Source organism: Dipodomys spectabilis, unplaced genomic scaffold (assembly GCF_019054845.1).
Source record: "Dipodomys spectabilis isolate Male_0828 unplaced genomic scaffold, ASM1905484v1 ptg000427l, whole genome shotgun sequence".
In the NCBI taxonomy this organism is placed as follows: Eukaryota; Metazoa; Chordata; class Mammalia; order Rodentia; family Heteromyidae; genus Dipodomys; species Dipodomys spectabilis.
Genome location: NW_024871104.1, coordinates 393421 through 970136, shown reverse-complemented (window position 1 = coordinate 970136; position 576716 = coordinate 393421). Strand labels below are relative to the sequence as shown.

At 36.6% G+C, this 576716-nt stretch overlaps 1 protein-coding gene across 1 annotated transcript; it reads right to left on the bottom strand.

Moving 5' to 3' along the window:
- Positions 1-106806: 106806 nt before the first annotated feature.
- On the bottom strand, positions 106807-463649 carry Tmtc2 (transmembrane O-mannosyltransferase targeting cadherins 2). Its single transcript, XM_042668306.1, has 12 exons — positions 463466-463649; positions 313748-314318; positions 280651-281479; positions 259446-259560; positions 235307-235392; positions 234178-234362; positions 232963-233041; positions 213006-213127; positions 192034-192115; positions 178773-178887; positions 165194-165257; positions 106807-109503 (listed from the first exon to the last, which is right to left on the bottom strand). The coding sequence occupies exons 1-12, from the start codon at positions 463546-463548 to the stop codon at positions 109324-109326; spliced, it is 2511 nt and encodes an 836-aa protein (XP_042524240.1). The 5' UTR covers positions 463549-463649; the 3' UTR covers positions 106807-109323.
- Positions 463650-576716: the final 113067 nt, after the last annotated feature.

Here is a 576716-nt window from a genome sequence, read left to right as displayed (position 1 = left end):
TGGGCAAAGACAGTCTGTTGAACAAAGAATAGGGAAAATTAATAAATGTATGTGACAGAAACAGATCCCTATCTTTTGACATGTACTAAAATTCATCCAAAATGAATCAAACACCTTAATGCAAGATCTGAAAAAAACACCACATGAAATCATAGCAAAAACACTAGAAGATAAAGGTATAGATAACAACTTCCCAACAGGACTCAAACAGATGAGTTAATAAGAGCAAGAATTTACAAATGGAATTACACCATATTGAAAGGCTTCTGCATATCAAAGGTAATAATTTTAAATTTAAAAAATAGCTCATAGAATGGGAGAAAAACCTTCATTAGGTGTTCAACGGACAAAGGATTTATATCCAGAATATATAGAGCTCAAAAAATAAGCACCAACAGAATAAAATGGGTAACCAAATTAAACAGACTGTTCTAAAAATAAAAAGCATAAATAAATGGCTTATGAGCACATAAAGAAATGTCCAGCATCCCTAACCATATAGAGAGAATGTCCATTAAAATGTCTCCAAGATTTCATCTCACTCTAGTCAGAATGGCTGTCAGAATGGGAGCAAATAACAACAAATGTTGCCAATGACCTGGGCAAAAAGGAACTTTTATAAATTGTTGGTGAAAACATAAAATTATTTGAGCAACTTAGAAGATAATATTGAGTTTCTTCAAGAAACTCAAAATAGATCTACCATATAATCTTGCTATTTTACTTGCTATTCCACTTTTGGGCATCTATTCACAGAAATATAATTCAACATGTAAGGTCTTATATTAACAAAATAGTACTGATGACTCTAAGAATTACAGAATACATAAACTTTTTCCTTGTACTTCAGAAAAACCTTATAAATTACATATTCTCCAAGTATTTACCAGATTCCCATTGTTTGAAAAGAACATGTTGGAAATTGGGTTCTGCTCTTTGATCAGCTAGCTGTTGTCTGGGAGTGAATTATTTCCCCTCTCTGAACCTACATGATCATATGTAATATACAGAAGCTTGCTAAAAAGAAATGAGAGAGGTTATCTTGAAAAAAACAGTGAGCATAAATACCTAGCATATATGAATGCCTAGTGTGTTGGTTTGCTTTGTATTTAATGATTATTGATCAAATAAATTTTGATTTTCTAAATTTTTATATTTATTATAAACTACTCTGGTCATGTTCTTATCAATTTCTTTATGAAACCAAATATTAACTCTGAAATATCTATGTTTTCTTTGGCATGTGAAGTTCATTAGTTTTACAGGAAACAGATTTTGGATGACAGTCTTTTAACCTCCAATTTTTTAAACTAAGAATACATTCTGCTAAGCAAAAATAATAATGTCTAAAACTTGTGTATTCAGCAGTATCAGTTCAAGGAGCATTAACAGCCTGCTGGGTAAAGTAAAAACCTGTTAGTTTTTCTCAGGGAATTTGCTATCAGGCCTTCTCTAGTTATTACCCTTTTAAGAGTTTGTGCAAAACATTGTGCTATGTGATCATAATTCATCTTCATCAGGGTGAAACATCAGTGACAAGATAAAAAATACAAACTTGGTAAAGGAGTTTTCTTTTCACTGAAAAGTTGATCCTTGTTAAGCATGCAGTTGGCATAGTTTCAGATAAAGAACAGAACAATTCCTTTCTTTGCATAAATAATTTAAGATTTGGCCTTTCTGGTAGCACGCAAGCCATGGTGAATGTAAATTGCACTATCTGCAAATTTAAAGTTCTCTGACATCAATAATGGAGTCTTAAACAATACAAATCTCACATCCATGCAAAGCTTAGTAGATGAAGTTTCCAAAACAGTGCCTTTGAAATGCTTGATCTAAATGTTAATGCCACAGTCATTAATATATATGAAAATGGCATGACAAGCAAACACAGAGGGCTACTAAAGAGATAAAATTAGATCTACCTCATTTCAATCAGTCAGTAGATTTCCTTCCTCAATTTTTTCATCTTCCTCAGGAGTGCTTGAAAATTAGCTGTCTAGGAATGTCAAACTTACAATGATGAAACAAGAAGTTAAGGTGAATAAAGGCAATGTTAAACTAGTCTACAACATTTACAAGTACACATTGTTAGTGTAGAAGACAAATGGAGTAATTTCCCAGAGTCTATTGACTATTGCTTTAGATATTTGTCATTCTAACAGGTAACAGTTCTAATGTGATAAACATTATTCAGATTCTCTCTTGTGTTCATGTCCCCTCTCTCTAACAATATCCCCACTCTTATCAATGACTCCATCACCACCCACCTCCCTATGAGGAAGCTCTTGGCCTTCTGTGCAGAACTAAAATGTACTATGTAAGGCCTCCATGGTCCACATCAACTAAATGACATGCAGTTCCAGTCTTCAGTATGGCAACCAAGCAGTAACCACGGAAATTTACAAACACTTACCACCACCAAGTATAAAATGGAGACACTATGTGTGCCAACCAGGCCAACTATCAAGTATACCTTGAGGGAACCCCATGCTAATGATTGCAGTAATTTTTTGTTAAGTACTTTTTTTTGTTAAGTATTTTATTTTCTTAAGTACTTTTAAAATAAGCAGAAACAAGTATCTCAATCGTAAAGACAAAAAGTGAGAGAGCCTGATTACTATTTTCTCCTCAGCTTTATCTCTTAACTAAAGTTCTGCTTTCTTCTAAACAAGTAGAAGATAAGAAGATAATCTTGCCACTGGAAAGATGGGTCATTCTTTTCCTCTTCTTCCATATCTCATGTCTTTTCCTTCTCTCCTATATCTAGTATCTTATACAATTAGTTGTTAGTTCACTTTGTACAAATCATCTGCTGAAACAATGGTATGGTTTCAGTGTGTGCTCCTAAAGATTCACGTGCTAAATGAAAGCATAATACCTGGTGATGAACATTGTAGAAGTTGTCAAACTTTCAATGAATGATGCCCATAAAATGTGATTAAGCAATGGAACATAATCCTCCTAAGGGATTTATACTAGTGGAGTGCTGTGATTTAGCTACAACGAGTATGCTGGTATAAAGCAAAGACATCCATACCCTGGGCTCTTCTACATATGATCAGATCCTTTACATGTCTCTACCATATGTGATGAAGTCAGAAGGCCTATGCCAGGACATTGATGGAATGCTGTTTGGATTTTCTAGCCACCAGAAGTGCAAGTCTACCCATTGTTAGGTGTTGAATTATAGCCTGAGAAAATAGACTAATACATTACCTAGCATTCAGAACCTCAATTACCTTGTCCAAAAGTTTGGATAAAAACAATAATTTTATAGTAGTCACAATGAGAATTAAATGGGTTAACTATAAAATCATTTCACAATGGGTACTATATAAAGTACTTAATAACTTCTGGCTGTCATTAATTTTGGGATCAAATTTTATTCTTCTGCAGGCAAATAATTGGAAAGCATTTTCTCCAATCAACATGGATTTTTGAACCCTGTTTCTTTTCTGAGATATCCCCATCCCATGGTTATATTTTTTTACAAAAGATAAAAACATAAGTATACTTATGGAAAGATACAAAAGGATAATACTCAACTTGATTACTATAATAATAAAATCATAAAACAGTATTCTGCTGGATGCTAGTGGCTCACACCTGTAATCTTGGCTACTAAGAAGGTTGAGATCTGGGGATCAAGGGATCATGATTTCCTGCCTGGGCAGGACAGTCCATGAGACTCATCTCTGATTAACCACCAGAAAACCATAAGTGGAGCTGTGGCTCAGAGTGCTAGCCTTGGGCAGAATGAACTTAGGGACAATGCCCAAGCTGTGAGTTCAAGTCTTGTAACCAATAAATATATATAAATAAATATAAATATAAATTAATTAATTAAAACAATAGTCTATCTTGAGAAAGAATTTGCAGGCCCTATATGAATTAATCTCTGCAATATACCATTTATACAATTCCAACAAAAGCTCTGTCACTTTCCCAAGGTCACATAAAATGAAAATAGAACAGCAAGAACTAAAATTTAGAGTTTCTTGACACCAAAATCTTTGCTTTTAGCCAATGTACCTTAGTTTGAGATGACAGAATAGAAGCTTGGGAACAATTTTTGCTCCCTTTATGATCAGAGAACACAGTTAAAATCTTTCTATCCCCAGAAAGCAATACAAGTCATTGGCTTGGATTCAATTCTACTCATCAGTTCAGTTAGAACTGTACTAATTTACATCATTAGGTCTTGCCAATTACTTTATTTAATTTCTAGTTGTGACAGACAAAATTTAAATGAAATAAACACACAGGATGACAGACAACATTTTTCTGTTTGGAGTCTTCACTACTCTTAAAATGAAGAAAGCTTTTTCAATCACACATGCAGATATACATATACCAACTAAAAGAAAATTCAAATGTGAGTTAGTAGCAAAAGTCAGCCAGACACTGGCAGCTCAAGCCTGTAATCCCAGCTACTCAGGAGGCTGAGATCTGAGGATTGCAGTTCAAAACCAGTCTGGGCAGGAAAGTCCATGAGACTCATCTCCAATAAACCATCAGAAAACTGGAAGTGGCACTGTGGCTCAAGTGGTATAGCGCTTTCCTTGAGCTGAAGAGCTGAGGGACAGCACCCAGGCCCAAACTTCAAGCCCCACAACCGACAAAAGAAAAAAAAAAGAACAAGAAATCATTTCAGTTTCATGAATCATGGCTTCTCCATAAGGGAAAAGATCATTTTCAAGTCATCTTGAAAGCACTTATGCTAGAGAAGATGGTGAGAGGTTCATGTTAACATGTAGAATGCTAGGCATGCTCTTTGTGCGTGAAAGGAAACATGTTGGTAATGATGATTACATAGATCACTTACAAAAGTAAAAGTATGGGTTATTGCATCTTGCCCCCATTAAGTATTCTCTAAATGAAGCAATTGCCTTTCTTCAGTTCCCATGGATCCTGAAGTAATATATGCAGATAGAGCAGAGAAATAAATATTCTAGTAATTTGAACTGACAAATATCCCTATTTTGTTTCAAGTCAACACAGAAACATGTTGACATTGTAACTTTAGAAATGAACAATATAGTATCAATTTATTTTCTCATTCACGAGATTTTTTTTCTTCTAGCTCTATATAACACAGAGATGGCATAGAACAAAGGAAGGAGAATATTATATTTTGTGATTATTGAACATTGAGACCCTACCTGTGACTTCAAAGATTGCTTTGTGTGGTGGTATCCTCTCCAAGGCCGCTATATCATAGATGGCAGGTCACCTTCTTCCTTTCATTTCTATGTCCCTAGATGACACTAAGGAGTTAATAGTGCTTATCACAGATCCCCTTCCTGCATGGTTAAGAGGCTAACTGAAAAAGACTGTAAATTAATGAGTTACCAAAAATGGACTCTGGAGACATGGAGCTGTGTGCAACTCTCAAGTAAAATTGCATACAGCCTAGTTCAGCCCCTGCCTACCCTTAGTAACTCATATACCTCTTCCTGATGATGCAGTACCATGTCAAGTGTCCATTTCCATCAGAATTTGCACATAAAAAAATCTCTGTACTAGAGATCAAAAGAACAGTTTAAACATCTATTTACCCTAATGTTGTAATGTTATGAAATTCTGACCAAAAAATCAAAATCGGATGAAATCTAGGTTGGATATATTAACGGTCTGAACAGAGTTCAACTAATCTGACATTTTAACTCTGACTCTGGCCTTACATATTATATATGGGAGAAGCCAATATAAAGGGGAATAAATGTGAATAAAGAAACAAGGCACACTGGGCTATTAAAGTTTACCTATACATTATTCAGAGATCTCAAAAGAAATAGGATCAACAAAGTATGCAGAACCAATGGAAAAAACATGGACAAAGACAGATAAGACCTTTTCCTTTACTCTTGGCAGCATACTACTACTGACATTGATTGTGTGTGTGTGTGTGTGTGTGTGTGTGTGTGTGTGTGTGTCTGATTTTCTAATGAAATCTCATCTAAAAAATGACCAACAGCTAAAAGTGTGGCTGAGTGGTAGAGCATCTTAGCGCATAAAAAGCAGGTTCAAATCCAATACCATTACAAAAAAAAATAAAGGAAGAATAAAAACAAACAAAAAATAAATAAAACCCTTACAGAAGTATCCAGAATGGAATCATGGTTGACTACATATCGGAACAACAAAGCTACTACATATCTGAACACTTCAGTTTTGTCCCCTAGATTGAGAAAGCAAGGGGGCATGAGAGTGTCTAACTTCTTTAAATATTGAAGGTCTTAAATATTTAAGGAGTTGTAGAAAGGAGCTGCAATAAAGCAGTTTATGAATCCAATGCAACTTTTTGCATTGTATTTTATTAAAAACAGATGCTGTATGGAGGGGTTATAATTACATGAGTAAGGCAATGAGACAATGAGTACATTACTTGTCAATCATTGTTACCCCTTCCCTTGTTGTGGTCCTACTATCCCTTCCCTCCCCCACCTCCCCTACTCCTCCTCATCCCACCCCTGCCAAGGATTACACCGCCCCATTTGTTAGGAAAGGGAAAGACTTGGAAAAAAAAATCATATTAAGTGAAGTTAGCTAGTCCCAAAGAAATTTAGGTCACATGATTTCCCTTATTTACAATAATTAGTATACATATAGGATAATCTTATCAGATGAGTGGAAAAAGCGCAAAAGCTATGTCCAAAGATTAACATCGTAAAAATGGCAATACTTCCCAAGGCTATCTACAAATTCAATGCGATACGTATCAAAATTCCAACCTCATTCTTCAAGGAAATAGAAGAGGCAATCCAAAAATTCATATGGAACAATAAAAGACCCTGAATAACAAAAATGCTCCTCAACGGAAAGAACACTGCTGGAGGAATATCAATACCAAATTTCAAACTCTACTATAAAGCCATAGTAATCAAAACAGCTTGGTACTGGCACAAGAACAGACCTCAGGACCAATGGAATAGAATTGAAAACCCAGAAATGAACCTACAGAACTATAGCCATCTAATCTTTGATAAGGGAGCTAAAAAAATAGAATGGAAGAAAGACAGCCTCCTCAGTAAATGGTGCTGGCAAAATTGGTTAACTACTTGTAGAAAACTAAAGCTAGATTCCTATATATCACCCTGCACCAGAATCAACTCCAAATGGATCAAAGACCTCAGAGTCAAAGCAGACACTTTGAAAACATTACAGGATGGAATAGGAGAAACCCTCGGTCTCCTTGGCGCAGGCCAAAATTTTCTGAATAGAGACCCGGAAACACAACAAATCAAAGAAAGGTTGGACAAATGGGACTGCATGAAGTTGCAGAGCTTCTGCATGGCAAAGGACATAGCTAGCAAGATCAATAGAAGGCCCACGGATTGGGAGAAGATCTTCACTAGCCATACAACGGACAAGGGTCTCATATCTAAAATATACTTGGAACTCAAAAAATTAAATCCCCCAACAACAAATCCTCAAAGAAACAACTGCCCAATAAATAAGTGGGCTAAAGACTTAAAGAGAAACTTCTCTGAAGAAGAAAGAAGGATGGCCAATAGACACATGAAGAAATGCTCAACCTCCCTAGCCATAAAAGAAATGCAAATCAAAACAACATTGAGATACCACCTTACCCCAGTTATAATAGCAAAAATCAAGAACTCTAACAATAACAGATGCTGGAGGGGATGTGGACAGAAGGGAACCTTACTTCATTGTTGGTGGGAATGTAAACTTGTTCAACCACTTTGGAAAGTAGTATGGAGATTCCTCAAAAGACTCCACATAGAGCTCTCCTATGACCCAGCAATCCCATTTTTGGGCATTTACCCAAATGTTTACAAACAAGACCACACTAAAGCTTCCAGCACAACTATGTTTATTGCAGCATTATTTACCATAGTTAAGATATGGAACTAACCTAGATGCCCCTCAGTAGATGAATGGATCAAGAAAATGTGGTATATATACATAATGGAATTCTATGCCTCCATCAGAAAGAATGACATTGCCCCATTTGTTAGGAAATGGAAAGACTTGGAAAAAATTATATTAAGTGAAGTAAGCCAGGCCCAAAGAAACATAGGTCCCATGGTTTCCCTTATTTGCAATATCTAGTATATATATGAGCCAAGCAGAAAAGGTCAGATAAGGTGATGTTAGGAATATGAACCCTAAGATATGTATTTAAATGTTTTTTTTTCTTTCATGCATTTGTTTCTAAAGCATTTATAAGATTATTTCTTTGTTGCTTTGTATGTCCTTCCCCCACAGTATAACCCCTGCTTTCACTGTATTTGATGTCAGTATAATTTGTGGAGGGGAAGGGGAAAAACAAGTCATTTAAATAAGGATACAGGTGGACCTGTTGCAACAATGAGAAGTACAAGTTGTCATGTCAAAAACGAATTTTACAACTTTAGTGGGGGGGGGGAGGATGAGGTGGGGGGGCAGGGGGAGGCTGGGAAGGGATGGGAAGGGTAAACAAAGGAGGAGGCTACAATGCTTGATAAGAAATGTACTCACTATCTTGCCCATGTAATTGTAACCCCTCTGTACAGTATTTTCACAATAAAAAAAGCTATGTTCACATAAGATAATGTTGAGTGAAATGAACCCCAAGATATGGACACAAGAAGATTGTCTTTGTTGTTATTGTTTTAAATGTACTATGTAATTTTTTTTGTTTCCTTTGTATGTTCTTCCCCCTATGGCATATCCCCTGTTGTCACTGTGTTTGATTTTTGTACCCTGTATCTTGTATATACATTTGTCTTATCTGGGGAAGGGGAAGAAGGGGAATAACAAACGGTGATACAATGCAACTCGTCTTGATCAATGTCATTCTTTTCAACTTTCTCTCCCATTACACTCAACCTACCCCTTCCCTCATTTTTCTTAATGTTGTAGGATGTACATTAAATTTTTTTAATACATCTCCCCCTTCTTTGTCTCCTTGATCCCACCCCACCCCTTCTGTCTATTATATTGATACAACTCAATATCAGAAAGAAGTGGTGCTTATATCTGCTCCTCATGAACCTGAGAAATTTTAGATCAACTTGCATTTTCCCAAAATGATAACTGCTATTAACCCCTGACTAGATCGCTTTAAATTTTAAGGAGCCTTTCGAGGAAGTGTGTCATTTACACCTTGATTTCAGTTTGTTTTGCCTGTTTTCACAAATAACTAAAATTGGCCAATTTTGAAATGAAGAAAAGAAGAAAAAAAGCTACTATTGAAGCACATGAGTTTTGTGGTGATGAAGAGGAATAGGATTCAGTCAGTATTTAGGTACCACTTCCAAAAATCACCAGGTCTGGTCTTATTATCTCATACATTTAAGACAAAACCAACTAAAAGGCTTCAAAGAAATTCTTATAACCTTTATGTTTCTTCACTTCAAAATAAGGCCAATATAAATATTCTGCCTCTCAGTCAAACCTTTCTTTTCTCATTTTTCCCTAACATGTATTAAGCTCATCTATGCCAGCCCCTTTGCTGTTCACAGTTCTTTCTTCAAAAGGTACTCATTTTCCCTGACCTGTATCTGCATCTTCTAAATTCCATCCTTGATAGTAGATGGAGTATGAGAATCTTTATAAGGCTTTCCCTGATGAGTTCCACTGAAAATTCCTGCTTCCCTTTAACCTCTCTGTCCTTGTCATTCATTTGACTCTTCATAACTAGTTAAGACAACTAGTCCTTGTCAAGTGATAGTCTTAATCCACCACATGGAACTTTTAAATACTTAATTATAATAAGTTTCAAAGCATAAAAACATTACTATACTAACTGATTCCCAGGTAACTGAGTGATTAAATAATGGTCTAGCTTCCTCCAAAGCATATATTTGTTCTTTAAGTTCAGTTTATTTATATTATGTTGCACAGGGTATTTAGTATGTAAAAACAGAAAGATCTCAGAAGTGCAATTGACTTTTTATCTTCTGGCTTTTATTCTATACACATTTCCAACCTTGAAAATGATGTATATACAAGGTCAGTATTATCTGCAGACAAGCCAATAACTTATTCATAAAGTATTTATTATATTCCTATTAGTGCTGCTCATTTTGAGATATCCTGGAGCTATAATAGTGCAGTGTGTGTATGTTTGTGACTGAGTGATCTATGTGTTGAGTACGTTAGTGAAGACAGTTTATTAGTAGGTCAGGGCATCAGCCTGTGAAGCTGGTTCACTGTACACTGGTTACCAACTTATCTGAGTCCAGCACTACTTAACATAAATCACATTGATTATATACACATAAGCAGAAAATCACTGTGGAGTCCGAGAATTCATTACAAGACTGTTCTAGGGAACAGAAAAGCTCTGGGGACAAGAGAAGTATGGAGTACATGAGTCCCACTTGTACCATAACATAGTCTCCTACCCTAGGGATTTTTGTTTGTGTTTTGTTTTGGGATTTTTTTCTGTTGTTTATAATGAAATATACTAAAGCATTGGAGGAAATTGTGTTGTACTGTTTTGGTCAGTTCCCACATATATCCAAATGTCACATCCTCGGCACATTCTGTAGCTATTCTTAAGAAGTAAGAAAGCGAAAAAAAAAAAAGAAACAACTGCCCAATAAATAAGTGGGCTAAAGACTTAAAGAGGAGTCTGGGGCTAAAGTGGGCTAAAAACTCTGAAGAGGAAAGAACGATGGCCAATAGACACATGAAGAAATGTTCAACCTCCCTAGCCATAAAAGAAATGCAAATCAAAACAACCTCACTCCAGTTAGAATGGCTAAAATCAAGAACTCTAATAACAACAGATGCAGGAGGGGATGTGGACAGAAGGGAACCTTACTGCATTGTTGGTGGGAGTGTAAACTTGTTCAACCACTTTGGAAAGTAGTATGGAGGTTCCTCAAAAGTCTTCACATAGAGCTCGCCTATGGCCCAGCAATCCCACTTTTGGGCATTTACCCAAATGTTTACAAACAAGACCACACTAAAGCTACCAGCACAACTATGTTTATTGCAGCATTATTTACCATAGTTAAGATATGGAACCAACCCAGATGCCCCTCAGTAGATGAATGGATCAAGAAAATGTGGTATATATACACAATGGAAATTCTATGCCTCCATCAGAAAGAATGACATTGCCCCATTTGTGAGGAAAAAGAAAGGCTTGGAAAAAATTATATTAAGTGAAGTAAGCCAGGCCCAAAGAAACATAGGTCCCATGGTTTCCCTTATTTGCAATATCTAGTATATGTCTGAGTCAAGCAGAAAAGGTCAGATAAGTTGATGTTAGGGAAATGAACCCTAAGATATGTATTCAAATGTTTTTTTTTTCTTTCATGCGATTGTTTCTAACACATTTATAAGATTATTTCTTTGTTGCTTTGTATGTCCCTCCCCCATGGTATAACCCCTGCTTTCACTGTATTTGATGTCGATATAATTTGTGGAAGGGAAGGGGAAAAACAAATCGCTTAAATAGGGATACAGGTGGACCCATTGCAACAATGAGATGTACAAGTCGTTATGTCGAAAACGAACTTTACAACTTTGGTGGGGGGGGAGGGGTGGAAGAGGGACTGGGAGGAATAGGTGGGGGGCGGGGGGAGGATGGGATGGTAAGGGGAAACAAAGGAGGAGGCAACAATGCTTGATAAGAAATGTACTCATTATCTTGCCCATGTAATTGTAACCCCTCTGTACAGTATTTTCACAATAAAAAACAAAAACAAAAAAAAACAAAAAAAAAAAAAAAGAAGAAGTAAGAAAGCGAGTAAGGAGTGCCTAAATCTATCCCAAAGGTAAGGTGAGTACTTCCATCCACTGTTGCCAAGGGGTTCACATCAAAGGAGGAAATGGCTATTAATGAAGAGTCATACAAATTAGAACAGTAGGAAGGTGATTACTACCCATTACCAGACCTTCAAACTGACTTTCCATTATCATAATACTGCAGCCATAGAAGTCCTGGAGGAGGGAGTTTTTAACTCAGTGTGGTAGGCAACATCTCAAATAGGGACCAGTCATTCCTATTTCTAGGGTAATCCTTGGTTCAGGGCTGGATCTATCAATTTGTTTCCAACAGATCTAATACTATAAATTATGTTATAGATTTACATTATTTAAAAACCTGTGTGTTTGTCTCTGTGGTGTGATTTTCTATCTCTGACTCTCTCACTGTCTGCTGTCCTTCCCCTCCTTCCTCCCCTACCCTCACTTTCTTTCGTACATTCCTCTGATGAAGCAAGCTGCTGCCACATTATGTCAAGGCAAGGAGATGAATCATATCAAGGAAGAGAGGAGAGCTTCTGAGCCCTAGGCTGAGATGTATGAACTGAGTCCTGCCAGCAACCACAAGTGAGATTGAAAGCAGTCTTCCCCAGTGGAGCCCTGGATGACTACAGGCCTGGCTGCCACATTGATTACAGCCTTTGGGTATACTCTGAGCCACTGAGCCAAGTTGTGCCTGAATTCCTAATCCACAGAAATATGTATCTATTACCTGGTTGTTAAGCTAACTAAATCTTAGGATATAGTTTAATAATCAATAATGATGAGAAATTATTTTATGAGGAATTCCTTTATGTATTTATCATAGACATTAAAAGTACAGATTTTGGCAAAAGATAAGTATTAGAAGAAAGTGCCTTGTCGTGAATATGTGGGGTAAAAATATCCAAAATTGATTTCCATCTCAGGCTCTAAAGCTTTGGTTCTTCAAAAGATTATACATAGAGCTCCCTATGACCCAGCAATTCCACTTCTGGGAATTTACCCAACTGACCACAAACAAGGCCATATTAAAGCCACCAGGACAACAATGTTCATTGCAGCATGATTTACCATAGCCAAGATATGGACCCAACCCAAATGCCCTTCAGTAGATGAAAAGATCAAGAAAATGTGGTACACATATATGGTATATATGTGCACATCAGAGGGAAACGAGGAGGAGGACACAGAAACAGAGGGAAATGGAAAAAACGTACAATAGCGGGACACATCAGCTGCACTGGTTATTGATCAAAACGAACTAAGCAACTTAATGGCAGCAAATGGGAGAGAGGGAATGAAAGGGAAAGATGTAACAGCTGACACTAAGCAAAAGGAAAGAAATGTACCTATCACCCAAAGTGGAAGAAACAACTGTATTGCCAAAGCTCATAGAACTCAGAAAGACAATTTGCCCCATGAAGGTTAGAATGTGTTTGTGACTTTAACTAAGTATCACTATTTCACAATACTGTGAAATTTGTGAAGTTTATGTAATCACTTAATCACAATAAAAAATTGCTATAAAAAAAGAAAATGTGGTACATATACACAATGAAATTCTATGCTTCCATCAGAAAGAATAGCATTGCTCCATTCAAAAGGAAATGGAAAGACTTGGAAAAATTATATCACGTGAAGTAAGCCAGACCCAAAGAAAAACAGGTTGTATAATTTCCCTCATTTGTAATAACTAAAATATGAATATGATATTCTTAACAAGTGCTTAATGCAAAGGACTATATATAATGAATCATATTAAAATGGACCACAACTTATGGGAACAAGAGGTTCTCATTAGACCTTGTATATAGTTTGTTCTTTTTCCTATATTTTTTTTCTTTCTTCATTTCTCTTAGTTTTTTGTACCTTGGGTACAAATGCAATGCAATATGTGAAAGAGAAAGGGAATCACAGAACTAGCAGAACAACTGATGAACCGCAGCAACATTGATATTTGACACTATGTTGAATTTGAACATTATAACTTTGGGGTGAGAGGGAGAGGTAAATGGGAGTTAAAGAGGGATGGGCAATAATGATTAAAAACAAATGTACTTATTGCCTTATCTATGCAACTGTAACTCCCCCACCTCAGATTATCACCTTTTCCACAAAAAGATTAATAAATAAAAATTAAAAATTATAAAGGAAAGTTTAAAATATATATACACATATATATATCTTTGGTTTTTCATTTCTAATAAATAGCTACAGCTTTAAAAAAGAAGAGAGAGAGAGATTCACCACTTTGGATGGACTCGGTATATTGTCAGTATTATTTCCTGATCTAAATTCTCCTGGAATTAAAGGTAAACAATTAAATAATACTATCACTCTTTGAGCCAATAGCCATCCCACCCCTAGCTTGAGAAAGATTTTTAAACATGAGCTGAGTGAAACTCATACTGCTGCATTCAGGTCAATAGTATTGGTTTTCCAACTGTATTCCTTTGTCATGGGTATTAGACCAACTTCTTACTCTATCCATTGCAGCAGGGCAGTTTTTGTGTCCCTGTATCTTCCTTTTCTTTGTGAATAGATTTTTTTTTTCACATTTCAAATGAACAAATTGTGACAAAGAACCAGCATTCCTCAACACAATTGTTTGCAAAAACAACCCATTTATGTCTACTAAAATCTTAGTAAGGTAGTTTCCATACTTGAAGCATTCATTGTTTCTCAAAAGAACTAAGTTTCTGTTTTTTACTGCCTCTTAAGAGATAATAGAAGCAAAATGGGGGAAATAGCATAAGCTACTTAAGACAGATGTTTTAATACTTTAGCAGCTTTACTTGATATTTTTATTGCATTTTTCTAAGTAGAGACACATCCAAATTATTATACTAAAATGCCTGATATCAATGATTTTAAAGGTAAAAGGGGGGAAAATCATGTTTTATGGTAGTAAATGACAATTTAGGCTGATGCAAAATGATAAGAGAAAATATCTAATTCTTCAGTTGTTTCTTCCTTTCCTCCTTTGCATGTGAATGTTGCAGCAGATCATTTATTGTAGAGACGTGCATTTATTTATGAATCTTAATTTTTACATAGGCTAAGAAATTCTGTATGTCTAATTACCCACTGGTATTCTGTAAATGAGCATTTGGAGCTATAGGAAATTAGTGTCTGCACACTACCAGAAATATCTATGGGAACGGGGTTGTCTATTTGGCTACCAAGCCAAAGGACTGGTAAAACTACTTTATCATAAGAGAAATTCATATTCCATAAAAATACTTTAGAGTCTGGATATGAGCCTGATTCTTTTTTTGGAAAGTACAATTATTTTCTTTTTTTTAAATTAATTAATACATAGTTTATACTTCAGTTTATAATAAAACATAAATATAAATAGTTTATAACCTAAATGGACAAAAGTATTTCAATTTTTTCAATAATGCTCCAGTAATTTTAAGAAAATAAAGAGATTCTAACTCCAAAGCTTAGAACCACTTACTTAGTAACACAAAAAACAACAACAAAAGATAAATTCTATGTCCTCCTTTAGTACTGTGTTATATTCCTCCATTCCTCATTTTTAAGACAAAATTCTAGAACTTTGTCTTTATTTGATGCATCCACTTTTTACCACCTAAGTTTTTGTTGTTGTTGTTGTTTTGTTTGTTTTTTGGTCGTGGGGCTTGAACTCTGGGCCTGAGTGCTGTCCCTCAGCTCTTCAGCTCAAGGCTAGTGTTCTACCACTTGAGCTACACTGCCACTTCCAGTTTTCTGGTGGTTTATTGGAGATAAGAGTTTCAAGGAGTTTCCTGCCTCCTGAGTAGCTAGGATTACAGATGAGCCTGATTCTAATCAGAATTAGTCTCTATGAACTATTTCCCCTGAAAACACATAACCTTCTCTTTTCAGACACATACGTTTTTGTTAATCACTTCAATCATGACCAAATGTTGCTTTTCAAATATATATTGAATTGCAATATAAATTCAAACAAGGACTTTCTTTCCCAATTAAACCTCTCATCAAGAACTCCTTAGCATCATGAGCTATCAGATAAAGAATCTTGTAAACATTATTCTATAACCATTATTATACATGTTTTCATTATCTGTTTATGAATCTGTAAAAAAAAAAAAGAGAAAAAATTGGGATAGTGAGCCACATATAAAAACATTAACTGAAGTGACAATGGATAACATTAGCAAATGATGAATTTTAGGGTAAAATATTTTTAAATGTCAGAAGGAAGATACATTTGGAGAACCTTAAATTCATCAAAACGCAAGCATTTAAATGGTCTTTTATAATATTCATAGTTGAGTTATACAACTGATAGGAGCATAATACACACAAATGAATTCTAATCTTAAGTACTTACAGCAAACAGTTTTCCTCTACCATGCCAAGGGAAAAGTTGAATGGAACAGCTAAACTATCATAACAAGAGACTAGATGCTAACAGTAGATGATGGTGCTCATTGTTTATTTCACTAATGAGACATTCATTTATCCTTCATTCATCAACATTGAAAGCTCTTTCAATATTAAGTACTATGTTTGGTACCAGAGCTTTAAAAGCAAGTCCACTGTTTGACAGTGATTAAGAGTCTAATGAGGAATATTAAGTAAACCACTTTTTGACAGAATAACAAGAAGCAGTAATTTCTAAGAGTATCAGGATTTGAATCTACTCTGGGATCAAAACAGAAATTAACCAGGTGAATACAACTGGAAGAAGAGCTCGTCTACAGAAAAGCTATCCTATATTGAGAATAGGAGAGGATGCTACAAAAGAAAATTCAGGATGGTTTCTTAAAAGAAAATCACAAGTTCTAATGTGGAACCCAGTAAGCACTGTAAGTCAGTCTTTGAAGCAGAGACTCATTGTGGGTATTTTTGAAGGCAGTTGGAAACGACTGGGCAGTTACCCAGCCGTATTACACAATAGAAATCACTTAGATAGCAGGAACCTCAGAAAGGTAGAAAGGATCATGCTTTAGACAGGCAAACCTCACACTACCTATTTTACTACATCTGCCTTCAACAATGAAACTACTAAGCTAATAGGGTTGAAATTATGATGCTTACCTGAATTCACTCGGTCTGCCAAATTATCTCTCCTTTCACAAATAGAATATTCTAAAAGCTACTATATAGTGATGCTTTTCCATATGTTACATATAAATGGCACAGTCCATTGTTTAGTCTCTCAGTTCTTTCAGTACTAAGTACCGTGCCAAGCATCAGGGTTTCTTCAGAATTGAGCAAGGCCTATGTGATAATGATTAGAATCTAGTGAGAAGTTCAGAGAACTGAAACACATCCAGTGCTATTACAACTATATAGATATTGTAGACTTGGAGAATCCAATAATACTAAAAGACTCTTGCAAAAGTGTGTGTTCTAAATACACTATAATTTATTACATAATTCTAGAGTTTTCCAGGGCCCTCAGACATTCATCCACAGACCAATTACATGTCACCATGAGTAAGAACATGTGGTTTGCAGAAACTTACTGATTTGTATTTATGGTGCCCAACTACAGGGTAACAGCACAGAAGAGTTTTCTATGCCATGTCTATTTTGCTTAAGTATAGTTTTGTGTAGTTTCAAAGAATTCTTGACATGGGCCAGCTGCTTTTGGTGCAATGTTCTAAAGCCTAAAACTTAAGCAATATATTCTGGCTTAGTGTTTACATAATTCTCCTCAAAATTAATTTTTATTTACCTTGTTCCAAACCAGCTCATTGACTAGAAAGTTTAACTATAGTTCTTAACTACAGTTAGGAACAAAAGATAAATAGTAAATATCTACCTGTGATATAAATATTTCATTGATTATTTCTAAGATCACTCAAATCTAAACCCAGACCATTTTGCAAGTTAAATTTCTGCTCTGCAGAGTTCAGTAGGCAGAGATGTAAGAAGACTGTAAGTGACTATAAGTTCAAGGCCAGCCTTCCACAGAGACCTGGAACTGTGAGCCTCCACATACACAAATTTTAACTTTTATGCATATTAGATACAGAGCCTGCTAATTAAAAAGAAAACAAAAAGCACAGAAATATTTTTTTCATTTTCCAATTCAAGACTCATACACACAAAGAGATGCTTTATGCCTTTTTACTCTAATTGATAAGACTATAATCAATATGATACAAAATCCTTCACCTAGTGCAGACTTTGTCACTTTCCAAAATTCTGACAAGCTTTCAATCTAGGTGTAATTAATGCAAGAAAATATTTATTTCAGAAGGGAGGTAACTGAAGTTGATTCAGTTCATAGAGTAAGAAATTGAACCTCAGGTACATATAAAACAAAACTGGATGTAAAGGAAAATCATATAGTCTAATAGGCAAAGCTATAGGCAACTGCAATCATTCTATTTATACCTGCAAATGTTTTAATTTTATTCAAATTAAATTTGTTAGGCATAGCTTAGTTTAAGGAAAATCAAATAATAAACACATGTTTCTTTTACCTCACTATTCAATCATCCACTTATCATTGGCTATTTATACACCCAATTAATGGACTTAGTGAGTATTTTCATAGTAATGGTCTGTTGAGGAATTAGGATACTAGACCTGGCTGAAGAAGGGAGCTGGAGTGCTGGTGTTAAGACATCCAAACAGAAAGGGAGGTAGAAGTCAATTAAAAAAAAAAAAAACCACCTTGTTTGTACAGAACAGAGTATCTTACAAGTGCAGTATTAATCTATTTAAAAGTTCTAAATAGAAAAATTAAAACTTGATTATATGTTAAACAATTCATTCTTTTAAATTTGGAATTTTTCTTTTAGGTAAATTGCTTTCCAAGGTCTACCAAAACACTAAGCTTGTGTTTTCTTTTTCCTATTCTCAGCTTCTTTCCATTTGGAAATCTTGAATTATATAGCTGTTAAACTGAAGCAAGTTTGACATAAACCTAGTCTGTACTTGAGTGACAAAGTTTTACTTCAAAACATCACCCATCCATGGTAAACTATACTTACAGCAACTAAAGAATATTTCCTTGTAACCAAACAACTGATCTCAACCAATCACAAGTTGCCAAATGATTAGTCCATGTTTATATGAGGCAAATGCCAAGCACAGCATAACTGATTGTTTCTTCATTTCATTTCCTTCTCTCTAATTATAAATAAAATCTGTACATGAGGAAAGGATGGGCATGCACAATCATCTGGAGTACAGTATGGTTTTAAATTTAATTCATGTTAGTCTTTACCTTAACATGTAGCCATTTAACAATATAAGAATTTGACATCTTAAACATCTGAGCTTTGAAAATAATTTGGAAAAACTAGAAAAATACAGATTGAAGTCAGAAAAGTTTTAAAGTCGTCCACAGTTACTATGTCCAGTTGGCTGTGAAAATATTGAGTATATACCATAGGGCTGATACTGTGAGTTTGGTGAATTGTGGCTATCTCTTCCAGCTGATTATAAATCATATACAACTAAGTTTCTAAAATAATGTTTCTATTTAAAACACTATGGAGGGATATCTCAAGGAAAAGAAAAAGAGGAAGGAAAAAAGAAGCCACAAATACAACTTGGGCAAAGGAGAAATAAGAAAGAAAATAAAGCCAATGAAAGTAATATTTACTGTGTAGCTACCATTGCCAACAACTGGGTAAGGCAAATATGGTATGTGCTGAACATCAAGCATGTAGCAACTTTGGGCTCCAAAATTACCATATGATTACCAGGCACCGAAGAGTATGCTAAGCACTGTGTAGATGACTCCTGATAACCCTTGTAGCAGCCCTACAAACAAATGGATGGGACTTCCATAATCCCATAGTTATAAGAAAGAAACATACCTGTACTTTCCAGGAGATACGTTACTTAAGACTTATCTCAAACTTCTGAGTTTAGTAATCAATAGAAAACCTGGTGAAAATATACAAGCACAGATGCTACCCTGTGTGAGTCAGTTCTTACATGTAACCCAGCAAGAGTAACTTTTATAAACCTTTCAAACCACTCCACTATCCTCCATTACCCTCATTTAGGTAGAAGGATTCTGATTCAGAGTTCTTTAAATACATGTGTAAAAGCTTGTACTGTATACAATATGCTAAACTCCCCAGCACAATGCTAATTAAATCTCTTGCATGTGCACTCAGCCAGAGATTTCCGATAAAAATGTGAGTTTTGATTCAGTAGGTATGAGTCCTGAGTTCCGACATTTCTAATACACTCAGATGGGATGCTGATGTTACCAGCCTAGGACCTGGGACACTGACAGAAATTTTAGGATTAACAAATAAGAGGCACAATTATTTTCAATTTTAAAAAAACATACCCACTAAGAAAGAAGGTGTCAATACATGGAGAATTGTTAGGAAACATGAGTTATATGAAGAGGGATACCAGAGGAGGCTTCTGAGAAAGATAGTGTTAAACAGAATTTTAAAGGAAATAAACTCATTCAGTCACATGCCACTACATAATAAATAAGCAAAATAGAAAACAACTAAAATGCATATTTCTATAGCAAATGAAAATACCACAAACCTGTAAGGCAAATAATTTATTTTTCTTCTACAAATATTGTATTACTTAATGTTTTATCTATCTCCCTCGCATCTTTTTGAGTAGACAGAATTACTGAGGAACATAAATTACAATATTCCTAATGTTATCAATATAAACATACATTTCATATTTTATATGATGTATACATAAAAGTTCATAGGCTTTATTCGTTTATTTATATATTTATTTTTGTAGTCATGGTCAGCATTGTTTGGATTGGCCAATACTTAAGATTTCCAGATCCATGAAGATAACAAGCCTTTCAGGAACAATACTAAGTTTCCCAGAATATTAAGAAGTCTCAATTCTATTACACTAGACTTGTAAATCAAGACATAAATAAGCTAAAGTCAGTCTGAAAACAATGTTTGAACATGGGTATATTAGTCACTCATTGTGAGACTGTGCTAAATTGCAGATGCTAATTTAAGGGCTTCATCTAATATACTTCTCAGTCTATATATGATTTATTTTCCTGGTAGGATATAGTGATTCTTCCTAGATTTAAATCTGACTTCTATCACTTACTGAGGATCCAAGAGAGTTACTTGATCTCTCAGTTGGAAGCTTGATCTCTGGCAAATGGAGATACAACTTTTGCTATCTTACAGGGATACTTTGAAGATTAACAGCTATTATAGAGCTGGGCACCAGTGGTTCATGCCTGTAATCCTAGCTTACTCAAGTGGCTGAGATCTGGGGTTCTCAGTTCAAAGCCAGCCTGGGCAGAAAAGTCCCCACAAGACTTATCTCCAATTAACCACTGGAAAAAAAAATGGAAATGGAACTGTGGCTCAAATGGTAGAGTGCTAGCTTGAGCATAAAAAGGCTCAGGGATAGCACCCAAGCCCTGAGTTCAAGCCCCATACCCAACAACAACAACAAAAAAGCTATTATAGAAATGCTTCTAAGGTGATACCAAATAGTCTCGACTTCATTGTCTATATCTGTAAGCAGTCTTACTCCATTTAAATGTGAATGAGGGTATCAGTGGCTCACACCTGTAATCCTATCTACTCTGGTGGCGGAGTTCTGAGAATGGAGGCTTGAAGCCAATCCAGGCAGTAAGTCCATGAGACTGTTATCTCCAATTAATCACAGAAAAGGCTGGAAGTGAAGTTGTGGCTCAATTGGTAGAGTGCTAGCCTCGAGCTAAAAGAGATAGCATCCAGTCCCAGAGTGCAAGCCCCCGGACTGGTGAGAGAGGCTAAGAGAGGGCGAGAAAGAGTGAGAGAGAGCAAGAGAGAGGAAGAGAGAGTGAAAAAAGTAAATGTGGACTGAAATTTGTGCTATGCTCCTAACCAATATTTCCATGATCAAGTTAGAAAGTTGAACTTCTCTCTGGCTCTCAGAGTATCTCTTTTTTCATGCTTGGACAAAGCAAATGGCCACATTAAAGAATAAGGAACTGAGGGTTCACTAGCCAACAGGTAGCAAGGAACTAAAGCCTTCCATCCAAAAGGATTCATATGAAAGTTTTGAGTTTGTGAACGAATCCTTTTCTAGTAATCCTAAAACTGCAAATCCAAGACATCAATGTCAGCCTTTTATGAGACCATCAAGGAGAATACAGCTAGTCTATATGTAGATTCTGAGCTATATGGGGTTTGGTGAAGTATATATGTGTTTTTTAAGCCACAAAGTTTGAGGATAATTTGTTACTCAGCAACAGACAACAATAACACTGGTATTGTTAAATTTCTTCAGACCTAAAAGAAGCCACCACTGAGAAATGGAGAGAGGGAGGATGATTTCTGCCTGAGCACAAAAGATAAGGGGAGTTTTTCTTAGGATGATCCTTGTACTAGGATTTACTTAGTGAGCAGAATTTTAGCAGGCTGAGAAAGGCTGCTAGTAAAGGTAACACAATTATCAAAAGCTTAAAAGTAATGAGATTTTCACATTTTCTCCCTTGAATTATTATTTGATATTACCAACAGTGGTAGAAACGTGGGTAAAACAGCAAGAGAAAACACTGAAAAGGTCAGTTAGAAGAAGAATTTCACAGCTTTGAAATAGGATACATAGTTTGAAATTTATATGACAGTGGAAAAACTAGACTGAGTAATAAGAGGTAAAAGTAGGAGATTGAGGAAAGTTGTTTCTAAGGTACTATTAAGAGGGTTTGATTTTTATTTGCTACAATGAGTTTGTAATGGAATAGGAAACATTGAATTAAGTTAGCAGGGTCTAGCTCCTGGTTGCTAGTTCAAACACAGTTCTGAAGACAGTGTGGGCCATGAATTGGAAGAACCCATCTAAGTGTTGATATTAGGATAGCAACCATATTTGTGTGTGTGTGTGTGTGTTGTGTGTATAATTTTTTGAGATACTGGGGCTTGAACTCAGGGCCTTGAACTCTCACTTGGCTTTTTAGTTCACAGTTGCCACTCTATTACTTGAGCCATGGTACTACCACCTGCTTTTTTGATAGATAATTGAAAGTAAGAGTCTCACTGATCTTTTTCTACCCTGCCTGGCTTCAAACTGCAACCCTCAGATCTCAGCCTCGAAGTAGCAAGGCCCTAAGGATGCTGAAGAATAAAAGTAATACAAAAGTACAAAGAAGTTGCTTAATGGAGACCAGCCTATAAGACCAGTACATGATAAAAGAATACATACACATATCACAACAATCATCAGAAGTGGAACACTCAGAACAATCTCAACAAAGGGAAACTTTGGACTAGGACTGTAGTGGGCTGTAGTGGTGGAGAATTTAATCTTTGTAAAATGCCAATGATGAATCAAAGAAAAGACACTTTGTGAACAAAATGCAGGGAAATGGTATTTATTCTTTTCAGAAAATTAATTGCATGTAATTTTTGTGTGTAAGACAGTTATAGCTTCAATCTGAACAGAAGGAATCAATACAGAGAAAATGGAAAAGGCTATAGAAAGAAGGAGTCAATACTGGGACAAAGCCACAGTAGAGATGGGTATGTGTGAAAAGATCATTTCTTAGACAGAAATAATTGAAGTGAAAATTGGTAGAGGTATACTTTGCTATGGTGCAGAAAAATTTAACAGGCCCATTTTATTTCAATCAAGACAAAAAGGTCATCCTTTGACAAGGAAGGATCAAGAATGAATTGAAAATCTTAAATCAAATAGTAGTGGTTCCTAGCAAGACCAAGGGGGAAAAATGAATAAGTATAAAGTTTACAAGCAAAATTATGTTTAAGTGAACAAACAAAAAATGAATAGAAGAATGTATATACAAGATTCAGGACATTGAAATCAAATACAGTAGCAACAGGGGTTGTACCATGGGGGAAGAACATACAAAGAAACAAAAATAAAATCACATAGTACATTATAAGTACATTAAAAAGAACAGCAACAAAGATAAAACCCCTTGTGTCCCTATCTTGGGGTTAGCATCAGGTTATATGGTCATGTGTACATTTTTCTAATCTGGGGAAGGGAAGGGAAATAACAAAATGCTGAAATAAGGATGCAGGATGACCAATTGTAACAATGAGACATACAAGACAGTATGTTGAAAACAAATTTTACAACTTTGGGGGTGGAGGGAGGGAGGAGTTGGGGAGGTGGAGAGGAAAGGGATGGTAGGGAAAAACAAAGGAGGGTGTAAAAATGCTTCATAGGAAATGGACTCTTTACCTTGCTCATGTAACTGTAACCCCCTGTACAGTATCTTTACAATAAAAAATATGTATTAAAAATGAATAGGAGGGGGCTGGGAAGGTGGCTCAGTGGTAGAGCGCTTGCCTTGCATGCATGAGGCCCTGGGTTCGATTCCCCAGCACCACATAAGCAAAAAGAAAAAAGCCGGAAGTGGCGCTGTAGCTCAAGTGGTAGAGTGCTAGCCTTGAGCTGAAGAGCTAAGGGACAGTGCCCATGCCCAGAGTTCATGCCCAACAACCAGACACCCCCCCCCCCCAAAAATGAATAGGACTAGTTTTGCCTGAAAAAGCAATTTTTTCAGACATATTGGTTCAAATGTGATAGATCCCAAAAGTCTGGTAACTGAAATATGAAAATGTCAAAGTATCTTAAAAGCAATGTTTTTTTTTTTTTTAAGTTTTCTGTAGTTAAGAATGTTCTTTGATAGTCTCTTCTCCTGGGTTGATTCTACATTAAATGAAGCTGACCTCAGGCTGTGAAGCTTAGGACTTGAAACCAATCTCTCCTAAATCATCTCTCAATTCCCTCTACCCCATCTTAGAATCCAATGACTCTCTTATGGGTTTAGTAACTGGTAGATAGTCCTGTGGCTTCATGTTTAGATTCTGCCTTTCAACCTCATCTATTTGGAATGGTAACTCCATTGGCCTTTTCTGCTCTAAGTTTCATTTTCCAGTTTGCTCACTCAAAACTCTAATTTTTATAATCTTGATGTCTTAGCCCAGAACTCTCTGAATAATCTTGTGGATTTGGCCACCTCCAGTCCAAGGTAGAATATGAATAGAATATCTGAAGTTCAGTCTGAATCACATCTCCATGATATCAAGCACACCTAATAGTATGTATGAAGAAATCAACTAATAATTCATTCATTAACTTTTGAATCTAGTGTAGGCCCAGCAACTATGAAATCTATACATCCAGGAGAGAAATTCAGACAAGTCTCCCCTTTTCTGGACTACCTTGTCATGGTACAGAATCAGTGCTGTCTTCTGTATTTATACATCCACATTGCATTTAAAGTATCACTAATTCTAGCCTGTTCAGCTACCAATATTTCCAAAATATCTCCAAAGTTGTTGATGTTTCATGCCTACTGACAAAAAAATGAGCTATTGCTATTTCTAAGGCACAAGTGTTGGGGGAAGAGAGCAAGATTAGAGCAGCTGTTTCTAAGACCCTAAAGGTAACATTGTGGTACATAAACCTTGTCTGTTTTTAGATATTTATGTCCTAATTTATCTGCAGAAGCCACAATGAAAGACCCGGAATCTTCAACAAAAGTTTTATAGAAGTTTTCAAATAATGCACCTTAAGGCAGAATGTGTTCATCTTCAATGAACTTAAAAAGTTTTTTTTAAAGAAAAGAGATCATACAATTCACATTTCAGAAACTGATAAATGGTGTACTTCAAAGAAAATCTATCTCTTCTGATACGTTTGATAAGAAACTCAGTGATGGAAATCTCTACCTGAAAATGTAGTTAGTGGATTGGCAAAACTGAGTGTCTTTCTGGAAGAGCATTGTCTGGAGATGCAAGCTCTTTGTGGGGGAGGATCTTTCTAAAGAGCACAACATTCATGGTAAATGTCACTCTCATTAATCACCCTCTCATATAATGGAGTCAAATGTGAAAATCCTATTAGGTGTAATTTCCTGAGAAGGTGAGGCAAACTGAAGATTAAGCAACTATCAGAACTAAATGTTAACTAAAGCAGGGCTACTTCCTCATATGTCTAGGTGTGATAAGAGCTTTGCTTCTCTGTTTTCTCCTATCCTCCCTTTCTCATGTGTATAATATGGAAGAATGGACACAAGGAGAAAATTGGTACTGGCCCTTAAATATAAAAGCTATTTGAAGAAAAGAAAAAAAAAAAGCAGTTCAATTTTCTTCTTCGTGTAACATAGGAATCAGCTTTCAATCTACCAAAAGTACTATAGATGTCAACTAAAAGTTATTCATGGGAAATTATAATAAGCATAATCCTCCCTGACTTTCATGTAAAATAAATAAATACATCACCCCTGTTTTCACTGTATTTTATGTCGGTATAATTTGTGGAGGGGAAGGGGAAAAACAAGTCGTTTAAATAAGGATACAGGTGGACCTGTTGCAACAATGAGAACTACGAGTTGTCATGTCAAAAACAAACTTTACAACTTTGGGGGGGGAGGAAGATTGGGGGGGGAGGCTGGGAAGGGATGGGAAGGGGAAACAAAGAAGGAGGCTACAATGCTTGATAAGAAATGTACTCATTATCTTGCCCATGTAATTGTAACCCCTCTGTACAGTATTTTCATAATAAAATAAAAAAAGAAATGATTTAGCCTAGTCAACATGATTGATACTGCTTAAATTAATTGGACAAGCTTTCCTGTTTGATGAGATTGCATGTTTTAAATATATTATGTGTCAAAAAAGACAAACTGAAGATTGGAAAAATTTAAGTAACCATAATACATTTTGTGAAGATTATTGGAAAACCAGAATGTGCCTTAAAAAATAAATAAATAAATACATCACTGACATATACTGTAATTACATACAACTTGGAAAGAAATCTTCAATCTAATGCAGTATTTTCATTTCGGCAAATACGATGATCATCTTTAGACAACGTAGAACCATGACACAAATACACTAACTTGATAATTTTTATGTTTTTGCTGTAAACATACTGTACAGAGGGGTTACAGTTACAAGAGCAAGGTAATAAGTCCTTTTCCTATCAAGCATTATTACCTCTTCCTTTGTTTTTCTCCTACCATCCCTTCCCACCCACCTCTACAACCACACTCCCTCCACCTTGCCTAAATTGTAAAGTTCGTTTTTCAACATAGTGTCTTATGTATCTCATTGTTACAATGAGTCAACCTGTATCCCTATTTAATAATTTTGTTTTTTCCCTTCCCTCTTCCCTTCCCCAAATTAGAAAATTGTAATGCAAGATACAGGGCCCCGACATCAAATACATGAAAACAGGGGTTATACCATGGGACAGAAGCATACAAAGAAACAAAAAAATCACATGGTACATTATAAATATGTTATAAACAATAGCAAGAAAGAAAAAAAAAACACTTGTGTCCCTATCTTGGGGTTCATTACACTTAACATCCTTGTATCTGGTCATATGTACGTAGCTTTTGACCTTTTCTGCTTGTCCCAGACATATACGAGTTATTGCAAATAAGGGAAACAATGGGACCTGTGTTTCTTTGGGCCTGGCTTATTTTACTTGATATAATTTTTTCCAAGTCTCCATTTCCTAACAAATGGGGCAATATCATTCTTTCTGATAGAGGCATAGAATTCCATTGTGTGAGTGTGTGTGTGTGTGTGTGTGTGTGTGGGTGTGGGTGTGTGTGTGCGCCAAATTTTCTTGATCCATTCATCTACTGAGGGGCATCTGGGTTGGTTCCATATCTTAGCTATGGTCAATAATGCTGCAATAAACATACTAACAACAAAACATGCTGAAGGGGATGTGGACAGAAGGGAACCTTACTGCATTGTTGGTGGGAGTGTAAACTTGTTCAACCACTTTGGAAAGTAGTATGGAGGCTCCTCAAAAGACTCCACATAGAGCTCCCCTATGACCCAGCAATCCCTTTTTGGGCAACTTACCCAAATGGTCACAAACAAGACCATATTAAAGCTACTAGCTTGAAATTTTTAACTGAAAATGTGTAATCATTCATTTTATGTGTCACATTGACTGGGTGAAGGGATTCCAGTTGAATGACAATACATTATTTCAAGATGTATCTGTTTAATCCTGAAAAGATTATTATTTAAAACAACAGAGGGACAGCTACAATCACAGCACTAATGTCCATAAGCAGTATGAAGGTTCCTCAAAAGACTAAACATGAGCTTTCCTGTAACCCAGCAATTCTACTCTTGGGCATTTATTCAATAGACCACAAACAAGGCCACACTAAAGCAACCAGCATAACAATGTTCATTGCAACATTGTTTACCATAGCCAAGATGCAGAAACAACCCATATGCCCTTCAGTGGATAAATAGATCAAGAAAATGTGGTATTCAGACACGAATAGAGTTCTACTCATCTATCAGAAAGAATAATTATTCATCAGTAGATGAATGGATCAAGAAAATTTGGCGCACACACACACCCACACACACACACACACACACACACACACACACACACACACACACACTCACACAATGGAATTCTATGCCTCTATCAGAAAGAATGATATTGCCCCATTTGTTAGGAAATGGAGACTTGGAAAAAATTATATCAAGTAAAGTAAGCCAGGCCCAAAGAAACACAGGTCTCATTGTTTCCCTTATTTGCAATAACTCGTATATGTCTGGGACAAGCAGAAAAGGTCAAAAGCTACGTACATATGACCAGATACAAGGATGTTAAGTGTAATGAACCCCAAGATAGGGACACAAGTGTTTTTTTTTTCTTTCTTGCTATTGTTTATAACATATTTATAATGTACCATGTGATTTTTTTGTTTCTTTGTATGCTTCTGTCCCATGGTATAACCCCTGTTTTCATGTATTTGATGTCGGGGCCCTGTATCTTGCATTACAATTTTCTAATTTGGGGAAGGGAAGAGGGAAGGGAAAAAACAAAATTATTAAATAGGGATACAGGTTGACTCATTGTAACAATGAGATACATAAGACACTATGTTGAAAAACGAACTTTACAATTTAGGCAAGGTGGAGGGAGTGTGGTTGTAGAGGTGGGTGGGAAGGGATGGTAGGAGAAAAACAAAGGAAGAGGTAATAATGCTTGATAGGAAAAGGACTTATTACCTTGCTCTTGTAACTGTAACCCCTCTGTACAGTATGTTTACAGCAAAAACATAAAAATTATCAAGTTAGTGTATTTGTGTCATGGTTCTACGTTGTCTAAAGATGATCATCGTATTTGCCGAAATGAAAATACTGCATTAGATTGAAGATTTCTTTCCAAGTTGTATGTAATTACAGTATATGTCAGTGATGTATTTATTTATTTATTTTTTAAGGCACATTCTGGTTTTCCAATAATCTTCACAAAATGTATTATGGTTACTTAAATTTTTCAAATTCATATGTTGAAAACCCACCCCTAAAGGAATGGTATTAAGAAGTAGAGTCTTTTAATTTTTATTGTTATTGTAGAGGTGATGTACAGACAGGTTACAATTACACGAGTCAAGTAATGAGTGCAATTCTTTTTGAACTATGTCTCCCTCTCCCTAATTCTCTCCCAGGTTTTCCCTCCTATCCAAACCCACAAGACGGACACCTCACAAAGTGTCTATTGAGTGTCACTTGTTGTATCTGTTCATCCCCGCTTATCCTCCCCAAGACTAGTAAACAAGACAAAAGGAAAAGAAAAAAAAACAATAACAACCTTAAAATGTCTCTCCTTTTTCTTGGAGTTCATTCATATTATTTATATGATCATATGCACCTAGCTATTGAGCCTCTATCATCCAGCACTGTGTATATCCTCCTTTGGTCTCAATGTGTGAATGTCTACAGAGATGTATATAAATTTATCATGTCACAATGTGTGTATGTGTGTGCGCATATATACAGATGTGTGTGTATAATTCAGTGTGTTTCCTTATAGATTTATAGGCATATCCTGGCTACCACAAATGAGGGAAACCATGAAACCTATATTTCTTTAGCTCTAACTTACTTAACTTAATATAATTTTTTCCAAGTTTTTTACATTTCATTTTGAATGGCACATAATTATTCTTTCTGATAGATGAGTAGAACTCTATTCGTGTCTGAATACCACATTTTCTTGCTCTATTTATCCACTGAAGGGCATATGGGTTGTTTCTGCATCTTGGCTATGGTAAACAATGTTGCAATGAACATTGTTATGCTGGTTGCTTTAGTGTGGCCTTGTTTGTGGTCTATTGAATAAATGCCCAAGAGTAGAATTGCTGGGTTACAGGAAAGCTCATGTTTAGTCTTTTGAGGAACCTTCATACTGCTTTTTCCAGAGTGTCTGAACAACCCAGCATTTGTCACTGTTTTGTTGTTGTTTTTTGTTTGTTTGTTTTTGTCCTATTTCATGGATATGAGGAACTGATTTTGTTATTTTTCGTTTTTATTGTAAAGGTGATATACAGAGGTGTCACAGTTACATAGGGCACATATTGAGGTCATTTCTTTTAATGGCCATTCTAACTGGGGTGAGCTGGAATATCAATGTTGTTTTGATTTGCATTTCTTTTATGTCCAGAGATGGTGAACATTTCTTCATGTGTCTGTTGGCTCTTCTTAGTTCTCCCTCTGAGAAGTCTTTAAGTCTTTAACTCATTTATTGATTGGGTTGTTGAGTTTTTGAGGACTTATTTAAGGGGGGTTTACATATTTGTAAACATTTATGACAACAAATTGGAGAACTGGGAGAAATGGAAATATTCATTTTTATGCAATCATCTTTATATAAGCAGTAATTTATTTTTTGGGAAATATTCTTAGAGAACATGTATATACCAAACGGAACCAAGAAGATTTAACTCAACTAAATAGGTCCATAACAAGTAGTAAAATTGAAATGCCAAAAAAATGATTCTGAGTTCAGAAGATCCACCATCCCCACTGTAGATGAGCATCATCCAATCAGTTGAGGGATTGAAGAGAACAAAAGAAAGATGAATTCTCAGTTATCCACTGTCTCTCAGCCATCCTCCCTCCCTCCTCTCTCTCTAGGACATCTATTTTCTCCTGCTTTTGTACATTTCAGTATTCCTAAGGCCTTATCCCTTTGACTCCAGAGCATAACACCAGTACCCTTTCCTAATTCTCAGTCCTTTGGACTGAATACCATTGGCTTTTGTGTCTCCTCAGTTTGCAAACAAGCTGACTCAAATCATATAATTAACCTTTCATAGATTTCTACATATTCATTTGATTCTATTTCTCTGATACCCCCTACTATGATAAATTTAACTGTCATTTATTTAATATAAAGTTAATTGAAACACTAGCAAAAAAGTACTGAAAATATGAATAACATTGAAAAACCAAACAAAATAAAGATGCAACTTAAAGAATAGCTTATTCTGATCTATAATCAATCAAGTGATGGTAATCAAATGTTAGCTTTTTCAAATACCCATCTCTACTTTACAAGGTTTGTTGTTTTTTTTTTTTGGTCCAGTCGTGAGGCCTGAACTTTGGGCCTGGGCGCTGTCCCTCAGCTCTTCAGTTCAAGGTAGCGCTCTACCACTTGAGCCACAGCGCCACTTCCGGCTTTTCTCTTTTTGCTTATGTGGTGCTGCATCATCAGGAAGAGGTATATGAGTTACTAAGGGTAGGCAGGGGCTGAACTAGACTGTATGCAATTTTACTTGAGAGTTGCACACAGCTTCATGTCTCCAGAGTCCATTTTTGGTAACTCATTAATTTACAGTCTTTTTCAGGCATGCAAGGCAAGTGCCCTACCACTGAGCCACCCTCCCAGCCCCACAAGTTTTTATTCTTTAAAGTAATTGTTGGAATATTCATAGATCTAGGGAAAAGTAGCTTAAATATATATATATATATATATGCTTAATGAAAAGAATAAAAATATGAGTTAACAAGATTACAATTATATGTGAACTTGTATGAGTTGGTTTATTTGATAAATAAATAACTCATGAAGAATGAATAACATGATTTGGTAGCAATAATTGTAGTTTACCAGTGAAGATAAATAACTTTGAGCCCAACAGATACTAGAAAATATACTCAGGGTCCCAAGCTTGCTCGAAAGCTCACTACTACTGATGCTAGTCCTTCAATTCTTGGATTTTCAAAATTTTTAAGTTCTTGTTTTTTTTGTTTTTTGTTTTTTAATTTAATTTTATTTTATTTGAGAACATACTGTACAGAGGGGTTACAATTACATGGGCAGGATAATGCATACATTTCTTACAAAGCATTGCAGCCTCCTCCTTTGTTTACCCTTCACCGCCCTTCCCAGCCTCCCCCCTCCCCCCCACCCAATCCTTCCTCCCCTCCCCCCCCACACCGACATTGTAAAGCTCGTTTATGACATGACATTTTGTACTTCTCATTGTTGCAACAGGTCCACCTGAATCCTTAAACGACTTGTTTGTCCCCATCTCCTCCACAAGTTATACTGACATCAAATATAGTGAAAGCGGGGGTTACACTCTGGGGGAGGGACATACAAAGCAACAAAGAAATAATCTTATAAATGCGTTAGAAACACATGCATGAAAGAAAAAAAACATTAAAATACATATTTAAGGGTTAGTTTTCCTAACATCACATTATCTGACCTTTTCCGTTTGACTCATACATATACTAGATATTGCAAATAAGGGAAACCATGGGACCTATGTTTCTTTGGGCCTGGCTTACTTCACTTAATATAATTTTTTCCAAGTTTTTCCATTTCCTAACAAATGGGGCAATGTCATTCTTTCTGATGGAGGCATAGAATTCCATTGTGTATATATACCACATTTTCTTGATCCATTCATATACTGAGGGGCATCTGGGTTGGTTCCATATCTTAGCTATGGTAAATGATGCTGCAATAAACATTGTTGTGCTGGTAGCTTTAGTGTGGTCTTGTTTGTAAACATTTGGGTAAATGCCCAAAAGTGGGATTGCTGGGTCATAGGGGAGTTCTATGTGAAGTCTTTTGAGGAACCTCCATACTGCTTTCCAAAGTGGTTGAACAAGTTTACATTCCCACCAACAATGAAGTAAGGTTCCTTTCTGTCCACATCCCCTCCAGCATCTGTTGTTGTTAGAGTTCTTGATTTTTGCCATTCTAACTGGGGTAAGGTGGTATCTCAATGTTGTTTTGATTTGCGTTTCTTTTATGGCTAGGGATGTTGAACATTTCTTCATGTGTCTATTGGATATTCTTGTTTCTTCTTCAGAGAAGTTTCTCTTTAAGTCTTTCGCCCACTTATTTATTGGGCAGTTGTTTCTTTGAGGATTTGTTGTTGGGGGGTTTAATTTTTTGAGTTCCAAGTATATTTTAGATATGAGACCCTTGTCCATTGTATGGCTAGTAAAGATCTTCTCTCAATCCATGGGCTTTCTATTGATCTTGCTAGCTATGTCATTTGCCCTGCAGAAGCTCTGCAACTTTATGCAACCCCATTTGTCCAACCTTTCTTTGATTTGTTGTGTTTCCGGGTCTCTATTCAGAAAATTTCGGCCTGAGCCAAGGAGACCTAGGGTTTCTCGTATTCCATCCTGTAATGTTTTCAGAGTGTCTGCTTTGAGTTCAAGGTCTTTGATCCATTTGGAGTTGATTCTGGTGCAGGGTGATATATAAGGATCTAGCTTTAGTTTTCTACATGTAGTTAACCAGTTTTGCCAGCACCATTTACTGAAGAGGCTGTCTTTCTTCCATTTTAGCTCCCTTATCGAAGATTAGATGGCTATAGGTCTGTAGGTTCATTTCTGGGTTTTCAATTCTATTCCATTGGTCCTGAGGTCTGTTCTTATGCCAATACCAAGCTGTTTTGATTACTATGGCTTTATAGTAGAGTTTGAAATTTGGTATTGATATTCCTCCAGCAGTGTTCTTTCCGTTGAGGAACGTTTTTGCTATTCGGGGTCTTTTGTTGTTCCATATGAATTTTTGGATTGCCTCTTCTATTTCCTTGAAGAATGAGGTTGGAATTTTGACAGGTATTGCGTTGAATTTGTAGATAGCCTTGGGAAGTATTGCCATTTTCACGATGTTAATCTTTCCAATCCAGGAGCATGGGAGGCTTTGCCATTTTTTTAGTTCTGTGTTGATTTCCTTTTTCAAGATTTTAAAGTTTTCATCATAGAGGTCCTTCACTTCTTTAGTTAAGTTAATTCCTAGGCATACAGAAAAGCCATTGATTTTGGGGGGTTAATTTTATAACCTGCTACTTTGCCAAAGTTTTGAATCAGCTTGAGTAATTTGGGAGTGGAGTGTATGGGATTCTTTAAATACAAGATCATGTCATCTGCAAAGAGGGAGAGTTTTAGTTCTTCTTTCCCTATTTGGATCCCCTTTATGTCTGCATCTTGTCTTATTGCTGTAGCTAGGCATTCTAATACTAGATTGAAGAGAAGTGGAGAGAGTGGGCATCCTTGTCTTGTTCCTGAGTTAAGAGGAAATGGCTTTAGTTTTTCACCATTGAGTATAATGCTGGCTGTAGGTTTGTCATATACAGCCTTTATTGTATTGAGGAATGTTCCATGGATTCCTAATTTTTCCAAAACCTTCATCATAAAGGGGTGTTGGATCTTGTCGAATGCTTTTTCTGCGTCTATTGAGATAACCATGTGGTTCTTATTCTTGCTCCTGTTGATGTGATGAATAATATTAATTGATTTGCGTATATTGAACCAGCTTTGCATCCCTGAAATGAATCATGTTTGTTCGTGGTGTATGATTTTTTGGATGAATTGTTGAAGTCGATTGGCCAAAATTTTGTTGAGAAGTTTTGCATCAATGTTCATCAAAGAAATGGGTCTATAGTTCTCTTTCTTTGAGAGTCCCTGCCTGGTTTTGGAATGAGGGTTATGATGGCTTCATACAATGTGTTCGGTAGTGAGCTTTCTCTTTCAATTTCATTGAAGAGTTGGAGGAGAATTGGTGTGAGCTCTGCTTTGAAGGCCTTGTAAAATTCCGCTGTAAAACCATCTGGTCCTGGACTTTTCGTAGCTGGGAGGTCTCTTATTGCTGTTTCTATTTCAATGCTTTATATGGGTCTGTTAAGAAAGTTTAACTCATCTTGGTTTAGTTTTGGCATGTCAATATTTGCTAGGAAGAGGTCCATTTCTGTGAAGTTCTCAAACTTATTAGCATAAAGTTTTGAGAAGTATTCCCTTATAATGTTCTGAATCTTGGTAGTTTCCATGGTGATGTTTCCATTCTCATCTCTGAGTTTATTAATTTGGGTGTGTTCTCTTCTTTTTCTGGTAAGATTTGCTAAGGGTCTGTCAATTTTGTTAAGTTTTTCGAAGAACCAACTCTTTGTTTTGTTGATTCTTTCTATAGTTTTTTTGGATTCTTATTCATTTAATTCTGATTTAATTTTGATTATTTCTTTCCGTCTACTAGATTGGGGTTTATCTTGCTGCTCTTTTTCAAGGAGGTTTAGATGTGTCATTAAATTGTTAGTTTCAGATCTCTCCAATTTGTTGATGTAGGAGCTCAGAGCTATAAACTTGCCTCTGAGTACTGCCTTTGCTGTGTCCCAGAGGAGCTGGTAATTTGTGTGTTCATTTTCGTTGAATAGCATGAACATTTGAATTTCCTTTCTAATCTCTTCCATGACTCACTCATGATTCAGCAGTGTGTTGTTCAGCCTCCATGTGATGCCAGACTTTCTTTCGTGGCTTTTGGTGTTGAGTTCTAATTTTATTCCCTGTGGTCAGAGAGAATGCAAGGTATAACTTCAATGTTTCTGAATTTAGACAAGTTTGTTTTGTGGCCTAAAATGTGGTCTATTTTAGAAAACGTTCCATGTGCTGCTGAGAAAAACGTGTATTCTGATGCTGCTGGGTGAAATGTTCGGTAGATGTCTGTTAAGTCTAGTTGATCTATGCAGCTGTTTAGATCTGCGGTTTCTCTGTTTTTTTGCCGAGTTGATCTATCTAGTGGGGAGACTGGTGTGTTAAAATCCCCAACAATTAATGTCTTTGGATCTATATAGGATTTGAGGGAAAGTAGTGTTTCTTTGATAAATTTGGGTGCTCCATTTTTTGGCCAGTAGATATTTAGAATTGTAATATCCTCCTGAAGGAGAGATCCTTTAATTAGTATGTAGTGACCTTCTTTATCTCTTCTCACGAATTTTAATTTGAAGTCTATTTTATCTGATATTAGGATTGCAACTCCCGCCTGTTTATGGGGGCCATTTGCCTGGTAGATTTTGTTCCAGCCTTTAACATTGAAAATGTGTTTGTTTTTACGGGCAAGATGTGACTCCTGCAGGCAACAGATAGAAGGGTCTTGTGTTTTAATCCAACTAGACAGTCTATGTCGCTTAATTGGAGAGTTCAGTCCGTTAACGTTAAGAGATAGGACTGATAGGTATTTGGGAGTTCCTGCCATGTTATCCACCTTCTTGGGGGCTGTGAAAACTGGGTTCTTCCTATGGTTCTTGGATCCTCAGTTTGGGTGCAGTTTCTTGGCCTTTATTGCAGTCTTGTTGGTTTTCTATGTGTAGGACATCTTTAAGAATCTTTTGTAGGGCTGGTTTGGTGGAGATGTATTGTTCCAATTTTTCTTTGCTATGGAAGGTTTTTATTTGACCTTCAGTTATGAAGGAGAGTTTAGCTGGGTACAGTATTCTTGGTTGATAGTTGTTTGTTTTTAGGGCATGGCATACATCACTCCAGGCTCTTCTTGCTTTGATTGTCTCTGCTGAGAAATCTGAGGTGATTCTAATTGGTTTCCCTTTATAGGTGATTAACCTTTTCTCCTTGACAGCTTTAAGGATCTCTTCCTTGGTCTGAGTTGATCCTGTGTGGATTATAATGTGGCGGTGGGATGTCCTATTTTGGTCTGGTCTATTTGGGGTTCTAAAGGCTTCTTGTATCTGAATAGGCCTATCTTTTTGCATGTTTGGGAAGTTCTCTGCTAGGATCCTGTCAAACAAATTTCCTAGACCATTAACTTCTGTTTCTAGGTGCTCCTCTACACCCATTATCCTTAGATTAGGCCTTCTGATGGTGTCTTCCAGGTGTTGGATAGATCTATCATAGTTCTTGGACTTGTCTTGGATGGTTGTGTGTTCTTTCTCTATAATATCTAGGCTGTCTTCAATCCCTGAGATTCGATCTTCTGCATGGTCTAACCTGCTGTCAAGACTCTCTACTTTGTTTTTTTATCTCTTTTCCTTCTAGTTGGTCAGCTTTGATGGCTTCAAGTTCTTTGTTGAAGCTCTGTTTTAGGTCTTGTATGAATTTCTTTACTTCCTTAATTTGGTGTTCAGTGTTTGTTCTCAAATCACTTAGTTGATTGGTTATGGTTTCTTTGGACTCCCATTCCTTCTGTTGGGTTCCATTCAGCATTCCCTTTGTGGTCTCCCTGACTTCCTTCAGCTCTTTGTTAATGGATTCCATGAATGCCTTTAGTGATCTTTGTGTGTTTTCTACCTGGTCTCTCAATTCCTGTATTACTCTTTGATTAGCTTCCTCCTGTTCGTGGGATTCCTGCAGTTCTCTTTCCTCCCATTCGTGGGATTCCTGCAGTTCTCTTTGAGTGTTCTCAGCCTGCTCACGCCATTCCTCCCTTTGTCTTTGAGTAATCTCAAGTTGTTCACGCAAATCCTGTATCAGTTTTTGAGTAGCTTCCTCACGCTTATGATATTCCTGTATAAACTTCTGGGATGCCTCCTCTCTCTCCCTATCACGCTCATACAGAGTCCTTTGTAAGTTGTCAAACTTCTCATTTATCATGTTTGCCAGTAGTGTTTGTAGAGCTATTTGGGAACTCTCCTCTGGATTCTTCATTATCTGTTCTGACCCCTGATTATCAAGATTGGGATTTGAGATACCGGAATTTGCCATTTTTCTTGTGTTTTTCCGGCTTACTCTGCCCATTTGAGATGAAGATAGCACCAGTTTTGTGCTAGAACACTATCTTAAGGCAACCATCAACCAAAGTTTGCATTTGTACAGTCAATAGTCTACAGATACAATCTAGTTCAACAGATACATCTGTTCAACATCAAACAACTATATGTTAATGGACTTCGAACCGCAGAGAAGAATTTGGAAAACCAGAAATTATTAGGGTTAGGGAGAGATGTGGGTAAAAAATAGGGATAGATTGGTGTGGGGAGGCACAGGGAGAGTTAACTATGTCCTAATCACAGTGCAGGAAATAGGTTGGGTAGGATGCAAGTAGAGAGAGAGAGGAAAAGAAGAAAGGGAAAGGGGAATGAAAAGAGACCAGAAAAAAAAATAGAAACGTAAAAATTAATGTTATTATATAGATTAAAAGACCATTTATTTAGAGAGAAATGTGAATATATTGAGAGAAGAGGAGGGACATAGAGGAGATGTGAAAAACTTTTAAAAAATGCTTAAAATATTATATAAAGAGGTAGTACTGCTATTAAGGAATTTAAGTCTCAGAGGTTTTGAATTGAGTAATAAATTTGTGGATTAAGTGTGTACACAATGGGGGATAGGGTCTACTAGTTAACTACGGGTTTATCTGAGGATGTGCAGGACAAGAGTTAAGTCACAAAAAGAAGAACAAAAGAGAGGAAAAGGTGAAACGGATAGGAAAGGGAGAAGAAAAGATCAGAATTTCAGTAGAGCTAGACAAAAAACAAAAAGATAATTAAGAAAGAAAGAAAAAGAGAATGAAGACAAGAAAAGAAAGGAAAATGCACATTCACGTATTCCTAAAACAAAAATTATAAGAGGAAAAAAAAAAGTTACTGGAAAACAATTATTTTTTCAAAAGAGGCAAAAATTAAAGATTAATAAAAGTTTTAGAAAAGGAAAAAAAATTATATATATATAAGGTACCAAAAAAAAAAAAAAGAAAAAAAAGAAGAAGAAGAAAAAAAAAAGTTCTTTGATTTTTTTTATTTTTTTATTTTTGGGAGGAGTGGGAAGAATCCTGTATCTCCCTTTTGTCTGTAACCAGCCTCTTGTTGGAGTCTCTGGTCAGCCTGAGGTCCTGTGGCTTGACTGGTTTCTTAAGTCAGTTTGTTCGAACAGGCAGAAAAATACTCTGCTTTACCCAAGATTTTGAGATCCCCCTCCCAGGTTAGTTTAATGAGAGGGTGATCTGTTTTGAGAATCACAAAATAGGGGGATGCAGTGATGAGGCTAGGTTCTGGGTAGAGTTGAGGCCTTTCAACAAACATTAGCTTTTCCCTGGGGCTATTTTGTGAAAAAACTCACAGAGCCCAGCCTGGAGCCATTCTCAGGGTTTCTGTTTTTCAATTGATTGTGGAGGCTGCTAGAGGGAGAGGCAGCCTCTGGCTCTGGTTACCCAGTGAGGAGAGCCCCTCCAATGGCTGGCGCCTGAGCTGGGTGACTTTTCCCTGGATGGAACTGAGTCTGTGAGGTCACTTCACCGTTAAGTTCTTGTGACCTGCTAAATGACTCGTTTTATTCCAAGGCCTGAGCTGGAGCTAGCAGCTCCTCCAAGCTTTGTAGGTATCCAAAATGGAGATCACCGGTGCTGGGGGGGAGGGGTGGCCTTCCCTCCTCTGCTCCCTGAGAAGGAGTGAGGACGTCGGGCTTCTACTCACGCAGAGTCTTGGATCCTGGGTTGTCTCTGGTCTGCAAACTGCAGGATGAAGATGTCCGCTCCTTGTCGGTTCTTGCTAGTGTTGAGTAGATCTGCTCGTCTGCTGCGTCTGGCTCCTTCGTCCCGGACTCTCTGTGTCTCAGGTATGACCGCAGCAGCAGTTGCCGCCGTGACCCTGCCGCCGCCGCGGCGGTTGCTGGCAGGTGCTCAGATGTGTCTCCTTGCCTTGGCTTCCCCTCTCTTGACTAACTCTCTGTCCTGTGATGGCACACTTGGTGTGATTCTTTGGCTTAGGACTGTTCACTGGAACTCTAAAACTGCTTTCTATGCGAGAGCTTGTTCAGATTCCAGCTTCTCCTCCGCCATCTTCCTGGAACCCCTTCCTGATCTTTTAAGTTCTTGTTTTTTATTGTAAAGGTACAGAGGAATTACAGTAACATAATATAAAATTCTTTCATTATTGCTTTACATTATCTTAAAGTCATTATAAAAAGGGTTTTCTCTGTTTTTCTGGTCTGGTACCTGATATGCAGGTTGGGACTAGATATTTGGAAGATTCCATAGAGGTATACTATTTTAATCATGTTTGCTTAAACACTTTGTATTTTCTAAATCATTATCCAGCTAAATCAAACATTATCTGGATTTCCAGGTATGATAGGCTGAAAGGAATGGACATGACTCTATTGATCCCTTCCCACTTATCTTCCATGAGAAAATAACTTTGAACATTAATAAAACTCAGCTTGAACCTTTGTATCAGAAACTGCATAACAACTTGACATAACATTTTAAAAGCTTTGAGTGAATTAGTCATGTTTGGAGAGACTTCTTTGAACAATGCTTCTTTTCATAAGGCACACTTTTAATGATGAATGTTGTTTGGCATAATAATAGGATGCAATTCTGGGAGTTCAGCTACAATTCTCATTGTAGCTACAATGCTATATTCAGGATGGTATATCTGAAAAAAAATTAATTGATTAAAGTAGCTAAGGTCTTTCTCCCTAGAAAACTTGCTGTCTATGTCACTGTATTCTTGGGCTGCCAGATCTGAAAAATGAATACGTATCTTTAAAAGGTTCAACTCAAGCCGAACGAGTATACATTTTAATACATCGTTAATACAGTGCCAAAAGTATTCAAAACTGCTAGCTGATTTGCTTACTTCTTCTAAGTTGTTATTTCTTGAAAGCTTTTTGCAATTTTACTTAATCAAGAGCAGAGGTTTTTATTCATTTGTGGGGTTTTTTCCCATTCATTTGTTAAATCAGTATATAAAGTAAGCTAAATCCACTGTGTACCAGTTAGATCTAGTTTTCTGCCTTCTACCAGAAAACCACTTAGGGGAAGGGGATGAGGAGGAAGCTTTGGATTAGAAAACCAAAGATAACTTTTTAGCCATGATCTTTTTTCTATCTTTTCCTATGATTAATGCTTTGTCTTCTTTTTATTAGCTGTGCTTTTGCTTAAGGCTAACTTCACATTATTAATATCTTTAAAACAGGTTATAAATATGCTTTCACCAAGTGATGAATTTCAGCATCCCATAGTTTGAGGGAACCTCAATCCCAAGATCAACAGGTCTCTGGACTGAGCCAAGATTATTTTCTTTTTTTCATTGTGAAAATACTGTACAGAGGGGTTACAATTACATGGGCAAGATTATGAGTACATTTCTTATCAAGCATTGTAGCCTCCTCCTTTGTTTCCCCTTCCCATCCTCCCCCCCCCCCGCCCCCCCCACCCAATCCTCCCCCTCCACCCACCCCCCCACCCCCACTCCCACCCCCGCACCAAAATTGTAAAGTTCATTTTTGAAGACTATTTTCTAAAGCAAAATTTTTCAATCTCTTTACAAGAACCTCTAGTTCTAGAATCCATAACTTATACAGAAATTCTAATGGGCAAGAGTTCAACAGAGGTTAGAATGCAATAGCAGGAAGACAGACTTTTTGCAAGGCAAGAGCTCTACCACTGAGCCACCTTCCCAGCCCAAGACAGACCTTTTGAAGCAATAGAGGTAACCATTTCATATACATTGCTTGCAGGTATATTTTTCTTAGCAACTCTATATGGTGCTTTGTAAAATATCAATATGTGTGATGAACATAAACATACATATGCAGGATTGTACCTATATCAAAATAAGAAGTGTTGAAAGTAATAAAGGAGGGATAAGGCTGGGCATGGTGGCACATACTTGTAATCCCTGCCTACATCTTTAGGTAGAGGCATGATGATCACAAGTTTGAGGCCATCCTGAGCAAAATGGTAATGAGACTGAGACTCAGACTCAAACTGAAAACAAAAGAACTGGGAGCAGTGGGCACCATGGTCACCTATAACCCTAGCTGCTTGGGAGGCAGAGATGGGATGATTGTGATTCCACACTGATCTAGGTACAACAGCTTCTGAGACTTGATCTCAGTTAATACCTGTGTAGAGTGGCACCTGTTATCTTTAGAGATTCAGAGAAGAACAATCGGAAGATCACCACCCAGGGCAATCTGGATATAAATTGTGAGCATATCTCAACACAACCAACACAAAATGGGTGTGAAAGCACAGTTCAAATGGCAGAGTACTTACCTTGCATGCACAACAACCTGTATTCAGTTCCCAGTATTCCCCTCCCCCCCCAAAAAAAGCAAGGTTCAAATGGTAATACATGTCAGAGACCTAGGTTCTCTAGTGAATAATACAGATATATTTTTTAAGGTGAAGAAAATATGAGCTTAACTATTTTAAATTGATGGTAAAGGTCTTTGGTTTCCCTAATGCCAGAGAGAAATCACACACACTCAAGCAGCAAATAAGAGTCACTGCTAATTATCTCAAAAGGCTTTTTTTTTTCCTTAGCTAATTTTATCAAAATCATGTGTTAACATGATCCTGTTGCTATAGAGAACATTGTAATTAGAAAGATGGTAGTTATTGCCTCATTCTATTAAAAATGAATACACTTTGATTGTTTATAGAAAAATAAAAATATATTTTAAAATAGAAGTCTTCACCAAACTGGCAGATAATGACCATTGCCTGATGGGACTCCCAATTCTATGTTCAGTACTAAGTAGAATGTGTTTACAGTCTCAGTATTTCTAATCAATGTACACAGCAATCTCTTAGTAAAACTAGAACTTGAAAACATACAGATATTTCATCTGTCAAACCTAACTGAAACAGTGCAAAGTTTAATTGGATGTAAGATCCCATTGCCTAGAAGGTAATAGGACTGACAGAAAGAACATATAACAAGTAGAAATAAGAACAAACAAAACTCCACCTATATACAAGTACCTCACTACAAAGGAAGGTTGCAGTTATTAGAAGATTCCTGAACACAGACAACAGAAAGAAATATGGGGATAAGAACTCAGACAGAATGCAGGCTAGACAGTATTCTTAAGTCTCTCCTCTGGTCTTCACTACAGCAACTTTGCTATGAATTCTGAAGTATGGTAAAAACAAATAAAATTCTAGTTTGGATATAATCAAACCTGGTCTATGCTGTACTACGTAACACTTAATACAATTTGACCTGAGGTAAGAAACTTTTCAAAAATGCAACTTTTAGATAAGATGAAGTTAAGCAAAATGAACCCCAAGATAGTGACAGAAGTGGGTTTTTTTCTTTCTTGCTCTTGTTTCTAACATATTTATAAGGTACCATGTGATTTTTTTTGTTGCTTTGTATGTCCCTCCCCATGGTATAACCCGTTTTCACTGTATTTGATGTCAGTATAATTTGGGGAGGGGAAGGGAAAAACAAAATGTTTAAATAGGGATACAGGTTGACCCATTGTAACAATGCGATGTACAATACACTATGTTGAAAAACGAACTTTACATTTACTTTACATTTAGGTGTGTGTGTGGGGGGGAGGTATTGTGGAGGTGGGAGAGAAGGGATGTTAGGGGAAAACAAAGGAGGAGCCAACAATGCTTGATAAGAAATGTACTCATTATCTTGCCCATGTAATTGTAACCCCTCTGTACAGTATTTTCACAATAAAAATTTAAAAAAAAAAAGAAACGTACTCATTACCTTGCTCTTCTAACCCCTCTATACAGTATTTTCACAATAAAAACCTTATTTTAAAAAATGCAACTTCTTCATTTCCAGATTTAGAATTGTTCTATTTTATAGAAGTTTGGAAGAGAGTGAAAGAAAAATTTTACATGTTAAGCATCAGCAAATAATATGTAGTAAATTGCTCATAGCTATTGCTGTTCTGATTCTTAGTAGTAACCACGTAGCTGTTACAGTATCAATAGTAATAGTAATAGTAGTAAACTACTTAGATAATAAGTGAAGATTCTACTTTCCCTTGCAGGAGAGGAAAACTCTGGTCTTGGGCCACATAACTTTCAAAATCACATGGTGCATTATAAATACTTTGGAAACAATATCAAGAAAGAAAAAAAAAACACTTGTGAGTTTTTGTTTCTTTGTATGTTCCTCCCCCACGTTATAACCCCTGTTTTCACTGTATTTGATGTCAGTGCCCTGCATCTTGTATACACAGTTCTCTAATTTGGGGAGAGGAAGGGAAAAACAAAATGCTTAAATAGGGATACAGGTTGACCCATTGTAACAGTGAGATGTACAAGACATTATGTTGAAAAATGAACTGTACAACTTAGGCGGGTGTGGGAGGGAGTGTAGTTTGGAGGTAGGAGGGAAGGGATGGTAGGGGAAAAACAAAGGAGGAGGTAACAATGCTCGATAGGACATGTACTCATTACCTTGCTCATGTAACTGTAACCCTCTGTACAGTGTTTTTTAGAATAAAAAAAATGTATTAAAAAAAACTTTCAAAATCATTTGGTCAAGTTTTGCCAAGACAACCACAGGCACAACTTGAAACTCAATAAATCTAAGAGCAAAATTCAAAAATTCTAGGCCCTCAAATGATAATATCCAAGTGGCTCTAAGCAGGAAAAAGCTTCTCATCTCTGACAGAAATTGTAATGGAGCTAACCTAACCATTTTCTTGTTTTCTTCTTCAAATGTGTCTAAAAATGCTGAAGTCAAAACCTTGAGCTCAATATTCCTAAAGATCAATCTAGGTAACTCTGTCCAAACAATATGATATGAAACCAGCTCTTCATTAGTAATAAAATGGAATTAGTCAGATTTAGGTGAGGGCCACATATTTTCCAGTGATTTAAATTCAACTGATAGAACAATAGAAACACTTGCAAGCAAGGTTTAAAGTCCAGTTTTAATTCAAAGCTCTTCTTATACTATATCTTCATATTGAAGACAACCTCTTCATATTGTCACCTGTAGAAAATATTGGCAACAATCAATAGAATTATGCCTTGATGACCACTATTAAATTTGCTTGGTCACTCTAATAAAGGTAGCCTTGAAATAGAGATGGTAACTAGGTAAAGTCTTGGAATAGAGATTACAAAATAATATCTATATTGTATAAAAGAAACCTGTGAGATTCTGATTTAGGTTAGAATTTCACCTCTAAATTAACAAAGAGAATTAAAATGCACATTACTGAAGGGCATTTTGTTAATGAGCAGCATATTGGGAATTCTGTCTCCATGCAGTCTGAAAGGCCTGTGAACTCTTATTAATCTTCTGTCTTTGTAAAACTGTGATAAGAAACACTTTCAACTGAATTTTTTTAAGTCTCAACTGATAAATCCACAGCCTGCTATTTTTCTCTTCATGATCATTTCTTTTCTGTGAATTAAATGATCTGCTTGGTGAATATAAAGAGGTCTCCTCTACTTTTCTGTACGTGTGCTCTTGCTTTGGGTTTATACAATTTGATGTTCTGTGGAATGCCCTCATGTTCAGAGACAAGAAAGATGAGAGCTCTGCTATGTAATTCTTTTTACAGCCAGTGCTGGCTTCCTGGAAAGAAAATGGATAGCCCCTTCTTGCAATCTCCTCTCTTACTGCTTTTGGATCCATTGTTTGCGTCTATGTGTTATTTCTTTTGATGATTCATCCTCTCAGGTGAATAGCATTCAAACCAGTGTCTACGATCTCTCTGCATCAAATCTCATCTGGGGCCAGTTGTCTTCCCTAGAGAATGTGTGATAGTGTCTGCAGTTATTTTCAATTGTCACAACCAAGGGAAAGCTACTGATCTCTAGTGTGCAGAGGCCAAGGATGCTACTTAAAATTCTACAGTGCACTGGATAGGACAGCCCCCTACATAAAAGAATAATCTGATCACTAATGTCAATAATGCCACTGCATAACAAAAAAATAGAGAAACAGTGTCTATTTTGAACTATTTTATTATTAAAAACTTAATAAATTATACACTTTAGTTCTGAATGTGTAAACTAACCACAATTCAAATTTTCTTTTTTTCTGGTTGCGTTCATAATAGTTGTTCTGTTGATTATTATTTCATGTTCAGAAAAGCTCTGATGTGCAATTGTCATGTATTTAATAAGAACTGATTTATTATTAATAAATATAATGGAGCTTCAAGTTTTTCAATGTGTGAGTGGAAGAACAGAGAAAATAGCAATAATTAGTTTTGATGAATCTGAGAACCACTGACAGAGGTCTTATTTGCCACAAAAAAGTACTTAATCTTACATGAATAACAGTCTTTCTTCTTTGGGAAAACAAAAATCTTTTAAGTAAGCTTTTCTTTTTTTCACAATTGATGATTATGTAGTTTTAGTGGGATTTTTTTGTTTTTGCTTTTAGTTTTTATTTTAATTGGCTATTTACCTCCCTCTTCATTTTTACTGTGTCTATGGAAATACTACAGAAGACTTTCATACTTGAAAGTATTTTTCTCCCTTTTCAATAAAGTTTTCAAGTAGAATGCCTTTTCAGCATCTTTTGATTAGGTCTCTCTTCCATTCTCCTATGGTGTGATTTTTTTTTTTATTTCTGATCTACAAGAACCACTCTGACCTGGGTCAAGATCACTTTCTCTAACGGAGTAAGATTTTTCCATTTCCACTTGCCTGATACCCAAGGCAGGCAAGGACCAGTAGAGCGGGGGAAGGGACAGCTGGTGACCCAGTTTTTGCTTTATCCACATATGAATCAGTACTTTTTCTCCCACATCCCACTCCTGCTGAGACTTTGCTAGTCTCTCCACTTTTTATGCATAAACTAAGGGTACATGTGTGTTACCCTCTTATTCTCTGCGTTATTATAAGCGTCTGCTGTCTCTTAGTAAAGCACAGTAGTTACTTCAGCTCTCCAGAAGGATGATATTCTAGGACTTTCATGTCCAGAAGGCTTGTGATTTTTCTTGGTGGTTGCAGAATTGATGTAGAAGTATACTTTTGAGCAAACATAAGTCATGTCATCAGAATTCTAAGACTTAAAATGTCAAGATCTTGGAGATTCATTTTTATTAAAATGATAGACTAATCATGGAGATTAATTTTTATTAAAACATTTGATAGACTGTCTAAATTCAATGTGTCAGGACCCAAAATAGAGGGTAGTAACATAAACATGTTCCTGTCTCAAAGGGTTCATATTTGTTAGAGAAAACCTACGGAGAAGCAAATGGCTGCTAATAAACTATATCATATGACACACAAACAGTGTGCAGAAGGGAGAAATCAATCCTACCAAAGAAAGGGCAAAGAGAATGGGGAAGTAAAACTGGTTGGGTCTTCAGAAGTGACATTGTTTGGATGATGAATGTTCCCCCAAAGGTCCATATACTAAACATTTCCTCCCCAATAGGATGGTAGAACCATTAAGAGGTAAGGCTACTGTGTGCTAGTGGTGGCTCACAACTGTAATTCTAGCTACTCAGAAGGCTGAGATCTGAGGATTGTGGTTTGAAGCCAGCCCAGGGAGGAAAGTCCATGAGACTCTTATCTCTAATTAATCACAGAAAAAGCCAGAAGTGGTACTGTGTCTCAAAATGGTAAAGCACTAGTCTTAAAGAATAGGAGCACTGTGAAATTCTAGTCTTTTTTTGCTCCATTTGGAAACCTAACCACCAGTTCTTACACATGCTTCCATCAGCCTTCCCAGGAGCTCGAGGTAAAACAATCCATTTCCTGTACCAGGACCTAGACTTTCTGATACGGACATCCAGTCTGCCCAATCTCTAACTTTCAACCTTCAAAATTGTAAGCTGAGGACAGACATCAGTGGCTCACACCTGTAATCCTAGCTACTTAGGAGGCTCAGATCTAAGGATCACGGTTCAAAACCAGCCTGGGCAGGAAAGTCCACAAGACTCTTATCTCCAATAAACCACCAGAAAACTAGAAGTGACACTGTGGCTCAAGTGGTAGAGTGCTAGCCTTCAGCTGAAGAGCTGAGGGACATTATCCAGGCCCAGAATTCAAGCCCCATGACTGGGGGAAAAAATTATAAGCTGAATACATTTCCTCCTGTAACTGAGTTGCTGTCTAGAGTATTTCACTATACTATCACAAAGCTAACACACCGGCTATGTATTTTATCAAACCACAAGAACAAAGTATTCTCTTTATGCTTTTTTTTAACATTTCAAAACACTCTTCCTTTTCTAACAAAAGAAAAAAAAAGATGATTTTTCATACTCCAGTAGAAATGTTTAATCTACTATTCCATCTATCTCTATATAAGACACAATTTCTATTTCCTAAATATCTGCTCTATCTTGCTCTTTTCCCTTCCATTCTCTGTATTTCCCATTTTCTCAATTACTTATTTCCTTAAGACCCCTTCTTGACTGCTATTTCTCAATTTTTCACAGTTTTCTCCATGTTTGACTAGTAGCCAGTACTCTATAACAAAATATCAGACTGGGCATAATTTGATTTCCTGAGCACCTTTGACCAGTTGTCAGGAGAAATCAATTTACTTTAAGGACATTTTCATTCTTCAGATATTAATTCTACTTTTTCTTCTTCATTACAAGGGTCATTATTTGTCTCTGCCTTAATAATATGTGTCTTAGAAAACTCTGATAGAAGCAAGTCGTGAAAAACCTAGCTAAAGCAAATTTCTACTCAGAAAACAAGACTTTATAGGAATAGACACATATGTTTTGCTTTTATTCTATAAATATATTCAAAAGTCACTTGTTTTCCACTGAAACTTTCTAGTTAATCCTTCTGAGAGTCCCTCTGGTGCATAAGCAAATAGGTAGAACTAATTGCTCCCTACCTTGGGGAAAACATTTGCTGCGGACCAACTAACTAGAACAAAGCAGCTCATCCCTTCTTACCTTAGATTCCTACCATCTTCATTCCCCACAGTGTCCTGAACTTGGAGGCCAAACATATTTTAATAACCCTCTTAAAGTTTTCCTCTAAAACTTGTTGACTTGATTGGGAAATAATGTATTTAACTGTGTCTTATCACCATCTTCACATCTTGCTTTAAATATCACATGTATGGATACATATATACCTCTATTCATGATATATAATTATGTGTGTATGTATTCATTTATGTATACACACACATATACAAATTTAAGTTGGTTTAAAAGATTTGTAAGGAAATTAAAATACTAGTAGTCTTCCTTAAGGAATGTGACCTCCCTCATATTTAGTTACTGATACCCCAAATCTGAGAAAGCTAGTCAAAGTCACACAAGCTAGTTGAGAGCAGAAAGTATTTGATTTGCAACAAGACAACATTCTCATTTCTTTTCAGTGAATTGTCCATGTTAAAAATCTCATAATTAACCTCTGGGGCAGGCAGGGTGATGTGCATGATCATTTTTGTAGAAGGGAATCAGAAGTATGCACTCTGTAAAGCACAGATTTTTTTTAATGGTAGACTTCTTAAAAATATCACTAAGCATTGTACAAGGGGGGAGGTGTTCAATTCAAAGTATCAGTTTGTGAATACAATGGTCAGTGTCACTCACCCCTTTCACCATTCTCCCTTCAATTTACACAGTTCCATCTTCACATATATACAGTGAATACTATGGTCCTTCCTTTATCAATTTGTCTACCCCGATCCTTTTAACCTCACTCCCCTCCAGACTACACGCATTCTATCTTCCTAGTATTCAGATTGTAGTCTTATTATCAATCAAGCAGAAATTATCAACTACAAAATTGCTTGTAAATCACATACACAGTGCCTAGTATAGAATAAATGACAGCTGTTGTTGTCCTTGTGCTTATCTTGGTTGTCACTGGCACTTAAATGTTACAGCTAATATAAATATGGCTGCAGAAGAAATAGAATCAAAGTCTGGGAATGTGGCTTAGTGGTAGAGTGCTTGCCTAGCATGCATAAAGGCCTGGGTTTGCCTCCTCAGTACCATATAAACAGAAAAGACTGGAAGTGGTGCTGTGGCTGAAATGGTAGAGTGCTAGCCTTGAGCAAAGGAAGCTCAGCACTGGCCCTGAGTTTAAACGCCAGGACTGGCAAAAGAAAGAAAGAGAAAAAGAGAGAAAGAAAGAAAGAAAAAGAAAGAAAGAAAGAAAGAAAGGAAGGAAGAAAGGAAGAAAGGAAGGAAGGAAGGAAGGAAGGAAGGAAGGAAGGAAGGAAGGAAGGAAGGAAGGAAGGAAGGAAGGAAGGAAGGAAGGAAGGAAGGAAGGAAAAGAAATAGGATCAAATAATTTCATCCAGCCATCTTACAGACCAGTTTCTTGCTTGGATCAAATATTTTCATGACTATGGTTAAGGAGGCTCATAAACATCCAGGTGAATAGTTTCATAAGCATGAATGTATAACTCCCAAGAGAAGCAAATGTCTGAATGAACTCTATCAACAAATCTTTGTACAATCAGTTGAAGATTCTTAAAAGGAAATTTTGTGATTTATTAACTAGAGCCAATGAAATATTTCTTCCATTCAAATCTAACACTAACATTCAGTACCATTAAGGTCAGTAATTAAAATTGACTGACCTTAGAAATGGACTTTCACAGGGTGGGATGTGGTTCAAGGGGTAGAGTGAGTGGCTGGCAAATGGAAGTCTCTGAATTCAAATTCCAATTCTTAAATAAGTAAGTAAATAAATAAGAACTTTTAAGTGACTGCGTTAAATGAGAATTAAACCCAGATTTTCAACAGAAATAAAACATATGTGCAAAAAAATGAGTAATTTTTTGTTTTAACTTTATTTTAAATAGCTTTCTTTTAATTTTCTTTTAAAATGTTAACTTTAGTAGATAATTTATTAATACACAATTTAGATATATTGAAACTATATCCCTAAGTGTTAATTCATAAGATTGTATCATTGAATAGTTTAATAATCACTATCTTAGAGAATGTTGAACAGCAAAGGTCTACTCCTCTATGCACTTTTGAAACACAATTATCTAGTAGAGTGGAAATTGCTCAGCATTAAGTGACCTAGATTCTAGTGTGAGTTACAAAGATAGGTGAACTCACCTATCTGGGATATTTTTTGCCTAACTGAAAATTAGAAAGATTAAATCAATTTATTTTCTAATGGTCCATCAGCCCTAAAACTCTGTTCACCCTGTGAGACTGAATCAACAGTTCTACTGAACTTACTTTCTTGTGATCATTCATCATAGAACAAGTGACTTTAAAAAACAAAAAGCACATAAACAAAAGAAAGTAAAACCTAATTTTGAGAAAATGAATCGGAGTTCACATTAAATTCCATTTCTTATACATAAAATTTCATGGATTATTTTTACAAGTACTTATCGCCAGCCAAATGTCAAGCACAGTGCTTTTGCTCTTAGAGTGACATAAAGATTAATGAAACACTATCTTGGATGTTCCAGAGGTCTCAGATGAAGTCTACACAAAACTTTGCAAATAAGTAGTGCCAGTGCTGATGGAAAACACATATCATTACTTTCACAATGAAATTATGTGTTTTAAAGTAGAATTATGTCCTCACATTCATGGGAAGGAAATAAAGTAACCTATTCAAATGACCTCAAACTAAAATGCATTAGAGAATATTCTTATTTCTGGAGGAAATGCGAAACAAGTTTCATATATCATTTATCCAGGCTTTGTTCCAAAACTTGGAGTAAAGTATACATTACTTCCTGACTCATAGTTTGGCGACAGAGAACTAAATGTGTTGTTGATCCTTTGGCTCCTCAATATTTTCAGTCTTCCTCTTGAGGGTAACCAAGGTAGCCAGGACTTCAAAAAAAAGGACAATCTGTGTCATTTACAGAGTTTGCAAGCATATGCATGATGAGAAAAAAAAACCTCACCCTAAAATGTGAATGCTCCAAAATTGTTTTAAATAAATATGATGAAATAATGTCACATGATGAAATAATTTATGTATATCATGGTATATGAGTCTGATCCAGTTCAATCAGAGGTGGATATAAGGGAAAGATACAGTTACTCTGATATATAATTGCTTCTTAAGGATAAAAGTATGTTCCTTCCTAATGTGCTGGAGTTGTGTGAATCACTCATCAATTCAATAGATGCCACTACACACTCAGCGTGCCTCTATGTTATGATAGACTTTGGGATGAAGAAGTGAATCAGAGGAACCCTTATCTCTCATGAAGGCCCATGTCAGAGGGAGAAATAAAGCTATTCAGCGAACAAATAAACAACATAATTCTTAATATTGATGAATAATGTAAGAAAAATAATAGCAAGCTTTCAGGAATTTGAGTGACCATAATCTACAGTAAGGCACTTTCATCGAGATCAAAAAAGTAGAACTTCCAGGAGGTATGTGGAAGACATTGAGTAAGTTTGACATTCAAGGACACTTAGGAATTCCAGATGGGCATCCATGGGATGCCCATACAAGAGTAAAAATTGTAATATTTAGAGAGGAAATGTTAGTTCTGAGGCTAAAGCATCAAGCAGGTCAGTAAAATGAATTCTGAACCAAGGGATGGGATAAAGGCAGAGAGATTAAAATCGAACAGCCACAATTCTTTCTAAGGTGACAAAGAATGGGCTCCTTTCCCCAGCATAATGAATGAATAAGTTTTTCAGAAAGCTGAAAGAACAATCATCTTTTTATAGGACCTTAACGTGTTCTCAAATCTCACTGTGGTGGCTCACACCTGTAATCCCAGCACCGAGGAACTTGAAACAGAAGGATCGTTAGAGCAGACCCACCTGGGGCTACATAACAAGAACCTGTCTCAAAAACTGTACTTGAAAAAAGACATTATGTTGAAAATGAAGTTTACAGCTTGGGGGTAGGAGGGTGGAGAATTGAGGAGGTGGGGAGGGAAGGGATGGTAGGGGAAAAACGAAGGAGGGAGTAACAATGCTCAATAGGAAATGTACTCATTACCTTACTCATGTAACTGTAACCCCTCTGTATAATAGCTTTACAATAAATATATATATTTAGTTAAAAAAGAAAAAAGTAATTAACTGATCTAGATATAGGCAAATTTTAAGAAACGTGTAGAAAACAAGCAGCATTTACTTAACTGGCCTCTTATACCTAGTGGCATCAAAGGACAGCTGTCATTAAGTGAGGGAGAGAAAGGATGCCAGAGTCATCCTCAAAGGTCAAAGAGAGGTGGTGAATCAAGGATACTGGTAACAAAAAGAGAATAGTGAATCTTGGGATAGAGAACATGGCAGACAGATCCAAAGGTACATTAAGTTTATGAACAGCAGAGGTTGACTGAGAAATTTATGTATTCTGCATAAATAGAAGAGACATAAATGATCAAAGATATACATAAATATGTAATCAGTTCAAATCACTGGAGACTAGAAAATATGTATACACAAATGCAAGTATATCTGCATATGCAACATACAGTGTAACCTAACATATGGTATAACGCATATCGGTACGTGTAATGCTAGTCACATATTTTCACTCATATGTCATTTTAAAAGGCTTCATTCACTTGTTATTTTAAACTTACCTTGAGTATCTATTTTCTAGGGAAAAAAAGCATAATTGGAAATCATCTGTTGAACATGACCACACACACAACAATTGATAACCTAATTTCAAACAATTGTGATAAAATAATGAAAGAGTCATTCACATTAAAATAATACAATAATTTGAATAATGTGTCTCCTGTGGTACAGCGTCCTTTTCTGGTATCTGATTAAGCCTAGTGATTGAAAAGTGTTGGTTGGTATAAACTTTTGCTATCCCCTTAAACCTAGACTCTTACCTTGGTAGTGACCCAACCAGGTCACATTTGCCATTCCTTCCACTATGTCTAAACAGTATACAAATATAAATTATTTTCTGCAGTCCAGATTACTGTCTTCCTGTGGCTAAAGCTCTTTATTGTATTATCTTCTACTTCCTGAGTAATTTATTATTTAGTAAAAACTATTACTGAAGAATTTCTATAGGGGTATTCACACTAAACTAGTAAAATTGGCTAATTGACTCATACTTTGGTAAAGTTATCTTTTCAGTCACTATGAGCAGAATACTTTACATAATTTAAACTTATGACTTTATTCTAAAAGTATACAAGATCAGCAATGAGAATTATAACTACATCGACGCCAGTGGCTCACGCCTATAATCCTAGCAACTCGGGAGGCTGAGATCTGAGGATCATGGTTCAAAGCCAGCTAAGACAAAATCTGTGAGACTATTATCACCAATTAACCACCAGAAAACCAGAAGTGGCTCTGTACCTCAAAGTGGTAGAGCAGTGACCTTGAGCAAAAAGACCTCAGGGACAGTGGCCAGGCACTGAGTTTAAGTCCTACAAAAAAAAAGAAAATTAATTACAACTACAAAATAATGTACTCATTACCTTACTCATGTAACTATAACCCCTTTGTACAGTATGTTTACAATAAAAAATATACATTAAAAATAATAATCTCAGAGATTTAATCTTTTTTTTAACAGAAGAGAGAAGGAAAGAAAGGAGACCGAGAAACAGAGACATACAGAGTGAGAGAAAGACCCTAGGAACCACAACAAATGATAAATACTTGTCCTAATTGTATGGTGTAAGAGAATATATAATTTATGTTTCATTCCCTTTTCATCCATCCAGCTTCTTTCCACTACAAAACTTCATGAGGACATAGTACTTTCCAAACAGCTAAATAATATATAAACACTTCAAGTCTGCACTATCACACAGACTGTATGTTTTTGAATTTTAAAAGAAATTTCACATCTTAAAAACAAAACAAACACATTTCTAAGTAAATCAACATGTATACTTCACTGTGGAACAAAGAGAGTAAAGTGGAAGAAAGAAATTTGCAGAGATTTCTCCCTCTTCCCAGAATCCATTTCCACCAGTCTGTTCACAAATATATCATTCTTTGTTAACTGTAGATAAATCCTTGGTCCTTTTTCTTGCTTCTCCTTTCACCCTTTTATTCTATCTGAAGGGCTTGGTTTGTTTTTCCTGACAGCATTTGAGATTTCGAAGCTACCACAGTGGTGCCAGCCCACACTGTGCACAGTAAGTGACAAAGAAACAATCTGGCTGTTGTTTTAGCACTTTGCAAATAGTAACTTGTTTCTGCTGCTTCGTTTTTGCCCCTGGACATCCAACAGTGTGATAATCAATCCCCCAAATAAAAGACAGGCTTCCTCTTCACTTTCCTCTCATGCAAATTGGACAACTTGAGACCAACACAATTCAAAGACAGACTTGAAATGATGCTCTGGATGCTTTTACACAATGATAAAACTATTTTCTTGCTCAAAGATCTTTACTAAATCCTAATAAAACACTCCTTGGAATTTATACAAACTGTTATATCAAAGACAAAAAGCCTGAATTTTTTTCTTTCCTTCTTTCCTTTTCTCCTCGTTCTTTCCTTCCTTCCTCCTTGGTCTTGAGTTCAAGCCCCAGGATCAACACACACACACACACACACACACACACACACACACACAATGATTATTAATGAATAATCATTAAGCATGCATTTACATATTGCTTGAGTTCAGTGAGTGCTCAATAAAATAATCTCTATGCATTTTCACAAAAGCAATTGGCTCCTTTCTAAATACTTAACAAGCCTTAATATTTGTCATACAAATTAATCACATGATAGCCTATGCAAATTAAGATTGTTGTACACATCCTAGAGATTTTGTTCTCGAAAGTATACAGTGAAAAAAAAAAAAAAAGAAAGAAAGTATACAGTGAAACCTCTTGTTCTGTTTGATCAGATAATTTGGATAAAGCTGGATCAGAGTTAGATTTTGGTTCTAATGGGATATAACCTGCTTTCAGTAACTAACAGTACTTGAGATGTTTGAATATTTCTATCCCCCATCTGTGAATTTTCTCCTCCAAATAAAACAAAGCAACACTCATTTTAGAAAAAAAAATGAAAAAAGATGCTACAAACTACTTTGAGTGGCAAAATTACTCATTTCTATTTGTATTGTTATGTTTTTCTTTTTTAATACTTGCAAACTTGGTCAATTGCTACTAAATTATTATGTTATAAGCAGTAAGTTCTTATCCTGGAGCTAAAAGGTAAGTTCTAAGAACCCTCAAATATTGTTGACAAAATTTTAAGCACTTAAAAAGATTTCTAGTAAAATAATGTTGAAATTTACTGACAAGATTTCACAAAGGATGTAAATATCTGTCCACTTGAATTTTGTACATGATATTAGAATAAATGAGCCAACAAGCAAATATTACTCAAAGGAAAAAAGGCATCTATAAAAACTTCGGAATCCTCAGAACTTTTACAGAAAGAACAAAAAGTAGAATAGTTACAAAACTTTTTTTAAGATCCTAATCAAACCTTTTTGCCTCTGTTTGTGTTTAGATAAAGAATCATATTCTTTAAAGAGTCTTTGTGTAATGATTCTCCTATCTGTCTCCGGAATAGATGAAATTATAGTAATGAACTATCATGCATTGATTATTTGTTGAGATAGGGTCTTAATCATTTCCAAAAGCTGTCCTCAAACCACAATGACCCTGTATCTACCTTCTGGGTAGCTATGAATTGCATCTCTTCCTTGGATCTTTTCCATCTTCACAACTGAAATATCATGTGTGTGTGTGTGTGTGTGTGTGTGTGTGTGTGTGTGTGTGTGTGTGTGTGTGTGTGTGTATCTGTCTGTCTGTCTGTCTGTCTACTAGGGCTTAAACTAAGGGTCTTTCTTACTTGGCTTTTCCTCTCAAGGTTGGCACTCTATCAACTGAACCATACCTCTACTTTCAGCTTCTGCTGATTAAATGGAGATAAAACTCTTACAGACTTTCCTACCTGGACTGGCTTTGAACTACAATCCTCAGATCTCAGCCTTTCGGGTAGTGTGAGACACTGTACCTGACTTTCATCATTTATTCTTAGGTCAGCTGTTGATTCTTTGTCCTGTGACTCAATTCTGGGTCCACCTTATCAATTTATTTTTTTAATAGGAAATATTCCTTCTTTGTCATAACTCTGAACTACATCATGGAGATTGGAAACATCTCTGAAAATGTGAGTTAATTATGAAAACTAGTTTTGAGGAAAAGTATGCCCAATGATTGCAGCGTAGATTCTTTTGCAATGCAAACACTAATGCATATTTCTTTAGTAAGTTGCCTCCTACGTGCGATCTAAAACCTGTGGTATGTCCTACCCATCAATCGTGGAAAGAGGAAGACAAGAGAATATAATCTGACAAATCTAAAAGACAAGAAAAGTTTCTAGAATGTTAATATTTGAAAACTAGTAATTACATTCTACAACTACACTAGCTAGGATACTAATGCATCTGTCATGAATCAGACAATTTGAGACTGCATTAGACTGCTTAAATCAATTAAATCCATACAAGTCAACTTTTCTTAGCAACTGAAGCATAGTTAACTGTAACAGCTAAAGAAGCAATGTAGAAAACAATTTCTAACAAGAAATGCCAATTTGTTCATTTAAAAACTTGATTAAAGTGTCAAAAAGCATAACATGTACTTTTATGATACAATTCTACTCTATAGTCAAAAACGTGACATCTTGTAGTTATATAAGGAGTTTTCTCTTAAGTCTATTTAAATATAAAACACTTGTTAGTCATAACCACCCCTTTGCCATTCTTCCTCCTCCTCCTTACTTAGGATGAAATTCCAGGAATTAGCTCATAAAAGAGGAAAAGACACTGTGGCTTAAGGAATTTTTCCAAATTGAAATTTTACATACATATATAACATATATAATATGTTATAATATATAAATATAAGTATATAAATGTAAGTATAAATAATAAATATATACATCCATATATAGATATTTATTTATAATATAAATTTTTGATAAATTATATATGTAATATACTACATTTATTATACATTAGATTAAATGTATTTATTATACATTATATTAAATATATATATGCATAAATACATATTACATTTATATATTTATATATAAAGTACACAAATATATGTTATGTACTTGCAGTACAATAATATACATATGCAAGGGATTTTGTCTTAGTAATGATTTAGTGAGAGCTAACTTAGAATTAAAATGGAGAATGGAGTCCAATCAATTGCTCCATCCTTAACGTGTACAAAACCTTTCTAAATTTAATTTCAATGTTTTTAACGTGCCGTAGTGTAGATGCAGTTTGTCCCTGAAGGGCTCATGTGTTAAGACTTCTCAAGAGGATAGAGGGGGAATGAGGGCCCTTATGAAGTGTAGCCTTGTGGATAAGTTTTAGGTGGCTGGAGAAGTGTCCTCAGAAAAGAATGAGTCCTACATTCAGCATTTCCAGTCAAGGGGTGTGGATCACTGATACTAGCAACTACGAGTGTTAACTCCATTCTTCCATGACCTTTCTATATCTGCTGGTGGTACTATTAGATTACAAAATTGTGAACTCTGTCTTTATACAATTGACTTGCTTCAGGCATTTTTTTATGGTAACAAAACCAGGATAATTCAATACTCTGTGCAAACTTATAGCACTACTTTTAAATATCCGTTTACCTTAAACCTGTGGAAAACATTGAGAGAACTGGTGTGGTAGAATGTTAAATGAAAGCTGGATAATACAGACCTTTGGGAGCAGAATTCAAGGAACTCTGAGGGTAACTTCAGTGTTTTCATATAAAATATAGGTTTAAGAGAAACATTACTACTAGGAATCAGGAGCAATTGTCTCACAACCTCAATAATTCAGACCCTTTACACTCAGCTTCCTCTTCAACATGAGAAGCCATGCATACAACTTGCAGTAATCCATAATAACCTGAGATTGATTTCTGTTTTAATCAGTAGGGCAGACAATTTTCTTAGGAAACCCTCCTGGTAAAAAAAACCTCGGAATGTGAGTTTTAGTAAACAACAGGAAGCTGGTACTTGAAAGGGATGGGGAGGAGTCAAAGAGAAAGGGGTGGATAAATGGAAAGGAGAAGTGGGGGAGAGGGTTGTCAAGGATTCAATGATGTACTGTCCTACAAAATTAAGAAGAGCAAGGGAAGGGATGGGGAGGAAAGGGATGGGTACGAATGTTGAAAGGAGTGATATTGATCAAGATGCATTTTACCCATAAATTACTTTGTTAAATGGTAACTGTTTTGTACAACTACTTAAAGATGAAAGAAAGAGAGAAAGGAAAGAAGTAAGAGAGAAAGGGAGAGAGCAAGCAAGCAAGGAAGGAAGGAAGGAAAGAAGGGAGGGAAAAGGGAAAGGAGGGAAGGAAGAGAAAAGAAGGAAAGAAAGGAGGGAAGGAAAGGGAAGAAAAGGAGGGAGAGAAAGAAAAAGAAAGAGAAAGGAAGGAAGGAAGGAAAAAAAGAAAGAAAGAGAGAAAGAAAGAAAGGAAGGAAGAAGAGAGAGAGAATGAGAGCACAGAATATGGTATCAGAAAAAGAAAAGCAATTCTTAGAACCAGAATTGTCAGCAAAGCACAAAGCCATAAAGTCCCAGAGCTGTAAAACTAACATTCCCCAAAAATTTGTGTTAATGGACCACAAGCCTGACTTAGTAGAGCATTTGAAAACAGGAAAATCTGTTCCTTGTGAGTTAAGACAGACATTTCCAAGTTGTACTGAACTGGAAGGCTTTCCATCTCAGTGGAAGTGATGGAGACAGTACTATATGTGCATCACAGTCTTGCTCTTCTGAGTCACACAAAGAGGAGGCATGTCTTTGCCTTCTTGGCAAGTTTGCTTGGGACTGTGGGATGGTGCTTCTGGCCAGCAGACTGTGCATGGGAAGCCCAACTCCATCTCTAGAGGAAGCAATGTGCTCCAGACAGAATAGAAAAAAAAAAAAAAGGAGGCAAGCCCACCTAACCTCTGGCTTGGCACAGGGAAGATAATTGGTATTTTACCTAACTGCTAAGAAGCTTTGGGTTTTACTTTTAACAGACTTTAGTCCATCTTGGCATTATAGCAAATGAACCAGGAAAATAAAATTGTCCCACAAAAATAAATAAAAGCAATGTCCATCCTGATTTTGGAAATAGTGCTTACAGATCTGGCAGGAAGTGGGGAATAATATAGGTGAAAATTTGTAGGTGAACACAGATTGTTAAAGTCCCCTTATTATCTTGCAGAGTCAATGTTAAATTCTCTTTCAGAAAGCGTGTTTTGAGTCGTGTCACATGTTTTAAAAGACTCGAATGATTTGATATCACAAGTGAATTATAAAACATAGAGACAGCCATCCATCAGAAGAATCAAACAACAAATTGTGCATGCAGAAGTGCAAAAGCTAAAGATATTAATGATTACAAAATTAGCATGTATAACATGCGTAAGGTGATTGTATTAGTAAAGTACTGAATTAATATAATTAAGGATTCAAAATGTTTCTAAAATTTCCATGCAGAATTAGAGGAAAATACATGTAATATCTAAAAACCAAAATGTCATAACTGGATTTAGATACCAGATTAGATACCAATCACATTCTGAAGTTAGAATAAATGGTTGAAAGACATGAAGACATTTAGAGTATGGCATAAGAAGAAAATTCAAGATATTATTTTTAAAGTTTTAAAAACTGCTCTGAAGCATATCTATAAGACTTGTCACTGATAATTAGAAATGAATATTTCAATTCATAAAAACAGTACAAATTTTAAATTTGAATAGATTTAATGGTAAAATAAGCACAGACCTAATGACATTATGTGTAGATCAAAAGAAACTATACTCCAGGAAACTCAAGGAATGAAAAAAAACCACAGAAAAGAATGTAAAAGATTGAGAGGGTATACTGACACAATATAATAAATGTTTAGTTCTGTCACCAGAAAAATGATTGAAGTCTATTCTAGCTCAACTGGTTCACTAGAAAGAGAGAGAAAGAAATGGGAGAAGGAACAACCAAGACATACAAAGATGTAATAAGACATAATGTTTAGGAGAAAAAAAACATAATTACAGACATTTTCCAAACTGATCAAAGACTTCCCCTCTGGACTCAGGTAGTCATGTATTGCCCAAACAAAACTCTAAAAACACTAAAGCAAAACAAAACACTCCAGTCATAACCATTTATGCAGACCAAAAAGCACCAAATACAAAAGGAAAATATGAAAAGCCCAACATAAAGGACGCAGTAGTTACAAAGAACTAACATTTAGACTAACAATGTATTTCTCAACAATGGGAGAAGAAAGGGAATCAAATTAAATCTTCAAAGTACAGAGAGAAAACTAACTTTCAGTGTAGGCGCAATTAGAGCATATTTCAGGAACTGGGATAAATTAGAGACATGTTAGGCAAATATTTACTAACAATATTATGACCAATGGATGCTAGTTAAAGCAACTTCTAAAGAAGCTGAAGCAATAATTAAAAATTACAAAAAGCAACTTCTGACGGATGGGAATAAATTGATCCAAAAAGAAAGCTAAGCTTTTTAAATGTACTCAGTGTAGAAATTGGTAAACATATGAATAAACCTTGGGACTAATTTGATTTTACCAAGCAATAATAATATTATGTGTAATAGATGAAATTTAAAAAACTCATGAAAACAGGGTCCTGTTTTAGGACAGAGAAAGTCAGTCCAAAAGAACAGTCTTTCTGCGAAAGTGGACAAAGCAAGATAAATTATAAATGTCATATGTATAAAGGATCAGGAACTTCAGAAACAACAAACTAAAATTCTAAAAAGAAGAAAAACTCTTTCATCTGAGAAAGATTTTTTTTTAAACTTTCTCTACCCTGAGGGCATTGTCTGATTCTCGGCGCTTGCTGAGAATACGGCTTGACCAGTCAGACAGCTTCAGCTTGGGGAAAGGAAAACTATTAAAAGCATTAGTGATTCTGCAAGACAAAACTGGGAACCTAAGGTTTTCAAAATAAATGCCCAACTGTCTTTGCACAGTCAACAGTGGCTGCACTGGGGTCTGGGGGACTAAGCCCAAGCTTCTGAAAGGGAGAGTGAAATCTTCAGATTTCCTAGCGAAACAACTTTATCCAAGCAAACCTCCACTCTTACCTTCACAGAAAATGTTGCATTTTGCAGTGATGACAAAGTGCTGTAGCACAAACGTGAATTTTCTGCAATGTGCCAAACGTGAGGAGATACTGTCTATTCCACTCAGAATCAAAAACCTATGAAGGGGAAGGGAAACACAGCCAACAAGAGGCAAAGAAAGACATAAACTGAGTTAATAGGGTTAAAGCCAGCCTCAACCCCATGATGCCTGATTAGATGGAGGCTAGCGGTTCTCTAATTTCCCATGCAGGAAAACATCAACACGTGGAGCTCATTGGAGATACATTACAAACATTGTGCTGCACTATGCATTAAGAAAGTATTACAAATGCTCAGCCAGCAATCATTTTGAGAAGAGAGATAACTCAGCTATCTGAGTTAGCAAAGGATTTTCAAAACCTGTGGTCAGTAAGTTTGAACTTTACAAGTTCAGGGTAGGGGGAGACGAGTTGGGGTGGTGGGGAGGGAAGGGATGGTAGGGGACAAACAAAGGAAGGGGTAACAATGCCAGATAGGAAATGTACTCATTACCTTACTCATATAACTGTAGCCCCTCTGTACAGTATCTTTACAATAAAAATATATCTTTAATAATAAAAAAATAGAGAAAGGCACAGACACAATCAATTGAAGAAAACAGAGAATGTAGGAGTTAATAAACATCTATAAAAGACCACCAAGAGAACATTCTGAAAATGAAACTAGCTGAAGGTAAGGAATCAATAGAGGAGCAAAACAGCAGACTGAACACAGGTGGTAAACAGGCAGGATCATTCCACCAGCAGACAATGAAGAGTAGGGAATGCAATCCTATAGCTCACTGCATATCCTATAGAGTTAAGAAAATTGAGGGAAAGGGTGGGGCTGGCAGGGATTGGAGAGAATGATGAAAGAGTTGACACTGACAGAGATATATTTTATTCATAAACCCTTTTGGTGAATGGCAAATCCTTTGTGCAAGAAGTTAAAGATAATAAAAATATAGGTTTGCAAAAACAAGGAGGGAGAGGAAGAGGAGGAGGGGGAGGAGGAGGAGGAAGAAGAAGAAGAGAGAAGAAGAAGAAGAAGAAGAAGAAGAAGAAGAAGAAGAAGAAGAAGAAGAAGAAGAAGAAGAAGAAGAAGAAGAAGAAGAAGAAGAAGAAGAAGAAGAAGAAGAAGAAGAAGAAGAAGAAGAAAGAAGAAGAAGAAGAAGGAAGAAGAAGAAGGAAGAAGAAGAAGAAAGAAGAAGAAGAAGAAGAAGAAGAAGAAGAAGAAGAAGAAGAAGAAGAAGAAGAAGAAGAAGAAGAAGAAGAAGAAGAAGAAGAAGAAGAAGAAGAAGAAGAAGAAGAAGAAGAAGAAGAAGAAGAAGAAGAAGAAGAAGAAGAAGAAGAAGAAGAAGACGACGACGACGACGACGACGACGGGAAGTTCATATATGTAGAATGTGAAAGTCTCTAGGATCTTTGATGGATTACCTCAGACAAGAGAGTTTTATGACATGGTATACCCTCTGAAAAACTCTGAAACATCATTGTTAGGGAGGGGAGTAGCTTTGAGTAGACAGAGAAGCTGACTTAGGATGCTTTTTTATTTTTACAAAAAAAAAGTGAAATGGCTCTTCAGCGACATTTTAAATTGAGGCAAGGAAATGGGACATTTTCACCACTATGTGACCTGTCATTATCACAGTTGCCTCTAGGAGGAAGCATAAAACTTTGGCAAAGTCTTTCTCCTTGGCAGAAGGCCCTGCGTCAGGAGAGATTCAGCTGTGACTTGTCAGCAGTCAACCTTTGCAACACCTGGGAATGTTAGGGAGAATTGGGGGCATTGGGGTGTTTACCACAGCCTCCGCTGTAGCCCGCACCTGTGTGCTTGCAGTCACTTTTTTAAAGTAAGTTCACCCATCTGGGAACAACTTCTCCATGATATAATCTGTCTCTTTTCCTGTGTTTAAGTTTTACAAGAACAAAGTTAATGGACAAATTATAGCTCACTATTACAGCTGTTCTTGGAACTATTACTAATATATGTTGTCTCCCTCCTCTACTGACCATGTCAAAATTATTTTTGGGTAACACCTCTAGCCATAAACATGGATTATATGATATAGTGACCCAGACACTCATTTCTGAGTCTCTTTTCTATAACCATCTCATTTATAGAAGCTTCTTTTATAATTTTCCATCGAAACTGGTCTAGGAACTTGAGACACATATCTAGATCATTAGGCCATCAAAGCAAAATATTTTTCCCTACCTTCATTGTGAAACAGAAGTTCTACCTATCTAAAGATTGGGTTCAGTTACCCCTACCACTATGGAATCTGTTCTCTTGGAAGGAGAAACCAAAATAGCAAGGAAGAAACGAGGGCATGAAAGGTCATAAGAACCTGTGAAACCACTGGAAGCCTCCCCCTCTCGGGGAGTGAAAATCACTAGACTTAAAATTTCTGATTCAAGGGCTGGGAAGGTAGCTCAGTGGTAGAGCACTTGCCTTGCATGCATGAGGCCCTGGGTTCGATTCCCCAGCACCACTAAGCAAAAAGGAAAAAAGCCGGAAATGGTGCTGTGGCTCAAGTGGTAGAGCACTAGCCTTGAGCTGAAGAGCTGAGGGACAGTGCACAGGCCCAGAGTTCAGGCCCACAACCGGACCCCCCCCCCCCAAAAAAAAAAAGAATGTTAAAATTTCTGATTCAACAATACAAAACCTTCAAGTGAACTCCAAGATTTCTGGTAACTATATCCTTAGATTCTGGTACCGCAGGGTTTAATTATTGAGACAAAGCCCTTGAAATGGCTGCTAATTAGAGCAGGTGAATACCGTGGCCAGCAGAGGCCAGTGTCCAAGCTGCCATTTCAGACCCATCATTCTAAGCTCATTTGAGCCAGGTGCTGGTAGCTCATGCCTGGAATCCTAACTACTTAAGAGGCTGATATCTGAGGATCACAGTTTAAAAACAGTCTGGGCAGGAAAGTCCATGAGACTCTTATCTCCAATCAGCCAACAGAAAACCAGAAGTGGTGCTATGGCTCAAGTGGTAGAATGCTCACCTTGAACAAAAGAAGCTCAGTGACAGTGCCCAGTCCCTGAGTTCAAACCCCATGACTGAAAAAAATTAAATCCTTAAAGTGAATACCATGTTCACATTTTTCAGTGCTGTACACTGGAAGGACATTACAGGAAGAAGTCGAGGGCATGGATCACCAGCGTGTGTGTGAGGACACTTCAAGATGTTGCCTCAGCATACTTTTATTGCTTTACTTCCAAACGATTTCAATTCCCATGGTCTCTGCCATAATCAGCCCATACAGAATGTGTTTGCCTTTGCTTTCTATGCTGGTTCACCAGCTTACTGCCAACATTTCTATTTAAATCCATTGGACAGTGCATGGCACATAACTTAGGAGATAAGACAACAAGACATGCCCTATAATATTTCTAAGACCCAGCATCTTGTGAAACTTATGGTAGAGGTAGAACATACCTGCTTCCAAGGCCATATAAAGCCAGCAAAGTCCTTTGATATGTGACAGGACCAAAATGTATGCTTCTCATAGGCTCCCTTGTTCATCTGCCTGTATTGATAATTTTGTATGGCCCACAAATCAGGTTGTAGATATCTAATTGGCCCATGCCAAAAAGAAAAACAAGCTCTCTTGCTCTTCTTTTCTAGCTCTCTCTTGCTCTTGCTCTTCTTTTCTAGCTCTCTCTTGCTCTTGCTCTTCTTTTCTAGCTCTCTCTGCTCTCTCTCTGCTCTAGCTCTTAAAAAAAAAAAATAAAAAAAAAAAGAAAAACAATAACAACAACAAGAAGAATGATTCTTCAACCTGTAAGGCTGCATGGTGAAAAGACTACTGGGATTTTTCTCCCAAGAAAACTGTACACTAAGCTGCAAACTCCACTGGAGAAGATTCATAATGCTTGGTAAGCATTTTTGGAGTTTTCTGCTCTGAGTCATTAAATATGTAACTATAAACCTAAGAACTGTGGGCTTAATAAAGAAAGCAAAGACTCTGCAGCAGGTCTGCCCATAGTGAAATTTGTTCAACTAGTTAAATTTTATAACCCTGAAAATCCAATAATAGGTAGATTGTCCAGAGAAAGGAAGGCACTTGAACAGTCTTTGGCCAAACCCAAAAGAACTACAATGAAATCCCACAAGCAATATATACAAATTTATACCCTCTTCTGTTCTCTCAGAGAAACAACTCCTGCTTGTGACTGGGCCCTGAACAACATTTCATATCTGACCACAGAGCACCAGGGGACCTGATTCTTTTAACTGATCCACAAAGACGGTTTGGGCATGCAGAGCATTAACTGACAACCAAGTGGAAATGGTAGAAAAGGTCTTGGCTAAAGCAGATCTTCAAAGGACAAATAAACTTAAGCAGCTGTTCAAGAGGCTCACGGCACTTCACCCTGCTCTCCTTCTGTCCTTCTGTTGGTACTTAGTAACATTTTAGGATTTCCTTATGATCAGTTGGCTGTCAGAACAACAACAACAACAACAAAAATAGAAAAACACAGAAATTGTACCCAAAGGTTTTTCCATATATAGCAGTTAAATGGATGAAAAAGATAAGGAATGGCTAGCAACCTTATGCCACATAGATGAACCTTAAAAACCTTTGGGCATGTTGTTAGATTGCAGAAGAACACATGTAATGTGATTTAATTTATAGGAAAGTCAAAAATAAAAAAATAAGGATACATAATAGGAAAGTAAGAAATGATTAGTGCATATTACTGATCCTTGCCTGCTTGGGATGGAAAAAGTCATCCTGATAAAGAAACAGAAAGTTCCAAGGGAACTTACATGGTCATGTTCTCTAAAGTTGTGGTAGGCTATCAATATTCGTTATATTATCATTCTTTATTAGTGACCCTCAATAGACTCTATTTACAAGAGACCCTAGATGAAGCTTAAAAAAATAAAAGCTGATACTGATGTTTTAGGATATGATACCATTTCTAATGCAAAAGTAGGGTATGTGAAACACTGCCTCCTGCTCCTAATATACTCTTTTGTATGTCTTTTATATTTCATATTTGTTCTTAAAGCTCAAGAAAATGGGAAACAAATTCCTATTCCAATTTTCTCTTTATCCATGCTCTGATATATTGACCCCTTTTGCTCCAGGGCTTCATGTCAGCCTGGTCATATTTTGGTTTATTGGTCTTTAGAGACTAACTATATTAAAAGTTCTCATGAGGTAATGTATTCTCAGCCCAACTCAGGCAACTCTACTTGCTTTTTTCCTTTAATCACGACCTCATCTGCAGAGGGATTCACCCTGGCCCAATATACTTCCTGTGTCTTCCTGTGTCAGAAATGTAAGCATTTTTCTAACTGCTATTTATTCTGATTACTCCTATTGCTCTTTATTATTATTATCATCATGCTCTTTCAGTTTTCCTTGACTTCAAGTCTTCAGACCCTTTCTGTCTGGCTTTCTTCTTTCCTTCTTGACAATCCCACTTGGTACTTTCCTTTCCACATTTCTAAAGTCTAAACACAGAATTAGGTTTGTCTTCCAATGAAATGATCTATTTTAGAAACAAAGGAAAATTTTAACCTCAACTGGTTAAAAAAGTTCCATGTAATGAGAAATTAACTCTGACACCTCACTGGCTCTTCTAAGATCCTAACAAATTTACAGAAGTAGAAACATGATTAAATGTTTAAATGTTACTTCTTCAGTGTGGTGTTTTAATGCCTTTAAGAAATCATGTATTTTAAATATTCCTGCTCAACCAAAAATATCAAATGTGTAGGTGTAAGATATAAATATTGAGAATAAGTCAAAACTAATAAAATCAATAATAACCTTGTTTTTATCATATAAATAGCAATGTAAAAATATCTAAGCAAATACCTCACTGGGGAAATTCAAGACATGAAACTTTTCAAATTCACATAACTAAATGTGAGATGTTTAAATGCTAATGGTATGCTGGGAATAATTTCAGTTTTCACCAGCACTTTATAGAATTGCACTGGAACTTATCAAATATTTTTGTAATGTCAGAGTTTGCACATGAAGTATTTTTTCTAACACCTTTGAAGAACCATTATGTCATTGTAAGTATTCAACATGATTAGAAAATAGAACATTTTTATACACCATCTCTAATTTATCAGATGTTTACTTATCTCCAGATTGCAAGTATCTTTAAAAAAAACAGAAATAAGTTTTTGCAAAGGCTTATGACATTTTCTAAAATATTTTCCCAAAGTATTTGTGCTTACTAGAGAACAAGTTTATAGCTCATAATTTTACAGACATAACAACATACAAACACAGAGGTGACTTTATCTTAGAAGAAGTATGTCAAAAATGTCTGTGGCCAAGACACACACATTGTTATATAAAAGAAGTTAACCTTAAAGATAAGACTGATTTATTTAATTATATTTCAAAAGATTCAAAAGAGTCCCAGCTTCCTAACAGGAAACTTGTATAGGTCAAAACAGTCTTCTAAGGAAAGAAACCGAGATTAGGCAATTAACCTTTAATCCACTTACTAATTCAAATTCCTTTCCTTTCAAAGTATTGCTTGGAGCCTATAGATAATTGTTGGAATTTAAAAGGGTGTGGGGCAAAGAGGGTGTGGTTTGAGGAAAGCTCTATCTGTTTGTCTCTCTGTCTCTTTCTCTGTTTGTATGTATATGGGAGAATTTAATGATTAAAATTTAAAAGACAAAGGCTACTTGAGGAGATGGTAAAGCAAACTTTAAGATATTTTTAATTTTTTTTTTGGGGGGGGGGTCTGGTCATGGGGCCTGAACTCTGGGCCTGGGCGCTGTCCCTCAGCTCTTCAGCTCAAGGCTAGCGCTCTACCACTTGAGCCACAGCACCACTTCTGGCTTTTTGCTTTTTGCTTATGTGGTGCTGAGGAATCGAACCCAGGGCCGCATGCATGCAAGGCAAGTGCTCTACCACTGAGCCACCTTCCCAGCCCACTTTAAGATATTTTTAATGAGGATTAGAAATAATTTTTTAATTAGTATGATAATAATCCCAGGAAGAGATAAAAATTGCATCTTGGATTGTATAAAAGGAAATAACTATTACAAAAGTTAGAAGAAATTACTTTCCTAGGTGCCTCACTGTAGATGAGATAAGTGTGGCAAAATGGTCCAAGGACTCTGGAAAGGATGTGAGAAGGAGGTGCCATCAAATAGTGACCACAAAGGTATGTGAGGATCTTCATGCTTCTCTCCAATAGCAAGAGTTTTACTAGCTGTGATAATCCTTGAAGAGAAAAATTAAATTAAAAGGAATTAAATATATTGAACCTTTTAACATATTGAAAATTAACTTAAATATCTGAGATATTTTATTATATTAAATAATATCAATGAAATATCCTATCCAGAGGAAAAGTAGATTGATGGGTTCAGACCTACTCACCAATGTGGGAATTCCTTTATCTCAGGCAGTCTATGCTTCACCCTCCATGTTGTTTTATTGAATCTAGCTGCAAGATGGCTGCATACATTGCAGGCATTGGACATCATATGCCAAGGAACAATGAAAATCACCTTCCGGCCTCTTTTGATGAGCTAGGAAATATTCTCCTAGCAGATTTCTCCTCCCACTGAAGGGACAAGGATGACTAAACCCATTTCATAACAAATCAAGGGTGGTTGATTGCCATGCAACTACTTTTCATTTGGGTTGGGAAAAGAATTCCAGTAGTTATATAGCTCATCATTCATGACATTCATTTTTTTACTCATTTACAAATGTTTATTAGATAAGTCATTGTGTACCACTAGAAAAACAGTGGTCAATGAAGTGGTCGTAGGCTTTGATCTCATGTAGCTAATATTGTAGCTACAAAAATAGTTACAAAACTTTCAGATATAAATTAGCATTTTAAAAAAGTTCTGGTATTAAACAAAACCTGTATAAGATCTACATGAGGAAAGCTATAAATACCTGATTTTTAAAAATCCAAGAAGAACTGAAGACATGGGGCATATTTCAAGTACATGAATAGGCAAATTCAGTATGATCAAGATGTCAACTCTTTTCAATTTTATCTGTAGATTAAATAAAGTTCCAATCAAGATTCTAGCATGTTATTTTGTGCCATTACTGAGTTGATTGATGAAGAAGCAAAAGATCTAAGAAAGGACCTAGGTAGAAAATTCCATAAAACAAATCCTAACTACTTCACCACATATACCCAATTTTCAGGCAATCTCTATCTGAGATTTCCAAGCCTCTAGAACTTCAAAGCTATAACTTTGTTATTTATTAGCATCCAGTTATAGCAGACTGAAGTAAGACAAACATAATCTATGAAAGAAATATTCCATAACCTAAACTTCATTAAAATAAACAATTAATGCTGTGTAACAGTCTGTCAGAAAATAAAAAGACAAGCTGTAGGTTAGGAAAAAAATTGCAACTTACATAGCAGAAAAAAATATTGCTATCAAAAACATACAAAACATTAAAACCCAACAAGATAAAAATCTATTAAAAAAATGAACAGGAATTTCAAGCCTCACAACCACCACCACCAACAACAAAATGAACAGGGCTGCCACCAGTGGCAGAATATCAGTGTGAACCCTCTTTTTTCATATATCTATATCTATTTATATTTATAATTGTGAGACAGTCTAGACAAATCTAACAAACTATTTCTAAGTTTCATTTAGTTTATTGACTTGAACTTAAAAATAGACTCCACCAAGCCTAATTTTTATGAATCAATTTCACTCTGAACATTTCATGAGAGAGTTACCTGCTAATCTACTGAGGTTTCTGGAGCTCAAGATGAACTAAGCAAGAACTTCATAGAACTATGTTTCATTTACAGAAAATATTTAAATATTTCTGTTACATTGAAAATATTTATAATTAAATTTACAATAAAAGACTGGAAGGGAAGGAGTAGAGTTAGTGGGGATGAGGGAAAATAAGGACAGATGTGACATGGTCAAGATGCATTTAAAGATAATAATAAAAAAATTTTAAATAAGCTGTATACCAGTGGCTCATACATGTAATTGTATCTACTCAGAAGGCTGAGATCTGAGGATCCTGGTTCAAAGCCAGCCATGATAGGAAAGTACATGAGACTCCTACTGCCAAAAAATAAAAAGCTAGAAGTGGCCCTGTGGCTCAAATGATAGAGCACTAGTCTTAAGCACAAAGAGATTCACTGACAAAGCCCAGATCCTGAGTTCAAGCTCTGGGTCAGAAAAAAAAAAAAAAAAGACTTGCAAGATGCAAAAAAGCAGGAAGAGATTTGCTAATATGTCTAGAAAATGTGTATGTAATATTCAGTTTCTTATGATTTTCTTAAAAAAAAACATTTGGCTTAACAGGAAAGTCAGTGTTCTTAGAAGGGTCTAAAATTTGGAATAAAAAGGTCTGGGTTTGAATCTTGCTTTTTTAGTTATTAATTATACTACTTTGAGCAATGTATTTACTTTCCCTTAAATAATTTAATCCCTTTTAATTAATATTGATTTCACATTGTTATCAATTCTACAGAAATTAATACTTATCTCTCAGGATTATTATGTGACATAAATCTAGTAAAGTTCACTCCTCTCTACTGACTTTAAACAAGAGTTCTAAGAAAAAAGATAAGTATATATTTAAAGGAAAGAAAATATTTTAAAAATTGAATGATAGGATATCGTTCATTAATCTGCAACCTTGAAATTGTTACTTGCCACAGGGAAACTTTCACTTTTCTTAAAAAAATTGCCAGTCCTGGGGCTTGAACTCAGGGCCTGGGCACTGTCCCTGAGCTTCTTTTGCTCAAGGTTAGCACCTTGCCACTTGAGCCACAGTGCCACTTCAGCTTTTTCTCTTTATGTGGTACTAAGGGATCCACCGAGGTCTTCATGCATGCTGAGCAAGCACTCTACCACTAAGCCACATTCCTAGCCAACTTTTATGTTCTGAAAGCCCCGTTCAGATTTAATTTTATAGAATATGATAATGTTACATAAATTCCTTTAAAAATGTCAATGGAGCCTTCAGATGTTGACATACAAAACTATGGAGCCTTCAATGTTGACATACAAAACAAGCAACATATTTCAAAAGTTAATCTCTGAAATGGTCACAGATGATAGGAATTTATTTCTGTATTATTTATTTATTTTTGTCGGTCGTGTAGCTTAAACTCTTGGCCTGGGCGCGTCCATTAGCTCTTCAGCTCAAGGTGAGCACTCTACCACTTGAGCCACAGGGCCACTCCCGGTTTCTAGTGATTTGTTGGAGAAGAGTCTCTTGGACTTCCCTGCCCGGGCTGGCGTTGAACCGTGATCCTCAGATTGCATCCTGCTGAGTAGCTAGGATTACAGGTGTGAGCCATCGGCGCCCAGCAGGAATTTATTCTTAAAATTAGTAAATTGATGAAAAATTGACCCAGCTTCCTCTTATTGATTATATGAGATAAGCGGTCTGATAAAAATAGAGAGAAGTATCTATCATTCAATTATATCTTAAATTGGGCATTTCAATCAAGCTACAGTACAAAGAAATTGTTTTTCATTTCCTCAGTTTATCACAGATCATTGTTACAACCAAAGGTTTCAGAAAAATACCTGTATGAGAAACTATGGGCTTAGCTTTACCCATATTGAACAAATAGCTGTAGGTCATTTATATTTCTCTGAGTAACAACTATTGTATAAGTGTAGCACGATTGATTTATACATCAATTTTTCATTGAATAACATTAATTTCTCTCACTTCTATAAATATCTCTCATGTTACACATTCAAGAATTTCTCTGGTAAAGGATCCTTATATAAAGAATCATCAATTCCTACAATGTTTAGATTTTCTCATCTACTATTTTCTAGGCTCACCAGTCCTCTTGTATATTAATGTTTCTTTGCTAGTTTCCTTGTTCTTCAAAGTACATTCTTCTGAATTCATTGGAATAAAAAAAAAACTTCCCTGAGAATAGAATTGTAAAATAACAAATTTCTTTTAATACTTGAAGATAATTTGTCTGGCTTCATTGTGTTATTGAAAAACTCCATGTTAAGTCTAATTTCTACTAGGAAACACTTCATTTGCAATCTTTCTTTCCTTTTCTGTCTACTTTAATCTGAATTCTTTCTTACTGATTTCATAAGCTTTCACTATAGTATTTCACTGAGGTATCTTCATTCTGTCTACCCAGAGACTGAGACATGGATGGTCATTCTTGAATCTAAGGCTAGGAAACTTTCATAATTTCTGAAAAATTTTAAGTCATTTCTCCCCTTGATCTGGATAATTTCCAAGATATCATAGTTGACATTCATTCCATTGCTACTGTAGTTTTCTTACCTTCAATTTGATTGAATGCATGCTTACCTCACCATGACTTCCACATATTACTAGCTTAATTAATATTTTTATTAAATTGATTAGTGTTGTATAGGTATAACACCATAAACACCTCCCAAGGACAAGGTGAACTAGATTCAGTTCTCTCCTGTTATTAAACATTCTATCACTTTATGATAAAGTATGCTGCCCCAGTATAATTTGGCAAATGTTTAATCCTATGTTGTTGGTGCAATATTTTTGGCTTTGTTCCCAGTACTTGTATTTCTAGCAAACATAAAAATCTATAACAGGATGATCCATTCCCCAGTTTCTCAGTCCTTAAACTGAAGCTGATTACTCTATAAAATACAAGTCACCTTTATTTATTTATTTAGCTTTTAGGAGACTGCTTAAGAGTCTGTATTTTATACACCTTTTGTATAGCCTGTCTACAAAATTTACAACTATCTTTGTACAACACTTTATTGTAGAGGCCCTTTAATTTTATTTTTCTTGTTTGTTTCCACAGAAAAATTTTGCTCCAGGCTCAGCAGATTTTTATTCTCTTACTCTATGGCACTATTTTAATAGTGAGGATGTTTGCCATGATGAGAGAATTTGAACAAAGACTTGTCATAGGGAACTGCAGGCAATTTGGTTGAGTATGAGCTTTTGTGGGCATGTATATTGTCCTTGAAGTTCTACCCTGCTAAATTGCTGACAGTAATTTGTGTCTATATTGAGTGCACAGGAACAGTAATTCCTAAAGAACATCATATTTTATTTCTTGATGTCTAGGTTCTCCATCAGAGACACTGTACATGCTTTCTAAGTTATTTCTTCCCCTGTTTGACTCATTTCTTGTCTTGTCCTCTATTTCTTAAAACTTCTGGTTCTACTTCTGTCTTTGTCATTTCTTCCCCCAAAGGTAACAAGCTTCTCTCCTTCATATTTAGGAATAAACACTATGAAATGATATTTTCCCAGAACAACCTGAGAAGGATTTCATGATAAAACTCAGTTGAAGTGGGTGCTTTCATCCCTCTTGTCTTCGGTTTTATTTGGGCCTCGTTGTGTAGTTTCTTCGAGAAATATGTCTTCCTGTCCTTACCCACAAAATTGTCTACTGTCAATATAAATATGTAATGATATATGTAATGATACAAATAATAATTTGTGTTTCCTATAGTTTTAACAGAAATTATATGATTTACAGAAACATGTTCATGTATTGCTTTGAGATTTTTAAATACACTATGTGTCTTCCCTTTCAGAGTTGTAGGAGTACCTGGCCTTCAAAAAATAGTAAATTAGCAATTTCCTAACTATGGAATTAGTATTCACAATAGTTGTGAGATTAGTGTTTGCCAAACTTTAACACAAGAATCAGCTTGGGACTTTGATTCCGATTCTATAGAATTGGAATGAGTCTGAGATCATGAATTTATGATGCTATTTGTGTGTGGGACACACTTTGAATGACAAATGTTAGATGTTAGATCCTGTAAAAAGCAAACCCTTAACTTGATTAGTCATGACAATCTCTTTTTCTATCTACTATCTAATGCATACTTGGTTTGTAATAAATATTTATTTTTTAAATGCATTTTATATTGTAAACATACTGTACAGAGGGGTTTCAGTTACCTGAGCAAGGTCATGAGTACATTTCCTATCAAGCATTGTTACCTCCTCCTTTGTTTTTCCCCTACCCACCCTTCCCTCCCACCTCCACAACTACACTTCCCCCTCCCCCTAAATATTTATTAAGAGAACAATTAACTCCTTGAGCATCTCACAAAGCACTGGGGAAACTCATGACAGATTCTAGTGACCCCATTTTATAGAAATTACAAGAAGTAATGCAAATTGACACAGTAGCAAAACCATGACCATACCTAGTTTGCTCTCTATTGGTAAAGGAGAGTAAATTCTCCATTCTCCCAGTTAGCCTCTTATTTCTACTCAGACATCTGAGGTTTGGGTATAGACAATTTGCATTTGATTTCTCTCAGTTGAAGATGAAAGTATGTAGGAGAAAGAAAATTTATCTTTGAAGTGCTCCTAGATATAGTTACATGTGGTCTATACATTCCTTTATGGAATTCTCTTTGCTTTTTTTCCCAAAGACCTATAGAGACAATTGTTCTTTTAATGGTACAATATGGAAAATTAATTTAGAAGGAAAACAGATTTAAAATTCTAATTAAAAAATACATATCCCTCCTTCTGAAAACTGAAAGTACAAAATTCAAGAACATAATCACCTTTTAAAATTTGGGCATGCAAAGACAATGTAATCAGGAAACAAAATAAAGCTGTTCTGTCAACATTGTGATTTAGGGGCTGCTATTAGTAGCTTCTAAAGTAGTGGAAGTAAATGATTTTTAAATGTAGGAAGCCAATTAAAGGTAATGAAATATAGTTGAAAAACAACTACTAAGTCTACTTCAAAATACACTAATGAATAGAAAATAAACTTTCCAAAGAAACTCATTCATAGTACAATTGGCTTTTTTTTCCTTCCTAAACAACAATTTAATTGTCAGGTCCCTTTTGAGTCAAGTTGTTCTAAATCATATTTAGCAAGAATTCTGACAGCTGGGAAAAATCCACCTGCTGAGTTACTACTTTTTTAATTACCAAAATAAAGAACAAAACTGAAAGCATGACAAACTTGAATAGAAAAAGATGAATTTGAAGTTAAGAAACCTATTACTCATGCATTCTAAAATTAACTCTCTTGTGTATTAGAGACAGAAATCAAGTTTATTATTTACAACTACAGTCCCTATCTCCCTCTATGGACAGTAGATCTTAAGGAAATGTACTTGTCCTGCTGAGCAGAATGGCAAACAAAAAAAATTTTTTTTGGAGAATGCGCGGGAGAAAGGAGTCAAGGAAGGATATAAATCATTGCTAAATTGTTCCAAATATTAGGAAGCACAGCATTTGCATTTAAGAGGAAGGGTGGAGTAGCCTGAAGATAGGAATGGTGGAAACAGATGTGACAGCTGCCAAAGACAAAGACCAGAAGTAATTTAAATGGACTTTAAAGACACTTTGCCAAGATACAAGCCAAGTAATGTCCGCTTCCATATAACCTAGGGTTTGCAACTTGAGCATTATTGACTTCCAAGTTTAGAGGTTTCTTTATTGTGAGAACATTCTTATCAATCCAGGAAGTTTACCAGCAGGTGTTCAACACTAGACAGGAACACACTTCCTCTAACTATGACTACCAGAAATGATTGAAATCATTGGCAATTATCCCCTGGGAGAGCCAGGAGAAAAGATGAAATCACTCTGTTGAGAACCACAGATATAATCTAAGTTTTTAAAATAAAGGGTTACATTATTTATTTGTGCTTTGAAGTAGAAGTCAGTGTATACTGTGATGCTTTATTTTTAGTACTGCCATTGGTTTCTTTGGATGTGCAGATTGACTCTGTGGGGCCAAAATCAACAACAACATTTTCCAAGTTGGTTCCAGTTCCACTCAGATAAACCTTTTATGATGAGAACATTTACCCCTAAAGGCAGGTTTGGTTGCTTTATCTACTGGTGTATATAGATTAAGGTCCAAGTGTATCCCAATAATGAACTCAAAGGGTGAGTTAATGGCTATTAAACTGACAAGACCTGTAAGAAAAGACCACAGCAAAATTCAAATCCCTCGATCACTTTCAGTTTTTGACCAGTTGAGGAGGTAAGGCAGCATTAGAGACTGGCCTCTACTATTGAAGAGGCATTTCGCCACAATGCCATAAAAGCTTACTCTGGTGAAATAGCCCAAAAGGATCTAGTGAGAAATTCTAGACTGGAAAATGCAATTCAACCCAATCTCTCTGGACACAATGTGTCCTTGATAAATTTTGTTACTTCTTGGCAAGGAAAGATCAGGAACAAGCAAATGGGTGTTGACAGATATTTCGCAATGGAATTTTTTTTTTGTAACATACATTCACCGATACCTGTGGTGTAAGTACCTGTCAAATGTCAGCCTAGCAATGTGACAACAACAACAGTCTAGAATAGTCTGTGCCCTTGGCTCCCCTACTACACCAAGGAGAATGAGGCATAAATGTTGTAACTGCTTTAAACATTGCTATGCTTTCTCTATCAGAAGAACTCCATTGAAAGCTGAGGACAAACTATTTCAAGTAAGTTTTAAAGTTTGATCGACAAGCTTCTGCATCATTTCAAAATCTTTCCCTTTGGTTTCCTCAATCTTTTATTATGTGTAATAATTATGCTGCTGTAATCATTGGAAACTCTGAGGTTGTTGCTATCTGCGGGCTTATTGGAGATATTGGGGCTTGAAAAGATTCTTTAAGATTTTAACATAATTATATTTTGTTACATTGCACATCTAAAATACTGAAACAAAATAATAAACATACATAGATAAGATATCACTTTCCAAGTCATAATTACAAGCCTTTGGTTATATTTTGATATAACAAGCTTCTCTGACAGAAACGACCTAGAAATTTACTGGATTTCAGTATTATAATTATGTGAGGACATAAATCCCTATATTTACAGAGCAATGTTACATTTTGTTCAAGAGTTTAAGAGTGTAGAGAGAGTATGGCTATTCTAAGCCTATTTAGACACCAGAGAGATGTTCCTTGAATATCTATGCAAAATAAAAATATTTTGCACCATGATTTAAAAGGTTGTCTGTGGAGTATTGATTGAAGACTTGGAAATGTGTGGAACAAATTGAAATGGGCAATGTATGAGCATATTGGTGCCAATGACTCAGAAAGCTGAGATCCACAAGGCCTTTCCAACCCTCACAGATTAGTGAAGCTAATTCAGAAGAAGAGTAACCCCACAGATGGTGTTGGCACTGAAGGAATATAAACCATGCATAGCACACCATGTCAGTGAGCTGCTACAGGCTATGTTGGCTACTTAAGGCTGGCCCATTGAGGGCCTAGGAAGGACAGTCTGCAAGTTTACAACTCCCATAAAAGGGCCTTCAAAACTAGATTGAGTCTCACATCTGCACTAAGTATGGCAGAATATGAGGCAAATGCAATCACCAAAGTCATCCAGAACCACACCTGAAATCACACAGGGACACTTAGGAAAGCTGGGAAGGTGGCTCAGTGGTAGAGTGCTGGCCTAGGATGTATGAAGCCCTGGGTTCAATTCCTCAGTACCACATACACAGAAAAAGCCAGAAGTTGCACTGCGGCTCAAGTGGTAGAGAGCTAGCCTTGAGAAGAAGAGCTGAGGGACAGCGCCCAGGCCCAGAGTTCAGGCTCCATGAATAAAATTTTTTTTAAAAACTGAAATTATAATTCTAATGAATTTGCCCCATTTCTAAGGTCTCTAGGGAGTCTGTGATAAATAATCACATCCCAGCAAGTGGCAGACTGGACCAATTGCCAGAGGACGCAGCACATCTTCTGCAAAGGAAGAATAGGAAGGTTTTCTCACTATGGAGAGTGTGTTGGAAAAATACGATATGTGGCTAAAATGAGAAATAGGTTTTATTGCAAAATAGTAAACACACACACACACACACACCTTTTACAGAATTATTTTTTTTAATGATCTATTTTTCTTTTTTTTTTTTTCAGTCCTGGGGCTTGAACTCAGGGCCTGGGCACTGTCCCTGAGTCTCTTTGTGCTCAAAGCTAGTGCTCTAACACTTGAGCCACAGTGCCACTTTCAGCTTTTTTTTTTTTTTTTCTCAGTAGTTTATTGGAGATAAGACTCTCGTGGGGACTTTTCTGCCCTGGCTAGCTTCCAACCATGATTCTCAGATATCAGCCTCCTGAGTAGCTAGGATTACAGGCATGAGCCGCTGGTGCATGATCTATTATATTTCATTAGAAAAACACTGGTCTCACTGCCTTGATTTCAGGACCTATCAATGAATGAATACCTACATTTTCATAACTGGATTATATAAACTGTCTCTTGCAAATGAGTTGGTACTAAAGCTAAATGGATGGATAGTCAACAGATGAATATCTATCAATGAATGATATCTACATTTTCATAACTTGATTCTATAAATTTGCCTATTGCAAATGAATTAATACTAAAGCTAAACTTCCCACATGAAAAGTCATTATAGACCTCTAAAAGCTTTATTTTTGAAATAACAAAGTTATTGGTGGGTCAATGTTAAAACAAAGACATTGGTGAATCAATACTAGAAGTCTGAAAGAAAAATAAAACTGGTTAGAGAGAGGGAAAGAGGTGGATACACATGTCTATTAGCTTAAGAGGTACTCTGAGAAAAGAAGAAAAACTGACAAATGGGTTTAAAGGTAGCTTTATTATATATCCTGCTTTTAAGTAATGATTCTTCTGTTCATATAACATTGAGTAAAATTCCATTATTCTTTACTGCTTTTTAAATTAGACATTTTATAGCATAAGGTGAATATATTGGATTACAACCAGAATTTTTTTTGTCAGTACCAGAGCTTGAATTTAGGACCTCACACTTGCTTGGCTTGGTTACTTGGCAAGTGGTCTAACCACATAAACCATATCTCTAGACCTAATTTCCTTTTTGTCATTTGTTTGTTTGTTCTTGTTGTTTTTAGTCAGTCCTGGGGCTTGAAGTCAGGGCCTGTGCACTGTCCCTGAGCTTCTTTTGCTGAAGGCTAGCACTCTACCACTTGAACCATAGTGCCACTTCTGGCTTTTTCTGTTTATGTGGTACTGAGGAATTGAACCCAGGGCTTCAAGCATGCTAGTCAAGCACTCTACAACTAAGCCACATTCCCAGCTCTAGCACTAATTTCCACTGATAATTTTGAAGATGAAATCTCACAGACTTTTACTTCAAATCACCAAAATTTTATGAGGCACCTATTAAATATTTAACTGCTAAAAATGATAGAAATATAGTTGATGCTTATAAGATAATGATGACTGTTTTAGAAAGTAAAAAATATCATAAAACACAGACAACAATATATTAGTAAATTGTAAATAGAGCATTGTATAACTACTATGGAAAATAGTTAATACTGCATTATTATTATAAGATCTAAATTATTGATAGTCACATCTTAAATAATTTCATGTGGATACCACACATGTTTAATCAATTCAAGTAGCCATACAAATGTAAAAATAGATGTGTTTTCTTTTTCTATCACAACATGATCATTATGTGACATTAAACCCTATGTAAGTATAAATAAGATTGCAATGTAATAGGAATAAGAAAATATGTACTTTTTAAAGCAAAATTGATAGTGATTTATCAGCACATTACTTAGGTTTTATCAGTGAGACCTTTATTAGATGCATTATTATTATGTTTTCTTAAAATGTACAAGATGAAAGTTGAACTACTTCTCAGTGCATGAAAAATTGTTAGCCAGCCAATAAGTGCATTAAAATTTTTTAGAAATAGAACTGGATTTAGCCTAAGAATTTTCCCTTTCATATTCTATATGGATGCAGCTTAAAAACAAAAAACGAAAAATGTGATAAAATTAAGTATTGCAAATTTTTACCTGAATTATGCTGATCTTTGCATAATTTAATAACTGGCTTAGACATATCATTTATGACAAATGTGAAAGAATAGCTTTTGTGTCCATGTATTCAATTTTGGGGGTGTAAAATATAAGAATAAGAATTTGAATCGATACTAAATGATCCAAACTTATTCCCAGCTAAAATGGAGATGTCAAGCTAGTGAGATATCTACTACATATAGAAATCAAAATATGAAGAAATTAATGTTTGTGGTAAGTGCAGTTCTATAGTAATTAACAGAGAAGAAGTTCAGTCTATTTTGGTAGAAAGGAAGTTGTCTCCAAGGAGAATGTATCATAAGTAAAACCTGAAGAATAAGAAACCAACCATGATTGAAATCAGAGAGATGAACATATGAGAGCAAAGGAACACCCTGAGTAAAGATTAATTTATTAGGTAGAAAGAGCTCAAAACCAATGTGACTCAAGCTTGATCACCAAGAAGAAGAGTGCCATGATGTAACTTGGGACTCAGGGAAGACTATGCCATGTCTCTTGGATTTTGTTTGTGACACACAGAAAGTCAACAGAAGCCCTAAGTTGGGAGGTGATGTAAGAGAATTTATATTCTTTGATTGCTCTTATCTGCCTTGTGGGTGAGGTTGGAATGGTCAAGAATGGGAGCAGGAAGGAGGCTCTTTCAGGGAGCTATAGAAGTTGTGATGGTAGCTGGGACTCAGGTGGGAGCTATTGGAACTGATTCCAGTTTGTTTGTATCTAATGTAGAAGTGTTAAGAAGCCAAAATTAGGCAAGACTTGAGTTTCTGTCTGGAGCAAGCAGGTTAATGATGTAGTCAGCTTCAGATTTTAAGAGGAATAGGTTTGCAAAAGAAGAACAGCATCCTGTGTTCGGCTTGAATTACACGAAATGTGAAGTGTTCAATGATGAAATGAGGATACAGGTTGACCCATTGTAGCAATGAGATTACAAGGCACTATGTTGAAAAGGAACTTTGCAACCTCCCAGGGGTTGGGGAGAGGAATTGGGGAGGTGGGGAGGGAAGGGATGGTAGGGGAAAAACAAAGGAGGTGGTAACAATGCTCCATAGGAAATGTACTCATTACCTTACTCATGTGACTGTAACCCCTCTGTACAGTATCTTTCCAATAAGAAATATGTATTTTTAAAAAAGAAATGTGAAGTCCTGTGAGTCAGTTATATGAAGATTTTAATAAGACAAAGGATATCCCAAGAGGAAAGGGTCTGGGCATAGATATTCCCGCAGGATCACATAACATACCTATCCTAAAGATCAACTGGTATGTTTACCATCTTCCTCTTGAGGATCACACCCTTTTCTTGTTTCTCACAGTTCTGATTTCTATTACTGAATGAAAATTACACAGAATGAATGGATACTATTAATTTAAATGTCAGTTTTAAACATGAACCTTTCTCACTGGATGCTATAAGAATTTATAATTTTGCAATGTTTGGCTTTTTTTTTCATACTGCCAAACAGCTGTGTCAACTACTAACATCTAGATTAAGGTCTGGAGAGTGTTTTGAGAACCACCTAATAAAATTCGTCTTTTCACAGGTCAGGAACCAGACAATTACTCAGGGTTGTAGTTGTTAGTGTCAGGATTGGGACTTTGATCCAGCTTCTCTTTCTCCATAACTAAGTGAGCATTCTACTGCCCTGTATTCTTCAGATCGAAATCCAATTTTTTTAAAAAAATGTTCATTTGTTTGGCAGAGAGGAAGCTAACAGTTTCTCAGAAGATCACACTGTTTGAATTATAAATTTCCTTATGAAATAAAATCTTTTGAAATAACAAAATGTAAACTAATAACACACCACTTTTCAATTTACTCACTCCAAGGACTTCATAAATTAAAAAGAAAAAGAAAATCACATACACATTAAATGACTAAGTGTTCTTTGGTTTCCAAAGAATTCTCTCACCAGGACTTAAGAGTCCAAGCATTTATGATGGGAGATGAAGTCACTTACAAAAAGAAAAAAAAGATACTTTTGAATATATGGAAAAGCAAATGTGTGTCAGTATACCACTGAGTCAGTCAGGCCGCAGAAACCATCATGGAACACTCTTCAAAATTCTCAGCCTTCTGAGTACATGTTTTCCAAAGTTAAGACTATGCTTCAATAACAATAACAAAAATTTGTATAGCATAAACTTTATACAAACATTCAAGAGGCAGAGGTTCCATAGTTCTAGAATAAGGTCAAAGAGAATTCTGTCACAGACCACATAAACTGTTTTTGAAAGCTATAACTCTTTTGTCTCACATTGTCATTTACAGAGAACTTTAGGGCTCATAGAAAAGCACGCCTAACATTTAAGTCCATAAAGACTTCCGGCACTGTAAGTGATAACTAAGACTTAGAACCTTGGCATTGCACACAGTTCTTCCTACTATGCTGGATGTAGACTAAGAAAACAATCTGGGCTCCCAGAGGCTGACCTATACTTCATGTTCACTGTAAATCCAGACATGTGTGATGCATCTGGAAGGTAGTTTGACTAGGGGAGGAAAGGAAGAGACTCTTATGAGAGGATTAACCCAAGAGGAATAGAGTGTGGATACACAAGTGTGGTCCAATGAGAATAAGACCACCATAAATTCAACATCTCCAGCCTTGACTTGGAACTAAATTAGGATAGAAAAAGACCTAGGTTATTTCCTTGTCTAAAATTCATTTTAATTCTCCACAACAACTACTGCAAACTCTGCTCTTCTCTTAAACTTAGAATTCTCTTACTCTCAGCAGAAGGTTTCAGCTCCTACCTCAGAGAGATGGTAGGAGCAACAATCAAAGTTAAAATTGTTTAACTATTTTCCTAACTGCTCTACCCTGGCAGATGCATTTCCATTACTTTAGCCAGATCAAGATCTTTAAACTTCATATTTCTGTTGTATGTCTCCTTACTAGAAATTCTTCAATGCTTTTCTGTGTTTTGGACCTTTATTTGTTTCCATAAATAAGAGATACTGTTGTAAATGTGCTTTTAAATTTTATACAAATGAAATATATGCTACCTGTTCCTTTACAACAAGTCTTAACTGAACATCTTATTTTTTCAGTGCTAGCCTCATCTTTTCGTAAACTTCATGACATTTTAAATTTTTCCAGCTGATGAATAAGTAGTGTTTCATTGTGTGACCAAACTGAGGTTTCTTTATTTATTCCTCCATGGAGGGCTATTATGTTAGTCCTACTTTTTCATGTCAATGAACAATGCTGGGATTAAATTTCCTGAAAATGTCTCTTGTGCATACATGTGAGAGTTCTTTTAAATAGATATCTAGAAGATGAATTGCAAGTCACAGAGTTTACACATTTTGAGCTTCAATAGAGATTGCATCATTGCATAAGAAGTGTATAGTCCATCTGTAGGAGAGTGGTTACCTGGGAAAAAAGGAAGAGGAGGGAAGAAATGGAGCTCTGTATTTGAAATAAATCACACAATTTCTTTAAAAATGTGAAGTAAATGCAAAATAGAATCTGTAATGATTACAGAAGGGCTTAGTATATTACTTGATTCTATTTTATACTTGAAGATGTTTTATAACTAAAAATATTTTAGTGAAACTGGCACTGTTTTATTTGATCTAAAAATAAAATCCAATCTATTTACCATAAACTCTAAGGCTCAGTTAATCTGATTTTCTTTTTCTTTTTCTTTTTTCTTTTTCTTTTTGGTTCCCGTCGTGGGGCCTGAACTCTGGGCCTGGGCGCTGTCCCTTAGCTCTTTCAGATCAAGGCTAGGGCTCTACCACTTGAGCCACAGTGCCACTTCCAGCTTTTTTCTTTTTGCTTATGTGGTGCTGAGGAATCGAACGCAGGGCCTCTGGCATGCAAGGCAAGTGCTCTACCACTGAGCCACCTTCCCAGCCCTAATCTGATTTTCATTGGTTTTATATGCCCTTTGGAAAAAGTCATGACGCTCTTGTCTAACCTCCACAAAAGGGATTTTCTTTCATCTTTTCTTTTTCCTTTTATTATAGTGTTATGCATAGAACCTAGAGTCTTCTGAATAGTAGAAGAGTGCCTGACCACTGAGCCAGAGCCTCAGTCTTCAAAGGGCTTTCTTCATGGGCAATGCAGAGTTCTCTCACCCTCTATTTCTGGTTGAGATATTTCTGCTTTCCCCTCAACATTTCACAGTATCATTTACCTACTAGATTCCTTCTCATCTTTCAGATCTCAACTGAGAGGATCATTTTCCAGGAATTCTTGCCTAACTCTTTCATCCTATTTCCTTTCTCTTCATTAAACCTCAATATAGGCTGGTTTACTTCCTATTTTGCAGCAACCCTTACAGTTGCAATTATTTATTAAACACATGTATCAGTTACACAATTAGCCTCTGAACATTCTTAGAAAAGAAATCATGTATGCCTTGTACAAAGCTCTTCCCATTGCTCAGAACAAGGTCTATCACATAGATGTTCAATACTTAGCCACTGGAGAATGAAAACATGAGAAGCATTTGTGACTAGTAGTTGGTAAGCTATACTGTATCCTTCAGTACAGATCCCAACCCTAATAGGCTTATGAGATCTAAAGCTATGGATACATAGGAATGTAAGTGTTGAAGTCTTTTCTCAAAGAAAAAGCAAAGAAAAAAAGTTATAAAGGAAAAGGCCTAGGTAAATAGCTCAATATAGAGTGCCTCTCTGACTATCCTTGGTCCTAATTACTATCATATAGATAACAAAATTTCTGAACCATACTATCTAATTTTTAATCTTGGAACTAAAACTTTAAGGTTCATGTGGTGGAAAAAATCAATAAAACAATAGTCATTTTGCCACAGATCTGTAAGATACTAAGAGCAGAAAGCAGAAGGGCCTTGTGGCCTGTGTAATTACATGTGATTCGGACAATTCAAATTCAGCTTTCTTCATCTGGTGTTATGGACTGTGCAGGATGAATAAGGACTGAAGAAATCAACTGAGCCACACTAAAGCAAAATAGATATACAATCATATTCTAGAGTTCTGATGGGCTGGATACTTCACTACAATAAGAGAAGATGGGGAAGGGAAGGGAATGGAAGGGAGGTTAGGGGAGGGGAGGAGGGAAGGGGGAGGAGAGGGGAAGGAGGAGAGGAGGAGAGGAGAAGAGAGGAGAGGGAAATGTTAAGCCTCCATTATGAGCTGTCCATTTAGACCGTGGTAATAAAAATTATCAGTTTATCAGAGTGGATAGAGGCAGAGTTACTTTACTAATATTGCTGCTCTATCATGCAAACACTTTTTTGCCATTGGATCAGAAAATGAAAGTTAGAAAAAAAAAGAAAATGAAAGTTGGATCAATATTTTCACATTGTTTATGTAAGATGGTAGAACTGGGAATCAATGATGTAAGGTATTTGTTTCACCTAGAAGGCTCCTACCATTTTGTCCTATACATTCTGTAGCATCCTAAACGGAGTCTGTGATTGTGAGCTGAGAAGCACAGGCTAGCCAATCTCTCATTCATGATTGTGTTGTGAACTCAGAATTCCATATGTAAAAGATGCAAGTGGGGCGCCGGTGGCTCACACTTGTAATCCTAGCTACTCAAGAGGCTGAGATCTGAGGATCACGGATCAAAGCCACTCGGGCAGGAAAGTTCGTGAGACTCTTATCTCCAATAAACCACTAGAAAGCCGGAAGTGGCATTATGGCTCAAGCAGTAGAATGGTAGCCTTGAGCTGAAGAGCTCAGGGACAGCTCCCAAGACCAGAGTTCAAACCCCATGACCAACAAAAAGAAAAAAAAAAAAGAAAAAAAAAGCAAGTCTAAACATTTAATGTGGACGCAAATATATCTATAACTTTCCCTAGCACTGTGGCTGACCTCATCTTTACTTTTATACTTCAATTTGAAACTAATGAGAACTTTGGTAATAAGTATATATGTGTGTGTATGTGTGTGTGTGTGTGTGTGTGTGTGTGTGTGTGTGTGTATAAAAACTATTGAATGGCAGTCTCTCACATCACAGATATGGAAAGTATAATTTTATATTTTATCTTCAAATAAATAAGTTTGTGAAAGGTTTCTTTCCTCTAGCGTGGCCTAGAAATCAGTGTGTTTGTCTGGTAAAAAATAAAATAAAGTGTTATGAAAATAAATAAAATGCAGAAATGTGCAGTGTAATAGATCTCCATATACTGATAGATCTAAAGTAAGAAGAGATCACACTTTGTAAACAATTTATGAATTTTAATTAAAGAAATCTCTACAAAAAAATCATAATTTGAACATTTATCTCTGTTCCCTCTTGTAACATAATTCTGTATGCACAGTAAATACACAGATTTTTAATAAAAATTTTAATCTCTTGAAAAAAAAGAAATCTCTTTACAACCTTAGTTGCTCTTAGCAGTTACAGAAAACAACCTACATATATAGATATAGATGGAGCTAGAAATATATCCTTCCCTAAAAATGGTTATACTAAAAGAAATAATTTTGTTTTCTTGATCTGAAACCAAAGAACTAACTAAATTCTCACATTTTAGCTAATGTTTTAGTTGATCTGTTAATTGTATTATGGCCAGAATATTCTTGAGTACAAGTCTGGCATGGAAAATGAAAGCAAAAGCAGTTTGAAGAGGCAGCTCTTTAAACTTGTGCTCTCTGTCTCTGTCTCTGTCTCTCTCTGTCTCTGTCTCTTTCTCTTTCTGTGTCTCTGTCTCTGTCCTCTCTGTCTCTGTCTCTCTGTCTCTGTCTCTGTCTCTCTCTCTCTCTGTTGCTCTTCTCCTGGTGTTGTTATAAAGCCTATTACTTTGCTTGTCCTCACACATTCCTTGGGGCCAATATCCTAGACCTTATAATTCACTCAAAACCTGAAGTTATTGTCAAGGCAGCAGTTAAATCCTCAAGAGTTTCAATAAATAATTCACTGAATGCATTCATTTCTAGAAGATCCACTCAGCCATGAATCTGGTTCTTCTACCAGGCAGGGAAAAGCAAGTACTGCATGGACCAACTATTGGGAAAGCTGAGGTAGGAAGAACATAGTCACCATCTAAACACTGAGGTACTTTGTAAATACCTATTGACTGGTGAATTCGTTGCTATCTTTCAGTTGCCTTTGCAGCTACAGAGAAGGTAAGGAGTGTGTGACTCCTCCAAGCATCCAAGCCTCAGAGAAGATGGAAAAACCAGCGGGTGCCGCTTCAGAGAAGATGGAAAAACCAGCAGGTGCTGCTTCTACAGACGTGAAGGAGGTCCAGGAGCAGTACTCTTTCTTCCCCAACTGATGAGGATTCTATTCTTCTTTTTTATAACTTATTGAAAAATCAAATAATCCCCATCTCATGGGGGGGGGGTTAGTTGGGGAGGTGGGAGGGAAGGATGGAAGGGAGAAAACAAAGGAGGAGGCAACACTGCTCAATAAGAAATGTACTCATTGCCTTGCTCGTGTAACTATAACCCCTCTGTACAGTATTTTTACAATAAAAACATATAGAAAAAAAAGAAAAGAAGAAGGAGGAGGGGAGGAGAAGGAGAAGGAGAAGAAGGAGGAGGAGGAGGAGGAGGAGGAGGAGGAGGGGGAGGGGGAGGGGGAGGGGGAGGGGGAGGGGGAGAGAGAGAGGGAGAGGGAGAGGGAGAGGGAGAGGGAGAGGGAGAGGGAGAAGAAAGAAGAAGAAGAAGAAGAGGAAGAAGAAGAGGAAGAGGAAGAAGAAGAAGAAGAAGAAGAGGAGGAGGAGGAGGAGGAGGAGGAGGAGGAGGAGGAGGAGGAGGAGGAGGAGGAGGAGGAGGAGGAGGAGGAGGAGGAGGAGGAGGAGGAGGAGGAGGAGGAGGAGGAGGAGGAGGAGAAGAAGAAGAAGAAGAAGAAGAAGAAGAAGAAGAAGAAGAAGAAGAAGAAGAAGAAGAAGAAGAAGAAGAAGAAGAAGAAGAAGAAGAAGAAGAAGAAGAAGAAAAGTTTTGCAACTTGCCCTTACTGGCTTGAAATAAATGTCTTTCAGACTTGAAAAAAATAAAGGAAGTACAATTGCATTTGATGTAATAATGTTAAGAAAGAAATCTGGTACTTTTCAACAAAATAATGTTCACTTGTATGGCTTTGGCACCTACCAGAGTTTTTGCCAACCGTTTTTCTCTAGCTGCCACTGGTGTCTTACTTGTCTATGTTCTGGTACCTTTCCTGATACTTCCTTTCTGGGTTACTACAAAGACACACACTGGAGCATCTCCCATGTTTATTTTAGGTCTGAAACTGCTGCCTCAGTGTCAAGCTAGAGCAGAAGATAGAAACCATGTGCCTTAAAAGGAGTCACACTAAATTGAATTGTTTGCCACTTTGTTGAACCCAAACTTAATGTCTGTTAAAAATAGCTACTCAACTGTTTTTTATAATATTTTGTCTTTTCTATATCAATTGTCTGTCTCACTATTAAGAAAATAAAGAAACATGAAAATAAAATATTACATCTTTCTTGCTCACTATTTTCCTGGAACATGGTAGTGACTTAGGAAATATTTTTGAATAAACAATTGTTAAATGGATAGGTAATTGAAGGAATGGATCAGTGGAAAAATGGGTAGATTAGTAAAAAGAAGATACATACTCACAGTTCTCCGGTATCACAAAGTTCATGTAATATACATGAAATGATCTATTCCAATGCACTTCAAATTAGCATAATGATACATTATAATGCAAGGAAGAGAAAGAAAGCTTTCTTAAACTTTCTGTGACTCCACTAGTGAGGGAAAGCCATTTAGGAGTTCCAAAATAGAGCAGGGTTGCCTAAACATTGGGTAATCTTTAAAATTTTGGTTCCAGTAAATTAATGATGAGTCTGTTGCTGAAATAGAAGACACTGAGTTTTCATTGGGATTTTCCCAGCCAATGCAACCCTGAATAGATTACAATAATTCCTAGTTTAAATAATTTTAAAGTTTCTTTATTCCATAAACTGTAAAGTGAAGTGAATGCATTTGATAAATTAGGCTACTTCAAAAACCCCTAAAGTTGTGTGTGCATATGTGAGTGTGTGTGTCCACATGCATAAGAAAGTAGAGAAAGGTCACCTTTTATCAAGCTTTCATATTCTTTCATTGGATCAGCCACATAATTAAATCTATGACTTTTAAAATCTAAAACAAATTAGTTCTCAGCTATCTTAGTGTCACTGCAATTTTAGCTTTATTGATATTATAAGAAAAAGAACTTCTAAGGCATTTTCTTTTTTGTGAACTTGGAGTTTCATGCAAACACAAATTTCCTTCCTCTTAGTTGATGAAGTCTCTGAAATACAAAGTATTACAGAGACTATGCTCTGTATTTACTGAATGGACATAGATAACATTCCAAGATACCCCAAAGTCACCTAAATCATCATTATATTATTATAATTAGTTTACAACTAGCACCCCATTCAACGACCAAAGAAGGAAACCATTACACTATTATATAATCCATAAAGCCATTGGTAATTAAGAGAGTGGTTTTGGTTTTGTTTTGCTTTTGATTTGGTAGGTGGTGGTGTAACTCTAAGAGACTTTGCTACATAGTCTCTCATCTGTTCAAATAGAGGGATAATAAAGGAAGAAGAAACAAAATTCTCTCCTCACAGCCAGGATTGAAAAAGAGAACCTGAACTCTGTTAAGATATACAAAAAGAAAAAGGAAAAAGCCGAGTGTCAGTTTGATAAAAATTGGATGACAGTTCTTCCTAAAAAGGACTAACTCAATAAAAGACATGTTGTTTGAACTTTGACCTTCACGACTCCTTCAGTTTGAGAGCACTGAAAAAAAAAATCTGTTCTCATTTTATCTTCATTTTCAAATTTTCCACAGCCTCCTAGGAATTTTTCTTTTATGCCTAGAGTTATGTTCCCCTTCTCTATCAGGTCTGTTGTAAATGTTCATTATAATCACTGCTGCTTAATTTAGCAGATGGCTGAAACTGTACAATTTTTCTCTGAGGAATTAAATATGGTTATGTCATTTCCCAAGCTGATTTAAGAGGAGTAATTTGAGAGCAAGTGATGTTTCAGTTTTGGTATTAGTTTGGAATCATTGTCATAAATGGTTTCTTTACTCCTGCATTTTTTTTCCCTTGTTGGTGGTTGTTTAGTGAGTGGTACTGGGGATTGCTCGCGGGAGCCTAATGCTTACAAGGCAGGTATTCAACTACTGAGACCACCAGTCCCTGCTTTTGATGTCCAGTGAAGAAAAATAAAGATGATATAATTATTGTACCCAAACCCCTTATTTTGATTCGCCAGGAACTCCAGAAAGGATTTTCCTATATTAGTACAACACTGTTTCTCATCTACTGTTGGCTGTATAAGGTGGATAGAAATTACTTCTTACACCAAATGCCTAGTACATATTAATTCCACCTTCAATGCATACTTGTGCTGTTCCCTCCAAAAAATAAGGAATCAGGAACACAGAAGCATCAACAAGCAACTATCCTCAGAGACTCCTACCTACTCAGAATACCATACATGCTTTTTTGTTCAATGGATAATCAGTTGCTGGGGAGTGTTATAGCAGGATCTATTTTGAAAGACAAGCAACTTTTTATTAAAGAAGAAGGCGAGATTATTCCAAATACCAGATCTGTTTCTAAGTAACAGAGTCACCTCTCTTCACCCTGGCGTCGCTTCCAAAAGGTAGTCTTTTTCAAAGCCAAGATTTCCCTATTCATAAGGGCTTATTCTTATATGCTATCCAGCCTTTTGGAATTTCCCATTTCTATGTCCTTCCAACCTCCTACTGTTCCTGTTGAACTTCACTGCAAATAGCACAGGAAGCAAGGGGAGAGGAATATGAGTGTGTGCAGAGATGGTTGATTTTGTCAGGAAATCTCATTAATATGCCATTATATTTTGTATATAGAAGCTTTCCTTTGAAAGAGTAAAAGATCTCAAATTCAAATAGGAAGTAAGCTTTTCAATCCCCTGGTGCAACTGGCAAATTATATTAAGATAGAGTGTTAGAATTGTAATGCAAACTAGGAGACCTGGCTTTGTGTTTGTGTCTGCTCTTCGCTAACACTTTAAGTCCCTTAGGGTTTTCTCTTCTCAATCACTAATTGTGGTCATAAAGATTCATAGAACAGGGGCTGGGAAGGTGGCTCAGTGGTAGAGTGCTTGCCTTGCATGCCTGAGGCCCTGGGTTCGATTCCTCAGCACCACATAAGCAAAAAGAAAAAAAAGCCGGAAGTGGCGCTGTGGCTCAAGTGGTAGAGCGCTAGCCTTGAGCTGAAGAGCTGAGGGACAGCTCCCAGGCCCCACGACCGGACCAAAAAAAAAAAAAAAAAAAGATTCATAGAACAATATGTACATAGATTCATATATTAAATACATTATGTGTGTGTATATTTGAGAAACCCCTGTAATTGATAAAAGGATTATTTGTATTTGAGGCATTTTTACATTGTTGCTTACAGTTATCTGTCCTCTGCCTGCAGGGAAGATGCCATCCACACACATTCTGCTTCCAATTGTTTCGATGATACAGCCTCTCAACCTTGGCACCCTGAGGAGATACAGGAGATAAAAGAACAGCTGTACACGCCTCCCTGTGCATGGTCAGCTAAAATGCCTCATATTCCAATCATGAAGATGGCAGCTACTCTGGTGGTGATAAATAGCAGCCAAGGATCGCTGAAATTGGTTTGCAGCTGGCTTCCCAAGGGAAGAGTTCTCTCAACCTGGCAGAGGTGAGGAGAGTATAAGTTTGGTAGTCAATATATCTGCTCACCTAGCAACCATTGAATCCTGGAGAGGTTTCAATTGCTCCTTGTAGGTCTTGGAATTTTGTTTCTTTCCTGCTAAATTAGAAAGAAGTAGCCTGCCTTTTGGGATCTTGAAGGCAAGTGAGAAAGCATAGCCAAATTTCTGATGTAGTTTTGATGTTTTAGGGGAAACCATAGTAGATGATGTTTCCTGTCTTTTTCCTGTCTTCCGTTCTTCTACCCTTCAGGGAGCCGCCAGCAAGCTATCATGATTATTATTTGCAAAGTCACCTATTCTACTCTAGGACTTGCCCATACATGCACATGTGCATGCGCCCACACACGCAGACATACACACACACACACTAGCATTTCAGTTACAAAAAGTATTTTGCTTTTCTTCCTCTAAGCTTCCATGATATTCACTTTAAAAACTGTCCTTTTGTCATACTCTCTTATGATGCAAGATAGCTTTCCAGCCTTCCTTCCTTCCTTCCTTCCTTCCTTCCTTCTCTTCTTTCCTTCTTTCTGTGCTAGTCCCAGGGACATGAATGTAGGGCTTGGGTGCTCTCACTGAGCATTTTTGCTCAAAGCTAGAGCTCTAACACTTGAGCCTCAGTGCCACTTTTGGCTTTTTTGGTGCTTAATTAGACTTAAGAGTTTCATGGACTTTCCTGTCTCAGCTGGTTTTGAACTGTGATCCTCTAATCTCAGCCTCCTGAGTAGCTAGGATTACAGATGTGAGATACCAGCACTAGGCTCTAGCTCGTTTTTTAAGATAATTATTGTGTTACAAAACAGAATACAAAACAGAACAAGTGCTAGAGAGTTTCTGTGCTTTTTTTGTGATGCTAGTATTTTAGTCTAACTGATTGTTCTAAAATGATTGATATTTTCATATCTCATAGAAAGCCAAAACTTTTAATCTGTGAGCTCATCCTTTTCTAAAGATTCACCAACTTCTATAGTCAGTTCTGGTGGTCTATTTGCACTTATTAACTTGAGTTATCTAGTGCTTTTGCAGAGGATTGTGTAATTCAAAGTTAAGTTCTTCTAGAAAACATTGATAAAATAGTAATGCTTATTAACATTTCATAAATATGAATCAATTTAATGAATCATAAATTTCAAACTATATGAGAGCTTAAGATGATAAATCAATGTCTTCTTCTTAAGTAGCTAAAATGATAGAACATTTTCAAAAGTAGTGGAGAGTTCCAAAAGTGTATTACATTTATTAAATTGCTTAACAGCTACCCTGTCTCTATTTAATAGAAGAAAAACCTGAGGATATAAAAGGTTTAATAAATTTTCTAAGGTCAAATGGCAGAGGAAGACCTAGAAATTGCTGATCTTTAACTTTGGTTCTTTTCATTAAGCAATGACATGTTGATTTATGGGAAAGGAAAGAGAGACCAAGGTCTCTTAAATGGTTTGGAGAAGATGACTAGGCTGAATGATAACAGAGTTAGAATGAAGAACTCAGAAAAAAGAAAGCTATACTTCTGAAGACCCAGTTCAGTCTTCATTTTTATCTTATTATCCATTAAGCCATTCAGGCTCTTCATTTAATATTGAGGATTAAATGAACACCTGATTCCCTGGTCTTCTTTCTACTTTGTCTCAATTTTTCATCAGTCTTTATGTTTCCTGTTCATAACTTCCTTTCTATTTTCTATTATATAATTTCTGTGCATTTGTACAGGATTTCAAATTGTCTTTTTTCTTTATAGCATGGAAAAATTAATGAATAAATGAGACCATCTATAGAGGAAATAAGAAAACAATAAATCTGAATTCAATCAGCTATAAAAATGGCGGCATTTTCAATACTGGGTGACGCTACTTGTTTTGTCTACTATATATTTTACTCTATAATTTAACTTGGCTATATATTTGTTTTCTCTACCATGTACTTTATATTTTAACTTGGAAGTATAACTTGGCTACGGCAATAGGAGAAATCCAGGTCAATCTGAGTACGTTCACAACAATGGCTTGAACAGTATAATTTGCACTTGCATTATTTTTTTTTTACCACTGCCCATAATAGGACTGGATCCAGATTTTGATTCATGGCCTGCTACAGCTTGGGCTTGAAGGCCTAATGACCCATCTAAGCATGCGTCTTTCCAGTTTTCATAGCCGTTGGCTGAGGGATAGCACGGGAAATGTCTGTTCTTTCCTCCTGATTCATTCCTCTGCTAATTCTAGGCCTAGTCCTTAAGTCTCAAACTTTCACTCCCTGACCAATGGAGAACCAGCCTATTCTTGTTCATTAGTCACACGTTTCCCCAAGCTGTGATGCTTTTTATTATGTTGTGATAGTCTCAGCCTTATCACATTGTCTTTTCCTTTAACAAACATTACCACAACATAGTATGAAACCTTTGGAAATGTAAGAGGTCAGAAAATAAAGAATCTAGTGAGAAAGTGAAATAATTGTTTGTTTGTTTTTTTAAATTAGGAGTTACTGGGAATTGAACTCAAGGCTGCATGTTTGCTAGGAAGGCACTCTACCACTTAGCTATACCTCTCATCCCTTTTTATATTGGTTCTTTTTGAGGAAAGAGTCTTATTTTTATGCTATGATACCCCTACTTGTGCTTTCCCAGGTCTCTGTAGCTGTCTGCTACTGGGACTAACCTAGCCATTGTACTTCCACTTTTGCTGAGCTAATACGTATGTACAATGCTCAGCCATGGGTTGAGATAAAATCTTGTGAACTTTTGTGTTTAGGCTCTCTGCCTCCGAAATAGCTAGGATTGTAGCCTTGAGACACTGTGTCTGGCTCATATGTTGTATTATTATAAACAACAACTGTGATATAGGTATGTGCTATGATTTGTATATAAAGTGCCCTCCCCTCCAAACCCTTCTGTATAAAGGCTAAGTTCCTGCATAGAGAGTCCAGTCACTGAATGGTACTTTTATCTTGATGTCTCTCACTTAACCATCAGGTTCATCCATTGATGGATTCATAATGTGAGGCCCTTATTGGGAAGCAATGGAAAGTTAGAAATGGACCTAAGTTGCAGAATTAAGTCACTAGACGTGTTTCCTTGGGAATTACATCTTTTTCTAGGCTCTTCTCCATCTCTCTGTTTCTAATTCACCACGAATTGAGATGTTAGCTTCGCCACTTTCTTCCTACCATGATAAGCTTTGCCTCAGATTCAAAGCAATGAGTGCAGCCAATCATGGACTAAAACTAGAATGAAAAAAATTCCTTCTTCTCTTACATTTTTTAAAGGTATTACCTTAAGTGACAAAGGTAACTTATACCATATGTTTGATATATTTGACACCTGTTCATTCAGCATCAGATACCATTTTGAATGAATAGGACAAAGGGTAGAAGAGTATTATAGCAATGATGTTACCTTCCAATGCTGGTGGTTATCACTTCCACGACATCTTGCACTTGTAGCCTCACAAGATGTTCTCCTGTTAGGTGACAGAGGAAGCAAAGATTTAGGCCTCATTTATAGAAAGTTCTGCACTATGGAGGAACCAAGTGAACGTTGGACAGCTGCTGCACTTTCTGAGACATCCATGAAGGGTGGTGGTAAAGGAGTATCCTCCCACTGATGAGCTCAATTCCAGAAAGTACAGTTGCTTGCTCACTTCGCTTTGAAGGAGAAAGCCTGGCCTCATTTGTGGCCTGTGGCCAGTGGTTTGTCTGGCCTGTCAGAGACTTTGGAAGATCGGCATTGGCAAATTGGTGGCAAGGAAACATAGGGATGAGATGTGCATGTAAATCTCCTCAAGTGTGCAAACTAGTGAAGATATTTGTGCGCCACCTGAATGCTAAAGGTACAGGTCCAGGATTCCAAGAGTGGAAATGAGGTGTCACCACTCATTTTTGTAGTGACCCATTAACAAAATTCTTGCTTCTTGCTTTGATAGATATTGCCTTAGAGATTTTAGTTCCCAAAAGAGAAATGTTTCCAGAAGATACAGTAATAATTCTGATGAGCTGGAAACTTAATTTCTAGACAACTACCTAATCTCTTTGGTTTCTTCCAGTCTCTACGTCAATAGGCATAGAAATGAGTTACTATGCTGACTGAGGTGACTGATTCTGAATATTGGGAGAAGGTAGTCTTGGACTATTACTCAACAATGGAAGTAAAGAGTATCTGTGGAGGGCTGGGAAGGTGGCTCAGTGGTAGAGCGCATGCCTTGCATGCCAGAGGCCCTGGGTTCAATTCCTCAGCACCACATAAGAAAAAAGAAAAAAGCCGGAAGTGGAGCTGTGGCTCAATAGCCTTGAGCTGAAGAGCTGAGGGACAGCGCCCAGGCCCAGAGTTCAGGCCCCATGACCGGACCCAAAAAAACAAAAAACAAAAAACAAAGAGTATCTGTGGGTCACAGGGTCTTCTCCCTTAGGATAGCTAAGTATTGTCATGCTATGTGTATAAGGAGAATGAAAAGAACCCAATTTGAACAGGACTATTAACAGCCCATACCCTTAAGAAATGCAGGTTTGGACTACTCTTAGAGGTAAAGAAGCGTAAGGGCTGAGCTAATATAGAATGGGTAGTAGAATAAAGAAGTTATAAATAACAGCTATGCCCAGGTGGCAGTTCCTGGGAAGTGAATTGCAATTGCCATTTATATTTCCTTCTTATTCTCAGAAGGAAATGCATACATGTGCATGAATAACAAATGTCTCTTTGTTCTTTCCTTGTTAGCATATCAATTCATGTGAGATACATCAGCTTCATAGCAGAGTATTTGGTATTATTAATTCTACATTGAGGTAACAAAGAGAAACAGACAAAACTAAGAACCATTTCTCCAAATGTCAAGACAATATGGTTAAGGACACTGGTTCTTTATGGATGAACAACTCAAGTGTGAGTTTACCTGTGGAGAAAAACCACCAGGAAGAATATCAGAAAGGGTCCTTCAGTTCCCAATCTCCTCATAAAACTAAGCCCAAATAGGTTCTGTGGCTAAAGAGAGAAAAGCAGAAGGTGCATAAATAAGGAAAGAAGGCACCAGACCCACACAACTCCATGCCCAAGGAAGAATGTGTCATAGAGAGAGGTTAATGTTTTTCATTGTAACAGCAAGTTTGACACTGCAGGTATTGGCTGTGGTTCGGATACTTAACACTTTGATCTTTACCTCAGATCCTTTCCCTCTTGTATGGTGCTGGATTTTACTTTTATATTTATTACCCTACAGTTGCAAGATGGCTGCCTTCACATCCAGATTTTTATTTTCATATTCAAGACTGGGAGGCAAGTTAGGACGCCAGCCATATGTGAAGAAAGGAAAGCCTTTCCAGAATCCCCCTAGCTGAACTCTGCTTGTGTTTCATTGTCACATGGGCACTGCCAGCTGGATGGGAGCCTGGGAAAGCAAGAGACAGGAGTAGCACAGTTGGCTTAGACTAGGGGTCGGCAAACTTTTCTTTTTATGAGCCAGATAATAAATATTTTAAGCTTTGTAGGCTATATGGCTGGTCTCTGTTGTACTCATGCAATCTTACCATTGTAGCCCAAAAGAAGTCATAGTAACTGTGTAATGAATGTTGCTGTGCTCTTGCAAAACTTTATGGATACTGAAATTTGATATAACTTTCACATATTATGCAAGATTCTTTTGATCTTTAATTTTTTTTTTTTGCACATTCAAAAACATGTATATTGATCTGAGCTCATAGATGGAGGGCCTGATTTGGCTCACAAGCCCATATTTGGTCAACCTGTGATTTGTACTTGTGGCAGCTCACCAATTAGACCCCATCAAGTAGATTGGAGCTAGTTGTATTGCATAGTTGGTGTTCCAATACTTGACTATGAGGGAGAAACAAATATTAGATAGACAACGAATAATGCTGCAACAAAGGACAGTTTTAATTTCTACATAAAATAAGACTTCCAACCAGGCTCTGGTGGCTCATGCCTGTAATCCTATTCTCAGGAGGCTGTGATTAGAGGATTTCCATTCAAAGCCAGCCTGAGCAGAAAAGTCTTGAGACTCTTCTAATTAATCACCAGAAAACTGGAAGTGGCATTGTGGCCCTTAGTGACAGAATGCTAGCCATGAGCAAAAGAGCTCAGCAGCAGCACCCAGGCCCTGAGTTCAAACCCCCTGGCTGACAAAAATAAATAAATAAATAAATAAATAAATAAATAAATAAATAAATAAATAAAATAAGACTTACATAATGTATTTGGTAGGTAAGAGAAACAGAATATTTTATATCCTTTCTCCTTCATTCACTTTAGTATAGAATAAGTTCTTACTAAGAGGTCTTTTATCTGGTCTATTAGCTCAACTGATATCCATACTCTGTTTTATTCAGTAATTAGATATGGAAAGATCTTTTGATGAGTAAATATTTTTCAACTAACATGGCATTGGCTCTAATTTCTACATAAGGAAAACTGGAACAATAGTTAACAAAACAGTAGTTTCTTGAATCTTATTCTTCCTGAGCTTTGAGTAGTGAGAAAAATGCAAATGGAACCCTAGCATTGGAAAACATTCCATAGTCTGCTCTGGTCCAATCTCATTATATACTCACTATTTACAAGTCAAAGCAAAAGAGAAAAATGGATTTGCAACAGCAAAAGAAAAAACCAGGCTCTTTCTTTATACATTTAATTACAAAGGCAATTTCCTTTATAGCCTACTTACAGGAATACCTCTTAGCATGTTGCCAACAGTATCACAACTTGTTTATTCAAAGGTTATGTGTGAATCAGAGCTTTCTGATATTAATCAAGAAATTTGCTAGTGTTGCTGGGAAAAGGAAAATGTTAGCTTTATCCTGAAAAATGAAACAGCTCGTTAATCAAGTTCATTCAATTAAAAACAATTTTAGGGAGAGACAGGGCAAACAGACACCTCAGATAAGAAATCCTTAAATGAATAGAACTTTTAATAGGGTTTCTCATAGTCATCTGCACAGAAAGTGAGTAAAGTAACTTTAATTACTTTAAGAATTATGTATAACATATATTCTATAAAACACATTTGTGAAGGCAAAGCTTACTATTTATTACTAATTGAAAGAATATTACTACTCAATACCAACTACAGAAGGAAACCTCTTGCATATTGACTATTTTGTGGCTCATTTATTATATCTCCAGATAGATGACATAAAATATTTGTGTTCTTAGCATTTCTTTTTCACCATCTGTTTCAGTCTGTCTCTGTCTCTGTCTCTGTGTCTCTCTCATACCACATACTCTCTTTAGTTTTGAGACTAGATTTTCCATTAGAATTAAATCTTCTGTTAGAAAGCATTTAACATTCTTTATATAAGTTTAGCTGAGTGAGATAGGATTGTAAGATAGAAGATATGAAGAAATAACTGTTCTGAGGGAACATAGCACTTAAGGCGGGAGGGCTTATGTCTAGGATGATGAATTGCAAAACTCCATTAGCCAAACTCCAATGAATAGTTTGATGAAACAGGCATTATCTGAATCTGTTAATAACATTAAAGTTGCTTGAGGTAAAAAGAAGTATTTCACAATATTGGCTCTCCCACATCTCTGCAGTTCATTTGAAGACTTTATTGTTATTAAAATTTTTAAATTAAATGTCATGATTCAATTCTTAGTCCTAAGTCTTTAAAAATACTCAAAAATCTAGGTAATAACCACTTATGAACATTTCTAGTAGTTCTATATAAGTAGAGGACTAAAATATTACTATATTAATGTTGTACTTCTATATAGTAGAGGAAAATATATTAACATATTAGTACATTCTAATAGCAAATATCAGAGTCACAATTAGAGGAGGAGCTATCTTTGACAAGTGAGTCTCTGTCAGGTCTCCCAGGTGTTTATAACACTTCTAAAATGCACTAAAACCCACAAAGCTCATCTCATTCTATAAAATTAATCAAGTGAGTTTTCTTGGATAATTTGTTGTTACTTATGTTTCCTGAATGAATTACTGTTTGGGCTTATAATTATTCTTTTTTTTTTAATTTAATTTAATTTAATTTGTGAACATACTGTACAGAGGAGTTACAGTTACATGGGCAGGATAATGCGTACATTTCTTACCAAGCATTGCAGCCTCTTCCTTTGTTTACCCTTCACATCCCTTCCCTGGGCTTATAATTATTCTAAAACTATGATCTTCGAGTGACAACAAAGATGAGTTAATCTATTGAAATTTTTCAAGTAGCTAAAAAAATTATACACTTAGAAATAATGACAGTGTCAAGAGGCAGGTAGGAATGTAGATTTGGCCCCAGCACTAAATAAATTTAGAAGCTTTTACTAGCGGCAATTGATTGACATAGCTAAGTTTACACATTAACAGTGAGTGGATCCAATGTAACCTGTAAAATATTGTAGTACTAGCTGCAAGTTGTGTCCTGTAGAACCCAACAGTAGCCAGAGTTTGCGAAGATCACCTTTGAAGGAAAGGGGAAACACAAAGTTCTGACTATCTTCATTGCCAGTCCTCAGTAGAAGACATTAAGTCATTATTTTAGCAGAGCTTTATAAATTGTATCTAACCAAGCATGGTCCAAGTGAAAGTGGAGCACAGAAACATTTGGACAGTTTTAATCATTTATAAGTATCCATTTCTAGGGTTGGGTGCTACTGGTTCACACCTGTGATCCCATCCAGCTACTCTGGAGGCTCATATCTGAGGATCAAGATTAGAAACCAGGACGGGCAGGAAAATCCATGAGACTCTTACTGCCAATTAAGCATCAAAAAGCCAAAAGTGACCTTGTGGCTCAAAGTGGTGGAGCACTAGCCTTGAGCAAAAATGAATCTCAGGGACAGAGTCCAGGACCTGAGTTTAAGACCCACAACAACAACAACAACAACAACAAAACATTTCTATCATGTGATGGCACTGCTTAGCTATTTCTTCTGACAGGTCCATGATGCATCAGTGGTCCACCACCCATTTGCCTATTGCTTACTGAGTATAAGTTTCCATAGCATAACCAGTAGCATAACTGGGTATGATCCTATACACTATTTCTGAATTTGAGGTTTTCTTTATTGTATTTGAGGCTATTCTTTTGGGAATATAAAAGTATGAGGAGCATACACACAGCTAATTAAAAGCTTCTTACACTCCAGAGAACAATTATAAACCATGAACAGCATGTCAGTTTTCTATTGCAAAGTAACAAAGGGAAATATATTTGCTGAGTCTTTGTGTTCCCTGGCTAATCTGATTCTTTTTTGTTGACATTGTCCACCCTTTCTTTCTTACACACACACACACACACACACACACACACTCAAACACAAAATCACTCAATATATGTCCACAAAGTCCACAGCTTCTGTAAATATAATATAACCTGCTAGGAAAGGAAGTCATTATGAGGAATGAAGCATCATTTGAAATGTTTTGATTAACAGAGGAAATAAAGTGAGATCAAATCTTTTGTTCTAGCTGGGTGTTGGTGGCTCAAGTCTGTAATCCTAGTTACTCAGTAGGTTGAGATCTGGGGAGTCACAGTTCAAAGCCAACCCGAGAAGAAAAATTTTCGAGATTCTATCTCTAATTAAGTAGGAAAAAGACAGACTGGGAAGTGTGACTTACTGATAGAGCACCATCTGTGAGTACACAACCCCAGTAAGTTTGAGGCACTGAGTTAAACCCATTGTCTTTAGGTAAATGATTTAAATCCTACCTGACATATATAATGGTAACCCCTCTAATGATTTAAACCCTACCTGACATATATAATGGTAAACCCTCTGTAGTCACCTTGATAATAAAATTAATTTTTTTTAAAAGAGGAAAAAAAACAATATGGGAAAAACAAATCCAGACAACTCAAAAAAGGCGATGGGAGCAGACATTTCTTAATATTGTTACAAACCCTAACCCTTTTGTACTTATCTTTCCCATTGCCCTATGCTTTTCATAATTATACCTCTGCTGTGATTCACAGAGTCAATCCTTTACATAAAACATTTTTGTTCTTGCTCAGAGCAAGAAATGCCACTCAGGGAAAGAAGAGATATGACAAAGATGTATTTGGAACTCTCCTTTATCAGTAAGAGAAAAAATTCCAGATTGAATTTCAAAAAAAAATCTTTGTTTGAAATGCATTTTGTTTGGTGCTTTTAGGCAAATGTTCAAGCAACACAGGAAACAACATACAGGAAACAACACAGAGAGTAATTTTCAATACTGTTTGGAATAGAGGTGATCACTGAGATTTCTCAAACTTGCTTTTATTTTTAGCTTTAATGTTAAGGTGACAGTTTAATCTCATCATATGATAACTCAAGGAATGAGGTCCTTCTTTTCAATAACTGTTGGTATAAATGAACGATTTTAATGATTAGATTCTTTTTTTACTCCCCAAGAGATTTTACTCCTTTTTGATTTTTGCATATGAAGCATCTTACTATTTTCAACAGGGTACCATATCTTTAATACTTATCTCTTAAACAATCTGACAAGGTAGACCTGACAGTCATAATTATTCTCGGATTCTAAATACAGATAAGAACTTTGAAGTTCAGAACCACCCTAAGAAGTCCCTGATATCATATCCAATGTAGAATACATCTTCTGTCTCCTAACTGTATATCTACAGTACAAACCCAGTACAGATGTTGATGAGTGTGGACACATTGGCATATTGCAGGAATTTTGACTCCTTCTAAATTTCTTAGCATTTGAATTTTAGATATGATTCCAAAGTATTTTCATCTGAAAGATTTGCTCAAAACTAGAAAACAAGGCCAACTACAGCTTTAGCTGGTGAAACCACTGAGAAAGGAAAATGAGAGTCATCAAAATCATATTTTTCCACTAGGTGCAGTAACTGAGGTCTATAATCTAGTATTTGGGAGATGCAGCTAAGAGCATCACAGAAAGGCAAAAAAACAAGCAAACAACACAATGCACCCAATGGCTGGGTGCAGTGTCATATGCCTGTCATCCAGAGTACTCAAGGTAGCATGGACAGGAAGATCATATCCAGGCTAGGCTAGCTCAGACATAAGGCAAGATCCTATCTCTATCTCAGACATAACCAACACACAAAAGGATGGCAGAATAGCTTAGGTAGTCGAACATCTGCCTAGCAATTGTGATGCCCTGAGTATGAATCTCAGTACGACAAAAAGAGGGAGAAAAAAAAAACACTTTTGTCCAACAACTCTTTTATTTTTGTTTGTTTACCCTCACATGTTTAGCTGAACTTGGCCTAAATTTTGGCCAACACAGCACAATATAATAGGACATCTGGTGTTTTTCTCCAGCTGGTGTACATACTAGGATACAACACCCTGGAGAACCAATCTCTCTCTCTCTTTCTCTCTTCCATTCTCCAATTGTAAATCAGTCTTTTTTTTTCCATTTCCCATGGCCCATTCATAGAAGCCTTTGAAGGCATGACTGACTTTTGAGGTGCAGACTGTTTATAATCAGTTAACTCAAAACTGAATATTTTACAGTCTTGATCTTAAAATTCTTTGGTCTATTCTTCCAAGCAGAAGTGCTTATTGGGTACCTACCACTATGAGTTCATCTACTCACAGAGAGTGCTGTCATCCATTCATCACCTATTGTTACTTTCTTATGCAAAACCCCTACACCCCTCCTGCTGTAAGGAAAATGGGTTTTCCTAGCATTTTTTTCTAAACTAGAATTGGAAAACTGGCAGCCCTTTTTTCTGGATTTATCTTTAAGTCATATTTTGAAAAACAGGTGCAAATAGAAATAGAGGGGAATATTTTTATTTGGTTTTGTTTGATATATTTTCTTTCTTTCTTTCTTTCTTTTTAGATCTGAATGCCTGACTTTCTTTGAAATTAAAAAAAAATATTACCTGACAACTAGAGGCTATAACTCTCTAGGCTAACGGTGTGAGGTCTCTGACTAATTCCTACTGTATTTAGGTAGTCTATTACTCTTCTATCACTTTTCAAACCAGCCTTTTTTCAGCTTGGCCTCCAGTAGCATATGATCAGTTTTTCAAGCTTGTCTGTAACTGTACAATTTATTCTCTTATTTGTAATGCTTTCCCCTTAGTATAATGACTCAGTCTTGGTAGATGACTGAGCAACTCAGAGAACATAGAGTAATATATCTCAAATTGTTCTAATCAAGTCTTACACATTATTCTCCATCGGATATTTAAACATGACCAATCACTTCCCAATGTTTCTACACTTTTACTACTTTGGTATTCTCTTAGAAGCTCCTTTTCCTAAACATCATTTTAGATACAAAGTTTTAGATTTCTTATATATTTTTTTACTAGTCTCTTACCATTGTCTTATATTTTTCTAACTTTCTCATTCGATCAAACATTTTCCTTTGACAAACAAAAAAAAATCTTTTCTTCATTCTTTGGAAACAGAAAATTGAATAGGAAAAGAACATCAGAGATCAACTGTGAGACATGAAGGTACAGTTTGGGAAACCTAGAAGAAAAACTTCACAGGAATTTTCAAGTGAACACGAAACCTAAATCCCAGCAGTGGTCCAGAGGGTGAAATACATCTTGGCTTTCTATGGCCACCAAAGGCCAATCTGTGGTGAAGTGGTAGATGAAATGAAAGCTGACTCAAGGGCCAGTCTGATTGCATCCTGCAGGAAGACCACCCAAAATGGCACAGCAAGATAAAGCTCTAGTACACATGTGTGCTTTTCCTATAAGCCTTAGCATAAGTTAGTCAAATTGCAATGTCATTCAGTTTGCTCTGTCCCTACAGTAAGAATTCTAATGTATGAACCTATTTTTCTAGAAATAGCCCTGCCTTCAATTAAATCATAACACATATTCTATAGTGCTAGTTAAATTAAGTGAAAATCATATTTATGGGTACAAACAAATGAACTGTAATTCTAATACAGCAGCCATAGAAATCCACTTTCCTTCTTATATTAGGAAGAATAATCAGGATGTAGACATATTTCCTTTCTTTTTTTTCCCTGGAAACATATATTATGTGAAAACTGTCATCACTCTACAAAAATGGCAAATGGAGAGTCATGAAATTCCCACATCTTAACTTCTAACTTTTGCAGATTTAAAAAATGTCTCAAGTAGCTCATGAGTAAATAATACATGGAATTCTCATTTACAGTATGTTTTATGGTCTTCTATTCAGCACCAATATGCTGGAGAAATAATGTCCAACGAAAAAGTAAGGTCTCTGCCTCGATTAATTTCAGAGTAACTTGAGTTAAAATGCTGCTTTTTTTAAATAAAATCAAATCATGTAATTACTTTGTATAGCAAGACTTAATAACAGAACATTATTATTGTTATTATTATTATTAACATCATCATCATTATTATTACTGCTGCTGCTAAGCAGTTTTGGCCCTTTGGTTAAATCACTTAACTTGAAGGCCATATATTCCCACAGTAGAAAGTGAGTTTAATACTATGATTACCAACATCGTTTATGGCTTTCTAGATGTTTCTATTAATTACCTCTTTTAATCTTCATGACCTTCTGTAGGGAAAGAGGCAGGAAATGTAATTTGTGGAGGAGAAAACAGGAAAGAAAATACCAGGAGAGTGGAGAAATTTAAATCTTCAAAGCTTCTGGTACATGAGATCCCAAATGACACAGGATGCATATGCATGACAGTAATCATCTTCAGGATATGTTTTCTGCCGTGAGCTTAGTGATACAGGACAAGTTGCTCATATCTCTGAGCCATTGTTTCCTTACCTGCAAAACTGGATTCAATCAAGTCTTCAAAATTAACTTTTGCCCTATATTTATGGAAATAGGATAACCATGCTGTTAATATGAACTTAACATTATGGGCTCCCTGCTCTTTTGGCTTGCTTGCTCACAGCTGGCACTCTACCATTCGAGTCATACCTCCACCCTGGCTTTTTGTTAATGAGCATCTCACAGAATGTTTGGCCAGGCTGACTTCAAACTACACTCATAAGATAATAACTATTAAATAAATACACATACTAGATCTCAGCATCTTGAGTAGCTAGGATTACAGATGTGAATGACCAGTGCCTGGCTTTGTGGCTTCCTTCCTTCCTTCCTTCCTTCCTTCCTTCCTTCCTTCTTTCCTTCCCTCCCTCCCTCCCTTCCTTCCTTTTCTGTCTCTCACTCTTTCTTTCTTTTAATCAAGACAGAATTCTCTGAAAGTTTGTACCTATTTAGAACCCCTAATTTTATGACTGATTTTTAAATATGATGCAACACCTTTCTTGGAAGAGTAAAGTAGTGTTGCTGACCCATTCATACTCTTCTAAATATAGGGATTTTAGACAAAGATCTTTCCCAGGTTGAGAAGTAGCAATTATATCCTGTTTGAAATAGTTCCTAGAAGCTTTCTAATAACTAGAGAAAACAAATCAAAGTTTTGTCATTTTCTCTGTACAGGGTAAACCAGGTGATGTTAGCAACCTTTATTATGATAACTTCTGGAAATTAGATGATTACTCTTATGGATTATATATTAAAATAATATACTCTGACATTTAATATCTAGTCCTTAACAACTTTCTCCTATACTGTTGAGATCCCAGTTTTAAAGTATTTGTGCAGTAGGAGATAAAAAATAAAAGCCAACTTACATAAGCTGGGTGGCTCATGCCTACAATCCTAGCTATTCAGGAGGCTGAGATCTGAGGACTGTGGCTTGAAACCAGCCTGGACAGAAAAGTGTGTGAAACTCCTATCTCTAGTAAGCTATCAAAAAAAGCCACAGCTTCACTTCAGAGTGGTAGAATGGTAGCCATGAGTACAAAACTCAGGGAAAACAGCCAGGCTCTGAGGTCAAGTCATAGGACAGAAAGAAAGGGAGAGAGAGAGAGAGAGAGAGAGGAAGGGAGGGAGAGAGAGAGAGGAAGGAAGGGAGGAAGGAAAAAGTAAAGAAAGGAAGAGAGAGAAGGAAAGAAAGAAGAAAAAAGGAAAGGGCAGAACAGGAAAGGAAAGGAAAAAGGCTTACTTACACAATACATTTGTTATCAATGCTTTATTGTTGAAAACAAAATTGAAATCCTCTGGCACATAAAACAATTATTTCTACAAAAGGAAAGCCTACAAATCTTGATAATTTATACAAATAACAATTTCTCAAAAAATAAAATTTTAATTTAGTAAACTTGTCTTGTGCTCTATATTTTTAGCACTGTCTGCAATAATCCACCATAAATCCCTGAGCGGAGACATTTTTTGATCATGTTCTAAGAACCCCCCCCCCAACCCTCCCTCCCAGAGTTGGTCAGTTACTAAATCCAGCCCTGTAGTGAAAAGTGTCAGGGACATTGTTATTAAAAATCCATGCATTTTTATGACCCACGCCCAATTATTAATGATACTTGGAAACTGAGTCACAGGAGGTTCCTCTATTGCATTCAGTGAACCTATTAAGAATCAAATGTTGAAAAGGAAGAACAATTAACAATTTAAAAAAAAACAGACATTGTTAAGACTAGGAAATCCTCATAAGTCAATAACTATTTAAATAAATAAACATGTTAAGACACTGAATTTATCTTTATAGCCTTATATTAAATTCTTTTTCTTTCTTTTTTTTTTTGTAGTTTCCAATGCATTAGAAGATGAAAAGTATACTTCATCCCACTATTTTGGTTTGACCATAGATTTGTTGTTGTTCCATGTTAAATATCATTCTCAATACACAGAGATTTAGATTTAATTAACTTTTGGCCCATGAGTGAAATATTCACAAAATAATACACACATTTATAGGAGGGCCTTCTTATTAATGCGATCAAAAAATCTCTCTCACTACAATTGTCTTTTTCACAAAGACTAATACCATAAGAACACTACCTTACTTTCTTTTCCCATTGTATTATTCAGACACAAAAACACAACATACAGAAATATGGAAAACATAATGCGATGTATTTGCATGTCCAGTTTCCTTTTAGTGGAAACATTCATCATATATACATGGAGTGTGAAAAGGAAGGGGAAAAGGGGAATTTTCAGTTGCAATGAACTGGCTTGATGAGTTAAAACCTTTTTTGTGTTGTCATTATGTTATGGTAGAATAATAAATAAATAAATATGTAGGGTATAGTATAGTTAATTTCTCTATAAAGAAGTAGATAATGGATTGGTGTTTTTGTTTGACTGCAAGCCAAAAAAAAAAAGTCAGTATCTGTTTTCCTCTACCTCATTTGTAGTGTTCTCCTCGTGAAATGATCATTGAAGTGGTTAAGAACAGGTAAAGAAATTAAATACCAATCTGCTAGTGAAAAATAGTTTTCAACTGAGAAAGCAATTGACAGATGCCCTAGACTCATTCAGGCGAACACTACTATACTCTATTGCAGTTTAAAAATAAGTCATTCTTGACATCTTTCAAGGAAAAGAAAACTAAAAGTAATTCCTTGAAATTTTCTCTGTACTGCTGTTTGGAGTACCTGTTAGAAACTGCCTAGATGCCATATCAACTTTTTGTAAAACAAAATCCCAGACTGCCATCACCCTACAGTCCTGTGTAAGCTTGACGTTTTAAGTGACATCATCAGGATAGCGCTCAGCACCCTCCCTTTGGTCTGATCATTATCAATTAGTTATTTTAACTGAAACTCTAATAAGCTTCCCTGTCCATTTGCCTTCCGTAAGCATGCACATTTGTCAAGGTAACTTCAAAAGAATTCATGCCATGAATTCTGCTGAGTTTGGTGGAAAAGACTGCCAACATTAAAATAATAACAAGCAAAACAAGGTCTGCCTGACACATCTAAGCCTTTTCCAGCTCCTCTGACAGCAACTAAGTGTGGTTGGCTCTCCCATTCACACCCTTTCCAGAACATGAAAAACAAAACGAGGTTCAGAAGAGGGGAGCTTGTGACATCCAAATCCTTGGAACCCGTGCTTCCATGAATACACAACTGCAGATTCTGACAGATCCAGACACAAGTGATGAACATGAAAACAAACTTACTAAGCTTCAGAAATTGATAAGCAGGTGGTCCCACAGAAGGAAGACAGCAGCGTTAGGACAACCTGGGCTCACTGGCATGCGCACTAAGGTTTCTCCACTCCCGATTGAACACTTCACCTTGAGTTTCCTGCGGCTGAATGGATCTTCTGACTTCCTCTCACAGTGTTTAAGGAACAATAGAATTTGAAACATAGCTTCCCCAAATGAACAAAATCTGTAACTTCCCCCCTCCCCCTCCCACCCTCACTCTCCCTTTGGAGAATGCCAAAAGATCTGGTTTTTTAAGTGCTGTGGTTTCCAGTCTAATGGGTAACAATTATAGCCTTCGGGAGGTCTCCCATATTCTGCCCCCCCCCCTCCTTTTTTTTGGTGTTAATGGCTGTGCCAAACATCCAAGTGGATTCTCCCAGAAAGTAGCAGTAACCACACATGGCCTCTTGCCCTGGATCTTGCAGTCCAAAATGAGCTTTTTATTATAGTACGGCTGGGAAGGTTTGTGTGTTACTGAAGTCAGCTTTAAAACGGGAAGAAGAGGTGCAGCCTCCCCAGGCGTCAGGTCTTGGAAGTTTTCAAGCCTTGCTTTTCCATGATGTTCCACAGTTTGCGGAGATTGGACTGCGTGATGATGTCATCCGGCTTGAGCTGCAGAGCCCGGAGGTAGTTGGCCTCCGCTTTCTGGAGTCTGCCATTGAGGTGCAGAATGGCGCCCAGGTTCATGAGAGCAGCCGGGTACTGCAACAAGAGATTGGATGTTAGATCACAGAGAGGCCATTTCAAGATTTCCTTCACAGAAGACAAAAACATTCTTCACAGAGTTGGCGGATGGGAGTAATTTAGTAACAAGTAGATGAACATAACTGGGAAGAATTAAACACAAAACAACACAACAACAAACAACAGCAAAAACCCAACGGTTTGCACACAGTTGCTGCCTACTGTAAGGTCCACCCTGGGAAGGTGGAGCAGACTCCTCCCTCCTCTGGGTTAAGTTTCTGCCCAGTACCTGTGTCACCTAGGTAACTGACACACTTGGAGGCAGTCATCCGTCATTCCCCTCCCCCCCCCCTCCTTGAGGTCACACCTTCTTCCGCCCCTGGCCTGGAGAAGTCCTGGCCTGGCTGTGGTTTGACCCTTTTCTATTCCTGCTGCATGGGCTTCCAGCTTGACCAGAGACAGCCGACAAATAAACCTTTCCCTTGCCTGAATGCCACGTGCTGCTCTCCTTCCTCGGCTGCCAATTTAATTTATCTAACAGGTACTTTTGTTTCTTCCCCCTCTCTGGGAAAGAATGGGTAAAATAAAGACTTAGTAACTTTGTCTGCCTGTACTGTTTAAAAAAAAAAAAAAAAGGTTTAAATTGTTACATGTTCAGATAGAAATAATTAAACTTTTTTTTTTGTCAGTCATACCCTGAGCTCTTTTGCTCAAGGCTAGCATTCTACCACTTTGAGTCACGAACAGAAGAAATAAATGAAAATGACAAAGCTATGTCCGCATGTCCACTGATTCTTGTCTTTTACTCTCTTTCCAGGGGTTGCATGTTAAAAAAAAATCAAAATCAAAAATAAAGTATCACTGAATTTCCATCCCAAGCTTATTATTTTACCAAGATAATGTGCTTATTTTTTAAAGCACATTAAAAAAAATAGTGATGGACATTTACTATATAGGAAAATAAATAACTTCAAACTTAGGATATAACCTGTATTAGAAATGTTCTATGTTAATTCTTAAAATGTACTTTACTAAGTCTCAGAATTTCAGTTACATATAACTGCATTATAAAAATTACTCTGTGATAAAGTTTTTCAAAAGTATTCAAAAATTATGAGTTATGTAGCACTAATCTAATTCAAGTGCTTCCAGTCTCAAATTCTCAGACATTAGCTTTTTAAAGGACATCCAAAAGCAAAATATAAATACTTTGCTTCCTAAGTACAAATAAAGGCTGGTCTGTTCTTGTCTTGTCCTGAATTAAGATTCTGACGAATAGATAACAGCTAATATTTTGAAAACACATATAAAAATAAATATTTCAAATATCAGATAAAGTACAGCAATGTTTATGCTATGATTATGCCTGTATTTTACAGATAATGTCGCTTGTTGTCTTTCATCTCTGTGGGAAAGCTGAAAAAATTCTCAATTATTTGTATGATTATTTTCACAATGCATGTATTTTTAGTTGAATTCATCTGGCTCTCCCCCTTTACTGTAAATCAATTATTTCTGAATCAAAACAATGCTGAGGAGAGGGTGAAATAGTTCAAAATAAACTAAGTAATACACATGATCAGCAACCCAGATTTAAGCTTTTGCCCAATCTCTGTGACCTTGCTCAAACCCCCTAACTTAACTGTGTTCCTTAGTTTTTGAAACACTAAAATAACATCAACTTCTTTGAATGTTGTTACAATGTTATCAAAAAACTCAATGCCTGGAGCACACAAGGACAAAGTTCAAAGTGACTTCAAGGTCAGTCACTTTTCCCAGTCTCCTTTTGTTTGAGGTTTAGCATATAGAATTATGCAATTTTTATGTTGCTGGATAGCCTTTATAACTTGTTTCAATGTCTATATCATGTCTCTGCATGCATACCAAAATTCCCCTGAATTTTAAACTTCTAAAGTTTTCAAACTTCCCTACATTCTTTTCCTTCTATCCTTCAAAACAATGTGGCAAATATAAGCTATTCCTGATCTTCCAAAACCTTTTGGTCAGAATGACTCCATACTTATCAAGAAAAATACAGATGGTCAGTTTCTAATTTTAAACAGCAATCCAAATAAACACAGCTCTAAATTACATGGGCAGCGAAAACCACCACATTGGAAATCGAAAATAACACCACCTACTTCATCTTCCTAAAAGAAGTATGTTATCACACCACCAGTATTATCTTGAGTTCCTTGATGCCTGAATACCCTGCTGAATTATGACCCCCTCAGACTGCTTGGCACAACTACCAATAAACAGCTAGTAAGTGGACAGTGAAGTGTGTTCACAGCCTGAATTACTAGAGATGCTCAAAGGAGATAAAATGTTCAGGCTTCCTGCCACCCTAAGTTGAAAGAGAAGAAATAGGGCAGGAGCATCATGGCTGGAAACCATTCCTGACTAACCAGAAATAGAAGAAGTCCAGTGATAGCGCTGAGAGAAACCAGATGGCTCTGTGGGATTGATTTCCTCAGTCATTCTGTTACTAATGTGCCTGGACTTAGAGTGTCTGCACCTATAATTGCAATGCAAAGGGATTATTAAAAATACTCAGAGGTTTTGGAGTCAGATGGCCCAGGTTCAGATATCAGCTCCACTTCAGAGAAGTACACACTTGAGCAAGCTGGGGACATCAATTTCTTCTATAAATGAGATGACAAGAAGTACTGGCTATATAGGATTATTGTGGAGATTATGAAAACAGAAACGTAACATTCTGCTTTTCTCCTTTCTCATCATCTCAACAGTACAAACTAGAAGAGTGCTGAACTGGATACTGAGGATACTGAGGATTTGGGGGTTTCTTTTTAACCCAGCTTTATCTTTAATGGATTCCTAGCCATTTTTAGGTGAAGTCTGTAAGAGATGGATTAGTGAAATATATCAAATAAACCATATAACTAATCACCATTATTATTCCTAAATTGCATCCTGAGGTTCTCCTATATTTGGGAATTATCTTCCTGCCAGTAAATGATGAACAAAATTTTAGTATTTTAATATTATTCTCAGAAAACACAATTAGGAAGTTAAACCTATTCTGATGAATAATGTCTGAATACTAATTATAATGGTGTTTTTATAATAACTTCAGTTTTACATTATAACACTGGCATGGTATTTATTAAATAAAAACAATCATAAATTTATTTTATGAAGCTAATGTAGGATAACAGATCCTAGGAAAATTCACAGGTGCTCATATATTATGGTCCCTAAGGAGTACAACATATATAAACTAGAAACATATTTAAAAACATCATTCCAGCTGGGTACTGGTGGTTCATGTCTGTATTCTGAGCTACTCAGGAGGCTAAGACCTAACCATCGTATTTTGAAGTCATCCTAGGCAGTAAAGTCCAGGCGACTCTTACCTCTAATTAACTGCCAAATAGCTGGAAATGTAGATGTGACTGTGGCTCAAGTGATAAGAATGCTGGACTTGAATGAGAAAAGCCAAGTGAGAATGCAAGGCCCTGGTTTCAAGCCTCAGTACTGATACACACACACACACACACACACACACACACACACACACACACACACACACACACACACACGGCCCTGGTTTCAAGCCTCAGTACTGATACACACACACATACACACATACACACCTCTATCTACCTATCATACAAATAAAAACATCATTCTATTTTAAGCAATTATAAGTGGAAGGTTAAGTTATAAACATTTTTTATTTTTGGTCCGTCATGGGGCTTGAACTCTGGGCGTGGGTGCTATCTCTGCGCTCTTCAGCTCAAGGCGAGCGCTCTACTGCTTGAACCACAGCACCACTTCCAGTCTTCTGGTGGTTAATTGGAGATAAGAGTCTCATGGACTTTTCTGCCCTGGCTGGCTTTGAACTGTGATCCTCAGATCTCAGCCTCCTGAGTAGTTAGGATTACAGGCGTGAGTCACCAGCACCCAGCAAGTTATAACGTTTTTCTTTGAATGTAAATGTCATCTTAATAGGAATATTTATTATTATTTTTTTAAAACTCTAAAACATTCATTCTACAATGCTAAAAACATCATGGTGACTGCTAAAATGTGACGTTAAGTAACAGGTATCCACTCTAGGTAAGGAGCCTCTATGAAACTGCCAACAGTCACTTGGATGTAACTGTTAAAAAGCCTCTAATATTGGATGCCATTTCATCTCTTCAAAAGCAGGACCTTTGTGTTTTTAAGCCTGATGTGTGGCCCCTCCTCAGGGACAGCTAGGTGGCTTCACAGACTTGCACTGGACCCAACACCTCCAGGTCTCCTAGCTTCTGTGGGGCAAGCTGGAGTTCAAAGCACTGCTATCACTTGGGTGCTTGACAGAAATGCAGAACTTCAGGCCTCACCTACCTGAATCAGAATGTAAATTTTCACAAGATCCCCAGGTGCTTTGTATGCTCATTAAAATTTGAGAAGCCCTGTTGTACAGGTCACTTGTAGATCAAAGATTCATATCATTTTACAGCTTTTATGAGGGAATTTCCTATAAGATGTTATAGTCTCTACAACAAAGTACACCAAGATCAAGTATCTATCCCCTCATAAACTTGAATTCTTCTCTTGGTTATGCAATGATTTAAGGGAATACATGTTCAAATGAAATTTTATAAAGAGAACTGTAAATCATTAAACTTTGGCAGACAGAAAAAGAGGATACAGAAATAAGGAATCTGCTACAGGTTTGCTAAACAGATTGAAAGACTGCCCACCTTTCTAACTGCACGCAAGCGTTTCTGGTGACGGCTATATACTACGTGAGCATCCTTGCTCTCTGCCAGCTCTCACTTGAGCTGGGGAAAAAGAAATCCAACCATAGTAACTGACTACTCTCCCACCCATTGTCTCTTATTAAAGACAGTTGATGAAATTTTCAGCATGTTTACTGAAGCCGGCAGCAGCCCTACAGCCGAGGAACAAATGGCTCTTGGCGCTCTACAAGTGACACCACCCACTACTTCACAGATGAGAAAGGACAAGCAGACCTTTCTTGTTTCCTTGAAGAGGGCAAGACAGATGCTTTGCATCAAATGGAATGACTGGCAGCCACACAGAGTCAGCCAATGACGTCTTTCTCAAAGTCTCTAGGGAATCTGGCCTTGTAATTTCACTGTGGTCTTCAGCTTATTTCTCCATCACTGGAGGAAAGACATAAAACTAAAATAATGGATGTCTGTAGAAGGGTATAACAAGGGCAAAATTGCTGAGGTCTGATTCTACTCCAAGGCCCTTGAGGCTCCCAAAGAAATCAAATGACCAAATAGAGTATCCTGAATATACAAGATTGGAATACTTGGTTATTTTTCTGGCCTTAGCCTATCATGTAGGCTTGGGAAGAAATCTATAGAAGAGGAAGAATGGTACCATATGGGGATTTATAGCTAGGAGTTCATGTTTCTACTGGGAACATGACTAAAATGCTAAACTTTGGAAAGTACACTCAGGAGGAAGGAAAAGGGACTCTGCAAAGATACTCTAATTTGATAGGACTTCTAATCTGAAGGAAAACTATGAAGCAGTTGGGATTTTTGCTTTATTAGTCCCTGTGGTCATGTCTCTTTCATGAAGGAAAATCAACAGGCTAGAGAATTTATGAAAAAGGTGAAACCAGCAATAACTGACCAGTATTTTACTTTTCAATTCCAATATATTTTAATTATTTATTTCCAAAGGATATACTCATACTAACAGAATTATCTATGGAGTTGTATATTCTTGGTATATAAACTATGTAACTGAAAAAGAATGAAGTCTGCCTGGTTAGTTATTACTGAATTCATATACTGTAAATGCTGTCTCTGAAATACCTACTATTTTCCTTCTAAACATAATTTGCAAACAGATGAGTTTGCACACTCTGAAGTTTTAAATAGATTTCCACTCCCACTCCTTTTAAAATAGCTACCAAATAACTTAATGAAGTCTGCACACTTCCACCCAAGTGTATTCAGTTGATATTGCTTACCCGATTGAATTTACTGGAGCGGTGACTATTCCATGGTGTTTAAAAATTAATGGGATAGGCATTTAAGAAACATATTAATGGAAAGATCACTTAGGAATAATTTTTTCTATTTATTGGTGCTTTTATGTGGCAGATATATAATAAATAATATTGAAATAGCCAGTTAGGGTTTATGGAGGAAGTATAACATGAGCTGAGATAATATTAGACTCTGAGTCTAATATATGAGGTTTCATTTCTACTCTACTCACTGGCATGATGCATGGTCTAAAGTGAACTTAGAATCCTAAGTCAAACTTCATTCCTTACTTGTCCTCTACACACACACACACACACACACACACACACACACACATCAATCAGTTCCAATTGTTAAGTCTTTGTTACTTTACCTTAAACTCTCCTTTAATCTTTGCTCTCAGGGGTTGGGAATGCTTACTGGAAGAGTACTTGTTTCCCAGCACCAGAGCAAAAAACATTAAACTTCTAATTATCTCTTGCTCTTTTTTTTCCCATTTTGGTTGGATCCCTAAACACTTTTACTCTGATTTTTAAATACAATTATTTTGACAAGAAAAAAAGGGTAAGTATATTGCTGAATGGAATGGTGAACAGAGAACAGAGCAAATGAACAAAGAAACACAAGAGTGAAGCCACTAATAGCTCTGGTGTTTTGTTTAGATGATGTGCAGGATACAACCCATGTCTTTCAGCATGCTGCTTAAGCACTCTACCAATAAAACCTAGCCCTTGGTTTTATTGAAACAGGGTTTCTACTAGGTAGCTCAAACTGTTCTTTCACTTGTAATCTTCCTGCTTCAGCCTTCTGACTGCTGGGATTACAGGCAGTCTGAGCCTGGCCTGTCTGTTGCTTTTTTTTGTTGTTGTTCTGTTGTTGTTGTTGTTGTTGTTGTTGTTTGTAATTATTGTATTTTAGGCATTTGAAATTCTAAGGGAAAATAACACTGTGCCCTTACATAATAGATTAAAAACTTAAAAATATAATTGAAGGCTCCAAATATCTCACTGTTTTATTCCTGCCAACCTCCAGAAGAAAATCACTACCTTGAAATTGTTTATCATTCTAGTGCAGATTTTACACTTCTACATTTTATATACCCATAATAAATGTAAATCTTATTTTGTACATTTTATATATTTGTCTGTCATCATCCATCATGGGATTACATTTTGTCTACTTGAATTGAAACATGTATTTTGTTTTTTAGATATTTTCATTCTGATAGCTACTTTGTTTTCATACAGGAACGCAATTGAATGATTACTTTCATTTGATGGAATTCAAGAGTGGAATTACTCATCACAGAAGCAGAGATCTTTGGTCTTCCCGAAAAGCCATTCAGAGTGTCCAAATGAACCAACACTAATATGTACCAGGGTCTGTTTATTCTATATCCTAACAACATTTGCTATTACCTAACTTCTTTTATTTATGATGAACTAAAAGTTGAAATAATGCATCTTATTCTGCCCTTACATTTTTTCCCCTGATTACTAGGTAAGTTGGTAACAGTTTCATACATGTATCTGCTTTTTATACTTACTTTCAATGATCCATCTATTTTAACTTTTTTGTATACTTTTCATTGTAAAAATACTGTAAAGAGGGTTTACAGTTACATGAGTAAGGTAATGAGTACGTTTCCTATCAAGCGTTGTTACCTCCTCCTTTGTTTTCGCCCTACCATCCATCTTTCCTCCTCACCTTCCCAACCCCCCCCTCAAGTTGTAAAGTTCATTTTCAACATAGTGTCTTGTACATCTCATTGTTATTTTAACATTTGAACAGAATAAGTTTTGTAACAATTTTCACCAACATGAAACTATTTGAAAGATAAGAACACAGGGTCTTTTCTTCTTTAAGCTAGGGCTTAAGCAGACTACCTGTCCTGGTGTTTCCCAAATCTGAAAATCAGATAACTACTGTATCCTTTTTGCTTTTCTTATTTATTTATTTATTTATTTGGTGGAGATAGAGGATGTGAAGATGGGGATTGAAAGAGAGCCTAGGCTTGTCTAGGCCAGCCTTGAACTTACAATCCTATTACCTCGGCCTATTAAGTTTGAGAATTATAGACATGTGTAGCTATCATTGCTTCTGAGAAGAAATATCTGATATCATCAAATGGAAAATCCTTGATAAAAGTTCAGTTTTATTGAAGGAGTGGGTGATGATACAAATCTGGGCATTAACAGGATAAGCTCCAGACAGAAGTGACAGGATTTGCATGCAGTTCCTTACAAATGAATGTATGCTTTACATATAGAGTCACCACATAACTATGTAACATCCTGGGCTACTGTAGATGAGAGGACCAGGTAGCCTCTACAGAGCCTACATATAGAATTAACTTTTCTTACAACCTCCCATCTTTTTCTAGATTCTTAGTGCTATAGATTTCTTCTCTGTTCCCTTTTCAAGGACAAGAAAATCATCTGATATGATCTACCTGCTTCTTATCTTTCCTCTCTTTAACACTCTTCATTTCTACTAGCATCATGTAAATTTAGTATCTTGTCCTAATCCTAAATTCTACCAGCCTCCTGATTCCTTGCCTTCCATTTTGTTTCCTTGACTCCAATCCATTTTTTTTCCCTTGACATTCAAACACAAAACATTTCATCCTGTAAAAAACAAAACAAAACAATCAGGAACCTTTGGACTTTTGGAGTCTTTTTATAGGCAGAGTATACTCTATCTGAATCATAAGCTCGTTTGAGCATTCATTCCTGTCCTAGACAGCTCTTCTAACAATGTCTTTTGCCTATGCATTTTCTCTTTGGAACACTACTCATTTTTCAAAAAAAAGCAATCTCAATTCATTGCTTATTTCTCAGTCCCCAGTGTCCTACCTGCATAGATTAATTGCAACATTTACCACAATTAATTACAGCTACTTGTTATATATGTCTATCTTGATAGAAGGAGAGAAATACCTTGAATTTATTTTAACTATCTTTATACTGCTAGTGGTAGGCACTGGCATATAAAAGAAGTTCCCAATGCTTGCTAAATAAGACAATTTTGTCTAGTTATGTCGAAACAACTGACCCAATAGGAAATCTGATTATCAATCTCAATGTAATTTAGCAAACATTTGTTGAATACCTAGTACACGTCAAGGTTTCTGATAGTCTGTACATAGTAATGATGAAAAAACATATTGTCATATGCACGTGGTTTCAACTTACTTTTAGTGCACTTTTGGCATTTATTATTAGGAGGAATACATTCATTACCTCAATTATGCTCATCAAACTTAAAGAGGTATTTAGAACTATTATCCATGCATCTATGTATGTGTTACAGTTATATTGCAAACATGAACGATCCACTGCTTTCAAGCAGTTTTTCATCCTCATAGATGAAGATGAAGAAAAATTCATTTTATATAAAAGAATAAATCATGCACATTTACAAGGAAGCTAGTAAGGCTGAACATTGGCAGGGAGGAGACAAGGCCTTTTCTTATAGACATCAGGCCATGAGATAAGATAGATCATCACATTGCTACAAGTCCCATATATTTCCAGAATGATGATGGTTTATGTACTTTTGAAATTTGTGAGTGGCTTCAGTTATATATATATATATATATATATATATGTATATATATATATAATGTATATATAATTTTAAAAGCATTTTTGAAAGACTGATGAGAGCAGAGCCAAATATGGAGAGTGATCCTGACGTTCAAGTTTTGTTTTGTTTTGTTTTGTTGTGAAAATATGGTACAGAGGGGTTACAATTACATGAGCAAGGTAATGAGTACATTTCTTATCAAGCATTGTTGCCTCCTCCTTTCTTTCCCCCTCCCAACTTCCCTCCCCCACCCCTCCACTCCTACCAAGTTGTAAAGTTTGTTTTTCGACATAATGTCTTATACATCTCATTGTTGCAATGGGTCCACCTGTATCCCTATTTAAACACTGTTTTTTTCCCTTCCCCTCCACAAATTATACCAACATCAAATACAGTGAAAACAGTGGTTATACTGTGGGGCAGGGACATACAAAGCAACAAAGAAATCATCTTATAAATGTGTTAGAAACAATAGCAAGAAAGAAAAACAATTTGAGTCCTTATCTTGGGGTTCATTTTGCCTAACATCAACTTGTCTAACCATTTCTGCTTGTCTCAGACATATACTAGTTATGGAACCATTCCAGATGCCACTCAGTAGATGAATGGATCAAGAAAATGTGGTATATACACACAATGGAATTCTATACCTCCATCAGAAAGAATGACGTTGCCCCATTTGTTAGGAAATGGAAAGACTTGGAAAAAAATTATATTAAGTGAAGTAAGCCAGGCCCAAAGAAACATAGGTCCCATGGTTTCCTTTATTTGCAAGGGTTTGAATTTCAAGTAGTTTGGAGGTTATGCTATAATAAAGGCGATCCATGATATTAACCCTTCAGTGACCAAACACGTTGGGAAAATTTTTCTATTAAAAATGAGATATTAGGGCAGGCAAATGCAGAGAGGAATAGTAGGTGAATGTAGTCACGATATTCAATGCACATAATTGACAGGTAAATTGACAGGTAAATTGACAGGATAGTTAAGGTGGGAAGAGATGGGATGCATTGATCAAGATGCATTGTGCTCATAAACTAACATGTTGAATTGAAACCTCTGTGAACACCTGATTTTAAAAATTATGAAGTAAATGAAATAAAGGTGAAATATGAATATAATACTCACAAATAATGAAATTATGATGAAATAAAAACCACTGGCAATGTAACATTTCCTATTTAGAAATTACAGTTCGTTGTAGTCATATTTTGACTGTAGTTATAGCTGGAATAAAGCATCCTGGGAAAAGCTTTTCCAAATTGTAGACAGAGCAAGTAGAAACAGCACAGAATTTCTAGCAATGGTAAAGCAAATTCTGACAGATAATACAAATGATTCATTTTGATGTTCAGTTTCAACGAAGTATTTGCGATTTTAGAATAGCTTTGAGTAAAACAAAACAGATATAGATGACAAGTACGACACACGCCTGTAATAAGGGAATAGTTTCAATTTGTCAATGACACATTTTATTCTATGCACTCTGTCCTATCCTCCTACACAGCCCCATCCCAGAGGGTTCGCAATACAAGAATGCTCATTTAATTTTTATGATGTTACAATGTAGAATGCTATCCATTTTCACAGCAACCAAAACGTCAACAGCTGTGGTGTGAGGATAGCACTCAGTGATTGTAACAGAATAATTTCCAAGGTGGCGGTTACTTTTAACACACTTTAAGGTGCATCTCCTAAATTAAGAATATCTCTTCAGAAATTATTTTTCACTGAAGAACATCCTACTTCCAAGCTGGATTTCCTGACATCTTGAGTTTCACAGGGACATTTTTCTTGGCATACAAGTGGGAAAACCTAGATTCCAGGATACTTGAGTTGCAGTTGCAGCTTCTATAAAATTCAACTAGCACTTTGTTTTGATTTAGAGTAAGGACAAAGCTTATTCTTTGAAGTAAAAGTACTAAATGCAAGTCTTACATCAGTGGAAAAAGAATATCTGATAACTTAAAGTAGATGCAGACAACAAAACAAATGAAGAGAAATAGAATTTAAGAAACATAGAAAAGAATACACACACACACACACACACACACACACACACACACACACACACACACACACACACACACACACACACACACACAAAACAGGCAAGCATCACTCATATCCCAAACACCAAGGGCTGTCTACCCTTGCTAACCAAGACTACAAAATTCCATAGGACCTTCTTTTCCTTTGCTTTGAATCATATTCTTTGCCTGTTACTATTCTATGTATGAGTTGAGCAAATAATTCACTGTACACTTTATTCATTATTTTTTGGCATGAAGAGGAAGAAAGAAGATGTGCCTGCTTTCTCAATTATAATCATATTACACAGAAGAGTTTCCAGCCATATAGGCTGTCAAGTGTGAGTATAAAGGCATGAGTTTGAATATACGTAGCAAATTGACTGCTCATTCCAAAGAGCTGAAGTAAGCCTCTAGAATAATCATGTTGTTATTAAATCATATATTCAGATAAATGTTAGAAGTTTCTATTTATACTTAAAATATTTGAAAATGCAATTATCATAAATGATAGTAAAAAAGTCAATTTTCTTGGCCTTTTCCTATATAAATTAATCATTCATCTCCCTCTCTGTATAGAGGTATATATGCTGTCCTAAGATAGTCAAACATAAGCCAGACCTAAGATTCAACGGATGTCACAACAATATTTTGAACCTATGTATTTCCCTCCTTTGATTTACTTCTATGTTTTCAATAAACAAATTTGATTTGATGGCAGCCAACTGAGAGATATTAGCTTGTGTACTGTGGAAATGACAGATTGGTTTCTGAAGAGAACTTATTAAAATAGTTGCACTATACAATGACAGAAGTGAGCATCTGGGGAGCTCCAGAACAAAAGATTAAAGTGAAATTTAGGTTAGGCACACACATTCTGAAGGTTTTTCACTTTCTATGGCTCCTTTAACACAGTATCATAGACTGGGTCATTTAACAGCAACAGACTTCTCAGTTCTTGGAATTGGAAGTTGAAGATCACAGTACTAGCACATTCTTGGCAAGGGTCTGCTTCCTTGGTGAAGGTCCTATCCTCACATGGCCTCCTGTGTGGTATATACGCACAAAGACACCCATTGTCCGCATTAGGGTTTGACCTCAGGGCCTAGTGCTCACTAAGAAGGTACTTTATTACTTGATCCACAACCTCAGACCTTTTAGCTTTCATTATTTCTGAGATAGGGTCTCATGTTTATGCCTCAACTATCCTCGACTATAATCCTCCTATTTAGGTTTCCCAGGTAGGTGGGATAAACAGATAGAAGTCACAAGCCCAGCTTGTTAATTGAACTGAGTGTTCCAAAAACCTTTTTACCAAGGATAGTCACTAACCACGTGCCTCGTGATTGCTACCTCTGCCTCTCAAGCAGCTAAGAGTACATGTGTGAGCTTGGCAACCCTCTTTTTTTTAACGATTTTACTCCTAGTAAGTGGGTTTTTCCCTTATGACCTAGTCTCACTTTAATTATTGCCAAATGGTACCACCTACAAGTGCCACCATATTTAGATTAAGGTTTCAAGAAGATGTATTTCGGGAAGACATAAACCCAATCCATAACAGATAAGCAAGACAATATTTTTTTTTCCTGTCACAAAGCATGTATGGGCCAGAGTATAAGCACAGAAGATTAATGCAGAGAGGCTAGAGTTTGAATCAGAGCTGTTGGCTTCCAATAGGACCTAAAGATCCAACAATGGCCCCACTTTTGCAGTAATATGAAGAAGTATATTTCACTGAGCAAATTCATGTACACAGCAAGTGGGAAGTTTTTGAGCACACTGAGTCAGGATGATCAGAGCAAACATAGCAGGTTGGAGCAAAGCAAGTCCTCTAGAAACTATAAATTCAGCCAGTGACTAAAAATAAAATATAAACACTGTCTGATGCATGGCACTCTCTTCACACATTTAGAAGGCCAAGATTTTGTTTGAAACGTGCTTGGAAAAATAATGAGGCAAGGGTCTTTATACATCATTTAAGAAACTGTTCCATTAGGCAGGACACACCAATCAAGATGAAGGCAAGAGGTACTCTAAGCCACTGCCCTTGTCAAGGTGTTGCACCTGCTAAGAATGGAGAAATTAATAAAAGAAATAAATAAAAGCTGTGTTTCTGTACTCATGGCACATCAAAGGAGGTTCTAGGACAAAACATCTTAGCTCACACATCACTAAGAAGATTTCTCTCCCTCTTTAGGACATTCTGCTTTTAATTCTTTAAGAAAAAAGTCCATATCTGAAATTACCACAATCAGATTGCACCAGTCCTCTTCTAACATAAAGCCTGTATAGTCAACTCTTTTGAATAGCTTAAAGAAGCTTTATGACTTTTTTATGAGTGGTAGCCTGAAAGTTATATAGCAGAGAATTTGCACTGTTTTTTTTTTTTTTAACCAGTCTACTTACTAATATCACATTTCTTCCCTGGTTTTGAAAACTACCATACCCTTCTTTTTCATTCAAGCTTGTTAATAGACAATAAAAGCAACAAGCAAACAAATCACTTAGCTATCAATAAGATTATGACATGCCCGGAGTTGGCCTGAGTACCACTATCCTTGAACACATGTGTTAGATACCTGTTCAGTCATAATTTCAAGTAACATCCTAAATAAGACTTGAAAAGGAAGGTAGAAAGGAGTAAATAATTCCAAACTCAGTGACTAGTCCTCATGTGCCAACTGTTATTTTTTTTACAAATCTTCAATACTGAGTGAGGGGCTTGGTGATTATATGGTGTATGAAAAGTATGGTTTCAGAAGAAAAAATAACAGTAGTGTATTTTTACCTACTGAAAGAACATAATGTCAAATGTACAATGTAACAACCTTTACGTAGTGATCTGATATTCCACTATACTAAACTATTGCCACCTATCCTCTCTATGATTCATGTCTGAACAAGCAAAACAAAGAAAACAGTTATTCCAGAAATACAAGAAGGCCTGTCTTTCCAATTCTTTTATATAGGAAATCATGGGCATGATCCTTTTCTGCTATTGCATACTAGGTATTCTTAAAACAAAGTACCTTATGAATATATCACTAGCTTTCTAATTAAACTGTAGGCTATTTTTTTCTCTTAAATGTTTAATGTCCATTGGATATAATAATTAAGTCTAATTTCAGTATCTTGAAATGGCTCGTGGAAATTAAATCCATGCTCTAATGCGTATAATTTGACACTTACTTAATTCAGTCAAAATGGAAGCTTAAGAACTTTGCTAACTTCTTGGTTCATCCAGAAGTATTAAATAGTAATTATGACAGTAATAGTTTTACAAGATTAGTTCCTGGATGCTAAGGAGCAGCCTTCAGAATAGGCCTGAGTTGTAGGTGGTCTTCTGTAGATCAACTGAACTCTAAACCTCTTCCTGAGGGACAAGGGCCATGACCATCCAAGAAACTGGGAAGTGATGCATTAAGGTATTTCATGCTGTATAAACAGAACAGAAAGTAAATGAAAAAAATTATTAACAATAAAATAAAATTAAAAGTTTGACAGGAAAGTCACTGAAAGGTCTTTATAAAGTTTCTAATAGTTAAAAGGGTATGTCTCTTTCAGTTCTGATTATAATTTTCAAAATCATGTGATCTATCTTTTATAGCCAATGTGTTACTTTTCTTTTTAAATGTAATTTGTAATTAAATGTAATTTGCTCATTTACTCATCAAGTGAATCTGTTTCTAATGATTGAGTCACTTCTACAACGCTGAGGACTCAACAGTTTATAAAAAGCCAAAAAATCTCAGGCTATGTAGAACATGTATGTATTTGTAATATACAGATAACATAAACAAACATGTTTCATATTGTGATACATGTCAAGATAAAAATGAATAAATAAAATAAAGAGCTCAAGGAACATATGGGAAAGAAATCAGCAAACCAGTCTGGGGATTATCTCTGATCAACTGTAGAGCCCAACAAAACAAAAGGATTCCAAAGAATACATAGAGCATGACACATAAAAACGGCATAGATAGGCTAATGGGGTGAAGAACAAGAGCCACAGAATTGGGAAGTGGAGGCTGGAGAATTCTGGAAACCAGGGAAGAAAATCTCTCTATCAGGAATGAATAATGACCTGGTGTTAAATGCTTCTGATAGAACTGGTCAATTTAGAACTGAGGACAAATGGATTCCATAATACCGACACAAATTGTTTTTGATGATATGATAGTATAAAAATATGTTTGGAGTGGGTTCAAATGAAAATGGAAAGTTTTGCTATGAAGGATGGGTAGGTAAATTTAGCAGCAGTTATAAAAAGAAATGAGTGAAAGAGGCCTGTTTCTCTAATTTTGCAAGAAATATACTTAATTGACGATAGGAAAAATTGTTAGAGAGGAAAAAATTCTTTTTCTCTATGTTTCATTATTTTAAGTGGTTGCACAAAAAGGAGTCGCTATTCAGCAAAACAGTTTATGAATACAATGCATATTCATCAATATTACATATTTCAACATTTTCACTTATACCTCCCAACCTATCTCTTCCCTTACTTTTTTTAAATCTGTAGGATATATGTTGATTTGTTGTTGTTGTTGGTGGTGGTGGTCATGGTTCTTGAACTCTGGGTCTGGGCGCTGTCCCTGAACTCTGCAGCTCAAGGCTAATGCCTTACCACCACCGTGAGCCACAGCAGCATATACGGTTTCCTGGTGGTTAATTGGAGATAGGAGTCTCACAGGGCTGGGAAGGTGGCTCAGTGGTAGAGTGCTTGCCTTGCATGCAAGAGGTTCTGGATTTGATTCCTCAACAGCACATAAGCAGAAAAGGCCGGAAGTGGTGCTGTGGCTCAAGTGGTTGGGTGCTAGCCTTGAGCTGAAGAGCTGAGGGGCAGTGCCCAGACCCAAAATTCAGGCCCCGCGGCCGACCATAAAACAAATAAACAAACAAACAAAAAACAAATAACAGGGGCTGGAAAGGTGGCTCAGTGGTAGAGCGCTTGCCTTGCATGCCTGAGGCCCTGGGTTCGATTCCTCAGCACCACATAAGCAAAAAGAAAAAAGCCGGAAGTGGCGCTGTGGCTCAAGTGGTAGAGCGCTAGCCTTGAGCTGAAGAGCTGAGGGACAGCGCCCAGGCCCAGAGTTCAGGCCCCACAACCGGACCCCAAAAAAAAAAAAAAAAAAAAAAAAACAAATAACAAAAAATAGAGTCTCACAGACTTCCTGCCCAGGCTGTCTTTGAACCACAATCTTCAGATCTCAGCCTCTTGAGTAGCTCGGATTATAGGTATGAACCACTGACACCCAGCTATGTTTTTTTTTTTTTTTTACTGCATTTTAAATACAGAAGAAATCCTGGTAAACAGAGACACAAAGAGAGACAGAAACAATTTCAAACAGAGGACAGGAGGAGAATCAGCTAGAGGTGTATCACTGCAATCAACAACGAAGACTTTTAGTGAAGTAATGAGGAGTCTGGTCTGAGTAAAAAGTATGAGCATGATACTAAAAGGACAAAAGCAGCACTTAAGGGTACAAATGCTAGTAGATGGTCAGAGGTGGTGATGGAAGCCTGCAGAAATTCTCTCTGATTGCTTCTAAACTCCTATGCACGACGAACAAGGTCAGCAATTGAGGATGGATGAAACATTTTGACTTCAAAATCATCTAAGAATGGCATACCAAAGGATTGGTTCACAACAGCTATTCTTGTTCATCATTCTACATAGTCAATGGAGTAAATTGGACCGTAGGTTCAAAAAGTTTTCAAATTTAAGAGAAGAGGCAGAGTAGCAAATAACAGGTAAGCAACCCTCTTAAAAACACATATAACAGGGGCTGGGAAGTTGGCTCAGTGGTAGAGTGCTTGCCTTGCATGCATAAAGCCCTGGGTTTGATTTCTCAGCACCCGATAAGCAGGAAAAAGCTAGAAGTGGCATGTGGCTCAAATGGAAGGGCTGAGGGACAGCGCCCAAGCCCAGAGTTCAACCCCCATGACCGACAAAAACAACAAAAAACAACAAAAACCCCACATAACAAACAAAATGCTGAGGCATCTCCTGCCATGTTACTCACTTTTGCAAGGATTCCACGTTGCTTAACTAACAGCTGAGAATTACCATCCAACCTGCCATGTACTTATCAGAAGTATCGATCTACAATTTGTTTTCTCCTATAAAAGAACACTTATCACATGCATGACTATTTTGCATTTTGACAAAGCCACTTTCTGATAACACAGGGAAATTTCAATCGGATACTATATTTTCAGCAAAGCAATTCTACCTCCTGCCAAGATAAACTCTAATTCTTTCCTTGTAAAATGAGAAGAAAGGAATTCCCTTTCCTTCATCTATCCTCTCCCTTTATCTTTGATGGCAAATTATAGAGTAAGTCCTGTCTGGGCCCAGCATGGCTACTTTACAGACTAAATATGTTTGCCCCTTTCCTCACTCACAAAAAGACTGAAAAAGACTCCTGCTGCCGGGACTCACAGGGTGGATGAGACTCAAGAGCCTACATTTTTTTTTTATTTATCCAAAGTGGAAAAGTTGGCTCCTGTGGGTACACATATACTCTCAGAAATGCCTGTATTAGACCCCTTCCTCAGCAAGCCTAAAACTGCCACAGGTCTGTCCAATTCAAGGAACTAATGCCAGTGTGCAAGCCATCACGTGTGCATTAACTGTCAAATGCAATATTCTGCATTTATCTTCATAATATTTGTTATCTGTTTGCTATCTGCAGTTTTCCTAATGAAAAGAGCATTTACTGGCCACTGACCTTAAGCTCAACAAATCATTGTTCTTTATGCAATTATTTGTTGAATATGAACCATATACAAATCCATTAGATCTTCAGATGGTGTTAATAGGTCATAAAGTCTATTTTCTATTAATATAATTGCAGATACTTTATATTTGTTTACTACTTTTATAGTTTCCAATCACATATGCTTACATGATTTCAACTGATCCTTAATTGACCCAGAGAGAATCTGACCCTGGTGGGTTAAGTGAATTGTTCAAGGTAGCAAAAAACAGTAGGAATACATCTGGATCAAAGCCGGATTCCACCCATCTCTTGCTATTCCAAGTAACTATGATGGTGACACAGTAGTGACCTGAGATGTGGCTTGTAATATTTGTCACAAGCCTTTGGCCAGAGAAGATCAACAGAACCTTACAACTATGAATCAGGCTGAGACAGCTGGTTGAAAAATGGAAAGAAGGAGAGTCAAAAGCTTTAAGAAACAGTGAAGATATATCTGTATCACATATCAACTGGAATTTTCTAGAATTTTCTGAAAAAACAAAAAGACTGAAAAGTATTTAATGTCTGTGAATGATTCCTCAATTAAGTCTTTCTTCATGGACTCTTAAAAAGAAATCTGTGTCTTCTAACAAATACAATTTTACAATTGATCTACACTAACAAGAGTAGGACTAAAAACTACCAACTAATAGTTTAATAGTTTACTAGTAAGTAAAAATTTAGAAACAAAACATTGGAATAAGAATGTACCATTAGGGCTGGGAAGGTGGCTCAGTAGTAGAGCGCTTGCCTTGCTGAGCTGAAGAGCTGAGGGACAGCGCCCAGGCTCAGAGTTCAGGCCCCACAACCAGACCAAAAAAAAAGAATGTACCATCAATCCATATACCTAACTGAAAATTTGGAACTAAATGTAAAACATTGTCACAAGCAATCATCTATACATGCTTACGATGTTGCAATTTATTTCATTTACAGAACCTACTCCTCATTGATCAAGTTCAATGAAATGAAAAGTGATCGAAGACATAGTAAATACTGTTTACAGCGAGATGTAATCTATGAGAAAAACCAAGACTAACTTCAGTGTTGCTTAGACAATCTAGTAATGTGATAAAACATTTTTTAGTCAATTAGAAGCATCTAGACTATATTGGCAGCACCATTCTGGCTTTCTAAGATAAAGTTCCAGAAGTTTTGAAATAGTAACTTCAGCATTCCATACATAATCAGGATAATTCTACTGGGTGCTGAAGTCCCGTAACGGGGCCTCTGCCTTACAGGTGCTCTAGAACTGGGGACAAGCTCCTAGTCGTTTATGTATGATTCTTTTAGATATCTTGGGTAAAACCCCATCATTTTGCTTGTAGTCAGCCTTGAACTTTGATCTTCCTATCTATGACTCTCATTACCTGGGATTATAGACTTATACTCCTATGCCTAGCTCTCATGAATCTCACTTTTTGCCTGGACTGGCCTTAGATTATGAACTTCTTGATCATCTTTTGAATAAGAGGTTTTATAAGTAGAAAGAAAATCATAACTGCAGTCCATTTATTTAGTCACTTACTTACTTATTTATTAGTACTGTGTACTGAACTCAGGGCCTCCAAGCATTCCACCACTTGAGTTAGTCCTTTTGCTTTTCATTTGTGTTTCAGATAGGGCCTCTCAACTTCTGCCTATGCTGGCTTCACACACACACACACACACACACACACACACACACACACACACACACACAATTTGAGTTAAAAATTGCAAGAAGGGGGCTGGGAAGGTAGCTCAGTGGTAGAGTGCTTGCCTCGCATGCATGAGGCCCCGGGTTTGATTCCTCAGCACTAAATAAGCAGAAAAAACTGGAAGTGGCATAGCACTAAGGCTCAAGTGGTAGAGCACTAGCCTTGAGCTGAAGAGCTGAGGGACAGTGCCCAGGCCCAGAGTTCAGACAAAAAAAAAAAAAAGTGCAAGAAGAAACAATTCTATACTAGTCATCGGAAGACCTGGGTCTTGATCCTCATTTTACCATTTGCTACTTATTTGATTTTGGGAACCTCTCAACATTTTAAAGTCAATTTCTTAACTGACAAACAAAACAATATCTGTAAAAATACCTAAGCCGCTTATTTTGTTGGGTATTTTGCAGAATAAGTGATAGATGAGGTATACAAATACAAAAGGTTAACACAAAAATGTAAGATGTTATTTTCCAGTATATCACCAAAATTAAAGGTGTAATATTTCAAAACTAATTTGCAAACATCCAGATGGGACTTTCTCATTAAAACAAAACTGGATCAATGGCAATTATATCAAGATTTATTGTAAGTGAGAACAAAACAGTGTTGTTAAATGCATGGATATTTCAGTTCTGTTTTGTAAGTCCTTAAGAAAACAAGGGACAACTAAGAGAAGTTAATTTGGCCTCTTCACAAAAGTAATCTGAAGTAGAGGTCCTAAAACCATTGCATTTAACATAAATATAAATGCATATCTTAGGCATGAAATTTAAAAACCTGATTTGTAGATTCAAATCATCTTTCTAATGCCATGGGAGTTCAGAATCTGAAAAAAGTAAAACACATCTATAATAGCATAAAGTTATTCCAAACAGTCTATGCTTAAACCTTAGTTCTAACAATTAGACATTTAAAATCTAAAGTAAGGAAAAAGAGATGGTGTGCACAGTTAGAATTTTATTACATGGAAAATATTCCCATTCATTTGTTTGCCTATAAGGTATTTCTATTTAGTCTAAAAATTTTCATTGCTGTTATGATCCTTATGCCAAACAATATCAACTAGTATGTAAAAATAATGCAATTAAGATTTTCGTCAAGAAATTGGGAGCTCCTTCTTCTGCAGATGATAAAAAGTAAAAAACAAAAAAAAAACCCTCAAAAACAAACAAAAAAACTAACAACAACAACAAAAAACCTCTGTAGCCTTTGTAAGAGGATCTTGACATTAAGAAATTCTGATATTAAGAACAAATGGATTTATTCATTTAATGTAGTATAGTAGCTTGTTTAGAATAGATAGCATACACTAATTCATCTCAATAGGTCTTCTTGATGTGTGTTAGGATACTTCTATTTTCCTTGTATTGAAATCAGTTTTTAACTACACAAACGTGATACTTGAAACAAATTCTCAAGGATGAACTCATAGGACCAAAGAGAAGAAAAGGGTGGAATGTAAGGGTGGGAGAGTTTCGACAGAACACAAAGTTCAAAACATTTCAGTGTCTATTTCATTAATCAATTATGAATAGGGAGTGAGAGGTGCTAAAAGAGGGGTTGTCCTATAGAGGAAGGGCACATTTCCCCTGTGAATAGCGTTCATCTCTCTATTTTCTGATGAAAATTTCTTTCTTTAAATATATACTTTTTATTTAAAGATACTGTACAAAGCGGTTACAGTTACATGAGTCAGGTAATGAGTACATTTCCTATCGAGCATTGCTACCCCCTCTTTTGTTTTTCCCCTATCATCCCTTCCCTCCTCACCTCCCCAGCTTCTCCCCCCACAAAGCTGTAAAGTTCATTTTCAACATAGTGTCTTGTACATCGCATTGCTATCTCATTGCTCCAATGGGTCAACCTTTATCCTTATTTCAGGATTTCATTATTTCCCTTCCCCTCCCCAAATTAGACAAATGTATATACAAAATGCAGGGCACCAGAATCAAATACAGTGAAAACAGGAGTTATACCATGGGGGAAGAATATACAAAAGAAACAAAAAACATCACATAGTGCATTAAAAGTACTTGAAAAACAGCAGCAAGAAAGATAAAACATTTTGTGTCCCTATCTTGGGGTTCATTTCACTTAGCATCATCTTTTATGGTCATATGTACATAGTTTTTGACCTTTTCTGCCTGTCCTAGACACATGCTTGTTATTGCAAATAAAGGAAACCATGGGACCTGTTTCTTTGGGCCTAGCTTACTTCACTTAATATGATTTTTTCCAAGTCTTTCCATTTCCTAACAAATGGGGCAGTGTCATTCTTTCTGATGGAGTCATAGAATTCTTATAACCAGGTGCCAGTGGCTCATGCCTGTAACCCAAGTTAGTCAGGAGGTTGAGATCTGAGGATTTAAGTTTAAATACAGCCCGGGCAAGAAAGTAATGGGACTTGGCTCTCCCCAACTAGCTATCAAAAAGCTGAACGCGAAGCTATGGCTCAAATGATAGGGCATTAGCCTGAGAACAAAGCTCAGAAACAGTGCTGAGGTCCTGAATTCAAGCTCCAAGACTCGCACTCTCTTTCTCTCTCTCTCTCTCTTCCTCTCTCTCTCTCTCTTTTAGAAAAATGGTTTAGGAGTGGGTGACATGGCTGTGTTGCCATACATGATCAAGGTGCTGGGTACTATCCTCAACACTTCAGAAGAAAATAAAGAATTGATTTCTAGAAAAAGAAAGCATGGCAAAGATTTTCATTAGCAATGAGTAGTCAAAGAGCATTTCTAATACCCTTTAAAAGTGATGTGGTTTAGAAAGGGATGGCAAATTGAGCAGATATAAGAGGCAGAGAGTTGAGGCCTGCTGCAATTATAGCCTTTAAAAATAAATTCCTAGCTATAAAACCAGTAATTCTAGCTACTCAGGAAGGTGAGATCTGAGGACAGAGGTTCAAAGCTAGGTGAAAGTCTAGGATCCATGTAATCAGCAAAAATCCCAGAGTGGATGTGTGGCTCAAGGGGTAGAGCTGTAGTCTTTGAGTGAAAAAGCTAAGGGATATTGCCCAGGTCATGAGTTCAAACCCCACCACACATTCATTCCTGCAAGAATTGGGAAATATTAAACTAAGAAAAGGGAGAATAAAGGAGAAAAATATTACCGTTACCACTTAGGACCAAATCACCAACCAATCAGCTAAAGAACATCAGTGTTCATTGTTTATATCTGTTCTCCTAGCTAATCCCACACAGTAACTGTAGATACTTAATTTAAAAAAATTTAAAGGTGTTTAATATTTGGTTTCAATTTATCCAAGAGGTTTCCCACTGTCATTTAAAGTCCAATAGGTGGACTACCCCTACCTCTCTCTCCAACTTCAGCATCCACCCTCTATTTCTCACTCATCTCACTCATATATATACTCATATATTCCCCCCACACCCGTCTTGTTCTTCCCTTAGTTCTGTTTCTCTTCAGGTCATTAGCTCTTCTTCTCTAGTATTTTACTGTTTGGAACCTTGTGATTTCTTTCCCAGACTAGACCTCAATATTCTAGTAAATGTAAAAAGTGGGCTGCCCCATCTAAATTGTACCTACTCTCCTGTCATCTTACTTCCTTGTGTTTTACAATCCTTACAAATAGCATTGTTTAATAATATACATTCTATTGTTCCTCTACTCTCCAGAGAAAAACCTCTTTTGTAAATAAAGGGGCTATATTTCTGTCTTTCTTTGTGCTCCTAATGCCTATGGCAGGGCTGATACTGAATAGGTATTTAATAAACATTAGCTAAGCGAAGGAACGCATGCCATGCTTGATTTGCCCAGTGGCACACTTTAAGTGCAGATAGTTAAGAAGCCATTTTGAGCAAGGGGGAAACCTGGAGAAAAGAGGAAGACAAGTTAAGTACCATGCAATTATAACTGATGTATAACTTTGTAGGTCAAGGCATCTCTGTGTTTGCTTATATGAATATCTTCTGTGTAATTGTGTATGTACATATGCACTTAAGAGGAACAATTTTCCAGTAATCCCTTGGAATTAACACAGTTTCATTATATTTTTGCCAGGACAGAGAAGAAAAGTCATGTCTCTAGATGACTGCTACCCTGAATTAGATAGACCCTTGTGAATGAAGGAGGTGATAAAGGCTGTTGTTAAATACTGGTCTCTCATTTTCCACTAATAGCGTCACATGTACTTTGGTCCATGCACTGTGGCAGAATGTGCCTGAATGTGGCAGAAAAAAATATTGCAATTTGTAGTTCTGAAAACTAAACTTGTCTCCTATATATGTAGAAGGCACATTTGAATAGTTTATGAGATGTTGGTTCAGTGAATGGAATTTGTGTTTATACTAAATCAATGGTGCATACCTTTTTCCTTTGCAAAATGGCTCTTTTAAACATATATGTGCTCACAAGGTCATATTTTTATAATAGTAAGAAATCATCAGTTCTGTCTTCAAATCTGGAAGCAGTCTTCCTCATGTGAGCTTAAATTTCCACTTCTAGTACTCTAGAAAAAAGATCTTATTAAGCAAATTACTATCATAGAGAGGGTTTCCTGGAGGCATAGTTAACCTACTTGCAAGGCCAATGACTTCCTAACACATGACTTGCATGTAAATGTAAGCTACTAGGTATAAATTAGTTTCTTCATTAAAATGGCCGAGTAAGGCTTAGAAACCTGTTATTATTGATTAAGTTGCTGGGAAAGAGTTATAAGGCTGGATTTTGATTAAAAATTATTCATTCTTTCCTATACTCATTCATTCGCTCATTTAATACATCTGTTCCTTAAGAAACTTCCCTATGTTAATAATATAGTAACTCCATCTCTTTAAAAGTTGCTCAGTCCAAAAGACTGATTTTTCTTCTTCTTTTTTTTAATATTATCTTTTTGTTAGTTTAAGTAGTTGTACAAAGAGTTGCCCCTCAACAAATCAGTTTGGAAGTACAATCCATCTTGATTGGTCTTATTCCTTTCATCATCCCCCCTCCCTCCCAACTCATCTCCTCCCATCAAATTCATGGCCAAATTTTATCTTAAGGGATAAAATTTCACTTTTGAAAGTTCTTAGGAATAAACCTATACCAGCCTCTTCCCCATAGTAAGGGGGGAAAAATCTCTATTTGCCTAACAAGAAAAGCCTATGTTTGCCACTAGCTCTCAGCAGAAAAAGAGAACTCTGAATTACTTTTTTTTTTTTTTTTTGATTGACATAGTCTTACATAAAACTAACCGGTTTTATCTCCTGGAGACTAGTACAGATGGAGGGGGTGGTATACACCAAGAAGGTTGCCTAGGAGACTTTTCCCCCACTGGCGGAGATCCTTTAAGCAGTGTCAAACCTTTAAGACGTGGAGTTTTCTTGATTTCTCTCTTTCTCTTCATCCGTCAAAACCACAGACTTTGCTTACACCCTCCACATCTAGGCTCCACCCTCCTGAGTAACTTTGCTTCTTTTGTAAGCGTCTTATCTAACTGGCACAAACATCTTGTTTGTTGCAATGCTAAGGATCATATACGCTGCAGACATCCATCCATAGAGGCTACATTCACAACATCTTACTGTTCCCTCTAGGTTTTGTCCAACCGCTTTAAAACTTCTATCTCTATCTCCATCTCCATCCTCATTTTCAGCTTTATGTTCAGTTGTCTGACAAGCTTCTAGGCCATTCCATAGTCAACTTTATCAACCTTTTATCCTTCAGTTGTAACATTTTATCATTTCCATTAGATATATTTGTCCTTGGAGATCTTAAATGTAAATGTGAGAATCCACTTAATCACTTAAGCTAGAACCTTGTTTCTTCCTTAGCTCCTGGACCTTATAATGCAAATACCAAGTGGTCTGATTTGATCTTCCAAATCATTCCTCTCTATATAAGCCTCTTCATCCCTCCTCTACTTAATATTACCTTATATCCAGGTTTTATGAACTTCTACCTGGACCATGGCAAAGAGTATTCAAGTTTGAGCCCGAAACTATACTTCTATAAAATGTATCCCCATAAGGGCCCTGGAAACAAGTTCTCTTAATTACACTACTCCTTTCATAATTATTAAATGAATGCCCCAAGTGAAGCCTTTGAAAATTGTGCTGATGCCTTTCATGACCCGGCTGGTCCTGCAATGCTAAAGCTCCAATTTTGAGCTTTTACATGGAGAGCAGCTGTCACTTCCTATATAGACTACACTCTTGCTCCTGTCTTCCCTCCCATATAAAAATACTCATCAGAGCCAGGTGCCGCTGGCTCACACCTAGAATCCTAACTACTCAGAGGATCGCGGTTCAAAGCCAGTCTGGGCAAGGAAAGTCCATTAGACTGTGATTCAAGTGGCAGAGTGCTTGCCTGGAGCTGAAGAGCTTACAACAGTGCCCAGGCCCAGAGTTCAAGCCCCAAGACCACACTCACACCCACCCACACACACACACCTCATCTGTGTTAGCTAACGCATAGTCCTCCTTCAAGTGTTAGCCAGGCATTCTCCTCTACTCCTAGGACATCTTTGGCCTTCAATTTTGAGGTAGGCCTCACTGTTTCTGTACCAACAAGACACAGGAGGATACAGACTACAGGCCCACATTGTACATTAGACTACACAGCTCCTCCACCATGATATTGAATTGTCCTGAAGCACATCTGGAACTGTTACTCATCTACTTAATGAGTTCAGAATCTGGGGCTACTTCTTAGCACTCTACAATTTATTGGAGTATGTTAATATTCCAATTCCAATCTTATCTCAGGAGATATATATATATCTATATCTATATATGCATCCATGTGTCACTGAACTAATTTTCATCTTTTAGGTGAGAATTTTAGACTTCATGTCATTTATTATCTCACTAAAGAAGTCTTCATGGCACAATAGTCTCAGTTTAACTCTCTTCAGGAAGTGCCAGGCGCTGGTGGCTCATGCCTGTAATCCTAGCTACTCAGGAGGCTGAGATCTGAGGATCGTCGTTCCAAGCTAGCCCGGGCAGAAAAAGTCCGTGAGACCACCACCAGAAAACCAGAAGAGGCACTGTGGCTCAGGTGGTAGCCCACTCTCCTTGAGCTCAAGAGCTAAGGGACAGCGCCCAGGCCCAGTGTTCAAGCCCCGTTCGGGGGGTGGGGGGGGGTCTCTCTTCAGGAAGTATTTGTTGATTGATGGAAAGAAAAGATTTCACTTCTGGCCTTTCAAACCCAAGATTTCTTATGATTGCTAATGGCTATAGGGACTATACTAGTGCCCTCTCTGTGCTCCTGGCACCTGTTGGTCAGAAGAAGGGAGTAGGAAAAGGTTCCCTTGTAGAGATAAAGCAGGCTCAAGCTTGGCATCAACTTGTCTACTGCAATTCTTTGCCATCTTCTAGATCTTCCAGAAACAAATGCAACAGTAAGGTGACAATATATGCAAAAAAAAAAAAAAAAAAAAAGCAAACAAGTTTGGAGCAAGAGTTAAAAAAAAGTATTTTAAGTGCACTTTTTCTCCTCTGTTATAGAATACTTCTGTGGAATCTTTCGAGGTGTTGTTCTTTTCATTGAATGTGGCAGTTTCAGCTCTAGGGCATAAAAGAAATGGAAAAATCTGGAAACTTGTGGAGATTTGTGTTTTACCACTCCTTACCCGGCCCCCTACCAATCCATCTTTTCTTCTTCTTTTTTACTTTCTTTTTTCTTTTTATTTTGGACAAGGGCAGAAAATGTACAAATGTAATTCTTTTTAAAAAGACCACTTTAAGGTACTGATGAACTGATGACAGGAAAATGAGCTGTGCATCTTATGTTTGGAAGGTGTCTCTTCTTTGGTACTTCATTATGCATTACTTTGTTGAACCATTCCATATGCTGTTAAAGTGGAACAGACTGACAGAGGCACATGCAAGCGAGCTTGTGTGAGGCTGTGTGAGCGCACACTGAGCAGAACAGCACACACAGCACAACAACCTGAATGGGCAGCAGAGATGCTTGTACAGATCCCTAGGGAGGATGCGGGATCTTTTAGCCACAGCTATACTTCAATTCTAAGCATGTGTCATTAAAATGCAGCGAAATTACTACATTCAAATCCCCCCCCTCCCCAGTTCTAGAGACTGAACGAGGGATCCAACTCAGGGCCACACCCTTTGTTAGGCAAACACTTTACCATTTCAGCCCTAGGCCCAGGCTGCCACCCTTAAATTTCACACTAATTCTCAGACAGCTGCTTGCACAACTCCACAGGGAAGAATAGAATTAGATTTTACTTAATTTGGTCACATGTTTACCTCTCAAGAAAAAAAAAATGCACCGGATGCTATCTATTGTCCTGATTTTTTATAGAGTAAATATAACTTGACATATTTGGGAGAGGGGTCGATGACCTAGGGTTCGTGATAAAATGTGTATTTTTAATTATGGAAGTGGGGTAAAATAGATGGTCGTGCATACAGAATACCTCACACAGACTACCTATGAGATAAAGAGATGGTTATTTTTATTCCTAGTTCTAGAGGATAAATCCAAGGCTAGAAGGAAAGGAGCATTGGTTTGGGTCTCTGGTGAGGGTAGTAGCACAATCCTTTTTGATGCTAAGATACTACTGATCACTGGCCTTCTGTAGCATTCCACTCTTAAAGGTCCACGGTTCTTCCCCGCACCACCACCCCTGGGTACCACACCTTTACATATGGACCATTGGATCCAAAACATAAAAGGATGCAATTAAGTTTTCAACAATGAACTGCAAATTAGATACATATATGAAACTTGCAAAAAGAAGACTCTTATCATTCATTTCCTTTCTCTTGTACTCTGACATACTTGGACAGAGCCATTGATTGCAATCAGCTGTGATCACGTGAAAGGAGATAGTTCTCCAAGCAAGAATATAACTAATGGGAGAGTGAGCTTCTTTAACTTGTGCCAAGGCTGGAAGCAGCTGGATCTGACATCTGCATTGGAGGAAACCTCATAACAGCCTTTCCTTTGGGACATGGTGGGATAGTCACATGAACACAGTAGCAGAGTAGAGAGTAGACCAGAGCAAATAGAAAGATTCCCCATGATAATAATTTTTAAGCCAGGTCCAAAGAAACATAGGTCCCATGGTTTCCCTTATTTGCAATAGCTAGTATATGCCCGAGACAAGAAGAAAAAGTCAGATAAGTTGATGTTAGGTGAAATGAACCCCAAGATAAGGACTCAAAGGTTTTTACTTTAATGCGATTGTTTCTAACATATTTATGAGATGATTTCTTTATTGCTTTGTATGTCCTCCCCCCACGGTATAACCCCTGCTTTCACTGTATTTGATGTTGGTATAATTTGTGGAGGGGAAGGGAAAAAACAAATCATTTAAATAGGGATACAGGTGGACCCATTGCAACAATGAGATGTACAAGATGTTATGTCCAAAAATGAACTTTACAACTTTGGCCGGTGAGGAAGTGGTGGGGGGTGGTATGTGGAGATGGGAAGGGATGGGAAGGGGAAACAAAGGAGGAGGCAACAATGTTTGATAAGAAATGTACTCACTATCTTGCCCATGTAATTGTAACCCCTCTATACGGTATTTTCACACACACAAAAAAAGATTCCCCATGATAAGAAGCATGGTTCTGAAGGAACACAGATATTCCAAAAGAAGGCTAATAATTTCCATTTCTCTCTTCCCATCAGCCAGTACGTGCATATGGGTATTTGCTCTCTCATGTCTTTTCATCCTCTTCCTGTGGGCCAGCCAATAATGTTAAACTACAGGGCAAATCTAGAAGTTTCATCTTTGCTTATAGATAGATGGATAGATGGATAGATGGATAGATGGAGAGAGAGAGAGAGAGAGAGAGAAAGAGAGAGAGAAAGAGAGAGAGTATGTGTGTGGCCAGATAAAACCTTATAAACAGAATCTATACTCCTTGATAGCTGCACAACAATCTCTAAGAAAGCCCATATGGAAATCATAAAAGCTTTCATATGAATTAAAAATCTAAATTGGAAAATAGAAGGGGTGGGTTGGGAAGGATGGGAGAGAATGTTGAAAGCGTGACACTGATCAAGATGTATTATATTCATAAACTGCTTTCGTTACATAGCAACTCCTTTATACAGCTACTTAAAGATAATAAAATAAACTTTAAAAAATTAGAAATAACCCCAAATCTCATTATGCAGGAGGCCACTGTAAACAATATAGGTTTCTCAAATGCCACAGTGGAAATGAAAGTCATCTCAGTAAGAAGAAAACATCATAGAAAAATGACAAAAGATATGAAAGATAAACCTCATAGAAAAAGACAAAAGATTAATAAAGAAGCATATGGAAAGACATATTGTCAATAAAGTAGCCAAGAGGACACAACTTGAAAGTAATTCAACCTCTAATTTTATCTTCAAGTTAATAATAATCTAAAAGATGGACATTTTTCAGACTTGGTGATCATGCTGGTGGGAATATGAATTGTTGCTAAGTATCTTTGAAAGTAATCTGGCAGTAATGCAACTATTAAGATTTTAAAAAATAATCTTGTTTGGGTCACTAATCACACCTTAGTAATTTATCTTTGAGAAAAATGTGTATGAAATATATAATAGGAGGCTTTCTACTACATATTTTTTAACAGTTCTTAGAGGAGTAATAAAAATAACAAGTTAAATTAGTCTTTATTAATAGGATGGAATTTACAAAATGATTTTGGATGGAGTATGCTCTTCTTTAAACTGACCTTTGGGTATATTACAAGGTTTATTCAAAGGACAAAAAGTAGTGCTACCTGTTCATAGAGGATTTAAAGAAGAAGATGTGGGCAAAGCATGCTGGTGGGAAGGGAAAGAAAAGTATGCTTTAACTATTCATAATGGCCAAGATATGGAAGCCTCTAAACAGATGAGTGGACCCAAAAAATGTGCCATCTATACACGATGGAAAGTGCATGGCCATTAAAAGAATAAAATAATAATGTTATTTGCAGGGAAATGGATAAAAGTAGTGAGGTCAGCCAAGCTCAGAGAGACAAAGGGTGCATGTTCTCTCCATATGCAGAAATCAGATCTAAAGTACAGTGGAATACGATACAGGATTATAGATATACACACACAGTGAGACCAAAAAAGCATATTCTTAGGAGAGAAACACAAAGGCACAATACCTAAGTGCCTCACCATCCTTATATAAATACATATAGAAACAAACTCCAAGATGTAGAAACAAGACACTTCTCTTTCCTTTTGTCTTTTCTTTTTTTTAAGTTTATAGTATTTTTTTAATGATTATGTCTTCTTTCTCTTCTATACGGTATATTCAAGTATAGATCTTCAGAAAGGTTGGAGGGAGGGTACAGAACTCCAGGGGAGAAAGGGTGAACAAGCGCAGCAGTGGAGCTCACTGGACATAGATGGAAGTGGAACTATACAGCTCTTGGGTGCATATAGGAGGGAGGATTTAGGAGAGAGTGAGGGAACAGAAGACACTGTACAAAAGGAAATGTACTCATTACCTGATCCATGTCATTGTAATCCCTCTGCATATCACCTCTATAACAACAGAAAAGTAAAATAAAAATTAATTTTTTGAAGGGAGCTTTAGAACACATCAGGTGTACGTGGAGAAGCGCTGATTGTAATGACTAGCAAATCACCCAGACACTCAAGTAAAATTTTTAGCTATTCTTTTGAGATAACCTAAGATGATACAACTTGTAGAAATAAGCCAATAACACTAAAACTGTAAAGACAAGTACTTGATAGTCTTAGACAATTGATTTATTGAAATATCTGCTTTCTTCCTCACATGAGTGGATATATTTGATTATTTAAAAACTCCCTAATGTCTGGAATATTAGGTGCAAGTGGAAGCTAAACATCATTAATTCAAAGCTGAGCCCTAGTGGCTCATGCTTGTAATCCTAGTCACTCAGGGCACTAAGATCTGAGGATAGTGAAGCTAGCCTGGGCAGAAAAGTCTCCATGAAACTTTTATCTCCCATTAGTGGAGCTGTGGCTCAAAGTGATAGAGCACTAGCCTTGAACATAAAAGCTCAGGGAGAACACTCAGGCCCTAAGTTCAAGCCTCACCCCTGCCAAAAAAAATTATTAATTCAGGAGCATGATGTAACAAGAATGACATCTTAGAGATATATAATCACACAAAAACCTAGGAAATAGATCTACAAACATGACTACCGCAATCACTAGGATCATGTTAAGAGTTAGTAAAAGACAAGACAGCAACAATGAATAGGGAAGAAAGACCTGAGAAATGAGACAGAACACTTAGCAAAGTGGAAGAAATGATGTTTCTTCGTAAGTGTCTGCCATCAGAGCCCGGTCTAAGAACTGGTACCATTCATACATTCTGGGCGATCAGGACAAAGAGATTATCCAAAGAGGTGAACTGTTTTTTTTTTCTTCTTTTTTTTTCTTTACAAAGTCTTGTGATAAGTCAGCAGTAGGACTTTTAATTCATAACAATGGAAATAGCACCTTCAATATTAAATTACAGCAAATGAGTTTTCTCTCTAAAGGGCACCAATGTGACACTCTTTGCAGGATATGATGCTAGAAATAAAGTACTTTAGCGATTATATTTCATTTGATTTCTCCAAGTATAATTGGTTTCTTTCTTTCTTTTTTCCCCCTCCATTCAGCACATGGATTTAAATAATGTCTTTAAAACCCAAAATAAATCTAGGAAGATATGCCTGTATCTAATTTACCCTTTCTAATGCTTCTGAAAATTAGATATCTTAATGCCACACTTAAAAACACCTCAACCACAGTGACAATCGTACGGAATATTATGACTCTCCATAACCTTTCTGACCTCATTATCAAAAATGTGGCATAAAAATAAAGAAAAGAAATGTGAAAGTGGAAAATGCGTTTGCTTTCTGTGTCTGCTATCACAAATCAAACTGAAGCTCTTGAGCCCAAGCCAACTGCAATCTTGGGATTTGTGCACTGAGTCCTTCACTGTGGCAAGTAGGAAAATATCTGCAAAAAATGTTAATAGTTATGTGCTGTTGTTTTCTGTGTGCTTTTTTTTTAATTACCAGGTTAACCTAGACTTCCCTTTAGCAAGGTATGTGACTGACACTTTATAGTTCAGTGTCCGTATAGAACAGGCATCATTTAAAAAAGCTTCTTTTTGTCACCATCATCCAATGCTTCAAAATGTGATTCTCTCTGTGAGAGTATAAAGATGTTAAGGGTAAGTGTCTAGCTTATGGTTCTTTCTTTATACTCTGTACTGAAGTGCATGTCATCATTAGTAGTTTGATTTCATTTTAGGATGCTTATGCTACCCAACTGATTACATAGTTGAGTTTATATTCCAAGTTTTTTTTGCTTTGTTTTGTTTGTTTGTTTGTTTCAGTTGTGGAGCTTGAACTGTGGGCCTGGGCACTGTCCTTGAGCTCTTCAGCTTAAGGCAAGTACTCTACCACTTGAGCCACAGCACCACTTTTTATTTTCTGGTGGTTAATTGGAGAAAAGAATTTCATGGACTTTACGTGCCTGGGTTGGCTTTGAACCATGATCTTCAGATCTCAGTTTCATGAGTAACTAGGATTACAGGAGTGAGCCACTGGCACCCAGCTAGTCCATATTTTTTGAAATATATATGCTCTTGTGAATTTGTTGGCAACTAAAATACTCTGAAGGTGAAAATATCCACTGTCCTCATAAATACATTAATAATAACTGCTATTTATAGCAGTACTTACTAAGTCTTCTGTATATGCCAGCCGATTTCCTCAGTTATTCTAACATGAGCTCTATGTAATGAATATACTAATGAGGATATCAAGTTAAGTTGTGCAGTGTAACACAACAGTTAAGTGGCTATATCAGAATAAAAGCCAAAACCACAAATGAGCAGATACTCCACGTGTACAAGCACAAATGAACAGATATTCCACGTGTACACAGGCTAAGAAGCACATGTACATGAGTAATGTAAAAGTCCAGAACATCACCTGGATTGTGGACACTGAAATTGCAGAGGGACTGACAGCTATTCTTTCTTGTGAACTTCTTACTTTGGAGAAACTATCATCAAGGTACTCCTAATGTCACACATAACAAGTGAGGGAATTGAAGCTCAGAGAGGATAAGTGACATGTTCAAGGTCACATAAGAAGCGATTAAGATGGAAGTAGGTGATAGAAGCAAAGCCAAGCAAGAGCCAGCATCCCTCAATATCACCTATATTTTAGAATTACCTGGAAGACTTTGAAAACCAGGATTCTGGACCCCATGTTTGATCAATTCAGTTCAGCATTTGGTACAATTTTGGCCTCTGTAAGTTATAAATGTTCCTCCAGGTATTCTTATGAGTAGGAAACCTCTGTATTACAGAAAGGCAAGACTTCTTTTTAGTCTTCCCAAAATAACCTTTGTGCTCCAGGTCCATGATGGGAAGTTGATGTAAAATATGAGAACTACACCAATGTTGTCTTTGTAGTGGTTGAAAATTTACTAGCATTGATTGCAGGCAAGAAAATTATAGAGTCCCACAGTGAATACAGTCTTGTGTTTACTTAATGCAAGTTAAAGCCAACTTTCTTATCATTTTTAATTGGATAGTAAATTTAACCTACTGTTTCTGGAATTCATTCAGGAATGATATGTTGGAGCTGTATAGAATCTGTCTAAATTGAACTAAAAATTATATCGTTTATTTTTAAGATGGCAATTCGTCATTCTGTTTTTCAATGTACTTTATTTTTGATAGACACAGAAACAATGTTTTCAAGAAATAAGACCTCTTATTCTGACTACCAGTGAATATACACCACTATTTCTTCCACAATTTTATGACTTGGGTTTCAAATCCAAATGAAGTACCAAAGTGAAATCTTGGATATAAATTTTTTTTTCAGGATGATAAGAACTATGACGTAATTACAAAATGATAGCCTTTCTCTCCAGGGCAAATAACAAGGCTATGTGAGACAAAGAAGGCAGATAAAAGATGGGTCTTGGTAAATCTTAGAACTATGGGAACTTTCAGGAATGCAAAGCTGGTTCAATATATGGAAATCAATTAATATAATTCATCACATCAACAGGAGCAAGGATAAGAACCACATGGTTATCTCAATAGATACAGAAAAAGCATTTGACAAGATCCAACACCCCTTTATGATGAAGGCTCTGGAAAAATTAGGAATCCATGGAACATTCCTCAATACAATAAAGGCTGTATATGACAAATCTACAGCCAGCATTATACTTAATGGTGAAAAACTAAAGCCATTTCCTCTTAACTCAGGAACAAGACAAGGATGTCCACTCTCTCCACTTCTCTTCAATCTAGTATTAGAATGCCTAGCTACAGCAATAAAACAAGATGCAAACAGAAAGGGGATCCAAATAGGGAAAGATGAAGTAAAACTCTCCCTCTTTGCAGATGACATGATCTTGTATTTAAAGAATCCCACAGACTCCATTCCCAAATTACTCAAGCTGATTCAAAACTTTGGCAAAGTAGCAGGGTATAAAATTAACCCTCAAAAATCAATGGCTTTTCTGTATGCCAACAATGAGAAAAGTGTGGCTGAAATTAGGAAAGCAACTCCATTTCTAATAGCCCCTCAAAAAATAAAATACCTAGGAATTAACCAAAGAAGTGAAGGACCTCTATGATGAAAACTTTAAAAACTTGAAAAAAGAAATCAAAACAGAACTTAGAAAGTGGCAAAAACTCCCATGCTCCTGGATTGGAAAGATCAACATCGTGAAAATGGCAATACTTCCCAAGGCTATCTACACATTCAATGCGATACCTATCAAAATTCCACCCTCATTCTTCAAGGAAATAGAAGAGGCAATTCAAAAATTCATATGGAACAATAAAAGACCCCGAATAGCAAAAACGCTCCTCAACGGAAAGAACACTGCTGGAGGAATATCAATACCAAATTTCAAACTCTACTATAAAGCCATAGTAATCAAAACAGCTTGGTACTGGCACAAGAATAGACCTCAGGACCAATGGAATAGAATTGAAAACCCAGAAATGAACCTACAGACCTATAGCCATCTAATCTTCGATAAGGGATCTAAAAAAAAAAATGGAAGAAAGACAGCCCTTTCAGTAAATGGTGCGGCAAAATTGATTAACTACTTGTAGAACACTAAAGCTAGATCCTTATATATCACCCTGCACCAGAATCAACTCCAAATGGATCAAAGACCTCGGAGTCAAAGCGGAAACTCTGAAAACATTACAGGATAGAATAGGAGAAGCCCTAGGTCTTGTTGGCACAGGCCGAAATTTTCTTAATAGAGACTCAGAAACACAACAAATCAAAGAAAGGTTGGACAAATGGGGTTGCATGAAATTACAGAGCTTCTATATGGCAAAAGACATAGCTACCAAGATCAATAGAAAGCCCGGGGATTGGAAGAAGATCTTCACTAGCCATACAATGGACAAGGGTCTCATATCTAAAGTATACCTGTAACTCAAAAAATTAAATCCCCCAACAACAAATCTTCAAAGAAACAACTGCCCAATAAACAAGTGGGCTAAAGACTTAAAGAGAAACTTCTCTGAAGAGGAAAGAAGGATGGCCAATAGACACATGAAGAAATGCTCAACCTCTCTAGCCATAAGAGAAATGCAAATCAAAACATTGAGATATCACCTCACTCCAGTTAGAATGGCTAAAACCAAGAACTCTAATAACAACAGATACTGGAGGGGATGTGGACAGAAGGGAACCTTACTGCATTGTTGGTGGGAGTGTAAACTTGTTCAACCACTTTGGAAAGCAGTATGGAGGTTCCTCAAAAGCCTCCACATAGAGCTCCCCTATGACCCAGCAATCCCACTTTTGGGCATTTACCCAAACGTTCACAAACAAGACCACAATAAAGCTACCAGCACTACTATGTTTATTGCAGCATTATTTACTATAGTTAAGATATGGAACTAACCCAGATGCCCCTCAGTAGATGAATGGATCAAGAAAATGTGGTATATATACACAATGGAATTCTATGCCTCCATCAGAAAGAATGACATTGCCCCATTTGTTAGGAAATGGAAAGACTTGGAAAAAATTATATTAAGTGAAGTAAGCCAGGCCCAAAGAAACATAGGTCCCATGCTTTCCCTTATTTGCAATAACTAGTATATGACTGAGTCAAGCAGAAAAGGTCAGATAAGGTGATGTTAGGGAAATGAACCCTAGGATATGTATTCAAATGTTTTTTTTTTCTTTCATGTGATTGTTTCTAACACATTTATAAGATTATTTCTTTGTTGCTTTGTATGTCCCTCCCCCACAGTATAACCCCTGCTTTCACTGTATTTGATGTCGGTATAATTTGTGGAGGGGAAGGGGAAAAACAAATCGTTTACATAGGGATACAGGTGGACCCATTGCAACAATGAGACATATAAGTCGTTATGTCGAAAACAAAGTTTACAACTTTGGTGGTGGTGGTGGGGGGAACGGGGAGGATTGGATGGGGGGGGGGAGGCTGGGAAGGGATGGGAAGGGGAAACAAAGGAGGAGGCTACAATGCTTGATAAGAAATGTACTCATTATCTTGCCCATGTAATTGTAATCCCTCTCTACAGAATTTTCACAATAAAAAAATAAAATTACATTAAATTTAAAAAAAGAACTATGGGAAATTACAGCCAAGGCTGATGTCACCAAGACACTTTCTCAAAGGCAAGTGAACCAAAAAGCCAAAAACTCTGATGTCTCTTGCACTCCTTATTTTAGGATTCTTCAACTGAAGGAATTCACGGAATAATAGTAAATGCAAATCAAAGAGTGGGCTAGGAAATGAGAGAATAATGAGAGAATGAGAGAGAGAGAGAGAGAGAGAGAGAGAGAGAGAGAGACAGAGAGAGACTCATCTCATCTACAGTGATACGTATTGATCCAATGACCTAATGAAACCACAGCCCCAGCCCCAATGGAGAGGGTACACTAACCACTCTGGTCCTTGATCCCTAATGTACCAGATGCAACAACATGTTAGCCACATAGAGAATAGTAGATTTCTGGAAGAAAAGCAACCTCCTCAGTCAGCATATATGCTATTTCTCTAGTTCTACCTTTAAAATTATTTAATAACAGTCCAAGGTTTTTTGGTTTGTTTTTTCAGGGAGGATGTCTTCCCTCATTTCTAGGGCTGACATGAAACCACAGATTTACAGGTACCTGTAACACTTTCCCCTTCAGCACAAGTAAGTGTCTTGCCAGTTGTTTTTATCATGTCCTCCTTTGCTGGAGTTTTCCTTCTAATGTTGCTGCAAAATATCAAAATAGGTCATCCTCTGGCAATAGCACAGAGAAATAAGCTACAAATTCTAGCCAATTTCTTCCTCATAAAAATGACTTGTTAGAAGGGAAAAGTTTGGCTTGTTATTCATATCTTAAACTTTTTCATATATCAGTATTTTCAAAACTTAGATGTTTGTACCCTTTTAAAAATAAGAATATCGTATAAAGTAAATTACTTTTTTTATTAAAAAATAGATGCCCCTTTAATTTCTTTAAAATAATTGACAATAATTTTCAACCATGTTTAAGGGAACTTCTTTTTTACTTAAATGGTTTTTATTTATTTATGTTTGTTTGTTTGACGATACTGGGGATTAAACTCATGACCTCCAATGCAAATGCTCTATCACTTGAGCTATAGCCGCAGTTCCAGATTGTGTTTTCTTGGGTAATATGAGACCTATAAAGTGTACATTCCATCAGGCCAAGTAAATCTATTTAAGGTTTATAACATTTGTCTAGACAGCAATGAATGTATTTTATTTAGAATATACAGCTTCATAGACCTGCTCAAAAGTTTGTAACTGTTTATTAAATAAGATTCAGAACCTGAGTTTATGACTGACTATCTAACAAGAGATTCAACTATCCAAATAACTATAAATTTTAAGACAGTATCAGTTCATTTAAAATTAGCTGGGAATACTGGTACTCACATCTACTGCAAGCACTTGGGAAGCTGAGGAATCCTGGATCTGCCTGGGCTACATTCAAAAAGAACTCAAGGTGATTGTCCAATCTCAAAGAGAGGCAAATAGAATCAAAGGACCCAAGGCAAGGCATGTCATAGGTAAAGAAGGAAGATGTCAAGGTGTTAACTGAGCAAATATTAAAAATTAACCTTATTCTTGCTAATCTGCTAAAAATCACTTGAAATGTTTTTGAATTGTTGAAGCAGCCTCTCAACATGCTCTTGGCAGTGGAGTTTTCTGTGTTTTGTTTTTTATTTCCAACCTTGTAAAAGATCATCATGTTTGTGCCAATCCTCCCGTGTTGTGGTTGGCCTGGAGTTAGAGGCCAAGTTTTATTGAGGGACAAGAGAACACACACAACATGTTTTCAAATGCTCCCAGCATTGGTGCTTCAAGATGTCCGCAGTATGAAAGCATAGGGAACCTGCACAGAGAGGGCAGCATAGATTCCTTCTCACTACTGACCAGGGACCTGGACTGGTACAGGCATCAGCCTACTTGCTGGGAAATGCAGGAAGAACAAAGCCTCTGCCATCATGAAATTCTCAGTCAAAAAAGGAAAACAGACCAAAAGAACACATAGGAAGCTAAGGGACAATCTGCAGTGATCCGTGCCAGAGAAAAAGCATACAAGAGAAAAGATAAGATTGTGTGCCTTGAGGCACAAAGAAACACTGATATAAGGTGCTCTGTAAGCAAGGATTGAAAGCAATGCCCAGGCATGCCAAACTATAGGGCAGCAGGAGGAAAGTGTGGTATAAAAACCTTGAGGAAGATTTGTGTTTTTGCCTGGGAATAGCAAGGTCAAGCAGCTTATTGTCTGGTTAACCTGATGGGAAGAAACGAATTCTTTATCTAAACTCATTCTGTGTATACAAATTCCTAGAATGCAAACAAGTTAGCACGTTGTGTGTGGGCCAAGCAGCATTTTAAGATTTTTGTGTGTATTGTTAAATTCCCATAACAAACCCACTGAGGTAATTATTATTAATGCCTTTACCAACTGGGAAAATACAGCTTAGGAATATTAAACAATATTCTGAAGGTCTCAGAGCCAGAATTAAGGGAGGCCTCAATTAGGACCAGAGCCATTTGATTCTAGAGTCTGTATTGCTAAGCTGCATTGCCTACCAACGCAACATGTGTGCATGACATTGATTTAAAGCATTCACAGTACACATTTCTTTTCCTAAACAGGCATTGCCATGAGCCATGCTATCCACAGCAATACCTACTACATGGATAACCTATATAAAGTATTTGGGAAGGCAAACCACAAATACTCCTCAGGTCATGCTGAAAGTAGATAGTTCTTTTGGCTTACAGATTATGAAAAGAATACCATATTGCCTAGATATACAACAAACATCATATTATTACTGAACAAAGAATGATTAAGACATACTTTTGAGCTACAGTACAAATCCTGGCTAAGTTATGATTGCTTTTCTTTTTAAAATTATTATTAACTTCAAGTAGTTATACAAAGGAATTGTAATTTAATAAAGAAGTTTGTGAATACAAGATATTTTGACCAATGTCACCCCTTTCAACATCCTTCCCCTCCACAAATTATAACAACATCAAATACAGTGAAAGCAGGGGTTATACTGTTGGGGAGGGACATACAAAGCAACAAAGAAATAATCTTATAAATGTGTTAGAGACAATCACATGAAAGAAAAAAAAACATTTGAATACATATTTTAGGGTTCATTTTCCTAACATCAAATTAACTGACCTTTTCTGCTTGACTCAGACCTATACTAGTTATTACAAATAAGGAAAACCATGGGACCTATGTTTCTTTGGGCCTGGCTTACTTCACTTAATGTAATTTTTTCCAAGCCTTTCCATTTCCTAACAAATGGGGCAATGTCATTCTTTCTGATGGAGGCATAGAATTCCATTGTGTATAGATACCACATTTTCTTGATCCATTCATCTACTGAGGGGCATCAGGGTTGTTCCATATTTTAGCTATGGTAAATAATGCTGCAATAAACATAGTCATGCTGGTAGCTTTAGTGTGGTCTTGTTTGTGAACATTTGGGTAAATGCCCAAAAGTGGGATTGCTGGGTCATAGGGGAGCTCTATGTGGAGTCTTTTGAGGAACCTCGATACTACGTTCCAAAGTTGAACAAGTTTACACTCCCACCAACAATGCAGTAAGGTTCCTTTCTGTCCACATCCCCTCCAGCATCTGTTGTTGTTAGAGTTCTTGATTTTTGCTGTTCTAACTGGAGTGAGGTGGTATCTCAATGTTGTTTTGATTTGCATTTCTTTTATGGCTAAGGAGGTTGAGCATTTCTTCATGTGTCTATTGGCCATCCTTCTTTCCTCTTCAGAGAAGTTTCTCTTTAAGTCTTTAGCCCACTTATTTATTGGGCAGTTGTTTCTTTGAAGATTTGTTGTTGGGGGATTTAATTTTTTGAGTTCCAAGAATATTTTAGATATGAGATCCTTGTCCATTGTCTTGCTAGTGAAGATCTCCCAATCCGTAGGTCTTCTATTGATCTTGCTAGCTATGTCCTTTGCCATGCAGAAGCTCTGCAATTTCATGCAACCCCATTTGTCCAACCTTTCTTTGATTTGTTGTGTTTCTGGGTCTCTATTAAGAAAATTTTGGCCTGTACCAAGGAGACCTAGGGCTTCTCCTATTCTATCCTGTAATGTTTTCAGAGTGTCTACTTTGACTCAGAACAATAAAAGACCCCAAATAGCAAAAACGATCCTCAACAGAAAGAACAGTGCTGGAGGAATATCAATACCAAATTTCAAACTCTAGTATAAAGCCATAGCAATCAAAACAGCTTGGTACTGGCACAAGAACAGACCTCAGGACCAATGGAATAGAATTGAAAACCCTTTCCACATTCTTTATCCATCCCTCCAATACCCACTCCTTCCTTCTCTCCTCTTAATTTTGTAGGGTATACATTGGATTGTTGTCTGCACTCTCCTCGTCTGCTCTTCATTTGTCTACTCCTTTACTCTTGATGACACCTCACTGCTTTCAAGTAGCCACTTCCTGGTATTTTGTTTTGCTGAACTTTGATATTAGTTTTTTAAGGAATTATGCTACTGAAGATCTCCCTTGAATCTACCATAATTATCTTCTATGTTTATTTGGTGATGGTCCTGGGGCTTGATCTCAGAGCTTGTGCACTATGCCTGGGTTTTTTGCTCAAGGATAATGCTTTACCACTTGAGCCAAAGCTTCATTTCTGGCTTTTTGGTGGTTAAAGATAACAGGTTCAACAGCTTTTCCTGTCTGGGCTGGCTTTGAACCATGATTTTCAGATCTCAGCCTCCTGAGTAGCTAGGATAAGTGCCAGGCTTAGTTAGGGATATTTCTAAAGACATATTACTAAACAACCTAGTGTGTGTGTGTGTGTGTGTGTGTGTGTGTGTGTGTGTGTGTGTGTGTGTGTGTGTGTGTTTGTGTCTGTATGTGTGTGTCTGTGTGTGTGCATGTATTTGTGATCTAGACTATGTCAAGGTTCATAAAGTTACATGACCAGTATACCAAAATATGTAGTTCAGATAGAAGTTCACAAATTGCAATGATAAATTGCATTTGTTGTGATACTTCTGTGACAGTGTGAAACAATGTTTTGTACTAATTTGTCTCATCTACTGGTCATCACTACGGAATTCTCTCTTGTTCTGAACCCACCACAAATGCTCAGGTGGAGAAGCTTTCTAGACATCTTAAATGATACAGCGTACATATACTTAAGAAAGCAATAAATTTCTTTTAAAGCACAGATGAAAATTCAAACTGAGTTTTATAAAGAACTTACCTTTATGACATGTTCATGCTATAGCTTCTACTACATAAATACCATCATATTTGTAAATTTCCATTTACTTATATGAGAGAATGACTAAGTCCAGACAGGCTACTAGTAAGAAATGAAAGTATTATCAATCTGAATTAGTAATAAAATGTTTTGATGTAATTTATAATAAAACTTCATGAAAACTTCATTAAAATCTTATGATCAATTAAGCAAATTTCTAAGTAGATTATTTTTACAGCTTAGGGAAAGAAAAAGATGAATTAAAAGGTGAGCTCTATTGTTTCTTTTCTATTTAGAGAATATTTTAATTCTTATACACTGGATATATGCACCTATGTGAATATAGACATCTGTTCCAGGGACTAAATTAATTGATTTTGTTGAATAGCACATCTCCAAACAATGATTAATACATAAATAACCAGGACAATTTAGTCCATGACATTTTAAACAAGAACTAGTCCTAAACTTCAATTGTTGCTTACTGAATTTTGATATTCTTACAAAAGAATTTATTCTTTCTGATGGAATCATAAAATTACATTGTGTATATATACAATATTTTCTTCATTCATTCATCAACTGAGGGGCATCTGAGTTGGTTCCATATCTTAGCTATGGCAAATAATAGTGCAGTGAACATGGTTGTGTTGGAAGTTTTAGTACGATCTTGTTTGTAGTAATTTGGGTAAATGTCCAGGAGTAGTATTGCTAGGTCATAGGGAAATTCTATCTTTATTCTTTTGAGGAACCTCCATACTGCTTTCCAGAGTCATTGAACCAGTTTAATATATGTCTAGGATAGTCCTAGCAAAGGATCACAATAGCTCAATAGCTATGTACATATGAGCATATAAGATCATGCTAATTGAAATGAACTCCAAGCTATGGAAACAAGAAGATTTTCTATGTTGTTGTTTTTAATGTACTGTGTGAAGTTATTTCTTTTTTTCTTTCGTTGCTCCCCCCTTTGGTTTATTCCCTGTTGTCACTGTATTTAATTTTGGTACCCTGTGTCTTGTATATATGTTTATCTGATTTGGGGAAGAGAAGAGGAACAACAAAATGGTGAAACAAAGGACAAAGGGTGAACCAATGCAACAATGATACTCATAAGACAATATGTTGGGAATGAACTTTACAACTTGGTAGGGGAATTGGGGAAGACAGAAAGTGAGAGAAAAATGAGAGGGGTAAACAATGTTTGATAAAAAAAAGTACTCATTACCTTACTTATGTAACTGTAACCCCTCTGTACATCACCTTGACAATAAAATTAAATTAAAAACAAACGAATTCATGAATTAACACAGGATCCAAAACCAGACTGGATTTTCTGGCTGTGTCATTACCTTATAAGTCTTTGAGTAAGTTACCCCATCTCATTTTCCACATATTTTAAAATGGGGTAGAACTCAATTTTTTTGAAAGCTTTAATTAAAATCCATAATCATCTTCTTCAGTCTCCTAAGTACTGGATTTATACAAGTAAACCAAGACTGCTGGCTGAGAACTTAAATTTTAATGTTTGCATAGTACAGGTGCGATTAGGCTGACATTCCTTAAACAATATTATTTTCTGTTAACTAAGAATATAATGTTTTTTTTTACAATTTATAAAGATAAAAATATTTAGGTAAAAATTCACACAATATATACATGGAGAAATGCAGGGCTATAGTACTGTTATTAATGCATAATGCCTAATTTACTTTCTCAGTGTTATGATTTTAGTTTAGGTGAATCTTCCCTTTTTAAACTAATTCAAATGTAACAATAATAGAATTAAAGCAATGATATGGCAGTATAATACACTGGGCATAATCCATCATCTGTTCTTTATTAAAGTTTTATATAAAAAGCTTTCTAGCTATAGGAAATGTTTGGGAGTTATGTATCAATTAGCATACTGGAAAATACGATGATAATGTTATATTACACAATAAAAGAAAGACTAAGCATATGCAGATGTTTCTAGTAGATTCCCAAGACTAATTATACAATCCTTTTTGGGTAGCAACACAATCTTTTCTTCAAAACCTGAGGAATTTATTGTTCTCAGCACTAGCCTAAGAAAACTTAAAAAAAATGAGAGAGTAACATAGAGAAAGACGTAGGTAAGAAGGTTTTCTCTTTCTTGCTATTGTTTCTGACATATTTATAAGATATTTCTTTGTTGCTTTGTATGTCCCTCCCCCATGGTATAATCCCTGTTTTCACTGTACTTGGTACAGGTATAATTTGTGGAGGGGGAGGCGGACCCATTGCAACAATATGACGTACAAGACATTATGTCGAAAAATGGGGTGAGGGGAGGTGTGGAGATGGGAAGGGATACGAAGGGGAAACAACAGAGGAGGCTGCAGTGCTTGACAAGAAATGTGCTCATTATCTTGCCCATGTAATTGTAACCCCTCTGTACAGTATTTTCACAATAAAAAAAATTAGGATTCTAAATGGGCATCCCTTTCTCCTATAAGAAAATTGATGAATTGAAATAGATGTCTACGAATAAGGCTTTGTTATGTAAGTAGAGGTACAGAAATGAACTTTAAGTCAGTTTGCACTTCTAATATGTGCAAATTAAATATTTAAATTACCAGATACACATGTTCATTATTCCATATATCATTTTAGTAGCATATCATTCTAATAGAAGTATACATGTATATCAGTGACTATTTATGGTTGCAGGTCTGAATTGCTGATAGATTGATAGCATGCTGTTGCTTAGAAGTGAGAACATAAGCGATTACAGTAGATGAAAAAGATGGTTCTAAAAATTGACAAATAATGTAACTCTTTGGGGAAAGATAATTGATTTGTTTTATAAATCTTCATTTTATAAAGGATGAAATAAACACGTTTCTGAAATTATAGTGTTAAAAGTACTACATGTTTAAATAAATAATTTGTCTTAAACTAAATTAGTATGTATTAAGAATTTTCGTGTTTGTTTTTAGGATTTTTATCAGGGTTTTTATATAAATACATGAAATTACAAATGCAATTTAAAACAAAATCCTAGGACAAGCACATTTATCTCTCTCCAATGATTAAAGCCTTAAGTGGTCAGCATAGATGGTTGGTACAAAGTAACTTAGCTCAATGAAAAAGAAAAGCAATGAATGGAGTACATAGCCATAATCTTTTACATCTATCCAATGCAGAACTTGCTGAGGTCTATAATCTCACACTATGAAAAGCAAGGTTGATCATCTCTTCCTATGATTTTAGTAATTAATTTTTGGTAGTTAGAAATGATTGAAAGAAACTCATATATATTATTTGGTACATCATCCCAACAAATCTCTTGAAAATTGCCTTACTCTGTAAAATTCAGCATTTTCCAAAGCTACGCAAGTTACTTTCGAAATGAAACCAATTTAGTGATTAAGTGACCATTTCAAATTCTTTCTTGTCAGAACATCTCTAATGGCAGCACATTTGCTCTTTATAACTTGCCATTTATACTTCACAAAGGAAATGTGCATATGTTGTAAAGCTCCATTTCTACAAGTTATTCTTAGCAGAGATCATTTAAAAAAGTAGTGCAAAAAATAGATATGAAAACCACAGAGGATGGGAGAATTGTTCAAATTTAAAAGTCCAATATTTAAGGGATCCAATTTTCTGCAGTTTTAATTTTGTGATACTACCATCATGCAGAATCAGTCATTGAAGTATACTTGATAACTAAGGGAAGAATAGCTGTTGACAAAACAAGGACAAAAAGTAGTTTGTGCTGCATATATGTCATATTCTTCCTTAAAAAAAAATGTAGCTCTCTCAGTTTTCCAAGAATGCTGCAAACACATCTTTAATCAAATCCTTCTCAAGTAATGAAAGAGAAACTGTTGCTATTGGTACTTTCTAAATGGCAAGAAATTTATCATAATCATGAAGTCTAGAACAGTCATATAGGAGGACACATTGTTCTTGGGCAAACAACACACAGGCTCTTCCAAATGCCTTTTTGTCTCATCTTTAAGCCTTGGCTTCATCATGCATGATCCAGTTGTAGCAAAGGTCCTGCTAAATCAGAGGAGCCAGAATTATTCCACTCTTGATCTTCATAATCTAGGATCTCATCAGAATTCTCATCCTCCACCTTTGATATAAGAGCACCTGGCTTTCTCTCAGCAATAATTCTGGTTAGTCATTTTATAAAACAATCCTATTATACGTGACATCTTCCAAACATTTCCTACCCTCAAGTTACTTTAACTCATTGGCCTGAGATACCTGTAAAAAGAGATAGAAATTTCCATATATGCATATTGGGATCCATCCCCAGTCATTCATTGCCTTTTTCTCCTACATCTCCCTAGCAGGTTCCTTTGAACTTCCATGACCTTGTTTTGTGACACTGATTAAGATGCAATATATTCATAAATTGACATGTTGACCCCTTTGTACAACTACTTAAAGATTACCCCCTTGAAAAAGTCCTTTCTGACATGCACTTTTTTCAAGTTTCTTTAACCAACTTGTATGTCAAATTAGCATATATTTGGAACAGCATTTCCAGAACTTTGTCATTGTAAATCCACAGGGGTTGTGTTATATTTGGAACCAGGCCAGAAATTTTTAACACAAAAGAGTTGATGCCTATCACAACAGTTTTAAATGAAGTCTTCCATTCACTAAGCAGAAAAATCATAGCTACACACCCATGATTAACACACTATATTATCTACCATAGCTAAGTTATGGAGTCATTCCAGGGGTGTATCAACAGAGGACAAGATAAAGAAAATGTGATAGATGTATACAACATGGAGTATTGTTCATCTATAAAGAATAAAATCACACTGTTTACTAGAAAATACATAAGCCAGGCTATGGAAGACAAATATGTCATGTTTTCTCTTTCATATGAGAAATCTACACCTACAATGAAAGGAGAAATTGGAGGGGACTGGTGGGAGGAATAGGAAAGTGAATAGTATATCATATGTACATACACATATTAAAACCTCGTGAGATCATTATTTTGCAATTAATTATGCTAATAAAAATAAAATCTTCCTTTCTGCTTTAAAACATGTTAGAATGTAGTTTGTTTTTTTCTATTTAACATAGACTTTCAACTTTCCAGGATCTACTCAACTTGTTTTTAGAATTAAAGTATAATTCATCTGGAGACATAAACTAGGGTCCAAATAGATAACAAAGAGAAATAGGAGAAGAAAGGCAAGGAAACAGAAAAAGAGATGGTAGAACATTACTGGATGATTCCCACAGAGACAGAAGAGACATTGTAAGCAGCTCTCTGTTACTCTTTCAGTGTGTGTTTAGAGTGAGGAAAAAAAATTCTGCAAGCTCTGTCACAGATCAAAAGCATAAATATCTACAAGATTATAGAAACAGTGGAGGCATGTTATGGAAATAAGCAAAAAGTGTCTGTGAGGGATGTGGTGAGTGAGTTGGGAAGGAGCAGGGCCGGTGCAGGTGGCATTCAGTCTCCCGCCTGGAGACTCCAGGTGGGAATGTGGTCAGTGTGGTTACAACTGTTGAATTTTCAAAGAAATCAGGAATTGAATTCTCTGGAGAGGAGACTAAAAGTAATATTAGTGTGTGGTCTCCCAATTCAAACAACTACAGCTTTAACTCTATACAAAGAGTACCCCCAACAAAGCAATTGTGAATCTAAATAAACATGCTGAAAATTCAGAGAATATAATTAAGTGAAATTTCCCAAAGGGTCTGATGTTCCTTAAACTACAACACTTGTGATGATTTCCTTCATAGCCAAGAGCCACTTAAGATTCTACCCATCTTCTACCTCCTCTGATCTTTTCAGCTGAGTCTAACAACACATATATATACTCATACGCAGTGCAGATGTATGTATTTTTTAAATAATGCTTTTAAGAAATTCCATGGGGATTATGATTCACGATAATACTGAGAGGGTGGAAGAACTGAAAAATTTAGCATAGTTCAACCCAAATCTCTTGCCCCAGTTGGAGCTGCCATTTGCCCACAGCAACAGTAAACAAATGGGCTGTTCTAACCATCCTTGTCTTCTAAGCTTGAGACTTAGAAAATCTGATAAACAGAAGAAGCACAGTAACCACTTCAGAAATGCAAGTTTGTTCTGGTTTGCCAAACACTTTCAAAATACAGCGCAAAACAAAGCAACTAAAATGTAAGCAGAAGAGAATGCACAAGAAACCAGACTTTCAATTTGTTATAAGAAAAGTAGGGCAGCATGTAAATTATTTAGAAAAGAGTTCTACAGTGGTGAGGAGTTTGAAGACAAATATGGATGAGATGAGATTAAATTTATTCCCGGCATAACTGAAGCTCTCAGAGAAATAAGCCTTTATCTTGTTGAAATGAGACAAGAAGAATTTAATGTTTCATTTCTCCTGATTCTCCATAATATGAGGTTCATAAAACCTCCTTATGAACAAAAGTACAAGTAAGACTTTGGTGGCTAAATTTGGCAAATAAATATAAACAAATAAACATAAGTTCAAAGACCTTATTACAGTGCTATCTCTGTTGATTTTTAACACTAAATAAAATACAGAGGAAAAGTAATAACAATTTCTCCCTTGATTAGAGCCTGGTTTTTCTGTTTGTCAACTTAACCTTTGCTCCATTCTTTTAATCAAAAAAAGGTACAGATGTGTTTGAAATTGAAAAACTATAAATGTAGGAAGAATGGGAGATGTATGTACAGTATGAAAACACATTTTCCTCATATATTCAACCTAGTGATTTGGGGAGCCATATATTATTAATACACAAAAGTCCAAAGACATGTGGTATGTAATTTTCCCACATCACAGAAGCTTGTGGAAAGTTTTGAGTGAGCCATATGGTTCCTCCAGCATTTACAAGCCGAAATATGGTTTAACTGTTTCCCAGACAAATTATTATTAACTCTGTCATCTTTTCCCCAACAAAATGATGATCTCAATAATTTTCTTTTTTAAAAAAAAACCCTTATATGGTCAAATATGAAGCTGTCCTGTTTAACTTAATTTCAGTCTCTTGTTTTAATTATGGTAGAAAAAAAGAGAAAAACATATCCCCCAAGATATTTTATTTTTCTTCTATCAGAACAACCCCAATACTGGTTCTCTACCATTTCTCTCCAGATTCTACTGTTGGTAGATATTTTTGCTCAACATTCATTTTCCTACAACCATGTTTACCATAAGAAGAGGAGTCTAAATTGGAAGTGATATATGTAGTAGAATATGCAGATTACCATGCCCAACTACACCTTAGCATAATGAGGACATTTCTTTGCATTTTTTCCTGCCATATTTCAAGATCTGATTTTTTGATATGAGATCATTGCCGAAGTGAATAAATATATAGCACTAGCTTTGATTTTATAATAAGGTTCTGAAAGTATTTATGTCTTAGATGCCTGTAGGAAAGTTAAAATGCACAAGTGAAGACTTTTTTCCTTCTAAGTGGTCCTAGGGATATAGTTCCCTTTAATTCATAGATAATGACTTCACATGTAGAATACCTTCAGAATAGTATACAAACTAGAAGTGTAAGGTGTGAGTAAAACATCTACCACATATATCAGAACAGAGTTTCTATTAGCACCATTTTTCAATGTCATGTCTCTGTCCTGCTTGCTTCCTGACAGAAAGGCCCCAGAGACACTTGGAACAAACAGCCTAATTTTCCATTCAGAATTTGCCAAGTACAAATGTAAGACTTCTTCTAGAGGTAAGCACACACCTCTGATGACACTATGTCTGTTAACAGTATTTCATTTTTCAATTCTACCTAAATTCAAAACTTGAAGGCACTTAACGGCGACCATCTAATATTCCATCAAATAACGTATGTCTTACTTTTCCTATGGGTTGTTTCTATTCCATTCTGTATCTGTAATTTTACTTTCTACTCCCTTATGCCTTTAAAGTTATAATAATAGTATGTTTGGTTTACCCAAAGTTATTTTTCCTGATTCTACTTCCTGAACACAATATACATTTTTCACTGCCTCCTAAAAATGGCCATCCTAAGTTTCTACGTTCCTTATGCCATCCCACTTCACGAAATTCTGGAATGCAAACTTCTAATGGTTCGTGTGATATTCAATGCATTTTTTCTGGTTTTAGGTCAGTTTCCAGTCTAATCTTTCCCAACACTTCCCCCTGTTCTTATTTATGCCTAGGCCTCCACCTGCCAAATTCTTCCTTTCTCCCTCCTGCTAAAATCTTCACGTACAAATATTCTATCATTTCAAACTTCCTTAAGCTTGCCAACTGTGACTCAATGCCTATCAGATCAGTCCAGCTGAAAGCAATTTCTCCTGTGCACTTTATTAGCACGCAGCTTAGATCTCTCACAAAGCCCTTATTAGATAGCATTATTTACCACCCTACGTGTAAGGATCGGGATTTACATGTCCTTTCCTCCCCTCCTTCTCCATACTAAATTGTGTCTTTCTCATGGTCAGTTAATTTTTCATAACTTTGAAATCCTACTGCATTTGGCATTCAGCCTACAATATATAAAGCTGCAACTTGACTTAAAAAATAAGTTAAATGAGGTCAAACTATATATATATATATATATATATATATATATACATATATATATATATATATATATATATATATACACCCAGAATAGGACAAGATCTGATCACTAATTACTATGTTCTTCTGACTTCACAGTTAATAAACAGTTAAGTAAAAGCAGGTGACCATGCATTATGCAAATTTCTTATTCTTCATATTTATAAAAAACTAAAAATTAGTAAGTGAATGCAGAATTGGGCTTAATTCCCATGGGAAACACAAAGCAGTTTTATTGAACTGTTCCTTCTAGCTAGTCCTCAGGAGTCAGCACTTTCTGGTGTCTACAGTGAAAGGAGAAAATGGATAAAAATTGTCTTTACATAGAAACCTCCACAGATGATGCACAAAGTGAAAAAGAAAACACAAAAATACAGTTTCGTGTGAACGTTATCCACCTATAGACATATGTACTCATTACCTTATGTTTGTAACTGTAACTTCTCTGTACATCACCTTGACAATAAAATAAAATTTTAAAAAAAGAAGTATGTTTTAATATGGTATCCAGTCTGATAGCAACCACCCCTCAAAATCAACTCAGAAAGATTTTTTAAATAAATAGACTGATTATTTTATAAATCCACTTTGACTATTTACTGGAAATCAAAACACACTGTTCTATTCACTTCAGTACATGATAACATCTTAAACTTCACTGAAGAAATGGCAATACAAAAATTTAAAAAAATGAATAATTTAGAATTCTTTTCTTTTTTTTGGGGGGGGGGGTCCAGTCATGGGGACTGATCTCTGGGCCTGGGCGCTGTCCCTCAGCTCTTCAGCTCAAGGGTAGTGCTCTATCACTTGAGCCACAGCGCCACTTCCGTTTTTTTTTTTTCTGCTTATGTGGTGCTGAGGAATTGAACCCAGGGCCCCATGCATGCAAGGCAAGCACTCTACCACTGAGCCACCTTCCTAGCCCCTAGAATTCTTTTCTTATCTAAGTATCTGATCATTGCAATTCTCATATGTCAAATAATTTAAGCATTCAATGAATTCAGAATAAATTAATTAAATAAATTTCAAACTAGAATAGCAGATTCTTTTGGAGACTAAATATGACAAACTCAATATGGAACATTTTGAAGAAATGGAATCAGTACTTTATTAAAAAATGAACAATATCTCATAAATGAACATTTATCTTTTTGATATGACAGTGATGAACACTAATACACAGAAGTTTCAGCCATATCTTTCAGTTGTACAACTGTAATCTAACAGGTGTACTACTAAAAGACTATTATCCCCAACCCCAGACAACACCTGAACAATTATAGCGTTCAGGACAATAGCAGGCCAATAGAAGAGTAAGATCTATCATGAGAAAGTAGGAAAAAAGACAACAAAAGTATTTAGAGGGGAAATGCACACAAAGGTCTTTTTGCTACCCTCTCTTATAAGCAGGTGACTGAAATTATAGCTATGGGACAGAAATAAGCAAGAATGTTTTCAAGAACAAAGAGAATAAACAGTGAGATATATGGAAGGTGGTTGCTTTAATTCAGATCAAATGCATATCCCTAATAAATGACAGTCTACAGTTTAAATAGGTTTTCTGCTTCATAATAAAATCTTATAATATGGTTATAGCTTATTAATTTGATCTACCTAAGGTATCACTTTGCCCTTATTCACACCTTACTTAGCTACAATACTGAACTGAAAATCAAAACACAATTATAAAGCAGATTGATTAAAAACACATCTGTTGATCCACTGATTATAACATTATTCACTGATTGTTAAATATGAACTTTATAGTCTATCCAACTTCATAAAATACCTCTTGTTGTCAGATAGGGAATATATCATTTAAATAATGCCTTTCAAATATAATCAATACCATATTTATGAAGAAACATTTTGGGATCTAAGCAAAAGAAAATAGCTTTGGATTGAAGATTAAACATTGATTTTATGATTTGGTTTGTCATTCAAAATAAACAACCTCGTAAGTCAGACTGCATGCTGTGGTGCCTGAATGCCTTTTTAATTTTTAGAGTAAGGCACATAGAGCTGTTTTCTTATTAATCCATTATATTGAGCTGAAAGGTTTCATTTAATCACATAACAAACATTAAAGTGACACCAAAGTAACCCATATTGGATGAACAAAGGTTAAACTTAATTATCATGTATTATGCATACTTAAAGCATTAATCAATGTAATGGGATCAGAAAAGAAAGAAAAACAAAAACTCTGTTCTCTTCCATAAAATTACAATACCAAGTTTAAGACATCAAGTTCAATCTTTCTATCAGAAATATTGCACCAAAGTGCCCATCTTGAGCATTTACAAAGCTGTACCTCCTACACTTCCTAACCCCCCATACTTTGCTTCATTTTTCTCCAAATCATTCACCACTGAAATACAAGGCACTTTATTTATTTGCTTAAGTTCTCTCACTTTAGATCAGATTATAAACTCCTAACAGACATTCATAACCATTTCATTCACTGTTGCATATCCAGTATCTGGTACTTAGTAAATATTTACTGAGAAAATACAAGAGCAGACACTTAGTATTTTGGTTTCTCACATCTCTGGCTTTTATCTCCTCTTTATAACATGGTCATTTTTTTTCCATCAAGCTTTTTGTTATGCACATGGTAGCCAATGTGACTTCGTATAGTTGTGAAAGTTGTGTTGCTGGGTGAGTTATGAACTTCTCTAAATTTCAGTACAATGAGGCTCACAAAAATATCTGTGAATAGTGGGGGATGGATAAGAAATTCACCTGAAGTACTTACTAAAGTTAGTGATACATAGTAAGTATTCAAATATTGTAGTGGCCATTGTTTTTTATCATGATGGTTATTATTTTCTTGTGTTGCAAATAACTCACCAATTCTTGAAACATAACTAACACTAATGGGCTCAGAAGAGTCACTATACTATATGATACCTCAGAAGGCTGAGAATTTTATTTACAGGAAATTGAGATCAGAGATGTGGAATGGTCAGTCATTCTGTAACTTTCTTCTTCCTGTTTCTGCTGAGGCAGATCTTAAGAGACCTTCCTTTTTATCTCGGACAACAAAGGACACAGAGGAGAATTTGGGAAAACAGGCTTTAAGTTCCTCCTAATTTATTACCACTATATAATACATTTTTGCCTTCAAATCATACTTATGCACAATTGGCCATAAAAATACTTTCCCTGTTTCTTTGAGTCTTCAAATATTTGAAGATTCTTTTGTCATGTAAAACTTAAATTTATAAACGTGCAGTGATATTACATTGTGTTTTGTCAAAGGGAGAACACCAAACCCATTACTTCTTCCTTACAAATAAAACTGGGGAGTGTTTAGATTTACAGCTAAGTTTATTGTAATGAATCTTATGGATTTTTTTTTAAAGCTACTTTCCATGCAGGTCTATTATCAGAGAGCATCAATCCCCACTTCTGTGCTTCCAGAAGACTTCATATATCTTTGTGGGAATTGCCACACTCTATATCAAGTAGTTGACTGTGCTCAATTTCTTTGTTTGAGGGTATGGAATCCCTGCATCCTATCAAAAAGCATGAGAGATGTCTGTGCAATAGATGAGGTACTATAAAAGAACAAGACTGATTGCATTGCTTGTACTCACTTCTCATATGAACTTTCATTACTGTTTCAAAATCACATTTCTCAATACGGTACAGAGCTGGTGAGCAGGTGAGAGTTTTGTGCTACAGAGCAACACAGAATGTATACGAGAATAAATTAAGCACACTGTAATACAATGATGCTTAGAAAATTGCTATAAAACCAGTTCTTACTGTATCATAAATAGACATTTTATTTCCATAGTAATGATCTAATATATATTCATCTTATTTTATGGAAGTATGACCACCCAGAGGAAACTTGTAACCAAATATTATTGATAAAGTTGAAAAGCAGTTATTAGCAAGGGGATTGAAGAGGAGGAAGGAGGCAAGTAGATCAAGGTTTCATTGGAGGTAAAAATGAAACCATATAATAGCACACACTAATTTTCAAGTAACTAATCTTAAAATTCATCCAAACCCAAAGTATTTAGTAATGCTACAACGTATAAAAGTTTATGGTGTTTAGCACAGGGTAGCAAATTGTAATTTTGCCTCTGAGAAAAGAAAGAATTTTTAGAGTGGTGGATTTTATGTTGTATATCCACTCTGTAGTGGGTATTCAAAAATCACCTTTACAATAAAGATTTTAAAAAATAAATAAAATATATAGTGGATGGGGAAAATCAGATAAGAAGGAATTAAGAATAAAAACTATCATGATATGTCTATATCCTCAAACTATTAGATCCACTGGGCTTTCTATTCTGGACAATGCTTCTCATTAAGAAGGTACTTACATTAGGCCTCAGTCTTGCTGCTAAGTCATAATACTTCTCAGCTGCTTCATTGAGACTCGCCTGTCTGTTAAAGGAAAACAAATCCATGTTATTTATTTTAAATGTGCAAATAGGCAAGCAATTTTAATACAGCAAAATAACATCATTAGCAGTATCTCAGCATAGTCCTATTCAGTAGGTATGAGTATCTTAAATTTACATATTGGCAATTAGAATGTTATTCTCTTTCATTTGCTCGTTTCAATATAATGCCCTAGAAAAATGACATTTCAAAAGTTGCCAAAATTAATATTTGGTGTGCTATTTAGGAAAATTGTGTTTTCAGGATTTTAAAAATTCTTTGCTATCTAGAAAGGCATTATCTTTCTGATTTCAAGGAGAACTTTACATTTTATTAATCAAGTTTTATATCAATAGCCATATATTTCTATATATGCATATGAATACATATATATGTATATCAACTAACAATGATGCAAGAAACAGTTTTCCATAGGGCAGAATTTTCCTGTAAATAATTGCAACAGTAATGCTACTTCTTGACCACTGGAGTTCTGTGCTTTCTGTTGATTCATGTCTTCTAGCTGATAGTGAATTTTTTAGTTCCTAGAGGTTTCAAACATGCAGTATGTTTTCTTGCTTAGAGCTAAACCCCAGAAGTGGCACAGTGGACTTATGTATATAAGATGCACACTGAGTTTTACAGGTACATTTATGTGCTGCCCTTTATTGCACTTCATCATGAAGACTAGGTTCAGCCAATTTGTTATCAGAAAAATCCTGACATTTGTCAAGGTGCTGAGGAAGCCCAGGCATTTATTTGTCAAAATACCATGTTTTTTTTCAAGTCTGCTTCAGAAGACCTTCACAGTTACAGAAAACAGAAACAGATATAAAGTTATTCCAAGTTGATCTGGAACCTAGTGAAAATATCTGAGTGGTAAAGAAGAAGTGCTATAGGGAAGTGTCCAATTCAATTTCACATGTGTGAGTGTGATATGATAATCATAGTTAATGGCTGCAGGGCCTGCTTCTAAAATGGAGTAGGGCTCTTTTAAAGCTGTGATGTTAGCAAGCTTTTAGGACAAGAAAGCGACAGGGAAATTTGGAATAAAGACAACATGAAAATTATCTTTTTCCACTAGAAAACCACATTTATGTTTTAAAAGAGAGTTAACTAGCCATATGTATAAAATTGAATTTGCACTTTGGTGAAGCCAAATAAAACCTATAAAAACATACCCCATGCAACCATATAAATTATAGGAATAACTGAAGATAAGGCATCTCTAGAGGACAGGACATATTTTTCTAATTTTTAAAGAAAAAATATTAAGAATCACTGCTATTTTTAATGGAGGTTATAAAGAAAGTAAATACCCTTGACCTAAGGCTCTAGTGGACCCATGACATATTACAATGTGTTGCTGCAATTTATATTCTCATAAATGTTAAAGTTCAATTTCACTATGTCAAGAAAAGTACTTTCGTCTGGTATGAACAGTAAAAATTCTCTCACTAGGGTATTTAATGAAGGTTCCCTCTACCGAATTATAGAATTGCTTTGCTTCAGATTCACTTGGCAATCTGAACGAGAATTCATTAGGTCATGCCCTGGAAGGGTTTTCTCCAGAGGAAAATGAAAGACAGGGAGGTAGGAAATTAGAGCCATTTAAGATTACAAAGAAGCATGCTACTTTGATGCAAAACCAACCAATAGATCCCTAACATGGAAAGGAGAGCTACTATTAATATTCATCTTTATGGACATTTAATTCATATAGTAGATAAGGATCTAAAAAGAAACTGTGCAATCCATTACATTAAATGCCTTTAAATAACAACTCAATTTCAAAAAGGTTTCCAACTCTCCTATTAGTTGTTTTGTGTGTGTGTGTGTGTGTTTTGGTCGGTCATGGGGCTTGAACTCTGGGCTTGGGCACTGTCCCTGCTCTCTTCAGCTCAAGGCTAGCATTCTACCACCTGAGCCACAAGGGTACTTCTGGTTTTCTAGTGGTGTATTGAAGATAAGAATCTCATGGACTTTCCTCAGATCTCAGCCTCCTGAGTAGATAGGATTACAGGCGTGAGCCACCGGTGCCCAGTTTGGTTATTAATTTTAAAGACATTATATATTTGAATGGTTTAATGCCAAAGGAAATATTTGGCTTAAAAGACTTAATTTCTAAGGCTAGATATAGAAGTGATGATAAGGAAATGAAAAAAAGAGCAGTAGTATTTCTTTTGTCATAACAACGAAAGTAAATTTTCAATACAGAACTTTGTTTTTACAACTAATTGTCTTTATTAACCAGAAGACATTTTTGACAGTATATAGAACACTACATGGAAAACAAACACAGCCCTGCACAGAATGTTTATAATTCTCTCGACAGGGAAGAAACCTCCTGAGGAACTGTTCAATATCCATTTTGTACAGCAAGGGTATTTCCCCCTCCCTGCTACTAGAAAACTTCTGGGAATACTTTAACATATTTTAATTGCTTATATGACTGAATTGCTAATTAAGATATGAAAAATGAGGATACCAGCAATATTTTGCTAGTTGTATATATAATTCTATTAAATATTATAAGTACCTTCAATATAAGATTATGAAGGACTTACTGCAGAATTCATGTTCTCAAATGACTAGCATACACCTGTTTAAGCCAGCAGATAATATATACTTCCTTTACCTGCTTACAGCCTTATTTTTGGAGTTATTTCTTATACAAAAAATTTTATAAATTCTCTCTCTAGCAATTTATTTTATTTACTATTTACAACCACTATGACACACTTGCCACTATTATTCACATTTTAAAGATAAGAAAAAAGGAACAACAGGACAAGATGCTTTCTTCCTGCCATCTCTCATTTTTAAGAGATCAGTATGTGATATAGACAGAAACTACAAGACTTTCACAGATCCAATGGAAGACTTAGGCATGTAAAGAGGAACCTGTTGGTTCTGATAGGAGATTATTTATACCAGATGTAGACAACCTTGAGTCTTGACTACAGAACAATTTACCAAGTAAGGACTAAAACGTTGAGTAAGAAAAATCACTCCTATCAGAACACTACTATGGGTGCAGATGGGGAACTTCTTCCTCTTAAGGGTTAACAGTGAATCACTTATCTAGAGAGTAAAGACATAACCAGAATTCCATCAACAGAATGAATTGGAGATTCAGACGGGCTCCTTTGTCCTCACTAGCTCTCACTCCTCACACACCGTGTACATTCCTCTTCACACTTCTTTTGCATTCAGGAAGCCAAAAGATAAGGGACCAGAAAGAAGCCTTGAGGCTATGTGTGAACAGGACAATGAAGGAAATCTTGAATTCCAATGAATAATTGGACTGGGATGAGTGTTTAAAAGTCTTTACATTCATTTATTTCTGCTATCTGGGAAACTTTAGTTGCAAATCAGAAACATACCACCATTAACAAAAGTCATCAGTTCCATCATTTGCATACTTCAGAATTCCATTTTGTACATAAAACCATGATATATATATCTGTTAATACAATATACACATATATCTCATACCTGAAAATTTTCTCTCTGGTGCTACTGAATAATTGAAAAATACATGTTATCTCACAAGTGCAATAAAAAAGATACATAAAGAAATTTGGCAATCAATTGTTTTGCATTCTGTATCCTTACAATTTATTGATTTCTCATGACAATCCCATGAGGAAAGACCTTTTTTTGACTAGGAGATGCTCAAAGACAAACTGATAAAAAGACTCATTCACATTTATGCATTTGTTGAGAATTGCAAAATTTTAAAGACTGTTAAAACTGTGTCCTTGAAATATTTTTGTAACTTCCACTAGCATATAGAACAAAAGCTCTCTTTAGCTACCATTAATAGTTGTGAATTGTCAATTCAAATAAAATTTGACTCTTAGAAGATCTATTCTTTTTTTAAATGTTTTATTTTAGTGTAAAGATGCTGTACAGGAGGGTACAGTTACATGAATAAGGTAATGAGCAATTTTCTTGTCCAGCATTGTTACCCTCTCTTTTGTTTTTCTACTACCATCCCTTTCTTCCCCCACCTCCCTTCCTCCATCTCCCACTCACTCCACCTCCAAGAAGTTGTAAAGTTCATTTCCAACATAGTGTCTTGTGAGTATCATTGTTGCAATGGGTTATCTGTGTCCTTGTATATACAAGATGCAGGATACCAAAATCAAATACAGTGACAACAGGGAACATACCATAGGGGGAAGAACATACAAAATAAACTAAAAAAAAATCACATAGTACATTAAAAACAACAGCAATAAAGAAAAACCTCTTGTGTCCATATCTAGGGGTTCACTTCATTTAGCATTAGCATTCATTTTATATGGTCATATGTACATAGCTTTATAGCCTTTTTGCTCATCTGATAAGATTATCCTAGACATATACTAATTATTGCAAATAAGGGAAAGCATGGGACCTACATTTCTTTAGGTCTGGCTTACTTCATTTAATATGGAACCAACCCAGATGCCCCTCAGTAGATGAATACACCAAGAAAATATGGTATATATACATATATACAATGGAATTCTATGCTTCCATCAGAAAGAATGATACCATCTCATTTGTTAGGAAATGGAAAGACTTGGAGATCTCTTTTTTTTTTTGTTTTTTTTGTTTTGTTTTTTGTTTTTTGGTCCAATTGTAGGGCCTGAACTCTGGGCCTGGGCGCTGCCCCTCAGCTCTTCAGCTCAAGGCTAGCGCTCTACCACTTGAAACACAGCGCCACTTACGGCTTTTTTCTTATGTGGTGCTGAGGAATCGAACCCAGGGCCTCTGGCATGCAAGGCAAGTGCTCTACCACTAAGCCACCTTCCCAGCCCCAAAACTTGGAGATCTCTTAAGGACAACTTATAAGTTTATTTGGTAACTGAAGAGATATTTGTTCATGTAACACAAACATAGAAATTGGCTGATTTTCCTGAATTCCTTCCAGCTACTTCACTAATGCTCTAAGTTGCTCAAAGTAACACTAAACAGTGATTCTATTTGGTCATTAGCAGAGTAGGAATAGGAGCAAGACTGAAATAAATATTGTGAAAATGTATGGTCAATTTTAACACAGAAATGTCAAAATCATACACATATAAAAAACAACCAATGGTACTGATACAAGAGAGTGTTAACAAATATTAAGCCTTATTAGATGAAAGCATCTCTGATGAAATATCAAAAAATGGATATCAAAAAATAAATGTCTGTCTCCCTTCTAAAGGCAAATGCTGGAGAAGTGAGAAGGAATTATAGCAATAAAGGAATATGTAATGATAAAAAAAGACAATGCTGATGATGTGATTTTACAAAAGGTCCCATTTTCTAATGGAATTTGAGAGTTCAAGCCCATTCTTTCATTGCTTCAAATATGTCAGGGGCCTTTAGGGACAGAGTTAAGCTTTTATCTAAACAGACAACAGAAACATAAATATTGAAAAAAAAACTGAAAGGGAAGAAATGTGTTAGTAATGTTACTTGTTATATTCACACACAGTAAATCATCAATTTAGGTTCAAGCTCTATCATTTTAGAGAGAGGAAAGGGATGAAAAGACAAGAGACAGAATAAAATTGGTTTATGGTGGGGGACTAAAGATTAGCATCATAAACACCTTCACAAGGTACAATTGCGCAACTTCAAACCACTCATATACACAAGTTAAAATGGGTATTTTGCCAAGGTTTCCAGCTGATTTGCTCACATATTAACATTGAAGAGGCACTGGTTTAGAACACACCTCTTCTGCCACTCGCTTTACTTAAAAACCTAACAATCCATTAAAATGTGGTTGAAATAAGATTCTCCTGAGCGAAATTTGGCAGGAAAATAGAATTTGTAATTGGAAAAATCCAGTGACTTTTCAGTGGTTTTTGGTTATTTAAAAAATGTCAAAAGACAAAATCTATAGCCTAGAGGGCCTTAGAGATTGAGTTGTCCCTTGCTGTCCTAGCAGAATTGTTTCCAGAACATTCTTCCACTTCAAGACACAGAAATCTACAGATAAGTTATACACACATGTGTGCAAACACACATGCATACATATCCTATGCGCATGCTTTGTATAAGTTAAATCATATTTAAATTACCTTTATACCTAAAACATCATAAATTCTACAAACAGATAGATGTTAAGCTACAAAATTTAGGGGATAATGACCATATAAACCCTGTACATATTCAACACAGACACTTTCCCCCCAGTATTTTTGATCTTCTGTTGTCTGCCCACAGTTTGAAGGCCAACTGCATGTATAGGGGTGTGTGTGTCTGTCTGTCTGTGTCTGTCTGTCTGTCTTTCTGTCTGTCTCTATCTTTAAGACACACACACAAAATTGTACTTTCAGAAAGTACTCTGCTTCTTTCTAAAGAATTTAAACTTTGTTACTCCTAGTAGAACTTTCAAAGAAGCTAGCCCTTCTAAGTCTATTTATGTCATGTAAAAGTATGTAACAGTGTGTTATTTGAGTATACAAATTGAAAGATAATGATTATATCTGATATATTCACTGTGGTCTAAAAATCAGAAAAGTAATGGAAACTGGATAATGTGGTAGTTTTTCTGTTCTTTCTAACACAGAAGCAGTGATTGCTGTACCCTTATGCCCTAAAAAAAACAATGCACACTTCCCTTAACTCTATGATTCACATAAGGTACCATACCATGATGACATACCTAAAAATGCAATATCCCTTTGAGAAAACAATCGCTCAGTTGTTTCTCCAATGACTAGGAATTCACAAATCTATTTTACTAAAATTTACCATAAAAGAATGATTTAATTAAACTATGTAAGTCTTGCTATTAATGATTTATACATTTGACAAAGGATTATTATTTTCTATAAAACCTTTTTCCTTTAAAAGATTGAATAGTCAGTTTCTGGGTACTCCTACAGTCATAAACACAGAGGGAGCCAATGTGACACAGAGAAAATGGTTTCTAACTTGGCCAGAGCACATCACATTTAGATCCCAATTTTACTGATAGTCCTCTTGTCCTTAACTACAAAATAGGAATATCGGTGTTCTTCACCTGAGTGCAATTAGAGCTGAGAGTAGCAGAAGAAAAATGCAAAATATAATGACAGAAAAACAGAAGGTATTTGAATAAATGATGTTTTTAGCCCTGAATTTTTTTCAGGGCTAGGAAGTGTATTCTAAACAATAACCAAAACTCTTCCCACAAATCCTAAAAATAAGGTAAGATTACTTAATCATGCCCCTTGATTTCCTCTCAGGTATGAAATTGTCATGTTCGGTCTCCAACTTCCAGTTGGAAGGAAGGAAGAAAAAAATGAGTAACTCCTTCCCATAAAATGTTTCTAACAGGGGCTGGGAAGGTGGCTCAGTGGTAGAGTGCTTACCTTGTATGCTTGAGGCCCTAGTTCGATTCCTTAGCACCACATAAGCAGAAAAAGCTGGAAGTGGCACTGTGGCTCAAGTGGTAGAGTGCTAGCCTTGAGCTGAAGAGCTGAGGGACAGTGCCCAGGCCCAGAGTTCAGGCCCCGTGATCAGGGGAAAAAAAATGTTCTAACAGAATAACTGATTAAATTATTTCCTTTGACAAATGTATAGACCTGATTCCACTAAGTTCTAGCACTTTAAATTCCTTTGATACTTTTTGTTGATGATAACCAATCTACTTCTTTAAAACCTCTGTATAGCATCTTTACAATAAAATGAATTATAAAAAAAGGTCTCATCTGGAAGTACACAGTACTTTTTAAGTGTTCTCTAAATCATAGTCAATGATACCATGCACGGTCCACATGGATTATGTAAGAACACTTGACATCTATAATCATCCTATAGAAAACACAGATGTAACTAGTCACACTGGATTCCACATTCACATCCAAAGTAGAATTCCAAAATCCTTCCATCTTTATCTCTCTTCCAACACAAACTTGAACTACACCAATCATATGCTTTCTCAATAATGGACTTCAGAGATGGACATACTACCCCTGCCTGCACTCCTAGCTACTTAAGAGGCAGATATTGGCTAGAAGCAAGCTTAGAACAAAAATAAAAAAGGGAAAGAAGTTTTCATACCATTGAAACCAATTGCATTCAGTGATACAGGACGGTTACCCAGGGACACAGAGAAGCAAGAAAGCAAGCAAGTAAGGAAGGGGGACAGAGGAAGGGAAGGAAGGGAAAAGGAAAGGAAAAGGAAGGAAGAGGAGGGGAGGGAAGGGAGGAGAAGGGAGGGAAGGGAGGGAGGGAAGGGAGGGGAGGGGAGGGGAAACAAAAGGAAAAGAGGAAAAAAGGAAGGAAGGAAAGGTCACTGAGGTAGGGAGGAAAGGAGGAAAGCTGGACCTCAGAAGCACATGAGAAGGAAGACTGTGCCCAGGAGAGTGAGTGATCTTCTAAAGGCATGGGGGCGCCTCATGATTCCTGTAAGTGATTGTGACATAGATCTAGGATTGTAAACGTTGTTGAGTGGGAGGAAAGGCTGGATGGTTGCACACTATTCCTGGTTGTACACAGTAGCACTTTCCCTCCCTGAGGGATCTTTGAAATACAGATTACACTTTAAGAAATCCTAGTTCTGCTTAAATTATCAAGAGTGAATTCTTTAGTTTTAGGTAAAAGCTTGACTGACACATGAGGAAAATTTAGGAGTGAGCTTAAGTGAGTCACTTTTACTTTCACGTAATTAAAACCCCTTACCCTGTCTTAGAAAGCTTTTGTATCAAATGATAATTGATTGATAGTTACTTATATGTTCTGTGACTTCCCTCATACATTTTTTTAAGGCTAGTGGTGTGGGCTAAGTCAGAGGCAGCTTTCTTTCCTTTTTTTTTTTAATCTCTCTTTTTTTTTCTTTCTTTCTTTTTGTTTTTTTTTTTTTGGGGGGGTCCGGTTATAGGGCCTGAACTCTGGGCCTGGGCACTGTCCCTCAGCTCTTCAGTTCAAGGCTAGCACTCTACCACTTGAGCCACAGAGCCACTTCTGGCTTTTTTCTTTTTGTGTATGTGGTGCTGAGGAATTGAACCCAGGACCTCAGGCATGCAAGGCAAGCGCTCTACCACTGAGCCACCTTCCCACCCCCTCTTTTTTTTTTCTTTTGGTCAGTTATAGAGCTTGAACTCAGAGCTTGAGCTCTGTCCTTGAACTTTTCTTCTTAAGACTACCACTCTACCACTTAGAGCCATACCTCCACTCGGGTTTCCTGGTGGTTATTTGGAGATAAGAGTCTCAAGAACATTCCTGTCTCCATGGACTGACTCTGAACCATGATCCTCAGGTCTCAGCCTCCCGATTAGCTAGAATTATTGGTGTGAGCCATCAGTGCCAGGTGAGAGAGCCTTTTTGCAAGTATTAGGCCCCGAGCTCAAACCTCACTACCATAAAGAAAAAAAGAAATTCTTTTCTGTCAGTCTTGGGGTTTGAACTCAGGGCCTGGAGGTTATCCTTGAGCTTTCTGTACTCAATGTTTGTGCCCTTTGCACTCTGAGCAATAGCTCCATTTTCCAAGAAACTTCTTTTATTAACATTTTTATAACACAAATACAACTGCTTATTTATAGTAAATGTTATATGCAGTATTTTGTTACATACACACTTACACTATGTGATATATATCATGTGATATACTGCTTCTATTACAGTTATAGGTATCATTTTTATATTTCTCCATCCAGCTACTAATTTTAGTTTCAGGACATACTGGATTATATTAAGGTTAACAAGCACATTCTGAATCTCGCTCTATCCGAAAATCTTTGTTTCTTGTTCCAATGTGAATGAGAAGAGAGATCTGTCTTCCATTACTTATGAAATGATCTATTTCCTCAGTTTCCAGTTTAGAACAGGGAAAGAACATTTAGACTTATCTTATGGTTTAGGTTCAAACAAAGAAGCAAGCAGGTCCTCAAGTTCAAATATTCAAGAAAGGGCAATCCTACTGTGTTGTCCAAGATTAAACGGCTAAATGTATTTGGTAAACAACAATACCAGTTCTTTACCACCTCAGGTTGCTATTAACCATCTTAAACAGAAATTAAACATAGTCTAAGGAGTTCTTCAGTTTTTATTTAATGCCAGTCTGCTCCACCAAAAGTCCTTTATTTGCTATCTCCGATTTGTCATTTTTATCTGAAATGCAACACTGAAATTATATAATCTCAAAACTTTATATTTGCCTATTACACAAAAGAAGATCTTGATGTATTACTGGAAAATTGAAAATGGTCCCATTAAAAACTTGTTAAAATTGTACAGTATGTTCACAAATAAAATAAAATAAAATTGAAAAAAAAAAAGAAATCATCTTATAAATATGTTGGAAACAATCGCAAGAAATAAAAAAAAAACATTTGAATACTTAAAAAAAAAAAAAACTTGTTAAAATTTAATCCTCCTGATGAAAAAAAAAAAAAAAACTTGTTAAAATTTAATCCTCCTGATGGTCCCAGTAAAACAATTCTATAGTTAGCATTAGGCCCTCAGTTCCTCTAATCTAGTCTCATTTAGATGAAATGACTTCAAAACAAACAAACCAACAAAAACACTTGGAATTAGCTACTCATTCCTTGCTCATTGATTCTTTTGGTCATTTCATTAGGAATTAGCCAATTAAAGGAAGTTCAATTAGTATGATGGAACCATATCTTGAAGTATAATCTTTTCTTAAATTGGTGATTTGGGATAGTAGGTAAGGCAATGTAGCTAGCCAAGTCACAAGCATGAGACTCTCATCTCTTCACACCTAAACAGTCACCCAATTTTGTCCAATTTGTCTCCTAAAAAAAAATCTCTCAAAAGAACAGAGCTCTTGAGAGAAGACTTAATGTCAATATTAATTGAGTACTTTGGAATTTCCCCAGGGAAACTTTATACGTAACATTATCTGAGAAAAATTTTGATGGCTATTTTTGACAAAGCTGTATTCAACAGCAATCTGAAAAATCTTTCTTCCTCCTTTCAGGAAACAGAGCCCTGAATGTTTTTGACAAGTAAGTGAAGAGACTGGTGATTCAGTTTACATAGGAAACCCTCTTGAATTTGATAGAGCTGAAAACGAGGAAAAGCACAAAAAAAATCATTCACCAGCAAGTTGACTAAGATATCATCAGGCCACTACAGTCACAGTACAAGAAGGTGGTGAGTGACTATAACTTAATGAGGAATGCAGAGTACAGAAAGCTAGACAGAAGGTTCTAAAAAACAATCCTTAAAGATTTTCACATTACCAACCTGTAACAAAAACTTTCCACTGGCTTCCAGCACTATAGTAACCATGAAAAAAACATAGAAGTGATATATTTAACAAGAACCATTTTTTGTTTTGTAATGTTCTCATAATGAGTTTCCACTGGTAGACCTTGAATTCCAGATACTGATTTAATAGGTAGCAAAATGATTTGCTGATGAAAATACTTATTATGAATAAGATGAATTAGTCTATAGAAATGTGCTTTCCCATCCTTACAAATGGCTTGTGACTAAAAGCCTAGTGCTGTATTCATAAAGAACAAAAAGCCCTCTTCATAGCTGCAGCATATAACCTTGTCATGCAAATGAAGGTGTCTTTTAAAAGTTAGTCTTGCATTGAAGGTTCTTGTAAACTGGCTATAGTTTATTTTATAAACACACCAGTGGTCAATGTCTGATTAAAATGTGTTTATGTCAGCTTTGTTGGCTTCATCTTGAACCAAACTTTTAGGACTGCTGAATATTATTGTATAGTGTAGGCATGCAGATAAAACCTCTGTGCGCTTACTCCCTGAACCAGGCTACATCTCCCGTATTTAAAACCAATAAAAAGCCACAGAAATGACAACTACAGTGCAGACCTATTAGCAATCTCAATGCACAAATGGACATAATCTATAGATTTTGTTTCAAATCTTATCTGCTGGAGCCATGGGTTTGAAAAGGACAACGTGAGGGAAACTTGCGAGGAGGGAACTGCAGTGGATTTTCACTCTGATAATAAACACACAAAACTGCACAGAAAATGGAATTATACACACAAACACAGGGATTCCAATATAACTGGAGAATGCATAGGTGCAACAGCTTACATAAACAACAATATGTAGATGGTGATAATGTACTGGAGTACTGGTACTGGGAGATATTATCATCAGGGATCTACTGAACATTAAAGCATTTTTAGAGGAGAGAGTATGAGAGAAAGGGTATAAACATTGCTGAGAAATAATGTCTTTCAAAAACTATGAATTATTTTGTTGCTATTTTATTTGGGGCTTGAACCCAAAGCCTGAGTGATATCCCCAAGCAAGCTAGCACTCTACCACACGATTCACAACTCAACTTCTGGATTCTTGCAGGTTAAGTTGGAGGGGTGGAGGGGGAGTGTAGTTGTGGAGGTGGGAGGGAAGGGATGGTAGGGGAAAAACAAAGGTGGAGGCAACAATGCTTAATAAGAAATGTACTCATTACCTTGCTCATGTAACTGTAACCCCTCTGTACAATATATTCACATTAAAAAATAATAAAAAGAAAAAGAAAAAAATGAAAAAAGAGAAATACATGAAGAGTCTCATAGACTCTCTTGCCAGGAAACCATGATCTTCAGACCTCAGCCTCCTGAATATCTAGAATTATAGGCATGAGCCTCAGGCACCTGGCCATTTTAATTTCTTTATATCATTCTTCTTTAATCTAAACCACCACATACTACTGATTCTCTGTTTTTATATTCACACTATAAATAACTGAACTAACATTTTACTCATTCGTTTTATTTTTTGCTTTGATAATTAGCTTTAGTAATACACCTTCTGAAAATAGAAGTACTAATAGTCTAAAAAGTATACTGAGACACAGTAATTGTGTCTTAATACAGGGCCATTTTGAGTATTGCACAGATCTTATGTGTATTTATGTCTGAATTCCTCCCTACTATCAAACATATTAAAATGTTCCTAATATGCCACATTCAAAACTTATTAATAAAACATCAATATGTTGATACAGTTGACTCACTGAAATAATGTTTTTCTTTGGAGACATTTAATTATACAGTTACTAAATTTAGTTCTATGTTTTTTCTATTTTTTAAAAAATATAATTAATTAATTTTGCTGGTCCTGGGGTTTGAACTCTGGGCCTGGGTACTGTCTTAAGCCTCTTTGTGGTCAAGGCTAGTGCTCTACCACTTGAGCCACAGCACCACTTATGGCTTTTTCAGAGTAGTTTACTGGAGATGAAGAGTCTCATGGACTTTCCTACCCTGTCTGGCTTCAGATCACAAGCCTCAGACCTCAGGCTCCTGAGTAGCTAGGGTTATAGGCATGAACCATAGGTGCCTGCTTTTCCTTTGTATTTTATGACAAGTACTTTTTTGAGAGTAAGGATTGTGGATAAGGGTGTCTCAAAGTTTTCAGAATCCTGAGAGCTCCTATCCCAGCACATTGGTTACCTAGATCATAATAAATAAAAGCTTTCTAATGATCCATGATTCCATAGCTTAATTCATAATAAGAGGACATAAAATGAGAGGGAAGTTAGTGCTTTCTCAAGGCCAGGACAGCAACTGATAGAATAGCAAGAACTAACCTGAGCATGTGGGCAGCATTGAAGACAACATCAAATTCCGTGCTATCGAGCTCAGCTGCCTTTTTTGCCATCTCTGCTGCTTCCATCAGGCGAGCTTCTTCCAGAAGAAACTGACCTGCAGAGTAAGAAAACAAGAGTCTACTCTCAGAAGATGTTCACCACTTAATCTGATACAGCTATATATAAAGATACCTATTAGCAAGGTGACAGTGCCATGATCATCATTTATACGCCTTTCTCTTAACTGCCTGACACTCAAGGATTGTATGTGGCACATGTAACATACTGTTTTTCTCAAAAAAGAATCTGCTTTAAACTATTCAAGCAATAAACAAAATGAGACAAATCAAAGGCATATGACAAATATGAGCTGAGTATATTTTAACTTGTCACAGCTTCAGTTCTCTGAGATTCTTGATACCTTGGCTGGTATAACTCCTCTTGCCACGAGCTGACCTGGGTGCTGTAGGTCATTTTCCTTCTGAAGACTAGTGGTCAGTTGATCTTATTCAGTACCACAAGCACTTGGAGTATCTAATAAAGTTCATCTGCGTCTTCTAGCTGTTACTATCTTGGGGAGAGATCCCAGACCTGATTACTATAGAATACCAAACTTACCCCCTTGAGCCTGCTCAACAAGAAAGTTAGCTTGCCTCTCACCCCCAAGTTCCAGTGGAGCTACACAACTGAAAATATTCTTGAACTTTATCTTGTTGTGTAGCAGGACCAGAAAAGCTCTTACAGGAAATGGGACTCTGAGATATTTTGCAGACTGTAGAAACAGGTTAAGTAAATCATGGTAGGAAGTGAGCCCAAGAAATTGCCTGCCCAAAAAAGAGCAGCACAGCACAGAAGATTTTAAGCTTCCTCTCCTCATGTGGAATAGGGGAATCAACCCAGCATGTTGAGTACACTGGCTGATTCTTTGACTACTGAGCTACATACAGTCCATCCTCAGAACAGTTACAGGAAAATCTGCTACAGTCTGTCTACACCCAGTTGTACCTCACCACTGAGAAATCCTTTTATATTTTGTATATTTTCAATTGTAAAAATACTGTACAGAGGGGTTACAGTTACATGAGTAAGATAACGAGAACAATTCCTATAAAGCATTGTTACCTCCTCCTTTTCTCTTTAGATTGTATAAATCTTTCACCTTTTACTGAGAAATCTTCAGCTGCAAAGTCATGAGGGTTTAAACCTTCCAACCAAAAACTTGCACTCAAATACAGGATTCCCCAACCAGAAAAGCCAGTAAAATAAAAACAAAAGGAAATATGTCTCCACCAGATGTCAACAATGAAATTGAACGAAAATAACATGGGTGTAATCTCAACGAGCTAAAAGGATCAGTGAGAAGAGTGAAGGGAAAGATAGAAAAAGTACATGCTTTTCAGAAAAAAAAAAGAACACAAAGTAGAATTAGATCATTTGTGGCATAATGAAAGATTAGCATCTGCTCGTGTGTGTCTTAATAAAATACATCAGACTAAACCTATTCTTTAGTTAATTATACTTATTATGGATTATATTTTAAATTAACTCATACTATTAATTTCTACCTGTCTTCAAATATAATACTTAACTAAGTAAATGTGTTAATAAATATATGACTTATTTATATGACATGTAAACAAAGGACAATGTAGAAAATTATTAATTGGTATTTTTCTTTCCAGGCAGCTATTAACTCTGAAACATAGCTTATAATAATAGTAAGGAAAGTGCAACAACTAATTGAATAACAAAAAAATAGTTTTTAAAAATTCATTAATCCAGACTGGAGAGGAAAAAGGAGATATATAAATTTTGGTAAAGAAGGAAAGGATAAAGGAAGGAAAGAGGGAAGAAAGGAAGGTAAAAAAGGTAAAGGGAAGAGAGGAAGGAAAGAAAAGAAGGGGATAAAGAAAGGAGGAGCAGGGAGAGAAGAAGAGAGAGGAGAAAAGACAAGGGGAAGGCAAGGAAAGGGTAGGGGAGGGAAGATAAGACTAAAGAAGACAGAAAGAAAGGGAGCAAGGAGGAGGGATGGAGAAGTAATAAATATTATTTCCACATAGACAGAGAAAGGAGCACAGATCATCTATTTAAGGGTGTGTGTGTGTGTGTGTGTGTGTGTGTGTGTGTGTGTGTGTGTGTGTGTGTGTGTGTGTGTGTGTGTGTGTGTGTGTGTGTATTTTTTGTCATTGAAAATTTTTTACATATAATTTCCCTAAATCAATCAGGACGAGTATTTCTTGTTAAAATACAATGAAATATTCATTGTTAAGATGATTGCAACTAAATTGAACACCTAAAACAACCTGAATGCAGCGTCACAATGACACAATTTTCTTGAAGGAAAAAAATCATTCATTTAGCAATGGTCCAGAATAAATAATATCTTTCTTTATAAAATAAAAACCAATAGATCATATTTTAATTAAAGTAACTCCCCTTAGAAAAAGGAAAATCAGAATTTATCCCATTCTACCCAGTATTCCCTACATTAGAACATTATCTTGCTCTGGTCTCCATCCCTTTGACTGATATGGTAACAAGCTTGTAAAATGGCGGTTAAATTGGATCATTTTTTAGCTGATCCAAGAATCCTTACCTTGGCCTATACGTCTTGACAGGATCAGCACTCTCCTTTACCATTCCTCTAACATATTAGAGAAACAAAGATGGCTACTCCAGTTTCCATATGCCATTCCTTCTGCCTGGAATGCTCTTTCCCCAGATATCCTAGTGGCTTACCTCCTCTTGCCTCCTGACTAGTGTGTGGATTTAATAAATACATTCAAGTGACAGGACTACATTAATTAATGATATCTTCTCTATGATCATCTCTAGAAGTAGCATAGACCACAAGGCATTTTCTATTCATTTCCTCACACCTTGAAGTGATTTTAGCCTTGAACTCTGTACAATTCCCCAAAGTGTCATTGATATTGAAGTTTATATGAATGGTTCCTCCCGGACATGAGCCATATCATGATCTGGCTTTTAGACCTCTGCATTTCCCTTGGAACATAAAACAATTCAAACTCAGTTATATCCTAAAGATGTCTTAAATCCAAACAATTTAGACTATGCAATTTGACCAACATTTAGTTTATTCTCCTCTATTGTGGAATTAACTCAGTACTCTGAGAACAAGAAACAAAATACATCTACAATCAGAAGATAGTTTCTTCCATGGGTTAATTATCAAGGAAGTTTACATTGTGCTTATATATGCACAAGATTTGGTTCCATTAGGCAGTGGTGGGGTGTTACAAAGATAAATGCAATATTAGCTCTTGTAGCAGTCCAGTCTCTCTTAGAGGAGGGAGGAGATTTTGAAGACAATTTTACCTCTACCTGAAAATAAATCTGAAAAGTAGATGCACCATAGTACATATATCATTTCTGGACAGAGATGTGTTTGGCTTTGTTAATTTGTAATCTAAGGCAAGTAAAAAGAAGATGGAAGAATATTTTTTACAAGCAAGGGTATTGCTTCAGTCTTGCCAGGAGTTTAGTTGTATAACCAGCATCCAGATCATGAAATAACATTACCAGCTCTGCAGAAACAACTCTCTGTACCTGGGGGACTTTCTCAAATTTAGATAGTTGGAACAGGGAAAAGGCCATGGTTGAAACATTTGGCCTGACTGGTTTTGCTGACATCTAGTGGTTAAAGATGAATGGCTAGGGGGGAACTGAGGCAAAGGGGAGAGAAATCCATTCCTGGTACGAGAGAGTCAGTGGCCTGGATTTAGACTAGCTTTGCAGAGGGAGAGCTGGGATGGAAAATGTTTGTGAGTGCATGTTAATGATACCCCAGAGGAATATAATACGGGGGAGGGCTCTTCTCTGCCTCTGAAGGGAGTCATACTGAGAGTCTTTTTCGAGCCCTTGTCACATTGCCATTTTAGGTATGCTCTCACTCTTTAAAACTAATCTTTCTCCCTCTCCTTTCTATCAGTTTCATTGCTTTGTGTTTCTAGGCACTTGGCAGCCTGAGTTAACAAAGCTCTGCTTTCACAAGACAGCTCTAATGTGATAAATGTGCCACGGTTACTGGCCAAGAAAACAGGTGGGCTGAGTAACAAGGAAAAGGCACCCAGGAGATCAATCTGGACTGCTCATTGTGAGGTAGGGAGGTTCTGGATGTGTCCCTAAGTGAACACAAGGCCAAGAATTTGTTCTGAATTGGACAGGTGGCAAGGATGGTGACTAGTGCAAAGGAGATTGAAGCATCCGTGGGCCAGGGCCCCAGGAAACAGGTTAGGAAGGCCAGCAGCGTATTGCTAAATTGATTTCTCCCCTGACTCTTTCCAAGGGTTATGGGATGCTAGGAAACAATTCTTGTAATTGTGATGACTGTCCAATGGGGAGTGGGAATTATAGCAGAACAAGAGAACAAGGGGAAATTCAAGGGAGTTGAGATAAGATAGAAGGGAAAGAATAAGGAGGGTGACAAGAAGGAGAAACAAGAGGGGGGAATACCACCTCATTATGTATTTAAAGAATATACAGTTTCAGTAGGGATTAAGTATGCTTCAAAAAGGAGAATAAGTTTATGTTGAGTTTTAAGCAACCTGCAGAGTTTTGTCATCTAAAGATGAATGGAAAGCAACTAGTTTGATGAAGAATATAATGAATAAAAAAGAAAAGACATGAGAAAGACAAAAGGAATCAAACAGAGGTGCCTTAGTCACTAAAGAAAAGGGCAAAATTCTGAGACCTGGCAAAGGCAATGGAGATGAGCAGTTCAATGAGCCCATAACTCCCTTGAGCTCCTGAACTGGCTCAATGTGCTTCTCTGATATGTTCATGTACTGATGTGTCCACTTGGCAGGAGCCATAAACTGGAGGACAATAGCAGAAAAAGTACTGCAAGAGGAAGGTAGGTGAGTAGAGTCATCATGCTCAGTGCACATATATGTAAATGGAGCAAGGAAGCTATAGGAGATAGGGATCGTCAGAAGTGGGAGAATGGTGGAAGGGGCGACACTGATCAAGATAAACTATATAAATCGACATGCTATTCCTTTGGACAATTATTTGGAGATAATAATAAAAATAAAAATAATAAGTACGGCAAGGAAGACCCTCAAAGTACGTGTCATCAGTAAACCAAATGGCCAAGACTAGAAAATATAGTCTTTGAGTACAGTTGCTCTTATTTAACCCTCACAAAACACAAATTTCCTTGACACTGGAGAATTTTCTAAAACCAGCCATGCTGAGATGCGCAACCACAAGGCAAGGCCCCTGTGATTGTCCCTGTTAAGTGAACATAGACTCAAGATAAAGAACACAATCTATTACTTGCCTTACACAGTTGTTGGGCTCACTAAATACAAAGTCCAGTCTATTATTTATGTTATTTATAATCCTCATTCTTTGTACCAAAAATTATTCTTTGTCTCTGTGGACACTTTGAATGTTGATGAGTGCTGGGATTTGAACTTTGAGCCTTACACTGAGATGATACCATGGAGCCACATTTACAGCCCTATTTTAGACTGGTTTTATTTAGGATAGAGTCTTGCTTGCCCAAGAGGACTTCCACCTATACTTAGGGTTTCCATTGTCACAGATACATCACTGTGTCTAGTTTCTTTTCATGGATGCCAGTGGTTGAAAGGGATCTCTCCAACTTTTCTGCCCAGGGGTGGCCTGTAGCCATGGTTATATTGCCCTGTCTCCCAAATTGCTACGATTAGAGGAATGAGCCACCAGCAACTAAGGACATTCCTTTTATTTATTTTTTTTTTCTTTTTGCTTCCTCCCCCTCCTCTTCCTCTTTCTCCCCCTCCTCCCCCTCCCCCTCCCCCTCCTCCTCCTCCTCCTCCTCCTCCTCCTGTCCTGTCATGGGACCTGAACTCTGGGCCTGGATGCTGTCCCTCAGCTCTTCAGCTCAACGCTAGCACTCTACTGCTTGAGCTACAACACCACTCCAGGCTTTTTCTGCTTATGTGGTGCTGAGGAATTGGACCCAGTGTCTCATGCATGCAAGGCAAGCGCTCTACCACTGAGCCACCTTCCTAGCCTTGTTCTTCTTTTTCTCTTTTCTTTTTGAAGAGAAAGTCTCCCTGTGTAGCAGAAGCCTTGAACTCACAAGATCCTCCTGCTTTTGAAGTTTACATGTTGAGTTCTATTAAATAATTGCAGAAAACTAGTCATAGAGTAAAACTTGAATTTTTGGATTTTATTGAGATGTATTTCTTCATAAAATTGAGGTACTTGTTTTTGAGAATTAAAAAGAAATGCGGGTGAGTTTGGGTGTGGAAGGTGAGTCTTCAAGCCTGTATCCGTCTCGTCTTCTCAGTGTTCTGTCCATAGGCTCATGTCTTCCTTCTGGGCCTTTCACATTTCTATGCCTTGATGACCTATTTATGAGTGTTATTTTTGAACTCAGGGCCTCATTCTCTCCTCAGGCTTTTTGACTCATGGTCGGTGTTCTACCACTTGAAATACAATTTCATGTCACATGAAAGCATATGCCAAACCATGAAAGTAGGGGACTTGGAGTCCTCCTGAGCTCAAATTTGTGCTTTGCCAACTTATCAGGCACAAGAATTTCAATGTATGAGCAATATTATTTATAACTTAAGTCTTTCATCTGTAAAATAGATAATGTCATATTTTCTAAATACTGCAACTCCAGTAATGAAGATCAATTCATATCATCATTATTAGATACTCTAATACAATTTTTCAAAACATACTTTAGCCTAGTATTGGTAGCTCATACCAATAATCCCAGAGATTCAAGAGGCTGAGATCTGAGGATCATGGTTCAGGACCACTCAGAACCAACAAATCCAATTTTAAAAAAATCTGGAATTGGAGGCGTGACTGAAAGAGTCCAAGTGCAAGCCCTGAGTAAATAAGACGAGCCATTGCACAGGTTTGAATTCAAGCCTGAAAGCAGCATACACATACATGCTTGTGCATGCACATAAACACAGACACCCACTCACACACAATGTCTTAGATGAGAGAAATACTTGAAACAGCCTTTAGAATATTCCTAATCTAATCATACTTCCCTGAACTTCCTCTGCTGTTGCTGGAGTAATAAAAAGAATAGCAAACACTCATATAAAACACATATTTTTCATATTAAGCATTTAACATAATTAATAAATGTGATTTTGCTGAGAGCCACTAAAATATATTTTCACTTAATCAAGGCAATATCCTAATTTAGTTCATTATTTAATTTTTTAATTTCTGTTTTTGAAATGACTAACATGAAAATGACACAACAGTCTATCTCACTCCATTACTATCTTTTCTAAGTAGTTTTAGTTATGAATAAAATATAATCACAGACCTTTCATCATTTTTATATTCATGTGAAGATGCTCAAACCTAATAGTTTAATAAGTTCCTTCCTAATAGTGCTTGCTTAAAAAGAAATGAAACCTACATAACATAATATACAAATCATCCTAGAGAAAAACAGAATATGATATTGACGGCAAATTCTGCACTTGCAGGTTGAAAGAGACTTCTCAAGTTGTTCTTCAATAATTACTACAAATTATGTTGAATGTTTCTGACCATGAAGTCACTTAAAAATTGTGAACTTTTATTTGTTGGCCAAATATGAATGGAACCTATCCCTAACTCATAGGGGTTTTATGATTCATATCCATCACAGTTGAAGATAGGCACTGTTGCTCAAATCTGTAATCCTAGTTACTCAAGAGGCTGAGATCTGAGAATCATGCACATGGTTTCGTGACAGTCCGGGTAGGAAAATCCATGAAATTCTTGACTCCAGCTAACCATCAAAAAGCCTAAAATGGAGCTATGGCACAAGTGGTAGAGCAGTAATCTTGAGCAAAAATCTAAGGGACAGAACCTAGTCCAAGCCCCAGTACCCGTACACACATTAAAAAAAAAAAAATCAAGGGTGAGGAAACTAGGTAGAGGGCAATATGACACATGTGTAAGGTGTTCTCATAACTCTAACACTGACAGTAGAGCCAACTAATAATAATCTGAATTATTAGGTTTCAAATTCTACACTTCTTTGGGGGATTAAAAAGAAGAATGCTGGAATAATGGACTCCCAGTTTTAACAATATTTTAATGGTTATATAGAAAACCACTAATTTTCTTTGGTAGGTGTTCATAATCTGAAAGATTGCACAATCTGGATATTCCTTTTTTCTATGGAAACAATTCTAGCTATCTTCTCACTGTTTCTGGAACATCATGATGTGGCTTTTCTCTGACCATTCTCTCTGTATTCTGGGTAGAAAAAGGGATAGCAAACTCCTGACCATTCTCTCTCAGCACACTCGCTCCTTTCCACCTTGTTTTCTGGTGAGTGAGCTCCTTCACATTCTTTAAATATATGGTAAATGTAAATCTATTAGGCATATTTCACCTATATTTTAAACAACCCCCTTACATCAATACCCTTTAAATATGTTGCTTCTTGCTCTTTAAAACTACTGGTAATTAAAATAATTATTTTTTACAAATTGTGCTTTCCTTGCCACACTTCATTGGAGGTTATCTTTTGCTTACTTGTTCCTGTGTTTGACATAGTACATGGGGTAAATATGAAGCTGGAAATCTATTTCATACAGATCTGAGAGGTAAGAATGTTGAAAAGGATCACATGGATCATGACACATTGTATTTACTACTTTGTTGAATAGCATCTCCTTTGTACAACTACTTAAAGGTAAAAAAAACACACAAAAATGATTGAGTGAAAAATTGAATACCTGATAAAGACAACTTAAAATCTGAGCACTTATATTTACAAATGTGACTTGTCTCAATTCCAGAGAATCTAGTTTCACCTCCAAAGACTATAGGTACCACAGATTCCAACATTTAAGTAACCCACCAAACCAATTTCATAAAACTGCAAACAAGTCTAAAGGATAAGAAGACAATCTCTGATGTAATGCCTTCCACTAGACATAAAACTAGTGGATTCAAAGCAACTGACAAGGAAATGACAGTCCTTCTAAACATCATCTTCTAATCACCATCCCAGTCAATATAATCCCCCAATTCCCCTTCTATCTAGTCTCAAGTGCGTGATATTCCATGTCTCTTTCATCATTAACAAGCAAACTAAAAGCACATAATCACTCAAGAGTGAATTTGCCATAAAAAATTCACTCATCTGGCATTTTCATTGGCATTTGCAAAAGCATTTTAAAAAGACTCAAAACACATATATTTCATTTAAATATTTATTTTTAAGCTGAGGAAGTGTTTTTATTCATTCAATCTGTGGGTATAAACACCCTAAGAATATCTATAACCAGTAAGTTGGCAAGAAATGGCAGCATAATCATAGTATGCATTTTCTTGGATGAGAAATAATAAAAATTCAAATGGAACATTCTTTTTGGTAAACTTTCTATCCTGGATTCAGTTATAGAACGGAGCTCTATAAACATTTATTGCATAGCACTGTGAGTATGGCAATATGCTAGATATTGATGGCCTAGAAATAAAAATCAGATCCTTCCATATTCCTAATTTAGAATCTTCTAAAGAAGGGAAATATTTAAATTTAATATAAATATTTACATTCCTAATAACTCCCTACTCCAAGCCCCCATTAGCTCTTGGCTAATACAGCAATAGCTCTATGTAAGCCATAGAGAGGATTTGCCTTACTCTATGTTTAAAATTTTATTTTATTGTAAAGATGCTGTACAGAGGGTTGCAGTTCCATGAGTAAGGCAATGAGTACATTTCTTGTCGAACATTGTTACCCCTTCCCTTGTTGTTCTCCCACTATCCCTTCCCTCAGTCCTCCCCCCTCACCAAAGTTGTAAAGTTCATTTTCAATCGATACTATCTTGTGGGTATTATTGTTGCAATGGGTCATCCTGTGACCTTGTTTCAGCATTTTGTTATTCCCCTTCCCCGCCCCAAATTAGATAAATGTATATTCAATATGCAGGGTACCAAAATCAAGGACAGTGACAACAGGGGATATACCATAGGGGAATGAACATACAAAGGAAACAAAAAAAAAAATCACATAGTACATTGAAAACAACAACAAAGAAAGATGTCTTGTGTCCATATCTTGGGGTTCATTTCATTTAGCATCATCTTATATGGTCAAATGTACATAGCTTTCGAGCTTTTCTGCTCATCTGACAGTTATCCTAGACATATACTAATTTTTGCAAATGAGGGAAACCCTCATGGGACCTATATTTCTTTGGGTCTGGCTTACATAGAGCTCCCTCATGACCCAGCAATCCCACTTCTGGGCATTTACTCAAATGATCAGAAACAAGGCCACACTAAAGCTACCATCACAGCTATGTTTATCACAGCATTATTTGCCATAGCTAAGATATGGAACCAACCCAGATGGCCCTCAGTAGATGAATGGATCAAGAAAATGTGGCATATATATCAATGGAATTCTGTGCTTCCATCAGAAAGAATGACAGCGCCCCATTTGTTAGGAAATGGAAAGACTTGGAAAAAAATCATATTGAATGAAGTAAGCCTAACTCTACTTTGACCTTTCTTATAATCCCGACTTCTTCACATGGTCCCTGCCATTCCTCAGAGAAAACAAGGCAAGCTCCTTAGCTGGATTTGCAACGCCTTGTGTGCTCTCTCCTTCTCCTCCCCCAGTAGCCTCACCGACTCCCACTTTGCCATCTGCTTTAATATACTCCAGCACATGAGCTTTCTTTCTCCTCTATGAACATAAGTTTGTCATTTTGTGTGGGCTCAAGAGGAAGATAGAATAAAACGATCCTCTGTTTAAAAACTGATTTTCTGTTGAACCCTTTGAACCTCCTATTTCTTCTGTGTGAACCTAGCTCTTCAAATACTTGGCTTACATTCCACTATTTCAAATAATGATATCCTCAAAGATGCCTTACTTCGCTACTTAGTCTTGGGAAGTACTGCACTTTCCACCTCATTACATTCTGAAGATAACATCATCATGTTTATTTCCGACACAGCACTTCCTGAAAAGAGAAGAGTGTCTTGTACCTTTTGTACACATTGTGTAAATGTGAAAAAAAAAAATGTTCTTTAACCATTCTAAGCTAAATCATGATATATGCATTGGATGCTCTAAAACTGTGCATGAAGGATATACTAGTCAAAAGCGAGGCTTATCTGCCAGCCTATCTATAAATGTTGTAAACAAAGAGATTATATGTTGCAGAAGAGAAAGCAATGACAATAATTGCTGGACCTAGTGTATTTAATTCAACCCCACTGCCCAAGGCTTCAATCTCCTTGTCCATACAAGGCTTATATTAATTGAAAAATAATTTTCTAATACTAAAATGCCAATATATAAAAATCAATTCATTAAATAAGAATTCTTAAGATTCTTTAAATGTGTAGCTTTATAACCAAAGCACAGCGAAATAAAGAATACCAAGTATTTATATACAGCTTCTGGTCCATTTTTAATTTATGTGACTTAAGTAAATCTACTAAGTCTCATTTTAGTCCTTTCATTTATGATGTCCAAGTAAGAAATATATGCAATGCCATAAAAATTCACAAAATTTGTAAAATTATACTTCAGATAACCATTCTTCCTTGAGAATAGAAATAGACTTCCAATAACATGCATATAACAAAAAAATTAAAACACTCCAAGGGTACTAGAGAAAATCAAAGTTTAAACATGAATTTAAAGACATATGTTATCAGTATTTTCCAAATAATGTACAGGATAAAGTATTTCTTGCACTCGTTCTTGAACTTTCCTAAGTCAAAACAAAATTCTCAAGGGAGAAATACTCTCTACAAACATCCCTGAGAAAGAAAATTCAGAAACATGATGTAATATAAAATAAAAGTTCCTAAAGATGGACAGGCAGAATAAGGCATCAACTATTGAAATTAATAGAGTCTTGAAACAATTGGCATTCACATGGAGTAATAGTAATCTTTAAAGACATCTATTGTGAAAAATACCTATATTCTCTATAATAAATTAATTAGAAATAAGCTTAGAAGATACAATGAGTATCATTAGTTTTAAACAATAGGCATTAGTTTTAAACAATAGGCATACAAGAAGAAGGGCAAGGAACAAAAATCCTGTTTCCTAAAAATGCCATGACATGTGGCTCTTCAATGCTCAGGGAAAATAATACATCATAAGGTTACTCAAAATATTATGCATGAAAAAAATCCTAATTTAAATACTTCATGCAGGAAAACCCATACAAATTAAGTTCTGCAGCAAACTTAAATTAGTTGACTGATATCTTAACACATCAAAAAAAGAGCCAAGAGAGGAGTGGTTATGTAATACATTGTGTACAATCATATCCTACACTACACTGGAAAGATAAAGCATCAACCCTAGGCTTATAAACATAAATACACAATAATATAAGTGCTTGTGGTTGACTAAGTGTTTCCTTCATTTTATTATTTCCATTCTTTCACCCTTATAGCCTCTCACTGGTTTATTTTCACAAGTTAGATGCTAGGAGATGGCATTAATATTCTAAAGCTATATTAGCTTTATTTCTATGTATTTTCTATCCACTTTTAGGTTTACTTCTTCAAAATAACTAACACATCAAAGCCAACAGTGATAAAAAAAAATACATTTCTCTGCTAAGGGATTGTCAAAAAAAAATGCAATTTGGCTCCTTGAAAACAGTACCAACTGTAAATCTAGGAGAAATAAGAATATCTTACCCAATACCAAACCAGGGATACTGTGCCTCACTAAACACATGACTCACTACTAATGATAGAGTAGAGTGTGACAGGGTTGTTATGTAAGCTCATTCTGGACTGATTAAGGCCAAGGCTAAAGGGAAAGCAACAGCCATTCTTTACAACCATGACAGTTTATCCTTGGCTGCACTCTTAAGCATTTATAGGCTAGTGAACATCTTGCTTCCAGAAAGCAAGACTTTGAGCCGCAAGTGTAAACTTCTAGAATTCCAAAATGGCATGCTTAAGGAACAATATATTATCTTTTAAAATGAAAAAGAACCTACTTTTTTTTTCTTGCAAACTATGCATCAGGCAAGGAGTTAAATGTTTTCCTGAGACCTCATTTAAACACTGCTCTTGAAGAAACAACTGTAAAACTGCCTTCCCAAATGAGAGCCACTGAAAGTTACTTTGAATGGGAAGGGCAGAAAGCAACATGAGACAAAAGTCTACAATAGCAATGTCAATCTGTTCTCAAAATGTCCTGTACGAGGAAAGCCTAAATCTCATACCAGAGTTAGCAGCAAATGTGGTGGAGACAGAAGAACTATCAAACACTCACCATAATGCATATAACAGTTTCCTTTGGTGGGATCCAGCTCAATAGCCTTCAAGAAGAACTTTTCAGCCTCAGTCTTACGACCCTTGAAAACACAGAAAATAGATCAAAAGGGAAATATTCACCTTAATACATTACCATTGTAATATTTTCAGTTAAAAAGTAGAAAATAATTAAATAGCAATAATAAATGTAAATATACTAGATTACTTTAAGTTATAAATAACTTGTCTTATGCATATATATACAATATTCACAACTCCAATTTTTCTACTGTTATTTGCATATTCCATATGCTATATGTAGATTAAAACAAAACTGTATTTTAAAGTGCAAACATAAAAAAGTTAACAGACAACTATTACAGAACTAGAGTTATTTAGATTACTTGGGTTTCTCGTTATAATTATTATTCCCTTGTACATCTGCTCATTTCTGTATTTTACCTTTAAGCTTAGAGGAGTCCATCACATATACTCTAATAACATTTCATTAGAGACAATTAATTTGGTCAGATACAGTCACACTTAAAACTTCACCTGGACAAATTAATTAGGCTGTTATATTGTATTGCTATACTAAACTTGAAGTCAAGTCAAAACCAACATCTCATTATTTATAACTGATAAGGAAGTACTCAGAAATTTCATTAAAATGTCTGAAGAAGCTAAGATGAAACAAGAAGAAAATTTGATCGAATCAGCTGTTTTTAAATTTTAATTTTATTGTCAAGGTGATGTACAAAGGGGTTATAGTTACATACATAAGGCAGTAAGTACATTTCTTGTCAAACATTGTAACCCCTCCTTCCTTTTTCTCCCACTTTCAAGCAAAATACAAGTAAACATACCCTAAAACAACTTGTACTTTAAAATTAGAAAAATGTTTTTGAATTTTAAAACACACCAATTTTTGAAATAAGCAGGCAGTTTGTCTTGGAAATAAGCATGTGAGTTAAAAAATAAAAATATCAAACTGATTTTAATTTTTAAAGAATGAGTAATTCATTAAATTTATTCATTGCTTCTTTGAACTCTTGAAATATTTATTGGGCATATACCAGGTAAGTAGTACTGTGATAATGAGATTTACAAAAATGGACTATAAGAGCAGACACAACTGCTCTGACACAAAATGCTGCTGTATGAGAAATAAAGCAAAAACAAACAACTACCACAAAGGGATCTATAAACAGCTGGTTTGACCCTAGTCAGAGTATACAGGAAAAGCTTCCAAAATAATTGATGCTTGATCTAAAAATTAAAGGATGCAATGATCAATGTATTGAATGACAAAACCCAGCATTTCTAAGTAGAAGTGTAACAAAGGAATGCTTATGACAGGAATACTAAAACACTTCATGGTGTTCCAAGTGAGTGGGAAACAAAGGCGTAAAGGTAAGCCAAATGAACAGGCAAAGCACAGCAGAACACACCTGAATTAGAAGTCTGGAAGGGAACAACTCCTGTATTTAGAAGAAAGGCATGACCAGGCACCAGTGGCTCAAGCCTATAATCCTAGCTACTCAGGAGGCTGAGATCTGAGGAACACAGTTCGAAGTTAGTCTGGGCAGGAAAGTCCTTGAGACTCTAATCTCCAATTAACCACAGATAAAGCTGGAAGTGGCTATGTGGCTCAAGTAGTAGAGTTCTAGCCTTGAATGAAAAGAGCTCAGGGACAGAGTCTAAGCACAGAATTCAAGCCCCAGGACTGGCAAAACAACAACAACAATAATTTAGTGTAGACAAAAAACCCTTGAATCTTAGCTACTAGCAACAAATTCCAATGGGCTGTTGGTCAATGAGTGTGGTTTCTTTGTCACGATCAGTATAGTAAGCATTCATTAGATCACTTTATCCACACCATTTAGCAATAGTATGGGGTGCTGCTTGGCGTCATCGGTCTCAATGTTGACCCTTGCATTGCAGAAGTTTAAACCCTCTGGGGATAGCTAGGATGGTGTCTTGTGAGAGTAGCAGGCAGGGATCCAAACAACAGCTGTCTTGCAGCTGGGTCACATAGGAGAGCAAGAAATCCCTGGACACCATAAAAGGTAGTGTATGATGGGAAGGCAATCTCAGTGCCTCCATTTGTCATTGGCAAAATGCCACAAGCTCTCAAATCCAAATGCTCTCACCAGAGGATAAAGCCAGATGTAAATAACTCCCTAATTTCAACTCATTTTTTATTTTTTTTCATAGAATGCTACCACTGTAAAGCATGTAGAGAGACATTTAATTTATTCAGACATACAATTCTTTGAAGATTTAAACACACTGGACTCTGTTGAGAAGTCTGGTTCTGAGACCAAGCAGGTAGATAGCTAAGAAAGACATTTATTTTGAAGAAGTTTCATTTTATCAATTGGCGATCAACATAAACAAACAAAAAAATCTGGATTATCTGAATTCTGATGGCTGTAATCCTCTGTTAGAAAAGCAGAATTCAACTGAACAGTGGTTAAATTTTTAAATAAAAAATAGTTTTCCTATTTGTAACCTTCTCTTTCTATTTCTACTGCTTCCTAGTGCTTAATAAAGGAAATCATTGGCTTATGTCCTCAGGTCTACTAAAGCTTTAACTAAGACTGGGGGAAAAGCTGAGGCTTTTTTTTTTATTTATTTATTTGGTCAGTCGTGTAGCTCTGGGCCTGGGCGCTGGCCCTGAGCTCTTCAGCTCCAGGCTAACTACTCTACCACTTGAGCCACAGCGCCCACTTCTGGCTTTTTCTGTGTACATGGTGCTGAGGAATCCAACCCAGGGACTCATGCATGAGAGGCACATATTATACCGCTAAGCCACCTTCCCAGCCCCAAGGCGGAGGCTTAAAGCCAACCAAAATTCATTAACTGTATTGACAACTATAGGTTTATTTGAAAGATATTTGAAGATAGAGATGTCTATCAAGGGTAGAAAATCCAAAAAAGGGTCTTAAGTAAGCTGATCCATAAACCTCAACAATATATAATGTGGTTCTTAAGTTACCTCTATGCACATTATACCATGATTTGCATAAAAACTCTACAGCTACCTGGACTCTCACAGAATTCTCAAGAGCCTTTCCTTGAATTGGGCTCTCCTGACATTGTGGTCTCACCAATGGTTCCACTGGGCTCCATTACCAGCTCCAGTGAGGACATACACTGGCTTTAGATTCCATTCCCCAAGACAATCCTAACAAACAGAGTATTTAACACAGGCATCCTTTCACAGCTCAAAACCCTGGGAATTTGTCAAGCATAATTAAGTCTCCATTCACCTTCTGTGTTTATCAAAACATAGTTTTCAAGAAGTCTGTAGAAAATCGTACCGCATGGTAGGACTTTACTTTCTCTTTTTTGGCTTGCACAATAATTTGAGAAAAACTGTAGATTACTAGGCAGGAAATACTGCTCCAAGTAAGTAATATGCATGCATATATGTATATAATGTCATTTACATAATTAATGATATTGCATATATTTGCATTAAGTATATATAATCCTCCTAATATACCTGATGGTATTTTAAATTTTTATTTATTTTTTCAAATCAGCACATGTTAAACTATCAAAACTGCTGCTTTATAAGAGACTGAGGCACAGAGGTTAAGTATCTTGCTTATAGTACCAGAACTTGATTTGACAATGCAGGGATTCAGAGACACTTTGGTTTCACAGTGTGTGTTACTACACTACCGGCAGGTTCTAGTAGTGCAACACCAGGAATCATCATGGTATTAAAATCAAACTTTAAGCATAAAGATACTCTTAAACTTATGCATCTACCCATCCATTTGCTCCAAAGCATGTAGTAAGACACCTGCCATTTTTCTGTATGCCAACAATGAGAAAAGTGTGGCTGAAATTAGGAAAGCAACTCCATTTGTAATAGCCCCACAAAAAATAAAATACCTAGGAATTAACTGAACTAAAGAAGTGAAGGACCTCTATGATGAAAACTTTAAAATCTTGAAAAAGGAAATCAACACAGAACTTAAAAAATGGCAAAACCTCCCATGCTCCTGGATTGGAAAGATTAACATCGTGAAAATGGCAATACTTCCCAAGGCTATCTACAAATTCAACGAAATACCTATCAAAATTCCACTCTCATTCTTCAAGGAAATAGAAGAGGCAATTCAAAAATTCATATGGAACAATAAAAGACCCCGAATAGCAAAAACGCTCCTCAACGGAAAGAACACTGCTGGAGGAATATCAATACCAAATTTCAAGCTCTACTATAAAGCCATAGTAATCAAAACAGCTTGGTATTGGCATAAGAACAGACCTCAGGACCAATGGAATAGAATTGAAAACCCAGAAATGAACCTACAGACCTATAGCCATCTAATCTTCGATAAGGGAGCTAAAACAATAGAATGGAAGACAGACAGCCTCTTCAGTAAATGGTGCTGGCAAAACTGGTTAACTACATGTAGAAAACTAAAGCTAGATCCTTATATATCACCCTGCACCAGAATCAACTCCAAATGGATCAAAGACCTTGAACTCAAAGCAGACTCTGAAAACATTACAGGATGGAATAGGAGAAACCCTAGGTCTCCTTGGCTCAGGCCGAAATTTTCTGAATAGAGACCCAGAAACACAACAAATCAAAGAAAGGTTGGACAAATGGGATTGCATAAAGTTGCAGAGCTTCTGCAGGGCAAATGACATAGCTAGCAAGATCAATAGAAAGCCCACGGATTGGGAGAAGATCTTTACTAGCCATACAACGGACAAGGGTCTCATATCTAAAATATACTTGGAACTCAAAAAATTAAACCACCCAACAACAAATCCTCAAAGAAACAACTGCCCAATAAGTAAGTGGGCGAAAGACTTAAAGAGAAGCTTCTCTGAAGAAGAAAGAAGGATGGCCAATAGACACATGAAGCAATGTTCAACATCCCTAGCCATAAAAGAAATGCAAATTGAGATATCACCTCACTCCAGTTAGAACAGCAAAAATCAAGAACTCTAACAACAACAGATGCTGGAGGGGATGTGGACAGAAAGGAACCTTACTTCATTGTTGGTGGGAATGTAAACTTGTTCAACCACTTTGGAAAGCAGTATGGAGGTTCCTCAAAAGACTTCACATAGAACTCCCCTATGACCCAGCAATCCCACTTTTGGACATTTACCCTAATGTTTACAAAACAGATCACACTAAAGCTACCAGCACAACTATGTTTATTGCAGCATTATTTACCATAGCTAAGATATGGAACCAACCCAGATGCCCCTCAGTAGATGAATGGATCAAGAAAATGTGGTATATATACACAATGGAATTCTATGCCTCCATCAGAAAGAATGACATTTCCCCATTTGTTAGGAAATGGAAAGGCTTGGAAAAAATTATATTAAGTGAAGTAAGCCAGGCCCAAAGAAACATAGGTCCCATGGTTTCCCTTATTTGCAATATCTAGTATAGGTATGAGTCAAGCGGAAAAAGTCAGAGAATGTGATGTTAGGAAAACGAACCCTCAAATATGTATTTTAATGTTTTTGTTTCTTTCATGCATGTGTTTCTAACGCATTTATAAGACTATTTCTATGTTGCTTTGTATGTCCCTCCCCCAGAGTGTAACCCCCGCTTTCACTATATTTGATGTCAGTATAACATGTGGAGGATTGGGGGACAAACAAGTCGTTTAAGGATTCAGGTGGACCTGTTGCAACAATGAGAAGTACAAAATGTCATGTCAAAACCAGCTTTACAATGTCGGTGGGGGGGGGGGGGAGGGGGGGTATGATTGGGTGGGGGGGAGGGGGGAGGCTGGGAAGGGAGGTGAAGGGTAAACAAAGGAGGAGGCTGCAATGCTTGGTAAGAAATGTATGCATTATCCTGCCCATGTAATTGTAGCCCCTCTGTATAGTATGTTCTCAAATAAAATAAAATTAAATTAAAAAAAAAAAAGACACCTGCCATATGACTATAATTTTATCAGACATTGGATAGGTAAAGATAAAATGAGATCATTCCTGAATTACAATAATATACTAATGGATCAGTATATAGGGACTTACCATTTCTAATACTGTAATTAAGAGGACTTTTGTTAAACATATTTCTAGTAGGAAGAGAGGAGAAAATGGAGATGGGACATATACTTAGCCTGAGTAAGTCAGGGAAGATTCCTAAAATGAGGTGCATAATTAAGCTGACTGATAGATGTAGGAAAAGTTGGTCAGGCATGAAAACACCAGAGTATCTTTTATCTGTTTTGAAAGTGAGACTTAAAATTTCTCTTTACAAAATTGAATTAGGAAAACAAGTTAGACATTTTGTCTAATGGAGACATGTTTAACTTACTACCATTTAAAAGGAATTACACCTTACAAAGATTAACCTGACACCAGTCAGCATAAAACACATTTGCTTAACAAACTAAGGTTACTTCACAATGACACATAACCAATTTTCTACTTTCTGCTAGAACAATGATTTCTGAACTCCTTTCTGTGAATAAATTCTGTATAATTTACCCCCAAAAAGGAAGGTATAGTAAAAAAGTGTTGATTTGTAAGCAATACACCTTCACTTTCCCCTATACCCCATGAAGTAGTACAGCTAATAGTCATAAGATAATAGAAACCTTCAAACTAGGTAGAAAGGGGGAAACATACGCAAGTGGCCAAAGGCTGGCAAGCTGCCAACAGAGTGAGCTTGTGTGTATAAATACACATGACAAGCATATCGCCAGACTGGATCATTCCCAAGTCTAAGCAGTAAAGCATGCTGGTTGAAGTGCACACATGTGTTGGGGTATTATGGCAAAAATAAAATTCTCTTTCTCTCTTTCTAACAGTAAAAGAAAATGGGTAATTTCACAAGAAAACAGACGATGAATAGGAAAAGATGTTGAGTAGAAAGTGACAGAATAGAATGTTGAAATTTTGACTCTTCGAGAGTGAATCATTTAATAGCAGTTTGGCTCAGAGATAAATGACCACTGTCAACATCTAAGACCCTCAGCCTTGATTTCTTTTTAAATGTATGATGCAGCTTGCACAGGAATCACTAAACAACAGCTTCCCAAATTGTCTTCATCCCATTGAACACTGGTCAGGCTCATGCAGAAGGAGGTGAACTCATACTCCTAGCCATTGGAGCAATGCAGCTTTATATAGGATGGCAGGTTGCACAACTGTGATAAATACATAGCCTGCTTGGGAAGAGTCATGTTGACTTGGTCAGTTTTTTAAAACAGAAAATTAGGGTGCATGGTGGCATGTTGTGGAAAACATAAGCCTTGTCCATTAGAGATGCGGAGACATATCGGATCCATTACCCATTACAGACTTTATCATGTATCATTGCTTCTATTTTAAAGTCAGCAATAGATGCGTCATGAGAAAAGATACATTGGCCAAAAGGAAAGAGAAATGACTTAGGAATCTAACCCAAGTTTGATCCTTTCAAGTATGCTCCTTAGAACAAAGAGCTAGTCTATCTAGTTGAGCAACTAAAAATCTCCACAGATTCAGCTCCTTACAGGGATCTCAATGACATCTGCTGATCAAGTTTGTAACTGAGAAAGCACACATAAACACTTAGGACTGTGCATTGCACACGGTAATTCATCAACAAGAGTTATCTACTATAATCTTGGTATAATAGGGGCAGCAGGAACTGAAGAGCAATAGGGAAGTATTTGAAAAGACTGAATGAGGTGAAATAGATTTTAAAAGCATAGAATAGCAACCTTTTCAGATTGTGAAAAAGCAATAGGGTTCTTTGCTTGTGTGTGTGTGTGTGTGTGTGTGTGTGTGTGTGTGTGTGTGTGTGTGTGTGTGTGTGTGTGTGTGTGTGTGTGTGTGTGTATCCTGGAGACTGAACTCAGAGAGCATTTTTGATCAAGGTTATTACTCTAGCATTTGAGACTCAGCTTCTCTTCTGGTTTTTTGATGGTTAACTGACTTTCCTGCCCAGCTGGCTTCAAACCACGATCCTCATATCTCAGCCTCTTGAACAGGATTACAGGCATGAGACGCTGGAACCTGACAACCATAGTAACAATAATTTTTTCTTGACTAGGCTTTTAGATCTAAAATCATTACTAAAACAAGTCATATGATTACTTGTATGATTATTTTGAATGTACTTGATATATAGGATGTACAAAGTATGATTACTTTGGATGTAATTGATATAGCCTATTTGTAGCACAGTCACCTGAAGAGCCGTGATTTGAAACATTTTGTTGTTTCTTGTTCTAGAATAGAAGAATGTAGGCCAGACTGTCTTTAGGGTTCAAGGCATTTGAAGAAAAGAGGTAAGCAAGGAAAATATGAAACTCCACATGGAAGTTGCTTGTGCAGTAATGGGTATTTTCTTCATTTCCAAACTTATCTAAATATGGGTAATGGTTTAAGAAATCCCTTTTCACTCCTACCTATTAGAGAAATATTTATTTTCCCAAATCCATATTCTCTTTGAAATGCTGGAATGATCTAGCAAACACATATTCAAAGAGTAGGATTTAAACTGCTACCAATCAGAGAATTATAAGTAGAAGAGTAATAATTAACTCTAATATTGCAATGTCCAAATACTTGTTTCATGGAAGAAAAACTTAAACTAAAATACAAATTTATTCAAATCTGTCCTATTTCACACATATTTTCCCCAAAAAATATTGGCATCTTTTCCCTGAGACAAAAATCTCTTTTGTATTCTACAATATTTTAATGTAGACACTTGACTCTTTAAATTTGTACTCAACTTTATTTAATGTTGAAAAATTAAACTTTCAATCTGCACTTTTCATTCTCTTTCCTTTTACCATGTAACACTGAAACAATTTATTGAACGAGTATTTCTTGGTATACTTACTCAGCATCTAAATAATTGAGCAAGACCAATCTGATACCTACACCAGCTCTCTGTTTTCTAGGCAAGACATAAATACTTAGCAATACTGAAGGGTGATATACCCACTTCTATAGGGCACAGGTTATGGAAGAATTGCCTCAGATAGCACCGATGTGTCAGTGCAATAGCCTGATTATTTTTGTTCAGATCTGAACTGGGAAGATCCCAGCATCAGATCCTTTCATCTACATACATTCCACAAGTAATTACTGAAAAACTTTGTGCTAAACACCATGGTATAGCAGTTATAGATAAACAAGCTACTGACTTCTACTGTTTAAAATAAAACAAGCAATATTATGTAGGTCACAGCTATAACCTAAGTATTCATATGCAAGAAGAACTCTGAGAATGAGTGGTAACCTTATGTGGAAGAATTAATAATTATTACTGGATAAGGAAGGTACTGAGATGAATTTGCATGCATAAGTAGGATATTGGTAACAAGCCAAGACAGCATGTGCTTGAAAAAGATGGAGTGTGTGCTGTGCTTTGGGAGTAGCCAGGTATTTAATATTTAAACCAGGTATTGAATAGCCCAGGAATGGTGGATCATAAGGTTGATCGAGGAATGTTATGGACAAGTAATAATGCACCATGTCACACAACCATAATATTATCTGACTGCTAATGGTTAACAGTTACTGTGCCTTACAACAGACTACCAGGCTTTGTTCAAAATGCTTTGTGCAAGTTATGAAACAATTTAACTCTGCAATCCTCTCTCAATAACAAAGTGCTTTTTATATACAGAGAGAGAGACAGAGAAAGAGACTGAGACAGAGAGGAGATAAAATGAGATTAAGAAATAAATGTCAAAGATCTAAGAGCTGCTACACAGGGAACAAGCCAAGCTGTCTAGAGCCAATCTTCATACAGATGTATGCATCCTCATGGAGAAAGGAGATAAGCTGTGTATTCAAATATATAGATAGATAGATAGATAGATATAAACATTTGTTTTTATACTTCTATTTTTTTGTCTCAGTGCTAGGAATTGCTCAGACAATCACTCTACCAATTGAGTCACAGCTCTACTTTTGGCTTTTTGGTAGTTAACTGGAGATCAGGGTTTTATGGACTTTCCTTTCCAGGCTGACTTCGAGCTACAATCCTCACTTCTCAGTCTCTTGAATAGCTAGTATTACAGGAGTAAGCCCCCAGCATCTGGTCAGCACCTACTGAGCATTTATGACATACAATATATAATGCTTTGTTCCACAGGAACATAAATGCTTATGACAGAATCCATGGTTTTTGTGACTCCTGATTTGCTCAGACACAAATGTAGACATAGAATGAGATAAAGAAACAGCAGCTAGCAATGGCAATCGCATGTGCAAGTGCAGGGCTGGCAGGCGGGATGTAGCATTTGACAATCTAGAGTGAGTGCTGTGAGGAAGAAAGAATCTCAAGTATAAGAAAAAAAAGAGATCGGTTCTCAGGCACTTAAAAAAAACCTGAAGCAGGTCATAGAAATTTCATCACTCCTGTTCTTATAAGGAAAAAAAAAATGGATAAGGCAACCATCAGTCATTTCCCTAGACCCATCTGACTGGCCTTTAGAAAGACAAGCTGTCACCCAACAAAGTTTAGTTTGAAACCAGCAAAACTCAGTCAACATAATACAGGACATGAACAAAATAAAAGACAAAAATCATTGGAACTTGTTAGAGTGGTTTATGCCTCTAACCTCAACACTAGAGAGACAGAGGCAGAGCCAGGAGAATTTCAAGTTCTGAAGCCTGTTTGGAGTTCACAGAAAGATCTTGTCTTAAAAAAATAAAATCACTTAGGGCTGGGAAGGTGGCTCAGTGGTAGAGTGCTTGCCTTGCATGCATGAGGCCCGGGTTTGATTGCTCAGCACCACATAAGCAGAAAAATGGCCAGAAGTGGCGCTGTGGTTCAAGTGGTAGAGCGCTAGCCTTGAGCTGAAGAGCTGAGGGGCATTCAAGCCCCATGATGGAAAAAAAATCACTTGACTATCTCAAATGATACAGAATAACTGCTGGAGAAAAATCAAATACCATTTCATTAAAAAGAAAGAGACAAAACAGATGTAAATCATCCAGAAGAGTTAAGTTTTCCCTCTCTCTCTCTCTCATACACACACACACACACACACACACACACACACACACACACACACACACAAAGCTAACAGCTGAAAGCTTTTCCTCTGAGATCAGGAACAAGACAAAGAAGTCCTTCTCATCCCTTATATTCAACAATGCACTGGACACCTAGACAGAGAAATAAAAGCCATCCAAATTTAAAAACAAAAGGAAGATATAAAATAATCTGGGTTCCCTGATGATACAAGCTTATCTCTAGAACCTCCTTAAAAATGCAGAAAAAAATCTGCTACAATAAACAAATTCACCAAAGCCATTCAATGCAAAGTTAACATAAAAAGCTGTTTGTATACTCACAATACATAATCCAAAACAAACAAACAAAAATCCTAAGAAAACAATTCCACTTACAAAAACATCAAAAAGAATAAAATACTTGAGAATAGACATAAATAAAAGATAGGGTTGGACAAGGAAGCAAAAGACTTGAATATTGAAAACTATAAAACTTCAGTGGGATAAATTAAAAAGACATCAATAAATGGAAGTCATCCTGTATTCTTGACTAGAAAAGACTTAATGTAGTGAAAATATTTGCAACAACCAAACCAAATGCCAGACTGATTCCTTCCCCTATCAAAACCTCAATGAGTGCTTAAAAGAACAAAAAGGAAACAGAAAGAGAAAAATTTAAATATACAAGCTTCAAAGAAAGAATACCCAAAATAGTTTTGAAAAGAAAGAGTTAGAGACTCCATAGTTCCTCAAGAAATCTGAATACAACCTTTAGTTAACAATAATATATCATCAGTATTGGCTCATTAATTGTAACAAATGGACCTTACTAGTTGCTATTAATGAAGGGATATCAAGGTGTGGTGTGCGGAGTCACTCACTTAACTTCAGGAACATCCTGTAATCTTAAACTATCCTAGGATAAAGATTTTTATAAAAGATTAAGTGCATGACCAATCTGACACAATTGCTGCAAGAATTTAGTCTTTGTTTTATCTGAGTTCAAAGTATATGGAGATCTGTTATAGTACTTAAGGTTTTTTCCAGCTTGATAGAGTTTCAACAAAAATAAATTCATGGCATACATTTATTTTAAAAATTGCTTACTGTGAAGGGTGAGAACAAATCAATTATGCAAAAATCTTTCAAAGTCCTAATGCCTCCTTCTAAAGTATTATTCTGTGTAAGTTCTGACATTTACCACAGTTATATCAGGAAAAAGATTCTAAATACTGCAATCACCAAATGCTATTTCTATCATAGGATTAAAAACAAAACATATTTGCATCTGGTTGTATATTTAAAAATTCCTTCTTTCAAATTTGCAGCTGAAGTCTACTGAGTATAAAACAACTGTTTGCTCTATTCTTAAGATTATAAGGCTGGGAAGGTGGCTCAATGGTAGAGTGCTTGCCTTGCATTCATGAGGCCCTGGGTTCAATTCCTCAGCACCACACACACAGAATAAGCCGGAAGTGGCACTATGGCTCAAGTGGTAGAGCTCTAGTGAAGAGCTGAGGGACAGCACTCAGGCCCAGAGTTCAGGCCCCACATCTGACAAAAATAAAAATGAGAAAAATTATAAAAAGTATTACAAATACGGGGAAGGTAGGGAGGGAAGGGATGGTAGGGGGAAAACAATGCAGGGGGTAACAATGTTCAATAGGAAGTATACTCATTACCTCACTCATGTAACTGTAACCCTCTGTATAGTATCTTTACAATAAAAAAAATATTACAAATACAACCTCAATTACATTTAAAATTATCAGCTTGCAGTTCATTTTGTTTTGGTTTGGACTGAGTTAGATATATTGCTATTTTTAGAGTACCTCTAAATGCAAGGAGAAATCACCAGGTTTGTTTGTCTTTTTTGTTTTTTCTTTTAAAAGGTTGGTCTTGCTGTCATTACCTTCCTGATTTCTTTTTTTTTTTCCTTCCTGATTTCTTGAGATTATCTCTGACTTTGTATCATAGAGGACAAAACAGAACCACACTCATTTTGAGTAAAGTTTTAGGTGAATAGCTAAAAGAAACAAATTATTGAGGCTGAGTTTGAAGGCACAGACCAAATACAAAAGCTAAAGAAACAAACTAGCAACAACCTAATGGAAGTTATTTAAAAAGCAATGATCTTATTCTCCATAAATAAATAAAAAAAACAAAAAGAACTTTTCAAACATTTCAGTACATACCTGGAAATACAAAGTAGGTAAATGATTTTATATGGCCTTGAATGTCAATGAATTTGAATATTTCAATTTTAATTTTTCCTGCTATCTAGCAAAAGAAAAGACCTCTAAGATGTATTTTTACTACCTGATACACAAGACAAAATAAAAATTTGGGGCATTTTAGATACTTGTGTTCCTATGTTCCTTCGTAGCAGTAAGGAGTAAAACTCTTGTTATTAGTAAGAAATGCAAAGTTTGAACTATGAAACTGAACTCCAAGTATGCTTCACAGAAGATGTTACACATGATATGTATATACTCTCCAGATATCAAGTCATAAAGTTTGTTTACAGCACTTACATGTAAAAATCTCACATTATAAAGTTCAACACCATAAAATACTTTATAATGTCTGACGTGTGTGTGTGTGTGTGTGTGTGTGTGTGTGTGTGTGTGTGTGTGTACACGCGCGCGCATGCACGCACGTTGTGTGTGAGCAGTCTTGGGACTTAAACTCAGGACCTGGCTGTTGTCTCTAAGGTTTGTTGCTAAAGGCCTTGTGCTCTACCTCAAAAGCCATAGTTCCACTTCCAGGTTTTCTACTAGTTAAGTGAATGGAGATAGGAGTCTTAGGGCTTTTCTGCTCTAACTGGCTTTGAATCATGATCCTCACATCTCAGCCTCCTGAGTAGCTAGGACTAAATGAATGAAACACCAATGCCCGGAGTATCTTACTTTTTCATGGGATTAATTTTGCAACTTGAATCGGACATATTTGTAAATAATCATGAACTCCACAGGAAAGTGTACCTTTTGCTGTCCTTTCTCTCTCTAACTAAACACTGCTGTGCAGCTATGACAGTAAAACTGAAATGCTGGTCAGCATAGAAAATGGAAAGAATGCAAATCTGGAGATAACCAAATAGCAAAGAAAGAAAGAAAATCTCATACTTAACATAGTAATAATAATTACAAAAGACCCATGGAAACTTCTAGTTAGACTACACTGACACCATTTTAGCCTGGAGTTGGGGATTTTCGGTGAAACCTCAAGTACTTTTACAACTGGAGTTTTATGTAGCCCAATTAACTTTGGCTAGACACAGAAGTCTGGCTTAGTGCATCCAAGCAGTAGCCAAAATAAAGGTTTTCTGTAGCAAATATTACTGTCAAAGTCTCCAATATCTTTCTTTCTCTCCTACTAACCTAAATCTGGAAAATAAGCTAATGGTCAAACTCATTTTTTATTACAATTTAAATCGATATTAATTTTACTGGCTTACAAAAACTGCAAACTGAACAGGTCAAAAAGACAAAAATTTGAATTAAGCATGCTCAGCCAGTTATGGAACCTTTAAAAACAACTAGAAAATCATGTGAAATGCAATAAATGAAATGTTATTCCTTCCTTTCTTTAATGCTTGCCCACTTTTAAAATTCATGACATTAGCCCTAGGTAACAAAGTTCAAACAAGAAATAAATCACCATTTTAAGCAGAGCAATTCAAACTCAGCTTGTTTCCTATTTTAATTGGACGTTGCATTGGTATGAAAGTTCTATATATTTTAGAGAGTTGTCACTTGGGCCCAGCTATAGTTAAACACAAAGGCTACTAGTGACTACTTCTCAAGGTGCTCTGGAAAATTTTTATTTAAGATGATAAAAATAGGGGTTGGAGGTATGGCTTAGTTGGTAAAGTGAGTGAAATCATCAGGTCCTGAGTTCAAGTTTAGGTCTTGGACAAAAAACAAAACAAAACAGAAGAAGGTACATATAGCCTAAAACTAAAATTGTGTTTCTAACCTATCAAACCTTATTATACAAATACATTTAATCATCATCAATAATAATAACAACAAAGGCAATGTAAAACTAAGTTATAAAAATTGGGTGGAGGCTGAGGCTGGGAAGGTGAGCGCTTGCCTTGCATGCCTGAGGCCCTGGGTTCGATTCCTCAGCAACACATAAGCAAAAAGAAAAAAGCCGGAAGTGGTATTGTGGCTCAAGTGGTAGAGCGCTAGCCTTGAGCTGAAGAGCTGAGGGACAGCACGAGGCCCACAACCGGACCCCCCCCCAAAAAAAAATGGGTGGAGGCAGGCATATTAACTTACTTTTAAGGATCTCCAATCAGTTCAATCAAACATACAGATTAGGAAAACAAAATATACACTTACAATATTTTCTGTAGAATAAATCTAGTGACATCCAATTCTGAAAGCTTTAAGGTTATATTTAATTTTCCTGTTTAATTTATAACTCATTTCCAGGAGTATTCCTTAAATCTTTGACATTCAGGTTCTTCTTTTATAACATGCCCATTCCCTGACTCTGCCTCTCCTTGGGATGTGTGGGAAGATTCCCCTGTGCCCACTGTAGAGTAATGCACTCCCATTCATCACATAGCACCAATCACTGAGGATTAACATAAGGCTTAGCATGGAGTAGTAAATCTAAATACATGAGTGAACCAAATGAAGAGATTAAGGTGGTAATGATTATTGGGCTCCAAAGACAAACTTTAATAAAACTATAACCAACTCTTACATATATGTAAGAAGAAAATCTCACAAGGGTCAAGGATTGTTATCAAGACTGAAAATTTTTTAAAAAATGATAAATAGGATTTACTCCTTGTTGTTTGCCTAGTGTCAAAAGACAGATTTATATGTGTCATTCAATTTAGATGTACTATATTAGTGATATTGACAACAGCACTCAGGAAGTTCAGAGAAAAAACAAAAACTTCCTAAGAGAGCCAGACAAGACTTCACAAAGGAAATAAAATTTCAAGAGGCAGAGAAAAGAAAAGAATATTTTTGGCAGAGGAATAAAAATGGATATGCTCTGTAGAATATGCCAAAGCATCCTGGGAAATATATCCCTTTAAATTCTATAAATAATACACAAATTTGTAAAACAAAACTTGTAAGGAAAAAAAAACTGCATTGGAAGACTTCTCACCACCTCTATAATAACAATAGAGTAAATACATTTTTTTTAATGGAATACTTCTGTAAATGGCAGGCTACCATCTAAATCTAATATACTTACAAGTCAATTTTATGTGTTCCATAGTTTTAAGTGTTACTTTGACCAGTTTTGACAAAAGGCCTACAATGCCACTTCATTTTATAATATGTTTAAAACATTTACAAATTGAAATGTGTGACATTTTCCACCTTGTCAATCCCATGTTAAGTCAGTGGCAAGTTACCAGGCCAACAAACCCATAAGTAGACAGAAGTAATCCTTTGGGGTCAGAAATTTGCCAAATCTTATAATTTAGGATGAAACTGTTAAAGATGACTGTGGTGTTTTGGCACTGTGAGTTTAAGCTATTCCATAATAGAGTTTGTATTTCATCTAATCAGCAAGTCGGAAACTATAAAAGTCTTAGATGGTGGGAAAATTAAAAAGTTGGATTGTAAGACACGAGTCTTTCCTTCCCTTACCATATGTTTCTGTAAAGTGAAACTTTTAAATCTTGTTAAGGAAGAAAAAAAAGCTTCTAAAAGGAATAAAGCAGCCTTTAAAATCTTATTTTCAGTTCAAGATACTTAAAATATCCAGCCTTGAAAAATGCAAAAGAAAAAAAGAAGGACACATGGTTTCTATATCCTGTGTCATGGTCTAGGCATATGCAGAATTAGGCACATCTAACCTTCAGTTTTTTGTCTTTTCCCTATTTTTTCAGTGGGGCAGAATTAACATTTCTAGTTGTTTTGTGAAAAGAATCCTTAAATGATCTAATTTAAAACATATCCATTTGAATTCCACAGGAAACTCCCCGATAGTAGCAAAAAATAAATAAATTCTGTTTTTATGTGAAGTTGTGATAACTATCATGCCATCCATTTATGGAATAAGTTTTCAGAGGTAAGAACACTTCTGATGAAAGCAAGCGTTTATGAAAACTGTAAATGGTCTAAAGAATAACTTGTATGCTTTAGTTTGAGTTTCTTCTTTCTCCACCTCTATTAATTGTTGAATCCCCATATTGGTTTTTTTTAATAATTTCTATTTCCGTAAGTTTTATTTTTCCTTAAGTTTTTGTTTATGTGTGAGAAGATTTATTAATCTTTATGCATTCTTTAAGTGAACTATTTGTGTTATCTTATTTTTATTCTAAATTCCTTTTTTTTTTTTTTTGTTTGGTTTTTGTGCTGACCCTGGAGCTTGAATTCAGGGCCTAGATGCTGCTCCTGAGCATTTTCACTCAAGGGTAGCACTCTACCATTTGAACCACAGCCCTACTTTCAGCTTTTTGGTGTTTAATTGGAGATAATAATCTTACAGATTTTTTTTGCTAGGACTAGCTTTGAACCACAATTCCCAGATCTCAGCATCCTGATTAGCTAGCTAGGATTACAGGCATGAACTATTCATGCCTGGCTTAAATTTTCAATTTATTTTGAGTGCTTATGTATTTTTCATGATATTCTGCTTCAGGAATTGCTACTCTACTATCTCAAAGGATGATTATTGGTTTAATGATCTTTCCAGCTTGTTTCTTCTAATAACCATTTGCAGTTCCTATTATTCACATTTCAAGCTTTTTAAATATGATTGGCAACCCCTATGGTGTCCACTGATACTAATAGTTAATAGAAGATGAAACCAGATCCTAATATATAGACAAACTTTCTATATGAAATACATTTATTCCTTCCATTTGTACTTCCTTTCCCCCCTCCTTTCCTTTTCTTTCTTTCGTTTATTTATTCATTTGCAGTACTGGGGATTGAACTGAGAGCCTCCATGTTATACAAGAGCTCTAGCATTTTATCATGTCCTTGGTCCTTTGTATTTTGTTTTTGAGACAAGGTCTTGCTCTCTTTGCTTGGGTTGGCCTAAGTCTGGTGATTCTCCTGTCTCTGACTTCCTGGTAGCTGTGTTTATACTTTTGTGTTTATACTAGGGGTGCCTGGTTTGGGATACCAGTCGTGGACTGAGGCCTTCCAAATGTAGATACATGATAATATTATATTTCTTTCCACGAATTTCATTTCTGTATTTATCAATCCAATTATTTCTTGGGGAATAAAGTAGGATGAAAAGAGTATGCTAGAAGGAAGAGGTAAACCTTGTGTTGTTGATCTTCTGCATAGACTAGGTAAATGTCAGGAATCTGAGCACTCTGAGAAGACTTCACTCAATCCTCTTTTTACTCTCCATCTTAGTGTGTTTTTGCTTCTGTTTTCCTATGATACAATAATCAAAGCTGGAAATTTACAAAAGGGAGAAGTATGCTTAGTTTACAGTTCTAGACAGCTAAGAGCACATCACCATCATCTGCTTGCTTTGGTGAAGGTCTTCCAACAACATCATAGCATGAAGGATGGCATCATGGTAGGATCAGAAGCAAGACAGAGGTCACACAGAAAGATGGGAAGTCAGAGAGATTCAGGGAATATATTTATTCTTTGTAGAACAACTCCATCTCATAAGAGCTTGTTCTGTGAGAGCAGAATTCATCCCTGCTGAGAGTAGTATCCCCATGACCTAGTTTTATACTAGATTCTGACCTTTCTTACCATCACCCCAGGGGCCACTGACACACTTAAACCACATGCAAATCTGCTGCTGTGAAATCTGCACTGTCAAAGTATTCTTCACGCAGGACTATACCTATTCCCTTGGTTTACATTATAAATTTCCTTCCCTCCTACGCCCCCCCCCTTTGTGGCAGATATCTGCTTTCTGGTACTTTTGTGCATAGGAGTAAAAATCTTCACTTCTGAATTCATAGAATGCCCTCCCCATTTGACATCCTTTCATTCTCTTTGTTATATGCCAGCAACCTCAGTCTATTTTACGCTATAGATTCTTTGAATAAGTTGAACGTTTCCTTGTGTTGCATTCCAAATGGCACTGTGTTAGATTGTGGTTTCCTATGCTCTGATAAATTTGTTATAATATTTCCATCATTCACTTTAAAAATCCTTTACATTGACATCTTCCTCATCAAAAGGACTGTTCCTGTGTGGCAATTGTTCCTCAGTCTTTTATGTATTTCATAAAATTGTGCATCACTAAGTGAATTAGGCACATTAGGAGCAAATACCTCTATTAATTCACCTTTAAATGTCCTTTCCTATTGCTATTACAAGGGTGGTTACAGTTACATAAGTCAGGTAAAGAGTAAATTTCTTCTTGAACAATGTCACCCATCCCCTCCCATTCTCCCTGTTTTTCCATTTGTTTTGTTTTTTAAACAGCTGGAACTTTACGACAAAAGCTGAGCACCCCTAAAGACAGTCCTGTCTACCATCTTTATTATACAAACTGAGCATGCCCTAAAATGTATCTGCCAGCTTCTCTTTCTGAACTGTGACTTTAAACTAGGTATTCTCAGCTTTGTACTCCTTAACTGAGCATGCTCAGGAACCTGTCTGCCCAGTAGTGCTTTTCTATATGAAAAGATTAAGATCCTCCAATAAAATTTCCAAGCTTCCTCTGTTTAAGAGTAACAAAAGCTTATTTTGATCAAGTTTCTGTGTCCACCCTGGTTTTTGTACTTTATTCTGTCACTCCTAGATTTGTTGTTGTTGTTGTTCATTGGAAGAACATATTCAGTAATACTGTTTAATGGATTTTTTTTTTTTCACTTAAATTTCTGGGGCAAAGAATTTCTCTGACCATGTGGCCTCAAAAGGAAGATGATTGAGATATTTTCAGCAGAGACTAAATTCATTTTTCTTCCAGATCCCATCCTCAAAGAGGCAAATACTCATGCCTTCATGTACTAGTATGCAAACTTACTTTATGTTATCCTTGTACTGAGGATATAAATCAGATGTTTTGTTTTGTTTTTGAAAGAATCTAACTCCTGAGCTTATACTGGATCAAAGCTTTGTCCTGTCCAGAACCAATGACATGAGCACCTTTCCATTGCTTTTTACACTTGATAAAAATCTCAACCTCAGTGCATCTACACTTGCCTTCATTGTTCTGACTTTTAATTATATCATTTCTATGTAGTGGGACTTAATTTTTTTCTTGAGTTCAACAAAGCACTGAAAAATAATTGTTACAGTTCTTTTAATTTATTATGTTTTTAGTTTTTATGAAGTTTTTTTAAAGTTAAGTTTATTAACTTTTTTTTAGGGGGGTGGGCAATCATGGGGCTTGAGCACTGTCCGTGAGCTTTTCGCTCAAGGCTAACCCTATACTACTTTGAACAAAAACTCCACTTACAGTTTTCTGGTGGCTAACAGGAGATAAGAGTCTCATTGACTTTCCTGTCCTGACTGATTTTGAACTGTGATCCTCAGTTCGCAGCCTCCTGAGCAGTTAGGATTACAGGTGTGAGTCACTATCACCGAGCTGGTAACATTTTATGCTTTACAGTAACATGACTTCCATGGACTATGTTCTACAAGAGTTCTAGTTACACAGTGAGTGGCCCAAGGAATGCTTCACTGCTCATACTGAATGACATTGGTTAGAAGGAATACCAACATATGCAAAGTTTGTATGTTGGTTATTTGAAACAAATAACTTAATTCTAATTAGAGCCAATTTGGTGCTAACATTTATTTAAAATCTAATTTAACATTTATACAAACATTGCTATCTGGACAAAGTCATTATGCAACTATATATTTGAAGTTCTTTTTTTCCCATTAAGTTACAAACAATGATCATGACCTCTCATTTTTGATTTAGGCTAAACTACTAAACAAGTATGAAGTAATTCATTTTTTCTGTATTTTCTGAACAGGGTTTTAACTGAATTACCATGGCTAAGTCTTCACTTAGCACAGTTAACTCAGAACCTCAGACCCTACCCATTCCCAGTGCATGTGAGATTTCTCAGGTGCAAAGAAGGTCATTACTCACTGTTAGAGCCAGCAGTTTCCCATAGGTGAGATGAGCAGGGATGTGATCAGTCTTAGATCTCAGCGACTCCATATACCAATGCTCTGCTTCTGGGAGCTTGCTCAATCGCATGTATGCTTCACCTGGAAAGAAATCCATGAAGGTCAAGCCTTGGCTACAACACAGTAGGATGATGACAGTTAACAGTTCAAAAAGCCAGAAGAAAGGCATCTGGGCTTTTTCAACATGCTGAAATGAAAAGTGTTAGAGAAGAAAGTTTTGTTTAACCTGATTTAAATATTACACAATGTGGACAAATATCAAAATATCATACAATCCCCATAAATATATGTATATATTTATATTTATACATAATTTGTACTCTTTAATGTATCATTTAACAATGAGCTATGAAGAAGGCAAAAGGAAATAAACTATTTTCTTTCTAACAGTACTCGCAACAAAACCATCATACTGCTTAGATTCCGTGAAAATTTCAGACACTGAGAAAAATACTTTCATACATGTTTTTATTTTGATGCCTAAAGATGACATCATAATTTTTATTTTATAAATGGAAAAAAGCATGTTTGGAAAAGAAAGTGAAATATTTTGTGTTTAGAATTTCAAAAGTAATGCAGCTTTAATTTTTAACTTACAGCATATGAATCATAAGAATAGGCCCTTTGTGACCATTTGTTCCAAAGATGAGTCAGTTTGTTCCTCTCCCTGTTCAGTTCTTTCCTCTTTACATTTAGTCATTCTTTTAAAACTTCAAGTCATTATAAAACGCTGCCTTCTTGTCTGAGCATGCAATCTAATTTTATGTTATCTTTATACTAATGGCATAAATTCCTCCCTTATGAATTCTGCCATGTTGAACAAAGATTTCCAAATATAGAAAGTGGTCATTTCTCTCAGGAAAACTGAAATTTTTGTAGAGTGAAGAGCTTATGCGGGGACTATATGGAAATGTGTACAGTCCTACCTTCCTTCCAGGTTAGAGAGCCTTCTGGAAGAAGAAAGATTAATTGAAAGAATTAAAAATGTCTTTGGCACAAATATAGTAGAGAAATTTTAATCAGAAATTTAATGTTAATTTTTAAATTAATTAAATTTAACTTTGCATTCTACAGGCTAATGTAGTAAATAATATTTACCAGTTTCACTTGGAAAACCCAGTAAGTTCATGTCAATGATCAAGAATGCCATTTTCAACATGTATAATGCATGCTTTGAGCCTTTCAGATACTAGTCATTATTTTGAAATTACACAGATTTCAGCTACCATATTTGTGTTTTGTTAACAATCAAGCAGGAGAAAAAAAATACTAGCTTATCACCATTTATAATTACTCCTTTCTTCCTTAAAATAGAATATAGAACATCCAAGTGATAGAAAAATTTTAAGATGATTTCTTGTATTTTTAAGTAAAATACTATCTTTTTAATAAGCACTGAAAACATATGTGCTGTTCAGAACAACAAGACTAGGGTCTTATTTTATATACAGACTACTCTAACTTAAATAACCAAAACTATGACATTGTTCCATTTAGAAATACAATCAGTAGTTTTTTTCTCTAAATCTATTACTTAATTACAATAGTTGTATATCCTTGTTTCAAAGAAATAAATGATCCCCTTAAAAAAATCATTGTCTTTTTCAGTTAGTGCAGTACTATCAATATAAATATTTATACTGATACTAATCTTAGTATGTCTGATAAGCTGGGTTGAGGAGTGTCCTGACCTTTGAATCTCCTGTGCTTGGCTAGTGAGTAAAAAAAAAAAACAGTATAGATACATAATATGTAATTGCAAACTTTTATGACTACTCAAATGCCTATGTTTCTACTTCTAACAAAAATCCTTGAAGTATAGTATCATAAAAATGATAGTTGGGAGATGTTTGAAGTTTTATTTCCATAAAGTTTAAAACACGTTGACATTTTAGAAATTGGCTTGATGAAATCACTTGTTTAGAATAAGATGCAGAAAATGCTAAATAAAGACCAAAGGCTGAAATAGCATACACAAAAGAACTTTTAGTTGTCAAATGTAAAATTAGGTATGGATTTTTTTAAAAAAAATCTTTAAATTTCTGCAATACTTTTCTTGTTTTTAAGACCTCTAAAAATTAATAAGCTTGTCAGATAGCCTTTTTGGCTATATTTATCATGTAATTCTTTTTTTTTTTTTTTTGGTAGGTTGTGGGGCCTGAACTCTGGGCCTGAGCACTGTTCCTCAGTTCTTCAGCACAAGGCTAGTGCTCTACCACTTGAGCCACAGCACCACTTCTGGCTTTTCTGTTTATGTGTTGCTGAGGAATTGAACCCAGAGCCTCATGCATATAAGGCAAGCACTCTCCCACTGAGCCACCTTCCCAGCCCTATCATGTAATTCTAACTACAGAAAATGGTAAATTTTCTTCCGAAAAGTGAGCCATTTCTTTGTAGTAAAACACTAGATATAATTTAGATAAGGGAAAAGATGCAGAAAACTTACAGGAGTTAAAAATTAAAATCAATCTCCAATAGACTACAGCTAAACATTTATCTCAAATGGAGTATATACCCAGAAGTAAAATAGCTTGTGTTCTCGATTTTATTTTGGGATCAACTTGGAATTCTTTGTGACTTTTTCAAATACTCGTTTTTATGTCAGATTTTTAACACTTTACAGCACAGAATTCAATAGCTTTGACTTCTAGCTTATAAAAGATTAACACATTTTTTAGAGTTAAAAGTCTTCAATGTACAAAACCCCAAATCCAGTGTACTTATGAAATTTAAGTCTTTATTACATTACACTTGTTATATCTAAAAATCATTTTAGATAGTAATACTGCTTGTATTCTACCTAAAAAATCTGTCATTTTAATAAAAACATATTTTGAAATGGAATATCAATTTCTAAATAATTCATGAATGGCCAATTTCTTCAGCAAGAGCTCTCAAGTAACTTTATAAAGATTGCTCTAGAGAAATAGAATGTAAAATATTGAAATTATGAATCTTAGCAAGTATATGAAAATTGATTTTAAAAAAACTGGCCTAAGTGAAGACTATTCATTATCACTGAGAGAAACTTGGTATAACCACTCATGGTGTCTTTTGTTTGTATGCTACTATTTGGGGTTTAAACTTGGCTCTGTGCTAGCAAGCATTCTACCACTTGAGTCATGTCTCCTGCTCACTGTATTTTGATAATAAATGATGACAACAACAGTCATACCTTAAGAGTGCATTATGATTAGGGTAGCAAACTACAGATGGCAAATGTCTAACTTACTCACCCTAGTCCTCTTTTCCTACACAGTTAGGCACAGAGAATTCTTCTCATGTAGTTTCATATGGGTCTTTACACATGACTCACTCGACCACTAACCAGCTGTTCATAGTACATTTGCAAGATGAAACCTATTTTCAGTCTTTTTCTAGCAACTTTATATATGTATCTCCTTGATTACAATGGAGTACAACTCTCTGGGATGTAGTTTTAAAAAAACACAAGGAGAAAGAGTATAGCTAGGAAACATAAAATCATAAACATACAAAGTCATAAAGCTGAAATTTAAATGAAAGGCAACCTGCCCTCAAACACATTGACTCAACCAGCTAGTAGAAAATAATCAAACCTTCCAATTTTCTAGCTCTTGTGAAAATGATATTCTCTCACTCAATTAAAATTGTTCTCTAGCTGTGAAACATTGGCCAGCAGGTTTTCACTTTGCCCTGGGCTTATCTATTGAATTGAAGAAATCAGGAAGAGTAATAATACAACATAGTTGACCTTCAAAGATGCTTCTTACAAATAAGCAGCATAATTCCTAAAAGGGAAATTTGTGGCATGTAAGGTGTACATTGGTTCTAAGGTTAACTCTAATGCCAAAAAGTCTATATAAGTAGTAATAAAATCATGATGCAAAACCTGAAATGCAATAAAATGATAATGGATAAATTGGATGTGGTAAAAAGGCAAATCAATAAAGCCTCAAGAAACAATGATACAAGACTAGCCATACATTTCACATTCCTAATCCACAAGAAGGATTAGAATACTCACTTCATAGAGTCAGGGGGAGGTTCAGAAATGGGTAGTGACATTCAGAAGAACAATTAATAATCATGTCCTAAAGATATTGAATGGCTTTAAAGTTGTGTTTTTCCTCCCAACTACCACATGAGGCTTGTTATTCAATGACTACATACAAACACCTTAATTATCTTTACATTTTTAGAATTGATACTACACTGTAATTAACATCAGTCTTATTTTATAAACACGGTGGCTGTATTTCACTGAACTTAACTAATATCCTCAAGATCAAAACCAAGCAAACACCAATTTGAATTTCCTATTAGATTTTTTTCTGGCTCTTTCTACTGGAATGTGTTCCACAAAAAATATCAGAAATAATCATTAAAGCAATAAAATAATTTCAGCAAGTGCCATCAGTGTAATTATGTCAGGAAAGAAATGGTGCATATGAATTGTTTCAAGCTTCATTAAAGTATTAAATTCATATTTAAAAAAACAGAAAGCTAATGGCCATAGGAAAAGAAAGTTCAGTAAATTCAACAAACAAAGAAACAAAGATAGTTGGTCAGAAATAGGATAGAAAGAGAAGGGTTAAGTCATTTTCTCTGGTACAGTATTTTTTCCTTAACTTACAAGAAGAGAAAACAATGTTTATAGTACCCAGGAGGAAAGAAGCAATAATGACCATTTTTCCTTCTCTTCCTCTAAAAAAAATGACATAATTGAGTCACTCTCATAAGAATGAGATTTTCTGCACAATGATGTAGCAATGGGGTTCATCACCCAGATTTATTTCCGATTCCCTCCCAGACAAAAGGGATTTGGATGTCTCTAGGTTGGCTTGAGGCAGGTACAAACCAGTTTCAGATGTAGAACAAATAATGTCACTCTTACTCCCTAAAAAGCCCTGAGTCTAAATAACCAGACAAAGGTTAACTCCTGAAGGAAAAAATATTGGGTTATTGATGATGTAATAGTCTAGCTCACTGATTCTTATGTTTCAAATTACTGGACAGCTCTAACTTGCAAATAAGCAACAGAACAGGTAAAAAATAACATTATATTAAGACTTAGTATAGATTATTTTCTTAAAATCTTTCATCATCACCCATACCAAAAGTGATTATCATTTATTCAACTCATATAACTGATAAAAGACTCTTAAAGAATTCTTGATCCTTTGCCAATAATTTTTAGATAACATTAAATTGGTATGTTTCAACTACATGTTAAAATTATATTATAATGATAATATAGCATTGAGTAATTATACATCAAAACTGTTTAGATAGCTCAGTTACTTTTGTTTGTTGCTAGGTTTTTGTTGAGCTTGGTTTCAATTTATGTGTGTTCTTAGGTGGGAACCCAGGCCCTCATGCATACTAGATAAATGCTCTATACTGAACTATTCTCTCCATCCTGATAGCTTGGTTTTGAATGTTAATTTTAGCCTCAAAGAGCTATTTTATATTAGACAATTACAAAAAAGGATCTCCATATTTTCATAAAGCAAATGAGAGATTGACTAAATAACTCCATTTTAAAAAGGATATTGATAATTACCTGATGTAAACCACCGGAAATTATTTATTTCATAAGCTAGTGACAGTATCTTCATCTTATTAATTATCTAGTTGATCTAGTCAAGTCTGACTATATCTTGAGAAGTGCTGATTCTTCCTTCTCGGTAATTTTTTAAATTTAATTTACCCATGTTTCCTAATCGGTAGGAATTAGAAATTTAGTTTGAAAAAAATTTTACTGGAATTGCATCATATCTAAATAGCTGTTGACATCCCTAGCCATAAAAGAAACGCAAATCAAAACAACATTGAGATATCACCTCACTCCAGTTAGAATGGCAAAAATCAAGAACTCTAACAAGGACAGATGCTGGAGGGGATGTGGACAGAAAGGAACCTTACTTCATTGTTGGTGGGAATGTAAACTTGTTCAACCACTTTGGAAAGCAGTATGGAGGTTCCTCAAAAGACTACACATAGAACTCCCCTATGACCCAGCAATCCCACTTTTGGGCATTTACCCAAATGTTTACAAACAAGACCACACTAAAGCTACCAGCACAACTATGTTTATTGCAGCATTATTTACCATAGCTAAGATATGGAACCAACCCAGATGCCCCTCAGTAGATGAATGGATCAAGAAAATGTGGTATATATACACAATGGAATTCTATGCCTCCATCAGAAAGAATGACATTTCCCCATTTGTTAGGAAATGGAAAGGCTTGGAAAAAATTATATTAAGTGAAGTAAGCCAGGCCCAAAGAAACATAGGTCCCATGGTTTCCCTTATATGCAATATCTAGTATATGTATGAGTCAAGCGGAAAAGGTCAGATAATGTGATGTTAGGAAAACGATCCCTTAAATATGTATTTTAATGTTTTTGTTTCTTTCATGCGTGTGTTTCTAACGCATTTATAAGATTATTTCTTTGTGGGCTGGGAAGGTGGCTCAGTGGTAGAGTGCTTGCCTTGCATACATGAGGCCCTGGGTTCGATTCCTCAGCACCACATAAACAGAAAAAGCCGGAAGTGGTGCTGTGGCTCAAGCGGTAGAGCGCTAGCCTTGAGCTGAAGAGCTCTGGGACAGCGCCCAGGCCCAGAGTTCAGGTCCATGACTGGCAAAAAAAAAAAAAAGAAAAAAAAAAAAAAAAAGATTATTTCTTTGTTGCTTTGTATGTCCCTCCCCCACAGTGTAACCCCAGCTTTCACTATCTTTGATGTCAGTATAACTTGTGGGGGAGATGGGGACAAACAAGTCGTTTAAGGATTCAGGTGGACCTGTTGCAACAATGAGAAGTACAAAATGTCATGTCAAAAACGAGCTTTACAATGTCGGTGTGGGGGGGGGGGGAGGGGGGGAAGGATTGGGTGGGGGGGAGGGGGGAGGCTGGGAAGCAAGGTGAAGGGTAAACAAAGGAGGAGGCTGCAATGCTTGGTAAGAAATGTATGCATTATCCTGCCCATGTAATTGTAACCCCTCTGTACAGTATGTTCTCAAATAAAATAAAATAAAATTAAAAAAAAATAAATAGCTGTTGACAAAATTTAAATGTTTTCCAAGAATCTAATGAATATTTTGAAAAATAATAATATAAAAATATTTTGCTACTCTAAAGTATGACACTTCCTTCCGGGTCTTCTTTGATATTCTTAAATAAAACTCTAAAAAGTTTTCCTAAATTTACCTTTCACATTCAGATCAGTATTATGTTTGTTTATTCTCTCAGCTTTCCATGTACCTGCTGAATATACCTTAATAATAATCATCTTGTTTCCTTTTTTTTTCTTTCTCTCTCTCTCTTTCTTCATTTCATCTTTCTTACTATCTTTCCTTATTTCTTTTTTGGGGGTGTGCCTAGAGCTTGAACTCAAGGACTAGGCTCTGTCCCTGACCTTTTGTGCTCAAAGCTAGTGACGTACCAGTAGAGTCATACTTCCACTTTGAGCTTTTCGGTGGTTAATTGGAAAGTCTCAGGATCTTCCTGCTCAGGCTGGCTTTGAACTGCAGTCCTCAGATCTCACATTCATGAGTAGCTATCATCACAGACATGATCCACTGGCACTCAGCTAGTTATATTTTTCTAAACTACATTTTATATTATAACCTTGGAATAAACATATAGTAGTGAAATTACTTGTGTCTTTTATAGGCTCCAAAACTCTTCTGTCATGGGAGTATAGGCATTTTCTTTGTTTATTATATTTTCAGTAGTAAAATTAGCTACTAATTTCCTAAGAAATGTATTTTGCCACATTGAATGAAGGAGGAATTTTGTTTTAAAAAAGGTAAGTTAACCTACATCAACTTTTATAGTAACAATTTCCTGAGGTCCTTCAGGCAGTAGACCCAAGGAGAAATGGGAGGATCACAGTTGAAGGATAGTCCAGGCAAAAACAAATTCATCTCAAAGCATAGTGTCATGGGACTATGGTCCAAGCTATATGGGTGGCCATAGATAAGAGAATTATGATCTGAGGCTGTGTCCTGGGCTTAAAGTACAGATTCTACTTATAAAAAATAGAACTAAAAAAAGACTGAAGGTAAAGCTAAAGTGGTCCTGTCTAACAAGTTGTGAAGCAGAGTTCATGCTTCAATACTAACAAATAAAATCCTTCTGTTAATATTTAATCCAACATTTACTATCTGCAAAAGCTTACATAGGTTTATATCTGTTTCTCTTATTCACCTGATTTCCTGTTCTTATACTAATGTAACATTATCATTCTAATTTATTTTCATATTTTAATATCAAGTAGAGTATGTCTCATGAGATAATCTTCTTTAAGTTACATAGATCTATTGCCCTGCTAATTCTGTCAGATTACATTAGAGTCTCTTTTTTCAAATTTTTGAATAAAATTTTTAGAATTTTTATTGATGTTGCATTAAAACTGATAATTCAATTTGTAAAAAAAAGCATATTATTATTCAAGTCTTTATTCTTTATCAAATGTCTACACTCATTTTCAAGCAGCTATTAAGGCCTACTCTGACAATTATAATTCTTCTGATCCCAAATTACACCACGACATACACAAATTCAGACCCAGCATCTTTCATCTCTTCATTTGATGCCTAACCTAAATCTGGAAGCCCCTCTCTAACTCTGATAAATAACTGATCATGTTCTGTATGACTTTAATTAGATGTCACATTTTTATTACACAAGTCATTAAAAAGAAATCTTCAAGTAACTCCATTTTCCAGAAGCAGTAGTCAGAATAATTTGACATCAAGGTACATTGTATGAGAAGTTTAACTTGCTGTGATTTTAATTCTCACTTCTTAGTTCAGTCTTAATATTAACACTGAAACATCAAGGAGTCTGGTTTTTGTTTTCAATGTATTTCTGTCACAAATGTGCTGTAGCTCTTAGCTGTCAGATTCTGTGAATCACTGATATTTCCATTTTAATCTTTTTTCTTAGGGAAATAACACAGTACAGCTGCTCCAGACACATTGGCTCAGAAATCATCAATGGCTGTTGTGAAAGAAAAGATGAAGAAAAATGCACAGGGTTATAGGAAATGTCAGTTGCTGTCTGATAACAGACTGCAATAATTAAAACTTCTATTGGATAGAAGGATTAGAAGTAAAGTAAAACATGGGCTGAAAGGAGTTATGAAAAAGTTCAACACTCAATTCTTCACCAAGTTGTGTAATGCTAAATTTAAGAAGTCCCTTGAAGCCTGAGTAGTTGTTGCAAATCACATAAAGGAAATGCAAAGAAAACTGAATATGTGTTTCATTAGGTAGAAGCACTAACCGTCAAGAAACAGGTTAAACTTCAGTGAATGTTAGTGCTGGAGTGAGGCTATTTAAACAAAAACAAAAAAGTGTGATGTACCATCAAAATTTAACTTGGGAAGAAGCCAAGAGCCTGTGTCAATATAGTATTACTCTAATTGCAACTTTGGGTCCTGAAGTTCTTCAGGCTAATCAATTTCTTTTATGCTTACAAGGAAATAAATCACTAAAATAATCAATGCACAAATGTTAGAGCAAATCCTAGTAAATGCTCAAAAATTTCCAAAGATAAAGAAAGAAGATGCTCTGTGTGTGTGTGTGTGTGTGTGTGTGTGTGTGTGTGTGTGTGTGTGTGTGTACTGTGGGAATAAGATTCTTTCTCCTCAAATATATATTTTCCCCTTTAGGATGAGAATGAAATAAATAAATTGGATTAATACTATTGAAATACTTAAGAAACAGTAACACATAAAGATATGCTAATTTTAGCTCAGAAAAAAAAAACAAGGTTTACAGCACAGGAAGGAAAAGGAAAGAGTAAATGTGGTGGACTGGAAATGAATGAAGAGTAGCAGTTAGAGATATAGGAATCGAAGAGATAACAGGAAAAGTCAACTGTCTGGGTAAAAAAAAAATGTAGCATGGAAGATCTTTCTGTTTTGTATAAATTTTAAAGTTGTTTATTTAAGGTAGGTTCTTATATCCAGTGATATGTCTCTAATAAAGTATGAATGAATGGTTTAAATACAACTTGCTATATTAATGCTCCTTATAAAGGCATAGAAGAAATTTTGCCAGTACCAGGTTTGAACTCAGAGTCCAAAGACCCCTCATTTCACTTGCATGGTTGGCACTACCATTTGAACCATTCCCCAGCCTGATTTTTGATGGTTAATTTGGACAGGGAGTTGCTGGTACTTTCCTGCCCAGCTGGCTTTTAAATGCATGCAATCCTCTAGCTAGCAGCCTCTTTAGTAGCTAGAATTAGAGGCATGAACCAGCATGTGGCCTATACCAGAAATTTTTAAATTCACTCTACTTCTAATGAATACTTGAGGGTAAAATCTACAACAATTCACAAAATCCCATTTCTATAATTAACATGTTGGTGAAAACAACATCCATTCTTGAACAAAACACTGCATGCTCTATTTTCATCCTTCATTCACTCTGAAGAAGGCAATGGTTTCTATCAATGTAGATAAAATTAGAACTAAATAACAGCTCATTTGGAAAGTAAAATGAGATTTTTATGTGGAAAACAACTTTTCCATCTCTTAGGAAAACCAGACATAAATACACACTCAGCAAAGCCCACTGAATTGGTAATGTATTTTATTTAACTTAATTTCTGTTATTTCACTTCAGTATCGGAATCCAGAAGTAAAACTTTGGGGTATACTGAGTATTTAGACTGAAGGGATTGAAAGAACCTTAGATGTAAGGTCTTTCTTTTTCCAGTGGTCTAGTCTTCTACCCTCTCTCCCTCTACACACCAACAAAAGGTCCAATTTCTCTTTCCTATGGTGGATCATATAATTTTTCTCAGAGAAACAAGTAAATCATACCCCTAGAAAGGTGCAGTTCTTCATTTTCTTTGCTTCCTGGAAGACTCTCACTCCCTGCTCCATAAAACGGGGAAGAGATGTTACACAGAAAGGCTAAGGAGAATCGAGACTGCAGGCCTTGTTGAGTTCCCGCTCAGACTGTTACTATTTGATCACACCCTTCAGAACAATTATATAACTGTCCCCAGAATTGGACATATAATTGGCTGCGCCAAACCTGAGTACTAAAAAAATGGTGTGGGGAGGGGGGTTGTGGTGGGGGCGGACAGGGCGGGGGAGGGCGGATGGGAAGCGCTGGGAAGGGGAAACAAAGAAGGAGGCAACGATGCTTGATAAGAAATGTACTCATTACCTTGCTCATGTAATTGTAATCCCTCTGTACGGTATTTTCACAAGAAAAAAAAGAAAATAAATAAAATAAAATAATGGTGTCCCTGGGTTTTTGAGTCTTCATTTCTGAGGCTTCCCACTCACATAAGACTTAGAATGGTCAGTTGTGATCATTATGACTGACCAGTGGGGAGAGATATGAAATTCCTACTTCTGCAGTTGTCTATTGTAAATCTGCCCAGTAAAAACTTCTCATTTCCTTGATACTAACTTTCAAGATTCTATTCTTTAACACAAAAACTTCTTCCATGTAACGATGGTCATTTAATGAAGTGACATCAAAGTTGATGTCATTTAGAATGGCAGATTTTAATATCTAGTTAATAAATTTCCCAGGTGTAATAAACCATCCCTTCAATTTTCTGAAGGCACCCAATCTATATTTCCTATGGCTAAAAGATCCACTCCATGGCTATTATCCAATAAAACATGAAAACATCTATGATTTTCTCATTTATTTCTAACAAAATTTTGGAAGACAGACTTTTCAAAGAGAACACATTTGTAACTACTTGAGAATCAGAGAATACGAAAGATACAATTAGGTAATAATTGGAGTATATTCATTTCTTTATAATTCAATTTTAAAATGAAGTTCTTAAGCTTCATTCTTTTCCTTGACCACAAAACTGGCAAAAGTATGAATTAATGTAACAGGTGGGCTGGTGTGGTTTTAATAGCAATGAAATACAATCAACTGTCTCAGATCATATTTCCAGGAAAGGCAGACCTCCGCATGCTCCTTAGGCAGCCCTACTTTTGACATTCAACTGTTCAGACTCCCCACAGGGACCATATATCTTCTGGCCCTCAGTTTAATTGAAACTTTAAACAAAATATATTACCTATTTAATACAACTGAACTGGATGCTGCCCTTTGTAGTATGTAGACTAATGCCTAGCAAATTAAGGTCTGAACCCCACAGCACATAACGCAAAGGTTACACCAAAGATTGGTGGAAACACACACACACACACACACACACACACACACCTGAAACTTAAACCAGTGCAGATTTATAATGAGAAATGACGTTATAGAAGGTGAAAAATACAGAGATTTGTATTCTGAAACTTTATGTAATCATTCTTTCTGATACATAGCCAAAATGATCATGATTTCCCTTGATTGTTAGCTATTTCTTGTACGAAGTGAATTTCTAAAATATTGCAAATCTACAGTTTGTCTTTCTGAACCCAGTGAACTACCTAGCATCTATTTCCTAGTGTTGGCCTTTCTGATGATGGAAAAATGAAACTGAAATAGAAACACTAATCTTAAAAATTTAAAGCGAATAAACTTTCAGGAGTTACACGGATTAATGACTAATCCAGTTATATGGTCAGACTCATCTACAGGAATGACACACTGATTTTCAAGGGTGGCAATGGAAGCAATCATAGGAAAAACACCGGAACTCAGAAAAGGAAGCAGGTGGTATAAAAAGCTTAAGACTGATGGAGTGTTAATACTTCCACACTTATATGATGTGAGGTTCAAATCTCATTGAGTTAAAAACCAGTTCTTTCACAGTGAGTGTGCTAAATGCCTTGAGCAATTGTTGGAAGAACAGGAGACATGGGAAAATGCAGAATAGCTCTTAGAACATCTTAGCATTGTCACGTACAAACACATACAGACCAAAGTAACCAAAATACATGAATCAGCTAAACCACATAGTTTGCAGAAGCCAGGGAGATGTGGACTTCTTCTACACTCATTCTATCTCAGAATGTAATATATATATTTAAAAATGAGTCAGTATGGAAACATTTGCCTTCTATTTTTCTTTTTGAAGCTGCACAGGGCACCTCTCTGCTAATTCCCTATAAAATAATAGTAATGAACCTTTAGGGATCACTAGTAGCCATTTATGACAAGTAACTTTTTTAATCTTACATCTTCCCTTCACAAAATAGAACTTGGAAATTTATACAAAAATTGTTCTGCTAAGCTAAGTGTGTTTCTCACATGCTTCTTTTATAGTTCTCTGTGAATGGTCCAACATGACTACACAAAACTCAAATCTGTAGTAGTGTCGAAAATTAAGAGCAGAATATTAAATCGAAAGATGTCTCCCTACCAGAGAATATAATCAGTTTTTTTGAATTTCAAGCTTAACTCAGTACAATATGTGTTAGCTGAAGGCTTATGGAAGAAAATGGATTTTGCACATTGAGCTGAGACTTGAAAGTAAAAGGGATGCATATAAAATGAAAAAGCAAAACAAGGAACCATCCAGAGTACCAAAAGTCTATTATGAAAATAATGGCAAGGCTGGAACAGTGACTCAGTGGTAGAGGGCTTGCCTTGCATGCATGAGGCCCTGGGTTCAATTCCTTAGCACCACATAAGCAGAGAAAGCCAGAAGTGGTGCTGTGGCTCAAGTGGTAGAGTGCTAGCCTTGAGCTGAAGAGCTGAGGGACAGCGCACAGGCCCAGTGTTCAGGCTCCACGACTGACAAAATACTACTATTACTACTACTACTACTACTACTAATAATAATAATAGTAAAACAAAAAAAGAGCAGAAATGCATTATTATGTAAGTCTACTAGAAAAAATAAATGTATTCTTTCCCTACAATAATTTCACGTTACTGATAAGAAGGTTTCATTTCCTTAGAAAACAGGAAAATATTAATATGTATGAAAGTTGTGATAGTAGTATCATCCTAGAAATCAGAAAGCCATTGTCATTCTTTTTGTTTGGTTTGGTTCAGTCACCATAACACAGCCCACACAAAAAGAGATAAAATATTCTCAAGGTTAGTATTATAGTTTTCCACTTCCTATATCAGTAGTTTCTTACATAAGTTAGTCACAAAAGAATTCTGGACTGATTCTGAAATTTCCTAAAAAGATCTGCACAGAAGGCTCTATGTTGACTATTATTATTTCACACCACCACCATTACTCTATCCTTCCTGTAGCTCCTAGGACTTTAAAATATACTATTTTTTCCAAAAGGTATATTATGTGACTATAGAATGCAATGAGCAGTGAGTAAACCTAAATTCTTTCTTTGTCCATACCACCAATTATACTGTTTTGCTCTCAAGATATATTACTAAGATGAAATGGCCTAAATCATTTGTATAATTAAACCAAACAATTACTTTGCATTGAGAAAGCTGAGTAATTTTGTTTTAAATAGTAAATAGGCTTAAAATGACCTCTGGGATTGGGAAAGCTCACACTGATAAAAATAATTGGAAGTTACAGCTTAATTTAGTTTTTTATAATCCTTTAGGGTATGTAATGCTGAATTAGAGATCAGAAGCACAAACAAACATCAAGGAAGTTAAAGGTGTTAAAAAATGACCTTTCATTAAAAATTTTTATATATTCTTATCTAATGTATTTAAGATAAAACCACAATCCTGTAGATATTTGACCTTTCTAGTTAAACGGTAGGGTGTTTTACGCTGAAACAAAAAAGTGTGACCCTGCAGCTTGGCACCAGTGGCTCACCCTTATAATCCTAGCTACTCAGGAGGCTGAGATTTGAGGATCGAGGTTCAAAGCCATCTTGAGCAGGAAAGTCCATGAGACGCTTATCTCTAACTAACTACCAGAAAACTGGAAGTGGTGCTATGGCTCAAGGGTACAGCGCTAGCCTTGAGCTGAAGAGCTGAGGGACAGCAGCCGGGCCCAGAGTTCAAGCCCCACAACCAATAACAACAACAACAACAAAAAGTGTGACCCTGAACAGAGGAACTCGCTTGTTGAGTAATAATTTTCTATCTTGAAAATACCAGATTAAGTTTGAGAAATGTTAAAATATGAGTTTTCTTTAGTACTCCACAGGTCAAAAATATATCTAAAATATAAGAATAAGAGAATATATGTGATCTGGTGAATATCTATAAGAGCCATTGGAATAATGGATAATTTTAACTAAGAATAGAAAAAAAAAAATATATATATATATATATATACATACACACACACTGACAGAAAAATTTTAAAAAGAGAAGAAATTCTAACCTAAACATGAAAGTTTTAATGTAATGGAAACCCTCTATCAATGGAATTAAATGAACTGGCATTAGCTGAGTATGCTGTTTCAATTTTAGCTAATGTATATGATGATAAAAGCATCATTTTGATTTTGGCTGCTGAAAGAAATTGTGAGAAGAGGGGGAAAAAGCCTGGGGAGAAAAATGCAACAATTCCAGAAAAGTCAGAGGATTGTCTGACTGTTTAGCATCCCTGTTGTACTTGGGTGACTGCAAGACCATGGCGATCACAAATACCTTATCTGTGGAGTTATTATATTTGTTCTATTAAATTTTAAAAAAGAACTGACAGAAGATATAATCATCTACTATTACAGGTTAAAAGCCCCACAGAAATGATGAAGGTGATACCAGAATGTCACAGACATTTTGGCTAATAGGCTTTACCTCGCTTATTCTAATCAACCTCAAAATAATATGACTATCTTAATTTTGTTGTTGTTGCTGCTGTTGTTTGCGGGGCTCAAACTCAGGGCCTGGGCACTGTCCTTGTGTCACTTTGTGTTCAAGACTAGCACTCTAACACGTGAGCCACAGAGCCACTTCCATACTATTTTAGTTTTTGCATACAAGAAAACTGAGGGTGGGGCTGGGAAGGTGGCTCAGTGGTAGAGTGCTTGCCTTGTATGCATGAGGCACCACATAAGCAAAAAGAAAAATGCCGGAAGTGGCGCTGTGGCTCAAGTGGTAGAGCGCTAGCCTTGAGCTGAAGAGCTGAGGGACAGCGCCCAGGTCCAGAGTTCAGGCCCCACGACTGGACCCCCCCCCCCAAAAAAAAAAAAGAAAACTGAGGGTTGCAGGAAGTGTTTTCCCCTCTTATGCTCAGCTAGTATCAAAGGCATAATCTGAACCCAGGCTTTCATACTTCAAAGACCACATAAAATATGTTAGGGTCTGTTGTCACTTAATACAACTTGTCTCAAGAGTTAGCCCAATGCCACTGAATGAAAGTCACACAACTGGTTAGGAATCATTTTAACACTAATACTGTGAGTTGGTTTAATATCTTATGTATTATCAATCACAAGAACTTATGTAAAAATGTGTAATTTTTGTTCATAAAACAATATTTAGGATCTGTTTTATATTAGATCTGGATGTTTGTAGTTTGAGTTCCATCGTTCTAATTCAGCTAATTATTCAAACATCTCAATTCTATGGAGTCAGGAGCAAACTTAGAATAAATTTTTAAATGATTGTTGCTTACTTATAAATTGTGACAATAAAAAATGCCTCAAAATAAAACAGGGAAAAATTAAGTTGAGAAATAAATTAACCAGACTTGATTTCATTAATATGCCAATGGAGAAAATATGCTCACTTGAGTTTCACGATCAATGAACTGGCATATAGCACACAGTCATGTATGAAGTTTTTCATAAAATGTTCAAAATGAAAGAAATTTTTTAAAAAATAGAGTGTTTTTTAAAAAGCAACTGCAGTTCATTTATTAACTAAAAATAAATATTCAAATCTGTATTTATTTCACACTTACTCCTTCCTTCTGTCTAGCCTCCAAAGAGAAGGAAAAAACAGAAGATGAAAAAAAAAAGTACTTGTGATTGTATAACATAAAAATACACACAAGTACTTAGGGTTAGTGGTCCTAAAGGGGTAAGTAAATGAGACATAAGAAAAATGAGTACTTGCAGACTGTATCTAGCCAGACATTATAATCCATCATTGATCCCTAAAGGGCACTAATAATATGTAAATGTGCAAATTAGAAAACACATTCAAGGCTGTTGATAAACTTGATAGGATAATCAGCACATGCTGACAGACTAATGAAACTGATGAACTGGTAGGGCATCTTATCTCCTAGTCCATTTTTTTTTTCCTTGTCAAATGGAGGGTAATCAAAATGTGTTAGGAGTTAAAGCAAACACTCACAGGATTTAACCCATGTGATTAGGAGGTGAACTCCCTCTCTGAGAAAATTATAGTTTCCTGAGCAATTGCAAAGATAAAACCTGATCAGCTGATAGATCTTCATACAAGATGAAATATAAGGCAGCCACCATAATTATAGAAGAAATCTTGTATTTAAAATTATATTAGGATCTTCCTCTAAGAAATTGTGAGGGTGCTTCTCAGAACAAAGCAACCACCTACTACCATAACAGACTGGAAGACAAGAACTAAATACTTATCCCAAGGACATTCTTATCTTTTGCTGCCTGTAGCCCCTGTGTATTTGCATAGCCACAGGATGGAGAGAGGTCCCAAGGTACCAGCTCAATTTCCAATCCAATTCATTTACATAAAATAATTGAATGAATTTTCTGAAATCAGTTAACTATGGTGAAAATCACCATTCTGCATCAATAATTAAGATACCACATGCAGTCTCTTGCCAAGGATCTCACAGCCCTATTATAAGGAAAGATGTCTATTTTGATAATCGAGGAAAATTGGGAATAGGCAATTCCCAAGTACTACTGCAAAAATAAAATCATAAAGTCCCTATTCAATCCCTTCAGTATTCCTTTTGATATAAAAACATTTAGTATTAAAATAGAGAGGAAGCCAAGCGCCTGTGGCTCACGCCTGTAATCCTAGCTACTGAGGAGGCTGAGATCTCAGGATCGTGTTCCAAAGCCAGTCCAAGCAGGAAGGTCCTTGAGACTCTTATTTCCAATAAACCACTAGAAAACCAGAGGTGGTGCTGTGGCTCAAATGGTAGAGTGCTTGCCTTGAGGTGAAGAGCTGAGGGACAATGCCCAGGCCGGGAGTTCAAGCCTCACAAGGGGGGGGGGGGGGAGGGGTGGGAAATAGAGAGGTGCCAGGTACAGGTGGCTCATGCCTGTAATCCAAGCTACTCAGGAGGCTGAGATCAGAGGGTCATAGTTCCAAACTAGCCCAAACAAAAAAGTCCTTGAGACTCTTATCTCTAATAAATTACTCAGAAAAGGCTGGAAGTGGCGCTGTGGCTCAAGTGGTAGCGTGTTAGCCTAGAGCACAAAGAGGGTCCAGGACAGTGCTCAGGCCCCTGAGTTCAAGCCCTACAATAGACAATAGATAGATAGATAGATAGATAGATAGATAGATAGATAGATAGATAGATAGATAGATAGATAGATAGATAGATAGATAGAATAGTAAGGTCACTTCTAATCATAAATACACTCACACTAAGCACAAGCCTTTCAGCACATGTACATTTAAATTCATGTGATTGATGGATGGCAAAATGTTGTATAGTAAAATGCTTTGTTTTAAAATTTTTAAAGCAGAAGTATGTTTGCTGAAGTTACTTTATCTTAGAGTAGTTATACCAAGAGAAAACAACAAGCATTTTCCAATGTCTTTTCTACTTATGAGCGTTAAAACATTCCATTGCAGAACAGGCAAACTAGGGGTAGGCTACACAAACAAATTATTAACCTCTTACCAAGGATCATTTCCTGAGATTACAAATATACCATGTCTTACTCTATCTCTATTTGTAATTACTCAAATTACTCACTCTATCTCTATTTGTATTACTTATAATTTACAAAACAAAAACAACATGAATATGCTTGCAGTTATATGATTCCTAGTTCTAAAGAAATTTGCAGCTTCTTTTTTTCACCTTGTAAGAGATGAAGCTATTACTAAACTACTCAAATCATAGGATTAACAAAGGTAATTCAATCCTGGAGGTCGTGTAGTCTAATCTCGTTTATTTTATATGGATGAAGAAGGCCAATAGATATTAAATGACCTATTGGGTTTAATGACAAGGAAAGATACTAGTTTGTAATTTGTACTGTGAAGAAAAAGAAAAGAACAAAAGAAAAAGAAAACATGGTTTTAAGGATCAAAGTCACCTTCTCTTCCCTGTGTCATCAGAAACCATTATGCTAACACATCAGCAGGTATCTTAAAATTTAGAAATATTTTTCCAAGTGTCACATGCTGAACAGATGATTTTGTCATGCCCCCCTTCAGCTGCCGTGAGAGCAATTGCCTAGAAGATAGTCAAAAACTAACCACAGATGGCAGGAATTCTTTGAGTGTTTCTACTTCTTCCACTATTGCACTTAGAAAAACTCATTCTTTATATTTACGTATGTCCTGACAGAGTAAGAGATTTAAATGACTTTGTTGACACAGAAAAAAAGGATACTTATAATAGCATATTTGACGTCTTTACCATCTCCATTTACTTCAAGTATTACTCTGAAAAAACATACTGAGATCTAAGGCCTGATCAGTGAAAGACACAGAAATTCGCTCTGTTAGCCTCATCTTTCCTATGTACCAAAATTCATGAGTTTTTGTATCACTGCAGCGTTACTGTTGAGAATTTTCTCATGAAGAAAATAACATGAATTTGATAAATATATTGAAATGAATATGTACTTTATGTCACCCCAAGCATAAGAGAAAATGTATACATATGTACACAATAATTCTCTTTTCATTCTCTAAAGCCTAGCTAATTTTTGGAATCCAAATGATTTTGAGAGCCGGTTGCAGTCATTCTAAGACCTGGACACTGTGCTGGTAATTCCTGGCTAATGTACGAATTTCTCATGTCAGCACAAATACCCTTTGTCAGAATTTGAACGTGATGCTGAAACATGAACAAGGATTGTTTATGAGTACTACTGTCATGTAACATAAGCACAGGTTCTCACTTCTCCGCAGGCCTCTAAGTATCAAGGAAAACAGTAATGTTTTGCTTACCCATCATGTTATACAGGCTTTGTGGAGCAAATTGCCTTGGCATTTTCTGAATTGCTTCTTTATATACACTCAAGGCTTCCTAATTTAAGAAGACAAAAACAAACAAATAAAAAACAGATAAATCTTCACCAAAGTACAGAGACATTCACTGAAAGTAAGACAATAACAAATTCTCCCACACTTAAAACTATCCATTGTCATTTCTAAATGGTTCACTAGTGCAATGTAATTGAGCTGTCCCGCGAGCATGCTGCCTTAATTTCACAAATGAAAACTCAGCCCAGTGAAGAATGCCATAGAAAAATCTAGTTTAGCAGAACTGAATGTTAGCAATGCTCCTTTAATATATATATTTTGCAGTCCACACAGACAAGTCAATGGAATGGTACCAAAAAATTCATACTTGGAAGTTGTTCATTAATCATCTAAAGTCTAGAGATATTTACCTTGAACAACTCAGTGAGATTTAATAAAACACAAGCAAACAAGTATTTTAACTGCTGAAACCCACTGAAAGGATGAGAAATTATTTTCAAATTTGTATCTTCATCTTTTTATGACAGTGCTGTCTTATCATGCTGTGTGAGAGCACGCAGGGGTAGGGCTGGTCAGGTCCGAGCAGGGGCAAATTTGAAGGAAGAAGGCAAGAGGGTCACATGTAGACATGCTTTCTTATACAAGAGAGAACAACGTAGTGGACGACATTTTGTTATGCTCATTACCCAAGCTTTAGCAGGTATATGTATATGGGCATACATTTATATAACTATTTCATTACAGTTTTAGAAGGAATGAAGAGAAATAGGTTGTACCAAATGATAGTCCTAGAATGCAAACAATAGAGACATTTTAAAGTATCAACCACTAGGATAGGGTAACAATTATAGAAATTGTGTCTTGGGTCTTAAAAATCAAAGCAATGTTGAGAAGATAAACTTGGGCAGTAATGCATTGCAACTTCCCTTCCTTGAATAGTCACAATACAGTGGCTCTGAAAAAGTCACGGGGAGAAAAATCACAAAAAATAACCTTGAATATTTATTTGTAGAAGTTTGTTGTTGTTATTGTTTTTCCAAACAAATTTGATCAAGAAAGCCTTTTCATATGAACACATACTAGGTTCTCAGAGGCCAGTAAAGGCCCTGCCAAGAGGCTATAGGCTAGAAAACACTGAGACTGAATGAGAAAAAAAAAAACCAGAAGATGTTGCCAGACCTCATAGTGTCCTTGCTCATGGTACAGTTTCCCCAGGTTATATAGACAGCTGGTCACTGAGCTCTTGTGTGCATGAGGGTCCTTTAAATTCTCATCTGGGATCTCTGAACACTTGAGGAAGGTCCGCCGGGCCTCTTCTGTCTTTCCCTGGTTCATCAGAATAATGCCAGTGTTTAAATACGCAGCTGAGGAGGGAAAAGTAGAAAGAAATAGAAGGGTGAGATGATGATAGACACTCTAGAGAAAGTATAGCACCCTTTGCTTTGCTTTAGTAACTCTGCTGATTTAAATAATAAAATAAGAAATAAATATGTATGGAGCAAATACTTATGAGATTCACAATGGCAGAAGGGAACCAATTATCCCTGCAAATGCTAATAAAATATTCTCTGCTTCCACTGAACTCCAAATACTTTTCAGCTTAAAATCTAGTTGAGTCAAAGTTACAGCTATTGAAAAATAGTACTTTTTTTTTTTTTTAAGGAAAAGGAGATGGAATCAAAATGTGGAATTGAAATATAGTGGTTAAGAAATTCATCAATGAAACTGGGCACTGGTGGCTCACACTTGTAATCCTACTTACTCAGGAGGCTGAGATCTAAGGATTGCTGTTTGAAGCCAGCCCAGGCAGAAAAGTCCCTGTGAGACTATTTTCTCCAATAAAATACTCAAAACAGACAAAAAAAAAATAATGGAAGTGGTGCTGTGGCTCAAGAGCAGTAGCTTGGGCACAAAGAGGCTCAGAGAAAGAGCCTCAATTTTTAAAAAAACAAAAACAAAAACAAAAAAAAGGAAAAAGGAAAAAAAAGTAACATCACATTTTCTCTGTGAGGCCCTATGTCCCAAAGGTAAGCTTCACAAGTGGAAAAAAAAAAACAAAAACATTTTAAACAAATCATTTAAATAGGGATACAGGTGGACCCATCGCAACAATGAGATGTACAAGTCGTTATATCAAAAAAAGAACTTTACAACTTTGGGGGGGGAGATGGGAAGGGGAAACAAAGGAGGAGGCAACAATGCTTGATAAGAAATGTACTCATTACCTTGCTCATGTAATTGTAACCCCTCTATACCATATTTTCACAATAAAAACATTTTAAAAATTCAAAACTTGACTTGTACTTACAAGCCAGGGTAGGCCTGCTCCCAATGGCCAATCTGTAATAATGTAATGCTTCCGCAAACCTGCTATTCTCCTGGAGAAGTAGCCCTCTGCATGAGAACAACAGAAATCCGGAGACAAGACTCCATTACTATACACAAAACTACAACGTGTGACTTCATATTCCAAAATTTAAAAATGGTTAGCAGTGAAAATTCTATCCAAATAAACTCTAAATAGAAGGAAGCAACTCTTCAGAAGAGATGATGCAGCTAGCTGTTGCATTTATGTCCCATTGGAAAATATTAAGAAGTTTCCCTTCCCCCACCAGATCTTCCCCTTCCCCTGAACTTTCCCCTCCTAGCCACCCTCCTCTCCCACTAGAGTTACTAACCACCTGGATTTCTTTGAGGAGCATGCACATTTTCTCATCACTATTACAAAGGAAAGCTGTCTAAGACAATGATATACACAGGGAAACATGAGCTGCCTCCCTCGCTAGCTGCTGCTTAGGAAATATTTGTCCACGACTCTCCGAAAGGCAAAAGACAGTCTGGGTCAACAACAAAGAGAGAGACAGAATTTAATCAGATGCTATAAAGGAACAAAGGACTGAAGGCCATCTATACTGCTATTTATGTGCTACTTAGATGTAGTCAAGTAAGCTTGAATTTCAGAATACTGTGTAAATTTCAGTTCACTGTTGTAAAACACGTCTTTCTCTACAGACTCTTAGACTCTGCTGGCCTCCCAAGGAGGCTTCTTAAATTCCAGCCCCTGCATTATCCCAGCCCTTCTAGATCTGCTCCACATGACCTAAATAAAAATTAATTACAATTATGTCTAGAAAAACAAAATGTCAGGAAACTGAACTCAGTTAAAAAAAGAACTCTCACAGAGAGCTTTTAGTCTAGCCCCATTCTCTTTTATAAAATATATTTTTTATTATCTTTAAGTAGTTGTACAAAGGGATTTCAAATCACGTTTTGTTTTTTTTTCAATAGAATGCATCTTAAGGTGCCCTCTCCATTTGTTCTTTGTCCCCAGTCTTACCCAACCCCAGCTGTACCCTCAGTTTACCTGGTCCACTTCCATATCTGTACCCTAAATAGTATGACTGTTTTGGCCTATCCTTCTACCCATAGTCACTTTCTCTTGTAATTGGTAAGTATCTTACAGACATGTACCATTTTCATGAAAATACCCCTGCAGAAACTTGAAACTACTGTTCATAATTAATTGTTCTTCCCTTCAAAGTCAGAATTCTTTTAAGAATGGACAGTGATCCATTCATCTACTGAAGGGCATCTGGGTTGGTTCCATATCTTAGCTATGGTAAATAATGCTGCAATAAACATTGTTGTGCTGGTAGCTTTAGTGTGGTCTTGTTTGTAAACATTTGGGTAAATGCCCAAAAGTGGGATTGCTGCGTCATAGGGGAGCTCTATGTGGAGTCTTTTGAGGAACCTCCATACTGCTTTCCAAAGTGGTTGAACAAGTTTACACTCCCACCAACAATGCAGTAAGGTTCCCTTCTGTCCACATCCCCTCCAGCATCTGTTGTTATTAGAGTTCTTGATTCTAGCCATTCTAACTGGGGTGAGGTGATATCTCAATGTTGTTTTGATTTGCATTTCTTTTATGGCTAGGGATGTTGAACATTTCTTCATGTGTCTATTGGCCATCCTTCTTATGTGGTATATATACACAATGGAATTCTATGCCTCCATCAGAAAGAATGACATTGCCCCATTTGTTAGGAAATGGAAAAACTTGGAAAAAATTATATTAAGTGAAGTAAGCCAGGCCCAAAGAAACATAGGTCCCATGGTTTCCCTTATTTGCAATATCTAGTATATGTATGAGTCAAGCGGAAAAGGTCAGATAATGTGATGTCAGGAAAATGAACCCTTAGATATGTATTTTAAGGTTTTTTTCTTTCATGCATGTGTTTCTAACGCATTTATAAGATTATCTCTTTGTTGCTTTGTATGTCCCTCCCCCACAGTATAACCCCTGCTTTCACTATATTTGATGTCAGTATAACTTGTGGAGGAGATGGGGAAAAACCAGTTGTTTAAGGATACAGGTGGACCTGTTGCAACAATGAGAAGTACAAGTTGTCATGTCCAAAACGAGCTTTACAACGTTGGTGCGGGGGGGGGGTGGGGAAAGGGGGGGAAGGAGAAGGATTGGGATTGGGGGGGAGCGGGGAGGCTCGGAAGGGATGTGAAGGGTAAACCAAAGGAGGAGGCTGCAATGCTTGGTAAGAAATGTACGCATTATCCTGCCCATGTAATTGTAACCCCTCTGTACAGTATGTTCACAAATAAAATAAAATTAAATTAAAAAAAAAAAAAAAAAGAATGGACAGTGACACATCAAGTCCTATTTACCCCTAAATCTCCTTGGGGTTCTGTTGCCAGAATTCCCTCTAAAACATTGTATCGATGTTCAAATCCCTCAAAGAGAAGAAGAGTAGATTTATATGAACTGGCCACTTAGCTGCAGTACTTGAGACTGATGATTTTAGCTTCCTTCCTGTCTTTTCTTGGCTTTGAGAATGCAGCCCTTCCTAAGTCTTTTCCATTCTTAACACCATCCTGTACAGAATGAAGAAGAAAGTATCTCTCCATTTAACCCTTTAAAGGAAGCTGGTACTTCACCGGGTTCTCTTGTTCTATTCATAAAATAATGCATCAATGTAGTCCCTGTAACTTGTTCACTGCTTTCAATGCTGAAGCAATGATTTCTCTGCTTATATCCAGATCTGTTCTCAAGAGTTGACTGGGCTACATGAATCTAGGAACATACTGGAATTTTAAAGTTAACATGTCCAAAAACTAAGAAAAAATATCCCACTTAAAGATAAGTAAATACATAAATGCAACAACCAAAAATAGATGGGAAAAAAAAACCTTCTTAGTAATTAACACCATCATTTGCCTCAGTTGCTAAAATCAGAAACCTGATGATCACTTCTTGATTCCTCACTTACAATGACATGCTTCGTAAAGTCTCCAAAGCTCACTGGTTCTCATTTTGCAAGGCTTTCCCCTCTGTCCCTGAAGGTTCATCTTTATGGCTCTGTCAGAGCCCTTTTTATCTTTTCAGTCACCTGAGTAACTGCAATAGCCCACTAATTAGTCTCTACATAATTACATTTCTAAAGGGCAAATATGCCATTAGGCAAGATGGAATGAACACAAAAAGGATAGGTACAGATCTCTGACAATGTGCCTGAAGCTCATAAACCCTGCAAACGGATGTACCTAGCCTCTTGGGCTGACATATTTTATTCTGTCACGTCCCAATTCATAAAACATACAGATGACAGAATAATAAATAGTATGATCACCACACCTACACAATCCTGTCCTCACTGACTTAGAGGAATCTCATTCCATGGAACCAACAGCAGGCTAGGTTCTAGAATTGTGTGAAAATACAGTGTTTGATTTAGAGTATCTGCCTTTACATCAACTGCATAAAACAGCAACGGATGAGTCTGAGTGAATGACTATCATGGCTGATTTTTCATGGGTAAATAGTTAATTGAGCATCAAGTGTGAACTCGTAAATATATTTAAAAATAAGCTGCTATAAAGGTGAACTTGGTGAGGCACCGCTACTGTGTACCTACAACCTTACTAAGAAAGGTAAAGAAGAAAACAAATGATGTTAGAAATGACCAGACTAGAAAACAATGGACCAACATCACTCTGGCCCAAGAATAGGGAAGAAAGGTTCACATCGCACAAATCATGTGGCAGAGGCTTCAAAATACACAGTAACACACAGCATGGCCTCCTCCCCACATGACAGAGATTCAGACACCCAGCTGACCCAAAGACTTCTGGTTTATGTGGAAGGATAACAGTGATCAAGGCACACTACATTCATAAACTGCTTTGCGGAATGGCAACTCCTATGTGCCACGATTTAAAAACAATACACATATTCAAGAGAAACTGAAAGGAAACCAAAGCCAGAACTGGAGCAATTTTTTTCTTCAATATTAAATTTTATTATTATTTATTATTATTATTTATTAAATTTCCACAAATAGATAAAATTATTCAGTTCTAAATCCATACGTACTTACTTAAACTCTCATTTTTTTTTTTTTTTTGGCTTAACGCTACTATGTGTTGGTAACACTGAAAAGAATCAGTGTTATTCTGGAAGTTAAGGTGGAATTTTGATCATTTCTAGCACTGTTAGACCAGGCTTCTGTTATTATTATCTTTCACATTGACAGAGAACATTATTTACAATACTCAAGATAGGCTACGGAGATAGAGGTCCTTCACAGCAGTTGCCATAAATGTAACAACACTTACACTTACCATGTATGGAGCAGTTTACATATAATAATACTCAATGATAATCTTACTACACAGGCTATTACCACTAAGTCCATTGTATACACTATGAACCTTGAGCTAGACAAAAAGTTCAGTAATATGTAGAAGGTCAATCAACTAGTAATAATCCAAATGCAAGGCAACAATTGAGCACCTATATTTTCATTCATCAGTCACTCCAGATGCTTGTATGTAGTTATACAAATCAATGACATCGTTTATTTGCATTTTGCACCAATAAAGTCTTCTGGATTCTCTACACATTACTGCTTGTAGCAGTAATATTCTGCACTTTGTTTATATATGTTTTCTGTATTGTACATGTTAAATAAAGGTTTTTTTTTTTTTATAAAATGGGATGTATTTTAATGTACTACCAAGCCATATTACGTGATGTTACATTGAAGTAAGATAAACTGGCCTATGTTATATTTTAACATCAAATTAAAAATACCCTTTTGGTTGAAAAATTGAGAAAAACAATCTTTCTAATCTTTAAATTATAAGTGGTGAGGTCAATTTAATCTATCAGTATGTAGAATATTTTACTCCTCACATTCTCTTCCAATGTCTCTTTTGAAACAGCCACTTTACAACAGTTAGTAATGTAGATCATCAACACTGAACCTCTGATCTCAGCCTCCTGAGTAGCTAGGATGATAGGCCTAGAGCTACAAGGTCCAGGCTTCTCTCTGATCTTTTCAGCACAACAATGGTAATAATAACAGTCTTCAGAAAAATTAAATGACATGAGCAGTGCAGGAGAAAGCACTGGGAAAATGAAGTGCCAGAACAACTGAAAATTAGGATTGTGTTATTGAGAACAGGTTTTAGTACTAGTCTTACAGTTTCCTAGAAAACAAAATAATTCAGATTACAAAGCCTACATACAAAAATCGCAATACTTCACACAATATTTTATAGTCCCTATAATCAATTGCAAAAGAAAGTATTTATTTATCTTAAGTTAAAACATGCCTCTGAATTTAACTGCATTTGATTTTCCTTTAAAATACATATGAAAGTCAAAACTAAGAAGTTGTGCCTCCCATGACTTACTATATAAGTCTGAAAGTTTTGATTGCCCCTCCAATAAACTTATACAAGTGAAATTTCTCAACAGCAATTAATTAGCATGAGTAGAACTCATATTTGAATGTTGCATTAACCCAAATTTCCTAATAAAATTTGCGAGTTAGCTAAAGTCAAAGTGAGATTTTATATAATTTAACTGTGATATGTTATTACAGATTCATTTCCTCAGCTTTTTCCAAAACTTATGCTTAGTTTTAACAATATTTATAATAAGACACCTGGAGAAATAAATCTTTAATCCCTATTATCAAATGGAAGAGACAGCACTGATGAATATATATATATATATATATATATATATTCATTAAACACAATTGTTTCCATAATAAAATAGTCAGCAAAAATTGTCTTGTGACCACATTAGGAATAAGTGAAATAAAACTCGAAGTCCTTTTTCAATACAGAAACTATAAATAACATAAGTTACTAGATTTTGGGGAAGGCAGTATTTCTGAAGCACAGACAGCGAGCTGAGAAAGTCTGTCTCAGATGCAACAGGCCCTGTGTTAGGCCCTTGCTGAATAACAGAGATCCGTCATCAATACTACAACTAAATCTGCTTCCAAGGCTAGCATGATGTCTAGTGCATTACAAAGTAAACTGAAACCAAGAAACTGAGTTAAAAACACCCTAGCAGGCTGTGACTATAAATCCCTGGATTACTATGTACATGACTGTAAGCTTTAAGCAGTTTAAGTGATTGTTATTTTTAGTTGTTTTTTTTAATAACTTGCCAGTCAACCACTTGCCCACTGACAACATGTCATATACATCAGGTTGTTTGTTTTTCTTCCAGTTGTTTTTTTTAATTATATAAAGCCACCAAATATATAACAAATATGATTCTCACAGGGAATTATAAGAAAAAAAATCTTTTAATTATATTTGAATGATCACAAAGAATGAATTGTCTAGTTTTGAGTAATATGGAGACTAAGCAACTACCAACTCGAGAACTGAAATATTAAATTAAAATTATATAATTTGAGTGCCTGGGTACATGAAATTGGAATTCTCAAATTAAGCTCTTAGACCTGAGTGGGTTGAGTTATTATTCTTTTCCCAAAGGAATAATGACATTAGTATTAGTTATAAAAATGTTAATTAATCTCAATACTTCATCTCTAAAAGGAAGGAAACTCAGAGAAATTATCAAGTAGAAGAAGAAATGGGAAGGATGTTCAATTAAAAAAAAGATTCAATGAGACCTAGGTGATTGAATTTGAGCTCTATGGGAGATATCAGAGGACGTGTTTTCTGTTCCCATACTTTCTGGGCCTTTCAGCTCACCTTAGAATGAGAGACTTTGTATTTAAGGACCAAGCACAAGATTTTTCCTATTAATAGCTTTTTGTTGTTTCTTTTTTCAAAAACCAATCACTCTACTTTCTCCATTAAAAAAAATATATTTTTAGCTGGGCACCGGTGGCTCACATCTGTAATCCTAGCTACGCAGGAGGCTGAGATCTGAGGATCATGGTTCAAAGCCAGCCTAGGCAGGAAAGTTATTGAGACTCTTATCTCTAATTAACCACAAGAAAACCGGAAGTGGTGCTGTGGCTCAAGTGGTAGAGTGTTAGCCTTGAGCTGAAGAGCTGAGGGACAGCACCCAGGCCCTGAGTCCAAGCCTCAGGACTGGCAAAAAAAAAAAAAAAAGACTGATAACAATGACTTTTAAAAAAAAATAGGATTTCTTTTCGGTAAAAGCACTGAGATGAAGTAAATGCAAATTACTGAATTTCATTTAAAATACTTAACTTCCATGTACAAGAATAACGTTTAATATGTTTGCTATGAAAAACCATAACTTAAATGAATACCCATTTTAAAGTACTGGTAGGTTATTGTGATTATTGAATACTATGTGTGCTGTATGAAAAATTAAAAGATATACTATTTTTGAAAGGTTATGTTCCACTGCTATGGTGAGTGGGTTCTTCTACTCTGTGCTTCCATTGCAGGAATAAAAAGAGATGGAGAATAAAATCATGGCCATATCGCATAAACTAGATAGATGAAGGCACTTGGTTCTAGTACATAGCTACCCAAAGTTGAAATGTGCTACAAAGTGTTCCATTATGCCAGGTTCTTAGAAACTGACTTTATTAATAAGTACTCAGTCCTCACTTAAGTCCATGAGACAAATCAACATGGGATAAAAACCTGGCATCCTTGCCCTTAGTTCGCAAGTGTTAGCGTCCTGTTTAATTCTGCATGTACACATATTAGTCATTCAAAGATTCTCTCTCTGAAACCTAACTTATCTCACCTCCTACAAGGCACAAAGGTCAACATAATTGAAGGCACAAAGATCAGGATGAATGACATATATACTGTCAGCTTTAACCATGTCCTATTCCAGACACCCCTCTTCCAGAAAAGGTGTCTGGAAGCCCCCAGTCAGTGGTAATCCCATAGTCACTCTGGATATCAGAACAGCAGAGTTTTGTGGACACATCACCCCATGATGAGATCACTCCCCCTCCCCAGCCCCATGCAGGGAATTATCTTTTAGGAACTTGATTTTCTGCTTAAGCAACAAGAATTTCATCAAACCACCTTGCAAAACTGGAGCTGAGGTAGTGATATGCCCAGACTGCTTAATGATGTTTAATTCAAACCTCAGAACAGGCAACAACAATGAAAAGAAAGAGAAAGAGAGAATGAAAGAGAGAAAGAAAGAGAGAGAAAGAAAGAAAGAAAGGAAGGAAGGAAGGAAGGAAAGAAGGCAGGAAGGAAAGAAAAACAAAGAAAGAGAGAAAGAAAAAAGAAAGAAAAGAAAGAGGAAAAATAAAAAGCTACCATTTAGACGGGGGAAACTGGTAATCCTAGCTACTCAAGAGGTTAACATCTGAGGATTCCAGTTCAAAGTTAGATCAGGCAAGAAAATCCATGAGACCTTTCTGTTTGTTTGTTTTTGTTTTTTGATTAATAAGTTTTTTATTGTAAAAATACTGTACAGAGAAGCAAGGTAATGAGTATATTTCTTATCAAGCATTGTTGCCTCTTCCTTTGTTTATCCCCTTCCTTCCCACCTTCTCAACTACACCTCTCCCTTCCCTGCCTGTCCCCTCCCCCCATTTTTCAACATAACATTTTGGGCATCTCATTGTTGCAATAGGTCAACCTGTATCCCTATTTAAACAATTTGTTTTTTTCCTTCCCCTCCCCAAATTATACCAACATCAAATACAGTGAAAACAGGGGTTATATCTCTAATTAATCACCATGAAGTCTGAAGCAGAGCTGTGGCTCAAATGGTAGAGTGCTAACCTCAGAGAAAAAATCTCAGGGACAGCTCCTAGGCCGTGTGCCAGCACACACACACACACACACACACACACACACACACACACAAGTATGTGATGTTTCACTATAATAGGGAACTTATTTCAAAGGTCTCTCTTCTGAAGCAGAATTTGCAACACAAAATTGAATCAACTATTGCATTGTTGGTGGGAGTGTAAACTTATTCAACCACTTTGGAAAGCAGTATGGAGGTTCCTCAAAAGACTCCACATAGAGCTCCCCTATGATCCAGCAATCCCACTTTTGGGCATTTACCCAAATGATCACAAACAAGACCATACTAAAGCTACCAGCACAAAATTATGTTTATTGCGGCATTATTTACCATAGCTAAGATATGGAAGCAACCCAGATGTCCTTCAGTAGATGAATGGATCAAGAAAATGTGTTATATATACATAATGGAATTCTATCTCTCCATCAGAAAGAATGACATTGCCCCATTTGTTAGGAAATGGAAAGACTTGGAAAAAATTATATTAAGTGAAGTAAGCCAGGTCCAAAGAAACATAGGTCCTATGGTTTCCCTTATTTGCAATAATTAATATATGTCTGAGACAAGCAGAAAAGGTCAGATAAGTTGATGTTAGGTGAAATGAACCCCAAGATATGTATTCAAATGTTTTTTTTTCTTTCTTGTGATTGCTTCTAACATATTTATAAGATGATTTCCTTGTTGCTTTGTATGTCCCTCCCCCATGGTATAACCCTGCTTTCACTGTATTTGATGTTGGTATAATTTGTGGAGGGGAAGGGAAAAAACAAATTATTTAAATAGGGATACAGGTGGACCCATTGCAACAATGAGATGTACAAGTTGTTATGTCAAAAAACGAACTTTACAACTTTGGCGGGGGGGGGGGGGAGGGGGGATGGGATGGGAAGGGATGGGAAGGGGAAACAAAGGAGGAGGCAACAATGCTTGATAAGAAACGTACTCATTATCTTGCCCATGTAATTGGAACTCCTCTGTATGGTATTTTCATATTAAAAAAGTATTCAATATATGTGAGAAAGAAAATTAATACTGGATAGTTTTATGATAGTATGTCTTCCATATTGTTTCATTCTATTCTTAAAATTAGCAAAAGAAATATTATTGATATGAGAATGAAAGGGAGAGGTGTTAACTTGGCCTTGCTAACACAGCTGGAAAGACTCAAATTGAGATTAGAATTTGTAGCTATCTTTTTTTTGTCCTATGTTGGTTCATTGAGACTAAATCCCACCTCTCAGCTAAAACATTAATAATGCTCTTTTTCTTTAGCTCACACATTAGTGATCCATATCATGAGTATCCACACATTCTCTCCTCCTTTATTTAGAAATGTTCTCCAAAGTGAATAGCATTTCTTACTTGCACCAAGTGTTTATAAGTTGTATCCTCTAATGTAAGAGGTGTTTAGAAGCCAGTTAGACTAGGTCCATGGATTAACTAAAAGCAGAAGCGTCTTGGCAGCACTGCTTCATTTTGTATGTATCTCTGCCCAAGTCATTTTCTCAGCAGTCACTTCACACAGTCACCAGAAAATACGGGAAGGACCTGGCGGTGGATACCATCAACAAGACAAGAAACCAAAAAGCACCCCTAAGAAACAACAGAGCCTCCTAAGGACAGACCACCGACTACACAACAGTACATGTTTATCCAAACTAGTGATAGGACTAGTAATTACCTTTCTGGAGCATCTCCCAAAACAGAGACTGTAATAATGTGTAATTAATACCTCCCTTCCCCTGCCCCAGTTCCAAGTCTATTTAAATGTATAGTTCATGTCTCTGCCCCAAAGAGGGCTGAAGATGGGCCCATGTGCTATATTCCCATGGCATGCCTGTGCCATAGAAGAAATCTCCTTTTCCTGCTTTTCACCATGTGTTTTTATTTGGATTAAATGGCAAGATCGGCATCTGTTTTTACCAAAAAGTGTATTGCATCCATCACGTTTCACCTAAAAGTGCAAGTGTTCATCCATATCTGTTGGGAACTAAACAAACTTCATTTTGTAGAAATACTGGCCAGTGAATGCAAGCATATCTCCATAAAGGCACAGCTAGAAACATTTAGAAATAAAAGAATTTTAACATCTACCCAGCTTTTAGCTGAGCGCCAGTGGCTCATGCCTGTAATCCTAGCTACTCAGGAGGCTGAGATCTGAGGATCATGGTTCAAAACCAGCCTGGGCAGGAAAGTCCATTAAATTCTTATCTCCAATAAACCACCAGAAAATCAGAAGTGGTGCTGTAGCACAAGCGCTAGAGCTCTAGCCTTAAGCTGAAGAGCTGAAGGACAGCACTCAGACCCAGAGTTCAAGCCCCACGACTAACAAAAAACAAAACAAAACAAAACAAAAACTCAGCTTTTATTAATGTGTAAGAATTGAAACTTTCTAAGTAAACTTGATTTAGTTTTCAAGGATAATATTAACCTAATGTTATAGATAATGTACAAAAATCAACAATTTGCCCAAAGTCAGACACAGGATTAATAAATGGAATAAATGGAAGATTTGAACCCAAGTTCACATAATGTCAAAGTCCATATTGCAAAGTATTTCAACAAGGTGTCTCCAAGGCACATGAAGATTGAGAATAAAATTGTTGTAAACGGAAACTTCTTTCTTTCCCTGTGATAATAAGTACAGTGCTGGCAACAAATCAAAGAAAGGTTGGACAAGTGGGATTGCATGAAACTGAAGAGCTTCTGCATGGCAAAGGACATAGCTAGCAAGATCAATAGAAAGCCCACAGATTGGGAGAAGATCTTAAATAGCCATACAACAGACAAGGGTCTCATATCTAAAATATAATTAGAACAAAAAAAATTAAATCTCCCAACAACAAATCCTCAAAGAAAACATCTGCCCGATTAATAAGTGGGCTAAAGACTTAACGAGAAACTTCTCTGAAGAGGAAATAAAAATGGCCAGTAGACACATGAAGAAATGCTCAACCTCCCTAGCCATAAAAGAAATGCAAGTCAAAACAACATCGAGATACCACCTCACCCCAGTTAGAATGGCTAGAATCAAGAACTCTAATAACAACAGATGCTGGAGGGAATGTGGACAGAAGGGAACCTTACTGCATTGTTGGTGGGAGTGTAAACTTGTTCAACCACTTTGGAAAGCAGTATGGAGGTTCCTCAAAAGACTCCACATAGAGCTCCCCTATGACCCAGCAATCCCACTTTTGGGCATTTACCTCAATGATCACAAACAAGACCACACTAAAGCTACCAGCACGACTATGTTTATTGCAGCATTATTCACCATAGCTAAGATATGAAACCAACCCAGATGCCCCTCAGTAGATGAATGGATCAAGAAAATGTGAGATATACATATAATATATATTGTGAGATATATATAATAACTATAATATATAATGTAATATATATACATATAAATAAAATGGAATTCTATGTATACATCAGAAAGAATGACACTGCCCCATTTGTTAGGAAACGGAAAGTCTTGGAAAAAATTGTATTGAGTGAAGTAAGCCAGGCCAAAAGAAAAATAGGTCCTATGGTTTCCCTTATTTGCAATAACTAGTATATGTCTAGGACAAGCAGGAAAGGACAAAAGCTATGTACATATGACCATATAAGATGATGCTAAGTGAAATGAACCCCAAGATAGGGACACAAAGATTTTATCTTTCTTGCTCTTGCTGTTGTTTTTAATGTACTTATAATGTACTATATCTTTTTTTGTTTCTTTTGTATATTCTTCCCCCATGGTATAACCCCTGTTTTCATTGTATTTGATTCTGGTGCCCTGCATCTTGTATATATACTTTTCTAATTTGGGGAGGGAAAGGGGAAAAACAAAACGCTTAAATAGGGATACAAGTTGACCTACTGTAACAATGAGATATACAAGACACTATGTTGAAAATGAACTTTACAACTTGGGTGGGGGAAGAGTTGGGGAGGTGGGGTGGGAAGAAATGGTAGAGGATAAACAAAGGAGGAACAATACTTGATAGGAAATGTACTCATTACCTTACTCATGTAACTGTAACCCCTCTGTACACTATTTTTACAATAATAAAAGAAAATAAATTTTACAACTTGGGGGGGGAGGGGAGGAAGGATTTGGGGAGGTGAGGAGGGAAGGGATGGTAGGGGAAAAACAAAGGAGGAGGTAAAAATGTTTCATAGGAAATGTACTCATTACCTTACTTATGTAACTGTAACCCCTCTGTACAGTATCTTTGCAATAAAAATATATATATTAACTAACTAAATAAATAAATAAATACAGTACTGGTAAAAGTGTGTGTGTGTGCTGTAATTATAGTCAAATCTCTTTCAAGTTTCTTTGTTTTGGTCATTCTTTAGGAGAGTTCTTTGATTTCCAACAAGTAAAATTAAAACATAAAAAGCATTTAACACAAATTAAACCACCAATGATTTAATTTAAACTTACATAAACATTTACTGCTTAATTTTGCTACTGACAGTAACTATGCAACATGGATGTTTCGTTGTTATGTGAATTCTTGAAAGAAAAATAACTATTGGTATATAGTCACTACAGAGAATCTCCTAAGGCATAAGTCAAAAGCCTATCTGGACCAAAAAAACTTAGATTGCTGGTTTGTTTATTTATTTATTTATTTGAAGGAAGTTTCTAAATTGCCACTGTAGTAGTATTCACCAAGTACTATGTGGAAAATGAATTGCACACCTAGTGGATGGGGACAGGAAGGAAAAACTGGGAAAGAGTGAGGGAAGGGAACATGATTCAAAAGGAATTGTACTCATTACCTGATTCATGTACCTGACCCCTCTGTATATCAACTTTACAACAATACTTTTAAAAAAAGGAAAAAAAAGTGGTCCCAAGCTGAGAGGAAGAGCATATTATGATGTAGTATGAATACATGAAAATCCATAGTGAGAAACCTAAAACATTCATTATTCAAGCAGGATGAAACTAAACAACAAACAAAATAAAGAATAACCAACATTTGTGAACTTTCCAGGAATCAGCACACTCAAGTAAATACAAAGGAAGGAAGGAAGGAAGGAAGAAAGGAAGGGAGGGAGGGAGGGAGGGAGGGAGGGAGGGAGGGAGGGAGGGAACAAAAGAGAAGAAAAAAAAAACACAACCCAGCTCCATCATGGCCTAATTCCATCACAGATATGGTTATAATTTGTGTTAGAGAGAGTCCCTCCAGGCATACAATGATTTAGTGCAATGTACTCACTTTAAACATAAATGTTCAACAAAGTGGGTGTTTTCTTTGTCCCTTAACAGCAGTGCTGCAACAAAAGTCTGCAGTTGAAGCAGTAAATTACAAAAGGGCTAGAGGTATCATGTATCTCCGGGACCAGTAGGAATAGGTGTTAGGTCATACAAGCAGTTTCTAACTTAAAAATAGGTAAAGTGAATTCCAAAACTGAAAATTCTGACTATTCCTCCCCCATCTCAGAATTATATATACATATGAATTATGAATTATATATACATACACACACATATATATACTAACCTAGAAACAATCATTCATTCACAGACTTTTCCTAAAGTAGTCTTCAAAGAATAGAAGAAAACATTTGTAACACTATTTCTAGAAGTGCATTTGCTTGTTTAATTTTGGTGTTCATTCAACCAGCTTAGAGGTTAAAGAGAGAAAGCAAAGATCAATGCACCTCCTTCATCACTGAAGGTTCTGGCTGTGAAAGGAGCAGGCACCTTGGTGGCTAAATATAGAGAACTGATATTTAAAAAATAGGAGAAAAGTATACGCAGTATTGGAAGACTGGCAATCTTACTCCCCTGGGAATAACTGAGATAACAGGTGAATACTTTCAACAGCACTTTTATTCTCTTTTCTTTCAATCCATCTTTGTGTTTAATAAAGAGAATGGTCTTGTCTCAGAAAAAAATTCCTCAGCCATGAGGAATTCACATTTAAAAAGAGGAAAAAAAACAGGACAGAAGAACTGGCTGACTTGTTTGTCTTTCTAAGCCTTCTGTTGTTGCTTTTGATCAAAGTTTGACTCTGAAGTTACAGGAGATTGAAGACACACTTTGCCTGGCAGGCTGGCACTAACCACTGACGCTGGGCTTTGAAGATTTTAGAGACTTTTTCCTTCTAACAAGCAAATGTTCAGTAGACATACAAAAACATAAAATTACTTTTTAAACAAAGACGGTTATTTAGAGACTACAACTGTTGGTAAAGCCCAATCTCTATTTAAAGTTCAAAATAGCCTGAATCATTCACCTAACCTAGAATTTGTACTGTCTCAGAACATGCTTGCCTGCATCTCTCCACTGGAATGATGAGGTGTACTTTTAATACCCAAAGCTGAACATGACTCTCCTTCTTCACATGATCTGTGGGCTTTTCTCACCCTCTGCTTCTTAGGAGTAGAACAGCTGCTAGGATTACTGGCATCTAAGCCTTCAGGTAATAAGCTAATAAGGGGTCCCAGAGGAAAAGTGGCAAAGGGGTGCTATATAAATAGGGCTGGCTTGGAGCCCTTATCAGAATGAAAGTAAGCCCATTCAATTGAAGAATTTAATTGAAAGAAGCAAGTGATCAGAGATATAATTCAGCCACCAAATTAACATGCTATTTTGTAACAACAATAATATATGATAAAAATAAGCAGCAGATGACATATTCATATTTAAAATTCATTATCATCTAAATATCCAGATGTACTTACTCCAAAGTCAATGATAATGTAAACAACTTTTCCATCATATAAGCAAATCCTTAGTTGTGTCTGTATAGCAAAGAAAATAAATTAAGTGGATGACACTATTACTATAATTTCTAGAGTGTCTAGAAAGTAATTCTTAAGTCATAGTAATTGGAAATCTGCAGAGGACTGATTGGAACTATGCAAGTAACGAATGTACATCTGTTCATTTTTCTTCAGGAGCAGAGGGACAAAAGACACTCTTTTATACTGTAAAAGCCTCCTTCAGAGGAAACAAGTTAATTTACTTGAAATTATGTTGCACATCCGCCTGGATTGTCCATGTGAACATAATTTTAGGAACAATAACTGCAAAACAGCTTCTGGCCATTTAAGCAACTTTCAATCAGTTTTTAAGTTAAACCAAACCAGTAGCATTAAAACAGGATGTCATTATGAACTTCTTTATAAACTACATGTCCTCCATTTTATCTATGGTTCTATGGATAAAAATGAGTATAGAAATTAAACATCTTTTAATGAGATTTCAGGAAAACATGTATCTCATCATGTTTTCCAACGTGGAGAACTGATTAATTCACTCAACATAATATTGAATAGATATCGCTACCTAAAAAACCAGGACTCAAGCCAGGCACTAGTGGCCTATGCCTGTAATTGTAGCTATTAAGGAGGCTGAGATCTGAGATCTTGGTTCAAAGCCAGCCTAGTCTGGGCAAGAAAATCCATGAGATTTACCTCTACCAGAAAACTGGATGTGGCACTATGGCTCAAATGGTAGAGCACTAACCTTGAGCTGAAGAGCTGTGGGACAGCTCCCAGGCCCAGAGTTCAAGTCCCACGACCAACCGAAAAAAAAAAAGAAAAAGAAAAAAGAAAAAAAGAAAACCAGGACCCACATGGTGCCATTTTGTAGCAACCTTTGTAATAGGTAACTCATAGTACAAATAAGCTTAGGAAACCTTCAGTCTCCTTTTCCTTGACAGGCTCCAATTCCTAAGAGGATTCTGATTTCCATAAATGTTACTTTGTATTTGTATATTTGTATTATTTTCTATATTTATATTTGTATGTATATATTTATAGTTGGAGGTTTGCTGGAAAAGGAGACACCAAACAACAGTACTATAGTATGTCGTTGCTATGGCTGCAAACTGAATGACTATGAAGTATGTTATTTGATTTAGTTCTACTCAGAAGTATTTGCTAGCCGGGTACCTGTAATTCTAGCTACTCTTATCTCCAATGAACTACTCAGAAAAAGCTGGAAGTGGCATTGTGGCTCAAGTGGTAGAGCACTAATCTTGAGCAAAGGATGCTCAGGGACAGTGCTCAGGGCCTGAGTTCAAGTCCTAGAACCAGAAGGAAAAAAAGAAATAAATAACTGCTGAGCATCAACAATCAAAACAAAAACACTTTACATCCTCACCTACCAAGATGCTTCTAGGGTGACTCTCATTGTTTGGTTATTATGTCCCTGTAAGATATGTCATAGTGTTATGACAGCACAGTGCTGTTTTCTGAATACTATATGCATGGAATGAGTATTTCCAGGTCTTCAGTCCCAGGACTGATGCCACTGGGTTGTTTTGTTTTGTTTTGCATTGTTTTCCCATAGCCATGAAAGGTTTCTCTATACACTCAATTTCTCTACAGTGTTTGATGGTTTCTCCCTTTTACCTGTACAACAGCTCCCATGCCATCACACATCAAGGATTTCCTCCCCTTTTCCTTGACTATACTTTGAAACTGTACTTTCTCTGCCAAGCTCCTTAAATATTCCTCTTTCCTCCACCCACCATCCTTCTTTCATTTATCTTCATTCACCATACACAAACACACATTCGTTCAGTTTACTTTTAACTTGTATAATTATGTAATTGTGACATCAAAAACCATACCCTCTAGATCCAATTGGTTTCATCAGCTATAGATGAAACTTTCAGTTAGGTGGTAGGTAGGCAGAATGCATCTCAAAATTACGAACATAAAACATAATATATTATTTTTGCCCCAAACTACCTTGCTTGCCTCTTGGATATGACTTATTTTTGCCTTTTTACCTTCTTTGGATCTAGGCTGAGTGTAATTCTGTTTTTTTTTTCCATAAGAATACAAACATATCTCTTTGAAAAGATGTCACCTACTTATTTACAATTAATTTTTAAAATCCAGACTTTAGCCTATTAGCATGAACGACTACACTATACTATGTGAGCCAGTTTTCACCTGTTCTTATAATAATTGATACTCTGAGAACTTAATATTTGTGGCATGTATTAATGAATCTTTACTTCCAACATGTGTATTTGCAAATGTGTTCATACTGACAAAAAGAGACATGAAATGAGTCTTGACTGAACTGCATGGTTGACCATTTTCTCAAAGAAACTGTGAGGAAACGAGGAATATTTGTACTATGTATTGTAAGAATTAGGGCTAAAAGAATAGCCAGGACAGTTTTCACTTTAATAGGTAAACTCTAACATCAACTCAGAGAACATAGAACACAGATGAAAAAACAGGAATTGCAGAAGAAAGATGGCCTTTAAACTAGTAGGTACAAAGTGTAGCTGGTCTGACCAGATTCATGCAAATAATGATGATAAGTGAGGAAAACGTGCATGAAAGAAGAGATTATGAGACTTGAGTGTATAAGAGAATTGCAGAGGGAACCAAAAATCACACTTATTCCAGCACTTTCTAGAGAAGAAGGGACTTCATAGCACCAGAAATATTAGACAAATGCCATTATAAAAGTCATCAGGTGCACCTTGCATGCTGCTCACACAGTTTAAATGTGTTCCACATACTAGTAGATATGTTCATCAAATAATTTCCTGATTCCCATGGAATATGCTTGGACTTCCATTCTTACTAATGTCCATGACAATAGAATTAGGGGAATCCCATGAAAATACTGGCTCAAAGAGATCTTCTCAGCTTCCTGTGTGATTGTGTTTATGTAAGCCAGGCGCTACCAGTCCACTGAATAACAATCACTTGAACAGATTCAGCTTTGGCCCTCAGACGACTTGTAGAAACTAACAGAATTTCAATGAATGCTGTAAGTTTTCATGATACATAGAATAAATAATTTTACCCATATAAGTATATGATACATAACTAAATAAAACTGAAATAGAAGATGGTTCATCTTCTACTGTATTTTTTAAATTAACCAAAATGTACTTTGACGGCAGCTTCTCCACAAAAATCATTTCTGATTTCCCCTCAAAACATCCTTCAGACATCCAGGCAGTAACATACCTATGCTTAGAAACAACAGACATATAATTTTTTAAAAATAGAGTTTGGATGAAAGTCAAGAATAGGTAATGTGACTCTAGCATAAATGGAAGAATTTTTTTTTTTTTTTTTTTTTTGTCGGTCGGGGGGCTTGAACTCTGGGCCTGGGCACTGTCCCTCAGCTCTTCAGCTCAAGGCGAGCTCTCTACCACTTGAGCTACAGCGCCACTTCTGGTTTTCTGGTGGTTTATTGGAGATAGGAGTCTCACAGTCTCTCCTGCCCGGGCTGGCTTTGAACCGCGATCCTCAGATCTCAGCCTCCTGAGCAGCTAGGATTACAGGCGTGAGCCACCAGCGCCCGGCTAAATGGAAGAATTTACATTTGTAAATGCTTTTGTGATCAATGAAATCATTAAGCATGATTACTTAAGACCTAGTTTCAAATAATCACTAATATCACTTTAAAAAAAACAAAACAAAAACAAAAAACTTTGCCCTTCATAGCCACAGGTGGCTCACACGTGTAATCCTAGCTACTTAGGATGCTGAGATCAGAAGACATTGTTTCAAAAACAGACCAGGCAGGAAAATCTGTGAGATTCTTCAGAACCAGAAAATGGAGCTCAAGTGGTAGCGTGCTACCCTTGAGCACAAAAGCTCAAGGACAACACTCAGGCCCTGAGATCAAGTCCCAAGACCAGCACACACAAAACACTCACACACACACACACACACACACACACACCACAAAACAATTTTGCAATAAAGGCTAAGTGTGTGTATGTATGTGTGCATCTATTATGTATATATGTGAGCATGTGCTACTTGAGACAAAACTCTGTTTCCTGGGCTGGCTTTGAACTGCAATCCTCTAATCTCAGCCTCCTAATTACCTAGGATTACAGGCGTGAGTTACAGGCATTTGACCTAAATTTTACTTTCTGAGGAACAGGCCAATCAAATGACTTTTTAGCATATGTAGAGCTAATCATACTATTTTCCTTTTGATATTTAAAGTTAATTTTTGTAAGTAAATTGTAATATTATGCAAGCCCACAAAATCTTGAACTAAATCTCATTCAACAGTGATCTTTGTCAGAAGTGCTGATCTTGCAGAGAACTATCTCTTGGATTTATGCATTACTGCCTGGTTTTTAAAATTTTCCCCCTAAGCTTATTAGTTTATTTTATATATCCCTCAGATTAGATACTTAGTGAGATTCTTTTTTTTTGGTCAGTCTTGGGACTTGAATGCTAGGCCTGGGCACTGTCCCTCAGCTCTTCAGCTCAAGGCTAGCGCTCTACCACTTGAGCCATAGAGCCAATTCTGGCTTTTTCTGTGTATGTGGTGCTGAGGAAACAAATCCAGGGCCTCATACATGTGAGGCAAGCACTCTACCACTGAGCGACCTTTCCAGCCCTTAATAAGATTCTTACAACCTAGAACAAGACTTATGGAGGCAAAAGTCTCTACTAACCAAGGAAATGATCTCTTCATCAGGTAAAATAATCAAGAATTGATTTTACCCATTTAATTTATGATCTGCCTTCTGAAACTTAAAGTCTAATAAAACAGTCATTGTTCTATTGAATTACCGATTTAAATATAACTTGGAAGAAACTGATTGAGACAAATCTATAACAGTAATGAAAGGACATCAACTATTTTTTTATCCAAGAAGAAAATCAATTCCACTTCAGGTGATTCATACAGAAAGGTTGAAAGCCAAGTATCTATTTATAAAATCTGCCAGTGTAATTCATTGAACAATGGATCAATTGTTTGATTCTAAAAATTTATTATACAAAAGAAAAATCAACATCAGAGCTGTTAAAACAAGTCTATATGCTATTATAATTTATAATGGCAACCAGTGACAAAATTGCAATCTGAAGACTTTAAATTCAATGTAAAATGAAGTAATTTATAATCTCATTAAATAATAAACAACTTCCAAAGGGTCCTGTGAATAGCTGTGGTAGAAGGCTTGCCTATTAGCACGGAGTCCTAGATATGATCATCAGCACTGAATTATTTATTTATTTATTTATTTATTGTTGGTTGTGGGGCCTGAACTCTGGGCCTGGGAGCTGTCCCTTAGCTCAAGGTTAGCACTCTACCATTTGAGCCATAGTACCACTTCCGGCTTTTTCTGCTTATGTGGTGCTGAGGAATCGAATCCAGGGCCTCCTGCATGCAAGGCAAGCATTCTACCACTGAGCCACCTTCCCAGCCCACTGAAAAATTTCTTTTTAAAACATAAATTTACATGAGAGAAAGAGAGAGCAAGAGAGAGAGAGAGAGAAACAGAGAGAGAGAGAGAGAGAGAGAGAATAAGTTCACTAAAGAGATGTTGACTGGGAAGATGGCGGAGGAGAAGCTGGAGTCTAAACAAGCTCTCGCATAGAAAGCAGTTTTAGAGTTCCAGTGAACAGTCCTAAGCCAGAGAATCACACGAAGTGTGCCATCACAGGACAGAGAGTTAGGCCAGAGAGGGAAAATCCAGGCAAGGAGACAGATCTGAGCACTTGCCATAGAGTCCGGGATGAAGGAGCCAGATGCGGCGGGTAAGCGGATTCTACTCAACACCAGCAAGAACCAACAAGGAGCAGATATCTTCATCCTGCAGTTCTCAGACCAGAGACCACCCAGGAACCAAGACTCAGCATGAGTAGAAGCCTGACGTCCTCACTCCTTCTCAGGGAGCAGAGGGAAGGCCACTCTCCGCCCCCCCCCTGCCCCCCCCACCGGAGATCTTCTTCATCTTGGATACTGACAAAGCTCAGCGGAGCTGCTAGCTCCAACTCAGGCCTTGGAAGAAAACTAGAGTCATTTAGCAGGTCACAAGAACCTAATCTGACCTGCCAGACTCAGCTCTACCCAGGGAAAAGTCACCCAGCTCGGGTGCCAGCCCCAGGAGTGGCTTTCTTCACTGGGTAATCAGAGCCCCTCCCTTTAGCAGCCTTGACAATCAATTGAAATTCAGTAAACAGAAACTCTGAGAGTGGCTCCAGGCTGGGCTCTGTAAGTTTCTCACAAACTAGCCCCTGGGAAAAGCTACTGTTTGCTGAAAGGCCTCAACTCTACCCAGAACCTAGCCTCATCACAGCATCTCCAAACTTGAGGAAAAAGCCATCTCCCTCTTTTGGGATACTCAAAGCAGATCTCCCTCCCTCCTAAAATATACTTGGAACTCAAAAATTTAAATCCCCCAACAACAAATCCTCAGAAACAACTGCACAATAAATAAGTGGGCTAAAGACTTAAAGAGAAACTTCTCTAAAGAAGAAAGAAGGATGGCCAATAGACACATGAAGAAATGCTCAACCTCCCTAGCCATAAAAGAAATGCAAATCAAAACAACATTGAGATACCACCTCACCCCAGTTAGAATGGCAAAAATCAAGAACTCTAATAACAACAGATGCTGGAGGGGATGTGGACAGAAGGGAACCTTACTGCATTGTTGGTGGGAGTGTAAACTTGTTCAACCACTTTGGAAAGTAGTATGGAGGTTCCTCAAAAGACTCAACATAGAGCTCCCCTATGACCCAGCAATCCCACTTTTGGGCATTTACCTAAACGTTTACAAACAAGACCATACTAAAGCTACCAGCACAACTATGTTTATTGCAGCATTATTTACCATAGCTAAGACATGGAACCAACCCAGATGCCCCTCAGTAGATGAATGGATCAAGAAAATGTGGTATATATACACAATGGAATTCCATGCCTCCATCAGAAAGAATGACATTGCCCCATTTGTTAGGAAATGGAAAGACTTGGAAAAAATTCTATTAAGTGAAGTAAGCCAGGCCCAAAGAAACATAGGTCCCATGGTTTCCCTCATTTGCAATATCTAGTATATGTATGAGTCAAGCAGAAAAGGTCAGATAAGGTGATGTTAGGAAAATGAACCCTAAGATATGTATTTAACAGTTTTTTTTTCTTTCATGCATTTGTTTCTAACGCATTTATAAGACTATTTCTTTGTTGCTTTGTATGTCCCTCCCCCAAGTATAACCCCTGCTTTCACTATATTTGATGTCGGTATAATTTGTGGAGGGGAAGGGGAAAAACAAGTCATTTAAATAAGGATAAAGGTGGACCCATTGCAACAATGAGAAGTACAAGTTGTCATGTGGCAAACAAACTTTACAACTTTGGTGGGGAGTGGGGGGGGGTAATTAGATGGGGGGGCAGGGGGAGGCTGGGAAGGGATGGGAAGGGGAAACAAAGGAGGAGGCTACAATGCTTGATAAGAAATGTACTCACTATCTTGCCCATGTAATTGTAACCCCTCTGTACAGTATTTTCACAATAAAAAAAGAGAGAGAGAGATGTTGACTGTTCTGTTTACTTTTCTTTTTCCCAAAATGTATGTGAAATGGGCCCTGGAAAAAAAAAACTGGAATTATAAGGCAGAGGCCCTATGACATTACTTTCACAAGCAAAAGAAAGTAAACAATATGGGTTACTGTAATAAACTAGTAAGATACTTTTAACAAATTAAAAATCCCATTAATCAGTAAATGTATCAAAGCATGCAAGAATATCATTTAGAGGAGAAGGAATATGTAGAAATTTTCATTGAAATAAAGAAAAAGAGGTATTTCTTTTCCAGAATGAATATAGACAATACGACAAAAAAAGGTTTTCTTTTCGTCGAAAGATTGAGAAGACTAAGAATTTTAAATGCATAAGGATACACAATTCACCTTTCTCATTCCTACAGAGAACAAAAGAAAATGGAACATACTCAAATTAAACCAGAGCCAGCAAATGGAGACAAATCCCAGAAGAACAGGCTCCTGATTCCAACTGTATCCACATGTAGTCAATCCTGAAATTTCCCAGTTATGGGAATTAAAATTCTCTTTTCTGTTTAAGTATTTATTAGAAGGTAAAAAATGTTCTCGTAAATATGAGAGACAAGGAAAGGATCTGAATTGTGTTTGCATTTATCGACTCAAACCTCAAAAACTTTGCAGCACCTCCCACTCCAAGAACAAAATCACTATCAACCTTGAAGGTTTTCTAATTCAATACACACGGATATTCCAAATGATACCATTTCCCAAAACTTGCTGATAATCATCATATTTGTTAAAAAGAAAAAAAAATGAAGAAGTAGAAGAACAGTGTTCCCCACCACAATCCACTTGTTGATTCCCCTGGCTGACACACATTCTGTATGCACATTAATACAAACAATTTTTATTAAGAAAGCCAACTAGGTTCATTAAAAACCATGATCAATTATGGAAGTATCATAATAAAGGCTTGTTTTATAAACCTGAATACTCACCATAATGAACTATACTTGTTAAAAGACTATCTCAGAAAAACAAGCAAAAATCATATCCATTTCTAGCAGCTAAATCAATAGTTAAATCAATCCCTCATCTAAGGTTTCAAAAGACAAGGAAACCATAGGAAACAAGGCATACTCACAAGTTGTACAGCATGTCTGCCATGTTGCTGCGGTAGTACAAAGCATTTCTATAGGCGCTTTCAGCTTCAGAAATTTTGCTCTGACTCTTGAGAACATTTCCAAGGTTACCCCATGCTGGCAAGAAGAAAAAGTATTCAAGTTAGGCATCCATCCAATTACATACTACACAGTATCAGGCCATCAGGAAGTACCATGAGGAGAAAAAACTTCATTAAGCATATTAAAGAATAAAAAATGCATTCATACTTCAACATTTCATCTATCTAAGAGATTAAATATAATCAAAGTCTAAAACTAAATAAAGCAATTCGTATGCCTCAAAGCTGATATCTTTACAGTTCATCAATGGACCAAGAACAATGTTATCTTAAGATTACCTACAAAGACTCCATGTTCTTTCAACTTTCCATAGGGGTTTTTTATGGTCTGAAATTATTGTATACTTACTGGACCAGAAACAGTAAGAAATCACCTTAAGATAAAAGTTTCATTTAAGTAGGAAATAATCATAAATGACACAGAAGAAGGAGAAATGAAAAGCAAAAATTATAAATAAGATCAAAGCTATATATCAGGCTTCACTTGATATCTGTCCATATTAGAAGCATATCTTCCTTCATATAAAGATTATGCATATATGGTATACTCAGATACAATTTTCTTATTCCTTCTTACTCTAAGCTCACTTTGGGGAAAGTTTGTCAACATTCAATCATGTTGAAAACTGTGTATTTTTATATGCTCTCCATTTGTTCCCTGGATAGTTATAATTTATCAGTATTAAAAAAAAAAAGAGCATCCATAAATGCTCACAAAGCATGGCTCTCAATGGTTTCCAAACAAGTCTAGCTTTTGAGTGCTTGCTTTTTCCATCTGTTTTGCTTCCCACAAGGAGCCAAAAGTATTAATTCGTGAAACTGGGGACTTTCCCTAGCAGGAACATGGACAAGAGAGAAGGGTTTCTATGTGCTCAACGATATTTATATGGTTAATTATTGAATATACTTGAAGAATGCATAAAGGTTTGGAGGTATTCATTTTAATGCATTTACAAAGCGGTGCTTCTTCCAGATTCCAATTTGCCTGCAGTCTTATAATGGAATACTCTTGCACTTCAGTTTACTACTCTGTAAAATGGGGAAAAAGAGTCTCATAGATTTGTGATGTGAATTCAGTGAGCTATATGTTTCAGGGTGTGCTCAAAGCATGAAAATTACTTTTAAAAGATTTGCTAATTGATTTGCTAATCCCTGTTTTCACTGTATCTGATGTTGGAATAATTTGGGGAGGGGAAGGGAAAAAAACAAATTGTTTAAATAGGGATACAGGTGGACCCATGTACAAGACATTATGTTGAAAAATGAACTTTACAACTTTGGCGGGCGGGAGGGGGCGGCGGAGGGGGAGGGAAGGGGGTGAAATGGGAGGGCAGGGATGGGAAGGGGAAACAAAGGAGGAGGCAACAATGCTTGATAAGAAACGTACTCATTAGCTTGTTCATGTAATTATAACCCCTCTGTACAGTATTTTTACAATAAAAAACATTATTAAAAAATTTGCTAATTGTACTTAAAATTATGGTGGTTGATGCTCTTGGGAATTTAGACTATTGAGACACTGGTTAATTAAATACTGTTAAATACAATCTGCATCGTGGCCTTATTACCTATAGAGAACACTAATGTTTCAACACCACATGCCTTGTCATACACATAGTATGTCATCTCACAGAGCTCTCAGCACAGATCTAAACAAGAAGCTTGTTATACGCATCCTATGCATGAGGAAACAGGCCCAGAGGCACTAAAGAATTTGTCAAGTTAAGGGGCTGGGAGCAAGGCTCAAGTGGTAGAGTACCTGACAGGCAAGTGGGAGGACTTGAATTCAAAATGCCATACTGCGACCTTAAAGAGAAAAGAGCTTTCTCTCTTAATATCTAAGTGTTAGAGCAGAACTGTTAATGCAAAACTAGATCTTTCCATTCCTTTTCTAACTTCTAGTTAGTCTGTTATGTCATTGATGACAAATCTATAGTGTCACATTATAGCATGATGAATCCATAAAAAAAATCGCATCTTTACATTGAAAAATGAACCATTTCAAAATACTATCAACCTCTCAACAACAGCAAAAATAGGAAAAATAGATAATAATGAGTTTCAAATTTAATGAATAATTAATGAATAATTTAATGAATGTATTTTATATATAGTACTCCTCCCCCTTAAATTAATAAAACATGCCTCAATAAAAACTGCTAATACTCAGGCTTGTTTTCAACCCACTTCATCCATCCCAAACTTCTGTTCTGATTACAGGATTAGTAAGTAAACCTAGATTTACATGGAAATTTCTCCTGAGAAATGGATTGAAATACTAATTTAAGCACCAAGAAATCATGATAATGTTCTTTCATCTAAACCGTAATCTTAGAGACCACATGCAGGGGGAGAGGAGCAAGGACTTAGTTAATATTTATATCTTGAGGCATATTTCCAGAGGTTAAAAACTGACCTTGTAAGCACTGGTGCCTTAAATAAATAAAAATCTAACATGCCATCTTTGTGCATGGTCAGTCAGCAGTACATAGCCATATTTAGAATATATGTCACTTGATTGAATTGCTGCTCAATTATCCAATCACAAATTATTAAACAAATATTTATTAATTGTGTTATGTGCCAGGAATTTGATTAGAAGACAAATTACCAGTGTGACTGTTACTTTTGACTGTCAATCTGACAGGACTGAGAACATTGGTAAAGCACACTTCTCCATGCATCTACAAGGGTGGCTCCAGATCCCATTACTGCATCTTGAGAACTCAGACCTAATCGATAGTGTAATCCACCAGTAGAATCAAAATTAAATGAACTAATGGTGAGATAGGATGTCAAACTATGGGAGGTGGAACCAAATTAAAGATTTGAGTTGCTGGGGAGAGAGCACATTCTTGAAGGATATTTTAGAACCCTGGTCCTTTCTTCTTTCTTGGCTTCCTGTCCACCATGAAGTGAGGTACTTGGACAAATGTCCCTGCCTTGATAGGCAATTTCAGACCCTATCAATAGAACTACCCAATTGTGGGCTGAAACCTTCCACACCATGGGCCAAAACAAATCTGTTTACTTTTAAATTGCTTCTTCCACTAGACATTGATGACAGCGATGAAAAGTTAACACAGTAAAGTTCCCATTCTATCTAAGAGGAGGAAGAGAGAAGAATGGATGAGGAAATTTGGATCAACACAATAAAATACATGAATTAACTTCAAAAAGGGGTAAATAATAGAAGACAAAATAAGGTGATGTCAGGCTAATTTAGATGGTATATCACAGAAACAAGGAAAGAGGCCAATTCTACAAATCAAAGGATAAAGTGCTAGCCTTGCAAAGATTGCTGATGGCAGGTAAGCAGCAATGAACTTGATATTTTCTATCAATAACAATAACAACAACAACAAGGCTATTCAGGTGATGGGCTGCAAAGGGAAAGGGAAGGGTGAGATAAACACAGAGGTAAGTAAGGCTGCCAGAACAGGGTCTGATGAGCCACAGGATGACATGGGTTGGGGGAAGGAGGGAAAAGGGTATTAACTTCACGGGTGACAATTCTCAGTTTTGTGGTGTGATTTATAGCTTAACAAGGTCACTGTTGCCTTTTCTGCTGTGGGTACTGACTGAAACACACCACACACACACACACACACACACACACACACACACACACACACACACACACACACACAAAGAGAGAGAGAGAAAGAGGTAACTGTAGTAATCCAATAGGCAGATCAGGATGGTATTCAGTAAGAAGGACAACAGAGGAGATAGTTATTTCAAAGAAGAACACATTTCAGGAATTAATCATGAGCAAGATTAACTGTGGTGAAGGCGCAACATGAAACTAAGTTTCCTGTCTTCCGGCAAGCTCTTATTCCATTATGATTGTCCACAGTGTCTGGACATACAGAAAATAAAGCCCTCTAAGTCAATCATATATTTTACAACTGATTTAAATTGCTTATGGATGAGATCAGAAATACAGAACAAAAATAAAGAAAGACCAAGTCTTGATATTCGAAATTAATCTGACCCTCCTTGTCAGACTATTTCATTGTCTTGGCAAGCGTAGGGAACATCATCCCACTGGCCCTATAAGACCCTCCCTCCCCCCAATCATTTGGTGCATGGAGAGGAAGACATATGCTTGTCATCAGTTGTGGGAGGTTTGTCTGCTGTATTGATAATTTTCTATGGCCTTCAAATGAGGTTATCCCCATGGCCCATGGGAGAAAATGGTTCCCCATCCCTGAGACCAAAGGTCTTATGCAATACTAGGCAAATTTACTCTGAAAGCATGATGAGATGAAAAAAAGAAAGACCACTTCATGATTCTATCTAAATTTGAAAAAGAAAGGTTACTATAGAACTCAGAAAATGCCAAAAAACTTGGGGGCTGGGAAGGTGGCTCAGTGGTAGAGCGCTTGCCTTGCATGTATGAGGCCCTGGGTTCAATTCCTCAGCACCACATAAGCAAAAAGAAAAAAAGCTGGAAGTGGCGCTGTGGCTCAAGTGGTAGAGCGCTAGCCTTGAGCTCAAGAGCTGAGGGACAGCATCCAGGCCCAGAGTTCAGGCCCCACAACGGGACCCCTCCCCCCAAAAAACCCCAAAAATTTGGTTTTGTTGCTAAGTGACTTAAAATCTTAGAGAAACCCTAACTTCTTTCCATTATCTTTGAGATCCCCCAACCAAAGCCAAAATCCTGTATGTATGTAAATACATACAGTGATGCTCCTGATTCTCCATGAAATAATGTTCTTTCATTGAAAAAAAAAATTATTCAGCTAAGTGCCTGTAATCTAGTTATGTGGCCTGGTGGTCTCTGGACAAAGGATGTTGACCTAGAAGAGTTCATCATGTTCAAATAGAAAAACAATTCCCTTTCATAATGTATTTTTTCCCATCAATAACTGTTCTCCAATACAGTGTCAATAAAAAAGGACTTCAGGTTTGTGAAGAACTGCCAAGATTAAGTACATAATTATCATAAATTTTGGGTGTAAAAACTGTTGTCAGCAATCCCAGATTTATAACTTCCAAATACAAATGTGATTGCTTTTTCTTTTTTTTTTTTTCATGTCTAGATGCTAATATAAAGAAAGGCTGTAGAGAATAACCTAAAATATAAATTCTGCAATAAAATTATTCATTTTTCTGTTACAATAATAAAAAAGTAAAAAAAGTTATATTGGGACTTGATTTCAGCTAATGCTACATGACAGTTTAAAGTTAAATACATTAAAGAGAAATATAAAAAGCACACTATAGAAGGCTGAGATATTTTATTTCTATTAATTAATGGAAAGAATTAATCAGTATAGCAGATTCTGTGATTTATTTTCCTATTATCTTGAAAATTTTGATCATATTACCAAACTACCATTTACACATTGTCTCTTTTAAAATCTGATCTCACTATTTGAAAACATTCCATCCAAATCTCAAAGAAACGAAAGAATATTCCAAGGCTTGTGGATGAGACCATGTATCATTACAAAACCAAAACAAGCACCATTTATTAAGAATCTCATAAAACTTATACTAGTATTAGTGCAAAATAAAACTAGGTGTTTGCACTAGATCTATCATATACATATTAAACTTTAGGTAGCTAAAAAGTTAATTGTGAAAAAAATCAAAGCTCAAATAAGAACATATAGAATATCTTTGAAATGTAAGATGACTATTTTAAAAGGAACCTAGGCAAAACTCAAAGGTAAAACAATTAAGGAACTTGAGGCCTTCAACATAAAGAGCTACTAGTGATTGAATGACACTAAGGAAAAATATAAACACATGATACATTAGGAGAATATACTTACAACATTTTTAAAAAAGAAGGCATTCTAAAATAAAAATAGAAAGATTTGTACCTATGAAGCAAGAAAAAAAACACAGAAAACAATCCAATAAAAAAAAGCTATGAGGCAGAAACAGGAATCTACCTAACGAGGAAACAAAAATAAATATTAAACCTTTAAGTTAATAGATCAACACACACATTTCCTTGTAACCCAGAGAAATTCAAACTACAACCATGAGACATCTTTTATACCCAGATTGCCAAAGTAAAAATTACAAAAGAAGAAGAAGGAGGAGGAGGAGGACAGAAGAGGAGGAGGAGGAGGAGGAGGAGGAGGAGGAGAAGGAGAAGAAGAGGAAGGAGGAGAGGAAGGAGGAGGAGGAGGAGGAGGAGGAGGAGGAGGAGGAGGAGGAGGAGGAGGAGGAGGAGGAGGAGGAGGAGGAGGAGGAGGAGGAGGAGGAGGAGGAGGAGGAGGAGGAGGAGGAGGAGGAGGAGGAGGAGGAGGAGGAGAAGAAGAAGAAGAAGAAGAAGAAGAAGAAGAAGAAGAAGAAGAAGAAGAAGAAGAAGAAGAAGAAGAAGAAGAAGAAGAAGAAGAAGAAGAAAAGAAGAAATGAGACTGAACATTCTTGAGGGTATTAAGAAAAGATCCTTGCCTTCTGGGTAGAAGTATCACTTGGACAGACATTTTGTTAGTCCATCTGACAGGTTTGAGTCAAGTCAACAAATTCAATTGACTAAGTCAAAGGTAAGCCTTGACCAGCAATTCCACTCCCCAAGAAATACTGACCTAAGAGAACATGTAAACAAGTAGTTAATACAAAGTATACTGGTGTTGGCCAACAGTGGGGAAATGATCTCCAATAGACTTTGTGGATTACTGTGCAAGTAGATAGGTCCTACAAATAACACAGAAATTCTGGAGCACAATTGGACTACAAAAACATGCAAGAACTAAAAAACAAAATCTTGTATTATATCATACAATTCATAAATAATAAAAACAGAGGTGAAGGCTGGGTATGATGGCACATTCCTGTAATCTCACCTACTTGGTAGGTTGAGACAAGGAGGTTCATGGGGTTATGTATGGTTCAATGCCAGCCCAGGCTGAAAGCTAATGGTTTCACATCTCAAATGAACAAGCCAAATGTGTTAATTCACTTTTGTAATCTCAATTATATAGGAAGCATACATGGGAGGAGCACAATCTGAGTCCTACTTGATGAAATGGAGGCAAAAAGAGTTCAGGGTGTGATTCAAGTGATAGAGCATCTGCCAAGAAAACAGGAGAGTCTGTGTTCAAACCTCAGTACAACAAAAAAATAAAATGAAATGAAATAAAATAAAGAGATGGGATTTGCTGTATGCTGCTTGAAGAATGTTAACATTAAGTTTTTGAGGTAAGATAATTCAAAACAGGTGTTTGGAATTACCTTAAAATGTCCACTTTAGTTCTTATGTGTTAGACTACCTCAAGATCATGTATTTTCATAACATTTAATGTAATGTACATTTTTATATTTTAAGCCTATATACTTTATTGACATGACTATTTCAGGAAATGACTTTTAGAAGTATGGTTACTGAAATAAAATCCCTCAAATCTTCCAAAGAATTTTAAGGAATTCTAATGCATGGTTTTTAAGAATTCTAATGCATGGTTGTTCATGCATTAGAAATCTAACAGAAGACATGCAAAAGGTATGCACAAACATATAATTAGATGCTTATATGAAGTTCAAAACATGCAATTCGTTTGTTCTAAAATTTTAACAGCCTGGCGCTGATGGCTCATGCCTTTAATCCTAGCTACTCAGGAGGCTAAGATCTGAGCATCGCGGTTCAAAGCCAGCCGGGGAGGAAAGTCCATGAGACTCTGATCTCCAATAAACCAGTCAGAAAACCAGAAGTGGCACTGTGGTTCAAGTGGTAGAGCATTAGCCTTTTGCTGAAGAGCTGAGGGACAGCGCCCATGCCAAGAGTTCAAGCCCCACAACTGACACACACACAAAAATTAATGCAATGCTTTCCCTTTGAAATACTCAGAGGATTCGTTTAACTCATGTTATACAAATTCATTTTGTAAGAAACTTCTGTCTTCAAAAAGCATAGAATAAAAAGAATAAAAATAAGTAAATAATAAATAAAATATAAATAGAAGATAGAATAAAAATAAATGAATAAATAACAAAAAAATAAAATATAGAGTAAAACTAGACAATAGTGATGGTTCATACCTGCAATTATAGGTATGTAGTTTTAGTCATTCTGTCAGAGACAGTAGGAACAAATAATACTCAGACACAAGATGAAGCTATTTGGTATTCATATTCATGCTATGTTTTCCAGACCACAGAAGAATAAACAGTAAGCAATATAGTTATTTCCAGGGAAATATAGTTTTTAAGGTCACATTTGCCTCTTATTGTTTTGGAAACAGAACAAACCCTACTTATGCCAACAAATAATGTTTGTTACTCAAAGATGGTGGCGACACTGATGTTCAACCACTTACTGAGAAACAACCTTAATTCCCATCAGAAGGTCCTCTTGTACTCAATCCACAATCTTCCAAGGTTTATTTTATGATCTTTAAAAAGCAGAACAATTAAATATTCCCTTCCTCTAAAGTTGTTGCAAAGAGAAAAATCAAATGTGAGTTCCCGCTACAAAAGCTAAGTGATGTGCAGCAATAACTCTTCCCAGTCTATCTTAATATCCTCATTTGAATACGTATTTTCAGATATCATAAAGGAAATTCAAAATAATTTGAAGTATTGCGATTTCATGCCTGACATTTCACAAAGTTATCAAAGACAGACAAGTATTTTTTGTTTTTACTTTATGATAAAAAGTTGATAAAATTTTATATCTATTTTTGATGAAAAACATAGTAATTGTCTGTGATGTGTCATACATTGCTCTCAGACAAATCATTGAAACGAGAGATGAAATTTGTTAGCATCAGTCTAGCTCCTTACAGTTCAGGTCTACATGAGTAACTAAGCATATTAAACTGTCATAGTTGCAGTTGTATTTCACCAATAAACTAACACAGCCACCAAAATTGACAAGGGTACTTATCAAACTCTTGGCTACTTATCTAAATATAATTTAAGATGAACAAAAAAAAAAGTGAGATTTTTGTTGTTGTTGTTGTTGTTGTTGTGTGTGTGTGTGTGTGTGTGTGTGTGTGTGTGTGTGTGTGTGTGTGTGTAAGTAGCAGTACTTGAACTTAGGACCTCACATTCTCACTTAGCTTTTTTCACGTAAGTCTGACACTGTACCATTGGAATCATATCTCCACTCTTGGCTTTTTGCAAATTAACTGGAAGTAAGAGTTTCAAGGACCTTCCTGTCCAGGCTGGTTTGAACTGCAATCTTCAGATCTCTGCCTTCTGAGTAGTTCTTTTTAGAAATGAAAACAATTTTTCATTTCTCTATATAAGTAAGATCAGTCTGGTCATTTTACTAATTACATGATAGTCATTATGCATGGTGTATGTGTGTATATGTGTGTGTATTAAGCTTGGAACTTTCTTTAACTCTGTATCAAAATTCTGAGTAATTCATAAATATTTTAAGAAATTGAAGTATTAAAGTTCAATAAATAAATAGGAAAAATCCTCATATCTCTTTTCTCCAACTATGAGTTACTTGTTTAAAATCAGATATCTATTTTTCAAAGGGGGACCAAAAATAAAATTTTGCTAATTTTCTGTGCCAGAAAAGAAGCAATTTATTTGTGATTAATATATTAGTGCCTAATATATCTAATAAGAATATATATATGCATGCCGGGCGCTGGTGGCTCACACCTGTAATCCTAGCTATTCAGGAGGCTGAGATCTGAGGATTGCGGTTCAAAGCCAACCCGGGCAGGAAAGTCTGTAAGACTCTTATCTCCAATAAAACCACTAGAAAACCAGAAGTAGTGCTATGGCTCAAGCGGTAGAGCGCTCGCCTTGAGCTGAAGAGCTGAGGGACAGTGCCCAGGCCCAGAGTTCAAGCCCCACGACCAACCAAAAAAAAAAAAAAATATATATATATATATATATATATATATATATACATATATATATATATATATATATATGGTACTAACAAGCAAAGAGACACTCAAAAAGATTAAATAAAATGCTAACACATGTCTGAATCTTTGCTTCCAAAGCCTATTTCTTTTTAACCACTGTAGAATCCTTGGGCTTCAGGTATTACCTAAACTATAATTTAAATAAATACCATTTTTGCATGAAAGATAATTATTTTAAACATTCTAATCTCAGTGTGGAATGAAGGGACAACAGAAAGGTTAAACAGCCACTTAATTGCATGAAATTTTAGAACAGATAAATTTGTAGGGTTTTGTTGTTGTTATTGTTTTTGTTGTTGGTTCATTTTACTTTGTTTCTTTTTCCCCAACATTTTTTTACTCCATGTTTTATTAAGATATTTAGTGGGGGCAGTCTTGACTTCTTACTAATTACGTGAAAATCACTTTTTATTGACTCTAGGGAAACAACAGTCTTTCTCAAGCTGGAAGAATTTGTTTTTCTGAAGCAATTGTACCCTAGATTACCCCAAACAGGGTGTGATACTAAATGGGTGATAAAATAGGCCTGGTTCAAATATTAAGTGAAAGAAATTAAAGAGCATGACTCAGTGACATAATCTGTACACTTACCTATAGATCTAATTACAGAATTTAATAAATGACTTTTTCTTTCCTATCTTTGCTTTCTTCAAATAGATCTGAAACTAAATTAATAAGGAGAGGGAAGTCCTTTAAAACAGATATATGAGTGTTTTGATGGAATCATAACAATGCAAAGCCACAATATTGTTAACTCCTGTGACATTTTAGAGCACCTACATGCATACTGGAATATTCACATGTGTAACCCAATTTTTGTGTTTGTTTTTTCATGTATTTAAAGATGGCTCCTCAGTATTTTATACCACTGCAGTCTCTACCACTATTCTGAGATTTTGTTTGTTTGTTTGCTTCTTTTATGTGAGACCAGTTTTTACTTTAAAGCCTGGATGGCTTCCAACTGGCAGTCTTCTTGCTTCTGCTCCTAAGTGCTAGAACTACAGGTATACAGCAAAAAGCACATAGTGCAATGAAAATGCACAATGTCATATGCTCTTTCTCTCAATATGTTATTTTCTGGCAGTTCCTTTGACCAAGTAATCAATAGTCTTAAATATATCAGAAGTACACTGTGCAGGTATGTGAATCTTTTAAGACATGGACAGCTGGACACTCATGGACCATGTCTATAATCCTAGCTATTCAGGAGGCCAGGATTAAATTGAGGATTATGGTTCAAAGCAAACCTGGGCAGAAAAATCCATGGGACTCTTACATCCAAAAAACTACCAAAAAAAGTAGAAGTGGAGCTGTAGTTCAAGTGATAGAGTGCTAGCCTTGAGCAAAAAGAAGCTGAGGGACAGTGCCCAAGTCTTGAATTCAGAATGGGAACCAAACCAAACCAAACCAAACCAAACAAAACAAAAATTTTAAAAGGAAGAAAGAAAAAGGGGGGAAAAAAAGAAACGGACAGACATGGTAATGCACACCTGTGATCTCAGCAGTCAGAAGAAGACAGAGACAAAGAGGATTACAAATTTCAGGAGAGACTGCAATACATAGCAAAACTCTGCCACAAATAAACAAATATTTACACAAATAAATGCATACATAATTAAGTTAATAAAAAGAAAAAACAAATGAATATGTGTGCAAGCAGAAAATATTTAATGTGCAAATGAGAATAATTATATCTAAATGACACTAAGAGATTTCTAAAACCATCTATAATTACCTTCACTCTTAGTATAACTCTTTGGTAACTCACTTTAAAGTTTTCTCTGTATTTTCAGAAGACAATTAGCAATAAAAACTAAGGAAGCTTCATTTACTTGGCCTTCTTTTTCTGATGTAGGACAAGTAGATAAGGGTTCTTGAAAGACTTGAAAGCAAGTTTTTGAGTATAAAGCCTTTTTGCAGGAATTGAAAAATGTGATACTGAAAGCAAGATGGACGTTACTCATATAACAGTCTTACATATACACACAGAGTTCTGATTCTAAGCAATCATATATTTTTAACTAGCACATAATAAGAAAAGAACTAAATAAACTGAAAAAGACAAGTGCAGAGAGAGCGAGAGGGAGAGAGAGAAAAGAAGAAACAGTTGTATTAGACACATATAAGGCTCATTTCTAAACAAGTAAAATTTGGTACCATTTAAGTAACATTATTTTTTTCTGTAACTTTCTTTTTTTATTATTATTATTGTGAAAATACCATACAGAGGGGTTGCAATTACATGGGCAAGATAGTGAGTACATTTCTACCAAGCATTGTTGCCTCACATTATTTTTTTTTCCGTAAAACAGGGTCTTACTAGGCAGCCCAGCTAGTCTTGAGCTATGTAGCCCAAGACAGTCTTTTTTTTTTTTTTTTTTTGGGTCCAGTCGTGAGGCCTGAACGCTGGGCCTGGGCGCTGTCCCTCAGCTCTTCAGCTCAAGGCCAGCGCTCTACCACTTGAGCCACAGTGCCACTTCTGGCTTTTTTCTTTTTGCTTATGTGGTGCTGAGGAATCGAACCCAGGGCCTCACGCATGCAAGGCAAGCGCTCTACCACTGAGCCACCTTCCCATCCCGCCCAAGACAGTCTTAAACTTCAATCCTCTTCCTGAGACAAACACGGAAATTTTACAGATCAATACCTCTGTGCCTAATTTAGTAATCTTTATACAACATAGACACGATAGGTGTATGCATATATTCTTTTTCTATAAATATTTAATGCACACAATTCATAGCTATTTAATAAAAGATAAAATATTAAAGAATTTTAAGAAGAAAAAATAGTGCATAAATCAATAGTTTAATCTCATTTTAATCATATGCTATTTTTTTTTTAAAGTCAGTCGTGGGGCTTGACCTCTGGGTCTGGACGCTGTACATCAGCTCTTCAGCTCAAGACAAGCTCTCTACCAATTGAGCCACAGCACCATTTCCGGTTTTCTGGTGGCTTATGGAGATAAGAGTCTCATGGACTTTCCTGCCCGGGCTGGCTTTGAACCGTGATCCTCAGATCTCAGCCTCCTGACTAGCTAGGATTACAGGAGTGAACCAGTGGCACCCGGCTTTAATCATATGCTAATTAAATGGTCTCAGTAGTTTGTATCACTATTAACATTATATATTTAAGGCATACTAATTTTAGAATTAAAGGTTTTCAAATACCCACAAAATCATAAATGTTCAGCCAATGAGACATTTATTTAGTTAGTTCAGTACTGGTGGTGTTTGAACTCAGGGACTCTCAGCCCACTTGATTTTGCTTGAGCAGTATCTTCTAGCCCTTGAGCAGTCTTCAGTTGTGCTTTTTGCTGGCCCTTTTGGAGATGGAGTCTCATGGACTTTATTGCCTCCCCTGGCTTCCAACAATGATACTTCATATCTCATCTTCCTAGCCATCAGCATGCAACCTCCCTATTTCCTTTTTTTCTATGCAGTAGTGATAAAATAGAAGCCTGACTTAACTTTCAACCATTTGTTTCTCAATAAGCCCGCTCAGTTCATAAACTACAAACTTTTTTCTAGTAAGTTTCTTTTGGGAAAAGAAAATCTGTGTGTGTGTGTGTGTGTGTGTGTGTGTGTGTGTGTGTGTGTGTGTGTGTGTGTGAGTGACTACAAACTTTTTTCTAGTAAGTTTCTTTTGGGAAAAGAAAATCTGTGTGTGTGTGTGTGTGTGTGTGTGTGTGTGTAATCTGTGTGTGTGTGTGTGTGTGTATGTGTGTGTGTGTGTAATCTGTGTGTGTGTGTGTGTGTGTGTAATCTGTGTGTGTGTGTGTGTGTGTAATCTGTGTGTGTGTGTGTGTGTGTATGTGTGTGTGTGTGTGTGTGTGTGTGTGTGTGTGTGTGTGTGTGCTGGTCCTGGAGCTTGAACTCTGGGTCTAGAGCTCTCCCTTAGCTTTTGTTCTCAAGACTAGCACTTTACCACTTGAACCATAGCTCTACTTCTGGCTTTTTGCTGGCTAATTGAAGATAAGATTCTCTTGGACTTTCCCAAGTAGGCTGGCTTGAAAATCCTCAGATTTCAGCCTCCTAAATCGCTAGAATTACAGAATTGAGCCACCAGCACCCGGCTTGAAAAATCTGTGCTGTAACAGTGTATTATGTCGGCCAGTTGGTACTGTAATAATATAGTAGTTTCCCTTCCCGACTTAATTGGTAAATTTTATGTTTCATAAAATTCTGAAATCCTTGTAAGAAATTTTCCTCATTCCTTGGAAGTACCATGACAAATTACTGGAGAAACATAATAATATTCATTACATAATTGCAAAGCTCACTGGTTAATTACAATTTACCAGCGTTAAAGAGAACCCTGAGAATTTAGATCATAAAGTCCACAATTAAAATGTCAGCTTTCACAAGGTTTAGGGGTCGAGATTTGAGTTAAATTTTGAGTTGTTTCCCAAACAAAATATTCTTTCAAAAACCAAAAACAATGTAAAATTAAAATATATCTATCAGTTTTACACTATTGTAGGAAGAAAGATTGTGAAAAAAAAGTCATAGAGCTGAAGGAATTGATTGTTTCTCTCTGCTTTTCTATATCTATTTATGTAAAATCTTATCATTTGCTTGAGAGAGGGGTAAATGTAGACCAAATATCTGCACTATTAGACACCTACTTCTGGCATCTGCAGTTCACAGAATTGCATTAGAAACAGTGGTGCTATGGCTCAAGTGTTAGAGTGCTAGCCTTGAGCACCAAAAGCTCAGGGACATCTCCCAGGCCCTGAGATAAAGCCCCACGACAGGCAAAAAAAATAAATACATACATATATGTTATACATATATAAACATATATAAATATAAAATATATACAAATATAAAATATATATGTGCATATGCTTGTGAAATGTTCCTCAGATTCAAATAAGCCTGCTTATTCTTTCTATCTCTAATTTCAACAATTGCTTTCATAAAGGCTATCAAGATAGGTATTCTTCTTTATTTTATTTTTCCTGTAACTCAGGGCCTGGGCACTTTCCCTGAGCTTTTTTGCTTAGGGAAATTGCTCTTGAGCCCCAACTCTACTTCTGGCTTTTTTCTGGTTAACTGGAGATAAGTCTCAGAAACTTTCCTACTTAGGCTGACTTTGAACCACAATCCTTGTATCTCAGCATCCTGAGTAGTTAGGATTACAGGCATGAGTCACCCATAACCAGCCATGAATATTCTCTTAGTGCTGTAGGCTTTCTTGAAGTATAGCAGACAAATAAGATTCTACTTGTTTACAGCAACAAAATAAACAAACACTTGGCTTTTAATCCTTGCTGTATATTCTCTAAAGCAAACAGACATGGAGAACTGATTTAACTTTAAATCTCTAGGTTTAATTATTTTGAATGTCTTTTGGCATACGGATAGACTACCATATATATGTCATCATTCTTCTTTTGTCTACTCACTAATCTATCAATAATAACTTTGTTATTAATAAGGAAGTATATAAGTAGTTTTGGAAAGGAGATGGGATTGAGATACTGGCAAATCACCTAGGTGAAAAGCTCCTCAAAGTTAGGAGATTACATTAAATGTAATTTAGCAAGTCAATGACAAGTTTACTAAGAAGATCCAGACCCTTATGCCACCCAGTATATGCCAGGCAATGCTCTAGATAGAAGGGGATTTAAAAGCAGGATCTGGAGGAGGCCAAAGCCATAGGAGAGTGAGAGAGAGAGAGAGAAAGAGAGAGAGAGAAGCTTGAGTGAGAAAGAGCTAGAGCAAGAGGGAGAGCTAGAGAAGAGGGAGAGAGAGACAGAAACAAAGAAACAGACAGAGACTGAGACAAAGAGAAAGGCAAAAGTATGTAGTGATTCTCCCTAAGTACAGGAGCTAAGATCAATAGCATGAATACAACAATGAGATTAGGACACCGGGGGATTTAGGTGAGGCCAGAGGCCAAGCAAGAAGATGTGATGCATTGAATTGCTTTGTAATAAATAGAGAAATGCTTTTCCAAGCAAATATTAGTTAAAATGACTTACAAAAATGTGTTGTTCTACAAGGATGGGGAGTCTTTCAAATACAGTGTGTTTTGTTAACTCGGGTGGTCATTATGGAAAATTTCCTCTTAGCTAAGCACAAAAAATGCAAAGAGTCATTGTGAAATCAGCAAACTACAGTAATCAACTATGTCTAGTATTTTCCTGACATTATCAACCACATAATGAGACAGGACTTGTGGTTTAGATAGCCTAAATCAGCTCTCATTTCTCCAGCGTCCAGATTTAAATCATAAATTAGCACACAGTCACTATGACAGGCTGTACCATCATCATTTGTATCCAATCAGTTAATGACTGGCAGCTGTCTACGGGACTCATTACTGAAGGCAGTGGTTATAAACTATAATGCTTCATAAGGCTTAAAATTATATTCTGTTAAAACATGTGCTAGACTGAAGTGCTCCAAAACTTGAAAAGACTTTCAAAGACAGAAAGAAAACTATCTCCATCTCAGATAATCTGAAAGACTGGCTCTAAAGCATTTCCAAACTTTTGCTGGGCTCAAATAACACAACAGATTAAGAAAAATCTGCCTTAGGGAAGAATACTGCCTTTCTCATCATTGCTAAGGAAGTGAATGAAATTAGAATTATTATTAGTTTGTTATAAATAGAAGCAGAAAAATAAAAAAGGACCTTGGATCAAAATACCTTTGATTCTACCAAACAGAAGCATGTATCTCTGAAGTAGTCTTGTCAATGACAGCAGATCCAAAAGTAACTCCACTCCCGATTCTACCACTCTCGTTTGCTCAGTACCTGGTACATAGCCTAATAGTTCACTTTTGTCCTAACTCATGCTTGTACATTAGATCTCTAAAACATTAAAAACGAAAACTTTTTTTAGGGGAAGGACAATAACCATACTCTTACTATTGAATGTTTCCTTAACTGAGTATTTGTCTCTACCCGGTACAGTCTCTAATGTATATATGGTATTTGTTAATACAAAAAAACCTGCCCTCTCACATGCAGACATAAACTCAATAATACCAAAACTTTAGTATGTCAAATAGTGTTAAGTGCTAGGAGTAAAATGAAGATGGAAGAAGACAGAACATGCTAGATAGGACAGAGGCAGAGGGATAGCTGTAAATTTAGCAAGGTACACAATGTTCAATAAAACATCAGACAAATAAGGTGATTTGGATCCAAAGATGTAAAGAAGGTGGTCTCTACCACGGCAGGAATATCTAGGGAAAGACAAGGGCAAAAGCGCAGGGAAGATGTTTCACTGGCAAAAAGAGGACATATCAAAGGCTAGAGGAGCTCAAATAATAGATTGCCTGCCTAGCAAGGACAAAGCCTTGAGCTCAGACCCTAGTACCACCAAACAAGAATACTTTAAAAGAAGAGGTCAAAGAGGGGACCTAAAAGAGACAGGCAGGAAAGGCAGCTAGATTTACAGGATTTTGCCCATTAATGTATGAATTTTTATTTTTATTTTTGGAAGAAATGAGAAGCCATATTGAAATGCAACACATGCTCTGATGTGTATTTCCACACATCAGGGGTCACTAGGGCAACTGATTAAGAGTAAACTCAAAGGATCTAACAAGGGAAGCAGGGTGTCAGCTCAGACATGAGAGCAACTGGAGTCATCATTAGAGCAGGAAACACTAATGAATGAAAATGAATGAAGGAAACATTTGACAATCATTACCCAGAAATCTCCAGGGTACATCCACAATCATAGCAGAGGCAGGAACTGCTGGTGACAGAAACTGTTAGGAAAGACATTCTCTGCCTCTGTACCTAGCAAGGGAAAGGAGAAGAATAAGTCTTACAAAATATACACCGAGCACTCTCCATCCAGAGACATACATTTTAGGAGAAAGGCTTTATGATAGCTTTTATAGAACTGGGGGAGGAAAGGAGACATATTCCTTTTCACTCCAGTCACTTTAAGACTTCTTCTCCACCAGAAATGGGACAAATAGAAAGCCAAGGAACACTTTTGAAGGTCACAAACCAGAGAAGCTGAGATTTAACTGTTAGGTAATAGAAAACCGATAGCCAAACCTATAGGATCTCTGTACAAAGGTAATGAGTTATGGCTGAAAGATGCAAATTGTAAACTGAGAATACTTAGGATAATTAAAAACAAGGACCCTAGAGGAAGTTGTCACTTCTGGAAGGGAGAACTATCGCAGACATTAAGTACAGTCTGACTCCCATCAAGATTAATATAAAGCTTACTCTAGAGTGTCAGCTCCTCTTATAAAATATACCATGCCTGATGTAAAATTTAGAAAAATAAAATAAAAGATAAGAAAATGGAAGCTGACAGGTAAAAGTCTTAATGATAAATCAAGTGAAAGATAATGGTGGCTTGAGATAGAGTAGTAACATCGGAGGTGGTAAGAAGTGATCGATTCTAGATGCATTATTGAAGACACAATAGAAAGGAATTACTGATGTAATGGCTGTGGAAGAAGGAAAGGAAGAAAGAAAGCCCAGGCAACTCAGATTGTTGTCAATGCTGCTGGGAAGATAGAGTTTCTATCTACTGAGATGGTAAAGGCTGCAGGTAAAGCAGTTAACTAGGGCAATGTGGGGAATACTGATTTCAAGGTCTTACTAATTGATATGTTAAAGGACTTAAATAATTCTATTCAGCTATGCATCCACTTAACTAATAATATTTTTGGAATGCTTAAGCACTATGCCATATTTCAAGTGTTATAGAAAAGACATGGAGGGTCAAAAATTGTTGTGTATGTGTGCAATCCCAGCTACTGGGGAGATAAAGATAGAATGATGATAGTTAAGGCCAACCGAAGTAAAAAGTCAGTTGAGCCAGAAGCTGATGGCTCATGCCTGTAATCTTAGCTACTCAGGAGGCTTAGATCTGAGGATAATGGTTTGAAGCCAGCTAGGCAGGAGAGCCTGTGAGACTCTTATCTCCAGTTAAGTATCAAAGAAGAAGAGCTGGGAGTGGAACTGTGGCTCAAGTGGCAGAGCATTAGTCTGAACAAAGGGACAGTGTCCAGACCCTGAGTTTAAGGACCAGAAAAAAATAAAATAAATAAATAAGCTAATTGATACTATCATAGAAGCCTGTGATAATGCCAAATACACAGAAAGAAGTGGTAAGAGAACCAGACAAACATGTATGGCATTATCTGATACATAACTAAAACAATCTTTGGCTCAAGTAGTAGAGTGCTTGCATAGCATCGCAAGACCCTTAGTTCAAACTCAATCACTGCAAAGGAAAATTGACAATAAAATACGTAGTGAACCAAGGAAATAGGAAATGCTAAGTAGTTCTGTAACTGAGTAACTAGATGAAGAAATGACTGACTACTTTAACCATGTCACCAAAATATAGACTCACTTCTATATCCATCAGCAAGCAGAATAGCTATGGCTGAAAAGTATCTATGGAGTTTTAAAAATATTTTCACACATTCTGGAACAGGGAAGACTATTTACAACCTGCTCTCTGAGCATCTGCCTTCCTCCTTTTTCAGGAAAAAAAAAATAGCGAGATACTTGGCTTCCTAGAATATAGATAACATTTCCCAGCATTTCTTGTGGCTTGGCGTGGCTAACGATCTATGAGAAAATGTGGGTTGTGCAATTTCAGTGAAAGGACTTGGAGAGAATGGGTATACCCAAAGTTTACCCTTTGTCTGGTATTTCCTGCTAGCTGAAGTGCTGATGTGATAATGAGCCCTCCTGGACCACAGGGACAGGGTGACACCACTGAGATGGCAGAGGAACAAACAAGAAAAAGCATGGCGCCATCTTATCAGCTCTGAGCTGCACATGCTTAGGTTGTTACAATTCTATCTTATTTAACTCACGGCTATCATAGCCCTTTGGAATAGGAGTGTAATCCGAAATTTAACCAAAAACAAATTTCATAAATACTCAGGGTTTTGTTTTTTAATTCTTTACCATGGATGTGTTTTTAACAAGTCTATGGCAACATAGACTTATTCTATATACATCTATCTACCAGTAACGGAAAACAAAACAAAACAAAAAATGAAATAGCTGAAAAGTATTCACAAAAACAAGTGCAATAAATTTTGCATATTTCATCACTGAGGCTTGAGAACAGCGCAACTATACACTATGCACTAGCTCAACATTAATATTTCTATTTCCCATCAAAATCTCTGCAACCTATTAGTAAATAAATAGAAACAATTCATTCCTGGCTGAACACAATGTGTTAAGCCACACACAATGCTCACTGAACTCTTGGCTTAATTTGTGCTAATCAGAGAAGGATGACAAAGTTGTTTCTAAGTGTCTTGATGTTTGGATCATATCCAGATATGTATTAGTAAGCCATCTTCATACATCTTCCACCTTTGGTATTTGAGTCTTAATAGAAAATTACATTGGAAGGACTAGCAAAATCCAAGTTCAGAAGGTTATACAAGCAACCATAATGTCAGGAATAAAAACATGACTCATGAAGAGTAAGGAAATCTGGTATGATTTACCATAACATATTTCTACACCAAAACTGTACACTTACTTCTATTCAACTGTTCTCTGTCTCAAACACTATTTAAATTGTTTAAACCAGAGGAATCCATTTTCAAAGTGGCCAGCTATTTGCATTTTTCTTTAAAGGAAATTTAATTCTGCTTTGGCTATCAATTTTGAGATTTGCTCAAATATTTTTTAAACCTAAAGCAATAAAAGTAAGGTTTCACCAACCTTCTCATTCTATTGTTAAAAGCATTAGTTCCTTAGGTGAACTTAAGAAATCTTAAATAAGGCTGTGCCATCTCAGCTTGGCAACACACATTATTTAACTTCTACAGAGCTAATAGTGAGTTTGTTCCTCTACTCACACACACTGACAACTCCAAGACACCATTCCAAGATGCAGTGGTAGTCTTTCCTCCAGGACTAGAGGTGTTCTATCAAACAAGGATTGGAAAACACAAGAACTGATATGTACAGAGATAACCTGACTCATTGCATGATGAAAGAGATATGCATTATTGGTCATTTCAAATGTAAATTCTTGTGCTATCAATTCAAAATAAGACACATTCTAATTCTTCTAGGTAAAACTTATCAGGAAAATATTTCACTAACTACAGAATTGCTGTGTATGCCTCTACAAGTCTTGTAAAAATAATGAAAGGTATTGGTTTTGCATGAAAGGATCTCTTCTTCTGTATATGACTATGTGTTATTATGAAGCAAAAGGATAAAAAGGTGGGAAGTGTAAATGGTCCAAGCAAAAGCATAAAATAAAATATTACCTTTAGCTGGATTTACTTTTATCCCTGACCTATAGAGCATTTCCTCATTCTGCCAGTCTCCATTCCTGATTGCAGTCTTGAGTCCGTAGAAAAGAATTAGTGTAGCTGTAGCATAAAAAATCAAGCTCTTGAGGAACCGCTTTTGGACTTTGACATAAAGGGCTCTGGCACCTACTGTAATCAGGAGGCAGAAGCCCATACTAGGAATATATAACACTCGCTCTGCAATTACAAAGCCAACATAGAAAAACAAGTTTGTGGCAGGAATAAAGGGTATTATCAACAAAGATAAAGACAGAACAACAATGTTTTCAGTAGAAGGGAGTTGTGTTCTCAGCGATACATTATTTTTAATGCCATTTTCTACTTTGGATGCAAAGCTGGGCTTAATCTCTGAGTTCCGGTACTCCACTTCAGAATGGCAGCTGTGTCCATTTGCGTTCTGCTTGCCATTTATCACAGCATTCTCATTGCATTCTCTTTCTGAGCTCGGGCTCTTCAAACCATAGTAGGCAAGGAGGAGGAGTCCAGTATAGAAGGCCACAGTGTGTAGGTTTCTCCCATCACAAATTGTTTTGAGAAGAGGCACGGCATCCATTGACCAGTCGAAACTGAGAGTATCTGGGCAGAGCAACAACCAGAAGTTCTTGGTTGGCAAATAGAAGAAGGTGAGTGTGCGAGTCAGGAGGCTATCAGAGTCAGCAGCTGGGTTGTCCGAGTTGGAAAAGCTTGGTGGTTTGTTTCCCATCCAGTAAAACCGGGCACCCAAAAGGGAGGTCCCCCAGAAAGTTAACAAACTAATGCTGAGAAAAAGAGACAAGTTCTTCCTCTGAAACCAAAAGAGAGGGAGAGAAATAAAGATCATCATCAATATGGCATTCGTTAACATTAAGGGGTAAAATATGTATTTTATACGAGCAATTATAAAACTGCATTATGTCCCAAATATAGATCCTCACTCTTTTCCTATCTTTTAAATACGTTCCGAAAAAAAAATAATAACTTCAGAACAATGACTGTGGAGTGTTAGTTTTTATATAATTTGGAAACTATCTTTCATTCTTCCTTTCTAAAATACCAATAACCAAAGATTCAAAGACCTGCCTGATAAACAGTAGGTCAAAAATATTTCTCTTCTTTATGATTTAGGTGTATGGTTTTAAAAAAAAGCATATAAGAAAATATAAGATATAGAAGGATCCTATTTAAGGGGCAGTAATGATATTGGGCTATGTCCATTCCAACCTGAACTTCATTGTCTTTAATCTCCTTGCAGAATGTATAAAATAGGCTTTCATTGGTTGCCACATCCTGTCAATAACATCAATGGCATCTAACATGTAATAACACTTCTCATGATTTCCTTGCAGACTTTTTAAAAAAAAATAATGGCTTTACAAGAATCATCCTCATCTTCAGAAAGTGGTAGGTCTGTCTGACCAAATGAAATGGTGAAAATCCTCATTATCTTCTCTCTGGGAGTAGCTTATATACCCTTAAGATATTGTATGTAATTTCAGCATTTTTAGAAAATAAATATTCAAAACAATAATACATTAGAAGCTGTAGTAATTTGATAACTCACTAACTCAGGCATATTCTTGAGTACTCAGTTCTATGAGGAAGATACATATTATTTGGTGAAGATCAAGAGAGGAGACTTTATGGATAAGACATAAAAAAATTCCTGATTTTAAAATAAGTTGCTAATTTTGAAGTATGATCAAGACCATTCTAACACATCCTGATGTGGAGTGGTTGAAGATGGGACCAAATTATTCCTTTCAAAAACATTTTAAAAAATGTTTACTACAAGTTCAAGGCTAGCTTGTTTCAGAATAAAGTAATAAAAAGGGCTGAGGATGTTAGCTTTGACATAGGCCATTGTTTAGCATAAAAGAAGGCCACCTGTGTTTCATTCCCTGGCCACATAACAAAACAAAACAAAAAATATGATAAAGATGTGAGTAGTGAAAAACTATTCAGTGATAAAATATTTTAAGTACTGGAAATGTAATTTAAAATGAAAAAGAAGTAAAATAATCACATTTACCAATGCAGTACTTTAAACTTTAAAACATTTTTATAATACTTTCCATTTAAATTAATAAAATAACTAAGATCAAGAGACACTAAAGCTTCTTAAGTGAAGCAGCCCCATACACACATTCTAACTCCATAGTGACATTTGTAAGTATGAAATTAATGCACTATCAGGGAGGAACTAAACCAAGAAGCAAAGCTGCTATTAAAATGCTTACAATGGAAGAGCTTTTACAGTCTTGTGATTTACTACCACGAGTAACTGAAAATTCAAATAGAAAGTTTCATTCCTCTTTAATGCTTCTCCTAGAAATTAAAAAGTTATCACATATAAAAAAGATTGTAACAAAATCTAATCTGTCTGCTAATCTCATTCACTGATCCTATGAATCTTTTTTTATTCCATCTCATTTTACTTAAGGCCTTAAAAAGCTTATTTTTCATTTAGTCCCTATGCTCTGATCTAGAGATTAAATCAAAAAATGAGTTGAATAATCCCAAAGTTCGCCTTAACATTGCTTTTTAAAATACTTTTAATTTCTTGAGAGGAAAGCTCACTATGAGCTCAGATTGGAGTTTAATTAAAAGTCCTCCAACCTTGAGGTATAGACACAGCTCACTCTAATAGGCTGCATTTAGATTCTCAATTCTTGGTTGGTATACTCAAACTATTCAAGATAGGTGTTGCTTTCTGAGATAGATAAGACCCAGGTAATCTAGTGAATTAATATCTGTTATAGGAAGCATTAGCAAATAATTCAGTAGTTACCACATAATTAGTCCATTCAATTAATGAAATCCACTGGGCAGTGGTATATTTCCTTATCTACTCCACACTGAATATATATACCTGTTATAAGATTAGTATTCCAATTTTTTTGGAGTTTTACCCTCTATCTAGAAAACATGAGTGGAGGGGAGAAGGAAGAGTCAAAATGAATTAAAAAGTAGTTTTCAAACATGACAGTCCATGAACACCAGCTGTCAGCTTTAAAAATACAACTGCCCTAATCTTGGGATGGTAAACTAGGTGCTGCAAATACAGGCACAATTGATCATCTTCCTGCACCTATAGAAGTCTAGTTCTCAGTACTGTCACTAAAGTTTCTATGAGATTCCTACTTTCATTTCATAGAACTGTGGTGTATAGTTTCCTAATTGTAAATAAATAAACAAGCCACAATGAGACACAAATAATATTTCTCCCAGGCTCTGAAATGAATTGAATTCTTCATATTATAAATGAGTTGTCAGGAAAGCTAACTAAAAGGATGTGAGAATATGGTAAGTAGAATTATAAGCTGAAATAGTCACACAGAAGACAGAAACTGACAACAGATTTTGTAAACATTTTGGAGGCAGGATGAAGGGTGCATTACTTGGACTGAAATTCAGGTCTCTACCTTGTGATATAAGTTTCCTACTAGCCCTTAAATCTCTCAATTATGAATCACAGAAGGCAAAATAATCCAGTAGAAAGGTTAAAAGAATATAAAAGAAATTTATAGAAAAGAGCACAGTAAAAAAAAAAAGAAAGAAAGAAAAGAGCACAGTAAATACCTGAATTTTTACAACACTAAACAGAACAATTTCATTAGTTCATAAAAATATAGGGAACTGCCAAAAACTTCAATAAGGATTATAGAAATAAATCATAATCTATCATTATGGTCAAGTCAATACACAATTAAAAGAAAAACTACATAGAAAGATATACATATATATGCATATATATATAGCCAAAGTAAAAATTAAAATAACTGAACCAAATCCTTATATAATACCATACCTACTGAACATTTGTGTTTCATATGCAAATATTATAGAATCATCAAGTCCATTCAGGGAAAAAAAATGTTTTTAACAAATGCATTCACATGCATACAAGGATTGTTTCTCCCCAAGCCTAGAAATATTTAGCTCAAGCTTACAAAGATAAACCTTCTGCAGTAGAAAAATAGGTCCATTAAAAAAAAAAAAAAGAAAAGAAAAATAGGTCCATATAAAAAAAGTTTAAAAAAAGTCTTTAAATCTGCAAGAGTCTCTGAGTCTACAATGCAAAGAAAAATTTACTACTAAGGAGTGACAATGATTAAAATACAGTGTATTTATAAATTGTTAAATAGCAACTCTTTTGTACATTACTTAAAGATGAAAGAAAGAGAGAGGGAAAGAAAGTGAAAGAGAAAAAGAAAGACACACAGACATGGGACATTGTTACATGGCTAAAATGATAGATCACCTGCCCAGAAAGTACAAGGTTCTGAGTTTAAACCTTAGTAAATTAAAACACTAAGTAAATGAAAACACTGAAAGGACAGGTTTCCACGTAGCAATGCTACCTAAAATTACCTGTGATAATTTTATTAGAAAATACTTTAAATTGATAAGAAAATTAAACTAAAAACATACTGTACACATATTGAGATACAAAATTTCAATAATACTGTTCAATGCTAGCTTTTAGAACTGAGTTTCTCCAAGTGACACATTTCAAGTTCCCTACAGGGTAAGATAGAGCCTGGTATTTACAGCACTCAAACCACAGTTGACCTTCAAACTTTTTTTTTTTTTGGATCCAGTCGTGGGGCCTGAAGTCTGGGCCTAGGCGCTGTCCCTCAGCTCTTCAGCTCAAGGCTAGCGCTCTACCACTTGAGCCACAGAGCCACTTCTGGCTTTTTTCTTTTTGTTTATGTGGTGCTGAGGGCCCAGGGCCTCATGCATGCAAGGCAAGCGCTCTTCCACTGAGCCACCTTCCCAGCCCCTGACGTTCAAACTTTTAAAACCTATTTCCTACCTATCTTTGTCTCACACATTTTAAGTCCTATTCTGCAAAATCCTCATGCTCCAGGAAGGCTCATAAGCAACATTACACCTGGTTGCAGAGTACTGTTTCCTAAAACTTGATAGCTACCATATATAGAAATACAAAGGAATTCTATGCCTCCATCAGAAAGAATGACATTGCCCCATTTGTTAGGAAATGGAAAGACTTGGAAAAAATTATATTAAGTAAAGTAAGCCAGGCCCAAAAAAACATAGGTCCCATGGTTTTCCTTATTTGCAATAACTAGTATATGTCTGAGTCAAGCAGAAAAGGCCAGATAAGTTGATGTTAGGCGAAATGAACCCCAAGATAAGGACTCAAATGTTTTTTCTTTCTTGATATTGTTTCTAACATATTTATAAGATATTTCTTTGTTGCTTTGTATGTCCCTCCCCCACAATATAACCACTGTTTTCACTGTATTTGATATTGGTATAATTTGTGGAGGGGAAGGGAAAAAACAAATTGTTTAAATAGGGAAACAGGTGGACCCATTGCAACAATGAGATGTACAAGACATTATGTCGAAAAATGAACTTTACAACTTGGGGCGGGGGCGTGAGATGGGAGGACAGGGATGGGAAGGGGAAACAAAGGAGGAGGCAACAATGCTTGATAAGAAATGTACTCATTACCTTGCCCATGTAATTGTAACACCTCTGTATAGTATTTTCACAATAAAAGAAAGAAAGAAAGAAAGAAATATGGCCTTTTCATCATTGTTTGCTTATGGTGTGTCCCTTTATCCTTGAAATGGACATATAAAATGAAAAACATTAATTCTACAGGAATATTTTCCTCACTATAGTTTTATCATAAAAGAATCTGAGATAGAAAACTTACTGCATGCTTAGAAAAATATTCATATAGAACATATTTTATATTTCATGCCAATGGTTGGGATCTGAACTCAGAATTTTGCCCTTGCCCTTGGGTTGGTTTGCTTTCATGACTGGCACTCTACCTTTAGCTAGATTATTTGCTGCTTATTTTGGAGGTGGAATCCAGTGGACTTTTCTGCTTGGGCTGGTTTCCCACTTGATAATCTCAGTAGCTAGGACTACAGGCAAAAGCTACTGGCATGAGACTCTCCGTGTTTTATTTTATCTAGCTGTGCATGACATAGATTTGCTTTGTGAAAGTGTAGGTCTTTAAGAGATTCAAATATGTTCTTTCTCTTTTGTAAAATTTCAACTTTGACATAAAAAGGGAAATCAACACTAGTATCATATTTCTAATTAAAGTATTTTCGAGGAAATGTTCTAAACTACCAGATACAGAAAAGCAATCAGTGAAAATCAGTTCAGCATATAAGGTTGATAACTTTATGCTTTTGACAGACAAGTGGAATGAAAGAAAATAGCTACAGCGTAACACAAAAATAATTCCAAATTTATCACAAAACATCAAAAGCTTCCCTACGCATCAACTGGAAGAAGAAGAAACTAATGAGAAGACATTGCCATGCTAATTAATGGTGATGTCTTATGGAATCCCTGTGTTGAATTATTTTCTTCTATGGATGTTGTTAAGGCAAGAAATAAAACAAAAGGGAAACAAAATTCACCTAATTTATCTATATAGATTCCTTCTGTATTATTCAAGAAAAACTGCTATTGATGATGGCAGCTTCAATAGTGTCTTCTGATCTAAGATTCTGGGACAGAAATGAAAATGAAAAGCAATACTTTAGACTCAATGAAAAAAAAAAAGTAAATATTCTGCCTCAGAGTATTAAGCCCATCATGAGACTCACTTTTGGCAAACTAATGAGAATAAATTACTTAAGCATAAGGCTCATTGAATTCCAAATTAAGCCCTTGGCAATGATCATAGTTGTAAGAGTAAAGTAGATAAAATCAGCATCTGAAAGTGGGAAGTACAAGTGAAGGCTATCTAGACATAACAAAAAAACCTAGCACCATCCATTCTGAATCCACCATTCATCCCTAAAGTCATAAGCTTTCCTTACACAAGTAACACAGGTTTCTTTTCTTTCCTCTCATTCCTCAAGTACTTTTCATTGGAAATTCACCCCAAACATGAATATAAAAGCACAACCTTTTAAACATGGGGCAGAAAAGGGATTTGAAGTTAAAAATGAAGGAAATATACACTGTGAAATTTAGTTAATAATATACTGACACTGTGTTAATTACAATAAACATACTCTATAATGCAAGATGTCAATGCAAGAAAGTAAGTGTGATGTATATATCAGAGGGACCCCTCCGTTTTATCTTCTGGAATTTTTAAGTAAACTTAGAAACTGTTTCAATATTGAAGTCTATTTTTGCTTAAAAAATGCAGATGGGCTCTGTTACATCAATATCTGAAAGCTATTAGCAAAGAAAAATGAACAATTAAAAGTTAACCGCACTCTTAACATTTAACATTTAATGTACCTTTCAAGCTAACCGACCACAGCTGCTTGTATTGCTGTATAAGATGATACAATGATATCAGATTCTGTCTGGTTATGTCTGACCCCTTCTGCATTTGTAGTGTATTTTAAAACGCAAGTGGGAAGCAAGTGTCAGGGGAAAGGCCTTTCTAAACCCATTGCTATGGTGTTTTCGTTGGCATGGTGACTCATTCTTCCTCATTAAGCTAGCATGGGGAAATCAAGCAGTTAGTAATTTCTTGCGTACCCATGGCAAGGCCTTTCTGAAGCTAACTATTTGCAACTCAAGTACCCAAAGAGTTCAATTAGTGGAACTGCAAGGGGTGCGCCATACCCCTAACCCATTACATTAAAAGCAAGCCCCTGAATCCCAGCCTCCAAAGTAATCTTGTTTAGTTTAAAATAAGAGATTGAATACTTCCCACCAGGCAGAGTACTATGGTCAAATCAGGTTAGCCATACAATTCAGCCTTTATGAAGGAAATATATGAAAAAACAAAAATCCCTTTTGTTCTAAGTAACAACAGTCATCCAAAAAAACCCACAAATGTTTTAAAAGTAAAGAAGACACCTCTCTTTGATGGACAAGCAAATCATTTTTGCTTAAACTCCTTTTTTGTGGATTTTTAATAATCGCATAATGGGGAGAAAAATAAAAACCAAAGAGCTCAGAATTAATTAAATTCAGAAACTTTTTTTTTCTTTCTATCTCTTCTCAACTGGACAACTGCATTGCAAATGCATTTCCTGGGCCAATAGATTAAACTGCAACATTCTTTTAACTCTGTGTGGCTTTAGTGCTACAAACCAGCCATTATGAGATGCGTTCCAGTCTCATTAATGAGTTAAGTTTAAGCATGTGAGTCCAGCATTTTGGAAACATAAAGAGACAAATTATAATGAGCCTTCACTCAGTGGGGAGGCTAAGATACAGCCTTTTTCTCTCAACGATATCATAATAGACAGCTACTTAATGAATGTGAGAGTTTTCCTATGAAAGTACAAAAGATACCAATATGCAAAAGAAGATTTAATGTATACAAATACAAGTTAATGCATATCTATCTATCCATATTCATGGAAACAAGTTCAACATTCAACATTTTGATACGGAAAAATACTGTAGTTCTATACTTTCACTTTGGTCTTACGTTAAAAGTAAAAATCAAATTCAAAATGAAAAAAATGTTCAAATGACTACTTAGTCTAATTTTACACATAAAATTACATCTATGCATCTATACATGTCTCACATAAATGTTGACTTTATTTTAAAGACACCACACTACTTTATAAAACAACATGAGTTTGTAATCAAGGCAGAGAAATTATACTTTTTGAAATATTCTTTCCATACAAAAGCATCAGTTTTAGCACTTAATTTGCTATCTTGTGGTTTCAACTATTCAAAATTCCCACCATGACCTTTGCAGTGTATCATCACTACTAATCATTAAGAACAGAATCAAAGAGAACTGCATTCTCACAAGGCCAGCTGGATAGGAAGAACACGGTGGGTTGCCTGAGCAAACAGTAGGATCATCACCTGTGATTCACCAATAATCATCCTCACCTGAAAGAAAACCAAACAGATAAATGCCTACACCACAGCTAAGTAACCAAATGACTTCGCTACTAGAAGATGGTATTACAGAAAAACCAACTTTACTTCTCCTTTCTTATTTGGACTATTTGGCTTTCTCTTCTCAGTATTGGAAAATAACTAAAAAGTAGCAAAGTAGTAACACCTATAGTACCCTGAGGCTAGTCATTTCCAAATGTTATACAAACAAAAACTGAGTCTGGATATGGGTGAAATAACAAAAGATAGAAAAAGAGACTTGAGTTTTTGTGAAGAGTCCTATTTGGGACCTGTATCTGAATATTCTGAAGGTGCAGTTCTTTTGGAAGAGTAAGACAGTAGTCCTAGAAAACATAAATAAATGGGATAGTATTTTCAGAAGCACAAATATGTGTACCAACAACTGTATATTTCTTACATGTCTACATTTATTAGCTAGAATTAGTCATCAAAACAGTGAATTACAAATGATATTTATACATAAAATTTGAGTTGTGTATTACTTGGTTTTAATAAATAAAAATTATTAATGTAGCATGCTAGGGGCTATGGGGGTGGAAGCTTAGGAACAAATATAAACAGTAGAAAGTTTTCCGTTCAGATTCCACTCAGCTTTTCCATAGCTATACTCTCTCCAGGAGCAACTTGGTAATATGCACAGTTTGGGGTCTGTTGTTGATGAGTACAAATCTAAATTTAAAAAAAAAAAAATCTTCACATAACTGTAGCGTACCAAATTTCTTTCTTTCTTTCTTCTACTGTGAACTTTGAAATTAAATTTCCATCACATACTGAGACCATATATAGAAATTGGGATGTGAGGAAACACCACGGGAAGATTTAGGGGGGAAAAAGGGAGACTTTAAAGCTGTGAAACTTGCAGAATTATTGCAGGGTTATCTTCCATTTTACACTTCAGTACAACTCAAGAGTTTGATCTTACTTCAAACTACCTTTAAAAACAAAAAGTAGGTATGTACTAAATACCTATTTTGAGGACCATTAACATTCTCACCATTAGTCTTCCTTTTTAAAGCATGCATAGCCTTTGTATGCATAGCCCTGTCATTAAAGTACTAGATTTCAAATTATTTCAGATTGAGTTAAAATTTATTGCTTTCTTCATTGAGAAAATTTTGTATTATTAATAAAAAATCTTAGACTTAAATTCACTGCATAAATCTCTAATGAGTCTTCCAAACGTATTTGGATAATTCTTTCAGCTTGACATAGTTGAAATTAGCACTACTCATTGCCATTCCCTAATTACATAAAATTAAATAAATTGAACTTACACATGCAAACATTTTGCAATTCACCCTACATTCACTTCTCCTTTCAAGTTAACCCATAAGATTAGACAACTTGTTTTAATAGATTATTATCTTTGGACTAAGTCCAAAAAGTATTTGTCTAATGGGAGTTCTGTCTGCTTTAACAGTTGCGGTTGAGCGGACTCTCCCTGACTGGACTGTCAATCATTTCTTGACTGGCTCAAGGCCCTTAGACCCCTGCTGAGAGACAAGCAAGAAGTTTTTGCCAGGTGTCTGACTGACACTCAAGAGGTTTAGATTAAGCCAAAGGGAAGAGAAAGTGGAAGGGAAAAAGTGGTTAAAATTCTCACTGGAACCTCTGGCATCTTGCTCCTTAGTTAAACATGCTCTTCTTCCAATGTATTCCTGTCCCTGTCTTCTTGTTAGGCACTTTGTTTACAACAGTGAACACCAACAATATTCAGAAGTGCAGAAAATTCAAGCAACTCATGCCATAAGCAAGTCAAAAGAAGAATAAAGCCAAAGGATAAAAATAAAAGGGCATTGGACTATAAATGCTGATTATGAGAAAGCAACAACAGCAGCAGCAGAAACCCAGGACGTACACATTTTTATTTAGCCCCTAGTTCAAACATTACCTTTTCAGCAGCATGAGGAAATGCGAATCTTCCATCACATTCCACAATTACTACCAAACACAACTACATCACCAGAAATCATGCAAGGATATTTGGTAATAAATCCATGGTATTTTTACTGTATCTCAAGTCAACCTGCATAATTCATTCCTTCAACACTTGAAACAAACGAAAGTCATCCAAAGGATATAGTCAAGGAAACACAAATTAAGGCTCCATTGTATTTTCCTATGAGAAGCCAGATATGTGGAAAGGAAGAATTGGACGTAATTAGTTAATGAATTCAAACACCTGTTAAGTAATTTTATATCTCCCAGATGAGGTCCTGGCATCAAATGAAGAAAGCAAGCCTAGAAAACAATCCATTCTGTCATTGTACTTCACTGTAGGATGTGTGGGTAATTATTACCAGTAGCAACACTAATTATGAATGTTTATCAAATACTGTACAGTGTCTTTATATACTTAGTCTCAGGTAGTACCTTTAAAAAGTGTACAGTATGTGTCAACTTTGTGAGCCTGTATTTTACAAAAAGGCAGAGAGAATTCGGGAAAGTTAAGTGTGTTTCACATCTAATCCCAAAGCTAAACAGAATAAAGGCTCAAAGCCATGTACTTGAAGTCCAGAGCTCTGTGCCCTTCACCATCCAAACCTCTCAGTACACACTTCACGATCACCATCTCTAGTTCCTCATCGGATTTGAGCTCCTCAAGCTCTGCTCAGCCTCTTTGATCCCCAAGTGATACCTGACAGGAAAGGCCAGCAGCTCCTCAGGAGACGCTCATAAGGCCACAGAGTGGCAAATGGTAGCTCAGAAACTAAACAACAGCCATTTTTGCATTTGTAAAATCTATAACATTGGAAATAAATCCTCAATGTTCATTTTGCAATCAGGAGACTGAGGTCCACAGAGGTTCCATGCAATCCCATCTTCCTTTTTTGTTTATCAAATCATACATGGTTTGCTCATTTATTTTTAATTACAATTTCTCTTATAGTTTTCAAGGAAACTACAAGAATTTTGTAAAGCCAGAACCATGACATTCCAATATCCTCAGCATGATATTCGAAACTGTCCCAAAGTGGCCCATCTTTTCCTACCTGAATTCCAAAGCCCCCTAAATCATGGTGGTAAGTATTTTGTTTGAAACTTCCACATCTCCACAATATTACTGTTTCCATTATTATTCTAAATGTCAAGCAAACTTGAACCTTCCTATCTAAAGTTGTCATGATTTTAAGGGCTCTCCCTCATCTCTAGATTAAATTTCAGTTCTTCACACTACATGAATCCATGTCTTCTCAAAGGTCTCCAGTCTTATGATTTGCACCATTTCTATGAAACATATGCAATATTCCAAAGGTCAAGACTGAAGTTGTTAAGGTCCAAAGTAACACTAAGCATAAAATCTTAATCTTATTATCACCTTCTTACAAAAATAAGTCTTGCTGATCTCAAAAAGAATACCAGTTAAGTTAGGAAAAGAGTTGCTGGTTTTATTCACTGAATAATGTTATCCATACCAAGACAAGCTCCTGGGTTAGAGAAGGACTAAGCAATTGAACAATAAGATAAAACACAAAGGAAGTAGGAAAGCAACTTAGAAAAGGGTTGAACTGAATCTAACGGCTAGAATCTTGATAAAATGATCAAAGCATTCAATTCAGTGTCTACATACTTACACCAAATAATATATAGCTGTTATCCACCCAGTTTCACTTTCCTTGGCTTACATTCCCAATGGTTCCAAAGAACAAAATGAAAAGTTCCACACATATATTCTTAAGTTTTAAATTGTGTGATATTCTGAGTGTGATAAAATCTCACACCTTTGGTCTCTTAGTCACCACCTCAGTTATCAGACAGTTTTGATATCAATGTTTACCATCAAGTAATCCTTTTCTTAATAATGTCCCCCATAGCCAAGAATAGTGTAGACAGTGTCCCTACCCTGTTTACAGAGCTATGGTAGACAGGAAAATACCCAGGTATGGGTGGAATGTGGAGGGGAGCCAACCATAGGAAATGGGGTAGCTTGGAATGCTTATGTATAAGCCAAGGTGGTGAGAAGTTCATGCACACTAATGTGAACCATGCTCCAAGAAAAAAACAAAAACAAAAACAATCACCAAGGCCCACAAAAAAGAAATGGTTCAACTGGCAGACTTGTCTGCTTACTAAAATGAGGCTGTGAGGACACTCAGAGATTTCTATGTATTAAATTACTTGTTCCCCAAAAGGTCCTATGTTGGAATAGATAGACACCGAAGTATTTGTTAGAAAAACAGCATTCCTGGGTCTTGTTACTATTACACGGCAGGCAGTACATTACCTCAGGAGCCAGCTGGCTGATTAAGGGAAGAAAACATTACCAATTCATGGAACAAAACAAAAAAGAAAAAAAATACCTAAAATACATTTGAAAAATTATGCCTCCATTACCAATTTAGCAGTTCTTCCTTTTTACAACGTTATCTATAAAACAATAAAGAATTGAGATTTGGGATTGAAGAGATTCAATAAAGGGGTTGTGTTTCTCAGTTTTCCTTAGTTAGGACACAATACCTGAGAAAATTATTTCAAAGACAAGCAAAGTTACAAATCCCCCCTCCCCGCAAAAAAAAGAAAAAAGAAGTTAATTTTAGTGATGTAATTAAAATAGAATAATGTAGTCTTTGAAGCATCCTTAGACATGCACCTATCAGGAAAATATACGTGTGGACAGGTTAAATGACTTGTCCACAATTATGCAACTAGGTAGTGGCAATCTGTGTGTGAAAAGTGGAACCTCCTGATCAGAACCACAGGGTTCATGTCATTATGCCACGTGGCCATACTTTACACAGCATGCTCCCTTTATCTCTGAAATCACAACTCTCTCAAATGTCTAACATTTTGCAGAGGCTTTTGCGTAATTAATCTCGAAAAAGGCTATCAGCTGGACACAAAGGTGCAGGTTCAAACAACCTTTACATAAATCTGATGTAAATCAGCAAATGGCTTAATAGCACATTAAATTTTTATAGAATCCTTCTCTCCAAATTAACTATATGTTATTGCTCTTTTAAAGGTAGTCAGTAGAGCATTTGCCTGTTGGAAGTAAGCTGATGTATGTTTTAGGATGTCAATTTCCTTAACACGATAAAGAAATACCCAAGAACTCAAATAGGATTAGTGTATTTGGCTTGCTGCTCTAGCATTTGTGCTATATAGAGATCAGCATTTTGGTGGTTAATTCCAAATAGTGGTTAATTCCAAAGACCTTTTTTTTGGGGGGGGGCATGGATTGGCTTTAAACATTGAAACTATGAAACCATGAAACCATGTTCTTTATTCCATATAGATAATGAAGTGGATGTTGGTTTATCTAAGCTCTTACAAGCATTTTTACACTTGGACAAAACTCCTGGTTAAAGTTAAAACAGACCAATTTCATATTTGAAACATATCCTAGTGATCGTCTCTGTAAAGACACATAAAGCACTCTGAAAAGTAAATATATGGGAACGGATACAAACTGCCCAAGTTTATATTCACAGTGATAGACATTTTACTCATTTAAAAACCCTTAGGCTGTGTGTGTGTGTGTGTGTGTGTGTGTGTGTGTGTGTCTGTGTGTGTGTACTAAAAAAGCAATCAAATACTAGAAAATTACATTGATGTGGGAATCAACAATTTATCACAGTTTGGCAAAACAAATTAAGGATCCAAGCATTCTAACCCATATATAACCAACCCCCCAAAAGATTCACTAATCATCCAAACTCTATTACTGGTTGGTGAAGTACTAGATAAGATAGTACTGCATATTAAAGACATGGTGAAAATACTCCAGAATTTTCACAAAGACTTCAACTAGTTTTATATAAAGACTTCAACTAGTTTTACAGGCTCATTTTGCTTGAGGCTTGTTTGAATTGAAAGGAAAAATACACACACACACACACACACACACACACACACACATACACACATACATATTATATCTTGAGAAAAGGATAAATTCAAGTCCAATTCTTATTTTTAACAGACAGTATGAAAATATGATTGTTGCTGTGCCAGTGGTTCATACCTGCAATCCTGGCTACTCAAAAAACTAAAACCTAAAGGATCAAGGTTTGAAGCCAATCCAGGCCAAAGAAAAAAGTCTCTGGGGGACTTCAGCTCCAACTCACCATCAAAATTCTGGGTAGATGAAGCTCAAATGCTAGAGCATCAAGCAAGTAAGCAAGCCAAACTATCACACTGATCAAGTATGAAGCCCTGAGTTCAAACTTCAGTACTGCCAAACAAAATAAAACAAAATAAAATAAACAAAAAAACAAATAATAATATAGTGATAGTTGTAGTAAGTCAATCCACTCCAAAAACAACTATCCTATGTCTAAAACGGACATTATTTGGTAACTCCGTATTACTTCTGAATCTAATTTTTTTATTATAATGAAATTTGCAGGAAAGCATTTAAAACAGCAACCTTTTGCTGAAAATTCATCTTTCCATATAAATAAACTACAAACACAATGCCAAGCATATACAGAACCAGCATGGGAACACAGGCCTGTAATCCCCACAGAAGAGAGGCAGATACAGATTGCAACAATGAGATGTCCAAGATACTATGTTGAAAAATGAACTTTACAATTTAGGCGGGGGTGAAGGGGGAGGGGTGGGGGGGTGTAGTTGAGGAGGTGGGAGGGACGGGATGGTAGGGGAAAAACAAAGGAGGAGGCAACAATGCTGGATAAGAAATGTACTCATTACCTTGCTCATGTAACTGTAACCCCTCTGTACAGTATTTTCACAATTAAAAAAAAAATTAAAAAAAAAAGAGAGGTAGAGGCAGAATCAAAAGTTCAAGGCCAGTATTTCAAACTGGGACACTTAAACTCAAAGCAACCTAAGTTACATAGCATGAGCCTGTTTCAGAAAACAGGGGTTGGAGATGTAGCTCCAGGGTAGAGTGCTTCTCCAGCATGGGCCATTTCCTAGTTTCAATCACCAGCCTAACAAAAACTACCAAAGAACACACAAATCTGTTAGCATGATTGATTATCAAAGTCTGAGCAATATGAAACTCAAAGGGGAAAAAAAGCTTCAAGGTGAATTGATTTCGAATCACTCTTATTTTGGATGTCTTTAAAGTAACATCATACAGAAGAGAAAGGACAGGTGGTAAGTGCTTAACAAACACAATCCTGTCAAGGCAAAATTGCTCATGACCCTCTTTTCAAGTCTTCTAAACTCTGGGCAAGTAACAGCGCATATACAATACAGTAAATCAATAGTACACACACACACACACACACACACACACACATACACACGCACGCACACACACACATACATGCACACACACACACAGAGTTCATCATCCAAACCATTAATAATCAAGCTATGTTTTACTTAGAAACTTGTGTTCCGGAACACTAAGTTATTTGGAGAAGTTCACTCAATGTCTTTATTAAATGGCATAGAAAACAATGAACTTACAGTGCTAACAAGATAGTTATTATACAATAAGTGCAGGTCTGGTATAGTGGTGCATGCTTGTTACTCCATCTCTTGGGAAGCAGAGACAGGAAGATGGAGAGTTTCAGGGGAGCCAGGGTTACCCATAAAACTAGCAATTGTATGTGGAAGAACAGATTATTTATTATTAAAAGCTACTGTAAACACCATTGGCCCTAAAGCTAAATAATATGAAAAATATTGATGTGTTTTCATAATATTATTTGAAATTTCCATTTTTCACTACAATTAAAAGCAAGAAAACAAGAAAACCATGAGCTATGGAGTCAGACATGTAATATGAAACTCCTATATATGATCACTCATATACTCCTGTATATGAGATTCACTGTATATGATCAGTGAATCCTCTTGCAAATTGCTTCACTCTTGTCTGCCTCAGTTTATCGTATCTATATCTTATCTGCTGATGAGGTTAATGGCACTTGTTCTAATACAATGGCACAAAATTATACACAAAAGATACATTGCTAGCATGGGCATAGCTAATGACAGTTGTTACTACTGCCACCATTTCTGTGTATATGCAAATGAAAGCTAATGAATCTAGAGGGGTTATTTCTATGCCTCTTTAAACAATATGGAAGTCAGTCCACCATAGAGAAGATTATACTGCAGAATGTAAGAGATTCAAAGAGCACAAATTATCCTGTCCAGGAACCAGCAACTTCAGGCTGCTGCTTTGACAACTTAAATTCAGTCCTCTTCTTGCTCAGCCAGCCCATTTTTCAATTGGTATCCAATATTTTTTCTTTCCTCACTATTTTACCTCTAAAGCACATTTATTATTGGAGTGAATCTCATTTTTGTCATTAAGGTTGTCACTCATTTTATTGCTGTTCAGATAGCAAGAAACTACAGTCATATTCTGAGATCAAAGTAACTTTTTCTTTTTGACAGTACTGGGAATTGAACTCCCAAGTTTTTGCAGTAGAAAAGGTGAAAAAGAGAAAGAAGCCTGACCAGCTATTGTTGGTCATCTTTTAAATTAATCTTGGGTTTGGCAGAATCAAAGAAAGGAGACTGGTACTGAGGGGTAGTCTATGTCAAACAGTGACATTCTGTCACTGAATGAAATTCATCAAAATAAGAAAAATACACTGTAATTTCAGTCTCTGTGTCACAGTAATGGCAGCTTCAAAAATAATTAAGCCATTTGAGTGTGTCTTAAGTCGAGCTGGACCACTAAGACAAAACTCAAACAATGAGGTTAGTCGGGGGAGGAGAAAAATAGAAGGAAACAGCAAACAGCAACCAACAACTCAATTTCAATAGCAACTTTGGGATTATTTATATAGTAAAAGAGAATCTAGGCGAAATGAAAAAATAGGCAAAATTCTCATTAATGATAGAACTCTAGAATACTTAAAGACCAACTGGAAAATTGAAATTTTCTGTACTAACAAGTTTTAAAATCTTAAAGGAAATGTGAATAGTAACATAAAGCATATGGGGAAACCTTAAATTATCTACTTCTTAGTTGAGTTAAACATGTGTATCACTTCCATGGGCCTGGAATTCTCTTAATAGAAGCAATGATGTGTACATAGTTTGCATATACCAGTCCTGTTATAAACCTTTTATTTAAATAAAAACTATAAAAATTCATTATAATGTGTGCGAGAAAATCATCAATGTGCATCAGGGAACCCTAAATCTAGTACTCATCATTATCCCTTAAAGATGTCACTATACCTCTGAAAAACAAACAGGAACTGTTGACCTGACTTTCTCATTCAGTAGCTCTCAGCTTTGCAGTATACCATTTAGTTCAAAATAATTTACTCATCAATGATCACTTAAGATTGGTTAAGTCAAAGAAAACTCATGATGAATTCTAGTCTTTTTAAAAATACATGGTCATGTCCCTCCAACTTACCCCCAAGAATCATCTGTCAATGAAATCAGATTTTTAAATGGTAAATTTTCTGCAAGCAAAACACCAATGTTAAGTATAGATAAAACCAAAATAACTGAAATTTAAATTTCAGTAAGCATAATCTAATTTGAATATTATAACATTACTGAGGTCACCAAAATACTTGATAAAAATTTTGGCAGTCAGAAAAACTACAGTATTGCTTTAAAGACAAAAGTCTCAGGCCTTCTGTTCTCTTTCTCTCTAGGAAGTAGGGCAATAAACTAAACAGTTGAATATCAACAACAACAACAAATTCCAGCTTCAATGCTTTCCGCAGAAAGCTTTGTTATAGTAGAGATTCCAGAATTAGCAGCAACAATATTGCCTGCCAGGTTGGAGAAGAATAGAAGGAGGAAAGCGATTAGCATTCACCTTCAAGCAGTAACAGTGCTTGCTTTTTCTCAAAAGAATGAGACTGGAATGCTGCAAGCTATTGCAGCCACTGAACTAATCTCCCTTACCATAAACCAGGCTAAAAAGAAATATATAGGAAACAGGGTGGAAGAGAGAACAGTAAAAACCCTAGCTCCCCTCCTCTTGTGGATAAATAAGCAACAGCACCCTCCTGAGCCCAAAGGTGAAAAAAAAATAAAGCTATAAATGTATGAAATGAAGGCAACAGAGAACAATTAAACAATTAAAATAAGTATGCATACTTATTTTCAGTCAATCAAAAGCAAAGTCATATGATCAAATCATACTATTCAGAAGAATTATCTTTAAAAAAGAGAATTTTCCTTGACTTTCTTTTAATTATCAGCACTGGTGAACTGGACAGCAAACATTCCATTCTTTGTTGATTGACATTTTGCAAAGCTTCTCATTAAGTATTCTAAGGGTTCAACAATTACCACAGACATGCTGATTGAATGTGCCATAAAATGGCAGATAAAAGTTTGGGAACAGTAAAATGCTGACCACCATAATAATACTCCCCATAAGAATGAAACTCAGCTGGAAAGGGTGCAAGTATGCACTCTACTTGCACCTAACATATTGCATATTGTACAACTCATTTTCCCAAGTTCACAGCTAAGAAACTAAAGAATATTTAATGAAGTCTAACTCTGAATATATTCTAGTCCTAAAGACTTTTAGTAATAGCACAACTAGCAACTCTACACACAAAAAGGTTAGACAAAAGGCAAATGATAATTCAAAGTAAATAGCAATTCCTTTTATAGGAGTAAAGATACCTGATTTTCCTCATACCAGATCATGAGAATTTAAGAAGAAAGAAAACAGTACATGCTGGTGGCTCATACTTGTAATCTTAACTACCCAGGAGGCTGAGATTTGAAGATCATAGTTCAAAGCCAGTCCAGGGAAGGAAAGTCCCCTTGAAACTCAAATCTTCAATAAACTACTCAGAAAAACCTGGAGGTGGGCTGTGACTCAAATAGTAGAGTATGAGCCTTGAGCACAAATGGACTCAGGGATAGCACCTGAGGTCAATTCCCCAAAAGAGCAAAAAGGAAAAAAAAGAAAGAAAGAAAGAAAAGAAAAGAAAAGAAACCCAATGGAGAAGGTATACTTACATATTTTTGTCTGATCTTTTAAGTAAGAGAAATAAAAATTTGGAGCCGGGTGCCGGTGGCTCATGTCTGTAATCCTAGCTACTCAGGAGGCTGAGATCTGAGGATTACGGTTCAAAGCCAGCCTGGACAAAGAAAGTCTGTGAGACTCTTATCTCCAATAAACCACTAGAAAACTAGAAATGGTCCTGTGGCTCAAGCGGTAGAGTGCTCGCCTTGAGCTGAAGTGCTAAGGGATAGTGCCCAAGCCCAGAGTTCAAACCCCATGACCAACCAAAAATAAATAAAATAAATAAAAATTCCATGAAACTTGGAGTTCTTCACCCCCCCAAAAAATTATGAGAATATAGTCAAATCACATATAAGCTTAGTATAATCTGACTAAATTATAGATAATTGTATTCATACAGTTTGTTCTCAAGAGACCCATAATATGCATACTCACACAAATTATTTTATAGGAGGAAGACACCTATAAGTAAAGGTGTCACTATATTGAAAATCAAAAGAGTAAGCTTATAAGGTTGTCTTCATACTACAAACAATTCGAAACAAAAAAATCCACATAATTTTTGTTTAATTTTTAAATACACAGAATTATTTTTAAACATCCATTATCGATACTGCATATAGACAAGTGTGCCTGCCTGAATGCATATATGTATACTTGTGTATATATATATATATATATATATACATATATGTATATGTATATATACTGTATATATACATATATGTATGTGTATATATACACACACACGTGTGTGTGTATATACACAAACAGACATACACATATATATGGTAGATTACATATAGCCACATATTAATGAAAATTTGGGGGTATATTTTCCAATTCTTTACTTCTAGAAACTAACTCAGTCTGTTTTGTGTGTATGTGTGTGTGTTTATGTCCTTCATTTATCCTGTGCTGTCCCTTGCCTGATTTCTTTGAATCTTACATTAATTAGAAGCAAAAGGTAACCATATAATCAATAGTAAGCACGCAGATTCCCCTATCACAGCAAAAGAAAAAAAGAATAAGGAAAAAAGAAACAGAATTGTTGCACCTTATTTCCCTGAAAATAAATGAATAAACATGTAGAGAAGGAAAAGATTGTCCTTTGGAACAGAAACACTGACTTCACTAATCAAGGCTATAATTACTGAAGAAACATGTATTAAATTCTGAATTCATGCTATTTCATTTGATGCAAGAGTTATAATCAGACCAACAGAGCATACAGGAGCCATCTGGGTGCTGCAGCATGGTAAAGATGAAGGGAGAGAGAGCAAGGACACATTGACCTTCCTACCAGCAGATCATCACAGACTTCAGCACCACAAGGTACACTTTTCCCTTTTGATTTCTTGTTATCCTTTGTGAAGAAAGGAAAATTATGATCCATAGATACAAACCTTGAATATTTAAAAGACAAACCCCCACAACACCATGCAACCTTACCACTCTTTCCCAATTTCATATGTATTGTCCTTGTCAATGCATTTAATAGGCAGTTTTATCCACATCCTCTGCCCCATTCATTTTTTTTAAAGAATCTCAGAGAATATATAAATATACTAAGAAATCTGGATGTCCATAGCCTACAGCTTGTTGAGAACTCAACACTAAATTGGCGTTGTTACTGTTCTAGGCATTTACTAGGCAAGGACAATGGATTTCAAATTTGTATAAACCTCATCATTTGATATGAAACTGCAAGTAGCAAGGATAAAATAACCTGATAGTCCTAAGTCTTGGTCAGCTGGTGTGATTCCTCTGAGACAGCAGGTTATGGAAAATTGAGCCAAATGATGTAATACATATCCAAGACACAGTGTGAGGAGAACAGCAGAGCTGATTTCAATGAGATTCATTATTTATTCATCACAGGGTCCAATTTGGGTGTCATTTTCACTGACAATATACTGAATTAACTAGTTGAAATTCAGTGCTGATAGGACATTAATTCTATAATGTGAAAAGGATGCTTTATTATTTTTTTTCTGGCTTCCTGTATGAAAGAGTACAAAACAAAGAGAGATGTGGTACTTGTGAACACTCGGGAGCATATGTGAGCACTGTTTAACAAAGCTGGAAACAGGGATACCGGAAAACTAGAGAAAGCCCTTTAGGGCTCCCTGTTTTCCTCATTACGAGTCTATAACAATATGCTAACTATTGCTCAGCAAGAAGTGACATAATTCTCGTTTTCTGAAAATAAGTGTTGTGTTATTTTTAATGTTAAGAATGGTATCAGGCACACTCACTGAATAAATATAAGCCTCCACTCCTGTCCAATTCTCTGTCTCATCACAAAAGAAAACCTTCCCTCAGACTTCATGGGAGCACAAAGAGGTCAGAGTGTCTCCTCTCGGTCAAGTACAAGAGGGAGATGGCCTGTATTTTCCCAGACTCCATCATCTGTGGACTAGCCAAAGGTCAAACATGTTAAATCCATGCATAATCTTCCATGGGGGGGGGTCATCACATACTTTTGGATGTCCCCGGCATTTATGAGACACACTAGCAGATATCAGTCTACACTTTCCTATTTTTTTTTTTCTCTGTAAACTTCATGTACTGTGTCTATCTCCCAAAAGGACTGTTCAGTGTTTCCTGTTACTTCCTGTGACCTTCCCTCTGTATGAATCTTAGGCTGTATCTCCTCTTCTTGTTCACCCCTCCAATCATAAATGCCTATATATAACTATTGGGGCCTTCCTCAAATGGTTCTACTCCAGAATGCAATTCTTGGTCTCCTGGGTTGAAAGGAATCTCCCCTTCCTCTAAACACCACTAGAACCTCCAACGCTGCCATTATACGCTTACTACTTTCCAGTTTGAATTTCAGTTCTATATTTATATGCACTACTCTTTTTCTTATTTTTTAATTGGCAAGGTGACGTATAGAGGGGTTACAGTTACATAAGTAAGGTAATAAGTACATTTCTTGTTAAACTTGTTACCCACCTTCCCTCATTTTTCACCTAATTTCCCTCCCCCAACTCCAGTCCCCACCTGAAGTTATACAGATCATTTCCAACATATTGTCTTGTGAATATTACTGTTGCATTGATTCCCCACCAATGTCTCACCATTCTGTTGTTCCCCTTCCCTTCCCTAATTCAGATAAACATATCTACAATACCAGGGTACCAAAATCAAATACAGTGACAACAGGGGATGTATGTTAGGGGGAAGAACATACAGAAGAAGAAATCACATAGTACATTAAAAACAACACAACAAAGAAAAACCTCTTTTGTCCATGTCTTGTTCATTTCACTTAGCATCATCTTATATGATCATATGTACGTAGCTACTGAGCTATGAATGGATCAAGAAAATCTGGTACACACACACACACACACACACACACACACACACACACACACACACACACAGAGGAATTCTGTTTCCATCAGAAAGAATGACACCACCCCATTTGTAATGAAATGGAAAGACTTGGGAAAAATCATATTAAGTGAAGTAAGCCAGACCCAAAGAAACATAGGTCCCATGGTTGCCCTTATTTGCCATAATTAGTATATGTCTAGGATAATGTTAGGAGTTAAGTAGATAGCTCAATAGCTAAGTATATATGTAGTATTCTTAACTTCATACTACTCTATAAAATACTTAAGTTCAGATTCTCACCAATTCTCCTGTGAATTGCCACATCAACAAATATAGCGCACAAAGATGAAATTCAGAATGTAATTTGTGAATAGTCTGCTGCTCTAAGTATTAAGAACTATAAGCATAACAGAAACACGCAAGGTACCAAGCCTAAATTACTTAGCTTGAACCTAAACTGTAACTAGAATACAGAATCATCTTATATCAACTGAGCAAAGGTGCCAACCTGCAAGAATAAAATACCTTATTAATCTTTGACTTTTTGAATTGTAAGGTATCTTTGAACCTCGACTTTATTTGTGATATTATCTGGTTAGCAGTGTTGGCAGCTGTTCAAAGTTTTATAGTACTACAGGTCATGAATATTAAATGCTACAACAAGTTGACTGGGAAGAAATCCAAATTCATTTGTAAGTGCATGACAAACAGCCCTGCGGCTTCAATTGGGCTAGGAAATACTGTGATCAGAATCAGGTATCTTGCTATATCTGCATTCTCACAAAAATCAAATGTAAGGTTAAAAGAAAGGAAAGAAAATCATATAAAAGGAATAGTATTTGAAATAAAGTAGTGCAGATGTTGACTTAGAAAAAAAAGCCACTATGAATCTATCATTTTTATGCAGTGCAATCCATAAGATTATCTCAACCAGAAATAAAAAGCACAACCTAGCCTAGAAGCAAAAGGGATAGAGCCATACATGATAGCATCTCATCAATGTCACCCCAGCATCCTTTCAAGGAAAACAACACATGTGCAATGTGCAAATACCTTCTTTTCTCATGCTGCTACATATAAGAGTCAGCTATGCAGAAGTACTATTCAGTATCATTAATGTTTGGAGGGTGATGAGCTTAACTCTTTAAACAGGATATAAAGTCCAGCATGATGTATCTTATAAATGATTTAGCCATTTGGATCATTTGCTATTTTGGTATGATCAATACAACTGAATGTAGAATCAAGCTTAAGTAGTAACTACGACCAAAGTTAATTTCATTTATCACAAACTACCTTTGCACTCTAAATCCCTATCTTCCCATTAAAGGGGGAAAAAAGTAACTTCTAAAAAAAGATGACTAACTTTTAAAAATAGCAACGCTTTCCACATGCCAGTATAGTAAGATAATCTTCTCCTTTATATTAAATAGTCTGAGCCACATAACTTAATTTTATAAGAATGCACTACACACACTATAAGCAATTACAGCAAAACAAAGTCATTTTGGAGATTTTCTTAAAAGATCACATTGAAAGGATTTCATTTTTGCCCTTTACCTGAAGCTCTTATTAGAATTATTACATTGACTTTGATTCCTTTATTTTTTAAAAAATTTCCACCTGTGACTAAATGACTGATTAATGATTCTAATAAACAATGAGATATTTCTACATTAAAGCAGGTAACAGACATTACATAAGCATAGAAAATGACTCCTGGGCCTGTAATGACTGATGCTGGGTAAGAAAAATACTGCTTCTGCTCATTTTATTACTCCATACCTCTTTGAGTCACAGGAGGCTTGTAAAAAAAAAAAATTGTGGCCAGATAAAATCTAGTATTTATTGTTACGAATAGTTTAAGTGCATTTCAAGGTTCCCCCCCTCCACCCTGCCCCTGGTTTTTGACCACATAAGTGAAAGTAACTTAATGAATAGTGAAACCATCCTTTCCTGAGAAGGGAGATAGTTTATTTTTCTGATAGTCATGTCTTCCAGTCTCACCTCTCAGAGCCCACTGAATGCATGAAAGTAAATAGTATGTCATCATAACAGCCTACACTTTAAAATAAATCTTAATTATGAATTCCATAATTTACTGAGTATCCACTATGTACTAAAAGTTGAAGGGCAGCTCAGTATAACAAAAGAAATGAATGAAAGGCATCTTGAGGATAACAATTAGGAATATTTCAAAATACTCACTTTTATACATGAACATATCTGAAGGTTTTATATTGACTGTTTCTTGACAAATCCTAGGTGCTAAAAAATTATAGTTTGTCAGTGTCCAACTATATTATTTCATAAATCTTATTTCAGTCAACATTTGGTAAATAATTTAAATGAATTAACACTTAATACTAAGAAAGGTGCCTGGCATACGTGAATACTAAGTGTTCACTAAAAACTAATAAAAAAGTTCGTTTTCGACATAATGACTTGTACTTCTCATTGTTGCAATAGGTCCATCTGTATCCCTATTTAAACGACTTGTTTTTCCCCTTCTCCTCCACAAATTATACCAACATCAAATACAGTGAAAGCACAGGTTATACTGTGGGGGAGGGACATACAAAGCAACAAAAAAATTATCTTATAAATGTGTTAGAAACAATCGCATGAAAGAAAAAAAACATTTGAATACATATCTTAGGGTTCATTTCCCTAACATCACTTTATCTGACCTTTACTGCTTGACTCAGACATATACTAGATATTGCAAATATGGGAAACCATGGAACCTATGTTTCTTTGGGCCTGACTTACTTCACTTAATATAATTTTTTCCAAGTCTTTCCATTTCCTAACAAATGGGGCAATGTCATTCTTTCAATGAGAAGTACAAGTCATTATGTAGAAAACAAACTTTACAAATTTGGTGGGGGGGGGGGGCGGGGAGAATTGGGAGGGAGGGGGAGGATGGGAAGGGATGGGAAGGGGAAACAAAGGAGGAGGCTACAATGCTTGATAATAAATGTACTCATTATCTTGCCCATGTAATTGTAACCCCTCTGTACAGTATTTTCACAATAAAAAAAACATAAAAATTTTTTAAAAAAATAAAAAATGTAAAAATAAAAAAAATTAAAAAAAAAAAAAAACTAATAAAAAAATCACCTCTATGCCAAGACATTAATTCCATCTCACATATTTTAGCAAAGAAAAATTCTAATGTCAAATATCTTTTACTGAATTGTGAAGCTTTACACATGATAAGGACCAATACATTATTTTATCAGCCTAAAAATCAAAACGGGCTGAAGTTGCCATCTCAAATTTTTTTTCTGGAATAAATGGTTTTGTTTTAAAAGTTAGTAATCAGGGGCTGGGAAGGTGGCTCAGTGGTAGAGCGCTTGCCTTGCATGACTGAGGCCCTGGGTTCGATTCCTCAGCACCATATAAAACAAAAAGAAAAAGCCAGAAGTGGCGCTGTGGCTCAAGTGGTAGAGCACTAGTCTTGAGCTGAAGAGCTGAGGGACAGCGCCTAGTCCCAGAGATCAGGCCCCACGACTGGACCCAAAAACAAAACAAAACAAAAAATAAATAAATAAAAATTAGTAATCAATGTTTAAAAGGAAAAAAAAACAATGAAATGTCACAGAATAATTTGGATTTCAGTCTTAGAAAGATCTTAAGCTTATCTTGGGGTTCATTTCACTTAACATCAACTTATCTGACTGTTTCTGCTTGTCTCAGATATATACTAGTTATTGCAAATAAAGGAAACCATGGGACCTGTTTCTTTGGGCCTGGCTGACTTCGCTTAATATGATTTTTTCCAAGTCTTTCCATTTCCTTTTATTTTCTTTTATTTTTTTTTGTGAACATACTGTACAGAGGGGTTACAAATACATGGGCAAGATAATGAGTACATTTCTTATCAAGCATTGCAGCCTCCTCCTTTGTTTACCCTTCACATCCCTTCCCAGCCTCCCCCCCCCCTCCGCCCTCCCACCCAATCCTCCTCCCCCCCCCCCCTCACCAAAGTAGTAAAGTTCCTTTTTGACATGACAACTTGTACTTCTCATTGTTGCAACAGGTCCACCTGTATCCTTAAAGGACTTGTTTTTCCCTTTCTCCTCCACAAATTACACCGACATCAAATATAGTGAAAGCAGGGATTATACTGTGGGGGAGGGACATACAAAGCAACAAAGAAATAATCTTATAAATGCATTAGAAACAAATGCATGAAAGAAAAAAAAACACTTAATACATATCTAAGGGTTCATTTTCCTAACATCACATTATCTGACCTTTTCTGCTTGACTCATTGATATACTAGACATTGCAAATAAGGGAAACCATGGAACCTATGTTTCCTTGGGCTTGGCTTACTTCACTTAATATAATTTTTTCCAAGTCTTTCCATTTCCTAACAAATGGGGCAATGTCATTCTTTCTGATGGAGGCATAGAATTCCATTGTGTATATATACTATATTTTCTTGATCCATTCATCTACTGAGGGGCATCTGGGTTGGTTCCATATCTTAGCTATGGTAAATAAGGCTGCAATAAACAAAGTTGTGCTGGTAGCTTTAGTGTGGTCTTGTTTGTAAATATTTGGGTAAATGCCCAAAAGTGGGATTGCTGGGTCATAGGGGAGCTCTATGTGAAGTCTTTTGAGGAACCTCCATACTGCTTTCCAAAGTGGTTGAACAAGTTTACACTCCCACCAACAATGCAGTAGGTTCCCTCTGGCCACATCCCCTCCAGCATCTGTTGTTATCAGAGTTCTTGATTATAGCCCTTCTAACTGGGGTAAGGTGGTATCTCAATGTTGTTTTGATTTGCATTTCTTTTATGGCTAGGGAGGTTGAGCATTTCTGCATGTGTCTATTGGCCATCCTTCTTTCCTCTTCAAAGAAGTTTCTAGCCCACTTATTTATTGGACAGTTGTTTCTTTGAGGATTTGTTGTTGGGGGATTTAATTTTTTGAGTTTCAGGTATATTTTAGATATGAGACCCTTGTCCATTGTATGGCTAGTGAAGATCTTCTCCCAATCTGTGGGCTTTCTATTGATCTTGCTAGCTATGTCATTTGCCACGCAGAAGCTCTGCAATTTCATGCAATCCCATTTGTCTAAGCTTTCTTTGATTTTTCTTTCTTGCTATTGTTTCTAACATATTTATAAGATATTTCTTTGTTGCTTTGTATGTCCCTCCCCCACGGTATAACCCCTGTTTTCACTGTATTTGATGTTGGTATAATTTGTGGAGGGGAAGGGAAAAAACAAATTGTTTAAATAGGGATACAGGTGGACCCATTGCAACAATGAGATGTACAAGATGTTATGTCGAAAATTCACTTTACAACTTTGGCGTGGAGGGTAGGGTGGGAGAGAGGGGCTGTGGGGGAGAAATGGGAACAGATGGGAAGGGGAAACAAAGGAGGAGGCAAGAGTGCTTGATAAGAAATGCACTCATTACCTTGCCCATGTAATTGTAACCCCTCTGTACGGTATTTTCACAATAAAAAAATTAATATTTTTAAAAAAAGATCTTAAGCTGTATCAAACAGAAACCTGAATTTTCTTATTTCAACAATGAAAGTAGAGCTGGGTATTGATGGCTTATGCCTATAATCCTAGTTTCTCAGAAGCTGAGATTTGTGAAGCACCATTCAAAACCAAGCCAGGCAGTGTACAATTAACCAGTAAAAAGCAGTCACTAGAATGATTAGACAGACAGACAGGGAGGCAGGCAGACAGACAGACGGAGAGACAACAGACATAAATCTTTACTCCCTATATTATCAAATCCCCATAGGTTTTAAAGCTACTAGAGCTTTTTTCTTTTGGCCTTAACTTTCTAAAAGAATTATAATTCCCATCCGTGTTTCTTCTCTCTTTTTAGTGAACATGTAGTAAATGACTTTTCAACTGGGCATTCCAACTGTCATTCAGAACCTCACAATTCATATAGGTATCAGAATTCTCCAGGTCCACCAATAACTACATTATTTCCAGATGAAGAATCAGATCATGTGTGTAATCCCTAGTTATTCATTGCTTGTGAGCTAAGATTCCACTCCATATAATTTTCCTTTCTACTCTGTAGCCATTTGACTTTACATCTGTTTGCTCATCTTCACACCTTCAGAGTATGGTAAAAAAGATCACTTGACTCATAAAATATGATTTCTATACCTAGTGATTCTAACATTTTCTGCATGTCAACTGTAAACATGGGAGGTGGCAAAATTATCTCTACCCTTTCTTATAAATTCATTAAAAACCTGTTGAGTGATATTTTATTAAAGTTATTGGACCCATATCTAAGAGAGACAGAAAGAACTAAGCTAAAACCACAACCATCAGATGAAGGTTGTGGCTGCCCCTACTACAGCCATTGCCACTGCTTGGTCTCTAATCATTGTCAAAATCTGGCTAATTATCTATTTAGAAGTATCTCAGTCCATTTACATGATGCCAAGGAGGCATTCCCATTAAAGGAAGTCCTCTGCTAGAGGTATCACTCTTTTCTTTTGTGTGTGTTTGTGTGGTGTGTATGTGTATGTGCACTCATGCACATGTGCACACACACACGTGTGCATGCATGTGCTGCTCCTGGGGCTTGAACTCAGGGCCTGGGTGCTATCCCCAAACTTTTGTGTTGATGGCTAGCACTCTACCATTTGAGCTATAACTTCACTTACAACTTTATAGTTTTTAATTGGAGGCTTTTCTTCTCAGTCTGGCAGCAGGCTTCAAATAGTGATCCTCAGATCTCAGCTTTCTGAGTAGCTAGGATTATAGTTGTGAGCCACTAGTGCCTACTTTTCTTCTTTTATTCCTTCCTTCTTTTCTTTCTTTATTCCATTTAAAAATTTTTTCTTAAACAGATATATGAGTAAAAGTTGACCAATAAAATGAAGAATGGTGAGATAAATTTTAATTTCCCATAAATAATTTTATAAGCATAATCCAATTATTGTCTAGAAGACATTTACAGTAAGAAGCTCTACACTATCAACAATTCTGCTTTTGAAAGTACGCTTGGAGAACTGAAAATTTTTCAGAAGAGAACTTTAAAAGTCCTAAAAACATATCCTGAAAACACATCGTGAATTAGTATATCAAAATAACAAGATGGTAAAATGGAAAATCTATATATGAAACCACAGTGCTTCCTAAGCTATCGCTTATGTATGTAAAAGCTACTGAAACTGTTTTCTCTAACAGAATGCAGCTCACATTAAAACAAGGATTATGGATAACGCTTATTCAATTTAAATTTCCAGCAAAACAATAAAGTTTGTTATTGTTCATGACATCATTTCAAGAAAAAAACAATTTGTCTCTCTAAATTTACGTGAAAGAATTAAAGTTGACTTGAAATTAAAAGCTTGACTCTCAAACCATATGTTGTTTCCAAGCATCAAACTCTTCTCAAAGTTTTCTTTAAACTCTTGGAATTTAATTGTCATCACAAAAGAGCTTCATTAAGCCCTTAATACTTGAGTGTTAAGTGAAAAGGTTACACTTCCCACAGAGCAACAACACAACAGTGATTAGCCTGCTTGCTAAGTGAAAAGAAAATGTTAAGTAAAAAAAAATAATAATAAATAAAAAAATTGATTGTACTTCTCTTGTAGTTTTTTTTTTTAATCATGAAAATTCCGTACAGAGTAGTTACAATCACATGGGCAAGGTAATGAGTGCATTTCCTATTAAGCATTGTTGCCTCCTCCTTTGTTGTTTCCCCTTCCCATCCCTTCCAAACTCCTCCCCACTCCAGACCCCCCCACCCCCACCCCCCACCCCAAATTGTAAACTTCGTTTTTCAACATAAGGACTTGTACATCTCATTGTTGCAATGGGTCCACTTGTATCCCTATTTAAACTATTTGTTTTTTCCTTTCCCCTCCACAAATTATACAAACATCAAATACAGTGAAAACAGGGGTTATACCGTGGGGGAGGGACATAGAAAGCAACAAAAAAATCATCTTATAAATACGTTAGAAACAAGAAAGAAAAAACATTTGAATACTTATCTTGGGGTTCATTTCACCTAACATCAATTTATATGACCTTTTCTGCTTGTCTCTTTGGGCCTGGCTTATTTCACTTAATATAATTTTTTCCAAGTCTTTCCATTTCCTAACAAATGGGGCATTTACCCAAATGACCACAAACAAGACCATACCAGCACAACTATGTTTATTGCAGCATTATTTACCATAGCTAAGATATGGAACCAACCCAGATGCCCCTCAGTAGATGAATGGATCAAGAAAATGTGGTATATATACACAATGGAATTCTATGCCTCCATCAGAAAGACTGCAGTTTATTTTTTAGTGAAATCAGTTTCCGAAGAGAAACTAGTACTCAAAACTAGGAAAAACTGATGGCTTAGTCATAGCCAAGTGTCCAATCCCTCACTGCTGGGAGTGGCAGCATACACCTGCAGTCCCAGCTACTCAGGAGGCTGAGATAGGAGGATCCATTAACAAATATTTACACATATACACATAGAGAGGTACATATGTACCTATGTGTTAGGTCTGACTGGGAGAACAGTTTATCCCCCCTTCCTCTTCATGAAAGACAGCTCTATACCCTTACCAGCAATCACCTGCCTAAAACTAGTAATCACCTAACTGTCAATCACCTGTGGGTCAGCAAAGGATCCCAGTAACTGTCAATCACCTGTGGGTCAGCAAAGGATCCCAGACGCTGAGATCACTTTCTCATCCACTAAATCACTTCCTAAACTGCCCCTTGTCATGCCTCCTTTGGGCAGTGAGAGGCTCCCCAGGCTCTGAGATCACTTCTGCAGACTCTGTGGTCACATCTCCCCACCCTTCCCTATATAATCCTTCTCAACCCTAAGTCCTTCCCTCTTCTCTCGGTTTTACTCTTCTCTTCCTCTCTTCCTCCCTCTTTTTTTCTTCTCTCTCTGCAAGCTTCTGTCTTGTGTGGGCCAGCATTTTGCTCTCCCCCAAGAAACTCTTTTCTTCCTGAAACAAGTGGGGGTCTCCTTTTGCTGAACCTTATAGTATGCATGTATGTGTGTATACATATTTATTTGTTATATATATATATATATATATATATATATATATATATATATATATATATATATTCACTTGCTTCCAAAAGAAGATGGGACCTTTCCTAAAATACTGGCAAGGTTAAATCTTTAGCCTTAAAATCAAACCAAAGTGAGTTTTCCCTGAAGAAGGATGGGAAGATGGGAGGAAAGTTAGGCAGTTTCTGAAGATGCCAAAGTCTCCCTGATACTGCCCCTTAATACTCTACAAGGAAACTGCTTATTCTCTTTGAGGTATTTGAGGATTCTCAAATGTTCTTGTGACCTTGAGACAACATTGCTTTCAAAGTCACTAAAAGGAATAGGCAAATACTAAGCCCTGAGGCACAGGTCTTAATTGGCCTCAGGGAAAAACTTATAATAACCACTTTCTGTTTTGAATCTTCTATTCTTATACTCTACAACAAGAAAAAGGTAATGATGTCATGGTTGAAGAATTTGACTTCCCAGTGCTCTAGCAGAGAAGGGCTGCTTTCCAAAATCAGGAAGAGCAATATTAACAAATGACAGAGGACTTCCCTGCTCCAGAGTCTAGCATCTAGTTCTATTATCAGCTGTGTTATTTTTATAAATATACATTATAAGCAGTTTATTGGATTAAAGGAAACTTGGCAGAAAGAAGGAATGAATTAAAAACAATACATGCAGATGTGTCTGAAAGGCAAAATTATTCTTCTACTACCTTTGAAATCATGAAAATAAGTTAAGAAACCTGAGGAATAAAGCCAGCAGTGACTGAAACCCTGCTTAGGAGAGAAAGGTCGAAAAGGACAACTTCTACTTACCAGATCAAAAAGGAACTTATTTTTAAATTCTGCTTGAAGAGGAACAAATTTGCTTTATAAAGGGTGGCAAACAACCAAGCAAGTAGGCTACTCAGTAATTCCGTGCTTGAGAGGGAACAATCACTTACTTTGTAAATGGTAGGTAAGATCTGTCTCATTTTCAGCCTGTGAAAGACAAAGACATCATAAACAGCAGAAACGGCGAGAACAGTTACTCCTTGTTCCTTCCACAGCATGCTGCACGCGGCACACAGTCCTGTCCCCAGGAACCAGCCCCAAGTCCTGGCCGAGTAGCCTCTTGTAGAACAGTGTTTGATGTAGCAAAGCAAGGAGAGAAGAAAGAAGAGACTGGCCCCAACATCGGCCCTTCCCACGATTCCTGCCACTGCCTCTGTGTGAATGGGGTGAGAGGCGAACATCATGCCAGCCATGAAAGTCCAGTATCCATCACCGAGGAGGATCTTGGAGAAGCTCGTGAAGAGACCGGTGACAGCAGCATGCAACAGGATGTTGACCACATGGTAGCTCCAGGGGTTCAGCCCTCCAATGGCATGGTTCAGTCGAAAGGAAAGAGTACAAAGTGGCCGGTAGGACTTGTGGCTGCCACTGTGGGTTAGAAGGGTCCCCCAAAAATCATTGTAGAAAATGTGTGTCCATGGAGTTTCTGGGAGAAGGTCCTGATTAGTCTTGATAGCGCGGCTGAAAAACAAAACATTTAGAAAAAGAAATGTAAAACAACTGAACAGAAAAAGAGAGAGACAAATTGTAACGTATGTGAAAGTATAGCTTTCCTCAGAAACTATACTGAGTGTCTTTGGGATGGGATTCCACCATCACAAAGGTTGCATTCAGATCTTGTTTGCTAAGGCCGTGGCTAGGGCTACCCTTCTTTACCTGAAAAAGCTTTCAGCCTGGTTGTTGGAATTCAGGTGCCTTTGAGTAAAACACACTTGCTTTCTAGCAGTGATTTCAGCATCAGTGAGGCACTTGTCAAATGCCATGCATCAAAGTCCTGTGACATCCCATCTAAAAAGGCAAATGTGAATCCTGTGCTTTGGGCATAGCCCAAGTGATTCTGATCTAGGGTATGCATGTACAAATCCGGAATTAGCCCAATACTAGAAATAAATTTTAGATAGAATAGCAGGACCCTGATCAGTGGAATTCATATACCCAAATCGCATAGTAATTGTGGTAAAGAGAGGTTCTGAGAGTGACTCTTGGGAAGACACCAGAGAGTCTGCACTTCTAGGCTCTCAAGCGATGCTAATGGTCCTAGTGCTCCCAGGGTGGGAAGGCCCTGGAGAGCTGGAGAGATGAGGAAGGGTGGCCCATCACCAACTGTTCTTTCTTTACTCATTGTTCAGCCCTTCCCACTCTTCTTTCTCCTAAGAGTCATTAGGGCACTTCCTTGTCTTCTGATTTCATAATTAATATTTCCAGCATTGCATGCCTGATATTTCCAAACAAGCTTCAAGAAAAGAATGAGCTTCTGTTGCTAAGTACTCGCTACTAGTACCCATCGCTCCATCTTCTCATTCAAATTTTAGAACAACATTGAAGAGATAGATGGCATCATCTGTATCTCTCTGGTGAAGAAATTGTGCCTGAGAAAGATTAATTGATTTGTTCAGGGACAGGCCCTGAGTTCAAGCCCCACAATGGTACCAACACACACGTACACCCCCCTCCCCCCCCCCCCACACTTATCAGACTGCTTAGTAGTTGATGATCAAATATCAAGCTAGTCTTTTATGTATATTGTCTACATTTGAAAACTAGTTGTCTTTTCTAGATAGTTAATACAAAAGCAGAAGATTTGGGCTGGGAAGGTGGCTCAGTGGTAGAGTGCTTGCCTTGCATACATGAGGCCCTGGGTTCGATTCCTCAGTACCACATAAGCAAAAAGAAAAAAAAGCCGGAAGTGGTGCTATGGCTCAAGTGGTAGAACGCTAGCCTTGAGCTGAAGAGCTGAGGGACAGTGCCCAGGCCCAGAGTTCAGGCCCCACGACCAGACTCCCCCCCACCCCAAAAAAAGCAGAAGATTTGTTATAATTCTGTTTGGAAAAATACACATTAGAGACAGTCCGTAGTTCTCCAATATCTAATCTGCACCTTTTATCACATTTATATAATTTTACTTTATAGCTGGACACATAGTCATCTGGTACAATTTCTTGATGCTAACTATGGTCATGCATCCAATTTTTGGCCTCTATCCAAAAAGTATCCTAAAAAAAGAAAGCTTAGCCTTCTACCCTCTATTCCTATACCTCCTCACTGTAAGTGTGTAGTAGTTGAGTTGGAAGGGCCATGGTGGCTCAGAACATATCCTCAGGGAAAGAATTATGAACAGCAGAGCAGAGGACTAACACTGAGGAAACTGAACCAGTATCATCGTAGAGTATACCAGCCCTGGACTAACGACTTCCTATTTCTTGAGTATGAGAAATTGCTGTCTTTTTTTTTTTTGAGCTGATAATGTAAGTATTAACAAGTATCAGTTGAAACTAGACATAAGCACCAACTATATTTTGGTTGGTCCTGGGGCTTGAACTCTGGGCTTAGGCGCTGTCCCTGCACTCTTCAGTTCAAGGCAAGTACTCTACCGCTTGAGCCACAGCACCACTTCCAGTTTGCTAGTGGTTTATTGGAGATAAGAGTCTCTCAGATTTTCCTGCCCGGGCTGGCTTTGAACCATAATCCTCAGATCTCAGCCTCCTGTGTAGCTAGAATTACAGGCGTGAGCCACAGGCACCTGGCCAATTTTTTTTTTAACAGAAGACCAACTTCACCACAGTGGTTTGATTTTCCAGTCTCCATGTATTGACTGCATATTAAATGAATTTCCATATAAATTGGCTTTTAGAATATTAGAAACAGATGTTTTTTTTCTGGATCCATTAAATTGAAACACCCTGCTATGACATTCATCAAGAGTCTAACCTAGAAGTAATTGCTTAAGACTTGATGGGCTATAATTAAAATTTAAAGGAAATATGAAAAACTGACAAACTGCCAAACCATGTTGTCAGAGGGAGATGGGTTTCATGTAATTCAGAATGAAAACCCAACTTGCTTCTACTAGACATTACCCTAGATACTAAAGGGACTTTTATAGTATCGATGAAGAAAACCTGACTGGAAATACGAAAATAGTCAAGACCTTAATGGCAAAGCATTCTGGGAAATTGCTTTGCTTATACACTGAGAAAGGTGGGAGGTCTATTATGTTTAGCACATAACTTCATCCTTCCAATGGACTATCCACAAAAGATGGAGAACTATCTTCCCTAACTCGTTTTCTATGTTTGGCTCCATAACCAAATCTGTAAAAGGCTTTATAAAAAATATCTATCTTAACAGTCTGTTGAAAGCTGCTGAAATTTCCTAATCAGAACAATAAACCTAGTCACCTGCAAGCACCACAAGATATATTACATCTTACTTTCAATATGAGGATTTAGAGATTTTTCAAACAAAGAGCACAATGAAATCTCACAAAATCTTTGTGAGAACAAAATTTTAAAGCACAGCCCTCAATAGACATTGGAGAAAAAAAATAAAGGCAAATAGTGTTAATAAAAGAAAACTGGATGAGCAATGGAACACCTCACCTGCATGTAAAACACCCTACTAGGGGGGAATTTTGGTTGATAAAATCCTGTAATAGGTGTTATCTGCCTAAGCAGCATTTTCCCCTTTATCCAATGAATATTATGGCAAAGAAATACAGAACAATACTAAATTGCACTGGGCTTTACTATATAAGTCATGCCGCATATGCAAGTCAGTGATAAGGGTTGTATTTCACCACCCTTCAACATCAAATTAAGGAAGATACATCTGAGTGATCTTCAGGCTAGATGAGAATAAAGGTAGTCATTCCACACCACATATAATAGATTCTGATCCATTTGCATATTTTTCTATGAGTCCCAAAACGGAAATATTGAATCCACTACTGCTATTTCACAGCTAATGAAACACTTTAACACAAAACAAAATTTCATGCTGAAATAATTGCAAGGGTTGCTTCTGTGAGTCGGTATTGAAAATTCAGAAAGACACTAAGGAAGTAGGGAATTTTCCACCTTGGGAGAGGGGGAGAAAAATCAGAGCTGCAGATGCGAAAAAGAAACAAGTTGTAGGCAGCATTCCCTAGAGACAGGACTGAGAGCCTGTCCTTTGAAGCAAAAAGAGTCTCTCAAGTCCACCCAGGGGTCTTAACCTGTTTCCACTTTTGTTCATTTGTGGCTCTTTATGTTTGGTGTCCTAAGATTTTTCCCTTCAGGAAATGTTGGCAAAGGCCAACACTGTTGGAAAACTGACGAATGATGTGACTCGCCATAGGAACTGTTCTTATGTGTGTGTTCTTACTGATTTTCTTTTCTGTCCCCTGACCTTTGTGGTCATAAGCACCTGTATAAGTGATAACCTTTAATCTTTCAGAGTGGGACTTGTGCTCAGATACTTTAAACATCAGATAGTACATTCCTCTGACATGCTTCCAATTGTTCTACTTGAATGAGAATTAAAGTCCAAAACTTAAACTTGAAAAATCAAAAAAGAAAAAAAAAATACTATGGGTTGATAACTGAAGAAAAAAAATGGCCTTTTTCAACTAGTTACACATAAAGTCCACCTAAACACATTTATCTGTGTATAAGGCAGGAGGAGCAATATAAAGTTTAAGAAATTAATTCTGGAGCCACCAGGCCGTGTGAAGTCTTTGAGATGGTGGAAACACAGAATTCCTTCACCTCCTATACCTCAGTATTCTTATCTGTAAAATTAACTGAAGCTGGGCACCGGTGGCTTGCACTTCTAGCTACTTGGGAAACTAAGACTGGAGGAAAGGATTCCATGCCAACTCAGGTAGAAAGGCACAGAGTTTCCTGAGGTTCTGAAACTCCATTTCATTGTAAAGAAACTGGGCATTGTGGTGTACACCTTTCATCCTAGCTGCAGTGGGAACAAAATAATAGGAGGATCACTATCTGGGAATACACCTGAGCAGGAAGAAGAGGCTCTATCCAAAAAATAACCAGTGCGGAGATGGGAGGGAAGGGCTGGAGATGTAACTTAGTGGCAAAACACTTGACTAACAAGCACAAAGTCCAAAATCCAAATCCTAGTATCACCATTTTTTTTTTTTAAAAGGTGACTGTACTTAACTTGAAGGATCATTGGGAGGAGTTAATAAGTTATTATGTACACTCCAATATACTGGCCCTATAAGCTGTTATTACTATAACCAGCAATAATAACCAGTGACCAACAACCAACCCACCAGTGAATCTGGACACCAATGAAAAACAGTATTGCTAACATCACATTTACACATATAGCTTTCAGAATCTATCAGGGTCAACTATACTTCACTTGAAATTCCTTTAAGCTTTGCTTTTTTGTTTTTTATTTGTTTGTTTGTTTTTTGCCAATTGTGGGGATTGAATTCAGAGCCTGGGCACTGTCCCAGGGCTTCTTTTGCTCAAGGCTAGCGCTCTACCACTTGAGCCACAGCCACTTCCAGCGTTTTCTGCTTATATGGTGCTATGGAATCGAACTCAGGGCTTCATTCATTCAAGGCAAGCACTCTACCACTAAGATACATTCCCAAGGCTGGGTGCCTGTGGCTTATGCCTATAATCCTAGCCACTCAGGAGGCTGAGATCTGAGGATCGAAGTTCAAAGCCAGCTTGGGCAGGAAAGACCATGAGACTCTTACCTCCAATAAAACAACGCAGAAAACGGGAAGTAGCACTGTGGCTCAAGTGATAAAAGGCTAGCCTTGAGCTGAAGAGCTGAGGGACAGCGCCCAGGCCCAGAGTTCAAGCTCCTAGTACCACCACCACCAACAACAAAAAGACACAGTCCCAGCCTCCTTTAAGCTTTAATGTGGTACTTTCAGAACAAGGTAATAAGCAGTTAAGGAAGTGATTCTTTGTTCTTTAACCAAGTATTCTTCTCAGCCACCTCTTTTTTTTACATCTATCCAACTCTCCCTGGCTAGAAACTTTCCTATTTGTCCTCACACATATGGATGCTTGTCTCTTGTTTCTGCACCCTGACCTTCTTTCTCATTTTTTCCCACTCCTGGGGTCTTCACCTCTCACAACTGCAGCTCAATAGATCCCTTCTCCATCTATATCTCTAACCTTATGCTGTTCATGAGCCTCCATTTCGTACTTCCCAGTTGGTATCCATATCTACATGAAAGAAAAAAGTAAAGGAATCCTCTATTTCCTACTAATACCAATTGGTTTACTTTTAGATTCTCCAGAGCTGTACTACTGCTTTACTAGTAGTTGGTAGATTAAAATAACCTTTTTTTTTTTTTTTTTACAAAATACTCTCCTAAACAACAAATGAGGCAGTGTTAATTTAATGTGAAAGGGGCACTTGTTGTTTTTGGAGACCTATTTCTTCTGATCTCTATCCCTAACCAAACAAGTGATGTAGTATAAGCCAGGCCATTCAGAGTCAAGGTGAACCAAAAATCTATTCAGGAAGGGCATCTTATTTTGGGAAGGAGAGAAAATTCTAGGCCTTGTACACACTTTCCTGAAGACAAGACCTGCTTGAGAAGGAGGGCAACATAAGAGCTACACTGGATCCAGTCATACATGAACCTACACTTTGCAGATAAATGCCCTTTAGTTATGAACTAGTTTGAGATGCTATTCGTATTTGTGCAACCAAGAATACTAAATAATACTATATTACCATAAAATCTTACTAGTTTGACCTTTCAATCCAGGTTTAAAAATCTGAATCCAAACTATTTTTTTCCATAAACCTTCACTGATTCATTCCCTGATTACATCTCATAACTATGCCATCAGTGAAATCCAAGTTTGCCTGACTGTTGCTTCTATACACATTTATAAGATTATTTCTTTGTTGCTTTGTATGTCCCGCCCCCACGGTATAACCCCTGCTTTCACTGTATTTGATGTTGGTATAATTTGTGGAGGGGAAGGGAAAACAAATCATTTAAATAGGGATACAGGTGGACCTATTGCAACAATGAGATGTATAAGTCGTTATGTTGAAAACCAACTTTACAACTTTGGAAGGGGGGGAGGAGGGTTGGGTGGAGGGGTAGGGGGAGGATGGGATGGGAAGGGGAAACAAAGGAGGAGGCTACAATGCTTGATAAGAAATGTGCTCATTATCTTGTTCATGTAATTGTAACCCCTCTGTACAGTATTTTCACAATAAAAAATGTTTATAGATATTTTAAAGCTTTTTAGGACATTAAAACATTTTATTCTAAAGTTTCCTTGAATCTGCCTTCCTTCCCTTCCCTACATCCTATTCCAGCTTTCATTATTTCCTGTATAGACTGCTTAGCATACTTACTAATGGCCTGATCATTTTTCACCTTCTTTCATTAGGCGATGAGTCCCCTTAGGAAAGGAATTATGTCTTTTCTGCTAGCGTCCAAGGCATCTTAGGCATGTAATAAATATTATTAAAGTGAATTTAATAGCTATGCCTGCCTGCTTTCATTCTCACTTTGATCCATTAGCATGCTATGGAGAGGAAAAATTCCTAAACCAAAACTCTTACTTGCACAACTATTCACTCACAGGCATGCACAAACACACACACACACACACACACACACACACACACACACACTATACATACATCATAGCACCACATTATCATACCCGATTTCTTTCCATAATAAACACCTTGTGTGATCCACCACTCACTTTGTAACTTTAAGGTCAATCTTTCATTACTTCTACATAGAAACCCAATGTTGGCCAAACTTCCTAGGCTCTGTCTTGGTGCTCAAACCTGGACTACTGCGATTGCTATCCTTCAATCATCAATCACAACTTTCCAAATATGACTTTACAACTCTCCACCTTGGCTCATTCACAAACTATTTCCAAAATCTCTGCTAGTTCCTAGTGCAGAATACATTTGATTTTAACTTCTGAGAATTGATAGACTTTGTACTGCAAATACCAGGGCTCTCAAATGGGATGGTAGGTGAGAATATTTCAGAAGGAATAGGGAAAAAATGTAGGCTTTGAAAGGTCTTCTTAATATTCCTTCTTTCACTCCCTATTGAAAATCAGTGCTTAATAAAACTGATTGGTTCTGTCATAAGAAAGTATTCAGTCACTCATGTATTCATCCATTCAGTAATGGCTGGGCACTGAGATGGATATTGAAAACAGAATTGTGGATAAAGTAGATTCACTGACTGAGAAACACTCAGCTTCACAGAAGAGGGAAATAAGAATACAAGGAATTTCCCTGCAATATGAAAATGACTACTGTAATGGGAGAACATTAAAAACAAAACAAAACAAAACAACAAAAAAACACCTCTTAACATCTTACAAAGTCAAAACTTCCTGCAGGCAAACAAATCTCTATGCATGCAAGCAGATCAATAAAACATTATAGGAGTGTGGAGATTTTTTTTTTTTCAGACCAACAAATACTTTCAAAGATCATAGGACAGAGGAAAATGTGGTAAGTTTGAAAGTAATGTTTGTTCTGACACTAAATTCATGTCCACCAAATTCTTCTCCCTCCATGACATACAACAGTGGAGTAATACGAGCTCCTTCTACTGTTCCATCCCCTTTAGTGTCTTCCCAGTGATCTTCAGATTGGACTCAATTACTACTTTTTGGAATTTCTTTATCTCATCCACACATCACTAAGTCTTTAGAGACGAAAGGTTATCTTACATAGCATACAGAAAATTTTTGCTAAGATAGCATACAGCAGGCACTCAATAAATATTGATTAACTGAATTGTAATTAGAGACAATTTGTGCTCATAATCTGTAGTCACCTTGTGGAAAAACTCTGGATGAAGTATGTAGGGAATTACGATTTTCATCTAAAAGTAGTTCACTCACTCTGGGCTCTAACCTCTGCTCTCACAATGGTAATTAACTGTGAAAAACCACCAGGTTAATTGGCTTACCCAAATGTCTTTGGCACTCATTTTCCACTTAACCTATAATCCCTTCATTAGAATCCCTCTGTAAGGATAAGCCATTATATCTAAAAAGCTCCAGTTAATATGCAAATACTTGGCTAATAGGGCAGAGGAATGGAGAAAACTACTATTATGACTTGAATTTTTCTTAGGTTTGGGATAATCAATGCATTTCTGATTCACTTAAGGTAAAGCAAGTCAAGTTCAGGGTTGAGTAAACAATGGGCTGTCTGGTAGCATTTTAGTTTCTACATCCTGGGAATAATGAGAAGTACTAAGACTCTCAAATTCAATGAAGTATATGAATCATTTTAGTTACAGTAATTTATATCATTTATGAACAACATAATTAGGTTTTCAGAAGATAATCATGCATTAAAAACACTTTTTAAATATTTGTTTGTTGGTTTTTTGAAAAGGGTGGTTTTTGCCCAGACTGATTTTGAACTTTTTCTATATAAAATACACTATAGCTTATCGTGATGATAAAAACCTGTAAGCCTAATCCTGATGCTTTTCTAGAACACAAGAGGATGTCGTTGTACCGAAGGATTTGATTACCCGAATGTACTAAGGAAGGCAAAGCAAGTTGAAAACATGTCTCATCTGCTAAAATATCTGCCTTTATACGTTAATGTGCTGTGTCATTTCAGAACAGATATAGAAAAGTACATAGCAGTTCTCCCCACATGCCAGGAATTGTATTACTTTTTATAGAGTCACATCCTTAGGGAAGGGCCTAATCTTTGCTGAAGGAGGAAAAAGCATCCTCTGGCTAGGGTCACTGCTCAGGAATTCAAAGTTCCTATTGTGAACCTCACCAGACCCTGAAAGTTGGTGGGGTGGGGGGGGGGGGGTGGAGGAATTAAAATGAGACACTAAGAGTCTCTTCGAAAACAAGTGTCAGAGATGGACAAGACATTCATGTGGAATTACCCAGATGTTCGGCTTACCTCCTCACCTAACTTCTGTCGTTTCTGAAATTGGGTCTTAAGCAAATCACTTGCTTTGTGCTCACTTCTCCCTTCAGCCAAGCCGAAAAGTCAAAAAGCTCATTTCAGCCAAGTGTCTACTATGATACTGCACATTTTCTACTTGAAAGTTTCCATATATTGCCAATGCATTCCATGCAAGTATTCTCATGATAACACTACCTCGTGTATTGCATTACATTTTACAAAGCGTGCTTCAATTCATGACTTCCTTCCATTTTTATCTCAGCACTGAGTAAGCAGAGACGACATGTGGACAATGGTGAACTTGAGGAGAGCTCCTGACACCAATGGGTCAGCAAAGAGCAGAGCTGCCAGACAATGCAGCTGTGAACTCAGATCTTTTGCTCAGAAGATTCAATTCAACTGGAGCCATTGGAGTGTGCTCTAAACAAATCCAATTGGTATCCAAGTAAGGAAAACAAACTGGACACTCAGACACTGGGGCTATGGGAGGGTACAAAGGAAAAAGGCCAAGATACAGCAAAGAAGGAGGCCATTAGCATCGCAGGAGAAAGGCCTTAGGAAACTCTAAGCTTGCTAACATCCTGATCTCAATTTCCAGCCACCAAGACTATGAGAAAGTCAATTTCTGTTTGTTTATGCTATCCAGTCTATGAGACTTTTTTACAGAAATTCTGGCAAACAGATACATACACATACAGCTGAGAGGTAATCATGCTTAATTCCACATACTGCTGTTTATCTTGCAGAGTGTCATGAGACCACATTTAATACAAGGGCTCGGTAGCTCCAACAATGTGCCTGAAACTCCACTTTTGCTGACAGGTTGAATTGTTCTATAAATACAAATAGAGCTGATTGTAAGAGTACTTCATTCTCTGCAGTCCCAGAATTTTCTGAGGTTCCCTATAGGAGAAAAAAATTTAAAATCCTGATCATACCAGTAAGGCCAATGATACACTAAATGATACTAAATAAAGCTAACTAAATCGACCCAAACATCAGTCGACTTCCTATTTCTATTAAGATGGACAAAGTTTACAAAACACACACAACATCTTACTGTATCTTCACAATAATGCTAGGGAACTGGGGAAACCTTAGCTGGAGATGTTAAGCTAATTAAGGAAGAGGTCCCATTTAACAAGAGTCAGCGAAGCCATGAACACCGTTTTCCAGACTACTCCATTTAACCTTCAAAGCAGCCCCTGTTTCTCCACATGTACAATAAATCTCCAGGGGGAAGTGTCAGGAAAGCAATTTGAAAGTAAAATCCTGCATCTATTATTGCATTTGGTCTGGAATCCATATATCTGCCCTCAAGACTCAATAAAGCTATAAAAATGCTTTTGTACCATATTCTTTTAATTTCTGCATTTCAAAAAGAAAGAAAGTCTTCTCTTCACACTAAGGCATCTTGGAAAACGTGAGTCAAAGGAAGGTGTGAGTTGTCTTCCGCTGACGGGTGAAAAAGGCAGCTTTATGAGAGCACCAAACTAACCTATAATTTCATATTACAAAATCTAATCGAAAACATATTCTGGCAGAAGCTTTTGCGGCTTGCATCTCTTTGCAAACATAAAATAAGTTACACACACACACACACACACACACACACATCTGAGAAAGATCAGACTTTGAACATATTGCAGCAACATACACGCGAAACATGGCAAGTTTCACTAGAACTGCCTGTGATGACAGGATACACAGACATCCCTACAATAAAATCAGCCTCACAGCTGAATCAGAGAGTCTTTTTGGACACAAGAATATATGAGCTCTGATGAGAAACAGATAGGCAAGAAGGAAAACACTCTAATGTAAAACTAACACAAGATGAGCTTACACAAAGTACCCAAACATTTGGCCCACAAGCCACCAGCAACTCTCTAATTTGTCATGGAAGGCAAGAGATATTTCATCCAAGAATGAAGACAGAAAGAGATATTAAGTCCACCATTAAAGTTTACTGGCATTCCAATATATAATAATATTCTGAACTTGATGTCATTCCTTAACCAAATTTTAATAAACAAGAAATAAATTAAATTTCAAGGAGCTGTGACACTTTTTGCTTTGTAGCCTTTTAAATAAATCACAGGGGAGACAATGTACATATGCCAAGTGTTATGTGAAAACGATCAGCTCTTTCTGATACTGTGTTATGAACAGACAAGTTATGAAGTACCACCATGTTTCTTTAAGAATAACAGAATAAGCATTGATATATTTTATCCTTTTGCTAAATCCAAAATCACATACTTGGAACAGCTGTGCTCAAAGGACACTCCAGATTTGTGCCTGCTAAGTTGGTAACCCTTAAAAGAATGAAATCCTCAAATAAGGACCATGAGATCATTTTTGTTCACTCTTGATCTTCTGTAAATATAATTTGTTACCCTAGCCATTGCCAATGAAAGAATTTTTTCAACATACAAGTAATCATGCTAATTAAATAAATGCACAAGGCATGAAATGAACAAGCAAAACCTAAGTATAAGAAAGGAAGATCACATTCAATCAGTTGAATCTAAGCATAACAGATCTAATTTCTCACTCCAATCTGTGAAAAGCAAAAACTACATTCATCTTTTTTCCAAAGTAACTCCTAAAATTCATGTCTAATCGTTACATTCTCACACATTTCAGAGGTAGGCAAATCTTAGTTGAAATCATTCTTATTAGATGAACTAGCTGTGATTCTGTTGTTGTTGTTTCATTCATCTACAATTACTGTTGGTGGTGAAAATTAAGCAGATAACAATGTGAATTCTGAAGCACAGTTGATTGGTACTCAGTGGACACTGAGCAATAACTATATACCATTAACATGCTTTCCTTTCCTGTATGTTATAAAAGACCATCTCCTAGAATGTCGGTTGGTACCAATACATGGAGCATGTAGTTAGTGATATCATTTATCTTTTCTCTTAGCAAATTCCCTAAGACCTTTGTTTCCCTTTCTCCTCTAAACCCATGTGAAACTGGGTATACATTAATCATAAATTACACTTATTAACTCTAGTATGAAAAATGTTCACGAAGTCTATCTCTGCCAAGAGTAGAAACAAATGCAAAGTTAAGTGTTCAAAAATTGTAAAAAGAAAGAAGAACACAAAGCTTAGAATCCATAGATAATTGGAATATTCTGGAAAACAGTCTCATCATAATGATGACAGCACACAACCATACAGGTTGGTTTACAACATCTTTTTGACTAAAACTCAGCTTTTCTAATAAGGAAGTAGATATATATGCATATTCATACATACATACATACATATATATGTATACATACATATATATCCATACATATATACCTAAACCACAATATGGCCTACAAACTATTTGACTTTCATGGTTGTAAACTCATGGCCAATTTTTTTCTTGCATATAATAGGAAAAGAGTTAACAAATCATGCGAACAGTCTACCACTTTCAAAAATAGCAACACCTGAAGAAGATAATGTTAAATGTCGGGCAACTTTGCTAAGAAAAAAAATACAGATCAATGTAACATTTACAAGTGATCTCTTCACATTCTTCATATACACAGGTGGACAAGAAGTAGGCTGCACTTGGGCACTGGGGTCTCATACCTGTAATCCTAGCTACTCAGGAAACTTCAGATCTGAGGATCACTGTTTGAACCCAGCATGGGCAGCAAAGTCCATAAGACTCATCTCGAATTAACCACCAAAAAGCCTGATGTGGAACAATGGCTCAAGTGGCAGAGCACTAGCCTTGAGCATGAAAGCTCAGGAACAGTGCCCAGGCCTTCAGCTGAGTTCAAGCCCCAGGATGAGCACAGAAAATAATATTTTTTTAATGGTTGCAGTTATGAAGGTCTGGAATACATCCTAGAAGAATTTAAGATCAGAAATGTGTTCAACTGGTGAAAAAGGCAATGTCACACACTACTATGGTCACTCCAATGAGAGCCGATAAAGTTTTACCTTGAAAAACTAGCATTAAAGCTGCCATAGGGCAGATATGAGAATGAGCATGCTCAAATGCTATCTGGGACCTGTCTTCTAATGGTTTCCTTTCTGAGTGCATTCTGGGGGACCTGTAGTCTTTCTAATTGGAATAAAACTGTACTACAACTCTCCAAGGGCATTTACTACTTTAAAAAAAAAGGAACTCTCAAGTCTGCTGTCTTTAAAAGGCAATAGGTCACTGCAAAAAGCCATTTTTCAAAGCTCCTGTGAACTGGCAGTCTTGCTTTTAGCTAGCCACAGAGATAAGGTGTTCTATCTCAATAACTGAATTGCTTTTCTTTAATTTTTAATGCCTGCCCATTTCACAGCTCCCAAGAGGAATCAGTGACTTATTTAAAGCATTTTAGATGGCTTGAAGTGTGAAAATGCATGCATTTCAGCAAAGCAGGAAGGAAAATTCTCTATCACTATTCATTTCACATGAACCTGTAATAAAGGTTTCCAAAGTTAACCATAAAGGTGTCTTCCTAATCACCACAATGGGAAAGAAAAAAGAAAATAGTAATAACCTTGTCATTGTCATCCTGAAGAGTTTAAGTGAAAATAAGGCTCCTAGAAGGGGACACGTGGTTTTTATTTCCCATTCTGAAAGCATTCACAGGTATAAACACGCTCAAATAGCAATGGATTTGTCTGGAATGTGAAAGACCATGGGGTTCACACATATAAAGACCAACAGTTGTTTTAGAAATTAACTATGCCGTATCTTAAACTGCTACACAAGTACTAAGCTGATCCAGGTGTTATCATCAGGGTAGAAACAGATGCAGTGTTAACACATTAAACTGTGAATCCAGCTCCAACACTGCTTAATGGGCTCCACATGCTGGAAATGATCACTATGGTTGAAAGTGTACTCAACTAAAAGCCAACTTTGAAACAAAGCAAGAATGTCATTATCTCCATCCTGCTCACAGACAATTGCTCTAGGACTAACATTGTTTGTATTCTGGTTAGGGTGCCTTAGTAATCTTGAACCAGGGAAAACCATTGGAGGAGAGTAATTCAACATAGGAATAACAAAGAGTTGTCACGAGAGTGTTGACAGGACACCAGTGTTGTCTTCAAAATAAAGTCTAAGCTGATTGCACAGCCCTGAGTTTGCCCTGTGATCTCCATCTGGTTACCAAAGTGACTGAAGAAGAACGAAGGCAAAGTTTCTATAATAACCACTATTATTAATAATAACCACTACTATTAATGTATAGAATGCTCTAACTTTCAAAATATTTTGTGTGTATACATAGATGTATATCATTAACACTTTTTCCATCGTTTTCATTAGCAAAAAATAAAGACAACATATCCCAAAGGTTAGGGTTAAGTGGAAGATTTAGGAATAAATCCTAGTGTTGGACTGACTGCTATAGTGCTGTTCCACAGCCCCAGAGAGGGACAAGACAAGAGATCCCTGGACTAGAGAAACCACTCACTCCTCTACACTTATAATTTACGGTGTAAGAAAAGAAAAATGTAGACTATTGTGCAAGTTCAATCACGCACAATAAAGCAGTGAAATGTGTTTCATTTACTTTCCCATTGGTCCATTTCTTTTGCAACTACCACCACTGGCTAAAAAGTCTAAATGATGCCAAATCAGGGCAACTCCCTGGAAAGCTGTCTGGAGCAGAGGGGATTTCACCATGGACATTTTCTCCTTTTTGTCTTTTCTACTAATCAAGAGCCTTAGGATATTTAAATAACAACTTCAGAAACTGATAATTAGGTGATTGGTATAGCTCAAGTGCCAGCTCTGAGCAAAAAGTCCAAATGAGGCTCTGAGTGCTAGTTCCATTGCTAACACCAAAGGAGGAGGGGTAGGGGAGAGGAGAAAGAGGTAGATGAGAAGGAGAAGAAATAGGAGAAGGAAATGGAAAAATAAGTAGAAACTGACCATTGAAATAATCAAAATTTATTTTATATTTTTTTTACTTCAAAAGGAAAAATGATATGAAGTCTCAGAGCCACACATAAAACTGACTCTCATATTACTGTTATGCCAGAGGTGTTATTAACAATGGGGTAGAGTTTTACCTGTCATATGTTCAGCAATAAACTTTTAAGGTGGCCATAGAGAGGTTGATATGCTCTCAGGTAAAATCACAGGAAAGTCAAACAGGAAAACTTTAAGAGGAAGGAGGCAATGGTTATTTACCAAGTGCAATGCTCACACTACTAGAATAATCTAACCATTGGCAGCCCACAGATACTTGTGACTAACGATTACTGCATATCACATTTATAATCAGAGAAATAAAGCCAGATCGTTAACAAAATCTGATTTTTAAAAATGCTATGTGTGGATGTCCTTCTAAGGAAGAAGTCATTATTAGTTTAGCAGACTTTATTACTCAAAAAAGATGCTGATAAAATGAATTAACCCAGTGAAGTTTAAAAATGCTAAGATTAAGCAGGTCACCCACCCATGGCTACATAGGAGGTTGAGATCTGATGATCCCAAGTTGGAAGCCAACCCAAGCAGCAAAGTCCACTCTTCACTCTAATTAACCAGCAAAAATCTGGAAGTGAAGCTGTAGCTCAGGTGGTAGAATGTTAGCCTTGAGTGAAAAAGCTCAGGGACAGAGCCCAGGCCTGAGATCAAGCCTCCAGTCTGGCACCAAAGACAAACAAAGGTTAAGTTTTTATCTGTGCACGACTACACATACTTGTAATCCTAGCACTGAAATGGCAGTGATGAATTGTGAATTCAAAGCCAGTTTGGTCACATAGTGAGACCCTGCCTCTCCTTCAGAAGTTAAATTCTACAGATAATGATTAAATCCTAAAATCTAAAATTCGCTCCAAATCCAGTAGCTATAGGATAGGGACCTGTGTGTTACCAGCATGTGTGGAGAACTACTTAGAAGTTGTAAGAGAAAGGAAGCATCAATCAGTGAGTGCTATTTGGCCAAGAACAAACAAAACGAAATTTAATATAAACTTAGACATCAATAAAAACCATAATATATACTATAAGTATATGACATTCTCAAAACATACTCAGTATTAGTATGTACTGAGCTAGCTATTATGTATTATTAACAACTTATATACTGACAAAAATGATGGCGATGAATATATATCATAGTCTGTATAATATGGTATATAATAGAAGAGTTCAAGTTGTCATTCACTTTCTACTGTTTATGAAAATGAAATCATTATTCTTATTTTCAGGATGATTATTTAAAGCCATTCCAAGTAAAGGAACAAAAACAGGACCCTATAAAACACTCAGATACAACCACTCACATGCAATCAAATAAATGACACTGTGAAGCCATGACACTGTGAGTAGTTCTGAAGAAACCAAACTCATTTATTCAGTTAAAACTAACATAGAAATGGAGGTCCCCAGATTTCTTTGAATTATTAACATCATATCACATGAAAAAAGATTGAGATTTTTTTTTTCTTAGAAACCAGGCTGTTTGAAATCCTGAAAAGATCAACTAGTCTATATAGTTATATGGAGATCATTAGTTGTTAGATATAGGAACTCAGGGAATTCTCTGTCAGTCCAAGTGCAAAAACAGAGGCCAGATAGTTATGTGGGCTCCGCCAGAAAAAAAAATTTTTGAATGTGTTTAAAATCCTTATATTTGAAATGTTCATATCTCTGTAGGATTCAACTTCTAAACAGATATTCATAACTCAGGGTTCTCTGTAGGTAGGTCATTTAAACAGACCCACCATGATTTTGGCTACATTCACATGCTCATTTACTATTAATTTACTTAATGTCTTCCTTAAATCACCTCATTTTTGTTTTCCATTTACAATTTGCCTTGTTGTTAGCAATAACCTTCATCTTAATAACCCTTAAAAGACCAACATGTTTATGTGAATACCACCCAAAATCAGTAGCACATCTATTATAAACTTTAATCACTTTTGTAACCTCTGAGTTACAAAAGTACAGAAGGTTTCTTTTTAATTAGATATTTTCTCTAAACTTGTGAAAATTGCTACAGAGATCTTTTAGATAATTGTATTTTGGTACAGTTCTGGTAATCTTGTATTTGTTTTGTTTAAGAGAGGACAGTAGAAAAACATTCGCCAGGCTTCCTTCGTACTTGGCTATATTTGCTCACATTTTGGAAAACAATTATATATATAATGTATAACAGCCTTAAGTGTCAAGACACAGCTCTGGTCAACATTAAAATTTCTTACAGTTGAGCAAAGAAATCTTGAACACATTATTGCATTTGTCAATATTCCAATTAGCTAAGAGATTAACAGCTGTATGTTTGGCATATTTATTTGGGATTTTCATTCTTCTTACAAGTTTATTTGGCAATATAGTACACATTTTGGAGGATAAATCAAATAAATGAATAAAGCAGCCTTTTGAGAAAAAGAGATGAGTGTAATCATTTTTCTCCTACAATCTCTGAAAGAAAAAAACCTCAACAAAAAAAGGAGACTACTTAAAGCCCAACATCCTGAAAATTACAACATGGAAGCCTTTAGTTGGCTGACTTTCCACTGACACTGGCTTGCTGCCTCACTAGTAATTTTGGAAGTAATCTGCCATAAACAGAAACAAGGCTCTTAGCACATTATCTAGCTTCATACAGCGAGGCTCGCCTAACTTTAGCACCTACTTTACTGAATAAATGTTTGTCCAGCTGGTTTTATTGGTTTATTGTGCAATGGTGGTAAAAAAAAATGTTTCTGTTTTGCTACCTTTTAAAAAATACACAATTTGGACATTTAGAAACACTTCAGAATATATGGCTACATTATATGTTCTACTTGATATGGTTTATTGACATTTGGGAAAATGCAACATGAACGCATAGGAAGAAAGCGTCAATTCCACGAAGAGAAAGTTTCCATGCACAACGAACTGCATTTGGATAGAGCATTGTTCTAGACTGAAGCCATCTTTGACAAGACTTGGACAATACTTGATCTCTTAATGTTGTGTCCTTAGAGCTGGCCCAAACTTTACATTAAATTTCCATGGATAGGGTAGAGAAGTGTGAATCCACAAGTGCACTGGGGATGTGAATTTGGATCTTAAACATTTGTTTCTCAAGACTGCTCTATTATACTTGATTTTGTGCCTGGGCCCTATTTCCTCCTTTTAAAGAAATCATTTCATTTCTGTGGATGGCAAATTAAGTTAAAGCTATAATTCAGATAATTTAAAAACTTTTCTGCTCAAATTCAAAAGCTGTTCTGAATTAGCAGCTGCCAATGGCACACAATTTATTTGTAGTGAAGACTTGTGCCTTTCAGTGGAATTTTTTGAAGGCTAAGCATTATAAATTAATAACAATTGAATAAAATTTCACTGCTGCTTTGCAAGAGTTATTGTTTGTTTTTAGACTAAAGAAGCTATATCTCAGACCATAATAAAGGAGAAATAAATCCACAGGACAAAATACAGAGTCACTTAATAGTTCTTCACTAAGATAACAATTTACAATATAAATAACTGAGGAAACAGTCCACAGTAGTGTACTATTTACTCAGTCTGAAATGTTGTAGTATAAGTGCTTCTTATAAGGGAATTGCATACATAATTAAAACCAGCATCTGAGGAAAGAAGTAACTGTATATAAAATCTGGTCCTAGTGGAGAAAGGGGGAATGATGAAGCAATTTAAGTACAAAAGTTTACTACATAACCAGTTGGCTTACAATTCTAGTTTAGAATTTTTTTTTTTTTTAGCAAGACTTCACAGCCAAAATGAACTTTTGCATACATAAATAAGCAGAGTCACTAAGTTTGTTTGATTCCATCAAAAGAACTGGTAACCTTCATGTTCACCTTGAGACATTTCCTACCAGGGTGACACAGGACAAAGTGCAATGGTGCCACATAAAAAAGAGAGGCAAAGGGGATTCCTAAACTTTGCAGAAAACTTTCCTAACAAAGGCATGGAGAAAAGCCAATGAAAGATGAGATCCGTAAACACTTTAAGACCACTGTGTTGAGCAGATACAATCCTAAAAACACAACATATTCCATTTTGAGACAATATACTTCATTTGTGAAAATGCTGTTTCAAACCTTCCTATTTGGTATTCAACATTTACACACAAATGAATTTTTTTAAGAAAAAAAATTTTAAAACTTCTTATCAGGTTCCCTTCCCTTGCAAAGTAGAAAATCTCATTTTGGAATTCATTATTTAAAATATTCTTACATGCCCCACTTTTGGGACAAAAATAAATACATAAATAAGAAAAACCTTCTTTAGGTGTGAGTGGCTCATACCTATAATGCTAGTATCTGGGGTGGCTGAGAGCTAGAGGATGGTGATTTTGAAGGTGGACTGAGCAGAAAAGTCCAGAAGACTTCCATCTTTAAAATAATCAGTGAAGGTCAGATAAGTTGATGTTAGATGAAATGAACCCCAAGATAAGGACTCAAATGTTTTTTTCTTTCTTGTAATTGTTTCTAATGTATTTATAAGATGATTTCTTTGTTGCTTTGTCCCTCCCCCATGGTATAACCCCTGCTTTCACTGTATTTGATGTTGGTATAATTTGTGGAGGGGAAGAGAAAAAATCAAATTGTTTAAATAGGGATACAGGTAGACCCATTGCGACAATGAGATGAACAAGTCGTTATGTCAAAAAACGAACTTTACAACTTTGGCTGGGGAAGGGGAGAGGGACTTTTATGTACAACTTGCTTGTTTCTTGGTAATTCATTTAAAAAACATGACCGGGCATTCTCCTAAGAACTTCACACCCAAAACACAAAATCTTCACAAAGGTTAGAAACTGACCCAATTTGAACAAAAATAATTCTATAAGAACAGCATTAAGTTGTATATGTTTTAAATAACATGGATTGATATTTGGCAAGATTAGTTTATTGCATGTTTTAGTACTAATTTTTTATTATAGAGCTGAGAGGGAGGAAGATGGGCAGGGATGGGAAGGGGAAACAAAGGAGGGGGAGGCAACAATGCTTGATAAGAAATGTACTCATTACCTTGTCCATGTAATTATAACCCCTCTGTACGTATTTTCACAATAAAAATAAATAAATAAAATAAATTAATAATCAGTGAGAAGAGAAAGTAAGGGCTAAAGTAAGGGGAGAAGGCATGGGTATGTATGTAGTAAAGCACCAGGCTGCCAAGCAAGCTGAGTAAGTTCTAGGCCCTAGTACAACCAAAACCAGAAAACTTTTAATATTGTCGACATAGTTCAGGATTCTCTGGCCTCTGCTTACCTTTCAGGCTACATCGAAGAGCACTTCTTTGTTAACATCAAGCCTGTACTCAAAAGGAACTGTGAACTCACCACCCTCAACTTCCAGAGCTCTAATCCTCAGTGTCTTGTAAAAACCTTCTAAAGGGTTCTATTTCAACCCATCCACCTTGCCCTTGCTGACTCTGTCATCCTTGAAGTTCAGCTTTCAGCTGACTGAAGAAGCCCTCTCCACACTCCTGTGGAGAGAATTCCTCAGGTTTTCCTTTTGAGGGACTGTCACAATGATCATTATATAAGGGCTATCATCCACACTGTACTACAAAGGATCTGAGTGTAGAGATAATGCTGTTTGTCTACATAAAAACAGAGTTAGCACAATCCATTACCTTATGGACAGATATTGGGAGTGCTCCCAACATGTCATGTGATACGGATATTTAAGATATACAACTAAAGGTTATTGCTTCCTCTTCCAATTATGTACAAAACAGAAAAATAATTAAATCTGGAGATAAGCAGGGCTATCTCCTGGGAAACTATAAGGGATGGTAAAATGGGAAAGGACTACCATGTTATTTTTCTTGTAGAAGACAGCCTTGATCACATTAGGTTCTCAAGCAATTCTCAAAATTAATAGCAATATCACAGAGCATATTTCATACAGTAGACATTTTTGTCACACTTGCAGACATTTTCTAAATATCAGTGAATAAACAAATCTCAAATAATTCTAAGTACCACAAAGGACACAATCAGAAGTAGATATGACTATATAAAGTAAAAATAGTACAGGCCCTATTTGTTTCTTTTCTTTGTAAGAAACATAATTCTGACATTATGTCAATTATCACTAATCAGTAAAATTGTTCTCACAAATAAATATTCTCATTCCCAGCCCTGACTATATAATAGGAACTCTTTCCTGATATGTGCACACTTCGTATTTCCACTGACACCTGGTTACACTCTATTAAAAAAAGAAAAAACACTTAAACTATTATAACTATTATAAACTATTATAAAAGCATTAATGATTAAAATGGCATTTTTCAATTTGATAATGCAGAAATTTGAGATCTAAAAATCATTTTCTTTATTGAATTTCTTAATATTTCAAGTCTACATATCAATTTATAAGTACAATAAATCTCGATTAATGTCATCATTTTATCATTCTCTCCATCTCTTCCATATGCACCCATCCTCTTAATTTACCTAGTTCTATTTTTACAAATATACATTGAATATTATGACTGCATTCATGTATTCTTCCTTTCTCCATTAAAAATCATTTTCTTTTCTCCTCACCCTGATGAACAGCAAAGCACAAAACTTATATCACTGTCTTTTATGTACAACTTGCTTGTTTCTTGGTAATTCATTTCAAAAACATGACTGAGCACTCTCCTAAGAACTTCACATCTATAAACACAAAATCTTCACAAAGGTTAGAAGTTGACCCAATTTGAACAAAAATAATTCTGTAAGAACAGCATTAAGTTGTATATGTTTTAAGTAACATGGATTGATTGGAGTGACATTTGGGAAGATTAGTTTATTGCATGCTTTCGGTACTAATTTTTTATTATAGAGTTGGGATAACTTTCATGCCTCTTTTCTTAAAGTCAATGATCTCTTTACTGATAAATACTGTCAAAATATTCACAAAAATGGAAAACATGGATGGAATAAATTGTCTTTCAAATGACAACACAGAGACACTTTAAAACCAAAACAAACCCTCAGCCAATAACCCCAGATTTCTCCTTCACAAGCTGCATAAGAAAAGCCCTTTGTCTATATGCAACAGAGAGGTCAGAACAACAGATTCTGAAATTGCTTCAACTCTAGGCTCCCACATTGAGCCCAAGAAAATAACTTATGCACTAGAATTTGGGCCTACTTCCCATTGTGAATTTTTAAAAGGACCATGGAAAGCTTTTGTAATCAGTTATATGACACTTCCATTATAAACAAGAGTAACAAAAACTATAAAAGGCTGATAAAACCACAGTGTGGTTGGTAAGAAACTTACTGTGTTTAAAACTTTAAATGAGGGGCTGGGAAGGTGGCTCAGCGGTAGAGTGTTTGCCTTGCAAGCATGAGGCCCTGGGTTGGATTCCTCAGCACCACATAAACAGAAAAAGCCGGAAGTGGTGCTGTGGCTCCAGTAGTAGAGCACTAGCCTTGAGCTGAAGAGCTGAGGGACAGTGCCCAGACCCAGAGTTCAGGCCCCATGACTGGCAAAAACAACAACAACAAAAAAACTTTAAATGAATAGCCTTGCTACTACCTAGAGAAACATCACTGGCTCTTTTGCCAAGTATGTTAAATACTTTATTAGTCAAAGTAAGCTATCACTATAATTTGACCTGTCATAATATCTCATTACTTCTCCTACTTTTTATTTTCTGAAAAGTTCTGAGAACACTTTAGCTTTTCAGTAAATGTATTATTATGTGATATGCAACTTGCCAACTCACTGGCCTTCAAAGTAAAAGTTTTCTGAAATGTGATCTTTTTATTATATTGTCTTAATATTTAAACATCTAAGTTCTCCTCTTAAGTCACAGGATCTATCATTCGGTGCTGTGTAATACCCAATATAACCATTGTTTGGGAATTGTGCATATAGCCCAATGTTTTTATGAGTGCCAATTGCATAGTCCAATTAAACTGCAAACATTTTATGGACAGAAACCCTTTGTGATATTCTTTTGTTTTTTGTTTTGTCGGTCCTGGGGATTGAATTCTGGGCTTGGGCGCTGTCTGTACGCTCTTCAGCTCAAGGAGAGTGCTCTACCACTTGAGCCACAACACCACTTCCGGTTGTCTGGTGGTTATTGGAGATAAGAGTCTCATGGATTTTCCTGCCCGGGCTGGCTTTGAACCATGATCCTCAGATCTCAGCCTCCTGAGTAGCTAGGATTACAGGCATGAGCCACCGGCTCCTGGCTGTGATATTCTTTTTATTCTGTAAAGAACCTAGCAATGCCTAACCTTCCTAGTAAATATTTAAATATTTGACTACTTTATAAAGAATCCCTGTATCTAGAGTATATTAAAGTCATACAACATTGAGAGTGCTTAAATGATTACTTTTGACCAATAATGAACACAGGATATGGTGACTACTTCTTCCTAACTCCTAAATGTTTGAATTTTCATAAAACTCTAGATATCTAATCTACTCCTCACATAATATGCTAAGATAAAATTTGAACTGGGTTATTCATGGAAATTGCAGAGATTATTCTTCCATGTATTTAAAGGCAATTTTCTTAATGTAAAAGCTAATACGATGTATGCAAGAATGAGTACAGTCCTATGTTAGGCTATTACTAAAACTATATAAACTTGAGACCCTTTCTTTAGCATTTTTAGGACATTAACTTCCTAAATTTTTTGACTCAATGTATGTGTTGAGACATGACTTACTTTCTCTTGCTCTGCTTACATGAGAAAGGAAAGAAGGAATATTGGACTTTTAGGCTTTAACTTCATATAAGGATTTTTTTAAAAAAACTTACTTACTATAGTTACTTAACTTTAGATGACACGGAAAAGTTTCAAGCCTTTGAAATCTTACTAATAATATTCTTTTTGATCATTTATTTGTAAGTCAGAAATACCTATAACATAATTTCACATTTTAAAGTTATATCGATTATAATGATTACCTAATTATATTGAGCTGGATTCAAGTCATAACATCAGTAATTTTAGTAATCATTTGATGCAAATTAATCAACATCATAATCTTCTAATCTCAGCATCAATTTAAAAAATAAAAAGGAACTAGGGCTCCCTAACATGATTTCTGGCTTTCAAATGGATGCCTAAAATATATAGTCTAAGATGAACAAATATGTAAATTTTCCAAGAAGGAAGAAGTAAATTTTAGATCCTAAGGCAGGGCTCTAAGTATGGGATTTCATCAAAAACTACTCACTGATTTGTGAACCAATAGAAAGTTCCAATCCCTCATAAGCAAGAGTGTATGTTATATGCTCCTGCCACGAAGAATTTAAAATAACTCATCAGGAAGGCCACGTACATTCAACCAGAGGGGAAAAGAAAAATCATTCCAGCCAGCAATTAAGAAATACTTTCTACCCCTACCAAAGATGTGCAATGATTTGAAGCAAATGTTGCTGCATAATTACATGTGAGTATAATTGAAGCCCTCCATCTCTGCAAGTCCTTTTATGTGAGTAAATGATTCGAAATGGAATGCAAAATTAAAAATATCTTTTTAAAGCACATCATTAAAATTATACTTTGGACTCTAAAACTTAGCAGAGAACAAGAAAACTCTTTTGAGGCATAGAGCAAAGAAGATGAATAGTAGCATAAAGTCAAAAAAACAAAGATATGTGAGTGGGAGTGTGTATGTGTGCATATGCTATTATAATTGGGTCACCAAGAAGAGTCTTGGGCTGGAGTCCATTAAAAATAGCATATTCTTCTAACACATTTTTGGGAGGGGTCAGGGGGCCTAGTCACTGTCCCTGAGGTCTCTTTTGCTCAAAGCTAGTGCTATACCACGTCGAGCCACAGTGCCACTTCCTTTTTGTGTGTGGTTAATTGGAGATAAGAGTCTCATGAGGACTTTTCTGCCTGTGCTTGCTTCAAACTATGATCCTCAGATCTCAGCTTCCTGAGTAGCTAGGATCACAGGCATAAGCCACTGGCGCCTGGCCTTCTACCACAATTTTCATTTAAAATATCCATAAGAATAAAGTATTTGTCATGATGAATAGAAGCTGTTTGCCTCTGCTTGCAAAGTCCATAAGACAATGATGGATGAATTCATTCACCAGCTGCTTCCACTGGATGACAAAACATTTAAATTATATTAAATTTAAATTATATTTCAGAATATTCTTTATTAAGACTAAAGTTTAGGTACCTGCCTGAGATAAATAAATTTATACAAACTTACCATTATCAACTGACTCTCTTCAACTCACTACTACCAATAGTCTACAATACTATTCAAGCTGTGTTAACAATTTCAACTCATCATTGAAACTTAGATAATCTCCAGCTACCTCATGATGTTATTTTTCCTATTATACAGCAAAGAAATTGGGAAGAAATATTAAGGAAAGATAGCAAAACTAAAAAGCTTCCCACAAATAGAAATGTTCTTTATACATCTTACATAAAGCACCCCATTTGTTTATATAAAGAATCATATTCTTAAGGCATATGTAAATACACCTATTGGGAATTATTTTTTCCTATAATATATAATAGGTTATTTCCTCATCTTCCCAGGTTGGGGAAATACTAGACAGTTTGTCTAGGAAAGAAAAGATTAGGAGAGGAAACAATTAGCTATAAAATACACAAAGGAAGCCACTGTGGCAAGAGAAACTACCAAGAAGATATGAAAAAACTTTGCTGAATGAAAAAAATAATCAAAGTTACTTTAAACAAATTGCATTGTTCTTGCTGGTCTCAGCTCTGCAAGGATATACTTGTTCACTCCCATGACTGAGTGTGGGAATCCTACCTGCTTTTCCATTCAGGTTCAGTGAGAAAATAAGACAAGTGGGCATCCTTCCTTCCCTTTCCAAATACTTTTGTCTAATTATAAATTTGTTTTGAATCCCATCCTATGTATGTGTAGTTAAAACCTCTTTATTCCAAAACAAAAACAAAAACAAAAAACCAACCTTTCTTCTAATGTCAAACTGGCTTCTGAACCAAGTACATAAAAATTTATTTCTCAGAAGTTATTTCATGTGCAGTTAATTATATACTTACATTGAAAGCTTCACATGCATATACCTATTTTGGTTATTGCAAATCAAACCATCTATGACATTTATTTCTAAGATCCTGTTAATGTATTACCAAACTACTTAATTTTACCAAATGTTCTCAGATAGGCACTCCTATTAATGTCTTTGTTATACACTCTTTTCCTTACACACAATCAAGCATCACAAATTTTGCATACTGTGAATTACATGAGATTAAGTACTTATTATCTAAAAAGCCTACTAGAATTTCATTTTGACTTGTTCAACACATTTTATTGAATGTTTGTGCCATCTGTGCAAGAAATAAAATACAGAAAAATTCTGAACCAAATTATTATAATTAATAGTGTATATATTTATTAGTATCAAGGCCCTTCTCTGAACTACTATCATCACAAAATTATCTCACTAAGACAACTTTGGACTCAGCTTAGTAAATTATTGTGTATCCTTTTGTCTAGGCAGACACTCTACCACCTTTGCTATGTCCCCAAATAACTGTTATCATCATCATCATCATCATCATCATCATCATCATCATCATCATTTTGCCAGTCTTGGAGATTGAAATCAGGGCCTGGGCACTGTCCTTGAGCTTTTTTTTTTTTTTTTCCTCAAGGCTAGCACTCTACCACTTGAGCCACAGTGCCACTTCCAGCTTTTTCTATTTATGTGGTGCTGAGGAATCAAACCTAGGGCTAAGCAAGCACTCTACAACTAAGTCACATTCCCAGCCCATAACTGTTATTTAAAAACTGGAATAACAGCTAACAAGAAGACTCAATATTTTTACCTTACTATTTCTATTGTTTGTTTGTTTTCCTAGAAGGAGAATATAGGCAGAGAGGTAAGAGAAGAAACTATTAAAAGGTACTTGACAAACCAGAACACACACACACACACACACACACACACACACACTCACAGATAGTTCATGATCAGAATGATGATATTAGTCAATTAAAGGATAAGCCTTATTTCCTTATGGAGGGAAACATGTAATGTATTTTGAAAAGATCTCCTACTTGTTTATTAGGCCAATTGTTTTAGCATATAACAGTAAGTTAATTAGATAATTAATTTGTGGGATATAGAATTGCTCAGAAATAGATGAAAAACCACAACTTAATGTCAGCTCCACAGAAAGCAGTTAAAACACAGAAAATTCTCTACACTTGAGATCATTTCAAAAGAGCCTTTTAACATCTTCCATTTTTTCCTTTTTGCTTTTTCTCTATATCCCTCACCTAGATCCAGTTTGTAGACCCTTACCAGTCTGTGTAAAGATTAGGAAAATAATATTTGAGCCATGCAAACTATTACATGGAAAATGAATAGCAAATTCTGCAATCTGCCCAGCTGTCCTAAGGACAGCATGACTATGCCACAGCAGAATTGTCACTGCGTTTCTTATAAAACTCTGTCAGGAACATATCAGATCTTCTTAGTAACACTGTCAAATTCTCCCTTTGCTCCAGGGAATATGAAGGAGATATCCACTGAAACCACACAGACCACTCAAAGAAAATTCATTTGGCATCATGGACTGATACAGTGAGTTCTAGTCACCAAGAGAATACCATATTACAGTTGCAATTGAGTTTTACTTTGGATTTGATAAAGTCCTCATGAGTTTTGAAGCAGCCCAGTCAAGAAAAAAAAAAGAAAAGAAATATGCCATATATAAAAGTAGGCTTCTTTAAGTAGAACTTTTTTGAGCACTTTCAAGATGACGGCAGAAGTTGGGCAGTACAGAATTCTCATCTATCACCTACCCCATAAATGAATAACTTCCTTTTCTCTGGCCACCTTGTATACCACGATGGTCCATGTTATAACTAGTAAATCCAAAGGTAACTTAAGGTTTACTTCAGAGTTCACCATGGTGTTGTACATTCTATGGATTTTTTAAAAATGCATAATGACATGAATCCACCACTACAGCTTCACACCAGATACTTATACACCCAACAAGTCCTCCCCTTTTCCCAATTCTCTCTCCAGCTCCTCTCTTAATCCTAACACCTGGCTAAGCACTAGTGGCTCACGCCTGTAATCCTAGCTACTCAGGAGGTTGAAATCTGAGGATGGAAGTTCAAAACTATCCTGGGCAACAAAGTCCATGAGACTTTTATCTCAAAATAACCACCAAAAAGCCATACGTGGATTTGTGGCTCAAGTGATAGAGCACTCATCTTGAGCACCAAAGCTCAGGGACAGTGCCTAGGCCCTAAGTTCAAGACCCAGGATGCGAAAAAAAAAAAAAAAAATCAACCAATCAATTAACCAACCATCCAACCAACAAATAAATACATAAAACAAAATATCCTGCCACCCAGTAGGCTTTCACTACCTCCATAGATGTGCCTTTTCTAGATCATATGATTGGAATTATATAGTAGTAGCCTTTCCAACTTCTTCTACCTGATAATACATAGTTTAAGTGCCTCCATGTTTTCCCACAGCTTGATAGCTCATTTCTTTATAGCACTGAATAGCATGCCACTGTATTAGAGTGACTGGGTGAGAACTTTATTGTAGTTTCCAAGATATTCAAGGAGAAAGTCAAATCTTTTTTGTTTCTTTTCTTTTTATTTTGTGGCAGTGCTGGCGATCAAATCAATAATTTTGTGCATGCTAGATAAATATGTTACTACTGAACTACAGCCCCAGGTCCTACATCTATAGTCTTTAAAATATTCATATACCTATTACATAGACTCCCATATAGCAATTGAAAAAAAAAAACGTCAAAAGAAAAACATGAAAGTGATGTTTCTTAATTGTTCTAAGGCTTAGTTTCCTCATCTACAAAACTGACCATTTTCCTCAAACCACCATGTAAAAGATATCAACTATCAATAATCCCTATTACAAATTATAAACTTGACATCAATCTTTTAGTTCCAGGATAATGAAAATGGTAAACAGCAAAGTAGGGGTAGGAGTGGGATGATATTCTTTGGGTATAAAAGTTAAAGAGACACTGATTCCCTTAGGAAGGACCCAAGGACTGAAACAAGCCACGACAATGCCTAACATGCTTGAATATCAAAAGTTTGAAGGCAACTCTACAGATTGACTACATCAGTGAAGGAGGATTGAGTTCTGGTTTAAATAGTAGCAAACATAAAACTTCTAATTATTCACAGGTCATTAAGAATCTCTATTATTGGTAAAAATAATGTAAATTTAGGCTGAAGCAATCAAAACCCTAAACTATAAATGGAGTTTCCTTAGGAAGTCATATGAGATCACCAGCAGTGTCTCCTTCTGAACACTACACTTCAGAAGTAAGTTTGGGCTGGGTGCTGGTGGCTCACGCTTATAATCCTAGCTATTCAAGAGGCTGAGAGCTGAGGATCGCAGTTCAAAGCTAGCCCGGGCAGGAAAGTCCTTGAGATTCTTATCTCCAATAAACCACTCAGAAAACTGGAAGTGGTGCTGTGGCTCAAGTGGTAGAGCACTAGCCTTGAGCTGAAGAGCTGAGGGACAGCGCCCAGGCCCAAAGTTCAAGTCCCACCACCAACAAAAACAAAAAGTTTGCTAAGCTTGAGATTATCTAGGAGAATATGAGTAGAATGTTAAGTCTCATAAAATGCAACTACATCAGGACAGAAATTAGACTTAGAGTTGAAAATTATAGGAAAGAAAGGGCTCTAAATAACTGAAGAAATTAGCATATCTATGTAGAGCACATGGACAGCAAAGATGGTCCTGAGAGGGAGTTGAGTGGGCAGAGCCCCATTTGCTTTACGTTGTTCAGTGCATAACCGCCCGTGGAAGCTTAGGTGCATGACAGGGTGTGACCTTGACAGTGATTGGTTCCTCTTCCTTCCCTCCCATGTCACCCGCTCTTTTTTTGCTTTAAAAAGGGCTGCTCTGTGTTAATAAATGAGTTTTCCTGCTTGACTTGACTCCCAGCTATGTCTGATTGTCTCCTGGGCTAAGGGAGGCTGGGGAACGGTGAGTATTTACCTTTCCTCAGACCCTGTCTGTCTTTTGTGGGACAGACGAAGACCCGACATATCTCTATATAGAACTCTCTGGAATCATGTATTTCACCTATTAACTTGTGAGTATAAAAATAGTGGTTCTACAGCAATTACTATAGTAAAGTGTAAAAAAAAAAAAAAAAGAATCAAATACAGATTGAATAAGTACAAAAGTTAAAACTATGTCTCAGAAGTTCAAAGCTATTATCTGGCAAAAGATGAGAAGTGGGAGGGAAATCAGAAATTTTGTTCTCATTGGAAAAGTCCAACTCTAACTTACTTCCTTTTTTAAGGTGTGAAGTGAAATGCGCTGGCTGAAACAATCCAGAAAATACCACCCAAGATAGAGAAGACAGGAAAGAGAGTCTCAACATTTTCCATTACCACAGAGACCGGCTGTGAAAAGGCTGGTGAGAAAATAAAGAAAGCAACTGATCTTCACATTAAAAGGTTCAGTTACCAGGGTCATCTAGCCAACCCAGGTTCTTCAGAAAGTAGAAAGCAAAGTCTAAATTATGGACTGACAATAGTGTTTGTTCATTTCTTTCGTGGCCTTACTATGCCTACTGAGAAATGACATAAAGCTTAATGGCAAAACACACAAATGATACAATGAATAACAGTAAAGAAAATAGTTTACTCAAGGCACTGGGAGTCAACGTTGACACATACGCAAAGGGATTCATTTATTCCTTGGCCAAGTCAAACAGATTTTAACTGGACAAATGGCTTTCTGTCATTCCACATTCTAAAATTATTGCAGGACGTGAAACAAAGTATCAATGAGAACAATGTCCAAGCCCAGAATATAACAGAAGAATATAACTATAAAACAAACACAGAAGAGTCCTAAGGAAAACAGAAAACTTCCAAGATACCAGGTTAAAATAAAAACTAGAGTTTTATAGGATTAAAAAAAAAAATCACTTTATCTTTCAATAGGGTCTAAGTTTGTTTGTGTTTTTTTTTCCTAACTTCATACACTGGTTCTGTGTAGTTCAACAATTCAACCTAAATGATTTCTAGAGTATGGATTAAAGTGAGCAGGATGAGAGTTTTATTTGTCTAGACAAATTTTTAATCTAATCTTCCTTTCAATGGAGAACATTCTCTAATCTTGCTAATATCTACTACATATTTCCAGCAAGTGAAAACTTGCTAACATGCAAGCCTACCCTTTCCCCTTTCCATTTTTAGATGGTACTACAAGCTCTACAAGCTCTCTCCTCCTAATATTTGTTCTTATTTGTAAAACTAGATTTACAGTGGTCTAAGATAATGATTACATCTTTCTACCCTCTCAGGAATATGCTGGATACCTGGACATGAGTTCATATAAACTCATGTCTCAGAAGTCTTCACATTTGTTTGAAGAAGTTTGGGGCATTTCCTGAGAGTTACAAAAATCTCTCTGACCCTTGAAGCATTTACAACTATTAATGAAACCGTTGATGCAAGGGGCATCGTGTATGTAGAAGTATGTATATCACATTGTAGTTGAGAAGCAATGGATGGTTTCAATTTTCGATGAACTCTTTATAACTGATACTTAATTTTCTGAATGAATTTCAGCTGCTGTTATGTTTGGTCATTTTGAAATGTCTTAGTTTTTGTAGTATCTTGACGTTTGCACCTTTTATATAAAATACAATGTCCTCTAATGGAATTTTTTATTATTAATTCTAAAATAAACAACGAGAAAAGAATATCATAGTCAACTCAACAAAAATCAGTAAAGGAGCAACTTCCTTTAACATAAAATCTTTTCATTTATGCATTTATATCTAGTTTGTTTTTCAGCTGTACCTACTATATTGCAAACTATGCTAGGTTATGGAAATACAAACGTAACACACTCTGCTTACAGGAAGTAAGGGGAAGAAAGACTTTCTGGATTGTGACTCCCACACCACTCTCCACCCAAGTGCCTGTGAAGAATCTTCCTGTGTAATAGATGTAAATGAAATCCGCTCTTCTCTCCTGAAAATAAACAGTATTATCTTCCACTTGATTCAACTCAGCATTCTGAAGCATACTACCCTCTTTGCATTTGCTGGGGCACATCTTCATTTTGTCATTGATTAAATGTTTTGGCCTACAAATTTTATGCCTATTTCTTCCTGGGACAGAGTAAGCAAAAACGCATTTATCTTGAATAGAATGAGTGCCAACTTCAATAAACGTTTAAGGAAAGATTCCACGAATAAACCACAATGAGATCGAGTATTAGGATCCCTTTAAAATTCAAAGATAATAGAGAATTCATTTCCTGACCCTAAATGTCAAAACAGTTATATTAAAACAGCGAATGTTGCATATAAGGTCACAGTAAGCTCCAGGGGCAATTTTATTTGTTTCTCTAAAATTCATATAATTAAAAGCTGGCATTTAAAACAGAATGACTGTAGATATCTATGAATATAAAAGGCTAACCATTAATCAAGCCTAATGGGTCACCAAAGACAGGTGATAGGTCATAGGTTTCTGAACACACAGGAAATCCAAATAAATCATTACCAAATAATACAAATTAAGCTATACTTTCCAACTATCACGGAACTATAATGCCTTACAGTAGCCTCAATTAAACCAGTGGGCATACGTGACTAGTAGCAAAACATTGTAGGTCACAATATAATTAAATAAAAACTTTAAAGCATGCAATGAGTAGAGACAATAAAATACATAGCTGCAAATAGAAGCATTCAGAGAAACAACCATGAAAAAGTTAAGCTAAGTGATGAAAGGAATGAAAACAGGACAAAGATCTGGTTGTTTAAAGTAAATCTGAAACCTTGGCAGAGATAATAAAATTAGCATCTGGTCTTAGTAATGAAGTGTTGAGACTGATCCACTGGTAAAATATAGGGTACAATTTTGGGAAAGGCACGAAGAGTTTACATTAAAACTGTCCAAAGTCCTAAGGAAAACAAGTCAATGTCTTTCAGAAAATGCCACTGGTCATTACCAAACCTGGAAGCTGAAATTCAAACATCCCTTCCCTTCTCCAAGTCCTTTGTCCTATGGTTTACCTGCACATCTTTTCTCCTGATCCTATATGCTATACACACACACACACACACACACACACACACACACACACACACACACACACACACACACACACACACACACACACACACGTGTTTCCATATATATCTTAGCTCTTCTCTCTATGCAACTAGTATTCCTTTACACTTCTCCAGGGCCCAATTTTCTCCTGTGATAGAGGTGATCCTTAACTTGTCTGTCAATTTCTATCTGGACTTCCATCAAATTCAACATTTTTGAAGATCAACTCCTCACAATTCTGAAGAAAATAAACTCTCCTCAACACTGGGTTCTTTATGTTAACAGCATCTCTCTTTTCAATTAGCACTTGTTTCTTACTCTGGTGTTCATTTGATTTCAAAGCCAAACAGTTCAAACAATGCTGTCTCTTTTATATCTACCCTTCATGCTCCTTCCACTAATAATCAGGATTTCTGGTTCTCATTCCTTTTAGCTTGATTATTTGAAATAGCTCCAAGTTATTTCCCATCTGATTTTTATCTATAGACTGGCTTCCTGTCTAACCCTCCCTGAACACTATAGCAAGGTGGTGATTCTAAGAAATGTAGTGGTTATGGTACATTCCTACACGAAAGTCATTCATAGCTGGGTGCTGGCGGCTCACGCCTGTAATCCCAGAGACTCAGGAGGCTGAGATCTAAGGTTCTTAGTTTGAAGCCAGCCCCTTAGACTCTTATCTCCAATAAACTACTCAAAAATGTGGAAGTGGTACTGTGGCTCAACATGGTAGAGTACTAGCCTTGAGCACAAAGAAGCTGAGGGATAGGGCCCAAGCACTGAGTTGCAGCCACAAGAATAGAACATAACCTTTTTGTCATTACAAAGGAGGCTTCACAATCATTTCTAGCTTATTTTCCTACCTACATTACTCAACATAGTTTGTGTATATATCACATTACAGCCAAACTACACCACAGAGTATACATCTCCCCCAGAGATTACACATCTCAGCGAATATACCTGATAACAGATTCTCTCCTAGAAATACCTTCTTCCAAAAGCCCATTTACCAGAACTTTCTACCCATTCTACATGGATGGTGTTGTTTTTGTCTTAAGAAGACAGCAAGATCTTCTAGGATGCTAATGCTAGAGCCACATAGCCACCAGTGCACCATGAGTACATTATTTTATCTCTATAAGCCATGATTTCACCACCACCACCATCTTCCTTATTCCATTCGCTATGATACATAAATGTAATGTGACCCCAGATGAAATACAACGTATGGTACTATATTTTGAACATCATTATGCCAGTATCCAGAATACATGGAACATAGAAGCATAAGGAATCTTTATGGAAACTATATGTGAATTTTTCAATCAACAGATGTGAAATTGATAAGCAGATATGAAAGAAAGCCTTAAAATTGTGCATGACTTTGGAGCTGGGCATGGTGGTACAGTACTGTAATTCCAGCTATTGCAGTGTAAGAGGTATGAGGACTATGAAGCCAGCTTGGACAAACAGTTTTAAGATTATAAATTAAAAACAAAATATAACTAAAAGGGTTATGAGTATCAAGCAACAGAGCAAGAGGCATGCTTTCTATTCCTCCCAATACTAGAGGGAAAATTTTAATTACAAAGAAAAAAATAGAAACATAAATGTAAAGCCTTAAAAGAAAAAAGAAATGTCCTAAACAAGGTAGTTTAAAGTTGCTTCCAGAAAAGCTTATGAAATGTAGAAACAGTTTAAAGATCAAACGAGGTGGCAGTCTCATGACAGCATTCATTTTACGGCCTTATTTTTAAATGAGGCATTGACTGAATTGCCGTATGTCAAGATAAGTGGCCAAAATGGATAAGGAACTAGAAATAAGGTCATAAGCAAAGGAAGTAGCCTACTTACCCACAAGAGAAAGAGTAAAGAGGGAATAGGACCTTTGCCTTAACTATGGGAAAGTATTGGTATTTGGTAGAGAGCAGAGCTGATTTTTGTATAGTTTAAAGAAGGAAAAATGTCAGGAGAAGGATATTGTATCCCTATGAGAGAATGACCATCAAAGATGCCCAAGGATCTAACAAGCTGCTGTTGTAGGTAGTGAGCCTCCATAAACACAAGCTTTTAAGCAGAGTCTAGATAGTATCTGCCAGACATGTTAAGAAACTTGGGATGCATACATGGTCAAAAGTATTACAGGGCTGAACTCACCTTAAAAAATAAAACAAAAAGACTGGTAAGCACTATTATACCAAGTTTTGGAGTATATGAATATACCAATCTGATATATTTTTGAAGCTCTGAGTCAAAGAATGAAAAAAAAAACACTGGACTTACAACATTATATCTTTATTATAGGTAAAGTAATCTGGCTAAATCTCATTAAAACTTAAAAGGCTTTGTGAGGAAAAAATATAACATTTTTCTATTTTTGAAAATTTGTCTTTAATAAAATAATACCTAGGGGCTGGGAAGTTGGCCAGTGGTAGAGCGCTTGCCTTACATGCCTGAGGCCCTGGGTTCGATTCCTCAGCACCACATAAGCAAAAAGAAAAAAGCCGGAAGTGGTGCTGTGGCTCAAGTGGTAGGGCACTAGCCTTGAGCTGAAGAGCTGAGGGACAGTGCTCAGGCCCAGAGTTCAGGCCCTACAACCGGGCCAAAAAAATAAAAAATAAATAAAATAAAATAAAACCTAATTCTTATTATATAGGATTTTAAGACTTTCAGAAAAGAAGGAATAAAAGAAAGATAAAAATAAAACAAAAAGATACAATAGATCAAGCCAGTTAGGAATTATAATTTAATCCATTTAATTAAATAAATCTAATAAACATATAGATGATCTTTTATCTCATAAAAGAAGACCATGCAATTATATTTAACTCTAATATTACTATTCCACATGATACAGAAAATGTCCAATGCACTAAGTTCATAAAAATCCATTTGATGTTAGTTCTACCTACATTTCAAATTGATTTCCTCTCATTCTCAATATCCCTTCTACTGGAAAGACTCAGCTAAGTCTGTTGACACTATTACATCCAGATTTCTATTTTAGCCAGTATTGTAAAATAAATTCCTTACTTTTAATATGAAATCAGATTTTTTTACATTTGTTTGTATGCTTTTACTCCTAAGGAACTTAAAGATTCATGAAACAATTTTCTCTATACAGAGATAATATTTAAAATAATATTGAAGTTCAGTCACAGTAAATGAGTTACTTCCAGAATGTTTCAATCACTGAAATGTAGTAGATATGCGGGAAGAAAAGTACACTAACATTGCCCTGAATTTTCAGATATGTACTAAATAACAGAGCACACTATTAAGTCCACAGAGAAACACCTAAAACTGCAGTCATTTTACATGCAAAAGAAATTATATTTTATATTATATATGCTTCATTCAGAAAAGTATACATAAGCTTTTCCCTTAGACAATGCTAAATTCTTAAAATTAAAAGTATTGTGTTTCTAAAGTAATTTTCAAGAATATAAAAACCAGATCCGCCTTTGAAAACAAGAAAGCTTTTAGTTATTTTTGTAGAATATTACTTATACACATATTCAATATCTTCATGCTCATTTTTCCTACTTCTGTTTGTTTCTGACACTAATTATAATTTAAACATAACAAACTAAGCAATATACATCATAAGTAATTAGATTAGTAGCTTCTTTAAAATATTAAAGAAATAGACACAAAGCCTTGCTAATTCATGAGAATGTACAGGACAAGGTACACTGTGTACATTATAATAGTCATAAAAATGTTTAATTCATAATAGATGATCAATATATCCTGTATAATGCCAGTAAAAAGAAAAAAATCATTTACTTCTGTTTCATAATAACCTTGCTGGAAAATATAAAATTTCTCATGCTTTAAAGATCTTATTGACCTAAAGATCTTAGTGCCTGCCAATGTTTATTGTGATTCATTTGTTTGTCAGTACCAGGGCTTCAACTGAGGGCCTCTTGCTCTCATGTAGCTTTTTAGCTCCAACTGGCACTCTACCACTTGAGCCACATTTTCACTTTAGGTATTTTTCTACTGCAAGAATCTGAAGAGATTTCTCTGCCTTAGTTGACTTCAATCAGTGATCCTTAGATCTCAGCCTCCTGAATAGCCAGGATTACAGGCATGAATCTCCAACTCCCAGCATTATTCTGTGTTATAATAATTCTATTAGTGTAAACTATCATTTGGTTCCATGTTTACAGCAAAATGGCCTTTAATATGGAACTCATGGGAGACTCCTTTTACATAAAAGGTAAATTAAGATCTCATCCACAGTACTTTAAAGAAAAATCTAACACTTGACTGTTATCAACATGAGCTTCCTTTGACATAAGAGAGGGAAAAGAATCCACTTTTGTCATGCTTTTAAAGAAAGTGGTTTTTTTATTTTAATTTTCATTTTTTGTGAACATACTGTACAGAGGGGTTACAATTACATGGGCAAGATAATGCGTACATTTCTTATCAAGCATTGCAGCCTCCTCCAGAAAGTGGTTTTTTTTAAAGCAACTGATTATAATTCAGGCTTCCCTCTCATTAATCATGTATACATATTTATTATCAGCCTCCTTTCTCCATATCCAAAACAAAAGTAAATATCATTACCTAAAACCAAGATCTCACCATGATTCTCCAGGAAAAGAAATAAAAATCTGCCTATAAATTACCATTGTTTCATCTCTTCCAATATGGAAGAACCAAAATGGAATGGAAGAACCATGCCAATGCAATCAACATTTGAATTATTCCACCCTATATCACAGCATAACTACGGGACACAGCTCATACATTGAACATCCCAACTAGGAGACTCCAAGCTGGGTTTCTTCTCATAAATACATCCCAGGGAAAACAGTAGGAAAGGCTTGTTTCTATTATAAGTCAATCCTGTAAAGAATCCCAGCTCAAGCTCCATCCTGGTCCCAAACCACTGGGTTTAAGCATCTCATAATGGCTATGTGTATAAAATCCAATCTTATCTCCAGCTCCTCCTCTTTTTCTATTCTTTTTTTTTTAATTCCACAGTACCATCTCAAACTTTCCTTATTTCCTGTAGAAATCATCTCCTAAAAAATGAAGTCCAATGTATATTTTCCCCTTCAACTTCCCAACTCTGCACTTAGGGATTTACTTTCTTTCTTCAGTGAGGGAAGGGAGTCTGCTGCCCTTCTGTCCTCATTTTTTTTTTCCTTGAGTTATATAGCTAGGAGTGCCTCTTCACCAAGTAGGTTACAATCACAAAAAAAACAAGTTCTGCACATTGATCATTTTGCTACCAGGTACAGTACTGAGCACTCCCCAGAGGGCACTAAACCAGTTCCTTATTACTAGTACATACCCATAATATCCTTATGACCAATACATGCCTGTAATATCCTTTTATTTCCTTACTACTTTATGGCAAATACATACCTATGATATCCTTTTATTTCTTTACTACAGAACTTTTGTTATGAAAGACTGGAAGATTTATAAATAAATGATTTCTAAATCATTTTTGTTCTTCTTGTTGTTTCACTCAGCATAGAAAGTCACCTGAAGTACCTTGTCTTTAAAAAAAATTAGCATGGATTTATTTTAGAATAACAATGTCAAGGTAGGGAAAAATAGAAAAAGGGAGAAATATGTCCTGTTCCCCATAAAGGAAATTAGAGTTACTGACTTTTTTTTTTTTCATTAAAAATATCAGTGACTGAGCTGGATAGAATTCTCACTGTTAATCCCAGTTGCTTGAGAGGTAGAGATCAAGAGGATCTCATTTCAAAGCCAACCTGGGCAAAAAGTGAGTGAGACTCTTATCTCAACAAAGGAGAGTAGTAGAGAACATCGCTAATCCTAGCTATTCAAAGAGATCATATATAGGAAGACTGCAGTCTGCCCTAGGCAAAAACTTGAGAACACCAAATGAAATATATCTAAAGGAGAAATGGGCCAGAGGTGGGACTCTACTAGCAGAGCACCTATTTAGCCTGAGGAAGCTATAATTGTATTCCTACCCAACTCACCCTCAAAAAAAAAAAAAAAAATCAGTGACTAATTAGTTTAAAGGAATACGAAATTTTGAAAGAAGTTGGCCAATTCCAGGTAGATTCCAGTTTTCTCTTTTAATTCTAATAATGTTTAGTAAGTCACTTTAGTGACTTTAGATTACTTTAACTGTCACATTTAGTTTTAATTTTATCTAACAAAGGACAAAGCTTTGGACTAAAACAATTTGTAGTTTAAACCAAAGGGTTTTTGCTATTATGTTATTGTTTGTTTTGGCCAGGCCTAGGGCTTGAACTCAAGGTCTGGGAACTGTTTCCCTAAGATTTTATATTCCAGTCTAGTATACTATCTCTTGAACCACAGATGTACTTCTGGCTTTTTGGTGTTTAATTGGAGATAAGCATGTCACATGGACTTTCCTCTCTGGGATCATCAGATCTCAGCCTGCTGTGTAGCTCAATTACAAGTGTGAGCTACCAATACCTGAATTATATTTTCATTTTTGTTAAATCTATATAGTAGTCCCTCACTTTTCTGCAGTGATGTTTTCCAAGACTTTCACCAGAGAACAGAAACCAGATTCTATATTTTTTTTTCTTGCATGTATACAATTCTATGATAAACTTCTCCTGTTCCCCTAACACATAAGGGTTGCCAAGAACATATGGAAGTTGCCATCATCACCAGTGGTGGACTCTGGGGCCATCATAAAGTATGGTTACCTGAACCAAGGTGATATTACTACAGTGGCGAAGTAGCAGGTGAGTAGCATAAAATGTAAGGATACATTGGATAGAGGATGAAGGCATCAGAGGACCAAAGTAGAAGGCATCAAATACCAGCATGTGACCTACGTAGTGCAGTACAACCTAAAATTTATTATTTATGAAACTTTCTGCTGATATTTTCAGATCACTAAATTCACAGAAAATATGAGGAGTGGCAGGGTTACCATAGATTAAAAAAAAAAAGTCTACCATACAGGAAAAGGCTGAAAAGAAATCTATATTGATCCATCATCACAAAACACACACTAGTTTTCAGCTCTGCCTAGCCAAAAGGCTTATTTTCAGAGATCAAATTATAATTCTGACCAGCATTTGTGAGACAATAAACCACAGTGAAGCAAAATATGGTGGATATGGAAATTAAAATTTTGAGTGTGAGTTTTGTCTCTAACACTGCAAAGGGCCTTCTGGAAACTAAAAAGTAACCAGGGTGATCAATAAGCATTAGAAAAAAAATGAATGAGCAAATGAAAAGAGTGAATGATTGTTACAAGCGAATTTATATTCAGTTCACATTACTAATCTACAAATTAACACCAATAATTCTCTCATTACCTAATCGTTTTAAAGATTAAATAAGACTCTAAACTTTTATAAAAGGTGCAAAGCACTAAGCAAATTAGTCATTTTATTGTAATTAAAATATTTTTTTCCTATACAAAGGAAATTACACTGTCAATGTTTTTCAAGCAAGCATAACAAAAATTTGCAAAACCGATTTTTAAAAGAATGTAATACACACTGTTACTGAAATGTTTCCAAAAAAGTTCATGTTGTTCTTAGGTAATTTATTTGATAATAGCTACTAGAAGTATCTGGAAACTTAATGAAAATTTGGCTCAACTTATATTTATATTTTCAGTTGTTTTCAACTCCACAGAGCAGTAACAATATTGAGAAAACTGAAACCTACAGATGCCAACTTTTACATACAATTAAAATTCATGCAAGCAATTATTATTTTTTTTTTTTTTGTCGGCCGTGGGGCTTGAACTCTGGGCCTGGGCGCTGTCCCTCAGCTCTTCAGCTCAAGGCGAGCGCTCTACCACTTGAGCTACAGCGCCACTTCCGGTTTTCTGGTGGTTTATTGGAGATAGGAGTCTCACAGTCTCTCCTGCCCGGGCTGGCTTTGAACCGCGATCCTCAGATCTCAGCCTCCTGAGTAGCTAGGATTACAGGCGTGAGCCACCAGTGCCCGGCCATGCAAGCAATTATTGAACAGCCACAAATAATGCTATAAAAATTTCAAAGTACATGATAGCTTAAAAAGCTCAAATAACCTGAAAGTAGCCAGCTACAAATATAAATTGATTATTTCACTTTTAATTGTCCATCCAAGCTTTCTAGAGTTTGCATTCATTTCATTTACTTGTAATCACTCTTTAATGGAGATAATTTCTTTCTAGTCTATCTCAATTTAAATCCTTCTATGAGATCAACTCTATGCGAAGTCACTGGATATGACTCTGGGAACAAGTGCTCTATTCACCATTTCCATGATTGTTGATTCTGATTCACCTGATGCTCTCCCACTTAATTTACCCTCACATGCAGGCACCATACCCAGTTTACCAGGATTCAGAAACAGGCTTGTGGGAGGTTATATACAACAATTACAGAAACATACAATGCCTCACAGATTACCCTTCGATACATCTTGGTCTGTATTTGGGAAGTGTCACTGATGAAACTTACCATGAACGACTTTCTGCTTGATCTCAAAGGCAGGGCTCACACATGATATGCAAATGACATTTTCCCAACAATTGATACTGAATTGAGAAGAATTAGTTATCCTTCTTTTCACCTCATTATGAACAATAAGATTTAGAGGCTTGTTCCTAACACTCTGGGCTAATAAGCTCTCTGCCTCTCCAGTCTTCTGTCAAGGAGTTAATGGTCTGGAAACTAATACTTAAATGCACTGGGTAAACTACCTAATTAAAGGAACCCTGGGTGAATCTTTTATAAAGAGAAAAATCATTTGGCAATGAATACAAGCCCTTCCTTATGTGCCTGGCTTACAGGTTTAGAAATTATATCAAGTAAGATGTGGGCATTTTGTCAAATAATATTTGTGAATGTTTGTATGATTAAGAATTGGAAGACCTGTGTAATAATTCCTTCCAAACTTCAGTTAAAGACAGGTGACTGTTTGGAACAGAACAAACTTCTGTACTAGGAATTATAAAACATGAGTAGGTTTTATAAGACTAGATAAAACAAGTATATAACCCATGTGCTAAAGAATGGTGTCCATACAATTACATTTTTTACTCCCCCCCCCCCCACCACACACACAGGGAAATTAAATAGAAATGTCAGAAAAAAAAAAAAAAGGATAAATAGAACTGCCAAATACTTCACTTGAATATATGAGTTCAAATTAAGTTGAAGAATTTAACTGTAGTTTTCATGAAATACCAGTCATAACTCCTCACTGCTATCAGGTGCTCATGGCTCACATCTGTAATCCTAGCTATTTGGGGGGCTTCACACAGGAGGATCATTGTAAAAGACCAGGGTGAACCCAAAAGATGGGAAGATCCCTTTTCGACTCATAGCTGTTTGGGTGGTGACTGTCATCCTAAATTATGTGGGGAGCATGAGATCGGAAGGATCACCATGCCAGGCCAGCTTGACAGAAAAGTCTGTAAGACTCCGTGTCAATGGGCATAAGGCGGTCCACTGTCATTCTAGCTATGACAGGAAGCCTGAAATGGCTAAAATGGGTGTTTCACAGTCCATAGCACATCTGGGCAGGAAGCAAACCCAATCTCCAATCTCAAAAACAACCAGAAAAACAAACAAACAAAAAAACAAAATACAGGGCTGGGGACCTGCCACATAGCACAGCAACTATCTAGTCAGCATGGGGCTATGAGTTCAAATCCCAGTACTAGAAAAGGAAAGAATAGAAAAGAAAAAAATAAACACTCCTAACTTTAAGTGCTGCTGTACTTAGGTAACTCAAGAAGATATTTTTGTCTTAAACAAAAAGCATACAGAGTTGACAGAAAATGGTAAAGAAAACCAAATTGTCTGAGTTATTTATCAATAGTAAATCAGCCTACATGACTGCCAACTGACAATGTTTAACTCAACCTCCCACTCCCGAAACATAGGATAAGCTAGCAATTTCTCCTCATGCTTTCCTAAGATGTCCCCACAGCACTCTGATGTAGTCCTATGGTGATTGGATTCTGATTTGGTTACTTCTCTGGTTCTCACTATAAAGTGCATACGCTTCTAGGATAAAGTCTCTATCATATATATAGATATTCCCAAAACAAGCCACTCCTAGCTCTGAACAGATCTTCCATAAGGGCTTGGTGAGTTCATTTAGAACTAAAAATTATTTGGAGCCGAGACAGGAGGACCACACGTTGAAGTCTAGCCTGCCTGAGCTACCTATGAGACACTCTCAAAATCAGTGCGTTCAAAATAAAAATAAAAAATCTGACATAGTATCAGTGGTAACAAAGATGAGAGGTAAAGTCTTTTTAAAAAAAAGTGGAAAAGTAAACTTACTAAAGGGCAACTTTCTGTGATCCGGCAGGGCCCATAACTTTTATGGGTCTATCAATTATAGTTCTGAAAACAAAAACCAATTTCAAGAATCTTCAGTTTCCCAAAAGAGCTAAGTTCCCCTTTAAAGATTTCTGGAGAATAAATTTATTGAATAAATTAGTCCAGAAAATTGAAACTGTTTATTTCAATTTTGAATGAATATCAGTTGATCAACCAGCATTTATTGAGCTCTCACTTTATTGAAGCCCATTTATGTTTGTGAAGATTCCACATTGCAAAAGAACAATTCTAAAATATGATATATATTTAAGCACTTCTGATGTCCCTTGAAGTCTTTTTAGTAAAACAATAATAATAATAATAATAATAATCATGACTGCTTTTTAAAGTTTCCAGGGACAAAGAAACAGCAACATTTCCATTACAAACTTCTAAAGATACTGTTCAGAAACAGTTTTCTGGTAACAAATATAATAAATTCTAATTTATATTTAAAAAATAATAAATTACGATTTTCCATCAAAGGAATTCTAGAAATTTTCAAAGATAATAAGTTCTAGACAAACACTTCTCACAATAAAATTCTCCTCTGTGCAACTGTATAACTAATGTAGCTAATTTTTAATATGAGAAAAGAAAAATATTTCTCACTTAAAACTTTTAGATTCTAAAATTTCCTATATGTAAACAACTCTCCAAAAACTCCTAGCCAAAAAAAAAGAAAGTTTTTTTTTTCATTACAGGTAGCCAACATTCTTAACCTCAAGAGAAGACTAAATGTTACAAACTACACAATTCTCTCCTAATTCATATTCCTCTACTCCTTTGTGATATCACACTACTCACTAAAACTCATTTTCTTTCCTCCTCTATTTCCATTTCCTCCTCCATATCATAGACTTTTTTTTGTCAGTCATGGGGCTTGAACTCTGGGCCTGCGAAGTGTCCCTCAGCTCTTCAGCTCAAGGCAAGTGCTCTATCACTTGAGCAACAGCACCAATTCCAGTTCTCTGGTGGTTAACTGAAGATAAGAGTCTCACAGACTTTCCTGGTTGGGCTGGCTTTGAACCACAATCCTCAGATCTCAGCCTCCTGAGTAGCTAGAATTACAGGCATGAGCCAGCTCATGAGCTTTTAACCATATTGTTTATCCAAACAGCATCCATCCCACAAAACAATGAGTCCAGTGCTTGTCCTTTTAACCATGTCTTTTTCACATTTCCAAATACCTCTTTAGGTGCATCCACCTACCAAAGCTAATGGTCAGGATCTACCATGATGTTTTACTGGACAATCCAAGTCAATATATGTAAATACAACATTTCTCTTCATTTCTCACACTTACTAATGGCATCTAGACCTCCCAAATAGACTGGGTCAACACACTGGGGCCATCTTGGATTCCCTCTCCCATGCCAACATTCTTGAAGTCCTAGTACAATCACTTGTATAATGTTTCAAAGACCTTTATCTTAGCATGTCATTTATCTTAACATTCTAGTTTTCAGGTCTTCATCACTGAGAGTCATGAATATACAGAAGCTCCTTCAAGGCTGTCCTATCACCAGACTATTTTCTCTAAGTAATCCTCACTCCCAGGCTAGTTTTCCTACTATGCTGCCTCTTCTAGACAGTTGGTCCCAAATTCTAACCAAAGAGGCTGAATCCTTTAGCTTCCACTCCCAGCCTTCTGCAACTGATTCTCACTCAAATTTTCTAATATTACCTCAAAACATTACTTACTTATATCTCTATATCTATATATATCTATATATTTATTCCCTCCTTTTTTTCATGCTACTTTGTCAAAATTAGTTTCATCATTGAAAAGGAAAAAAAGAAAAAGACTGTTTTGAATCCTCCCTTTTGAAAATGAGCTCTTTTTCAAATGCCTTTAGGTAACTGTTTTAGGTCTCACATCTTTTGTATGCCTGAAATTCTCCCCTGTCTCCTATCACACAGGAGATCCTGGCACAGGATACCCACTTTCCTATAATAGTCAGCAAATAAAATTAAAGAAAAAATAACAGTGAAATCTTTTGAGATTTTAAGAGATTTATGAATAAATACAGTTGATAAATAAATATATGAACGTTATAAAAGCTATAGCCTAGCATTCTGAACCTCCATTAACATGTTTTCTAAACATACCAATGTGTGTTTCTGATTTAACCCCCTCTGTTGTTTAATAGTGACCTACAACCAACAGGGACAATACTCAGCCACACACAAACACATTCCATATTTCTAAGTAAATGCTAACTCAAAAAATGTGTTGTACAGTTTGACTCTACCAGTAAAAATCAACAAGGAATAGCTCTATTTTCTTCCTACCTACACCCTGAAAAAAAACTGTGTTGATAGGATATTTTTATTATTCCATCAATGAGAATACATCATACATCTTCCAATTTACAAGTAGAGAAACAATCAAAGTACTCCAATTTTGGTCATTAGGAGTTATTTACTAGCACTAATAATCTCAGGGGGCTTAAGTAAACTCGGACATTTACATCCCCCATCTCTTTTCTACCCACTTTGATTATAAAAATGAGTTTGATAAATGAAACAGCTTGAGAGAAAAGACAGCAGTCTGATGTCCAGCTGGGTGCCAAGTGCAGAGACCAACTGCTCAGACAAAACAGCCGAACAGAGAGGAACCACGGCAGAGTGGAATTTGTCCGAGGCACAGGTGAGCCACATCATCAGGGGAAGATCCAGATGATTTCCCAGGCTCTCATATATGCCTGCTTTCCAACATCTGCAGAGGGTAGCAGTCATCATGTTTACCTGCCTGTCCAATCAAATTTAGTGGATGAAATTGCAAGCCAGGAACTATGCTTAGAGCTTTATGGATATTATCTCATTTATTCCATGAGCAATCCTCTACGGGGAAGACAGTACTATTACCTTCAGCTAACCAACAAAAAAGAAATCTTGAGATGTTTGAGTGACTTCACTAGGCAGAGCCTAGGTGTGAAACCAGCTGATTCCAGAGTTTAATTCTTAAAGTTTCTACTTTACACCTACAGACATATATTATGCTGGTTTGTGCTTATTTACTTTACCATTTAGCATTTTACACTTTATTCCAATGTGTCTAACAAATGACCACAGGATTTAACCAGGGCTGGGATCCATGCCAAAATATAAGCCTAACTGCAGGCACTCTCATGTTTGCTGTTGAAAACTTCACTATACTGCTTGAAGTCTTAATCTGAAGCATGGCCTTATTTGAATATAAAGTCTTTCAGGTTCAAATGAGGTCATGAGGATAGGCCTAAAGTCAATAGGACTGATGTCTTTATAAAAATGGGAAAAGGGGACACAGACATTTGGAGAATGACCAGTGTGGTGAAAGCAGAGATCAGGATGATATTGCCCTGAGCTAAACAACATAAGACTTTGTCAGAAAACCACTAGAAGCTGAGAAGGGAGAGGCATCAAAGGATCCTTCCAACATACTGTTCAGAAGAAACCAACCCTGTCTACAACTTCACTTCAGATTTCTAGCCTCTAGAATTAAAAGATCCATTTCTGCTGTTTATTCTACGTAGTCCACGGTACTTTATTATAGCAGTCTTGAAAACTAATATGCATCCCTTCCAAACATGTCAGAAACCACATTTCTCTCTAAGCATTCCTAAGGAAAGGACCAGGACATGGTACCTCTCTCCTCTCTGCCATACTAAGACTTGAAGCAAGAAAGCCAAGTGATTCCCCATCAAAAAAGGCCTCTGCCAGCCGGGCGCTGGTGGCTCACGCCTGTAATCCTAGCTACTCAGGAGGCTGAGATCTGAGGATCGCGGTTCAAAGCCAGCCCGGGCAGGAGAGACCGTGAGACTCCTATCTCCAATAAACCACCAGAAAACCGGAAGTGGCACTGTAGCTCAAGTGGTAGAGCACTAGCCTTGAGCTGAAGAGCTGAGGGACAGCGCCCAGGCCCAGAGTTCAAGCCCCACAACCGACCAAAAAAAAAAAAAAAAAAAAAAAAGGCCTCTGCCAGGGTTTTGAGCTCTGGTCTCAGTATACTGTTTTATCACTGTGTGTGTGTGTGTGTGTGTGTGTGTGTGTGTGTGTGTGTGTGTGTGTGTTTATTTATTTATTAGCAGTGATGAAAAAAATATTTATTTATTATACTATATTTATTTTTTATTTTTTCATCACTGCTAACAAGATGTAATAAATCTAGTCAAGTTCTAAAATTATAGGCAACTTCTTAGTTCTCCCAGAAAAAGATTTTCTGACAAAAGTCAGCTAGAGTAATGCATGGGGTGGCACAAAAGTGTGTGCTTTGTTATTAAGAGGAGGATAGGCAAGTTTTTTTTTCTGGGATTCCATATGCAACATGGATTTTTCTGAGAGCATTACCTAGAGGTTACCTGAAAGCAAAGTTTTTCTTGAAATTGTTATGGATTTGTTTCAATGTACATTATCTCTTAGACTGCTTGTGCACTGGGTTTAAATAGCAAAACTGTACACATTTTAAAACAAAATTTGGCTCTTTTCTATTTTTTAAAACTACTCTAAATTTAAAAAGAAAACAACCCCTTGTGAACTAAGCGATACAGATATCCTGGTACCTAGGAATTATAAATTATATAGGATTTTACATTAATCTCATAAAGGATTAGATTTTCCAACATAATATTATCCTGGTTCTTTACATATGAAACCATTCAAATATATACACTGCTTATATGAATATGCCCTCAATCCCCTGTCAAACAACACAAAGGCTGATAAACTACAGGCTATTGTCTTAGAAATTGATATACTATATACTTCATAAAATAAGGAAAGTGTTCAGATACTGAAGATTGTTCTTTACAAATGCTGTTGCTGGGCTGGGAAGGTGGCTCAGTGGTAGAGCACTTGCTTTGCATGCCTGAGGCCCTGGGTTCGACTCCTCAGCACCACATAAGCAAAAAGAAAAAAGCCGGAAGTGGTGCTGTGGCTCAAGTGGTACAGCAGTAGCCTTGAGCTGAAGAGCTCAGGGACAGCGCCCAGGCCCAGAGTTCAGGCCCCATGACTGGACCCCCCGCTCCCCCCCAAAAAAAAATGCTTTTGCCAGGATTGTTGAAACTTGCTTATCTAAAACATGTAACAGTGATTGACTGATATTTAGTGTAACAATTAGCTTCATAACTAAAACAATACATGAAGAGACAGCCCCAGTTTTTTTATTAAAATGATAATGAAAAACATTGCTTCACAATAGTGCCTAGGCAGTATTAGAAATGTATCATCAAATTATTGTCCAATGTTGTAAATAAAAAGCCCAATCACTTGCAGAACATAATGTACTTAAACATGGCAATTCATGAGAGATACTGCAAGGCAAGGGAAATCAGGGCACTGTGAAGAATATAAATATTCATTGCATATGAGCAGCATAGTATATGAAAAGTAACTAAAAACTATTATTTTAGATCATCTGATATAAATCATAGCATGAACAGATGATCTTGTGTTACACAGACATACCTTGACAGATTTTCATTATAGCTTATTATTTTGAGTTTATTATATTGACTCATAACATGATTTCAGTCAAATTTCCAGAAAAGGAAGAAACTGTTATATTCCCATTTTACAAATACAGAAAGTAGCAAGTGATCTGAACAGGATTAAAATCAGTAGCTGGTCACTTGCAAAACTTGCATTTAAATTATAATCAGACTCCTAAGACAATTTGTTCTTGGTCATTCAATCATTATCTTCTTTATAGAAATGGTCTAAGAAAGAAGGGGTTGAGTAGATGCTTTGGCCAAAGTCCAGGCCAGAGAACTTGCAGAGAAAGATCCTTACCACCTCAGATAAACCCTCTTGATGAAATACCAAACTGATCCTAAATGGTCTGAGAAAAATTCCTTGGTCAAATTCTAGCCTGGTCTGCTGAGCCCTCTTCTCAAACACATCGCAGTGCTATCCTATAAACTACATCAAACATCTGATAGAGGTTTCTAACAGCTTAAGCTTATCCTTAAGATGGCTCAATGCAACTTTAAATGCCTGCCTGAGGCACTTAAAGCTCTAGAAATTTTTATTTTTTGTTGCAACCCACACCTGAAGAAAGAGTCCATCTCCCAACACTGTTGCAGATAGGAGCCGAACTGTTCCCATGAGCAAACGAATCCTGGTGGGTGATTTCACATGGCCCAGCCTCACCTTCCTGCTTCATCTACTGAGTGTTTTACCCAATGACTTGTTTTCAATTCTTTCTTCTTTTAATACTTACCATAGAGCTACTCCGGAGGCTGAGATCTGAGGATCATGGTTCAAAGCCAGCTAGGCAGGGAAGTCCCTGAGACTCTTATCTTCAATTAACTACCAGAAAACCAGAAGTGGTGCTGTGGATGAAGTGGTAAAGTGTTCACCTTGAGCTGAAGAGCTGAGGAACAGCACCCAGGCCCAGAGTTCAAGCCTCATGACTGACCAAATCAAAAAAAAACAAAAACTTAATACTTAGCCATAGATATTCAAGTTGAAGTTCACACACACGGGACACTTCCTCTATTACAATAAGTTACTGATTAAAACATAGTCCCTATCATCTTAATTATATACATCTCAATTTTGATTTTATATACATCTCAATATGATTTTAATTATAATTATATCATTATGTCCTCTCTGTTTGCTTGGCTCTAACTCATGAAATGGCCATAGTTTACAAATTATGCATTATGAAAATATACTGCATTCATATAGTAAAGGATAAATAATAAAAACTAAACGATGGCATTTTGCAGACTGAAAACACAAAGATTAATTTTCCTCACAAAATTAAATAGTTTGCCTTATCAGTTAAGTCTATACTACTGTTCTAAATTCTTACCGTGTACTTTTTTAAGCTCTGCTCTCCAATGCATGGAGAAATTATAAATATCACTTGTCTTCAAAATACCAATTTTTAGGATAAGTAGGATTATGCCTAATCCTAAATTCAGTAAGACATGCCCAATTGAACATCTCTCTTACAAAGAGTAATATATTAAATATGCTGTCTAGAATATATTATTTTCTCCTAAAGAAACCATCCTAACCAAGTTATTTTAGACCAACCACTTAAATAAAACTGCTCGCATAGGCTAAAGCTATTTTTAATGTTTTCTTCTCCAAAAGATAAAAGAAACTGGTGAGTTAGTTAAAATATATGTGGAAAGACAAGAAATAATGTCTTCTTATAGACTTTGGAATAATGCCATTAGCCTTTCTTGAAGCTTTTCACTAGTCAAACAGGAAGACAAAAGGCTCAATTTTACCAGGAGATCCTGTAGCTGGTGTATCAGTCTGTTATAAAACTCACCCCCCCCCCCCCCAAACACAACAAACAAAATCATTCTTCAGCCTTGTTTCACCATGCCTTAGTAACCGGCTTTATTTACTTATTTATTTTCTTTCTCTCTGTAGTCCCTAGTGCTTTTCAGTGAAATACAGGGCTGCAATGAGTCTGGCCAGGTTGTCTTGGCTACAAACACCATTCTCCCAGTAACACCCAAACCCCACGTTATTAAAACCCAACAACTCAAAAAACAGCTCAACGGTGGCCTCTCATACATGTGCTTTTAGTACCCACTGACTTGTTTTTAATTTTTTCTCCTTTTAATACTTAGCCATAGATATTCAAGTTGAAGTTAAGTTCACATACACTGGACACTTTCCCTATTACAACAGTTAGTTACTGGTTAAAATATAGTCCCTATCATCTTCCTTATATACATCTCCATTATATCATCTTAATTGTAATTATATCATTATGCCCTCTCCATTTGCTTGGCCCTAACCCATGAAATGGCCACTGACTCACATTCATTAAGTGCCTTACTATAATTGGCACCATTCTAAAAGTCTGCCGTCTAGAAGACTTGTGTTCTTTTAGTACGTAACCTCTAAAAGGTCAAAACTGCTACTAATACATAAACCTATAGCTAGCTATAACACAAAAAGGCAAAACAGTGAAAATCTCTGTTATGATCTCGACTAATAAGTTTGTTGTCTTCATCTATTTTGTGCTGCTACAACAATATGCTGGAGATTAACTTATGAAGAACAGAAATTTATTTTTTGTCAAAGACCGGAGGATGGGAAGTCTACGATCAAGACGCAGGCAAAAAGTCCAGAGCAGCTTTCACTAGATGAGAAACCATATAAGAGGAACCAGTCCTCATGGGCTTCTGAAAGTTGCTACCTCTTAACCCCAGCCCACGGGTAATACCTTAATTTTAAAGGAAAGCCTGCACACCACAGTACCTGGGAAAAACCAACATTCATTTCAGGACCCAATATCTACCTCTAAGAAGCCAATAGGCTGAATTCAGGACCATGATATCATGATGTATGTGAGAGCTTTTCATGCCACATGACATACAGAATGAATAGTCTGTCCTGCCATATAATTCATTCCCAACCTCTTCTGCCTCATGTAAGTCATGAATGAATGAGTCCACATTGTTGCATGCTTTCTAGGATCCTAAGCGTCGTCTCTACAATTTTTCAAAAGGTTACTGTTAGAATTGAAGCAACATCTTCCTGAGTGTTTGAGGCAGAAAGGATTTATTGTCTGTGGTTTTATCTGAATATTCATAAGGAACCTATGATGGTTCTCTTTTCTATGGGCTGGCAAAACTAAAACTTGGAACAGTTAAGCACCATCACTAAGGTTAAACAGTCAAGACATATATCCCTGGCTTGATGTGTTAATGTATTTTTTTTAATTTAATTTAATTTTATTTGTGAACATACTGTACAGAGGAGTTACAGTTACATGGGCAGGATAATGCGTGTGTTAATGTATTTTGAAGAGGTGGTTAATCTCACCTTCTCAAGATGGAAGATAATTGGGATAGTGCAATTTAATAGTTGATGATAGAATCCTTTATGAAAGTCAGTCACATCTTGACCTTACACTGAAGAAAACAATAAGATGCTTTTACATAAGATGCAAGGCAGTAAAATTCACATGATGTACCATCCGCTTGCCCGTGGAATCAAAATTCTTTAGATACGTAACGCAGGTCTTGGCCTGCCTTCTGAGATGTCATTGACAATATGTCTTAATTTATTTCTCCCAACACAAGTTCCTCCTTCGGTGGGTGGATTAGGGGGGGAAGCAGAGAATGGGTATCATTTATTATCTTTCAAGAACAAAAGATGAACCAAATTTCAAGGACAAGCAGTGAAAAGAGAGAGAACAAAGGCCACAGGGAAGGGTTAGAAGGAAGGAGCGCACCCCAGGAATCGGCACTCGCTGAACAAATTGCAGGCCTGTGCCCTGTCCCACAAGAAGGCTAAGGACCAAAGAGTAGTCCCAGAACCAAGTCACATTTGCTCTGTTCTCATGCATCAACAGGCTTGTGTAAATATGTGAACAACCAGGAGAGTGACTACAGACCCTAGAGCCACATCAGATTCTAAAGGTTTTCCATGTGAAAGCTGAAAATCAAATATGTGCCGTTTACTTTGTGGATAGAAAGCAGCTGACTTTGAAAACCATCCCAAGGGATCAGGGAAGTATCAAAGTTAAGTCATTTTCCCAAGTCCCATATACAGTAGGTAAGCCTATTAAGAACATTGTAAGCTATGCTAATTGGTTCAAGGGTTATATATCTCTTTTGTTTGTTCCAACTGAGCCTTCACACTTCACACGCTGCAGTGAATTGGAGAAAAAGACAGTGTAATAAATCTGTCTGCAACAAAACAGCATTCGGGTTTGAAAGATGCTAATGAGCTACACTGTGCCAACTAGAAGAAAATAAAACAAAAACTTTCTAACCCCATGCCACATCACTGACTCGTAAGTCATTTCCAACTACCACAGGAATTCAGCACTGGAAAATTCTTCAAATGCTTATGCTATTAATTCCTTATTATAACTAATACTTATAAAGTTAAATCACTTGAGATAGTAAAACTAATTTAGACATTTAGAATGAAAGCATGTTCTTCTGCATATAAATATTAGGGATAAATCACGTTTGTATTGTGTCACTGGAAAATTCAATCAACGTCCACTTAATAATGCTTTCTAGAACTGAATACTTTCAAAGTACAACTACCTATCTATAAAACTGGGGGTTTTATTTTGAAAATATTCAGTCAATCACTGCAAATAATAATACTAAAATATATAGTTTATAGACTTTAAAATACTATTTTGAGTCTATAAGAGCTACAGATACAGAAAGTGAAAGAAAACAGTAAATAATGATCTACTCCCTTACAAACACCTAGTCAATGAGCATGGAAATTATTCAGAACCATTAAGCATGCTGCTTTCATATAATTTGTATTACATTATAAAGATATATTATAAAGTTGAGTGTATATCAATTCTATTATATGTATAGTCTATAAAAAGGGATATATGTATATCCATTCTATTAAAAGTCATTTATACAACACATGTTAATTTCATCTGGTAAAAATTAGTCATATTATTTCCTCTCACTTAGATCTTCAACATACTTTACTTAAACTTTAATTACAAACATATTATGTGGCAAGTACTATGGATGTGTCTTTATATAATTATGTATCATATAATTAAATATGGATATGAGACAACTCACCCCCTGACTTTCATCATATAAAGAATATAAAATAAAAGTGAGGGGAAAAGAAAGAAAGGCAAGTGACCACTCAATGGATATAGGGTCTCCTTTGTGGTTCTTGAGATGTCTGGAACTAGACAGATAGGACAGCTGCTCAACAGCACGATGATACTGAATGCCAATGAAGTAGACATTTTAAATAATTTTATGTTGTCTAAATTTATGCTTTTGTAGCCTTCCCATCAGAAAACATCTCAAGCCAGTTGTGGCAGGACATATCTATAATTCAGCATTTGAGAGACTAAGGTAAGAGATTATGAGTCAAAAAACAATCTTGGCTACACTGAAAGAGAAAGAGAGAGAGAAAAAGCTGGAGGAAGGAAGGAAAGAAGAGAAAAATAAAAGGAAAGCAGCAGGAAGAAAAAGGAAAGAAAGAAAGGAAAAGGAAAGAAAAGTAAGGGAAAGAAAAGGAAAAGGACAAGAAAGGAGAGGAAAGGAGAGGAGGGGAGGGGAGGGGAGAGGAAGGGGGGAGGGGAGAGGAGGGGAGAAGAGAGGAGAGGAGAGGAGAGGAAGGGAAAGGGAATGGGAAAGGGAAAGGGAAGGGAGGGGAGAAGAGGGGAAGGGAGGAGAGGGGAGGGAAAAGAAGGGGAAAAGGGATAGGAAAGGAGAGGGAAAAGAAGGGGAAAAGGGAAAGGAAAGGAGAGGGAAAAGAGAAAAACACCTCAAGAAAAAATTGTCAAATTCAATTTTTGATAGAATTTGAAAGATAGTTAACACAGATCACATCATAGAACCTTTACCGAGATGCTAATGTATCTTTTTAAATAATAAAAGTCAGATTAAAAGGGAAGGGATGGTAGGGGAAAAACAAAGGAGGAGGTAACAATGCTAGGTAGGAAAGGTACTCATTACCTTGCTCATATAACTGTAACCCCTCTGTACAGAATTTTTACAATACAAGAGTATAAAAAAAAAGTGGATAGACATTGGGCAAATGACAGCAGACAGACTTCAACTCAAACCTGTTTATTCTCTAACCAGTGCATTTAGCCAGCCATTCTTGCTTCTGTAAATTTACCAAGCAGTTTGGTAAGAAAGGAAAAAATTATATTAAGTGAAGTAAGCCAGGCCCAAAGAAACATAGGTCCCATGGTTTCCTTTATTTGCAATAACTAGTAATTGTCTGAGACAAGCAGAAATAGTCAGATAAGTTAATGTTAGGCGAAATGAACCCCAAGATAAGGACTCAAATGGTTTTTCTTTCTCACTATTGTCGCTAACATCTTTATACGATGATTTTTTTGTTGTTGCTTTGTATGTCCCTCCCCCCTGTTTTCACTGTATTTGATGTTGGTAAAATTTGGGGAGGAGAAGGGAAAAAACTTGTTTAAATAGGGGTACAGGTGGACCCATTGCAACAATAAGATGTACAAGATGTTATGTCGAAAAACGAACTTTATAGCATTAGCCGGAAGGGGAGATGGGAGGGCAGTGATGGTAAGGGGAACAAAGGAGGAGGCTACAATGCTGGGTAGGAAATGTACTCATTACCTTGCTCATGTAATTGTAACCCCTCTGTATGGTATTTTCACAATTTAAAAAACTTATTAATAATAAAAAATAATTTAAAAAAAAGAACATTCCTGGTCAAAATAGAAAATAAAGCAAAGGAGCTGGGAAGGTGGCTCAGTGGTAGAGTGCTTGCCATGTACGCATGAGGCCCTGGGTTCGATTCCTCAGCACCACATATGCAGAAAAAGCCAGAAGTGGCGCTGTGGCTTAAGTGGGAGAGCGCTAGCCTTGAGCTGAAGAGCTGAGGGACAACACCCTGGCCCAGAGTTCAGGCTCCACAACTGACAAAAACAAACAAATAAATAAAAATAAAGCAAAGCACAAAGCATATAGTATGGCAACATACTATTTAATTGAAGTAGCTAGTCACTAATCCAAAATCACATTGAAAATACAAAGACATGATATTCAAATTTAAGGCAGGCACATACTTGCAGACAGAAGAATCAGACCTACTACCAAGATAAGCTGGAAGGTGTGGTACAAAAACTTTTCTTCTTAGCAAATGTGTACTTCAGAAGAAAAAGCCTCTGCTGCAATGAACATTTCCAAGACTAGCTTTTTTCTACAGCACAGACACATGTCTTTTCCTGAATGTGTCTTCTATCAAATAAAACTCTTACATGATAAGGGTTTTTTTTTTGTCAATTTGTAGTCTTCCCATCAGAAAATATCTCAACTGGGAAAGAATGCAACTTGATCACTGGAGTTTAAGTCTTCTTGAGAAGACTTCCCTCTCCAGGGCAGAAGCAATGCACACCCAGGATGTTGCTTCTTTGGCCACATTTATTGAGTGCCTTATAGAGAGCAGAGCATCTGGTCCTTTGGTACAGAAGCCTATGATGATGCTCACCCTGTTAACATCACTCCAGAGCTATGAACGAACTCATTCAACCAACAGGGATTAATGGATGCTCACTAGCAATTACTCAACGCTGTTCCAAATATATGAAGAAAACAGAGACAAGGAAATGAAGTTTGTCAAACACACTGGGTGCGAGCATTTACTTTTTCCAAGGAAAATTAACATGCCTTTGTTCTAGAGGGATTTTAGAAGAAGAAAAAAGAAGTGAAGTGCTATCAAATAACATTTCTAAACCAAAAATAAAACAAATCAAAATAGATAAGAAAATGCAAGTCTGGAGTCTCCCAAACTGGGAGAGACCATAGCTTAAGGTCCTATAGGCCTAACCCACCAACAATTAGGATATCAGAGTCCCTAGTAAAAGCCTTGTGCCTAACATCTGAGGCACAGGTCTAGGCCCCTCACAGCACACTCTCAGGAAGTTTTCTCATCTTTTCTAAGCTGCTTCCTTCTCTGTAAGATGAAAGATATTATTAGCAATGCTCACTTTGCCTACTTCACAAGTTAGACGTGAAAATCAAATACAATAGGACACAGGAAGCACATTTTAAGGATAAAGTATGACACATATATTCTCTCTATTCTTACTTCTTAGAACAGATTCAAGGTAATATCCAAAGGCAGAAAGATGAATCAGATGGCCATTAGTCAGGATTCTTTCTATCGCATGAACAGCATATGCTTCTGTGGATGCCTGGCCTTCATCCACCACACTGTATATCTCTAGGTGATCCAAAACCAGAACTGTTTGCATATCCCAGTAGAAAGATTGTATTTCCACGTAATTTTGAATCAAGAATGACATTTCACTTCAAATTAAATACTGTTAGTACTAGATAGAAAAGGAAACTTGGTTTAATGAATCTGTATACTGTTCGTGTTAATCACAGAGTTGTTGTATCTAATTACTTTCCATTTTATATATTTTTGACCATTGTAATATATTTAAGCCTACTTATCGCTCTTTTTTTCTTTTTATTTTTGCACAGGTATGCATGCTAGGCAAGCACTCCACAACTGAAAAACTACTCTTCCCAGCCTTACTACTCTTCACTCATTGATAAACTCAGTGTCCACCGGCTGAAATTCTTTTCCCCTGATAATTCTGAATGATCCTGATTACATAGCAAAGCCCTGCCTACTACCTGACACAAGATTAGAAAACGTATTCAATTTCTTCATTCCACATTTCATTAGCTGGCATCCAAAAGACAGAAGAATAGATCTGAAGATGTAAGGAAGCCACTTGGCAAAATGAACTGTTTTATCACCTAAAAGGAGAATTCCTAAATGGGGTAGGAACATCTGTTGACACACAGAAAGCCTTTCCCTTAAAAGCCAATTCAGGACTTCTTATCAAAAGTGAGGTATAAAAAGCTGCCCAGGTTTAGAACTTACTTCAGCACTCTGGAAAGAGACAAGGAATAGGCTGAGAGCCCCCCAGAAATAGTGGCCTGCTTATGGGGAGTACAAGGAGCCAGTAAGGACATAATTCTAACAGATATTATCCAGTGAGACTGAAGGCCCAGCGTCAAGGATAGGGCATTAGTCTTAGAATGGGAAAAGGGCCTGGGAAGAGGCTGAGAAGGGGAGAAAAACAAGCAATCTCAGCTAGGCATCTCTCATTGTAAAAGCAAAATTGCAAAAGGGGTGAAGAGGCATATGTACAATAAGAGGACTTGCAGAAAACTAACAATGCCAGTCACCTGCCAGGCAATGCCACTGTGCTCTTATTGCTGCTCCTAGGCTACCAAACATCACAGTAAAAATGCAAAACCAGCTTCCCATGAGAATTCAATAAATCTGAACAATTTCACTTTGATTTCTCTAGTAGCTACATACAGATTCAGTGATGTCAGACTTTTGAATATTTCCATCGGATTTGGAGGGAAGTGCTCGAAATAACTACATAAAGCATTAAAAATACAGTCTGGTCATCCCTGTAACCAGATAGTACTTCTATAATAAACTTAATACCTAAAAGAAAAAGCACTTTGTCTAAAGTCATGTCCAAAATGTGATACCTAACAGAATATCCTCATTGATGGTGATTTTGTTTGATTTCAGGATAAATCCCTCATATCAAGTGTATTTAAATTCTGGTATCAATTTTAATGTCTTTTTTAAAAGATATTCCATAGTAGACTTTTCATAGAGAAGTCATTTAAGTGGGACCAGGCAAAGTTGGCACTCCATGTGGCTGGGAAAAGCCTGGGAAAGAGAGAGAGAGCTGGGAAAAGAGAGAGGAAAGAGAGAGAAAAGAGCTAGAGAAGAGCAGAGAGCTAGAAAAGAACAGAGAGGGCAGAGAGAGAGAGCAGAGAGAGAGCAGAGAGAGAGAAAAGAGAGAGAACAGAGGAGAGCCTAGAGCAAGGAGAGCTAGAAAAGAGCAGCTAGAGAGCGTCTGGGCCTGGGCTAGGCCTTATCTAGGGTATGGGCGGAGAAAGGTGTGGCCACATCAAATTCAGATGTGACCTCAGCAGATGCAGATGTGACCTCTTCCAGGTGTCCCAGTTGCCTAGGTAAAGCAGGTACTGGGTGGAGACTTTGCTGCGAGAAGGGTGGAGTCTGCTCGCCATCCAGGAGCAGACCTTACATTGGGACACTGAAAAGTCTATTTCTTTTTTTTTTATTATTGTGAAAATACCATACAGAGGGGTTACCATTACATGGGCAAGGTGATGAGTGCATTTCTTATCAAGCATTGTTGCCTCCTCCTTTGTTTCCCCTTACCATCCCTTTCCATCTCCCCCCCACTTCTCCCCCAGACCCCCTCCTCTGCGCCCCCCCCCACTCCACCAAAGTTGTAAAGTTCATTTTTGACATAACGGCTTGTACATCTCATTGTTGCAATGGGTTCACTGTATATTTCTATCTCACACTAAGGTATTAACTTTGGAAACAACATTATTCCTTTCTTAAGAAAGGAGGTACATGATCAGGGAAGAACAAGTGAAGTTTAAGTCTCTATTAGTTTAAGGAAATTTAACATCTAAAAGTATTTTTAAATTCAGCTAAGAAAAGTACAGAAACTAAGGGATTAGAGACGTCATTCAGTTGGTAGAGAGCTAGTCAATGAGCAAGAGCAGTAGGTATCCAGTCCTGGTCTTAGACAAAGAAAAACAAAGAGGGGGCAAGGGGAGAGGGGGGAAGGGAGATGGAAGAGAATGGAGGTAGGGAGGGTGGGGGGAGGGAGAGAGGGAGGGAGGAAGGAAGGAAGGAAGGAAGGAAGGAAGGAAGGATGGAGGTAGGGAGGGAGGTGGGAGGGAGGGAGGAAAGGAGGGAGGAAAGAATTACATAAAACTGAAACCCATATTAATATGATGAGATGAGTTAGGTCAAAAAGTAATTTAGATGATGCTTTTGAGAAATAAAACCCAGCCTACTACTGGGAAGAGGGAGTAGGAGGGGAAAGCCAACTCATTTAGATATAAAATGGATCCTATATAATTCAACTCCTTTAAGAATAAAAATCCTACACATCTTTTTTCAATTCAGAAATAGTAAAATCAGCAAAGAAGCTGTGGCATATAAAATGCAATACAGTTCAGAAAAGAAGTTCAATAATATTTCATATATAATTCCCCATTGCCATCTAATTCTACTCACACCATCTAAAATTAACTATAGCAGGAAAATTAAACTGTGAAATACAGAAAATGACAAAAATGCTTCTTTGTCGATAAATAATGAGTATATAAATATGAAAACAATTTACCCATTCCCACAGAGTATAATAACTGAATGTGACAACTCCACTCCCCAAGTATAACACAACATTTGTTAGAAGAAGCTGGCTGATAAAGCTCATTGAACAAACATAGCAATGTTAGACAGAAGCACAAATTACTATTTAACAGGCTTCTACTTCATGGGAAAGATAAATTAAACATTTTTTTTTTCATTTTCTCTAGGTTGTAATAAGAAAATAGGTATGCATGACAGTTTATAAAGAAAACTTCAAAATGATGCAGGTGCTCATTCCTCCCACCCAAAATTTACACTTTATACAAAACTATACACTTTATACAAAATACCAGCTGCAGATACTCTCAAAGTACAAATAGGAGGAAATTAATTCAGCACCACTGGTATCTGTATCAACAGTAATAAAATGATTGCAATAAAAGGAATCAAGGAATCCTCATTTGCAAATTCTGTGAGAGCCACAAGAATTCCCTGGCAATATCTAATATACTTTTATTTTCACACCTTCCCATTACTGCCCAATAGCAATGTTTCAGTGGGGGAGGGTAACCATTCATCTGTCTAGATAAAAGTGCAAATTGTATGCAGCCCACATATTCTCACTACTTTTTATAATTCATTTGAACAAGGATGCAAGAAGGTAAGGTGTTCCTTTGGATTTTTTTAATGCTTTTGCACATACATAGTTACATATTACATGAACTGAGCTATTGATTCTTAGTGGAAGAAAACCTCAGCAAATAGAACACAGAGAAATCTGGAAAGAGAAGGTATTAGTAAAACAAGAATCCGGTAATCGGGGCAGGTTAGTTTTCTGCATTGATCACGAGCAGAAAAAAGAAAATGGTGAAAGGGGTAATAATGATCAAGATGCATTTTTCTTATAAACTGATTGTTCTTATAAACTGATTTGTTGAATGGTAACCCCGTTGTACAACTAAAACAACTAAAGACTCTGTGTGTGTGTGTGTGTGTGTGTGTGCGCGCCCGCGCATATGCGTGCACGTGCGCACATGCACGTACATGCACATGTAATTTTTAAAGACTGTCACTTCTTTGAGCAGAACTTGGGGGAAAAGCTATAAACCAGTAAAGGAAAAGATAGTCTTGCCTTAATCCAAATATCAGTAAGCTCAGGTAGTAGAGCATACCTATAATTCCAGCTACTTGGTGGGGAAAAGTTGAAGGACTTCAGTATGAAGCATGAACGAGGCAAAAAGCAGGAGAACTTATCTGAAAAAAGGACTGAAAGAGGGGGTTATAGCTCAAATGCAGCGTATTTGCCTAGCAAGCACAGGATCATGAGTTCAAACCCCAGTTCTGCACAAAAACAGAAAAATAAAATGATACACATATATCTATGGGTTACCCTTATTTCATACCTTTTTTTTTTTTTCAAGCAAATCAAGGAAAAGAAGACTTTCCGTCAAACAACTTTTGCAAAAAAAAAAATTCCTGCTTGTAAATAAAGAGGATTTACTGCCAGCAATATGGCAAGGTAAAAAGCAAGCCCATAATACGAAGGAAAGTATAAATTAGATTTTCATATCCAGCTGTAGGATTAATGTGTGGTTTGTTTTATCTCCTTGGATTTGGGGAGGAAGTATCGTGAGAAAGGGAAGTTGTTTGTTCATATTGCATTACAAATTGTAACAACTGATACCAAGGGAAAGAATAAGAAAGGTCATGGGTAAGGTTAGGACAGGAAAATTCTTTCCAGTAGCATTTTCCAATTTGGATAAAATCAAAACAAAACGGAAGTGTGCTCTAACTGCATGGCATCCAATACTTTAGAGTTCAAGAGATTGACTAGCAGCCTTAGCCCTAAAGACAGCCTTTAAGGTAACGCTGGGTTTGTCTTTTTTAACATAAGTCTGGATGAATCTTACACATTGTTTTGTCTTTCAGAGAAGCAAACAGTTCAAGAAAGGTAGAGCAAATCACTTTCCTTCCTTCCTAAATCAAAAATCTTCAATTATTCACTCTATTATTCCTAACTGGAAGTTGAAATTTTAAAAAAAGGAAAAGAAAACATAAAAATTATAACCTCAGCTATTTTCTGAAATCTCTCTCCAAATTGTCTGGAATATTTTTTTAATGAGAAAGAGAAATCAATGGTGCTCAGAAAGCTCCAGGGCAGAATTCAGTAATAAAATTCTTGTTCTCCACTAAGGAAATTAATGTTGTTATGTCTAACTGAAGATAGAGGGAAAATAATAAGAAAGAAAGAAAGGAAGGAAGGAAGGAAGAAAGAAAGAAGAGAGGGGGGAGGGAGGGAAGGAAGGACATAGAGTGAGAAGGAGTAAAAAAGAAGCCTGGAAATTACCCTGACCAAACACTAATACCAGTCTCCTAACCACTTTATTACTTTGACATGGAAGTTAAAGGCTTTAGTTAAGCAGCTGCTGTTAATGGCTAAAACTTCAGCTTAGCTTGTGGCAGTAAAGCAGGAAACCAAGGCACAGAAAAAGATTTCCAAGTTACAATTGCTAATCAGTACCTAAATAGGGTTTCCATGTCCTAAACAAGAGAAGTTGACACAAGATAATTAAGTAGGATACAGAAGAAATGTACAGCAACAGTAATACTCACAAGAACTTTACAACTTGCAAGTGGGGGGAGGACATTGTGGGAGAAGGAAAGTGGAAAAAAAAGGAGGGAGGGGATAGCAGTGTTTGACAAGAAATGTACTCAAAGCTGGGTGTTGGTGGCTCACGCCTGTAATCCTAACTACTCAGGAGGCTGAGATCTGAGGATCACTGTTCAAAGCCAGCCCGTGCAGGAAAGTCCGTGAGACTCTTATCTCCAATAAACCACTAGGAAACTGGCAGTGGTGCTGTGGCTCAAGCGGTAGAGTGCTCACCTTGAGATGAAGAGCTGAGGGACAGCGCCCAAGCCCAGAGTTCAAGCCCCACTACCGACCAATAAAAAAAAAAAGGAAGAAATGTACTCACTATCTTACATAAGTAACTGTAACCCCTCTGTACATCACCTTGACAATAAAATTAAATTTAAAAAAAGAAAAGAAATATAAGAGATTTGCATATTGTATCTCATTGTTGTTTTATTTTTATGTAGGCTTGTACACAAAAGTGTACAAGTATACTACTATAGTGATACATATATACACTATTCAAGTATCTGAGGATGACGAGTCAAAGATTTTCTTTGAGTTCTAGAGGCACATTCTATATAGTCGAGCCTTCTGAGAGAATTGGTAACATATATGGCTATATTAAGGGGGAAAACAATGTAATAGCAATACTCACAAGACAAAATGTTGGAAATGATATGTACATATGGGGGGGAGGGAGAGTGGCAGACAAATGAGGGAGAGGTAACAAGTCCGAAAGAAATGTACTCACTCCCTTACTTATGTGACTGCAACTCCTCTGTACATCACATTGACAACACAATTTAAAAATGAAAAACGAAGAATTCTCATATCCTTGTGCATCTGCCCTATGACTTGCAAATCATTATTATTACGAAAATTCTCTCAGTTCTAACAACTTAGTGACACAGAACGTGAAAGGAAGTGCAATCCCAGTTTTCAACAACTGAAGACCAAAATTTGGAGAAAACCATCTGAGGTTGTTTTCTGTGTTAACCCTGCTTTCCAGCCTACCCATTGCCTTTCCAGTCGTTCCAGTAACCTGGTGCTATATCCTCTATCCTTGGAACAAAAATGACTGCCTGGACCATGCTGTAAGTGGGAGAAAAGTAAATAATAAACAAACAAGGTGACAGTTCATCAAATAACCCCTGGGTGATAAGCGTTTTTGTCCCCAATTTCACAAGCACATAAGAATCCTTCCACTCAGATTCAAAGTCCAAATGAAACCAAAAACAGTAACCTTCTACTCAGAAGAATATGAGTACGGGTATAAGGAATAAACAATGAGCTAAAACCTGCTTAGTGTTGAATGAATAGCAACAAAAGAGAAAGGTTGTCTTTATCTAATTCCTTCATGCTCATCACTGACAGGGAGGCAGACCTGGAGGGGGAAAAAAACAAAAACAAACACAAGGGAGGATCTATGGGAAACCATAGAATATCAAGAGATAGGGTGTCTGTCTGTCTCTGTCACTGTCTGTCTCTCTCCTGTTTGTGTGTGTCCCTGTCTCTCTCTGTCTCTTTTTTCTCTCTCTCCATGTCTTTCTGTCTCTGTTAGTCTCTTTCTCTCTTTCTCCATCTCTTGGTCTGTCTGGCTCTCTCTCATACATAGTTCTGTAAAGAAGGAACTACAAAAACTTATTTAAAATCTGAAAAACCAACCCAACGTTTAAAAAGTTTTATCTTTGAATATAATACATTTATATAACACTGTACAGATCTTTACTTAAATGGCTTGCCTTTTACTTGCTTTTTTAGTGTCTACTAATTTCTCTCCAAGTAGAGGGAGTTATTCAAATTCATTCAGCACCCAAGCTCATCTGACCTTACTTGAAAGCATTCTAGTGAAAAATTCTAGTATTTCATATTCATTGTTAAAGAACCTGCATAAACAAGTTTATGAAGCAAAGTAGCCTGTCAGCATAGATGTATTATGACCATGGAGGACTAAATGAAGGCAACCCCCTCCCCCACCCATTCTTTTTCTGTGCAAAGAGGAAAATCCAATCATTTGTGTTAATTTCATTGCAGTAAATATGCCACATTATCAAAATTAAAAATAGCCTGCTGAGAAGTAACTCAGAGATACTGTATATCACAAAAGCCTAGAATCCTGACTATGTCAGCCACCCACATTGCACTTATTTTATGGAGGGAAGAGTTTCCAGTGTCCAGGATGCGGACTGCTTTCCATTGTCTTCTTTTCAGAGACGTGTAGGATGCAGACTGCTGTCCATTGTCTTCTTTTCAGAGACATGTGATTCAACAGTTATGCTAAGCCTTAGTCTCAAAAGCTCTGTTTTAAAATGAGGCTTTATAAGCAGCTTTCAGAAGTGATCCTCACTGAAGTCTTGGGCTTCAACTAGCTATAGCTAACATTTCCATAAGATTAGAATGGCAGGAGACAGTGTTAGCCAAAAAGGTCTGTGATGTATTCTCCTTTAGCTGAGCATCCAGAATGCCAGTAAAGCTATGCACTAAAATCCAGATCAAACATCTATAACATCCATCGTGAAATAAATCCCAGCACCTACATTCACTCAAATCATGGTGCCTGAAGTCCACATATTTTTTTTTTTAATCAAACAGTAAATAATTTCTAAACTTGGGGCAATCTGACCCACTGTCTCTTGTGTAACACTGTAACCTTACCTTTAGTCAGCATTCACAGCTGGAAGAAAATCTTAGATGACACCAAAGTTAAAGACTTAAAGCATCATTCAAAAGCATCTAGGTCAGAAATTCAATTCTTCATTGTTTATGTATTTATGTTAATGATGTGATTGCTATATATTTCTAAATAAATAGAAATGTTAAGAGGCTTTTCTCTGAAAATAGGGAGGTCTTCAATTATACCAGTTCAGTTTGAGACCACCAATGTGGTCTTTGGAGAGGGCCCTCCTTTCTAAAGCACATAGTTGTAAACAGCAACTGGTTGAAGGCCTAATTAGCATTAAACAGGCCCCAAGAATGAATAGCAAGATGACAAGGGTCACTACACCAAGAAGGAGGTCAAGCTACCCCAGCCCCATAGGACAATGCCCTAGGTACCCATGCAAATTAGAAAAAGCAGGCCAGGCATGTAGGGGATGAGCTGCAGAACTAAACCCTCCAATCCTCCTTTCACTTCCTCTCCTTAAAAAAAAAGAGAGGGAGAAACAAAAAAGAAAGTAAGAAAAAAAAAAGCAAATGGCCTACTTCTTCAGTGTAGCATGATATGCAATTAGTAATCACTTCTATCCTAGAGAAACAACAAATAAAAGGCAGTTAGGAACATCCAATGGCAACCAAGAAGAATTACAGAATACAATTAGCATCTGTGTTAAGATGGGCCTCAGTTTTCTCCCACATCCCAGTAATTCCAACACAAAGAGAAATTTGTTCAACCAACTGCCAACTTGTTGATTTTTTTTCCCGTTGAAAAAAATAATAAAGAGCAAACTCCACACACATTCTCTATTCAAACGTGACAAAGAACTCTTTTCTCAAAATGCACTAAAGGATTATTGGTTTTTCCATTCTCCTAAGCAATAAAAATTCTGCCTTCCTCAAATTAACACAAGATAATTGCAGAAACTTGATTTGGAAAAATTTGGGAAAAGGGTTGCAGCATTTTGAAACATAAAAAGTTGGATCTGATCAGTAACCCTAATCAACTGCACTGTGTTGTTTTGTATACTGTTGTTGTTTTGTACTTTTTAAAATATTTCATTTATTCATACCCAGGTTGGAACAATTCTCAGGCCCTTGAATGAAAGGGACTTTAGATTAACCATCAAGTTATTTAAGGTTGAAAGTATTTAAAAGTGTAAAAAGCAACACGTTTCTAAGATAATTAAAAAAGAAAATGTCATTCAAAAACTTCTAAAATACAAATAGTGTTTGTAGCAAAAAATTCAAGACATAAACTTCTCAAGAAGTTCTTTCTCCAAACTATACTGTGACTTAAAAAAACTAAAATGCAGCAGGAAAGCCCACACAAAGTCTACTTTAATATAAACAAATATCTCCTAACATGTTGAGAAATAATAAAAAAGTAAAGATAAGATAGAACATTTTTATTTAATTATGCAGTAAAATTTTATATCCCATGCATTCTTTAACATTTCCTTCTGAGACTGCAAATACATTGTTACCACAAAACTAAAAGTGTTAGCTCAAGTTTCTCATGAGGCAAACATTTTTTTTCCCCTTTCATTTCTAAAAACAAAACAAAAAAATTAAAGCCCACTTCCTAATCTTTCTTTGTCCTTCTACCTGTTAAGGAGTGGGCAAACGAAATCTGAACATGGGTTTTATTTTTGAAGCCTAAAGATACCTAAAACAGAAGTCTCTATTAGCAATGGTGCCATAAACCTTCAACAATGGAAGAACTTACTCCTATGAAAAAGCAGAAGAGTCTGATAACCCTAAGGAAATTTTTCAATGCTATCTACTCCATATTTCTTAGTAAAGGAAAACAAGCAGATAAAGAATGTTATTGTTGCTCATATAAAGTTGGGGGGGAAAACTATTTTTCTTAGATGATGGAATGTTCAATTAAGTGCATTTCATAAGGAAAATAAACAAGATATCATTCCATTTAAGATGACCTAAGAAAGTCAGCGAGCAGCAGTTTTGCATTAAATAAAGTAAAAGGTATTCAAACAGATATTAAGAAGTAACAAGTTTATTTTTCTGCTTGTGGTATTTAAAACCTGAGTTACATGATGGGGTGGCGGAGGTGTGTGCAGAGGCAGAAAACAGACTGAGAACAGATAATTAGTTAAAAAAAAATCTTTCCTGTAATTAAATATTTACAAATAAATGACACCGAAAAAGCCGCAAAGCAGCCCTTGTTAAAGGAACACCCTAAATCTTCAAGCAGAAATTTAATCAATGAGCTTCGATCAATGCTAGACCTCTGACACTTCACATCATGACAATGTGGCTATTCTGTTTAATGGCTATGCTAAGTGAAATTGCTAAAGTGTCTCATCTACTCTCACACCTTTACTCTTTTTGATCACATCTCAACTTATCACTGTGAGAATACATTTTTTATAATGATGGAAATATTAATCATAGGCTTACCTTCGTAAGTTTTATTATATGCAGCTGCCTCTGAATATCAAATTTCTTATTATAATAAATGTGAGTTACATCTGAAAAGTTCGTCCTATGAAAGTTTTTCATTTGCTATCTTATATGGGTGCTTTAACAGAATAATCTATTTAATAGAATTTATTTAACTACCTGACATCCTTCAGGTCTCCATCACCAATCTCATCCATATCTGGCCCTTGTTATCGCCTACCATTAGGACCATTATGACCCCCAACACCTGAGCCATTATCAGAGCTCCTTACACTTTCTGTCCTGCAGAGGTTAGATTAGGACTCTTAGCATTGGCATGTTTGATTCTGTGTGAAATGCCCTTTGCCACATTGTTAGCCAGAGAATGCTTAGCCTTGGAGTCTGAGGCTGTGCAAGAATTCTTAATTGAGCGATAAGTACAATAAAAAGGACCATTAAGTATAATATTTAGCGTAGCTTATTTCAAGCTTTTTCTGAAGGCTGAAGCTGAAGAAAAGAGAAGATGCTCGATATTTATATAAGCAAAGAATTATCTGTCTTTATGTGCTCATCACAGATCAAAATAATGTTCCAATCTTAATGACACACTTTAAGGTCTGGTCTGTACCCTCTTAACCTGTACATACTCTTGTGGAAATGAGGTTATTATACATATTCTAGACTCTAATAAAATTTAACCAAGAAAGAGACTGGAATCATAGTATAAAGCTTTCCCATATTCAGTAACTATATAGTTATCTACAAAAATTGACCAAACTTAATCCTTATATCTTGATTCATAGTTTATACAATTTATGGAAAATAAAACTGAATTACATGGTTATATAACTAGACCTAATGGTAGATCCTAGATAGGATTTTTATGAAATTATTATAACTCATCATTTTCTCCTTTATGATGCAGCCTATATTGAGCATGCTTAAAGGAATGAGAAGCAACGGCAGGGGCAGTGAAGAGAAAATGGATAAGTCATAGCAGTAAACAATGGGAACAAAGCCTGAACACCAGCAGTTTGTAAGCCATTGAAGAGATAGGTCTAAACAAGTGAATCAGAAAGGGGTTCAGAAAGTGAGGCTGAGAAGCAAAGAGAAGCAAAGCCAAGAAAAAGCATTTAAAGAAAGAATGTTAAAGGTGTGGCTGATAGTTTCTGTATGGAAGAAAGGCCTCTACTAATAATATGTCTGGGATATTTTACTGGGAAAACCTCAGTTGGATTCTATACATTTAACAGTTTAGCAGCTGGACAAACATGAATTTAGACATATAAAAGAATGAGCCATAAGCTGGATATGGTAGAATATGGCTATTATTCCATCCATCAGGAGACTCAGTGACACTATCACAGATTGGAAGCCAGCCTTGTCTATGTAGTAAAAAACATGCATAAAATGTTTAATTAATTAATTAAAGTGGAATATATGTATATACACACATACATACATACGTATAGTAAAACAAGAGTGAACCGTTTTGAAACTTGTAAGGATGTCCCTGAAACAAAAATAAAATTAAAGTAAATGCATCCTCTTAAAGACTTTGTTAGCAAATAAGATACAATAGGAAATCATTCCTAGTATTTTGCATTTTGACTTCAGTGCCTTGCTGAAAATATCAGTAGAAATTTTTAGAGAAACTTCTTTAACCTATCTCAATAACAAATCAATTTCAATGATGATTTCAGTAAGTCACAACAACATAAATGTCCATTTTCCCAGTTCAATTCAGATACAGTGATGCTAATCTGATGCAGTTATTAACTGTATGCTCTCTCACTCTCTAACATGTTCCATTTTAGACAATAAATGATCATTATTTCTCCCATAACATACTACAACTAACATATCAATGGCAATGGAGACCTCATTTAACACAGCCCCAAGTGTCACTGTTCACAATACAATCTATAAATATAGCATTCCCTGGAATTGCATGACACAAAGGAGGAAGGAATCGTGGACCACGAAGCATGTTTGCTAACACCAACTTACAGGACCATTTAAAATCTTCCTTAATGTGAGACACAGGATATACATTTGCCCAGCAGAATGTGGTGTCTAAACGAAATCCCCAGCAGCATGTAAAAAACAAAATGGCCAGATGACCCCAAATCCAGAACATACCCAGAGTGGAAACAAGATAATTGACTCCCATTCCCAGGTGGCCAGTTACAGCACATACCATCTGGTCAGGCCCAAGAGCCATCAGGAAGGACCATGCTAAGGTTGCATTTTACAAAAATGTATGTTGAAACCAAAAATAACTTACACATAAAACAGATACTACATACATAAATTCTAACAAAAAACATCAACCATCCCTGAAATATATTAGCTAATACTGGTATTTACCTGTGTCACTGGAATCAGTAAAAATCAATACAATTCTGAGCTATTCTAGACACACATATAGTTGATTTTCTTGGTAAAATCAGAAATTTACTTTTATATATACACATACCCAATTTCCAGGTTTTTCCCCCTCTCCTAGCTTATGTTTCCTCTCAAAATGAAAGAACACAATCCTCTAAAAAACAAAATTCTACCAGGCCTCCAACACTGAAAGATTATAAATGTGTCATAGAAACATCAAACGAAGCATAAAAGGAAAATGGGCTGAATTTTGTCTCCTTCCTCAAGATATGAGTTGGTACATTGACTCTCCCTACCACAGTGCTACTGAAAATGGAAGAAATATGAGCATCATTGTATATCACAGGGTTTTATTGCTACTAGAGACTTGGGCTGGCCTCAAGCAGAACATTTGTATTCGCCAGTAAAAATATTTTTCTTTTTGAGATTGTGAAAAATTTCAGTGACCATTATTAGTTCCTTAGAACTCCATAGATTTCATGAGGCCTAAAGTCAGCTATAATTATTTTCAATGTCCTCTTTTAACTCACCCTGTATTTGCATGTCTCACATAGTGACACCTTACAGGCCCTACCCACAGCTCAGCAGGATGGAAATTGTGATTCTATTCACTTTACACAAGCTCTACGAAACAGGTGGTCTTTATATGTTTTTTCCTTGTGGGCTAACTTTTTCTTTCGCTTAACAGCAAAAACAAACCTGTTTAGTGGTATTTTAGCATCAGTCTTAACCAATGGCAGGATTCAGAATTATTTGAAAGCTGGGTAGGTACCAAACGGTTGATTGGTTGTAGAAGAAACTTGATTCTAATAGATTTTCCTTCTTGCTTTATAATAGAACACTCTGTTCAGGCTGAAGACATGAATACTCAAAGGCTCTCTCTCTCTCTTTTTTTTTTCAGTATCCTTGGCAGCTAGAATGGCCATGTGATCAAATTCTAGCAAATGAGGGACAGGAGAAAATAGTCAACAGAGTTTCCAGGCCCTGTCTTTGAAGGAACAAGGGCAGCTACTTCCACTTCCTCCTCTACTGTGCTGCTTTCCATGAAAATGGGCATGACAGCCATGCATCTAAGGCAGGAGATGAGCTCTAAGATGACTTGCCGAAGCTCTGTCAGAGCTAGACTAGACTCTTCATATAAGAGAGAGAGAAAGAAAAAAAAAATCAGTAGATGGAGGAGAAGGGGGTTGCTTACTTTTTTTTTTTTTTTGGCTGGTTGTGGGGCCTGAACTCTGTCCCTCAGCTCTTCAACTCAAGCCAAGCATTCTACCACTTGAGCCACAGTGCCACTTCCAGCTTTTTCTGCTTATGTGGTGGTGAGGAATCGAACCCAGGGCCTCATGCATGCAAGGCAAGCGCTCTACCACTGAGCCACCTTCCCAGCCCGGTTGTTTACTTTTATTTGGAGTGATTTGTGTTTTATCATTTTGTTATGTAGCACAGCCTCCTCTTGAGTAAAAGGGGTTATCCTGGAATTAACAACCTTACCACCTCAGCCTCCAGAGCGCTGGGATTATAGGCAAGTATCAGTACATCACTATATCAGTATCTGGCAGCATGTTTTTAAAATAAGATCATATTCTTTATCTCTTAGATAAATAATAGAAGAAATATGCAAAGATATCTTAAACAGCATCTGATCATCAGTAGGGAAATATGAATTCTGAGGAATGTTCATATTTGTATATGCTTTTAAAATATATTTGCATAGCTTATACCACAAGGAGGGATGACACTTTTTTATTCCAACGAAGACAGAAAAACCTTCCCTAAAAGTCTCATCTCTGAAACTTCCAGGGGGTGAAGGGAAAATGACCTCTGCTTGAAGAAAATTAGGAAAAGAAAAGATCTCCAGAGGCCACTTTATGGCTGGAGCATTAATATCTTTTCTAAAGAAATATCTCTTCTCATTTTGCTATGGATAAATTACATTCAAGACAAATGTTCTTTAGTCCTCAGGACATAAACCACTACCCAGGAAACTACAACAGTCCGAGAGATTTTAATTATTTATCACAGATCAACAGATATTTTATCACAAACTGCAATACAATCAAAATAACATTAGGTTGAACAGTAACAAATCACCGTCAAGTTCTTGACTGTATATAATTTAAAACAAGACTCTAAAACTGCCAAAAACACATAGAAGTGGAGAGTCCCTTGTGACAACCAATATAACTAACTCAGGAATAACTGTGAGGAGAAGAGAGGCAGGAGAAGTTCAGAAGCAGCCATGCAACATATAAATTTTCACTTGGGCTCCATTTTTCCATCAAGAGAAAAAAAAAAAACAGCACATAAATTACAGGAAGAAAAACTATAAACCATATATACACAAAAGAAACAAAGTACCTTCTCTCTAACCTTTGTTAAACAAACAAAAAGACAAGGAATGATTTTTTAATGTGTTACTATGATTCTCTCCTTTCCTTTCATTTCACACACACACACACACAAAATCTCTCCCAATTCCAACATCACTGTCCTGTTTGTAATAACTTATATGTAATAACAGATTATTAATTACAAGAAGCACCCAATATACAATTTAAATACATGTAAAATTCCAGAATTTTCTTGAGAAAGTAGTACTATTGGGGGGGGGGGGGAGGGGGAATTACATTTCTTCCAGAAAAAAAGTGAGTGAGGAGGGAGAGGCAGAAATTCCACATTAACTACTTGTTGCTCACCTTTACAGAAGTCATATCATCCTACCTCCCTTAATGATGCTAGCCCCTATCCTACCCACTACCCTGCATCAACTGCCAGTAGTGAAGACTGAATTGGAGGGTGGGGTTAGTAGTGAACATATCAGATAAAAACAATTCTTCACAGTTCTTCACACGCTTTGAAGTCTCTACAGTTGTCTCCTTTATGGGTAACCTCAGTCCTTAAAGCATTATGAGTCTGCTATGGTATGCAAAAGCATTTTACATACACATAGAAAAGTTGTGGGGGATTTGACTCACACACAATCTAATCAAAATTATTCCTTGAGCTAGGTGCTGGTGGCTCATGCCTGTGATTCTAGCTCCCTGGGAAGCTGAGCTCTGAGGTTTGAGGTTCAAAGCCAGCCTGGTCAGTAAAGTCCTTGAGACTCTTACTTCCAAGTAACCTCTAGAAAAGCTGAAGTAGAGCTGTGGCTCAAAGCGGTAGTGCACCTGTCTTGAGCCAAAGATCTCAGGAACTGCATGCAGGCCCTGAGTTCAAGCTGAAATAGGACAGAGTTCAAGTTCATTCGGCTCCACATTGAAAAATCTATCCAACAACAACAACAAAAACAATTTAAAGCCTTATAAAAGAAAACTAGATAGCTTGATGGGCAGGGGACTATAATACCAACATTTGGGAGTTTCAGGCAAGAAGCTCACAAGTTTGAAGCCAGTCTAGGCTAGATTGAAAAGACTTTGTCTAAAAATTAAAAAACTTAAAAAAGAAAGAAAAGAAAAGAAAGAAATCTAGTAATTCCAAAGTCAGGTAAAGTCTACCGTTTTTGTTTTTTCAAGATAGAAACAAATTTCTGCTGCGCCATCAAACACCAACTGTGGTAGTAAATTTGTATTTTGTATGTAAATGTGAGAAAAATCCACACCGAAATACCCAATCAAAAACAGCAGAGGGAGATGCTGTACCCGCATGGAAAATAAAGTGAATGAAATGAACCTTGAAAGGGTTCCATAGCCACTATTACACTCCTCCCTGCAAAAATAAGCATAGCATAGGCCAAAGGTACTATACTTCTTTCTCACCACTGCTTAATTCCCTTCTGTCCTTTCTTACCTCCTTACTTTCTTCTCTGCATCCAGTCCCATACCTCCTTCATTCCCCCTGGCAACCATTCAAGAGAATTCAATTCATGTAAGTTAAATATAGGAATGATGGAATCCCACTTAAATAGCCCTTATTTTCAATTGTTCATTAGTTATTTATACACAACCTCTCTGTCCTTCTCAATTATTCATCTTTGCCTTTCCCATATGCCAATATAATTTATATGGCTGTCACTTGTAAAGCCAATGCCTTTAAGCTGCAACCTCATGTATTTGTTCCTATAAAACTAAGAGCTGGTTTGAGAGTAAGTGCACACAATCAGAACGCCTTCAGTGATCAGTTTATTTTTAAAAAAAACAAACACACAAACAAGACAACTGTGATGCTCATCTTACATGACAACCAGTCCGTAATTCCTGTTGATGAGGCTGCATGGTGACCTAGGGTCAGCACTGCTAGGTCATTGCCAATTTTCTTCCAGATTTTTAAGGATACCAGAATTCACAAATTTACAAATGTAATTTACAAATGTTTAACATATTTAATTTAAAAGGGTGGGGGGGGGGGGATACTGAAAGCATCAAATAAATGTATAGTGGCAAGATCCCAAAAGCCACTAAAGCTCACCTTCTGCCCAAATGTATATAAGGTCTCTAGACAAATTATGTGTGTGTGTGCGTGCGTGCGTGCGTGCGTGTGTGTGTGTGTGTGTGTGTGTGTGTGTGTGTGTGTGTGTGTTTATTGCTATTGTTGGGGGGGTTGTTTAGGGCTTAAATTCAGGACTGAGCACTAACTGTCCTTTGCTGTTTTACCCAAGGCTACCCTCTACCATTTGAGCAACAGCTCAACAGTTCCATTTATGAGTTTTTTGGTGGTTATTGGAGATAAGAGCAATCTGCAAATCCCAGCCTCCTGAGTAAGTAGCTAGGATTACAGGTGTGAGCTACTAGTGTCCAACTAGTGGACAAGTTTCGTCTTCAAAAATTCTCTTTGCATCCACATACAAGTACAAATTACGGTGGAGATCAAGACTTTTGTTATTTGCTCTAGGAAAAGTTACTATTTTGAGGGACAAACAAAACAATATTCAGATAGTCACCAAGATTATATCTAAAGCCACAGCAGTATGCTAAGCGAGATAAGCTCTTTTAGATGAAATACTTGAAAGAAACCAATCAATGACCTCATATGGCTTTTCTAATCCAAATGAAAATGTAAAATTACCTGAGGGTGGCTGAGGGGTTCTATCCATGGCTAAGTCCACAGAACTTACTGTAATGATTAACATACTTACATATCCATGCAAAATTAGAAGAAAGTCACTGACCTTCTAAACAGATAGAAAAAGCCTAGTGAAGTAAACGCTTAGGTCTCCTTGATTACTGTCATTCAGTAAAATATATCTGAAAATCTGGGATCTAAATGGTTGAGATACTCATAAACAAGGAGGCAGAAAGTACCATCACCACCACCAACAAAAAATCAATTCATCAAATGCATATGGTTAAGAAACTTAATTGCCTAACCATTTATAGAGTCATATTATTTTTAATAGAATACCAAATTTCACAGGCTGGAAGGTTTATAATTTCCTAAGCAAACTCAAATAAAAGTCAACAGTTTAACTTGCAGTTATGCATTTTTATTAAGGGTATAATAATAAGTTACTCAAGGACACTTACATTGTATTGTGACTTCCATCCACACACAAATTCTTAAAGGAGATTTCTGTACTCAAAGTAAAATACGTAATTTTTACTAAAGAAGAAAAAAAAACTTAGAAGAGGCATCTTGATCTTTTTTTCCAGATTTTCAGAAAACTATACAAAAGAAAACAAAATTCAGATGACCATAAAAATAAGTGTAACAGCCTCAGATCCAACTTTAGGTATCATCCTAAATGTTTCAGGTGCATTTAGATGACACAACTCTGAAGTCAATATCATTATTGTTTCACAGCTATACTTAACCATTACCATGTCGTGCTGCTTGAAAAAAAAAAAAAAAGTAACACTACTAGACCCTTGCAATTTTTTTTTTTTTTTTTTTTTTTTTTTGGATCCGGTCGTGGGCCTGAACTCTGGGCCTGGGCACTGTCCCTCAGCTCTTCAGCTCAAGGTTAGCACTCTACCACTTGAGCCACAGCACCACTTCCGGCTTTTTTTTCCTGCTTATGTGGTGCTGAGGAATTGAACCCAGGGCCTCATGCATACAAGGCAAGTGCTCTACCACTGAGCCACCTTCCCAGCCCCGACCCTTGCAATTTTACAGTTGTTCCTGAGAGAAAAGTAGAGCTCTATCGAAGTTGAGAATTGGAATCTGAGCAGGGCACGGTGGCACAGTTCTTTGTGGTCCTCCTTAGAAGGTATATTTTTGCTTGTTCGCTTGGCCAAACAGCAGCTAAGCATCTGTGTCCTTGGAAGAGAAGGCCTGTGATTGGCCATTCTACTCATGACAGGCTAAAAACTTAATTAAGCATAAAGTACCAAATATGTCCAGACGTATGCCACATCCAACATAGTGCTATCATAATTAAGCAGTAGATGATCCCCATCATTCTTGTATGGCTTTATCTCACCTGATTCTACCCCCAATTAAAAAGCCTGGTGATCCTCAGATCTCTAGATGTAATGATCAGTAAACAAGCAAGCAGACAGAAGCCTGCATGAACACTAAAAACTATAAACTAAGGAAGTACTTCAGCAAGATGTCAGAAGCTTTTGTGGAATTTCTCCTGGATATATTGCATGCAGAACCTAAGGGAAAAAAAAGATAATAGGGGGCCCCACAAAACCAGACCCACTACCACAAAACCATCCAGCATTGTGAGAAGTAAATAAAAGGTGCCTGGCAGAATTCCACTACTACATCTTAATTTGTAGAATTGAGAGCTGGAAGTGTGGACAGGCCATGGGAGATGGGACACACACGATTTAGCATAACTCAGAGCAGCTGTGCTAAAAGGCTCATGATTCACACAGCCTCTGTCCAAGACAGAAAATCAGAAGTGTTGTAGGGCATTTTCCTCCTATAAAAAACTAAAGTAGGAGACACAAGCATAGCACAAACCAGGTGTTAAGGTCAAAGCAGAAACACAGACATTCCATGTGAAGTCTGGCACTACAGACACACCAAATGGCTGAAAGAAAACAGCACTCTCAAAGCTCTTCTGCTGGTTTTGCACAGCTGCATTTTCCTCTGTGCCTTCTCTTTAACTTCTGGAATCTTCTACCTGGAGTGTTGATTTTTGTCAACTAGAGTTCTAACACAAGTTCTGAAAGGGGGATTCCCCAAGGTAATTCATAGGACAGTCTGAACTGACCTCTCCATTTACAATGATGACTTAGCAAGAGAAAAATTGACCTTACATTAAAATACAAAATAGTGTGAAGAATAAAGTTCTAATTAAAGAATGGGCTGGCTGTCATGGTTCCTATAGTCCCAACTCCAACCTCTAAGAATGCCAATCTGAACAAAGTAATGTAGGAAGGCCGTACCAATAAGAAAATACATCAATAAAACAAAATTACAGAACAAATTCTTAAACTTACCTTTGCATTCTCAGTACACTTGAGAAAACTGGACCTCGATAAAATGAGATAGGGAAGGATAAAATGAGATTTTTGCAAAAATGTTAAGGAAGGGCTGGGAAGTTGGCTCAGTGGTAGAGTGCTTGGCTTGCATGCCTGACCCTGGGTTCGATTCCTCAGCACCACATAAGCAAAAAAACGGAAGTGGCGCTGTGGCTCAAGTGGTAGAGCACTAGCCTTGAGCTGAAGAGCTGAGGGACAGTGCCCAAGCCCAGAGTTCAGGCCCCACCACCAGACCCAAAAAAAAAAAAATGTTAAGGAAGACCAGTTGAGAAAGAACAGGATTTAAAGGAAGCCTTAGTCAGGGACTGGTGATTCAAACCTGTAATCTCAGCTACTCAGTAGGCTGTTATCTTAAGATCATGATTTAAAGCCAGCCCAGGCACAAAAAAGTACAATGAGACTCTAATCTATTAACCAGTAAAAAGATGGAGCTAGAAGAGTGGTTCAAGTGGTACAGTACCAGTGTTGAGCACAAATGCTAAGTAGGAAAACTGTCTACTTTAAACCAACACTTCAGTGGTTCTGTTGTTTATGTCTAAAAACAAAGCTTGAGAATTTGAGAGAATGTTTTATACTCAACTGAAGCCTATTAAAGACCAATGGAGGGGCTGGGAAGGTGGCTCAGTGGTAGAATGCTTGCCTTGCATGCATGAGGCCCTGGGTTCGATTCCTCAGTACCACATAAACAGAAAAAGCCGGAAGTGGCGCTATAGCTCAAGTGATAGAGCGCTAGCCTTGAGCTGAAGAGCTGAAGGACAGTGCCCAGGCCCAGAGTTTAGGCCCCATGACCGGCAAAAAAAAATAAATAAATAAAGACCAATGGATTGAAGAACCCTATATTCATAAACAGAGGACACAAGTAAAAAAGATGACAAAGATTTTTCAATGAATATATTATCCACCATTACACCTTAATAAATTATGAAAGGTCAGAGACATAAACGCTATAAATAAAGAAAAGTAAAGAAAGGATGAGCAGAAAGAAAAATAATGTGGAACAGGTAAGCAGCCATAGCCACAAAAGCAGTAAAAAGCTGTCAATGAAATGCCTTTTAAAAAGAACCAGGCCAAAATGCTTACATAGATAAATTCATACAAACCCAAGGGACAAATACTTCTGTCATATAAAATGTTTCAGGCAACATGAAAGCTTCCCAAATCATTTTATGATGCTAGCATAATCCCAAAGAACACACTCTAAAAAGAAAAAGAAAAGAAAGCCACAGTGTAATCTCACTCAGAAATACAACTTCAGAAATAAGCTGCTCACTACAGACTCTAGTGGAGTATTAATATATCACGCCATATTTATGCTGGTTTTATTCTCGGATGTAATATTCATTTAGTTAGAGGGAAATTATTAGCATAATTCTTGACATCAATATGTGAAAGTAGAAAAACATATGGGTAACTAGACAGCTATTTCTATTTTTCTTTGGAAACCTAGGTAAAAGCAGGAGAGTGAAGACATCAATTTACTTTTGTTCTCTCGCAAAATCAGAATGAGCCCCGAAGGGATTCATTTAAATACATAAACAGCCCAAAACACTTTGTTTATTCTATACCATAGTGTTCAACTATCCATTCAGTGAATAAGTATCCCTATTTTAAAAGTTCTTAATCTCTCTCCTTCCTTGGATAAGACTATTGGTTCCCTAAAAACAGAGACTTTGCCCAGGTGCTGGTGGTTCAAGCCTATAATTCTAGCTATTCAAGAGGCTAAAAAGGCTGGGAATGTGGCTTAGTGGTAGAGTGCTTGCTTAGCAGGAATGAAGCCTGGGGTTCAATTCCTCAGTACCACATAATCAGAAAAAGGCAGAAGTGGTGCTGTGGCTCAAGTTGGTAGAGTGCTAGCCTTGAGCAAAAGAAGCTCAGGACAGTGTCTAGGCCCTCAGTTCAAGCCCCAGGATCGGCAAAAAAAAAAAAAAAAAAAAAGGCTGAGACCTGAAAATCACAGTTCAAAGCCAATCTTGGTAGGAAAGTCCATGAGACTCCTGTCTCCAATGAAGCACCAAAAAAGCAATAAGGAGAGCTGTGTCTCAAGTGGTAGAGTGCTAGCCTTGAAACCAAAAAAAAAAAAGCGCTCAGGGTGGGCTCCCAGACCCTGAGTTCAAGCCCTCATACTGGCACAAAAGCAAATGTAAACAAAAAAAAAACAAAGAGAGAAGCTACTTATTGTAAGAGAATACTTAAAAAAGGATATATTATCAAACAACATTTTTTAAAAATGAAAGCACTTAAAAGTTTCAAGAACACAGTGGGTCTTCATATCATTTAGATCTCGTTACATAAGGCCTCTTTACTGTGATACTTACGGGGATTTTAAGCCAATGTAAAACTGCTGCACTCTTTCAAAATGCTTTTGCTGGCTTAGAAATCTGTTACATCTTAGGAATTAAAGACCTGTAGCTTTGGATCATGAAGACTTGGAAGTTTCTGTTAGGGTTTTCAATGCCAATACTTAAAAGACACTCTAGCCTCATACCTACTTCCAACTCCACAGGGCTAAGTATACTTCAAATCTCAGCTCTTCAGGGTGTCCACTTCCCACAGTAGGCTTCCCAGAACATCTTAATAAATGTACTCTTATCTGTGAGCACACACCATCATTCCTGGGGAGAATCCCAATCAACTAGATTACCCGGCCTCTTCTAGCTTCCTGTTTTTCATCAACTGGATGCACCAAAGATCCAAACACAACGTTGGCCAAGTGCCTCTCCCAATGAGTGTCCTTCCCTAAGCCTAAAGAGCTTACAAACATCTGCTCAGTGACTGATCACTCACTGCACTGTTTTCTCTTAGTTCCTGAGCCTCATTTCCTCCACAATTACTAGTGAATAACTTTTAGGTCATCTGTTCCTGTATAGTTGTATTTTTTTAGTCTACCCCTAAAATTAGCTGTTGTTGATGTTTTTGCCCTTTGGTTGTTGCTGTTGTTGTTGCTGTTGTTGTTTTTTCTGGCAATGCTAGAGACTGAACCCAGAATCCTGTACATGCTAAGAAAGCCCTGTATCACTAAGCTACATCCCCAACCCTTTAGCTTACATCTTAGGAAGATGGTTATGTTAAACCTAGCCTCCTGAAAATGACAAAAAAAGACAAAAATATTGAGAATGACGGAATATTCAGACTTGTGTTCCCAATGTCACCATGTACATTTTCTTCAACAAAAATCACCCTCACCTTGTAGGTGTCTTTCTTCTAGACTCCTTTTCTCTAGAAATTCCAGAAACGGGTGTTGATTCACTCTTCTCTAGCCTTACATTCCAACTCTCAAGTCCAACCGAAGAAAATCATGCTTTAGGTAAGAGGTAGAGTGGCAGCAGCATTCCGCTCAGGAAAATGAAGGTAAGACTGTCGTATGCATGTGAAGATCCAGGACGCTCTATAAAAAGCCATTTGCACAGCTCCGCTGCCAAACTGCCTTAGCACTTGGGGGTGAGGGGAAAGGAAATGTATGAGTCCAACAGGAGAGAGATGAGGCCCTGCAAAGAGGCAAAAGGCTGCCACCTGAGTAGAGTAGAAACAATCAATGAAAGTTCCCCAGACGAGTGAGCTATCTACAGGTCCGTTTTAAGTCATCCCTGTGTTGCAAAGCAAAACCCCTCGCTTGCATCAAAAGCTTCATTAAGGCTGGCAATTGTGGCACTGACATAAATGAGACTCTTAGGGATAAGGAGGTCAGTACCTTCAGCCAAGCCGGATCCCAGGGGACTGAAAAGAAAGCCAAGTAGAAAGTGCAGCGTGTGACCAAGATCAAGACCACCGCAAAAGCAGAAATTTATAACTGGCATTGGCTAACAGACAAGTAAGTTTCCTGTGACCTCCTCAGTCAAAGTATGGGAATGCTATCACACGCGGGACAGGAATTCGCTCTAATGCTTATCTGAATATGATGATGGGAGGGCCTTGGATCACATGTCTCCTTGATGAGCCATCACCATCTAGGTGACATCAGAATCATTGTAGTATCCCAATTTCCCAATGAGACACCCCAACCCTCAGTCAATTAGGCTAGGAGTCTTTATTGCAGCCGCGGCTGCCCCTCACTATACCAAGACAGTGAAAAGCAGCAATAAAGTCACATAGCTCAGGGTATTTAAAGGCAAGATCCATGGGGGAAGAGGGGCATCACTCACAGGTGGCCAGTGGTAGTTTCTCAATCAGCAAAGAAGCAAGTGACAGAAGCAGAGCTAGAAGTTAGTGATGACAAAATGGCGATTATAATTCCAGTCATTCCAATAACCAAGGCCATAAGTCACAGGGCAAAGTCCTTACCCCAAATCTTCCCATCACAGAAGCAAGTCAGTGAAATAGCAATTACAGTCTCTATAAGCAAAGTAGTAAATCCTCAAAGCAAAAACCGCATTCCAAATTTCTTATCACACCCCAAAATCAAACCACTTTCCAGGTTTTCTGACTCTTTCTGAGTTTCACTGTTATTTATTGAATTCCAGTAACCTGGTATTTAACACACAATTTACTTCAAGTCTTTATCTTTGGAATTTTTCCTTTTAATGACTATCCTGGAGTTGTTTCTCTACAGAGAGATCTTGCCTTACTCACTATACAAATATCAGTAAATGCCAGGCCTCAATTTGTTCTATCGCTAGGGTCTGTACTTACGTTTTTTCAGGTTACATGGGACTTGTTTGTCCTTGTTAAATTTAATTTTTTTCTTGGTCTAATCAATACTCTGTTTGTTTAATTTAACCTAGTTTTAACAACCATCCCAACCCTCACTGCTCTGTGGTTTCTCCTCATTGCATGTCCTTGAGCCTTGCAATGACAGACAATTACAAGAATCATGACACGTCAAATACAATGCTAAGCACTTCCACCCAGTATCTCCTTTACCATCTAGTCCGATGGAAAAGGCACCTCATTCATCCGGACACGAAAACAGGGAGATTCAGAAACTAACAAACTTGATGGAAATGTTACTGTTGGGTGGCAAAGAGAAAAACTGAACTCATCTGTCTGTAACCAAGCACACACACACTCTTCCCCTTCTTAATGCTGACTCCAGTGCATCCTGCGTCTAATATGTCCTTCTCTGTGGGTGACTACTCAGCTCCAAGCTACCAATTTGCCACTGACAGCTTTGGGTGAAAACCTGGGGTGCAATGAAAACCACAAACCAGTGAGGCAGCATTTCAAAAACTGATTTAGGATCCTCCTAAAGCTAAGAAACTATTCATTGAAAGAAAAATGTACAAATAGATAGGCATTTCCCCCCCTGGGTTTTGGCACTGTAAGTAGACAGGACCAAATGTCTGTCAGAAACCTTACCAGGAAGGTGCTTGGGACAAAGATGTGTGTATTTTCAGAGCAAGGAATCTTTCTTTGAAGTACAGGTGATAAATATTTAAAATAAAAATTGAGAAAGAAATTCTAGTTTTATGTTTTTTGCAAGTTTGTTAGTTACTACTAAAATTTACTTGGTTATCTTAATCTAATCTTTGGACAGACTTGAATAATGCAGAAAAACAGAGAGGGGAGGAGGAAGGGAGAGTGGGGAGAGGGAAGAGGGCAGAGGGAGTAAGAGAGAGGAGGGAGAGAGAGGGACAGAGGGAAGGGAAGGGAGAGAGAGGAAGGGAGGGCAAGGGAGTAAGGGAAAGAAAGGAAAGGGAGAATGGAAGGGAAAGAGGGAGGGAGGGAGGGAAGAAAGGAGGGTATTTGCAGATCACAACTATGATTCTAAGTACTTACAAAACTGAGATCTTGAGAATTCTTCCCAGATCCGCTGGGAAGAAGTATCTGTGATAGTCTTCAAAATAGCCAGCAAAATGCATAGCTGCAGACATGGCTCAAGTGATAGCACACCAGTACCACCAAAAAAGAGGGAGAGGGACAAAACAGGAAATAATCCACTCACACAGTCACTCATAGATGTTTTGAATTTATTTCTGTAAAATAAGATTATTAAGATAACCCAAAGTCTGTTGAGGTTATTTTCCATTTAGTTCATTAGCATGGCAAAAGAGTTGAACAGGTTCAGGTTCACTCAAATCATATTCACATCAGCTTCTGAGTTCTTACCCCATAGGCTTGAATCCATTCAAGCTTCATCGAAATGGATATTTACAATTTATTTACAAACTAGCTTTTAGGTTGTCATCTACAAGAAGGTACAGCTGCTATTTGTAACCAGAGCTTAAGAAATCTGTCAGTTATTCTTAGCTTCTTATACATCTACTTTCTCATTTGCAAGAGTTAAGTACAAGTTTTTCATCTACTGTTTATCAATCTCATTAGATAGCTTACAAATAAGATCAAGAGGTAAGTGTTACAATGTACCTTCTTCACATAAAATTGCATTTGTGTGCTTCTTTAGGAATTTTCCTATAAGGAACATAAAAAAGAACAGTGCAGAATTTACGATTAGAACCCTATTTCTAACTCAATGTAAGTTCTAGACCGTCTATATAAAGGGGTAAAACTACTTTAAATTCTTCTGTTGGCTTCTTGGTCATTTTATGTAAAGCATACATATAAGCAAATACGGGCACTGAGCAGGCTTGAAGAGATTCTTTTTAAAGCTATTTTAATAGCACTAGGGCACTGAGATACATTCTCCTAATTTAAATGTTCAAAAGATATGAATTGGATTTGCTTCTTAAAGCAGGTATTTCTGACAACACAGATTAACACAAAATCAAGCCACTTGCATAGCACTCTGTTACTGAAAATGCGTTCCCAGTGTTCTAATTCAATTAATGGTCACAGAGCCCTGGACATGTCTGATTTATCATCCCTGTTCTGCAAATGATGAAACACACGCTGGGAGATTAAGATCACATGAGGTTTCAGAGGTGATACACTACTTACATCCCAATTTGTAAACCCAGTTCTGCTCTAGATGGTGATAGTGCCGATACAATGATATTTTAAATTGAAACAGTGTTTCACAATTCCCAAATCAAGTTTATGTTAAATGCTTAATAAATCAGGATCTGATACTAACAAAGTGTTCACATCCAAATAGTACCTAAACTAACCTAAAATTATTTCATAATACCATTAGGATATTAATTACAGTATTGTTAAAACATGTTTTTATCACAATGCATAGGAAGGTTGGGTTTAAATTGCTCTTTGAATGGAACATAATTATCATACCGCTTTATCTGCCATTTACTGGTTTTTAGTTATGGGTCATACATAGAATCTCTAATATTACATTCACACAATGAATGTTCTTATGGATAATTTTATAGAATTCATAACTCAATTTTACTATTCTGGATGAAGCACCTATGTTTTGGAATGGATCAACACCAATAGTTAATATCAAGCTGTTCTTCAAAGTTTTACATCAGAATCTCTTAATTCACATTTCCTGTGTAAAGAGCAGGAAAATTATCTTCTGTACATCTTCCTTTAACTCTGTAATAGTAAATAAATCCTTACCAGAACTTTTTTGAAAAACCCATTTTACTGAGCTTTTAAAAGTGAATGACCTCATCAGCATTTTTTAAATATTCAAAACTACAAAGTCTAACTATAGAAATGTACACATATATAATAAAATATTTTTTCAAAAACAGGAGAGATAAGTATAAAAGTACAGACTGTGTTTTGTATAGAAATATAAGATTAATAAATGTACATGTATATTACTTATATCTTTCATCAATTATAAAATAAGATAAAACCATATTTTACAGTGATAACAGGACTATGAAAATCTTGCTGCATATTTGAGTAAGTTTTTCTTTAAAAAAAAAAAAAAAAACCCTCCACTAAACCAGCCTGTGATCTTCTGAGAGAGTCATCTAATCCTTTGATATTTCAATCATACTCTTTTGAAGGGCCTCTCTTGTCATTAGTTATATGACAAGATCCACGCCTTGCTACACTCCTGTTTGCCTATGGCTCTGAGGGCCAAATCAGATTTTATTGAGCCATCTTTACTGACTTCACGGAATCATGAAACTTTTACAAGCAATGAAATGTGTATAGTTTGCATTTGCATGTGGTTTTGAGACAGTCAGAGTGAAGGCATTATTAACACTGCCAAAATGTTAACATGTTGATATAGTATTGAACTGAAAAGAGATGGAGGACTAACAAGTAGCTGGGGGAGCGGGGGAGAAGGGGAGGAAATCACCAATGTATAGTCTCTTGTTTTCAAACAGGGAACTCACAAACAAGTTGGATTTCACAAGAACATGAAATATATTTCCTAATACCCATAGAACCTTGGATTGTTCTTCAAAAAAATGATGAAGAAGAGCCCTCAAGTTTGCTATGAAGATAAGCCCAACAATGGATATAAAAGAAAATGTATGCATTTGAGGACATTTAGTCAAATATTAACATGTTAAAAATAGGGATATTTTTATTCAAGAAAAAAATCACCACCAACAACAATTGCCCAAATGTAGCAGTATTTATTTTGATGTAGAACTAGATGAAAAAAAGCACAACCAACAGTAACAAGGGAATGCTTTGTTAAGCATGTCTCAAGGACCACTGGAGGAGGCTCTTATTTGCTCCTAATAGATTCCCAGTGGAACTATTCTAAGTGCAACTTCTACAACTATGTTGAAAATGGGATCCATTTATGTCCAACTTAACAAGAGCATAGCTATTATATAACTAAAGCCATTTCCACTCTGTAAGTCACATTGACTCTGAAAATACCTGAGTTTGTTCCCATGTCTTCTTTTTATACCTGAAAAACCAGTTTTCTTTTAGGAAAAATAATTTGGACTGAAATACATATGAGATTTTTGAAGTACTTCTACAACAGCAATGGTTTTATTATCATCACTAGAATACTGGTGCAGATTTTCCACAGAGGAAGGGAAAGGCCTTGGGGTACAGAGCTCAGTCAAAGCAGTATGGATGAAGCCTTCTGTGGCTCTCTGCTATTTGGAAGGAAAGATGCCCATCTGTGCATACAGACAGAAGGGTCATCATTTCCACTATAGGCAAGGTTAAGGCTGTTAGGCCACAGGAAATAATGCTTTCCAAATCCACGAAATGTCTCCACACTCAACAGAGTTGGCCAGCATTGCTAAGTAGCTCCCTGAAGCCCAATCTCTTCAGGTTAGCTGTGTCCATGCTTCATTGGTCTGCCATCACTGTTTAGGATAGCATAGTAGGCTGAAACTCATTATTCAAAGGCAGGGAGGAGGTCTGCGTACTCCTCTGTCCTATGCTGTGACCAAATCTGGAAGCAGGAATATCTGCCAAAGCAGGGAGGTCACAACAGCAAGGTGAGACCCTCATGCCACTTGACTCACAGCACGGCAACCTCCTCGTTTATCCAGCCTCTTCTGTGATGATAATGCAGTGATCTTCCTCCAGCTCTGGCACAGGATATGAAAACCTGACTACTCCACTAATGAATGAGGGACATAGCTGTCTTTAGAAGATTTTCCACAGAGTTCAAGGAGCATTTTTATGTCAGTATAGGAAAGAAAAGAACTAAATTCCAGCTACTGAGTTGTACATGACCTATCCGAAATGAAATCATCAGCCTGTGAGTAGGAAAAGGGACCTTGCCCCATTATAGCAAGGGGTAGAATTGGATCCGCTCCTCACAATAGGCCAGGATTACCAAAAGAAATTCCAAATACTAAGTGGATAATGGGAATGGAGGCTGGAGAGGCACAAATGACACCCACCACCATCAGCTGCTGTTCCAAAACTTAACAGAACCAAGAAAAAAGACAGAGAGAGAGAGAGAGAGAGAGAGAGAGAGAGAGAGAAATACTGAGGACCTCCATGCACCTGCTGGAGCTTCTCTCTAATACGATCAGTAACCAGAATTCAAATTACATTTGCTTATAACACTGATGAATTTGAAGATTTTCCTCTCCAAGTGACAGCAAGTTGGAATATTGACAGGCACTCCAAATACAATGTATACAGATGAATTTTGATTATAATCTCTATTTCAAGGAAGCTTTGATTTGTGAAAACTGCTCACAGATAGCACTTGGAAAATAATTACACCTAGCATGACACCTTTATCTGAGATGCTTTCTATAGCTCATTTAACCCATTCTTGAACATTCTTGTTCACAAGAACTGCAGTCACCTTGTGCTTTTAGAAAATAGAATATATACTTTTTTTAAATTCCAGGCCACAAAAATTCAGGAGTGCTTATTCACATTCCAAAATGATACACTACTGCATGAACTGACTCAGCTGAAGGACTTTTCAAAACCAAGTACCTCTAGTACAATCAAAATGTTTAATTTAAAAAGTTTTGTTCTATAAATAAACTAGCAGAGCACATCTATTATTTTAACTAAGAGTTGTCTACTTCTTATAATACAAAGTTTCTAGACAGTAAAACCCCATGGGTTGGTTTTTGTTTTTTTAACCCACTGAATTAAATTACTAGTACAAAGAAATCAATAACAGAATATCTGAAATACAGAATGTTTGTTTCCAGAAGCCACTAATAAGAAACTGAAGTGAAAACAATTGCTCTTTAACAGCAACTGAAATTATTCTTATTATTCTCTCGGAATGTCTTAATTTCTTGGTCTTTGTTCAACCTATTTCTGGTAAACAAGAGGCAGAATAATGGCAATGTAAGCAGATGTCATTCCTTTGGGGTATCTCCTAGTCAAGCAAGTAGAATTCAAAAAAGCATCAATCTTAATCTCTTCATTCTGGTGACATCTCCTTTTGCCCATTTATAGATATAGATCCCTGAATGCCCATGTCTGCCAAAACATGACCTACAAAAGCCCTCTAGAGAACCCACACAATGGCGGCTTTAACTCCAATGTTTTATAATTAATAGAATATAATTTATGTTCACCTACATAGTCCTAGGAGAGCCAACTACTTTCATCACCATAAGACAAAGGCTGACATTTGAAATCAATTATCTCTTTCATCAAAACACTAAAAAACTATTTTAAGAGACCTTTGAAACTTTAACAATGTTAAAGTCAATTGAAACTCCCAGAGATTTTTTTTTTATGCCGTTGGCTATCTCCTGAGAGAAACCTGAATTTCACCAGCTATGTGTAAAGTTTTCATGCAAGAAATGAATTTGTACAGTATTCTTTTTTATTTAGTATTCTACACAACCAAGAGAAGTAAATATGGATTTTCCTAATTAAATTCTTCAGTAAAATAATTTACCCACTTAATACAACAAACCATAATAATATGAAAAGCTAGCTGATAATAAACCTTTATCATAAAATGTTATTTTATAGCCTCTGTTGGTGGGGGTCAGAGGGTGTTCCAAGAAGAAGGGGTTAGGCTACATAGTAGGATAAAAAAATGGATGAATAATGATCAAATAGAACTGAGATTGCTTACAGGTATGAAAATAGAACAATGAACACTGAAATTATTTTTGGAAGTGGGGAATGGAAAAAGGCAGACTGGGAGAGGGGATGAGATTGATTGGAAGACATTAAATATGTATGAAAAAGCCATAATGATATTCCCCTCTGTATAACTAATATATTCTAATAAAAAAGTGAGGGAGCCATTTTTATTTTCTGCAAAGATACTGGCCTGACAATACTGTAGAAATAAATGATGTCCTTGCATGTTTTTATGAAAATAAATTTTACACACTCTGGCTAGTCTTCATACTTCCCCTTTACAGCTTTTTTGAATCTTGCCTTTTGTTCTATTGTCTTCTGAAGTGTAGGTGAGAAACTTTATTCTTTCTTCATGGATGAGTTACCTCTGAATTACTTGGTAGGGGAAGGATATTTAAACATAGTATTCTTTACAAAGTGAACATATATTTAAAAAAAAAAAAACTACTCTGCTGAAGTACAAAGAAATAGTTTGCCCAAGTTTTCAAACACTTCTCAAAAAATTTTATACACTTAAACTATGGAGAATAATTTGGTTCTGGATAGTAGGCAAACATGACTGATAAGCAGAAAAAATGAGTAGCCAGCCTAAAGGGTAGCCTACTTGCTCCTTTACCTGGTATATTTGTCTGTATGCTTCTTTACTGGAAATGTGAAGCCATAGGTCATTAAGGTATATACCTGTACCTTGTTGGCTAAGAGAACCATGCTCATTCAAACAGATGATCAAATACTCAGAGACAGAAATTCTCACTAGAGCTGCCCTCTAGGACAGCAGGAATCACTGATGGAGATGACTGGGGCCTAGATAATCTAACAAAAGCAGGGCAGTGACCCCTGATGTGAGAGATTTCAAAACTAGCTGTGCCACTTCACAACACAGCTTTGAGAAGTGATAAAGAGAAGACCAAGAGTGATGTGGATCTTTCTAGCAATGCCAGGGCCTGAGTCCAGTCCCTAGTACCATCAAAAAGACAGAGCAGAGGTACCTCAATGCATTTTGCAAAAAGTCTATGATAATGTTGTAAAGCTTATATATAAAACTTACAATTAAATTGCTGGAAGCAGGGTTGGCCTTTATGAATTCCCTAACCCAATTTACTAAAAGAAAGGCTGGCTGCTTCCCAGTTTATGTCCCCAAGAATATAAGCTTAACAACTAGTAAGGACAATTCCAGCCATGAAATTCTCGTAAACAATGAAATGTTTCAAGAAGCAATATAAAGCTTCTAACAAATGAAAACTTATTCTATAACCATTTGGAAGAATGTGCAACTTCACAAAATTACAGACTGATTCTTTTTATTGTTATTATTAAGTAGTTATGCAAAGAGGTTACAATTCTCTAAGTCGGTTTATGAGTACAATGTTTCTTGGACAATCTGAGAATATTTTTATCATAATTTTTAAGTAGTTGTACAAAGGGATTATAATTTCATAAGTCAGGATATGAGAATGCCAATTTTTAAATGCCATTCTCCCCTATATGAATTGCAATAGTTTTGAAAAACAACAGCCACTAGTACTGGTCAGGATAAACTTCATTTTCACAATGCTCTGGAGGTATTATACATTAGTGAAACTTTTTTTTTTTTTGCTTGTTTCTTTCTTTTTTGGTGCAATCCTTTTGAAACACCTGGGAATTCCATTCATCCTTGAACACATTATATTAACTCAATCATTGTCAATACCTAAATATGGAAAATATATTTCAGATTCCATGTAAAGTACATGTTAGTAGTTTCAGATACTAATATGTGGGAAGAATGGGGTGAAAAATGCTAACTAGATCCTTTAGGAATAATTACAAGACCCCCCCCCCCCCTCCTATTTCAGATCTCCTTTCAAAATTATGAAGAAAAGATGTTAGAGGTCATCTCCTGGCTTCAGTTATGCTTGCTGGTTTCCAAGAAAAGTCTACATTAAAAGAAGTAGTTAAAAGGGCTCATTCTTTGTTTAAAATAATGGCTTTTAACTTTCACATTTCTCTACTATAAAAATCCAGGGGAACTTCCAAACTACTCCTACTAAGTATGATTATAGGATGAGGGGGAAAAAAAATAACTACAAAGCAGAGTATAGGAAACCATCAAGTAAACATAAAAAAATTACTACTGTGTATTTTTCGGGGAGAACTATTGTCTTGGTCATCTTTAAAATTAGTATTTCCAAACAAATAGTCTCTATCTGTTAAACAATCTTGATTCCTGAAATACTAGTCTTGCTATTGCATATGTCTGTACCAAGGGCAGCAACAGAAAGGGAGATGTTTGGTCTCTGGGCTGAGGCATAGCCCAACAGTGTTTAGTTGTAGACAAAACAAAGCATCAACTCTACCAGGAAGAACCTTGTCCAAATTCTTAAATTCAGGCCAACACAACCAAGCAAGTAAATTTACAATCAAGAAAAAAAAATTTTTTTGACTATTTGTTGCCCATTTCTCCCATTAAAATGCAAGTCTCTGGGGAGTAAGATTTTTTTTCCCTCACTATGTGAGTATAAAAACATAAATGCTACTGTCTAAAGCAGAAGCAATCCAAATTAACTGAGGCCAACACACTCAGGAGAAGACACAGTGATTCCTTCTGACCTAGGAGAAGGGGGTAACAGTGGAGGATGAAGAGAGGATTAAGACCACACAGAACATATATCTATCTCTTACAACCACACTCTGAGCCACGAGTTTACTATAAAATAAATGGAGGAAGAGATGCATTGAGGAACCTAAATACTTGGTTCTTGTAAGACAAGAAAGTCCTCATTTCATCAAACCTGAACATAACATTCAATACTGCTAAACATAAAAGTTTTAAAAAAAACAAAAATATGTACTTAGGCTTATAAGGACACTAATGAGACTAAATCCACTCAGTCCATTGATCTAACCAGTTCTTTCTATGCAAGAAGCATACATTTCACACTAAGGGTCCTTATTAAAACACTGAAGGAAACTAGAGTCTACAGAGCTTAATGCTCTTATACAAGATAATACAACTAGGAAACTGACACGTAAGGATTCTATAACCTCCAAAGCATATACGCTATTTAAGTGTTCACCAGAAAAGAAAATACAATCACTCTAGTCATGCCAACTTTGCTTCAATGAATTCTGAATTTCTAAAATTTTAAGATCAAATTGAATTTTGGATTATTTGATGACACAATTTTTCTTGTTTTATCTTAATTATTTTTTTGGTTTTTTTGGGGGAGATGGTGGTACTTGGGCTTGAACTCAGGACTTTGCATTTGGTGGTCAAGCCCTCTACTACTCAAATTCTACCTCCAGCTCTTTTTGCTTTAATTAGTGATTCAGATAGCATCTTGTACTTTTGCCCAGGGCCAGCCATGGACTATGACCCTCGTAAAAATACTTCCCTTACAGCTGGGATAATAGGAATGGGCCACCAGACACAGCTAACTTTATTTTCAGTTTGGCCTCAAGCATAGATCCACTCAACTGCATCTCCAAGTTGTTGGGATTATAGATGTAAACCACAGTGCCTGGCTGGTATTTTCTTTTTATTATGCTACCCACAACGATTATCTTTTATGTGACCCAAGTTGGATCTTATTAAATTATTTAGACTGACCACCAAATCTTGACTCATCATATTAAAATTTTACAAAAGCTCTTTGGAAATATCAAATTAACCATCAAGAATCAAATAGTTGTTATCACTAACAATGCTCAAAGAAAATGATCAATGTACTTCAAGTATGAAGCTATTCCCAGGATACTCCACCCAGCAGCAGTATTAAAAGAATTCACATTATCATGTCAGTAATTCTATAGTGAGCATAAACTGTCACCCTCATACGATGCTTGTTTCCATGATTTCAAATCTTTAAGTATGAACCAGTAACATTCTCTTGAAATGGCTCTTCTCCCTTCCTCATTCCTTACCTTCTTTTCTGGCATTATGACAAAGAAATGCTATTCCCAACTGTCCAGTTTAAAAGTAGAATTCCTTATACGTTATTAGTGAAATGTAACTGAAAAAAAAAACTATTGCACTTTCTATCAGGAAATAAGCAACTATACCTGCTCTACCATTAGCCAGACCAAAAATCTTGGAGAAAACCCGAAGTTATCATGACTTCTATTTTCTTATATATAAACTGAGAATATTGTAGTAAATCTAAAACTCCATTAATTTTACCCAAACTGTTCTTTGTTCTTTGTTCTGGTCCTGAACAACTGAAATTTACTTAATCAAGTACAATAAAATGATTACTCTGTTTATTTGTGTGTGTTTATCCAATTTTTCAACTTTTGTGTAAAAAAGGGCAGCACAGCCAGGCACTGGTGGCTCATGCCTGTAGTCCTAGCTACTCAGGAGGCTGAGATCTGAGGATCATGGTTCAAAGCCAGCCCGGCCAGGAAAGTCCGTTAGACTCTTATTTCCAATTAACTACCAGAAAACCAGAAGTGGCATTGTGGCTCAAGTGATAGAGCATTTGCCTTGAGTTGACGAGCTGAGGGACAGATCCAGAGTTCAAGCCCCACAACCAACGATAACAACAAAAATGGCAGCACATGCAGACAAGACAGAATTTACTACAGTTCTGTAGTAGTCAGAAGTTGAGCATGACTCAGTGAGGCTATATGCTTAATATTTCACAAAGCTACAGTCATGCTGATGTCTAGACTGGGCTTTTATCCAGAGACTCTAGGAAAGAATCCACTCTCATGCTCATTCCCATTGCTGAATGGAGTCCAACCCCATGCTATTCGAAGAATGATCTCCCCATTTCCTTGCTGCCTGGTGGCATGAGGTATTCTCAGCTTCTAGACGCTATCCACATTCCTTTACACCTGGCTCCCTCCATCTTCAGCAATGTCCAGTTGAGCCAAGTTGCTCCAAGGCTTTGACCCCACACTGACTTCCTCTTCTGTCACTCTGAATCAAAACTGTAATTTCAAGGGTTCAACTATCATTTGAGTCAGACCCATTTGGATAGTGTACATATTTTAATGTCAATTGACTTTGGACTTCCATCACATCTGCAAAATCCCTTTGCAAAAGTCCTGAGATTCATTTTTGATTGAATAGCCAGGGAAAAGGATCCTAGGGAGATGACCAGCTTAAGATGTGTATGTGTATTATACTGTGGGTATAAGCCTTTCACAAAGTTCAAAGCCAAAGTTGGTCGTATCCTTTATACACAGTACAAAATATGCTTTATCCATAAATACAAGTTTAACTCAACAAAATGCTACCCAGCAGACAAAAACACACAGTGTCAAATACTGTTATTAATTGAGCCCTGGCATTTGAGAGGAGATAAAAATAAGATGTACCTACATCAAACACATGCTTTGTGAGGCTGATGGATAAGGTGTTGATGATGCTAGTTGTTGACAATGCAAAACTGCCAGCTGCAAACCAAAAGTTAAATCATTTAGCAAATGAGGAAAAAAATTTTTAATGTATATACAGATGCTGATTATTTTCAAATGCTACCTAGTATTAGAACTATGTATGTTCTTTGCCTGAAAAAATTCTAATATAAATAAAAGTTGTTTGGAAAGAATTCTTTTTAAAAAATGTTTTCATTCACATAATAAAACGAGCAAACCCCTATCTTTTTCACCAGGGCCACGGGCACCCCATCTACAATCTCCACTCTTCAAGTAAATTGACACTTCCCATGTGAAGAGGAAGACAAAAGAAGCAACTCTCTTTTGTCACCCTTCCCAATTCAGAACGTGCAAGCATTTTACAGCCCTTCTTGAATTTTAAAAAGGGAGGGACGGGTGTTAAAAAATGCACACTTCACTCCCAGATTTCTCTGAACAAGTCACTGAATTAATAGCAATTCAAGTAATTTATTCTTTCACAGCTAGTTGCCTGCTCTGCATCTTCATATAAACAAATTGGCATTTTTTTTCCAAAGCATAAATAATCCTGTTCTATTGCAGGGTAATATTACATCTGCATAAAGATAATTAATTCTCATCTCCCACTATTATCTAGTTGTCCATTACCAAAGGGTAAGTGATGTTTGCTTGAGGTCCCTGAGTGCTAATGCAGGCTGTTTACTGGTAATAAGCATTTTCAGCTACTGAAGAGCAGTTTGGAAATAACATGAAATTAGCTAAACATACATCACAACACTGTGGTATTTACAACAGAATCCCATGGATAATGAAACTCCACTTCAGGACACTCTCACTTCAAATACCATTAAAGGGACCACTACCTGCACAGGAACTCAGCTGATGTGATTGAACTTGATCTTGTAACATAGAGGAGTTGCTGCATCCTTTTCAACAGTTGCCTGTTCAGACACTACAAAGGTTTTCTGCAAGAACCGTTATCTGTCCATCTCCAAAACAGCCAGCTAAGATTTAATCATCATGTGTTGCTCTGCATGATCTGCTTTAATTTGGGGTTGCCTGAGCTGTACTTGAGGAATGAAAAAAATTAAAGGGCAACTCATGAAGAAGAGAAGGGGAAATAAATTCCTGTTGTCTTCCAGGATGCTAAATAGTACTTATTCTGTTTTTTCTTCCAGCAATAAAACGGGAACTTAGATATTCGGAGTAATTCTTTGCTCCAAACTTGAAATGGCAGTATCTTTTTTTTTTTAACTTAAATTTAATTTAATTTTTGCTAGTCCTGGGTGTGGGTACCCTCTCTGAGCTCTTTTGCTTTTTGTGGTTCAAGGTTAGCACTCGACCACTTGAGCAACAGTTGCATTTGTGGATTTTTGGTATTTGATTGGAGATAACAGTCTCATGGACTTTCCTGCTCAGGCTGCCTTCAAACCTTGATCCTCAGATCTCAGCCTCTTGAGTAGCTAGGATTACAGGGGTGAGTCAAGAGTACATAGTTGGAAATACCTTTTTACAATCCTTGATAACAAAGAAAATACAATTAGCATCAGAATGCTCAAAGCAATAGAAAGTTGTGGCTCAACTGGTTCAGTGCTTACCCTAGCAAGAGGAAGGTCTTGAGTACAAACCCCAGTACTGAATATATGTGTGTATGTATGTGTGTGCTTTGTATGTGTACACACATACATATACGCATACACACATATGTAAATTCTTGCAAGAGTTAATTAGTAGCTTCATTGTCATAAGGTTATTTTTCTGAAAATAATAGAGTCCAGTGGAGCATCTGTAGGGAAATTACCTAGTTAAACTGTACCTTAATATTTGTGTGGGATATTTTTAGTTGTCTACAGTAACTCATCAAGGAACTCATACTTCCTAGTCATCTTCCAGAAAGGATCGGAAGTGACATTATTCCATGTAAGGAAGTATAAACAGAAGTTTGTTAGGCAGAATTCCATAGAAGTTTATGTTACACTGTAAATAAAGGCTTAACAGTAGTACCTCTTACTACCTTTTACCTCCCCCGATTCTTTTTGCCCAGGATGTGGACCTGACAAGTTGAGGGATATCATTCTCCATGGAACAATGAACTGATGTGCATCATGATTGAAGTTTATGTGCTAAGTCCACTGGGGAGAAAGAAGGCTATGGTTGATGGTGCTGGACAAGCAGCTTAGCTAGCAGGCCACCAGACTTCTTGTTATATTAGAAAAGCAAAGTCTTATTTGTTTAAAAGTCTCACCTGGTTTCCTGTTACCTGCAGACAAAAGTGTTTCTCTCCCTGAGCAAACTGTGTGCTTAAAGAAATTAAAGATTATGAAAACTATAGAAACCAATAATTAAAAAATAAAACTCACAAAATCTATTCCTAAAGTAAGTTAAGTCACAATCCACTATTACTAGGGAGTCATATTATCTATAGTGTTAAAAGAGTTAACAACAAGGCAGATTAGTGGGAAATTATACTGTCTGAAAAGTATCTGCTAAGTAAACTAGCCCCATGCTGAATCCTTATGAATAGGTAGGACCTAACTGACCAAAAACTATGGCACAAAACCAAGATTAAAATTGGACATGAAAGGTTTAGAAAAGTAATATCATGGGCTGAGAAAGTGGCTCAGAGGTAGAGTACTTGCCTTGTATGTATGAGGCCTTGGGTTCGATTCCTCAGCACCACATAAGCAGAAAAAGCCAGAAGTGGTGCTCTGGCTCAAGTGGTAGAGTACTAGCCTTGACCTGAACAGCTAAAGGACAGTGCCCAGGTCCCACAAATGACAAAAAAAAAAAAAAAAAGTAATACCACCTCCCTGGTTGAATAAAAAAAGGCTTGTGTTACAGTTAAATTAAAAAGAGCAATAACAACTACCATGCATTGAATTTAGAATAGTTCTTCTTTGTGCGGTGTCATCTGCTTTCCCATTTAATCCTCATGATAATTGTGTGAAACAAGTATTCCAATCCTTATTTATCAAAGGACAATGAAAGGCTCAGGAAATAAGAAACATATCTAAAACCACATGGCTACTATTGTACCTGCAGGAGAAACTGATAATAAAGGTGACAAAAGAAACAAAACCAAATTGTTACAGAAAGGTACCTTTCTTTCTAAAAGGAATCATGATGAACTCTAGTAGGCAAAAAGAAGAGGCAAAAGGATGGGAAGATCACATGGTAAGGATCTCTGAGAATGGAGTACGGTAATAAAAATGGATTGGGTAACTGGGCACCGGTGGCTCATGCCTGTAATCCTAGTTACTCAGGAGGCTGACATTTGAGGATCATGGGTCAAAGCCAGCCTGGGCAGGAAACTCCAGGACACTCTTATCTCCAATAATCCACCAGAAAGCCGGAAGTAGCACTGTGGCGCAAGTGGTGAAGCACTAGCCTTGAGCTGAAGAGCTGAGGGACAGCGCCCAGGCCCAGAGTTCAAGCCCCATGACTGAAAAAAAAAAGGGACTGAGAATGAAAAATCAAAATACTGTGCAATTCCATCTTTTTCTTTTAAAAAAAAAAATTATTATTATCTTTAAGTAGTTGTACAAAAAAGTTCCCATTCTACAAAACAGTATATGAGGGGCTGTGAAGGTGGTTCAGTGGTAGAGCTCTTGCCTTGCATGCCTGAGGCCCTGGGTTCGACTCCTCAGCACCACATAAGCAAAAAGAAATAAGCCGGAAGTGGCACTGTGGCTTAAGTGGTAGAGCGCTAGCCTTGAGCTGAAGAGCTGAGGGACAGCGCCCAGGCCCAGAGTTCAGGCCCCACGACCGGACCCAAAAAAAAACAAAAAGCAAAAAAAAAGCCAGTATATGAATATAATTGATAACATTGTCAATTCCATCTTCTTTAGAAGATAACCTTGCTTCAAGTTTTATTTCTTTTTATTTGAGCATCTCCTCCTATTTCTACCTACTATAAGGCAAGTAGCAATAGGAAGTGTTCAACTAAACAAGAGCAACATACCACACTTTGCTAGAAAGATGGATAGATCTTCTGACTTAGGATCCTTGTGTCCATTATCGGATATCCCTACCTACTATGTAGGCTTAGATGCAAGGCTGAAGATATGAAGGAATATGACATAACATCAGGAAAATTTCAGGAAGACATAAGTACATTTATGTTTCTGTCTGTCTTGAAAGATTGGGTTATAAGTATGCACAACAATAAAGGGTTCATGAGGATTTCAAGATTGTTCAAGATTGTTCGTGAGGGTATGCTTATAAAAGGAAGGGTTTCTTAGGAACATCTGCAAAATATCAGGACCACTGACTGCCATTTTGCCCATGTTAGTGACATATCAGCCTCCACATGGCCATGCGGTGGACCTAGAACTTTGACATCCCTAGTAGAGAATATAAATATTAAAACAAACAAACAATGAGGACTCTAAACTTATAGGAACCCAAACCAAATGGTTTGTTGAAATCCTCTAGATAGAAAAACAGAACCTCTTGTACTAAAGCATAATTATTTGTCCTGATCACATTAAAAGAAGCACTAAAAACAAATAACAACATGAAGGAGCATAGAACCCAAGGACCCCTTTTCCTCCTCTACTCCATGTCCTACTTGTATGTTATATGATATCTTACAAGATTGCAAATAGGAAAGTAAGCTTCACGGCTCTACAAGTTATATAAGGATATAACTTAAACCATTGCCTTGGCTATATTTCTTCTATTTAACTATATAGTAGTTCCTTTCCCAGGTAAGGAAGATCAAAGAAATATTTACTGACTTTTTCTGCAAAGCTGAGCAATTTAGGCAAGCATTAACATTCAGAAGAAATTTTAAAACACTGCTCATAGGAAAGCCCTCTTTCCTTTTGTGGTATAGATAACCCAGAATCCAAAGAGGAAGGGGAAGTATTAGCCAAAGGGAAAACAAAACACTTCAGGAAACTGTGGTCAGAGAATTCCTGAGGGTAAAGTTCTCATGAAATCAAACTCAATTCCTAAGAAAATGAGTCATCTCTGAACATCTGCTAGGTGTAGTGTACAAAACCAGTTTAAATTCACAACATGCATGCACGTGCACACACATGCATGAAAGAACACACACACACACACACACACACACACACACACACGACCTTCAGGTGGTCTCTGTATAACAGCATTACATCTCAGAAACATTGGAAGTGTCTGTACCTAGAATTGTTTCCAGGAGAAAGAAAGGGAGAGGAAAAGAATGAAATCATTACATAGTAGACATTTGTTTTGTTACTACAGTATTCCCCAAACCAGAACTATGATTGTTATGTAGTAGATATTTAATAGGTAATCTGTTCAATGAATGAAAACCCACTATTCCTTTCTAAATCAAGTCCACCAGTAGCACAGATTTGTTTTTCCAAATGAAATGTACTCATTGCCTTACTCATGTAACTGTAACCCCTCTATACAGCACCTTACAATAAAATAAAATTAAAAAAATAAAAACCAACTTAAAGGATAAAAAAAAACTGTATTAACCATCTGAAGGCACTGTAAGGCTTTTAGTAGAGCAAAATCAAATAACTGACTAGCATTTTCATGTATAGAAGAAGGTAAATTCTTCCTTTGGAATATGTATTAAATAAATAGTAAGAAGCACAACTGAAATTTGCTTGGTGATTTCAAAGGCACTGACTGTCATAGAATATGGTTTCCAAACTTAGAATGTCCTTTCTTCTTTTACAGCAATCACAACCATATCAGCAGTAGCTCATAGAGTAGTGAACAGCAATACTGGTTTTACTGGTTTCACAAGTCAACTCTAGAATACCCCTCTTTGTTTTCCTTTAAGTTTATTTCTGAGTCAGACTTCTTGGAATCCTACTGAGTATTTTCTATCCACAGAGGTAGATAACCTTGGGTCTTTGCTTTAATTATACCTCAGCTATTCTTAACAGACAGCTCTCATCCATTATTCAATGATTTAGCCTTACTGGCTTCCTGACTAATAATTACAAAATCTGTTTCATCTCATCATCTTTTAAAATAGGGTAAGGTCAGCAAGAATAAACAAGAAGTCCAAAATAATAGTGAACTACAAAAGAAGTTTAGTTTCACTTACATACTTACGCTGATAAGAAGCCAGTGCTAGAAATGGCTGGCCCAGATACCTTAGAGTATGTTCTATTTAATTCATGGTATTTTTCTTTGGGCCAACTTTGTCTCAACCATCTCCTCACTATGGCGGGTAACAGGAAGCAGAAAAAATACGGGACATCAATCAAATTATATTATCGCTGGCATTCACCTAAGCACTACTAAGGTGATCTAGCTCTGTTTCAGCTGGTTTCTACTCAATGTTAATCCTATTTATCTTTGAGGACAAGTGTCAGTAGGCTACTTCCTCATTAGACAGGATCTAAGATAGTTGCCAGAATGAGTGCCAGACAAATTATAAGCCACCTACCTGCTAATGACACACTCTTGAGAGGGATGACAGTTGACACTTGTCATGGAATGACCATTAGGAACCATACAAAGAACAAAAATGACACCAGAGCATCATACTCAATGTATATATGTGAAAAAAAAAATCAGGTAACTTATTGTTGTGGGAGGGGGAAGGATACATTGAAGAAGAATGTCAGAAGGGATGACACTGATCAAGAATTCATCGCACTCATAAAATGACATGATGAACTGACACCCCTTTGTACAACTGCTTAAAGATTTTTTTTAATGCACCAGAATTTTCATAAAATCTCCACCCATTCCCAGTAATGACATGATAGAACATTCTTTTATTGGCCTAACCTCCTCCTTTATTTCTTTTCATCAATATTCAAAAACCTCCTGGTCCTCAAGGGTTGAGAAGTAGAGATCTAAGTTTATTTTCCATTTCTCTTATTTTTTTTTAATTTAATTTAATTTTATTTGTGAACATACTGTACAGAGGAGTTACAGTTACATGGGCAGGATAATGCGTACATTTCTTACCAAGCATTGCAGCCTCCTCCTTTGTTTACCCTTCACATCCCTTCCCAGCCTCCCCCCTTCCCCCCCCATTTCTCTTACTTTTGTCCAGAGTAAAAGGCACTTTTCACTGTTCAATGGTACTCCGTTTTATTATTGGTTCCACAAGTCCAAGATGAAAAAGAAAAGAAAATAATTTGGGAGACAAAGCTGGCAAAACTTGTACTTGTATCTCATTGGTCAGAAACAAATCATATAGGAACAACTGTCAGAAGGAGTCCCAGCCACCTGAGCTTCCACAGGGCAAATTTGTCCTGTTCCACCCATGTCCAACGTGTATTTGGCACTGCTTAAAATAGTGGTACATAGAATCATGCTCACCATCATATTCATTCAAACAGCATACATTTCTTAAACTTTATCCATGGTATTTTTAACAGACAGAGAATTATGGTGTCCCTTTACTAATTTTTTCATTGCTGATGAAAATAGCCACCATGCTATTTAAATAACAATAACTGCATCTGGTTTGATGCATGCCCATACAATTTCTAAGTATTAAAAATTTGAAGTTATTATTCTACATGAAAGAGAACTTTTCTTTCCTTTTTTCCTTTTTTTCCCATAATGCTTGGAATTAAACCCAGGGTGTCATATATCCTACCATACTACAATTGAACCACAACCCAACCTACAAAGAGAGCTTTTTGTTCTTGTTGTTTTTGTTGTCCAAAAGTTTAAACTTGCTAATCAAGTAGTCTACCAATTGAGTGTTGCCCCAGCACTTTTTACATTATTTTTTTCCAGATAGGCGTCTCTCCTTTTTCTGCCCAGGCTGGCATTTAATAACGACCATCCTATGTCTTTCTCATTACAGGCATGGGCGACCTCAATTGTCCCTATTATTTATTTATTTTATCCGTGGCATTCAGTTTATTTAAAAATATGATAAAAGAAATGAGCTGGTATTTTACTATTCTATATTGTAATTGAATCATCTTCAATATTCTTTATAGTGATTATAGCACTTGTATGACTTATGCTAGAATTGCTTTTCCTCACTTCAAGTTTTACACGGAAGAACTTTTATATTTTCCTACAATAAAAACAGAGAGGGCTGTAGGTGTAGCTCAAGTAAGTACAACACTTGGCTAGCAAATGTGAGGCCTTGAAAAGGTTAGGCCTTGAATAAAATCCCTAGCACCATAAAAAAAAAAAAAGAAGAAATAAAAGAAAAGGAAAAAAAAACTATGAATAGAAAATGCTTTCTATTCACAAGAATATCATACAATCTTAAAATCTGAAAAAAAGCAAACTGAACATGCAAACGAACCTGTGCCTGCTGTTTCTTTATAAAAGAAAACAAGTGACTAAAATATTCTGGAGCCAATTGTTATGAGGCAAACCTTAATCCCAGCACTTGAGAGAATGAAGACTATAGATTCCTAAGATTGAGGTTGGTTTAAGCTATATAGTGAATTCCAGACCAGGCTGAGCTGGCAAAATGCTGTCTCAGAAAGGGAAAAAAATGTGTGCATTAATATGGAGTATGTATTAGACCCGCTATAACAAACATTTGAAATAAATCAAATTATAAAGAGTAATATTTCATAGTGGCTCACAACTTTAGAGGTTTCAGTTCATGATTAATTAGCCTATTACTAATAGGCCTATGGTAAGACCACTCCCATCATGGCAGAAATTTACTCTAACAAACAAGACAAATCTGATAGCAGGAACCCCTGGCCTTAAAGTTCCACTAACTTTCAAAAGCACCATGCTGGGGACCAAAGAAAGACAAGTAAGACTTTGGGGACCACTTAAGATCCAAACTAAAGCAGAGTACACAGGCTGTCACTCAGAGATTACAAATAAAACGCAACAAATCACTCTTCTCCTATAATTAAAATCCTAAGAAATGATGTAATAAACTAACATGAAGCCTGGTCAAGTAGGTTCCACTATAAAATAAAAATTAATTCCTCTATGACATATAGTCTAACATTGGTAAGGATGTGCTTTCATGAATACTGAAAAATAATTTATTTTTATTTTAGATAATATAGGTTGACTCCCTGGCATTATTAATTTAAGAAAATACAGGAATTTGTGACAGTGTCCCTTCCAAAGTTGTAAATGAAAAGAAAAATCACCGAAAAAGAAAAAAGAAAAAAAAACACCAGTCACAATAACTTGGATGTTTTGTTTAACTTGGAACTAGTAGAGGTTCTAAGGAACATAAAAATAAAAGTACCATAGCAACTCATTATCACCTAGTACGTGAGTAATGGGAAAGTTGGAGGAAAAATCTGTTTTCCACACCAATGGATTTCTGCTTATCTCCTACCATACATTTTTTTATTCTACATCATTGCCCCAAATCTTTTCTTTCGACTGCAGTCCTTAGAAGAACACTACCAGGAAACTGTTTCCCTTTGAGCATTAGAAAATTAAAATATTCTCCTTCTAGAAGCATATTTTTAAAAAAATCAATAGGGTGTTTGTGGCTTACTATCAGCAAATTTGAACATCACAGGTTTAGCTCTACCTCAAATTCCTACATAAACAAAACCAAACCCGTACATGGAGAGTTCCATGCTTGTTTAATCTTTCACCTCTTATAATATATCCATTTTTATTTCCTGAATGATTTGCAATAAGAACATAAGCAAAACCAAGCTATAAACCTATTATGTTGCTTACAGTGGTATCTACTTTCTGCTCATTTCCTGGGGTAGACAGAGCTGCTTGCCATTTTAAATAAATATATTAATAATGTAGCTATTTTAAAAGTCTCCCACAGAGTGGCTGCTTTAAAGCAGGAAACAGAATTGTTGAGTCTAACAGTGTAGAAGTCTTGAATATAGGTTCAAATTCATTTCTAATCAGAGCTGTACACACTGTAGCAATTATTACCATTACTCTCCCAGTAGCATCATTTTAGACTTGATAATGATGATAATAATAATAATAATAGCAATAAAGAAGTTAAGCTCCTCAAACATAATCTAGGGAGAAATTTTTTTGGCTAAATTGCTATTAACTATTATGTAACCTTATCATTACATTAATGTGATATACGTTTCTCAAAAGGATGGAGAAATTAAACAATAAAGCAATTTTATAATTCTAGTTAAAATTTTATTAAGAAAAATACACATAGGGTTAGTCATTTAATGTTTAAAGTCACTGAAAATATTTCTACCCTGTGTTTGCCATTCCCTCAGGTCAATTAATACCATCTCCCTGATGTGCTTTTATTTTAATGTTTACAAATTCAGTGTAACCTTTAGCTGGTTACAATTTCCACAATTTAAGAATATCTAAGATCATGGGTAGGTTAGTTTTTTAAATGGAGCATTTGTTAGTCAAAGAAAAGGACTAAGTCTGGGATCTATTCTGAAAGATCTATAAACGAGATATTCAATTGCGATTTCATTTCACTTTGGGTTAACTAGAAACTTCCACTGTTTTCATTTTTTTCCAATTATCTCTTCTTAAGTGAAGTCTAGTGTTTGGGACACATTAAAAATGGCAAATGGCAACCTTGGTTTGCACTTCTCCGAAATGTGAAAGTGCTAGCAATAATATAGCAATCATGCCGCTAAATATCTATTGTGGGAATAATGTCCCAGACCACAAAAAACTTCAGCCATTTCTCACAAGGCTGTGGGAAAACACAATGCAGTAAAGATTTGAAATGAAAAAGTCATTCTGATATTATGTTGCAATTACCCTCACCACTGATATGACTGGAAAGAGAAGGCAAGACCTAAGAAGAATGATTCAGCCCTGAAAATAAGAAGAATTAAACCACAAAGCAAGAGCTATACTTTATTGACTGAACACTGTAACAGAAGTTTGTTAATATTACGCCTTTAAAACAATTCCAAAATATAAAAGGAATACTGAGTTTTAAACACAGGACTCATAAAAAAAAAAAAAGTTAATCATCTTGAAAACCTCATACTTGATGAGTAAGCCAAGGCTAGGGTGAGGTAAGAGAGACATTTTAGGGACAAAATTTCTATGTCACTGATCAAAATAAACTAATTAATATGCTTTAAACAGCAGCAACAACAAAACTAATGCAAAAACAAAATGTTACAAACAGGATCAGTCTTGCCAATCTTTCCTTGGCCTCCGACTCTAGTGTGGCTTAGTATAAGCAAAAACTAATACTGTCTTCTGGTATTTGTCTTGGTAATAGAATTTTGTATGAATTCTACTCTATATTACATTAGCAAGTGATTTATTACTGAATTTTTGGACCTCAAACCTAAAATATGCCCAAGACAAGTATCTCCCTTCTCTAATACCAATCTTAGCTGTCATTTATGATTCAGTAAGTATCTGTGAACTTGTCGTATTTCTTGCTTTTGTGTATTGATTGATGGACTGACTGATTGATTTCTGGAGACAGAGGTACCATATTTAGCCCAGGTTTAGCTATGAACCAAAACATCCTCCTTCTGGGATTATACATCTGGCTGATGTTGAATAAGAGATGAAAAGTGTAACTTAATCAGTTCATGTCAACATTTCCCTTTTTCAATAACATACCACACAGGCACTTAGGCAGCTCTAACACTGAGTCTATTGGTTTGGTAATAGTATCACTACTAGCTCATGAGTACTAGCTTTATGAGTAAGGAAAAGAAACTGGATCTCTAACAGTGTGATGACATGACTCCAACACAGGATCTCAGTGTGGGGTAGACAATAATGATACACAGTAAATAGTTGTCTAGGCTTTAGCCCTAGTACAGTCTGAGCCAGCTCAACAGTTACCCTCTTCAGCAAGCCATTTCTAAACTCTCTTCCTGGACTTTGGTGTCCCTCTTGTTTCCTATAATAGCATCTATGATAAGCAGAACTTTTAGACCATACCTTATACCTTCCAAGCTCTGTTGGCATTTTTCTGAACATAGCAAAAGGTCCAAATAATCCTTTTATAAGAAAAGGGGAGTCACAGAAATTCAAACCATAAAGCTGCCTGGGTTTATCACTACTGTTTATGAAGGATGGAAAATACAGGACAAGGAATGGGAATGGTATCTAGAAATAAGGTATGGTCTTGCTTATAGCCAGCAGGCAAACTTCTGACTTTCAAACGGAAGGAACTGGACTCTACTGACAACCTGAATGAGCTTGGAATCAGATCTTTCCCAGAGCCTCCTACACACACACACACACACACACACACACACACACACACACACTTGAAATGATATTTTAGAAACTACCTGCCTAACGATGACCTTGTCTTAGACTCAACATTATTCAAGAGACAAGAGCACCTGCACAGCCGGTGGCTCATGTCTTTAATCTCAACTACTCAGAGAACTGGAGGATTGATACTGAAGGTTGCAAAGTCCAGGAGATTCCATCTCAAGACTATTCTAGACTAGAGATGTGGCTCAAGTGGTAGAGCTCCAGCCTAGCAAACAAGATAAGCAAGCCAAGCAAGTATGTGGCCCTGAGGTCAACCCTCCTCCCACACCAACCTCTGTACTGCCCAGAAAGGAAAAGAGGAAAAAAGCTAGTGTGTTCACTGTGCAAGCATGTATTCTTAAATCCTAAACACTTATCATAACCTCTAGTTGCTTAGTAGGTATTCAATATATGTTGTTAAACTGCAATAGCAACAAGATTTGTGACTTTTGTTTTCCTTAAACACTTATGCTAGCTTCACCTTACAGAGATGATTTTCATTGTTTATAATTCAGCAGGTTTAAAATAAAAGCTCTTCTCTAATATTCACCCTTTCTTAATTGCATTATTTCTATTATTCAACTTGCTTTCTTAACTGAATTTGCATATGTATAATGAATACAGAAAGTGCTGTACCAATTAATTGTATTTTGAAGAAGATAAAGAGATGCTCCCTTAGAGCAATTAAAATCAAAAACCTTTTCAAAAGATTTCTTATGTATTAGTCAATGCCTGTAATTGTTCTAATTATGTAAATATAGCCCAGTAACAACCCACAATGAAGTTACTTTGAAACTTCTTTACAACAAGGTCCTTATAGGGCAATTAACCTTACCTGGATGGCATTCAAGACAAAAGTGTGCTCTCTCTCCTAATGTAAGCTCCAGTGAACAGCATTTCAGGTAAATTCTAAAACCTTTCAAATTAGAATTACAAAATTACTTAATTGTGTGGGTGACAGAAATACAGATCAAGCCACAATTCACACAATGGAATCCTGGATTAATTCTCACCTATCTGTGGCTACACTGGCCACTTCGTCTTAAGGAAGATGAGAACTAAAATGCAAAGAGGTTATTCTTATTCTTCAAAAAGCAATACAAAAAAAAAATCCATAGCTAGGAGAAAGGAATTAACTCCACTGAGATACGTACATTGACAAGAATTTGTATAAAAATCAATCAGTAGTAAAGTATGACACAGAATTTTAAAACTTCCAGAACTGGTATTACAGTCAGTTGAAATTTTAACATGTACTTAGAAACTACTTTTGCAAAAAAGTGCTTACTCCTCATTTGGGCCCACAAAGTAACGAAAAAGTAGGATAAAATCCTATTCTTATTTTTGCAACTCCTTCCTTTGCCATAAAACTTTAGGTTACATCCCTACTCAACTCTGCAGACAAGCATGTTAAGCACTCAAAGCGTAGCTCTATGACCTATTTCATCGACCTTCAAGGGTGAAAACCTCAAAGGTAAGTGTAACTGAGGTATCCACTATCAATCTCACCAGATCCAGCATCAGACCCTTAATAGTCATGGGAAAGTCTCCAGTCTGCAGATCACCTAAACTGTAGAAACCACAGGACTCAGTGACACTTTTTTTTTTATGATGAATAACATCAACCCATTCCCCTCTTTAGTGAGAACATTCATCTCATGGGATTGTTCCCTCAAACACCAGAGACTTCTTCCATCTACCCTAAAGAACCAAAATTGAGATAATGATCTACCCAACTACATTTGGAGCAGACGTCTTAATTATGCATATTTCTGGCCCCAATTCTTCCTCTACTTAACCCCAAAGTTCATTTCATTGTCCCTAAAATGGACACTTTCCAATTTCACTGAATAGAGTTAGGTTCATTCAAACCCTTGATTCCATTCATAAATGGCATAAATGGTATACGCTTATACCATTTTAACCACTAATTCTATTTTCTCTCCTTGGGTTAAGTGGGGGAAAAAAACAGATGTTAGAACCCCACTGCCCTAGAACAGTAACAAAAATGCTATCTGTAAAGAATGTTGAGTAATTTTTAATTAATTCTGAAAACACCAGAAAAAAAAACACAAAACACTTAAACATTCATAGCTTTCAAAGACATCAGCCAAAATTACTACCAAATAAATCACCGTCACTCTTATGCCATCCTAACCAATCCTAACCATCACATCTGGTTAAAATGAAAATGAGCAAGAAGAAAGGAAGAGGAATAAACAAGGAGTAAGAAAAAAGGAAAGCCTTTCTGACTTACAAATTAGATAAACTTCCTATTAATCAAGAACCGGTTTTATCTTGTTTTTGCATATATTAGCATGATCCAGGAACTGAAGCCAGAGCCATTGAGTCATTCATTACACAAACCATTTCCTATAAAATAGAAACCTACTTAGCTAAACACTTCCTTGGTTTACCAGTCCTTGGGTACACAGCAGTATAATTGCAATACACAAACAAAGCAGCAGAGCTAAACAGGACTGTTATTATATATGTGCTAATTTTTTTCACCCAAAAGTAAAGCCTATTGTTTATTCTAGAAACCTAAAACTTCCAATAAATTGATAAGCAACCAAATTATAATATATGTCAAGTATTTAGATGTAGGTTTCGGATGCCTTTTTTTAAGAGCAAACAACTGTGAGTTTTCCAGCCAAAATTTCCCACTGTTTCAAAATTTGTATATGGCCTACTAAATACTTCTCATAAATTATGTCATGACAGCATGTTATTTCTACTTACTGAAAATATTGCTGTACTCACTAACATATAATTTTCTTTCTTTAAAAGATGAGAACAAACCCTGAACTCATACATGCCAATTCTTACCACCACACGGCCAGACTCTCTGGAGCCCCACATTGGCAACCTACGAAGCAACATTTGCTCTGTTCGGCGATAAGCCTGTTAAGAGACCCAACACAATCTTTTGTGTGACACATTACACAGCAAATTTAGGTCGTGACAACAATCAAAACGGTGTGCTTTGCAAACTCTAAGACAATGCACCTTTGTGAAGGTAGCAGGCAATATTAAATAGATTTTTTTTTCATTTGTTGAATGTATAAACACCGATAAATCTGGCACTAGATTCTAAATTCTCCCTACTGTAATTACAAACACATGTGCACATTACATAGCTACAGATTCACTTGAAATAATTACCTTATTGAAGATGTCTGCTTCTCTACAAGCTACTAGAAATAGCTGCTAGCTACTCCAAATGCAATAGCTTTCCATTTGAAGACACATTCATCACAACAACATATATAGTTGAAAGGAAAATTAGATTACAAATTTATGTACCTCTTCTTCATTTTGCCTTCCTACAAAATTTGTATATGCATCCTCGAAAGTGCATTAATGAGATTGATTAAAAGAGGCAGTGCCTATAATAAAGGTAAAGGCACTGATGCATGTCCCCAGCTCTCTTTTTCAAAATGGCTTCATCCAATCTATTTTCCAATCTTTTTCTGACTCTGAAATGACTTAACCACATCATTCTTACACCAGTGTCTTCACTAAAGAAATTTTATGCAGCAGAGATGGTGAGATTGATTGGAATACACTGTAAACATTTATGGAAAGGTAACAATGAAATTCTTCCCGCACTTATAACTAGGGTCAGCTAATAAAAAAGAATTAATTTATTTAACTTAATTTAATTCTATTAATAATTAAGCAAGTAAATTAATTTATGCAATATATAATTTTGCAAAAGGCTATTCATTTCTATATTGGGCATGGATTAAAAAGAAGCTAGGTAGACAAAAGCACTCAAACTTGTCTCCACTAAAGTCAATTCTATTCAAAGTGCACTGAGAGCTGTAGACCATGTGTATGCTTCTATGTTTGTCTCCTTCTTTCTTTCTTTCTTTCCTTTTTCTTTTTTGTCAGTTGTGGAGCTTGAACTCTGGGACTAGGCAATGTTCCTGAGCTCTTCAGCTCAAAGCAAGCACTCTACCACTTGAGCCACAATGCCATTTCCAGTTTTTCTGGTGGTTTATTAGGGATAAGAGTTTCACAGACTTTCCTGCCTGGGCTGGCTTTGAACTGCAGTCCTCAGATCTCAGCCTCCTGAGTAGTTAGGATTACAGGTGTGGGCCACTGGCACCCAGCCACATGCTTCCATTTCTTATCAAGGGCCCAGAACTAATAAGGACCAATGCTGGGGCTCAGGTCTAGGTGGCCTCAAATTCATATTATTCCAACACACACACACACACACACACACACACACACACACACACACAACACCTTAGAAGGTAAAAGTGGTTGATTTATGGAAATACAACCCTTAAGACAGATTGAATGAGGTAGTCTGCTGTTTGGTTTCCTTTAAATCCTTCTAGTATGTCTCATTTTTCAAAAAAGAAAGATCACTGTAATTAAAAAACAAAACAAAACAACAACAACAAAAAAACCTCATAAAAACTAAGACACTTAATCCCAACCAATTATAAGAAATAAAGTTTCTCTTGTATACCAGGCACTGGACACACATGCACAAAAAGAAAGAATAGAACAGGTCTTCATATTTATTACCAAAGTTCTTACAAGCAGAAGGTTAGCAGAGACCCAGGCATCACAGCAAGGACAGTAATAGAGGGTGGAGAAGGGATGTCTGACATTCCCAGTTAAGTCTACGTGTGCACTGAAAATGCTGAAGACTATCAGGTACTACCAGAAGGACTACTAACAAGGAGAGGAAGGTGGCATCACTGGCAGATCTGAAATATTTCACTCCATTAATGTACTATCTCAAAAAGACACCTCAAGGATGTAAAAAAGAACACACACAAACACACCTCCAGACACTAAAATTTACCAACTAGTTTTTCAATCAATTCTAGCCAGCTAGAATTCTAGAATTTTTCCATATTCCATTGTCCTTTATTCCTGATATGACACTGCATGTTGATATTTGATCAAGTGAAGATGGATTCTAGAATCAATCATCCATTATCCTTGAAGCCCTTCCTCCACGGTAAAGGCTTGATTTATCACACACACAAAAAAAGGATATAAGTTGTAAGTTTCCTAATATGAAGAACTTCTATCCTTCCCTATTCCTTAGTGAGGGCATCTACGATAACACCAATTATAGAATCATACATAAAAACCCAAAGAACAGCATCAATCATATTGAAAATTCAAAACATGAGTATGGTAATTTAACCTCAATGAAAGAACTATATTGAAACTATATTGACATGTATTGACAAGGGAGAGGATTATATGAAAATGTACAAAGGGTTAAGATAGACTCTGTGTTGAGGTGGTAGAATTACAGTTATATTCATCTCTTTTCTCTTTTCTATAATAAACATTTACAAAGAATTAAGGTGACAAGTCTTAATTTTTTAAAATTATTTTTAAAGTTATTGCAAAAAAACACACAATATTAAAAGGGACAAAGAAAACATCTGGGGCTGGGAAGGTGGCTCAGTGGTAGAGCGCTTGCTTTGCATGCCTGAGGCCCTGGGTTCGATTCCTCAGCACCACATAAGCAGAAAAAAAAGCCGGAAGTGGTGCTGTGGCTCAAGTGGTAGAGTGCTAGCCTTGAGCTGAAGAGCTGAGGGACAGCGCCCAGAGTTCAGGCCCACGACCGGACCCAGAAAAAAACAAAAAACGCCGGGCGCTGGTGGCTCACGCCTGTAAACCTAGCTACTCAGGAGGCTGAGATCTGAGGATCGCGGTTCAAAGCCAGCCAGGGCAGGAGAGACCGTGAGACTCCTATCTCCAATAAACCACCAGAAAACCGGAAGTGGCGCTGTAGCTCAAGTGGTAGAGCGCTCGCCTTGAGTTGAAGAGCTGAGGGACAGCGCCCAGGCCCAGAGTTCAAGCCCCACGGCCGACAAAAAAAAAAAAAAAACATCTGGTCTTCCATACTTAACAGGTCATTTCACTATATAAAGGAATTTCTCAAAGGTAGTATGAGATAACTGATTAAGAATATACAATCTGGGCCCAACTCCTGGCTTTACATTTTCTACCTATGTGACTTTAGCCAAATACCAAACAACATAAGTCTTGGTTTCTTTTACTGTGAAACAAAATAACAAGACAGCCTTCCTGCCAGAGTCAATGGAAGTTCATGAGGGACAAGAATATGTAAAGTAACAAGACATCTATGAAAAACACATATGGCTGCAGTTTTGCTAGACAAAAGAAACACAAGTTTCAGGATGATCTTCAGTGAGTTTCATGAACACTCACATTCACTCCCAGTGTTTCTTGTCTTTTACCTCATCCTGTGTCCTTAACTAACAACTGGGAAAATTTCTAGTCTAGAACAAACAGACCCATACCAATACTTTTTTTTCATGATGTCTAAGTATTAATGGGAATAAAAGTTTGTGAACTATTCATTCCAAAAGTATGAATTAGAAGGATGTGGTTCAGTAGAGAAAATACTATTCAGTAGAGAAAATAATATATATTATATAATAACATAATAATAATAATTAAATGTACATCTACTTAAAACTGCTCCAACTATTAGAAACTCTACAGAAAATGTCAGTCCAGAGCTGGGAGATATGGTACTACCACTGCTCACCATTGGGAGATTATTGGCCTAGGAAGAGCAAGGTTCTGAGTTCAATCCCCAGTACTGCCAGGTGGACCGAGTGTGGAAAGGATATAGCTACATCTAGAAAACTAACTGGTGAAAAGAAATGTTACTTTGATTTTAAATAGACTAGCAAGTTCTTTGGTGGGGGTGGAGGTGGGGTGAATATTTGGATGCCTTCCAAAAATATTCTCTACTTGGGTGTGTGTGTGTGTGTGTGTGTGTGTGTGTGTGTGTGTGTGTGTGTGTGTGTGTGTGTGTGTGTGTGTGTGTGTGTGTGTGTGTGTGTGTGTGTGTGTGTGTGTGTGTGTGTGTGTGTGTTTAAGTCATTTATCAACATGGTTTTTCTGTTGGTTTTTTTTTAGAAAGACCTCATTACAATTATGATTTCCTATTCTGCCACTACTGGAAACGAACACTCCGGAATACTGAATAATTAATTGTAAAAGCTGTAAAATATTCAAGGTGATCATCTTAGAATTCCTTCACATCCACTGACTGCTAGATGCTCTGTGCTTTGCAAGGATCTATCCCCAGTAGAGATATATCTCCCCAAGGAGATAGTCATTTATGATACAGCATGAAATTGTCAAAGGTTGTATAGTCACTCATTTCTCCTAAGGAAATACAAGTTTTATACTGCTATCTACAAGAAACCAAAGAATAAAACAATGCCACCATTCAATAACGGTCACATATTGTTAGAACCGTACTAATCTCTCTGAAATAGATTTATGATGGATTATAATGCCAACAATTATCAATCTCCTTCCAAATTTTCATGCAACAATTTTCCTTTTCTCAAGTCTAACAGGTGGCACAATTATTCCCTTGATCTTATTTTAAACCAACTCAAAGCAATCTGCATAGATTATCACTAATTCTTAAGAGAAAAAAAAAAAAAACAGAAGTTCTTTGTATCTGTATTTAATTGATGAGGGGAAAAAATGCTCAGGAAAACCATGTGCTTTATCCAGGGCCACCCAGTTATGACTCATAAAGCAGAGTTGGAACTCTAGAAAGCCTACATTCTGCTACCTTAGCAGCTGCCAGTCAGAGTGGGCTAGGTGTGTTTTCAAAACACTTAGCATGATTTGTACTTCATCATATAGCCTATGCTTTGGTTTGGTCGTGAACAAAAGCCCACATTAGATTCCAACTCTCAGAAGGTTTTGCGAAGCCACAGCTAATCCAGCCCAGAAAACTATAGTGGGAGTTCTAAACTAAAACAAATGCAAGCTGTTACTGCTCAAGATGTTCCTCACAACCAGTTCCCGGTTTGAAGTAAGTAAATTATTCTCAGCCACAAGCCCCATTAGAAGAGAGAAGGGAGGTCTAATGATCAGTATTGTTAAAACTTTTCTCTTTAGTTCAATTAGATAATTCTTCACATCATATGATGAGCCACTACATTTTTATTCATTCAACATGTTTAATGAGTGCATCAGGCTCTGTGGTAGGTACTATGAAGATATAATGAATACACAAACATTTGCCATTAAAAAAAAAAAAAAGGACAAAACCCTATGACCTTACAAATACGTTAGATCAAGCAAATTTATATGATAGTCACAAGAGGCAGGAAGTGAAGGCTGACGGTCAAAATCTATTTTTTTTTTTTTTTTTAGGAATAGATTTTACTGAGACTTCATAGAATTGGGGGGACAGAACTAGAACATTTTAATGCCCTTGATGCTAACTTTTCTTTAAAACTCTCTATTCCACAGCTTAGTAAATCACATATTCTTGAGGCTGCAGCGCAACATGAGTCTTCGCATTAGTATTTAAATCATTCTTTCACAAACAATTTTAGGGGAAAGGAAAAGCTAGTGAGAAGTAGTACGTTTCTGTACAAGAACACTACTTAAATCCTAGTCTTTTGATTTTTCTGTTTTAAGTCAAATGCTGATGCATAATTCATCAGGAGAGTCTTTAGAATGGCAGGAGTAGGAGACTGGTGAACAATTTGCAAAATATACAAAGGAAACAAAAAGAAAGAAACCTCTCAGTTATTGCTGATGCAGCCCAGCAGAAGGAAAGCAGTCAGGGAGTGTTTGAGAAACGGCACTTCACTCTTTTCTCAACAATCAAAAGACCTAGGTAGGTTCCAACCACCTCCAGTCATCTATTTCTCCATTTCTAAAATGAGGAGAGCACTGTTTGACCTAGTTGTAGCACACACATAGTGGATGGGAGCAAGCAAACCCAACCCTGGATGGAAAAGCATTTTGAAGAAAAACAAATTTTTTTAAGTTATCTCATATAAACAGGCATACATATTTCAGAAATCTTAGAGAATTAGTTAAGATAAAAAGTTTGACTTTCCATCAATGTTTAAATAGTTAGCATATTTTAATGCTTATGTTAGTCTTCTCTCACCAAAATTAACTTGTGCTTTTTGTTCAAAGTTTGCTAAATCACTCAGTGGTCCCTTCAATTCAACTTTTTTTTTTTTTTTCAGAAGTTCTGTCATAGAATTCCTTCGATGTAAAGAATCGTTTTCAGACAATGGATTCCTTTCATAATGGTAGCCCTAGTCTCCACTGGTGACGGGGCCACTCCAATGGTGGTCCCAGATGTCCCATTCCTTTTGCCCTTCTGTGATTCCCCCAATCCTTTTACATGGTTGAAGTGTCCTCCCTTTAGTCCTGAATTCTAAATTCAACAGAGAAGCCTCACCTAAATGGTCAAAGAGGTGAACTGTTAATATACTCCCTTTGGATCCACAGTACCCTTAACGGAAAATGACTAAAACTAGAAACACTTGACTCTACCGTGCCCTGCCTCCCACCCCACAGGCTGAAAAAATGCCCTGGGGGCAGACCACCCAGAATCACCCCCCTTCACCTTTCCCTTCCCTAAACACACCCTGTGGCTATAAGAGACAACCAGTGAACCCAGAGCTAAAAGGTGTGGTGAGGACTCACAGTAAAACAAAAACAAACAAAAAACCCTCCTTTCCAAAAACTCAAGGTAATATTCCCTCTCTGCATAAAGAGCCTCTTCCCCATCCCTTCCCCCCCTCCCCGCCCCACCTCTGTCCCACCTGACTATGTTTTTGCCTAATAAGAGATCTTATTTGTAAGGGAATGCAGACATTTTTTGTTCAGCTTGCTTGCTCTTCTTAGGTTTTGAGTCAGATTAACCAGATAAACCTGTTGGCCTTGTGAGTTTGTCTTTTGGATCCTTTATTTATTTATACTCTTGGTTCTGGAAATATTTCCTTACAGTCCTGAACACCTAATAGACTTTGTAATGTTCCACTTCAGTTTTCAGTTCTATAATGTCTAAAACTGAAACTTACTTAAGGAACTTGAGGAACTAGCCTCAGGAGGTTAAAGTCTAGAGCTAAGTTACAGCCTGGGGTGGGCCTGGAAGGGGAGAGGAGAAAGCCCTCAGGGACAAAAGACTTAGCTCAGAAACTAGCCTTTCTCACATGCTCCTTTCTCTCTGTACACAGCCCTTGGCATCAATGTGCCCCAAACTGAAGCTTTGAGATTGAACCCCTGGGTCTTCTAAGTTATCTGTCCTCAAATAAACCCAGTTCCTTCCAGTTGGCTTTCCTACTTTCCTCCTTTTTCTAGCTACACTACATTGTCAAAAATGCTCCAATTTGCTCATCCATATAAAAAGTACTTTTCCTCCCTCCTGGAATGCCCACCCAGCAACTGCCATCCACAGGCAGCACTGCAAGCACAGATGTAAAATGCTCTTCTCAAGAGTAACTTTTATTTACCAGAAACTGGGGCAGGGAGGAGACATGGTAGCTATTTACTAGAACAGACACAGATTAAGCTCAATGACTTGTATGTCCTTTCAAATTAACTCCATTTAGAAAACCTCTCATTAAATGTAATCTAATTTACATGTGTATGCGAGCCACTTCTATTTGTTACACCTCTCTGGATGAGCAATTAATTGTACTCTTGCTTTCCTTGCCTGATCTCCTTATAACCAAAACACATGCAGAGGTAAGACAGTGATTAAATCAACTGTTTCTACACCAAAATAACTCTTGTACCCTAACAACACCTTTGATTGTTAAATTAGACAAACAAACTAAAAAGTAGAGCCTCTTAAGGTATTCATGAGTCATAACTAAAGGACAAAGAGATGTGAAAAGACACTAATCATCAAGAAAATGTAAATTTATAGGGCAAGGATTCCAAAAGTAGGAAGTTGTAAGTGTTGGTAAAGATGTGGGGGGAAATAAAACTTTCAGAGACTATCGATGGGAATTGGTGATATAGATGGATTAGCCCAAATTTTCTTCACCTATCATATCACTACAAGACTAAAGACACAGATAAGAATGAGTATTTTTTTTTTTTTGCCAACTTTTATCGTTCTGTTTCAATCCCTCCAGAAGAGGTATCTGAAAGTCTCTTCTGTTAGGTTTTTTAAAAAGAGGTGGCTGAGTAAGAACAACAGCACTCATGTGGTATTCAGGTAAGGGGTAGGTTTATTCAGTAGACCAGGCAAGGTTGGCACTCCACGTGGCTGGGAAAGGCCTGGGAATGAGAGAGAGCTGGGAAAGAGAGAAAAGAGCTAGAGCAGAGAGAGAGAGAGAGCAGAGAGAGCTAGAAAAGAGCAGCAAGAGCTAGAAAAGAGCAGCGAGAGAGCAGAAAAGAACAGAGAGAGAGAGAGCCTGGGCCTGCACTAGGCCTTATCTAGGGTATGGGTGGAGAAAGGTGTGGCCACATCAAATTCAGATGTGACCTCAGCGGATGCAGATGTGACCTCTTCCAGGTGTCCCAGTTGCCTAGGTAACGCAGGTATTGGGTGGAGACTTTGCTGCAAGGAGGGTGGAGTCTGCTAGCCATCCAGGAGCGGACCTTACATCTTCCAGTCATTTCCATAAACCAGTAATAGTAAACTTGGATTCCGGGAACAATGGAGCCTCATAGATAAGCATGCAGAGCTCACCCCTGTAGACAGGATAATTTGTCTGGGTGATAGGAACTTGAAGCTGCTCCTCCACCCCAACCAGGAGTAATCACATTGATAAGGATCAGACCACACTAAGACCAAGGCTGTTAAATTCTACTTCCTCTTGCCTGGGAACCAATTCCATTTAAACCTGAAGTGCACGTCTGTTCTCCCAAAGACCAGGGAGAAGATGCTACTCCCTCTGTCTTCCTGACACAATCTAATCTAAGTCTGGTCTTCTAACTTTCACCATCACGTGTTCTGCTTGCTTCTGGAGAAGTCAGGCCGTATGGCTGTACATACTTTGTTGAGACTGCAGTAAGGAGGTCAGGTCTGGCTAGCGCCATATTGGCCACATGGTGGATTATAGGTCTGGAATCTTGCCTTCATGCTAGGGGAAGGAACCCCCTCCCCCATCACCTGCCTCCCGGGTAATGGGTGCCCGGACCCCTGGAGGGAGGGGCAAGCACTTGGCTGATAGGTTATTGAATCTGTCAGTCCAGTACCTAAGACTGGGAATTTCCTGAGGATCCGCCCTTGTGCGAACCTATTTAGGCCTGGACCAGCCTAGCCTCGGGACTCCATGCCACATGTGTCTCCGTGATCTTGTCCTGTGTCCTGTGTCATCATGGAGTCCCAATTCAGCTCCCCATTGGAGCTGAATTGGCTTGCTGGTATTGTTCTTATTTCTTTCCTCTTTAGCATGTTTCTTAGCTGTGTTATGTGTATTTGCATGCTGCAGGCCTTTGTAACTACTGGCAGCCTGCAGCCTGTTAACTGTATAATAAAGACTCCAATATTCTATATTTTAAAATGTGGCTTCTGGGATGATTTACCTTACAACAAGACCTTCAGAGTCAGGCATAGGAACATACTAATACAGCTACATTGAAAAAACAATCTATCCATTTCCCACTGGTTAACCAGAGTTATCATAGGCCAGCAAGTCCATTACCGCAACCCCAAAGCTGAAAACAGTCCACCAGAAACTTGTACCATAATATTTAAAACAGCAGTGTTCACAAACACCAGAACAGCACCATTTAATCTAAGTATCTGTAACTGCTGAATGGATAAACAAAATGGAGATTCCTCATACAATTGAGTTTTATTTGGCTATAGAAAGGAATAAAGTACTGATGCATGCTACAACATGCTCAACCCTGAAAGCACTGTGAAGTGAAAGATTGCTTACATTCTACCTATATGGTACTCAGAAAAAAGTCAAATCTATACATAATGAGTTTGGATAGTGCTGAAAGAATAAAAGTATACAAGTGTGATTGTTGAAAGGTATCAGGTTTCTTTTTTGACATTGAAATGTTCCACTTACCTATCCTGTTTCTTGTTGTTGCTGTTGCTTTCTGTTTATTTGTTTTTATTTTTATTTTTTTATATTTGCTAGTCCTGGGGCTTGAACTCAGGGCCTGGACACTGTCCCTGAGCTTCTTTTACTCAAGGCTAACACTCTACCACTTGAGCCACAGTGCCACTTTCAGCTTTTTCTGTTTATGTGGTACTGAGGAATTGAACCAAGGGTTTTGTGCATGTTAGGCAAGCACTCTACCACTAAGACACATTCCCAGCTCCCTTAGCCTGTTTAATTTGCAAAGAACTTTACACAATTCATCACAAATTCTCCAAGTACACCAACCATTATTTCCAGTATGTAGTTAAACAAAAGTTTAAGAGAATGTAGATTCTGCCTGTGGTCACACAGGTAAAAAGATCAAGAAAATCATATCTGGGGCCAAAATAGTGTTCTTCTCTCTATATTCTGACATCATTAAAAAAAGAAGAAATAAGAACATCTTTTCTCAATCAGGACTATGTTCAAAAGAAGTTATTATGTGAATAATTAGGTATAAAGAGATGAGTCATAAAGGCATAAAGAAGGAAGAAGCAATGCACCCAAGCTGTTGCCCCCACATTACATGGTGTTTGGATTCATCTATTCAACAGGTATTTCCCAACAGTCTACTATGTGTAAAGTTGATAACAAGCTGTTTAAAATTCTATTTTGAAGTCAATGTTTTATTCATTTTTCAGTCTTTGCTTAATTATATTCTGCATTTTATGACTCAGGCTTATTTAAAATATAATCAGCAAAAAGCTGTAGAAATGTATTAAGCTCTTAACAGTAGCACTGGGGGTTCTCAATATATATAGTAAAAGGAGAAAGTGCAGCATCCTATCTGAAGAAAACTAACTTCAGAATCCAGACAGAGCATGAGTCTGATATTTGCAGATCTAAACCTGGGTTCATATGCTTACTCTTATTTATTTGAATTCAGAATTTCTATTTGGATTTAAAAATAAAAGCTTTCCCTAAACCTTATTAATTCCTATAGAATGGCTCAAACTTCTACTTCTCTTATGAAAGTTTAAATTTCCGCAAAGTAAGTTGGATCAAAAATAAGCATAGGAGTGAATCTCATTGAACTATGCACGATTTCTGCTCTTTGCTCTTTGTCCATCCAGACAAACTCATCATAAAGTGCCTTCTACACATAAGATATGCACACTTTGTGGTCTCAGAGTTAACATGGTTAATAACCTTTGATCTGCACAATATTCCAAAACCTCAGCAGCAGGTGCCAGGCCTCAAATCAAGATGTTGTCACTTAATGTATTTGTTACCATGACTGAACTAGGACTGAATTTCTTTTTTTGTGTGTGTGGGGGGAGGGGAGTCCGGTCATGGGGCCTGAACTCTGGGCCTGGTTGCTGTCCCTCAGCTCTTCAGCTCAAGGCTAATGCTCTACCACTTGAGCCACATCGCCACTTCCGGCTTTTTTCTTTTTGCTTTATGTGGTGCTAAGGAATCGAACCAGGGCCTTGAGCATGCAAGGCAAGTGCTCTACCACTGAGCCACCTTCCCAGCCCCTAGGACTGAAATTTCTATAGTTCCTTCCTGAAACCTGGAAATTAAAATCTTGGTGTAGATTCACAAGTTTGTTGTTTGGATCTTACTGGTATAATGTGGGTTTCACAGGTGTCAAGTATCTATACAGACAGGTGATACAGTTACCAAAAATTTAGGGCAGCTAAATTGACTTCTGTCCTTGGATCTGGCAAGCGAAGAATTCAGGTGAGACTTGAACATGGTACAAGTAATACGAGAGTTTATTAAAAGAGAAATATGGCAGAGAAAGAGAACACGTGGGGTAAGCATGCCATGGGGAAGACAGCAAGTAAGCCCATATTAGCCATACTGTGCTATATTTAGGGTTACAGAGATTGGCCTTGGGCTCAATAGGGAGAATTGGAGTCCTTGAAAATGGTACTCTCACTGATTAATTTTCTCTCTGTTTCAGAAAGTATTAACACCAAAGATTTAGGGCATAGTGCTTGTTTCCCATTAGTTTGCTCTTACCAGGTGTCTTCCTTTCTCTTATTGTTTTCTAGTCCCCATTACCTCAATTTCCTTGTCAGTCAGGGTTAGGTTTATCAACTCATCCTGCCATCTGCAAGATGTATATAGGCTACAGTTCTCTAACTGCTTGTTGTTTGCTAACTGCCTTCAAGTGTTCATGTTTTGCTTAGTTTTGCATTTCTCACAATGTCTTCCAATATGGAAGAACAAAAGGACAATAGTTTAATTTTTTTAACATTATATTAGATGAAGTCTCAAATCAAACTCCACAATCACCAGTCAGTATTCCTGGAGATATTGCTAACTCTACTACTTAAGTTTCTGCATTTGAAAAGTTACTCTTCTGCTCCTGCTAATGAGTTCCAGGCTGGACAGTGATCCCACTGTTGGCAATTCCATATTTTTTTTTCATTAGGAAAACTGGAAATATGAACCAGACATTAAAGTGCCCCAAGTTTTAGGAAATGAAGCCACTAATTTTCTGGTTAATTTTCTGATTCATTTTGCTTTGTTCCTGCTGTTTTCTTTTCAAACACAATTCAGGAGAGATTAAAAACTGAGGGGCCAAATGTAACTCTCAACCTATAAAACGCCTGCCATATTGTTAGTGTTAAACACTTGATTGAGTGAATACCCTCTGTATAATTAAGAGAAGTACCTTGAAGATTTCAAACTATTTCCTGTGGTTCATTTGCAGCTTTACATTGTTTGGGCGCCCTGCCCCAACCCCCAATGTTTTCAAGGGCTTTTTTTTATTTGTTCAATTTGGATGCCTAAGATTAGCCTCTTACAGAACACAATATACAAATTATCCTTCACCTATTATTCCCACAAGCGAAAGAGATAATAAATATGTCTTGGGAGCAAGTTTCCAATGTGATGAGGAATTTTATCACTGAATTGCCTGAAGGACTTGAACAACCTAGGACACAGAAGGATGGAAGTGATATACAAACAGGCACAACCATCCCAAGTAGTGCACATGACTCTACCGCTGCCACTCTTAGATCTGTAATCCTGTAAAAGTGAAGATTTTTATTTCAGTTTTGCAGGACCCGTGAGTCTTACTCGCTCCTCTCTAGGTACATTTTCTTCTCAATGCTGAACCCTGTCTCAACCAAGAACTGTGAAAGAACAATGCTTGTGTTTTAGAACCAGAAAAGGCTCATGGGCATTTCAATACCTTTTAGTTCTTCTCATGTTCTATCTAATAAATGATGATAAATGAGAAACACGATACTGCTGTGTAATCACTCTACTTATATACCACAGTGAGAATTCTAGACACCTGGCATATGTCTGTGCCCATATTTAAAAGGTCCTCAGGAACAATGCACCAAATTTTTCAAGGCATCCACACGGGCAAATGCTGCAGATATTGAAACGTGCCCACAAACATTTTATTTTAATTGTATTATAAATAAGAAAAGATGTTTAGTTAGGTGTATTGGGAGATGCCTATAATCCCAGCACCCAGGAGGCAGAAACAATAGGATCATGAGTTTGGGAACAAACTGAGCTACAAGAAAAGACCCTATCTTAAAGTTAATTCACAAACTAAACGCTTCGATATTAAAACCTTGTTTAGCAGAATATTTAAACTAACCTATCAGGTTGTCATTTTGTCCAAAATAATTACCAGAAAATTCCCTCTGCGTTCAAAATTTGATTCATTTGACCAAAAACACAGAAGAAACAATTCACAGACACAATTTTTAAATTCTAAGATAAATTACTTACAATGATCCCTATTCCACACTTCCATATCTTTGCTGCTTCACCAAGGCTTATTTTACGTAGCTTAAAATGTACCCATTTCAAGTATTAATCTAATTTTTTTAAATAAATGTCCACAGTGGTGCAACCATCCAGATAATCAGTTTTAGACTATTTTCAACATTTTAATATTATCCCTGATGTTCACTCACATTAATCCCATTCTCACTCTCAGGCAGCTGTTAATTTATTTTCCACTTCTGAAGATTTTCCTTTCCTTGGCATTGCATGCAAATGGAATCATACAATACTCTACCACTTTCGAAATGTGTACCCTTGGTGAAGTCCATTTGCTGGGTGGAAATTTCCTCCCAATAATTGCACCTACGTTTCACAGAGCTACTGTATGCAGGAAATGAGCTACTTTACATGACAAATTCTGGGTAGTGCTTATCAAATACATAGTAAAGAAATTTGAAAGTTGTTCAGTCACTAATACTTATCACCTATAATTTTATGCTAGTAGAGCTTTAAATTCAACACTTCAAAAAATGAGCTCTGTATCTATCACCTTGAAGTTATTCTTTTTACCTTTTTGCCCATGGGAAATGCTATGCACCTAGAAGATTATCTGAAATTTTTAAGTTATTTCTACGCATTCTCACACCAGTCACCAAGTTCACAGTCAGCCTCTTTATTTCTTTGAGCATCTCCTTCTTTTTTTCCTTGGCTTTTAGATACACCTCTCAATATTTCTTCCAGATCCAGAGCAAAAGAATTCTACCTGTTATCAGTACCTCCAACTTTCGGTAATCTATCCATCCAGAAACTCTCTCTTACTATGCAATTCCCATCCCATCATTTCCCTGGTCTGTAAAGGCTCCTACAGCTTTTGGGCTAGCTCCTTACCTAGCCCACACCCCATCACAATCTGATTTCTGCCCACTTCTGTGTATTTCCACCTCAGGCAGTCTCTGGAATATATGCTCATAGCGTCATTCTAAATAACCTGCTACTTCTGGAATGTCTTAGATATTCTTAGTCCTCCCAGCAAGCTGGTCCATGTATACTACTGTAGAGATTGCTCTGTGCCTTTCCCAAGTCTCACTTCAAGGATCACTTTGTTTATCAGACTCTCTAGATCATGCCAGATGATTTAGGTATCACCCCTCTGTCCAAAACTGAATGACAAAATGTACAAAAGCAGCAGACACCATGCCATCAACCCAAGAGATGGGTTGAGCCACCATTAGCATCAGCGTTAGGTAGAGGAAGAGGTATGGAGAAGGAACACAGAGGAAATAAGGAGAGTGAGGAAGAAGAGAGCAGATCAGAATAGATAGGAAAGAGGAAGCAACATGGATAGAGAAACTCTCTGAGAACAATGATGACTGGGCAAGAGAAAGAAGGGACAAGTCTTCTTTGAGGCATAGACCTTTGACAAAAATGTGAAGTCTTCCCTTGTATGATGACCATCAAACAATATTTCATTCTCTTCTGATTCTGAAGCACTATCACTCACAGTGGCTCCTGCTCTAAAGGGGAGGAAAACTTTACACACTCCCATGTGCTGGAGACAAGATTTCATTTCCTTTCTAAAGTATTCTCCACATTCACTGCCAATCAGCCATGAATTACTTTTCAGGTTTCCCATCTGTTTCCATTTTTTTTCCTTTCCTTTCATCAGAACCCATGGAAAACCAGACTTACTTCAATATGCTATAAATATCAAGGAAACTTAAAGAATCAGTTAAAAGAGGTATTAGACATTATCCAAATCAGTGGTTTCCCACATCTTCTCCACAGACCCAACTGAACATATTCACTCTCATTCAACCCAAGGCCAGGCCTTCAAATATGTGCAACCATGTCTTTCTCATTAATCAAGTCAAGGCTAACAATCAGATTTTCTGGTCTATCTACTATACCCAGGGGCTTGGAGTTTAGTTCAAATGGTAGAGGACTTGGCTTAGCAAACAGGAGGCAGGCCCTGGATTCAATACTCCAGTACAACAAGGAAAACAAACAAAGAAGTAAAAATGCCTAGAGGTAAGACTCATGACTTTAAAAAATAATAATTACTTACTCAAACTCAGCACAAAATGAACAAAAACTCCTACACTTTGTTAGCCTAGTAATCCTGTACCAGATAATTGTAGCTTTGGACTTTGAATGGAAGTCCATGGTGGTCTCTGCCATGTCCTTTTCAGACTTCAAACTAGTAACCCCAATCAATTATTCAAGGTTACAGCTGGGAGAGCCCCCAAAGCTCCAAATTTATATTCCTAATAACCCTAATTTTCAGCATTGTTTCTTCACATGAGCTTAGTAAACATCTTTTTGTCCTAGGAGAGGTTCTCATCCTGTGTTTCCCAGGGAGAATTCAAAGAGTTCATGAACTTGGATGGGGGGAAAAGGCATGTTTAATTTTACTAGTTTCTAAGAAAACTGCATTGCTTTCAATTATGAATGATGTCAACAAGCCAAGGTAGTGACTTTTTGCCACAAGTTAAGAACTATGGGCATTTTCTACCAGAATCGCTGCAAATCTCTCCCAAAACAATCGTTTCTGCTCATAACTTTAATACAGCACTTAATGGACTGGTCATTTGGTTTTGTTTTTGAATGTCTTAATAATGAAGAACATATCAGTAGAGGGTGAAGCAGTATTTTAAAATTTGGTAAGTAAATGTCAACATATTGATTTCTATATATTTAAAACATTATTCCAGAGGAGATGAGGCAAAAGATTTCACCAGATGGCCAAAAGGCTCTGGATACAAAAGGTTGCTATGAAACAACAACAATAAAAAAAAAAAAATCACTCAGATTCATCTCTTTGTACCCTGTAAAAACAAGCTGGTGGTTGCACAGTAAGTACTTGCTTGTATAAATGCACAAATGCCTATAGTTACTTGGTGGAACAAAAGATGCCAGTATTCAAACTTAGATCCAGCCCATGCTCTAGTGCAGAAACCTTAGCTCTAGAGACAGACCTGTCTGATTTCAAATCTGATTCATCATTTAAAGGCCCAATGACTTTAGATAAATTAATTAACCTCACAGAACTTGTTTCCTTATTCACAAAAAAGAAGTAAGAATAATTGCCCCAGTGGGTTAAGGAGATAAATTGAACTAAGCTATGTAGAGAACTTAATATGGTTATTTTGCACATAATTAATAAAAAGATGGTAATCTTTTGTGCCTACATATTTTATAGCATTTATGTAATACTCATTGTATTGCCACAGAGATTTGCCTATCTGTAATATTTTTTTCAATGTCCTTATCATGTCACTCTCCCAATAACCCTGACAAACAGAACCTATTTGTTGTCAAAAGAATTCATGGCCCTGGAAGACCTGAAGTTCTTAGGTCCTTATTTCCATCTTCAGACTACGGTATTTGAAGCTTTACTCATAAATCCATCTTTGAACCTCAGGTAAAGTCCCCCTTCTCCTTGTCCATACACCAAAGCCCATTATCTCAGTCATGGTTCTTTCCTTCTTTCAGTATTCACACTATGATTACATGTGAAACTTTAGCATTTAGGATTTACACTGCTCTGTTAACTCCATAAAATGAGGAATGCCATTGGAAGGGAAGGAAACAACTAGACTTGCTCTTTATACCAGGGGAGGCTATAAGGAGAAGGTGACTGGAAACTAGGCAGAGGGGCCTCACCAGACATTAGATGTGCTCAATTCTTGCTCATCTCAAATAAATCAGAAATAAATAGGCAAAAAATAGACCCCTCTCCCCCCCAAAAAAGATTTATACCATGGCAATAAACCTGACCCTTCCTCTAAGAGTCTTTCTTGCAAGGCAATCAATCCTTCTTTCAGACCTCTACAGCACTGTTTCATCTCAGTAAAAATGATCATTCTTGATGGAAACCAAAATACATGATGTCTGTTCAGCAGGTTTGTGAGATCATTAGACCATAGACCACAGCTTCATCATTTTCAAGATATTCTGCTAGCAAAGTGCCTGACAGATTAGATGGCAAATAAAAGTAGCTAAATCTGTTTCATGATTATGACAACCACATGTGCACACTAGGTTCAGACAAGTCACTAATTTGTCCCTAGAATGTTGCCAGAAAATGACAGACTGAAGAATAAACCCCAAAAGAGCCATTCATCAATGATCTAGTATGTGAGTTCTCTTTTCTTCAATAACAAACAAATGAACCAAAACTTTCAATGTGTTATAATACACAATATACAATGTCTTAAAATTTACAATTTTTAGCCTTTTTTTTTCTTTTCCTGTATTCTTTATGCCAATAATGACCTTGAGGCCCTCAGGTCTTGAATTAATGTACAAAAAGTAAATTGAAAATGGCAAGAGACAAGCACTGGGCTCTCTAGAAGAGGAAGCTGCATCCCCACAGAAGCAAAAACAACCAAGTCTATGCTTATTCACTGCCCTCAGCCTGGACTGAGCAGAGGTGATGGATGACAGCCCGATGCAGAGAAGAGCAGCTTCTAGCTGTGTAGGGAAAAAACAAATGGGAAAACAAAACAAAACCCAGTACTTCATGTTAGATGCCATACTTACCAACAACTCAAGATGATCACTGGGATTAAAAACCCTAGTCACAATGAGGGAAACTAAGTCTCAATTTACCTCACAACACTAAGAGCAATAAAGAAAATCTCAAAAGTAACTTGAGAGAAACTTCACCTAAACATGGTTTGAAAGATATGATTTCCACAGTATACACTTTCCTATTACTCTCATAAAAGTATTTTACTGATATCCAAGTACCCTCAAGCCTTATAAAATGTAAGTGCTTTCTGGACAAATTCACATATTACCAAATCTTTCCCTCTGAGGAACATCAAAGTCACCACTCACCAACTGAAAAGAAACTACAGAATTACTACAGGCCTAGCACCACCAAATAATCAATACCCCTGAGTTATTTGTAAATTCACTGTTTCTTGCCTGACTATAAAGGCATGAATGTTACATATTACATAATTTATAATGTATATGTATATACATGTATGTATATATGTAATATATGTGCTGTACATATATACTGCATGTATGCAATATATGTATTCTATAATATGGATATGTTATGTGGTTATGTGTAATATGTGTGGTATGTAATATATATGAAATGTTCTATATGTGTGTTTATATATATGTGTATGTGTTTGTATATACATATATACATATGTATATTATATATGATTGAGATTTCCCCAAGCTCAGAATATTAGGATACTCTTTAAACAAATATTATATATCAGATTCAATATGTCTCCGCTAGCCAAACTATTTTCAAATTGAATTCACTATCTGCACACCAAACTTTTGCTATTTAAACAGCTGCTTTCATAGAAATTGTTTACTATATGCCTATTATTCATATTACTTATGAATTAAGAATTTCAATGGGCTTTATTAAGAATCAAATTCAAGAGGTTTTTCTTTTTTAAGCAGAAAAGGCAGCTAACTGGTGGTTAAAATATAGAACATGTACTTATCAGGTCTTACAGTTTCATATATACATTAAATTAGTTATTTTTCAGACTTACTATGGAAAATTCTATACAAAGCAATATTTTCTATTAAATAAAGATCAGTCTATGTATTGTTTCAGATCTGCAAATGCTGCAACTTTTGAAAGGCCAGATGGTCTTATTTTGCAAAACTTCCATTTCTAGTTACATAAGCTAATAACATTCCTGAAAAACATAGAGTCAAATATCAGTCTGCAATAGGTCAACCTTGTTACTGACTTTTATACCTGAGTACAATCATACTCAAAGTGTAAAAAATGGAGACTCTCATGGTAGTCCAGATCAAAGCAGACAGACTTTTCTCTAGTTAGTAGGAAAAAGAAAACAAAAAACAAAACTTCTATCACCATGGTGCATTATTGACATTTTTCTAAGGGTGCCTTTTGGATTATCTCAAAGAACCAAAAAAGCATCAAGAGCAGGCTGTCAACAACTATGTAGTGACGCAGTCACTTTTGCAGGTGTCAAAACCTCAATCACAGAAATCCCTGCCAGAGAACAGACCAGTAAAGAAAATGGATACCAGAGGAATACCAAACAGCTGCTTAGTGCAGAGTCAAAGCAAGGCAGATACCTATGGGGAGGTCAAGCAAAACACTTGGAAATCACTTTGAAACACAGTCTGAAACAATGTAACAAAGCAGCATACAGCTGGGAAACAACTGTCTGGAAACAGAGGCTGGCCACTAACAGAGCCACACAAGCATCCCAAAGGCAGCCCCTCTGGAGGAATCAGCAGGCATTTCCTGCAGGCCACGCACAATTGCCAGGACCACAGACCAGCTCCGGACTGAAGCACAGGGATTTATTGTTGAATGAAAACCACTGTTCGCAAACACATGCAGATCAAAGGATTCATTGACACAAAACCTGTAGTGACCATAGTACCATGTTATCATCCTTACTTACTATCATCCCCATCTCTTGGGCAGCACCTTTGCCACAGTGTACAGAAAACCTCTAAATGGTGAGGGAAATCTCCTAATTCTGATCCTCAGTGTTAACTCCTAACAATTTTGTCATAGACCTGTGTTTCTCCACTACAGTCAGGAAGCGCCTGAGTGTCCAGATGTGTTTTCAGGGATCAGTAACTCTGCCAGACTTTTAAAATTTCGTTTCTTCATTTAGATCAGGAGCTGGCAAACTTTTCCTGCTTAGGGCTAGATAGTAAATATTTTAGGCTTCAACTACTGGATTCTACTGAGAAACAGAGTGAGCAAGCAAATGAGCAAGTAAGCAAATGAGAGAGAGAGAGAGAGAGAGAGAGAGAGAGAGAGAGAGACGGAGGATATATGGGTTTCAGGGTGTATTTGGTCCCAAGCTTTCTGCCCCATACATATCTAACATTCTATTACATGTGAAGACTGCCTCACTGCTAAGTATGGCTACATGAATTCTATGATTTTCATATTTGTGTTCAGTTGGCATTCAAAAATACTACTAAAGCTATCCGTGTAATGAAGCAATGAAGCAAGTGGACTGCACTGATTTCTGGAACCTCTCTTGTCTCTTCCCCTCTTCAAAAATACTTATTCATTCTAACAGAGCCCCTGTTTCCCTACTGAATATAAGTTTACCACATTCAATGTGATGTTACATAGGCCAATCTGCCTGAACTGGAGTTCCACTCTTATGAAACCTCAGGCACAAGACCTCAGCTCAGACAGAGGACCCTCACCCTTCCCTTGCCAAATGTTATGTTTCATGGATGATGACTTACATTAACACAAGGAAGTCCTCCTTGGAGCATTTCTGGGAGAACCAGGTGTCAAACTCTAGCTTGTCACTGCCAGGTTGGCTATTGCAACCAGATCACAAATGGAAAATGAGGGCTAGGAGTGTACTTGCTTAGTACACAGAAGGTGCTGAGTTCAATCCCCAGCACTGAAGGAAAAAGAAAAAGAAGTTCAGCTGAATGTGATGGTTGACACTTCTAATCTCAGCACTTTGTGGATAGGGACAAAAACATTGCAAGTTCAAGACCTTTCTGGACTATATAGCCAAACCATGCCTCGGAGGAGAGAAAGAGAGAGAGAGAGAGAGAGAGACAGAGGCAGAGACAGAGACAGAGAGAGAGAGACAGAGACAGAGAGACAGAGAGACAGAGGGAGAGAGAAGGAGAGAGAGAAAAGAAAGAAAGAAAAAGGAGAAAGAGGAGAGAGAGAAAACACATTTGGACTTTTTAGAAATCCTTTAGTCAGACAAGCAAGAAACTCCCCAAACTGGATGAACCTCCAATATTGTCATTGCTATAAACTGAATATTCATTTCCCCTAAAATTAATGTCAAAGTCTAATGTGCAAGGTGATCGTTGGAGGACCTTTGGGAATTGATTTAATCATGAGGCAGAGCCCTCATGAATGTGATTAGTGCCCTTATAAGGAGGCTCAGAGAGTGGCCAGGAATAAATGTGAAGCCAGCACTCAGGAGGTAGAAGCAGAAGAATTACAACTTTGAGGCCAGCCTGAACTACATAGCAAGATCCTGATGCCTCAGAGAACTGCCTTGAGACTGTGTTACATGAGGAAACAGTGAGAAGACTGCCATCTAGAATCCAGACACTTAGCTTGTCAGTGCCTTGATCTTGCGTGGACAGACTCCAGAAATGTGAGCAATAAGAATCTGCTATTCTAAGCCAAAATGGTTTATGGTTTTGGTACAGCAGCCCAAATGTAGTAACAGTCACTTATAACTAAGACTCGTTATTATCAAAATAGCATGCTAGCAAAAATTCAAATACAATGACAAAATTTTAGCAACAGTTCCAAGTAGCAATATAGATCTGCCAAACTCCAAAGCACCCACAACCTGCTATTAGTACTGGGAGCAGAGATGTTCTGACATCTCAGCTCTCCTCTTACTCATCAAGGAAAGAAGATGGGTGCTTCTACCTCCCTTCAAAACTCATCTCCCTGTGATTTTTCTTTTCATCTATTTTTTTTTCTGGGGGAGGGGACTGCTTCCTCAAGACATAAAGCTAATCATTGTCTCACTCTCTCCTTGACCTTCAATACTCAGTTAATTGCCCACCAAAGTCACCTTCTCTTTGTCTTTCCATCTGTAACATATCCAAATTTCTTTCTTCTTCTGTTCCTACCTTAGTTTAACCTTCATCACTACTAGGAAAACAAATCCTCTAACAGAACACTCTATGATCTATATAAAAACCACATAGAATAGCGATGTTTTCTGGTCTCTCTGCCTTGGATTTCTCCCTACTGAAGACAATCCAAATCTTGCCATAGAACACAAGAGACTCCTTTAGTGATCTGGTTCTCAATAACTTGCAATTCGTCTATTCCTTCACCCTTTCCCCTCTAGTTTTTCTGCCCTATTCTTGAGATACCAAGTCATTCACTTCCTTTCCTTACTTTTTTTTTCCCTCCCAAATGTTTCTCCTTCATTCTCATGCTTGTTAAGCTAATTTTGATGTATTTATCAAGAGCCAATTCAAGCATAACCTCCTCAAAAGTGCCTCCAGGCTGGGTCAAGAACTGCTCTTATGCATTCACTTAGAACCGTAAGTATATATTTATTTTAGAGTAACTGTCAATTTCCTTGTCTCTGACCAGACTCCTTACTCCTTAGGATTATGAACTACATCATGTGTGGGTCAGTACCCCAGGTCATGGTTGCTGACACAGCTAAGCATCTTGAAAAGCCTGCTCCAAGAACAAAGGGTAACATGAGCAAAAAACATACACACTGCTGCTTTCTTGAGAGACAGAACATTTCTAGATAAGAATGACTTAACATTTCTAAATCAAAGGCCAATGCCTACTGGAGCTGATTTCCTGAATTTAAAATAAATCCAAATCAAATGTCTCTTTCAAACTTTGAATAGATTTATCATATTTTTACACTACGATTTGCAAAAATCAGACTACCTAAAGTGGTAAACAGCCCCTTACTTTCCCATAACTGCTAGTAACACCAGCCATTTCAGACTCTTGAATAAAACAATCTACAAAGTCATGATCAAATGTCATTATGTCTTCTGGTTGACATGTATATAAAGATAATTACCTGCTTATCAATTTTGTTGCTTCCTTGATTTTTAGTTGTCTCCTATTTCCAAGGACAGAGAAATTTGCTTTGAGAAGTGCCAATGAATTAGCTATAACCGATAGAATATTCTAGGATAAATATCCTCTAAGAAGGATGAAAACCAACTCTAGTTTACATAGAATTTACATTTTAAATAGTTTCCAAAGATCCAAGAGTGACTAACTACCATTCCAGTTTTCAGTTGAACTACAGCTTCAGTGTTATTTATTTCTATCAATTCCAGTCTTCCAGGTAACTCTTTTAGAATATGTGACTAACTTACAGACATACACAGAAGATTTTCTTCATAAGTCTTAGGTAAGCTGCATGTAAAACATTTACTCTTTTATATAGTCTTCTAAAGATGCTTAAAAACTACATTTGAGCCAACTTATAATTTACATTTTTATTCAGAAAGTGGTTTACATAAATATTTTTATCAAATCATGAGTCATAGAAAATATTTTACCTTAATTTTCAACTAGTTCTCATACCAAGAAAAGAAAATATAAAAATCTAAACTTAAGATTATGCTTAATAAAATTTAAAAAAAAAGATTATGCTTAATACTAAAAATAATCTTAGTTTCTAAATATCAGCTGTGATATTTAGAAATCCATATGTAACATATGAATAAAGTGTCTGATTTACCATTAAACTTACTGACTTGGACTTCAACTTGAAAAATACACCTCTTTCACGCACAGAATTAACTAATTATTACTCAAATAGGTATTTACTATGATAGCCTTCTTGGCCTTCTTAAAAATATATGAAAGTAAGTTTTTATATATTTTATATAAGTTTATAACACACAAACCATTCAGCCTGCACTGAAAACATTATCATAGAGTCCTTAAAAAACAAAAACAAAAACACCCAAGTGGGACTTCCTCAAACAGCTGAAGTCCAAGAATTTCCATTGTAATAATATGTCTTGATTTTACCTCAAGCTTATTTTGCTTCTCTGGTTCCAATTTACAAAGATATTGATCAAATTCTCCATTCCAGTGCTTGCTTCCTTCCTTCTTTCTTTCTTTCTTTCTTTCTCCTTCCTTCCTTCCTTCCTTTCTTTTCTTTCTTTCCTTCCTTCCTTCCTTCCTTCCTTCTTTCCTTCCTTTCTATGTTGTTGTTGGTTGTAGGGCTTGAACTCGGCCTGGGAGTGTCCCTGACTTCTGCAGCTCAAGGGGGGAACGCTCTCCTGCTTAAGCCACAGTGCCACTTCCAGTTTTCTGGTGATTAATTGGAGATAGGAGTCTCACAGACTTTCCTGCCCGGGCTGGCTTTGAACCGCGAGCCTCAGATCTCAGCCTCCGAGTAGCTAGGATTACAGGCGGGAGCCACTCGTGCCCTGCTGCTTATTTTTCTCTCACAAAGAAAAAGTTTACCCAAATTTCCTAGAACCATCCCTCCTCTATATTGTAAAAGGAAAGCAAAACATCATAGGCAAGAAAAGGCAAAGTCCTCAAAGTCCTCTTAGTTTTACCTGAGTTCATCAGGAGGTATAATTCCTAAATCTCTTCGCCCATAAATAATCACCACACATTCCATCCAATCCCAAACCCTGGAGAAGTAAAAATTGCTACTCCTTTGTTTAATTCCAAAAAACAACCCTAGGATGTTTAATAAGGTCTTGAATTATTGGTTTCTTGTAGCAGTTTAAATCAATCCCAGAGAGCTGAGAAGTCTTTTTGCAAAATCTACTTGTTGTGTAGCTTGAATAACTTAAAGACAATATGACTGGCTTTTAAAATCCAGTAGAAACAGGTTTGTTAAAACACTAGGTAAATTTTCACTGAATCTTCTAAATGTGTTCTAAGGAACAGAAATGCAGATCAGTAAAGTAGTCTGTTATGCAGGCAGGTGCCAAAAGTGATCTCATTTTAGGAGCTCTCCACTTACTGCTAGAATTTACGTATCAACAGGAACCATAAATACTCCAACTAAGAGTAAAGAAACACCTCAGAAATGAATGAAGTTGTGACCTAGATAAAATATCTCTGGTTGATATGGTTTGCACTGGTGGTAATGTCATACACTATGATTGGTACAACCAATGTTTTGACTCACAGCATGATTTCAGTGACTCCAAAGTAGCTAATTTAGGCATATGACTCCTCAATCTCATCTTAGTTATCTGCATAACATACTTAGTTATCTGCACTGTGTGTACAGGGGGAATGTCTTTTACTGGGGAGCAAGTGGTAAAGGAGAAGAAATAAGCAATATCAGTGTATGATGGCAATGCACATACTTTGTATAGGAAATTCCAAACACAACGTTAAATATGTGGATTTAAGCAGGAGAGAGATCAATATTCTTAAACACAGAATGACTTATAAATAAATGAATGCGAGTTATAGGTACTAAAGACAGTACAAGTTAATGAAAAAGATAACTAGCTTTGCAGAAAAATTTCAAACAAAGGTTTGGTTTTGTGTTTGTTTGTTGTCAGTGGTGGGGCTTGAACTCTGGGCCTGAGTGCTGTCCCTCAGCTCTTCAGCTCACGACTAGCGCTCTACCACTTGAGTCACAACGCCACTTCCAGTTTTCTGGTGGTTGATTGGAAATAAGAATCTCATGGACTTTCCTATCCAGCCTGGCTTTGTAGATAATGATATTCTGGAAATTTGGAGTAACTTCAAATCAACATCATTTTTTCCTGATAAGCCTTTCTTTCTTTTCTTTTTCTTTTTTTTTTTTTTTCCGGTCATGGGGCTTGAACTCTGGGTCTGGGCGGTCACTCTGCTATTCAGTTCAAGGCTAGCACTCTACCATTTGAGCCACCATCCTACTTCTGGCTTTTTCAGCTTATGTGGTGCTGAGGAATCGAACCCAAGACCTCATGCATGCAAGGCAAGCACTCTACCACTGAGCCACCTTCCCAGCCCCAGCCTTTATTTTCATTGTGATGTTTTATTGTCTAAGATACACATCATGGACTGGAATCATTTTTATAAGAAGCTAAAATATATTCCTATGTACGATGTCATTTTAACATTTGTGGACAAGATTATGAAAGACATCTAAGTACAGCTTTCATGTATTCTTATAATTAACTATTTGTCACATACAACTTAATGACAAAGCTTATATATGCACATGCGGGGATATCAGTAAAGTAGTGAGGATTCAACATCATTTCTTCAAGATTTAAATTCAGCATAAAAATGAATTCCAAAATGTTTATCAGAGTTCATTGAACCTTTTCTGTTTTTACACTCAGCTGTCTCAACTCGGCCCTCTTGAGGGGAAATCTCAGTTACACCCTCCAGCTTCCCTCGCTTTTAGGTGACAAAAAAAAAAAAAAAAGTCCCCACTTATTCTGGAAGTCCTACAACTGAGCAATGTATCATATCTAGATGATAGCTCTGATTATAGCTGCCTTAAGGGTTAAAACTGTTCTCTGCTATGTTGCCTATTTTCCTCATGCCCTATTTTGTGTATCACCTGCAAGCTTGACTACCCCTGCAAGAAAAGGAAAAAAGAAACTTTCTAATCAGTGATTTTTTTTTTCTTTAGTTACAGAATCCTAACATCTGCTGATATTTAGATAGCTGCAGCGTGTACATATATCTGGAAAAGCAGGCCATTGGGAAACTGATGGCCAACTTGCCCCACCCACCTGTCCCAGGCTAAACACTCACCTCTCCAAAATCCCTACACAGCCTTGTGCTCGCCATTGCTCAGCAAGATTTTTCTTTTCTTTTTTTAAGGATCAAAGTTTCTATCTTACAACTTGCCAGCTTGTAACCAATGAAATTCTTTCTTCCCCAGATACTTTGTCTGGAGTCACCGGCTTCACTGGGCAGCAACCAAAGCAGAAATTTCATAGTGCACCAAGGCGATTGCATACTATTTTGTCAAAATTACAGTTCATATCTGAATCCATCATTATTTTACAAAGAAGATGACATTCTTGCATGTGATGGTGACAGATATATCAGTAGAGAGCTTTCCTAGAATTAACAGGCTCTCTTTCAATCTACCTTTTCAAAATCTAACTCATGTCATGAATGATGCCTTTTAGTTTAATCAGTTATCTTTAAGAAATTGCACAAAGGAAGTACCATATAACAAACCAGTTCATGAATACCGTGCATTTTGATCAGTCTTACAACCCTTCCAACATTCTCACCCATACCTCCTGGCCCACCTCTTCTCTCTTAATTGTGTGTGTGTATGTGTGTGTGTGTGTGTGTGTGTATACACACACACATATTGAATTATTGACTACATACCCTACCCCCTTCTCTTAATTGGTCTACGTCTCTCCTATTGGCCCCACCCCCCCTCTTGCAAACACCTGTTTCCTGATGCTCATTTTGTTGGGCTTTGACTTTGCCTTTGTAAGGAATTACCCTATTTGAGTTCTCCATAGAGCCTACCATACTTTAGTAAATACATGTGTAAACACTTGCATGCCATCTAACATGTTTACTTATAGGTTTATAGACTAATTCTAGTTACCACATATGAGGGAAATCATGCAACCTCTGTCTCTCTAGACATAACCTACTTCACTCGATATAATTTTTTCCAAGTCTTTCCATATGAATGATGTCTAGGCAGACAAGTAAAATAAATGAAACAGAGAGAGATTAAACAAGTTGGTAACATTCATACACAGAATAGTGATACCTGCCCTCAGACTACTTTGACCCAGGAATTCAGGCAGCCCTTCCAAATCTCTGTAAAACACACTGAGCTCATTTGTACCCAAAGGAAAACAAGCCTATCACCCAAAACGTGGTTCATGAGCTTTCAATAGCTGCTGCACTTGGACACTACCGAAATGAAGTATCTCAGGCCCTTTTCAGGCACAGCGTGCACTTTAATAGCTCCAAGTGATTTCTGTGTATACTACCTTTGGAAAGCACTGGCCTAGAACAGATACAAACACACAAATAAGAGAGCCAGCAAGGGTCCATCTCAAGGTCTCCTTAGGAGAGGCAATTGCTTCTCCATCTAATTCTAAGAAATTAAGGGTTTTTAGCTGGCCTCAAAAGACTTTTTTTTTTTTTAAGTCAACTGCCTTGCCAAGCACCTGTGGCTCAAATCTGTAATCCTAGCTACTCAGGAGACTGAGATCTAAGAACTGGAAGCCAGAGGGGGCAGGAAAGTCCAAGATACTCTTATCTCCAATTAATCACATAAAAAGCCAGAAGTGGTGCTGTGGCTCAAGTGGTTGAGCACTAGCCTTGAGCAAAATGAACTTAGGGACAGCACCCTGGCCCAGAGTCAAGGCTACCTGCCACTCACCAATGGCTCCTACTTGTAATGCTAGCTACTCTGGAGATGGAGATTGGGAGGATCAATGTTTGAGGACATCTAGAACATAAAGTTTTCAAGACTCAGTCTCCACCAATAGCTGAGCGTGCACAGCTTAGTCATCCCATATACAGGGAGAAGAATAAATAGAAAGGCTACAGTCTGGGCTGGCCTTGGCAAAAAGCAAGACCCTATGTCAAAAATAACCAGATCACAAAGGGTTGGAGTCATGGATCAGACTATAAACTACCTGTTCAGCAAGCATGAAGTTCTGAGTGAGTCAATTAGCAAGGTGTGTGTGGTGACACACATGTAATCCCAGCACTCAGGAAGTTGATGTAGCAAGATCTCACATTTGGGATCAGTTTGAGCTTCTCAGAAAGACCTTATTCAAAATGAATGAATATATAAATGAGTGAATGTCAAATGCAGAGAGGAATGAGCTGCAAGAAAGGACCAAGAGTAAAATCTCCTTGCTTGTCTCAGCTATCCTCAAAATGACACCATGAGTACCCTTAAAAGTAGCCACTAAAGCAGGGCACCGGTGGCTCACAGCTGTAATCCTAGCTACTCAGGAGGCTGAGATCTGAGGATCGCGGTTCAAAGCCAGCCCGGGCAGGAAAATCCGTGAGACTCTGATTTCCAGTGAACCACTCGGAAAACTGGAAGTGACATTGTGGCTCAAGTGGTAGAGCGCTAGCCTTGAGCTGAAGAGCACAGGGACAGGCCCAAGCCCAGAGTTCAAGCCCCACGACCGACCAAAAAAAAAAAAAGTAGCCACTAAAACTTTAATAAAAATAGCTCACATTATTTATACTGACAGAGAAGGCATTTCAACTTATGCTCAATTTGGAACAAACCAAAAAAAATCCCATCATTAAAAAAAATAGGGGGGGGGTGCTTCTTGAACTTACATGGTCCCACTCTCTGCCCCTAAGTACCTGGGATCATAGACATGAGTCACTACTGCCTAGAAATAGATCATTTTTAAGGGGATTTAAAATAGAAGGTTAGATTCTCATGGCATAGTATACAGCTGGTGAGTATAGCACAGCAGCATCTTTGGTTTTGTGTGTACATGTATGTGTACTTGTACACATGTTTGCATGTGTGTGCCTCAGTAGTGGGGCTTACACATAGGACCTAGGATTGTCCCTTAGATTTTTCACTCAAGGCTAGCACTCTGTCATTTGAGCCACTGTTTCACTTCCAGCATTTTTTGTGCATTTTTTTTGCGGTTAGTTGTAGATTAATTGGAGTCTCACGGGCTTTTCTGCTGAGACAGGCTTCTGACTGCGATCCTCAGATCTCGGCCTTCTGAGCAGCTAGAATTACAGGTCTGAGCAAAGATATTTAACACACTGCTGACTTTAATAAATTTTCATTAAAATCTCAAATTCATTTTCTTTGGTTGAATCAGTGCACATACTTCAAAGAGTGGGTTAAACTGTTAAGCCTTGTTTTCTTAATGTAAGTTCAGGAATAAAAGAGAGTACTATTTTTCTCCCTTGCAGTAAAATAACAAGGCTAACCTTCCTACTTTAAATGCAGTTTACCAAATGAATTCAGGTACAACAGTTTTTCACATCAGCTATAAATAATTGCCTCCGTCAAAAGGGCCTATTTCTGCAAATAAAAATGTCTTCTTGCCTGATTAAACTTCTTCATCATCTAGAAGTTTTCTTCTTCAAATTTGTAGTGGGAAAATTTGTCATTAAAAGCTTGCTTTGTCAAAATGAGGTCTTTTCCATTGCTGTCGAACAGTGCAAACCTTAATTATTTGGAGGAGGAGATAAGCAACCTATTCTGAAGGAAATATACTTGGAAAAGGAAATATATGGACCCATGTCTTCTGCCTTGAGGTATCTTCTCAAAGGAAAGGCAGCAGGGCACTGGTGGATCATGCCTGTAATCCTAGCTACTCTGGAGGCTGAGATCTGAGGACTGGAGATTGAAGCCAGCCCAGGCAGAAAAGTCCCCATGAGATTCATATCTCCAATTAACCACTCAAAAATTGGAAATGGCACTGTGGCTCAAATGGTAGAGTGTTAGCCATGAGCACAAAGAGGCTCAGGGACAGTGCCCAAGCCATGAGTTCAAGCCCCACACTGACAAAAGTTAAATAAAATAAATAATGAAAAGGAAAGGCAACTGAGCTTAGTGTGTACATGCTTTAAAGCCTGGTGATAGGAAGCAGAAGTAGCCAAAAGGCTGTATGCAAAACAATTTTTAAAAAATGTCCCAAAGGAATCAATATGGTTTGCAGAAGCAAACCATATTGTCAAACTATGTGAAAACCCACTTCTCCCAATGGTCCTCAAACACGGAGAAGCAACCAAGCCCATGACTATATTTTCCATGGCCAGCAAACATAACACCTTGGAGAGAATATGATTTGCAGGGATCTTAGATCTTACTTCTACAAATACTGACAGCCACTAAGTCCTTGAGTTCCTTTGGAGGAACTGTATTAAAGAGCTTAACTCCGGCTTGCATATTTAATCCAAGAAGCACTACTAGCAGGAAAGAAAGCAAGGTAGATATGCTTTCATTGTGAAAAAACTTGAAAACCAACAAAGGCAAGATTCTTCCTTCTTCAAAGTATTTTCAACCGTCTGTTTCTCTGATCACTACTCTTTGACTATGGGTTAATAACAGAAGCTAAATAACTATGCTTTATTACCATGTCCTGAACACAAACATATAACCTAACTGATAAACAAAAACAGGCAATAGCATCTTCCAGCTTCCTCATTGAAACAATTGAAAAAGAGAAAAAAAAATTAAGACAGCTGTAAAAATTTTACTAGACTTATTTATCTTTAGAAAATAAACCCAATTGTTTTGTAAGAAATAAACTTTTGAACTGCATATAAAATTAATACCAAAGAATTCCAAGCATGCAGGGTGCCATGGATGGCCATTCTTCCCACTGCATGTTTAAACAATGTTGAAATATGGTTATTTGAAATGCTTTAGTCCCATCATTTAACACGATTCAAAATGTCAAGAGCCATATTGGGCCCTAGTGGCCACACGTCAGCAAATAACACATCCTTTGAAGTTAAAATACTCCTAAATAAGCCAGGCGAGTTGGCTCACGCCTGTAATCCTAGCTACTCAGGAGGCTGAGATCTGAGGATCACGGTTCAAAGCCAGCCCAGACAGGAAAGTCTGTGAGATTCTGATCTCCAATAAACCACTATAAAACCAGAAGTGGCTCTGTAGCTCAAGTGGTAGAGTGTTAGCCTTGAGCTGAAGAGCTGAGGGACAGAGTTCAAGCCCCACAAATAACCAAAAAACAAAAACAAAAACTCCTAAATAATGCCAAGTGAGGAGTTCTAGGCTAGAAGAGTCAAACTTACTACTGCTAAAGCAATTAACAATCTCTGGAATTACAATTAGGACAAAAATTGCTTGCATGATCAGACTTTGTAAAATTTTCCAATCCAAATTACAATCCTTTCTCAAACATTATTTTTACACATTGTTTCCTAATTAAATATACCTCATACACCTATAATGACCTCATTTTAAAACCCAATGTCTCTGATGAATGACTATTAATCTATTATAATAAATTCCATGGAAATGACAATTAATCATTCAAAACAAAGAGATCTGAAAGCACCATTTTATTTGCCCACAACAGCTAGTGCAGAGTTGCTATTCTAAGGGCCATGGCATGTGTTTCATTTGACATCTCATGTCATTTAGTCTTGAGTCTAATTACATTCTGTGCCCCATGCCTCATTCCCTGTCTCTCTGTGATATCACCAAATGCCCCAGTAAAGAATTCAAGAAACAAAAGCCTATGTGAAATTATCATAATAGAAAATATCAAATAGAAAATATCAGTTAGAGTGGCCTCGGCCAAACACTAAGGTACTTCTGCATGGATACATAGTTCTGTCCTCAAGAAATGTGGCACTCAGGCCCAAAGAAACATAGGTCCATGGTTTCCCTTATTTACAATAACCAGTGTATGTCTGAGACAAGCAGAAAAGGTCAGATAAGTTGATGTTAGGAAAATGAACCCCAAGATAAGATATTCAAATGTTTCTTTTGCTTTCATGCAATTGTTTCTAACACATTTATAAGATGATTTCTTTGTTGCTTTGTATGTCCCTCCCCGCCACGGTATAACCCCTGCTTTCACTGTATTTGATGTTGGTATAATTTGTGGAGGGGAAGGAAAAAACAAATCATTTAAATAGGGATACTGGTGGACCCATTGCAACAATGAGATGTACAAGTCGTTATGTCAAAAAACGAACTTTACAACTTTGGTGGTGGGGGGAGGATTGGGTAGAGGGGACGGGGGGGGGGGGGTGTGGGGGGGGGGCGGGGGGGGGGTATGGGAAGGGATGGGAAGGGGAAACAAAGGAGGAGACAACAATCCTTGATAAGAAATGTACTCATTATCTGGCCCATGTAATTGTAACCCCTCTGTACAGTATTTTCACAATAAAAAAAAGAAATGTGGCATACACAAAGCCTTCAAAGAAGCAAATATATATGTAATCCCACTTAATTCCATAATAAAATGGGAACAAAAGCCAGAGTTATCATTTTTAACTTTTGTCCCTTTTCTATATTAATTTTTAAGATATTTTGAATAAATCAGAATCTTCAGGTAATCTCTACTTTTTCAAATTTACTACACTTATAAAATATTTTTTAAGAAAAAAAAATTCTCTAAAATCATGACAACTTTTATGGTGAACTTTAAAAAATCACTTTAGCAATGGGGCCTTCTCCAAAATTTTCCTACATAGCTAGGTTTACTTTGTAAGATCTCACTTAACTGTAAAGAACAAAAAAGTCATAGGTGTAAACACCCCAAAAAGTAACCTAAAAAGTTTCTAGGAGACCCAAAAGAACATTTATACCTTTCATTCTAGAAGCTAGAATGAATCTGACAGATGTGACTAAAAAGCTACACTGTCAGAGAGTTTTGAGAAAAGAGGAAGAAGGTGCGGGTAGAAATTCTATAGTGCTTCATTTTATTGGAATTAATTTCTTACAAATTACAGCCAAAAATATCTGAGGAAAAGTTTTTAATCCTTATTAATCCCTATGGCCAGTTGAAACAAATCTAGTTAACTTATACCAGACCAAAAGTAAGTCCAGGCCAAACACTGTGTATCCTAAGCATAACACAGTGTTCTGAGTGAGAAGCCAACAAAATTACAGTAAAAATATTTCAATATAGACATCAAGGAAAATAAACCTGATTGTGAAGTTGTAAGCTAACAAAAGAGGCAGTAAATTTATGCAGAATGGTATTTACCAATGGTCAACTTATTCTTATTTTCATTGACCTTCAGAATCCTTGATCAAGCACATACAGGATAGGCAATGTTTGGTGGCATACCAAAGAAGATAATAAGAGTGAGCAGCTACTGTAGACACATTTATGTACCCCATAGATAAGCAGATCCTCCTGCTTGGTAGCATCCATAATTAGTAAATTATTGAATGATATAGTGTATTTCTCAAAAGCACATACAAATCAAATATTCAAAGTAACCATCTAGCATTGTACCTAATCACACCTGTGTCTTTTCACTCTACAAAAATGTAGAAAGTAAGCAGATCTGCTGATGTGGCACTACAAATTTTTTAAACTAAGCTCCTAAAGGGGACAGCTATTTATAGAGATTTTTATATTCAATGACCCACCCATCCTTTCCTTCAAGTCCACTATACTTGTTGTTTTATGTGAAGCCATTAAAATAAATATACAAAGAGAAGCCAATGGTTCAAACTTGTAATCCTACCTGCTCAAGAGGCAGAGAGCTGATGATCCTAGTTCAAAGCTAGCCTGCTAAAGTAAATCTCTGAGACTCTTGCCTCCAGTTAACCAGCAGAGAGACAGAGTGGAGCTGTGGCTCAAGTCAAAGAGCACTACTAATCTTGAGCAAAAAAGCTCAGGGACAGCACCCAGGCCCTATCTTCAAGCCCCAGTACTGGCAACATAAAATACAATAAAACAAAAAGTATGAAAGGGTGATCCAATACCTAACTACCAAGAATGAATCAAAAAGTTTAAAAGATGAATGGTAGAATAGCTTAAAGCACTTGGGGTAAGGAATAGTAAGATTAGAAAGATGCAGATTTGTCAGCCAAAGATTTTCCAGAACGCCTGAAGGCTAAACTCTGTCTTTGCCTCATATTATGAAAATTCCTGTGACCGAGATAATGTATCCTTAGCCTTCGATAAACAGCTGCAGTCTCCCAGGCATTTGGAACAAGTGCTTTTAATGTGCCTAGCTGTAGTAACAAAGAGATTAGGAATACCAACTCTGTGCCTCACTCAGGTTGGAAGCCAAAAGGTTGTAGCTATTTCAGAATTATAGCAGCAAAGAATTCACTGCTACCACTGGGGCACATTAGCTCTGAAAAAGTAAGTGCAGATGACAAGATAACAGCCCACACAGTAACCAATATAAATTAATAACTGTGTGTGCACATGCATGCATGTGTGTGTCTGAACACAACTAAGAGACAGATGGTTGGCAAGCAATTTTCCCTTTGGCATTTGTACATGTCCGTTCAGTGCCTGTATTTGGGTCATTTGCTGTGATAAATGCCATGTGATGGACTCAATGGAAGCAAAGCTTTACTGCATACTGACTGTACCCAATTGTAATTATAACTCACCAATAAGACACACTTGTCCAAAAGAACAAAATAGACCATTTCCAAATTGACTTGTTTAAATAACCAAAACATAGCTAGAAAAAATGCCATATAAAAAGCTCATAAGACTTTTAGATGCCAAGAAAAAAATAGGACAATGTTGAAAAGTATGGAGAGAAGGAGGAAGGAGAGAAATGGAGGCATGACTGTGGTACATTGTATGTCTGTATTGCAATGTCACAATGAATCTCCCTCTCTTTTGTGCAACTCCTGTATACCAATTAAAAAAAAAAAACTAAAAAGTTCATATACGATAAGTTATCTCTGCGTGTTATTTGGCATATTACAAACTAGGTAAGAAAATGAAGGCAAAACAAGACTTGTCCACTTTGACTTTTCCTGATAATGAGCTGATAAAGTGACTTTTGATATAGAGCTACAAATCACACTTTAAAAAAAGAAAAACAAGCCGGGCGCTGGTGGCTCACGCCTGTAATCCTAGCTACTCAGGAGGCTGAGATCTGAGGATCGCAGTTCAAAGCCAGCCCGGGCAGGAGAGACCGTGAGACTCCTATCTCCAATAAACCACCAGAAAACCGAAAGTGGCGCTGTAGCTCAAGTGGTAGAGCTCTCGCCTTGAGCTGAAGAGCTGAGGGACAGCGCTCAGGCCCAGAGTTCAAGCCCCACGACCGACAAAAAAAAAAAAAAAGAAAGAAAAACAGTAAATTTTCTATACATGCACTTGCTGAATCTCAAGAACCACCTTCAGTGGTTAAACAGATTGGAATTTTAAGATAACAATTCCAGACGGATTCAAGGCAAATCTATTAGACATTTGAGAAAAAAGTTAAGAAATCATATGTATATATATATATAGGTCAACACCTATAATTTGAGCTGAGTTTAACAAATACAAAATAGACACCAGAGATAAAAATACTAAAAATACTCAGAAGGAGCCACAGAAATATGATCCAATATCAAAAACTCAAATGGAATTTTACCAACTATTTTACCAATTTCACCAATTATTTTACTCACAGGAGAGTGAAAACATTCTCATTTACATATCACTAAGTCAAAAAGGGAACATCATCCACTACATGATATGTGCAAAATGAAATCACAACCCCAAACTGTACATAGTTTACATCTGTTTCACACTTAGGATCTTCTCTCAAAGTGTTTTCTGTGAGAACCTTATAACAATATCATTGAAGAATGAAGGGACATGATGTGCAAACATCTTCAATAAATGCATAAAAGACACAGAGGCCTGTCAGTAAGTATCTTCCAATGACCTAAACACCAAATTCCTCCACAAAATGACAGGATCACTCAAGAAGTCAGGCACGATTTTAAGTTTCAACTTAAAATTTGGCAAGGATTGCATATTTGTAATTCCAATTTTATTGTAGCCACAACTTAAGAATCCATACAGTTATTAAACTATAGTGAAGGCAAGGAAGGGCAGGATAAGGATGATATCATATATACTCTCTCATCAGATACTGCCAATTCTACACTTGTACTGTTTGTTCCAACACATGTAGGCATATTCTTAAGTCTAGCACAGAAACACTTGTAAAATATTAAGTTTTACCATAGGGAAATTGATTTTGCTTTAAGAAAGTTTCACGTTACCACTTAATTTCAACCCAAGCTACATCAAACATTGAACGTAATTATACATATCGTTTATAAAGTAAACTTGATCACTATATTTAAAAGCAATGATAACTTTGAGAAGTACCACAGCAATAATGCTTAAACTAAAGCAATATAAAGCCCTACTAAAGTACGCCACAGGCTAAAAAAAATGCAGTCTTGATTTAGTTAGACAAGTTGGGCATTAAAACCATCTCTCCTTTAGTACCATGCACTGTGTACTTCCAACACTGGCCTCTCCTTACACAATTGTATTTCAGGAAAGTTCCTGGCGGGTGGCAGTATCCACAGATGTAATATAAGCAACGTTTTAAATGTGAATCTTTGCAGTCTGAAATAGAGTAGTGGAAATAAACACATTATCATCATCCTACAGTTTCCAGCTCGCTTCCCCTTTCACACACCACTGAGTTACAGTAGTTAGGTAGAAAATAGATTTGAAAAGCCAGTTTGCAGTGCACCTCAGCAATGAATCATTTTAACATGCTGTGCATACAATAAATACCTTCAGCCTACATTAATATGCATTCCCTAAATCCTAGGATACATAAAAATGAAGTTTGCTGCTCTGAAGATTCTTAAAAAATGCCAAATCTTTAGAGCAGCAAACTTCATTTTTATAAGAGTATGCATTTGCATATGCAGTTCTGCTACAAAATCCAAACAAAATACGCTTTCTAATTGTAGCAAAGCATGACTCATATTTTAGGCTGTCAACATCTTAGTAGTATAAGGTCTATAGATCACACTAAGCATGGAAGCAACTATTTGCTATGGGCAAAGCATCACACTAAAATCATCTATGTAGGTAGAAATAACAGTCAGGAATTTTAACACTCAGTTTGACCTCCAGCATGGGAAGAGTTTATAATAACTGCCAACGTTCAAAGCACAGCTAATTTATCATCATTCTTCAACATTCTCTCAAAGTGACAACATTCCAAATTTCAGACTCATGATCACAGAATTAAGCATCAGCCCTGGAGAAAAATGCACATGCCCTTTTCAGTTAGTTTAGGCCTTCTCTGGCATAGCTCCTTCAAGAACAGGACAATTTCAAATAGTCTGCAAATACAAATGTTGGTGTTCTACAGCAGTGAGAGTATTACAGTGTTTCTATTCTCTATAAACTCCAAGTGCTTGGTTTCAATGCTTATGATTCAAACTGTCCCCGAAAGAGACAGCAATCACCCAAACTCTTTCCTGAGCTGGATTTTGTAAAAAGTCAGTCATCTGAGGAAACAAGGGCTTTTATTCATCAACATCCTGGAAGTAGCAGGTGCATCACCACATAAAACAGGAGGAAGAGAAGCAACTCTGCTTGGTATAGCCTCACTCTCAGAGAGTATTTCCTACAGTGTATAGTATAACAGTAAGCTGACAATCAGTACATGGTTTCAAAGTTGAGAGAAAACTTTCTGACAACCCAGTGTCTTCCTATCAACTAGCCTCTGCCAGACACTACAAAAAACAAAAAGTATTATCAAGGGTTTGTAGGATATTCTGGTACCTATTACCAAGGAACTTCATAACAAACATGTGGGTCTGAAGAAAGATTTGCTGATTTAAAGCATGCATCCATGAACATGCTTTTAGCAGGAGAGGGGCACACCAGAGAATACAGACTATGGCTAATTAGCACCAGAAGAAGAGTCTGCCTTTCCCTCTGCTCACTATAAACCACTTCGCCTAAGTTCACTCACTGCCTCACCCCTGCCCTGGGGATCCATTCACTTTCCATAGTCCAGAGAGGGTGCTGAAAAGCTGTCAAAGTAAATCTGTGCTCACTTTTTGGATGGTTTAATTTCAATGGAGCATGAAACACTCCAGGACGGTTAATAAGTTTAGCCAGGCGTGCTGTTCTCCCTAATATATTTTAATTATGCATCTGTTTTAATTGTAATCAGATTAAGTCACCGGAAAGGCACAAATTGGAATTTTCCCTAATGGCTATTGGAGCTTTTCATCAGTTTCTAAACATTAACAAAGTTTAAAAATTAGGTAGACACACCAGCACAACTCTGACATTTTCCAAGAATCAATGCAGTTTCTTTGACAACACAATTTGGGTCTCATTAAGCCACCCAAACTAACCCAAACGTAGAAGACAACCTCAGTCTCTAGGGGCGTCTATTTCCCCAATTAGCAGGAGAAGCACTGAGGTCTGATGCAAAACTCCCAAGCAGAAAGGAACACCAAAGCGGTTATAAAGTGCTACCCCATCGATTGGCGAGGGGAGGCTTGGGGAAGCAGGAGATAACAATCAGCATTATCGGGGCTCAAAGTCCAGTACCGTACACTGCCCAAGGGAGAGCATAACAAAAGGGAAAGTTGAAGTGAGCTACCATCTCTCTCTTTCTCTCCTCTCTCCCCGCCACATCCCCCCCCCCCCCCTCATTTTGGCAACTGTCAAAAGTGAGTTTCAACTCCTGGAAATAAAAGTGTCCTGTCAATAAAAGGAAATGACACAAGGAAGATCTACTAGGGGCGAGCAGGGTGGAGGCTTCCTTCCAGGCCAGATTTAAAATCGTTTAATGTGCTTTGTGACACCAAGGAATACCTAGGACTAAAAAAAAAAAAAAATGCGTTCATTACACAGTTTTCCAAATTGCTGGGATTTCCGCTAAGAAACTTAAGCGTCTGCCAGCAGGCGAGAAGCAAAAGAGAGCCTGCAGCTAACTCTTGAGCGGAAACTCCCTCTAGCCGGCCCGCCCAGTGCGCTCAGGTCCCCGGGCATGAGCCTTAGGTGTTCACGCTTCCTCTCCACCCAGATCTCCAGGTGTGGAAGCAGTGCTTCCTCCAAGATCTCACTTGGCGTCTCAAAGCGGGAAGCTCCCAAGCCAACAAGGAGTCCCCCTCGCCGGACATCATCATCATCATCATCACCATCATCATCATCATCGTCACCACTGGGTCTCTCCCTCTTACCTGTCATCGTAGCAGAAATCCGCGCTCAGGGTGTTGAGATACAAGGCGAGCCCCAGAGCGCTGCTCAGCAACTCTGCAATCATCTCTCCACCGCCTTCCCTCCGGCTGGGCGCCCAGCGCCAGGGCAGCCACCACGGCAACAAAACACAGAAGCATCAACCCCCACCTTCCGCCGCCTTCCCCTCCCAGCTTCACTTTTCCCTCGCTTCCGCGCCCTCCCGTGCTGCTTCTCCTTCCCTCGGGATCCTTCCCGTCCTCCACTCCTCTCCTCCGCCTCCTCCAAACGCGGCGGCGGCGGCGCGGGTTCCCAGCCGGGTGCGGGGTTCACAGCGCGCACCCCATGCCCCGGGGCGCCCGGGAGTGAGAGCACGAGCGACCGTGCGAGCGAGCGAGCGGCGTCCACCGGGCTCCGTGTCCACCCCTCCCCTCCGGCCCGGTGGATGCTCAGGGCTGGGTCCTGTCGCGCACTGCTCGCCGCCGGTCCCCACCCTAACCCATGGCAGTTTGGGGCGCCCTAGGTGAGGAGTGAGACTCCGAGGAGGTGGAAAGAGTGCCGGACAGGGGAACAGCAGCAGGGTCCCGGCCGAGCCGGGGGACTGGAGAACGGGGGTGGGGTGGGGGTCCGGGGGGACCAGCTGAGGAAGAGAGAGAAAAGAGGGGCGGGTGGGAGGGACAGGGGGACCGCCTCCCCTCACTGCCTGCCTTCCAGGCGCACGGCTCCGGGGTCCCTAGGACTGACTCCCGGGCCGCCTTGCCTGCCGGCCCTCCCGCCTGCCTGCCTGCCGCACATTCACTGTTTACTAGCTCCCTCCCAGCCCCAGTCCCAGCCCCTTCTCCAGTGAAGTGAGAGCTGGTGGCTGGGGACTCCAGAAGCTCCCGCGTGGGGTGCTGGATCCGGCCCCCTGCGCCTGCGTAGCCCAGCCTCCAGCCCGGGCTTGCCACGCCCCTTTCCCCACCCAGCTCCTCCCCCAAACGCTCCTCCCACTCCCCCCCACCGACTGCAGGCTCCACCCACCCTCCCTGGGCTTCACCCTCCCTCCCATTGGACTCCCGCCTTCTTCCTCCTCTTTAGCGTTCACCGTGATTTTCAAAGTCTCCACCCGCCCCCGTCCCCTCCAGCCTCCCCCCCTGGCCCCCGCCGCGCCCCAGGATGAGGACGATTGTTGGAAGATGGCCCTAAGGGGGCAGCTGCAGTGAGCCCCCCCGGGAGGAGAAAGCAGACAGGAGAAGGTGGTCCCTCGCTCGCTCTCTCCCTCGCTCATCTGCTGGCCTGCTGGATCTCCAACCCGGTGTTTCTGTGCCAAACGCTGCCAGGCACGAGTTTGGTCAGCTGGAGAGACTTCTTTGGACCCGAAGAAAAAAGAGGACAGGTTTGCCACAAATACGCCCTCTATCACTCACGCATGCATGCACGGGACACGAGCCTGTAAAATGAGGAGGAAGGGCGCAGGGGAGAGCTTGGGCGGCCTTGTGAGGAAGGAGGGGTGTTGGACTCTGAGTCTACCTCATGGTCGACAGTGTCCAATACAAAGATGGGTGGGTGGGAGAAATGTCCCCGCCATGCACTGGGGTTCAAAAAGAAATGATCCTCCACACACAAGACCCCAAAAAGGTAAGACACACACACGCCTCGGAGTGGTTGCGGGGTGTGTGTGTGGGGGGGGGGATGGGATGCCTTGTGTGGTTTCTAGACTGTCAAGCTGACCCTGAAACACCCACGACTATTAACAACCCAGTACAGGGCTGCCCTTAAGAGCGGAAAGCTAATGCCCTTCCTTTCTTTTCCGCCCGGATGCGGGACTGCATGGAAGGCATCCAATATGATGAAATATGGTGTAGGAGACTAGTCGGGTAGAACGAGCTCTGAGTACTAAAGTTGCAAGACCAAAGAGGACTATGGGCTGCCTGCCACACAGCTCCTTTCCTGGCTGGTCCCCTTCCTGGCTGAACTTGTGGCTCCCTTGGACCAGGATGAACACGACTGCAGTGCCCCCTGCTGCCTAATCACGGTAGGGCATGGGGAAAACCTCCAGGCTGCCTTGCTCCCAGGGGAAGAGGCAAGCGCTTAACCAGCAAGCTCCAAAGTGCCACAAGAAATCCAAACCCCTGGATAGCTGGCAGTGACCTGAACAGTTTTGAGCATCTGCAAAACAAAGCTGCATGTTTCTAGATTCCTTGTGAAGACAAGCACACAGATGAAATGTAAATATATGTTATCTAAAAGGAAATTTTTCGTGCCTGGTAGAAATGAAAACATATAGAAAGTCATTAAACCATTCAAATCAGTGATTTTTTTTTCTTTTACATTTCTCCAGATGCTCTGTGCATATTAGTGAAGAGTTTTAAAACCCTACCAAATTGGTGCATCAAGATACTTAGTGTCTTTTGGCTGTGCTTTTATTGTTGATACTGGATCCTAAAACACTAAGGGAAGAATACATGTTTCAGAAGAAGATGCCAGGGTCTGATCAGCACTTCAGTTCCTGGGTGACCTGTGCCATCTGTCTGGGTATCAATTTTCTTATCTACCGAACAGTCAAAATGGTCTCTATGTGGTGGGTAGTGTTGTGATAGAATTACCATGTGAAACATCTTACAAGGGTCTTGGAAAGTAGAAGTGTTCACTGTTTCCTCTTTTACTTGTTAACCAAATTCCAGATGCATATCATTAAAATATCCCAACACATGCACACTTTCCATTCCTGCTATCTGCTAGCCTAGATGAAGCCATCTTTATCTCCAGTATGGCCTAAGTGGCCTGTTTACTACTTCTCCTGAAATCCCTCCTTCTCCCCAGTCTTAATTTGAAGCATTGTGTCAGAAATGTGCAAGCTCCATTGCCTGTGCTTGAAAATGTTGGGTTGCACATTTATAAAGCTGTAATTTCCTAGACATGTCATTTGGTCTTGACTGCCTCTCCCCTTTCACATCATGCTCCTTTGTGGACAACACATGGATCCTTCTTTTTAGGAACCCACCTACACTCTCTGCTTCCACTCAATGCCTCTTCCCAGACCTCCAGACCGTCTCTGGGTCCTCACTATTGAATCTTTGCTCAAATCCTATTGCCAAAAAAATCCTCTCTAGCCCTCACTTTATCATGAAGCCTCAATCCCATTACTCCCCCATCATTCTATTTTTTTTACAATAAATATTAGTTTCTGAAATTACCACTGGGGTGGAAGCATCATGATGGAGGCAATCTTCACAGTCTTGTTTTCACACCAAACCCATAGACATGTAGAAGAAAGTCATTGCCAGAGGCTAACAATTAATAACCGAGCAAATATAGGTACTTAGAGGAGCTTATATAACAACCAAAGTAACACATATGCATCATGTAAGCTGATTTGTTGTCAGTGTTAAAGATGGTGAAGCATGAAGACAGGAAAAAGAAAGGACAGGGCTTCTCAAGAGCCTATCACTTCTTCAGAGAGATTGAAGGTGAGAAATCACACTTGAACAGCTCTCTTCAATAAGCAAGAAGACTTGGTAACAAAAATAACCAGACAGTTTGGGGTTCTGAGTGCTAGAAGCTTGTAAGCATCATTTCCACAGCTTTAATAGTTTAAATCTTGCCTTTGTCCATCTGTCTCCCTCTACCTCATTCCAACTTCTGTGAATGACGAGCCTAGCACACTGTGAGCGAAGGCCTAAAGTGGTCCATCTTTATCCATTATACATGGAAGGCTGAAAATCCAATTGTGTTTGAGAAATCCCATTGCTTTTAGCAAAATTTCTATTATAATTTAACATACGTCTCAATATTCTTCCTGTATTTTAAACCATGGTGTCTTTCAGATTGTTCTCTATAAACTAAGAAACAGTCAATTCCTTGAATAACTGTAAGGAGAAAATCAAATGAAAGAGGTCATCAACTGTCTTTGGAATCATTTAGAACCTGGGGAGACAGCTCTTTAGTGTATTTTAAGATATATTCAATATGAGAGTACTGCTTCAAATATATGTGCTCTATTTAAAGCTTCTGTTGTTCTCACAGATGAAGGAAATTAGGCTGGATGGCTTGTGTTTTCTACCTGAGACACAAGGTTGGCCAGAAAAGTGCTAAGCCCTTATTTTCCCTAGTAGGTTCCACACATCTGCTACCTTACCACTTCCTCAATGAATTCCTTTTTATAGTCTCCCAGACCTACCCTGCATTTGGTCTGCATCCTCAGTCCTTTGTTGTATAATTCATACCTCTGCCGTGCCAGTTCCGCAGGGCAAAGATTTCCTTATTTGCCTAAGACATTTTTAGTTTATTGCCCAATACCATCTTCCCTTTGGGTGTTGCGTAAATATTAACTAAAAATCCACATCTGGTGCCGGTCGTCATTTCTATTTGTCCTAATATAACTTCCCTTTGAACAATTCATTTGGAAAGTGTGCCAAGGGTGAAATGTGGCACATAAATTCTCTCATGCTGCACAGAATGCTTTTGTAAACGCCCACAGATTTGGCTATTTACGAACAGAAAGATTTGCACCTCTTCCTTTCTCCCTCAATTCTAAAACTGTAGCAGGCCAAAGTAATTACAATCCCCCATATGTTTTCTGGAAAGGTATCCAGGAATCTCCTGCTAAAATCTTTACAGATTGACTAGGTAGCAGAAAAACACTGGCCCAGCAGGTGAAACTGCCTGTTTAGGGCAGTCTGAATGGGGCTCTCTGCTGGGGGACTCCTAAACCCTGGGCTTGCTCAGGAAATAACCCTGCAGGAGAAAAACAGCAGAGCGTGGATGAAATGTGGGTCAGGCAGCTGAAAGAGGCACATGAACTGCCTGGCTAACTAATGATAGTAACTGCACTGGCTGCACATGTTACATTGAGATATTTCCCAGCTTCCCATAAAGTGCTGCCCTGCAGACACGACAGCATAGAGTATTGCTGTATTCCAAGACTTACGATCTATTAGGAATAGAATTAGGACAATGCGGTCACGGGAATGGAGCCTATCAAAAACCAGCTGCTACCAGAATAATACATTAAGAATCTCACATTCTCCCCAGCTCCCAAGTCAGACGATATGGAAGCAGGGGAAGGAAGAAAAATTGAACGAGGTGGAGAAGAAATATAGAAACAACATTAATAACCATAGATGGCTACCGACAGTGATGTTAAGACCAATGACTGAATTCAGAACTTAATAAAAGAGGGCACAACAAATTCCATAGAATCTCTTTGAATGTCATCATACACACTGGTATAAACAGTGACCAAACATATAATAACAATTTTTTTAATTGCCAAGAATCTAGGGTTGCAGTTTGATAAGCCTTTGATTTTATTTTATTTTTTTTAAAGGCCAGATGGGAAAATTCGTTTTGATGGGAATATTAGTTTACATGTATCATTTATTCACAAATTTGGCCCAATGTAGCCAGCATTTTCCAAAAGAAATTTCTACAAAGAGGTTCTATACAAAGAAGGTCAGAATGGTAGCCGCTAACTATATGTGGCTATTACTACTATTAAAGTACAGAACCTGAGTATAAGTGACTACATGTGCACTGTGGCATGGACAAAGTTGTTGATTTGGAATCTTAACACTCAGTAACAACAAGCAAATGGTGAATTCTTCTAGCAAATTCTTTCAGATTCAAATTGTAAATCTAAAATTTTTTTCTACGAAATCTCTTGAAAATAGTCTTTTGATTTTTTTTTCCACTCAAAATACAATGCCAGTAATTATGAAAACCTTTGAAAGTTGTCTTTGCAATGGGAACGTAACCTAGAATACTTTTCTAGATTTGGAACACTATATCGTACTTTTCTTTCAAATTTTTGTGTCTATAAATTTTCATTTTCACAGATAGAGCATATCCAACTTGAAGTCAAAACTCCATCCACAATTTCAGCCACTCAGTAGTATTACAAAACTACTCATGTTAAGGTCATGGCAGGGTCACGAGGCCCTGTAATCACTCATTGGAGCAGTTTTATGTGTATTGAGATGTGTAAATTTTCCCAAAATTTCCAGGCATGGTGGTCATGCCTATCATCCTAGATACTCAAGAGGCTGAGATCTAAGTAGCTCTATTCCTTTGCCAGCCTGGGCAGGAAAGTCTGTGAGATTCATATTTCTAGTTGACCATGAAAAAAACCACAAGTGAGCTGTGGCTCAAGTGGTAGAGTGCCACAGTTGAGTGAACAGCTAAGGGACAGGGCTCAGAACCAGAATCGAAGCCTCAGTACCAGCACACATACACATGCATACACACACACACACACACATATTATTTCCAAAATTGATTTTATATATCCTTCCCACTTGAAATCAAAAGTAACAATGTTGCTAAAGATTTAAGCCAAAAAAATTCCCATATATATTGGTATATCAAAATGTCAACACATTAAATGTTAAACTTCGTTGATGTATTTGAACTATAGGTTAAATCAATAAAAAGCAATAATGAGCAATTTTCCTAACAATCTATCTGTGCACTTAAAAAATCATTTGGTCTCTCATTGCACTTTAAACTTTGTTCAGCCTATGTCTTCCTGAGTAGCGTTCACCTATAATCAATAATACCTTTTGCATAAACATAGTTTCAAGCTTCACTAAATACTTCTACAGCATCAGCAGGTGGAGGGGTCTGGGATCCATGTGCTTACTGTTTCACCTCCATCATTTGCCCAGTGAGTCATTGCCTTTCCCTCACCCCAGTAATATTGGCTGAATCTGTGTATACATCAAGACAGCTGCTTTGTCTTCTCTCCCCATTTAAAAAGCCATCTGGATCCAGTGCTCTCCCCTACACCCAAGCCCACTTGGCTGGGGTCCTGACATCCTGCCTAGTTTTGACAGGCTTGTCTATGGAGGCTGAACTGTTACCTGGACCTTCCCACTACTCAAGGAGGCTCTGCTATATATCATGTCAAACCACAAGTTCCATCCATCTCTTGACTTTCTAGCATACCCTAATGCCTGTGGACCTCTTTGGCTCTGTTCCCATCCAGCTGATTGAATTTCCTCGGATAGCCATAACCGCTGGAATGAAGCCCAAGTTCATCACACATCTTTAGATTCTGTAAGTTGAGCTATAAGAGATTCTCTTCATGAAGTCACCCAACAGCTGGGGTGGTTTTTCCTTCCAGGGGAAGTACTTTTTTCCCCTCCTTCAACCACATTTTATAACTCATATTCAATGTGCCTTGCTTCTTTCTGTGCTCCTGTGTAGGATTCTATCGAATTCTACAAAATTAGCATGTTCTTCTCAGTGTTTGCACAGACCAATGAAGGACTTTTTTTTTTTACATTTGCACTCAAAAATGTAGTAATACAATGGAATTCTATGCTTCCATCAGAAAGAATGACATAACCCCATTTGTAAGGAAATGGAAAGACTTGGAAAAAAATTATACTAAGCAAAGTAAGTCAGACTCTAAGAAACATGGCTGCATGTTTTCCCTCATTTGTAATAACTAGAACATGCCTATAAATTGACAAATATGCCTAATGGACAGTAAAACACAAATAATTACACCTGGACATGATTAAGTAAACAGCAATATAAATATTCACACAATGAGAACAAAGGAGGATATTCTTAGGAGAGGATCCCAAAGGCTCAATAGCTATGTGCATAAGATCATATAAAATGATGCTTATCAAAATGAACACCAAGAAATGTTTTATTTTTTTAAATTATACTGTTTGTGGTTCTTTTTTCTTCTTTTTTCTGTTTTTCTTTGGTTAACTGCCTGCTGTTACTGTTTTTTATTTCTGTACTCTCTGTCTTATATATAAGTTTATCTGATTTGGGGAGAGGAAGGAGAAGTGCAGAAATGGTGGCACAAAGGGTGAGCCAACTCAGCAATGTAACCCACTAGACACTGGAAATGAACTATACAAACTTGGGAGGAGGAAAGTCTGGAGGGGAAAAACAGAGAATGAGGGAAGAGGTAACAATGTTCAAGAGGAAATGTACTCATTAGCTTAATCATTAACCCCTCTGTACATCACCTTTACAATAATTTTTTTTTAGTATGTGATGCCAATTCTTTACATTGGAATCCATACAAACTATGGGCTGCAAAGGTATAAAATGATTTATATTTATAAAGCATGTTTTTTCTAAATTTTTGGACAGTCTTAGGGTTTGGATTTAGGGTCTTGTACTTGCCCAGAAGGTACTTCACCACTTGAGCCATAGGCCCCATCCTTTTTACTTCAGTTATTTTTCAGATTGTGACTCCCAGTTATGTCTGGACCACCTGGATTACTATCCTCCTATTTATCCCTCCAGGATAGCAGGAATGACAGGCAAGTGCCATCTATTGATCAAGAAGAGATCTCACTTTTTCCTACGTTGGTTTCAAAGCTCAATCCTCCTGATCTCTACCTCTCAATTGCCTGGGATTACAAATGTCTTTTATTAATTATTTTAAACAGTCTCACTAGGTAACCCAGACTGCCTTGAACTCATAATCATCTTGCTTAAACTAGGATTTACAGAATTAACAAATTTCATTTAATTAATTTTGATTGAAAGTATTTTTACTTACTAGTTACTATTTGAACCTGCTTTTTAAATGAATATTTCAGAAGAAATATTGTGTTTGAAACAAAATAATTTAAGTGCATGGAAATATATTTAAGTATGTACATTCTGAAAATGACTATATACTTAATTTGAGCCATTAGTAATAGCAAAATTTTATTGATTTCAAAACATGTTTAAACATGTGCTTGCCGAAATGAATTTAAGACAATGAATTTTATAAAAATATATATATATATGACAATGTATGTATTTGGTTTTTTAAGATGTATGAGGGCTTTATTAGCCCATCAATTGAATACTCCAAGCAACAGTAATAAAATTAATTGAGATCTGGTCTTCTTTTCTTTTTTTGCCAAATTTAGCTCCTATGAAATGCATAGCTTTACAGAAAGTTTGTAATTCACTTGTTTGGAGATATACTTATCATAGTAGAAGGAAAGATCTGTTATGCACTTTACCAAAAATGAGTATTAGGAGATAGATCATGTCCTCTCTAGGATGGGTGCCAGTGGAGGGGCAGATAAATGGAGGGGTGGATGTGGTTAAAAACACTTTATGCTACCTACATGTGTGAAAATGGTATAATGATGCTCGTTGAGATTGGTTTGGGAAGGAGGAGTGGGAATGAGGGACAGTGATAGAGAGACACTTGAGACTGATCCAGATACATTGCATGCACATACGGACATGTCAAAATGAAACCCCCTCGTACAATGAATTAAGGCTAATAATTATTTCAATATTTAATGCTTAAAAGTAAGTATTCATTTGAGGTAATGATACTAATGTAATCTTAAGAAAACATTTTCTCTATAGGTTTCCAGTTATATCCTCATCTTGGCTCCTCAAATATTAGGGGAAGTCTAAGTTTCATCGTGTATCACACAAATCTGAAAAATGATATATAGCCCAAATTTAGAGAAACTCTGCCCCTAATTTTTTATAGGTTGTTTGTGTTTTCATACTAGTGGTTTTGTTTAAGAGTGGCATTCTAGCTGACCAATGGGGGGCATATGCCTGTAATCCTAGCTATTCAGGAGTCTGATATCTGAAGATCACAGTGCAAAGCCAGCCTGGGCAGAAAAACTCTGTGAGACCTTTATCTACAAATAATCACTAAAAAGCCAGAAGTGGAGCTGGGGCTCAAATGATAGAGTAATAGCATTAAGCAAAATGTTCAGGAACAGTGTCCAGGCCCTGAGTGAGATCAAGACCCAGGATCAGCATGAAGAAAATAGTGGCGTTCTATTTCTAGTATTTCTATTTCTAGTATTTATGGGACATGGAATCATCCAATTACCAATGTTGATTGTTTTTTGTTGGTGGTGGTGGCATTTTGCTTATCTTTGAAGATGGCCACAGACATATTTACTTCTTTGGCTTGATTGTTCTATTGAATACAATGTTTCACATAAGGTGGTTTATCTTCTAAGGTGGAACTCCTGCACTTGAGTCAAATGCCATAAGTAATATGGACATAGTGCAGGTGGGGTATGTGTGTCATAATCTGTATATTCTCAATTCTTGGCAGCTTGGTTCCCTAGTAGAGGAAAATCTGAAAGAACAGCAGAAATGTGTTTCTTAGCATCATATTTTCCAGAGAATGGGACAAGTCCTCTTGTCATCTGTTGGCTTAGTTTTCCATTTAGGGCCATTGGCTCCATGTAAGATTTCCCTTGAGATAAAAACATTGAGAGACAGCTACATTCCTTTCGTGCTCCATTCCTTTGCTCAACACCTGTTCCGTCGGCACACATCACTGGAGTGGGATTGTAAATTCCCAACTCTCCAGTGATCTGTTTAAAAAAAATGTAATTTGGAAAATAAAAATACTTTAATCCTTTCACCAGACAGTTAACTCAGTTGTCTCATCTGTTTTGTTATTTATCTTTTCCTGTGATTTCTGTATGACTATGGTTTTATAAACTATAAAAATTGGTTGATGCAAAGCATGTCTTTGGAAATTTGTATTCATATAGGTTGCTGAACATGTCTGAAATGATCCTAAAACATAGCAAGTCAATGTGAGGAGAGACGGGAATTCTGGGGAGAGGAGTCCTACAGTTAGTTTGATGAGATGATTCTACGTAGCAGAGTCTTCCTTTCTCTGGAAAGAAGGGCTAGCCACAGTCTTCTGGCTATATTCCAAGTTGGCTGGTCATATCCTTGCCTCCCTAAAATCTGCAGCTTCAATTACACTCATTGTCCTAACGGTCATCCTTTCAGGAATGGCTTTGTTGTGCCAGTTCAAACAGCTGTTGTGATCAAGAGAGGAAAGTGATTCTCATATGCATCACCAAGGAACGAGTCAGAAATTACAACCTTGGTGCATAGCAAATAAATAAATGTGTAACATCTCTTTGAAGCATTCCCAACTGCTCTGCATTGATTTTAACATATTCCATCACTGCACTACAACTTGTCTACTAATTTGCAAAAACCAATCTGATTATATTTATGTTGAGCTTTTAAGATTTCCCACACATTTCAATTAGAACAGACAAATCTACTCCTCTTGGTGATTACACAAAACACCAGTTGCTTCTGTCAGTTATATTGTGTATATTAAAAAAATAGCTCCACGAAGCCACCCACACACTACATTCTGTTACTAGGAGGCTATTTGAGGCTATTTGGCCTAAAACAGAGCTCCTGAAATGTGTGCTTCCAGATAGGTATGCTGGTCACAAAAGAGTCTGGAATTTTTTTTTTCCTTTAAATAATAAGAGGGTATAGACCCCTTTCCAAGCAGAAAAGAAATAAGAAGCTTTGTTTTTCCCACAGTTAAGTTATATACGATGTCTGATCTTTTTTCTAATTCCAACCTTAGCGTCAAGAGATTTTTTTTTTATTATTTCAGAATCTAAGCAGTCTGAAAATATTCAAATAGATGGAAGAAAATTTCCTCTTATGGTTTAAAGGCAATTCCCCCAAATAGTGCTAGCACAGAGGGCATGAACAGTATTCGCTATACTGAATTATTGCAGAATTCATTGCATTTATCTCTACCGGAGGTAGTTTAGAGTAAATTATCAATGTAAACCCTGATTTTTTTCTAAAGAAAAATTTGGTTTCTATGACAAAGGCTAAGTTAATAGCATATGTTAAATTTTTAACTCTATTAGAAAGTGATGAGTACCAACAGTAGGGAGAAATATGCCACAGTTACATATTTATATACACAGCCTTCCTATTTATACTTTTTTTTTTTAGTTACTAAAATGGATCCACAAACTAGAAGACAGTGCATTCCTTTTCTGTACTGCCAGATGCACATTACGGAATCATTACTTGCAAGGAGGGTGTTTACATCTTCATATGTGAAGATCCAAAAATACATGGTGAGTGATTATGTACTGTATGTCCCTCTGACTGCATTAAAACAAATAAAGTTTACCTGTGTTTTCTGAATTTTTATTCTGAATATTATTTTTATTTATAAATAATAAACACACCAAATAATTAATACAATTTCAGAAAGGTGTGATGGTTGCAGATATAAAATCACACTGGAAGGTTAGGATCATTTTTTTGAGGAGACAAATTTTGTAGAAGCAATAGGCTACCAAGTAGTCTATAGTATAGTATCTGTCTGTGAGTTGATGTCCAACATTATTATACAAAGTATAATTTATTAAATTATCCTATCTGCCATTTGTTGAGGGAAGTATATTGAAAATATTCTAGTTATAATATCCTGGATATACAGAGGTTAAATAAGAAGTAGTATAATTTTCATCACTAAGGAATACAGAAACAAAGTAGACAATACTACCCCATTTGGTATTCTGCCATGGAGAATATAGCTTCAGCCAAGATGCTAAGAACAAAAAATAGTTGGTTGTCTAATGGATGACCATTCCAGAGCAAGTTATGGTAACACTTCTCAGGAAAGTGAACAAGTATCTTAGTTTATTCAGGCTGCTGTAATTAGTAAATGGTGCTGGAAAAATTGGTTAACTACTTGCAGAAAACTAAAGCTAGATCCTTATATATCACCCTGCACCAGAATCAACTCCAAATGGATCAAAGACCTCAGAGTCAAAACAGACACTCTGAAAACATTACAGGATGGAATAGGAGAAACCTTAAGTCTCCTTGGCACAGGCCGAAATTTTCTTAATAGAGACCCAGAAACACAACAAATCAAAGAAAGGTTGGACAAATGGGATTGCATGAATTGCAGAGCTTCTGCATGGCAAAGGACATAGCTAGCAAGATCAATAGAAAGCCCACGGATTGGGAGATGATCTTCAGTAGCCATACAATGGACAAGGGTCCCATATCTAAAATATACTTGGAATTCAAAAAATTAATCCCCCAACAACAAATCCTTAAAGAAGCAACTGCCCAGTAAATAAGTGGGCTAAAGACTTAAAGAGAAACTTCTCTGAAGAGGAAATAAGGATGGCCAATATACACATGAAGAAATGCTCAACCTCCCTAGCCATAAAAGAAATGAAAATCAAAACAACATTGAGATTCCACCTCACCCCAGTTAGAATGGCTATAATCAAGAACTCTAATAACAACAGATGCTGGAGGGGATGTGGCCGGAGGGGATGTGGCCAGATGGGAACCTACTGCATTGTTGGTGGGAGTGTAAACTTGTTCAACCACTTTGGAAAGCAATATGGAGGTTCCTCAAAAGCCTCCACATAGAGCTCCCCTATGACCCAGCAATCCCACTTTTGGGCATTTACCCAAATGATCACAAACAAGACCATACTAAAGCTACCAGCACAACTATGTTTATTGTGGCATTATTTATCATAGCTAAGATATGGAACTAACCCAGATGCCCCTCAGTAGATGAATGGATCAAGAAAATGTGACATATATATACAATGGAATTCTAGGCCTCCATCAGAAAGAATGACATTGCCCCATTTGTTAGGAAATGGAAAGACTTGGAAAAAATTATATTAAGTGAAGTAAGCCAGGTCCAAAGAAACATAGGTCCTATGGTTTCCCTTATTTGCAATAACTAGTATAGGTCTGAGACAAGCAGAAAAGATCAGATAAGTTGATGTTAGGTGAAATGAACCCCAAGATAAGTATTCAAATGTTTTTTTCTTTCATGCGATTGTTTCTAACATATTTATAAAATGATTTCTTTGTTGCTTTGTATGTCCCTCCCCTTCAATATAACCTCTGATTGCACTGTATTTGATGTTGGTATAATTTGTAGAGGAGAAGGGAAAAAACAAATCGTTTAAATAGGAATATAGGTGAACCCATTGCAACAATGAGATGTACAAGTCGTTATGTCGAAAAACGAACTTTACAACTTTGGCCGGGGGGAGGGGGGAGATGGGAAGGGATGGGAAGGGGAAACAAAGGAGGAGACACAATGCTTGATAAGAAATGTACTCATTATCTTGCCCATGTAATTGTAACTCTTCTCTATGGTATTTTCACAATAAAAATAAAAAAAATCATTGACTGGGTAGTTAATAAATGACAAATTGTCTCACAGTACTACATGCCAGGGAGTCTAAACTCCAGGTCCTAGTAGATGCAGTGTCATAGGAGGGCCCACTTGCTGGCTCACAATAGTACTTTGGTGTGTCCTAATATCATAGACTTAGCAGGACAGGACCTGTGCATTTCTTTTTAAAGGATACTAATCACATTCATGCAGGTAGAGCCTAATTCACTCAAACAGTTTGTCCTCCTAACATGGTCATTTGGACATCATAATTTCAATACAAAGATAGAAAGCTGAGGGACAAACATTCAGGCTATACTAACAAAATTAATGGAAATCCCTGAATTATGTCCTTCAGCATTTAAACCCTAGGTCTTCGTACTCTTAGATATTTTTTCAGCATCATCTCATTTCTTTGTTTTCAACCAACTTTCCTTCCTTATAGCCTAGACTGACCTCAAATTCACTATCCGCCTGAGTGAGCCTCAGTACTGGTATAACAGTCACGTGGTGCCATGCCCTACTGTCTTTTAAAATAATGACTCAATGCTAGTTCAGAGTCAGCCTCAATCAGGAATTCTGAGAAGTCAATATTATGAATCTCCATCTAAGAGTTGAAGGAAGTAGACAGAAGAAAAGGCAAATGAAATATATAGCTCAGCTCTTAAATTCTGTTTAACAGTTTCAAAGGAAATATAGTGTAAATGAGAAGAAGTATCCTGTATGGAACGAGAATTTCTGAGTCCTTTAGTCTATTCACAATGATGAAAAGAACCTCCATGGATTATTCAGAAGTTAACTTCCTTGCTTACAGAGTTTTTTGAACATTAAGTTATATAACGAATCACAAACTATTCTTTGACTTTCAGAGTAGTGTACATTAAATTGCCTGAGATAGTTGATTCTCTTAACATTATGGCTTGTAAGTCACACATTCAAGGCATTGATTTTTGCATTGAAAAATGAGTGCTTAAGTTATTCTTGGAAATTTAGCAAAAGAAAATCTACAGTTAGTATAATGAGGATCTGATTACAATGAGAAGGAAGTTTAGATAAGGGGTTCAAAGCATCAGAAGGGAAGACACAGAAAAACATGACCTGCAAAGAAGGGAACCTGGAATCTTCCAGGCATCCCTGGACAATCTAAGTATACAGTGACTCTTAGCAGAGTGAGTAGCCTTTTAAAATTATAAGTACTCCTCACAGGCTTTTAAAGGGTTAAATGGAGAATCCATGAACATAAAATTCAAATAAAAAAATCAAAGTATGCTAATGAAGCTAACTATATACAAATGAGAATATCATGATAGTAAGTGCTATGAAACAACACAAGACCCACATCAATAAAAAAATAAGGACCCAAATAGAGTATAAAAACTAGAAAAATTCTAGTACTTCTTATTTTGTTTTTTTTAATGGTCCCTAATTTTTGTACTTTTTTATTGTAAAAATGCTGTACAGAGGGGTTACAGTTACATGATCAAGATAATGAGTACATTTCCTATTGAGCATTGTTGCCTCCTCCATTGTTTTCCCCTACCATCCCTTCCCTCCCATCTCCACAACTACACTCCCTCCTCACCTGCCAAAGTTGTAAAGTTCATTTTCAACATAGTGTTTTGTACATCTCATTGTTACAATGGGTCAACTTGTATCCTTATTTAAGCATTTTGTTTTTTCCCTTCCCCTCCCCGAATTAGAGAAGTATATATACAAGATGCAGGGCACCAACATCAAATACAGTGAAAACAGAGGAAGGAACATACAAAGAAACAAAAAATTCACACGTACATTATAAATACTTTAGAAACAATAGCAAGAAAGAAAAAAGATATTTGTGTCCCTATCTTGGAGTTCATTTAATTTAACATCTTATATGGTCAAATGTACATACCTTTTAGCCTTTTCTGATTGTCCTACACATGTACTAGTTATTGCAAATAAGGGAAACCATAGGACTTATGTTTCTTTGGGCCTGGCTTACCTCACTTAATAGAATTTTTCCAAGTCTTTCCATTTTCTAACAAATGGGGCAATGCTATTCTTTCTGATGGAGGCATAGAATTCCATTGTATATTATATATATACCACATTTTCTTGATCCATTCATCTACTGAGGGGCATCTGGGTTGGTTCTATATCTTAGCTATGGTAAATAATGCCACAATAAACATAGTTGTGCTGGTAGCTTTAGTATGGTCTTGTTTGTGATCATTTGGGTAAATGCCCAAAAGTGGGATTGCTGGGTCATAGGGGAGCTCTATGTGGAGGCTTTTGAGGAACCTCCATATTGCTTTCCAAAGTGGTTGAACAAATTTACACTCCCACCAACAATGCAGTAGGTTCCCTTCTGGCCACATCCCCTCCAGCATCTGTTGTTATTAGAGTTCTTGATTATAGCCATTCTAACTGGGGTGAGGTGGAATCTCAATGTTGTTTTGATTTGCATTTTTTTTATGGCTAGGGAGGTTGAGCATTTCTTCATGTGTCTATTGGCCATCCTTATTTCCTCTTCAGAGAAGTTTCTCTTTAAGTCTTTAGCCCACTTATTTACTGGGCAGTTGCTTCTTTGAGGATTTGTTGTTGGGGGATTAATTTTTTGAATTCCAAGTATATTTTAGATATGAGACCCTTGTCCATTGTATGGCTACTGAAGATCATCTCCCAATCTGTGGACTTTCTATTGATCTTGCTAGCTATGTCCTTTGCCATGCAGAAGCTCTGCAATTTCATGCAGTCCCATTTGTCCAACCTTTCTTTGATTTGTTGTGTTTCTGGGTCTCTATTAAGAAAATTTCGGCCTGTGCCAAGGAGACTTAAGGTTTCTCCTATTCCATCCTGTAATGTTTTCAGAGTGTCTGTTTTGACTCTGAGGTCTTTGATACATTTGGAGTTGATTCTGGTTCAGGGTGATATGTAAGGATTTATCTTTAGTTTTCTACAAGTAACCTCCCATGTTCCTGGATTGGAAGGATCAGCATCGTGAAAATGGCAATACTTCCCAAGGCTAAGTACAAATTCAATGCAATACCTATCAATATTCCAACTTCATTCTTCAATGAAATAGAAGAAGCAATCCAAAAATTCACTATGGAACAATAAAAGACCCCGAATAGCACAAATAACACAAAAAGCAGTGCTGGAGGAATATCAATACCAAATTTCAAACTCCACTACAAAGCCATAGTAATCAAAACAGCATGGTACTGGCCCAAGAACAGACCTGAGGACCAATGGAATAGAACTGAAAACCTAGAAATGAACCCACAGACATATAGCCACCTAATCTTTGATAAGGGAGCTAAAAAAAATAGAATGGAAGAAAGACAGCCTCTTCAGTAAATGGTGCTGGCAAAATTGGTTAGTACTTCCTACTTTGAACCTAATTCTAGCATGCACTAGGCACAATGTCAGGTACTATTTGACACTAAGTCTTAGAGTCCTAGCATGTCCCGGAATGTACCTAAGTTTGTGTGTGTGTGTGTGTGTGTGTGTGTGTGTGTGTTTTAATTTTCAGCTGAATTGAGAAACTATAAGCATATAAGCATCAATCAGAAAGAGATTGATTCAAGATTTCTTTTACTAGTCATAATATACATTCATTTTATTGAGAATCTACTAAGTGATTTACAGGGATGAATTAAATCAATAGCCAAATAATGCTTTGAATTATGTTTTAGTACTATCTCCATTTCACTGATGGTGAAAGAGAGGAGCATGAGAAGTCATGCAATGAGAAAATAGAATAAGACAGACACACCGAATATGACAGACCAGTATTTCAACACTAGGTGTCAGCTTCAGAAATAGGCACTCTCAGGTGATACGTTATGATGCTGCATTGAAATCACTATAAACCTGATGTCAGAAGCAGCCTCCTTCTACAATATCCCAGATACAAATTTATGGAGTGACACATTGTGAGTTTGCACTTAGAATATCTTGGCAAATTATTATCTGCCTTAAAACCCCACCAAGCATGAAGAGAGTGGGTCTGAGAAATTACTGACTTTTCATATGACATTCTAACCCAGGGATTTAAAGAGATTCAGTCCCTCCACAAACTGCTTATCTTTCTGCCAGTGAGATTCAGCTAACCTACAAGAATAAGCAACTACACAACCACAGGTGATAAGATTCTAACCCAACACACAGAAGAATCTGCCTTGGACTATTAGAAATGTCATGTGCATATACCAAACTTCAAACCACTGCTTCTCAGCAGAGTAACCCTTCATTTTTACCAGGTATATAAATGGGCTCTCATCCTGTGTGAACAAACATTTAAAAAATAAAAAGCTTAAATTCAATATCCCCAAAGGAAAAGCTTCCATTTTTGAGGCAGAAATTTGAGGAGAGAAGAAAATTGGGAGAAAATTGTTTTCTCTCTCTGCAGGTATTATTCTACTTGTTTAAAAGATGAGAAAATAAGGCACAAAGAGGTTAAGTAGCTTTCTAAATTTCTTTCTATTTATACTTTTATTTGTATGACATAATTTGATTACATGACAGCAAAACAAAAGGTCTAGGAAGAGAAAATTGTCAAATGTGAGCATAATTGTGGCAATCTGAACACACATTCATTTACTAACAACAAAAATTAGGAGAGAAGCTTTCTAAACAAGGTGCCTTTCAAGATAAATGTATAACCCCAGATACAATAGATGGTCTCATTATATTTCATTGCTGTAAACACTAATCACGGTTAAGTGTTTATGAATTGCTTTACTCACAAAAAATATCTAAAGGAAATGATAGGAAATTAAGGCTTGATCATGTAGTTTTGGGGAAGGAAATTATATAACAGAGCAGTCCAGGTTTTCTTCAAGTTCAGAAACCTCTCCCCTGAATTGGGTCCCGAGGTTTACGTCTCTCCATAATCTCTGGATAGAAGGACTTTGCTTTTGGTTTTATGGAAAGTTGGGATTGCTCATCAGGCTGAATGTGGTCCTCTCAGTCTGACCAGGGTTTGAAACTCTGTCATGGGTTTCTCAGATAATAACTCAGCTCATCTGACATACAAGAAAGGAAATTAGCAGCAGAATGTCATGCTATTATCCTAAATACACTGTTTCATTCACACAATCTACATACTTTCTTCCCATGTGGACCCAAGAATAAACATCCTTATCAGAAACATCATTTGAATCCACTTTGAAAAACAACAGTTGGCACAGGAATGAAGACATTTGAGATACTCAAGTTGTGTTCTTTTGCCTTCTTTAGTCTCTGAGACCCCAGAAATCTGAAGGTACATGGAAAAAGCAGGAAGTGGACTGAGTGGGTAGAATCGAGTTGGACCCTATCCATTTGTTCTCCTTGTCCTTCCTTCTTTCCTCTGTATCATTTCCTCAGGCTATCTTACCACACTTGTCAAAGCTCTAAACAAGCAGACTTACAGATTCATTCTCTCACTCTCCCAACCTTTACTCTGGGCCCAAGCAAAATGATCTAATTACATGACATGTTCGGATTCCTCCATGGCATCTCAAAACAAATAGATCCCCAAACTTAGACATAAGCTTTCCCCTCAGAAGTCACCACTCCCCATTTTCTGTCTCATTAAATGGCATTGCATTCATCTGGCTGAATGAGAGAGAATCCCAGGAGGCATCCTTCATAAAATCCTCTCTCTTAGGGTCCTTCAACTGATTCTTCTTTAAATGTGCTGATTCCGTATTGTCTAAAAAACACAATCTCACCAGCCACTATACTGTGATCCACAAAAACCAAGAATAGACTCAAGTGATCCTCATCTCTCTCTGAAAAACTGTGGCCTCTAGCTCATTTCCATATTTCCATTCTCCAGTTAATTGTTCATACTGCAAATATAATGCTTTATCCTTAAAAGTCCATTTTCTAGATCCAGAAGCAATTTCCCACTGCTATTAAGATTCTTAAAAAACACACACACAAGTCTCCTTAATTTTACTTGAAGTTTGGTATGATCTACGTGCCTGTCTCCAACTATACATTCAGCTACATCTACTGTCTCAATCATCCGTATTTGCACTGTTTCTAGCCACAGCACCAGGAAACAATGTTTCGTTTCTGTAAAGATACTCTTGAGTCCATCCCCTTGTCACAGAATTAGCTGCTAAATATCATTCAAGTCTTGGATCAAATTGTACTTAATACAGACAAAGTGGTACACATCTGTAATCCCCATACACCAGAAGTGGAGGCAAAAAATAATAATTTTTAAAAAAACACACACAAAAAAACAAAGACATGAGTCCAAGGGTAGCCTGAGCAGCTAGAAATAGTTGTCTATTTTCACTTTTGTACATGGAAAGAATTGTATCTATTTTCACTTTTGTGTATGGGTTTCTATATTCAGTGCTCTGCACATTTTTCCCATAATATAATATAACATCCTATATATTGCTCTTATGTATATACATTTGTAATGAGCTGACTTTGTTCTTTGTCCCACAATATGCTGTCGATATTTACACGGGCCTTGGAGCCAGAATGTCTGGATTAGAACTCATCCTCCATGCTCAGTCTCAGTCTTCTCATCCGTAAAACAGGAACAATACCAATATTGGTATAATTGAATAATTATGAAGTCTGAAATATACTGTGTTCTCATATCCTAGCTTCTCAAAAAGTATAAGTTTTTATTCATATTTTAGGGTTTTTTTTCCTCTCTCTTTCTCTCCCCTCTCTCTCATTATTAGATTGACTTCATAATCTAGTCTTTCCGAAGTTACATGAATAATTGAAGTGATTTTTTTTCCTTAGGAGGAATCTTCTATTCCATTTGCACTCCCATTCTTCACAGAATGCTGAACAGCAGATGCTGGAACAATGCATGAAGAATATGGCCATATAGTGTTGCCTCATAATCTTCTAATAATACCAGGGGGTGAGGAATGGATTAACTGACAGATATGGTTAAACCAAATATATCTCTGCAACTTCTGATTTTATAGGTTCAGATTGTATGGAGAGAGGCACTAAAGGGAATTATGGAAAAATAAACAAAAGGACACATTCCAAGAGGTAGAAAACAAGAAATCTGGAAGTGTTAAGTACCCTCAGGCACTCATTCCTGTTTCGTTTTTAATTTTAATTTAATTTATTTATTTATTTTACAGGATTACTGCAGAAGATCAAACACACAGTCAAGACAACTACAAAACTAGGATTTTCCACTGGCATCATTAAAACACCAGTACAATCTCCTTGCAGCCAATCACAGTACTCAGGATTCTAGGGTTGCTACATCAGAATGGTTTCATAATGGAAAAAGGTTACAAAATAGAGTGCTGCATTGTGTATGTTGACTATATGTAATGTTGTTATGGATGTAAAAGATACTTTACGATATGCATGTTAGAAGGCTTCTTCAGGGCCAGTCCTCTAGTTCTTCTAGCAACTAGTCCCAGGCCTGATTAAAGGAGGATTCACATATACCTTGGAATACAGACTGGGTTAAAGTGACTTTGTCTGACAATGTTTTCCTCTCCCAGGTACTGATGTAAAAGAATTCCTCTTCTCAAATTCTAAGTACCACCGTGTGATAGCCTTTGAGAACTAATGACCAAGAAAAACTTTGTTGGATCTGCCTGTAATTGTTGCCACCAGTCTTGTCATTAAAATGCAGTTATTTTGAAGACAAATCTAAAGGCCTTAGAAAAATCAAACAATTTTGTTTATATTTCTTTTCTATTATTCCAAAACATTTAAGGAAGGCTGAAAACGTGGACATATTTTGTAGTCTTCTGCTTTCTCTCTCCTTTTGGGTTGTTATATTTAGTTGGTAAATTGGAAATTTGGCACATCTTTGGCAAGTGTCAAGAGCACTCTGTTGGAATTTCTGTGTTTTCTTTCTCAACTCCTAAACCACTACCTCCGTGACAGTTATCCTGTGTTCTCTGCTTGGCAACTCTGTGATAGACTTTTTTTCCCTCCTTTTTTTAAATTTTATTTTTATTTTTTTTAGCTGTTTTAGTATTGGAAACATTGCTGTCTTCATTTTCATTTCAAATACAAGACTCTCTCTAAGGAACACATTCCAAAGCACATCAGTCTTACCAACCTAATGCTTTTCAGACTGCCACCTCCCCATTGGGTTAGTTAGACTTTCTACCAACACCAAGTCATGCTTGGGTTGTTTGGTGGCAGTAACTACTTACTAAGGACCTGTGTTTTGCAGGTATGGGATGTAGTAATTGAGTTTTCCTGGAACCAGTGACCAGAACAGCCAGGTGACTGACTGAGTAAAACAAACCTGACTACATGCATACCTTAAGGAACCTTCTATATTTACAGCAACACTGAAACTAAAAAGTCCACATACGCTAAATATACGGCTGTAATAAAATAAAATAAAATAAAACCCAGTCACTTTGCAGAACTTTTCAGGAAGGAGTTGTCAGAAGGAAAAATACTTGTTATTATAGCATTATAGGAAAAGCAGAGACATTCTTTTTTTTTAAGGTCTTAAGGATTGTGTTTACAATCTGTTATGTTTTAGATAAAGGTCTAGAAAAAGTTTGTTCTTACTTGGTATGCAGCTTAGTTTCAGTATACTCCTCCAGGGGAAAAGAATAAAGGAAAATCAAACAAGTATGTTTGTGCACAAGGAAAAAATAATTTGGTAGCCAAAGGGAAAATGTATCAGGTTGGAAGGTACTCTCTGAAGACAGTTTTTGCGAAATCAAAGTTTGTTTTTATTTTTCCCCTTCAAAACTTCTTTGATCTTCTTTTGTGTCATTTGTGGAGAAGCTCAGTGGCATGAAAAGTATCAAAATATGCAATCATTAAAAGCCATGAGTTTTAAACAAAACATATGTAAAATATCAAGAAATCAAGATTAAAAAAATACCTAATGCATCTCAAATCAAAAAAGTCTGTTTCTATCACTAAAATTAGAAAAAATGGCACAACACTCTTCTGTCTTGCTTTAAATCAGGAAGATTCAATCTCTCAACTCTTGGGAATACAGGGATGAATAACAGACTGTGGGGGACATTTTTTGTGGTAGTAGGGATTGAACCCAGGGTCTCACACTTGTAAGGTAGATTACCATTTAATCTATGTCTACAGTCCTAAGCCTTTATTTGAAAAAAAAATTTGAACATTGTCATATTAACTCTCTTTTGAGACAGGGTTTAACACCTTATGACGTTAGGAAATGTCCAAAATATCTCAGAATTAAGTTCTATTGTCAAGGTAAGTCCATCTCAAATCTCATTCAACAAGATAGAGAATATTTGTTTTTAGAAGAGGTGAAGAATCAATATCAGAGAGTCAAGGGGCTTTAAACCTTGAGTAATTAACAAGAGGCATGACATACTTCATCCAATCCCTTGCGGATTAATCATAATAATCATTTACAGTACATTAAATGCTAGATTGCTTCAGAAAGCTTTTCTATTCTCTATCCTTGTTACTTAAGATCTCAGCCAGATATTGAATATCTGTCAATGATATTCACTCACTTGAGTACCTGGGTCAAGGCTCCATGTCTTCAACTAAATATGTGTCATTCCTTCCTCTAAACCTAGACTGCTTCTGATAGTCCATGTGCTGTTATAGGCAACATGTATTATCACAAGCTGGAAACATAGAAGTTTTTTTTTTGAGACAGTCTTGCTCTCTCAGTATGTTAAGAAAAAAATAGGATGAGGGAGGGTAAGAGAAATGTCAAAAATGAAATTTAGGCTGGGCATGATCATTCAGTTCTGTAATCTCAGCACTGGAAAATCAGAATTAGGAGTATGAGGAGTTTATGGCCAATCATTTTCTTCCATGTTCACAGTTTCTTATGTTTTAAATATATATGTATATGTACATATACGTGTCTGTATATGTACATATATAAACACTATAGTTTTAAATACATTGTTTTATACATTTATGTAATAAAATCACTATTTCATTTTAAACAAATACTATGTAATTCCAAATAAATACCAAATAATGAATAAAAACTGAGTTGTTCTGATCTCCTGAGGGAACTACAAAGTGAGAGCAAGCAAGACAGACAGAGACAGAGAGACATACAGAGTGAGATCCTATAACAAGAGTGCAGAGAGATTCTATACTATCTTCCCTTTTTCTATTCCTCATGGTTACTGTTACATATCATTAAAGCACTGTTGATAGCCACACTGAGCTGGAGATATTCTTTTACCATGAATAAAAGATAAAAATGCCCATCTAAAAATTTTGGGATGATTGTGTCAGAGTTGTACCAAAGAAACAGGATTCATTTCATATGAAGCGATTTGTTAAAAATGTATAGAAATATGACACATGAAGGGAATGAGCAAGGGATGATAGAGGAGCAGAGAGCAATACAGCAGGAAGCTATAAGTATTAATACCAAAAGGGAAAGAGGAGAGAATTGTCACCTGAAATTTAGTGTGAGCTGGGACTGTGGATCAAATCATTCATATGGAAGCTATGATGAGGAGGACAATGCCAGTGTCCTTAAATAAATATGATACCAAAGCAGACAGGGTTCAGAGAGAAACGCTCTATGCTTTCCTTCCCCTGGTATGAGCAAATATGGGAGATATGTGTGTGTGTGTGTGTGTGTGTGTGTGTGTGTGTATAGATAGATAGATATATATATCTTTTACCATGAATTAAAATGTAGTCACTTCAATTCTTTCAACAAAAGAACACTGAGAAATTCAGTGTAGCTTCATGAGTTATCAAAGAAGAGAGACTCAATTTGGTAAACACTCAGAGGTCTTCACCTCGTACATGATACTAAAACATGGTGCTAAAAATATGCTGGTTCTGCATGGCAAAGGACATAGCTAGCAAGATCAATAGAAAGCCCATGGATTGGGAGAAGATCTTCACTAGCCATACAACAGATAAGAGTCTCATATCTAAAATATATTTGGAACTCAAAAAATTAAATTCCCCAACAACAAATCCTCAAAGAAGCAACTGCCCAGTAAATAAGTGGGCTAAAGACTTAAAGAGAAACTTCTCTGAAGAGAATGGCCAATAGACACATGAAGAAATGCTCAACCTCTCTAGCCATGAAAGAAATGCAAATCAAAAAAACATTGAGATTCCACTTCACCCCAGTTAGAATGGCTATAACCAAGAAATCTAATAACAACAGATGCTGGAGAGGATGTGGCCAGAAGGGAACCCAACTGCATTGTTGGTGGAAGTGTAAACTTTGGAAAGCAGTATGGAGGTTTCTCAAAAGACTCCACCTAGAACTCCCCTATGACACAGCAATCCCAATTTTGGGCATTTACCCAAATGATCACAAACAAGGCCACACTAAAGCTACCAGCACAATTATGTTTATTGCAGCATTATTTACCATAGCTAAGATATGGAACCAACCCAGATGCCCCTCAATGGATGGAAAATGTGATACACACACACACACACACACACACACACACACACAAAATGGACTTCTATGCCTCCATCAGAAAGAATGACATTGCCCCATTTGTTAGGAAATGGAAAGACTTGGAGAAATTCTATTAAGTGAAGTAAGCCAGGCCCAAAGAAAACATAGGTCCCATGGTTTCCCTTATTTGCAACAACTAGTATATGTCTGAGACAAGCAGAAAAGGTAAAAAACTATGTACATATGACCAGATAAGATGATGTTAAATGAAATGAACCCCAAGATAGGGACACAAGTGTTTTTTTTTCTTTCTTGCTATTGTTTCTAATGTATTTATAATGTACCATGTGATTTTTTTTTTTTTTTTGTTGCTTTGTATGTCCCTCCCCCACGGTATAATCCCTGTGTTCACTGTATTTGATGTTGGTCTAGTTTGGGGAGGGGAAGGGAAAAAACAAAATGTTTGAATAGGGATACGGGTTGACCCATTATAACAATGAGATATATAAGACACTATGTTGAAAAATGAACTTTACAATTTAGGCAGGGGTGGGAGAGGGAGGGGGGGGAGATTATAGTTGAAGAGGTGGGAGGGAAGGCATGGTAGGGGAAAAACAAAGGAGGAGGCAACAATGCTTAATAGGAAATGTACTCATTACCTTGCTCATGTAACTATAACCCTTCTGTAAAGTATTTTTACAATAAAAAACCTTATTTAAAAAATGTCTTTAGCAATAGTCTAGATTCTCTAATAGAATAATAGTAGTGAAGCTATTGTTAAAAAAAACAATTCTCAATGTAAATTGGCCAGTTTCCAGTTTTCTCCAATACCTAGCCCATAGTTTATTTGAAGACTAAAAGTGTTTATTATCAATTCAATTATCATAGAATTTGACACAATTCATAGTAAGCATTGTACTAATGTGATCTATCATTAAATGTGATATAAATGTAACTTATTTTTAACTTGTTCTAACAGTTACTATACAATCTTGATGGAAAAGTTAAAAAGTTAGTCAACTGCAATAAAAAAGATTTTCTAAAAACAACTAGGTAATAATGATAAAATTACTCCAATAGCATTTGATGAGAAATTAAGCTGAAAACAAGGATCCAACAATCCAGCCAAAAGCAGAAAACTGTCTCTCCCAAGATTTTCTAAATATGCTGGGGATTCTTAAGCAGCCATGAGACCCTTGATGCAGCCATGACATTTCTTCAGCAATACAGCCTGAAAGAAAAAGAGCAACACCAGTATGCTTCCATCAGAAAGAATGACACCACCCCATTTGTAAGGAAATGGAAGGATACGGAAAAAATCATAGTAAGTGAAGTAAGCCAGACTCAAAGAAACATAGGTCCCATAGTTTCCCTTATTTTTAATAATTAGTATACATCCAGGTCATCTTAGCAGATGAGCAGAACAACTCAATAGCACTGTACATATACCACATAAGATGAGGCTAAGTGAAATGAACTCCAAGACATGGACACAAAAGGTTTTTCTTTGCTGCTGCTGTTGTTGTTCTCAATGTAGTACATGATTCTTTTTCCTTTTGTGTTTATTCCCCTGTTGTCACTGTGTTCAATTTTGGTACCCTGGGTATTGTATATATGTTTATCCAAACTAGGGAAGCAAATATGGGGAACAACAAAATAGTGAGACAAAGGACAAAGCGGGGTGGGGGGGAGGGCTAGGAAGGTGGCTCAGTGGTAGAGCGCTTGCCTTGCATGCTTGAGGCCCTGGGTTCAATTCCTCAGCACCACATAAGCAGAAAAAAAAGCCGGAAGTGGTGCTGTGGCTCAAGTGGTAGAGTGCTAACCTTGAGCTGAAGAGCTGAGGGACAGCACCTAGGCCCAGAGTTCAGGCCCCATGACTGGACCCCCTCCCCCCAAAAAAAGGACAAAAGGGGAACCTATGCAACAGCCATATTCACAAGACAATATGTTGGAAATGATCTGTACAACTTGGGAGTATTGGGCGGGGGAGGGAAAGAGGGAGAAAAGTGAGGGAGAGGGTAACAAGTTAGAGAAGAAATGTAATCACTTGACAATTAAATTAATTTAAAAAAAAAAAGACCAACACCAGAAAGGAGAGTTACTGCTCAATAGTCTCCATTGCTCTCTCACTGGCCTCAGGATGGTCACTGAGCTCTGCCCTGTGAGTCTTAAACATGATTGCTTTTCCAATAAATTAACTTGCACCTTAATTAGCTCAAGTTGAGTTTTGCTGCTTGCAACCACAAAGTCCAAAATCACATGGCAAGTTCTTTTTGAGATACTGGAAAATGTTTAAAAGAAACACTGAAATTATCTTTGCTATACAAGAATGAAAATGCAATCTCCTTAAATATGGGAAAATGCAAGATAAATAACTAAATAAACATATGTACAAACACTAAAAATATCTTTGGTATAAAAGAGTGAAAATGGACTCTCTTCAAAGATGGGAAAATGCAAGATAAATAACTAAATAAACATATGCACAGAGAATTGCTTCTAAGAAAAGAACTCAAAAATTGGAAATTGCCTCAGGACAATTCCAAATTGCTGGATTGCTTGTCAGTGCTGACATGGTGTTTGATTCTCTATGCTAATGATGGGGCGGCATTTCAAAGGCCATCTTACTTAAAGCTATTTGTTTCAATCATCACTTTACGAGAATTTTTAATACTATATGTGGTGGAATTGATATCACCCCCCCCCCCCCCACACACACACACATGCACATCAATTCTAGCTATATATCTGCAAACATTACTGAAGTAGCAAAGGACATGAAGAAAAAGAGAAAAATAAAAATAATGGAAAATCCACAAATGGGTAAATGTATCCCAGGAAATTGAGAGATAACCACTTATAGATCGAGTGGAATATTTAGATCTCATGGGGAGTCTGGAGAGGGAAAAAACAAAGTAGAAGTTTAAGCTACCATGTAGGTGATAATTAAGTAGCAAGTATATAGTTAAAATAACAATGGTGTATTTTAGAATACTGTACAATTTTGATGTTGGTGGCCTCTTTAAAGGAAAATACTATCACACTTTAAAATATCACTTCTAGAGAACACCAACATTATATTAATTATCAGGTGGATACTATAGTTGGCATTTCAAAAGAAGATTTGTCTTACATTACTACAAATGTGTCATGAGTTTACTTGTATATTTATAAGCACATTTTAATTATTACAAATGAGGGAAACCATGCAACCTCTTTTTCATTGGGTGCAGTTTTCTTCACCTAATACAATTTTTTCCAAGTCTTTTTATTTCCTTATGAATAGGGGAATGTCATTCTTTCTAATGGAAGCATACCCCATTGTGTATATATACTACACTTTCTTGATCCATTCATCCACTGAGGAACATCTGGGTTAATGCCATATCTTAGCTATGGTAAACAATGCTGCAATGGTTGTGCTGGTGGCTTTAAGTAAACCCAATAAAATTAAAAAACAAAACAAAACAGTAGTGGCTTTAAGTAAACCCAATAAAAGTAAAAAAAAACAACAGTAAAGGACAAAAAAATTACACTTGAACATCATAAATTAAACAGGACTCTAAATATTCACACAATGAAAACAAAGGATATTCTCAGGAAAGGATCACAAGGGCTCAATACCTATGAACATAAGATCATATAAAATGATGCTTATTGAAATGAACTTCAAGAAATGGAAACGAGTTTTTTTTGTTTTGGGTTTTTTTTTTTCACTTTTGGTGGTTCTTTTTCCTTCTTTTGTTTTTCCCCTTTTGTTATTGTTTTTTATTTCTGTAACTTTTATTTCTGTACCTTCTGTCTTGTATGTAAGGTTATCTGCTTTGGGGAGGGGAAGCCAGAAATGGTGGGACAAAGGGTGAACCAATTTAGCAGTGATACTCACTAGACACTATGTTGGAAATGAACTATTCAACTTGTGGGGAAGAGGGTTCAGGAGGGAAAAAAAAAAACTGGGAGAAAGTTAGGGAGAGGAGACAGTATTCAAAAAGAAATGTACTCAATACCTGACTTATGTAACTGTAACCCTTCTGTACACCACCTTTACAACAGAAATTAAGAAAAAAAAAGAAATATGCCATGAACTAGGAAGTTGAAGCCCTATGCCACTATTGTATTTGCGATGTGGATCAGCATGCTCACAGACAACATGAAACAGGCAAAGGCAGGCTTTCATACAGTTGCTCAGGGCTCAATTAAGTGTGGAATCAACTTGCTTATATTGTCATGGCTTGCATATTAAAAGTCCTGCCCAGGCTCATGATTTTAAACACTTGTTAATGGCCTCAATTTGGAGGTTCTAGAAAGTTGCAGAGGTAGAATTCACTTTGGGGAAAAGTTATTTACTGGAGTTGGGTCTTTGGAAGTATCTTATTGCACTCTCAGTCTCTCTGTCTCTGTCTCTGTTTGTCTGTCTCTGTTTCCTATCTGCTCTGAGGTGCTCCACCACATGCCATGATATTCTGTCTCACTATTTACTGGCCTAGTGGCCATGGCCTGAAGTGGTCATGGTTCCTCAGAAACCCTGAGCCAAAATAAAACTTCTTTCTGTGAACTTGTTTATATGAGTGACACACATAACTTATGGTATGACACAAAAATAACTGAGACACAGATCAAATTATAGGCATCTGTTTATCTTTTCTCATGATAATATTCAGTAGTTAAGTGACAAGGCATTCTCATTATGCTACTAAACATATCCAAAATATGTTCCAGTATATAGTTGAGCTTTGAGAAGTTTCAAGGGAAGGGGGCAATTGATATTTATAGAATTATAGAAAAGTACTCATTTTTTAAGAAAACAAATTGTATATTAAATTCTAAATTATAATGACTCCAATGACTGACTGAAACAAGATTTTAACGAGAGAGAGAGAGAGAGTGTCTATGTGTGTGTCTATTCCGGTGCTAGGACTTGAATGTGGGGCCAGAGTACTGTCCCTTAATTTTCACTTATGACTGGTAGTCTACCCTTTGAACCATAGCTCCACTCACACTTATAGTTGGAGTTTTTACTGGTTAATTAGAAGTTAGAGTATCTTGCTTTTGCCTGCTTGAATTGCTTTTGAACAGTGAGCCTCAAATTTCTGTGTAGTTAGGCTTACATTGTGAATCCTTGTATTTACCTGCATTTATTTTTTTGAAGTGCCCTCCCATATTCATACTAGCCTACTACCATGGCTCTATTAGTGATGTAATTATAAAATTTACTTATGCTGAAGGAAGAGAATTACTTGTCATGCATGATGTTCAGGTCTACGAGTTACATGTTCTATCTGGATCTGGCCTCTGTGAATTTAGTTGTCTCTGAAAGAAAATGTTAATTTTCAAAACCTACCATGGGCTTCTTTAAGGGTAGGTGCTATCCTTTAGGAAACTGTGTACAGAAAATCTAAAATGGAGGTGGGATATACTGGAAACATTAGTGAGTAATACCACACACTCCCTGGAGATCTGCTGAGGTTGGAAATGGACAGCCATTTGCAGTGTTATTTAAGCTTTGCAGTTGACTGTAGGCAGAGTGAACCAATCTGTTCCACTGAGTAACACAGCCCTACCCAAGTAGGAGGGACATCTTTAGGAATTCCATAACTAATTTTTCCACTATCAGTCAACCAGGGAAAGGTTTAATTGGGGGTAAGAAATGAGGTAAGTCTTATTTTGAAATGATGTCTGATCAAAATATTTCTCTCTGGGACTTTTTGGAAATTTGGTCAAAATCTTAGAACATGCAAAGTGTCTTGCTTGATGAAAAGAATGTTGATCCGCTATTTAGTAATAAGTTGTCTAAAAGCACTACTGTAGTCCATGGACTGAGGCCTGTCCAATATATGCCTGCTATCAGTCAGCAATGAAAATGCACAGAATGTAAACTCTGAAACATTCAAAGCAGATTAATAATTTTATACCCATCTAATCTAACGTAAGTAAATGGAGGGTTGGATTTTAAAGTATTTTATTTTATGTTTTCAAAATTTTTATTTTACTTAAACATTTTGATGAATTGAAAACAAAACTAAAATAAAAACTTAAAATTGTCATCTTTTATCACAGTTTGAGTACTTGATTTCTTTATTGAGTTTATTTGGCAAATATAAGAGATTTATTGGAGGTAATAAATGAGAGGATGTTGAGAAAATGTAGGAGCTAATTTTTATGTATAGAATTTGTTACAATTTAAATTGTGACTTGAAGAATGAAGAGAAATTCACCAGGCAAAGTTAAGAGAGAAGTTAGTGAGAGAAATGTTTATACAAATATGAATTAAGGAAAGCACATGTCTAAATAGCACAGATATTTGACTGTGAGAATCAACACAATAGAAATGAAAATGTACACTGTATGTGTCTGTGGAATTATCACATTGAACCACCCTTGTACTAGTAATTTACACTAATAGAAAAAGAAGAAAGCCTTAATACATATTGTCCTAGGATTTGAAGTACATGTTAGTAATGTCACATAGTTAAGCTTAAAAATAATGAGATGTGTCTGCTGCTAAATGTATTCAAATATAAAATCAAATTTGTTCAAAGATCATAAGGGAAATATTGAGTGCATTTAAGAAGGTTAAATATTTATAAACACTCTGCAGTATGTTGTACAGAAGCAGTAATCTTCATTCAGAACTCTACTAAATTACAAAACCTTGCATGACCTCTGCTTGAAAGAACTTCATCATCACCACATTAAGAATGTGTCTTTGAAAAAAGTAAATCTATGTCTTTAGAGATATCATTAATTATCTTTCATTAACTAAACTGTTCAGTTTTATTGAGGTATAGATGATGTATATATGCAGATAGTTTCCAGTTTTAGAAAATGTCTCAATCATGTTTTACTAGGCATTTTTTATGTGTAGCAGCAACCTTATGATTCAGGAAATATACAGTAAGCCTCTGCATTCAAAATACTCTAAGAAAGTATAATCTTTAATGTGTCAATAGCAGAAACTGTATCCAAGCTTGCTCAATTCTTACATTTTTGCTCTCTTCTGTTTTCTTGCTGAGACAACTTGCCAGTGATTTTTAAGGCAGGTTTCAGTTGTTATTTGTGTCTTTCCCTTTCTAACGTAGGCTTTCATCTCTTCAGAAGATATCCTCATCTCATTTTAACCAAAACCAAATGAAATTTTGTTCTGTTAATGAATTATGGTCTCTAGTTCCAATGTTAGAGAGTGATCTTTCCTAAGAAGAATTCTTAGAGCTGTACAAAGGACCTATTAGTAATTGTTGCAAGTATGGCCTCCCTTGCATGACTGTCACGGTTTGTTGTTTGATGTTGTGGAATTGGCATTGTTTTTCATGACAAAATTTGTATGCAGATGGTGAGTAGCCAACTCTTGTTGAAATGGGCAATTGTAAGATGGACTAAATCCTGAAAAGCCCTCCACCAGTGCAGTGAAGTGGTCATATTATTTTATTGGGAAGGAAAAAAAGATTGTGATTTGGGTCCTGAATGACTTGAATGATAAATCAGAAGCTTTTCCTCATCTGCATACATTTGATAGGGAGATTTCCCAACACACAAAATTGCAAATTGTTTGTGCATTCAAATGTTTACCAATTGAAGTGGTCTAATAAATGCAAATTATCACAGCTCTCCAGACAGGTACTGACTGTCTATAAGTCATGCTTTGATGATGATAGCAGCAATTTCTTATGCAATAGAAATCAAACTGTCTCCATAAACAATTATTTGGACTGTGAACTGGCCAGCTTCCTGCTGGTCCTTTGCATTAGCTGATCCCTTGCTTGAAACCATCTGCTTTGTGTTTGAAGTCTTCCATGGCCAGTTCCTTGTTGACATTCTAGTTTCTGCTCCTTTGTCTCCTTCGACCTTATCTACAGTAGCATTTCTCTGCTTGGCGCACTACAACTTGCTTTTGTTTTAATTCATACCACCAGACAATATTATTTTACTTATGAATCGATTGTTCATCTGTTTTCTGTTTCATTTACATAGCATATATTTATAAGTGCAAGAACTTTCTTTGTTTTGACTATCTCTAAACCCTGGCTTAGTAAATCTGTGTGAGTAAAGGAAACAAAATTAAAAATGGAAATGTTTCTTTAGAAAAAAAATTAATCTATGTCATTTTAAAATTAGGCACAAGTAAAGCTATTGGTTATGTTAGAATAGTTTTTTTTATAGACTTATGGGAGTTCTAAAGTATGATCTTTTTCTACTAGTTCTTAAAACACAAATAGGCTGGGCATCAGTGGCTCAAGCCTATAATCTTAGCTACTCAGGCTGAGACGTGAGTAATTGCAGTTCAAAGCCAGCCTGGGCAAGAAAGTCCATGAGACTCTTACTTCCAATAAACCAAAAGAAAACAGGAAGTAGTGTTGTGGATCAAAGTGGTAAAGCACTAGTTTTGAGAGGAAAAAGCTCAGAGACAGGGCCCAGACCCTGAGTTCAAGCCCCATTACTGGCAAAACAAAACAAAGCAAAACAAAAACAAAAAGAATGAAACTTTCAAGAAATTTGTATACATATAAATGTGTGTATCATTTGTCAAAATTGGGTTTAAAAATTCTCATAAACAAGCAAAAAAGTCCATTAACCATAATGTATAAAAGTATGTATTTTTCTCCTGTTGTTTTTCCCTAGTTAGCATTTTAAGCATAGAATAATTAATGCCAAGATATAGGGAGACTGGGGAATACCAGTATTATATTACATTATTCTTGGTACAAATAGGCCTTCTTTCCTGTGTTTATCCTGAGTCAAATCCTCTTATTCAATCTATTTGGCCTGTACTTAATCTTTATTGATCTTTTTCTTCCCTAAAAAGAGAAAAATCAATTTCCTATTATGTTTGTTAAACAGGTAGAGTAGGATAGGAATCAGCATGACAAATAAAGCAATAGATAATTGTTTGCCGAGGTGTTCAATCTAACATATTAAAGAGAAACTAAAAATAAGATCATAAATCACAATGTGATCTCTTTGTGTTCCTACTTATCCTGAACATTCCAAAACTTGCTGGTGGCTAAGAATGAAAAAAAAAGAGAGAAAAGAATTAAAGATACTTTCTTAGAGAGAAAACAGGCATCTTTAAAAATATTTACAATTTAAATTTCTGATTTTGCAAGGTCTCCAGTGTATGTGCACTGGAAAACAAAATGAACACAGGCACACAAAATATTAAATTAGCCCAAGGAATCTGGTTTTCAAACAGAGGGTAACTACCTCCCTCTGCCATCTAAATATAACAATCCCAAAGCAACTATATTTAAGATTCTGTCATTCTCATGCACTGGGCTTATTTAGAAACTGCAGCTTATTTAAATTTTAATGTTCATTGATTTATACTGTTTGTTACTCTTAAATTCTGGAAAATAACATACTGCAGAAAAGGATGTGTTACATAGTCTTTCCATTTTATATCTAGTTTCTCTAGCATAGAGAAAAAACTGCCTGTCTGCAGGGGGAAATTAGAGAGGGGACATTTGCATGCACTTATTTTATGCACCTGTAAAATATCCATTATGAGAAGATTACCGTAATAGTCACTTGAATACAGAGAGTTATGAAAAACAGATCATGACTTTCAGAGTTCAGATTCAAAGGGGAGGATGACATATCTGTGAGCCCTTTGATGACATATGTGATGATTAGGAAAAAGGCCCCTAAACCTCTCTCACAGGGGAAGGAACTTTTAGAGAATATGGAGTTTGTAGGCAAAAGTGATCTACAGAGACACATAAGTCTCTGGCAGGATTAAGTATGTAGCACAGGGCAGGAGTGTGCACATGGGAGCCATTTAAAAGCAACGATGGAATTCATTTATAATAATATCCTGCCTATTATTAAAATACAGCATTAAACACAATGACTTCTAAAATATAGCTACAACATAGCTAGGGCTGTAATCATCACTGCTTTCAGCCTGTTAAGTAGGATCTACTATGTATCTAGGGCAACTGTGCCTGCAAGAGCTGGGGTAAATGAAGGCAAATAGAGCCAATAAAACTTTGTAGTGTCCTGACATTTCACATGAGGACCCCCTTAGGACAAGCTGGAAAAAGTGAAACGATGTCTTATGGTGTACTGCCCCTACCACGAAGCATGTATCAGAGGTTGACCTGGTCATTACAACAACGTTTCCTCCTTCTGTCAGAGACAATCATGATGAAGGATGGGAGAGGGGTGCTTCACCATCGTCCAGTGACCCCAAACCACATTTAGACTAGTATTCCCTATGGTGGCTATCTTCTGCAGTTACCTCGATAACCACTTGAACTCGTTGATGCCAGAGGTCCAGGATTAATTTCATTGCTCTGCGGTAAGCTCCCAGCACACTGGGTGGAACGCTGAAACTTCCTTTGAGGGATTCTAATAGGTACTAAAGTGGTTAATCATGGTTCTGTGCAAAGAAATGGAACCGATCCTCTCAAGAAGAGTGGGTGGGATCACAAGCCTTGGTCATTGTTGCAAACCACCTAGAGCGCAGTGATGGAAACCAGATTGTGAAACTGGTTTTGGGGCCCCTGAGGGGCCTGTACCTCTTGCCAGCAACAGAAGCCCCAAGGTCCCATTAACAGGGTCTTTAATGATTTTGGGACAGGGGAGTACGTGCAGAAAGTAAGGTAGCAATCTCTCTGAAGTTACAGACATCAGCATGTAAAACAATCCCAGGAAAAATGAAGTCCTTACCTTAGAAAAACGAGGCAAGCAGCAAACAACTGCAGTTTGCATAAGCTTTTTAATCTAACTCCAAAGTCCAAGAAAGTTTGGGTTCCAAGTAACTCACATTTAGGATAGAGTCTTGGATCTCTGTGATGTTAGGAGTGATTGATCTTTCTCCGGCCACTCCCAGCTTTCTGAGAGTCAGAGCAAGCCATTCCAATTCTCTTTATTAGACCTCATGGCTCGGCATTCCCAGATTCCCACAGTTCTTGAAAAATAAACTCTTTGAATTTGTTATTTCATATTTTATCATTGTTCACATGTTATCCTTGATATTTATTTGAGTCTGAATTCCTCTTAGGAGAGGGTTCAGTATGTTGAGGGAAGAGGCAATGTGTAGATGTAAGTGTGGTGTTCACAGTAATCTTCACAACCAGGCAGAAAATCTACTGTGACCCAAATGCCCCACTTGGGAAAATCAGAACATTAATTATAATGATATAAAATGATAGAGGATATGAAGATAAACACATTGTAAGAATTGAAGCTTTTCATTTTTGCAACATAGATGAGTAACCAGAAAAAAAAGAGAAAGAAACCTTAGCATGCACATTTATTTTGATCTGCACCAGAAAAAGAATGCATGTATTATCAAACAGGACTTGGTGTTAAGTGTCTTGGAGTCTCTGAGACTGTTCTAGATAGAAGTTTTCAGTGAAATCACAAATGAGAAACATATTATAACACAGAGAGTTAGGATGTTCCAAACACATGTGTCTATAATCTTGATCAAATCCTTGGAAAAGAAAAGCTTCAGCTAGATTTTTCAAGATGCATTTTTTTTCAGTGTGTGTGGAGGTGTATTTCTGGAAAGTATTTGTGGACAGTGGAATGAACCAGAGCAATTGTCTGTAGTACTCTGTGATGCACAGACAGAGCTCAATTTTAGTTATCTACCACAGGTCAACTCGACAGCTGCACTTTACATTGTCTCATGTGATCATTTACTTGCAAATGTAAACATCCAGGTGCATACATGCTAAATCTGAAAGTCCTGATGCAAAGTCTCTGTCTTTGCTTTTCATAATGCTAAAACTCCCTGGCACATGTGATTGGAGGCATTGGGTTTGAAGACAGAAGTTTCAATCCAGGATCTGTTGCTTATGGGCTAAAGAAACTTGGGCCTCTTGCTTAAACTCTGAATATATACTTTCTTAAATATAAGATAAAATTAATTTAAAAGTTTCACTACGTTCAACTCCCCAGTCAATTATGAGAAATAAACATATGGGAAGAATTTTGGCGTGAAACTGTCATAGTACTGTGAGATGGGTGGTATCAGCCTTTAGAATAAGTAGAACTAGAATGATTCAGAATAGTACTTTACATAAACTCCTCTTCAAAGAATTATCATAAGAGTAGTAAATAAAGTCCCCATTAACAAATGTTGCATAAGAGTTACCTCAAAATTTTTCTAAGTTTAAAATCTTAGGAACAGGAAACTGACAGGGATGGGGGTGGTGCTCAGTCTGGCACTTGGTCCTAATGATTTCCACTAGTTGCAACCATACTTCTTTTGGAGCTTCAGTGAACGTAAAGTTTAACTGGGCATCAAGACTTCATTGTCAACGTTATTTATTCTCACAGTCAGCGTGATGTTGAAGAGGGGTCTTAGTTCTTGTCTCTACAAATGGGCCATGGTGCTACATTAGTACCCTGATGGTATGGCATCTAGCATCTCCATAGCAAGCTATTTAAGAAACCATCATGGAATTTTATTGATATTTATCAATAACCATCAATGACTTCCACATTGAGCCCTAATGCAAAGCAGAATATCTGCAAAGGAGTCTACGTAGCAGTAAATAACAATAAGTGGAAGATCATATAGAAGAATGGCTTAGATTTACATTTTCCTGCAAATTAGAATACCAGGCACTATCAGTTGGAATGTGATATATATATATATATATATATATATAAAGAAGAATTTTTAACTATGATATCTGATATATATATAAAGAAGAATTTTTAACTATGATATCTGATATATATATATATATATATAAAGAAGAATTTTTAACTATGATATCTGCTCAAAATGACACAGATTTTAGATGTGCTACCACCTCAAGGAGACAAAGACAGGAAGATGACTCTAAGAGTCATCTAAAAATGTTTATGAAGAAATAAGAGGAATAAAGAACATTATATTTCACAAATAAATGAAAAGACGTTCACATTCAAGGATCTTATAGTGAAATTGGGCTTCTCATTGAAGATAAAATATTTTATCTTTATGGGTTAAACCATAACTGGAGACAGCATATACAAAATAATTATTAAGTGGCTTTGCTGATGGGTTAGCAGTTCTCAGATCCACTGTCTACCCTTCCTCCAACATTGTTCTATAATGCAAGTAATTGAACTTTGCCAACCATGTTTCTCAGACCCCACTACTTTACTGCTCTTCATAGCTGTCTACTTAAGAGAATTGTTTGAAGAAATGAAGAAACCATGTTCATTTTAGCTACTATCCACAGCAATAACTGTATCATCTCCATATTTGTAACTATCTGCATATTGTCCTTGCTCCTGTTTAAGAATCTTTGTCAAAGAATGATTTTTATAAGAAGGTATTGGATCCTGGTCCTGTTTGCCCTACTTCCTCTCTGAATTCACTCAAGTGCTATTTTTTAATGGCCTCTTTATTGTCTATTGTTCTTTATTCTTCCAATACCCTATGTTAAACTCTCTAGGTAGTCTCTGCCTTCCTACTCACTGATAGTGATAAAGAAAATGACATAGATAGTCCCAAGGCCTGCTTACAGTGTAACACAAAATGTTAATTAAGCTAAATTCTATCAAATGATTGGGTACTCTAGAATGTATACCAATCTGTAAACATGATTATATACACATCAAAGGAATGGAATGACCTCAGTGATTGGTATATATGAAGTCTGGGAGATGTACAAGAGGTAAGTAGGAGAGTGAAACAAAATTTACCCTATTATAAATACAACTTAATCAGAATATATCCAAATAAGTACCTATCTGGTCCCAGAGGAAGGAGAAAAATTTTAGCCTCAGTGGTTGAAATAACAGACATAAAATTAATGTATTTTGCACAGGACCATTTCTGATGATTTTGAAATTTTAAAGATAGAGGGATAATGATGTTTCAAAAGTAAGGAGAAGTGGGTGCAAATACCCAGCAGTGAAAATGGAGATATTTACTTGTTATCATGCAATGTCTGGTTTGACTAGAATACTGGAATTAAAACATGGAACAGAAAATTGAAGTCAAAGAAGTACAAAATGATATTTTAGAAACTTCAATTCCTGTTTTACACATATGCATAGCTTATATCTAATGTAGAAGAAGCAATTCAGGTTGTTGTGCAATAATATGACAGCAAGAACTTTGTCTTATTCACTGCTCAGTGTATAGTATCTAATAATGTGCCCCATGTAGTAAGTGCTCAATAATTATTTGTGGGATGAATGAACAAAGACCTGGTCTCCATATCATAGATCACAGTACTATAAAACTGCCTAGTCATTAGAGAAGGATTGAGTACCTCCTAAGTGAAGAGCATTATTGAAGTATTTTCAAACATTTCACAGAACAAAGCACGACATTTAAAAACCATTCTAACTACATTATCAAGTTAACTGCCAACACTTTTCAGAATGTGAGCTTGAAACACACGAGTTGGTGAGACCTAGAAGATTATTTAGTGCACCTCTTTTTTCAACAAAATCTGGGCTTGGGTTCAACAGGATTCAACACTTATTTATCCTTTAAAACATGTTCATACTAAAATGTAGCCCTTTGCAGGGGTTAATGGATCTTCAAACTAGAATGTCTTTCCAAACGTACACAGCTGCTCTGAGTAAATAGACCAGATTCCCAGATGCCAGGCTGTGTGACAGAGCTCTGGCACCAGCTGAGTTTGCAATTCATTATTCTATTGTCTCACCATACACCCAGAAAACAAAGCCCTTATAGAGGGAGGGCTGGCCATTTTTCTGGCTCAGGAAGGGGCCCAAAGGGCAATGCTTGGAAGAAATCCACCTGTGGGTAGGGACTTGTAATTGAAATCTCAAATACACTCCAGAGCCCTGGAATGCCACGTTTTGGAGCTATTGTTATTTCTCCCTGCAGTACATCTTTGACTCGTAAGGATGGGACCCTACTCCATGCAGGCTGCAGCCTGGCAAATGGGGCTGCAGTGAGATGTTACCAAATTTTCCCTTTGGGAGGATGGTTCCTGACCATGAATGGATGCTCTGAGCTCATCCATTTCAATTAGTGAGGTTTAGCTTTGTCTTTAGTTTCTAGCCCAGTCTGTTTTTATGGCTAAAAATTCCCATAACAAAGAACATGAAAAATGATTTGCATTTATTTATTTACAGTGGGAATGGCCATCTATCAAGTGTTATTTAAAACAATCAGGTTTTTCTTGCCTTTTTAACAGAATTTTTTTTATTGTTAAGGAATTTGATCTTTCAATTGCTCTTGACCTTCTGCAGAGAGAGGGAGAAAAACAGTCACATTATTGTGAGGAAAAAGAGAAAGAAAAGCTTGCCTGGTCATTGTTTATGAGACTTCTAAACAGAAGTGTTTAGAGCATTAGGACAACAAATATTTTTAAGATCATGTGAAGGATTATTATTTAAGATAATGGGAAACAATAGACTAGAATGCAGAATAAAGGATAATACTCTAGAGTGCTCCAGAGATAAAACTAGAGACATCTTTACTTTTTTTTTTTTTAAAGCTGTTTTAAAAAAATCATTGTCTTTAAGTAGTACAAAGGCACTGTCATTTAACAAAGTGGTTTATGAATACAGCATATCTTGATCAATGCCATCCCTTTCTTTTTACTTTTATCTAAAACCAAAGGATTTTATTTGCCAATGGCAATGCTTAGCTTAAGTGAAGGTGATTCTCAGGAGATGTCATCCCAAACATGTCTCAGTGACACTGAGAAGAAAGGAATATTAAATGTTAAGACAATTTGATTGTGACCATAAGGTCCATCTTGACATTCATCTTCATATATGATTCTAATTAACCCTTTAAACACCTGAGACTTGTTGATCAAAACCTTTACATATTCTTATACAGCCCTTTATATCTGTTTCTGGTAAACTTCTTTGCTACAACATGAGTAAGAGCCTACAAATTGTTGTCTGTTCAAAATAAGCATACTTGGAGGCATGCAGAGTAAGGTATACCTGCTTATTCAACTTGAAACTTTTCAAAGCGGGGCAAAATTTGATTTATAAGTAGATGAATTTCTGCTTTGCCAAACTTTAAGATCTTTAAATCCATGGCAACTCTGTAGATGTGAGAAACATCTTATATGTTGGTAAATTGTTTCAGTGTATATAAATTTTCAAAGGACCCTTTGTATTCCTTTCCTACAAGGAAATGAACAAAATACTAATAAAAATAATAAAAATACTGGAATGGATTCATAGCAATCTTACACACTTCTGGTTATAGTTACAACCAAAAACAAATAAAGCTTAGTTGTGTATTTTAAAATCTACTGCCGACTGTCTTTCTATAAATTCATCCATGGCTGCTCCAGCTTCAATGTATTACCATTACTCTGCTCATTTGTTTTTCTTGCTTTGTGTTGACTTTCTTGATTATTCCTAAATTAATAACAAGTGTCCAAATCTGGGGTTTCTGGAAGCAGACTCTCATAGAATATTTGGGGGTACATGGTATTTGTGGGGAGCCAAATACATCTGAAGGGAAAGAGGGAGGAAACAGCATTGGACAGGGGAAGTGGTGCTGTGATGCAGCTGGGAGAAGTCTGGGACAAAGGTGCCCTTGGAATGTCTTGCATGGGGCCCTGGTGACTCTCACTGGTCTTGGAATGCTGACTGCCCGTGCCACACAGGAAATGTGTCCCATTCCTCTTAGTGGGGAAGCAAGTCCTTCCTGGAGGGGGGAAGTGGGTGGCTCACCTTTGTGCCCTGAATGAGTGGTGCTGGAATCTATTTCAAATCAATCTACTTTCTGGATCACGGCCAAAAAAACATTTTCTCCCTTCCCCTCCTTTCCTTTCCCTTTTCCTTTCCCTTTTCCTTTTCCTTTTCTTTTCCCTCTCCCTCCTTTTCCTTTCCCTCCCTCCCTCCCTCCCTGCCTCCCTCCCTCCCTTCCTTCCTTCCTTCTTTCCTTCCTTCCTTTTCTTTTTCTTTCTTTCCTTCTTTCCTACTACTACAGTTTGAATTCAGAACTTCAAACATTCCAACTCTAAGATACTTGCTCTTGAAGTACATGTTATCAAACCCAAGAACTAAAACATCTACCAGTGTAGCTTATGTAACATACAGGAAAGCAACTTTAGACTTATTCGCACATTTTCTAGTTAAACAATTGCCTTGTTCTTTTAGAAACTAATCTCTATTACTATGGTACCTGGAAGGCTTTTAATCATCTGCTAATTCCTGTAGTGTTTCTTATGCTATATGAACACACAGGGTCAAAATTTGAAAAAAAGACCTGAGAGCTCTTTTCCATTCACTGCATCTTGTATTTTCAAAGCATTGGCTCTTATAGGTAAAGAAATGTCTTCAAGTTTACCTGGTACAGAACCTAGGCAACACATCTTCCATAATTTCTAATATAATTCAAGTTTTTAAAAGATGAAGTAGAATTTTAAAAGCATCACTATAAAGAGAGATGATCAAAATGTACCACACAATATTATTCACAAAAGTTTATTCCTTAGTACATAATATTACTGAGCATTCATAGTATGCATTCATTAATTACATTCATACTATGATCTGAAGAGATGATTACCAAAAACTAAACAAAGTGAGATGAGACCTTACATGAAAGAGATGAGTGGTTGGAGTGTTATCCGACCTTAAGAACATCTAAACCTCATAGAACTTTCAGTTTTGACAATAATTTCTCACATGTACTCCAAGGTATTATTATTGGGAATTCTGTTTGTCTTTATGTCTGTCATGGGGCTTGAACTCTGGGCCTGGGCACTGTCCCTGAGCTCTTCAGCTCAAGGCAAGTGCTCTACCTTTTGAGGTACAGCAACACTTCTGGCTTTCTGGTGGTTAATTAGAGATATCAGCCAGGGAGGGCTGGCTTTGAACCATGATCCTCAGATCTCAGCCTCCTGAGTAACTAGGATTACACAGGTATGAGCCACTTGTGCCTGGCTGGGAATGTGTTTTTAAATGAGGGATAAATTAAATTCATCTTTTGATCTTTTAAGTTAGTTCTGCAACTAGCTATGCAAATAATAAATCTGGGGAAATGTTAAAATTTTATATAAAATGAATCTTCCTTTTTTGTAAGTGAGATAGAGTCTTGCTAAAATGTCCAGGGCTGGCCTCTTAAGTTTTGATTCTCTTCCCTTGGCTTTCTGTGTGCTAGAATAGATGTGCAAGATATATAAGGCTGGGAGTAGACTTGGTAGAGTAGACATGCACTGTATCTTATCACACTTTCTAAGTGTGGGGAAATCCACTGAAGAAGATGCAGTATGGTTTCTGAGATACACTTGTTTTAGTTTCAGGTTTGAGGAGGTATCAACACTTGACACCACCTTTAAATAAAATTTCCACTTTAGAGATTCCTTGAACAACAGAGAGAATCTGAGGCCTGTGTGTCTTCAAGAATTTTGGTAGTTTTTCTGAATATAGCATTCTCAGAGCGGGGTTAAATATGTTTCCTACCTATATCAGATTTTATGTTAAAGTATTTCAAAATCCTCACATAGAATCTGTTCCCTCTCATCACCATGACAACCAAGGATATTTTCAGAGAAGTCAGCCAGTCACCGATATCTTCTCAGCTAACTCTAAGACATAGGATTTCACAATTGATGACAGCTGACACTAAACTCTAAGCACTAATACGCCAATATATAGTTAGTCAAGATTTTGGTCTCATTTTAACCCAGTTTATAGGAAAGAAAGAAGTATATTGGCTTATAAGACTAGACACTAAGTGATGAAAAAGTTTTAAACACTAGTAGATTCATGCTCAATTATATTAACACAATGATACTCCATTTTTCTCTTTTAGCTATTCTTTCCTCTGTGCTGACCTCAATTTCATATATGTATTGAACATAACGCTCATCAATATCTATTGGGAGCTTTAGAATCTGACTTGAAGGTGCTTATAGCATACAATCTCAGATCTTGGAGAAATATTTATCCACAAAACTTCAGTCAAAGTCTCAAGGATATCTTTGATTGTCCTCATTTGAATAATGTACCCTGCAAACCTGGAGTTTGGGGTACACCCACACGTGGCAAAGAATAAGGGTAGGATGTTTCTACAAGGAGACATTGAATATTAATGAAATGTTCATTAAACAAGTTCATAGGCAAAATTGTCTCTTGTGAAGAACATAGAAATTAAACCCAAATTGTGTATGTTCTGCATCAACCAGAAGAAAACATTCTAAGCACTGTTCGGTTGAATGATGAAGGGTTGAACATTACACAATCCTAAATAATTATAATCATCATATTATAAGTGCTATTTGAGATTATTTACATCCTATGAAGCCATTAATTACTTTCTAGGTTTATAATTGAATTTCTATTAATCATATTACTTCCTATTGTAGATTAATAGGCTCAAATAAAATGTGCTTCAACAAAGGGAGGAGATTTTTGTGGTTGTTTTTATTTATGTTATTTTTAGTAATACTAGGCCTTGAAATCAGGATGTTGTGTTTGCTTGCTAGGTGCTCTGCTACTTGAGCCTCTGCTCTGGTTCTTTTTGAGATGGAATCTCCACTTTTCCTAGTACCCATGTCTGGACTCTGATTCTATTTTCTTCTTTATGTCTGGGAAGACAAGGTGATGTCATTATACCTAGTTATTGATTGAGATAGGAATCTCTCAAATTGTTTTGCATGGGCAAAATAATTACACAGTAATTGTCTTGATCTCAGTCTTTTAAGAAACAGGATTATAAGTATGATCCACTGTGCCCAGTGAATTTATTAGCTCATGTAACAGAACTCAGAACAGGCTCAAACACTGTCTATGGATCACATTTCTTGCTTTTCATGTCTCAGTTCTATTTTCTCTATATTGGCTTAAAAAAATCCTAGGTCAAATTGTCCTTGACCCAACCAGTAGACAAAAGGATGTGGTACTTTGGCAAGAGTTGAGTTTTCTTCTTATCTTGGGTGTTAGGAGATAAGATGAATTTTGTTCAAACCACATTGAAAGCGTTGGGAACTGCATTAAGGAAATGTAGGAGGCAGTATCCAAAAGGCAAAAGAAAGGTACTCTCTAGAAGAATACTTTTTGCATTCTGCAAATATAGATGCAAATGATAGGAGAGAGTGAGCTCAATATGGAGATGGAAAACTTTTATAAGATATAATTTTCCAACCACACAAGAATAGGAGCCACATAAGACAAACAAAAGGGGTAAGCACCATTCTCTAATGATGAGGATGACAAAAACAAGACAAAATGAAATGAATAAACAGCACATATACACACACACAAAGCTTTCTGCACAATGTGTATTTAGGATCTTTCATCTCTGTGTCTTCTATGACAATCCATTTTACCTCGTTGATTTTCCATTTGTGTATGAATTCAGTTGCCAAAGCTTTGTGTTTGTTCCATAATTTCAGGTTTGCTGTTTCTTGTCTCTCATTTGCTGCTGGATTCTGTGATTCATTTTTATCAGGAGGGAGGTACCCCTGTCATCCACAATCATCCTTTCTCCTGCCCTCCTTTGATATTGAAATGTCCCAATTCTTCAGCTATTCCCTGGACTCCTTTTCTCTCTCTCCTGCTTTTGTCCAAGCAGAGACTGCAAAAGTCATCCCTCTTTCTGAGATCTATACATTCTTAACTATTTCAGGCCAGAAGCACTTTAAGTTTTGTTGATTGGAAGACATCCTTAGGAAAAGAAGAAAGATGCTTCTATTTCCATCCATGCATGGAAGATACGGAGGAGAAGCAATGATAACAGAGAAACATGGAGGTGGGAAGAAGTTGAGAGCACTAATGTGACAGAGTTCCCAAGTTCACAAGCATGTGAGAAAAACGATCCAAGAAATGGAGGGAGAGTCTATAGCAGTAGCTGTAGAGAGTGTGGCAGGTCACCCCCAGAAATACATGACTGAACAGCTATGGGATCCTAGTTGTGATCATATAGCATGAAAGTTTTCAGAAGGAAATATACTGCATTTTCCTTGCCTTCGTATTTAAACATGCTTGTAGTATTATTTATTAGGGTGGTGCATATATTTAGTTGATTTTAATCCTAGCAGAATGGCATAATGACTTAACTCCTGGGTTAGGAGAGCCATCAATGAGTCAATGATGTGCTAATTCTGAAAATAAATTTGTGATCTTCTAATACTTTTGAACAAAAAGTTGTTTACATAAAACAAGAAACCTATAACATAGTTTTATAGATGTTGGAAATTTCTAATCACTTTACAAAGTGTTCCTTCAACCTTTGTGTTGGTAAGATCTGTCAAAGCCTTTTAAAAAATGACAGAGTGATAAACTGGGGCCTAGAGACTCAGTCAGTAGGTTGTGTCTGAGGTCTCAAATGTATGTTATGAGAAGCAGGTACCTGTGACTCTGTGGTAGCTGACCTTGGACTAGGCTTTGGAAAGTAGAGTCTATGTGATGGGAACTGGTTCAGTATCTATCTTTCTGCATCATCCCTGTGCTAGAATTGACCCACCAGGTGTTTTTTTTTCACAAATTTTATTCTGACTCTGAAGATTCAAATTTGTCTCTATTTTGCTGCAATATTGTATATTGCATAGATTGTAGGAATGGAATATGGCCCTTGTGATTAGCAAAGCAGCAGTCCAGATGACAAACTACATTTACAAATGCATCAGAAAGAAATGATCAAGGAACAATGAACAAAGATAGAAGCTTCAGGCACCCAATTGAAATGGAGGAATGGCAGGAAGCCTCTGCTAACTGATTACTTCTCATAACCACAGCATAATAGGAAAATTCATCTTGAAGAAATGCCCAAATTCCTACATCAAAATTTCTAAGACATGAAGTACTAGTAGGAATAATGGAACATTTTGCATAGAAGAGTTTATAATACATGTGTCTTATAATGTGATGCTGGGCTATTGCAATATAACTTAATCTTAACAAAGGGAAAACCTCATTTAAACATTTGTTAGGAACTCAAATAATAAGAGATTAGTAACTCAAATCGACAATCTGATGTATAGAGTGGAGAGAGATACAGCCTTGATCAGGGAAAATTTTGATGCCATAATTGTGCAGCTCAGAACCATGTTTTCCTCATTGTAAGAAAGTAATATGTGTATATATATGCATATGTGTGAGATGTGTGTATTTATATATACTTATATGCACATGTATATATTCCTATATACACATTTAATAGTAAGCAGGTCTATATTTTCAGAAGTTGTTAAATATTTTCTAAACTTCATATTCAAAAGAAGCAGATAGAGTATTCCTAAAAATGATGCAAATAAGAATTAATGATCATGGTATGTAACCTCAAGGGACATGAATATATGAATATGTGTCTTCTTTAGACTTTTATCAGCATATCTTAGTTATTTATTTTAGCTTTTAATGTGCTATATTCACACTCTATTACATATGAGAATTAAAACATACAAGAAGAGATCCCATAAATATAAAAAGATACAAATTTCAATTAGTATTTTTGACACATTTTTAAGTTCTTCTATTAGTTCTATTAGCATGAATTTTTAGCTTAACACATGCTAATTAGAACATACTACATACTACATATTAATGAAACTTAAAAAGTGAACTAAAAATAATTGAGTTAAAGTAAATATTTCATTGTGAGAAAAAAAGAAGCCATTGAATATATTGGTATGGAGTAGAAAGCTTTTCTGAAGTATTTGGAATAAAAGGCTAACAAAGGCTGGGAATGTGGCTTAGTGGTAGTGTTTACCTAGCAGGCATGAAACCGTGGGTTCCATTCCTCAGGATCACATAAACAGAAAAAGTCAGAAATGGTGCTGTGGCTCAAGTGGTAGAGCACTAGCCTTGAGCACCAGGGACAGTGCTCAGGCCCTGAGTTCAAGCTCCAGGACTGGCAAAAAAAAAAAAAAAGGTAACAAAGAAAACAATGTTAGAACAATGTTATCAGGTAAAATGGAAAGACTAAGTTAATTCATTGCTTATAAATAAAAATAAAACCAGAATAGGAGAATATTCTGATTAGTATAACAGACTACTTTGTAGCTCTAAAGGTATTAAAAACCATTAAAATGAATGAGAATTAGAATAAACTGATAAAATTATTTATTATGTTTACAACTTATACTACCTAGTTTCTTGTGAATTAGAACCTCTTAGATACTGTTATTATAAAATCTTCTAACAGTATTTCCTGAGTAGTTACCATTCAGTCCTCTTTAAGTGGATTTATATCGCATTAAATATTACCTTTCTAATTCTCTGGAGAGACTTGGAGAAATTAAGTAATTTGCCCAAGTAGTACTACTGAGAACTGACACCAGGAGTGATTTCAGAGCTGTGTTATTCTGTTTAAATATCTGTTTGCTTATATGACTCAGGATTTTCAAACGGTCATGCTTTTTGGATCAACAATTTCATTTTTGGTAATCAATTCTAAGATAATTCTTCCACAGCTGGAAAAATATGTATATAATAGAGATTTCATCTCATTTTGAAAATGACAATTTATAAACTATCTATATAAATGTCTTTAAGAAGTAGTTATTATACAACCTGTAATATATTAACTAAGTAGAATATTGTTCATGTACTAAAACCATTTTCAAAACCACAAATACCATGAAAAAAAAATGTATATGATCTTGTAGAAATAAACACAAAAAATAACAATATTAAAAATTACATATATCAAACTTGTACTAAGTTTGGTTTTGGTAAAATGGCATAGAGATGAACATCATTCTTTTTTAAAACTAGTTTGAACAAACTTCCAGATTTCCTTTAATGAAAACAAATATCATACAAAGAGAACATATATATATATATATATATATACATACATATGATCTTCTAAGGAATATTTACATGTAAGCATGTGTTTTAAACACATATTACTGGGTTTCTGTTTAATTTGTAAATGCAAATTTCATCCTCTAGCTTTGAGTTTCCACTAGGTTTAAAACCAAAGCATGATTAGGTACCTATTTCTTTTATGTACACATGTATGTCAATGAACTATCACCCCATAATTGCAACCTAGTATGACAGAGAGGGCCAGCAAGCAGAAGAGGGTAGGAGCAAACTTTGCTTTCTCTCTCTGGTGGTAACCTATTTTACTTTGAAATCTTAATTGAAAAAAGAGATTAGTTAAGAGTGCAAAATAAAATATTTTTTCAGTATTTTGGGGCTTCTCCAGTGTTTTATGTGTGGTTGCCATGACATGAGTAGAATATGTAAAACATGTTTTCCAGTAAACATTTGAAATGTGTGACATCTAAGTCGAAATCGGTGATTATCATATTTGGCTCAAGATCATACAGACTCTCCTTTATCTACTATTTTCCAATTCTGTGCTAACCCATGACAAGAAAATATTGTAACTGAAAATATGGTAGCTGTCAAAGATTGAGAATCTATGGAGACTTTTCTTGTAGAAAAATCCTGCTTCTATCATCTTCTGGATTAAACAGAATTTAGTATTTCATATTTCATAGATAATTATTTTTTATCTGAGAGAACTCAGGGGCTTGTGCATGCTAGACAACTGAAAACCCAACTTTGCAGGGTTTTATTTTTCCTTTTCTTTTTTCTTTTCTTGAGAAGAGGAGGCTCCCTAAGTTGCTCAGGTTGCCTTCAAATCCTCCATTTACCTAATTAAGCCTCTTGAGTTCTGGGATTACAGGTATGCTCCACCAAACACAGTGTCGGTCATAGATTCATTTTTGTATAAGGTAAGCATCCTAGTCACAGAATTCTGGTAGTGAAAGAAAACAAATTAGAGAATAAAATGAAGTAAAACTCTGTCCTGATAGAATGGTTGGAAGTGCGATATTCATCACTATTGACTTGGCCAGGTTGAGTGGGATGGGACTTCATATTACTTGGGATTCCACCAAACTTCAGGAAGTGTCCCCCAAAATGAATGGAGGCAGTATATAAATTCTCTATTGATTTTAATTATTCCTTCAACAAAAGTGAGGAATTACTAATGGCTTACATCATTCCAGGTTCCAGAGACACATCAGTGAGCTGAGCATTACCATTTTGGATCTTTGAGCTCTGGGGCTCCTGTGCTAAGTTAATCACATATGAATTGTCTGATGCTTTGTGTCCTGAACCCTAGGAAAGGCTTCTCTGAGGATCTCCTATAAGCACCCTTTTCCCCTCTTCCTACCTCCAGACTTCAGACACTCTTATTTCCTTGGTCCCACTTTACTGTCTGTCTACTCTTCTACTCTTCTACTGTATACACTTAAAAAGAGTTCTTCTTCTGTTCTTCAAAAGATAATCTGTTAGAAATATTTGTTGGTTTTTTGGTCTCTTTAGGTGGTGGAATGGTGTGGATAGAACATGTATGAGGAAAAGGGTATAGGATGAGAAGAAAATATATGTTTATGTGTTAATAACAGTCTTGTGGTGAGGACTCGGGGAGCCCTTGTTTTCCCCAGGCGAGTTCTCTTTTCATTTCCCAAGGACTTCTTTTTCAGCACTCATCTTGAAAAAATGAAAGAAATGGAGTATAAGCCTGCTTTTCAAATAAGCTACAAGATTGAAGGTCAGGTCTCATGAACTTTATTTAACATTTATGTGATTCTTGGTCTTATTTCTATAATCTGATACGAAGTAGAAATAGATAAACCAAAAACATTCTTGACTCTTAAGAGAATATTCTTCTACTAGAACTGCCTATTTTCCTTGTTCTTTGCTAATTCTTTGTCACCGGATACTTTTAATAAAACTCTTTTGATTCTAAAGCAATGAAAGGGAGTAACAGTTATTTCTATAAAACAAAAATTATATATTCTTCATTCTTTTTTGTCAGGAAGGAAAAAGGGTATTCAGTCACTGAAGTAAAAATCACAGGGCACCTCAGGAATGCAGGAAACAGGGCATTCTATGATAGCTTCTAGTTTAGAATTAGAAGCCAAATCTTGGGATTTCAAAGCCAGCACTTAAGCGAGAGTCTAGACATCCACACACTGATGTGAAAGGAATGTAATTTGGTCTTGGAATCTTATACAAATAGCAGTACAGATAAATGAAGGGTGCAAACTATAATTTGCACAATTTTCTAAATCATCTTCACAGCTAGTTTCATGGAACATAGCATTTAACTTTGATTTTGGATGGTATTCACATTTCTGTATTTGATGGTGGGTATCATTTACTTGAACCTGAAACCATATGTACACTTTCTTCTATTTCTTTTTCTTTCTTTTTTTTTTGCTAATTTTTGGTTCAGAAGGAAGTCTGGGGAATGGGATACAAATACTTTTCTGACAAACAATGCATTCTATTCTTTATACAATTCATCTTTGCCCCCAAACAATCCTTTGTCTCATCACCAACAGATGCCCCACACAATCAATTTTCTTACAGTCCTCAGCAGAAATTTGGTCTTCATTTGAAGTACTAGACATTGCATATATAGTCTGAAAAAACAAATAAACAAACAAAATCTGCTTTAATATATACTATCTGTCATGGAGATTTTTACACTTAGAGGCAAATGTTTAAGGGTTCTCTTTTAAAATAGAGCTTCTATGGAAAGCTTTATTCTTGTTGGAGTTATGAATTAATCCTTTTCATCTGGATAGACATGGGCATAAGAAAAAAAAGATATGGGCATAAGGAGAAAAATCTATAACTAAGAAAAGACAGAGTGGAATGGCTGATTTGGTCTTCTAAAATGCAATAATATAGTAGGTAGGTGCCCTAAATTGGAAGTGGTGGTAAGCTTGTTATTAAATAATAATTTTAAAGGCTTAATATTTGCCAGAACATGGTCTTCAGAGCTTCCTTAAACTTGTAAACCTGTTTGGCATCCCATACATTTATAAGCAATGTAGCTTAGATACTTTGTATCTCATGTTCCAAGACTGATTTTTTCAGAAGACTGAGATAGGAGGAGGAAAAAAGAAAAGAAGGAGTAAGAGTTGAGATATAAAGGAAATAAATGTGATTGAATGTATCCACATCAGTGAACTTTTCTACATATTTTTATAAGTCATTAATATAAAATTTCCTAATTTGGGGTTAAAATTAGGAAATTACTTATATTTTTGTCAAATTTATTTTGATTCAAGAACTACAATTTTACATAGGAGCCTGAAACATTAATTTGTATGAATGAGCACATTAATCATCCTTGATGTCAAAATGACCCAGAATGAGTGGATACAATGAAGCTGAAGTGGATTATTCATAAAATCATTCATAATAACCAAAATACCTACTTTTAAAAAATAATTTTTTTACAAAATTTGAAATATGTGTTTTGCATCCATAACATGAAGAAGCAAACTTTTTAAAAACTAAAATAAGTCAGTGTATCGAATACTTCTTATGTACCAGTGCTTAAGCTAGGATTGTGCCAGTATTCCTTCATCACTACATTCTGAGATGGAGCCAATCTCTTGCACTTTACAAGGATCACTGAAGTTTCTAGGTTCATAAGGGTATGAGGCTAGACTCTTGTCTAGGTCTCTGAAACTCAAAACCCAAGCTCTTATTGTAGAACTCGAGTGTAAAAGAAAAAGTATCAGGAGTATTGCTTGCATCACTAAGCTTGAATTAGTCATAAATCAAGTTCAAAGAAAGGCTGTACTTAAGAACTGAGGCAAAAACACAGAAATGGAATAAATGGTAAAGGGGAAGACCAAGAAAAAAATACCTTTGGGACATGCAAGGAATATTTATGCCTGATTTCCAAACACAAGAAGGAACACAAGAAGGCAACATTAATACATTTCTAAACACTTATTAAGCACATGTGCCAGAGGAGGAAGAAATGGAGGGGAGGGGAATGGAGGGGAGGGGGAGAGATACTGACCATATTTTGCCTGTGTACCTTGTTCTAGTATGCTAATCTCTGTTCTAAAATGATCATCAATTCTATGCTTCTGGAAAGGATCATTAGAATGAAAAGAGTAGAAGCAAGGAGAGCTACTAGGACAGTAGTCCATTGATCTAGATTGAAATGGATTCATTACAGATGAGGAGCTGAAAGTCTTCATTTAAAAAACAATTCACCCTAGTTGACTAAGAAAAGGATTGAATGGTGACACCGGAAGAAGAAATACAACCTTCAAAAGCAGAATGTAAACCTGGATCTAGAGGGATATATCCGGTTTACTTCCTAGTAGCGAGATATAGTACTTGTAAGGTCTGCACAGGGACACTTCCCTACTTCTTGGCTAAGTTTTCGCCCAGTATCTGTTAGCTATGTAACTGGCACTCCTGGAAGGAGTCACCTTCCCTTCCTGCTAGGTCACCATGTCTCTCCACCATTCATGGCAGGGGGGCGGGGCAGCAGTTGGGTAAACAAACTTCTTTTCCTGCCTGAATAGCACGTGGTGTTCTCTTCATCGGCTACCTAATAAAACCTAAATATTTAATATACCTTACATACTAAACATGAGAATGCAGGAAGAGACAGCTCCACAGATGTTTAGGGCCAGTGGCTAAGCTTGGCACACAAACTTTGGGGAGTGGGGATAGTTTAACCTATCTTTAGTGGTTTTTAAGAAGCACCTCAGTAGTAACTACTGTGGGCTATCAGTTTTGTTTGTGCAGCTGTAACAATAGTGAGGTTGGGTAATTTATCAATAATACAACTATTTTTCTCAGTTCTGGGGCCTGGGAAATCTACAATCAGCGGCCTCATCAGTACCTGATGAGAGGTAAGTTATTGCTTCCAAGATGGTGTCTTGAATATTAGTCCCTCATACGGAGAAGAGGGAAGAAGAAGGGCTGAATCTTCTATGAAGCTTTTAAAAAATCAAGATTTTATATATATATATATATATATATATATTGCACAAAAGAGAAAGGATCAAACAAGACCTAATCATCTTTTAAATATCCTTCTTAATTCTGTTGTCCTTCCCTTCCTTTCTTCTTCCTGATCTCTACCCCTTGAGTAGGTAGGATTACAGATATGAGCCACTGGTGCTGGGTAAGCACTGGAGAACTTCAAAGTGAATTTTGGAGGTAATATAAGCATTCAAGCCATAACATGAACTAAGGAAGACTAAATCTTCCTTCTCACAGATTTTATAAAAATCTTTAAAAAAATCTTGAGAGAACAGAAAATACTTATTGGATAAAAGACTGAGTTAGATTTTTCACTAACGGGGCAAATATGGGCCAAATAAAATGACAAAAAATATAATTTTTATTTCACCTGAATTAGGGTGTTGTGGGCAAAGTTGAATTAATAAACAATTGGGTATTTGAATTGTGACATAAATACTTTAGTTCAAAGATTACATGGCCCAAGTGGATTGCCTCTAGTTAGTTGTTTTATCCTAGGGTATAAGAAGGTGTTTTTTTTTTTTTGTTTTTTGTTTTTAATCCTTAACTAAGTCACAGATTCAAACTACATTTAGAAGCAAAGAGGCAGTTCTGTTGCCTTAAAAATTTAGCCACTGTGTATAAATTGAGAAAATAAAGGCCCCTTGATACAGCCATTGACTCATCCTGAAAAAGAAACTTATGAAAAAGAAAGCCCTGAGTCCTTCACTCTTTGAATTAGAATAGAATCTACCCATGTGAAGTGCAGTCTGTACAAAATTTAACACAGTCAACACAAAGAATACAGTTTCTTTGTAAAAATAATTTTTCAAGTAGAAAGAATTTATAGATATAATGCAAGAGAACTCTTGCTGTAGTACATTTGAATTTTTGTATTTGCAGTAGTCATTATATTAAAGCTAAATTCAATAGATTTAATGTGAATAAATTCTTTGAAACATTTTTTCAAAGGGCCTATACTAGGGACTCTTTCTAGTGACTACTTTATCATCCAACTAACGCAGACATAAAGTACTAGGTAAGTAAAGTGGCTTCATCAAGGCTACTCTATTCATGTAAGCCATAGAAAGCAAATGGAAGTCCTAAGACTTCCAACTGAGCTTTCGCTTGGTTACCATTACTATTGTCCTTTTGTTGTTTACATTCTTTATATTAACACGTGTATCTTTATCATGTTGTGTGACTTCTGATGAAGAGGACAAAAAAAATCATGCTGCTAATATATTTCTCCTATGCCTGGATTTTTCCCCCATCCTTCCCTTATTTTATTTAAAAATCATTTAGGAGACATTGGACTAGATGTTAGGGAAATGAGATAATAAGACAAAATTATAGTCTAAAGAGTGATTAAGGACAGGCATCATCAGGCAGTCATTATGCATTCCCAGGTCCATTTTACAAAGGACCTACATTGTTCTGTTTTGTATAAACAGTTCATTTAAATGAGGACTTAGATTATTAAATACCACAACTTACTTCACTTCAATTTTTATGACATAAATTCATTCCAGAAATATTTATTAGCTATCTATTATGTATAAGATCACACACACACACACACACACACACACACACACACACACACACACACACACACACACCCTGAAGCTATACAAATAAATAAGGCTTCTCTGTCTCTGGTTGGACATTAGAATTGATGTCCAATTTATAATTGGACATCAAATGGACTGATATAGACAAACAAGTAACTATTATATAGAATGATGTAAATCTTGGAAGCAATAAGCACAGAGTCCTATGGACATAAAATGAAAGACACATTGTGACCTAGACGTGGGTCTGGAGGAAGAATTCTAAACAGATTCCAGGAAGCCTAATAAAGCTGATGCCTAAAGTGACTGAAGGACTGGAAGGGAGAAGAGGATTCGGTGTAAATGGGCTTTGTTCACATAAAATCTGGAGGCATTTACTTACATAATATACATGAATAGAAGACATGCTAGAGGTCTTGATTCACAGAAGGTAGAATCTAACCTAAGAAAAATGGGAAATTGGAAAAGGAATTAAGTAGAGAGCTGTTGATTTGAATATTGCAAAAGTTCTTAAAATTACACTGTGAAAAACACAATTGTGTAAGATAATACTGGAAGCAAAAAGAACCACCAAATGGATGTGGCTGTAATGTAGCACTATGTGGTGGCTACCTAGAGTTGAAGCATTGCAAACCCCTGGATGGACAAAAATAATCTTCTTTAAGAGGAAGAATCAGCATTCTTTTGTGGCAGATAATAGTAGTAAAAGTAGGTGGGCAGAATTAGAAGGAATCAGAAATGCCATCCAGGTTTCTGACTCGGCATGCATGCCTTTTAGAGAGGAAGTTGATGGCATTTGGTCTTGACAAGTTGAGTTCATGAAAAAGGTAGAACATTTTAGAGCAGATTTGGTCTCTGATGCTCATGAAGAGCTTTGAGGATACCTTAAAGACAATATAAGGCATGTAGGTCAACAGTGTGTCCAATCATTTTTTTAATACTTAAATAATTACCATGGGTCAATTCCCCTCTTTTAAAATGTGTGTCTTTGTCTTTTCTTTTCTGTTACTGGAGATGGAACCCAGGACATTGCACTTGCTAGGCTACTGAGCTACCTCCCAATACTTGAGTGTAGTTATGAGCCAGAAGTTCCTAATTTCTTTATAATCTTCAAAACATTAAATGCATACTTTGATATGCTACTTAGTAGCTACTTAAACTTAACTCTAATTGGCATAATTCCAACCAGTCAGATTATATGATTGAAAACAGATATCCCCACAGTCTTCAACGTATCAGCTGTCCCACAGCCCTATTGAACAGAGCAGACCTGGGCTGACTTTCTAATAGCAGCAAATAGCATTGTGGAAACAGGCTTTCTTTCTGAAATTGGATAAGGGTGTTCATTGTGGTATTTCCACAGATGCTTGCAGTGTTTGTCCTTTGATCATTTTACTCCTCATCACTCTTTCTTTCCCTCCGCCTTACCTTTTGGAACAATTTAAATGGTTCTTATTATGCTATTTTCATCATGTTGCATATTATTTCATACATTCATATAATGTCCTGGAACCATGTTCTCCCCTATCATCTTATCTTTTCCTCCATGCTGCTGTTTTCCTCCCCACTTGCAAAAGTATTCTTAACCTTACAAGATTTCAGAGTTCAAATTTTAATTGTCATAGGGGGTTAAAATGCTGAATTAAATTTTATAATATCCTAAACTGTAGCAGAATAGTTTACATGTATTTCATTAGCAGAAACACATAGCATCTTAGGAAAGCATATTATATATGCTGCATTACTTCTGAAGCTTTTTTGTCTTGTTTTCATGACGCTTTCATTGCAGTAGGATCCCACTTCCTGTTACTTCACCTTGATAAGACTGGAGAAGAAATAACTTCTCCCCAGTCAAGGGGAGGCCCTTGGACCATCAGCACTTAGCCGGTCACATTTTAACTTACTTTTGTACAGTGTTAATATTTATAATTTTTATACTACTAATCAGCTGACAATAAATGCCTCTTTTCAATGTTGAAGTTGGCTCTTTATTTTACAGCATTTTGAAGACATGAGTGCTGTTCTTGGTATGTGAAGAGCCTCCATCTGCAGGTGGTAGTGAATCAGCACACTCACCCAGTCACCAAACGAGGTCTGCTATTATTAGTGTTGACCTGGGTTTCTATGGCATAGAATAACCCTGCTGGTGAACACCATCAGCATGTCTGGGATCAAGTAGAGAAACATGAACTATCTCAAATAATCTGAGCCACAAGAACAATCAGTCTGAGGATAATTATCTGACTCAAATTCCTGAACAAAGATGATATCCCTGATAAATTCAATTGAAGCATATACTTTGTAGGCCTAAAATAAAAAATGCATTCATTCCCTAGTTAAAAAAAAATAACACTAGAGGATTTTTCTGGTGCGCCAGACAGAGTCAGTTAAAGTAATCCTAAGTGAAAGGCACAGCACCTAGAAAATGCTATTGAATTTGACATTTTTTTTCTGTGTTTCATCAGAATCTTTTAAAGTCCTATTTCAGGCTATGTCAATCTGATACTCAAAAGTGTAGCAGAGAAACAAAGTAACATAATCAGAGTAGGTATTATAAGGTCTATTAACAAAGCAGCTCAGTCACATGGCTGAGGGGAAACAGCTGTAGATGCTGAAACTCTTAATAAATTACTCCTGTTTTTGCTATTTATAAGAACTCTGTCATCATGGCTGCTATGTCTTTCATTTGCACCTGGTGTGAGGGTTTAGGCAGCAATCTCATATCATTTCCACATTGTCAAGAGCCACTGTGTTGTAGGATCATTATTTCTAAATGCTCTAGTCCTTTGAATTTAAAGGAAGAAAATTCTTGGGCATATAATTAAATAAATAACACACTACAAAAAAAATCCTATTAACTGGATGATGATATGCAACTTTCAAGTATAAATGTCACTAAAATGCATGCCACCACTCAGAATGATGTGTCCATCAATAGTAATTTTTCTCAGGATAATCTTAACTTTCTCAGAAAAAAAGAAGTTACTCTGCTTTTTCCTACCCTTTCCTTTATAATCAATTACCTATTTAATCGAAAAGTTGGGAAACTTTGGGGGCAGTGAAGAACCTCAAAAACTCTTTGAGTTTTTGCTTTGCATTGGAACATGTCTGGTTTGGGGGAATGTATGATAAGTATCTAGAAGACTAACATCCCTCCCTACATTTAGATTTGACATATACAACCATCAACCAGACACAGACACACAAACAAGACACAGTCGGGGGAGACTGTAACTGAAGTCACCCAACATGTAACTCAGAGATGTAGCTCCCCTCATCCCTCACAACTCAAGAGCACAAACTAGCACAGGGCAAAGGATTGTAGCGTATTCTAAGAGTAAGAACCTATTATTGAAGCCAAGTGACATGAGGGTTACATTCCGTAGGATGGATTCCTTTTAAAATCCAATGCATTTTATTTATTTTATTGTCGGTCATGGGACTTGAACTCTGGGCTGTCCCTCAGCTCAAGGCGAGCACTCTACCGCTTGAGCCACACCGCCACTTCCGCTTTTCTAGTAGCTTATTGGAGATGAGTCTCACGGACTTTCCCGCCAGGGCTGGCTTTGAACCTCTATTCTCAGATCTCAGCCTCCTGAGTAGCTAGGATTACAGGCTTGAGCCACCGGCGCCCGGCTCCAATACATTTTATAAGTATCATCATTTCTCACTTCTTTAAACAACCATGAAAAACTGAAGGCACAGGTAGAAACTATGGATTAATTCAACAGAAAGTCTTGCATCCAAAGAGATGCAGAAGCTCACATATTTCTTAAGATTACCTGGTAGTCAGAGTTCCTGGTGCTCACCAGCTAGATGCTCTCATGAAAAACTCAAGAGAAGAGAATCAAGCTGTGAGAAAACCAATGTGAAGCACAGATCAATCCTGGCAGAAGTTGCCTTGTCCTACAGCCAACAGGGCATTTTTCAAATTTACCAGGTGATGTGATTGCTTTATAGTTTAGGGTCAACAACTGCCCCGATTTTCCTAGTTTTTGGAACCAGGGATTGAATTAGTGGCTTTACACTTGCAAAGCAAGTGCTCTACCACTAAAACCAACTTTTCCTCCCTGGTCTTTTTTTTTTTTTTTTTTACTGTTCGTTCATTTTCAAATAGGTTTTAGTAGAAAAGGTAGTAACCTTTTCTGGGTCTGTCCATCTTCCAACCGTGATCTTCTGTCTCTGCCTCCTAAGTAGCTGGGGTTACAGATCTGGACCACCATGCATGGCCTGTTGTAATTTTGAAATGGAGTGTCACAACCCGGCAAGCCCTGTGCTCCCATACAAGTAGGAATGGTTGGCTCTCGATTTGTATCTTCACTTCTCAGCCTGTTTTACATTTCTTTCTTTTCAGAGCTATCACATGTCTATGTGTTGGAAATCTACCACAGCTGAGGTTTTCTAGCTACTAGTCAACTCACAGACAAACACCTGTCAACTTTGTCTCTTATAATGAGCAGTATTCCCTTAGGCAGTGATCTATTCTTTTCTTCTTTTCCCCAGGTGGCCAAACAGCCCAGCCCATCTTAATTGCCTGGCTCTTCCTTGGGATATAACATTGTACAAAATACCCCCCCAAAGCAGAAATAACTAAAGACAAAAATAGGTTTCTTTTTGGTATCATGGCAACAAGTGCTGGCTGATTTTGAACTACCTTATTAGTACAAAAGTTCTTTTACATAAAGGTACTTATTAAGTAGCTTAGAAACATCCAGCTTCTTATAAGCTACAGGCCATATTTTTTCTTACAGGTGTTTTTTATTGTTGTTTTTTTCCTTAGAAACTTTTATGATCCAAAGAGACTGGCAGAAAGCACACAAATGATAGAAAATGCCTGCTAATGTCCATCCAAATAGTTGAGTGTGTACCTGTATTTTGAATCTAAATTTATTTTTTTATTATCATTAAGAACTTGTAGAAAAGAAGGACCATATAACACAGCAGTTTATGAATACAATGCATCTTGATCAGTGTCAAGTTTTTCAACATTCTCACCCCTTCTGACCCACCCCTTCCGTTGCTTTTCTTAATTCTGTGGCATAGACAATGAATTCTTGATTACATTCTTACGTTGTCCTGCTAAAGGAAATCTTTCTTGATAATTTCAGTCTAAGTTGATGGTTTTCTTCATGGTACTTATTTTTTTGTACCATTTGTACAAGCAGTGATGGTATGTTAACATTTTTACTTTACTAAGTGTCATGGATCCATTTTTTCACTCCTTGAAGGAGAGGTATATTTCCTACCTCTTGGCCAATGTTATGCCTATAGTTAAAGCCAAATTCCTTTGAATTTACTTGCTTATTGAGTCTGTTTATACCAAAATCACCAAATAATTTTTAACCTTATTGTTTGAGATGAAAAATGATAGATACAGCATGGGCTGGGAAGGTGGCTCAGTGGTAGAGTGCTTTCCTTGTATGCATGAGGCCCGTGGTTTGATTTGCCTCAGCACCACACAAGCAGAAACAGCTGGAAGTGGAGCTATGGCTCAAGTGGTAGAGCACTAGCCTTGAGCTGAAGAGCTGAAGAGCACCCAGGCCCAGAGTTCAGGCCCCATGACTTAAAAAAAAAAAAAAAAAAGATTCAGTACATGACTTCCAATAAATGAAAAGAAAATGACTTACTATAATAAATATATGAAATTTTGTGAGCTTAGTGACATATTTTTAATGACATTATTGTAGAGTCAAATTTCAGAGCATGCAACTATAAAATACTTGATGTACATAACCCTTTGAAAGATGTCAGCTAAAATAATCTTCTTGACAGTTCTCTTTTAAGATTTCTGTTTTTTTAAAGTTCTATATCAATATATAAAATACAATGTATAATATATAAATATATTAAAATACAAGCTCCAGGTGACTTTGTAAGTAGGAGTTGGGGGCATGATCTCTGCCATTCCCCTTCCTTGTTACTGAACAATGAGCTGGTTGGCAAATTGCCTTGTACACTTCTCTTCTCCAAAATCTAGTCCAAAGCATGGTGTTCTTTTTTTTTTTTAATAAGTTTTTTATTGTGAAAATACCATACAGAGGGGTTACAATTACATGAGCAAGGTAATGAGTATACTTCTTTTCAAGCATTGTTGCCTCCTCCTTTGTTTTTCCCCTACCATCCCTGCCCTCCCATCTCCACAACTACACTCCCCCGCCAGAGTTGTAAAGTTCATTTTTTTGACATATCGTCTTGTACATCTCATTGTTGCAATGGGTCCACCTGTATCCCTATTTAAACAATTCGTTTTTTTCCCTTCCCCCCCCCCCCCAAATTATACCAACATGAAATACAATGAAAACAGGGGTTATACCGTGGGGGAGGGACATACAAAGAAACAAAAAAAATCACCTTATAAATGCATTAGAAATAATAGCAAGAAAGAAAAAACATTTGAGTCCTTATCTTGGGGTTCATTTCACCTGACATCATCTTATCTGACTTCTTCTGCTTGTCTCAGACATATACTAGTTATTACAAATAAGGGAAACCATGGGACCTATGTTTCTTTGGGCCTGGCTTACTTCACCTAATATAATTTCTTCCAAGTCTTTCCATTTCCTATCAAATGGGGCAATGTCATTCTTTCTGATGGAGGCATAGAATTCCACTGTGTATATATAACACCTTTTCTTGATCAGCATGGTGTTCTTCAGATAAATCACACTATTGTCTTGAACAAATGAGTTCAAGATTTTCTTATTACTATTCCAGTCTTCAAAACAACCCTTCTATACACTTACTGAGTGTCTCTCTGTATACTGTCTTTAACGTCCAGAAATTTGTAGTTGACAATTTAAAGGAGGAGACAGGTGAGTAAGAATAACAAATAACATACTGTAGGAAAAGGAGTCATTTTACTTAGTACTATAAGAGCAGACCAAAGTACTACATTCTTTTAAAATGTGTCTATGAAATATTTTGATGCTTGAAAATATACATAGCAACCCAAATATGAAGTCATCTGAAAAATTAAAATAACTAAAATATATTGTCACTATAGTTTAATGATAATCTCATAGTGTTTTGCATAATACTGTCTTGGGTATCAATATAAGTTCTGTGTTTGACAGTTATGTAATCTTAGGTAAACTATTAGGTCATTTTTTCCTACTGGCGAATCATGAATAATCATAATACTTATTCTTTACTATAACTGTGATAGTTACATAAGTTTAACACGATCTGATTTTGTCTGTCAATAAGTGCTCCAAAAAGTTAGTTATTAATATCAGCTTTATAGGATGTGAATGCATTTTAATGTTAGAGGTAACATGGGCTTTACATATATAAGAGTACCTTGGGCCTTGCTTATCTCCTAGTCATCATAGAGGTTTATGTCTTCAGTAGAAGGAAGCCAGGAAATGCAAGAAGACTGAGCTAAGTCTTAATCTGCTATCATTTGCCTTTTGATGCTTGTGTAATTACTCCTTTCCAGCTAAGAGAAATAAATTAGAGATAAACCACTGGCTGAATTCCATTTACTTTTTTAAAAACACACCAAAAAAAACATTAATCCCCTTCCTTTTTTAAAATCTCAAATATTCTCGCTTTCACTTAAGCAATTCAGTAGAATGAATCTGAAAACTTGCAGAACAAAGATATTTTGGGGAAAACTTATCACCTAGCTAAAGAAAGCTGTTACCATACAAATTCAATTTTATTTTCTTTATATTTAGAGAAAGGTACAGGGTCAGACTGTGCCATGAAAGCATGAGTAAATCTTTAAATATAAATGTATTAGACTAAAAAAGTATCTTACATTCATCACCTCTCCTAATGGCAAAGTAAAATCTTGACAACTAGATATGAGCTGTACTAAGTGACATTTTGGTTGACTAGAAATATTAAGAATTTTGCAGTTGTAATTAGTGTGTTTGGACTTTTTGCCCAAGCAAAAGCCCCCCAATTTTTCTATGTGATTGACTGGAAGGAAATGTTCATTTTTAGAACCTAAATATGATTACATAGTGTGTTAGGTCCAGACTCTTGCACATGGACATAGCTCCATGCAACCCAAATTCCAACAAGGCCAAAAGCTCCTCTCACATACTCATTTAGAACTTCCTCTCTTCTTCTTGGCCATTCAGGAATCTGCAGGGCTGTAACAAGAGATCTTGTCGCTGTTATGATCTCCTTATAACAATATTATGATTAATTAGTGGAGCTTCAGTAATCTTTCAGAAGTCTGTAGTCTTTTATGTGTTCTACAAGAAACTTTGAAGCATTCTTTAGACATCCACCACCTAAGGTTGTATCCTAAATTATTCTTTCTTATTAACACCATTGGGTATTTCTATCTTTTAGAAAAGTATGGTCGCTGAAAAGTTGTTTTAAGATCAAATTCTGTAATTAAATATCAAATATAGTACTGTCACAATAGCTTCTGTACTAAGCAAGGTAACAGATGGACATAAGGAAACTCCCAGAAGAGGGATGCTATAAAGGTGATCTTACAATTCTCTATTCTATCATAGTCAAACTCTCTGTTCAGAGCTTACCTATGAAAGTCTCAATGAGGATGCTTGAGGCGCCACAATCAACTTCTCTAGTGGCATCGTAATTCTTCTCTCATTATCCTAGCCTGTGCCACTGTCCTCAGTTCAAGTCAAAGGTAGTAGTCTTTCTGGCTGCCATAGAGGGCCACTAAAACAGAAAACTTTTATTTTTGGAAAACCGATTCTTTTTCTTTTTTTACATTTAATTTTGTTGGCAAGTGATGTGTAGAAAGAGGATACAGTTACATACATAAGTTAATGAATACATTTCTTCTTGAACATTATTACTCCCTCCCTCATTTGTCTCCCACTTTCCCATCCTCCCAACCCTATCACCAAGTTGTAAAGTTCATTTCCCATGTAGTCTCTTGCGAGTATCCCTGTTGCATTGATTATCCCTTTATCCTTTGTCTCACAATTTTGTTATTCTCTTCCCTTTTTGAAAGCAGGCTAAACTCTCACTAGCATTAAGAATTTCCCCACTTAATATAATTTTTCCAAGTCTTTCCATTTCCTAACAAATGGGGCAATGTCATTCTTTCTGATGGAGGCATAGAAGTCCATTGTGTATATATACCACATTTTCATGATCCATTCATCTACTGAGGGGCACCTGGGTTGGTTCCATATCTTAGCTATGGTAAATAATGCTGCAATAAACATAGTTGTGCTGGTAGCTTTAGTATGGTCTTGTTTGTGATCATTTGGGTAAATTCCCAAAAGTGGGATTGCTGGGTCATAGGCGAGCTCTATGTGGAGTCTTTTGAGGAATCTCCATACTGCTTTCCAAAGTGGTTGAACAAGTTTACACTCCCACCAACAATGCAGTAGGGTTCTCTTCTGGCCATATCTCCTCCAGCATCTGTTGTTATTAGAGTTCTTGATTATAGCCATTCTAACTGGGGTGAGGTGGTACCTCAATATTTCCAATAACTAGTATATGTCTGAGACAAGCAGAAATGGTCGCATATGTTGTTGTTAGGCAAAATAAACCCCAAGACAAGGACTCAAATGTTTTTTTCTTTCTTGCTATTGTTTCTAACATATTTATAAGATGATTCCTTTGTTGCTTTGTATGTCCCTCCCCCACAGTATAACCCCTGTTTTCACTGTATTTGATGGTGGTATAATTTGTGGAGGGGAAGGAAAAAAACGAATTGTTTAAATAGGGATACAGGTGGACCCATTGCAGCAATGAGATGTACAAGACGTTATGTTGAAAAATGAACTTTACAACTTTGATGCAGGAAAGGGGAGGAGTGGGGGGGAAGAGGAGGAGATGAGAGTGATGGGAAGGGGAAACAAAGGAGGAGGTTACAATGCTTGATAAGAAATGTACTCATTATGTTGCTCATGTAATTGTAACCCCTCTGTACAGTATTTTCACAATAAAAAAAAGAATTTCCCCAAACTCTCACAACTCCAGTTCATTTGTTCAAAGCCATATTTTCTCAAATATGAAGGATTTTTTTTAAAAAAAAATTATTACAAAGACTAAGGACTCTCCTGAATCTTCCAGCCAAGATGACAGCAAAATGCTTATCTTACAGAATAATTCCACTGAAGTCCTTCTACAAATATGATTCATTAGTCTGTTATATAAGAAACCAGTATATATTCTCTACTTGGTAAGAAAGAGTTCAGTGACCACTACAAGATTCTCATACGATTCTGTTTAATGAGAATAAAATTTCAGAGTTCCTATTCTTTCTAAAAGTTTAAGAAACAGTTGCTGAGTGCCTGTGTCTCATGCCTGTAATCCTAACTTCTCAGGAAAGCGAGATCTGAGGATCAGGGTTCAAAGCCAGCCTGGGCAGGAAAGTCTGTCAGACTCTTATATCCAATTTACCACCAGAAAACCAGAAGTGGTGCTGTGGCTCAAGAAGTTGAGTACTCATCTTCAGCGAAAGAGCTCAGGGACAGGACCAAGACCCAAAGTTCAAGCCCCATGATGAAAGAAAGGAAGAAAGAAAGAAAGAAAGAAAGAGAGAAAGAAAGAAAGAAAGAAAGAGAGAGAGAAAGAAAGAAAGAAAGAAAGAGAGAAAGAAAGAAAGAAAGAAATATCTGACTCATAGAAAACATCTGACTCATAGAAACCATTTGTGACCCAGACATATGACATAGATGACACAGATACTATTCCCTACCATCGACTTCATCCTCAAAGCATTTTTCCACAGTTTATGAAAACAGATCTCTAGGAAATTCCTGATAATTCATAAAAATTTATTTTTAAATGTGAACAGTGTTCAGACTTTCATCTGAAAATCTGAGAATCTATGAACAAATTGAAAGTAGACCAGTATATGATGCAATGTAAAAATTTCCATTTTAGTTCCTCAAATTAAAACTATTAGCTATCATATTATGGCCCTAGACCATATCTAATACTTACCACCTAAGAAATGTTCGGATAACTAGGCCAGACCTCTTTCTCTTGCTCTTTTCCAAATCACTCTGCACAGTTAATTTATCTAAAAGAATAGACTTCATTTTTTGAGAGAACTTTAATCAAATCCAGAATGTAAACACACACATATTTATATACATATATATTATATAAGCTTCTTTTATAGTCCACAATGAAATAACATTCATTCCATTTTATATTTCATTTTCCTCATATTACAAAAATCTTGCTTTGTAAAGATAATAGCATATTTACTTTCAAATATAATACTGAATAGTTTCAACATAACAGCACCAATACTACCATAAAAATCACAATATTTAATTGTTTTTAAATTATTTTCATCTGCTTCTAGGATAAATCTTCCTAGGAATGTACAAATTACTAAGTTTCATGGCCACTTGAAGTATTATTCAAAATAAAGATACATGTGTAGCTTCTCTTCTAACTCTTGAAATCTTCATCTTAGTAAAATTTCTAACAGTTATGATTTTACTTTCTGATTTTAAGGGTATCTGATTTTAAGCATGTGTATTTGGCTATTTTGGGCACTAGGGTTATATTGGCTCTACAACCACGTAGTTTTTGATTTGTCCATAAATGGAATAGAAATGTCAAAAATACCTTGGGAACATTTATGTTCCAATAGCTATGAAAACATTGTTTGAATCTGATACCTTTTTTTTCCCAATTCTTGGGCTTGATCCAAGTTCCTTATGCTCTTTGTTTTCTCCTAGATGGCATTTGACCATTTGAGGCATGCCTCCAAACAGTTTTTTGCTACTTAATTACAGATGGAGTCTGAAGAATTTTTTTTCTCATATTGGCTTCAAACTTTGATTTTTCTAGATTTTGACCTCTTGAGCAGCTGGAATAATAGACATAAGCCACTGACACCTGGCTAGTAAGTAAGTTTTGAACTCATGACTTCAGGCTTGCTAGGCAAATGTTCTACAACTTGGGGCGTCCTGGACTGACCAAGGTAGAGTGTTTCTGGAATTAAAATTGAATGTATTTCTATATAGAAACTTATAATTGTTATATACTTAATTTACTTTATAAACTTATAACTTTATAATTTTATCATAACTGTTTAATAACATTTTATGGTTGGATTGGTTTTTGTTTTCTGGAGTTTATGGTTGCCTTTATTTTTTCTTGAGCAATGATACTGTCATGAATTAAATTGTTTTTGAATATACAATGTATCGTTTTTTCTGGTGCTCGTACCAGGGACTCAAATTCTCACAAAGCTTTTTGCTCAAGGCTCGTGCTCTACCATGTGAACTATATCTCTAGTTCTTGCTTTTGGCTGGTTAAAGATAAGAGTATGCTGCCTTTGAACTTGGATCCTTGGATCTCAACCTACTGACTAGCCAGGGTTAGAGACATGAGCCACCAGCACCATCAGTGTATCACTTTCTATGAGCACTTTTCCTAATTTTGTTTTCTATTATACAATGTTTGGTTTGAAGCCCTGTCCATAGGTGTCATTTTGCTTCATTGAGCCTCGGTTTTACTTATCCCTTTATTATCTCACAGTTATTCTATTCTTTTGCTTGGCTAAATTCCTGTAAAAGAATATTTTTCAGGATACAGAAATATCAAAAACAATGAAAAGTGAAATAATAAGGTGCTCTAGGAATAAGAATGAAATGACTCAAGGGATCCAAATAGTTGACTTTAACTGACAGGCTTGTCGAAAAGCAATGGTTTAGTTCCATCCGTTTTCATGTCCTAGAGTCAAGGCACTAGGGATTCAAAGTCCCAGAGAGTAAATCTGATTTGTCTAGCATTTGAATCTGATTTGTCACATACTCAAACTTTCACTGGGGGATACTTTGACTTTTCTTGCACATAATTGGCAAGAATGAATTTCTGCCAAAGCTTGTACAATGCCATGTCAAAAAATAAGGTGAAATGGATTGTAATCATCCAATTTTCAGAGACTATTAGCAAGAGCGATGAACTAGTATTAAGAAACAGGGTAACAATTTCAGTTCCCCTGTTATTTAGCCATCTAACCTTACTCAGTATGCTATTTCGTATTTCTACATTACAATCTCCCTTCTACATTATAAGCTAGAAATGACGATAACTCACATTTCTCTTTTATTTCTTTATATTTTAATGAATTTATTTTTTAAAATATAGGGTGTTTATTCCAGGTAATTCTATGTTAATAACTGAATATCTTTCATAGGTTTATGGTTTTATAGATCCAAGTACCGTCCTATTTCTTTCTGGAAATGTCTTTGATGGATTAACAGACCTGGTACTGGCCACCTCTTTTTAAAAAATTTTTATTTATTTATTTTTGTCAGTCATGGGGCCTGAACTCTGGGCCTGGGCGCTGTCCTTCAGCTCTTCAGCTCAAGGCTAGCACTCTACCATTTGAGCCACAGTGTCACTTCTGGCTTTTTCTGCTTATGTGGTGCGGAGGAATCGAATCCAGGGCCTCATGAATGCAAGGCAAGCACTCTACCACTGAGCCAACTCCCCAGCTCCTGGCCACCTCTTTAATATTGTTTCTCCTCATCCCTCATTGCTGTTTTGTTGTGACTCAAATACATCTCTTTAGTCTTCATCTTCTTTTCCTCAGTCCATTCTCTTCTAGTGTATGGCATTCTGAGACTGCTTAATTTCTTTTTCATCAGCAAATGATACAGATGCTATTTGCTTCTTTTCTTTTCTTTCTTTCTCTGCTAATTTTGTTAAGTCAAACTGACAGCAGTATTTTAAACTCAATTTTCACACCTAGTTTAATTAGAACCTTAAAAAAATGTAACACTTCTATTTTCTCTCCTCTATACAGAACGGACATTGAATTTGTCAATAAAAAGTCAAGGCTCCTTCCTTTTCCATCTTGTTCACACTTCATTAGACACCAACAGTCACTTATTTATTAATTCATCCGACACTCATGTGAGCCAAAACTGAATCAATTCTATATATTGTCACTGAGAAAAATAGGTTCTTAGTCCCTCATTCTCAAATAATACTCCTTTTGTATAATCTACTGAATTAAGCTCTGTTAATATATATATATATATATATATAATATAACTCTACCCTAAAGAATTTTAAACCCCATGATATTTTAGGGGATTTGAAACAAAACAGGTCTTTACAATATTAGCCTGAATATAATGGGACTGAATACCATTGGCAACACGATGTTACAAAATGAAACAATAAGAGAAAATTTCTCCATTTGTATAACAGTGAAGGCTTCATGTGTATACGTGAGTGCTATTTCAACTATAATGCAGGTAAAGAAAACTGATCTCCTGTCTTCCACTATTTGCACTAATCTAACTTCAAAATAATGAAGTAAATAACAAATTCTTAGGTTCCAGACTTCACTGTGTCCAACCCTTTGTTCCTCTGTATTTGGAACAAAATCTCTACCTCTTACTATCACTTACAAAATGGTATATAATGGATTTTTTTCTTACCATGCTACCATTTATTTATGTATGAATCCCAACCACACTGGTCTTCATTTCTAAGCCTTGGGTATGGCAGAGAATATTTTCTGTAGCATTGTCTTTGCTGGCTTTTGCCCAGAGCTCTCTGTCCCCAAATCTTCCATGACTGATGCTTTCTTGACATTTTGGTCTTAACATAGACATCACACATCAGCAAGGCCTTGCATGAACTTAATTTAAATGAATGCATCTCCAAGGCCATATCCTATTACACTACTTTGCTTCTCAAGCTTGAAGACACATCCTTGTATATGTGTTTCTTTTTAAATTTCTGATTTCCATTGACTATAATTTCATAAATACCTTTTTAATATGTGATAGGATTTTGTGTGTGAGAGTACTATTTGTAGCTGAGTTTATTAGTGTCCAATTTATTAATCTTGCAGCTTTACTGAATAAGTTTTAAAAGTTCATCTAAATATTCCCTATACAAAGTTTATGAAGTATGTAATTTTCCCTAAACATTTGATTATAAATCACCCTCTTCTGAACACTTTATGTTTTAGGTAATAATGCTTTAAACCCTCCTTTATAAAAACAAAATAGTAACTATTTTAAGTGTTATAAATGAATACATTTACTCCAAAACTGGGAATTACAGTTTGCATCTCATTTTGTTAATATTTTTATTATTTCTCAGATTGTCTTCTCAGATATTTTTTAATTATCCTGCCTGGTACTTTAATATCTCCCATTTTAAGACAATGGTTTCATTTCACACTGACTAGATTTTAGCTGTACACAGTAAAGAGTTACATTCTTATTTAGGACAAGGCCCAATTGAATATTCTAAGGTTTAGCAAGTGTTAATTTTTTTTAATATTTAAATTCTAATCATTTACACAGTTAGACTTTTTGCCTTGATAAATGTTCTAATTTTTTTGAGACTTGGAAACTTTCCAAGTAATGAAGCAATATTTTAAGTTTTACTTATCCATTGCCATGTCATTTTGATGTATTAGTGCAGTATGGTGGCACTATTAAAACTTTATATATTTCTTATTAGTATTTTATTATAATTAGTTGGGCTATCAAGAATTGGCAGCTCCTAGGAGATGAAGAATTGTGTCTGCATCATCAGTTAGACTCTTTTGTACCTTTGGTTAATTTGTCATTTTAGGACAGTTTCTGAGCCCTCCTTTTGTTGGTTATTGTGATCAGTGAAGCTGGTTAGCTGTGGACACCCTTGGAATCGAATTAATTAAATGTGTGGATTAAACTTTCCATTGCTACTTAATGAATCTACTTTTCCTGAGATAACTTGATTTCTTTCTTGTGATGATTAAAGAAGGGATATGCATAAGTTTTAGAGACATATATTTAATCAGTTGGAATAGTAACCATTTCTTATGTATTCAAATTGACAGAATGCTAAGCAAATTCCTTTTTTTTGGTAAACACTTTTATATGCTTTTCTTGCTTGTAAATGGTTAGGACACAATGACAAGTAAGCTAGATGGCCCTGGCAACCTACTGGCAGTTCAAGCCACAGGATAATCTCAAGCTTCCCACAGAGTTTTAGTCAGTGCAGGGATTTGTTGTGAGAAAGAAGGGTTTGTGTGGACAGCTAGCTTCAGAGAATAAAAAGGTTTTGTCACTCCCCTTGTCTTAGAGAGCTACAGTGAGGAACCATCTTGAAAAAGAGACATTGTTTTAGACTTATCCATAGTGAGGACTTGAGTACAGGAGACAATCTCAGCTTTAGAGTTTTGGCAAACCCAGCTACATTGTTGGGAAAAGATAAGAAATGATCCTGAAGATGGAAGTATCTTCCGTGGACCCATTGAGAACTTGAGTTATCAAAATCACAAGATCGGAAACTAGATCTACGCTGGGAAGAAGTTGAGTCCTACCGCCAGGGTCATTGTGGGAACTCAGAAAGAAGCTTGTAGATGGTGGACTGCTTTCACCTCAGTACTGGCTGCAATATGGGACTGAGAGTTCATTGGATTTCCTCTAAGTCCTCCCTTGTGCTGTGCGAGGAACTGTTTTGTGAGGTATGGAGACATGGAGACCAGCATCCCCTGGGATCAGTGTTCAGGTTTTATGTGTGAACTCTGCCAGGCAGGACTGAAAACTCCACACTCAAGTGCCACAGGTTGATGCTATGCTGTTTGGGGTCTGAAAGCACTTAATCTAGTGCTCACAGTGCCTTACTCTTTTAGTTCTCTGCTGTCAGAGCAGAACTCGGGGCTCTGTTTGCTCCACCTATTTGCTGATGCTTTTAGGGGTTACTTCTCGACTTGTTTGCTTGCTGATCCTTGTGGCAAGTCCAGCAATGGACTTAGTATATAGAAAGAAGGGTGTCACTAAAGCAAAAGTTGCTCAGACGTAGACAACTTACACTGACCTGCAAATCAATAAATATAATACAGCATGGTAGAAGCCAATGAGAGTGAACAAAGGAAAAGGACAAGGTAGTATGACTGAAGTATATTAGATCTATGAAAATAGCATATTGAATTACCCTAAAAATTAAAAAAAAATAACCAGAGAGAGAGAGAGAGAGAGAGAGAGAGAGAGAGAGAGAGAGAGACAGAGACAGAGACAGAGACAGAGACAGAGACAGAGAGAGACAGAAAGAAAAGAGAATGGATATGAAAGAGTAACAAAAGGGGTAAATTTGATCAAATTTGGTACATAACATTTTTGGAAATACCACAAAACCCTTCTGTTCAACTGATATAAGACAACATGAAATAATGATTGAGTTACGTATTTTCAGTCTTTCAGGTACGAGAATAGAGCTACTTTTCTCTAGTTTACTTTTGACTTGTTAAATATGTATTCCATAAACTTTTATTAAAAAATGAAAGTACAACAACAGAAAAACAATAGCAACTCAGTTTTCTACCTCTCATAACCAAAGGTTTCCTGATAACATTTAGGTATCTTTTGATATTGCTAACCGGTTCTTTTACTTTCATTTTATTCTGTCTAATGTTGCCCTTGATAGGCTGTGGTGTTAGAATTGCAATTACAATCCCTCTTTGGCCTATACTAGAAACAGTCCCAACAGAATATACCTTTCCCTCTAATTTGGATTAATTTGAATTAATTTAATTTGCTAACATTGAATTGCAGAAGAATTACTGTACATCAAAAATAGTTCTTTAGTTTCAGTGACTGTCTGGAACTAAATGATCACTGGCATGTAGACAGGAGTAACTCAGCTCCATTGCTCTTCACCTAATTTGCCTCACAGTAAGTGCATGTTATTGTGTGTATTTTCCTGTCTGGTCTTCCTTAGCGTTTATGTTTGGACTCACATTTTACATGGTGGATGCCTCGTCTGGATAATAAGTGTTTTCTGTTATTCCAGAGCAGAACAACAACAATACTAATAATTTTAAAAACCAATAACTCCTAATAGGACATCCTTACTAATTTACAGTAAGCTCTTTCTCAAAGTATTCACTGAATCACCATTCGACATTTTTTCTTTGTCTTTGAGACAGGGCATCTTTATGTAGCCCAGGATAGCTTGATTCATGATCCTCTTACATCCACTTCCTGAGTGCTGGGATTACAGTGTACTCTCATGCTTGGTTCATACAGAAAATTGTTAATGAGAATTTTTTTTTAAAAAAACAGAAAAATGAAGAAGTTCCCAAAAACTGAAATTCAAAGGCAGTTAAAATAAGAAGATAAAAACTTATTTTCTTCTGCATAATTTGATACATTTTATATGCCTAAGATTCTACCTCATAATTGAATGCTACATTAATGAATGTGCTAATGGTGACATAAAGCTTCTTAAGTTTAAAAGGATCTAAAATTATCAACCAATTCGTATCTCCAACTCATTCTATTTTATATACATCTAGCTTCACTGAACCTAAATGACACTCAGAGGCATACTTTAGTCTTTGGTAAAAGGCTGCACTAACAAGCAGATGTAATTGCAAGATGTTATCAGCAATTCTGAGCAAGAGAACGAAATCAGTCCTAGGCCTGTGACACGTCAGGGAAGCCTGTTTCCCCTTACTAAGTCAAAGGCGAAGAGATATTTTCTGAGTCTGAATTGTGTCCTGTTAAATGAATGGCCTTGTACCTAGACTCCTATCGGATTAGAACTGACAAATATAAGAAGCCCTGTTACACAGAGAACCCGTTTCTCTTTTAAAACAAAAGTCAATCACTGAAAACTTGTTACAGTGTAATATATCATTTGAATAATAAGTAGACCTCTTGCATAGTTTAATCAGTACACTATATTACATATAAAAGGAACTTCAATTATTATTTTATACATGTTTTATAAATGTCATCAGTGTACAATTTTCTTTCATTTACCATAAAAATGTGCATTAGTAGGCTAAATATACATACCTACAAGCAAAATTTTTAAAAGATGCCCACAGTTTAATTTTTTTCTTACATGCTACATATAAAAATGGTTCTTATACACACAAATCAAACGCCTTTTCATGCTTGGAAGTTATTTTTCCTGAAATTAAGTAACCATATGAAGCATATAACTTGGCAATCAGAAATGAGAATTAGCACCTTAAGTTTTCCAATTTATTAATTTATTAATATAAATGGCATTCATTTGGGATATTCAGATCTTCATAATACATTCATAACTTTTTATTTATTTATTTTTTTGGTTCGGTTGTGGGGGCCTGAATTCTGGGCCTGGGCACTGTCCCTCAGCTCTTCAGCTCAAAGCTAGCGTTCTACCACTTGAGCCACAGGCGCCACTTCCGTTTTTTTCTTTATTGCTTATGTGGTGCTGAGGAATCGAACCCAGGGCCTCATGCATGCAAGGCAAGTGCTCTACCACTGAGCCACCTTCCCAGCCCACATTCATAACTTTATATCTCATTTTTTATAGATATTGGCCTCACCTCTTTGTATAGTTGTCTTGTAGCATAGAAATTGTTCAGGATCTGAATCTATGGTCAAAAAGAATGGCATGCTTATTTGTAGTTTTTTCCTGGTTTTGTTTTAGAAATAATTTTTATCTCCATTTTTTTCTTAAGTAAGTAAGGTGTTTTTCTTTCTTTTTTGCAGTACTAGGTATCAAGCTCACAGCCTTGTACCAGTGAGACAAGTGCTTTATCAATGAGCTAAAAAATTAATTTTTTAAACTCAAATGGAAAAATCACTCATCAAGTAAGTGAGAGCAATACAATTTCTAGCACTTATGTAATTCTGCGTTGTTGTTTTTTTTCCTCTTTACTCCAAAGACTAGTACTTTTTTTTTTTCATTGTTGGTTGTGGGGCTTGAACTCTGGGCTTGGGCGCTGTCCTTGCGTTAGTCAGCTCAAGGCGAACGCTGTACTGCTTGAATCACAGTGCCGCTTCTGGTTTACTGGTGGTTCATTGGAGATAAGAGTCTCACTTCTTTCCTGCCTGGGCTGGCTTTGAACCATGATCCTTAGATCTCAGTCTCCTGAGTAGCTAGGATTACAGGTGTGAGCATTCAGCTTAGTAATTATTTATAATAGATTGATAAATAATCATTTAAAACCAGGCTATATGTTTGGTAGGGTGTAATGAAAGGAGTCAGTTTCTTGAATACAAATAGAATGGCATTGTTCTCTTTAAATACCAATACAGAACTTTTTAATTATGGACTTCTTACTGTAGTTTGATATTTCTTATCAAATAATTATTTTTATCAATCCCATGTACTAGCACTCTTAGAGGACTGAATTTATTCCTGTACATTTTGCTAGGGAGCTATTTTGTTTTGTCCAATACATGAAAGGGGTGGGAGCTGCAAAATAAACAATGATGAAGCTGTGACGGAGTGTGGGGAGAGAAGGCTGATGTGCTGAAATGAAGCATTTCTCTGAGTTTAAAAACGCAGCAAGGGGATTTCCAAAGAAAAACTGCTTGTCTTTTTAAGGCATAAACATGACTCATGAACACCTGAATAGTGCTTTAGAAAGGAAATAAAAATTCATTATGTCTTTTAGATATGGCCATTTTGTGTTGAAAAGGAGCTTTTAGGTTAAGGAGATGTTGACTTGGGACAATGGATATTATTAGATGAAAAGCATGCTTTCAAAGAATGGTTAAAAGAGGAAACTGAAGATATGTAGATTAAAAAGGAAAAACCCAGGCAAGGTCAAAGACAGCCATCTCCTTACAATAGAGTTGTAGACCTAAAAACAGAGAAGAGAAAGAGTTATAGGAAAAAGACTAAGACCTGACCTAGGGGAGGGGGTGGATAAAAGCAAAGTTGGTAACGTTTATAGTGAGTTATAGACAATGAGAAGACATTTGAGATGATAAGTGTGTGGCATTATCAAGATAAGACTAGGTTTATATGGAAACTCAAGTGAATACTGGTAAGTCATCACTTAGTTCCCAAATAGGAATTAGAAGTTTCAGGAGCTATCCATAATCCTACAATTTCACTTGCAAAGTAAAAGAGATCAGATACATACAAAATGCAATGTTCTATGAGAGACATGGCATTCTTTTGTCCTGAGGGCTTACATAATTCCTTCAGTATAGTTTCCTCTCTTCAAAAAGTAAATAGATTACAAAATCTCTTTCCTTAGATTGTAGGTCTTAAATTATAGTCAGATTCTGGGAATCGTGACACTCATGCAGAATCTTGGATATGTTTCATCTACATACTTATTTCCTACAGGAGGAAGAAGAGGAGGCAAATATGGCTTAAGAGATGGTTTCTGGCAATGAATAACGGAGGTATTTTTGTTTGTTCCTGCTTGACAATATTGCCGGAATCTAGTGGATAGAGGCCAAGGATGCTGCTAACTGTGTGACATGAAGAGGGACTACAGCCCAACAATCAACTCGCATAACATGGCAGAGTGCTGAGACAAGACATTCTGCTACACATCCAAATTCCTCTACATCTCTCCCATGTCAACATCAGTTCCACAGCCCCCTTTAGTAGAAAATGCTTTCATTAGAGAGAATAGGTATAAACTGGAATCAGTGATTGTTCTGTGAGAAAGTTAATGCTTGAAAATAGTAGGTAAGAATGTCATTGTCCTACTGATCATAAAATACCTATGGGAAATAGTTGTTTTCTTAGTTCTCAGCTAAGTCCTGTTCAGCAACAGGAGTATATTCTGGGAACTAGGAAATAAAGCTTCCAGTGTATATGATCTTATATTGGCATTCATCCGTTGTAATCACAGAAAGTAACTGAGAGGTTTGAAAGTCAGAATTACAGAGTTAATATTTGTTTTATACTCTATTGAATTTGTTTTAAAATTCAAAATTTAAATGAAAGGAGATCTGAAAGGGTTTGGAAAGGCAAATGTGTTGTAAAGATATAAAAAATGTCATACACATTTATGTTTCATAATATGTAAAGCATTTCCTGTTGCTACAAATTAAACTTACCAAAAGTTTAGATCCCTGCTGAGGAAAACACAGCATTAGATATTGTGCTGACTGTAGACAAAACAAAAAACCAAGTAAGTTTCTGCGAAGAGTACATGATTTTATTCAGTAAATGTATCAGTTATCTATGACTTCAAGAAGACTGTGTAATAAACAATTACAGAAACCAAAGTGCCATAAAGCATTAAGTGTTTTATTGCTCATGTGTCTAGAATGGACTGGGGGTTAGCCAGGCAACTATGTTTTGGCTTAATTCCCTCATTACCTAGAAGTTGGCTGACTGTCAACTAATCTAGGATGCCTTGGCTGAAGCAACTGGCTCTGCTTCATGTATTGCTCATCCTTCTGTAGACTACCCATGAGCATGTTCCCAGGTTGTCTGTTAACATCCGAATGGTGAAAGCAAGTCACATGGCTAAGTCCAGGATTGAAGGCTGAGGGAGCACGTATTCACAGGGAGTAGAAAGGATGTGTACGCAGGGATGTGTGGTTAAAAGTTAGCCCACTGATGTAATCTACATCAGGAAGCAGAAACTCTTTGCTTCAAGGACTAGGAAATATCAGGACTATAAAATGGACAGAAGCCAGGTCTTAAATCTGCACACAGAAAAGAGTTACTTTATAGTATGTGAGTTTGGAATAATGTTTTATCAAGCCAGATGTGGTGGCATTTGTCTGTAATTCTAGCACTCAGAAGTGTGAGGAAGGAAAATTACAAATTTCAGGGCAGTCTGGGCTATATTGATTGTGTCTCAAAAGTTTGTTTTTTAGTTGATTATAACAGTATTATTCCAATGCAACAAAATTTTAATTACACAGGTAAGAACTTAAAACATAAGAATTAAAAATCTTAAAAAATGTAAGAATTAATAGAAGTTTTTTTAGTAGTTTAATATGCCTTCCCAAACAAATGTGTTTAGTTCTTAATAATTTCTTACCAAGTATCAACCCATTTGTCTATTTTCAGTTATTCTACTAACTTTGTAACTAATTACTTGTTTTTCAAAATAATCTTGCTTATTGGAACAGATTTTAGTTTGAGATGACTACCACAATTCATTTGTTCAGTCTAACATGAACTTATCCACACTTATAAAGGGCATACCTTTTATTATTTCAAGATAGCTGTAGATCAAACCTCCAAACTATTATTGTATCTTTTCCTTCCATCTTTCCTTCCCTTCTTTGGGAAACTAGACAGCAGTAAGTGAGTAAGCAAAAAGACTTCATTTTAGAAACTGTGATTACCAAAGCCACTTGAGTCCCATACCAGTTTAACTTCCATTGTGTAGTTGAGAAAACTGATACACTTTAAAAAATCCAAAACATAGAAGGAAAGGCAAAGAATAAGTTAGGGCAAATAGCAAACGTTTGAGATTTCGTGTTCCAAACACATAGTGGTAAAAAGAGACCACAAAGCCATTTTACAAATATACAGATTTCACCATACTGAGATTTGATAACATTTTGAGGTTTTCTTTCTAACATTTTGACATAAAGGATTTGTATCAACAAGTCAACTAGGAGAATTTTTATGTAGTATCTTAGAAATTCCATTTTTCAAAGTTCTATAACACTAACATCTTGTATCCATTATTTTTATTTATACTTTTTTCTCTGACTTAAATATTGGTTCAATTATGCAAAGCTTCCAAGAGGAAAAACTTCATATTGAAAACTTCTGACCCCTTTGTGCATTTTTACAACCAATCAAATGTTCAGGACTTTTTTTTTCCTACTTGGAAATGCTTGAATGTGGTTAAAGATGCCCTCTACTGGTTATTAGATAATGGAGCCAAAAGCAACCTTGGAAGTTTCACAAATGACAACCACTTCTCTCAGACACACAGGAAAAATTACCAGAGAGAATTGAAAAGTAAATGCTAAGAGAAGTAACAGACCCTTGCTGGTTTTAATGCAGTTTGAAGTTTTATATTCAATCCGTTCTTTAGTTTAAGAAATTTATTTGAGTTTTACCACCATCTGTGATTTATTTTTTTGAAAGTAAAATGCATACTCACTATAGAATCCATAAAGTGTATATTTTAAATTTCAAAAGCAATGCTTGAAGTTGCAGTTTTACAAGATGAATGGATTTTAGTGATCTTTATAACATACTGCCCATAGTTACTAATATGATATTGTACAAATAAAATCTGTTACGAAGGTAGATCACGCATTAACAGTAACACAAAGCTAAACAATGGTTGATAGATTGCTACTTATTACCAAAGGAAAACATGCTTGCAAAAAAATTCGAACCTCTGGAAGTAGCACAGTAGAAAGCAAGTTTCCTTGCCAGTATTTCCTCAAATCGAGCTAGCATTACTCAGATCAATTTATTATGAAAAAAATGTATTTTTGATAGGTGGAATACCTGGCTTGGGATTTCAGGCTTGGTTCAGGTGGGTAGAATTTAAGCATGTTTTGTCTTTTAGAGTGACAGGGTAAGGAGGCAAAGAAGTGATTAAAATCACTAGAGATATTTCTCTCCCTTGCTTTTAAAGAATGGAATGTTCCAGAAAGCTGTCCATCAGTCTTGCCAGCGATGAAGACTTTACCCAGCTCCTTTGCCTAGAAGTGTTAGAGTAGCTAATAGTAATTTTCAAATGAATAAGAAAAAGGACAAGTATTGTTGGATGTAGATATCTCAAATCTAGTTCCTTGAAGTTAAATACCACATAAAACTTCTTATTTTTAAACTTGTCTTTTGTTGGAAAGCTGTTTAACCAGAATAAATACAAATAAAGATAGACCAAATTTCTAAGGTGCGCAGATTCTTCACAAGCCACAACACAACACAATGCAATACCATTAAAGCCAAGGAACTTTACTAATTCAATGGGATTTACAGTTTGATTTGACCTACAAAAGTAAATTTTAGTCTTAAAGCACTTCTCGGGATCTAGGAAAGCTGGAATATCTGCACGATTATATTAGACATTTATACTAGTGTTTCAAGCTATGTTGTGATCATGACACAAACTGGTCAAAAGTAGATAAAATGCTAGCTATACAAAAGCCTTTGCAATGGAAAGAAAAGTATTCCAAAGAATAATACAAATGAGTACAGAATAAAATATTATCTTCCACTAAATGTAATATTCACTAAAAGACTTAATTATTATCTTGAGTAAGTAAGTATATGTGTTTGACTTCTAGTTATATACTGGAAGTGTCTAAATAGATTTTAATGACTGGTTTGGATACAAAACCAGTCCATACTAACAAAGTGAATCACGCTCATAGTTTCTAATTGCAGGTTAACAGACAAGCTCTGCTATACCACAGTATGTTCATCGGCCCATAGAGAGATTAGACACTAAGATAAATTAAAAGAATTTTCATGAAGCTAAGTAAGTTAAATTTTAAATAGCAATGCCACAAAAACAGCAATGCCACACACTATAAATGGTTGTACTATAAACTATCTTTTCAAACAAAATCATTAAATAGATTTTTAAAAAGAGAATTCAAACTGATTGTATTTAACAAAAGAAAACTTGACAATGGTCAGACTTTCCCTGTTTTTTTTTTTAAATTCTGCAGATATTTAATTGCCACATCCCGTAGTCACTGATCTGCTGTTCCTCAGCTGTCTTTATTCTCTACCACACATTTGACAATGTCGTAGCATCTCAGGGCCAAGTCAGAGTTGGTACAGGACTTACAAAGTTCTCCATTTTATAGTAAGAACAAAGCCCAAACAACATGTGACTTTTCCTAATTCCAAAACTGTTCTGCATTTTGTGGAATTCATTTTTTTTTCTTATAGGTTTTAAGGAACTCATGTGAAATCCACATGTATATCAATGGGATTTATCTTTCAGAATTGGGAAGATATGTTTTGCCAGTCACAAATGGGTTGTAATCCCCAAAGTTTCAACTTTAATTCAAAACCACTCTCTCCAGAGCTGCTACATTTGGCAAGTCACATTCTCCCTTCCATATGCTATCCTTAGGGGATTCTACGTACATTGTCCATAATGGTTTCTACTTAGGATGTCTGGAAAGTAGATCTTATGGTCACAGAAGGGCTATTAAAGGGAATTTGAAAACAGATCCATTAAGTTGAAGTATTCAATTGTAAGAGCCTTAAGTTTGGTTGGACTATGCTAATTGATATTCAAGGAATAACCATGTATCCTATGCTTACATTGCTATATGTAGCTTATAACAGGTCATGCTTCTATTGCTGGTTTGGAATTCTTCCTGCAGAGAGAAATATCAGGAGAACACAGCATGTATGAAAAGTACAGCCGATAATGAATTGTCTCTAAACACGGACTTCATTTCCATCATATATTTTTGCAGAGCCTTCCTTGGTTCAAATAGCCATCTTTTCCCCCCATTAATTGCATCAGCTCTGTTTTTGTATGTCTTGTTAGAATATAAAGGAAGATTCCATATTTCTCTTCTAGACTTTGGAATTAACTAGTTGTGGTGTTTTGCAAACACCATGGATCTTGAAAGTCTCTGGGATTTCAGTAGATTTTACAAACGCTGTTTTCTGTATTGTCATGCTATTTCCTGCACTGATGTTTGTGCTTCTTTGCTGTTTTTGTTCCTCTTTTGTGGCTTTTATCCTTCCCACCTGGCACTCATTTTGAAGCCTAATAAGTTTTAAGAGCAACAAAAGTTTCTCAAAGTTTTCTCAACCTGGCCTGTCTCAGCAATTCAGCACTATTTTAAAGAATTTTTTCCTCTTACTTTTTTTTGTTGTTGTTCTAAGTTACTTTTCTTCTGTTTAAGTGATTTTCTGGAAATAGTCTCACCTCCTTGTCAGGTGACACTCAAAGAAGGCTGAACTTTCAAGTTTACCAACCACAGCTGCCTTTCATGGAATGGCAATCTTAGGAATAGCATAAACACTGTGATTCCCTGAATCTGAGCATTCCTAGGTGAACTTGAAAATTCTTGCCCATCTGTTATCTCATTTGACTCTAATTAGGACCCTGTGAAGCAAATGGGATTGTTATTCATCTCATTTTATAAATGAGAGGAAAGATGGCCCTAAGGAGTTATGTGATTGGCTCAGCAAACTTTTAAGTACTAGCAAATGCCATAACCAAACAGGATGCCTGGTCTTCTGTCTTTCATATTCTGTTCCAGTATTTTTCCTGGGTTTCTATTTTACCATCTGTAAAATGGGAAAGATATGATCCTAGTGTTGTTATTGAAAAAGAGTAAATACATTGGGATAAAGCACTGAGAATAGTATATGTCACTTAGTAAGTGTTCAACAAATATTAATAATTATCCACTGTTTATTATATATAGCAGACACATGACATAATACCCTGCCAAGAGAGGAGCTATATTTCTGCATGCATACTGACAGTATATAAATGTGGTGTTTGAGATTTTATTCTTGTCTCCAGCTGTACAACAACAACACCTTACCCACTTCTGACATCAGCTCCTAGGGAAAATGATACATACAGAACTATACATCTAGTTCTAACGCAGCATGCTGCAGTGTGGAAGCAAAGGCTGGAATCATATCAAGTCTCACATACTAGTATGGCTATGGTTTAGGCCATAGTATGAATCATACTAGTGATTCAATAATTATTGAATCACTGTCTCTGTTTGCCTACCTATACAATGTGTCTATTAAGGACTAACATACAGGTTTGTGGAGGGGAGGAAATTGATATAATTGGGATATCTAATTGGAATTTTTAACTAAGGCATCAGACATAATAGGTATAAAGTATAATAGAGCCTCAAAATGCAAATTTACAAAAGACAACAGTCTATATGCCTAGGGGCCATGATATGAAAACCCTAGAGAAGTCAGAATTTGGAAATGATTTGTCTGCAGATGCTTAGACAAGAGTTGTGCTCTCTCTCTTACTTTTGGGGAGGGAGGGTGCTTCCTTCCTGTGCAGGTCCGGTGATGGGGGATTCCCTAGGACCACTTAGAGTGTGATAAGCATTCCTAAGCCTGGATGGTTTGGGTCGACCTTGTGCCTAGGTAGTAAAATCAGCTGATAACAATGCAACAGAGCTTCCTTCTAGAGGAAGCTTCCTCTAGAAGGAAGCTCTGTCTAGTGGCAGATGAAAGATGCCCAACTCCAGGATCAGCTGTGGCAACTGTGATTGTGTTTAGTGTCTGGGGTTACCTATAAGGAAACCCTGCTCATACTCATGGTTTTCCATAGGAGATAAATGGAAGGCACAAGCTAGTCTGCTAGGAATATGGCTCAGAACCCTTGCCTGGTGTGTTCTGGGTCTTTGGTACAGAATCTCTCTCTCTCCCTCTCATTCTCCCTCTTCCTCTCCCTCTCCCTCCCCCCCCTCTCTCCCTATCCCCCCTCTCCTAGATGAGAGAGAAAGTAAAGGGATGCCAATCAAAACTGAGGCTCTGATCATGAAAGGAAGTTTCTAGCAATCAAATGGTTCTCATGAAAGAGCAAGCATACATCAAACCACCAGTCCATCTCTGTACAGCTTCCCTGGAGAACAGGAGCCATCTTGCAGAAGTATCTGCTGGAGAACATTTTGCCTCTGCATCTTACATCTCTGTTCCTTTCCTTCCATTGCTTCCCATTGCAAACAGCCTACCAAATGCAGGCACCACCAGCCAGTTAGGAATGAGATGGCCAGGCTGTCTTCACTTTAAATCAGACTCAGATTATTGACTGTAACACAATAACGGATGTTTTATATTATAAATTAGATTGTGCTTGCAACATAAAGAGATGGCGGAACTACTAAGTGTATGAGTGATGTCATAGGCTGGCCTAGATTTCTTCCAGAAAGGAAAAGAATAGCCCCACTGAGCAGTACTAAAGAGAAAGAGACTAACACAAGGTAATTTTGTAGGAATTTTGTATAATACATGTTATTCTATAACATGCATATTAGGTTTGTGGTCAACTTCAACCCCTCCAGTTATTTTCATAGGAAATACCTTTCTAAGTCAGGTCTTCCTCATCCTGTATTTGCACAGGATGGGATGTAATTTTACAATAACCATATCTTTGTTTCCCTTCCTGCTTACTACTGCTCAGTGGGGTTATTCCTTTCCCTGTAGTCCCTTGCATCTGACCAAGGTCAGTTAGTTACAACATTGTGAAGATCCGGAGGCTCTCAAAGTTATTAGTATGTATTTTTTTCATTCTACAGTTCTATCCTCTCATCTGAGAAATAAAAAAATTAAATGCAAGAGAAAATATAAGATGTTTCAACTCTTGTCACCCAAAGACAATAACTAGACAGCCATCACTTCCCTCTTGATTACTTCCATCAGTAACCCCTTACCTCTTTAAGCTGACTATTAGAAGCTACAGATGTCAGAAAGATTGCTTAAACTAAAACAAAATCCATATTCATGGACTTTTATCCATTAGCTCTTGTTTTATCTCCTAGAGGAATACAACTCGTGTTCAGCTGAAATTCCGTGGTTTTAAGAATTTTTCTCCCCTTTTCCACATAATGTTTGGAGACAGTTACGTCTTCCTTTAGCCGAGCACCAGGCCCAGATGTAACCTAAGAGGAGAGCTCATTTAACTGTCATATAACATGCATATTAGGTTTGTGGTCAACTCAAATCTCTCAAGTGATTTTCATAAGAAATCCACCCACAAGTCAGCTCTGCCCCATTTTGTTCTTGTACAGTTGCTTCTTGAAAAACTAGAGAACAAAATTAACATTGTTGGTTCCATTCTATTAATTCTACCATCAGTGTTCCAGGCTTTGGGAAATATTTGGATCCTCTTTGTGAATTCCCCAGGTAGACGTATTTCCATCCAAGGCTGGTTCAAGCCAAATGAAAGAGACCATATCGAAACAATAATTTGAAGCAATACAGGACTAGAGGCATAGCCCAAGTGACAGAATTCACTACACAAAACCCTGTGTTCAGACTCTGCAAAAGAGTTATTGGTTATTGTTGTTGCATATTTTTAAATGTTAAGTTAAATACACTCTGGATATAATTAACTTTCCTTGTGTGAGCCAGTTGCCATTCTGGAAATCACAGCGAATACGACAACTGCCTCCAGTGCCCAGGGTTGGGAGGGCAGCCCTGAGGTGTGGCTTCCCAGGGAGGCAGCAGTTGGTTGGGAGATCTGCCTGTTCCACTGGCCTGTAGCCCCATTGTATTTCCTGTTGCTTGCTTTCCATATTTATACTGTAATCCATTGTTTGTAAATCCCACAATGTGCTTCTCAAAGGATAACCTTCTTTTCTTTTTAAAAATTTTATTTTATTGTAAAGATGCTGTACAGAGGAGTTATGGTTACATGAGTAAGGTAAATGAGTATATTTCCTGTTGAGCATTATTATTCCCTCCTTTGTTTTTCTCCTAGTAGCCTTTCCCTCCCCCACCCCCTCACTCCTCCCCCTCCCCTCCACTGAAGTTGTAAAGCTCATTTCTAACATAGTGCTTTTGTGAGTATCATTGTTGCAATGGGTCATCCTGTGTCCTTACATTTTGTTATTCCCCTTCCCTTCCTCAAATTAGATAAATGTATATACAAGATGCAGGGTACCAAAATCAAGTACAGTGACAACAGGGGATATACTATAGGGGGAACATCATAACAAGAAACAAAAAAAAATCACATAGTCCATTAAAAACAACAACAAATAAAGCCCTCTTGTGTCCATATCTTAGGGTTCATTTATCTTATCATCATTTAATATGGTCATATGTACATAGCTTTTCAGCTTTTCTGCTCATCTGATAAAATTGTCTTAGATGTATACTAATTATTGTAAATGAGGGAAACCATGGAACCTATTTCTTTGGGTCTGGCTTACTTCACTTAATATGATTTTTTTCCCAAGTCTTTCCATTTACTAACAAATAGGGTGGTATCATTCTTTCTGATGGATGCATAGAATTCATATATATGTCACATTTTCTTGATCCATTTATTCTACTGAGGGGCATCTGGGTTGGTTCCAAATAACCTTATTTTCTTTGTTCATTAGTTTTTTTATGGAATAGAACCATGCCATTTTTAGGGCATCTTAGTAAGAATATTTTACACTAGTAGAAAAACGTGATTGTATTGGGAATCTCATTAGCTTCCTATAACCTATAAAGACTGAATCAGAAATAAACCACCAAATACAAAAGAGAGATGACTAAGAGTAATTCATGATCCCTGTGTCCAAAGATTCCTGAGAAAAATCATTTAACAATGAAACTATTTTTTTTTTTTTTACAAATCAGGTGATATGTACATTTCTTTCCTTTTGCTTAGTATCAGCTGTTCCCGCTTTGAGAAAATCATTTAATTAGCATCTCTGAAGGCAAGCACATGTCATTTTTGCAAACTCTCAAGTCATTTCAATATTCAACCTAGTCTGTAAACAACAGCCTATAATTAATTTTGTAATACTGATAGATTCCTTTGTTAGACCTGTCTGACGTCCCTTCCTCATTTTTACGATGTAGCCTGGCTAATTTCCTTCTGGGAAGTCACTCCCATATCAACTTTCATCTGATAATCTAGATGCTACTAGTTTAGGGCTGTTGGAGTAGATAAGGTTTACTCATGCTTAGCTGATCAGTTCATTGCTTTGGTTACAGGCACCTGACCCAAACTAGTTCAGTAAAGCTCAACTACAGCCTTTTTATTAGAACTGTGGAAAGCAGAAGTGATCTCCAAGATTTCCCTGGGACCATTTTTCAGCATGTGGACATAGAAAATGAGTCAATTTAGAAAAAAAGGAAGACAAAAAACCAAGCACTAGTGAAAGGGTTATGAGGAGTGTATGCACATGTGTATATACAGAGAGAAGGAGAGAGAGAGACAGACAGAGAAAAAGAGACAGAGACAGAGAGCAAGTGCTTGGATGAGTCTTATAAGATCTTATAAGGTCATTAATCTTATCACATTCCACTTCTCTTAGTCTTATTTCTCTCTCTAGAAACACTATCTCCAAATACAGATGTTGGTGAAGAGGATTCAGTACATGATTGGGTAATATACAGTTCACTTCATATATGACAATATATTTCCTCTCTTGTTTTTCCCTGAAAGCACTGGGTTACATTTTCAGACTCAATGTAATAGACTTTCTAATGTTATAACCACATTCTGTTTTGTCCTTAGGTGCCTGTCTTTCTAAGCAGACCAGTGCAAACTGAAAGAAGGTCTTCAGAATGTAAAAGAGCAACTGTGGAGTAGTTCAAAGCAAGGCTTTGACATCTGGCTGCCATTTTCTTAATTTACTTTTGTCTCAAATACACAAAGTATGTACAAAAGTCCTGACCTCTGCATCTGATACATTAATGCTTATCAAATATCTAGCAGGGCTCTTGGCATTATACTATAATACTGTTTGGTGAATTCATAGACCTCAGTTAAATTACTGCTTTGCCTTTATGAGTGTCACTAATGTTACCTAACTTCCAAGCTTATTCTTAATGAATAAAAAAAGGATGGATTGATTGCATTTGTCAACAATACATGTAAATTTATGAGCCCTTTCCTGATATAGTAACACTCAATAAATCATATATGAACAAAGGGATAAATTTCAATTACAGAATAAAATTTTCCCTTTCTTTGTTTCAAAATTTCCTTTTTGAACTTGAGTAGATATAATTTTGGATTACTGCATATATTTACTAGATTTGCCTGGTTGTTTTGTTTTGTTTTGTTTTCCTCTTTACTTAAGGAAGCATTCATTTTCTAATGTTCAGATGTAACTACATGGAAATGACAATTGTGCCCAAATGGGTCAGAATAATTTAGATGAACATTTGGTAATAGTACACTCCACAATTCTTACAAAATCTATTGCAGTAAAAATACCAGGACAAAGTGGAAGCTAACAGGAACTTTATAATTAACAATTATTTTAATGGATTACATTTCCAAGAAACTTTATGTAATAACACAAACCATAACCTGTCTATTAAAATTATACTTTGTGTATTGAAAATAAAGATCAAAAAGGTATAATGGATTGTCTCTTTCTGGATGGTTTCATCAAAGCAGGGGCTTATTGTAAGCCAGGGTTCTACCTGACTTTAGATGAAATTTATATAAATGTAATTCTACTTCAAAGACTTGAACTGCTGACTTAGGTTGGGAAAGATGATTATGTGATTTCACAGCCAGATTCACATTGTAATGTAAATCTTTCCATTTCTCCTGGATCTGTGAGTCTCAGAAACAACTTCTCTTTCTTATCAGCAAGATAAGATTCTTGTTCCAAACACTATGAAAACTATGAGGATTTTTTTTTTTTGTTTTTCTTTTCCAACTTGGATTTAAAAATATATTTGAAGAGGTGTTCTGATAAAATATTAAACAATAAATACCTTTAAATACAAAGCTAAATAATAATTTCCCCTATATTTTTTATCTTGTCTACCTAAAATAATCAATACCATAGATGTAATTCTTTTTTGCACTGGTATGCATTGGTATGGGATGGACATCATTATTTAAGAGCACTCCAACACATTCCCTACAGAGGGGATACCTTCCCTACAAAAGGTAAACTAGTTCAAAAATAACAGTTGTTATGTATCAGGATTTTTTTTTTTTTTTTGAGCTGTACTGAGATGTGAACTTAAAACCCTGCACTTGCTAGGTTGGTGCTCTACTATTTGACCCATGTCTTCAGCTTTTTTTCTCTTGATATTTTTTTAAGTAGAGTCTTGCTTTTTGCTTGGGTCTACTAAACTATGACCCCTTCCATATGCTTTCTGCATTGTTGGAATGACAGGTCCATACCACTGTTATTGATGGAAATGAGGTTTTGAGGACATTTAAACCAAATTGATCTCTCTCAAATTGATCTCCCCAAACTCCTGAGTAGATTAGATTACCAGTGAGAACCACCAGTATCCAGCTCATGCAATAGAATGTATTCACTAGGACATTTAGGTTGTTTCTAGATTTTTATATTATTTTTGGTTACCTCAAAGAATGTGCAAAAAATTCTGTGTGTTCTTACATTGACAGAAACATGAAATAAAATTTCTTTAAAATGTAGCGATTTGAAGTAATTTAAGATGGCATCATACTCCTAAAAAAGAGTAGAAGAGATTGACTTTTGTTGACATGAAACATTGACATGAAAAGCAAATGTAAGTAATTTATACTAAAGTATCTTCAGGGTATGTTAGAAACCTCAATGGATGAGGAGCATGTCCTCCTCTGAAACCACAGTTCATTTTTCTACTTTTGTAAGCAATATGGACACAGAGCTCTTTTACCATAAGTAAACAGGCAAGTATGAAGTGATGATTAGTAAAGTACCACTGGGTGTGATGAGAATGGTGTAGCTAGAGTGGGCAAGTCCCACAGAGAAGAGGCTTCCTACTTCATCTCTGTTGTGTTATTCGCCAAGTAGAAATAAAAGTCATTTAGGTGTCTTGTACTGTAATCTCTTAATTCTTAAGAGTTCAACAATTAAGTATTAAAAACTGTCTGGATCAAATAATGCAAGGCTACAGGCTACTAAGCTACAAGCCATGGTTTAGCAATTTTCTCTTTAGGCTAAGTCATTTGACTTCCAAACCTTTTCAGACCTTTCTTCAGAAACATGGCTGCCCCTTAAACTGATGGCTAGCTTTGCAGTCATCTTGAGTTGTGGAGAGTTACAAAGTTACTCTGAGAGGTTGGAATTCTATCTGGATAATAGTTAGCTGGTGATCAAGGCTAATGCTCTTTTTATGTTTGTTATAAGGAATATCTGCTTTATATAGAGTAGATGAGCTTTATTAGGACCAGCATTATTGAACGTTTCCTTAACTTAAAAAGCATATTTTCAAGAATATCTTGTTTTAATGAAATCCTAATCCATTCCCTTATTTAATTTTCCAACACATAATGTTTCTTTTCATTGAACACAATGGCCCATCATATTTACTAATGGCACCAGATGAAAACAATGTTTTAAAATCTGAAACATGCTTCAGGAAAGTATAGAGAAAAGCAAAGAACAAAACAGAAAAGTGCTAGCTGTTTATTTGAATTATAAAAATTAACACTAGGAGGCTTGCAATCATGAGTGATCACTATAATAAAGTAATCTTTAAAAATTCTTTATTCTGACAATGTGACATACTATTTATTACTCAGATACCTTACTAAAAAATCTACTTAAAGAAGTTTTGGATACCACAGGAAACATTTGTTTTCTTTTTGTTGCAAAGAAAGCACTATTTTAAAATATTTTCCATAAGAATCAATTCAGAAAAAAACTGCCTTTGGTGGAATTTCTAAATTAATCAAAACGTATTGCTCAAATGTGACATTTATGTGTTCTGGTTGGAGTTCATGGACTCAGCACAAAGTAAGCATTATTTTGCATATTTTCAGTTACTTTAATATATAGTGTCATAAATAAGGAACAAGTTGGCTTCAGAGGTCTGTCGAGGAGCTCGAAGTGTGAAAAACATGGCACTTTGGCACTCACAAGCAATTCTCAAATGAACATTGTTACATTAAATGTTAGTATGGAAGCAAAAGCTGGGCACTGGATTAAGAAATGTAGAACTTTATGAAACATCAATTTAAAAGAACCAGCATTGTAATGCATTAACTCCAATGTAGTATTCTGGTTTCGATAATGACATAGAAAAAAAAAGGCATTAGTGAAAAATTCATATAGTCCGGAGTTAATAGCAATATATCACTGTAGTTTTTCTAGTTTTAACAAAGCCAGCAGGAACTCTATTTTTTGCCACTTTTCTGCAAGTCTAAAATGATCCAAAAATTAGAAGTGCATTTTTAAAAATTACAAAATAATTTGTGCCCCTAAAGTATCCAGCAGAAAGGGTACACTGATAAAATTCATTTCATCAAGTACTGTCTGAGCATATAGATGGTGCATGGGACCTGGGAAGATGGGGTGTATGGATGGCTACAGTTAATATACTGAGATATTTTCCCCAGTTGCCAACCCTAATGCTCAAAATTTTAAAGGGAAAAAATGAGCATGGAAAGTGAGTTACTAAACATTTTATTAACAAATGCTTATTCAAAACTATGCATGGGGAGACATGGTGGCCCATTCATCTAATCCCAGTATTTGGCAGGTTGGAAGCAGGAGGATTGAGAATTTAAGGCTAAGTTAGGCTAGAGAGATTGTCTCAAAAATGCATTCAATATTTTCATTTCAACGCAGAGGAATTGCTACATGTAGGAGCATATGAGGGCACACATACATAAACACACTTCAAAGGGAAAATCCCAACTTGTGTGTGTATGTGTTTGTGTAATTTTGACTTTTAAAAATAATTTTGTCTGTAGTATCTTCAAATGAGTATACTCATGAAAATGATTCTATGTATTTCCACACTTGATGGAATGCAAGCCTTATTCACAGTTCTATCCCTTCACCAAGGAGGCTACAAGTATGATAGTCTGTCCTTCTGCTACACAGGGCATGGATATATGAAGCATGGAGAAATAAAATGTACAGGTCTGTTTTCATCTGGGTGCTAGCGGCTCACACCTATGATCCTAACTACGCAGAAGGCTGAGATCTGAGGATCACCGTTCAAAGCCATCCAGGCAGAAAAGTTTGTGAGATTCTTATCTCCAAATTAACCACCAGAAAGCCAGAAGTGGCACTGTGGCTCAAAGTGGTAGAGCACTAGCCTGGGGGGGCGGTGAATCTTGGAGACAGTGCCAACAGTGCCCAAGCCCTGAGTTCAAGCCCCATAACTGCCCCCCCCCCAATAATAATAAAAAGAGAAGAAAAGAAAAGAAAGAAGGAAAAGAAAGATCTTTCAGATAGGCAGGATGGTTTCACACCAGTTGCAGTTTCACTGCAACAATGGGAAAAAAAAGCATGAACACAAATTTGAGGGAAAAAGCGAACCAATTAAGTATTGAGAATAAGGATCCATAAACTTTTTTTTTTTTTTTTTTGCGAGGACTGGTTTTGAACTGCCATCCTCCCATCTCTACTTTTTGTGTAGTTGTGATTACAGGCTGAATTTTGATATAAGTAATTTATAGTGTATTAGAGCAGAGCCATCTTAGGAATAATATATGGTAAGTTTTTGTGGTTTCTAGGCAATAATTTATCAACAAGTGCGATTTTGCAAATATTTTTATCATTCTAGATGTACTATAGTTCAATAGATGGCACATGAGAATATTGTCTAGATTCATAAATTTTTACGGTGCTTTTTTCACACAGGTCAGCTAGAAAGTCTTTAATATACACTAACTTACACATATTTAAAACTACTTGTAAATAAATTTCAGAGTCAAATTAAGTTTTAGATACGTTTAGATTCTCTTGCTTCCTTTCAGAACATCTTGTATGTGCCTAATTGTAAGTGATCAATTGAATTTTTTATTTTTATTTATTGTAGAGGTGATGAACAGGGGGGTTATAGTTATAAAAGTAAGGTAATGAGTACATTCTTTTTTTTCTTTTGGTCTGTCGTGGGGCTTGAACTTTGGGCCTAGGCTCTGTTCCTGGGCTCTTCTGCTCAAAGTGAGCACTCTACCATTTGAGCCACAGCGCCACTTCCGGTTTTCTGAGTGGTTTATTGGAGTCTCCTGGACTTTCCTACCCCAGCTGGCTTCGAACCTCGATTCTTAGATCTCAGCCTCCTGAGTAACTAGGATTATAGGCGTGAGCCACCAGTGCCCGGGCGAGTACGTCCCCTCTCTCATTTTCTGTGAGGAGCCACTATGCCAGGTTCTAATTGTGTAATTTTTTCTTATTTTTTTTTTCTGTTCTATTCGGTTTCAAACTCTAGGAGGAAGTTTGCTTTTCCACAGCTCTAAAGTTAATTTTAAGTTAGTGTTTTAAACGTAGTCATTCTCAGTATGGATGGTAAGTTCTCAGTATAGAGATAAATTATCTATACCAAGCAAACTAAGGCTCCTATGTCTTTTTATGGCCTTCAAGTGAGAATGGTTTAGCCTTCAGGCATTGGTGACTCATTTCTGTAATCCTGCAGTTACTAAGGAGGCTGAGAGCAGAGGATGGCTGTTTGAAGCCAGGACAATTGGAAAAGTCTATGAGAATCTTATTTCCCATTAACCACCAAAAAAACCCACAAGTGGAGCTGTGGCTCAAGTGGTAGAGTGCCAGCCTTGATTAAAAACAAACAAACAAACAAAAACAAAAAACAAAGGAGGAGGCAACAATGCTTCATAGGAAATGTACTCATTACCTTGCTCAAGTAACTGTAACCCCTCAGTACAGTATAAAAAAACAAAAACAAAACAAAAAACAAAAAATTAAGGGATAAGCCTGGTACTAGTGGCTCATACCTGTAATCCTAGCTACTCCGGAGGCTGAGATCTGAGGGTCAAGGTTTGAGGAAGAAAAGTCCCGGTGAGACTCTTATCTCCAATAATCTACTCAAAAAAGATGGAAGCAGTGTTGTGGCATAAGCAGTAGAGTGGTAGCCTTGAGCACAAAGAGGCTCAGGGACAGCACCCAGACTGAATTCAAGCTCCAGGACCGGAAAACAAAAACAAAAACAACAACTAAGGGACAGTGCCAAGCCCTGAGTTCAAGCCTCAGTACTGGAATACCTACCTGTGGCCCCCCTCCCTCAAAAAAAACACCACAACTAAAACAACAATGGCTTTGGATTTCTGTTTTTAATGATTTGATTTTGAAATGGTATCTATGCAAAAATCTGTTTTGCTGCTTAGTGCACAAATTCTAAAATATTGACCTTCTAGCAGCCTAAGAAAATGTTTTCTGATTCCAACCGAGGCTTTCACTGCCTAATAGAACTATTCTTGATGACCAAAAATGTGTTGTACAATAGACTAGCTCTGACATGTATGTGCTTGTTAAGCCCATGAAATTTGTCTTGGGCGACTGAAGTACTGAATTTTGTATTTAATTGTAATCATTTAAAATAACTTTTGTGGCTGGCATATGAAATGTTGGACATCAGTAGATATAGATACAGAAATTAATAGACCTCATGTACAGACAGTAATTATTTACAGCTCAACTACATCAAGGAAAAATTGAAAAATGTGTTAAATTTTGCAGCTACTTGGACTTTTGGACACATATATACAAACACACAAACAAAATAAATTATTCACAACTGGTTCACTAAAACAATTAAATTATTACAATAATTTGTTGTTGTTTTTTTTTTTTGGGTCCGGTCGTGGGGCCTGAACTCTGGGCCTGGGCTCTGTCCCTCAGCTCTTCAGCTCAAGGCTAGCGCTCTACCACTTGAGCCACAGCGCCACTTCTGGCTTTTTGTTTTGCTTTATGTGGTGCTGAGGAATCGAACCCAGGGCTTCAGGCATGCAAGGCAAGCGCTCTACCACTGAGCCATCTTCCCAGCCCCTACAATAATTTGAAATGCTATAAAGTTAAAAATAAATTCCTTTAATATGATAGCTCCACAGAACACATTTAAAGTAAATAGTGGTTATTCATTTTGTGAGCTGTGAATGTGGAAAGCTGTTTTTTGTCAAGTGATATTAATATTGTATTAGTGCATAAATAAAAAAAATTGCTTTGTAAAGATTTCAATCTTTTCTTTTCATTCTTGGAAAGAATACCACTTCTTTGCAATTAAATTTTGAGGGCTGTTAAAGTAAAATATACCATACTGCAGTAGAAAATATTAGACTACAGAACAAGTAATAACAGAAATATAATCTGGTTATATCCTGCAACAATATAGCATTAAAGCAGGTATTAAAATGGTTTGTGAACTAAAGATTGAAAATGCAGAGTTTACAAATGTACATACATAGCACTTAAAGGTAATTCTAAATAAAGACAAAGTGACAAGCACTTAAAGGTAATTCTAAATTGCATACTATTTATGAATAAGATTGTTTGTTGCTATTATGTATAATATTTTGAGTAACAATATGAAAATCAGAGTATATTTTCCTTTTTGTGTTTTTAGTGTTTCTGACATGTCTAGCTATGAAATAGTACCTCATCAATTAAACTACTTTGACTGCCCTAATTTATTTCAAGTGATTTTATCGATGGGGCAAAATTTGAAATCAAAGTGGACAAAAAATTCCTTAATGCTTTTCCTGGCTAGCAAGTAATTTGTCAAAGCAATCCAATTTCCAAACAGCATGCACACTCAGCCAAATGCTGTACCAATGCATCTGTTCTCTCTGCATTTAGAGAACACACAAGTGCTTTGCATGTGAGGTACTTGGAGATTCCTGAGGTTAAACTCTACAGTAGAATAATTTAACTCTAGTAACAGAATCTAAGTTATACTGTCTTTTTAACAAAATTGTGTTTCAAGTTAGGTTTTATTAGACAGAGGTAAGCATGCAATAATATTCAATTATTTGTATGGTTTATTTTTTTATTTTTTGTTTTTTTGTTTTTGGTCCGGTCGTGGGGCCTGAACTCTGGGCCTGGGTGCTGTCCCTGAGCTCTTCAGCTCAAGGGTAGCGTTCTACCACTTGAGCCACAGCGCCACTTCCCGTTTTTTTCTTTTTGCTTATGTGGTGCTAAGGAATCGAACCCAGGGCCTCATGCATGCAAGGCAAGCGCTCTACCACTGAGCTACCTTCCCAGCCCTATTTGTATGGTTTAATGAATTTTGACAAATATACAAGTTGTATATCCATCTCCAAAAATTAAGCAATGGGACCCTTTCAACTCTGGGAGAGTTCTAACATGTTTCTTTATAGGAACAACTTATAGGCAACAAGGTATCTGTTTTCTGTTTCTATATCTTGACTTTTCAAAAATGTCATATAAATGTATGAATCACACAGTACATCCCCTCTGTGCCTGAATTACTTCACTAAGCTACTTATAGGCTAGTACTTTTGCATTTCATCAGTGTTGTTGCTTGTGTTGTATGTTTGTTCCTTTTGATTGTTGTGAAGTAGTCCACTGTTTGAATACACCACAAAAATTTTTATCCACTGTCTTTTTTTTTTTTGGAGAGGAGGCTTTTGGCTTCCATAAACAAAGCAACCATTAACATTTGGTTTGTGGATATGTTCTCATTTGTCATGGGTAAATGGTTTTGAGTGGAATTACTGTATCATATGGTAAGTATACATGTAACTTTATAAAAATTAATCTGCCAGATTGTCTTCCAAAATAACTTATTTGTTTTTCCATCAGTGACATATTATTGTACCTCTTAATTTTACGTTGTTTCTGACACTATATTTTTCATTTTAGCCTTTCCATTGTATATGTAGTGACATATCTATACTTCTAATTCATATTTTCTTAATAATGATATTGACTATTTTGGCATTAATTGACTACCTGTATATGTGATGAAATGGCAACTATTTTCCCCCTCTTTGTTAGAGCTGTCTTGTTTATAGATGCTGCATACAAATGCTTGCCCGATGTGATTTTCAAACTTTACAATATCAACTGGCTGGGTGCTGTTGAATCATACCTGTAATCCTACCTCAGGAGGTTGAGATATGAGGATTGAGGATCAAAGCCAGCCAGGGCAGGAAAGTCTGTGAGACTGTTATGTCCAATTAAGCACCAGAAAACCAGAAATGGTACAGTGGTTCAAAGTGATAAAGCATTAGCCTTAAGCAAAAAAGTTCAGAGACAGTGTCCAGGCCCAAGTTCAAGCCCCCCAATTGATAATATAATACAATTATCAACTGGTTGCCTATTTAAAACTTTTCTTATGTCTCTTGAAGAACAGGTAAACTCCAATTAGTCATTTTTTTGCTTACATTTTGTGCATTTAGCATTCCAAGACACCTTTTCTTAACCAAAGACACAAAACATTGACACTTTTCTAGAAGATACTAAAAGGTATTTCCAGACTGTCAAAGGGTCTATGAAGCAGGAATGGTCTTTTTTATCTGTTATGGTTTCTCAGATCTCTTGGTTAGGTTGCTACCACTCTAGGAATAAAATAAAAATACTTTTATGGTTCAGTTTCTAGCATTGTAATAGCTCCAGCTTTGCTTTAGTTTATCTTAGTTCAGTTGAATACATGTTAATTGAGCATATGAAATGAAACAATGCCCATGGCAGACTCTGAAGATGCAAAGCAGAACTTATGGGGACCTTGTGCACAAGAAACACATATGCAGTTCTGAAGGTCTATATGTGAGCAAGCCATGAGGATACCTTGATGAGTATATTAATAAGCATTTATGGTAGTAAAATTCATGAGAAAATTCACATAGAGAAGAGGTGTATTTTGGCTTCAACTTTTGGAAGTTCTACTGAATAACCAGTTGGTTGCTCTGCTCTGTGCTCTATAGCGGGAGCACATGTGGAACAAAAGCATTCACTTCATGACCAGGAAGGAAAGAAAGACCGGAAGGGGCAAGGGGCTTATGATCCCCTAAAGGGCACACTCTCAAATCGCCTAAACACCTCCTACTAGGCCTTCCTCTGGACCAAACTTTTAACACATAGGCCTCAGAAAGATCATCAATATCTGAACTATAGCAGAAAATAATTCCTACAATATTTTTATCTCCTCTAGGTGTTGGTAGAGGTGTGGGAAGATTATCAGAAGGTGATTTGCACATTAACTGGGATATATTAACCTGGAGAATAAGAAGGCATTAAATAGAGCTAGTAGAGGCTACTTCACAAAGAAGAAAAATGTCCATCAAACACCTAGGATAATATTAGCAGATGAGCAGAATAGCTCAGTAGCTATGTACTTATGACCACATAAGATAAGATGATACTAGGCAAAATGAACTCCAAGATACGGACACAAGAGGTTTTTCTTTGTTGTTGTTCTCAATGTACTATGTGATTTCTTTTTTCTTTTGTGCTCCCCATCCCCCCTCAATGTTTTATCCCCTGTTGTCACTGCATTTGATTTGGGTACCCTGGGTATGGTATATACATTTATCTGAATTAGGGAAGGGAAAGGGAACAACAAAACAGTGAGGCAAAGGACAAAAGGGAAAACCTATGCAACAATGATACAAGACAACATGTTGGAAATGATCTGTACAACTTGGGGAGGGGAGGGAAAGGCGGAAAATGAGGAAGTGGTAACAAGTTAGACAAGAAATGTAATCACTACCTTACTCATCACCTTGACAATAAAAACATTAAAAAAAATAGCTCTCTTCTTAAAATCATGGACCAAAAAATGGCCAAAAAAAAGAACTAATTATTGATTGACTTTCCTCAGGTCCCCAAGGATACATCAGGGAAGAAGTCATTCTCAAAAATGGCATAGCCACCTTCATATCTCATTCTACATGAGCAGTCTAGTTAGAGCAGTGGAGGTCCTCTTTCATTCTTAATTAAATAAACCATTTATTTTATCCAAACAGAGATGGTCACTAAGAGATAGTCCTATTTAAAACTATCATTAAAACATTTTCTCAGGCCTCGGAGCAGCAGGGGCTCCTCAGCTAATTAGAGACTAATTGACTTTTAGCACTGATAAAAAAATTGACAGTTTTTCTGCCTTCGGCCTGCCAAAATACTTGGGACTATACCTGTAAGAAGGGGCTCCACTTTTGTATTACTTACTGTTGTCTAAATGGAACAAATTCTAACTGTTCATTTTTCTAGCTGCCCAGTTTTCTTGCTAAAAAAAAATGGGTACGCAAAAATGTGTTCATATCTGAGGATGTCTCTATTTACTTCAAGAATTGTATCATTTACTTAATTATCTTTAAGGGGAACAAAAAGCGCAATGGAAGTTTTGCTTCCTATTGCTTCTGCTTCTTGTTGACCTTACATCGTTTTGAGGAAGAGGATGATATCCTTTATTTTCCTCAGTGGGAAGGCATTTTGGGGGGGAGGGAGAAACATTTTAATTTATAACCATAAAATGTCACAATTTCACTTACCCAACATTTTCTTTCCTCTCAGAGGATAGGCTAGTTTTTGTTTCCCATGGAGGGTCAGTGTGTTCATTTCCTTCCCTTGCTCCAAAGTGTGTTCTAAATGCCATTGGACACACAGTTAAAATGATATATTTTATGTCCCTCCAGGTCAAATGAAAAGGTTTTAAAATTAAGTGCAATAAAGTGCATCTGTATAGAGTATCATTGGGACATAATAAAAAGAATGATTTAAATGTGGGAGCATGATCATAAATATTAGAGGATAACATAGGAAAGTGTTGACAGAAAGAGAAAGGGAAGTTAACCTACTTGGAGCAGGGATCAGGGAGCAGAAAGTCCAGATGGAGGCCACAAAACTCCAGATTTTCTGTACAGTTTGAAATGTGGGGTGAGATGGAGCAAAAGGTTATGGTGATGAAGTAGTCAGGGGAAGAGTCCTGGAGAATTTGAATGCAAGTGTCTGGGCTTTCCTGTATGGAACTGGATGTATCCATTAAAAAAAAAAAGATAAGCAGGATTAGGAGGCTGATATCTACGAAACCAAAATGTGGTTTGGATACCTCAAACTTAGTAGCCGTGGGACTGGAGACAAGAGGCAGTCAAGAGACATGAATGAGGTACAGTGAGTCTGACTTAATGTTTAAATTGATTGGAGTGGAAAGACAGAGAATTCTAACACTCTTTGGGGGTTTAGGTGATGCTCCTTTCACTAAAAAGGAGAAGCACAGAAGGGCAAGACTGACAGGAAAGTTCAATTTTAGACACTGATGTAAAAATTATCATCACACCTCCTTTTTTAAAAAGTACTTCCTGAGTTGGTCCTTATGCTTGAAAGGAAATCTACCTGTAGAACATAGCAATCAAGAGGTCTTGTCCATCTCTCCAGTCTCATCTCTATATTTAACATTCACATAAATCTATTTTCAAACCCTTATTGATGTCATGCAATTTTATGTTTTCTAATATGTATTTCTGATGTTATTGAAAGATAATAAATAATAAATATAATCAATAATTCAAGAATTTTTAATTATTTACTCCTTACAGATCTGTTTGGACAGTTACTGTATGTTTTGGTTGAGAAACAGGGAAATAAGCAAGTAGTCTGTGAAAGATACAACTTTTGACTATTTATATTCCTAACATGCTGTCCTTTTTTCAGGATGCTTCTTGTTCCTTCTTGGTTGGAACTTAGAGTATTTCGGTTTGTACTGTGGAAATAGGAAGTATTGAGGAATCTACTTCTGGATGTTGTAAAACCCCATTCTGGGGTATGAACTCAGGGACTGGGTGCTGTCCCTGAGCTCTTTTGCTCAAAGCTAGCACTCTACCACTTAGAGCCCTAGTGCCACTTTCAGTTTTTGGTGGTTAATTGGAGATAAGTCTCATGGGCTTTTCTGTCTAGGATGGCTTTGAACTGTGATCCTCAGATCACAGCCTCCTGAGTAGTTAAGATTACAGGCATGAGCCACCAGCAACCAGCTCAATGGTTAATTTTTTAAGACTCATAAACAACAAGGTTTCAGGAATTTAAGAGTAGTTAGTTCAGAAGCAGCAGTCAGGAATGTTAATCAGAGAGGATGAGATTGTTTGTCTTGTTATGCATGCCATTGAGTGTCTGTGTCTAAACATTGTAATGGTTATTTCAATTTTAGCATCTTCAAGTTTTAGAAATGGACTTTTAGAGAAAGCGAATTTATTTGTGGTATTGGAGTTTGAAATCAAGGCTTTGTGCTTGCCAAGCTGGTGCTCTACCACTTGAACTATGCTTCCAGCTCTGTTTTTACTGATTATTATTTTGTGCTAGTATTAGGGTTTGAACTCAGAGCCTAGCATTATTGCTTGACTTCCTTGCTCAAGGCCATTCTACCACTTGAAACAGGGCTGCAGCCAGCATTTTATCTGTTAATGGAAATGGAATTTCATGGACATATTTTTTTTTTTCCTGTCCTGGTCGGTTCTGAACTGTGATCCTCCAGTCTCAGCCTCCTGAAGAGCTAAGATTGCAGGTACGAGCCACCAGTCATCGTCTGGAAAAAGTGACTTTCGAACAATCTTTTATTTTTCAATGTAAACATTAAAGCAAATAGCCATTATTTCAGACTGGAATTGAAGTAAGTTTAAATAGGATTTTTGTCTAAGGAAAAGCCAAATGTTTTCTATCACTAAGTAATCAGTTCCTTCAATTAAAAAAATCATGAGATGGACCTATTTAGAGGCAGGATATCAGAGCATCATTGATTGTTTGAAGTGTTTAGCAAGGGTTATGTCTAGTGGTACCTTGCTTTTCTCAAGGGAACAAATGGAAGAAGACTATCAGAACTCTAAAATTAATAAACAGCAAGTAGATGTAGTCAGATTTTCAAGCAAGAATGCCCAAGTTTTTCTCGTTTTTTTTTTTTTCTATTTAATAGCTTTCTCTACCTACTCTTACTTGGACCAAGATGCTTGACTTCTGTATCTAAACTTCACTTTCAGTAGAGCAATAGAAACAAGGTAGTCCCTTCATCTTATAAGTATGTTAATAATTAAGTTTATAAATATAAAGTGCACAGAACTGCATGTAGCCAATGTAGGTAGCCACCCAATATTTATGTGACATTATTCTTATAATTCCTGGTGGCATCTGGAGCTTGAAAAACCTTTTAAAAATTGAGTGGCTGCCAAGGACACTGTGTACCAATGGTATGTATGTGTGTAAGAGAAACATACAGTTGTAGTCTCCTCTAATATTTTTAAAGCAGATCTGGTCATTCAAGAAGATTCCTTGAGAGCGAGAGAGAGCAAATGAGAAAGCAAGCACTGCTCTAATGCCAGAACACTTGAGAACAGCGAATCTGGAATTATGTTAACATATGGGAACCTTCTATGGCAGCTGTGATGGGAAACATCAATTAGAACAGTACACTTTCAAAACTGTCAAAAAAATTGATGATGTATTCCTGCTTGCCAGGAAGGGGTTTATGCAACACCTTTGGACTGAGTATAAGAAGCCAATAAAAATGGAAATTCTGAAAGGTTCCGTGGAATCTGTAACTGAAATACTGTATAACTTCTCTTGCTGTCAAACCAGTCACTTTGACATCTAGTTATTAATACAGGTAAGGAAGGTAAGTATATTTTATGATGAGATCTGTTTAAATTGGGCTTATATCTGTTTATAGTTGTACCTAAACTGAATGTTTTTGGCATTTCTCAGATTAGATGTAGTTCCTAAAGTACAAAGTTTGTACTTTAGGTTTAATTATAAGTTTTTTAGTTGAAGGAGACACATTGAAGTTGCTATGCATATATCTGACAACTGGTCATTTATGCATTTTTGTGAGATAGGTAATTCTAGAATTAAGTATAATGACACATTTATGTAGAAAACCTTAGTTATCTAAATTGATTTTTGTCAAATCATTAGTAGATTGCTCACTTATGTTTCCTGCTATTTCATGTAGAGATATGTAGACTGAAGAATATTCAAGGCTTTCAGTTCATTGTCATGAAGCTTTTTATGGATCTTGTGCTTACCACAAATGAGTTCCCAAGATGGCACCGTTTACTAGTACAGCTACTAAGTTTGAAGTGCTGCACACATGTTTGAAATGGCTTTGGCAGTTTCAAAGGGAATTGGGAAAAACAGAGTTCCTAAATAACTTATAAAATGCCTTTACCTTCCAATCCTACTGGGAATATATACTCTTGGAGAGTAAATAACAAAAAATAAATGAAATGTTAGGCCAAAATACTCACAGCTTCAGATATTAATAGCAAGAACTTAAAAACAACCTAAAAGCCTTCAATAAAACAGTGTATTTCAAGATTACAGATGGTAATGAAGACATTAAATTTGATAACAAAGTCAGTTACCAAATCATGGAAGATGTTCATTACAAAATAGTAAGTAAAGGAGACAGAATAAATAGTGGTGTGTTCATTATTATGGCAAATATAATCAATGTATGCATTCAGACAAAGGAAAATATCTGTTCAGTGGGAGGTGTATGAATAACTTTTAATTTTTTCTAACAAAAAGGGTAAATAAAGTCATTTTCAATGGTATAATCATATTATTCTAAAACTACTTTCCATGCTTATTTTCATGAATTTGTAAAATTTACACCTAGTATGTTAAGGCAATTTGGGTTTTTGTCTGGATTTTCTTAAATAAGTTCTACGTAAATTTTAATGCGACTATTTTTTTTCTTTTTGTCCGTTGTGGGGCTTGAACTCTGAGCCTGCGCGCTGTCCCTCAACTCTTCAGCTCAAAGCTAGTGCTCTACCACTTGAGCCACAGTATCACTTCAGGTTTTCTGGTGGTTAACTGGAGTCTCATCGATTTTCTTGCCTGGTCTGACTTTGAACTGCGATCCTCAGCTCTTAGCCTCCTGAGTAGCTGGGATTACAGGTGTGAGCTACCAGCACCTGGTCTTGCAACTGATTTTCTACATTTATAAATATGAAAAAAATCCCATGTGTGACAAGAATCATAGTGATAAAGAGGCGATGAATATGAATATGAACATTATTTAAAAAAGTAATTAAAAGTAATGTTTTTCCAGGTTATTATACCTGTTTTTGAGAAATAAAGATTTTTGTGGCATATAAAAATATACAACATTTTCATATTCTTAAAGTTTGCTTTCAAATGAAAGGTTCTACATTGCTAAACAATGTAGCCATAGTCAATTATGATAGTTGTAAAAGCATACTTAATTACTTTGGCACAATGTCTATACAAGGCCTGAAGGTAGAAAATGGCAAATTCCAATTTTGCTCTTTGGCAATGACTGAAGAGAGGGAGGTCTAATCTTAAGTACAAGTTTCCTGATCTAGTTCTTCAGGACAAGAATGAGGTTCCTCCCAAACTTGAAATGTAGCCCAGTTTAAGGAGCCTTACTGGGGCTTTGTTCTTTGAACATAAACCAAATCTGAGTAAATACTTTCTTAAGGTTGTGTTATGCAAATCTTAAGCACTTAGAAATCTTCTAAAAATGCTTATTCTGAGTTGAGATAGGTTTTGAGGTAAGTACTGAAATAATGTAATTTTCACAGGCTTCTAAGTGGTAGTGATGTCCTTGATCACTGGACTACATTTTAGAAGGGCAAGACTCTGCAGGCCCTCTACTTATGGAAAAGAAGTGATGTGGGAAGGCCCTGCTTAATCTCATGTTATTTCTATGAAAGGAAACTACCTTTGGAATAGGAGACATGTTAATGCAGTGGCTTCCAATTGTGTGTGTGTGTGTGTGTGTGTTACTGTATATTGGAACAAGTTCTCACAGATTTTGTCACTCTAATATCCAGAAAGAGCAGAATTGAAGAGCAAGAAATGTATTATGTAACGCTAATGCTGAAGGCTGAGGCATCTGTACATGCCTGCCAGCTATTTGGAACATTATTCCATCAAAATAAGACAAAGCAACACAACTGACTTGTTGAAAAACTGCTTTACAATTCTCTAATTTCATTTACAAATAGATGCCTTTCTAAAAACTCCTCTCTGATTCTTTGGGTCCCCTTGGATATGGTATGTAAAGTGTCTAAGTATTTGTATTAGTAATTAGCAATTATAATTTGGCTTATTTTTACTAACCATCTTAGAATTAAATGTGCATGTTAGTATCCTGGGAAAATGTTTTCTGATGTCTATAGATCTTTGTTAATAAGTTACAAGTAATATTATCCTTTCTGTTCAATTCTTTTAAACATTTTAATTAGAAAATTCTATTTATAACTTACATATCCATGAGACAATAAAAGCTAATTCTGAAATATATTATCCAGAGTAACAACAACAAAACACATTTGGAAATCAATAGGATTCTTATCCTTGAATCTTTTTTTAAACCCATGAACAGAATACTAAAATGAGAGAACATAGGAGAACACATTTCTGTGGAAAATACATTTATATGTTTTTGTCTGTCTAATTTGAAACTAGTGCACATCTCTTAATTATTTGTTTTACCAAGGTTTGGAGCCAATAGAGCTAAAAAATAAGTGTGAAACCAAAAAAGAAAGAAAAATGAAAAAAAAAAGAGTCCATAGGCAGATATTGAGCATTTCAATCGATACGCTTTAAAGATAACTAAATCCCTAAACTGAATATAAATATTTTAAATTTACGTTATTATACCCTTCCTGGATGTATTGTGTTTTGATATGATAGGTACCCTACTTCAGAACATTAGTTTATTATTCTGCAGATGAACATGAGGGAAGGCACCTCCCACACTGCCCGGCTCAGAGCTGTTCATTGAAGACTGGCTAGATTTGGATATGCTTTACTTTATTATGAACACACATACCTGGTTTTTGAAAAGTGTAGAGATTTTATATCCTGTTTCCCATCTTTCCAGGATGGATGTTCTGTTTTGACTCATCTCATTCTCTTCATATATTAAAATTTTGCAGAAAAGTTAGAAACTAAATATTAGGGTATGAGTTAAATGTGTATATGATGGTCTGTAACCTTCAGAACTTGGTAACATTGCTTTGCTTACTTAACTGAGCAAAGCTCCACAAGAATGTTTGGATTTTCATAACTAAGCAAAGGTAAGGAGATTTTGATTGATTTATCTATACTTCATTATCTTAAATGTAGTACCTAAGCAATTAATGATAAAATTTTAACAAAATTCTCTATAATCAATGCACTAAAATCAAGACATGTTATCAATAATCTCACTAATGACGGTATTATATCTGTGCTAGACATATCTAAAAATGAAGATTATTTTCAAAGAACATCCCAATTTATTTATACACAACAGATCTCTTGTTAATCTTTGTGAGAGAAGTTATTGTTAGGTTTTTAAAAAGAGGTAGCCGAGTAAGAACTGCACCACACACGTGGTATTCAGGTAAGGGGTAGGTTTATTCAGTAGACCTGCTGGGACCAGGAAAGGTTGGCAATCCACGTGGCTGGGAAAGGCCGGGAAAGAGAGAGAGAGCTGGGAGAGAGAAAAGAGCTAGAAAAGAGCTAGAAAAGAGCAGAGAGAGAGCGTCTGGGCCTGGGCTAGGCCTTATCTAGGGTATGGGCAGAGAAAGGTGTGGCCACATCAAATTCAGATATGACCTCAGTGGATGCAGATGTGACCTCTTCCAGGTGTCCCAGTTGCCTAGGTAATGTAGGTACTGGGCGGAGACTTTGCTGGGAGGAGGGTGGATTCTGCTCGTCATCCAGGAGTGGACCTTATAGTTATATAAGAATTTTTCTTGGGCTTGAAAGGTGGCTCAGTGGTAGAGTGCTTGCCTTGCATCCATGTGTTCCTGGGTTCGAGTCTTCAGCACCACATAAGCAGAAAAAGCCGAAAGTAGTGCTGTGGCTCAAGTGGTAAGAGTGCTAGCCTTGAGTTGAAGAGCTGAGGGACAGGGCCCAGGCCCAAGCCCAAAATCTTTCCACTCTTATACAGAAAAAGTTGATCTTGAAATTGTTTGAAAAATTCTTCAGTATAGTAAAGCCACTCTTAACAATATCTTATTAAATTTTCTGAACCTTCCTCAGCTTAGTAATGTGAATGTAAATATGAACTCTTTAAAGCCATTTTTTTTGGTTCACATAGAAAAATATCCAACATTATCCTATATATTCAAAGAGATCTTTAGCCTTTTAAAATCTAACTTTCTGAGCTAAGTTGAAAGTACTACGGTTTATGATTGCAAGTCTGCTGTGTCTTTATTTACAGTGGTTTTACTTGCACAGGAATAGAGTGTCTAGTGAAATTAAAAATGTGCTGAATCTGACAGACCACCAGAAGTATCTGTTGTTATAATCAAATGATATCTGAGATTATTTTACCTCTCCTTGAAATACATTATGTGAGTATGATTTGCTCCATAGAAAAACACCATTCATATTATCATTAGAAGAGCAATAATAGGAGTCTTCCTTTCCCCTCCCCTCCATAATACATAAGAACTGAATTCAGTATGATTAGCCGAGGGACACAAAATCCCATGTCCACTGAATGGAAAGCAAGCTGGTAAAATTTAGGCTAGAATTTGCATACTTTTTCTAAAATTCAGCAAGTTCAATCATAACTGGTTTAGTACAAGTTAAAGGCATTTCTCCCATGAGATTTAAATGCATGCTACTTTGTTCTATGCTGAAATGTGTTAACACTCATGCTGAATGTTACACTGGAAAATTCTAATAAAAACAGTAACAATTTAAAAAAAGGTCTTCCACTGACAGAACATCTGCAAACTTAATGAGGCAATCCATGGAGACAAATACATCAACTAATAAATTCCCATACATGCAGACAGTAGCATCCCTGGCCAAGTACAAACCTTCTGGGGAAGCTTGTGGGCTTGGAGTTCTTTTGGTCACAGGTTAACCAGAGCACATATTTCACACAGCAGATTATTTCTTAAAACAACCCACTTCCATGAGAATGTGCACTCTACGGAGCACTTATAAAAACAACTTAAGGAAAACTACAATTAACAGCGAGGATAAAGTAGGAATGAAAAGCTCTAGGACGTAGGTCCTAGTAAAGGATTGTGTATTTATACAGCAGCTTTCTGGATTCCCCCCCCCCCCCCACAAAATTGTAGTATTAAAAAACTAAGCTATCATCTGCACTCTTCAATATACCTACTGTATGTTTCAATGACTAACCTCCTCAAGATTAGGAAGTGTTAGTTTTTATATCTTTCTTCCCAATGCTTAGTGTCTAGCTTAGTCTTAATCACATAGCTAACAAGTTAGTGATTAAAAGCTATACCATAATGTTTACAACTACTTTTATTGACAAGAAGAAGGTAAACCAAGGGTTGATTAGATTCAACTAAGTAGTTATTAATGATTTGTTTCTTCGAAAAACATTTTGATTTCATGTCATTTAAAAAATGTAGTAGCAAAAGGTTGTTCTTAATATTCTATCTTTCCAACTTCTGTAGTGAACCTTTTCCATTCCAGATACTAGTTATTTGAATATTCATTTTTAAATGTTGCTTTTTAAAATATATTCTTATGCGAGTTGTATTAGTTTTATTATTTGCCAACTTTTGTATATGGTTCATTCTCTCTGGATGTCTTTTTCTTTCATTGACTACTAATCTTTTTCTTTTTAAAATAAATGACATTTATATAAAAATGCTAAGAAATAATAACTATTGCTTGTCCCAGTATTTTGCACAATTTTCCTTATGATTTACTTTAAAATATTTTGATTTACATGACTCAAAGTTAGGTATATAAGATTTAAAACTTTTGAATATGTATTTTAGTCTAAATACTCTCTGCAGTTTATTATTCCAATTTTTCAAAAGTAAATTTACTAATACCACCCAACATATACTCATTTTTTAAAAGTTCTACTTGTGTTCCATACTCTGGGGTCAGTATATTATTACACTTTTCCATTAAGTCAGTTTCATTTCTTTATTGTTCAAATCATGTACATTTATAACTTTTGCTTTTATGCTTTTTCTACCTGAGAGATATGAGCATGAATTCCTTACATGTCTAAAACTTACCTACTTCTCCTTGTGAGGGTTAAGTTTTGCTGTATTTATTTTGAAATTCTCTTGCTAAAAATGAATTATAATTTTTTCACCTTCTCGAACAATGAAACCTATCCTTTTTGTTATAAAGATTTCTCTTTAAGATACCTTTGACCAACAGTAAAACATCTCTCTAAAGTCCAACCTTTTGCTTTTGTTAGTTGTGGAGCTTGAACTCTGGGCCTGGGCGATATCCCTCAGCTCTTCAGCTCAAGGCAAGCACTCTACTGCTTGAGTCTCAGTGCTACTTCCTCTTTTCTAATAGTTTATTGGAGATAAGAGTCTCATGGACATTCCTGCCCTGGCTGGCCTTGAACTGTAATCCTTAGATCTCAGCCTCCTGGGTAGCTAAGATTACAGGTATGAGCCACCAGTGCCCTGCAAGTCCAAACTTTTTATATCTGATATTTGAGATGAGGTCTTCATGTTGAATTTATTTTTCCAATGCCCTGGCACTTGAGTCATGCCTCTTGTTATTCTGGAGTTGGATTGTATCAAGCATTCCCCACCCTGCCTTGCCCAAGCTGGTTTTAAACTTCAGTCCTCTAGATCTCAGCCTCCTGAGTAACTAGGATTATAGGCACGAGTCACTGGTGCCAGACACAATATTCAGTTTTCAGTTGAAAGGTTGTTTACATGCAATGGAATGTGGATTTAAATCTACCATTTCATTATTTGCTTTCTGTGTTCTGTCTCATTTCTTTTTCCTGGAGGTGGGAGGGACAAACAAGAAACAGTACCACACTTGTATCTACAGAAGCAGAGTTCCCCATTGTGGGCCCCACATTCCATGTGCCCCATACCTCTTGTGTCCAGGACCATCTGGACTGACAGTTATCTGTACAGGACATCCCAATGCCACCTACCAGATGTTAGAGTGAAAGATTTGTGGTAGTGTTCTTTTCAAAAGTGTAATACTTAAATATATTTAAGGAATTTCCTGTGCTTCTTCTATCTGTCCTAAACTCCTGAGTACTAACTACAAAGGCAGAATTATCAATAGTAAATTTCAGGTTAGATACCTGTCTATCTTTGTCAGTTATAACAGCTCATCTCTAGGCTGTATAAATTTACAAAGGAATTGATTGCACCAATCTTTCTAACTGGTTTTAGAACAATGAACTGAGGTAGAAGAGAGTTAAACAAAATGTATTTCTTAAATCCTGAAAAGAAAACTTCAAAGAATACAAAATTGAAAGCAGAAACAGAAATCAAAAATAGAAAGCAAGGAAAAAATAAAAAAAGAGAGCAGTCAATGTAAAGCTCTTAGCCACAAAGGAAAGGATGGAATTATGACTTATAAAAAGACCTTGTTAACTATGTTAAAACAAGATAATGATAAATAATACATATGTGCAGTGGCTGGAACCAAAAGTCAAAGACCAATCTTTTTGTGTCAGTATCTACACCTGCAGACAGTTAGAAATGACAGAACTATGTAGGGAGCAAAATTTATCTTAGAAGTAAATATAAATCTTAAGAAAATGTATTATTCCAAGCAAAATTACATGTATATATGGTAGTGTATATATGGTAATGTTTTCTATCCACCAATCAGATTCATTTTTTAATACGTAAAATTTTTTTGAAAGTTGTTTGACAAGAATTTAGAAAATATTTTCCCTACCAAATCAATACTAAAAATATGGTTAAGTTCCTATTTCCGTCCCTCTAGCACATGTAACTAACATAATCATTAAAGGCCATATATTATTTACCAGTTACTATGTGCTGCACATTGAGAACATGAAGCATCAGGATTAACATGACAGAGTCCCTGGGTCCAAGAACTGAAAACAAACTGTGTCAACATGATGTATGTGTTTGCTACAAGAAAACTGTGCCTAGGAAAGATAAGATTGTAAACCAATAAATAACTTCACTGTTTATCTCAGGAAATTCCTATACATCAACTTATCTTAGACAATCATCTCACCTTGGCAAAGAACTCACGTATCATGCAACAGTTTATTTGTGAGGACTTGCTTCAAGACCTATGTATTGCTACATATATATATATATATATATGTATATATATATATTTATTTATTTATATATACATATGTATATTGGTCAATTATGTCATATGCATTTTCCAATTACTGTCTTTCTTCTATATTTGAGCCCGACACCCAAATCCTATAAATATTCTCCCAAGTTTTTCCTTCAGAGACAACAGGATTGTAACAGAAACATTCTTTGTCATAGTGGTGAGTTCCAATAAACAATCTTGTTTTTTCTGACAGGTGTTTTGAAGAAATATTGGTAGAATTTAATAACATTAATTCACTTAAACCTCCATACAACTATCTTAGTTTACTTTGTGTAGCTCTATCATGGTATTCATGATGTGGTAATTTACAAAGAACACAATTTTATTCTCTCTTGGGTCTGGAGGCTTGACAGTCCAAGATCACAGTATTGGCAACTGGGATGAGTGTTCTTTCTGTGTCCTTTAATAGAGAAAAACAGAAGAAAAAAGCCCTAGAATCCTATTTTTATTGCAGCACGAAACCATTCAGGAGACTGGACCCCTCATGACCTAAACATCTTTCAAAAGACCCAACCTGCCAACACTGTGCTATTTGGGGATTAAGATTCTAACACATGAATTCTGGAGGAGACAAAAAGAACATATTAATCATATCAGCAACTTAAATTGAATTCTTAGGTTTTTTTTTTCATATTAGAAACCTGAGGTATACTGAATTGTTGAGTGACTTGCCTATTAGCACAAAACAACTTAAAACACATGAATCTAAACTATGGTACTCTGGACTAAGCAACTATAACCTGAAAATCTGAAAACCACATACTCTAAAAATGAAAACCTATGCATTAACATAAAGCCACACATGTAAAATTCCGTACAACATACCTTTGTTTTATGCACATCATTAGAAATATTGGGGAGAAAAGGTACTTTCAGGCTGGGTAAAGAGTGTGTAGCAAACAAGTAAATTTTATGTTTTGACTTGGGTTTCAGCCTTAAGATATTGTACTGGAGAAGTCTGAAATCTGAAACATGTCTGGTCTCAGGTCTTTCAAATAAGGGATATTAAACCTGTGACTCCCTCTTGTTTATTCAGAAATATACCTTAAAAAATCCTGTCATCCTGATTCAATTCTGAGCCTAACTTTATTTATTTTTCATTATCTTTAAGTAGTTATAAAAAGGAGGGGGGAAGGGAGATTAAAGCCAAGGCCTTGTGAATGCCAGCCAAGACCCTATGAACTCTGTTGAGAACAGGGGACTCCATATTGATACACTGTAAGCATTCAGTAATGTTTTCAAAATGAATACTAAATGAAACTCCATTTTACCAATAATACTCTGAGATGCTAAAGCATTACAATAAATAAGGAAACAGTTTGCCATCAGCAACAGTTTGCTGATGGCAAACTGTTTCATGGGAGATGAGGGTGGAAAGGGCTGAAGCTTCTACCATAAGGTAAGCTAGGCAGCCTTGGTGACAGACCAGGAAACTTAGTTTCAGAACAAGTCCCATTTAATGACAGTAGAAACCCTTGGGATAGTAACTACTCTGAAGTGCCAAGACATTGGGAAACAAAACAAAACAAAACAAAACATTCTTTTGCTTCCTACATGAGATAGCTATATCAGGATGGGAAATGGACATGAGAGCTGTGAGTGTCAAAGAAGAGGGTCTGACATGCCTGAACGAGCAGTTTAAGTAGCCAAAATCTCAGCAAGTGAAAATGGTTACTGGTGCTGCCCTGTCTGGCAAACGCAAGATCTACTGCCTGAGCAACACTGTGGAATTTGCATAGACCAACTGGCTAGTGGACTGCTCAGTTTCCAGGAACCGCTGGTTGACTGGATGTGGAGATTTGCTGATAGGCAGGATTTTAGATGGAGCTATTCTGGGGTCCTGAAAACTAAGAAGAAATCATAGCAATAAGGAGAACAGGGATCCCTGGTCATAGTGGCTGGGAGAAAGATGGCTAAAGAGACACTTGAGGAGATTATGATGTTGAACAGTGTATTGGAGTGTAGACCTAAAAAAATGACAAGATTGTAAAGAAGTTGGATTGTTGGTGGGGGAGCAGTCATGTGATAGAAGGTGATTGAAAGAAATGTGTGTGTGTGTATGAAAACAGCATAATGAAACCACTGAAAATGAATAAAAAAGTTGCAAAAGGAACACAGTTAAGAAAGAGTAATACAGGGAACACATTTGATGAAATTACATTATATAAACATAGGTAAATATCACAATGCAACCCTTTTGTGCAATCAAATTTATGCTGATAAAATGTTTATAAAAAGGAGTATTTCCTCATGGACAAGAAGCAGGTCTAATTTACTTCTCTCTTCTTAAAAAATGAAGGATTTTCCCCCCATCAGATAATTACTCATGCAACAAGCAACATGAAAGAATAATTGTACAATGAAATGGAAGACAAAAAATAATAAAAAATACAAATGGGAACTAAGGAAAATTCTCAGCCAATCACAAATCAACTTATTGTGTGTGTTTTCATTTTTGCTATTTTCAATCTCTGCCACTACTTGCTAAAGCCATGAAGAGGAGGTTGAAGAGGGATTAAACTAGATAAATCAGGCTCTCAGAACTGACAGCCCCTGATCCATGTCAGTGTCACTAAATGTGGGGCAGCCTAGCATGACATGACTTCATATGTGATGTTATAGAAGAAGCAACTATCAAGTATTGTTGCCAAAAGATCAAGCACATAACAATAACCTGAATTTAATCAGGTTTAAGTTGAAAAAACT

What these genes read in the sequence shown, in the direction of transcription:
- Tmtc2 (XM_042668306.1), bottom strand. Translation starts at nt 463,548, where the DNA reads ATGATTGCAGAGTTGCTGAGCAGCGCTCTGGGGCTCGCCTTGTATCTC. An exon ending in GCAGACATGCTGTACAACTT is followed by an intron (nt 235,393 to 259,445) that starts GTGAGTATGCCT and finishes GTTCTCATGCAG; the next exon opens with AGGGCTACTTCTCCAGGAGA. An exon ending in CAGCAAGACTGAGGCCTAAT is followed by an intron (nt 109,504 to 165,193) that starts GTAAGTACCTTC and finishes CTCTTGTTGCAG; the next exon opens with TACCCGGCTGCTCTCATGAA.